The sequence below is a fragment of the Chiroxiphia lanceolata genome, chromosome Z (assembly GCF_009829145.1).
Source record: "Chiroxiphia lanceolata isolate bChiLan1 chromosome Z, bChiLan1.pri, whole genome shotgun sequence".
Taxonomy (NCBI): domain Eukaryota; kingdom Metazoa; phylum Chordata; class Aves; order Passeriformes; family Pipridae; genus Chiroxiphia; species Chiroxiphia lanceolata.
The window spans coordinates 10491509-11034988 of NC_045671.1; the positions used below are offsets into that span (position 1 = coordinate 10491509).

General features: G+C 40.5%; 8 protein-coding genes and 1 long non-coding RNA gene across 14 annotated transcripts; 3 read left to right on the plus strand and 6 right to left on the minus strand.

Annotated features, from left to right (window-relative positions):
• Nucleotides 1-22875: 22875 nt before the first annotated feature.
• Nucleotides 22876-26405, minus strand: LOC116781141. Its single transcript, XM_032676747.1, has 2 exons — nt 25130-26405; nt 22876-24757 (listed from the first exon to the last, which is right to left on the minus strand). The coding sequence occupies exons 1-2, from the start codon at nt 26279-26281 to the stop codon at nt 23144-23146; spliced, it is 2766 nt and encodes a 921-aa protein (XP_032532638.1). The 5' UTR covers nt 26282-26405; the 3' UTR covers nt 22876-23143.
• A 133982-nt stretch (nt 26406-160387) lies between these two features.
• NPR3 (natriuretic peptide receptor 3) lies at nt 160388-201047 on the minus strand. The gene is made up of 8 exons (XM_032676230.1): nt 200342-201047; nt 195598-195720; nt 190841-191007; nt 173571-173706; nt 169683-169777; nt 165924-166059; nt 164303-164390; nt 160388-161459 (listed from the first exon to the last, which is right to left on the minus strand). Exons 1-8 carry the CDS (start codon nt 201045-201047, stop codon nt 161348-161350), a joined length of 1563 nt encoding a protein of 520 aa, XP_032532121.1. The 3' UTR covers nt 160388-161347.
• Nucleotides 201048-214004: 12957 nt separating this feature from the next.
• Nucleotides 214005-229016, plus strand: TARS1 (threonyl-tRNA synthetase 1). Its single transcript, XM_032675325.1, has 19 exons — nt 214005-214048; nt 214334-214414; nt 215276-215466; nt 216551-216674; nt 217713-217834; nt 218050-218167; nt 218965-219029; nt 219159-219237; nt 219789-219935; nt 220866-220964; nt 221716-221882; nt 222425-222587; nt 222678-222815; nt 223330-223407; nt 224951-225051; nt 225163-225267; nt 225934-226006; nt 226742-226856; nt 227797-229016. Exons 1-19 carry the CDS (start codon nt 214028-214030, stop codon nt 227943-227945), a joined length of 2136 nt encoding a protein of 711 aa, XP_032531216.1. The 5' UTR covers nt 214005-214027; the 3' UTR covers nt 227946-229016.
• Nucleotides 229017-246791: 17775 nt separating this feature from the next.
• On the minus strand, nt 246792-395505 carry ADAMTS12 (ADAM metallopeptidase with thrombospondin type 1 motif 12). Its single transcript, XM_032675323.1, has 24 exons — nt 395376-395505; nt 390278-390639; nt 342743-342917; nt 318311-318507; nt 316378-316461; nt 314589-314713; nt 313091-313240; nt 310403-310546; nt 309598-309742; nt 305488-305580; nt 305107-305252; nt 304108-304277; nt 294579-294712; nt 287059-287179; nt 281603-281847; nt 280115-280256; nt 274792-274918; nt 267936-268146; nt 264222-265367; nt 258829-258981; nt 256110-256283; nt 254228-254374; nt 252350-252503; nt 246792-250565 (listed from the first exon to the last, which is right to left on the minus strand). The coding sequence occupies exons 1-24, from the start codon at nt 395503-395505 to the stop codon at nt 250330-250332; spliced, it is 4911 nt and encodes a 1636-aa protein (XP_032531214.1). The 3' UTR covers nt 246792-250329.
• Nucleotides 395506-403365: 7860 nt separating this feature from the next.
• On the plus strand, nt 403366-407982 carry RXFP3 (relaxin family peptide receptor 3). Its single transcript, XM_032676748.1, has one exon. It carries the CDS (start codon nt 403535-403537, stop codon nt 404870-404872), a length of 1338 nt encoding a protein of 445 aa, XP_032532639.1. The 5' UTR covers nt 403366-403534; the 3' UTR covers nt 404873-407982.
• A 799-nt stretch (nt 407983-408781) lies between these two features.
• Nucleotides 408782-434916, minus strand: SLC45A2 (solute carrier family 45 member 2). 5 transcript variants are annotated; one of them, XM_032675694.1, is made up of 7 exons: nt 434429-434916; nt 433163-433339; nt 429548-429867; nt 425579-425722; nt 424177-424300; nt 422745-422950; nt 408782-408889 (listed from the first exon to the last, which is right to left on the minus strand). In XM_032675694.1, exons 1-7 carry the CDS (start codon nt 434865-434867, stop codon nt 408869-408871), a joined length of 1431 nt encoding a protein of 476 aa, XP_032531585.1. In that variant the 5' UTR covers nt 434868-434916; the 3' UTR covers nt 408782-408868. The 5 variants fall into 5 exon arrangements, with proteins under 5 accessions (XP_032531585.1, XP_032531583.1, XP_032531582.1 ...); XM_032675692.1 differs by lacking the exon at nt 408782-408889 and adding an exon at nt 417839-418866 and having other exon boundaries at nt 429548-429762; XM_032675691.1 differs by lacking the exon at nt 408782-408889 and adding an exon at nt 417839-418866.
• Nucleotides 434917-436555: 1639 nt separating this feature from the next.
• Nucleotides 436556-455779, minus strand: AMACR (alpha-methylacyl-CoA racemase). Its single transcript, XM_032675696.1, has 5 exons — nt 455500-455779; nt 452713-452856; nt 450274-450434; nt 445054-445240; nt 436556-437351 (listed from the first exon to the last, which is right to left on the minus strand). The coding sequence occupies exons 1-5, from the start codon at nt 455777-455779 to the stop codon at nt 436942-436944; spliced, it is 1182 nt and encodes a 393-aa protein (XP_032531587.1). The 3' UTR covers nt 436556-436941.
• A 7570-nt stretch (nt 455780-463349) lies between these two features.
• On the minus strand, nt 463350-479155 carry C1QTNF3 (C1q and TNF related 3). 2 transcript variants are annotated; one of them, XM_032676745.1, is made up of 6 exons: nt 478968-479155; nt 473692-473803; nt 471319-471473; nt 467059-467188; nt 466280-466379; nt 463350-465172 (listed from the first exon to the last, which is right to left on the minus strand). In XM_032676745.1, exons 1-6 carry the CDS (start codon nt 479049-479051, stop codon nt 465013-465015), a joined length of 741 nt encoding a protein of 246 aa, XP_032532636.1. In that variant the 5' UTR covers nt 479052-479155; the 3' UTR covers nt 463350-465012. The 2 variants fall into 2 exon arrangements, with proteins under 2 accessions (XP_032532636.1, XP_032532635.1); XM_032676744.1 differs by having other exon boundaries at nt 478764-479143.
• A 29338-nt stretch (nt 479156-508493) lies between these two features.
• Nucleotides 508494-512129, plus strand: LOC116781237. The gene is made up of 3 exons (XR_004354827.1): nt 508494-508594; nt 511829-511925; nt 512005-512129. It is a non-coding gene; the product is annotated as an uncharacterized LOC116781237 (long non-coding RNA).
• The last annotated feature ends 31351 nt before the right edge of the window (nt 512130-543480 follow it).

Genomic DNA, 543480 nt, shown 5'->3' on the forward strand with positions numbered 1-543480 from the left:
TAAAACACAAAAATGGTTAAAACACAAAAATGAGCAAGGTAAATCTCATTTGACTGCTGGTACTGTTCTGCATTTCTTACATGGGGTTTCTCTTTTCCAAATGGTGAGTTAAATGAAATGGCAAAGTGGGCCTTGAACTGACAGGAGTCTTTTCAGTTTGCCCACAGGCAGTGGATTCTACACAGCAACATGCAGCCTGCTAACAAAAAGAGATGTTATTTACTTTCAGAAGTGCACTTTAATAGTGACATAATTACCAAAATTCACGTATTTTGCTGCTTGCGTAGCTTACTTTCTCATGAAAAATTGCTTTTTATTCTTCCCACGAAAGTAACTCTTCCAGTATGATGCAAAACACTATAGAAGTTTAATTTATTTAAAGCAGTTTTTAGCCAGCAACAGCTCATTCACTGCCCAAGAGGCTGTATTGAAAATCAGGTGAAATACCATGGCTTACCGTGTGCAGCTCAGCTAATGCGCAATACGACAGGCTCTGAAAATTGCAAATCTAGTTATAAGACTGTGGGTTACTTCTGGCTTTACTGGTTCAATAGCTGTTTGATCTCAGTGTGCAATGACTTCTGTTTCACTGTCCTTATGAACATCTTGCATGCCCTTTTATACCCTTTACTTATGTGATGAGGAAAAAAAAGCCATCAGACATACTTAAAATCCAGAACTTATTACTGGAATCTTACAAGATTCACAGAAGTCTGCCTTTTTCAGATTTGATCCTGGAAGCTGATCTCCGTGGGTGCTGAGTTAGTGACATGTTTTATATGTGTTTTGCCCCAGAATGAATGGTAGGATGCTTCTAGAGGAAAGGCAGGATTATAAATAAGTAGGTAGAAAACTAATTCTCACATTGAAAAATCAAGAAAACTTACATTTTTTAATTTTAGTGTCATTTCAGTTGAACTGTTCTTTAGTGTAACACAACATTATCTTTTTTTAAGTCAAAGTTGACGTGTGTGGTCATCAGGAAAAATGTGTCCTTGTAAAGAAGGTGGCGGGCAAGGGGCTCATGAGCAAAACGCCAGTGCTTGTGCTGCAAAGAGGGAAAAGAAGATGTCTAATCTAACCCACTTCTGCGCTCATGTGTCAGCTGCATTATGCCAGTGGTGACAGCCAAACCTGTAAGCTGTACCAGTGCTGCACCACCCACTGCACCACCCACTGCACACATGTATTTGCAGTGTAAGTGTCTCATTCCTTTACATTTGTTCTGGAACTTTGTACCCACATTTCTGAAATCAAAGGCACTGCATGCCCTGGTAAGGCATTAGTAATGTCATCTGACTTCCTTTGTCCAGGCAAAACAGGCATTTTTAGTTGCTCCTTGTGACACAGTAATGGTGAATTCTGTGTCTCAGACACCACTCGATCTGTCAGTAAATCCGAGGTCAGATACAGTGGGGTGTTACCTCACAATGATGAAGGCCAAATCCTCAGTGTACCACTGTTTTGAATTTATAAAATTCATCCTTAATCCAGCTATTTAAAAAAATTCAAACCAGAAACTTACTCCAAATATATAACTGACTTTTCTCCGTAGTGTAATGTCTGTTGCAGATTTTTCTTTATAAGACTGTTGATGTCAAAGCCACCTAAAAATATTAGGCTAAAAATCTGAAACTAATTAAGATATAGGTCAAGAGTTGATATTTCATATCTTCATTATGTTGCTCTTTAAAATCACATCATATATGAAGCTTTTACTATAAAGAACTTTACTACTTTATGCATCTGTTAAAAGATTTAGAATGGAAAAATTCAAGGTGTGTCTTGTGTAAAAGAGCCCAATAATAAATTCCTGCTTCTTCAGCACATTATTTTAACAAATATATTGAGTGGAAAGACTGGCTGAAGATTTAACATGCTACTTAAATACTTATCCCCATTATTTTCTGAACTTTCAAATAAAAGCCATGCAATATGTACGAATGGATTCTGAAATATCCGTTGTTGGTTCAGGTGTTCAAATTAAGCTTTACCTTCAATCAAAGCTTGGCTCTTAATCCAAACTTCAAAAAATGAACTAAGAGGGTTTTATTCTCTCCTTTAAAGCAAAGTGTATGTATATATTTTGTCACATCACAAAACACTTTACATAATACAAATACAACTTACTTTACTTTGCCCCAGGACAACTGCCATTCTGCAGTAAAATTTATTTTATTCTAAGAAAAGCATGGTGAAAACCGTTACATAGCTGAAATCCTGAAATGACATGTGGATTCTCAGCACAAGACTTGTGACTTTCATGGCAATAGTACATTACATTTCTTTAGGAACTTCCCTGGTGCATAAAAGAACTTCAGATAAAGCTGTGTAAGGTAAGCTCCAACAGGGTGACCACCCTCCAACAGGGTGACCAAAGGAGAAGGTAGGAGTCACCATGGGCTTAGACTGCAAGGAAAGAGTGGTTTTGGAGAATTTTTTGTATGCATTGAGCGCTGACCTGGTTCAAAGTCAGGTCCTCGATGTGATGCTGCCATTGCCATTTCCGGGAGGAGGCTTTGTTGATCATTGTTTTCACAGGGTAAGTAATTCCCATCCAAAAGACTGGGGGCTGGCCAAGGAAACACAAAAATTAAGCAGTGAGGTCAGAATGGCTTGTCTTAGTGGCCTCAAAATTGAAGCTTGGAAGGAAACTCTTTTTCTGTTCCCCAATCCTTTTATTTTTAAACATTTTAATGTATTCCTTTTCTACAGTGGGATGAAAACAAGGCCATTTGGAGCTTTTTTGAGAAAAAGAGAGAGAGAGGAAAACACTTTTCTCCAGGCTTGTGATTAAATCTGCTGCTAATGAGGCCTCTTGCCTCTAAGGATGCTTCTTCTTCTTTGGACATGGTCATAACTGAAGAAGGGCAGCTACAGAAAGGAAAATTCAGAAAGGAAATGAAGGTTTGCTCCACCATTTTCACCAGGAAATAAAATTATGGAATTAAAATATTTGTTTAACAAGAGGACTGGTGTCATGAGCTTTTGGAGAAGATGAAAAAAACAAATGAGAATAGAAGTTTTTTTTTCTAGCTCAGTTTCTCAGAATGTCTTGATTAGAAATATTAAAAATCCTCTCCCTGTGGGATATGTAAATTCCTTTGTGAAACTTTGTTAAACTACTCACATGAAAAGTTTGGGCCAGTTTGCCATCCAGAAATGTCTTTTTTAATTATTATTATTTTTTCAATATAGTTAGCTTTGTATTGAAATAGTCAGTCTCAAATGTTTGCATGATTCAATGTGAAAACCTGATCTTGCATTGAAATTTGAAATAAAATTTAAAAACGTTTCCAGCCTCCAGATGATGATACATATTTACCTCAGATTTTACCTTCTTTTCTTTTCTTTTCTTTTCTTTTTTTTTTTTTTTTTTTTTTTAATAGCTTACAGATGTATTCCATTGCAACTAAAGTCAGAAAGTACAGAGCTAAGAGGGAGATGACTCTTGTGCTGGCCCAAGGCAGGATCAATTGCCCACAGATGCTCCTCTGATCTAGACCCCCTAAAGCCGTAGAGAGAATTGCCTGAGCTGAAATTTAGGGTTCTGAATACTTGTTCTAGAGGGTAGACAGTCCTGGAGAATAGCCTCCACCCTCAAGCTTTGCACTTATATTTCACATATTTGAAGGCAATTGCCATGTTTCAGCTGGTTTTCCTTTCCTCTCTACGACCAACCTTTTCTTCCCTTCTTTGTGTGCTCACTTATTATTGGATTCCTTATGGCCACCACTCCTCCTAGCCAGTGGTTATTTAATTATAATGATGATAATATTTTATATCCTGCTGACCAAGTCACTCATGAAAATGTCAAATTAGTCCCCATTTAGGGCATATTGCCCAGGAGTCCTGCTTGATTTTTCCTTGCAGTGAAAAACTGAGATGTATCTAGTCTGGTTTCTAACCAGTTTAGCACCTGTTTCGTTGTTGATTCATCTAGAAAATGTTTCTTTGGTTAACTAGTAAGGGTTTGTGTAAATCAATATAAATGACATTTCCAGCTTCTCTCCACCCAAAATATCTATTATTGTCACAATGAAAACTGGAGTAGTTGCACGTGATTTGTTCTCAACAATCCCATGTCGCCTGTAATTTATTGCCTACTTATCTTGGGGTCAGTTATTTGTTTGTCCTTGTATTTTTTAGTAACTGGAACGAAAGTCCAAAAAAAACCTAAAGGAAGACAGTATTTTCCCTCTAAGTGGTACCTGTAAAGCGAAGTGTTTAATCCATTGTCATAATATGTATATAAATAGGGTGAAAATCACAATCAGGTTACATCTTCAGCAAAGGTGTAAGATTAACTGCTACTTGAGGTGACTATTGGTGAAAATCTTGGGGCATGAATGGAGAGGGTCTGAGGGACATGAAGTAAGTCCTCAGACTCTTGTTTTTAGGCAGAGCATTGCAAGACTTCTCAGAGTCAGGAGCTGGTAACAGATTCTTTACACAAACATTATTTTTCTAGGTTGTTTCTGCAAAGTCTCTGCAGCATTTGCTGGCTGCAGTGAGTGAAGGGGGGATGCTGAGAGAAAGATAAGATAAGATAAGATAAGCAAACTTAACAAGTGCAGGGAGAGGAAGCTGTACTTCCTCCGAACCATTCTCAGCACTGTTTCTAAGCTGTTTACTTCCTATTTTGATACCTAGAGCAACAAGAGACAAGGTTTCCAAGCAGATTTCAATTGGCCTTGGGCACTGTTTAGCCTCACTTCCTTTCAGGAAGCAATTGTGATTAGGTCTGGGACTTTGTTCTGGGAGGTTTTTCCATCCATAATGTTGGGAACACAGAGCTCTATTTTTCTGCCGGCTATGGAGAAGTTTTGAGGCACCTAGTATTTTTAAGAGTTTTTTGTGTGATAAACACTGAGGTTTCAATAAGTGCAGTACAGGTCCTTTCTAACCTAAAATTCTCTGATTCTGTGTTTCTATTCTATCTGGCAGTGTCTGTATTTTCTGCTAAGAACATCAGTTTACTGCTGCTGGCATGATGCACAGACAGCTCTTAGCATGCAAATACATGTTTTCTGGGGTTCAGCTCTTTCTGATGTCCCAGCAAACCTGAAGAATCCTGAGCTCTTCACTAGGAAAAGTGCTTTAAATTGTGCTTATGACCGTTTCTGTCCCTCTGTGCAAGTGACCTTTGTATGTGACCTTAAGAGTGGCTTCTTAAGCTACAAAATCCTTCCCAGCAAAGCCAAAAGGTGAAGGAAAGCTTGGGTGTATGCAAGGAAAAGTCATTGGTAATTCTTCTGTTTAGTAGGCTACATCTATGAGACCTTAAGAAAACCAGTCCCTGATAAGTAGTAAAACAAAAGACAGGAATGAATACTCTCTACAGAAGTGCACAGGACATACCCTTCACATCATCCTGCTCTGTTGCTTTAGCCAAGATATAGAATGGCCATATTTAATGTTAAGATAATACCCTTTATTTTCCATGTTCAATTCAAAATGTCTGCTTTACCAGCAAGATTGCTGAACAGATGTTAGATGTGGATATACCATATCTTCTAATACTTGTTCCTCTCTCCTCTTTACCAGCTCTAGTACTATTGAGCAGGAAAAGTGGAAGACAGAAAATTCTTTGACAAAAAGTACAGTTTCTTGCAAGCATTTGACAAAGCCTTGAGTTATCTGTGATGCTTGAAGAAACCTTTTGCATCCTTGCTGTCTTGCATGCTAATGTCAAAACATATTTCTGGATTGAAATCCTTGGTTTCTTGCTTCTCCTGTATTTTGTGTCTCTCCCTCTCACCCACCAACTGATGATAGTTGTCCAAATGCTTCTTGAACTCTGCCAGGCTTGCTTCTGTGACCTGGGGTGCCTGTTCCAGTACCCAACCACACTCTGGGGGGGAATGACCTTTTCCTAATATCCAACCTGAATCTCCCCAATACAATTCAGGCCATTCCCTCTGGTTCTGTTACTGGTCACCAGACAGAAGAGATCAGTGCTTGACACTCCTCTTCCCCTCATAAGGAAGTTGTAGAGTGCAATGAGGTCTCCCCTCATTTCCTCTTCTCCAGGCTGAACAAACCAAGTGCCCTCAGCCGCTCCTCACACAGTTTCCCCTCAAGGCCCTTCACCATCTCCTTTGCCCTCCTTTGGACATTCTCTAAGAGCTCAATATCTTTCTTATATTGTGGTGCCCCAAACTGCACACAGGACTCAAGGTGAGGCTGCCCCAGTGCAGAGCAGAGCGGGACAATCCCCTCCCTCAACCGTCCGGTGATGCTTTGCCTGATGCCTCCCAGGACATGGTTGGCCCTCCCGGCTGCCAGAGCACTGCTGACTCATATTCAACTTGTCATTGACAAGGACCCCCAGGTCCCTTTCCACAACACTGCTCTCGAGCCTCTTGCTTCCCAGTCTGTCCATACATCCAGGATTGCCCCATGCCAGGTGCAGAATCCAACACTTGCCCTTGTTAAACTTCGTATGATTAGTGATTGCTCATTGCTCTAATTTGTTGAGGTCTCTCTGCAGGGCCTCTCTGCCCTCAAGGGACTTGACAGCTCCCCCTAGTTTAATGTTGTCTTCAAACCTACTTTGTATACCTTCAAATCCTGTGTCAGGGTCCTTCGTAGGCCCCGTGCCTGCGGAACCCCACTAGTGACAGGTCACCAGTCTGATGTCACCCCGTTCACTATAACTCTTTGTGCCCAACATGTGAGCCAATTGTTCGCCCATCACATGATGTGTTTATCCAGCTGTGTGCTGGATATTTTGTCCAGAAGGATACTGTGAAAGATAGTATTGAAAGGTTTACTGAAATGCAAAAAGATTACATCAACCAGCTTCCCTTGATCAACTGGGAGGGTTACCTTGTCATGAAAGGAAATGAGTTTTGACAAACAGGACTTTCCCCTCATGAAGTTATGCTGGCTGTGACAGATGACTGCATCGTCCTCCAGGTGTTTTTCAATACCTCCTGGCATAATCTTTTCCATGATTTTACCAGGTACTGACAGGCCTCTAGTCTACAGGCACATCTTTTTTGTCCTTTTTGAAAACTGGGACAACATTAGTCAGCTTCCAGTCAACTGGGACCTCTCCAGATTCCCAGGACTGCTCAAAAATCATCAACCAGCTTTTTGGGTATTCTTGGTTGAATCCCATCAGACCACATAGACTTATAGGGACCTAGTTGGAGCAGCAGATCCCACACAAATTCAGGGTCAAATGGGAGGTGATCATTGTCGCGGTCATGGTCCTCCAACTAAGATCACTGACCCCCCTAGCTTGTTATCAGTGTTGAAGACAGAGGTAAAGAACGTATTAAGCATCTCTGCCTTGTCCATAACCCTGTCTGTGAGGTGATCATCCTCATTCTGTAACGGGCTGATGTTATTTCTGCACTGAGTTTTGTCATTAATATATTTTAAAATGCCTCTTTCTATTGTCCCCCACATTTCTGGGCAGCTTCAACTCCAGCTGAGCTTTGGCCACATGAATTTTCTCCCTGCAGCAGCAAGCTGTATCTCTGTATCTCATGTATCTCATGCCACCTGACCTTGCTTCTACTAGACATACATATTCCTTTTCTGCCCTAGCTCCAAAAGAAGATCCCTGTTCAGCCAAGCTGGCCTTCTGTCTCCCTTGCTTGACTCCTGACTTTTAGGAATTGCCTGCTCCTGTGCCCTTAGGAGGTGATGCTTAAAAAATGACTAGCACTGATGAACCCCAGCACACTCCAAAGTGTTTTCCCAGGGCACCTTGTTCTCTAGTTCCTGTTGCGGCCTGAAGTCTGCTCTCCTCATGTCCAGAGATTCTAGACTCCATCACTTTGTGGTTGCTGTGGCCAAGACAGCCGCCAATCACAAGACCCTCTCTGTTAACAAGCAACAAACCAAGGAAGGTATCTTTCTCAGTCAGCTATCCTTGGTACTTGTACCATGAGGTTATCATCCACGTATTTTAGGAATCTTCTGGATCTGTTTGTGCCAGCTGTGTGGTGTTCCCAGTTAATTTTTGGCAAGTTGAAGTCTTCTGTAAGTACAAGGGCAGTGGATTTTGAAGTGTCTCTTAGTTCCTTGAAGAATAATTCAGTGGTGTCGTCGCCCTGGCTGGGAGGTCTATAGCAGACTCTCACAATGACATCCACATTATTTATTTTCCCCTTAATCCTTACACAGAGGCTCTTGACTGTGCCATTGCCAACTGTGAGCTCCACACATTCCATTCTATTACATACAATGCCATGCCTCCGCCTTGCCTGCCCTGCCTATCCCTGCTGAGGAGCCTGTAACCATCCAACAGGGCATTCCAGTCGCTGAACTCATCCCACCAGGTTTTACTTATGCCAATGATATCAAAACTCCTGCAGCATGCGTTGGTATAGAAACACTTCAGGTGTACTTCTTTGGAGCTGATACCTCATGGAGCTGATGGAGGGATCCCACTAGCGCTCACTTCCTCAAATTTTGGTGCACTGTCCTACTACCTATTGCTGGTCAGTCTGGTTTTGTCCCTTTCCCCCTTCCAATCTAGTTTGAAGCTCTATCAGTGAGCCCATCTAGCTCCTGTACTATCACGCTTTTTCCCCTTTGAGAGAGATACATCCCATCAGTTATCAATAGACCAAATGTTGTATAGATTACCCCATGTTCAAAAAACCCAAAATGACAGCAGCCTTGGAGCCACATACTGGTCTGATGGATCTGCCTGTTCCTTTATATATTATTCACTGCTACTAGAAGGATCAAAGAAAGCACTACCTGTGCTCCTGATCCTTCAGCTGATCATCTCAAGGCCCTGAAATCCTTTTTGAGTACCCTTGGACTTCTCTTTGTTATCTTGTCACTGCCAACTTCAAGAATCAATAAGGGATAATAATCAGAGGGCCTTACTTGACTGGAGAGTTTTCTAGTTATGTCCCTTACCTGAGCTCCTGAGAGGCAGCAGACTCCCTGTGGGTTGGGTCTGGTCTGCATATTGGACCCTCCATTCCCCTTGGAGGGGAGTCACCTTCTTTTCCTCGTAACACAGGAGGTTGTGATGCGGAGGGTGAACTGTGTTGCCCCAGGTGACCCCTCAATCCCAAAAGGACCTTTGTCCACCTCATCAGTTGACTGTTCTAGTTCCAGGGCCTCATACCTGTTCTAAACTGTGCCAGTCCTACTTATCAAGTTTTCAGAAGGAGGAGCCTATCTCCTAATATGGGCAGTGACAAACTTCCAGCCTTCTTGTTTAACAGACCCTTGAACAGCTACTTGTCAGTGTTCTGAATCCACCTGCATCTCCACTACAATTGAGGTTTGAGACTCCTGAGACTGTGGTATCTCTGAGAATAACCTATCAATCTCTCACTCATTTTCTCTAATATTGCACAGTCTAATCACTCCTTTCTGTAGTTCCTTCACCTGGCAACACAGCTCATTGACAGCAGCACACCTTCTGCAAGAGGAATGTTTGTTGGCCCCAGTCTCACAGAGAGGCACCAGGCACTCCTGGCAACCTGGAGAGATACATCTCCCACCAGAAGGTTTGGCTGTCTGGAGGCCTCTGACATTGCTAGTGCAGCAGTTACAGGGGAATGAGCCCTGCAGTGTCACAGCCACACCCAGCGAGGGTACACTAGTAAGAATGGGGCTGAAAAGACCTTGTGCCCCTTCTTCACCAGCTACTGGGTTTTTTTGCTGCCTCTTTTGGCTGCTCCTGGATGGCTGGAGAGGAGCCTTTCTTGTGTGAACTGCTACTCGATCTGCCGTGCCCTTCTCCTCGCCGCTGACAGTCCCCATGGGACCCTCATGAGAGAGTGGGAACAGGCACTGGCCCTGCTGGCTGTGCCCATGCTGAGGGAGCTGCTCTAGGGCAAGCTGCTGACTCCACATGGGTCTTGGTGCTCTCCTGCCATCCCCTGACTCTAGAAATCTGCCCTGTTCGCTATAATTGACCTTCTGACTATATACCAGTCAGGTACCTCAAACAGCGGGTGCTGTTGCCGTTCCTTGGCTTCCTTTCTTCAGCTCCTTGTGTACTATCCCTGTACTCAGTGCACTCATCCATGGGAAGGTGCTGACTCTTTCTTTTCTGACTCTGACCATAGTGCTGCAATATTATGCAGCTGATGGATTTTTACAGACTGTCTTTGTTTCTTTGTGAGAATTAGAAATCTTCACACCATCTCAATGTAAGGAAAACACACTTTGTAGGAAATATGCTCACATGTTTGCCCTGTAGTTGATGGCTTGCCAGCATCTTTTTGGCTCCATTTGGAATGTGTGAGAAATGGTGTGAATTTCTATTTGAATGGCTAGAAATAGTAATGTTCTCCTAGGGTTTAGTGAACGAATAGCAAAATGTCATGGTAATTTTCATTAATATTATAAATCACATGTGGGAGGTTACCCAAAAAGCATACAAATAACTGAAGCGGGAACTTCATTTGTTCTTTTCTTTGCCAGCTGCACTGCAGAAATGAAAGCTGTAGGTAGATCTGGGTCTTTGATTTATTTACTCTGAGGAAGGGCAAAAAAGAAAAAGTATGTATATTAACATGCATTTATAAGTCCATTTCAGCAGAGTGTCTGTCAAAAAACTGTTTCAAAGATGTTTTCTTTAGGGAACATCGAAGACAGTTCTTAAAGGAGGATGTTAACTGAATGGGTACTCAACTGGTTAAAAATGCAGGTTTACGTTATTCATTTAGAGTCACTTTCTACCCTGGACCTGTATCCACAGATGTGACAGAGGGAAGACCAAAAAATACACAGCGTATGTGATGGCAAAGGTGGGATCTGTGTTTCCTAAACAGAAAGATTTTGCCAGATGGCTGAAGAAGCAGCTGCAAGCAGCTGCTTGATAAATCATGCTGATCTATCAAGCATGATTTGGACTACCAGCACTGATAGTACAGCAGTGGGTATTGTAGCAAAGAAGGATGGGATCAATTCCATCCATCCAAAGACCATGACTCAGTTGTCTTGAGGAAGCTGTTCTGATATTGAAAACTGTATATATCTAAAAAAAAAAAAAAAAAAAGCCTGTGACCTACTGACAAAGTGAGGAATACAGAGGCTGATGAGTACGATCATTCCTTTCCAGATGAGAATCTGCTAATTATTCCTATAGCTTATTACCTAAGTACAGTGTTGGTACTGTTGCCTCTCTCATTTCATGTGCTGTGGAGCCAATGAGTGCAGTTCCAGAATTTATGACCTTGTCTTAACTTTAAAGAGGACAAAACTGGTCTCCATACAAATTATGTACTTTGGGGTAATATTTGCATGTGCATTTTAAATTCTAACCATATCCATCCAAATCCCTGAATGTGTTTCAATTTAAAACATTTTACAAACAATGTGCCCCAACAAACCATGCTATTATTTCCCCTGCCTCCTACTGACAAATGGCCACCCAGCTATTGAAAAAAATCAGAGAAACATCACATTAGGCAAACTTTTTGCATTATTTTATTTTAAATCTGCCAGACCAGGCTCTGATGGAGCACAAAAGCATTGAATTTGAGCCAAGAGTAATGATGGGGAAAGACAGGCCCTTTAACTTAGCCATGTTCAAGCCTAGGCAGAATTGTGACTTGCAATCAGCTTCTTTTCTACCTGGAAACACAACTGCACTGTCCCTGTAACAGATTGTGCAGAGGCACTAATCCTCATAATTGCAATAAAATCCAACAGATGTGATTGCAAGGGGATTGATGGCATTTTCCTCATGTGTCATATATAAAAGATTTCTGTAATGCTTTGAATGGTAGTTTATACCATTGTCCTAAGTGCTTCTGTTCTAATTTTTGTCTCCTTTTTTTGGTAAATTTTGACTACTTCATGATGCATGAGAAATAAATGATTCAACTATTTTGCAGGGCTCATTTAGAACATGCAAGGACTCAGTTCTTCCTTCATCTTATTCAGAATAAACACTTAATAAGAAGCCACATAAAATTCTTACATGGGAATTTTAGCAAGGGAAGTTGGTTTACAATGTCCTACTTACCTCTTAAAAAGATGTAAGTTGAATCTTGTAAGGCTTGATGCACTGTACCTCGCTTGTTTATTTTTTCTAAAGCAAGTGCCTGAATGCTTGTTTGTTTCTTAGCTTTATAGAAACAAGAGCTTTGATTAAATTCTCTGTAAAAAGAATTTACAATCCTTGCATCATTTTATATCTTTGTAATTGGCTAAGACCATCAGAAAATTCAAAGCAGCTGAGGGAATAGATTTGCAGCCAGAACAACTAGAGAGATGGGACTGTGGTTCCCTTTTGAGGCCTATTGAATAACCTCAATAATTAACTTGGTATTTCTCGGCTTATTTTTTTCTAATCCTTACAAGCACTGGGGCAAAACCCAACCACCTAGAACACATGAGCACTGAAATTAAACTGTGGACGTCAGAATGGGATAGGAGATGTCTTCGTCTTTCCTTTGTCAGTGCCAGAGGACAAACTGTACGTTTTGCCCAGAGGTCTTGGGGAGGACCTCCCTTCCTACTGAGTTCTCTGCAGTCTCCTGCGTGATGAGGCTTGGCTCCAGGCCCTCTTGCTTGAAACCTAAAAAAACCTAAAACATCCAGAGGCGTTGTGCAGCTGGCTGGGGTCTGGACCATTTCCTATGTGGCTATTGCAGAGTAACCAGCGTGGGGTAAGGAGAGGAGGAGAGGTGATACAACATAATGATGCTGCCTGAGCAGAACAAAAGTGGCCAAGAGAGGGACACAGGATAGAGATTGGGTAGATTCATATGGAGAAGGCAGTTTCCCCATACACATAGTTTCAAAAAGAATATAAAAAAGAATATAAGCGTACTTATATATTCCAAGATATAACACATACTGAGCTTTAAAACTTCATATAGGGTGTGATTCAGTACTCTGGTACATCAGGTTTGGACCGCATTGTTTCCCAAGCCTGGCTTTTTCCTGCAAATTTACTTCTTTTTTACTGCTTTGCATCCCTATTAATTCCTCTGTAAGTGTTAGAGGGGTCTTGGGAGAGAGCCTTTAAACAACTTAGTTGTACATGCAGCTTGTCTGTAGGAGAGGCTCAGTTAGGAAGGCACTAAACTATTTCTGATAGACAAAAATCATATAATCATATAATAGAATGGCTTGTGTTGGAAGAAATCCTAAAGATCATTTATTTTCACCCTCCTGCCATGGGCAGAGACACCTTCCACTAGACCAGGTTGCCTAAAGTCCCGTACAACCTGGTCCTGAACAATTCCAGGGATAGGGCAGCCACAAATTCTCTGGGCAACTTGTTCCAGTGCCTCACCACCCTATAATGATACTGAACTCTGTGAGAGACAGTGTATGAATATGCAAGGATACATATACCATTTCATTGCCCAAGGAAAACAACAGTCCTCAACTTCCCTGATTTAGAGCAGACCCTTTCAGCCAAAAATGTCAGTATTAGCTTTTTTTTTTTTTATCAAGCCAACTGTAAATTTTGAAAATAATAAGATTGTGACATTCTCTGGGCTTGTACTAAACAAGTTAAAGCTCCTTTGTTAACAGGTTTTTTTAAGTCCTTATTGTAAGTTATTGAAGACTTATTGTAAGTTAAAGCATGGATAATATTTCAGTCAGCAAGACTAAAGATTTTCAGAAGTGTAGGTGGAACTCAAGCATCCTGGGGCAAAAGGGAATCACATGGGATTCTGAACCTTCAGAGGTGATCTTCTGACAATGAATTTCTACACCAGACATCCTCCCACACCATGATGTGTCAAAACAGTGACGACCCATCAGTAAAAGACTGAAAGATACAATTCCAGTGTGATTTTGGAAGAGAACAGAAGCAATCTGAATCACCTAGAGGAACTGCTCTGAAGAGCTCACTCGCTTTTTCCACAGCAGAGCAGAAGGACATGAGGCTATGGTAGAGAATTACAGGAATGTAGAAATAACAGGGACTCAGTGTAAATAATGGAGGAGTGTAAAGAATGTATATGACTGGAATGTACAACTGTAGGAGATTAAAAAAAAAACAAAACAAAAAAACCTGAAAAGAAAATAAAATCCAATACAATTTTTGCAGAGAGTACATTCTTGGCACCATCCTCTAGAGGGGAAGTTATGAAAGAAAAAACATTACATGATGAGGACAGGAGGTAGGTAAGGGAGAATGTAGGTATTGAAAATAAAAACTTTTAGGGATATGAGCTAAGAAATGTACATGAGAGGCTCAGGAAGAAGGAAACATTCAGAGTTAAATGATTGTGGTTTCTCCTTCGTCTGGAGAACTATACAGCATCCTCCTCACTCCAAGTGGGCATTGCATCAAAAATGTTAATAAGGGAGACTACGTTTTCAGCTTGTGCTCTATAGGTAGTTAAGCACTTACTTATTGGGACAATAGTGGCAAGGACAAGCCCATTGGTGTTTTGAACCAATCTGGAATTTGTAATTTTATTCTAGAATTGCAGGGTTAGAAATAATCTTCTATAAAAGCACGGGAAACACGTATTTGGCCTTTGCAAAGAGGATAAAGGGAAGTAGGCTAGGAGCCCTCCTTTCCTTAAGTATATCACAAGGACAGGATGGTTGGAGCTCATGTGCTTTCATTTGTGTGGCAACTTTTTGAGCAGGAGCTGGACAGGCTCAGGGTTTGTCTGGTGCCTGTCAGACAAAGGAGTGTGGGCTCTGTCCCAGCAACTGCTCAAGATGTCATTATATACAACACAGTGTATTGAAAAATATCTCTAAATGTCTCTTTTCTTATAAAATGTGCTTACATGAAATTCAGATATTCCCTGGAGAGGGATTCCCAGATTTCATACTCACAGTGAGGACAGTGGTGGAGTGTAGCTGTGTGTTACCATGGGCATCCAGTCTAGCCAACACTGCATATTTGTAGGTTAAATCTTTGTAACCTATCACTTCAGCAGGAGCATTTTTGCACCATTGGAACTCACATAGCTACACAATAGGTATAAAACACAACATGTACATTAGCTTTATGAAGAAAAATGTGTTTGCAGTGTTTCAAAAATAATATTCTCTTTGGCACAAACAGTGTCAGATTACAAAAGTGTTTAGGAGCTGCAGGTCATAGACAAACACCAACTGGGATTTCAACAGTGCTGTTGTTGGCCAGACGCCTAAAACCCAGCTGACTTCAACACCTAATTACCTTTGTTCTATGGGCCACAGAGCTTTTAAAGGTCTATATACATGCTAGGAAAGAGTTTCTTGAGTGTACACGCTGCATTTCAAAGTGTACCAGTACCTGGACAGAAATTACAGCATCAAACTGTGCAGTTGAGGGAAAGGTATGAAAAATACATGCAGGAAGAATCTGTGCAGGGTGCAGGTACCTCTCTGTAGATTCTGACTTGCCAATTACTGGCTATGCTTTGCTAGATATTTACATTAGAAGTGCAAAAGCCAAAGCAGGACCTGAAAAGAGGAAAACCTATAGGGTACAGAAAGCAATTGCAAAAACAGACCAAGATTCACCATTTGATTTTGATGGTACAGAGAAAGCCACACGGAGGAAAAGATATAAAGAAGCAGCCAGATTGCAATTGGCTAAATTCTATGATGATTTTCTATTTACAGATAAATCCTAACTTGCTTTTACCAGGATCGTATTCTGGTCCTATTGCTCAGAACAAATACCCCTTCTTCCTGCACACCATTCCTGGAAAGCTTAATGGAAATCAATTCTGGCATCAATTGTGTCCTGCAATGGAAATGCAGGCACAGAGCTCTGCACCATGTCTGCTTGTATACCACCACGTGCTGCCTTTTTGTTTTTGTTCTTTCCCACTAAATAGTTTTCTACCTCATGTCTTACCAACAGACTTGCTTTGTTTTGTTTTCCTTTTGTTTACAGTTTGCTGTTATCATAGATTACCTCAATGGGTTAAAAAATGAGTTTTTCTTTCAAAGGTTGTGTTGAAAAGTTTTCTGTAGGAAGCACTACAGGCCTTGGTGTCCTGCCAGTTTAATGCACTTAAGTGAGTGCTTCTCTTTGATGGGCAACCCTACTTCTTATTCTCAGAGGGTTGCTTTAACACTTAAACTTTTTTTTTTAAATAAGTCTGAGAGTCTGAGTTATATCCTTGTGGTTAGGAAAAAAGACATTTTACCAGGGAAGCAGCTTGTTATGACCTTAGGTAAAATGCCAACTGCAATAAAAAGGTACTTTCAAGTGTCATTTCTATATTAAATAAGATTTAAAGAAACACTAAAAAATATGTGGCCGTATTTGCCAGATATATATTTTTTATTCACAGAGATAATAAGGCAAAATGTAGCTTGTCTCTTTTGGAGTAATGGTCTGATTTTTGTGGTCACTGCTCACTCAGTGGGAATTTTTTGAAGTAAGAATGATAAGCTTGGGCTCTAAAATCAGACTTGATTATACTCCAAAGGTTTTTCTGGTTTCTTTCTGAACATTGCAAGTTCACAAGGTATTCCTGTTTCCCAAGAAGGTGGATGGGAGGGAAATGAATGAAATCCAAGGAACTCTGGGCATCCCAGAAGTGGATGAACAGGGAACACGTTTTGCCTATCAGACCCACAGGGGCCCTAGAAAAAAAACAAGGTTAAAATTTGTTTATTCCCCTTCTTTTACAAAGCATCTTTTTAAATGATGGTTGTGGGCCACAAGTTGCTTCTGGGAGTCTCTTGTGGTGCACCCCAGGAGCAACTGTTGAGGACATTCGTCTCCTCCATTCTCTGGAGATAGGCAGTGAGCCTTATTACCTTAAATCACAAAGTTCCAGGAAACTCTCAGCTCCATTATACAAAACCTAAAAATCTATGAAATATCTTTTTAAAACCTTTCTTTACCTTATGCACTCTCAATTCTCTCTTTACAAAACTCTCTCCTGATTTTCATTGCACAGTCCTGTGGTTGTTAATTGAATCACACAAGTGTTGAGTAAGTCAGAAGTTGCCCCTTCCAGGTTTTCTGTTCTGAGTCTCAGCCTGAAGCAGAAACAGAAATGCAATTTTAAATAACTGAACATCAGTTTTTGAAGATTACTACTTTTATTATATATTAAATTGGATTGATAAAGAAGAACCTAAGAAACCTGAGTACTAACACCACCATCTGCAGTCTAAAAAAACAGATGTCAAACTGTGTTTATTTCTTCAGAAAAAAAAATTGCTCTCCCATTCTGTTGTCTAATGCGGTCTTATGAAAGACGATGAAGCTTTTCAATGACGTAAACAAGCTGAGATGAGAGGAACTGCTTTTTTATTTTTTTGATTTCAACTTTGCTATCTGTTGGCTCATCAAGAAGTACCCAAATAAGTAACAGTCCAGAAATATCAGAAAGGGGGAAAAGGAAGGAGATGCTGTTGTTTAATTGTGTGTTTGTCCTTTATCTCTAACACTCCTCATCTACAAGCAGGAAGTTAGTTTTAGTTTGGAAGCAAGAAATCCTCAGACATAGTTTGAGGTCATGACTATGTAGTGAGACATCTCTTCCTTCACACGCTCCCAGTTCTGGAGTTTGCTTCTCCCTTTGGCCTTTCCAGCCATTTACTATGTTTTTCTCTGATTCTCCATGCCATTTATTCATCCAAAGCCCTACCTGGATTCAGGGTCTGTTCTGTATTTCTATAAAGGCTGCTGTAGGCTGCACTGTGCACTGTTACATAGAGGGCACTTACCTTTTGAGGAATTCTGTAACTACGAATCACTTGAGCTCAACAAGCAAGCTTTGGAGTGGGTGTGCCCCACTCCCTTTTATTTCATTTTTCACATATAAGGCAATTTTCTTCATCACACTAAATAGAGTACAAATTCTTTGTGACAGAACACAGGACTTTTTTTTTGCCATTTGTCTTCAAGGATTTTAAGAAAATGTCTAGGATCAAGGCACTGCCATGACACATCACAGAGCCAGCTCAAAATGTTTGCAAAGCTGTGGAGAGAACAGGGGCTCATTCCTGGGAGAGACTAAACAAATTTGGTGCTTAAAGAAAGCAGAATATACAACTTCTATATGTTTGACTGAAAACTGTGTTGGCCTTAGCTGTATTTTCAGCTCTCAGTCTTTGTGCCAAAAAACAGAGAAGAAGTAGCTCATGCTGCACCAAATGCTAGCTGCTGAGTGTATATATTACATTATTCAAAGATAAAAAAAAGGATTGGGGGAGGGAGAATAAAGAAAAGAACCATATCACAGAGGCAGGTAGCCACTGATTTTTGCAACAAATATTAGTGACAGTAGTAGGAAATATAGCAGCTGAGGTAAGCAGGATGCTTTTGAAAGTGTTATATAAATGTATAATAAAAAAGAATTACTGAAATTAGGGAACACAAGCTTAACAGGAAAAAAAACCCAGATGGTCTGAACATCCTTTACGACTTTAATTTCTCCTGGTCCCAAGATACAAGGCTTAGGTTACCTTTATACTGCTAAACAAAACAAGATGACTGACTGTGCTCCAGCCCTGAGATATTACAGCCACACCTCATCCATGTGTCACTTGGCTTTGGATCTCTCTGAGTCTCATATAGGGTCCTTCCAGCCACATAGACAGTTACTATTTTTTCCTCCTTTTCCTCTAATCTCCAAGTCCCTGACTTAAAGTGAGGACTGTATTGTGGGTCAGTGGTGGAGTATTCTCATTGCATAAAACCACAGGTGTGCATTGCATTTACAGTACAAGAGCATCCAGGGCGTTTGAGGGTGCCGAATCCTACAGGAGGGCACTGGGGGAATTTGCCAAGTTGAGAGAGCCACATAAGGTGCAGTTTCACCCACATTCTTCTCTGGGAGGTAGCACTTGTCCTGGGCTTCGAAGTGTTGTCTGTGAGTCAGGCTGGGTGATCAGCAGTCCAGCATGCAAGGTCACTCCCTGACCCTTTTATGTGTAGTGATATAAATGCAGCATAGATGTCTCTTAATTAAAAAAGAAAAAGAAAAAAAAGCAACCAACACTGGCCATTTTATTTTAAGTCAAAAAACTACTCAATAAATTACAACATGTCTTTTTTGGCAGTCAGTCATGACAATTCAGCATGAGGACCAAGACTGCAGTTGGTTTTGCTGTTTGCATTTATGTTTTTAACATCAAAGTCTTGGCAGATTAAGGGAGAAGTTCTGTCTCATCTACCCCACTGTCTTCATTTGAAGCCTGTCCCAGCAGGCCTGAAACGTTCAGGAGGAATTTTCCTACTGACTTTGGTAAGTCTGGGACCAGCCTCTCATGTTCCAGGATCTCCTCTGCATGTGAAGTGTGTTTCTTGTTCAACAAGTGCGTGTTTTGCTAGTCTCAGATGAGTAAAACTATAGCAGTAACAGGTTTTGTTATCAGGAGAGAACTTGGATAAGCATGGACACAGTCACACAGTGATCAGTCTTTGTTAGCAAGATGTTCTTTCCATGCAGTACTTCTCCATGTATGAGCTAACCCATGGCTCTCCATCAAGTGGATTCTGTGAGCATTCAGCTCAACTGCATTTTTCACACCTTGCAGGGTGAGTGAAGAAAGTATTCATTTCAGATGATGCAAACAGAATTTAAATCCTGCTATAATCATTTAGGAAGGTGTTTCTTTACATGCAAAGAGAATGGTTTGCTGAAAAATATGAGAACAGTATGAGCAAACGCTGATGTATTTCAGTATGCATCCTCCTGTTACCTTTGGCATGGCAGTTATTCCAAGAGCTGGAATGGAGGCAGGGAGAGGAAGTGCCTTCCTTCACATGATCTCTATTCCCTGGCCATAGTGTCCTCTGATAATGAGGGTTGTTTCAGAGATGGTATCAGGTCGCCACTGCTGGTAGGACTTCTTCACAACGCCAAAACAAACAAGGCTGGAAAATTGCTAAAATCAACAGGATCTTGCCTTAGTATTGCAGGCAAATGCTTGTCAGAAGTCCAAGTCTGATAGCACTGGAAATGAAATGCTCTGTTTACCCACGCAAAAAATGAAGCAGTGGAGGTCAGGTGTGTTTGGGAACATATCCGGTGTGGGCTCTAATCTGAAAAACAAACATTAAAGAAGTAGCAAGGGCTCTATTTTCACCTCTTTGCCACTGTTCAAGTCACTCCCAATCTGGTCATTCAACAATGAATCACTGCAAGGAAGGTTGGGGGTTTGTCCACTAAATACAAAACGTCTTACTAGGAGAGATTTGTGCTGGTTGATGAGGCTTATTGAGTTTAAAATCTCTGTTGACAGGAAAAGTGCTAGCAAAGCTTCAGCTCTGGACATGAGGAGAGCAGACTTCAGACTACTCAGGGAACTAGTAAGTATAGTGCCTTGTGAAAAAGTTTTTTCATGTGCTGGGGTCCATCAGTGCTGGTCACTTTTTAAACATCACCTGCTAAGGGCACAGGAGCAGGCAATTCCTAAAAGTCAGAAGTAAAGGAGATGAGGCAGAAGACTGGCTTGGCTGACTAGGGATCTTCTTTTGGAAATAAGGCAAAGAAGGAAGGTGTATATCCAGTAGGATCAAGGTCAGGTGACATGGGAAGAACACAAAGATACTGCTTGCCATGGTAGGGAGAAAAATCGCGTGGCCAAAGCTCAACTGGAGTTGAAGTTGGCCAGAAATGTGGGGGGCAATACCAACTTTTTTCAAATAAATTAATGGCAACACTCCATGCAGAAATAAAATCAGCCTGTTAGAGGATGAGGATGGTCACCTCATAAACAGGGACATGGACAAGGTAGAGGTGTTCAGTGTTTTCTTCACCTCTGTCTTCAACACTGACAACAGGCTAAGGAGGTCCCAGCGGCCTGAATTGGAAGACCATGACTGTGAGAAAGATAAACTTCCAGATGACCATGAACTTGTATGGGATCTGCTGCTCCAGCTGGACCCCTACAAATATACGGGGTTGGATGGAATTCATCTGAGAATCCTCAAAAAGCTGTGATGTCATTGCAAAACCTCTCTCAATGATTTTTGAGTGGTTTGGGGAAACTGGAGAGGTCCCAGCAGACTGGAAGCTGGTTAAAGTCCCAGTTCTGAAGAAGGGCAAGAAGGAGGACCCTGGAAACTCCAGACCTGTCAGTCCCACTTCAGGGCTTATAGAGGAGATTATTCTGGGAGGTATTGAAAAGCACCTGGAGGACAACATAGTCATCAGTCACAGCCAGCATGGCTTCATGAAGTGAAAATCCTACTTGTCGAACTTGATTTCCTTTTATGACAAGGTGACCTACCTAGTCGAGATGTAATCTGTTTGGACTTTAGCATTTTATGCTGTCTCTCACAGCATCCTTCTGGTCAAAAAGTCCAGCACACAACTGGATAAATACATCATGTGATGGGTGAGCAACTGACTCACATGTTGGGCACAAAGAGTTATGGTGAATGGGGTAATATCAGACTGGTGACCCGTCACTAGTGAGGTTCCACAGGCCCTTCAACAGTTCCCCAGTACTCTTCAACATCTTCATTAATGACTTGGACACAGGACTTGAAGGGATTCTAAGAAAGTTTGCAGACAACATTAAACTGGGAGGAGCTATCAAGTCCCTTGAGGGCAGAGAGGCCCTGCAAAGAGACCTCAGCAAATTAGAGCAATAGGCAGTCACAAACCATGGGAAGTTTAAGAAGAGCAAGTGTTGGATTCTGCATCTGGCATGGGGCAATCCTGGTTGTGTGTGCAGACTGGGTAACGAGAGGCTCGAGAGCAGCACTGTGGAAAGGGACCTGGGGGTCCTGGTCGATGGCAAGTTGAATCTGAGTCAGCAGTGCCAACCATGTCCTGGGGGGCATCAGGCAAAGCATCACCGGCCAGTTGAGGGAGGGGATTGTCCTACTCTGCTCTGCACCGGGGCAGCCTCACCTCAAGTCCTGAGTTCAGTTTGGGGCACCACAATACAAAAAACACATTAAGCTGTTAGAGAATGTCCAAAGGAGGGCCATGAGGATGGTGAAGGGTCTGGAGGGGAAGCCATAAGAGAAGCAGCTGAGATAATTTTGTTTGTTCAGCCTGGAGAAGAGGAGATAGAGGAGAGACCTCATTGTGTCTTCAACATCCTCATGAGGGGAAGAGGAGGGGCAGACACTGATCTCTTCTCTCTGGTGACTAGTGACAAGACTCAAGGAAATGGCGTGAAGCTGAGTTAGGGGAGGTTTAGGTTGGATATTAAGAGAAGGTTATTCACCCAAAGCGTGGTTGGGCACTGGAACAGGCTCCCCAGAGAAGTGGTCACAGAAGCAAGCCTGATAGAGTTCAAGAAATGTTTGGACAGTGCTCTGGTGTGATTCTTGGGGCTGTCCTGTGCAAGGCCAGAAGTTGGACTTGATGATCTTGATTCCAACTCAGCATGTTCTATGATTCCATAAATTAAATTAAACTATCTTCATTGTCAGAAAAAGTCCATTAGATTTGTCCTCTGGAAAAATGGGTATTCTCTTCAGCCGCAAAGGTAAGTTTTGCAAAATTTGATGTAAGTAGAGTGAAGTACTATAAAGTGAAGTTTTGTACATAATTAGATAAAAAAAAGACACTGGTAAAATGTGTAATGTCATTACTGTCAGTCACTGTCCAGAAATAAATAAAGCCATTGTGGCTGAGCAGCAAAGGTCGTGTGCTCCCATTCCCTACTGTTACTCTCAAAAGGAGCTGTCAATATCAAATCAGATTTTATTTAAAGGTTTCTGGGTTTTCCTTGCCAAGAAGTGAGAGATAAAGGATTCATATGCAGACAGGTTCATGTAGCGAGAGGGCAATTTGTCAATTGGTTACAGCCCTGTTGTGTACTGCAGGATCTCAGAGCTAACAGCGGGAATGTCTCCTTTGTTTCCTCCCAAATCCATGGAAAGAGGAAATCTTGAACTATAGGATTTAAACTATAGCAACTTGCTTTGAAAGGAGTTGAACATTAGGAGCACTAAGACCTCCTGCCAGCAGCCCTGGGGACCTGTAAATACAAGGAGGTACAGAGAGGGCAAAATGAAACAGGGAAGCACTGTTGGAAAATCATCACATTTTATTAGCCTCAAAATGTGTCCGCATCAAATCATAGGTGGGTCCCCTGAAGCCATGGACAAGGATATGCTGGTAGTGCCAAGTCCTTGGGGCAGCTGGATGCAGCTGTTCCTGATGCTGTTGCTTCATCCATGCTTCCTTACTAGTCCCACTGTTTTTCTGTCTGCTGGACAGGTCCCAGGGCTGCAAGAGCGGCCTTGCCCAGGACCCCACTCCTGATGTAGTGGGTTGTGTCCAGCAGAGTCGGAGCTTCAGCTGTTGGGCTTTAGGGGGCGTTTACTGGGCTCTCTGGCCCTGCTGATGAGGTTAGTCCTGCCGGTGCCTCGTCCATACTTCCTTTCTGGTCCTGCTGTTCTTCTGGCTGTTGGAGCAGTCCGTGCTGCTGTGGCTGTTGCTTTCACCATGTTATCCGTACCTTTTTCCGGGTTCCGCTGTACTTTCATCCGCTGTTTGGAACTCTTTAGAGAACTGTTTAGAGCAGCCTTGCCCACGACCTCACCCCTGATGTCCTGGGCTGTGTCCAGCGGAGCTGGAGCATTGTCTGCGGGACTGTGCAGGGTATGTGCCAGAACTTCTGCCTCTGCTGCTGTGGCTGTTGCTCTCATCACCTCTCCTGTGCTTTGTTTCAGGTCCTTCAGTTCTTCTGGCTGTTGGTTGGTTCCCTGGATCACAATTGCACCCTTGCCCAGGACCTTTGTCCTGTCGTACTCGTCTGTGTCCAGCAGAATGGGGGCATTGTCTGTGGGGCTGTGCAGGGCATGTGCTGGGCTCTCTGCTCCTGCTGCTGTGGCTGTTGCTCTCACCACCTCATCCACGCCTTGTTCCAGGTCCTGCTGTTCTTCCGGCTGCTGTTCAGGACTCTGGACTAATAGTGTAGCCTTGCCCTGGACTTCACTCCTGATGTACTGGAATGTGTCCAGCAGAGTTGGAGCATCAGGTGTGGGGCAGTTCAGGGTGTATGCTGGGCTCTCTGACACTTCTGCTGTTGTGGCTGTTGCTGCCATTACCTCATCCATGCTTCCTTCCTGTTTCCACTGTTCTTCCAACTGCAGAACAGGTGCCTGGGTCATAATTACAGCCTTGCGGACGACCTCAGTCCTGATGTACTGAGCCGTGTCCAGCAGAACAGGGGCATCGTCTGTAGGGTTGCGCAGGGCTGTGTGGAGTATGTGCCTGCGTATCTCTGCCCCTGCTGCTGTGGCTGTTGCTCTTGTCACCTCATCTGTACTTTGTTCCAGGTCCCTCAGTTCTTCTGGCTGTTGCTTGGTTCCCTGGATCGCAATTACACCCTTGCCCAGGACCTTTGTCCTGTTGTACTCGTCTGTGTCCAGCAGAACAGGGGCATCGTCTGTGGGGCTGTGCGGGGCATCTGCTGGGTTTTCTGTCCCTTCTGTTGTGGCTGTGACTTTTGTCACCTCATCCATATTTTGTTCCAGGTCCTGTTGCTCTTCTGTCTGCTCCTCGGGTCCCTGGGTCACAATTACAGCCTTGCGCACAACCCCACCCTTGATGTACTGGGCTGTGTCCAGCAGAGCATCGTCTGTGGGGCTGTCGGAGGCAGGTGTCTGGTTTTCTGCCCCTGCTGGTGTGGCCAATGACACATCCATGCTGTCTTCCAGGTCCTGTTGCTCTTCTATCTGCTCACTGGGTTCCTGGATCACAGTTACAGCCTTGCGTACAACACCACCCTTGATATACTGGGCTGTGTCCAGTAGACCATTGTCTGTGGGGCTGTCGGGGGCAGGTGTCTGGTCTTCTACCCCTGCTGGTGTGGCCAATGACACATCCATGCTGTCTTCCAGGTCCTGTTGCTCTTCTGTCTGCTCACTGGGCTCCTGGATCACAGTTACAGCCTTGCGGACAACCTCACCCGTGATGTACTGGGCTGTGTCCAGTAGACCATTTTCTGTGGGGCTGTCGGGGGCAGGTGTCTGGTCTTCAGGGGCAGATGATGTGGCCAATGACACATCCATGCTGTCTTCCAGGTCCTGTTGCTCTTCTGTCTGCTCACTGGGCTCCTGGATCACAGTTACAGCCTCGTGTGCGACCTCACCCGTGATGTACTGGGCTGTGTCCAGTAAAGCTGGGGTATCATCTGTGGGGCTGTCAGGGGCAGGTGTCTGGTTCTCTGCCCCTGCTGGTGTGGTCAGTGACACATCCATGCTGTCTTCCAGGTCCTGTTGCTCTTCTGTCTGCTCACTGGGTTTCTGGATCACAGTTACAGCCTCGTGTGCGACCTCACCCTTGATGTACTGGGCTGTGTCCAGCAAAGCTGGGGCATCATCTATGGGGCTGTCGGGGGCAGGTGTCTGGTCTTCTACCCCTGCTGGTGTGGCCAATGACACATCCATGCTGTCTTCCAGATCCTGTTGGTCTTCTGTCTGCTCACTGGGTTCCTGGATCACAGTTACAGCCTTGTGTACGACCTCACCCGTGATGTACTGGGCTGTGTCCAGCAGAGCCGGTGTGCAGTCTCTTGCGTGCTGCTTCTCCTGCTCTTCTGGAGAGAGGCTGCTCCTGCTGCTTCTCCTGCTCTCCGTGGCAGTGGAGGCCCTGTGCAGAGCCCTTGGTGCCCTCTGGAAGGATGTCCGCCTCTCGTGAGCCAGGGCATCAATGACTGTGAGGGAAGGAGATCTGTAGGTATGTCCTGCAGGTGTTTCTGCTGCTGTTGCTTCACTCATGCTTAGTTTCAGGTCCAGTTGTCTGCTGATTGCATCTTCCCGGCTCTCCTCCTGGGACAGCTTTTTATCAACACCCTCTTCCCGCTCTTCCTCCTCGGCCAAAGCCACTGGCTCACTGGTGGCAGTATGGGCTTCTAGACACTCCAACGCCTCCTGCTTGCTCATGGTGCCCTTCGTGAACTTCACATATACAACTTGTGGCTGCTGTCGTGTGGTCCATGGAAAGCTCATGGACCTGTCACGTCCTGTCTTAGGCTGTCTCATTCCATCCTTGGCATCCACCTGCCCAGGTCTGCCATAGAGCACCCCTGACTGCCTCCGGGAGAAACACTGTCCCTCATTCTCTGGCTGCTGGAGCTCCCTGTCCTCCAGGTCATCCTGCTGCTGTGGCAGGCTGGCTCTCCGAAGTGGAGCCTGTCTGCACGTGGTGTGGGTCAGGCAGTCCCTGCACAGTTCCTCTGGAGGCTTCCTCTTGAAGGACACAATGATCTGCTTTACAACAGTCTCCTTCTTCTTGTGCCCCCCTGACATACTGCCAAGGCTGTATTCAATGCACACTGACGGCCTTGCTGTGTCCTGCTGTGCTGTTTGCTCCCAGTGGCCTCTCAGCGCATCTGCATCCCTGCCCAGGGAAGCTGATGAAGCCCTGCCATGTGCCTGTTTCATGTGTGCTGCCAGCTGCTCCTTGTCCATGTTTGCCTTTGGCATCCTCTGCCTCCGACCTGCCAGGGTTGCCCTGGCGAGCTGCTGAGTCCTGAGGGAGGTATTTCCTTAGGACTGGGCACCTCCAAGGCTCTCTGTTGCTTAAACATTCCCACAGTCAGGGCAGGGGCCCGTGTCACAATGGCCTCTGAGCAGTGTGATGCACCTGCATCACAAAGGACCATGGCATGGCACCCCCCTGTGATGCTGGCTGGGTCCTGTGGACTGCCGTTGCCTGCTCCATCACAAGGGAAGGGAAAAGCATGAAGCCAGTCGGTTGCTTTACCTACCTGAGAGCCCAGGCTCAGGGTTGTAGCCACCACAGACTCGGGGAAAGTTGAGCCCCAGATCTTTGCCATTTGCTACTGTTTGCAGGTCTGGGCAGTACAGGACATCTGAGTTCGAGAAGTTAGTTCATAGACTGTAATTTTTAGGGTCTTGTTGGCCTTTAGGGTCAGAGGTCCTTTCCAACGTAATTGATTCTGTGATTCTTTGGTTATTAACAAGTGTCTTACAGCAGCCAGTGCAAATTATTATGTGAGAGCATGCAAACCCACCAGCTAGATGACAACCATACTACCAAGTGTAGTTACTCTCTCATACATGATAATATGATTGGATGACCCTAAAATGCTATGCAGTTGGTGAAATTTGTAAGCAAACAATATCCGTTGTGGAAAAAATACACATATGTGCACAACTATATGGCTTTCTGAGTAATGTGTTTTGTCCATGCTTTTTCTTTGTCTTGGGTTGAGAGCTACAAAGACTCTCAGATGCTGCCTTTTCATCCTGAGAAAGCTGATTCCGCTACCTGATGCAGCCTTTCTGAGTCATGTCTTGTGTGTCAAAATGTTTTATGGCTTCATTTCACCCAAAGAGCCAAAATGTGTTATCAGTCCACCATTGCCAGCTCTGTGATAGCCTGGGTTTTTCATGGAGACTCCTCATGACGTTTTGATAGTACAGGAGACAGAACTGGCAGCTGTGGTGTCATTCCTCTTGCATTCCCTTCACTCATCATCTTGTAAATTCAAGACATTATCCTGTACTTTGCATCAAGCTGTTCTGACCAGGACAGAGTTAATTTTTGCACTAGCCAGGAGGGGAATGGTCAGGACCCAGAGGATATTTATAACACCTCACATCATTCCCTGGCTGGAGGAAAGGAGTCTCTTCCAAGAAGAAGCTGTTCTATCTGACCTAGGTTCTGAGCTGAAGGGAGCACTTGGGCATTTTCTATTGTCTGGGATTTCTGCAGTGAGTAGTGATGTTTTCATTTCTTGTACTCTCTGTCATTAGCATTGTTGCTGTTACTATTTGTTTTCTTATCTCATTGCTGTTTCCAGTAAATTGTTTTTATCTCAACCCATGATCTTCACCTTTTGTGCCTCCAATTCTACTCTTCAGCCCCCCACAGAAAGCACAGAGAGGGACAGGGGGAGCGAGTGAGTGGCAGCGTGGTTTGGAGTTTCAGTGGGGACACTAAACTGGGGAGTACCATTCCTAAACCATGACAACAGCTCTCATGACAGTAGTACACAGGATTTCCTTTTTATCTGATGGATTTATCTCATGACTCCATCAGTGCCACAGACCTCGCAAAAGAGACATATAAATAAATATTTAATTATGTATCATTATGCATGGAAAAAGGGGCTTGCGTGAGGATTGGATGTAAACTAGGCCTTGAGTCTTGGGGCTTCCTCTCCAGATCTTAGTGAAAAAACACTAATTAGCCTTTTGAACCATAGGCTGAAAGGAAGACTTTTTGTTGCAGAGAAGGTGAGGAGGTCAAGAAGAATGCCAGCTTTTTCTTGGGTCTGCTAATACTTCCAGTCACCTGAGAAACTGAGCACATACATTTGTGCTGGCCCATGTGGGAGTGTCATAAGGGAAATGGCTCCCTCCATGCTCCAGCACATTTGTCACCTCAGTTTCATCTATTCATAACATATTTTTTTATCCGTATAGAAAGAGAGAGAAGGTAAAGGTAAGGTAGTGATGAATTTTGCATTATGGTGGATGAATTTATGGATGAAAGTTTTTTGTCAGTTCAAACACACTTCAAATGTGAATGTCAGGTTTCTTCACTTGCTTGAAATACTGTTCTGGAGATGGAAGTCAAGAAGTTTTATGAAATTCTCTATTGTGCGTTTAACCGATAGAAAAAGATAATAACTTTGCAGAGTTTATACATGTTCTATCTTTTCTGTTGTGTTACATTTGACTACTATATCTTTACTAGAAACCAGAACTTGTGCTGTAAACAAAATCAGATAATATGAAGAGTAAATGCATTATTTGGTCAGAAATGAGACTGAACTGGGCTTTGACCAGCTTACCTTGCTTTGAGGATCTCTTTCTGCCTCCATGCATCTCAATAGAAAGACTCCCACACATTTCAGTCATGTAGGACCAACCCCAGAGGCAAGAGAGCAGCAAAAGTCTTTTATAAAACAATGGAAATATGATGAGGAGAAATATCAGGACACTCAACTGGTCTCTAAGTGAATGGTACAAAAACAACAAATGAAAGCTTGATCTTTCAGGAAAAAGAGTCTGTTTGGAAAAGGATGCATTCAGCCAAAGATATCGCGCTTAAGAGGAGAAAGCTGTGCACTTACGGAAGAAAAACTGTCTACTGAGAGTTAGCAGGACACAAATATCCAGGAAGCTGAACTTTGGAAATGAGTGTGCAATTCTCTGAACACTTCCTAAGAGATACGGTGGAGTGGGCAGGGGCTTGAATGCACACATCTTTTAGGATGGAGTCCTCTGTGGCTTTGGGAACACGTCAGGTAGCGCCTGGGAAAAAAAACATAGGAAGCTTGAGGAATGCTGTGAAATTTGTTTCTTTCATATCCTGTAAGAGAAGGTTGTGTTTTTTGCTGGTTTTTTTTTTTTTTACTCTCGTTGTTTCTAAGGTCTGTTAAGGCTTGTTTGTTGCCAAAGAGTTTCCTTTGTTCTGCATCTTAAACAGCCCAAAACAGATTTCTTGTTCCTTTCATGAACCTATTCTCCTCTCAATGCAAAGCAGTTGTGGGAGTACAATTTCTGCAGACTTCCTAAGTGGTTTAAAACAACCCCAAACATTATGATCCTGGTTATGCCTTGATTTCTATATTTTGGAAGGGGGGAAGGTGTTATTATTGCAGACAATTCAAGACCATAACAAAATGTGAGCTCCAGTTTAATTTGAGAACAGAAAGCGAATGGTATTGTAAAGCTTAATGTTTATAGGAAGGAATGCTTTTCCTTTTCAGTCTTTTTCTTATGCCTGAAATGTGTAAGAGGAAGTTCAAAGAGGATATACACACTAGTTCCTACTTGGTTATTTTCCATATGTGAGGTCAGTAGATTTCAGCGGGTTAGTCTGGGTTCCTGAACAGCTGAAACGTTTTGAAATCACCTTCCTGAGGTTTTGAAGTATGGTATAATAGTTTGCAAAGAAAAAGATCAGTTTGAGCAGGCTTCCTGCATTGCCTGTTTACTAGGAAAGTGAGAGTAGAGTGGTCTGAAATAGGAGATGAGTGCAACCAAAATAATTTACAGCAATGATTTAAAACTTGATGGGCTTTTTAAGAACCAGCATACTTTTCAGCAGCCTTGAGCCACTACCTTGTTCTACACTGCTGATTGTAATTGAAACCTTTTGGGAGAAAATGATTTATTGTTTCAGTATGATTTTCGATATATCTGAAAAAAAGATCCACTTCGGTAGAACCTGACTTTGTAAAAAAAATCAGATGGAAATATATATATATATATAAACCCCTACACTGATACTGCTATTTCAAACTATTTTGTAGATCGACATGTAAGTTTTGCAATTCCACATAGTATTTTCTCTCAAAAGCAGCAGTAATTAATCAATTGCTATGAGATCACAAAGCAATTTCCTCACGAAGATTGGATCAGGTTAATAGAACTGGCAAAACTCACCATTTGCATTCAAATATGCGTTTCTCACCTTCAGTTCAGTTCCTGCCAGTGTTAAAAACCATTGCAAAGGTAAATATGGGTATTCATGGGTAGCATTTACCTTCCATACTAATGCTAGAAGCTGCTTTCTCAGGGTCAGCATGCCTTCAGGAGAGGAGCTCTTTCAGCCAGCAATTCACAACACCTATGCTAAAACCTTGCTTTGTGAAGCTTTCCTTAAACCATTGCTCTTCCTGAAGGAGGAACCCCCTTTTCTCCAGGAAAAATGGTGGTGATTGTCCCAGTGTCCAAACTTCTGTCCACTTTCTTCCAGTAAGGGAAGTGTTGGATGACAAAGTGATCAGGAGCATTGAGCAGATTGAAGAATGGAGCAACACAGCAGTGCTGCTTCCAGCGGCTATGATTAGCTTTGGATCAGGCCGTGAATCCAAACACAGACTAAACCTCCAGGGTTTTGTCTTTGCTCGAGCAACATTTGACTTGGCTTCACTCACGGAGGGATTAGCCAGTTGGTTTTGCAATATATATGTATTTGGAAACTTTTATTTCAGGTTGGAAGATTAATGCAGAATATCGAAACCAAAAGAAATCCATTTCCAGGTCAGTGTAAAATATATAAAAGTGATTAAGAGATTTTCTTCCCCGTTCCCAGCTTCATCTCGACAAATGTCACACCATTAGCCCAGACAACAATTTGGCCAGGCCCAGCACAAAGCTGTTTTTCCAGAAGTGCATTGTATCTCCAAGTTTTTGTTTTCTTCCTAAAGAGAACAGGGTTATTTTATGTTACTGTCATGATCCAAGGAAATGGCACTGAGCTACAAAACTTTATAAACTTGTTTCACTGATTTGGTTTTGCCCGTTCAACAGCTGTCTCCCAGCCACGCTCTCCTTACCAGCATGACTGCTCTCATCAATCCAGTGTTCAAAGAAAGATAAAGACACCTTTTTTTCTTAAAAAAGTATTTCGTTCCAGAGGATGAGTGTGTACATATGATTCTGTCTAATTCAAATCAAGGTTTAACCTTCAATGGGATTGGCTTATCTGTATAAACTCAGGTATCACTGAGAGAGACTAAAAAGTACCCAAAGAATTACGTCTTGTGAGAAAAGGATATTTCCCAGCATAAAGGAGTTTTTAAAAAAAGATTGTAATTTTTCTCTAAAACTTCTTCAACAAAGAAAGGCAAGTTTAGCAGTAATACTCATTAAATTTATAGCCCTTTGTGTCCTTAATGGCATATTGAAAAGAATAAAGCCACTAGACTAAGTTATTTGGATGAAAACATTCCTGAACAGGTGAAGCTAAAAAGATTGATAACTAAAGTTATGCCACTCAGCTGTGTACTATTCTAAAATGATGTTCTGTTTACATTGGAGCATGGTCTGCAACACCAGAGGTCTATGATTCTTAGAAGAAGATTTGACATTTCTCTTTTCACACAGTTCAGTTCAGTTCCAACATCAGGTCCTAGTCTGGGCACATTTTAAACATTTTTCATGAAAAGAAAAGCTAGAATTGTGTGGTTATCCCATCTCATACAAGTGTACTAGGCCAGCTTCTCAGCTAGTTTTAATAAATGTTTCATGCCTTTATATGTAAATGGAGGACTGGATGGAAGAGACATAGGAGGACTAGGTCTTCATTAAGTTAAAATATTTTCTCCTTATGATGGAAATGTTGAATATATATGCAAAACCAAAACAAATTTCTCCTAAGAGTGTGAATCTTTGGGTGTCAATCTCCCCCCATTTGAACTCAGGCCAAGATAATGCAGAGCTATAGTATTATTACCTGCTGTTTTGAAGGCTAAAGTTCAATCTAACTGAATTTTTCCTATAGTTTTTGAACCAAACTGAACTTAATTTGTGTGGAATCCAAGTTACAAACATTTAAATCAGGTTGATATGATCTACTCACCCCACATACAAACCACTTTCATCTGAAAATTCTTAACTTCTCACTGGAGAGAAATATTCTATATTGTTTCCTAGTAAGGTTTATTTTTTAAAAAAATTTAACTACTATGTAAGGTAATAATATAAACCATCAATCACTTATTACAAATATTCATAGAAAATCTTATTCTTTGCTGAGCTGTATTTTATCAGTGGCTTTGGTAAATTTTGTTTTCGTAACTGTAGCCAGGAAAATTAATGACCACTTCAGAAATTCATTTGGAAGATTTTTCTTGTTTTTTTTTTTTTTCAAATTTCAGACATTGTAATTAGTTACTGATTAAACACTGCTGTGCTACCCATAAGGGCATTTGCTGTTTCAAACAGGTTAGAAGAACAAAACAGATTATTAAAAAGGTAACTTGACAATTCCCTGTACCTGAGTCCAGAACACACAAAAATACAGGCAATCTCCCAGTAATGATTTGAATAATGATTGGTTTTGGTTCTTCATGTTCTTAGGGGGAGATAAGAACCAGCTGCAAACACTCTTCACATTCATAGTATTTAATGATCATGCCCAGCTAATAATTTTACAACTTTTGGTAAGACCTTAGGAAGTTGTTCTCTTATATGACATCTCATGGTCACTGCAGCCAAGGCTGCCTTGAAGCACTACATTTCCCACCAGCTCCTCCCTGTTGGTGAGCACAAGGTCCAGCATTGCTCCTCAAGGTCCTTGTTGGCTCTTCAATCACTTATGTAAGGAAGGTGTCATTCACACATTCAAGGAACCCCTGGGATTGTCTGTGCCCTGCCGTGTTGTCCCTCCAACAGATAATGGGATGGTCAAAATCCCCCATGAGGAACAGGCCTTGCGAGGGTGAGGCCGCTCCCATCTGCCTATAGAGGGCTTCATCCACACCATCCTCCTGGTCAGATGGCCTGTGGCAGGCCCCCACTCTAACATCCCCAGTCCCTGCCCTCCCCTTAATCTTCACTTCCCAGCCTCTGGGCTAGGTCTTCATCTTTCCCCAGGCAGAGTTCCACACTCTCCAGATGGTCACTGACATAGATGCCTACACTGTCTCCTCATCTACCTTTCAAAAAAAACCTAAAATCTTCCATTCCAATGCTCCAGTCACAGGAGCCATCCCACCATGTTCCTGAGGTGCCAATGATATTATACCCACGCGGGTGTGTGCATGTTTCTAGTACCTCTTGTTTGTTCCCTGTACTGTATGCATTTGTGCATAGGCATCTGAGCTGGGCCTGTATAAAGCCAATGCAATGGCTGGAGTATCTGGAATTGCACTGTTCTGGGCATCCATTACAGGTGTTGGCATCTGACTGGCAGGATTGGGATGGATAGGTGCCCTAGGAGCCCTCACCCAACAAACCTTGATCTATATTACATGTAGTTGTGGCTGTGCAAACAACATGCCATAGTTTAATAGATTTGCCTTGTGGAGTGTTTCGGAAAGCCCTTGTGAAGTGCCTTATTACTGTAAGATGATGATTTGTTTTAATGGATTCAGTGATGTTTATTTTACTGTATAGGGTCTGTGTGACATACTGAATGTCACAGGCTCCTTTTACAGTCTTGTGAATCTGTAGTGCTAGCCACATCCTTGGGACCTGAATGACATAAACAGGGAGTAAAATAAACAGCTCATTTTGGCTGTAATTTAATTTAATTAACAATGTTAAACATATGAGTAGTTTCCTTGAAGTCTGTGGAAACACTCTTTGCTTTTAAACTTAGAAACCTGCTTAATTACCTCTTAAAGTAGTTACTTTACAAAATCATTTACTTTAAAAATTCTGTGTATCAGGAATACAAACAATAGTGATGGTGCCCTTTAAATGGATCATGTAGCACCACTATGTGGAAAAGACAGGGGGAACAGCCAGGCTGAAAATGTAGCCAAAGACAAAACATTCCTCCAGTGAAGTGTGGTGCTAGCTGAAGGTATTCAGCACCACACAAGATCAGGCCTTGTATGATTAAATTGCTGTACAAACCCATGGTAATAGATCCTTAAATAATAAAGTGAAAGGGGAGATAGGAAAGTTGTGTGGGAATAAAACTAACTCAGAGCATTAGAAAGGTTATTGTTTGAGTTCCCAGTATTTAACATTTGGGTTCGCAGTGCAGCAACTGAATTCAGCAGCCGTGTTGTTCTGGCCAGTGATTCAGTGGGAATGTCGACCTGAGCAACAACACTGTGGTATGTACAACTCAGGTCAGACACGTCTCTGATTTCTGACCACTTTTTCTCTTGGGTGGTGTTTATTTTCTTCCCAGAAAATATGGTAATATTTGAATTCATTCAATCTTGTGGTAGTCTTGTACTGTATATTCTAATGCCTCTTGTTGAACCTGACCCACACGTTTTCCCTTTGTGTAAATAAGTCATCTAGACCTAACACCTAAACCCTCTGCTTAAGGCTGAATGAGCTGAACTGAAGGAACACAGTATGTTCTTACATGGAGTGGAGCACAGCACAGATGTTCTTTGACCTTGAAGCAATTCTTGCCATACTACATAGTCTCAGTTTGGAGGCTGCACACAAAATTTTTCTCCAGTTTTATTCTCTCTGGGGTCCCATGAGGAGAAGCAGCTGATGTGCCTGTGAGCAGAGGGCTTATGGGGCATGTGGAGCTTGCTTTTTTCTCCTGTTCTGCAACATCATGTCCCACATGTCAGCAGTGGTGCCATTCACCTGTTTGCAATGTGTTTCTAAAACGTGGGCTCATAAGATAGCAGAAGTGACTGTGGCTCCTCATTTCATTCCCGTAGATTGTTGCTGACACCTTGGATAGATCTAGATATTCAGACTTAGTATAGGCCTTACACATGGATAGCCATGGGCAAACCATTACATCTAGGAGCTTGGTGAAAAATTAGAAAACAAGGGATTGATTGGAACAATATTCAGGAAATTTATTTGTCAGAAATGCAATCTTTGTAGAGGGGATGGATAATAGTTATTGCAGTTTGGGTTCTTAAAGCCAGAGAGACTTTTTCCTTACACATAAATATAGGAACAACCTCCCTCACACGTAGGACTTTCTTATAGTAGATAAAGAAAAACCACACTGCAAACGTTTTGCAAGTAAACTTTCTTCCCTGTTAGGTTATAAGTATAGCAGACACAGAGCCAAAGTTGTGATATTATTTGTGTTTCTGTGGTGATGCCTGGAATCCCCAGACACAATTTAAGGCTTTTTGGTCTAAACACAATAAATGTACACAACAGAAAGATGATTTCTCTCTCTAAATGATTACCTCTTTATCAACTTTCTAGCAACAGCATTCCATCAGATGGCAACCAAATTTATGTGTTTGTTCTGCCTGTATCTGCATGTTAGATGGTGTGAGCAATTGCCAGGTGGTGACTTGCTGAGAAACCATGGTGATTACAATTCAACTAACACACATTTATCACATTCATACCATTCAGATGTTATTAACTCCTAGTTTCTTGTGAGTCATCTAATTCCTGTGTATTTTATCCTAAAGATGAAACTGTTCCTGCAATTCTTTATGAAAAGTTGATACATGCATATCTTTATGGTTTCTAATAATCCATTTGCAAACTTGCTTAAACTATTTAAAATAATCATAACAATCTGAATGATTTAATGATAAAGGATGAGGTAAATAAAAATGCTCAATGTTATACTAGCTGCTGAATGAGAATTTAGTCTAAAGATTTTGGACAAATAGCATGAGAATTGATAGCATTGACATGAAGTGTGGAGCACATTAAAATGTACGCATAAGCAAATTGTGGTCGGATTGTTAGCAGAAGAGCAGATCTGATGCATGAATTTCTTTCATGATGGCAATAAATAAGAAATAGGGAAAGCCAGACACAAAATAGGTTTCACTATTTTGACTTCCATGCTCAAATCAAGGTTGCAGAGCCTGGTGTAATCTGTCATCCGCCTAGCGACTTCAGACGAATTCTGACAACTCATAATGACTGGAACTGGCCTTGTTGGTTTGCTTTAATGTTGTCTATAGGTTAATCAGCTTTGGAATATTACATGTTCCATAAGAAAACCAATTTCATCATTACGAATGTCAGCCATTAAATGTCCTTAAATACATATAAATATTCATCTTGTAGATATTAGTTCATCTGGGTGGAAGAAGGTGTCTGCTGAAAAAAAAAAACCTGAAAAACCCACAAAAAGAAATTTTGTATATTGTATTAGATTTCTTAAAAATCTAAACCACATCAGTTTGACATCAATGTTCTCAGTATTTGGAGTCCCCCTTTTTTTTTTTAAGATCACAACAGCCTTATAATTCTGTTTGATAAAATAATACATGCTGAAATAATATATGCTGATGTATTTGTAGTCATACAGCCTTTAAATACAGTGAAAACTTCAATTAACAGGTTCTATATCCTTGCAACCTGAATTTGGCCATGCTATTAGGAAGTGCTGGAATTTACCTCTAGTATAAATGTATGAAAAGCCTGATCCCTGACATTCACTGTTTCGTGCTTCTAAGACACATGGTCAGGTGGTAAATCGGAGGGTGTGTGTGGGAGAAATGAAGACTTGTTTGCTATTTTTTTCTTTTTTTTTTCTTTACTGTTAAATCTTCTTCACTGAGGAAGCAGTATCCCTGCACAAACAATGAAACCAGACCCTCTATCTTCTTTTTGAAATTGGTCATGGATCTGCTGCAGCAATTTGACTCAAAAATTAAAAATTAAAAATCACCATCAGCCTTCAGATACGGCAAAACAGGACTAAAAGCTGTTGCCCCCAAACTTGAGAAGTGTGTTTTTTCCAGCTCTCCAGTGGATGAAGAAGATACCACCTCCTAGTTTTACTAGTACCTCTTTAAAAAAAGCAATAAGCAATGATTAGGAGAGTGAAAGTCTGGAACTATTAAAATGTATGATTTGTATGCCTGAATCAGTGTCTTTAAAAGCTGGCCTGGGTATCTCTATGCTGTGCTGGAGTCCGGAGTACCACCCTGAATATGCAGCTGGGCAAGGTGTAGAGGAGTCACACTATGGTTTACAGCTTAAATCTCTGTTATTTTTACAGGCTGATGTTATGTGTGCAATGTTAAAGGCCCTTAGTGACACCTGCCTGAGCCCCTGAGCCTAAAGTTTGATTAGGTAACTTGAAGGTTTTCTTCACAGAGAAATATATTTTCCATTTGCATAACTGTGGGCTTAGAAGTTGTTTTAAAGTTAACTTGCACAGATGCATCTTTTAATATGTTTTCTTTTCCAGTAGGACAGTTCAGTGGAGGTGGAAGGTTATAAGACATGACAAATGCCTACTATTTGCAAATTCCAGAAATAGCAAAAGGTACTATTAGGCTGTTTAATAGACCTGGAAAGTACCTGGAGGCAAATATCAGGAATGTGCTCACCAATATATATGTTCAACATCTGCACAAATATTTTATCTTCTCTTTTTAATGAAAGGTGCATTTTAACCTCTCAGAAACAAGATCACAGTAGAACTTGCAGAAGGGGAGTTCTGGATAGGACAACTAAAACAGAACAAAGTCCATGAAATTTATCAGCTAACACAACTGTTTAAAAATAATTTCTTGCAGGATCTTATTTAAACAATTTATTCCATTTGACTAATCAACCACTACATTTTTTTCTGCACAATTTTTCAGAAAATAGCATCTTAGCAAAATAATTCATCTAAATGTTTAAAAATACAAGACATGTATTTTAGCTCTGGTGTGATGTTCATGGAAAGAGTCTGTACTCCCCTGGCCCTATTCATGCAATAAATTAATTTCTTTGAGGGGAAAAATTACAAGTATATACAGAAGCAATTTATTTCCCCAGGAACAGTTCTATCTTGAAATTGCAAATCTTTTTGAGAAATCTGATGACTTTGAAACAGTGAAAAAGATCCTTTCCTTGAAGAGGGGTCTAAAGAAATTTCTATAAAAATATTTTAGCAGATTTGATAGGAAAGTATTTCTGTCATTCAGAGGAGGATAGGAAAAGCTCTGCAGCTTTTGTATCTTCATTGAAACCAGAAGCAAGTGAAAAGGGTTCCTGCTTAGGTAAAAGATTGCAGGGGTTTTCTTTTAGGCACCTAAACACAGTGGTTTTATTTTCAAAATTCAGCTGAATGCTAAAGTTCTTTTAATCTCTGCAAAAAAACTGTTTTGTGTGAACTCTAATGAACACTTTTCCAAATATATGCCCTGGAAATAGTTATTTAATTATATTAATCAAGTCAGTTCTTGGAGGCTGGGAAACTTGGGTCAAAGCTAAGAAGAGGGTCAGCCATAATATTCATCATCTATTTGGATCTCTACCTATATTAAATTTATATACTTCTTTTGATTGCTCAGATACTGGTAAACAGTAAGCAGGTGGAGGACTCTTCTAAAAAAGAACATAAGAAACTTAGAACCAATATAATTGGTTGTTGTTATATGAAGATGCTTGTCTGTTTCTCCTCTACTTCATTTAACTAAAAATTAATTTAGGGAGAATATATGGCTAAGTTTTGAGAACTTTCCAGCTGGCTTACTTTATGCAAAAAATAATTCTACCTGTTTGTTCTTTCTGTTTGTTTTATTAGTGCTTTGCCCTCTGGACTTCCTTTGTTTTTAGTAGCTTCTGAGAGTTATTTAGAGATTAATTTTTTGTGTTCCTGACTCATACAAAATCAAAGAAACAACAAACTAGTTTTAACAGAGGTTGTAAGAATTTTGCTAACCTGAAGAATAAAGACTATTCTGTTAAATTGATTGTGAAACCAATTGGAGGAGTTCTCCATTCTGTTTTAGTTGGTCTGAGACAATAACAAACTATACACTACAGATGATCTAAAGATTGTGATTAATCTCTATTTGCCTGATTGGAAAATACATTTATTTCTCTTTACATCTTGTTTTGGGTAAAAAAAGTATCTTTGCTTTGCAATAATTCTCTTCCCTGTTATTACTAACAAAGGACATTGCTCTGTTTCCCAGCAATAGATGCTGTTGGAACAAGGCCTAGGTCCCCAAAAGGCCTTAGATGCTGATGTGGGAGGCTGTGCAGTATTAGAGGGTCTGAAACGGAGACGGATACGTGACTTCAAAACCCTGCACTTACAATGATACCAGTGAGGCAAAGGCACCTTGGATCCTGATGAGTCACAAAAGCAGGGCTCCAATTCAACCTCCACCTTCCAACATCCAGACCAAAACCAGATATGATGCTTTAAAGGCCTTAGATTCCATAAGCAAGGCCAACAAGGATAATAAGCTGCACCAGCAGCTACTGGTGGTTACCATAAAAAAGGGTATTGAGTGATCATGTTTCTGGAGACATTCAAAACCCATCTGGCCATGTTAGTGTATCACCTCCTCTAGATGATCCTGCCTTGGAAGAGGGGTTAGACTAGATGCTCTCCAGAGGTCCCTTCCAACCTTAACAATTCTGGGATTCTTGGGCAAGCACCATTAACTTGTTTCTTTTCAGAATGCTGTAGGACAGGATGGTGCTTGTACTCCGCAGATGGGATGTCCCAACACCATTCTACACAGGAATATATTTACAGCCTCTTTTAGAACATATCCCTCCTCATTCACTGTTCATGTATAGCCGTCCTAGCAATTCCACCTGCTTTAAACATCAAAGAGCAGTAATGTGTATTGACAAAACACAGGGCGCCCCTGTCCCATTCCCCACTGTGCACATATTCTGCATGAAGTCATTGGCAAAACCATTATAAAGGCACAGGATTTCAGGAGGATGAATGCTGGTAAGTTAAGAAAGGCAAGGCCTAATTATGATTTTGGAGATATTGATACTAATGACAAGTCAATGTACTGAGACAGTCAGCTGTTAAGGATCATTCTTGTCTTACAACCTCCTGGGATAGAAGCTGCTTACAGTATCCATGTAATAAAATTTATAAGATCATAGTAATATGAAACAGGATCAGATTACAAGGAAGTTACACTTCAGGTAATGAACATTAAAATCCCATTAGAGTACAAAATGTAGGAAGACTCTATCGTAGGTCTGCTGGAAACTTCTCTTACATTTACAGTCTTTCCATTTGTGTGCATGTTTTGGGTTTATGCTGATAGATTTGTCGATATGCCTTCTTTGTGAAAGGTGAGAAGGAAGATTCTTAAGACATGATAAGATTGTTACATTTCTTTTACTGACTGCTTTCAAATTCTGAGTCCAAAGTAAAAAATTTGGAAAATGTGACATCTGACAATGCTAGCTGGCATACCTACTTTAATGGTAGGCATTGATTAGGAAATACTGTTCCTCTGACAAAGGGAACTGAAATGCTCTATGGCTGTTTTAGCCTAAGAACACCCACCTTTCTGGGGTTAATTCAAGGATTTTGGTTGAGATAACTGAAGATTGGTAGGCACCAGCCTTCCTGTAAATTGGACACAAATAACAAGAGAAGCTTGAATCTCTGTTACCACAGCAGCTTGGGTGCTTCGGGAAAAAAAAGGCCCTTACTTAGCAGTCCTGTTGAGGTAACTGGTAAATAAATCTCCCTGTTTGGTTTGGTGTTAGGATTGTTTTGAACACTTGATTTTGATTATCCAAGTTTTTTATTAGATGCTCTGAAGTCTTGGCCTGAGGCATTTGCGGTGCCAATAAAACTCACAGTAAAGCAAGTTCATGCAAAGTTGCAGTGTTTAAACTACAAAATAGTATTGATGACAATAATGCTGTGTGGTCTTTCTTCTACTAGTGTCTGGCTTTTATACCTCGTGCTATCTTGACCTTTGATTTGGAGAAACAGTCCTAATAGCTTGGGATATTACTTTAATTAGTGTCTTGTGTGCCTGCATTAGAAAACCTGGTGTTTCTAGCAGATACTCACAGCCAAAGGGAAAAGATGCACATTAACCATAATGTCTTTACACGTTTTACCTCCTGCTTAATTGTAAGTATCTGTCTACCCCAGATATAGACAAATTTCAGATTTTAGTTTCTAACCTGTGCCTATTTTTGTGTTGAGACTAAATATTAAACCAGATATGTGACTTTGTTTAATTGCATATCTGAAGGTGTCTTCAAGTGAGAATGTATTTGTGATGTGCTTTATGTTAGTCTAGGTGTTGAATGCTATTTTAGTTACGTATTTTTCCCCTTTTTCCCCTGGATCTGATCCTTAGCCCAGTGTATTTCATATTGCTAAGTATTTCCATTGTATTATTTAAGCTGTGGTCTCTTTTGTACCTATTTTCCCAAAGCAGTTTAATGTTATCTTATTAAGAGATTTCCCCTCCAAGGCCTACTGTGAGTTAAACTCTGTTACCCATATTTATGTACAACTAAAAATAGTTTAACTCTATTCAGTTTTAACTCCTTTAACTGTAAGCTAAGTTCTCTTTTCAATACCCCTTTCTCCCCTCTCTCCTCTCTGTTGTCAGCCATCTCCTGACTCTGGCCTTGCAGAAAAAGACTTCAAAACTACAACCAAAATGCTCCTGAAAGTTTAGAAACTATTAGTGGAAGTCTAACAGGTTGACAACTTCCAGCTACTTTTAGTTAGGGTGAGTCTTCCACTTCCATGAAATAAAAGAAAAGTCTTTCTGTGGCAAAACAAAGTACTGAGGTTGTTGGTGTATAGGTGTGGTGCTGTAGTAGTCTCCTCTGTCCCGGTGAGATAATGTCAGAGGACATTGGTTCCTCCTGCTTTATAAAAACTTCTGCCAAAGTACTAAAAAATCAGGAAAAAGAAGCTGTGATGACTTTTATATGCCTTTAGAGTGTTGTAGTGTTCTTTTGCTTTTAAAAGTATCAGCTAGCTATATTAAATCTGATCTCTCCTGTTTTCCCTAGAAGGTTCTTTGAAAGTCCCATAGGTGTTTTACAAGCTTTCTCAGTCCTCCACTGAAAAGCAAGTGGATTCAATATTTCTTCCAGGTGTCTCTTAGTGTTTGAGTTAAATACGTGTTAATAAAAATAACTCAAAGCATTAAACAGTCCAAATAATAAACCACTTCCCCTCTCTATTTCTTAGGTTTCACTTATAAGCTACTGGGGTGATAATCCCACCTGTTCTCCAGCCATCCATAGTCTTCCAGGAAAAATGCAGTAGATTTCCTCACATAAATAATATACAGAAATCCCTCTTCCTTTTTCTCTTATTTTATAAAACAGCGTTTATTTTTATAAAGTTTCTACTTTGTAGATTGTCTTTAGAACTGAGCTTGAGTGGTGATTCCAGATGTAATTGTACCAGTAACTGTAATTTTGAGCTCCAACATGGGTAACTTTACCTTCCATGTCTTTGCCATCAATGAAACGCCAGTAGATGACTTTTCACAGTGCCCAGTAATGGCTAGCACTACTTTGTTGTCACAAAGTGTCTTCAAGCCTTCCTTGATGTATTGTTAATTCTGTTCTGCAAGGCCTGCTTCACTCCCCATGAGAGCAGTGCTGTTTCTGAGAAGATGATGCAGAGAGCTTTTCATGGAAAACCCTTTTCTCTGCAGTTTGCTTTATCTATAATTAGACTGAAGCCAAGATTTTCCTTCTTTGGATCATATTGCAGAATATCTTTGTCTCATCATCTACTGTGGATTCATAATCATGGGAATTGAATCCACTGGCTATCTCTATAACCCATCTTTGTCCTTTGAGCCACTGTTGCCAGCATCACAGAATATTCCTTCAGTGTTCACGTTTCCCAAGTGAAGCCCTGTAGAGCTCCCAGATATTACAGTTTGTAGAGCTCACTGTAAAACAATAATATGGACACCAAGGCAAAGTGTAACATTCACTTTTTATTGAAAAGCATCCTTTTAATGCAGAAATAATAAAATTAAATTATGTAGTATTGCCATTATTTAAAATGAAATAAATATTCCACTTTCATCCTCCCTCTTGTGATTACAAAAATGCCCAAGAGGTCAGTTTGTATCATATAAGCTGACTATACTGGAAAAGACTGCTTTATGTAGTATGCGCATATATTATTCTGAAGAGTTTGTTAAACTGGCTTGTACGTCCGTATTTCACAGGATCACTTCAACTACTCACTCTTGTTATGAGTCTACACTTGCAAATTTTCCCAGTTAGTAGACTCTATATCTTTATTCAACAGTGACTACGTTAGTTCTCCCTCACTCCTCAGAGTTAACAATTTTTTGTCACATATTTTCACTGAGTATCATATTCCTGGCAACCAAAGGACCGAATACACTGCTCACAGCTTTGCTGCTGTGAGCAGCACTTCCTTCACTTGATTAAACCAGCTCAGCTTAGTCACAGGTAAAAGCAGTAGTAAGTCTCCTCATTTTTTGATGCAGTCTGGGAAAAGGTGTAGAAAAGGTTTGTCTTTATGGCTTTGTCAGTATAAGTCTTGTATCTCAACTTCTTGTACCTGTCATAGCAGGTTGTCTGCTGGGGACATAAATGTGACCTCTGTGATCAACAGTAAAGTACCAACACACCTGAAGTTCCCTTGTATTGCCCAGTATCACAAAAGAAAGCCTACTAGTTTCTATTTCTGAGTAAGTAAATACAGAAAATAGTGGCTAATGGTATCCATTCTCTAGATCAAACTGTGCATTTTTTTAACAGAGTAACAGTCCTGGCAGGAGCAGCAGCAAATAAGGCACCAGGGAATTTGTGGCATCTTTTTTAGAGTTGCCTATCCTATACACAACTCCTACGTCAGTAATCTGTATAAAAACTTTCAGAGTGCTTTGGATTCATTCACATTAGCGTGAGAGCTGAGGTTTGAGGGAATGGTGTTGATGAGGCATGTTGGTGTTTCTGTGCATTTCCCACATGCTTTTCTTGGATCTCCAGGGAAGGTGTCTGGAGGGGAAGGCTTTTTTTTTTCTCCTCCTCAAAGCTGAGAACTGTTAGTGTATTTACTGGTAGCTAAGTTAATTCTTCTCATGTGCAAAAAGCAGCAGGTTGCAAATGTTCCCATTGGGAACTCTTTTTCTGGACTGATGCCCACTTTTGAATCTTGTTTCTGCAAATTAATTCTACTTCACCTGTCATCCCCAGCATAAGTGCCCTTGATTTGGTAAAATGAAGCCTATATTTTCTGCTGCAGAGAACTAATAGATTCCACAGAGGTCACAGCTTTTTTAGCTACTATGAAAAAAAAAAAATCTCCAGTTATCCACACAACATAAGGGAGACTTTCAGGGAAAGGGGATAAGAGTCACGTTTTCTTGATTTTCATGGCTAAAGTCTGGTTACTATAGTCCATGGACCTGCGAGATTCCAGAATGCTATTATAGAAGTTCCCAAGAGGAGTGCCTTTTGAGCTTCCCAGGAGGGATGTCTCTGTCTAACATCACAGCTTGTCCTGTGAACATTTTTGCACATATTTACCCGGCCCTTCCACCATTTTGTTTTTTTCTTGGAGGTCAGGTTTCTATATATTAAACATTTTATTTTCTCGCAATTGCACATGTCCATTTTCTTCCCAATGTGATGCTTAATGCTGGGAGAAAAATATCACACAAGACTGTCTTGAGATACGGATGTGCAGTGGTGTTTGAGTGTCTTTTCCAATTAACTTCCCAGTAGCTGTGAATCTCTGGTTGCTCATTGCTCCACTTCACTGGTTATTCACCTTATTTCATGCAGAAGCCATACTAATTAACCATATTTCATCTCCTCCAACCCCAAGAATTTTTCAGAAATAGCCAAAGACTTTGAGATACAGTGATATACCCAGTTACTCAACAAATGAGTGAAGCTTCAATAAGTGAAGTTTTGTATTTTGTGCTACAGAAGTGTCTGAGTATTTGGTTGTAACATCTTTCCTAAAGTTTAAAATCTGCTACTAGAACACTATTCTAAGTAATCAAGGGACATTTGTCTGATTCTTTCTTCTGAAAGGCTTATCCAAAAGTTCTTTTAAAGAAGAATATTTAGGTTTAATCATTCACTACTGGTTCTTACTAGCTGGTTCTTTTGATATATCATGGTAGAAACACTGCAGAAGTTATCTTTCTATTTAAATACCTTTTCTCCATCACTGATGTCGATCTGTGTGTTTCGAGAGAGCAATGCCCTCTACTTTTAGGCTTAGCAAAACAAAACTCCTTTTATTTATCATGTGTCCTGTTGGATATGGCATGGGGTATTTCAGCTGAATTCTCTTTTGTGTCTTGACATGAAACATGTCTAGTATTTCTTAGCTCAGTTGGTTAGAACATGGTGCTAATAACACCAAGGCTGTGGGTTCAATCCCAGTATGGGCCATTCACATCAAGGTGGACTTGATGATTCTTGTGGGTCCCTTTCAACTCAGAGTATTCTGTGATTCAAAGGCTCTCGTGTGAAATTGCCTGGGATACTCCCTTGTATCAAGGAGCCATTTTTAGCCAGTTTTAGCTGCTTCTCTGTGTGATAATAAAAAAGACCCCGATAATGTACAAGGTGTTATAAAGGGTAGTTCTGTACTGCCAGAAATTTAAAATGTAGTGACACCAAAACACAGCTCACTTTAACAAATAGAATTAAAAGCTGAAATTTTTAGGATCACAGTAATTTCCTCTTTATCACATTCAGACCAATTTAAATTAATTTAACTGCACAGAGGCATGGCACGGGACAGAATGTAGCTACCATCAGCAAAGAACAAGAAAAAGATAAAATAGGACTAACCAATGAGATACTTAAAGCTGTTTCCTGTAATAATGTATAAGAAGCTTAAAGCTCCTCTTCTTCCTGTATATATATATAAATACATATATATTCTTTCCTGTAATATATATAAATAAGGTAATACCATTCAGCTGAGCATTTTTCAGTCTTCAAGGCATGGATAAAGCTTGCAGAGAGAGTTGTTTCTTTCAAGGGCATTCCAGGCTACATGGAAGAAATCACAGAGAGAGGTCAGTGGGTAGATTGCTGCAAAATTAGAAAGTGGCACTTATGAAAGCTTATTATGACCACCCTCCCACCACCACCTACTGGGATTCCTGGAGTATTTTTTTAAACTTCAGAATTTGAAACATTTTGTGTGCATTTAAGTAAAATATGATCCAGTGATACAATACAATAATGAATTGCTGTGTTTTTCAGCCTTCTTTTCATGTTTTCTTTACCTTTGCACATAACTGACTACTGAGATTTAGAACCACACATTACCACCCACCTTCCAGGCTGGTATTGACTAAAATTTAAGAAAGGAATTATTGAATGAGTGACTAAATTATTTTCTTTACTGGCTTATACCCAATGCCTGCAAAACATTCAAATTAAATTTTAGGCACACAGTCCATGCTCTGATATGGATGTTACAATCTCTCATTCCTAAGGATGGCATGAATGCATATTACTGGATGAAAGGAACATTTTTCGTGGTCATTCAGAATGCCACTGAATATCAGAAATTAGTCTTGCAGGCATCTGAATAAAGTTCAATATCTTTGCATATTTCAAGCTCCAATGAAAAAAAATGACGTTTTGTCTTGGTTTTCTGGCTTACTCCTGAAATCCTAGTGAACTCAGTTCTGAATCTCACCATCCCACTGACAACAATAATCTCAGTAAATTCAATAAGCAATTGGACTTCATGCATTTTTGTCTCCATTATGCTGGAATGTTGCCAACTCTCACAGCTGGATTGTGGACTTGATATTTCATTTCTTTCGATAGCCAGCTGCGAAAGACAATGGATAACATAATCAATTGAGAGATTTATCAGTCATTCCAAAGAGTTATTTATTTTCTGCACTAGATCAGCTTCCTGGTGCTAAAGCAAACTGGGGATGAAACCTGTTCTAGAATAAGCAGCCTTCCCTTTCTTTTCACTGTGAGGGCACAAATGTGGAAGGCTGCCATGTAATTATGAAAATCCTAGTTGCCAACCATAAAGTCCAGAGGTGAGGTTCAATGTCTATTTCCCTTTCCTTCCATGTTTGATTCATTGCCAAAACCAATAGAGGAGATAACAAGCATGTGAGTCCAGCCGCATCCTAAATGCCAGTTCTGCCATAACTCAAGAGCCTCTGTACCAGAATGAGTGTTTGCTGGATGCAAATCCTTGTGAAGATGTGACTGTTTCAGAACTGTTCCACAGGTGGTATTTTCAGTTTGGGCTGAGCTCTATGAATCTCAGAATTGCTGATTGTGAAATGTTACACAAAAACTTCCATGTAGGAACAAGATAGAGCTTCCTCGAGAAGCTTTCTTTCTAAACTGTGGAGATACGGGTGGTGAGGTTCTGGCACAGGTTGCCCAGAGAAGCTGTGTATGTCCCACCCATGGGAGTGTTCAAGGCCAGGTTGGGTGGGGTCCAGAGCAACCTGATCTAGCTGAAGATATCCCTGTTGATTGCTGGGAGGTTGGGCTGGATGACCTTTAAAAGTGTCTTCCAACCCAAACCATCCTAAGATTCTCTGAAAACCTTGAAGACTTTGTGGACCTCCTATTGCTTGTGAGTCTCTACAGAAAGACGTGTGACTTAGCAGGTAAGAGTCATCAGTCAGCTGTTTCCTGCAATATCTACTGTTTTTTTAAAGAACTCTACTTTTGTCTAAGTCCTGAGAAAACTTCTATCTGCACAAATCTGTGTTGGATGTGTGATCACAAGGGATTTTCCGGAAGTGTGACTCTGTAAGGGCTTTGGTGAATTTTCCATGGTGTGAGCTCTGAGGAGCTCTGATGATTTTGAGAGGTCTCTTCGAGCCTCAAGGATTCTGTGATTGAGTGAAATACTTTCTTGCAAGTTGTAGCTACATCAAGAGGCGTCAGTCATAGCTCTCTGCCTTCTCAGTTTCTACAGTTTTCCTGGACAGCCTTATTTGTTAACTTTGTCAGGTTCTTTCCATTTGGGAACAAATAGACACCTAGAGATCTGATTAAAGGATTTATACGATAGAGTGTTTTAGAAATTAGGTCTGTCCAATTTCTGCTCTTATAATTAATGGAAAAGCTCATAACATGAATAATATCATCGTTTGTCTTTTCCACTATGACCTACTTCAGAGAGTCTGGAAAAAGAGAAGCAGGAGCATTCTCTCTAAAAGCTAAATAAACTCATAAGGAAGTCTTCCCTTTAAAGTATTCCCATTTGTGCAAACTTTAGGGCAGCTGGATAGCATCTGTGTTTTATTTTGTTTGCTTGTTTTCTCCCCAGTTGAAAAAAACCCCCAACATATTTGATGATATATATGCCCCTAGGATCTCCATCTCCAACATCACTGTAGTAAAAATACTGGCTTTAGAAGGGGCAGAAATTTATGTCTTCATTTCTGGTTGATTCTTGCTTGCTTGTTTTTTTTTTTTTTGTTGTTTGTTTGTTCGTTTGTTTGCTTCTTTAATTTTCAGTTGTTTTGGTTTTGTTGGGTTTGTATGTACATAAAGAAGTCCACAGAGAAGGCATGGGGAGGTACAGTGCCTTCAGTGTTTTGGATTTATGACAAACACAGATGCATGAGAACAAGTTCTGTCAGCCGTAAAGACCACTTCATGGGATTATTAGCTGGAAATTAAAACTGTGCAGTAGGAAACCAGTGGTGTCATGGTAAATCCTTGGTTTCCTTGGGGGAACTCTTGGGAGTTCTAGTCTCATATCCATCCATGTTTAAGCAATAGTTCAGTGAGCAGGTTGTTCAAAGTCTAATGATCCACTCCTGCTGTTTCTCCCATAGTGACACAGAACGACTGATAGGCAGAGACAGCTTTTATACCTGACTAATTCCCTTGTCACTGGAATTTTGTATTTTACTGATCAAAAGGGAATGCAAACTTTTGAAAAAGACAACTGAGGAATATGCTCATGACTCTCCTTCTCAGTGAGCCATCTCCTACACAAATTTCAGTGAAAGTACCACTTGAGCTGATAGGGAACTAATTTGCCGTTCACTTGAAATGTCTTTCAGCATTTTTTAACATATTCTCTATTATTATGAAGCTGGGGGTAATATAGATAGGGACATGCGTTGTGTTTTCCACACAGGATCTTGCTGAAAGCTCTGAGTGAATTTACCTTTGTGGCAGAGCATAGCTCCTGGTTCTGTCAGGAGAATAGTTGCCATAGTGGCAGGATAGCCCAGTTTTGTCAACAAAGGTAAGTTTCAAAATAATCTTAACATATGTACTCTTACTTTTGCCTTCTGACTTTCACAGGGTTAGTGAATTAGTAGATTCAGGTTAGGTACCAGTACTGAACCTGGTGAAGTATCTTGCAGAAGTAAAGTTGTTCAAAATATGCTTTCAGCCTCAAGTCTCGGGAGATTTTGAATGGTCTGGATGAACTTCAGCTGCACATCTGCACAATGCTGTACAATTCATACTGCCTTCCTCATTTATCCTGTAATTAGGAAACAGCATTTGATGCCTCACAATGTCTCCACACTTTTGCTTCTTCCTGGGTGCCTTACTTTGCAATGTAGATGTAATCTAGACCCTAGCTAACACTCATGCAAATATACAAGAATTTGTGGTATTAAAAAACTTTTGTTAAACAAAACAAATTGCTTCTTGGTTCATTTAAAAATAATCATGGTGCTTGATTTACATCTATTTTGGAACATTCTCTGAATAAACGGTTCCAAATCTGTAATTTCAGCTACTGCTTCTGGCATGGTCAGATTTAATTGGGTTAAAAAATGTAATCCTAGAAGTATAAATTCTAAATCTTTGCACATTCCTGGGATTCCAAAAACATGCATGATTTTATAACTTAGCTTTTGCAAGATCAAGCTGTTAGTGCCTTCCTTGGCTGTTGATTTTGAAGAGAGTTAAATGCCCTTACCATACCAGCAGAACAGAGAACTGATGGAATTCAGAGCAACCCTGGAGAACCATTACAAATTAATTCATTCATTTACTTCACCTCTGGAGATAAGACTTCTTTTTTTTTTTTTTTTTTTTTTTTTTTTTTTTTGACTCCTTTATCCTACAGCCACTATTTCAAAATTGCAGGATTACAAGACATGGCCTCCTCTTACTTCTACTGTCTTTAAGTCTGTATAGAAAAGGGGTATGCAGTTGCTAATATTTTAAAACAGATATTTTAGTGCAAAACCAGGCCCCTGACCTATCTGTACACTAAAGCAGAAAGCTTAAAGAGTTGACTGTGCCCTGCAAAGCCCCATGACCACTGTATTCCCCAGGGTCCACTCAGGTTTGCCAAGCTTCAGGGTACTCAACACTGTAATGTGACTAAAGAAGGGATGTTTGATGATGTGTGAAGTTTGAGGATTTCAGTCAAATATCAAAACTGATAGTTCTGTTGCATTTCTAAATTCTTCCTCTTACTTAAGTGTGCTGCATGTACTAATTTATTTATAGACTATTTATTAATGGTGTGTATGTCTGATGAATTAATTTGGAACTTGATGAAATGGATCAAGTAGAACTGAAGTCATGGCACTCGGTACTGACACTGTCAAACAAAGCAGTTTCACTGAAAACGGTGTGGAAGAGGCTTCCTAGAGGGATGGTTGATGCTCCCAGTCTATCAGTGTTCAAAGGCACTTGGACAATGCCCTGAGTTAAAGGCTTTAACTTTTATCAGCCCTGAAGTGGTTCAGGCAGTTGGACTAGACCATCATTTTAGGTCCTTCCCAGCTGAGTTTATTCTTAGATTTTTGCAACAGTTCTCAACTTGATGTATACTTGGTAACTTTCATATACACCTTTCACACTTCTCTCTGACCCTTTCTTATATGACTTTTTGAATTACTTTTGTTCCTGCTGCATGAAATTTTTGGCAGACTCCATGTCTTTTGCTGTGTGCAATGTCATTGATTATATCACCTTTGTGTAGATCATTTTGCATAATGGTTTGTAGAGCTGGTCCCAGTTCAAATAAAGGAACTAAACATCCCAAAAGTGACAGAGAAGGAGCCCCCATAGAACAAATGAAATCTTGTTTTCTCAGAACAGGGGCTTATCTTATTTTAATGTGGTACCTGACAGCATTGTGACTCTTGTTGAAAAATCATTATCTTAATAATAAGTAATTTTAATGGAAAGAATTCTGTTCACTATTATTTCTCTAGTGGTCCAAAGGAACTTGATCTTCCCTGTTACTATTAAAAGAATATGAATTAAAGGTGAATGAGATAAAAAAAATTTCTTCTCATCAATCCTTCCTTACACACTATCATGAAGTAGAAGAGCTGCTTGATTAACTCAGTAAGATTTAGAATATTTTGTTGAAGAAATTCAGATAGATCTGATTTTAATGCAATTTAAGCAGATGCATATTAGAAAAAGTACTGGGATTGAGAGTTAAATTAACTAAAAACCAATAGTGAAATTAAATTTTCATAATAATAGAAAACTACTTACATGTTAATATTTTGAAAGGAAACAGAAAGATGGTCCTAGACATGGAATTTGGCCTATGATAATGTCCCAGCTTCTGCCACTGAATCTTCATCCTTCATTTTTTAGGCCTTTTCAGTTCTCTCTCAGCAAAGACATCTGAATGCCCCTGACTGCCAGTCCCAAAGGTGGCTGGATTGCAATCTTAAAATGACTCAAAAGACCTCACTTTTCATTAACTCAAAAGACAAAAAAAAGGAATTTTTTTACATGAATTCAATATTTTGTATGAAAATGTAGGCACTTTCTCTATTTTAACCACAATATAAATCAGCACAGAAAACAATGTAGGTTTTGGCATCTGTGTCATGTTAGTTTTGAATGAAGAATACATACCAGGTTTGGGAATTACAAAAGCTGCTTGTGTGGTATGCTACAATTTTTCCAGTGTATCTACAAGTACTTGATCTTTCCATGTCTTAAATTCTCAGTTGTCCTCCTTGGCGTAGCCTGTTGGGATTTCCCACTAAGCACAAGGAATCTTCCCTTGAGATGCATCTGGCTAGGAGTGTACCACAAAATTATAAAAATGGAGGGCTATAGGGAACAATGAGATATAGTTTTATTTGAAATAGGATAGATTTAGAATAGATATTAGGAAGAAATTCTTTACTGTGAGGGTGGTGAGGCACTGGCACAGGTTGCCCAGAGAAGCTGTGGATGCCCCATCCCTGGAAGTGTTCAAGGATGGGTTGGATGGAGCTTTGAGCAGCCTGAGTTAGTGGAAGGTGTCCCTGCCTATGGCAGGGGGGTTGAAGCTGGATGATATTTAAGGTCACTTCCAACTCAAATCATTCTGTGATTCCATGATACAGTGATTCTATTTACAGCCTTCTAGGTAACAGAGGTCTACAATTATGTCTTTCTTGGTCTTTTTTCTTCTAAAGAAAATTAAGTCCTCAAGCTTCTTTATGACTTTTTTTTTTTTTTAATACTCTATATTCTATTCTGCCAGGTAATCCACATCTTTCAAAAACTTATTTTTTAAAATTGGATGCAGAATGCAATCTCAGGGCTCTCAATCCACTTAAAGAAGGTGGATTAGTCATCATTCAGCTTCGTGTTGTTTCAAATGTACTGCTTCTTGCACTTAGTTTATGTCTTGTTCCCTTGGATGTCTTACTTCCTGTCCTTGGTTTAGACCTATTCTAGTTTAATACCAAGTAGAATTGTAAAATTCTGTCTTGTCTTACTGGTTATTTAAGTTTGAAATCTTCTCTTGCATAGAAATATTTCCTAAAGTCAAATTAGTCGCACTAACAACATAGTCTAGTTAGACAATTTCTAATACAGGTAGGAATGATATACAAAAGGAAGCAAAAAAGTTCTCTGTTCATTCTTTAACACTTTTCACATAGGTCATCCTATTTACTTCAGAAGCATTTTTTTCTCCTTTGGATTAAATTCAAGTCTATTTGGAAGACTGCCATGACATTTTTAACAGTCTTCACAGGTGTTAAATGGAGTTCATAGTTGATAAGAACCTGAACAATTTCTTAAGGATTTTTCGCACACTCCTATTAGAACACATAAAAAAATCCCGTAATCCAGTATCTTGCCTCCAGCAGTGTCTGTGAGCAATATCTTGAGGAGAATCTACAAGAAAATTATGAAAGAGAAAATTATGGTAAAATTCACCCAAAAGGAAATTACTTCCTAACCCCTATTTCTTAGTGACTGACAGAGGAAGGAGGTCCCAAAATTTAATCATGTTTTATTTGTACAATTCACATAATGCCTAACCCTTCTTCTGTGAGTCCTTCAGGTTTTCCTGTAGTGGGTTGGTAATACATAAGGGGTTATTATTCAAAAAATGCTTATTTTTGTGTGTTTCTTCTTTCAACAGCTATAAATGTCTTGCCTTTCAATTTTGTCAGTTGTGCCCTTGATCTTGTATTTCAGGAGTGAGTAAACAAACAAACAAATCAACCTTTCTTGGTCTTTTCAAATGTAGTCCTCTTTGCACAAAAAGCATACCCAGACAAGACCTGTTGCCATTTTTTTTTTTTTTTGCCCCTTTCTATTTCTGATGCATATGGTTACATTTGGAGGTATATCAAGTTACTTGAGAGAACTTGATGTCAGTGGTATAACAGGCATGGTACTGTGTTGTTGAAGAACACAGTGTGAAGTGAGAGGGAGGATATCTTCCTGGTCCGAACTGATGGAACCCCTCATACTCACAGCTACCTAAAGTCTTTGTGAGCATATTTGAGATGAATTCTCAGTCCAAAGAGGAAAAGTGAAACATCCCACAAGGCCCAGAAATACAGCTCACAATTGTTGCACCATCCCACAACTTCTACTGAAAACTAACCCAAACACTCATGTAACAGGGTCATTACAGTCTGAAAACTTTGATTCAGAATTTTTACGTTGAAAGCTTTGTTTTTCTCCTATTTTTTCTGTCTGAGCCCTGTGATATTACCTCTCTCCTTTACAGGATGTAAAGCTAAGACCCAGATGCTTAGAGTCCAAAGACACCAAAAAGTTGGTTTGGCTCAGGGTGGAGGTGACCACATAAAAGCTGTAAGTTTTTACTTGTTTCATGTGGCTTTTTAGTAGGTTGGACAACAAAAATAGTAGAATGAGGCTGTATAGTGCATCTGAGCTTACTGTAGTTCATTTAAAAAAAAAAGAATGGATGATAGAGAGAAGAAGACTGAGTGTAAAGAAATGTTCAGCTCAGTCAGACCAGCGTCATCTAACTCTTACGCTCCCACTTTAACAGTGGCCTAAAGCAGATGTGTAGGAGAACGTATATGAATTCAGCAAAGCATTCTCAGTAATAATATTCAGATAATAACTTCTCAGAGTAATATCTCATCCTGTCACAACATGTAGCTTCCTGACAATATGTGCTATATATGTAACCTTTGTGGATTTCTCTGCCTTGAACTTCTCCTGTTGGGCTCATGTAAACTTTGAGCAATTAAAACATGTTGTGGTAGAAATTCTGTAACCTGCCATGTTCTACTTCCTTTTGACTGGTCTGCTTGCTGTTTGTCTCTTGAATAATTTCTAACAGTAAAGGTGATTTCTGTTGTAAATATAGCGGATGTAGGTGTTCACCTTATTTACGGGCTTTTTAAAGTTACTCATAATGGACAGTTTAAAACATGGTAAAGTGTTTTTATGCCTCTCAGCTAACTGTAGACAGAATTGGGCTAGTAGTTAGAACCAGTTTTGCAAGCTTCCCCTACAGAACAAAAGAAGCTTCTGAATGGTGATTCATCCCATTTATTTTAGGCATCCATTTTTGGCTGTATTGAGTTGCCTTTTGGAGGCCTTTGCCACTCCCTGGAGGAGGAATATGGATGGCCAGCTTAGAAAAGCTGCTCCACTTTTAGAGCAAAAAATAAGTGCCACAAATCCCAGTCTAAGAGCTCATAAACAATATTTACTTTGAAATTTCAGAATTTGGAAAGACGTAATCTGAACGCAAAGGGGTAATAAGCTATTGGAGTAACAATGCATGAGCTTATTAGCACACTCTTCCAAGGGGTTCCAAGGGCTGAATGAATAAGGCAGCCTGGTAGCAGAAGCATAGGCCTAGAGTACAGAAAAATCCTGCAGGTGTATGGATTCAGGTCAGACTCAAATAGTCCCTCCAGAGCATGATTTGGGTCAGATGTGCTGCTGAGACGAGTAACATTAAAATAGCCACTAAGCTGGATAGATGAAAGATAAAGATTCATGTTACAATCATGCAGATTGTGTCTGTTATCCATAGCATACACCCAGGCAGATGGTGTAACTCTTGGGGATGGTCTTGTGCAAGGCTAAAGGTTGGACTTGATAATCCTTGTGGGTCCTTTCCAGCTGTGATTCTGAGAACATGGAGGTCTGAAAGGCACTGTTTGCTATAACCTTCACTGTGTAGTCTGTATGACTTGGGCAAATTCTGAACAGTCTCTTGGGTCAATGATTTCTACTGACACAGAGTTAGGGAGGATGCACTGAGAGTTTAGCAATGCAGACCCGTTTTGTTCTCATCCCATACAAACAATTTATGTGCTAGGGAATGGGTTATATTATCATGTTGATGTTCTTAATTATGTTGTATTGACACAAAACTGTTGGCAGGAGTTTTCCAGAGGGACTAATGGGGATTGCACTCTTCCATTAGCAGGACCCACACGTGCTCACTTTTCACACACAGAGATATCTTGGAACTGCATTGCTCTGGATTCCCTATTTGGACTGGTTGTTTACACACATTCTCAGAGATTCCCATGCTGTTGTTCGTGGATGAACCAACGATGGCTTACTTGCTTGTGGTCTGTGTAGAAAAACTTTGGCTCTCCTTTTCTCCAGCTGATACATGAGTATTTGGCTGCTTACAGAAAAAGTCTAGGTGCCTGCAGAAGCAGTTGGAAACAAAGGAGCACAACAGTCCAGTCTCTTCACTCAGGGAATGTTGCCGCTCTGGAGCTGAGGCTCACTAATAGAAGCAGCTACGAAGGTGATGGAACCTCATGACAGGTTCTTGACAATTAATCATCCCTGCTCAACAGTCATTAATGCTTTTACAGGGAAGTACTTTCTTGTCATGTTTTTAACCTACATTCCAAAAATCAGTCAGATTTATCTTCTGTTTCTCACCAACTATGATAATATCATATCTTTTTCCAGTTGATGTTTTAATCTGAATGCAGCTGATACATAATATCCTTGCAATGAACAAAAGATAGGAGTAACTGGCTTCACTTCCACTGAGATGAGCTTGGTTAAGTGAAGGAGTTGGTTAAATATTTTTTTAGCACTGAGTATAAAAAAATGTATCCATCAATATGTGGGCAGAGAACACCCAGTCTGAAATTCTCAGGCAAAATCTTTTTAGACACCATGCTTTTCAACAATCCAGACATGATTGATGCTTCAAAGTGATGAATTGTGGTGCAAACTGTGAGCCATATAAGACCTCATTTCCCAAGGAGCAGTGGAAAACCAATCAGAAAAAAATATTTCTAAAAATTAATATTTTCAAAGGACTGGCTAGTATATGAACCTGAAGGTTTTAGCATAAATGTTGTGACATGTTTTCTTGTCTGTCTGTGTATGTATTTTATCCTCATCCAACAAGTGTTTCGATGCTATTAAGAATTTTAAAGAAATAAAGCCGTTTAGTCACTAAACCACATGTCCTCTCTACAAAAACATGAAGTCTTGTGACTTGAAGTTTGAAAATTTACCTAGCCATGTTAATATCTAAATCAGTGTTGGATATCTCTTCCTTTTCTCAACCAACTGTCCCTCAAACCCACAGAAAGTTTCCTATTCTATTAGGCAGGCACTGGATCAAGCCATTTGGTGATTCCTGTTGTATGATAGTACTGTCGGCAAGAGTTGAGCACTGTTGATATTGGATCTGAATCAATTCCCTAATTTCTAGTGGTTTGCAATGCGGTGGTAAAATTTTCATATGGCAGGAATGTGACCCTCTACGTAGAAATTGGGGATGAATTTTTAGAAACTTTTATTACAAGGAGAGCTCTCTGAAACAGTTCTCATGGCCCTCCAAATCTCTTTCTTTTTTGTTGTACTAAGGCAGGGTGCAGAAATGGTGTTTATAGAGGGTCACCAATAGCTGAGTTGATGTGGGATGGATGTACTTCTAGCGACTGTAACTACTAGATGAATCAAGCAAAGGTATTATGACTGTCCCATGCATGTAATTATAACCATAAATTAGTTTTATGTGCCAGTATGACTCTCTTCTAGACAACAATATAATTGAGCTGATGTATTTCCAAATTCCACTCGTTCGCTTTTACCTCTTTCTTAAAATAATGGGAAGGCAGACATTCTGAATAGGGTAGAAATCTTCAAAACAGAACTCAGAAAAACTAGGCTTTATTTCAAAGTTAATATCCTGGCGAGACTTAAGGGAAGACTTGACAGGGCTTGTGCATCCAGCGCAGCCAATTCATGCTTCCAGATGGAAATTTTGTGAGATGTTTTTTGGTTTTGTTTGATGACCTTGAACAGTTCAGAAATAGACAGTTTATCCATGTTTCACACTGTGTTCTGGTTTCATTCAAGCACGGGGCTGTCAGACGCAGCAGATCTATGTAAAAAGAAAACAGAAGTACAGATATCAACAAACTGGAACCAGCAATTCAGCCACCTTTATTGGCAAAGTTTGTGTATAAAGCTTGAAAAAAATCATCCCAAATTGTGGTGACGGCTGAACAGACACAGCTCTATTTATTGCTCACCTTTCTACTGTTCTCGTGACTTCTGCAGCTGGGTGTTATTAAGTACAAACTAGTGGAACTCATCAGTGTCAGCATAATACTGGGAATTTAATTGCTTACTCTGAGATATTTGTGACATTATGGAGACCATTCCCCAGGAAGGTCACAAAAATCTCAAACACAAATCTCAATATATAGTCCATGTCCTGGAGGGGATGATCCAGCTGGGGTGTGTTGTGAACTAAGGAAACTAGGCCTTGGTAAAAATGCAGGTTCCAGCTAAAATCATTCAGACCCTTTTCCTTTAGCATATGCCTTCTGCTCTTTCTACATTACAGTGTTTTCTCAGTGGCAACTTGATTATATTTTTTGTTTAATTTATAAATAGTATCTTGTTCTTCATCTGGAACTTTAGGAAGAGGATGGTGTAAGATCCCAAATCTTGAGCTATGAGCTCACCAAAGGAGTTTTATTTTAAAAATATACAAGGATCCAAAAATTTCCCCACCAAATTTTCTAGAAGAGTATTTGGTTCTTTTAACACCTTAAGAGAGAGCACGTAGGAGAAAAGCTGCACACATTTTCTCAGGGGGAACTTTTACTGGCAAATTTTAGGAAATGAGAGTACTTGGCAAAAGTTTAAAGGTTAATAGTTAATATAATAATCCGGTGTCTCACAGGTGGTATTTGACAAATTCTAAAATTAATAGCAACTCTGGTTCATGCATGTGTCCCATAGAGGACAATGACATTAGCCGCAGCTACAGAAAATAGAAAGGGAGAAAATCTCTTGCTTTAGCCCAGAGTTCAGGGTGAAGCCCAAAACTGTTGAATATCATTGTGATATGTCATAGAATCCTACAGTGGTTTGAGTTGAAAGATATCTTGTTCCAACTCCACTGCCATGGGCAGGGACAGCTTCCCTAAGACGAGGTTGCTCAGAGCCCCAGCCAACATGGTCTTGAATATTTCCAGAGATGGAACATCCACAATTTCTCTGGGCAACCTATTTCAGTGTCTCGCCACCCTCACAGCAAATAATTTCTTCCCAATATCTAATCTAAATGAGCCCTCTCTCAGTTTAAACCCCCCTCGTCCTATCACTAAGACAAAGGGTAAAAAGTCCTTCTCCAGCTCTCTTGTAGCCCTCTTCAGGTACTGGAAGGATGCTTTAAGTTCCCCCTGGAGCCTTCTGTTCTCCAGGCTGAACAACCCCAACTCTGTCATATAGTTAGTTTTGATGGGAAATTATGTATATTCTCCTTAGAAAAGAGTATGAGAATGACTAGTGTACCCTTGATTCTTTGACCACAAAAGAAATCCAGCACATAAAATGTTCGAATGAAGTAATAAACTCCTATAAACCCCCATGAAAGGGAAGTGAGGGCGTATTTGGATCTAGTATAGAAAAATTAGATCATGTGTAAAGAACCACTGTTCAAATTGAAGAGATAGTAGCTAAGATATGAGGATGTTTCAGGTTTCCTAAGACTTGTTCTGCTGACAGTCCCATGTTTTCTCTCATGTGAGCAAGCTCTGCCTTCCTATCACACACTTTTTATAGATTCCCAGATAATGTTTTTTAATTTATTTTTATTTTTTTAAAAATTTTATTTTAAATTTAAATTTTATTATATTTTTATTTTCATTTTCATTTTTTGTCATGTCAGCAAATATTTTTCCTCCTGAAAAGGCTGGGATAACCAGAAACATGGCTTGTCAATTTAGTTAACCTTATTTCCTCTCACCTTTATGCAACATCAAACTTCAAGCCTAATAGCAGCATTTCATACCATCTCTCTCTCTCTGAATAAAAAAGTCAGGCCCTTCTGGTAATGTCCCACCTCTCCTCTCTTTCTAAAAAGAATCTCCCTCCGTTTTTGCTCTTCTATTTCTCTTTCATACAAACTATGCAATTAGCTCTGTACTGTCTTTGTCAGTCCAGACACTGGGGTTGTAAATTGTGTGATAACCTGTACTTCCCTCTTGCATTGATTCTTGGACTGGCCAGATGGCCTGTTTCTGTATGATTACATATGATTTCCAGTGCCTGAGAACAGAAGACATGAAAATGCACAGCATTGCAGAATGGTAGAGAAAAGCTGCTAACAGCTTCTTCTCATCAGCAGAAGGGTGGTCCCTAGAAAACACCTTTCGCAATGTGTCTTCAAAAAGAGTCGATTCAGTTGTCTGTCAGGCAGCTGAACCAGACATTAAGGGAGCATTACAGTGAGAGAGAAAAGTGGATTTAAAGCAACAGGTTTGCCTGTGATGCATGCATTAGACTCATTAATATTATCTTCAGATACAGAAAGAGGTTCTTTTTTGATTTGTAATCCTTCCTCAGGTAACAACTTTTCTTGAAGACATAACTTTTCTTGAATGACTAAAAAGACAACTCTTAGGGTACAGATAGAGGTTCTGCTTACTATGATGTTTAATCATAACCCCCTTTACTTCTGTGCCAGAGGAATAATTGTTTTGTGGCCTCAAATCAATTTTAACTGAACCTGAAGCAAAATTGCCGATGTGTAAAGCAGCTCTTCAGGTCCTGCTCACTCTATATACTGGTCTGTTATTTGCTCACCTAGCAAGAAAGCATCAGTTTGATTTTGCTTCAGTCCTATTTTTAGGGCGTATGAGGGTGGAAGTAGAAATATTACCCATCTTTTCAACTGGAGAGAAAAAATGATAGGAGACTCATGCCAGGTCTTCAAAATTTTAGTTAAGTTATGGTTGATTTCTCTCTTTCTTTAAATTGCGTGCATTTGTCTGACCCCTGAAAGTGGTGTGATGTGATTTCACCATACTACTTCCTAAACTAACAGTTGTCTTTGGCAGGTAGCATAACTGCTCAGGCTCTTTTATATGTCTGGGGTTCTTACTGTGGTCAGTGCTTCAAGTATAGCCTAGTCTAAATGATCTGAGGAGAAAACATGGAAATGAAATTATTTTTTCCAGTCAAGAAGAAATGGCCGTAGTAGTTATTAACATTTTACAAGCATTTAAGGCTTTCATTAGAACTTTGAAGCAGAACTGCCATTGTTAACATTGTTGATGTCTACATTGTAAAGAAAGAACCTTTTGAGTTTACTATTTGGCTGCTTGTAACAATATTAAAACCCAAGTTCATTTCACATTTTATATTGAAAAATTGTAAAATTGTTCTATATATACTTTTACAGTGGCATTTGGGATTGATCTCAGAGTCTTTTGTTGTTGCTGAAGCTAGATTCCATAACTTTCATTTTAATTTTTGACATGTTAGGCAATTGGTCTTTAAAAAAAAAAAGAAAAACAACTTTTTTTTTTTTTCCTTTTGCAAACAGTCTATTTTCAACCAAAACACAGTAAACCTTTTCATCCTGACATTTTGGATAGTGCCATATTAACATTAATTCCTTTTGGACTTCCTGCCATCATAAAGCCTGAAAGACAACCTCAGCATAAGTGTATGAACTGGATTTGTGAGCGCTGAGGCTACTTAAAAACTTCCTTCAGGCCATAAGCAACCATTAAATACTCCTGATCAAACCACTGGACTTCCCTCTAGCCTTGACACAGCAAAACATACTAATGCTAGCACCAGCATGTTTGTCATGCAGCAGGAATGCATAGGCATGGTCTCCGAGATTTCTTCCTAGTAGTAAAGTGCAGCTTCCCTTTCTGTGAACATCTTGCAGAGATCAGTGCTAAGACTGAGGGCTTTATAAATTCTTTTTAAAAATCCACAAGACTTCTGGGAGAAGGAGAAAGAGAAACACCATCGTCTTAGCTTAGAATGATAACACCCAGCTGTTTATCTTGTTCTTTACTCATGCAGCTGTCATCATGTGTAATGCATCAGCAAAGGCCAGGGAATAACCTTTCAGATGACAACCCACTGGCACAGGCTGAAACGAGCAAGATGAGAGCAATACTCGGGAAGGTGAAAATGCATGATGCTGTTTCCACATGTCCCTGTCGGCATTCAACCCACAACAGCCCAAAACCTTTGCAATGCTCTTCCCAATGAGTCTGAGTAACTGCCTTTCTTTTACTTTCTGACTTCCAAGGAAACTTTGTTTGGAGTGCAGGCCTGGACAGAGCAGTGCATGTCTTTGCCACACTCATTGTGGGGGACTGTTCCCCATAATCCAGCTGCGATGTCAGCTCCCCGGTTCAAAGGTGAGATGGCTCGTGACCTGTGACTTTGGCTGCTCTGTGAGCCCCTCGTCTGCACTGTGCTCAAGCTGACAGCTGGCTCCTGCTTCACTTGCAATGTCAGTTCAAGCTTTTGGTTCTAATTTCGGTAACAATAGATGAAGCCTTAGGTCGTGAATTGTGGGGTCTCAACTGTTGCAGCAACTGCTTCTTTTAAAGGAATGCAGACTGCAAAACTTAGGAGGAAGGTTGTGAGATTGGGAACAAATGTTCTGTGATATTCTGGTTGCATGAACCCTCCCCCCTCAAGCATCAGGCAGGTACAGTATTTTATTGTGTTCATCAGATATCTTAAAATCTCCATTTGCATAAAGTCTTTACTACAAATATACTCTTTTTTCTTTTTTTTTCTTTTTTTTTCTTTTTTTCTTTTTTCCTTCTTTTTTCTTTTTTCTTTTTTTTTGTAATTTCTTTTTTTTTATTGAAAGGAGTGGCTTAGAGGGAAACAGAAAAAAGTTTTATTAGACTAGTGTTGCTTATAGGAGAGAAGTTAGAAAAGCTTATGGGTGGATCATCTTTCCTCCAGGCTCATGACCAAATTTTGCTTATTTTTCTTTTGCATTATTTTTCTTTTGCATTAGTTACTCATAATAAATTATATTCTCATTGTTCAACCAGATTTCTTGTTCCAAAAAATTTACCCTATTTTCACACATGCCAACCTAACCTGCCCCAATTTAACCCACAGTCCCAGTAAAATTGTTACTGGTGCTATTTATTTTTTGTGCTGACACTTTTACCAGCTAGTTTAATAATTTTTCTAATTGTTCGATATTTTATTAATTTTCCTTCTATATGTATTGTTTTCAAAATTATTTTCATAAATTGTGAGGGTTTTAGCTCATAAAACAAACTAAAACATATTTCTCAGTTTTGAAGGGAAAAGTTTAACAAAAAGAAATTGTTATTTAGGACTACTCTGATTGTGATCTTTCATCTTCTGGATGCTTAGAAGTGGATATGAATTGAACCATATTATCAAAACACTTAGAAATTTGGTCAATGCAGCAGTTCCAATTTGTATTACAACAAATGCTCAATTCTAGTTTGTAACTGGACTGTAATTTTTTAACAGAAAAAATTATATGGGATGGAATTCTCTGGATATCTTAGAAGTATGCATTTTTATTCTCTTTCAGAGAGAAAAATATGAGAAAATGTTTAACAAGATGTACGTTGAGGGGACCTTAACCTCACAGAATCTCTGCAGAACCCTGTGGAAGACAATACAGTTTCCTAAGTGATCTCTTTGGAGATCAAATTCTGCATTAATTATTTGCACAGGTGAAGGTGAGGCCATGAATTTAAGGCCAAAACTGGGCTTGCAGAAACATTATTTTTCTTGATGAGTCAGAAGAAAGAATTTAGCTTCACCTTTATATCATATTGCATTTGAAGGGGTAATACTTGGAGAAGCCATCTTTTTGCATAAGACTTATAGGTGATTCTGAGCCAAACTAAACATAAATGTATAAAACTGTGTTAAAGATCAAAAAGCAGTCACACTAAAGAGTTTTAGTTTTGTTGGGGTTTTTTTGACAAAAAGACTAAGAGGTTATTATAACTACGGTAAGATTAATGAATTTCTTTGAAATTTGGTAGAAATCACCAGTCTGTACCAGATTCATGTTTAACTCACTGCCTTCATGCAAAGGCCTCAAATCTGACTTAATTCATTCTATGTCATGCTGCTCTGAAGCAGAAAAATGAAGACATAACATAATTCAGTTTAATAACACTCTTCTCTTCCCAGATGTACTCATTTCTTCAGTCAAATGTGTAATAAGAGACTTGGCTCAGCTCCCGGGCTTGCTGAGCACCACAAGAACATGATACAAATCAGTCAATGCCATAACAAAGAAATGTATAATCATGCAGTGGATACCCTACAAACCTCCCACAAAGAACTTTTGCCTTGAGTTGACTGAATTCCCAAACAAATGAAATACAGGGCTTCAGAGGGAAAGCAGAGCCAAATATCTCTGTGCAGTGTCTGCCTCTAATCAGCAGAATGACTCTGAGACAATTTTACTTTAAGTGATTTTTAAAATTTGGGTTACTTTTTTTATATCAACAGGAAAAACTTTCATTAGAAAGTTGAAAACTACCCAGTGGTACCCACTGCCCTTCTCAGAGCATAAAACCCTGATGAGGAGGCACAGAAACAAAATCAAACTGTTTGCCATGTTACTATGCAACCATCCCAGGTAAGCTAATATAATGGTTTTAAAAAGGTATGTGGTAGCCTAACGTTCATATTTCTTCATATCAGACATGAAAGGTGAGACAACATTTTTGAAAGTTGGGAAGGAACAAAAATTCCATCAATTTGAGGGGGAAGGTGTTGCTTTCAGTTACCTAAAAGGTAAGTCTGAAAAAACATGTAGGACTCTAGTATGTGTCTTAGGTATCTAAACTGAATGAGCAATATAAACCTTCTAGTTCCATAATTAAACAGAAGGACCACAGACATTTATTTACCACCTGTGAAGCCACTTAGTCATCTAGAATGTTGCTCCTTGACTTACCTAATACGTTTTTGGTTAATAGGACCTAAATGACACTCACTAGTTCGTACTTGAATTTCCCAAAGTAGATTATCCTGCGTGCAAGTTTTATGAGTGATCTAACTGCTAGGACTAGGCTGTGACCATAGCTCCTGCCTATCTACAGCTCACCCATGGTGACTCTACCCAGCTTAACTGAAAACATGCAACTGCTGAAGTTGATTCCACTGATCTTTGTACAGTAAAAATTCAACTCGTAACACTCGTTCAGGAATGGCACCCTGTGGTTTAGCAATGCTCTGTATGTACTGCATATTTCCCATGAAAACCAGAATTTGTGGTGTCACTGTTTGCCAAAATGCAAATTAATTTTCTTCTAAACACACTAACAATTCCAAGGAATGTAGTAAATTGCATTAAGTTATTTCTGGACATTTTCAGGATACACAGTGTAGCACTGAGATCAGGACTCACACTTCCTGCACAAATGCTCTCACCACTAGGCTGTTACCAAAAATGTGACACTACTAAGATCTCTCCCCATCTTTTAGAAGAATAGAGTAACCAGACTCCCACACCAAATGGAGAAGTTAAGTCAAGTATGGATTTGAAAGTGCCACCCTCATTTTTATTCAAGCATCTGGCCTAAGTCTAGAAGGAAAGTGACTGTAAAGATGTTTTTCTCCACCACTGCTCCTGTTTGTCTGTGTAGATGTCCTTGTCTTCTGGCTCCTGTGAATGCTGTTATCAAGGGTATAACTCACGGATGTTCTGCTGTACTCTGCACTTAAAGACTTCAAAGTCTAATTCCATTTGAATTAAGACAATTCAACCATAGAGTAATTGTTAAGTGAATAAAGTAAAGGTCCAGCAGTCACCACTAACTTTTGGCTTAAGATTTTTGGGTTTTTGTGGTGAAAGATTTCTTAAGTCACCGTTTCCAGGGAAGTGTCAAGCTACATCCAAGCTACTCTGGTTGGGGCCCATTAGCTGTTCTGAGGTGGGTCTAGAGAAACACATATAAACTTACCTGAATACCCTGGACCTCTGACCCTAAATTCAGATCTTAAAGTCTCTGGAGAATAGATGAGCACTAGAGAAGTCCAGCTAATACTGCTTTTTGTCTGCCAGGAAATACCGAAAGAATGGACTTTCTGTAAGAGTTGTTACTTATGATTCAGATGAAAACAAGAAAATGATGTCAGGAAAATGAAAAAATAAAAGAAATCTGTAATATTTTTTAACCAAGAAAATATGGGGACTGGTCACATTTTCAGCAGTTCAAGGCAAATATGAATTTCTTATTTACGTATCAAAGAATATATAAACTTTATGTACAGACATTAAATACTCCATTTAAAAGAACACCTCATAATATATTCCTTTTCAGGTATAACTGTTGAGAGCTTAAACATTCCTTTTTGTGGAGCTACTATGCTTAATTCTTTAAACATGTTTTAGACCAGCTATGATGCTGCTACAAATGTGAACACAGCTGTGGGTGGTAAATGGTAGAGGTTTTTTCAGTTTATTTGAAATATTTGACACTTTTTGTTAGCCTTGGGCTTCAACGCCCCGTAAGTGAGTGAAATAGATGATCTTAGGGTTACTGACTCATATTTCCTATGCTCATGATAATAAAGCAGAGTAAGAAAAAATATGGAGAAATTAAGAAGTAACTTGGGACCAATAATAAGTTGGGGTGCCTTCAAGAAAAACAATGATGTTAAAAAAAAGGGATTGTTTCATTTTGGAGTCTGACTGCAGGATGATATTGAGTGAAGTCTTTCTTCTTAAACTTAGCAGCCAATAAGAAGGCAGCAGCTGGAATATTTTTAAATAAATACTTTTAAAGCAATACAGACTCCTTCATCCTTGGGAAAAAGAAAAGTGCCTGCATGAGTGGGTAAAACACAGGAAATTGAATTGTTATGGGGATTATTAATCCTGCATCATGAGCCTTCTTTCTCTACAGAAAGACAGAGCACAATTCAAACCATAAGACACCATTTCATTGTAGGCATTTACCAGACATCTCAGAAGGGAGTGCAGCACAGTCAGATCTGTGTTAAAGTGAACTGCTTTTCTACTTCTGCTGCCATCAACAGTTATCTTCCAATGTGGACTCCACATCAAAGCTAACAAAGTGATGTGCCTGATTTACTGTGCTCTGGTAGAGCAATCCTCCCTGTGACCACCTATATTGGCATCCCTGCAATAAAGTCAGAGGACAACAGGAGGGAATTAGAGGGAACACTGGATGGGGTATCCTTCCAAATGTTTCTTTTCTAGGGATGCTCCTGAACACCCCTTATAAGCTGTTGCATAAGTTCACTGGTGTTGAAGAAAAACAAACCCATACATACTCATAGATAACTTTTCATTCTAAAATCTTTCCTGCATAGCTGGATTGACTTGATTTTTATTCTGTTTTCCTTTCTTATTGTTTTTAGCACTTGCTAAAGCTCTTGTTCATAGTAAAATCATAGAAATGTTGGCTGGAAGAAACAGTGGAGGTCATGAAGTCCACCATCGCTTTTGGAGCAGGACTTTTGCCAATACTAGATCAATTGTTTTGTATGGTGAAGTGTTGAAAACCTCCCAGGATGGACATTCCACCTGTTGCAGCACTGTAATGCTATCCCAGTGGAGAAGTTTTTCTAATGTTCAGTCTGAACCTCTGAAACCTTAACTTGTGGCTGACATCTTTGTTTTGTAACCCATCACATCATAGAGTTCAATTCCACTGTCTCTGTAACTTCTTCAAAAAAGACAGCATTTTAACTTCATTTTGGATATTGGAATGCATAGATGATTTATTCTTTCTGGAACAGCAAATGAAAAATGTCCCTCTGATTCCACAATCTTACTTGCAGGTCCTTGTGACATTTTGCCATATGGCCATCTTCTCTAAGGGAGGTTCTTTCACCTATGTTGTGAGCCTAGTAGCAAGAAAGATGATTTGAAGTGAAATATTCTGCCATATGATCCCAGGAACAAGGATTTGAAACTGAAAAGTTGTGATTGATTTTTACTTCCTATTGCAAGTGTATATCCAAAACACATTTTCAGAGTACAGACTGCTCTTAGTGATGCAACAAAATCTGATTTTACACACCTGACTGAAGCAGTAAGATGCTGTGACATACTAGGCTATCAGTAGTGCATGGCAATATTTGTAGTTGAGAACAGTTTCCGTTCTGATGCACTTTTTGGTTATTCCCTCAGAGCAATTTTGTGGTTTAATCCCAGTGAGCAACTTCGCCCCACACAGCCATTCACCTATTTCTCTGGTGGGATGGGGGAGAGATTTGAAAGGGAAAAACTGAGGAAACTTGTGGGTTGAGATAAAACTGTTTAATAAGTAAAGCAAAAGCCAAGCATGCACTGCTTCTCATGGGCAGGCAGGTATTCAGCCATTCCCAGGAAAGCAGGGCTCCAGCACACGTGTAACAATGACTTGGGAAGCCAAACACCATTTTTTTGAACTTCCTCCCCTTTCCTTCTTCTTCCCCCAGATTTGTATGCTGAGGATTGTGCCATTTGATATGGAATGTCCCTTTGGTCAGCTGGGGTCAGCTGTCCCAGCTGTGGACCTTCTTAACTTCCTGTGCACCACCAGCCCCCTCACTGCTGGGGTGGGGTGAGGAGCAGAGAGCGCCTTGACTCTCTCTGTGAGTACTTGCTCAGCAATAACTAAAACATCTCTGTGTTATCAACACTGTTTTCAGCACAAATCCAAAACACAGCTCCATACCTGCTACTATGAAGAAAATTAGTACTATTCAGCCAAAAACAGCACAGCAACGGAACAGAATCATATCAGTTTCCATCCCACCAAGCATAAATACACTGACTTTCAACTCAAACTGCAGAGTATGTAATTCTTCCTAACACTTTTTGGAAAGGGGTGCTGTTATAACGCTGGGTGATGAGAGAATCCCAGCTTGAGGTGAAAGGTTCTGTGTTTTGGACGTTGTTCCAGCTGTATATATGTTGTCTATGTGTGCACATTTTCAAATGAGTAATCTTCGAGAAGGCATATTAAGGGCTGTAAGACATTATTGCAGTAGAGCCCATACACTGGATAGCAGCAATGTGTACTCCAGGGAACTGTCATCTCCTCTTTACAAACCTATTACAGTCCATCTGGTAACACTGGCTCCTCTAAGATGTAAGGGAACAACTGACTCACTGAAAGGTCTCTCCAACAAACCCATAGCTGCAAGCGCTGCATACAACAGACATCCTTCTGGGGCTAGCCATAAACTCTGGATCACATGGGCTGTGATATTTGACTTGCGTTTATTCTGCTGCTCCCTCAGCCAATCTCTCGTGCTCTTCACCAAACAATGTCAGATGACCCTCTTCTCCCCTGAAATTATGATCTCACAAAGAAAGGAAAACATTATCAGAATTCATTCTCATCAAGCTTTCTGTGATGATCATGAAGGCACAGAACAAAAAGACTTTTCCTGCTTCAGCTTTAAAAGATTTTTTCCAGTTCTAGTGGGAGAGAATTCAGCAACCATCAAGAGAAGCAGACAGAATCCTTAGTGCCAAAGTGAAGTGTCTGTGTTCTCAAGATCTTAACACTCCTGAAGAGAGATGTGGAATAAGTCTTCTGGAGATGTCAGCAAGACCACAAATAGCTTGAGAAGAATTAAGTAAAATTTAAAAATAATAGACTACAGGTGGCCTGCGGGAAGACCCCCAGTACACAAGGAATATGTCTTTGGCTTATACCAAGAAGCCTTGCAGCTGTGTTTTCAATATAAGCTAAAGTCTGGGATGTAAAAAGATTTAGTTAGATGGCATATAAAATGGAATGATAGCATTTATAGCATATAGTTAGTTATATGATTAATTCAGCAAATCTAACCGCCTTAGAAACTTTTTTCCCCACTGCACTTTTAATGCTTTGTGAGTAATATATATCTAAACTTATAATACAATATCTATATTATAGGAAAAGGGTGATCTGAAATAGAGTCAGGACCAGATACCAAAATCAAGTAAAATCACAGATAATTTCAGTGTCTGATTCCTAATTTTCAAAAGTTATGCAGACTTGAAACAACATTACAAAGGCTGAACATAATCAGCGTATTTAATGCAAGCTGTCATATTCGATTCCTGTCTTCAGGAATAACTAACACAAGTAAGGATTTCAAGTTTGGCAGCTGTGTACCCTGTATTCATCCCCACAGGCCCCAGAAGGATACTTCTTAAACTGTCTCGTGCAGCGTCCTTTTTTTATTTTTTTTTTTGCTGAAGGACTATCCAATTACTTAGTGCTGTGCTGGGAGTACCTGAGGAAATAGTAAAAGGAAATACAACTGAGAGCCACTGTGGTTTGACTCCTCTCCAGATACTTTGAAAATATTTTGGCAAAAACAAGATTTTAAGTAAAACTGTTTCCTTTGGTAACATACCCAGGACTGCAGGTTTTACATTTTTGTACTTAGCGTGGAGGGCCAAAAAAAAAAAAAACCCAACTGCTTGTGTAAGAAGGTTGTACACGTGGTAGTAATATTGGTGGGGAAGAAAGAGAGAGCAAAGCAAGGGTGAAGGGGGTGGGGAATTTGAACAAGATGCAAAAAGAAGACAAGGAGAAAACATAATATACAAATACCTGCCTTCTTCTGGGAAAACAAGCTACACAGTGCTGCAAGAAGGAAAATCTCTTTGTAGTAGACTTTTAAGTAGTGGCAGTAGCAGTATGATGCTTTGCTCATCAAAGGACGACTGTGATGAAAGAGAAGAAAACCATGATTTCCTTTACCCTGTATTGTCATCAAGCAGTGTCAATGAGGGAGCTCTTGAATTGACAGTGATAAGCTGGATTTCTTTTTCTTAGAGGAGATTCCTTAGAATACCTATTACTTTTTCTCTTTGAGGTTTTTGTTGAGATTTCTAAATGCGTTGTCCATACTGAGTTTTCTAAAGCCAACCACATCCTGGGCTGATCCAAAGCAGGATGGGCAGCAGGTCAAGGGAGGGGATTCTGCCCCTCTGCTCTGCTCTGGTGAGAACCCACCTGGAGCACTGTATCCAGCTCTGGGTTACCCAGCACAAGATGGACATTGACATTGACCTATTGAAATAAGTCCAGAGGAGGCCACCAGTGGGATGGACCTCTCCTATGAAGAAAGGTTGAGAGAATGGGGATTGTTCAGCCTGGAAAAGAGGTGGCTTTGGGGTGATCTAACTGTGGCCTTCCAGTACCTGAAAGAAGCCTACAAGAAAAATGGGAAGAGACTTTTTACAAGGGCACGTAGTGACAGAATAAGGAGAAATGGCTTCAAACTGAAAGAAAATAGGTTTAGATTAGATATTAGAAAGAAATTCTTTACTGTGAGAGTGGTGAAACACAAGAACGTGTTGCCAAGTGAAGCTGTGGATGCCCCATCCCTGGAGGTGTTTGAGGCTGGGCTGGATGGGGCTTTGAGCAATCTGGTCTGTGGAAAGTGTCCCCATCCACGGCAGGGCAGAGAAACAAGATGATCCTTAAGGTCACTTCCAACCCAGACCATTCTATGATTCTATAATTAGAAGGCCTATAAACATTTAAATTAACAAAATGAAACAGTAATACATTTACCCTTCAGGACTGGTTGCTTTCTTTAGAAGGTCTTAGTGTTTGTTTTTCTCCCACTGATTAGAACACACACAAACTCTAAGTCTCTTACATTTGTTTTATTTCTGTCCTGCTCTGTTCACTTCACTTACAAGTAACATAACAACTGGCATTCAACAGAACAGTGCTAAGTCATTATTCACCATAAGTAAATTAGCAGATAAGCATAATTTAAGCTTCTTTCCATGGCCTTCAGGCACATATGTATTTATGTGTTTCTCTCAATTATATATTCATGTGTTTTTCTCAATTTTTGTTCAACTTTTGAGAGGTTTTTTTCAAGGCTGAATTACTCTTTTTCCTCTGGAAGTGCTCACCTTATCACAGTGGGTCAAACTCCTTATGCTTTGGATGGAAATGAGGTGGGTTAACGCTTTTTCACATCACAGCTTTTCCTCAGATGAATAATTTTTTTGTCCTGAAGCCACTTGTTACTGGAAAAGACTCAAGGAGGCCATTCCTTAAAAACAGCTGTATGATGGAAGTCAACTTCAGTGAGATTACACAGGTGCTTAGTTACAGCTTTGCCAATTGGAGTGGTGTGGAAGTATTGTACTGGGAAAAGTTACCAAGCATCTGAGGTGTGAACTTAGAAGTTGTCAGAAGATGAGGCTGCAAATCCAGAAGAAAAAAGAAAGAGAGGTAGATAATGAGTGCATGGAGATGACGAGGGTTGGACAGAATTGAGCAGCTTTAGGAAATAAGTCTCTGGAAAGGTTAAGCAAGAGGCAGGAGGAGCACATTGATACAAGGTTCTAAAGGATAGTGATGGAGCTGAGTCTTGATGTTTGAAAAGAAAGGCAAATGGACCTGTTCCTTTAATGAAAATACTTGAACTCATAGATGTGATTTCCATTTGAACAAAGAGTTTGTATTGATTCTTACTGAGCCGAACCAGTCAGACCTAATATGAAATGAAATCTGAGGTGCTTTTCAGAGGGAGAAAAATGAAACAATGTATAATGTCCAGTAACTGGCAACTTGCCTCTTTCCTGTACCTCGCTAAATCATTTTTCTCAGATGCTGAGCTTCATTGTTCTTTGTACATTGTTGAATTCCTTAGTTATTATGTACTGAAATCTAGTGTGTTTAACCATGTCTGTGTAGACACCAACTGTGTTAGAGGTACACTCACAGTACACTCACATCTACTGGAGTCACACTAGTTAAGAATCTGGACTATTCCTCTGGTAAACAATGGAAGGAAGAAGGTTTTCAATATAGTTATTCTTTGAAGGCTACCTGAAGTGAAACTGTATGAATACCTTCCTTAGGTGTTTATAATTGAAATCCTCTTTAACATAACTGTCTTTCAGGATATGGTTACAAAACTTACAGCAACTTTTAGCTGCTGTTCTGTTTTCTGTTTCCAAGACAGAGGTGGACTGAGACAAGTTGATTTTGTTAACAAGTACCTGGAAGAAAATAATGTGCCAGTTTGGTACAGCAGTTCAGGGAGTAGCCCTAGTTCAAACAGAGAAGAGTTAATGTGTGAGAAAATACTGTGTTTTCAAAAATCCAGTAAACGATGAGTGCATTCCATCAAAATGTTATGCCAGGAAGCTTTAATTTCTACACCTAATTCTTTCATGATCTGAAGCCAATTTATAAAATGTTCGTGTACTGTCTTCAAAAACAAAGCTTCAGTGAAGAAATTCCCTGGGTTATTTCTGTAGTGGTCTGTTCTAGTGGTTTGCAGCATGCTGTGGAGAACTGAGGGAATTCTTCCTGGAATTCCTTGAAGATCTGCATAACTATTCTGAAATTAAATGGGACTTGTAGCTCTTATTATTGTAGTTTAGATTAACTACCTTTTTGGAGTTGTCCTAGAGGTAATTACAGGTATCACTTCAAGCAATAATTGGTGTGTCTGTTCAGATTTTGGGTGTGGTAGGGATTGGACTCCTTCTCTACAATGGCACTAAACTTTGAAAGTGGGGGTCGTGTCCTCACTGATGTTAGATCACAGTGGTCACAGCACACAGTATGTTATTCTCAGTTCACCACTGTACAGAGCATGCATTAGAACTGCATTCTTCTCCAAGCTACAGCTAATTTATTGTCATGAGTTTTTTTTTCTGTCCTGAATTTTTTTCCTTTTTGTCCTCTTATTTTCTTTCCCTTACCTTTTTAGATCAAAAAGAGGTATTTGGCCCGTAGTTCACCTCTGTATATACATACTTACATGTATGAAGCTCTAGGTTTACCTTCTATATGTTGGCAAATGATCTCAGTTACCGTAAACTTTTCAACTGTGGACAATTTCGACACCTTGTCTGTGGAATCTCTTCGGCATCAGGCAATACCCCAAGCCAGTGACCTTCAAATCCTGCAGCCTGGTAGATATCCTACTTCAGAAAAGAGCTGAACTCGCATTCACCCTCACTTGACATTCACCCTCAGACATCTTTCTAACCCTCTAGAATAAGGAAATAGAGCAATGTGTTTGATCCTGTAGTACCCCCCATTTCTACTTATTTTTCTACTTATCTTCCCTACTAACTCCTCTTTCGCTTGTGTTCATCATCTCCAGATTTCCCTGCACCCTGCCTCCCTACTGAGGGAGGGCTCTCCTAGTTGCTGTCCTGTGGGGAATGACAGAAACAGAAATGAAACAACTCAGAGAAAGTCATGATCCCATCCCTTTGCAGCCCTCTTATATACACATGCATCTCTGATGGTGATGGGTGAGTGTCAGTCACACATTTTTGAAGCACAGCCAAGACTATGTTGATATTCTTGTTCTTCAATAGCACTGACAGCAGTCACAAGGTAACTCTTTGTGTACTACAGGCTTGGGAAAGAGTGGCTGGAAAGCTGCCTGGTGGAAAAGGACCTGGGGGTACTGGTCAGCAGTGACTGACCATGAGCCAGAGTGGACAAGAAGGCCAAAGGCACCCTAGCCTGTATCAGTAAAAGTGTGGCCAGCAGGACCAGAGCAGTGACTATCCCCCTGTACTGGGCACTGGTGAGGCTGCACCTTGAATCCTGTGTCCAATTCTGGACCCCTCACTACAAGGAATACCTTGAGGTGCTGGAGCATGTCCAGAGAAGGGCAATGGAGCTGGTGAAGGGTCTTGAGAGTAAGTTGTCTGAGGTAATAGGAGATGGGAGTGTTTTGCCTGGAGAAAAAGAGGCTAAGAAGAGACTTTTTCACTCTCTACAATCACCAGAAAGGAGATTGTAGCCAGATGGGAGTAGGCCTCTTCTCTCAAGTAACAAACAACAAGATGAGAGGAAATGGACTCAAGTTGCAACACGGAAGGTTTAGATTGGATATTAGGAAAAATTTCTTCATTAAAGGGGTGGTTAAGTATTAGAACAGGCTGCCCAGGAAAGGGATGGAATCACCATTCCTGGAGGTGTTCAAAAAACATGTGGATGTGGCTCTTAGGGCCACAGTTTGGTGGTGAACACAGCAGTGCCAGGTCAACAGTTGAACCTGATGATCTTGGAGGTCTGTTCCAACCTAAATGATTCTGTGATTCCATCTCTGGGTTCCTCAGCACAAGAAATATGTTGATCTGCTAGAAGTGAGTCCAGAGGAGGTCCACAAAGATGATCTGAGGTAGTGAGGCCCTGGCACAGGTTGACCAGAAAAGCTGTGGATGCCCCATCCCTGGAAGTATTCAAGGCCAGGTTGGATGGGGCTTTTAACAACCTGACCTAGTGAGTTTGGCCCCTATCTATGGTGGTGGGGTTGGAACTAGAAGTGTTTGGATGATACTCTCACACACGTGGTGTGACTCTTGGAGATGGTCCTGTGCAGGGCTAAGGGTTGGACTGGATAGTCCTTGTGGGTCCCTTCCAACTCAGCATATTCTGTGATTCTGTGATCTCTGATCTTTAAGGCCTCTTTCAACCCAAACCATTCTGTGGTTCTATGATTCTGTTGCTTGCAACTGCAGAAAAATTTAAAAAAGCATATGTATTCTACCTGAGGATAAAAGGAGGTATATGGTATACTTAGGATTCTTGAAGGTGTTTAGTGCATATGCATCATTGCTTCCTAACCTCATGCTGTTCTGCACTGTTGTCCCATAACTCTTTGATTACATTGTGGACTGGGAGGAAACTGGTTGTCCTGGGGTGGCATTCCAGTATCAGGCACCCTACCAGGGGCTAATAAGTTTAGCTTTATCAGCACTAGGAAAAATTCTCAGTTATGTGCATTTGACAGACTGTCATGTGTAAGTGTGAACTGCAAGTCTCAAAAAATTCCAGCTATTGATTAGTAGCAGCTTTTATCTCAGGCAATTTTGTTACGGGTAATTAACAATTAGAGGGAAAGATAATTGCCTTCGGGTAATATTTCTGCCCTTCTTTTTTTCCTTTGAATGTGAAAGTGAATTAAAACAATGTGAAATTCAGAACCACTTTTATTGTAGGGTTTTTCTTCTTTTGTGTCAATTCTGTTTTTCCTTATATCAATAGTTGTGATGTACTTCTAATGAACTAGCATTAAATCTATTACATCAGTTCATAAGTAACATGTAGACGTTCAAGATGAGGATGCACTAACTAATGTTGATTTAATTGCTGATAGTTTGATTATTTAAAAAAAAGTCTTGTTTTGCATTTCGAAATAATCTAGACAAGCCAGATTCTTTGAATTTCTTTCAAAATCACGTGGATACAGGCGTAGATTAGCAGGTGCAATGAAAAATGTTAGGCATCCTTTTGCAGCACAGTATTCAAATGGGGATTTTTTATCAGAGGAGAGATAGAGGGAGAAACTGACACAGAGACATCTGCCGGTAAAGCAGGAGAGCGGTATCGAGTACCAGCACTCATCTGGGCTTCTGATTTGAGACTTACCATCATGATTAATGTATTTGATTTGACCCATGGTACTCTTACATTCCTATGCAAGAATCATAGGTCTTAAATCAATTAAAATTCATATGAAAACTGAAACAGTCTTGACTCCAACATTGAATAACTTTTATTTATTTTTTAATTATTTTTGTATTTTTGTAGTTTTTATTACTCCCTTTCAGAATAATGGAAGACAACCAGATTTTGCTTCAAGTGTTTAATGTAGGAATATGTGAGTAATTTCAAAACAAAAATGAGAACACTGCTAAAGTCTAGGAATTATTTTCACAGTTATCCATATCAACCCAGTTCTAATTATATCAAGAAACAAGGTGCAATCTCTTGCAGTCTTCAGAGCACAGATACAAAGTAATTAATGATGCAAGCACCTTCTCCTTGGTAGACAACACTTCACTGCTAGGGCCAGTTTTAAGAAAAAAATTATGCCATTCTTGAAAAGGAATGTTATTTTTTGTGAATGTTAATGAGCAGCAGAAAATGGAGGCTGGTAAATGAGTTAATAGGCTTCATGGCTATGAACCAGTAATGCTGTCATGGCTTGAAACTTATTTGCTCTGACTCAGGCTGAAAAGGAAGTTCTTCAGACTAGGTACAGATTTATTTTAAGGGGTGGCACCTTGGTTAATCTGAGTCATGTTCAGTCTGTGGCTGGGTAGAGTCCCTCTTATTATGAAAAAGAATCTGATTTTTCCATTTACGAATTAGTATTAATTTTTACAGCAAAGGAAAAAAAAAATAAGCTAGCACCTGGGACACTCTGCCTGGGACCCTCAATATGTCTTGAGTGTCACCAACAATACTTCTGCTCCCACCACCACCTTCTACCCTGTCTTATTTGCTTTTTTCCTTGCTTATTAAAGTCCTTTATGTCCATGTAGCATTACCCATAATCCACATCTCCACTTCCTATACAAGGGAGAACTCTTGCTCATTGTGAAATCCTAGAAGTACCTAAAAGCCTGCAATGCTATTTAGACATATCAGTACAGAGTCTGATGTTTGTACTTTACCTGTTGGATTCACAGAAAATTAATGTCTCTGAGGAAACATTTTTAAAAGGATAGTGATTATTATGCCATATGAACACTACAGAAAATCTTTTTGTTTTCCAAACTCGGTATTCAAATGCCTTTATTTTCTCTCTCTGATATGTTATCACTTTGAACCATAATTATTGTATTTTGATCCTCTCATCTTTATTTATTATTTTCTCATGTTATTTTTTAAGAAACAATAACTCACAGCATTAACTTCATGAACAATTTTCTATTGCAGTTGAGAGTGGCTAGTTTTTTGGCCTAAAAGCTTATAAGTGGGAATAAATTATTTAATAATTGCCATGCTATCATGGTGATCTTCACTACAGCCTGCTCTGTGCTCTTGGAAGTTAGTGGCTAAGGACTTCTTGAATGAAGACTGTATCAGCGAAGTTACCTGCTATTAATTTATCTGATATATATTTTCACACCTTAAATGACACAGCATTCTGATCTTCATAGAAAAGGGGACAAATTCTCGTTCCTTCACGTTCTCAGGGGGTGAGTTGAGGCTGATTAGCCTGTAGTTCTCCAGGTTCTCCATATCATCATTCTTGAAGACAGAAGTGATGGTTTTTTTTCTATGTCTCAAGAACTTTCCCAGATCACCATGACTTTTAAAAACTATTGGGAGTGACCTTACAATGACATTGACCAGCTGAGAAACTCAGTGAAGTTAGAGAGGACTTCGCCTGCTAGTGATCTGTAGACTAGAAGCTGATGAAGATGTTCTGACAGCAGCATTTTGGAAGGTTGGAAGGCCTGTGTAATTATGGTTACAGTTCAAAAGCGTGGCAGATACCAGTCCTTTGGAAAGTCCCTAGGGAAACATGATCCAGCTATCTTAAATATTGCCTCTATCTCCCTCCTTCTAGCTTACCTCATTTTTTTTAACAACAAATGACGGAGAAATTCTGTGAACTGAATTGAAAGCTTTTTGGTGTGTTAAGGTAATACTGGAAATCAGGATTCTCAGGCATAGTCAGCCAACCATTTTATTCCTTCCTGGAGTCTTTCCAGAAGTTACTGCACTTTAGCTCCCATACAATACACAGTCATATGAGCACTTCTGACAGAACTGAATCTGGTTTATTTTGTGGTGGTTTGACAAGGGGTGTTTACAGTGCTTCATCAAAACATGAAAGTCACAGGAGAATGACACCTCAGAGCAGTGCTGGTCTTCCACAAGTGAACCACTGACCAACTCCTGAGCCCTCATTCTCTCAGGATGTAATGTAAGAAATATTGTTTCACAAGCTTTTGCACAATATTGTTAAATAAAGAGTGATGGGAAATACTGTGCTTCCTTTACCACCACAAAGAAAGAAAAATGCTGGAAAAAGGAGGGAGAAGCTACAGAAATCAGAGCCTGGGGCTTTTTCTGTGGAAGTGGAAAAGTTCTACTACTTGACTGCATTATTCCTTTGAGTGGTTTTGTTGCACTGTCACAAATAACAGCTGCAATGTAGGGTCCTTCTCTGAAGGAATCTGTGATTTCTGAGCAAAATTTGCTATTTCCATTCTGATTTGTGGCTCTGGGTAAATAATACCCTTACTGAACAATCACATGGTCTTAATACTTTGACCTTTTTCTTTTCTCCCTCCTTCAACAGCTGCTGATTGTTTTGTATTTTCATTTTAATTTTAGTGAGGCTTCAGTCTTGCTCACAGATGTGCATGAGAGTAAAGAAAGAATTTCTGCTGAGAAAACAAGCTCATTTTAATGTTAAGTGGCATGTTCTGGAGCAGGACTTAATAACAGATATTTTTTAAAGCTACTGGAGACTGGTCTTATACTTTATTTTTTATGGCTTCAAGTTTAATTATAAAAATAGAATTAAGGGACTGTTAAAGCATGAATTTAACAAAACATAAATTCAGATGAAAGGGAATTGTCTCTTGAGATTTCTTAGTTTGCAAACCAACCTTATTCAGTCCAAGGCTATATACTGAAATGGAAATACTGTGGCCTTATTTTCTTCTCAGTAGTTTCCCTCTCCCTCTTTTTGCCTTTCTTCTCTTCCATGTAGGAGGAAGACAAAAATGAGGAGCCTACTGCATGGCAGCAGAGCAATCCGAGACTGGACATCTAGCTCTTTGTGACCTGGAGTCTCTCCAGTACCATCAGATGATGCTGGGCATGCTTTTGATTGCTTACAGGAGAAGCAGTCCAGCAACTGTGAAAGACCCTGCATCTCTGAACAGAAGCTCAAACACCAGACCTGGTTCTCCCAGTTTCTCTGTTCCCTTGCATTCAAAGAGCTACTGTGTTTTTGCATCACATCTGTGCAGTTGACTTATGTTTACAGCATTGATTCCAATACTGTTATCATTTCAATTGTCAGTTAATTTTTCTGTGTACATATACTAAATGGGACAAGATTGATTTATTCATGTTAATCTAAGAGTGACCATGACCCATTTTATTTGCAGTGTGGTTAACTGTGGCATTCACGGCACCTCCTCAGAATATTTTTGATGAGGTCTTTAAGTACGTGTAATGCTGAAAACACATTCCCATTCAGTAGGTCTCATATAAGTTGTTAAGCCCAACAGGCCAAATAGCTTCTAGAAAAATTCCATAAACATTAAGCATATTTATGCCATAGCATTAAGCTTGGTCATTTTGAACCTTACTGTATTGTGGTATAAGAGGCATCTTGTTTGCTTTTATTTACCTTCTCACTAGTAAATGTATTTTGGTTAACCACAATGGCAAACTTAAGCAAGACATTTGTGTCAACAGATCTTTCTTCTTAACAAAGTAACATTCTTAGTTTCTAGGGAGGCAGACTGGATTCTGAGTAATAAGGTTTTTATAAGTCTTGTTGTAAATCTGAAACCATAAACATGTCTACTTTTCTATTAAACCTGCTACTGTGTTTGAGGCACAATAAGTTCTCTTTTAAATTTGATGGTAGCAAGCATGTTGGTTTTCCAGTTTTGATTGCTGTTGATTGAACAGTTGCCAGCACCTCCTGCCAAGCTGTTGACCTAAGTCATGATCCCTGGTGATGTCATTAACAGTGCCTAGAATTTAGTAGTTGATGGTACCTGCTGGTAGGCAATAAAAGATTTTATACATCCCTTGTTTTGTCGCAGGCGTGTTTGGGAACAGTAGTAAGAAACTGTATCTTTCCACAACCAGTCATTTTTTGATAATAGAGGTTCAACAGAGATTTGTGCCTGGTGAAGTTTTAGTTGGGACATTTATTTGGTTTTTTTTATAATACACTGTTTCAAATACAACTTGAACACTGCTAACAATGAACATGATTTCTGGAATGCTTCTTGCATTCTTCAGACGCTACAGGGTACTTCCCTCCTGCTGAGGACAACAGATTTATTCCCGTGAGGAAAGTCTGTTGACTGGCAAAATGAATAGGCCTTTGCTGTATTCTCTTCCTTCTGTATATATTAGGAGTTGCATGATGAACTATTCTTTCAGAATGTTTCAACTACCAGTCCCATTCACTGTGCTGTTAAGAACGATACAAGATTACACCTTTAACTGCTGCATATATGCATGTCAGGTTCATGTGCTTCTGCAGGCTGCAGGAACCTGCTCAGCTGAAGCAGTGTTTAGGGTCAAGGTCTCATACTGAAATGAAAGTCATGTATGCACTTTCATATTCAAAGTTTACGGTAACAGTTAAATTAGAAACAGGAAGGAAGCTTAACGATGCTTACCATCCTTTATTATTTCTATCTTCGTCTCAATTTCAGTGGTTAGGACACAAATTCATGCATATAATTAAAGGCACCACCATGTGACACAGCAAACAGAATTTTGTTATTTCAACGCATGTAAATGAAGGCTGGAACTGATCCAAGTCCCTTAATCTCTGTGGACAGCTGCAACTGCAAAACCAAAAATTAGTGTGTCCCAAAGAGGCCTCAAATTTTCTTGAGTATTTTTCTAAAACTAAATCAAGGAGTAACACATTCCATTTAAACCATGGCTAAGTGCCTCTATGGTGCTTGGAAAATATGCCTACACTCCCAAACTCCTGGATACTTTTCTAGTTTCTCTGTAATCCGTTTGCATCCTATTTCTCATGCATCAGGTTTCGCAGTTTCCCTAGACAGTCTGAATATGGTTATCTGGCAATTTTAAGGTCTCACACTCACACAAGACATCTTCTTAAAAACACTTGATGAAAACAGTAGAAAATAGACTGGGAAAACAGACTTGGAAACAAGTAGGACACAGCATTAAGAGAAGAACCCTGACTGAATGAACTATCTTCTTAAATTTTAAAATACACTCTTTTAATAATATGAATACTCAAAAGGTTTAATAAATTTATATTGCACATTCATATATGTATTCATATGAATATAAAAAATTTATAGTATAGGAGTATCTCACTCCTGTTATTTAAAATGTTCCTGAAAATCAGTGTAAACTTGGACTTTTAGTGGAGATCTATCTCAAAGGGTTACTTCATCTTAATAGGTTTCACCAAGGGAAACTTCCCATCAAGGGACAGGGAAGGAGCTTTCTTTGGACAAATTCTTTGTGAAATTTTTCTGCTTCTGGCCCTTTTGCAGGAATTGCAAGAAGTGCAGCTTTTTAAAAGGTCATGGAAAGGTCTGCTCTTTGAAGGACATATGAGTTTCAGGCATTTGACCTGAAGTTTATAGCAGGACTCTGCTGTTACACCCATCTCACATCCTTATCTTCTAGATGACGAACCTGGGAGCTTTTGCTAAACTGAAATCCTTTGTGACCAAACAGAGCTTTTCTGCCAGCAACTACTTCGAAGCTGTTCCAAAAGGTGACATTTGTGTGTTAAGGACCTGTATCAGTCATGTCTCAGCTCATTCTGCAGAACCAATAAGTTCAGGAAACTCTTTTCCTGATGGTCCTTCCTGCCTATTTGTAAGTGAAGGAGTGAGAAGAAGTGCTTATCTACCCCAGCACACTGGATTGCAAGAACTCTGCTTTCAGATATGGAGGGGCAGCACTTCAAAGATAGGAGGCAAAACCCACAGATACTAAAATACATGAATAAAAATTCATTAAAATTACATTAAAAACAGGATAAAGGAGGTTTTGTGGTTGAAACTATTGCCTTTTCTCCCTCTTTAGAGATCTTTCTGCTTTTCTTCTCCATCACAGGCTTTAAAACACCAACGTGCAGAGCACTTTTCCTTCAAGGGTAAGTGCATTCATGAGCCTTAGGGCTCATTAGGTGACAACATGTTGCAACTGTGATGGTTGGACCTCAAAATGTGAGACTGCAGTAAAACAGTGTGTGGGAAGGAAAAGAGAAGCAATGCATGAAGAGAGGTTGGATGGCAAATAGTATTGTAATAGGCTTAGGAAACAAGTCTAACAAGAAGAAAGAGACATGCTGAAGCATGGATCTGATTGAAGACAATAGAGTAGAAAGCACAGCAAAATCAAAGAGACAAATTATCCCACAAAATTCTGACTGAATAGAAAGCACTCTTAAATTAACTTGTCAAACATAATAAAAAATTGAATGGGTATTTGGGCTGGTATTTCACCTAAGGCAGCAAAGTGCCAGGAGCAATTCTGACTCGTGTTTGTGAGTCAATTCTTCATCAGATAGATGGTAGAACAGAAACTATTTAACGTGAAAATGTATTTTTGTGCTGATCTAAACAAACTGAAAAGATTTTCATTTGTTTTTCATGAGCAACACAGATGTTGTTTGGCAACTTCCATACAAAGCACCATAGATAAAAACCGTAACAGCACAGCGGAAATAGATGAAGTCTATTTTTTTAGCAGAACCAAAGATCTCCGAAGTTTTATATACTCTTTGCCAGGGAATGAGGGGAGATTAAATGAGTTTGGGATCTCTGTGTTTGTGTAGTTTCATCCATCTCACATGAAAACATAAAAAAAGCCTCTAGAGGCTTCTTTCTCATGCTGGAAAATCCAGTAGGCAGCATAGTACATTCTTTTAAACCCACTGAACACTTTAAATTTATTCAGTTGTACTGCAGATGTAAATCAGTAACAGAATGGTTAATATCAGAGTTTGCAATGAATGTGTAGCCCACACATGAGTTGCAGCACAGAAACTTCCATTTTTTGATAGCTAAATGCTGTAACCCTTGTACCAAACGCTTTGTTTCCACAAGAATTTGGAGAGTTTATGTATATAAGTCATATTGTTTGTTCACCCAGAGCATAAATTGCACATTATTAGCCACAAATTAATTTTGGAGTGAAATCACCTCTACTGCCTTACTTTCTGCTCCCTGGCCTACACACATGTTCTTTCAATAAACCTGCAGACAGATAATGTGGCAGATAGACCAAAGACTGCTCTTGTATTACATGGTTGAAGGCCAGCCCTTTCTCAAGCACTATCACTGGAGACTATTTCATTAGCCTTAACTACATCCTCTTAATATCTCACTAAATAATTCATATGATTTTTCAGCCTCTTTGACATTTAAGTCTTTGAATGCTGTACTAACAAACAACTAATGTCTCCCTTTAGATATCTCATGGCCAAGTTGTGTATATATTTAACTACTTTATCTTTCCTCATAAATTCAACCATTTAATAAGTGTTTTGCTGTTCTCTGGACCCATTCCAGTTTGGCACAATCACCCTTACACTAAGTTGCTCAAAACCAAACGTAATTTTAGGTATGGTCTCACCAGAACCATGTGGACAGGGTTATACAACCTATCTTCCCCATGACCTAATGTCCTGCAGTTTGTAATTAAATTTTTCTTGCTGCCATATTGCACTGGAAAGTCATGTTAAATATCTCTTTCAAAATCTTTCTTATGGTATTTCTCTTTCTTTCTACACATTTCTCCTTTTGTCCTCATTTGGCAGTAAGTCATTCTCCAGAAATGCTTGCACTGTATGTTTCTACTTGTAATAGCAGAATAATGGCTTAGGATACTAGTAGAAGATTTGATAATTCTGTGTTTACTTTACGGCTCTGTGGAAAATGAGTCAATATAAATCTATGTTACTAAATGGTGCTGTGAGCATAAGTGCATTTCAGCACTGCAAAGCAGCTACATGTGCTGATATTGGGACTGTTCAAATGTTCTAGAAGAAGTCTGTCTTTGTTGTCATGTTTTCAATTTCATTAAATATTTGAGTAGTATTTTCTGTCCTCTGCAGTATTTACCCCTCCCAATTTATCTGAGATTTCATAGAATCTACTCATACATAGCTGACAAATACCTGCCTAAGCATGACTCTAGATAGAATAATAAAAATAAAAGGCATGTTTACAACAGAAAAGAAATTCACAAATGTCTGTATGCAGTCCGAATGTCTGTTTCTCCAAATAAACATTTCTGAGAACCACAGACTCATTAGCAATGAGTGCTGGTCTTGTGTAAGGCAGTAAAATTGCTCACATTGTCCTACAGCTTGCTGGGACTTAGAACTGGATCTGTTATCCTTAAGAATGGCTACAGTGGGTGAGCTGGTGTTTCCTGGCAGCAACTGCCAAAGCATTAATGACGTCTTCTATCAAACAGGAGAGCACTTCTGGTATTTATTTAGTAGGTGAACTCATGTCTACATTGAGGAGCTGATATGCACAGTGTATGTGCATCTGTGCACAGGGCTGTGAGGCTGAGAACTGGCTATCGGTATCCAAAAAGCTTTTTAAGAAAAATTGTTCTCTGATATCTTGAGGGATACCAATTCTGGATAGGCAATCAAGCCCATCTGCAGGGAGCTCTAGTTATCTAAGTCTACTTCACTTCTTTAAAAAAAAGCTAGTAATGTCACATGGAATTAGCAGGATCAACAGTTCAATGTCCAAGCAGAAACCACTGACAAGTGGTGTCCCTCAGGGCTGGTATTGGGGCCAGCACTGTTTAACATCTTGGCTGGTGACATGGACACTGGGATCAAGGGCACCCTCGTTCAGTGGTGACACCAATCTGTGTGGTGTCACACATCTGTGTGGTGTCACACAGCTTGACAAGATAGAGGGAAGGGAAGCCATCAAGAAGGGCCTGGACAGGCTTCACACCAAGCTGTGTGAACCTTGTGAAGTTCAACACGACCAAGTGCAAGGTCCTGCGCCTGGGTCAGAGCAACCCCAAGGATAAGTACTGGCTGGGGGATGAATAGATCAAGAGCAGTCTGAAGAAAAAGGACTTGATGCTGGTGGATAAGAGACTGGACTTGAGCCAGCAATATGCACTTACAGCCCAGACTTCTGGGCTGCATCGGAAGGAGTGTGGCCAGCAGGATCTGCTCTCATTAGACTCCACCTGGAGCACTGTATCCAGTTCAGGGGTCTCCAGGAAAGGAAGCAGGGCCATGAAGATGATCAGAGGTCTGAAGCATCTTTCCTATGAGGACTGGCTGAGAGAGCTGGGGCTGTTCAGCTTGGAGAAGAGAAGGCTACAGGGTGACCTTCTAGCACATTCCAGTAGCTAAAGGGGCTACAAGAAAGCTGAAGAGGTTTTTTTTATATGGACAGGTAATGCTAAGACAAAGGGAAATGGCTTCAAACTGAGAGATTCTCTGGGACATACAGGCTGAGTCACTGGCACAGGTTGCCCAAAGAAGTTGTGGATGCTCCATCCCTCCAAGTGTCAAGGCCAGGCTGGATGGGGCTTTGAGCAATCTGCTGTAGTGGAAGATGACCCTGCCCTAGGAGGGCTGGAACGAGAACACCTTTCCAACCCAAACCATTCTATGACCCTATGACCTTGTAAGAAAAAATTAAATATTGCATAAGTTATAATGAAACCATGAAAAGAGAAAATACTGATCTCTAGTAAGTCTTTCCTTTTTGAATATTGAATGTTAATCCTTTTCATGGTGAATTTTGCTGCTACCTGAAATGAAAGCTGCAGGTGCACATGGATGTTTTCAGGAAAAAGACAGCAGTTCTCTACACTGAGGAAGAACCATGGGGGTTTTTTGCCCATTATAGAACTAGTTTTTTACCATAGAGAAATTTTGCATCCATGTTTTCAGTAAATAACTCTTACTCTGGAAATGCAAAGGTTTCATCACCAGCATGTCAAATACCTACTGCAGTGGTTAGTTGCAGGTAGTGAGATTTTTTTCCTGCTGTCACACTGGACAGTTCAGCCATAAACAAGCCACTGCATGAGCCCCAAATGGCATATTTGAATGTAAAATATCACTGGTTTTGTTTATGTCACCATGGGTGTGAAGTCAGCATCAGCTACCATTTCTGCATTTGAACTTAAATGTTTTCTTTATCTGCATTTATGCATAACAATGAGCATAAGTTCAAAGATTTAAGTGCATCTTAATTTTCTGCCTCTCCCAGCAAGCAGCCTCTGGGGAGTTGTCAGTAGGTAAATGTGAGTAAAAGAACCCTAGGAGTAAAAAATATGGGCACATTGACAACTAAGTGTACTTTGGGTCCCTAATCTAGCAAACCATTGATTTAATGTTTTAACCCTAAAAATGGATCCTTTTACATGACTTTAATGGTGGCTATTCAAAAATGCTGGAACTAATATGTACCTCACATACAAGAGACAGAAAACAGGCTTCCCTAAACTCTTCTGGATGTTGTGATGTTTAACTTCTGCTCATGTGTGTGTTAAAGGAATGCCTTGAGATCTCAGATAATGGGATGAGTAATAATCTGCCATTGTGTTGAAAATCAGGGGAAAATCTCTACTGTATTCTTAGCAAATTTTTCTTTCATTTTCTGTGGGCTTTCACTGAGAATGTCTCCATAAGCTCTTCTGTCAAATCTGGATTCACTAGCACAATGGCACAAGGTTTTAATTTGCTCAGAAGTTGTACTGGCAACAGTCAAATGAACAGACTCTTACCTGTCTGAACCAATCCCTGCTTTTGGCACATGGTGTTGGCTGTTGCTTCATTTGGAAATATCACAAATGTTATGTTTTGTAACTGACAGCCTAATTATTGTCTAGTGATTAGAGTCTGGCATAATCAACTGTCTCTTGAATTGCTTTAGCTGTTAATGCTTTGCACAAATGTTTCATAACTCAAGATCATAAAATGGAAAGCTAAATTAATTCACAGGCATGAATGGACCTGAAAGGTTTTACCTTGACCACATTTTTCCAGCTGGTTATCCATTCCCAGTAACTCTCTCTTATTAGAGCACGTGCACGTACTTTGGAAAAGGAAAGCACCACTAAAACATAAACATCTGTGCAAATGGTGCATGACATGTTTTATGTAGGTAGAAGCCTCCACCTCCTCCTCCCCACTGTCCTTTAAAATGCTTTTTTGTTTCAAATTGTATAACTCTGTCAGTGGGTACAGATGTGCCAAGGGTCCGGTTTCAGCTGGGATGGGTTTTCTTTGTATTGGTTACAGGGGGCCCTGACAATGTCTCAGCTCTGCAGGCTCTGGAGGCTCTACCGTCATTTCCCGAGTGCAGCAGCACCTTTCCTGGATGCTTGTGCCCATCATTTCATCTATGAGCTGAACTTGTGGCCTCAGATGTACAGACCTGATGCTTCTACCTGCTCCCACATCCCAGCGCTGCTGGTTCATGCAGGAGCAGATGTAGAGGCCTGTTGCAGAAGGGAGAGGCCAGCAAGGGACAGAGTGGCTGCAAGAAGGGCCTGGCTCTCAGAATGTCTCAGTGAATGCATGCATAGACCATGAAGAGCCCAGAACTGAAAGGAAAGACAAAGGGGACCCAATAAAGAGAAGAGGACTACAAATCCCCTGGGATCATCAAGGTTAGAGAATAGGCCCTGTAATGTTTTGCATGAGATGACTGGTTTTGTCATCAAGAGCGATGGTTTGCTGTCAGCCCTTCACAAGGGTGGTGTTCTAGAGAAAACCTGTGTCAAAAATCACTTTGCAGCTGATAGGCTCAACCTCAATGCTTGTCCACAAAATATTTTATCTCTAGGCTGTCCCAGGAAACTCAGCAAGCTACATTTTGTTCAAGGTATCAGCCCAAAACCAGAAGATTGAAGAGCAAGAGGGACGTGATTCCTCAGAGCTGCTCATGAAGAAAGACCTCATGCGATTACATCTGCAGTGACTACTGTTCTGCATTTTAGAAGTGAAAGCCAGGAACAGGTCAGAAACATTCCCTCCTATCTCCGGAGCGTCCTGGTGATCCAAGCCACCAGAAGCTGGAACACTAGTCTAATGATTGTCTCGTGGATAAATCCCTTGCTACACCACCATAAAACCAACAGACCAAAAGAGAAACCATTGCCCCAGGACTTATTATTACCTTTCCTAATTAGTTAATTAATTAATATCACAGTATTAATTAGGCTGGACGCACCTATTTCATGCATGTGAAGAGCTCTTTGCAGCTGTGCAACCATTACCCTTGCCAACCATGCAGTTATGATAGAATTTATCAATTTAGGCATCACAATTCCAAGAACAGGCCTGGAATTTGGCCTTTAGCTTTGTACTAGGCTGGTGTGTGTGCAAAACCATTTATTTTCAAACTGACTGGACTTCAAAAGATAGTGAGCCACTTTTAATCAAAGACTTCTGTTCCCTGTGAATGTCTGTCAGAACTCCGGTTCATGGAGATTACTCTCTTTTCTGCAAAATTACGAGGAAATCATTGGGCCTTGTTGCTACAGGAATTGGTCACCTTTCCACACAGCTCTAAGGACCTGCCAGCCTGAGCATCCAAAGCAGACAACAGAAGAGGACTGAGCAAGCAGGCAGATTTCTACCTCTGCATTGTGATTTTGGCTTTCTCAAATACTGTAAAATAGAAGCACCAAAAACCAAGTATCAGAACCTGAACTTTTACCCTATTTTTTGTAGGCTGAACCGTTCTGAGATCTGTCGGTAGGGAGTGCTTATGTGTGGTCTAAAAATGTCCCAGGCTGCCAACACATCAAAAGGCAAACAGAGCAATAAAGGTTGGGCTATTTTTGTTTGTTTTGTTCACTGTGCTTCATAAGAAGAGAACTATCTGGCTAATGAAATTATGTAAACCTGTTATGTGAATCCCCACTTAAATATAAAATCCAAATTTCAGTTTGCAGAGTGATTAGTAGGTAATCAAAAACTTATTCAATTATGATTATTTGGACAACTTCCCACTCTTTCAGAGAATGCTAATAAATCATAGAGGTGTTGTGGATTTTAGCACAAATGATTAATGGTGGCAGAAATCTGATCTCTCTTCTTCCCAGATTTGTCTTTAATTTTGGGAACAAGAATAATACCCTGTGCAAAATGTTACTGTTTTGTATTTCCTGTAATCTACTATGGGCAGTAATTGGACCACCCAAGGTTCTCTGGGATTCAAAGTGTACTGAGAGCTGGAGTGGGTCTGTGTAAGTAGAGAGGTTTTCAGATGCTGAGTGGACAAGGGACAGGTCACTCCCCTGTCAGAGGTAGGGAAAGAGTCATAAGATTTACCCTGAGACATGGCCACAATGCATGTCTGCCCCTCTTTAAAGGTTGAATTTCCTTTCTCTTTCAACACAAGATTCAGGCGACCAAACAGAAAACTAAAAAACTAAAAAGAAAGATCTGCAGAGAAATCTTCATAAAGATACTCTAAAAATTGTTTAGCAAAGCCCTCGGCAATCCTTTGAAAAATAGCTAGGGAATTAGGATGTGTTTCTGATGGGTCACATAGGCTGGTATCTTGGCAATTTTTGTACACAAGCAGCAGTGCAACAGATGATAACTAGTATGGAACAGGCACACCTCTCCACTACAGCTTCTTCCCCCAGCCTCCACATCAAGAGGTATTCTACCCATCAAGATCAGTCTTGCTTTTTATAGCAACAAACATTATCAAAACATAAATATTTGCCCTTTAGCCATGACTCAATCAAGAATCACTCTAGATTGTCGCTTTCACATATCACAACTTCTCCCAATTGATTTACCTTTTGGGATGGGTGCAGGAGCTTAACATCCACCTTAAAAATAAATAAAATTTAAAATGTTTTTGACACAGCTCATTCCATCCAGGCATCATCAGTTTAGCAACTGAATGCCAGTGCATTTCAATATTTACCCCTACAGCTATGTAAGGTGGCAGCTAAGAGGAACAGAAACTTTGGAAAATTTAATGGGTTGTTTTGGTTTTCTTTTTTTTTTGGCCTCAATCATTTAATGCTCCAAGGATTAATAACAAAAAAACCCCCAGTGTTTCAAATCTCACTTGAATGCATTCCTGGGATGTAGACTATGAAGAGATGGGTCAGTAGTTCTCAAATAAACCAATTGATGCAAACATTAAATGAGAGTCTTGTGCCTTACTGGAGTCCTGTGGGAGACCACTATTTAAGTACTTGAGATCTGCTAGGAACTAGCCAGTGCTTCTTCCTTAAAAAGCTGGATATTCATCACTTCCTCCGTATGTGTAAACCTGGTGAAGGTGGGGAAGATCACACGTAGCCTGGATCCAGTAGGCAAATACAGTCATTAAGAGCACTCCTCTTCTTCATCCTTCAGCATTAAGGGATGGAAAGGGAAAGGCTCCGAACTTTTGGTATAGCTTGTATTAGCCAAAGAACACTGCACAAAGCCACACACAGGGCTTTGAAAAATGAACCAGTCTCTTGTTTGTTTCCTAGAGGATAAAAATGTACTTCACTAGAGAACATTGATTGCTAATAGCACTTATTGTTTATTGGTTTATTGGCAACTTGTTAAAACAACAAGAATTGAAGAAATATACTAGGCTTGGTAACACCAGTGTAAATTATGCTAAAGTGTAAATCTGTGCTTACAACATGTTTAAATATCTGTACATTTGAAATAGCTATCATTTATACTGATATCTTATCCTTATGGCTTTTACTCACAAAAATGGCTCTGCCATACTGATTTGAGGAGCTTGCACTCTCTCCATAGTTGTTATATAGGTAAATATTGTGGTTTGAGTGCTAAAATGCACATAGTTGAAAAATAATTATCCATAGTGTTAGCCAAGAAAAACTTGGCAACCAGTCTAATGGCAGAGAGCTGGAAATAGAACTGCCGTAAAGCACCTTTATTTTCTTAAATAGGTAGGATTAGATAAAATATGTCAGTCAAAGACATCTTTTCAATAAGAGTTAGGTAAAACTACCTTTTTTGCCTTAAAACAAGGCATATTTTCCTCAAATTTTGAACTGAATTAAACATTCAATTTATAATTCTTTATTTCTCCTGACTTTTCTCTCAAGGAAGCATATTTTCAGTAGTATTAAATAAGACAGCACACTTAGAGTAAATATGAGAAAATATTCAAAGAAAATTAATTCCTGTGTATGCTGAAACAAGAATTGGACCTTAACTCTTATTTTCTACTTCTATTTAAACATAAGCAATCTCAGAATTAAAGTGTGCATAAATAAATATTTATTACAGTTATTTATAAATATGTAAGTGCAATGACATATTAGTATTAAATACTTCCTTTACTGTCCTCATTGAAAAATTCCTCTAGGTTCAAAAATTATTTGAATTAGAATAGTTTTGCAATTTTGACCTGGAGACATTCTTGGAAATAACAATCTGTTAACAACAATCTGTAAAATACAAAATAAAATATAAAATTCAACTAATGAGTTATTCACTGCAATGTCCTTTCCATTATTTTAAGAACTAAAATTGAAGCATTTTAACATAAATATTAAACAACCACTTCTTTTTAAAATGAAGCAATAATTTACTGACATGAAGTGTAAAAATTATGGATTTTTCACATGAAAAACATTCAGCATTTACCTTTCTGTCTTGATAGAATTGATAGAAGTGATTCAGAGATTTTCTAATGTCATATGCAAAAATTTTATATAAATTTTTCTTTGCTGTAGCTGAAGGACCTTTTTTTTCTTCTTTGTACATTGTAAGACAAATAACATCAATTCCTAGGCAAACTTAGCTAAAATAAATATGTTTTTGTACTTTGTGGAAGAAAGGGGTTACTTTACCACTATCGAATGCAGAGTGTTTCCAGTTCGTTATCAGTGCAGAGTGAATGTTTGCCTTAAGATGAACTTAATACCAGGAACCTTACAAATGGGGAAATAAAAGCCAGGCACTGATAAAAATGTGCTGAAAATGTTCCTTTTGTCAAACACAGTGAAAGTGTGCTGTGCTTAGTGGTCTGTTTAGAGCTACAGAGGATTACTCCATTTACAGCAGGTTCTAGTTTAACTTCCTGGGACCCACTGAAAGCGTGGGAAAACTCAGGAGTTCTGGTGACAGACACTGGAGATCTGTTATCTTTAGATGAAGTGTTTTCAGGCCATTCCAATCTGAATTTGTGTATCCAGGTCTTTTGGTTAAGCTCAGAGGAGACCCAGCTGGTGTCGTGGCAGCACAAACCTCCTCCATGTGCTCCAGTGCTGGCTTAGATAGTGCACCTGTAGGATTGAGAGGGAATTTCCGCCATCCCAACCCACTCCACCCCACTCTTTTGCTTTCAAGCTTGACCTATCTTGTTCTGTTGGGATTGCCAAAAGAGGCTTAAGTCATGGTAGTGGTATTTTTTTATCTTTGTGCAACCAAGAATGAAACTGAATCTACTAATTAATTCTATATGCAGCCTGGAACAGTCACTAAACCTTGACAGGCTTTGCCCCTTCCAGTTCAACCCAGTGATCTAAAGCCAAACAGTTCTGTTTCTCAATACTAATTCCATCAACCCAGAAAAATTTGTTTTCTCCAGCTATGTTACTGGGAAATAACAAAACACAGTGAAAAAACAAGCAGAAAACATTTTTTCTGCCTTTCAATTTAAAACGAGTGGTTTAAAAGAGTTAAAATGTGACATAAGAATTTGTTCAACCATCTTGTCAGTTCTGTACATTTGCTTTGGAAATTTCATGGATTTCCATCAATCAGCAGCTACCTAGGCTGAATGAATTATAACTGCATGTCTGGAGTCTGAGCTCCTTTCCTTGGTGCTTATGCAGGTTAAACAGTCATACTCGTCTCCCCATCCCCTCTCCACAAGCTGTTCACTCTCCTTGATTTTAATACTGATGGAACACCATCTCCTGGACCTCCTTCTAATAAAAGTCCCAAAAGTGAAGAAATAGTTTAAAACCTCAATGATTCTTTTCAGCTTTGTGCTGAATTTAGGATAGCTCACAATAGAAAACTTAAAAATTCAAGTAAATTTAATTAAAAAAACTATATAAAAAAAAATCCCCACAACAAAAAAACACAAACCAAAGCCTTTCTCGTGAAAAACAGCGTTGCATTGTCCAAACTTTGATTGTATAAACCAAAACAAATCAACAAAAAAAAAAGTTACCTGTAATTGATCCATGTGAATAGGGAGAGAATCAGCTTTTGCCCTCAGATCCTGAAGAGAAGCAGAACCAACACAGGGCAAGCTGAGGGAAAAGCCCTGCTGAAATGCAGGCTGCTGACAGGTGCCACTGGATCAGGGATGATGTTCCTAACTTCAGGCTGCCATCCAAGGTCTGTCATGTCCCTTATGGATGGGCCAGGCTGATGTGGTTCTGCCTCGTGAGCTCAATGGGGACATGCTCTTTGGGGAGCCTCCTCAAAGACTTAGTTTCTCATCCACTGGGCATCCTGAATGCCCAAGAACCTTTTTAAAATCATAAGTATAATCAGAATCTTAGTAGATGCATATAATTTTTTTTAATAGTTAACCTCTGTGAGTCCCATTTCATGCTGCAGAAATGTCACCCCCTTGCTCCTGTGCCTATCAGATGACATGACCCTACACCTACTTCTGCCATTTGAAGCAGTCAGGAAGAACAGGGTCATTCAGAAGGTTGCTTTCCTGGGGCAGAGTCTCCAGCTTTCAAAATAAACATTTCTTGACATTTCGTTTTGATAGTGACTCAAATGTGCTTCAGCATTTGTCTAGTAACAGGAGATAATTGCACCAGGGTGAGACAGTCTCAGAGGACCCTTCTATTACACTTCTGGAGTTCCTGTTGGGATCAGTTTCTGAGTCTTGATCTCCTCAGTGATCTGCCGTTCTGTGAAGTTTCATGCAGCACAACAGATGCAAACAATCTACATTCACCAAAGACCTCAGTTGGAATAATATTTTCTTTTTGCATTTTGTTCTATCTATAAATCTTTACATGGAAGCTTTCAGGAAAAAAAGGAACAACCATCAATCAAGTAAAATTGTATGACATCTGAATCACCTACTTACTTTGTTTCAGATTATACATCCTACTGCTACAATATGAAAGTAAGCAAATTTATAAAAACACACCAATCTAAGTCAGTGGTTACTGTATACACTCATAGGTTTTTTGTACCATCAAGTACGACCTAGAGACTTTGAACAAAACTCTGTCATCTGTATTCATCATGCTGTTTGTCAGAATGGCAGCCTTATCAAATTACAATTTTTTTAAGGGAAGGTTGCTGGCCGATCACTCAACTCCTAGCCTGTAGGCAGCTTTTTTTGTCTGGATTTAGGTCTTTAATCTCTCCAGCTATATGGATTTTCAGGAATTTAAACACTCACCAATCTAAGTCTCAATGGGTTTCAGAATTTTCCTAACATTTAAGTACATTAAGCAAGTGTCTCCAGGGAAAATGTTGTGTTTATGTTGTACTGTACTACATCTTGAAGACTGCAGCATGTTCCCTGTTCTGTCTTCCTATGATTACATGGTTACAACCAGATCATCACCCAACCTCCACTTTGTTCTTAATTTCCTCTGTTTGGAAGTTCACTCCATATGAGAATGAGAAAAGAGAACAGATCTGAATTCACTTCAATGTCGGGCTGTTCTTGGGTCAACCTAAAAAGGCAGATGTGCTATATTTTATGTTTGGTTATTTTCCTTTTCCTTCCATGGGATTCTAGCAAGAATCCTTAACAATGATACTGAAAGAAAATCTTGATGCCCTCCTGATTTTGCTGATATGCTTTGAAAATAAGAAATGGAACAAAAAAATGTACATTCTTAAGTAAATGTCTATAATGTTCTACTGACAATGTGATCTTTTTTAATCTTTATTAATTGCTACCTGGTTTAACATAACGAGTGTGCAGTGTGAGGTAGACATGTTCACAACTTTGGTAGGTGAGTTGGCACAGGTTTTTTGGAACTGTAGGGGTGTAATGAGGTGACATATCCAAAGGCTTTATACTTAAGTTGTGTTTCCATGTGGATTTAAAATGTATTCAAACATTTTGAATAAATTGAGAGAGCATCCCTCCTTAAGCCATTTGGCACTTTAGATGCAATTAGAAACCAAATTGAAAAAGACTTCTTGAAACCATTCTAAACTTCAAAAAACCAGTACATTTTGGAGGTGATTGTAGGAATAAGAAAGGTTCAAGGGTTATAGGAAATTTCTGCAGTTACCATCCGGTTCAAACTTCTGCACAGCAAATTCTTTCACCGCTTTAGCCATCTTTGTTATCTTACTTCATACAGAACACTCAAAAGAGTTAATAAACCAAGTTTTATTCATCTTGTCCTTCTTTAATGTCAACATTAGGTTTTGGTATAGAGATGAACCAAAAGGTGTTTGTCTGCCAAGAACTGAGTCCAGAGTTCTGAATTTCTTCCACAACAGCAGATAATTTTCCTCACACTTCAAGCATATGCTCTATTTGAAGTATTAGTTTCCCCTACTGCAGAGATTCAGAGACATGTAGTTAACGTCCTTTCAATATAAACAAGCATGCTGATTTGCAGATTTTAAAATAAATTAATTAGAAATTCATCTATACCCAAGTATTCTGAACTCGCAACCAGCCTCTATTTTTCCCACTGTCAAGCCCCAAATCAATACCCTATTTTTGAGAAGTGTGGATGTGGATTTAAACTTTGCATCTCAAGCCCATTCCTGCAGTTAAATTGAATGTGTGAGTCTATCCACACTTGACTGAATATCTCACACTGGGGCAGATCAGAGGTAACTGTACTGAGGTCAGTGGAACTGACCCCAATCTCATAACTTCTGTACCCATTGAATTTCACTTACTTCAGTGAAGTTGATTTTGATATGCACTGGTTGAATGAGTTCAGTTTGGTCTCGTTTTGTTTTGACTTAAGTAGGAATCCCAACACAGCTATGCAGAAATAGGATGAGATTTTTTTTTCTGCTAAAAGTGCTGCTTAAATTCCTTTAAAATAAATATTTGAAAAGCTTTGTATTGTCTCTATATAGAAATGCATGCTGCTAGCTAAGAGAGAAGATAAATGTTTTGCAGCATTAAATAATTTTTTACAGTTCAATCATCTGGAAGATTTCCATATGTCATATTTACTCTTACTTCCTATTTAATGCAATACAGATTTTCTATATGCATCAACCTTGAGAGAAAATAACATATGGAGAAGTGTATGCAGCTATTTTGTTTAATGAAATGGCATTCTTTTGTTTTACAAAAGAATTTTAATGGAGAGAGTACAAGACCATGAAACATGACAGTGTTTCACTAAATCAACTTTTTTTCCATTTTGTTGCACAGCTCAAGCTGTGAAATAGACCAAGAAAATGTAAAGGTTTCACGTGTTCCATCCAAATCAAAGATTTGTCAAGTTCAGTAATCACAATGAATGAACATGAAGTTATAGAATCATAGAATTGTTTAGGTCAGAAAAGAGCTTTTAGATTCTTGTGTTAAACTATTAATCCAGCACTACTAAGTCCACCACTAAACCATGTCCCACAGTGCCATATCTATATGTCTTTTAAATCCGCTGCCTGTTCCAATGTCTGACATCCCTTTCCATGAAGAAATTTTTTCCAATATCCAATCCAAACCTCTCCTGGCACATCTTGAGGCCTTTTTGTCCTGTCTCTTGTTACCTGGGAGAAGAGATTGACCCTCACCTCACTAAAACCTCCTTTCAGGTGGTTGTAGTGAGGGATAGGGTCCCCCCGAGACTCCTTTTCTTCAGGCTAAACACCCTCAGCTCCTTCAGCTGCTCCTCATCAAACTTGTGCTCCAGACCCTTCCCCAGCTCTGTTGTCCTTCTCTGGACACACTCCAGCACCTCAGTGTCTTTCTTGTAGTGAGGGGCCCAAAACTGGACACAGGATGTGGCCTCACCAGAGCCGACTAAAGTTGTGCTTGAATACTTAATATTCAAGCTCAAATATCCTGAAGTGCTCTTTTCGTGGGCTTTGTGATGGCCTTAAAAATGCCTTGATGGTTAAAATGAGCAGCAGCACTTTTTTCTGTTGAGGAAAAGAGCATTATTCTAGGGACTACAGGAGATGACAAGATAATGAATATATGAGCTTCTGAAAAAAAATTTGGAGCCATGTTCTACCCCAGTTGACTGTACAATTCTACTGGATTGTATAAATCAAGATTTAGCCTATACTGAGGTACCTTGAACTGAATGAAGTATTGTGAACCCCCATGATTAGAAATTTAAAAAAATGCAAAGAACAAAATATAGCTGTGTCTGTAAAAAGGTAAGAGCTTTATAAGTCAACCACCATGGTCAAAGCTGCTGGAAATAAATACAGCTCCTATAGAAACATCTGGATGACATTCATCATGTTTCACAGAAAGTAAGCAGGGCAGAAAGAGAGTCCAAGTCCTCTCTTACTACTGTCCTAAGGAAAGCCAGCATTTCTGGGCTTGGTTGCCCTGGCTTTAATGCAGAATGTCTGGAGACATACCAGTAGCCTTTCAAGATGTTCACTGTCAAGAAGCTTGACAGAATAACAGTCAAATTTCTATATATTTGGGCAGGGTGGAGACTCAGGGCGAGGGTGGAGACTCAGGGCGAGGGTGGGTGTGTGGGGGTGTGTTCAGCACCCTGTCCCTGTTCACATTAATTACTGCATCATCAAAAACCAGTCCATTAATTTGCTGCTGAATATTTAGGCAAGAAGACTTCTCTTCACAAAAGGAGAATGTTATAAAAAACCCCACCAGTGCCCAGTTTCTACACTGGAGCAACACTTATCTGCAAGCAAAATATGCTGAAGGCTTGAAAGTGAGAATAACTAGTAATGCAAGAAAACTGTGATTCCACCAGACTCCTGGGAATTGCACCTCCGGGTAGTCTGCTGTTTGCTATTAGAGTTGCCATCCTGGACTAAAGGTAGATTAGAGGGGTCAAAAACAAGCTTCGAACACATTGTGTAGTTTATGTAACAAAGCAAACACGTTTGAACTCCACTCACTCTTCCTTAAATAACAAAGAAAATGTTTTTGTGTTCTTAACTGTTTATTAGTATCAGAAAAAAGACCAGTGCTGGTGATCTGGGGAAGGACAGCTGGGATCTGGAAGCAGACAAACAATATGTCCCTGATGCTTTACAATGCTGCACACCTTGCAAGGAGTGATAAGACCCAAGCTGAATGATACACCTGGATTTGCACTGTGTTAAGCTTCATTTTGAGATAGTGCCTCAGGTTCCTCATGCTTAGTAATTTCCTAAGCCCCCTTTTTCTTGCATGATATAAATACAGCTTACATAAAGTATTAGTCTTCTTGCATGTTCGGGGCACGCAGGAGAAGGTATTTCTCTTTTGTGTTGAGAGGGCTTCCCACCTCCTTAATTTTAAAGTTTTATTTTGAGCAAAAATCTTCTTCAAACGCATTGTCTTGACTGTGGTTTTTCATCAAATTATTGTTCTGAGCTAAGTCAGTAAGCCACTGTCTAAGCTGACTGGAAACTTTTGGAAGAACTGTTCCTGAACTGAAAAAACCTGGCCTCTGTTAAAAGTTAGCAACAAAGTCCAAGGTAACTTGCTACTGAATATTTTGTGTGATGCTTAAGATTCCATATACACCTCCTTGAAGAACAGCTAATCACCAGTTATTGTTTGCATGGTTGTACCAGTGAAGACAGGTCACACTGAAACACGAACACAAACTTTATATATCCAGACACTGCTATGTGCTGCTATCTCTGTAGATTATGAGCATTTACTTGGCACTGCCTGCTACTGTTGATATGATGTGGTCTTTACTCCCTTCCCTATATTCTGTATGCAAGCAGCTAATCAGTCTGACCCTTTGCTGAGTGAGCTGACAACTGCAAGAACCAGATGTTAAGTTCTACAATTTATTTTTCCAGAAGGGTCATTTAGGTCTCTGATTTGTTTCCTAGCTAGCTCTTCTTAAGTCTTTTATCTGCCTTTTTGGCTGATTTCCATCAAAACAATAAAGCATTTATAAGTCTCAGTTTCCGCATAATCATCATCTCTAACTGCAATTCCAAGAAGTCCCCTGTGTAATGATGTGAAGGTTTTATTTTCCTTGCAAAAGCTGTGAATGAGGTACAGATTTTGTTATGTCAGATACAATATTCATATCTTGTTTATAACTACTCAAAAGAACATACTGTGAAGCTTCATTCACAGAATTGACATTTCAAATTTATCAGAACAAGACTTACACTCTGATGTTTGTACAATTACAAAAGTTATCTCTGATGGGTGGAGGAACAAGTTTGTTTTGCGTGGAGTGAATCCATCCAAGTCTCCATGGGGAGCAAAGAAAGGACACAAAAACCTGGGATAGCCTTTTCCATCATACTGATAACAAGCAGTCACACTGAAAACACTGGGGAAAAAATAAATTTAACACTGCACATTTTCCTATCAAGGCTCCTTATCCTTTACTTACTTTCATCCAGAGATTAAACAGAACAAACTTTCAATAAATATATATATATAAACTCTCTTAAGATGGAGAAGTTTTCAAACTCCATATATTCTGGTTTTGCATGAAGGAAAGCATGGAAAAAGATAATATTGCCTGTTATATCAACACTTATTACAATATCTAACAGAATTTGCACCTTCAATATCTAACAGTACTTGCACCTTCAAATTACTGCTACCTTTTTAGTAGATTTACTTCCCTCAAGATTTCAATTACAATTTTCTCTTTTGCAGTTCTTCTATGAAGAAGTACCAGGTTCTAATAATTTCTTAAGTTACTTTTCAATCCCTCATACTTATACCTGTTTTCAGGAAAGACTTTCAATTTGTTTTCCATGTAAGTTTGAAATTGCTGTTTTTCTACTGTAGAATTTCGAGGGTGTCTAGAATTCAAATGAGGGTTTGGTTGGGTCTTATGGAAGATCTTCTGCACACACCTCATTTTTAATTAAATGCTTCAAGTGAATGACTCAGAAAACATCCTTTAAGTCGTGTTAAAGGAGACTTAAGATATGGTATGTTTGGCATAGTTTTCCATACAGCCAAATGGTGGTACTATTCTAGTATACAAACAGTACTCAAAAATACATTAGTTGTTCTTCCAGCCAAGCAGACATTAGAGGAATTCAGCGGTTCAGATGAAAATCCTGGTTCAGAAAGTCCAAGAACTCCCAGTTGCCAGCAGCAGACGGTGTATTACAGAAGAAACTTGTTAACACCTCACCCCTTTATAAAATTCTTCCCGCGCGTTACTGGTTATTGTCAGAGATGTGCTACTGGGTAGAGGGGCTTTTTGTTGAATCACTCCAGTTGGAATTATTTAAATTTTTTGCTTGGGAATGTTACCCTGTTAACATTATTGACCTTCATTTGCACTGCTGGGTTGACGAACTCTGGTTTGGGAACAGTGTACAGACCCAAATAGTCCACTCACAACAATGTCCAAAATTTGTAGCTATGCCACCCACAAGCAGTCAAAGATGCACTCGTTGTTGTACAAAGCTCAGAAGACACCAACTGCTCCAAAATAATAAAATCCAAGAAGATGAATTCTTCTCCAATTCTTCATGATAAGTGGAATTTCTTCTCCACAGTATTTGAGGACTTACGTACCCCCTTCGCTTGAATAAACACATAACCATGGAATCATAGAATCAGACTTAAACAGAGGTGCTGGTAGTGACATGCATCATCATTTTGTCTAAAAGATATTTTCAGATGTCAAGGTGCATGTCTTCCATGAATGTAAGCTAACCTCTTTTGCTGGCACGGATTCATGTGCATCATGTTTTTTCAGTCCTTTTTAGGGGTTTTGTGTTTTCCACGTTCATGACTACTGTAAATGTGCTGTTAGAGCAGTGTTGTTGGCACTGCTGAGTAATGTCCCTGAAGAGATTGTCCTTTCTCTAGGGATGACAAGTTTAAAAGAATTTGAAGGAGAGAAAGCAAACAGTGATGAAAACTGAGCAACGGGTACAAAACTCAGAATTACGATGTCAGCCACCTAATTCAGAAATAAACCACAACAATTAATTAACGGCATCTTTTCATGCAAGGAGGTGCATGAAAACTAACAAAAGAAAGATTCTGAATGCTTCTGTCACAGTTCTGGTAGTGTTCTGTCACAGGTCTAGTATTTAAGAGAATTCACGAACTAGTATTTTTCTCACTCTTAAGTGCCAGCTATGACTGTCAAAGAGGAACCCCAGTGGTATCAGCCAGGTGATGGGACATTCAAAACTCAGTGTGAATTCTCCCCAGGAGATTACTCTCCTGTGTTTGGGTAGGTTGACTTCCTGGGAATTGATTCCTTAATCTTCAAACCATTTTCACTCTTTATTTCCCTCTGTTCATTCCACCTGGATAAAAAATTTGTTGCTCTATTTAAAACATTTGGGTTGTTTTTCTAAGATCCTGCCATTTCACATGAGAGAGGGATTGTATGTATAAATCTTACATGACTTTTCTTACTATGTAGGTCTCAAGCACTTCTTCTTTTAGTGATGCCAGCAGCTTTCTATCCTTAGTTCAATAACAGAAAGGAAGTGGCTTTACCTGCATCCTCTTCTGATGTACGAGTGTTAAGGCAGCTTCACAATCCTCTGCACTGCCATTTGATAGTGCACAGGCTGTGTTGGTGGGTCAGCATGAGGAGGCAGCATTCCCCTAACGCTCCCCAGGTTGTACTGGAAGCTGCTAAAGCTTGCTTGTACAGATCTGCTTGCATTTCTACCTGGGCCTTTCCTGGCATATTTTTCTGTCTCCAGCTGATAAGGCATTCCAAATTGGAACTGAGGCATTCTAACCTCAGTATGAATTTTCCCCAGTAGATAGTTTTACTCTGTAGCCAGCTCTATATGCCAGCAAAATTTTGAAGTTTAGACCATGCATTGACTTTACTGTAGGTTCTTTGATACCAGAAATACAATACTGTCAATTACTATCAATTATTCCTTAAAAATTCTTACTTTTGTTTATTCAGTCACCAAGGTCACCAAGTTTATTCAGTCACCAAGTTTTACTCTAATCGAAGAAGCCATCAGGGAATTTACTTTGATTTTGTTGTTTTACAAATCATGACAGAAGCCTTGAACACTAAACAGATTTCCATAACCAGAGAAATGTGCTCATAGTAGCTAATAGTGAAATACTGTGGGAAAATTATTAATATACTCTATAACTTGACGCCAATGGATATGTCACATACTCACTTTTGGTTACTAAAACATTCTATTCTATTCAGCAAATAAATAATTTGACTAAAGTGTTAAAGTAAATCATGGCCCATACACAGTCCTGACTTCAGGGGTGAATAAGATCAATCTCTTAGTTCAATACAGTTTTGGAAAAAGATATTCTTGTAAATGCCTAATTAATAAAAAGTTTTTATGAGTAAAGTGGTCTTATACAGTATCAACAGATATATAAATCTTAGTATAACTATTGCATCAATCCTATTTTTATCTAGAATCCTTTTCTCTGTATTTGTAAAACTTGACAAAAAGAAACCATGATTGAGTTTGTGTAGTTTGGTCTTAGTAACAAGATGAGAAGTATTTCCTAATTCTGCAGAGTAAGAAAGAGACAGGAAGAGCATCTAGTGTGGCTTTTGTTTCTGAGTAGCAGCTCTTGGTATAGTTCTGGAGATTATGGTAAGCACTTTATTTTTACTGGGTTAATTAATCTTTGGCACCCTTTGCTGCCTTTTAGCAATCATGTTAGTAAGCATGAGCAGGACTTTGACTGATGCTCCTCTTGGCCAGCACAACTTCACAGAGGAAAAGGAAAAGGTTTGCTATCTCTGTTCATGAAGAAGTCTTTAATATGAGTATATGAAATTAAATATGGTAGATATGCATGACTCAGAAAGACTAGGGTGGATTTATTTTTTTAATATGTAAATTGACTGCTTGCATTTTGAGTTACAGTCATCTCTGTTAAAGCTTTTTCTGTCCGTTTCCTGAGCTGAGTTACACACAACCAGCTGCCTTCTCCTTTTCTGAAGTGGCCTATATGCAAATGCCAATTGCTAGTCAGTGTAAATTTCCGCTTTAAGTTACACAAACTACCAGTTGTCTCAGAGTTTTTCTTACCATGGATGGGAACATATACATGCTCTATTCCACTCCCTGAATTCAGTGGCATTGCATGATGAGGGACAGAGCAGTGTTCTGTAACTGAGTTCAGCTGCAAGGGGGTTTTCAAAGAATCACAGTCAAATTCAGCCCTGGAGTTGATTATAAATTTCAAATGCTTTTCCAAGGTACATGAGAGAACAAACTACGGTAAGTCTGTAAAATAGCCACAAATCTTGTAAGAAACCTCTTCTTTTGTCTGCAAGGTATCAAATAATTGTTCCTAGACTGTTAGGTTTTTGTATATAAAGAACTGTTATGTATAAAGAGTTGCCATATGCCTTCAATTAACAATATTTTGATTTTAGATTAAAACAACAAAATAAGGATCAATGCAAAGTTTCCATGAAAGACCACAATATTTCTTTATCTTTAGTGAAAGATAAAGAAGTGTAAGTGTAAGAAAGTGTGTACCTCTGTCTTTTTTTTGCTTAAGCAGGAAAAATAATAGAAACAATCCAAAGGCTAAATATTTGTTTTGACTTTGCAACTTAAGTGAGGAGAAATTTCAGGTTACAGCTATCCACTTTCCTGAACCAATTCATTCTACCTCACTTGTAATCTATAGTGTAAATCTTAAATGCAGGGAAAAAAATAGTATTCTGAAAGTTGTGACAGCTATTTCATGTTGCCTGGTGGTAAAGAAGTCATATTAAATATGAATATATTAATATTTATATCTTTGTCAGAATGCTAGCAAGAGTTTCTGTCCTTCATGCTGCCTAAATGGAAGTGATTACAGCTGGAATGTTTTCACTTTGTGCCTTTGCCAGGTGTACATGTCAGAGGAAGAAAATGACATGAGACCATGTCACCATGTCATAAAGTATGCTACTTTTCATGGCAGATTTTAGAAATCTCTTGAAAGAAAGCTAAACTTTTCATGTTAGAGAGAGAAAATAGCTACAGATGCCAATTAAAGGATCAAACCACTTTCTTAAAATGTGCCAGACACTACACAACATGCACTTAAACATGATTTTCAAGAGGACATGAAGAATTGTTATTCGAAATGCCAACTAAACCACCAAAAGCTTCTAGTTCTGTTATGATGTTCTTCTAATTAAAGTTTATGATCCATTTGGGTATAATCTTCATTATTTATGAACAGCAAGGTGTGATTGAAAGCCACAGTGGCAACCATTTAGGTAGAGAGCTGTTTTGCTTGAATCAATAGGAACCACAAAGAAAATACAACTTCTCTTTAAGAGATTGAAGGATTGTGCATCTATCACAGACAATTACTCTGTTGTCCTAGATATCATCTTATAAAGAATTGCAGTACTCCCACTGACAAAACAAAATAATAATTTTAAATTTTAACAGCCAGTTTTGACAGTGTAAGTAATGTATAACCTTTACTGATCAGAAAATCTCGTAGTATTCTAGAATAATTATGAGGTCTGAAAAGAAGTTCTGCTTGTTTTTCTTTGTCTTTCTTTATCCACTGCTCTGTGGTGGATGATGGACTGTAGCCATGCTTTTAGAGGAAAATAATATCTTTTTTAAGAGCAACTTTCATGAGTAGAAGAAGCAATCGAGGCTTTGGGCAAGTGGTTGAGTTTTGATTTACTGGAAGAGTTGTTATGGCCGTAATGAATTTGGTCCAGTGAATAGCCCAGTGAATTTGAAGGACACTGTTTTAAACCAAAGTAAAAATTGAAAACTGGATCAAGCTTGCAGTGACCTAAATTAAATAAAATATTTTTGAAAAAAAATTGTCGTACTTGCTTGCTAGATTTCTGTCAGCAGACAATCTAAATTTGCCTTTGTAATATGTTTTACAATCTCAGAGAGGTTCATTTATCACTGTGTATTTAAATTGCCTGAAAACAGTAATTTGATCCAGTAACAGTGTAAGTTATCTGGTTTCTTTTGTTATTTTCATATGCCTCTCCAGACTGTAAACTCTTTCATAGTTTCAAATTCATAGCTGAAGTTACAAAGCTTCTTTTATCCGCTTACTCTATTACCCTGATATTGGAGTGCCTATTAAAAGCAATAAAACTAAAACTACAGACCTTGAGACTCCATCCTGACTATATTCATGTTTGTATTTTCACTAGCTATGAGCCCCTACTCTTCCCAAATACACTTTAGAAATTATAGCTTATCATATTCAGTTGCATGTACTGAACTTGTTGATAGGACTGAGTTCTTATTAAAATAAATAGGAGGAGTTTGTACTATAACTATTTATGCACACATAAAAATTTCAAAACTACCTCAATCCACATGACTCATCCAGGTTCTTAACAATAGCTGTTGTATGAGAAAATTCCATAAATGAATGAACAAAAATGCATTTTTTTCATGTTTGTTCTGAGATTCTCCTTGTCAATATAGGAATCTGCCTAATGCAGGGCAAAGCTCTGGCTACTTTATTTTTATTTTCTGTTGCTGTGAAAAATAGGCATCAATTGGGAACTTATTCCTACATCTATATAAAAGAAAGAACGTACCATCTAAGTCATGGCAGACAAGTGACTGACATGGCATTTTGGAGATGTGAGTTCATTTCTTCTTTCTTCTATTTTGTTTCATCAACTTTCCTTCCATAAAATAGGAAACTAGGAAATAGTCTTAGTGATAGTAGCAAAAGCTTAGAAACCTATCTTGCCTGTATTTAGACATCTAAATACTGGTAGCTACTTACAACCTGAATCTGAATCACTCTCTTGCATTTACTATTCTTGATTATAAAATGAATGTTACTTAAAAGGATAAGCTGTTTAAGTAGAGAGAGGGCAAATATACAGCAGAATTTTTGATGTGATCTTTCTCAAAACCTCCCAGAAGCTGGGGCAGGAAATGGTAAGATGGTGCCAAATGCATTCTAAACTCTGGTCAATAAGAAACAACTGAAATACTAAGATCAGGAGCCTAAGCAGCAGAACAGATGAAGATGCTTATACAGATTATTGTAAAGAATTATTTCTATATTCAAATCCAATCCTACGTAGGAAAAAGCAATTTCTCTAGTTGTATTCCAAGCAGAAAGAGCAGTGGGGTTGCTGTTACAGAAGATGCAAACAGTCTGTGAGTGATCCTAAGAGATTGTCCGAGCTACCATAACTTTATTAAATGGTTTAAGACAGTATGGCTAAGGCAAGTAGAAATGCAGAAAGTTGGTTAATATTATTGTAAAAGCATCATTGGCACGTGGTTAAAACAAAGTTTCTACCGATAACTAAGTGCCACTTTGGCCTTCAACCTTCACAGATAAATAATCAAGCCTAAAAGAAAATGCAGTTTCTTGCATGGTAAATAATAGCTATAGTACTGTCAGTCACGCTGTGCTGTTTATTCTTCCACGGCAATGGCATATTGCTGACCCACCTTCTGTTCTCTGTCTACTGCTTGACATAATTCAGACTTGCAAATTTTAGTCCTACTGACATCCTTTGAAGCTAAAATGAAACCCCTCACAATATGAGTTTCTGAATAATCCTGCCCTCATATCTCAGACCAAACGTAGCTGGAGTTAAAAAGAAAACATTACTAAGCTACTGTCAGAAAATGTGCATCAAAGGTATAAAGAGCTTTGAAAACTATGGCAAAAACTGCCTTGGATGTGATATATTTTGGCAGGAAGGCCTTTGGGTTTACATTTTATGCCTTCAAGGTGCTCAATCACACTGAACAAAGGTGTGCTTAACCTAGAGTGACTCTTTATCCTTTCAGCTATATGAATTAATTTATGAGGTTTCTTTGTTCTTCAATAGAGGTGACAGCCCATGAAGTTCCATGGGGTTTTGCCCTTGTCATGAAAGTGCCAAGACAGTTACTCTTTGAAAGTTTGGAAAAGAATACAAAAAACAAAAAAACCGGTAATTTCATCTAATAGCTATTGTTTCTCTTTTACAGCATAAACCCCTATTTTTAATTTGAACTAAAGAAAGAGAAGGAAGACTGTTTTGCCAAGTAAAGATCAACATTTACTATTTTCAAAACAGATTACTGATAACGGTTCATTCCTTCCTATGTTCTTATTGTATAATTCTTCTGTGTGTGCTTTAGAATAGATAACCTCAAACACTAGTCAGATCTTGTGAGAGGAATATATGTGACACCAATTATTTTTGTAGAATTTATGTTGTTATCTTCAATGTGAATGTGACATAGAAATATTTCAGTGTCTGGGGAAATTTGAAATCACCATGGAACCAAATAAGAATGGAAAAGATTTTAAAAAATTAAAAAGAAAAAGAAAGAATTAAGCTATTATATTCCTGTGCCAGCTAGGAAATAAGTTAATTTTCTTTTTATAAACGAAGGATAGAGCTGATCTATTGATTTATTAGGGTAAATACTCTGAGCAAAAATTGTTACAAGGGGCAATATTCTTCTGATTTAGACCAATCTAATCCCACAGAGCTCGGATAAACTTATTCCATAAGGACAGTTTTATGCTCATTAGCAAGTTGCAGTCCTCACACAGCTCAGACTTACTGATTCAAACTGTTGGAAATGCCATCATCCAAGAGTAGTTCAAAGAAGCTTGGCTGAGTGCTATGGTATCCATGAGGATTTAGAACTATTTTAAAACTTAAGGGATACTGGTTTTGGTTTTGATGAGACATTATCAATCCAATGCACACTTCCTAAAGGATTGTTATGTGTAAACAGCATATCCTGCTTATTCAATTTTTGTTCAGAATTGCTGTGGATTTGAAGGAGCGTCAAGATGGAGAATTTCACCTGATGAGACTGACACAATTCCAGAGTTGTGAAGTTAGAACTGGAGTAGAAACTGTGCAGCAAAAGCATTTAAAAAATCTATTTGATGATGAGCCATGGAGATTATGAGAACTGGCAGAAAGGCAGAGGCAGACATACAAACAGTGTTATCTCTGCAGAATATTTGGCAGTGAGTCCACATGCTGAGCTGGGCACTGGGGATGCTCCAGAAGGGAAGGTTACATGGAGAACCTGAGAAGCCATGCAAAGGAAAACGTGGCAGGGATATCCATGAAAAACACCAGAGCATCAGTTTCTGATATCTGAGGTAAGATATGTGTCCACACAAAATCTACTGTGCAGCAAGGTGAACGTCAGCCAGTCATTCAGGTTTCCTTTAGAGACGATGGCGCTACTGCTGAAGCCACCTGCAGGAGGATGTCCATGTAAGTCGGACAGCCAGCTCCCCTAAGTGCCTGTTTCTGTGTGTTAGATAAGAAGGGGACCTGGACAGCCAGCTCAGATTACAGAACTTTCACAGAAGACTCCCGAAGTTGGGTGTGGTGAAATTTTACTTAACGTGTGATGAAGCTGGGACGGCGTTTCAGAGGAACTTCAAAGGATGTTCAGAGTATGTTGTGGTCATAGCATGGGAAGCAGTGGAAGTGCTACATGTCTGTCTCTGTGTATCAGGCAACAAATGCAGAACAGTCCAGATTTTGTGGAAATTAGAGAAATTAGATGTTTTCTGAAGGAGTAATTACACTTAATTTTTCTTAAATGTCTAGAAATGTCAGTAATTCTCCAGAAAGAGAAAAATAGAAGACACTGTCACTGGCCAGTTGGTGGGCATTCTGTATTTCTCTGGTGTTCCCCCTTTTCTCCTCTGGCACACTGGTCAGTCTATGATCTGATGCAGGATGATACCACCCCCTTGAATTTAGGAAGCTACACACTTTTACACTTGATCTGAATTTGAGCTTCCATAATTTGAGCTTGTTTTCTTTTAGTTACTGGAGTTGAAAGGCATGAATGATTACGTGCAGTCACTGTTCCTATGGTAACTATCTCCTTAACACTCATGTGCATAGCACATTAGTTTGTTTTCTTCTCATTTAGCCCTCTAATTCAGGAGTAAATGCCTGTTGTTCCTGCTGTGATGCTACAGAAATGCAACATAAATGTCCTGTAAACTTCTCTAACATTCAACAGCCTTTTGCTCTGCTTCATAGCTTTTTTTTTTTTTTTTTTCTGAAACACGCTGACTACCTGAGTTTTTTGTCTATGGCTACATTGCACCTAAGTTGTGTGCATCTTCCTACCTGGCTGTTTGTGCTCTGTCTAGATACACAGTGATCCCACAGAACAAGTACAACCTTTTCTTTTATTTGTGCTCTCTCACCCATGAGAAACTTTCACATCTTTTTAATTTAAAAGATTAAGCTCAGAGACCAGTTATCATCCCATGAAGTCCTTGTTGCTCCTCCAGCGGCAAAATCTGTCACCTCCACACTCTGCAGTTACTGATAACAGTAGCTGTCAGGTTGAATTAGAAAAAGTACTAAATATTTGTATTTGTTTGTTTTGGCCATGTCACTGCTGAAATATCTTTCTAATCCTTGCAGAGTTTCCCTGACCACAAAAACTCATTGCTTCAGATACACTGAACAATATATACCAACTCCCACAGCTCGGTATAGAATTACATTTGGAAACTATTACGGTTTCAACAATTTCTTTTCCTGTCAGATGTACATACACAAGAAACTTTATACAGAGGGTATTGCTAAACAGTCTGGAAATTTTGTTTATAAACTTATTTAGGCTATATGTTCATAGGGTGTTTATGTCAACATTTCTCTTTCTCTTGATCACAAAAGTGAGGATGAGCTACTTGCATGTTCAGTATAGCACAGTATTGCTTAGTCACAAATTAATGATAAATTAGAGATAACCAATTGCCCAAAAAGCAGATTCAACATTAGAGTGTGATATCTAGAAAGGCCTACAATATTGGAAATTGCTCTCCTGAAAAAGCTTGAGAAAAAAAAATGGAATTTTTAAACATAGAAAATAATTACCACTTCTTTCATTTACATATGTGATTGCACAGCTACACTTCTGCAGATACAGAGATTCTCAATTTATATTAAAATGAAGAAATTCAGACTGCACAGTCCACATTTCACCCTGTAAAATTTCACAGACTTTGCTCTTCAGTGTTGACAGTTCACATTAGACAATTAAAAGCATCTTCACAAGGATTAATTTTTCCCAACACTATCAAACTGCAGGCAACTTGATCCCACTGAATGCATACTGATTGCAGTAGAAATATTTTGGGAATCTTAATCCTGCCTCCTGGGCTCATGCTGCAGTGTTGATACCTCTCCAGCTCCACACAGCATCACAGCTTCCCATTTACTCCTCCAGAGCAGTAGGGCTGCGCTTCAGTGATGAACAGCTGTAACTTTTCATTCTTCTCTCTTCAGTGGAATCCAAGACCGGCCAAGACCCAGAAGTAGGTCCAACATGAGGGGATCTGCTGTGCTTACCTTTTGTTTTGATTACCAAAATACCTTCCTGTCAGTTTTTCAAAGTCTTTGAGCAGCTTTACTATTGTTGAGCATGGGCTTTCAGTGAGAGCAGGAACAGACTCTGTGTGGGACAAGGTGTAACCAGCTTCATGACCTACATATTCTCCATACTGTTACTATTAGCACAAGACCCACTGTCTACAGCAAGACTGTCCTTGAAAAGAAATGAGTGCCAGTTGTCTCCTAGTGGACTGAGTGCTTGGCCATTCAAGCCATTCATGCTTGGACTGAGATCTGGTCCATTCAAATCACAGTTGCACAACCAGGATTCAGATTTTCAGCCTTAGAGCACTATGGAGGCTGAGCCTCCAAGTGAAAACAAACCAGCAAATAGATACCCTGATTTTAACTGCCTGTGAAGGCATCCTAGGGGGCCTGATTGCATGGTGGGATCTTGGTCTCTTGAGCTGAGAGAGCTCAGCTTACTGAGAGTTGTTGCCTTCTGAAATGAAAAATTACAGTCTGGGAAACATAATTCTCACAACAATCGTCATTCCACAACGATCATCCCATACCTATCACCTACTCTTGGCAGCCATGTAGTGAGAGCAGGACAAGGCAGGGACTTTTGCGTATGGAATATCAAATAATATGCTAAATTTTTAGATTAAAAAAATATAATGGGTGGGTGTCATTTGATGTATGGGCAGAGAGTTGTCCACAAAACCTTAATGAGCATTTATCTAAATAGTGTGTTTGCACCTGCATATGAGGAAAATGCCTGTCTTGGGCAAAGGGCATTTGCAAATTAAAGTAGTATCTCTCATTCAACTAGCTAGGGTAGCTGTAAAAAAAAACCAAAACAGCCAAGCTTTTGGGCATAGAAATCATTCTTCAGATTTTGGTGAGAAAGATAAATCCTCATATTTGTAATTATTTTAATTCTCATTTCTATAACGCAGGATTTCACCTTCCATTTGCTTTATATCTAGTCAGCAAATCTTGTGTTTATGAAGACATAAGCACCATGAAACACTTTGACACTCTCCATTTCCTTCATCTGAAGCAGTAGCATTATCTAAAATAAACGGGCTGTCCAGCCAAGGAAGGAGACACAAGGAGTGCTTTTAAAAGCTCACCTGTGTTTCTGTGAAGGGCCCCAAGGTGTGAAAGCAGGAGGGAAAGGGAAGGAGGGCCTGCAGTGGGCATGGCTAGAACAGCCAGTGTCCAGCAAGATCCAGCTGTGTAAATGTAATGAACAGAAAAGAGGTGCGAAGAGGTGAGGGCAAAACTGCATTTGTGCCAACAGAGAGAAAAAAAAAATATCTTGATGCCACTTGTGTTGAGATTGCGGGTTATAGCTTGTGTGCTGAAGAAGCATGTGCATTCCCACATGCTTTTTGTACTCATTTGAGATACAGGGTGACTGCACTTAAAAACAAGTACACAGTGTACCCTGTATGTTGTCCTTTCCACTAGACAAATGTTTGTGTTCTCCTCAAAGGACCCGGTTTTAGTCTGTAATCACAGATTCTTCCATAACATTAAGATCTTGATTAATGTGTTTACTAGGAGATTTTAGTTAATTCTGAATTTGGAAATTCAGTCCTTCTCTGGCATATCATTCATTCTTATCAAATTTCTGTTTTTAGAACCTCCAAATAGTGCATTACTATGATTATTTATCTACAAGCACTCTTGGGAGGGAGAGCAATAGTAATGTCCCATCCTAGAAAAAGGGAAACTTATGCACAGACCATTGGTTAAACTTCCTGCATTGTATCTTTTGACTTCGTGCTCATGCAGCTGTTCCTGTCTTCTTATTAAGATCACTTTCTCCCAAGCAAAACTCTTGTTGTCTTTTCTATGGAACTCTGTAGAGTCCTGCTTAAAGCTTGTTCTGTCTTTCAGCTGGTTTGCCCCATGTGGACTGCAGGAACAAGTTTTGGAGCCCTTACATTTCAGTCAGCCTGGATAACTGATAAGGATATGTTGTCCATCCTTAGGCTCACAGAAACATGGTGTTCCTACCTTTTCCTTCTGTTTTCTCCCATTAGCACTACTCTTTACCACATAAGTACAAAAGATGGTATCTTTCCGGCTTAACTTTGAAAATTTTATTATTACCCTTCTCCATAAGAATAAATTTTTATCGATTTTCTTCAAACAAACCGTGTACAGGGACCTCTCTTAACAACCTGGACATGTGTAACTTTTCTCAAAAATAGAAACCACATTATAGAAAACAGCTTCCTAGATTTCTTGCAGAAATCTCAGTTCATGTCAGTGCTTTTCAGCAGTTCCTACTACAGCACAAACAACAACAGCAACAAAACAGGCAAAAGAAAAGCAGTTTAACCTCACTGCAACATTTTGGGAACCTGCCTCCTTGCTCTTCTTCCTGTTGGTCCCGTCTTTCTCCTCAGTCAACATTCAGGTTCCATTTGATGCATGTACTCAGTGGGTCAGCAAATATCTGCTGGTTTTCTAGTGCAATGACATAAATTAAAAAAATATTCGTGAGACATGCACAGAGTGATTCCAAATATTTCTCCTCTATTTTAAAATGCATGACAAGTGTTCCAAGTGAAATGGATATTTAACTTGTTTCCCTTACCGTGTGGCTGTCCAGGTGTGGAGCTGAGGCCAAGACCCAGAAACATCCAACGGTCTGAGACTCTGTAACAGGTATTTAGGTCCTTGTTCTGTTCTAAGAGAGAATTATTTCTGGTGCTGAATGTTTAGTTTTCCTCACTTGTTTTTACTTCTTTTAGCAGACTGATTTTCACATCTAGAAAGAGCAGACTTTTTGGCCAAGTAGAATGAACACAATAAATGTTTTAATGTCTGTGCCCTCTTAGTATTTGGGCTACATGAGTTAACATAATTGGAAGGTGGAGTTCTTTGTCTGCTCTGTTTGGTTCAGAGTTACTCACTGATGATAATTTTTATGGGTTTAAGAAGAGAAAATTTCAAAGGAAAAACACTGAGATCAGTCATCCATCAAACAGATAGATAAATATTTGCTAAATATGGATATTTGTTATGCAAAACATATTAATACAGTATCAAGATGCAGTGTAGTAACCATAGAAGAATACTAAAACCAGAGTTTAACAAAAAGAAAAATTATAAACAATACGACAATATGGGAAAATAAAAAAGACTACAACTCTCTTTTATCTTCTTTAGCTTGTGTTTCTCTGTCCCCCCTACTCCAACAGTGAATCTGTGCTTGGCTTTCTTCCCCATGGTCCCATGCCTTGAAGGATGCCTTTATTCTGCATAGTCCCATATAGATTCCCACACATAATCTACAAGAGTATTGCATTTCATTCTTAATTCCTCCTCCTCCCTCACCTTTAGCCATAACAGCTAAAGAAATCAGCAGAATGCTGGTAACAGAAATCAACAGAGCTGGTAACTGAGTAAACATTATCAAAACAAACCACTACTGCTGCACGTGGATGTTAGGAGGACCAGAAATACCTCACTGAGCAACTCCTTTCGGTATTTATACATGGGTTTAAATGCAGTTCCTCTAGACTCCTATGATTTATTATAGCTCTTTCACATCCTAATTATAACAAACTCTTTAACTTCTCCTCCTGGGGCAGGGAAAATATCTTTCCCTGTGTTGGTAACAGTATGTTGGTACTGTGCCCTGTTTTATTCCTCCCCTTCTAATAGGGACTAAAACTGTAAAGATATTTCCTTTACCCAATTCTATGCCAGTGCTAACTTGACTTTGAATGGGTTTTAGTCTGTTATTCGCAAACAAATATCAAAACCAAAGGCTAACATCAAACAAGTAAAGCATCTGGATTCCACTGGCACACATGCACACCTTGGTTCTGGAATTCTGCAAATCAGATCTGCCTTCGGTTAAGGAAGGACAAGGTACACTGAAGTCTAGATAAATTAGCTCTGCTGAGCTGTGCTCCCTGCAGCTGCAGTGCTGCTGCTATCACTACATTATACTGCAAACAAGTAGAAACTTACCTTAGGGACAAAAAGGGTTATCTAATCAGATCTCCGAGAAAGCAGAAACCATAGAATTGTGGAGTAATTTATATTCTAAGGCTGGAAGAAACCTCAGGAGGTCATCTTGTGCAACCCCCTCTTCTAAACAGGACTAGTTTAGATTAAGTTGCAGAGGGCCTCATGAATTAATTTCCGTTTCAGTGGAAATTACTTGACTTGAAAAATTCCAGGAATTAAGAATCTACTATGAATCCACTACTCTTTCTGTAACCAGTTGCCACATTAGTTGTTGGTGGTGATGTGTTTGTTGCTTTTGTTTTTTCCAAAGGCTCATTTTTAGCCTATATTTGATTTAATATCCTCTCTTCTAACTCTGATTTCTTATTTGTATACTGCCTGACAGTTGTTGTTATCACGTAACTTTTTTGAACCAGACTGAAAAGACTCACAGGGTCTCACTAAACACCAGATCATTGATGATCCTCTATTTATATTTTTAGTGATGTTTCCTATTATTTTACTAAGTATGTGCAATACTGATATTTTAATTTTTCTCTTTCCTTAATGAAAATACCAGAAAGTACCAAGTGAAATGTTTTACAGCAGTTGAACTGTACTGCATTTATATTAATTTGGTGGCCAGATGTAAATGTCAGAGTTGAGGCCACATATATAGAAGAACCACATCTCCACACACTACTAGCATATGCAGTATGCACTTTCATTTGAAAACCTCTGATCAGAAGAGACTTTTGTCCCTGGGAATTTTTCGGTAGCTCAGGCTAGCAGCTTTTGTAATTACTTGTTTGATTATTCTCCATTTACGGACTGCTCTCTTGCATAAATATTAAAAGCTACACACATTCGAACTACACTTGGTATTTCAGTGCTTACAAAGAAGAAGAGAAGATTAATTTATTTTTTTTTCTGTTTGTTTGATGTTTTCCTTAAAAGTTTATCTTAAGTGAAGGAAGAAAAATATTTACAATTGCATTGGAACAATGGCCTGGAACTAAGGAAGGGAAAGTTTAGGTTAGGCTGTAGTAAGAAGTTCTTAACTCAAATAGCCCTGGATTCCTAAAGTTTTTTGAGACAGCGTCATGGAATATTTTCAGCAACTGTGTAGGTGAGATGCTCTGGAGAAATATTCTATAAAGAACACAATCTGATAAAAGTGGAATACTAGGCAATCATTACCTTTTCATACAACCTTTCTTTCTCTAGAACTTTATTAATGAGACAAAAGGATATGTAAAATGGAAGTAAATTTTAGAACCCAACATACTTAGAAGAGATGTATCCACAACATTTCACACCCTATTGAAGAATGACAGCTCAGTGAAAAAATTAAGTTCCAGTTTCGTATTAGTTATGTTTACATTTAAACAGGAACATTCAGGTGATGAATTCTTGAAAGACTCACCCATGCATTACAGCCCCTTGAGAGTGTCCTGAGCATACACTGCCCTTTGGGGCTGCCAGCACAGCAAAGACTAAACAAAAGTATGGGGGGAAATTAAGGTGAAACATTCTGTGAGTTTTTGAAAGAGACAAGAGAAATCAGGAGTTCCTCCCTTTACTCTTACCAATTCTCTGCTAAACACAAATTACGTAAATAAGAAAACATGAATTTCATTTTGCTACTCAATTCTATTAACCTCTTCAAAGAAATAAGTGGAGTATATTTAACAAACTAATCAAGTTTCCTATTAAACCAGAATTTAAACATGCTCTGTGGTATGAAACTCAGTTTTTCTAGTTGTACCATATAAAATAAGCTAGGAGCTGGTTAGCACTTGTCCTGATCAAAGTTCATTTTAGACAGTGAAAATGCTACAGTTTTACATTAGCAGAAAAGTATTCAGTCTGTTCGGATTGATGATATCTGAAGTTATCAATTTCCACATTATGAGCATTCATTTCTTCTTTCCTGCCACATTCATATTTAACAATTGCAGTTCTATGCCAGAGAAACACCTGTGTGAGCTGAAGGGAAGAAAGTAAAATTGTAGACCAAAAAACTTTAAGGTATTAGTTACTTTCTGATTTTGGAGGAGTAAGAATAATGATTTTTGACCTGCTAGGAGCAGGATCCACTACTAGCAGTGCCAAAAGTACTTATTCCCTGGAGCTGCACTGTCTTCTGTGACTACAACATATGTCCAGGGCTGAAGAAAGAGTAAAACTTGTCCCCCTAGTGTACTGTTGTTGTAAAATATTTAAGTCTCTAGCATGTTGAAGTTTGTCTATGGGTTCATTATTACCTCTTCTCTATATTCTGTATGTTTTTATTATACTGAGTATGACTCCTGCTGAAGGTCACTACTCTTGGACATTTTACTTAGGACTATAGACTTCTTGTACGGAAAAGATTACACCTGATAACACAATAATTCTTATAGAATGCAAAACAAGAACTAGATAATATTTTGCTCCTGTTTATCAAAACTTATAAGAACTACCTTGGTATTTATTAATGTTATTAACATCTCTATTTTTATTACAAAATTTCATTTTAAATCTGTGTATATACACCAGTTTTCATTATGTATTTTTGGACAACATTTCCTTTGTTTTGGAATATCTAGTTTAAAAAAGGTCAGATCGGATAGGTGATAATTATTGGACAAAGTCACTAATCAAAATTTTCTTCTGGAAGATGATTCTCAATTTATAATCAATATAATTCTGGGTTTTATTATTATTATTATTATTATTATTGGAGATTTATTGCCTAAATGTCAAAGACAATCAAGTTGTTTTATGCAACTGCATTGAACACAATGCTGCAAAATATCCCTGACTCTTCACTGGAGGGTCTCACTAAACCTTGGAGGGACCCTGAGGGAAATGTAAACAAATCAGTCCCAAATCAGGTGCAAATTTGGAAATTTACAGCAGGACATTGAGCAAAAGGAGTTTGCACTAGAATGGCCACATGCAGAATTAGTATTCCAGAAAATATTTAGTGTTTACTTGGATGCTACCTGTATTCGGGAGTCATTTGTCTAGGGGACTGTGGAAGAATTTACGCTGAGAAAAAGATACTTATAAGTCTAAAGGAAAGGCAAAGGTTTTCCTTGCCTTTCTTAGGAAAGCTGGTGTTTGGCCTAGAAAGCACGTAACACAGAATACTGGTCTGATACCCAGCTTCTCACCCCTGCTAATAGCCACTTCAGACTACCCAGCTGCACCCTGGGTAGTCCGTGGCTGGTAGTCTATACTTTAGGGATAGGGTTTTTTTTCCCATAAAGTAGGAAGAAGAGGGTTTGAGTCTAGGCCATCAGATTGAGGGTTGTCAATAGGTTTCTCACATACCAAGCTGTCCATCCATAAACTTTAAGTGTAAATGGGATGAGGAAACATCCCCCTCACCTATGTTTTGAAAAAATGTAGCTGCTTCTGATAGATTTTGGATGGGACCAGTCTTGACGGGCTCAATTTCAGAACACCCTCAGACTGATCTTCCAGCTGGGAGGCTGAAGAACGCCTTGCTGGTAGATCCCAGGAGGTTGTTGTCGTAAGTTTAGGAGAAGCTATCCACAAGTGCCATGTCTAGGAGGACGAAGAGACTGCTAGAAATTTCTTCTAAAAGTTTGAACTGCCTACAGAGTTCGCAATCCTCCACAAGTTGTAGTAAACTAGGATTTTGTGGTTTGCTATTTAGGCATCTAAATCCTGTGACCTAAAGCCCTGCTTTAACCATCTAAATCTTCCTACAGATTTAGCACAATACCTAACTAAGTACTCCTTAAACAAAAACAATCTTTCAGAAATCAACACCATCTATCAAGAAGGAGAATTGGAGCAAGTAGAAGTTTGGTCACTGTTTATCATTGAAAGTATAATTTCACCAAAGACACATCTCCTGAAACAGGAGATGACAAGAGCTTCTGTAGGTAACAATCACAAGTAAGGATGAGCATGTGCTTCTGGGGTGATTTCTGTTATATCAGAATACACATTTAGGAAAATTTGCATGCAGTTGCAATGAAGAACCTCCACTGATTTCCACACACTGAGTTACCAGCAGTGTAAATCCTCATTTGCATCAGGATCAGGTGATGGAATTCAAGAAACAGCAGTTTAAAATAAAGAATGTGATGGAGTAGGAGAGAGGTGTGTCTTGCCTAGAAAGGGGATCTGCAAAGGTAACTTTGAAAGTAGGTAATATTCAGCCCTTTACTTATCTGTTAAGTATATGTAGTTTCATAGTGGTATTGCTTTATTGAAGCATATCTTACATCAAACATTGAAAATATCTGAATAAACTGGCTACTTTCAGGATGTTCTCTGTGCATTTGCAACACTGATAGCTGCAAAAATCAAAACCTATAACACTTGATATTATGGAATATAAGAAATTATTTTTGTCTGGATCAGAGTTATGGAAAGCTGCAAAATAAACAAGTGGAAATATCCTAATGTTATTTATGTTTGTTTTCTCAAGATTAATTTGTGCAGATTAAAGGGCAATTTATTCCCAGCAATTTATTTGTGGAAATAGGATACTAGCTCTGTTGGTAATAGCACAGTGCTAATAACAGTAAGGTCGCACGTTTGATCCTCATATGGGCCATTCACTTAAGAGTTGGAATTGATGATCCTTGTGGGTCCCTTCCAACTCAGAATATCCTGTGAAATCCTCTGAAAATTCTGTGAAAATACCATGTCCTCCCTGGAAGATGAGAAGGTTTGGATTTGGATTTAGATCTCACAGCAGTTCACTCTGCCTGCTCATCTCTTTTAGATTATAAATGGCAATGCTGACCACCTCAAACTGCTTTTAGAAGAATATTTTGTCTTAGAACTCTTTCAAATATACTTTTGCTATGTACCATTTCTGCAAGCAGCATGTTTCCCTAAGCCATCTAAAACTCCTGTCTTCACACACAGAAAATGGCACAGGAAGGCTTTGGCACAGTCACCTTCAGGATAAAAGATGCCTGCTCATTTTCCCTTTTAAGTTCACTCTAGGCAGCACAGCTTCATATACTGTATGTGTGCACAAACTCCATCTTGGATGTGTTTCAGATGAACTCCCATGGAATCCCAAGCAATCTTTCTGGCAGAAGATTTTCCAGTGAAGAATCAAATCCATCATATAAGGGGAGGACATTTTCAAAATTAAGGGTACATTTCAACAAACAAGACTATCAGCCTTGCCCTCAAGGCCAAGCCTCAGTTTCTCAGCCCAGTGATAGGGACTGTTTGATTTAGAAAAAACTCTGCATGCCAGCTCCTCAGAGATGAGTAACTGAAGTTTCCTTGCTTTGTATGTTACCTAACAATCCTTTGCATCAGATCGTGCTATGCTGCCTGCTCTGATAATGTGCCAGATCCTTGGCTATTATAAATCACTCTTATCAAATTAATCTATTTTTGTCATCTGAGGTTCTGAGTCTTCTGACTTATGCTCTCCTCCTATTTAAGGTTAAGAAAATATCTCTCCAACTTGTACAGCGCAAATTAATGTCTTTGGAAAACTAAGCTGATAAACTCCCCCTGTTAGAGCAACAAGGCAATGGCTGGAAAAGAAAGAAGAATTATTAAATGCAACATAGGGTATCTGGTTTACAGGCTTTTCTCTTAACCTGTTTCATGAGTACGTGAATAAGCAACTTGTTCATACTTCTCAGAGACAAGTAGGGCATATCTAAACAAACATTCAGCCTGAGCATGGTATAGATCATATCTGGAGAGAGCGAGAAACAAACTTTTTAGAGAACTCTCCTTCTCAGCTGGTGTTTGTGGCTAAGCTGAAATGAATGCAATGCAGAAGTGTAATACAAAGAGTAACTGTCTGAAAATAGAGAAGCATGTGTGACAGATTGCACATAACCCTGTAAAAAAGACACAGATTGAATTTGGTTCTCAATCACCTCCCTGTGAACCTGCTGAACCCACTAGGGTTGCCTGGGGATAAGTGAAATACAAACCTGATCCATTTTGTTTGCTACAGCCTCTGGCAGTCTAAATGTGATTTCAACCAAATCAGAACACCATCAATTTATCCTTAACCGGCACAGATGCAAGAGATGACTCAAGGAGAAATGAACCAGTAACATGTTTTGGAGCAAAAGGATATCTTTGTGAGTTTTTGAATTCCAAAACAAAAAGGAATGTAATTTTGTCCCCATTTTGTAGCAGCTGAGGCCAGTTCCATGTGAAAACAGGAGCTGTGAAAGGGCCATCCTACTACATTAAGCATGTCCTTCCTTTGCTATGGCAATCACTGACATGGTTCTTAAAATGGAAATTTAAGTTCCAGTTTCTTGAGATCCTTTTACTTTTTTGTTGAAGCCAAAGAGCAGCCTTGCTACCTATTCATTGGACATGGAATTCCTTTGACTGGGAAACAGGTTCTGTTCTGAAAGAGTAACTTGTACAAACATTGGACTGTACCCTTGTACACCCTGGGCCACTGCTCTCTGTGGTCCTGCCAGAGACATGAAGGGCTAAGAGGAAGAAGCCTAAAGGGCCTAGGACAGGGCCTGAGAAATTCTTTCCAGCTAGGTCTCCCAGCTCCCACACTTCAGCTTCTAATCAGCAAATAAACTTTTGCATGCTGATCAAAGCACATAAGAAATTAGCCAATGGGGATCAAGGCTAGTTTTAGAGCAAAATGTTCCCTGTGGGTATATCAGTAACAACTGCTAAGCTACTTCCACTTAATGTGCTCTGTGTTGCATTTACCTAGTTGAGAGGTAAGCACAAGGAAAAAACCTTGCTATTGCTTATCAAAAATGAGAGTGCTGCTACTGCAGCCATGAAGGCCTGAGGATTGAAACAAGGTAAGATTTGAAATGCAGTTGCTGAGCTTTATGAAGAGAAATCGTTGCTTGAAAGCAACTCAATGGACAAGTTCATCTATTGTTTCAACTGATGGAAAGTCCTGTTCAGCTAGGATTCAGAAATATTTCTTCCTGTTTTCTAGGTGAGGTACAATAATTGCCTTAGTTCTCAGTTTGGCAGGAATTGCTAATTCTTTGGGAGAAGCATATGATATATGTCATATCTGATTTTTAACTCAATCCAGTGGAAATAAATCAGTTCCAAAATGTCAGCGTTGGATCTCCTTCCACATATTTTATTCATAAAATAGAATAACTCCAAAACAGAGATTCCTTGAAAGATGGGATTTTTTTTTTTTTTTTTTGAGAACAAAGAACTTAAAATTAATGGAAACATCTGAGTTTCACCAGAAGTTGAAATAACTTTCACAAAGAGTATAGAAATAAACCAATGGTATTTTTCAGAATTTTTCTCTCTCTTCACTCTTTTTCAGACCTTTTTTTAATTAGCAGGTATTTTACTAGAAATCAAAGTAGAAAGGCAATACCTAGCATCGTGCTCGCTTTTGTCGCCACAGACTGGAAGCAATATGTAAAACTGCATAATGATTCCTGCAGAACTGAACAACGAGTTTCAAGAGAAGCTGAAAGATTTTTAGAAGATGCAAACTTATTTGGTGCTTTCTATTTACTTTTTAATCTCAGAAAAGGAAAAGCAACTTCTTGTCCGGGTTTGTTAAGACATCCATTTAGATTTGGGTTCATTCCTCTGACTTTTGGGTTATCCATAAGGTGCCTAAGTAAGCAGCTCATTTGCTCTAGATACTGCCTATATTTAAGACATAGGTAGATGACTTCCAAGGATGATTTTGGCTTAAAGATGGTTGACCAATTTATGGTGCCTTTCTGATTAGAAAACAGACTGAGGAGAAAGGTGTCTTAGCAGGCGACTCAAATAAGCACTTAAAGTTAAGTGAAATGAATCCAGACCAACAGGGTTTTTTTTTACCACTGACCCTATTTCTCCACACTTCTTTTCTGTATACACTTCCCATTTGAAACTAAAATTAGTAAAGATACTTGTTTCAGGATTGCCAGACTTAAATTTCACTGCCCATTTATTTAACTGTAGCTTTTGGTTTTCTCACTATTCCTTCAGGCAGTGGCATTTAAACTGAAACTTCACACTTTCAATAGGATGCTCAAAATTTGTACACACCTATTTGTAAACAAAACCTATATATGTAAATCATGTTTCCTCATGCAATTATGCATATTAAAACTTAGATCTGTCCAAGGTACACATGTAAATTTGACTTCTCCTTATAAGCCATATTACTTGTACCAACAAATTTTTATTGCACAAAAGCTGTAAAAGAGATTTTAAGGTGGATTATATCCATGTAATAGGCTTAGAAGCATTTTTTTTTTCAAATGTATGCCTAATTGATGTAACAGGCTTCAATAATTCTTCCTGTTTGGTCCAGGAAGATAAAGCATGTGTTAATGGGTGGACCATAAAAGGTAAATCACGGTTCTTCCATTCTGCTCTCTAGTGCCTCATAAAATTTCTGTCATCTGAAGCAAGTTACTCAAAATATGTTATATTCCTAAAGGTGAACTCTATAAATTAAGCTTTTACAATTCAATTTTCATAAAAAGCATTCAAAAGAGGGATGTCAGTGCACATCAGTCAGTGGAATTATTGTGCTTTATCATATTCCTTCAAACAAACCATCTAATTCTGAGGTATTCTGAGGACATAAGCCTTATCTTAGGTCTCCAACTGTTCTTTCCCCACAACTCTATCCCAATATTTCAACAGATTTTAAGGTAAAATTTGCCATTTTCTTATTCTTTTGCTATGCCTTTTGCACTGAGCACTAACTGCTCGGTGTTCTGCAGATCTAATCTGCAGCTCTTGGTGCCATCAAACAGGAGTATACAATGACCAGGTAGGTCTCTAAACAGAAAGTGAATCCTCTCTAAACAGAAAGGAATTTTCTAAACAGAAGGCTGAAATGTGATATCAAGCAAAGATATATTTTCCCTAAAATCTTTCTAACCATTAGAGGGGAGTAAGGCTTGCCTGGTTCATTCAGAAAATTTCATCAGCCATCCCCATTGCCGATATTAAACACCTTCCATGTTAAACTTGGTCTTGAGCCCCTGACTTACAGCCTAGTGAGTGAACTTACTCCTTCCAGCTGTGACTACACAGGTACATGCCTCAGCTGAGATGTGGTAGCTGACAGAACATGGGGTTTAGCAAACAGCTCTCCATGCAGTTCTCCACGCAGAGGGGGGAAGCCTCTGGTATCAGATGACAGACTAGTTCAGCTGGCAGGTGCATGTGCTAAGGTAACACTCCTTACCTGCCTTTTGCTTTGCACAGAAGGGTTTTGTAGGGCAGCATGATCCATCCCTGATCACTGGCCCTCCCATGTCTCCCATGTTTGAGCTGGGGAGGAAGGCAAAGGCGAAAGCACACATTTAAGTGCTTACCAGTTTGAATGAAGGCAAATTTTGATGCAACCACAGTCTTTCACTGTGTCTTAATAGATGGAAATCAAAATCTTTACACCATTCATTTTTCCTCTACACGAATATTCAAAACATTTTTCTTTTCAGAAGTCTTTTAAAAATCTGAATTTGCAGGTCTTAAGTGAAAATGGGGGGACATCTGCATGCAAAATCATAAAAACTTAGTAGTTTTAGTGTCATTCTCATTGTTAAGTATTAGCTGATATTTGGCTATTGGGAGTCTCTCTCCTCCTTGTTTGCATCAGTCCCACACACCTGAGTAACTGACACATTCCACAATGCCAGGAAAATACAGCAACTCGATATTCATCGTAGTCTCAGATTCCTGTTTATCATTATTCTACACTAGATCCTTAACAAATGAAAAGGGAAACATCCTGTCTCGAAGAGTTTTGCAACATAAAAACATCGGGAAGAGTCCAAGAGCAGATGGCAGAGGATGCAGAGTACAAAGAAGGAAATTAGAATTGCGAGTAACCTCTCCTGCCATTAGATGTCACAGATGGTAACATTCAAGGTCAGGGTTCTGAGTAAGCTGATACAGTTGAAGATGTTCATTGCAGGGGGCTGGACTAGATGACCCCGTAGGTCCCTTCTGACCCAACCTATTCTGTGATTCTGTGCTCTTGTGAACTAATTTGCAGGGACAGAGACTGGGGCACTACAGCAACGCTGGGAAAGAGCAGCAGGGTAAAAAGGTAAGAGATGAAGCATGCAGCCCTGCACTGAGCTCAGCCGAGTAAAGCACATTCCTGGTGATCACAGAGCACGACTTGTGAAAGGCTTTTTGAAGTTCCATGAATTTTTCATCTGGGTTTTTTTCTAGTGGTCTGACACACTTTGAAATCAGCTGGAAGCTAAAACACCTGTCGTCAATTGGAGCATTTTTTTCCCATTGCAAGTATATGAAACAGAAGATTTCTTTGTTACGGGGGGCTCTGTCGAGAAGAGAAAACAAATCAGAGTCAAGGGATGCAGTTCAGTCCAAAGATTCCCATCCCTTTGCTCACCAGCTGTGTAGTCAAAGATAGCAAAAGCTTCCTTGCCATTGAATAACGCAAACTTGGGGACTTCCTTGACGTCATTGTGAAGAGTGGGTGGTCTATGTGAGAGAGCTGGCAGCTTGTCAGTTATCAAACCTGTTAGAAGATCTTACATGGTGAAGGATAAAAGATAGTTCACAGAGAAACTGCACAAGTCTTTAAGCAAGCGTATGTTCCTTAAATTTAAAAAAATATTTTACACAGATTTACTGCTTTTCTCATAAATGAACTCTGGTATACCAAGCTTACAATCCATAAAGATGTGCAGAAAATGTTTTAAACACCAAACAGGAATCCAGAGAATAATAGCCACAATTTCATCTAGATAGGTATAAAAAGGTCAGTGCCTGAGTTTCTTAGAGATATCTAAGCTGCTAAAATGATCCTGATGGAAATGCTCGAAGAAATGCAGCTGTCTTCCTGTTCCAATTCCAGGCATAAATTCTGTGAGGAAGAATGATATTTTATAAATCATTTCCTGCCCCTTTTCAGAAACAATGCAAGTACTTGGAAGTTCATTATCTCCCAGAGCCTGAAATGACCTCTAAGAATGAATTGAGAAAAAAAATTTTTGCCTAAGCTAGTGAGCACCAGGATGAGATTGAATGCAAGAATAATAAATACTAACTGAGATCTCTTTTCAGGGTTATCGTGGCTTTATCTGACATCTGATTCAGCATTTCTGGAAGGCAGGAAAAAGGTTTTTCATAATGTGGGAGTTAAAAGAGATTATTCCATCGGGTTCACCTGCTGACACGGTCTCCTTTCTTTACTTTGGTGCTGCACAGTTCTAAATCAATCCTCATTCACACTAACAGTTTCAGGAAATATATTTATCCTTTCCCTTCCTTCAATTGCTTTCAGATTTCATCTGATAAAAATAGGGATATTAGGGAAAAGGAGACACAGAGCAAAAGAAGAAATGGTAGGAAGGAAAAAGGTAATATGTTCCCTGTGTGTGGTCCAGTCCTTTCCTTCACAAAAGGCACCCATTTATTAACGAAAAATTGCTTGCAGGGATCCACCATCTTTAGTGTTATCTTGACCGAGGAATGACGCTAAATGTGCAGCCTTTCCCCCTGGAGGAAGATCAAGACTGTAAGCCAGGTTATTCTTGCAGGTGAAAACTGGCAGGTCTGTCCTCCTCAGCTTGATGAAGTGTTCAGAAACACCATGAGGTAGCAGCTGTTCTCTGAAGAACTTTGTGAAATGGCTCAGAAGTTTTATTGATGTTACTAAATAATTCAGTATTAAAGAAGAATCAATTTCTCCTTCAATGTAGAAAATGAGGATGGTTATTTGCAGAGTTCATAAACACATATGTATAGATATTTTCTGAAAGTAACAAATGAGGCAGAATGGCTATAGATAAGGTTACCATGTAGGGATTATGAATATCTCCAGTGCATACCAAGGATGGTTTCCAAAAACAGTGCAAGTTACTTTCAGCAGCTGGTGTCAGCACTAATAACCTGCGTGCATATGCAGCTCTCCTTGGTGTAATCTTTTAAGTTTGTCCCTGATAGCTTGTAAATAGTGATCTCCTAGTCATCCATTTTCACTGCTCACCTCAAACCGATCTGAATGTGAATGTCACGGCAATTACAGAACTCTCTCACTGCTCTTGTAGTGTATGTCAGAGTAGACCATTTAGAAATCAGCCTTCAGTTCTGTGATTTGTGACTGCACACAATCTGTCCTTCAGTCTCCTAGACACTCAAATTTGTGATGCAATAGTCCTCTTCACCTTCCCTGATCTTCAAATGATTTGCATTTTTAAAGGTCAGGTCTTGAGCAGATGACCTTGAGATGATTACTGTCCCATACACTGAGTTTTCTGAAATTATAGAATCTCTGGCTAAAATTATGCAGTGAAAAACATCAGGCACAAGTGGATTTCAGAAGGAAGAAAATGTGAAGATGGATGAAGAAACAGAAAGTAGCCAAATAATATTCTTTAAATAGTAATGTATAACTCAGCTATCGGCATCTTTACAGGAATGTGACATAGTACAGTCCAAACATCAGTTAAAATAGTTTGAGAAGTAGAGAAATATGTTTATAACATGGCTTAGAAACGTACAGTTCAAAGATGTAGAATGATATGTAAATCCATTAGTATTTTTTTTTATTCAGCCCAACGTTACTGTCTCCTGTATTAGAACCAAAAATCCTATTCTTCATCTCCTAGTAATAATGAGTGTGACTGAAAAAGACATAGTTGACCTAGAATTTTTCCTGTCCAGTTTGCTGTTTTTGTTAACCTCAGTGGAAGACAAAACAGAGAAAAAGGTTTTTATGCTCTACCAGAACACAACCAATAACTTTCCAAAAGCTACTGTCACACATATATCTCTCCTCATATCACTGCTATATTTATTATAACAATAAAATATAAATAGCAATGAAATAATATTTTCTATTTTTGTGGTGCCGTTCGGTTGTTGAGACCAAATGCTTTGCAGTTAGACAGCACTTGCAATACCAGTAGCTTAAAATAATGAAAACCGTGGATTTGATATTGGCAATGCAAAGAGCTCATGTGTTGGGTGCAAATAGTCATTTATTCACAATTTGAAACAGCTGAAGTAGCAGAACAACTATTTTCACCAGAAGTTATCAGATGTTAGAGTGACTTGCTCTGGATAGAAGAGCTCATCATCCTAAAAAACCTAATAACCAACTGAAGACAGAATTTACAGTGGATTCTGCAGGAAAAAAACCACAACAAACAAACAAGCCTCAATGCCTCAAGCAGTGTTTAGAATGTCAAAGCTTCATTTAGTGTGGAAGCTATGAAATTATGGATGCATGTAGTAGAACAGATGGGAAAAAAATTATGGTATAAAGAATGAGCAACAAAAAGAAGATGGGGTAAGGAATCCACAGCTGGAGGATTAGAGAGATTAAGGATCTTACCCAACCAGCTAAACCTTAGAGTCCTGCCTCTGTTTTAACCACTCAATACTCTTGAAAGAACAATGTTTATATTGTTCTATTCCCTTGTCTCCATTAATGCTCTTGGAGACAAAATTATCTTTGACATACGACCAAGAAACTCAGAAAGTGGTGGGGTTTTTTCCACATGGAAGTTGCTAGGTCAGCAGTATTGCATCTTCTGCGCTCCAGGACTGAAGGAGAGAAGTTGAAAAGTTTGTCCTGGATCACACAGAAGACCAATAGAACTGTGGCATCTTGATCACTAATGTGTTGCACTAGAGCCCTTAGGACAGCGTGCTTGGCTGCTACTAATACAGACAAAGTTAGTCTGAAAAAATTAGAAGGAAAACCAGCAAGTTTTACATATATAAAAAAAGCAGGTAAAACTTTCATATTCATATTGCAAATGCTTTCTGAAAATCTTAGAGAACTTAATCCTCTCACAAGAACCTGCTTTGCACATGAAACAAAACACCATTTTAAATGGCAGTATTTCTTTAAGTTTCAAGACTTTCTAGTAACCCCCTCACTGCTTTCTGCCTGTCTCCTTCACATCCTGGAGTAATTGATCATACGTTGAGCTAAATCTTATAAAGATAATGACTGCAGCAGACAGAATTTCTTCAGCAAATCTGTAAAGGTAAATTATACTTTTCAGTTGAGCGAATACCACAACAGTAAAAGACACCATCAGAAGTCAGAAACAAAGCAAACACAAACAGCAACTCCCTAAACCTGCTCGAAAAATTCCCTCAAGGGCACACCACCAAGTGTAACAACAAACTAAACAAGCAAATTTGGGAATTTAGAGCTGTCTGGAATGGGGCTCACTAGAGTAAATAAAGCATTGTCTTCTCTCTCATTTAGGACAACACTCTTTGCAAATAAAAGCACTGGAATCTATCATCCAATTTTGTAGGTGAAAAATTTTACAAGGCTCTGAAGATTAGCTAAATGTTTGGGACAGAAAGTGAGACACAAAGCAGAAAGATAAAATTGCTTTATGGTAAATGGGCTGAGGCAGGAGGGAAGGAGAGTGTGCCCGTGGATTGAATGTTAACTGTGACGACGAAATGCAGAGCCTGCGCTTTTTCAGTGGTGGTTTTACCTGACCAGCTGTAGAGCGTGAAGTCACACAGACTTGCCCATAGAGCCCAGGGTAGGTAAAATAGTAAAGGACCCGTTTAAAGACTAGTAATTCCTCTAGAAAAGTCACAGATATCCTGTGAGCTCCCTTTTTTCAAACAGTTTTGTACTGTTCATAACTTTAGCAGAATTCTCAGCATGTTAACGTACATTAGGCACATCAATTATATTAAATAAAATTACATATACTTGTGTTAATTCTTATGGATAGTATAGGCTTCAGTAATTCTATAAAAGTTAAATTATGTATCAAAAATGATACTATTTTAAGGCACACTCGAGAGATATGGAGTCCAGAAGGAAAATGAAAATTCACAGCAAATCTGAATCCAATTTTAATTTTTTCACTCTGCTAAATCTGAAGCTTCTGATTACTCACAAGTCTAACATGTGAGCCGGGTCAGGCTCAGTTTTATGCTTGGAAACTCCTAGTGATTTTTTAAAATAGAAGAATATTTATCACACAAAATTAAATATTACAAGGTTTTAAGTGTATAAACATTGCTTCAGGTTTTTGGTAAGAGCTTAAGTTTCTGAATAATATCTGATTTCTTGGTAATATATGGTCCATGGTTACTTTGCCTATTTTTGTCAAGGAAAAAATTCAGGGAAAGAAAGAAAACACCAAAATCAGGCGCCTTTTTTTTTTGAGCTTAAGTTACCAGTTACTTTTCCTATTGTTATTTTCATGTGCCTTTCTTAGAAAGGAAGAGTGCCAAATCATGGGATGAATGTCAGTGACTTCAGCAAAGTTAATCCTGGTAAGGCTGATCCCATAAATCACACACTTACTGAAAAAAGGGAATGAATTTACAAAAACAGTGGTTTCCAGCCCTTGTAAGTCATGCAGGCAGAGTCTGAATGTCACTATCTTTTCCCTGAAAAATTACTAGACCTACTGAACAAGAACAGATCTACTGTATGACATGCCTGCAGACAACCCAACATAGCTCACCATGTGTGTGCTACAGAATGGATGCAAACAGGCAAACCTCCCTAGGGGGCTGCAAGAAATAAGGCTATTACATATCAGGCATGGGGTGTGGACCAGGAGATTTTCTCCAATGGGATGAATTCAGTATATGGGATATTGCCTCTGCATCCATTCAGATTATGCACTGCATTAGGGAATCGTTACCTTTGGGGACAGAATTTATGATTTATGAAGGATTTATGAAGTTCCTGAAATGAAAATATCTGGTGTACTTGTAAAATGTTTGCCATGCTTCCACTGTTCTCCAGGCATTCACTTATGATGGCAAGACCTTGGGCAAGATGGTTCTTCTATGCTTTCAGACATCTAATAAGCCAAGACCACTATGAGTTTAGTCACAGTAAATCAGCTCTAACCAAATTTTAACCTGTATGGATATCTTTGAACATGATTTCAATTTCCCAGCCTTATGTCATTTGTTATTCTGTAGACTTAAATAAGGTACCACAGTCTCATAAACTTCTATTTGGATGTATGTGAAGTCCTGGTCTCAACCAATTACTGGCAAGGCAAAACCAGCCTTTACTTGTGAGACAAGAAAAACTCCTAGCCACTTCTCTGTGAGTCCTTCCTTGACAAAGGCTGGACTGAACACTCATTTGCATTGAAACAACTATGAGTTTTGCTACTTGTGCTATGGTTCTGGCTTCTACTCTGGTTCTTTTTTTGTAATCTTTAGCAGTTGGTCTTATAATAAAGCTCAAAGTGTAGAATGTAGCTGAAAAGGTGTGTTTAGATAGACAAAGTATGCTAAATGCTTATCATTTTTGTAATGTATATTCATTCATTAGTAGATATCATGAGGAAGCATGGACAATACTTACACTTTTCAAAATATACTTGTAAGAGTGCTTAGATAATCCCCCTGGGCTTATGATTGGGTAGCACTCCCTCACAAATACAACACCAACTGGCTGACTTTTCGTGGCATTTTTATATCATGCAACAATATTTTCAGAGGAAATATGATTGCCATTTTTGAAAGAGGTTAGATTTCCTATTTAGATACTTAAATTAACAATATGATGTGCAGCCACAGAAAAAAAATACTCACAGAGGTTATAGTAGAAGCCTAAAACACTTGGATATTGAATACAAAGTTCTTTTGTAGATGAAGCCCTAAAATTCTGGTTTAACTCTTTTTAAAGGATTAGCTCTACTCTGATACCCTATGAATGCTACGCAGAAAGCTTAACAGAGATACAGGTAAAAGATATGAAGTCCTGAAACAATTAGTAGTTGTTTATGTCCTGCTCTGGGCAGAATGGCAGAGCCATCATTCAGGTTTCCCAAGCCAACTGATAACACAAGCTTCCCATGACAGTTCTGAGACTGAAGATACGTCAGCATGGAATTGCTGAGGTCACTTCTCTCCTTTGTTATTCTTCTTTTTGGCTCTCTCCTAGATTCAAAATTGTTTTAAAGCTAACAGGATTTACAATCATGTAAATAAAGGATATTATATTAGCTTGCATATCAGATACTCTTGTTTATTCTGTCCAAGGAAGAGCTAGCAATAGCATTTTCATGACATCAGAGGCGAAGCAAAGGAAGCCATTCCAACTAATTAATCTCGGTATTGTTTATAAAGAAATATAGGCAACTGATCTGTGTAATTGTTCTAAGGAGTCAGTTTGCACAGTATATTTAAACAACGTATGACTATTAGAGGGCAACTTTGAGGACAGATTTTTAATTCATCAATGCAAAATACTTTTTGAAGTTTATCAGAACTGTGAGGTCCACAAGGGTGGACATACAGAAAATTTTCAGGCTTGTCTGTTTTTAACGTCCAGATGAGTTTGTGGAAGCAATGACAAGCCTAGTCTAACATCCACTAATTTAGGAACTGCATAGTAAAGAGTTAATGGCAGACATTAAGATTAAAATGGTTAAGATAACAGATTTCTACTAATATTCTTAAACTTTGTGCAAGAGAGAGTAGAACTTAAATAATAATTCTCAAATATGGTTTAGATTTTCTTCTACCTGATTCTCACCTGAATATTTACAACTTCTAAAGAGGGATTTGTTGAAACTGCTATACATTTTAAGTATACAAACACTGAAACTGTGACTCCGTGGCTAAAAGGTGAGTTAAATATGGGAATGAAATTATGTAACATTGTTTCATAAACACCGAGAGTCAGTTCCACATTCACTTTTTTTGTGTGAGATTGAATTTTATGATGATTTGGAAGCAGATGATTTAAGTTAAAATGAATTTAACCAACCTTCTAAGAAATTGAATGTGTATGCTTCATTTTGTTTATTTAACAAATATTTTTAGTAATCCTTCATACTTTATGTCAAACCTTATTGAGAACTTTAGGAGAAACTGAACTATAGTAGAGCAAATTAGTAACAGCTCATACCATTACCATTGCATTTTCTTACACCTGTATTTCATCAAATAGTTACTGCATCTTTTCTCTAGCTTGCGTTCTGTCAATATTTATGATCAGTGATTTTTACATGTGCACCGTGTAGTTAGTACATAGGTCAATTCATGTTTAACTGTAGTGTTCAAGATGCTACTGAGCACAGGACCAAAGTCAATTTAGCCTAGGGAGCTTTGTTCTCTATTGCCTCTCATGCTGTCTTGCAGACACAGCGCTACAATCCTGTAATGATGCTTTTCTATCTGATAATTGAAAAACTTCATGTGTCTTTCACCTTCTGTACCCTGCGAACTTCTCCCTCCATGCCCCATTGCAACTCCCTAAGCCTGAGCTACCTCCAAGTGATCCATTTTCTTCTCAGTGATTGCAGACCAGAAGCTGAACTCAACCCCTCTTCAGGTCTCCAACAGCACCCTTCGGCCTCGGTGGGAACACTACTAGCATTTGCAGCTTCCCCCAGCTCCGTTCTGTGGTCTTCTAATCACTTTCCACCTCCCTCTACCTGACTTCCCTGCTCACTTGGTGTCCTCAGCCTTCCAAATTCCTGCACCAATATACTTTCACTGCCCTGTTAGAAGACACGCAATATACCTGAGACAAGTGATTTCTTTCACCAGAAACCAGGAAAGAACATACTTTTTTTTTATTATTCTAAAGACATCTTGGAATTTTTTTCTGTAATGTTTGAAATACACCAAAAACAATTCAGGAAAATCCTACTTTGCTAGTCGGCAGCTGCCAGCATTAGAAATGGCGCTGCTCGTGGCTGCTGACCTCAGCCAGGACCCAACAAACACAAGCACACGTCGAAGATCACTGCTGATATGTTAAATATAATCCAGTTTTAGTGCTCTTCATTTTCCTGCTAGTAGTTGAACTTATGGTGGACGGTACTTCCAAAGTGTCTGCAGACTTCCAAGGCTAAAATCTAGCCTCGGACACCCACCCACACAGCAGCAGCAGGAGGGGTGACCTGCCTCCACACTGCACATGGAGAGATAGGCCCAGACCAGGCGTCCCACTCCCACCCGCAACCAGTTTCAGCCCTCACCCTTTGGCTGCCTCCTCCCTTTTTCTCCTGTTGTTTTTCTCTGTTGTTGTTCTCTCTGATTGTTTTCACCCACTGTGAAAACACAGTTGTTTTGTTGGCTTCCAAACCACTGGCAGTCAGAGGAGGCAGCAGACATTTTGTGTGTAAGACGATTAAGAAGTGTTGGAAGTTTCCCCTCAGGTCTCCATGAAAATGTTATAAAATCACTAGATCCATAGAGGAACAGTAAATTCTGCCAACATTGACTGTGTTGTGACTTTTCAGAGAATTTCTTTCAGATGACAGCTGAGCTAGGTAAAGAACCTGCTCTCAGCGACCTGGGGCCAGCAGAGAGCCATCAGACCTGTCACCCAGCCAGTCTGTCCTTGCAAAACCTGCTGAGGATAAGGAGCAGGAATGGCAGTGGAATTCCTGTGTTTATGTAGGAGCTATTTATTCGAAATAAAGTTTTGCTGTCATACCTTCCTGTTTTCAGAAGTTATCCAGCCATGAGCTTCCTAATCAAAAGGGATGTGGCAGCATGCCATGGAACAGCCTTCCTTCCAGCATGTAGCCTAAAGTATTTCCAACCCCAGATTGTGCCTAGAAATACATACCTTGGGTGAAAATTTGAGTTCTATGCTATGCGCATCAGAACACACATTTATTTAAAATAAATGTCCATGACCCACAGGTCACTTTGGATAAAACTCCAACATGAAACCATCTAAAAAAATCCCCACACGTCCAAGGTTTCACTTGTTTTCAGCAGATAGGTGTCTGTCCATGAGGGAAATAGCTCACAAAATTGAATGGTAGAATCTTCATGTATTTAAATTAGTGTCTGAATTTGCTTTACAGCACCCTATAAAATCAAAGGCCTCATACTACAAATCTCTAGTTTACTGTATGCAGTAAAAATGAGGTAAGAGGTCCTCTGGGTACTTTAGTTGGTGGCATGGGTGATCCTAGTCCTTTCATGCTTCACCTGAGGGAAACATGAAGCAAAATTCCAAGTATATTGGAAATCTGAATGCCTGGTATTACTTCCAAAAGGAATTTTTGTTCCTATAGACTTTAGTTTGGGATTATTAATGAATAATGATTAATGCAGGGTCTAGGGACTCCTGTCAGCAACCAGAAGACACGTCTTATTAATTTAAAGGATTCCTGACTCAGAGCTGACTGAAGGCTTCTTAGCATCAGAGGCTACATTGTGTTTTGCTGCACTGGAGGTGAGGGGCATGTTCCTGACTTGGATTGAGCTGCTCACATTGTGGAAGAGGAACGGTGAGAGGGAAGAAGTCATTAGGTTGGAGATTCCTGCCAGGAAGTGGAGAGGGCACAGTGTGGCTGTCATTGCTTAGTGGTGCAGTGGTTACCCCAGCCACAGTTGCAGTCCCATGAGCTCTTGTGCTCACTTCTGGCTGCAGGGATGCCTAGCAGCTCCTATAGCACAGAAAGGTAAACCACGAGGCCATGGCCACTTGTTCACACCACCAATCCACTGCCCTGATTAACTCTGGACTGTGTTAGGGCTGTCCCTGGCCAAAATTAATCAAACAACCCTGGAAAATCAAGCGCTCTTCATCAATGAGGGTATTTTACGTGAAAATTTTATAATAAAAAGTAATTAACTGTATTTGCTAAGAGTATATCAGCTCACTGAACTCAGTGGTCGTTTTCTTTCAATGCTCATATGAGTCAGATGATCACAATATGACTACACTCTGTTGTAGAGGTGCCAGGCTGAAGCTCACAGCAATCCTTTCTGACTTTACCATCTGTGAACCAACTCAATATTTGCTGTAATTAAATGTCATGCATGTGTGGATTTGACTTGATCTCACATAATGTTTCTAGATACTTTAGATATGTATATGTGAGCTTCATACACTGTTCAGCTGAGTAATAGGCTGAGATTGGCTGAGATTGGCAAGCACTTAAATGCCTTCTGCCTTGCATTCAGCGTGAGCCTTGGATTCCCCTGGTGTGTATCCATAAGATCAGCTCAACATGGTTTCTTTTAAGCAAATTATGGCTGAAAATTTCCACCCATGTCAACTACCTACAAGTTCCAATTCAAAATCCTTTTTTGAAATGTTTCATTTTGTATAGATGCAAACTGAAAATAGAAGAAATATTCATATGAAATTTTTTACCAAACCAGTAAGATTTACTTAATCTAAAGCCAAGCATGATCCTTTTCTCAAAAGCTGGCATGATCTTGATACTGAGATCACCTCTGAGAATTGTTGTCACCTGATGCATAAAAATTATTTCCTCACAGCTAAAGATGTACAATGTGTTTTTCTTTCACTACCTTTGCTAGTGCACATCTGGACATTTACATTTGCCAGCCTGGGCAGTGTAGTTTCAATCAAAGCATAACTGTGATTTTGGGGGCCTGGTCACACTTTTATTGTGTTGTAACAAATCTCCATAACAGAAGTTGTGAGTTATTGTTGCAAGAGACACCAGTGATGTAGAATCCGTATATGTGTTGGTGTAACTTATTTTATCCTGTAGTTGTTTTTGCCCTGGAACACAATGCCATGGACCTATTAACCTAAACAGGAGTGAACAGTTTCTTGAAAAACTTTGACTCTTAGAAGTGGACCTCATCTGGACATACTTAAAGCCAAGACTACCTTCATTTGCTGTTTGTCATATCTCTCCATAACTTACATTGAACATCAACAACACAACCATTTTCAAAAATTAAAAGCATGTTTGCATACTTTAAAATAGAGAGAAACAGAACATTAAATTACTAACTAAACCTTACCTCCTACTCTAACTATATTAAGGTATAAATATATCCTGTGTTTTTCACTGTAGTCTTTGAGGTACGAAGACTAATAGATGATGCTTCTTTCCATGTTAATGAGGAGTCTGTATCTCCTCTGGGTATTCAAGTGAAATCAAACAGAAACACTAGCCTAGTCAACCAAAAAATCAATTATTTACACAGGGCTATATGCTAATATCTAGAATTGAATTTTTTGCACCTGATTAGTGAGCTTAATTGCGTGCATTTTCGAAAGACTATGAACCTGAGCTTCAATTTCTGCAGTGCTTATACACAGAAATCGGACAAATAGCCTCATACTTAATGCTAAGAGAAATTTTTGTATGGTTCATGGATCTTTGGCAGAGGGAACTTTATTTCAGTATCTGTGACCATGCCTGTGTTAGCCTATTCTCCACATTTACTCTTTCTGCAGTCTTTCTTTCTGAATTCACCTGCCAGTTGATGTGACTTTTTCTGACTATATTGAAAAAGGTTCCAGTTCCTTGTTCCAACTGGCTAGTGTTTGCTGACTAATCTTTGCATGTGTGTATCTGTACTTCACATCAGTCTTTCAGTGCTTTTCTGTTCTCTACTGTCTTCCTGGTTGGCTAACTTTGTGCATCCCAATGATTCTTCTACTTTCCGATGCCTGGGTGGCTGTTTCAGCATCCAGGATTGTGGAGAACAACAATAGAGAGACTAGTGAGATATGACCTAGATATTACTGATGAGGAGCTCCTCCTTGAAAGCCGGGATTTCTTGTTGACACAAAAAAATGCTTGTGCCTCAAATGTTTAGGACATCTATGTAGAAATCTGCGGAGAATGAGCGAATCTTGAGCCTTGCAAAGAACCAGTTTTCTGTTTCAGTGCAGAAGATGGACAGCATGGCAGGACTGTACAGCAATGACATATAAGCAGGCATTTCCCTTCCAGTAAGATTTTGGAGGAGTTTACCTGGTTCATAATTTTCGCATACATTTTCAATCTTTATTGTCTTGTGAGCAGTCTCTTCTAATAACAGTAAATCCAAAAATTCATATCCAACACCATAAGGGCTGCCGCAGACATGCAGGTGTAATTACCATCCTTCTCCCACCCAATCCACTCTCCCCTTGCCTCAAACTCAAGGCCTGCTGCATTTTTTAAGTGCTGAATGTGTCCCACTTCACATTGTAAAGCCAGATGCTGTTGTCCACTGGTCCAGACCATTACTTCCCACAACCAGTAGTAGCATGTGGTTCATTGTAGGAAGATTCATAATTTGACCTTGAGAAAATGCCATTTGTCATCTTGTGCAAGCTGATGGAGCCTGAGTAAGGAAATGTTACCGTGTTAATACCCACAGACAGGGCCTTTTTTTTATCTTTCCTTTTTCTACAACCAACATAAAAAAAGTGCCAAGACACCCAAGGTGAAATTCGTTGTTATCTACTAACTGCTGGCCTGAATGAGAAGGGGTAAGAACAAAGAAGATGGGCCAAAAATCTATCAAAATCACAGAAGTGAAAACACATGGAAATAAAGGAGGAGATAAAGAAAGTTAAGGATATATCTGATGACTTTGGGCAGCACATGAGAGACCATTTACCCACTCCACAATAGTATCTAGAGGGCAGAGGCAAACAGAGGCAGCAACCAGAGAAAAGACAAATGATTTTGCACAAGTGCTCATTATTACTGTTTTTTTCTCAGAGACCACAGTAGCCTTGGGCAATACAACAACTCAATGACAAATGTGAGTATTTGAGAATGCTGCCTACTCAGAGGAGAAATTTTCTCTGCAGCACCTTCCTCTCTGTATCTCCAGCTCCCTTCAGGGCAGACAGAGCTGCTGGGGGTGGGACATGACCTCCTGCTTGAAAGTGAAGTTTTCAGTATGCTGCTGAACTCACTGAGGGAGTGGTGGGAAGTCAGACCCTCTCCAGACCTTTTCTCTTTTTCAACAATCATAGAGCTTACACATCCAGTGATCCTACATTTGACTGATAAGAATATTTCTTTTAATATCTGATTTGATTCTTGTAAGGCAAAGCACCTCAGGCTGAATGCACAATGTATGGCTGACAAAAGCACTGGTTTTAATGCAGATCAACAAAATACAGTTTATAAAGTGGCCTCTCCTACCAAAGTGACATACTTAACATATGCTGTTCTGTGAAAAGTCATTCTCTTTTCCATAAAAGCATAATTCCCATGCTTAAAAGATGTGATGAATTAAGTCTCTTTATTTTGATGTTCCATGTAGGAAGACAAATCCTCTCTGAATCTGTTGTCATTGCCAGCTGCCGTCTGGGAACACCTCTTTTCTTTGCCTCCATGAAAAATGCTCTCCTTTGTTCTCATCAGCCTAGAGCAAGCAAGCAGGGGAGTAGTGTTCACAGTCATCCATTTAAGCACTCTCTTCTCTTGCTCAGATTTTTAAATGTACACTCCACTGTCTATCTGTAGTTTCTCAGGAAAAACTAATACATCTTCCTGTATTAGCTTCTGCAGGACTCTTGCTTAAAGGCTTCATGAGCAAGGGGAATGGTAGGTAAGCTGTCCTTTTGGGATTTTTTCAAAACAATAGCAAGAATTTAAACACTGCAAGTATCCCCTGTGGGTTTTGGAGCAATGTCACAGTTTATTCAATGTATACATGAGTTTGTGATGCTGCTGTTGAAGAAGCCTCCATACTGAGCAACCAGGCCATCAAAACCTATGGAGAAACATCTCTTTAAACATATTTCTTTAGAATGCTTCATCGTGGTGCAGTAGGCAAAATATGGGCATGGGGGTGCCATTAGTACATTAAAATCACTTGGGAACAAGCAAGTAATGCCACCAAGAATCTCCCATGCCTTCTATGACTTATGTTCCATGCTGCTGTGCTGGAACACAATATGTGCCAATCATACCTGTAAGATTGGCATGGTAGAGTTCCTAAGAACAGAAATCATCATAATACTTACATTATTTTTGTCCCCACTAAGCATGACAGATCTGCAGCACTGTGCCTTCCCCAGCACCTTCAGTCTTTCACCTGTGCTCACAAAATAAAATTATTTCAGAAACAGTTTATTCCTGCCTAGTATTCTCATCTTCCTGGTGCCCATCACCTCATTTGAGCTGCTAAATAGCCTGTTAAAATGTTGTGTGCTTTCTGTAGAAAAATCCATTCAGTGTGGAGATCTCAGCCCCTTTGTATGAGAGGCTTTTAGGGGCATGGTAGACAAAAGAGTTCCCTTTGTGGGCACTGACAGCAGCTTGAAAATGCTTTGGTTCACCAAAAGGAGATGAACCAGTGGAAATGTGTAGTTCGACCACAAGTCCTGCAATTCTGGCTGATTCCAGCTGGCTCTGCTATGCAATCACAACACACCACAAGATCCAGAACACAAACAGCTAGCTCACCATCTGGAAAAAACACCACAGGATTCCTGCCCAGAAAAAGGCCCCTGCTGTCTTTATGCCATTGTTATAGAAATTAAGTAGGAAACAGCTGGCCATGTGGACACAGTTATTGCAGAATATCACTTCTGCAATAGAATAACGAAAAAGGTCACCGAAAATGTCCATGTGAAATGAGATTTCCATACGCACATGACTTTGTCAGCTTGCAACATCTATTTTGGAGGTGGAGCTTGGCTTCTTTTGCTGCTGTCTTTTGCCTTCCTACTTAGGCTAAACCTCAGCAGCACTGTCAAGAAAGAATCTTGCACTGGTTACAGGGATAATAATGGAACATAATTATAATATATTAAACTTTTTGGTGATTGTGCATTCAAATAGCATTGAGGAGAACTTTTGCTCGGGACAAACTAGTTTTTCATCTTTGAGCACTGAGAGAGAGAAATTAAACAAAGTTAGTCATCTTGTCATCATAGAGTAAGTAATAAAAGAAAGCTCTTTTTTTCTAGTGGACATTTTGGAAAAGAGTAGAGAAAAGCTTGTTTCAACTCCATGCTTTGAAGAAAAAGTCAAAGTACAGTAGAAAGAAGAAAATGTTAATGAGCTCCTTAGTAGAGTACCTTAACCCCAAAAATTGCTTAAGTATGAGGAAACTGAAGCAGGCAAATAAATACAGGCAGCTTATTTTTTGTCTGGATTTGGAGATCAGTTATGCTAGCAGAAGTAAAGATTAATAGATTTGGATCTTTTTCAAGGGCTATGTCTGTCTGCTTCCATGATCGTGCATCCCTGAAGACATGAACTGTAAGTCAAATTGCCCATGAAAGGGAACTCTGTGAAAGGTTATGCTCAGGCACTGGGGAGTCTGTGGCTGCTGTACTAATCACAGTGTCTAAACTTAGGGACCACAGGCTTCTAGCACTCAGAAATTGGTCATTAGGCACCCAAATCAGAGGGAAGAACAGAATGGTCATTTACTCTTCTCAGAAACCTCAAGAATATCCTAATGTGGTAACTTGACCATTTTCCTGAGGACAGACACTTTGTAGGAGTTCCCTTTTAACTCAGCATCAACACCTTTAAGTTTTTTCACTTTTTTTAAATGAAATGCAGAGGATGCTTGCAAATATGTAAGTGTGTTGTCAGATTTGCACAACCTGAGATTGAAATTTTCTTGTTACACAACAGGATAATGGCTTCTGATCAGTACTCTGCAAATCTCTGCATGAGAAGGACGTAGGGGTTTTTTTTTAAATAAAACTTATTTTAGGTTTGATTTAGATTAGTAGCATTATAAACAGACAGGCCTGTCTAATTGCTACAGAATGCATTCCAAACACTCATGAATGAATACACAGTAGATCTGATAAACAGCTATATACTGAAGCCTGGGTACCATAAGTGGTGCCTGAATGATTTGTATATAGCTCCACTAAATATGAAAGCAATTCATATGTACTTAGATGCAGGTATTTATATGTGGAATTAAGCTGTCATTAAACTCTACAAAAGTAGGCACTAGACATTGTGGGATAGAGGGGAAATACTGTGGAAAATGAATGAAATGAGATCAGAATGAATGAGAAAATGCTTTACTGTAGTATGAGAGAGTAAAGAGTGATTTTGTGAAAGGGTCAGGGAGTCAGGGTTATTAAAAGGGTAGCATACTGTGTAGTGCAATCAGTGTTAGTTTTTCCATTTATTAAACTTCCTTTTTTTTGAGCTGAAAGTAACATAGACTTGTTTGGATTAATTTCTGTATTGTCTGCTATCTGGTAGTAGATATTCTGTGTTGCATTTTATACAAAGCTAGCCTCCTGGACAACTTCAGCTTTTTCAATTACAGCAATACACCAGCTCTCTATTGGTGCTGTGGGAATACGTCCAGCAGACAGGAAATAATTTCTATGAGAAATGGTTAGCACTTCAGCTTGATTAAGGGCAGCACTGCCAGGGTCAACTTTCTGTTGCAGGGCTTGCTGTCCTGACTATCATTTTCCTTCTACTCACGTGTAAGTGAGAAGTACTTAAAAACTGTAAAATTATGTGAGAAATAATCACATCCAAAATTCCTCCTGGAATGGCTAGACAGATTCCTTATTACACAAGGTGCTGGCAAAAATCAAGATGCCTTGCTTCATGACCACGTACTCTTGTGAAAGCTCTAAATCTGGCTTAAGACCGAATGTTTTCATCTGAGTGAGGAAAGCATCCTTTACGAGTCAGAGTCTGCATTTTGTATTCAGCTCAGGCCACCTAATGAAATTGCAGAAGGGGTTCTCATCATGCTGAGATAAAGCAGTATGAGGGAAAAAAGAAGTTGCAGGAGATTTTGCAGGTCATGCAGTTATTCCAGCAATGCAAATCCAGTCAGCAGTAGTCCTTCAGTATTCCATCCTTCAAACACAATTCCTCAGAGCTGTGCAGAGTCACAAATGAGTTGGAGTATTAGGAAGCTGACAGTGCCCTGGGACAGAGCTGCTGTTGTGGTCATTGCCAGCTTGATGCTTTGGTTGTTACAGTGGGTCTCTCTGAGGGAAGCTGTAAAAGGTCTGTACAGTCTGCAATTTTTTTAACCTATTTTTCATGTCAGGTGTGCTGTGTACCATGCAACCTTCACTTAGAGCCACTGTGGTGCTTTGGTATAGGAAAAATGTCCAGAGACCCCATTTTTTAATTGTGTCACATCCCATGTTCAGAGATTCACTTTATAATGGCTTTTAATTTGTTTTTCAAAAGTACCCAAGGCACAGGAATATCTGACAGAAATATTCTGGAAACCCATCATGGAAAATGCTATTTTTTCACAGACACATAGCTGTAGGAATTCAGATAGAAATTGTGGCTTATGTTTATGTATGAATCCTTTGCTTCAGGATACAAAATAATCACTAACCAATAAAGACTGGGAGAAATTCCTCCTCTGGGAAGGCTTTATCTGATGAGATTTTTTTTCAGCTTTCTTTAAACTATGTGACCACTGTCAAACACAGTGAATGAAATAAATATAATATGAATAAAATGAAATAAAAAGATCCCTTGGAAAATCTGAGTTCTTTCTCATTATTATTATTCTCCTGAGTAATGCATTCATCTCTCACTAGGAATGATAAAAGTCATAATGTCCCTCACCAGGAAGAATCAACCTCCCTGGTTTCTTTTCCCAGCTATAGCAATAGAACTTCTTTGATATTAACCAAACATCTACATCCAGGCTTAAAAGTAAAACCTTGTTTTGAGTCCATTGAGGGACCTTCTTGACTTCACTGTGATTACTCTTACTGCCTTATACAAGGGAAGGACTGAAATCTCCAGACAAATTAATTTTCCTCAGTTTTGTCTTTGATTCTGAGTACCAGTGGTCCCACAGTTTGTCTGGTATGTATTCTTCACCTTTAAAAATGCTAAATATCACCCTCTTTAAAAGTTTTCTTCCTCCCTCCATATCAAGATTTCCTCAAAGTAGCTGGTAGAGTGAATTTTCTTTCCATTGTAAGGAGGAAAACAACTAAACAAGGGTCCTTCTGTCCAGTTGTCAGAAAGCATTCAACAGAGAACTCCCACAAGAGACCAGATCCAGCAACTGTCCAGGACAGCTGCAAAAAACTAAAGAAGCAACTGAATTTTGCAGGCTAGGTTATGGTCTCCACATCCATAAGAATGAAGTAACATAAATCCTAAAAATTTCAACTAGTAATACTTAGAGGTTTGAAAAGCTCCGTGCTGAGTCCTTTCATTATGCACTTTTACCGTGCCCAGAAAGCCCATGAGGTGCCTGTTTCTCCTCTGATGGCAGTAACACTATTTCTGTAACTAAAGATTGGTGAATAAAATCTCTCCAATCTGCAGGTTCCTAGACGTGCCTTGATAAGTAAATCAAATTAAAGTGATGATTCCTCTCACGTGCCTCTTTACTTCCACTTAGCTCTGTCAATTTCATGGAGAGAATGTGGACAAAACATTCAGCACTGTGCAAAGATCAGTTAATAACATATGTAGGTTTTTTTTTTTCCCCCAATTAAAGAAGTTAACTTAGTTAACATTTTGTAGCATTGAATTATTTATTTCCATTCAATTTTAAAACTCTTTATTGGAAACTTCAGCTAAATCAAGTATTTCTCAGTAAGCAAAAGCTCTAATTTAACTGCAATTTAACATGGCTAGGTGTTACTAAATTCACTTGTGCTTATGTACTCCACAGTGTAGTCCTATGAGAGAACTCATTGTTGGGTACTTCTCATGTCTTCTGTTACATTTCTCTGTCAAACCAACTGCAATGCAAGTGAGGGATTTTTTTTGTTGTGAGTTCAACAAAGGTGCTTCTCCCTTTTTTTTAATGTGAGTTTTGGAACTTTTCAAACCAGAGAAGAACATCAGAAAATACCTCTTGTAAACAAGAAATGGTTAAGTATTTTGCTTGGAGACAGAGTTCCTGCCTCTTTGGGGAAAAATGTTCCTTGAAACATTTGTTATCATTTCCTCTTTTAAACAGTTAAATAAAGAGACCTTAAATCAAAGTTCACAGTGATATTAGCAAAAGGTTAAGCCAATATTTTTAGATTATTTTTTTCATCAATGATTTCAAAGAGGAAAAGAAACATAATTTAATTTTAATTGCTGGTCCCATTTCCACAGGATGGTGTGTATTGTTAAAACAGACATAATCACACTGTCTCTGGACACTCTTACATACTGTGTTTGTGGGCAGGGGGAATGAACCAGAACTGAATAGGAGGATGTATGGGTTGCATGAAAACACTATAAACTGGTGTGTAAATACTTTATCAGAAATGTACTTTTGCGCAATACTCTTTGAATCATTTGGCAGTTGGTCCTCCAGAGGCTGATTTCATCACTGCTCCTGGTCCCAGCCGGGCAGCGCTCCAGGTGTGCTGGAGCTCTGCAAGGAAGTGAAAGGATCAACTGCATCAGTAAATCACCTCCATCGTCTCTCACCTTGAGCAGGAACAGAGGCATGTTGGAAGGTCTTTCAGGACTTCGAGGTGTTTCCAGTTGCAGCAGCCTCCCTCTGGACCATTGTTTAGGCAGGAATTGCTGGAGTACAGCAAAGCTTTGGCCATCCTCTTTCTGTACGTGTTACATTGTGAATGCAGGCCCCCATCTCAGGGGGCTCTGAATGGGCCCCCTGGAATGGTGGCGGAAATCATTTGCAATTTACTCTTGGCATTCAGGAGTGAGTCAGTTTTTAGTGTGCCTTTCAAAAAAACAGTTAGTATCTATGGCTTTAAGAGTACAAAGAAAAGGTCACACAGGATGGAGAGAGAGAGAGAGAACATGAAAGACTAAGAGCGGAAGACTGGAAGAACTGATGAGAAAAAAAGATAAAAGATTCAAGCCAAGCAATCCAGCCATCCAAAGAAGCTATAATCCTGAGACAAAGTGTAAAGTAATTTACTGAGCTAAGATTTCATATTACTGGAGGTTCCTGAACAATCTGTATTCAAAAAAGAAGCTTTGTGTTACTTATTCCCCTGAAATAAATGGAATATTTTAGATACGTAATGAAAGAGTAGGTTTAAATGATCTTTTATTCATACTTTTGCTTTATCAGCAATTAATTAAGTGAGCTGAAAACATGGGCAGAGAGAAACAGATTCAGATCAAAATGAAATGAAAACAGGTTGTTTTCCCAGCAAGAGAACAAATAAAAACACCAAAATGTCTCAGGTTACCTGAACTCTGCTGCTAAACATAAAATAAAATGTTTAATTTGATGATTATTTTTTTGCTTTTTTCACCTTTTACAGCTGGAAATATTTTGTCCAGCTGCACAGCTGATACAGGCATTTGACCTAAAGGGCAAGCAGTACATTTAGAAATAAATCCAAGCCAAGAACAAATGCTGCAATATTTTTTGTCCTGTCTGTTTTTCTACATCTCAGATAACAACCCCAAAACTTTAGGAACTCCACCTTGAAATCCATACGGTCCAGGAACCTAACCTGACATCTTTTTCAATGTTTCAAATCACTGTTACAGCAAAAATGACAAAGGAAAACAAGTATTTGAAAATGCTTTTTGAAAGTCTTACAATGAAACTGTTCTCATAAGTGAATGAATTAGGATATAGAACTGGCCTGAAAAATTCCTTATGGGTTTACAAGTTGCAGCAAGTCTCTGGGGAGTTAGATTCTGAGCTATAAACCTGCCAAAGTATACAGATCTATGCAGTGTAGACAACATTTGGGAGCTGACAGCTTTCCACAACAAAGACACCCCTGATACTGAAAAAACAGACCTCTCTGTTTTTCTGTCTCCAGTGTTAAATCACACTTAGCGTAGGCTTCAATGTTAGGTAATAATGATAATGTTAGGAAGAAGGAAAACTCCAGATAATAGTAGAAAAACAAAAAAAGAGTAGTTGTTCTCAGTTTAAACTTAGGAGGGTTTCTTCCTCGTTTCCTTTGATTTGCAAACTCCTACTTATTAGTGTTTTAGATGTGTGTTGAAGAAATATTTATCCTTCCCTTTCTTTGTCTTTTTCCTTTGTTTATTGCAATGCCAAATGAAAAGTAATGACTCGAAGTTACACTACCATTCAAACCTGTTACTGAGAAAGGAGCCTGGGACAGCATGCTTGACCACCAGCTCAGTGTATGGATTTGTACTGGTAGCACCAGGACAACAGAGATGATAAGCACTGAACTCAGCTTTGATTCCTTCCATCAGCAGAGGCCTTCAGCTGTTTCTCTCTCCCTCTGATTCTTATCCCCTCCTTGTACTTAGTCATCCATTTAAACAAAATCTCTGAACCCCAAGTATCTTTTTCACTCATCCACCCCTCTGTCAAACATAGCTGAAAATAAACAACTGTTTCAAAACTTGCCACTGATGGACAAACTACTGCAGTTCATGATCCCATTCCTTTAGGAAACCACATAAGCACAGAGGAAGGCATAATGAGGATCTTAATTACAGAAAACCTTCTTTTAAGTTTTACCTTGCTACAAAACTCTCGCTTGAATCTTTGATTCTTTTTCAGCAAAAAATGACGAAGGTAGCATTTCTTAACTTATTTACATTTTAGTATTTCCTTTGTGTTACATGCTTGAAAACAGACCTATTTAAAGAAAAGAGTAAAAGGACTCTTTCTCTTGCAGAAAATACTGATTTCTTTTAAAAAAAAGGGCCAACAGAAAATATTTTTTTTTATTTCAAAAAGTTGTAACAGGTTCTCCAGGAAAGAGCATTATAGCAGGGCTCAACAGTGTTTTCTTTTTCACAGTGCGGATGCACATTTTTCAATCAATCTCACATATACAGCTTTTCAGATGTGATCATCCAATCTTGAGTAAGAACGGCAATACAGAGAAAATAAAACAAGACATTTCATAACTGTAATTTACTTTGATAGAACTACACACAAGTATTTGTGAGAAAATTTGCACACATGTTTTAAGGGTGGGACAGTGGAAATAATTCTACCAGATGTATTTTGATAGATCATGCCTTGAACAGTTTCTAAAGCTTGTCCTTTATACTTAAGATCTGTGTTTTCCTTTTCTGAACAGGACAAACCCGAAGAGAGTTGTGCAAAGAAGGAAGTTCTGGGAAGAGAAAAAAGCTCTCATTCCTATAAAAAGCTGTTGCTCCTCAGTTATGAATTTGCTCTCCAACCATTGGAAAGAAACTTGTATATCTATGAGCAGGCATGATTTCTATGGCCCACAAAGCATTCAGGCCTGACTTTTTGAAAATAACACATAGTTATACAACTTAGCTTTGTTACCACCATGTAGTTAATACATGCTTTTGGTATTTCATATATCTATATATCTATATGGATATATATCTGGCATGATCACACAGAAGACAGTGTTTTGTGCATGAGAATCCATTGATACAATTTGACTAGATTTATATCTAGTCTATTTATTAATAACATTAATTATTAATAAGTAGCATAGTATAACATTATCTCCTTGATTTTTAAACTGGAACTACAATAGAAAACAATTGTTTTGCAACACTGCCCATCTTCCTGCCTCCCACCTAGGACATTAATTTTCTTGGGAATCATGGATTAATCCAGTTAGCCTTGCTATTGGATTACAAGCCTCCCTTGTAGGCTCCCTACAAGGGAGCCTAAGCAACTAATGAAACGCAGAGCAGTGGAGCAGTGTAAATGTAATGTAAACATGTGGACATTTAAAGCTACCAGAGCTGCAGGCCTGAAAGGGGATGTTTTTGATTGAAAGTCCCGCTTCAGATTGCATTTTGAATGCAGGTGTTACTCAAGAAACGACTTCAGGTTTGTTACATTCATAGGGCTGGTGGTTCTTCTTTTTTTTCCCCAATATTTCAAAGTTTCCTATACACTTTTCTTGCTATTTCAGTGTGTTCCCCTATATGTGCATTTGTGAAACTACTAGTGAGAAGTAACCAGTTAACAAAAAAAGAACATAATAATCAGACTTTTTGTGTAGTAACTAGGGATTTGGGGGTTGAAGAGGATGTGAGGACCTTTTTTTTTTTTGATACTTCTGTTTTCCAAATGATTAGTGATTTTGGATGCATTGTTTATACATGGGCATCTAAAGAATCTGTGATTTTCTCAGAGTAAGCCTTTGACAAAGTCAAATCGCATCAAAGTATCTCAAATCAGGCATCCTCTGAACTGAGAGATTTAAAACCATTAGTACTTTTTCAAAGCCTTGGCTGCTGCATCTGGAAGAATTTTAACCTAACCATCCTACTCTGATGCAACTAAGCTGTGGCATTTGCCCCATAGTCAGGTTCAATATTTGGCCAAATTAGCGACAGAAGTGCAAGGGCTGCATCAGATGCCTGATCTGTCATGGGAGAAATCAACTTACGCAGAGTTTCAATTGAAGAACTTATTTCACAAGGAAAACTAAGCTGGCATTTAGCCAGAAGATTAAAACATTCCTTGAGAGGCAGCACTGCTCATTGTCAATGCTGTGTGGGGTGTGTTGGTTGGTGTTTCCGTAGAACTTTCTTACCGTTGTGGAGCCTTGTGTAAGTCGTAGTTACTATCAGTGTTTGAAGATCTTCTCTTGCACTGTGGTTCTCTTTGCTGCCTAAACACAGGGCTGTAGGTCTACAGATAACACAGTCAGCTTGAAATTTTATAGGCCTCTAGGAATAGGAAGAATTGTGCTGGCATCATGGGATATGTACGGGCGTGTCTTTCCCTGCTCCCTCTGTGATGGCACTATCCTGTTAACATTAGTCTGCCAAGTTAGGTACATCATGTTCTAGCAGGACATAGACTCCTAATAATGTTTGTTTGGCAGACAATAACCTTTATTTTCAACAGGTGGTCTGTATGCTATTGAAGGCTACAATATTGCAAATGGATTTTGATCATTCTTCCAGTCTGGGAGGTTAGATTCTGAGAAATCAGAGAGAAGCCTCTTATACCTAGTAATAAATAAACAAATAAATAAATAAATAAATCTTCAAAATATCCTAAAAAAAGTTGTGTTGTCTTTTATGAAAAAAAAAACAAACCATGACACTGTCTGATACCTGCTAATGGACAGGTGACAGACACAATGTCCTCTGAAGGAATGCAGTTGTTTGCAGTTATTCTGCTGTGAGCTAGAAATAAAATCAGAGCCACATAGCAATAGAGAAAGGTACTTTCTCCCTCAGTATCAGTCCCTGCAGCAGTAAGGGGGTACGGTAACACTCAGAGCAGGTTGGGAACAAGGGAGCACAATGCAGATCCCCTCAGCACAGCCTGGGGGACCCAGTGGCAAGACCTGTGGGCCAGAGATTTGTTGTATCAGGCTGCCAGCTTGGCTGATGCCTTTTCTACAGGAGTATACAAACCAGGTGGACTCTTTAAAACACAACAACAATTTTTAAAATGGCTTTAAAGAAAGAGAAAGAATGCACTTAGGAAAACTGGCAGGGAGAGGGAAGGACACAGGTTAGGGATGGAGTAGAGGCACTGGAGAGGACGATGGAGGAAACAAAGGGAAAAAATGACAAAGTGAAAACAAGTGATGAAAGGAGTGACTATAGAAACAACTGACAACGCAAAGGGGTGAAAAAGAATATAATCTCTTATGCAGACATTCACGATTAGGAAAGGTTATTTCTCCTTCATTTTTATTTCCTTGGCAGAAAAGGGGGAGCTGTAGGGAGGAGGAAATTAAGTGCTTGCTGCTGGTGCCGATGGAAACTTTTGTTGCAGCTCAGGCAGGAGAAGAATTTCCCTTGGTCAGATCCAGGTGAGGGCTTAGAGAGCAATGGTATCTGTGGCAGAGGTAGAAGCCCTTAGTATCTATATTAATTTGTCAGGCCTTGACTAAGAAAAGCAGTGTTAATGAGGCTTTAATATACTTGCCACTGGCATATGACATATGTCTATAAATATTTAAGGAATGATGGGATCACTTAACTACTCTTTCTTTATTTCAGCCTCAGTTCCCATCCCAAGCTGAACTGGAAAATTTTTTATGCTCTTTGGCTTGTCTCAGCTAAATTAACACCCCCACCCCTCTTTCTATACCTCCTTTCCTGTCTACTTCTTCTGAATCACTCTCTCGAGCTGTGTCCAGGCTGCTTTCAGCTCTGGCGTTGAACTGCAGCTTGTCACTAAAGGTATCCTGGCATGTACATAAAAGGGATTTGGAGGTGGAAATGACTACTAGTTAAATCACCTCATCCTCCCTCCAGTCAGTGTGAGATTGTTCCTTCAGCACACTCCCAAGGGCCTGGGGTTTTAATACTTTGAGCAACAGAAATTCCACCTCCACCCCCTTTGGGAGGAGTGCACGAGGGCTAATAGATCACACTCTTATGCAATTTTTTCTGATACATAGCCTGCATTTTCCTTTGTTGGATGTCTTTACTCCGTTATTCATATTTATAAGTAGTGCTGGGTGAATCCCAGGTGGTTCTGAGGTTTATTTCTGTTTAAGAAGAAATGTGAAAAGGCAGGGACTAGTCCACATTCTTTAAACCTTTTAGTGCCTTCCTGACAGGCTCCGTTATTTCTTCCCTGAAACTGCCCAGGACCCAGTAGAAAGCCTTGTTTCTCTCTATCCCAGGAGGGTAGGAGGTTGGATACTGGCCAGTTCTCTGCTCTGGTAAATCTATCCTGTGAACAGAGACCAAAGCCCTCTTCTCCCCAACCTATAATATGCCTTTTTCTAGTCATTACCCAGTTGCCTAAGATCTCCAGTTTAATTTCCTGTACTCATCAGGCTGTTGCTGTGCTTTTTGTTCTCCCTTACCTAATTGAGGGTGGTTTTATTGGACTGGCCCTTTTGATGTCTCAGGTATTCCTTCAAGTATTTTTTCTTAAAAGAGAAAGCTATTTCTTAAACTGTTATTCCAGTTGATATTCCATGAAACACTGAAGTAATCAAGTGGGGGTAAGTGGGATCCCTTCATTTGATTTGAAGAAATCTTGCATGAAGGGATTTAGTCAGGGGCTGCGAATTTTTCCTCTAGACCATCCTTCCTGCACATGGAGGTAAGTACTGCAGAGGAGTCTCAGCATACTATACACTCTAAGGCTGCCCAAGCAACAGTCAGCTTAATTGTTACTAGAAATCCTTTTCAGCAGGGGCATATCACATGTGTGCAAGTTCAACGACAGACAGTGCTGTCAGGATTTCCTCCCTATCTGAAACTTCATCATGAGAGCAGCTTCCTCCCTCTTTAGGTGTCAGAGACTGGATCATTAGTCCAGTCCTTGATTCAGGCATCTAACTTGGCCAGGATACGTAAGTCACACTCAGAGGGACTGTTCCGACTACAGTCATTTTAACTAATATTTATTACCAGGGCTGTAACAAGCACCAGATCACACCTTTCTTCTGTCAGGGTTTAAGAGGGATTTAAATCCTCAAATCCATGTTGCTGTGAAAATTGCCACTGTGCTCCAGTATAGTCTACCTTCTCGCTCTTCCCATTTGAAGACAAAATAATGATAAAAAAATTGTTCTGCTGCAGCAAGAGAAATAAGTGAGAAATGCCTGCTGTAGTCTAGGCATTTAGATTACGGGAAAATTATTTTTAAATACCTTTACATGCAGCATTTTCATTTTTTATACAACAGTAAATGAGTAGAGCAAAACACAAGTCCGCATTCATATTTTTCTCTTGGGAGGCAGAAAAACTGCAGTTCCATACCTCATCCAAATCTAGGATGCTGGTTTTCCCCCAGTCATACCACTACTACTGTGACGATAGGCAAGATGTGGGAGGAAGAAACTCAAGCACTGCTTCTCCTTTATGTTTTATATGGTATAAGTGTGCTATCAGCCTGCTAGACCCCAAAAGGGGAAGTGTGCTGGCTTACAGGCAGCCCAGTAGTAGTTGCTGGAGGTTGTTCACATAGCGAGCAATAGGAATAGGGCAGGCTGAGGACATTGTTTTGGTACTGCAGAAACACAAGTGGGAGATGAACTGGGCTTACATAGACATGGGTTTCCTATGTTGCCTGTCCTGGACAATTTATAAATTCATGGTTATGACTTTTGCCATTAGCTTATTTCTGAACTACATGTATGTGCATCGAAAATTTGAAACCAGGGATTTACTGTCTAAATTAGATGGCAATGTCAAGAAGTAATAAACACTGACAATAAAACAGTGCACTGCCAGAACAAAAAGCTGGGCAGAACACTTACTTATTGAAAGGGGAATATGATTATTTTTTTCTGAGGCAGAGAACTAAAGACCACCAAACCAACCCTAAGACGATTCAGGAATATTTACCAAGAGTAGTAAATGTACACAGGGAGACCCTTCTTGGCATGATAGACTGTAAATTATTCATAGGAGGCAAGAAAAGAGGTTCTGTCAGTTGTACAATTATTTTTTATTGGCAGTGCTCTTTCAACTCAAGAAAACATTGGTAGAGGTTCAAGACCAAGATTTGGCTCAAAGGCCACCATAATTTTTCAGAAATGTGATGAACGTTCCTCAAGAAATAGTTTCCTAAGAAAGCCACAAAACTGTGTCCAGCTAGGTTTCAGGATATCTAAAATGATATCTAAAAGTTGCTACCACTGAAGATCAATTGCCCCAAGTAATTTCACTACACGAAATTTTTACCTGTCAGACTGGCTGATGCTCTCTGACAAAAGGATACCCAACACACTTGGATGAACTGTTTCATAAATATTGATATCTGTATACATGTACACAATTCATCACACATATCTCAAGCATTTATTTTGAAGGACAAGCTACTAAAAAAAATGATTAATCTAGTGACAGTGGAAGAAAGTCCTGTCACTGTGAAGATAATGACATGTTGGGCATGCACTAATAGCCTGGGGGTCATGCACTGAACACAAATTCAGTCAATGACCTCTCAAGCCATATTCCCAAGCCTGAGTGAAAAGCTCATTTTAGGAAAGTTGATGAGATTTTTTTCCATTGCTGTCAATGAAGGAAAGATGTCAGAAGTCTGTCTTCCTGCCGTCTTCCCTGAAGATGTATAATATAGTGGGGGTAAAACATTAATCATTACTGATTTCTAGAAAATTTAGAATATTAACAAACATTAGTAAACTAATCTTTAGTTTACTCTAACTAGAATCTTAAATTGCTAGAGAAGACTGCAGATGAGTCATGTAAAATGTGCACTTTTGTTCACAAAGCACCTTAAGGGTTACTGCAGTTATCAGGAGCACAAAAGACTATTTGTGCATTTTTTTTCTACAATGCTTTATACAGAAATACTGAAAAATTACTAAGTACTTCCAGAGAACTCCTGTTTGCAATGGGATGAAGACATAAGAGCACAGCCATCAAGCAAAAGCAGGAGAAATAATTACTTCTGTTTGTACAACATGCATATAATTATAAGTGTATCTGTGAGGAGGCAGATTTAAAATAATCTCATTCTAACAAATATTGAGAATATCTTCTACAAGAAAATTAATCTGTTTGGACTTTTAATCAGCTGTAAAAACTGGTAATATTTTTTTTCGTGGCAGTATTGAGTTAATTAAATGTAGTGACACATTTAGAGATTGACAAGTGAAAGGCAGTGCAATTAGGAAAGTAGTTCAATCCTTCCCTAACTGAATGGGCCTCTCTAAATCTGTATTTTTACTCTCTGCTCTTTTTTGTTTGCTAGGTTGTAGAAAGGCTTTAGGTCCACAGTTAACCCAGAGGATGTTTCTATCTCTCCATCAGCTCTCCAGTGAATTCTCACTACTTGTAGTTTTGATGGGAGTGTGATCAGATACTTCTACCTCACACTCATTTCCAAGTTATTTTAGATTATAAAGGCCTGGCATACTCTCAAGCACAAATCTTACTTTTGGCAACACTGCTCCTACAGACACGCACACAGAAAGCAGAAGGCTAGACAAAACAGGATAATGTGAAGTCTGTATTTAATAACACAGGAAAGAAACAGAATCAAATCCCCCCAATTTGATAAGATTGCTGTAAAGAAATGAATCTGTAGCTTAGGAAAACATGCTAAGTTTTGCCTCTCTGCAGGCCATAAAAATTAATGCTTCCTACTTACAGTTCCAATGCATCTAAATAATTTGGTGCATAATTAATTGCATTTCTAGAGGACTGAGAATAAATACAAAAATATCCAAAGTTTATTTGGAGTTTACTGATTAAAACCTTTCCCAGACCTTAAAATACTAGGGGGAATTTTCTTCTCAGAGAAAGGTTAGATTGATTCCTGATTTAATCAGTTGCTAAACATCATTAAAAGCAGGGGTTTATACAGTGTCTTAGACCCAGAATAACCCTCCTGTTATTAACTCTGTACCATATGAGAGTACCCTCTATATGAAACAGACCAAGAATGCAGTGAATAGGTGACAAAAGACACCACAGAAACAGGTTATAACATATTCCTATGTCTTTAATGGAAACATTTTGTTACAATTTAGGTTATGTGATATTCTTGTATCTTTAAAATGTGTGAAAGAAAATGCACAGAACAAAAAGTCAAAGGACACCAATGAATGTAGATATTTTAAAAGACCAAGTCATAAAAGAAATAAAATACATTACACAAATAAAAAAAGGTTATATCCACAGACATGAATACGCACTCTCCTCTACACAAAAAGAACAATAAATAAAATCACATTATATGCAGATAGTTCTACTTACATCAGTACAATATACTGTGCAGCTTTCCATTTGTTTTCTACTAGACTGGTACTAGGTTTCTCTGTTGTCCAGTATTTTTACATTAATAACAGTATCACTGAAAAAAAGGGGGACAAAGTTAATGTTCACAGTGTCTATCCTGAGTCCTCTTAGTTTTTGATAGTTATGCACAAGAAACACTGCAAATTCTACCCACTGCCTTCATCCTGCCACTCCACTCACGTTTTCTCAGCACTTTGAGACCTGCACAGTAAAGACAACATTGTTACTGGGTAAATACCCGACCTAAGGGCACAGTACACCCTGAGCAGGCCCCATGCACCACTTAATCCCGTCTGCATTTAAGGTAAGGGGCTGTGTGAGATGTAAAAGCTTTCTGCTGCGTCTCTAAGAGAGCAGATATTGAACAATAAAGACGGTACCATGCAGAAGGAACTCAATCCCATCCTCCATACAGTCAATAGCATCACTGCGGGAGTACAGTCAGTCCCTGAGCATTTTCCCTCTTCTCTCAGCTGCAGATGCTTCGGCAGAGGGGTTGGAACTACGATATTTAAGGTCCCCTCTAACCCTAATCCAAAGATCTGTATTTTCAACAGATCTTTTAATCCCATGGATCACATACGGCAGAAGTGATCTCAGTGTTACATCAGGGCGCTACTACATATGCGAGGAAACGTTTACCTCTCACACAGAACCCAGAAAGATGAACACTGATGGTTCGTTCCTCTATCACATTTCATACACTGTTCTCAGAGAAAGAGAAGTCCAGATCATCCCCAACTATGAACCAAGACACCTGTGCTCATTATGTCTGCTGTCAGTGAACAACTAATTAGCAAAACCTTTGTCCATAGCTGGGGGGCTGGGGGGCGAATTGTGTGTTCCCTGTGCATACCATTTGAGATTACAAAAGAAACAACTAAACGAGATTATTTTCTTAAATACTCATTTTGGTACATTTTCTTTGCTTGCTCAAGTGTCCTCTAGAAACATTCACATGACAGAAACACCAAGCAACAGTTCACACAGAGTGGATTTTAACCTTTCAAAGATTCAACATCTAATGAATCCACCTAAGATTTCTTAAGTTATATAGCTTAACATACAAACTTTAATAGTGTCAGGTTATTTAGAATATTTTGCCTTTGATGCTGAATATTAACTTAGTGGTTAGTGAAAGATTTTGAAGGAACTCTAAGCCTCTCTTTTTGAAAGCTAGGTTTGTATTCTGTAAATCTGGTGCATGTCAGTTAGGACCTCCTAGAAGGTAAATTCTGGAAGAAATAATAGTGTAATAAAACAAGTCTATGTAATGATACACTGGACACAATTAAACACTAGCCCAAGAAAGCCTCAAAACCATGGCAGCATTATCTTCTCAATCGAAACCAGCAGTAACACGATAAAAACACCAACATTAACCTTTATACTTTCTTCCTCTGTGGGTGAGATAAAGGGAGAGCTGCATTTATGACAGACTTAAGACTTCACCAGGACAAACCCCAGTGCTTAGGCTTTCTTTTATTCTCTAGAAGAGAACAGACACTACCAATGTCTGCCACGCAGCTCGCTGACCCCTGTAGACAGCCAGGTCTGAGGTCTCTCACAAACAGCTATTTGTTTTAATTTCAACAATCATTTTTCATCAGTTTCAGACCTCAGATGTTAGAAGGTATCTAAGAAGGGAAAAAAATTCAGGCCTCAAGCCATCTGAATTAATTTCCATCTCTAAGCAGGGATATGCACAGTGCAAACTCTTCCATTCTCCCACTTGAAAGGTTTCACACACACACAAATCTTTTTGTGCTTTCAACAGCAAGAAGGAAAGGAGGAGAGGAGAAGTGACACATACAATGTATCTGAAGGCCAAACTTTTTCCAGCATGTCCTTAAAAATATATTCCAAAAGTAACTCCTGTATTCCTTTGTTTCTAAAAAGGACTAAAACTTGACTCCTCCAAGACATGCACTTTGCTGAAATTTGTCTCTTTATCGCTCACTGTTGTGAGGTGAGTTACTAGGCCACAATGCTAACCAAGAGAAAAGGTAATGTACCATTAGAAACTTGTATTTCTCTTCCCATATGCCCTGCTTTGGGGAAGGTGGTGGCTAGATCTGACATCATTTTATAGCAGCAACAATTAGGATAAAAAAACCCAATAGACAATTCTGGGTCTAGATCTCACACAGTGGCTGTGTGGCCATGGGCCAACACGAGGTATGCTGGCAGCTGAGCAGCATAGAGACAATGAACCATGTCTGAAATTACATGAAAGCCAACACTTGCAGTGAAGAAGGAACATTTCTGATTAGGTTATGGAAAACGGCTGTCTCTTGTCAAAGTACTTCTGAATCTAGACAAAAGACCATGAAAAAAAGGGAAATTAAAGACTGCTTACTCTACCCTGGGCAAAAATGAGGAAAAATAATCTCAACTGCTTTACTGAAAGAACTAGAACTGCTAAATGGCCACACTCTGAAGCACAGAGGAGGGCAGTGAAGGATGTGGAAATGTCTTGAGCTCCGGGAAAGGTAGACTGAATTGCCAGAGAAATTTATGACCAGGACTATTAGCTTCCTGTCTTTGATGTCTATTCTTGGCTTTCAAGGAGCATTATGGCATTCATGAGGTGAAAATAGCACTGGAGCCAAGGTCAGCTAAGGCTGATGCAGCCTGTTCTACTGCAAAGCTGAGAAACTCACCCTGAACTGCTTCAAGCCTAAAGACACTCCACTGAGGGCCTGAGTTTACTTCCACTGAATCAATGAGAGTTCTTTTTGTCAGCTTCATGACAGTATGATTGCACTTCCAAGCCAAAACATGACTCAGAGATCAACCTGCCAGTAAAACATTCTGTAAGGGAGAAGACGCTTAATTTCTCCAGCACGGATGTTTTCAAAGCATTAGCTACAGCTTATTAATACATTAAAAAACCTCAAAAAAAGAGCTTTCAATAATGCAATAACGCATTTCTTAAAACCAAATTGAAAACAGATCAATTCAATTTATTTTCAGACATGAATTAACATAACTCTTTAACAGTGAATTCTGGCCACAATCTTGCAAGGTGCAGACCACTCACAACCATCAGTTTCACCAATAACTGCATGTTTTCAGAGCTTAGCTGGGTGTGGCCTTCAATGAAGCACTCACAGCAGGAGCTGGTAACTAACTGGTCACAATAGTAGTCCTGAAACTGTCCACAAAAAAACTTCCAGAACTACCAGTGGCTCAGGACAAAACATCTAGGCATCTGACTCTGAAGTGGTGGGTTTCAGGATAATAAATTACAGATACTTTTCAAAGTCATGCTTCGTCTTTGTCACTTGCAGTGGAAGCCTGTGTGTTGAAGTTAAGAAGGTGACAGGTAAGCTGTCAGAATCCTTGGGAAGAAGATTCTGAGGTGAATCAGCCATTAAGCTGATCACTATTTGGTGATTAAAAAAAAAAAAAACCCAAACACAAAATTAGCAGAATTTGTTAAACTTTGACAAACAAAAGTATGAAGCTGCTACTTCAATTTCAATTTAACAGGCACAACTGTTAGATTTAGCAAGAAACATATGGCCAACCTTTCTCCAGTTCAAGCACATGGCAAATTTCCCTTTGGTTCAGCCATGGCCAGGACCATATCCTTTGGTCCCAAGTGAGCAAAGCACTTAGAAGCTGAAGTTGAGCATACTGTAAGTACGTTCTGAAGTGCTGAGGTGGGTGAAGGGTCTCCTTGTGCTGCTCTGTAATACAGATGTGTGTTTGTAATACGGGCAATTTGCTGAAGCCAAAAATGTAGGTCTTGAAACCTCTTTTGAGAATCAATTATTATTATTTTGATTAGACATTCCCTTGCAGAGTTTGAAGCTTAAACATTGTGGCATTGAGCTAATGCAGATGAACCAGAAAGGCAGTGCATTAGCCGGTAAAGAATCTCTCTGCTGAATAATCTAAACTCAAGGCAGTTTTTGATCTGTAGTCCAGAGAAGACCTGGGAACTATTTGCAAGAGGCCTGTGAAAGGCAGCTAAGATGAGCAAGTCTGTTTAAGCTATATAGGAATCTACTTACATGAAACGTCTTAAATAATCTCCACACTTCCACGGGAAAAACGCACACATTTGCGTGCATCAACGTAGAAAGATTTATCCCCATTGATCTAAAATACTCTAATGTGCAAGAAAGAGTCACCTTTCTTGAGAAATGCTGAGATGTACAGTTTTGGCTAAGCCTCTGTCAGCATCCTACCAACAGACATCTCATAGAAACACTCACAGAAAACACTTCTTGAGATCATGATTTAAAACCCTACATAAAACCAAGGATCGGAAACATTATTTTTTTAATAAAAAGCAATATGACACAATAAATAAACAAACTCTCTTAACAATTCCTTGTACCAGCTGGATCTCCTGTCTCAGATATTCTGGTCTGACCCAACTGTGCATGGTACAGGAAAAATAAAATCTACACAACTGTCTTAAGTGACTGTTTGAGTACCAGTTCACACTGCAAAGTCACAACAAAAATAATTTCAAAAAAAGTTTATGGTTCAAATCACACCCTCTTAATTTTACATATGTAAGAATTTTCCTTCTCTTTTTTCCTGTGGCAAAGTAGTCAAATGGGCAAAAGATACTGAAATGCAACTTTGCAAAACAAGAAGTAGATCAAAACTGCCTTGGAAACTATTAAAAAAAACCCCAAACTTTAAGCATGCCCAGGGACTAGACAAACTCAACTGCTTGAAAAAAATAAACTAATCACAAAGTCTTTTTTTCTCCCCAACTCCATAGCAGTATGAATGCTGCTCTAGCCTACATTCTTCTCCGGTACCCATGAGATAAGGAGGCTACTTCAGAAACCTGCCCAAGGCACCGTTGCAGAAGTCACACAGGCCCAGAGGTGGCAATGGGATGATGCAAATCTACTCCCTGTACTGGAGCTGCCCTTACAGTCAGAAGACCTACCCTCTGTCTGTCTGGAAAATTGGACAATATTTAACAAAGGCAGGTGATGAACCTCTCCATATGCTAAGAAAGGAGTGAAATATAATGGGAAAAAAAGTCCATCAACAAATAAAAGGCAGCAGAAAGGAGGCATAACTGGTTTTAACTCTTCATTCACTTCCAGCAACCCCAAAGTGGTTTCTCAGAGTTGGTACCCTAGCTTCTCAGGGATGAGAAGTTTTGTAGAAGTCAGGCTTCAGAGCCATTTTTGAGACTAATTTTCAAATCTGATTATGACAGCTGAGACCAGCAATTTTTTCTTACAAAATTAGAATAGGATAAACCAAAATATTTCATGCACTAGAACCATAGTCATAGCTCAATTTTCCCACAGACAATATTTTATGGGTCTTCTTCACCACATTTACAGTAAGTATACTGTTCATTTCCATTTGTCGACTAGAAAGTGCAAAACTTTCCTTTGTCTAGTATAAAATAACCTGTCAGTAGCTAATTCATCACATATTCAATTTTGCTCCTGGTAAAATCAATGGCAAAAGTCCCAGGGATACTGATGGCAGCAGGATTAAAGTCACCACTAGAAGAGTGTTTTACCACCCAATTCCTGAAGGTAGTTCCTTGGGTGTTCAATTGTACACACATGGACAGCTAATTCTCACCAACTTCTGTAGGACTCTTTAACGTGAAAAATTCGTAATTTTCACCATCATCCCATTGACAAATCAATAACTGCATTTATATTGTTTAAGTAACTACTTGAATGTTGCACATGCCTGGAGAAGAAAGTCTGTTACTATCAACAAAGTCACTTCTCCTCCCCTAAATGTTAGTTCTAAAATGTATTTACAGCTGTTGACTTTCCCTGCATACTACTCCTATCATAAAAAATATGTCTTCAAAACATCCTCTTCCTTTATTTTTAATCCTACCAAAGCAAAAATAGATACTTTAATAGAAAAATACAAGATAAAAAATATCCCAAAAATAAAATGGAAGCATGGAATGTCATTTTTACACAAAAAAAGATCCCCTTTTGAATTGCGTCAGCTATACAAACACTTTCATATTTACAGTTTTGGATGCAGTCCTGTGCTCATTGAAGTTAATGGGATTTTGCCACTGACTTCACTGAGAACAGGAGCAGGCTCGACACGGCCTATATTTGCCACTCTGAAAAGTCACGGCAGTGGAGAGAAAAGAGCGTGATAAAACACATATAAGACTGAGGAATTAAACAGTCCTCTCCAAGGCCTGATTGTCTTCCCTCCCCTATTTCACACCACCGAAACTCCCCATTTTTCACTGGAGACTTTCGTAACTCCCAGCATTTAAGAGGGAGAAACAGTGCTTTTGATTGTGATACCACACAAACAAGGAAAGAATTGTGTGTGTTTCCACCTGCCTTTTTCAGTGGAGTTGATTAGACCCAAGTGCCAGTTCTCTCCCAGAACTAAACTCCGTACACCAAATCTTATATCCCCTATAACCAATGGCAGTGATTCAGTGATGCAGGATCATACCCCAAATAAATCTCTTTTTTTTCCTTTTGACAGCAACCAGCACCTGTGCCTGTGAAACCATATCTGACACCCATGGGTGAGATGCAATTATGGAAGGAGGTGGTGGAAGCTAAAAAAAAAAAAAAAAAAAAGGAACACAATGAGGCATTCCCCATCAACTAAACCCAGATCTGCTGCCCTCAATACATGCTTTAAGAAATACTGTCTTTACATATTAAGTACACCCTATAACATCAAACCGCATAATTTTCTTTTTTCATGAGATGAAAGGCCATGCGGCATAATGTGATTAGTAAATCATTCCTGAGCTTCTGAAAGAAATTAAGACAAAACTACTGCTTAAAAGAGTATGTTCTTCAAGAGCCTCTTCTTTTTACACTGATGTCTTTGGTTGTGTCCTTTTCCCTAATTATTTTTTTTTTCCCTAGGAAGAATGGGATTCTTTTTCCTCTTCTTTATGCAGTAGAAAAATGAGATCTAATGGAGTCTTCACGTAACTGCCGATGTTTCCCCATGTTACAGTCCTCCTGTCGAGTTCGCCTCTCAATAGTTATTCTGTATTTCTTTCTGCATGAAAAGAAAAAAACAGAGTGAGAAACCCTTCTCCAGCTATAGGCTAACAGACTTCCCTTATAAAGAATGCCTGTAGGGGACAGCTGGGTGCCAGTTGAAAAATGAAATGTGGCAGAATGTGAAACCCTGGTCAAAGATTAAAGTCGTTTTCCTCAAAACATTTTACCCAGGCTCAAGAATGCCTGTTAATTTCTACATGGCAGTCTCAAAGCACCAAGACACAGACATTTGCTTCTTTGAAAATTTCTGATCTAAGTGATTAGGAGTTTTTGTGAAGTGTCATGTGAACTGTGTCACATCGCTGCTTTATATTGATCAAAGACAAATTTCTTTTCACTGTGCGCGGGGGGGCACTTTCTGGAGAGTTCAAACAACAGAACAGACTATTCAGTTGCGTCTCTCATCAAAACTATATATCAACTAACTGATTTTCCCATTTCCCTCTGAGAAAGCTACTATGTTTGTAATGTCAGATGAGGTAGTATGATGAATTAAGGAGAGGGATGTAGAGGACAGATAAGAAATAAACACAAATGCTCATGCATCAGACACAGCTCTTCCGGTGTGTCTTCCTCTAGGGCCTTTAGAAGAATTCTGCTATGTTACTTTATACGTCAAACAAGCCCTCTGACTGCTTTTCAGCTTCCCATTTAGTACCCAAACCTGCTCCAAAAATCGTAAGATGATTAGCATTTATGCTTCTCCTCAGCTTCAGGACAAATTTTTCCAAAAGATGTCAGTCCAGTCCCATGAGCTTGTACTGCCTGTGGAGATGCATGGCAAAAAGCTTGTACGCCGCCAAGGAAAGCTCTGCTCCACTTGCATGTGTAGCCAGAGTCAGAGCATATGTAGCAGTGGAAGAATGATTTTCAAAACACCAAGGTTTTAATCTGGGTAGCATGTCTGAATAGAAATTGGCAACCTAAAAGTTCTGAAAATATTCCCTAGATATTTGTGTCTGTATCATAGGCTCCAAAATAACTTGATAAAACTGTGTTGTTTACTTCCTTTATGTATTTTTAAGTCAGATTCTTCCACGTGTCAGAGCATGCAGAGCAGTAGCTCTTGCAAAAGGACAGGCCCACATTTTGGATATACAAGTGCTTAAGTCCTGTCAAAGCTACATATCAAAACTCCTACCCAGATATTTTAACAGTTTGCATGCACACTCCAAACTTTGCATACTCATTTGTGACAATGACAGATTCAAATGAGACACAATCAGAAGGTACATATACAGTTTAAAAGGTACAAATTACTTTCAGGCACACAATTGCTAAACCTACATTTTCTGAAAATCCAGCCCATGCATCCTGATACATTATGTTTCAGACATTTACTCTAAAGGTGGAATAAGAAGGTTGTCCCTACACCTGCTTTGAGCAATTGCAATCAGATCTCCAGGATGAAAGTCACGCATATGTCTTTAGACATCTCCAATGTGCAGATCCATCTGACAGTACCCGCAGCTTCCTTCAGTTAACAAACAGGCTCTTCTAAGAGACATTATTCTGACCTGGTTTAGCTTTTACATGAGGATGACATGAACTGCAGAAAAAAAGAGTGTTCATTTCTCCCCTCTGACCATACATAAAAAGACTGGGTGCTGAACTCAGGTGTGTACATCTACTTTTATAGACACCCTCCTTTGCTCACATGGATTTCCAATCCAAATCTTTGTGTCAGATGACTATGAGTTTAAGTCCTGTTCTTACAATGATACTTCCCATAGCTTTATACAAGCTCAGGATATCTACCTCACTTCTTGTCCTTACATACCAATTCTCTCCCACTATCAGCAATGCTAAAAACCACACCTAACAACTGTAATCCGATTGAGAATCTATATAAGATGCAAGAATATAAAGACAGACTCGTATTTTCTTTTTCTTTTAAAGATAGTCTTTAATCAGTCCAAGCTAACTTAATGTTGTCTCAAACCCAAACAACATATTGTATAAGCACTGAAGACATGCAAGATTAAAATCACCCTGTAGAATTTTCAGTTGCAAGCACCTGACGAACAACCCCAGTTCTGGGACCTTTGAAGTGTTCCAGTGAATTGAAGCAGATTTTGCTTGTTTTATTTTGTTAACTGTCTTTATAACATATATTTTTATTGGATAGAGTTATTTCATTCTTATATGCAGAGGTTAATTCTCTTCTCCTATATGTCTTTACTCTTCCATATCACGAGGATAAATTATTGTACATATAAGGTGCTGAACATGTATAACTAATTTATTCTGTCAGTACAGGATCAGCTATCAAGACTTCACATTTGCTGACTAGCAGTGTAAGAATTATTTTACTTAAACAAGACTAAAACACTGATTCCCCTGCATTGACCTCAGCTTATTAAGTTAAATGCACAGCTTTGGTATCCAAATAATCTCTCAGACCAAAACAGAAATCTCTTTCTGTTTTCCAGTACAATTCCACTCAACATGCAAAAAAATAAGTTCGTACTAGGCAAACGATGTAAACTTCTCGCACAATCACATCCTGCAAAACTGTGCTGGCAACAAGTACCAAACAAAGAAGGCTTTCAAGGCCAGGGCATTTTACTAAAGCAACTGTGAATGTCTGGAACCCACTGCAATTACTTCCACGACTCACATTACTTAGAGATGTAAGTAGCTACAGGATGAAGACCCAAATCAATACAGTTATTTGGATTAACACAAAGGGACAATCAAAATGTGTTCACTGTCTTTGGTGAAAACGTTACCACAGATTATTATGGTGCTTCTCTGTCTACCATCAAGGATGTTGTGCCAGGAGCTGAGACATTTAGATGACAAATAAAAAGTTTACAAAATTTCAATTGGACTAACCTGAAAAAGTAAAAAGCCATTAGCAATCCTGCTCCAAGCAAGGCGCCCACAACTATTCCTGTAACTGCTGATTCTCCTAGACCACCTGCTTGAGAAGGGGAAAAAAAACCAATCAGGGTTCGTACTGAGAACTGTTTGCATTCATGTATTGGAAAATACACACAACTAGGAAATTAGTGACCAACATCAGATAATAACTAAAGCCTTTCAGAGCTCAGGACTCCATGGGAACCTGTTTCAGTGTCTGCGCGTTTGTTTTTTGTACATGCTTTCCTTGGGATTAAACAAGCCTCCAAAACCAGTGTCAGATGATGACACAATTCTGGAGATACAATACAAGGGAATGTTGTTAGGAAACTTCTCTGGAAAGCTTGGTCTGAATCATAACACAGACTGGGATTACAGTCAAGCACATAATGGGAATCAGCACTGAGTATACCCTGAGTCATTGTAACAGAAACAAACTCATTTCACCTGGTTTAGCATCACAGACCTCTATCACCCGGGTTTATTAAAATGACTATGATTACCCAACAGTTCCTCAATTTTGGGGTGGTTTTTTTTGGTTTTGGGATTTTTTTCCTGAAGATATGCAGTTTCAAGTTAAAGCCACATGAGCTTCGCCTTGCTCCAAATCTCAACAGAGGCAGAGCAGGGACACAGTGGCTGAAGGGGAGCCCAAGGAGAAACTGTCACTGGGAAGTACAGGGCAGCTGAAGAACAATGGCATTTTCGTATGCATGTAGTCTGCTCCCATTTCCTCGTCCACCTGGGTTTGTGGAAAGGAACAGAGAAATATTAAGGAAATTAAACTGTTCCCTTCTCTTCATTTGCCCTCGTCCCTTTGAAGGGATTTTGTCTGTACGTCAGCAGGAAGAAGGTGCATAGCTACACCACACTGACCATAGAGGGAAACAGTCTCTACATCACGTGTGTACACAGGTTTTTCAAGGATTGAAGAATTATGAGGCTGGAGTTACCTTTTCACTCCAGGACTAGCAATTTGTTTTCTGTGAAAAGCTAAGACCACCCTTTGCCACCGAGGCACTGGTATCCTCCCACGCTGATCTCCTTTGCAATGGAGATCAATCCTACAACATGGTCTGGAAAGTCAATTTGCTGGAAAATATGGACACCTGCTCTGTGGAGGACAGTCTGAGCTTTCAGAATTCACAGATGTTACCCCACTCAAACAACTTCACTTCTCAGCCTACTGGGCCTCTCACAGTCCCTTCTCATAGCACCGAAAATCATTCTGCATTGGGAGAACGCTGCTCCCATCAGCACTGGCAGCACAGCTGCTAATTATCAGTGTGATTCTTCTCTGTTTCAGGTTTCAGTTATATCCTTCTTTCTGGCTAAAAGGCCCCTGGAAACTCCTAAAGTCTCCAGGGCTCTGTGCTGTGAATCATGATTGCTGCCAAGCTTAAGTTCAGGGAAGAGATTCAGGCCATGTACTACCCACGGCTGCCAGACCTTTACTTCCCAAGCAGTTAGCAGAGTCACTATGTCTTAGATGGACAACTGTGCTAAAGCAATTTATTACGGCCTATTACGTTGCATCAACACATGGATTCCTCTCTCTTGAGCTGGGGCAGAAGCATTAAGTCACTAAACTTACATGATTTACACGGTGTATTGTTTGTGTGCTCTGAAACTCGGCTTTCATCTAGCCGCAGCCTGCCATGATTCCAAGGGTATTTCACATTTGATCGAATCTCAAAACGCCCCTGCTTTCCATAGTAGTCCCCGATCACCTGTGCAAAACACGAAAGGAACGAAAAGATTTTCCTATGAACTTGGAGAAGTAAAACAAACAGGAGAGCAGCATCACTCAGTTGGACTCCTGTGGCACAATGCTGAACCCTGGAAGAAGAGGGCTGAAGAGGTCTGTGGGAGGTTATGTAGTGTATGCACTGCCCCAGGGCAGAATCAGCTGAGCAAAAGCATTCCTGACAGATGTTTATCTAATCTGTTCTTAAAAGCCTTCAAAGATAAAGACTTGACAATTTCTTCAGGGAATTATTCCAGAACTTAGCTAGCCTTACTGTCAGTTGTTTTCCCTCGCATGTAACCTAACATTCCTTAGTTGTAATTATCCGTCACTACTTACCCAATTGCCAGTGGACACAGAGACTCTTCTTTCTGAAACACTGCTTAACATATTCACAGGCCCTTATCTGGTCTGCCCTCAGGCTTCTCTTCTATATAAATCCTGTTTATTTAAGATTTTTAACCTTCTGAATATTCCTCCTTTGTCCCTGGGCTTTCTTCACTTGCTGCACAGTGGGTTGAGTGCCCAGGACTCTCATCCAAGTGAAAGTATCAGTAACTAGACATGAGTCCAGACTGAGGGAAGAACTCATTGAGAGCAGCCCTGCCCAGAAGGACTTGTGGGTTCTCGTGGATGAAACGCTGAACATGACCCAGCCATGTGCACTCGCAGCCCAGAAGGCCCAACATGTCCTGGGCTGCATCCAAAGCACGGTGGGCAGTAGGCCAAGGGAGGTGATTCTGCCCCTCTGCTCTGCTCTAGTAAGACCCCACCTGGAGCAAAGAATCCAGCTCTGGGGTCCCCAACACAAGAAGGACGTGGCCCTGTTGAAATAAGTCCAGAGGAGGCCAAGAAGTTGATTAGAGAGCTGGAACACCTTTCCTATAAGGAAAGGCTGAGAGAACTGGGGTTGCTTAGCATGGAAAAGAGAAGGCTCCGGGGAAACCTCATTGCAGCCTTCCAGTACTTATAGAGGGTTATGAAATAGAGAGAGGTTGACTTTATCACAGCAGGTAGTGACAGGACAAGAGGGAACAGATTTAAACTAGAAGAGATTTATACTAGATGTTAGGAAGAAATTCTTTGCTGTGAGTGTGGTGAGACACTGGTACAGGTTGCCCAGGGAAGCCGTGGATGCCCCATCCCTTGAAGTGTTCAAGGCCAGGCTGGATGAGGCTCTCAGCAACCTGGTCTAGTGGAAAGTGCCCCTGCTCAGGGCAGGAGGGTTGGAACTGGACGATCTTTAAGGTCCCTTCCAATCCAAGCCATTCTGTGGTCCTATGGTTTTATGATTTCAAGTAGATTCAGTGCTGAGACTTCCAACTACACAGTCTAGGGTCGAGTTTTCTATTTTGTCAGAATTCGGAGGTACTTGATTAAGGTCAGTTAAAGTCTTCAAATCTTCTGAAGAACTATGACAGTCACTTCAGGATTTCAGTCCTGTCTTTAACAGTTAAGCCCAGGCTTTTTTCAAGGTAAGATGTTGAATTTACTGCAAAGTTGTGGGACTAAACTGTGCTAACAGTAGTAGTTGACTAATCTGAAAATAGTCTAAAAACATCTACGTACAGTAAGCAAGGCCAAATATCATGACACTGAAGTAGTCAGAAGCGGTGGCAGAAGCACATCAAAAGATGTATTTGTCCCACCATGGATGAAAACCACGTATTAATACACTGGGTTTAGAACTTAAGGCCTGTTCAAGTCTTTCACCTAACTTTCATTTTGAAGCTAAAGAGTTTAGAGAACATTTGCTCTGGTTAGACATACAAAGGTAGATTTTACACTAGATGAAGGAGCTAATTTCTCTCCCTGTTGCCACTGAAACAGAAATTCTTTGCCGAAAGAGGTTTTTTAACGTTTGTTCAAAAATAAAGGCAAATTCAGTAAACTGGAAAAAGCAGAGGAAAAAAACCTCTGAGACAATTTGCAGGCAGCAAATTATTCATTAAATGATGGTTTAATTTATCAAACAGTAGTGAGAGAGTCCTCTACCTGCAGGAAGGTAGAGGATGAAAGTATGCAGAACGGCTTAAGAACAAAACACTATAAGCAGCAACCAAGTAGATTCAGATCAGAAGGACGATACAGATTTTTGAAGAGCAGGAGTGGTTAAACAGTGGAACAAACGTTGAGGCAGTCCCTGTTCTCTCAGTGTCTCCAAAGGAAAAATGAATGCCTGTTACAGCCTGAGCTTTAGTCACGTGTAAACTACAGGGTTCCATACAAGGGTAAGAAACCTGACTGTCTGTAAAATGGCAGAGGTCAAACTAGGTAATCTGAAGTTTTCTTCTAGCTTTAAACTGTGTGAACAGAACTGGGAAAACAGCTCTGCCCAAACACCCATTCATCTGGCACAGTTCAGCTGAGAAACGTTCTTGTACAGACACAGAAAAAAACTTCAAACGAATAAAATAAGTTATCGAAGAAACAATGTTTTTAGAGTAAGAGTAGAAATGACATAGCAGATAAGTGGAAGTAATCACATGTAAAATGTTAATTGTATGTGTATTTTATACACAGTAAAGCAGAGGGAAATTGAACAATAAGTTAAAGGAAGAAATGTAACACTAAAAAAGTAAAAGATAGTTTAAATTGCAAGTAAAAGAGCAATGGAAGAGAGGGTGGGAGAGGGAGATTAAATTGATAAACGAGATAAAAAGCTAATGGACTGAATAAACAGAAGAAATACAGGTTGTTCAAACCAAAGTTATCACAACCAACTTGTACTCCTACTACCTTCGTGAGTGTCTGCAGTTTACTGCCGTAGTTTTTCAACCACTTTTATCCACTAACGCACAAAAGACATCCTCACACTTTTAAAAAGGCTCCTTGAGTTGTCTCTGCTGCAGCAGTGACAGGAATAATATAACTTCACTGGATTCAAATCCACACATGGAAATGTCCAGCTCAGATGCACTGCTGCTTTACAGCTGACTTTCATGAAATAGGGCAGACCAGCAAAGCTTAGGCTGAAACTGACTTTGTAACTAACAAAAGGTGCAACTGGAGTTAGGGCAATGCATGTATTAATAAATTCAGCCCAGACGTGCTATTTTTCATCTCTTCCACTCCTTCTGCATCCAGTGGAATAACCTATGTGGTGTATATGGAGCCATCTAATTAAAATGTCTCTTAAACACTGAAAACAAGGCACTTAGGCCTGATAAACAAGGCCAAGCAAGGTCTGCACTCCTGCTTGTGGCTGACCTCAGTGTAAGACTGAAATACATGTACTTGCTGTGTTAATACATCAGGATAACTTGTGCATCGCTGCTGCTGTAAGATTAATCCTTTTTCCTACCAGTGAATAAAAGGCCTTGCTCACTTTAAACAATAATTTCTCATATTCAGAATTATAATTGCTTAGCTGGCTTGTGAGAATTCACACTTTAGTTAAAGGCTAGCATCATGTGAAGAAAGATGTATCGTGAAAGAAAAGAAGTTTAAAAAACTTTTGGATAACTACTTCAAGATAGTTATTTTACAGAAAGGATTTGGTCTTTAAGTTGATAAGGTTAAACCACCAAGTAAAGAGATGATGTCATGTTATATTACACTGGCTAATTCATCAGTGGCCAAGTGCAATGGTGTTTGTTTCCTTACCTCCTGTGTGCCTGCCTCTGGGTCTGTCATTCCAATCACAGAGAAATCCCCGTATCTGTCTCCATTGGCATCAATGGACACCTGCCCTGCAATGCCTAAAGAATGGCATGTGAGGAATCAGAAGATTAATTAGTTAAAATACTGAGCCTTTTCAAGGAACACAAGAAAACAGTGGACAGGTTTTCACAGACCAATATGACAGGAAATCTCATCAGTCTCCCAGCATTTTTGTTGGCATTCCAAAAGAAATTGTAATTTCATCTTGGTGCCTGCATTCCTGAATTCTTAACATTTCTCCTTTTTAAATATCAAATGTGTGAGACTTTTTGGAGACTATGTGAGAAAAATCTAATCCAAAAGCCAGCATGTAAGAATAAAACACAAATATATTTAATGTGAACTATTTACAGAGTGCCTAACCCTGAAATATCTAACGGTGCCTCAATAAAAAGAGTGCAGCTCATGCTGCAGAGGACACAGACCTACATCTCACAGACTGCACCCACAGAGCCAGTCCAATGTTGTTTCCATCTAATGGGATACTGGAGAGGGTATGAACAAGAGGCACCATGTGCACTACATATGCATTAAGCCCTGTGTTCGTTTACATAAGATTAACTACATAATACGACGCTGTTTGTAATATATTTCTTAGACCCCCAGTTCACTTCCTTCCTTTACAACTTCTGGGAAACTTTAGGGAAATTGGGAATCATAGACTCATAGGATATCTCAAGTTTGAAGCGGCTTCAGGAGACATCGAGCCGAACACCCTGCTCAGAGCAGGGTCAGCCACAAGGTCAGAACAGAAGGATGCGCAGGATTTTATCTGGTCTCTAAAACCTCCAGTGATGGAAACTGCACAACCTCACTAGGGCAACTTGTTCCAGATGTCACAAGGAATAAACACATCCTTGGATTCAGTCTGAATCTCTTCTTACAATCTCTGTCCTTGTGTAAAAAGAGCATGGCTCCAAACTCTTGCTGTGTAAGTCAAATTGGTTCTTAAAAGCCATCAAACAACACCAATTAACTATGATGAAGACATCATAAAGTTGTTGATATGCTTTATCACCTCAGATGTGATCCTCCACTGCCTGACACCAAACACAGCCATTTACACATGTGCAAGGCAAATAGGTACCACTGTATATCCATGTTACACCAACTACATGACCAGAGAAGACACAAAGCTGTGGAGACTCAGGCTCTCAGCAATGGTAAATCAGAAGAGAGAGGTCAGATATTCAGTCAGAGTATAAATTCCCCTCAATGTGCCTAATGACAGTGAACATGCAACAGAGTAACACACCTTCATTCATCCTGTCTCTGTTCTGATTTAGAGATGATGTCAGGAATGTTTTGACTTGCTGCGATTTTCAAAATATGTAGTGGTAATCAAAGATTATTGTTGAGCATCTGTTTCGTTATAACAAGACAGTAATCAAACAACTGTCAATTCGATTACTGCAGGAAAACAGAATGGGTGTAACAACCACTTGGCTGTGAGAGCGCTGGAAGAAGAGCCCACTATGTCCTTGCCTACACAGCAATTTCGATTCTGAATCTGACGGGAGCTGTTAACCTGGCCTAAGAAAACCAAAAATTTTTGGAAGTGGGTACTAAAATTATTGAAACTCAGAATTCCGATGGGATTTATTTTTTTTTTTTAGCAGGAAAGACTAATTTTTGATTTTTCCATCTGAATCAAAACAGGTAGTTTGGAATGTTGACATTTCCTGCAACGTTCTTCCTTAAAAAACATAGGTAGGAAATTTTGAAACAACCTTGATAAGAACTGGATTTGGATGAAGGGGGAAGGATTTTATCTAGACTTTCTTTTTGTTCTGTTATGTGAGATACATACAGATACATACAGAACATTTTGCTACTTTTTCAGAGGAAATTCCAATTAATAGAAAATAGTCTCCATAAAATGTGCCCTGCAGTCACACCAGGGTGTCTCTAACAACAGTAAGAGACCCTTTGATCACCTCAGACTGAACCCTTCCTAAGCACATGATGTCTGTGCAGTTGTGGTTGGCAGATGGAATGCTGCAGGAAGCAGCATCCAGATCCTCTTGGGAGTCCTGATGGGTCAGACCAAGCTGTAACATGAGGTGCCAAGGAACTTAGATATCTAAATGTCAGCAGTTGAATTAACGTAATTAATGAAACTGAAGTTCTCATCACTGAGGCCTGCAAAAGCTGAAGGGAATTATAAAGCCTCAGTCCTGCAGCAGAGCCTGATGGGTGTGTGCAGGGACTGCACTCTGCAATGCTGCAGCCACTGCAGAGAAGAGTCTTCTGGAAGAACAAAGGGACATGACCTTCCTAAAAGGACTGGATTGCAAGATATCAAATTAAAGGCCTCTTCCAAAATCAGTTTTATGTCCAGCAAAATACTGCCACGGGGAGGAAATGGCATATGACTTATGTGGTGTTTTGACCTTTTCATCTGCACCCTCACAGCCCAACTTTACAGCTATATTTTCAGAATAAGTGTACATAGATCAGCAATCAACAACAACCTGGTTTTCACAAGTGAGGAGAGAGAACATTTTTTCCTCCTGGCTGGTTTTACACGCAAGGCGTGAGAATCAACCATGTAAAACGCCCATGGAGCACATGGTACTACAAAAGACTCACATGGGCACACCCAGCGGGTGGCTTCCTGGAGCACAGAAACAGGAGTAAAGAAAACACAGGCTGTACTGGGGCATTTGTTCATACACAGGACAACCAAAGACTGAGGCAAATCCCTAGACATTAAATTCCCTTTGTTAAAACAGACTGTTTTGGGAAGCCATGGATGTGAAGAGAGGTAGTGGGACATCAAGCACAATCTCCAGCCGGTGGAGGGCTTCTTATGGGATGGCTGCAACCAACATAATTTAAAGCAATCCCTGAGTTCCCTTAAGCTGCCCTGAGTATTCTTTTGCCTTGTGTTCAGGCCACAGTTTGAGAATAAAAACTTGGTTTGGAGCTGCTGCCCTTCTTGCCTTCCTACACTACATCCAGTGTGTTATTAGAGCTGAGAACCTGGCCACCAGGGTTTTTCTTACACATTCAAATGAATCATTCATTTCTTATCTAGGGGAAATGTTTACTTCTCTTAGGCATTTCCATAGGAAATCTTGCCAATCCTACACCAAATGACTGAAGTATTACATGAGATGGAAGGGAACATTATAAAGAAATGGATGGAAATATTTTAAGAGATGACAGATGAAACCAATAATCCTCAGTTTCTTTACTACAATTCTTACCTGGAAAAAGCATTTGCATTGCTTTACATCAGCAAGGTGATACACAAGTGCCATCTGCACTGTGGAATTGTAATGTCCAGGATTAGGTACAAAAAGGCACAGTGGTGTTCAGCTGCTGCCTCTGAGATAACATGCACAGCTCCTGAAAGGAGGCTGGGGGAAATCCTACTAGGGCCCAACGGAGTCCCATCAAGAAACACAAAATAACCTTAATCCTGGCACCTGCTTGCTTCTATCCATTCCCAGGCTTTTAAGATAAAAAAGTGACATGGAAAAAATGAGGCAATCTCAGAGCTAATAGATGAACATGAGTAAAGTGAGCAGATGTAATCTTTTCAAAAACAAAGAAGGAGCCTGAGAAAATTATTGGTATTTCTTTACCACATCAGTGAGGGTCATTAAATTATTAGAGTACTTTGAACTGAGTAAGACCTCGACAGGTGGTGCAAAAAAAAAGTCAGACAAATGAGGTATGTGAGCCAGCCTTAAAGCTGTATGTAGTTTCATATGTTACTTCCCTCTCATTTAAGAGTGGAATAAGCATGGGTCCTTACTCTGCACACAACAAAGACCTGAATCCTTTTGACTCTGAAATCTGGAATGCCACAGTAACTCTTACCTTCATATGTTCTGTTCCGTGTTTGCTGAACGATTTTTTCCCCATCTTTCTTAGTGAAACCAAACTTCAGGACTTCCCGTAAAGCTAGAGCATAAAGAAGAATAGCGTCATGGAATCCTTCCACAAACATGTTCACCTAGAAAAGAAAGAAAAAAGAAAAAAAAAAGCAATGGCAATTGACACATTACAAATTTTTTTTTTCCCTATGGAATTGATTCACTAGAGGGAATCTACAAATTAACCACAGTGACTAATTTGGAAAGTTATTTTCTCAACTGTTGGAATCCAAAGGAATGTGTCTCCAAAAAACCTCAGGGGGAAAACGGCAACTTTTGACCCATTTTTAAAAATAGTTAACCACTATCTGCTATTCTGAACACTCAAATCACACTTTAATGTTGTGTCTGAACAGCTCTGTAGATAGGGAAGAAATTCACAGATCACAGTTCCCATGCCCAGACGCACAAATTCTGCACTTAACCACGTGAGATTCTGTAAGGGGCTGAGCACCTTCATCCCGCAGCAGTCCCACTCCCCTTGTGCAGGGGACTTAGCACGTCTCAGGACCGGGAAGTATGTTCTGTCATGATTTTTTCTGGAGAGCACAACTGGTGATTTTGCTTGTTTAATGATTACCGCTTCCATTTCTGGCCCTTGTTCAGCCAAGCATCTCTCTAGCAAATGAGCAATGGAGAAAACTACTTACCCTCTCCAGTAATGTATTCTCTGGAACTGCCAGAACTTTTCCCGCCTGTCCTTTATAGTTTTTTCAGTAAGTGACATGAAATGAATGAAATGTTGCCTTATAACCCTAATACAAAAGAAAACTGCTACCTACCAGCTCTGCCTCACATGAGTCTCCACAGGCAAACTACAGCTTTTTGGTCTGTATCACTGAGTAACAACACTTAAAAGCTGAGTGCTGCAGAAACATTACAGGTTTGCTCACAGGGAGCCTGATGTGCTTCAGTAGTGAAGCAATAATTATTGCAGGAGCTGAGTTCAGATGGAGGCCCATCAGCAGAAGGAGACACACACGACTTGAGCAGCACAGGTATTCCTCTTTTGTAGGCAGCAACTTACACGTTAGCAATGCAATGCACTCACTTTATGACAGTAATTCAGAATGAATTATCTTTTCAGCTGCAAGAAAGATGTTCCCATTCACTCAGAGTTTCACTACAATAAAAAACCTCCTGACATCCTAGCAGAGGTGTTAGCAAGGATTGTACCACATTATGAGGTCTCTTATTGCCATTTCCAGTGAACAACTCACCTCTACAAATATTGCCCTGGATAGAAAAAAGATAGATTTAGGATATCTTCCACTTCAGTGTATCTAAACAATTTAAAATGCTAGTACATAAAGTGTCAGTCTAACTCTCACAGTTTTTACCTGGACATCAGAAACGTTCAAAGACAAAAACATGCAGCCAGTTAAGTAAATAACTGCTCCATAGATAAAAAGTATTACATAGTTGATTGGTAAAGCCAAACTAATCAAACCTTGATAATGTAATTACATCCAAGACATTCCTTCACTCTTAAAGCACTTGCCAACAGTAAGAAGAATTTTGGAATTCTTTACTGAATATTACAAAAGTTTACACTACTCTTACATTTAAAACTAGACTTTTAGTAACTCCAACCTATACTGCATTAAGAAAATGCATTACAGTTCAGGGGAAGAGCCCACAGTGCTACAGGAGGTACAGACAGCTCAGCTCACTCTGACAGCCAAAGACTAAAGGGCAGCTGCAGTTATTTTGAGCTATGGAGAGAAAGCATGAAAGAAGAGGTGAAAGTCAGGCTTTTAGTGGAATAACAAGAGCTGATGGACAGAGTGCACACTAGGACAGGCTTTGCCAGCAGGGAGTTTAACTTTTCAGAGTTGAAAAAACCCCAACCAAACCAAGAAACCACAAAGCTCGACAACTGCTTCGTGTGCCAGTATTAGAGTCCAAGTGGCCTGTGGATGATCAAACATGGGCTTTCTTTACATGACATTCTTTCTCTAGTCTCTCTACTAGCTCTACCTCCCTGCTGGCTGATTTACAACTTGTGGCTGGCACTTGTTTCAAGGAAAGCTATTTGTCACTTCCTTTGTCCATGGCAAAGACCTCTCAGCGTAACACAGCAACCTTCAAAATCCTTTCTGTCAGCTAATTTGCTCAACCTAAAAATCTACTCATGCCACAGGCCTGGAAACACTTCCGTAGACACTGCAGATCTGTCAGATAAGCCCTGTCAAAACTCAGTTGGCAGTTTGGGAGATTACTGCCACAGCCTCTTGCCAAAGCCCCTCTTGGCCAAATCCCCTGACATCACATATGAAAAATCACATTAGAAAATTCTCAGAGGGTCATCTATGCCACTGCTCAGTTGCTGAAAACACAAACCCCAGCATTTTATCTTATGTTGCCAAGGAAGGTGAAACTGTGGGTAATTTATGCCATTTAAAATATTCTTCTAAAAGAGTAATAGTTATTATTTACAGGTGAGATTGCACCTACACTCCCCAGCCAAATCATCTGCTGGGCACACCTGCAACTTCTCACATTATTCCAGAAACATGTTCAAGCACCAGTTCTTGAAAGGGATACTGGATACCATGAGGGGCATAAAGTTTTTATGCATATCATCTCGCTCAATCATTTAGAAGTTTCCATAATTCCACACAGAACATGTGTTGCACGATGCGAAGGACAGAGGAACATGTGAAATAACAGCTACAGAAAATTTTGAAGGGATTGTTCCTTGCTGGTGAAAAGGGTTAAAAAGGGATAGAAGAAGTGTATATTCCATGAATATTTCAAATAGAAATCAGAGTAAATATGAAGATGTCTTCACAGGCTGCTTGAAGGTGTCCATGGTAAGTAATTATGTGCATGGTTCAACCTTAGACACTCTCGGGATAAAATCTACAGAGAGTACAAAATCTATTAGAGTTCAACTACTCTTGTAAGTAAGCAAAAGTCTTTTAGTTGAGCTCTAATAAAAAGCAGAAAATTTTGATTATAGTATTTTCGATTTTTATTTATGCTGCTTTTTAATCACAGGTGCAAGCTGAGCTTCACAACTTGCATGTCAACTAAAAAATTATTGTCCCTGGCTCCTTCTGCACAGCAGAGCCACCCTTCAAAGTGGCAGCAATGCCACTGGCAGCACAGAAGCTGCCAGGTTTGCTCAACAGCTTTGGAGGCTGCAGTATAAATATATGGAAATGTCTTAATGAGATCTTCCATATTACTTTCAAATCCTATCCAAATACCTAAAAAGTAGGTAAGCTAACTCCATAGCTAAATAAGATAAGCACACATACATCCCTTTTATTTTCCTGCCTTTCTACTCTAAATAATCCTCTTCCATCAGGGGGAAAAAAAAAAAAAGAAACAACCTCTCTCAATGGAAATCACATGAATAAATTTTACACAGTTCAAAGTTATAGTTCCCCAAGCAGCTATAGTATGACCACACTATTCATATATACCAAGGTGTTAACAGCATACACAGCAATGCAAAATACTACTGACATGGAAGAGAGCCAAGCTACAGCTATGCAGGACCCATAATTTTCCATATCCTGCCTACTAGCTGTTAAGTAAGCTTACTCTCTCCCATCTGGAACTGCCCAGCTCTGAATCACAGCAATTACAGCAATTAATACCACTTCAGTGCCAGGTGGGGAGCATCATCAGCACTTTTTCTCTATTGCAAAGGCAAACAACTAACATTTCCCAAACCTGGTCTCTGCATCTACTTTCCAGTATATCCACAGTGATTTTCAAGTTGTCAAATTATAGTTCCAGCCAAAATCAGTGAGGACCTTGCAGAACTGCAGAGGGTTGTACCTAGACTTTTTGCAAAAATCTTATCAATTTACATACTTGACATGATGCTCAGGTGAGATAATGCCCACTGAAGTCTGCCTTCACCCTGTTTTAGATTATTCCAAACAGATGAAACTAAGCAATCAAGCATGGAAGTTTGATCCTATAAACATATGACACTCATCTAATATCAGGATTATGAATACTGTAAGTGAACCTCATGAAGTTTAGCAGTATTGTGTTATACTGCAAAACTATAGCACAGTAAAAATACGGCAACAAAGTTCAAATACAGCAGCTATATTAAAAAAAAAATGCTATGATGTATTTTAAACCAATCTCATGACAATCTCTCAGGGAGGTGGTGCAGTCACCATCCCTGAAGCTGTTCAAGGAAAGACTGGCACCTGGTGCCATGCTCTAGTTGACATGGTGCTGATCAGTCAAAGGTTAGACTTGATGATCTCAGAGGTCTTTTCCAAACTAACTGATTCTGTGATTCTGTAACAAGCTTTTTCACAGACTTCATGACTATGGAGTTCTCCATAACACATCTTACTATTTAGGTAGATGTCTTCCTGCTATCTCATGCTGCTTCAATAAAAGTATTTTTTAAGCAGTTGCAATTAAACTGTCAGTGCTCTCTTTTTAATCCTTCTTCAGCAAGCCAATTATAATTATGATCCTTTATTTATGAGCTTTTCTAAGAAACCCTGACCTAGCTAACTTTTCTTACATGCATTCTTGTCAAATATCTTCAGTTGTGTTCTGCTGACTCACTATCCAGCACAATACACTCTTCACTTAACTCTGGAGCAGGGACTTTTCTATTTGATATCATTTGTTGATGTTGCACATTCCCATTTAGGACATTGCCACTGCTGCTGATGTTGTTCTAAGCACTGGGATGCCCAGAGGGGCCCTCAGCAGTTCCTTGATGAGTTTCTATGCCCTTGGTCTCAGCTGCACAAATCCAGAATAAGGTGCTCATGATTCTTATACAATATAGATGATCGCCAGATAGAAATGATTCAGGTTTTTTTTAATTATTCTTTTTTAAAGATAAAACATCGTTGTTACCAACTGATTTTCTGTTAAACTTTTAGTTTATAAAAACTCAAGTCAAACTCTAGGTGGAACTGAGATGCAGATTGAGAATGTGAATGTGAGGGAAGAATATCCTTACACTTGAGCATTACCTGAGAATAGGGGAAGTGCATTTCAAACCAGGAATATCATGTCCAGTTTCAGCTTTGCAGTAATTAGTCCTACAGGTATAACACTACCACATATGATTCTGCATGTTACCACCGTAACAGGATTATCACAGCTCTCATTTATGTACCGTCCACCTCCTCAGATCTTCATGTGATTTCTCAATGCCACGATGCAACAGAAACTCGCAGAGCTCCCAAACCTCACCTATTGATAACAGCTACTTCCATGCATCGGGATTGGGATTTCAAGGACTCCCAAGTATAACAAATGCAAAGCCAGAGGACGCACTCATAGACAGCTGTCATAAACAGCATGCCTCTAGATGCCTGCAGACACAGATACATGACTAGACCTGTTTCCACAGAGATCACATCACTGTGGAACCAGCCCAGCAACTGGAAAATAAGATACAGCTGTAAGACAGTTAACCAAACCTGTATGTTTAGATGCCTAAGACCGAAAAGACAACCTGTTCACTTGGGCAACCAGAATGCCCCTCTAAAGGACCTTAGTGCTTCAAAGAAACAGTAAAAGGAAAGGGAAAAATAATAGAAACACGTGCCTTCTTCAGAGAAGGCCATTTCCTCAATATTTAATTCAAAACTGAAAGAGAACATAGGGCATTACGCCAGATTCTGGGCAATGCAGCTGTAGCCAAGACAGCTTCTCGCTACATTCACTGATATTCAATCTCTATAAATACACAAATGGGCACCTGCTCAAGAACACATGAGGGCAGGGCCCAGGACTTTGTTTTCTAAAGGACATGTAACTGTCCAAACATTCTTTATTGTTTGGGGCTGGAACTCACATGTCTCCCTAGAAAAAGAGGATGAGCATTCCTCAGTGCAAGGAGATGCCACGTAACAGTAAAACCTTGGGCATATTTAAGAAAGATTTATTCAAGTACTATTGCATCAATTTCATCTTTCACAGGGAGACAGTGTTTATGTGGAAACCTGCAAGAGATTTTTCTTTTAGGGGAGCATGTCACCTTATTATGTGAATTCTGCAAACTGAAGCATATACTCCACTTTAAAATTCTAGCTTAACAATTTAGCACCTCAGTCGAATAAGACATCACTTCCCTTTAAGGAAGCATCTTCCAGCAAGGCTGCCTGGTTGTGTCTATCTCCTTTCCAGTATCTGCTGGTACAGCAGTAATGCTGAGTGCAGAGGAGACGGAGGTGTGTGCTCCACCTCAGTGTTCTGCGCACCAGGCAACGCGGCCCCATTGTGAGGACTTTGAAACTGAAGTGCAGGTTGAAGGAGTTTGGGGAGCAAGCATTGCTCACAGCCCACAAGCCACCCTGCTCCACCACGAAAGAGCCCACATATGGAAAGATCCCTGCTTTTTTTTGCACTTCGTTTGATTTGGACACAAAGATGGGGCACCGCAGTTAAACCCATTTCCTTAAGGGTGAAACCATGCCTTTGCCTGCCTGCACTGTTCAGATATGCATCTGACCAGCTGGTACACGAGCTGATGTGCACTCCAGGCATGCCAAAACACTGCTACCCTGGCTACACCTAGACAAGAGGATGCTTACTCGAGCAGGACCGAAGTACCACTAGTGACAAACTCTCAGCCACTTTAAAGCCACTTGTGGACCAGAAGCATTTTTTTCTACAAGAAGGTCTGCTGAAATAAAATAAATTGACAAAAAGAAAAGTATATTAACAACCAATATCTGTGATTTACTTAAAAAAGGCTGCCAAATTCATGGAGTTAAGGGATTTTGTCAGTGAAGGTTATTTTCTTGCTATGAGAAGAAAATTAACCACAAAGCCAGCTCTGTCTTGTATCTAATCCTTATTCTTCAGTGTTTCTTCCTTGTTTTTCCTAATAGCCCATTCTTGAAAAACTGCTAGATTTACTCCTGGTCATCCAGCTGGGGCAGCCACAAGTTGCTCTATTGTCTCAATGGTAAACTAAAGCAAAAACCTATTCAGTCCCAGGCTGCAGGGTGGCTGTGCTGTGCAATGTCAGCTAAAATACACCAGGGCACAGTAACAACTGAGATGCAAGGGTATGGAGAAACCCATCCATCCCACTGCCTGTGAAAGCTGCCCATTCTTTGTTTGTTTATTGCTTCCAACACTCTCCTATGTTATCTAGAAAATAGCTTTAAACTCCCAGTGCCTGCTGCCAACAGGCCAGGTAGAAATTTCCAGATAGAGACAAAATGAGTTCCTTCTATTAAACATAGACACAGGAATTGCCACCTCAGCAGAGTTAGAACCTTATGCACAGTCTGTTCACATAAAGGGGCTCTTGCTGTCACTCATTTGCACAAATTTTGGACTCAACCCACAGCCTGACATCACTGGGTCTCAGACCTCCAACGGCGTGGCCAATGCAGGGGCAGGCTGGGCTGAAAACTGCTCTGCTCCAGGAACAGGATGTTCCTCTGGGACCAGATTTTCCCCCTCTGAAAACCTGCATGGGATTTATTTCTGGCTCTATCCATCATGTTCAAAGATTCCTTTCGCAAGCTGCTACCAGCCATTTTACCTCTCTGTGGTTTTGGTTCCTGTAGCACCTTTACTATCAGCCTCAAAGGAGCACAACTGATTTATCCAAGGAGCAGCACTGTTTTGTACCAGAAGTGAACTACCTACAGAATTATCATTTAGGGGAGGTTCTCCTTTATGTATGCTTTACAGACACACTATTCACCTATGTAATTTAGCCCTAAAGGGCTGCATGTCACCTATCAAGGAAAAGGATAGAATCAGAGAATATATGTGCTTGTAGTTAATGTGATATGCCCTACATTCATAATACATCTCTAATTCCAGAAAAACAACTAATGCAAAGGGTGTCTAGCACAAAGCAGTATACTATGACTGACTAAATACTTAAGGGATCTTAATCATAAAAGGTATAGCTGCCTTTTTTAGAATTTCCTGCTTTCTAACAAACTACGTGGTCATTCACATGATGAGTTACAAAACTATGTTCAGAAATCATACACCTAGTCACAGTGGTGAAACATGAAAGATACTAAAGAAGTTACTCTTCTCAGCTGAACATACACACACAGAAATTACAACATGCTTGTTTTAAATAGATTTTTCTAAGGATTCCCATTGGAAGTCTGATGTTTACCTGTTACATAGTTGTAATGAATGCTTACGTTTTAAGTTAGCCTTTAAGTTGGGACATATTAATTGCAGATAAACACCTAGTAACAAAAAACTACCAGCCCAGTCCTTTCATTACATATTAAGTTTTTAATGTCAGTGAGTAAGATTGTTTTTCAAGCAGGAACATATCTCAGTTTTTCAGAATGACTGTCACTCATCTGAAAAAATCAGTTCCACTTGCTAAAATAAGTTAAACTGGTTTAAGAAATGCAGAGCGAGGACAAACAGGAAAGACATTTTTTGTTAATTGTTTATCCTTGTACAATGTGCAATTGTTTTGGGTTCTGGATTTCTAAGATTATCATCAAACCACGGAAATCACAGACATATTTTATTTTCCATACTAAAAATGCTCCAGATTACATCAGTTCTCAGGCAAAACTCAGAAAAATCACTGTATCACTGTGGAGACAACCCACGCATTAAAACAATTTGCCTGTGCTACACATGCGGGCTGGTGAAATCTTTAGTGGGGTAAAACCCACATCTGATGAAAAGGACCATTTAATTTCTGCTTTGCAGCAGATTATCGAAGGCTACCCAGCATAGCATTTGATTTAAATACAGTCTTAAGGGCTGGCTAAACACAAATGATTTAGGTACAGCCAAAAAAGCACGGCTTAGTTCAAAAGTATGCTTGGAACTGGGATTAGTCATCTAATCTCCTTACTCAGTACCAGGTAAAAATTAGGCACACAAAACCAGGATTCCTAAGCACCAGCATCCCACCTCACCCTTGCCAGCAGAGGAGGTAAGGAATGAGGGATGGATGTGACCTTGCTACTCTCACACAGGCAGGTAACAGCTCCCCACTGCAAGAACATGCAGTCAAGCCTTTACAAAAACCCCACAGGGTGTCAGTCCTTTCAAGTTCCCTGCCCTTTTTTCATCTAAAAGCCCTAGGGCTACTTCTACTGTGCTAGCAGGAGAGAAATTCAGGATCAAATCTCTGCTTTCAGGGAATCTGAACTCCACCTTTCCCTGGCCCTCTCTGCAGGGCATCCTGGGATGTAGGCACTCCTAGAGCTGAAACCCAGGTGCTGGGGAAAACCTATGATGTGCCAAGACCTGAGGAACCTCTGGGCTGAGTGTCAATAATTTGCCAGAAGAGCCCACCTGAGGCTGAGGTTGCCATGACAAATGATCCTTTTATGAAATACCAGGGTAAATAGGCATATGAACTTGTAAACTTTAATGGCATGGAACTAATGTAAACCCTCAGGCTGCTATTAATCATGCTTCCACACCAAATAGTTTAAAAATTAATTACTAGGCTTTGTTATTTTCTTCCAGATAGTGGATATCTGATGAAAGGTGTTCAGCTGACTGATTAACTACCCCTTTGCTGGCATACTTGCACTAGCACAGGAAAGGATAGGTGCAGCAGCTATGTCAGAAGATATTTATGTGTACCTATCAGCAGGCAGTAACATTCCAGCTACACATCTGAAACACGTCCTCCCACCCTTCAGCAGCAGCATGATAGTTAACACCTCCAAATTTGAGTATTTGCAGCCCCTCCAAAAAAACTAAAACCTCACTCTCTTAGCTTCTTGCTTCCTTATTGACTGACTGATCCCTGAGATCCTGCTTGATTTTGCTTTCTAAGGTATTGCAGAGTCTGCAGGCTGATGGGCTAACTGGATGCATTGTACAAATACGTGTCCCATCAAACGTAAATGTCCTCCTGCCTAGTGAATGCCACCTTGTTCCCAGCCACAGAGTGCAGGGCATCCAGAGCTCCCCACCTTCCCTCCTCCCATTGTCCTGTGCCCCATTCTCATGCCCCTCTTATTCATTTGCTCTGGGACAGAGACAGTCCTTGTCTCTTCAATACGCCTTGATATATTAGTTCTTTTTAAAATGGGCTAGACCTTTTGATTTTTGTATCAGGCTTCTCTTGTTAATGAAGAAAGAGAGAAGAAAAGTTGTGAGTATCCTCCTGTGGGTTCCTACGCCTCCTTGCATGCACAAAAACACCACTGCCTTTATTCACCCAGCCCATCCTCACAGGCCAACTACATTACCCCCTCTGCATTTGACAAATTGCTAAATATCCCCTGGAAAAAGAAAAAAAACAATCCATCAGAGCTGGCAGCATGGTACACTCATCTCTTATAGCGCAGGAGCACACCCGAGCCCTGCTGCCTGCCTTTGCTCTGCCAACACTCCTGCACTGGGGTGCTTTGACTCACCCACGGGGCTGGCATACCCCCATGTTAAAAAGACCTGTCCCTCTGGAGAATGAGTCTGTCTCAGAGCTACATTCAGGTTGCTTAACCTCAGAGCACTCAACCATAAGACATGAACACGCTGGCACAGCAGGAGATCACAGGTGTTACTGATTGCCATCTATACTGTTTCTCAGGAGATTTGTCATTTGAATACCACAAGGTTAGACCTTGCCCCACTCTCATTCAGGATCACTTTCACTGTATCAAAAATGAGTTCAGGAAAGCTTCCCTGGATCAACTCCATGTGGGATCTGCCACTGTGGAGGCAATGTCCCCTCTGCTCTCAGGCTCTCAAACAAGGAATACACATTTTTGGCCTTGAAGAACTGTCCTTTTTTTATGCCCCTGAAGAAAACAAAGCATGTCTCCTTCCCTGCAACTCCTGCCACCCTCCTTCTTCTTGTAGAATCAAACTCTCTCATTTAAACTGCTTTGCTCAGTCAGAAGTCAAACACTGAACTCTTAACCCAACTTGTGTTACCACAGTGTGAGGTTACTGGCACAGGTGAGGTGAACCATCCATGGCACCCAAGGTACTGAGGCTGGAGCATCCCCTCAGCCATCCCGCAAGTGCACCACTCCCACAAAAAAACAGTTTCCAGCTGCCCACTGGAAGCAGCATCCTGACATAGGACAGGCTCATCCAAACCTTCTCTGTACGCTTTGTTGAGCTGAGGTTTTTTTCATAAGATACCCGGGAACAGGAGTCATAGACAAAGGTATTGGTTGCTAGAAAGTCAGTTAGCAAAGGTATTTCATCTTTTCAGTGTCATTTTATGCTAAACAAGATACAGTCTACCTTTTCCTTCATTCAAACACTTCAGAGCCAAACCTGAGGACCATTTAAATATCAGCATCAAAAATCCTATGATTTTACATAAAAACGATGCCTCAATAGGACAAATTAGCTTTGGATTATTAGCAATGCAAACAGCATAGAGAGGCATTAAAAACAGAAGCAGGTTATGAACTTTGTAGGAAGACATATTTTTCACACTTTGAAAGTGGAAAATAAGGTGTATTTCTAGCAAGCACTTCAAAGGGAGAATGCCTTACTCATAAATGTCTGAGTGTCTGTTTAGTAAAGTGGAATGTGAATATCTGTGAAACCCAAGTAAAAACATGGGGCTATGGAAAATATACAACACGTACATGAAGTTCAACTTTAAACTTTTACATGCTCAAAGAGTTCAGATGTTACTATTTTCAGATATACACACAGTTTTGTACTATCTCCTCCATGGCTTAAGACAGCCTCAAAAATATGCTTAGATAGGCTAAAAAAACTAAACAAATCCACTGGAAGAAAGAAGAACAATTTCTTTCTTTTACTGTCTTTTATGGCATCTGCTAATGGCAAATAACATACTATTACACTGCAGTTTTGCCTGAGACCCTGATGTGGATGACACTAGTCTTTCACTGAGAAAGCATTAACTGCAGGAAAAAAGAGAAGTGTCTGTTGTATGCACCAAATTTAGCAGTCTACAGTTCAATGCTGCTCTTAGAGAAATTGAAGAAACTCTCATTAATTCCAAGGGGTGAAGGGCTGGTCGTGAAAATCCTAACTATGTTTTCCTAATAGAATTCATCTTGTTAATAAGCTGGCATGTGAACTCATTTTTTCCGGCTGCTGAAAGCAGCTTGTGGTTTGCTTTTATTCTTTCAAACACAATTAGCAAAGCACTCCAGCAGTTGAATAGACCCATTCATTTGAACAAATTATTCCCTGCCAGGGTTCGAGGGGGTTTTTTCCCCTTTTTTTTTCTTAAATCTCCTCAAAATTCTCTCCCATCCTGATGTAGGCAGAAGACACAAAAGCTTGACATTAATCTTGCCTGCCTGTGCCTGAAAAAAGAGAAGTGGGACAGACACCACTGAATAAGATACATTTTCAGCATCTCAGTGACACAACTGAATTGCTCGCTTATCCCAACCTTATCTTAGCTGGTGTGCAATCCTAATTAAAAGGCTGACGTAAGGAATACACACAGAGAAAAGTCTGGCACAGATGTTATGGATGAGATGATAAACTATGAGCTACCTCCCATGTAGCTTTTGTAGTTAACTGCTGGAGCTAGAACAGTTGCTCCTAAGTGCACCATTTCTCATTTCAGAGGGCTGAAAATGTTAAATAAAACAAAGTTGCCCTTTCCAATAGGTAGCAGCATTTTGCTGATCTAATTAATCTATGTAGCTCGTTCTTTCACTGAGATAACTGAACTGGCAAATCAGGCTCCAGTCTGCTCTTCCTGATGCTCATTTTCAGGGTGAAAAAGGCTGTGGGTAGGATAAAACCCAGGCCTCTACCTCATGAACAATGCTGTCGTGTAGTTAACACAGTAGAAATATTTGTTTGATTAGTTACATTTTCAGTTTTTAAAGGACAAGAAAAAACAAGCCATGGGTGGTCTGTAACCTCAGAAGAGCAAATATCCTGGGCTGTAAAATCATCCCAGCTCAGAATACTGGGTTGGACATAAAAAAAGCATTTATTGAATCCTAGGCCTGAGTAAGGAACAGAAGGTGCATTAAGAGCTTCCAAACTGCAGCCTACCGCCAATTCATTAAGTGTTCGGCATTATTTAATAAAAATGGCTTATGCATATACTTTAACTGAAACACTGTTTATTCATAAACATTTTTAACTACAGTATGTGTTGGGAGCTATTCACATACCAATTTAGAGACAGTTTCAAATTCTTCCTTCAAGTAACTGCATGCAATTCCCACTGCTGTCTGGCTCAACTAGGCTACAGGTCTGCAAGAAGAGCTTGTCCTGTATTTTGCAATTAAACCAAGGATCTCAGTTGGTTTATAGAGACCAGAACACACTGCTGTTAATGTCTTGTTAATGTATTAACACTATAAAACTGCTGTCATTAGCATAAAAGCATTAAAGTGTTCTAATGTCCTTAATGAATCCCAAATTTGAACAGATTTTTGAAAAAATTCCTCCTTTTTTTTTTTTGATATTTTATCAGTGAATTCATTCTCCAGGTAAGCACAAAATAAAAAGGTCAGGCTTTCCACAAAACTACAGGATGCTTCTTGAAAAAACATAATGACACTGCTGAATGCTGAAACAATGGCTGAGCAGACTTAACGCTTCAGCCCACAGTTCTTTGGGTTGCATTAACATGACAGTACTCAGAGAGTTGTGAACAACCAAACTAATAGTATTTGCTAGCGGTCTCAGACAGCTGTTTGCAATGGGATGTTGCAATGGGACATCACAGAGAGGGAACGCCATCATTTTTAGCCCTCTCCTGTGCAACTACAACCTACCCAAATACTTCTGAGATGCTTTCTCAGAACCTCTCTTATTTTCGATGCTGTCTAGTTAAAAGGTGCTTAAAGAAGCTTTTTCCCCTCAGAAGAGAGATTCCTGGAAGAGTCAAAGAAATTTCTTTTTCCACACTTTCCTGCTCATTCATAAGGCACAAGTTCCTCCACCTTCTCTATTTCCACAGGATAACACCCATGCAGAAACCACAGTAACTTCTGACCTGGGAAAGCCATACCCCGAACACATTTTTCTCTTTTTTCTCTTTTCTGTGTGATTTCACAGCTGGAGATGGAGATGGCCAGCACTCTTTGACCTGTTACTTCTCCAAGGGCCGTATGTGTTCTGCATCTGGCAATGGGACAGCTGCTGCTTTAGAACTCTGCCCTTTCTGTCTCCCTTATCTTTCCTTCTGTCATCTGCTTATTTTCCATTTTTATGATATTCTTTTTTGTTAGATAATAATGCCATTAGGATTAGTACTGGCAAGCAGCCAGGACAAAATGGCAGCACTAATGACTTTTGTTTGACTTAGGGTCACTGTGAGATAATTTAGACCACAGACCTGGGGCCCCACTTTCCCATGACACTGAAAAAATCCACACAGAAAAGCAGAAACATTGAATGCTTCAAATCCAAACCTCTCTAAGTTCATCCTCTTGGGACAAAGCTTGCAGAAAAGAATGAGGACTATATTTCAACACCCGTAGATAGGACTTGAGATGGACTGAACTACTGACTATCTTTCCGCATAGTTTTTGTTTTCAGGAGCAGAATCCAGCACAGAAAAATCCATCACTGTCACTTTCCACCCACTCAGCTCAAGGAGTTCTCCCTCCAAGTCTTCTCTTGGAGGACACAGCCTTGCTTAGTGCACACCCAAAGCACTTTCTTACCATGTTGCCAATGAAGCACTGTTAATGGGTGCCCACTATCCACAAATCTTTCAGAGAGGAAGGAATTGGCCTTCAGTCTGGCTTTTTTTTTCCCCCCAATTAATTTTCAGAATGGATTTTTTTTTTTAATTCTGAAAGCTGCTCCAAAACGTTTCTTCTCTGAACAGGGCAGCAGGACAATCAGTTAAGGGAATATGAAGCATCTCTTTCCCACTGTTCAAACCGGGGAAATGTATAATTCACCACAAATTATGAAAAGCAAACCAGAAAGTTAAAATTCACATGCTGTTAATGGAGAAACACAGCTAATGTTCTTTTGAGATGCTCAACCCAAGACTAACTCTCATAAAGACATTTTATTTTACCATTGTTACAGTGCTGTGAGAAAGCAGGTAGAGAAGGGTCTGCTAAGAGCTATGTAAGGTAAGCATCCAGGACGCTCTGCATTTCAAATTAAACCTCATTCCCCCATAGCCATGATCTGTAGCTCCTCCACTGAGAGTCCAGATCCCTACAGCCTCCACTATTGAGGCTTCCTATGAATCAAGGATTGATGTTTCAGATGGCAGGAAGCTGTGGTACGTGTACAGAGATCACAAGATCCTCCCTCTGTCCCAGCAAGAACAGACTGGGAAGAGTGCAGAAAGCCAGGTGGGAAAGGAAGAAGAGGAAGAGGAGCAGGAGAGGCAGCAGCAGCAGGAGGGGGCCCATGCCACTGCCCAATCCTAGCAAAAGCTGATGCTTTTGTGTGAAGGAGTGCTTGGAACAAGATGAAAAACTCTGGATCACAGGTGGAAATGGGACATAGAGAGAGGAAGCCCTCAGAGCCAGGCAGAAGGTGCTCAAGGATGAGATGGTAGGGAGATATTCCCCACAGCTGCTCTCAGACAGCCAGAAGCATTTCCAGGACAGACCACGGAGTGAGGAATCAGAAAAGAGGATTTCTGGTAGTGGGTGTGCAGTTGCATTTCCCCAACAAGCACATCAGCCTACAAAATCTCCCCCATGCTGGCACAGGGGAATTTGCTCTCTGACAGATCCACGTCTGCTTGACCGTAACAGAGTATTCTGTATCTGTTCAGCACAAATCAACACTGTACAGTGTTTGCAGAGGGTCCCTATCCTACAGAACAGCAAAGCATCCCCACGCCTGGCACCAAGCTACCCACAGGCAGCATCCTGAGCTCTCAGTAGTATAAGGCTTTTCTGATCTGGGGAGATGCACACTGCCCAGACTAAAAAAGTCACAAAACTGCAGGTGAATGGATCTTTAATATTCAAAATCACATTTTTCACCAATCATCACCAAGGGCACATAGCACATGTTCAAGGTACATTGCTTGCTAAGCAACACCTGCAAAAGGGCACATAGAGAGCAAAGGGAAGAACAGCACAAATTACAGTTCCATGCCTTCTTCCGAACTCATTTAGCAGGTTCTTCAGAGAGCAGCACCTTGAAATTGCTAGCTGGGGTTTCTCCACTAACCCAAGAAAAAAAAAATGCCTTCAAAAGACTATGACTAGACTTTGAAAGTATCACAGGAAAAATACAAACTGACGTGATTCAAGTTTAGCATTTTAATATTTAAATAAAATATATTCTATTTCTAAGAAGCACAAATTTTGTAAAGACAGCCTAAGTTATACAATAAACTGCAGGAAAGGTTCTTTAACACAACATAATGCAACTGAAGATGATGCCTCCACCTGTGAGGGACACAATGTTTGAAGCAAAGATGTGACGTACGTGCCTAAGTGGGAGCTGGAAAATGAAGGGTTTGGGTTGATTTACGAGTTTCAGGCATTAATTCCTTGCTCTCATTTCCTACAGCTAAAGGCTGACCAAACTCTCTTCAAGCTTCTTTTCTTTATATTTGGAAAGTTTACTCTGCACCACAGAGAAGGCTGACTGTCTGGGAAGCACTTGTATCAGCATGAAGGAATCCTTATAGGTATGTGCTATACATTTTTGCCTTCACAGATGATTTTTCTATGAAAATGCCTAACGAACTAGCTTAGAAGTACCTCAAAAGCAATTTTCAAAGGCATTTTCCTCCTACATTTTGAGAGATTAAAAAAACTTTCCCATGTCCATCTCTGGACAACAGGGGCATACCCCAAGGCTTAAAACAACTTGGAAGGACTTTACTGATACTTTAGACAGTTCAAAATGAAAAACAGCAACTACCTAAATATGCTTTGTTGGAAAATAAGACCCTTTTCTCACTCACACCAAGAATAACTTCGTCAGATGCCATACTGAGAGTGTACCTTTCTGAGATTTGAGTCTAAAAAAAAATAATTATACTGAGAAAATAAAAAAGAAGACTATAGTTCTTTGCCTGTTAGAAGAAGACAAGTAACTGGTGGTAAAGTGAGAGACTAGGCAACCTGCCTTTCCCCAGCCTTCCTGCTAATGAACTAAGGAATGAGCACAGGCCAACTAGTCATGGATAGTGGTGTACAGATCTAGTGCACCTAGAGTGTGTTCTTGCTATTTATGTTATCCACCAAAAAAAAAAAAAAAAATTATATATGCAACAGGAGGATTTTGCAACTGAACCCAGGTGACTCTGTCTTGGGAAGATCTCACTGATGTTTTTGCTTTAATTAGGAGCAAGTTTTTGAAGATGCCATGATCTCGTCAAGTACTTACATAGTCATCCTCATGAAGACCTTGCTTCTGAACAGAACTTTTCACCTCCAGGGAAAACTTCTCAAACTCAGGCTTCACGGTCCTCAGCAGAGTGACAGTCTGGAGGTACGAGTATGCTTTCTTGGCTTCAAGGTCATGTTTGTCTCCTCTTCTCCAAGAACCATTTCCTAAAGGGGAAAACAAGCATATTTCCTGCTCCAAACTAGGTACCATTATAGGATTGCCTTCCTTTTCCCACCCAAAAATCCCCTTTCGTGCACCTTGGGGAGACAGCAGAATACAAGAGAAAACTGAACCTTCTCCAGATGCAAAGAAAACCAGGCAGTGAGGAATAGCTGGTGGGAAGTAAACATGCAAACTGAAGGTCAACTATTCCCTTGCTGTATTTGATTATTTTCAAAGGGTGGGGTGAAGCCTGAGTGTGAGAAGACATCTTGGAACAAAACACACAAGCTGGATCTCAAACGCAGAGATATTTAAGTTAGAAGAAGGGAGGGAGGGTTCAAGCACCAAGACTTTCTTACAGAACACTCCACCAGCGACATTCCTGGACAGTCAGAAAGGCACCAGTAAAGTCAATATGATGAGCATCACCCTGAATGGGAGGTACACGGTGCAGCTCTCCCAGTGCAGTCAAGAAAAAAACCATGTGTGCTGTGGCTGCCATACCAGCCCAGCTTTTAGAGGAAAAGGAACATTTGGAAACAAAATGGAATCCTGCGCCTACACTGTATTTACACGTGTTTTGTGTCACAGCAAGGGAACAATTTAACTCAGACCACCAGTAAAGAAACCACATTTTTAAAAAGCAGGATAGCTGACTAGTTGTTTATTAGCAGAGGAGTCCTTCTGCAGAACAGAGACTGGCCACAGCAGGCCCTGAGACCCTGATCCAAAGCTTCAGGATGTCAGTGGAAAGGTTCACATTGTTCTGGAGCAGGTGAATAATAATTATAGCTAAAATATAAATGATAACTCAAATGTAAATGATAACTAAAAAAGGCTAGAGGGAACAGTGGTAGCCCTAAGCAGTGTGCCTTTAAATGTTTACAAATAATTAAAAGCTAGACAATTTATTGTTCGAACAGCAGCAATAATCCCCATTATGGCTAAATGAGCCAAGGCAAAGACTAATGCTAAACTCCCAAGGGTGATCTGGAAGCACAAGGGAACCTGGAATGAGAGAGGTTTTCCTTGGGTTTAGGACCATAGCGTCATTTGGACCAAGAGAAGCAAGTGATTTGGGAGTGGAGATGTTAAGGAAGATGGAATCCAGGCATCAAAACCATGGTGCTCCTCACACAGCACTACCAGCTGCATCACATGACTGCAAGAGCAAAGTCATAGACCCTGAAGCAGGTGAACAGAACTTGCATTTTGTCCTCTCAGCACCCTGGCACTGCTGCTGAGAATTAACTGGAGAATTGCTCACTTCCTCAGAAAGCACATGGGAACGAGTAAAGAACCTGCATTTTTCTGGAAGTCTTTTCTCCTGCAGCTTTTGGTTCCAGGGCAGCTCCTGTCATTCCCAGCACAAGACAGGAAACACAGGAGTACCTAAGCTCCTTTCCTTCTCTTTTCCACACCAGGAAAGCCTTATTTATCACAGCCCAGCACTACTCAGGACATATCATGAACTTGGCTATTTCTTTCCTTTTCTTTTTTTTTTTTTTAAAGAGATTTCACTTTATTAGGAAGAAGCTCTAGATACATATGCCTCCATTTAGGGACTTTTTCCCCCCACAAAATTTAACCAGCCAAAATAACTTACACCAAAACTCTATTCATCAGACCCAATGGAAACACAGGAGAGCAACTAACATCCCACTGTCTGGTTTTGCCACTCTTCCCTTCAGTGCCTGCACCTGTCCTCCTTACTGCTTTCCAAGACAAAGAAATGCACTTACAGCAATTGTAAGCTAGCACATCTTGCTGCATTCCCCAAAAGAGAAGTACAAGCCCTGCAGGAGTCTCGAAAAGCTTCTGGCCCAGCTGGGTACCAGCATTTTAGAGGTGCAACATTCAAGTAGAGCAGAGACTACAGAAAGGAGGGCTTTGCATTTACAAATGGAGATGGGATGGCTAAAAAGTGTAAGATTATAGATGCAAATATAGAAGGTAGTGTAAGTTTCTGTCCTGGACACCATACATGTTTCGTTATAAAAATCCTGACACTGAGAGTGGGGACAGTACACTTGCATAACAGCGTTCCTAGAATAATTTACATATTTAAATTCCTTCATGGATTACTTTGTGGGGGGTCATCTCGTTACAGTTCAATTGCGTACAATTATTGCAGCCTTGGCATTTAATATGCCTGTTCTTCTGAAAAATTAAAAATATTCAGAACAGAGTGCAACAACAAGCTGCAATAAAATCATCTGAACATCAGGGCAGTGCCAATTGCCCAATCACTCCCACTCTTAGATTTTATAAAGTACAAAAATCTACTATCTCTGGGCACTGGGAACAATGAGCTTTGGGGGAATTTCTCTAGACTTCTCTTATGCTTTCTTTTCATATGCAGTTACCATCTGCATAGAAGTCAACTTCTGATGCACAGTCATTTCCTGGGAAACATATCCACAAACAGAAAAATTGGTTTAAAAGAAATGTCAGGAAACGCCACATTCCAACTACACTACATCAGAAGACAGTGAGTTTTCATTAATCCCTTAGAAAAGCTACAAGAAGACAGGAGTACCTGTGATGCAAAGGAGGGTGGTGCTGAGGCTCCCACAAACTGTGGGGCAAATCGGAACTGCTCCTACCACTGTCCCCCACAGAGGCTGCATGTCAGAATTCCAGCATTGCCCTGTACCTGGCTGGGCAAAGTGCCATCTACCTGGGGCTGCATCACTGGGGACACTCACCCCACATCAGCTGTAATCTCCACATTACTACTTCCCAGGTAGTCACTCTGAGCCCATTTCAGCCAAGGCAAGGAAACCATCAGTTGTAAGGGATCCGTCTGAGCCACGGTGGATATCTAAGGATGAGGTGAATTGCTGTCCAGAGGTACCTACTTCTCTCCAAAGACAGCCCAGCTCACACACAGACTTGCGCCTATGGCCAGGTGAATCACTTCTGATGCATTTCTACCGCGAGTCAATGCTGGCAGTCAGAAGAGTTATTTGATCAGTGGTTTCTAGTAAAGTCAAGTCCACAAAACTCCCACAGTCTAACACAAGGGCCAAAACTCCAGGATTTTGTGACTCCTGATATGGGTAGAACTTCAGCTTTTTGCTCTGGTCCTGAATAAAGCTGCAATGCCAAATAGCTTTGTTTACGTCCCCAGGGATAAAGTCACACCAAAGTCACTCAACTGAACAAGCAAACCTTGATTTGAACCCCTGGCTATGATCTTCCTCTGCAACTTTATCTTTTAGTTATTTGAGCAATTTCCTTATTACCTGGCAAAACTTGGCACTCTTTAGCTAACCTAGACATGTAGCAGTATCTGTACTTCTGTACGTACCTAGATCTCTGAATTCTAAGAGTTACATACCTTCATTATACATCCTGTCAAACAGCACTGGTTACAGTGAAATAATCTCAGTGGTGGTAGATGGGTAACAAAAAGTTTATGCAAAACCTCTTAATTTATGATTAACTGATTAATTAAAAAAATATTATCCTTTTTTGAAATTATTTGTTCTTGTTGATCAGCCTTTGCGGCTTAAAGAAAGAAAAAATCTGAAGTTTTCACTTCTTCTCAACTCCCACTTCGTTTTTAATTTGAAATAATTTGTTATTGTAGTGGATTAATTAAAGCAATCTGCAGGGGGGAAATTATTTTTTAAATATTTTTTCTAAAGAAAGCAAAAGAAGCTTCTCTCTTCAAAAGCCATGTTGACACTTTAATAAGACCTAATTTCAAGACACTAACTTACCCCAGCTTCAGCCATCTAATGTTTGAACTCAGCAAACATGTTGCTCCAATATTACTTGGAATTTGAGACAGCTGCAGCACCTAAGAGCAGGTTTAGTCCCTGCCATGCACTGAAGTAACATGCAGTTACATTTGATACTATGGCATACAGACATATTAGGTGTATTTTAAAAAGAAAATGTATTTAATTCACATTTTGAAATCATGGTTTAGTTTGACAAATATGATCCTTTTCACTTAGTGGTGGAGTCAGTTACTTTTATCCACTTTAATAAATCTGGACTGCCTGTGTCCCATCTAGTGCTTTCCCTTCAACACAGCACAGCTGAATATTTTTGCAGATACTGTTTCTGAAAAAATCTGAAATAAATTAGATGTGTGGACGCTCCAGCACAGAGATGATTTCTGGAGACTCAAGGCCTGCAGTTGCCCACAGCACTGGCTGTCATTAGTGCCTCCTTCCAGCCATTTGCTTAGACCACAGGTCACCAGGCAGCCAGGAATACTCCTGCCCCAAGATTTGGCAGTCACAAGTGTGGGGATAGTGCAAGTCACCTAGACCTGAGCACACTGCTGAGTGGGGTACCCACACCATAACCAATGTCTCTGCCTAGTGCTGATTCCATGAAAAGTAGTAAAAAAAGTAACCCCTGTGCTATGCTGTGACCCACCCAGTATCAACTACAGCCACAAGGTTTGTTTTACTTCCTGCAATGTCAAAGTCCAAGCAGAAGATAACACAACAATAGGGAGAGACAGTGGTGTTTTCTGGGACTCAGTGCTGCGTATTTTGAGGCTAACAAATCTAGAAATACTACCAAGCTTACAAAGACTTTGCAATACACCTGGGCAAGAAAAACACTACCATATGATGAGCTGTTGAAGAGTTCAATGTTGAAGAAAGCGTAGTCCCCGTTGGTCATTCCTTGCCGATGAGCAGCCAACATGATGTTCCTGATAGTGTCACCACTGGCACACATGATTACAACTGGTGGAAGAAAATGAGAAACACAGATAAGAAACAGTTCAAGAACTTCAGGGAACAGCCTGTTAAGCATGAATACTGCCAGAGACAGTGACCTTAGCTGTCCTCCCAGTGTTGCAACAAACACGACAACACAGATAGCAAACAAAGATGATTTCCCAAACAGCTGAAAAGACAGGTAGCAAACACAGAGAGGCTTCCTCCTCCCTTGTCTCCTCTGAAGAAGATAATTAAATAGAGCCTCTATGTGATCTAGTTTTGTACCTGTGCAAGATGTGATAAGTTCTGGCTCCAAATTTCTTTAGCTGCATATATTTGTAGAGTAGACTGCAACCAGAAGCCTCTGTTGTTACTTCTTAGTGAACATAAAGCAATCTGAAGATGGAGAATTAAGGTGATACCATGGCATTACCATTTCAATTTCCATTCCACTGAACAGTCTGGCATAGATTCAACGGCCTTCACCTCAGCTATCTAATATTTAGATATAGAATTTGTTGCTTCTCTGCACTTAAGGAAGAGCAGCATCTGTGCACCTGCGCAGCAGGGCCAGTGGTATGAATCGTTCCAGAATGTGACTTTCTCTCCAGAGACCAAACAATAAGTCTAGGCAACAACCTTTGATGAGATGCTTAATCTTAAGAAATAGGAAAATTAAGTGCCACTTTCTGAGCATCAAGATTAAAGGTGGGTACAAGACTAAACACCACAGAGCTTCATTTATCACTGACCAAGAGCTAAGCAGAGGCCCTGTTGCTGCAAGGGGACCTACAAGCCCACAAGTGTGCTCTGTGTGGGCACCCTGATCCACACTGTGACGACTGTGGTTGACAGGTCTCTCCCCAGACGTGCTGGGCAGGGGGACTACTCTCCTTGCTATCCCTTCCTTGGGCAAAGAGAAAGCAGAAACTCAGGTGAGGTCTTCAGCAATAGGGAGACAACTCCCACACAGAGCATGTTGTACTATAAACTTCTACGCAGGTTCACAAGACTACAGGTAAGAAGCTACTGACATCACAGGGAGCAGAAAAGTGTTTCATCAGTGTGTACATTGGGGACGTATCCTACAACAGTCATAAGAGATCCAGCTAGGACGATGATTCGAAACCAACTGCACACACGTTTCCAAGAACGCCGTCATGCATGGCAGGACTCAAAAGCTACAATAATGTACGCAAATATTTTCAACCCAACAATAAAAATGAATCAAAACCACATTCAGCTCTTCTGGGTAGAAGTGTTTTCTATTATAAGAAAAGAAAAGGCCAAACGGGCCAAATCTTTTCGCACACAATGAATCTTCTCCCATTGCTTTTCTGGTTGGATGCCATCTCAGGCATAACCTCCAGATGTGCCGCCAGAGTGAGTCACGTTCAGTACATCCCCGTGCTTCAGGAGAGTTATACCATGCGTAGCTCTGTCCTACTGATTATAGCAAAGTAATATAATAATTTCCAGAGCAACAGAGCAAGACATATTTCATGACTATTGTGAAGTATATTAGCATGAAGGAAAAGAGGAAGAAAAAAATTCTTACAATAAAATTTGGACCAAATCTTTTCCAGATGCACATCAGGAACGAATTTGTCTCACTGTTCCTAATTTCAGTATAGGTGAGAGATTTTCTTTTGAAACGTTTCGTTGCTGCCCTCTCAATTCTCCCTTGACTTTGCCTTTGTAATTCACATCTATCATAAAATTGTAATCTGTAGATGGAATCAAAGAGATTCCCACAACACCAGTAAAAGACTTTGACCAAAAAGAATAAAAGAAAGAGTGTGTGTGGGGAACTACTTTAAAATACATTAAATCATATTTTGTAAGCCTCTAAAGGAATGCAAGGGAAGTAATATTAACTATTTGGATGGGGGTTTTAAGCCAGCAGGAGAGCAAAGATTACATATTTCAAGATTTTGAAGCAAATAAACTGCAGACATGCCTCTCAAGATCTTCAAAAAACACAAATTATGTATTTAATCTGCATCTGTACCATACTATTCTGTACATACAAACACGTAAGTGCAAACATACACAAAATGTTCTCCCTCCAGCATAATACACACAGACCACAGTAATTCTAATACTAGCATGCTGAATTTATTGACTAGGATTATTGACTCGTCCTGCAAATTTTTAGAGTTTAGTTCCAGCTAAAGGAGTAAGCATTCCCTTTGCTACACATATCCCATGGACTACATGCTTATGCATTTAAGCACAGTCCTGCATTTGTGACCTGAGCCTACAGCATCAAGTCTGCAGTGCACCTAAATGAGCCTGTAAGGGAGCTTGAACTACTAATGAAATTAATTGAAGACAAGTGCCTAACTTTCATTATCATATTTTTCATGATTTTGTTGTGGCTCTAAGACTTCAGTTTTTTCAAGTGGCTCCAGGGACTGAACAGGCAGTCCCCAGTAAAGAGGGGTGCATGGCTGAGTATGCCTCTTCCTCCCAGACCGCTGAGAGCTCAGTGCAAACCCCCAGCCAGCAGCAGCCTAATCCATAGGGTCAGCCCCTGTCTCGGGCCCCACAGGACAGCTGGTGGGGTAGTTTCCTTCTCGGCTCTGGGAGAGTTTCAAGTAGGTATCTACTTGAAAGCCCACTCCCACTCAGGCAGGTCAAGGAAGCCTGACCATTCGAGTGGGACTCTAGCCAGCAGCAATCTCTGGAAACATGACATGGTGCAGAGTCAGAGCCCAACACAGTGTCACAGTAGCTGTGACACAGGAGCTGTCAAAACTGGGAACCAATCAAACAAAAACATTTCTATAAAGCGCTTTGGACAATGCCCTGTTGGCCACAACAGGGAGTTCCAAGGAGTCCCCAGGAGACACGAAGACCTCATCTGGTCAGCTAAAGCACACAGTGCACCCACACGATGCACAACTTAAAATATTGTGGTAACCTGAAAGGTCCCAAAGGAATGTGCCAAGTGAGTCCTGCAGTCAGTCTTTAAAGTCAGAAAGGCACAGGTGGAAGCTGGAGGGCCCCGCTTGCTGCATTTTGCGGTAGTGGCATGAGCCAGATGACAAATGAAGAGGTGAGATGAAGGGAGTGACCCCACAGGGCACAAGGGGGGGAAATACTCCTGTTCGGTCATTTGCAAGTTCCAGAACGGTGCAAGACCAAAGGTCTCACCTCAGCAAAGCATTTAAGATCACACCGAAGGCAAGCTTCTCTTTCCTGACTGTCAGCATGGTCTGAAGAGTGGGGTTGGAGTAAGCACTTGTCTTTTCCTGCTCTAAGTATACTGCTATGCTCCTCTCAGCATCAGGAAAGCTACACACACAGACACATGACAAGCATCTTTCTCCATACAGCAATTTCTTCAGCACTGACACACTTCTTTCTCTCCATTCATTGTATTTCCCTGAATCATACTTACAAGGAAAGCTCTATTTTAAGCACCTACTGAATAGAATAACGAGTAGAGAATTAAATAGCCGTATGCTGTTAGACCTCAGTTATCTCACACACACTCCTGCACGTTAAGGATTTCCCAGCAGCACAACATTAGCAGTGCAAAGCTGCTCCATCCACAGCCTACAGCACCAGAACACCAGTTCTGCCAACCACACATCGCATGATCTTTATCTGTCCAATTCTGATGCTATTTTAACACTCTAAAACAAATGTAACAATTATACAAAGGGCTTTGCACATCTATGGCTCTTTTGGAAGATATTGAAGTACTTTAAATTTATCATGTGGTCCACTCCCAGAATACATCTTTTCTTTTGCAATAACTTACTGGGGAAGCCTGTGTCTGGTAAAACCCTCTAACACAAAACATCTTTCTCATAAGCCCATATACCCACACATTGCTTGGCAAGATCTCACTTTAAAATACATCTAAAATACAAACCTGCACGTTTCGAAGCACTTTGTTTTACTGTTTCATGATGCAAAGTCACTTCATCCAGCCCAGGGGTGACTGTCCAAGACGTTTTACAAGCCATTTATCTCCACGCTGTTTTGCTAACAGTTGGTGGCAATAACACAGCACGCGCTCAAGCGATTCCCACGCAACCATCCCCTGAAACGACCCCCTCACCTAAACGCATTTGTTATTTATAAGGTACTCGAAGGGGCGTCCGATGGCAGGAGTGTGAAAATAGCTCCCGCTACATGACGCAGTGGGGTGAGAAGAAAACATCTTTGCTTAGTCTTTGAACTTATAGAGTCATTGCAGAAATGTCAGAGAATAAGCAACACATTTGCAACCCTGCAGATTTGGGCAATTTTGAGTAAACCGGACCGTCAGCAGAAAGCAGATTTCCTACTATGCCACAAAACTCTCCTATCGCGGTCCCCGAGGGCAAGCCGCCCTCTCCGCCGTTGGGAGGCAAAGCTCTAATGAACCTCTGCGGGCAGAGCTCTCACTCCGGGCTGCTAGTTGTCATCTGCGGGGGGATGCCCGACCGGGGGATGCCCGACCCGGGGGATGCCCGACCCGGGGGATGCCCGACCCGGGGGATGCCGCCACAGCACCGCAGCGAGTTTCCCCAGAGGGGCGGACGGACCATGACTCCCCCCATCTCGCAGGTCCTTCCTCCCCGGGGGTTCCCACTGCCCCAGCCTTAACCGAGGAGCCAAGCCGGGCGTTTCGCCGACACTCACTCACCCCTCTCGCCGGTCTGGAGAGCGCGGACGACGTCGTCGAGGTCGAGGTGGCGGCTGGTCTCGTCGAAGCTGTGCACGGCCATGTGGAAGGCTTCCTCCTGGAAGACCACATGGACGCCCTCCATGGCGAAGTAGCAGCTGCGCTCGGGGTTGCTGTCGCTGTAGAGCAGCGTGGCCCGGTTCCACTGGTGGTGGCGGAAGAGGGCCAGCAGCATCTCGCCCATCTTGGCGTAGGCGGGGGCCACGCGGGTGAGGTGCGAGTACTCGCCGGCCTTGGCGCCGAAGCCCGCGGCCAGCGCGCCCGCCGACAGCATCGGCACGTCCCAGTGCGCCGCCAGCCGCGCCACCGGCGCCGCCGCGTACTCGCACACGGGCCCCAGCAGCAGGTCGGGGCGGCGGCGCTGCAGGGCCACCATGTCCACCAGGCTGAACAGGGCGCGGTTGCCGCACGCCGAGTCCTCGTAGGTGAGCTGGAAGGCGTAGCCGGGCGGCAGACCCGCGCCGCTCTCCCGCAGGCTCCGCACCGCGTACTCGATGGCCGGGCGCACCCGCCCCAGCGAGAAGAGGTAGGCGTCGTCCTGCGGCAGCAGCACCAGCACCCGGATCAGCTTCTCCTCCTCCTCCTCCTCCGCGCCCGCGGAGCCGCCGCCCAGCGCCGCCCGCGCGGCCAGGACGCAGCAGAGGCTGCCGAGCAGCCAGGGCGGCATCGCGCCCGCCCCCCCCAGAGACGCCCGAGCTCCGGCAAACTTTTCGCCCCCCACTTCCCCCGCCCGCCTCGAAAATTGTTCGGTCGTGCTTTATTTCTCAGGTGTTTGGCGGACTCACAACCTGGCCCCCCCACCCCTTTCCCCGCCTGCGGGTCACGGACGGAGCATCTCGGCTGTGCTTTTCTCGTTCTCTTAGAGACAGACGACTATTACTGTGATTGCTCGCCCCTCGCCGGATCCCCCCGCGGGGCTGCCGGGCTGCGCCCTCCCCGCTTAAGTAGCGCGGGAGCGGCGACGGCGTCTCCGCACACCCAGCGCGGCGCGGCCGGGTTTGTGCGCAGGGAGGAGCCGGACCGGGCGCTCCCTCCCGCCCGCCCCCTCTCTCCGGCGGCCCCCCCGCCCCGCACACCTCCGCGGGCGGGCGGGGGGTGTCCTTATCGCACGCATCTGACACTGATGTGTGTGTAATTCGTGTACCTTCCTGCTCGGCTCCCTGCCCCCCTTGCCAAGCGAGTCCCCCGCAACTGGGGCCGGGGAGTAAAAGGATCCCGTTTGCACTTTCATCGTTTTTTGGGGTTGCTCCAGCCTGCTTAAGCTGCATAAGAAAAGCACTTGAGCCACCCCGAGGGCTCAGGGGTCGGTGCGCCGCAGGGCTGGGGCATTTGGGGAAGGAGGGGTTGCAGCATCAGCACCAGGGGTTGCTGATGGGCTCTGAAGCAAGGCACCAGCCTGAAGAGCTCAGCAGCACGGCACAGGCACGGCTGTCCTGCTCCCATCTCCTCACCTAGAAAGATGCCCGTGCACGGGATAACCCTGTGAGGAAGTTGGCACTGGATATGTGACCCCTGCCTGTGTCCCTCTGGGGTCTTTCAGAGACCCCTGCACCAAGAAGGTCCAGATGCCATTTTTTGTCACTTCCTGCTGTGTCTGAGAGACACAATTTCATGCCCCAAGTAGCAGAGGTTACCTCCAGTGAAGGAGGCAAGTCCTGTTCTGAGGTTATTTTCTTGGGAAAAAAAGAACTTTTTGAATTCTTGTGACAACACTGCCCGGTCAGAAGGGCATCCCTGTTCAGCTCTACTCACTGACCATAAAGCTGCTGTGCTTAAGATTTGGTTAGCGTCCATTTAAAATGGGCACGCCTTTTCTGGAATAAAGTAATGTGAAATGTGCAGAATGCTTTGTGAAAGAGGCTTTGGAATACCTGATCCTTTTTGACAGCAAAATCCTGAAGGATGGCTCTCTGTAGAGTTTTCTGTGCCCTGTGACAGCACATATCCTTGAAGCCAGGAGCAGGGCTGCACGGTTTGATGTTTTATGGTTATTCAGACAGTGCCAGGTTTGCGTTCGAAAGGTGAGCGAACTGCTTCTGGCTTTACAGAAGGGGTTTGTTTAGTTCAGCACAGAGGTCGTTGTCAGGGCAGTACGTGTAAACTTAACTTTTGTTGCTGCCTTCACTGTGCAAGCTATGAATGGGAAACCTGCACTCCTGGGATGACCATCTGCTCACCTTTGAGATGCCTCTATTAAATAAAGAAAAGCTGGAAGTGCTTTTGCAATTACAACCGAGAAGTGAAAACAGCAGATAACACGATGTACAGAAATAATCATTGGCATTTATCAAACAAGGCTCGGTAAAATAAAGAAGCTCAGAAATTCAAAGATGGGTAGTGTCTCTGAAAAATGTGCCTCTCATAGTTTTATTTGATTACTGAATCAAACTTCAGAGTGTTCTTGAAGATTACATAAACATCCACCCTGGTGAAGCTGGTTTTGTGTGTTCCTGTGCTGTAAGTTATGTCAGGCATTTTTTGTTGTAAATGACTCCGTATAACATAGCAGAGATTAAGCAGAATGTTACAATATACAACACGCCAGCCATCTTCACCACATAGCTTGCAAAAACATTTTCTTAAGACACATTTTGAAATGCTGACCTTTGTAGTCATTGCTTTATGGTGACCCTACAGATGTGTTTACAACACCGAAATCTGGTCAGATCTCTCTTGATTTCCTCCTTCCCCCACCAGAATATCTTTTTCATTTTACATGTGAGTTCCATACTCTCCTTGCTGTCTTATTTGAGTGTAAGCTGTGTAAACACAACGGAAGAGATAGTAAGCCCATAAATCACAGGGCTGCTCTCCCTTCACACGAGCTGCTCCTTGTGAGGTAAAGTACTGCTGGGAATGAAGAAGAGTGGGAGAAGCAGGGCCAGTATGAGGAGAAAAAAAAAAAAAAAAAGGCATCTAGCCAGTACTGTGTAGCAGTACTAGTATCAAAGTCCAATTTCAGTGCTTTCATAAAAATATTTGGTCCACAGTATGTGGTCCTTACTTACCTGAGGAATTGCATTCAGTGTTAGGGGAGTCACAGTGTTTCTGTGTGCTCAAAATGCCATGAACGTATCTGTTGTTCCACTTTACCCTAAGAGATTTTATAAGGAAGAATCCCAGCCTGTGATTGATTTATTTTTCTGAGCCAGGAAGTTATGCATGAGAATTTACTTGTTAATCTCCAATCGAAATGTCACTTAATCTGCCTCATCATTAGTTCACTTACAGTATTTTCCGTAGTTATAAATTCAACATTTCTCCACAGACATTATTTTTTTCAGCTACATAAATGCTTTTTAATAGGAACAAATCCTGCAGTTGTGGATTTGTAGCAGGCAGAATGCCCATGGATTTCAGTGAGAACAGAGATTTCAGACTGGTCCTTTAGGACTAAAGTAATTTCGGACACAGGCTATTTTCCCCCCAGAAATAACTTAAGCACAAGTCAAGAATCACTTGACTCACTCCAACTAGCGTTAGCAGCAGCCTGAGCTGCCGATGCACGTTTGAATTTTTTTCAGAGATGAGTTCACTGAAAACACAGTCCCACCTACAGGCTGAAAAGATGAAATACTTCAATATCATCTGTACTGCAAACACACCCTGCCACTCAGACTTGCAAATTCTTTCCCTGTTTTTCAAGAAATTTGTTATCTTTTTATTTTAAGGAATCTATACTCTTCTTGAACATATCTACGGGATTTGTAAAAGCAACATGATGTATCTTGTGTTTCTTTTTGTGTTTTGTGACCCTACCTTCATATACTTAGGTTATGTAAAAATCAACAGTGTTTTCAGGTGAAAATACTGCAGCATGAAAACTCAAGATGAGCCAATCTGATGCTAAAAAACAAATAAATGGAAAGGGGACATATTTACTCATTTTCCTTCTAAGTGACACAAACTTCTGTGGAGATATGTACATAAGAACAACAAGATCACAGAACTACACACAAAACTTGGGCATACACACATATATAGAGTAATTGCACTTCACTGTTCTTGCTATCTTAACAGCTTCCACTTCACAGCACCAAGTATGTAAAGACAGGCAGGTGGATGTCATTTTTATTTTACAAATGGGAAAACCAGGAGATGGTAGGATGAAAAGACTGCCCCCCACTCCTTTCTCTTCCATAAATAATTAAAGTTCTTGTCATGAAAGTTTAAGGAGGAATAATACTTCTTGTCTGCTGCCTGCCACCGCAGACAACATACAACATGGGCAAAAGACAGCTTTATGCACAGCAAATGTTATTTGCATTAGTCATTTGTTTTTTACAGCACATGCATGTCTCCACTGAAGCCTGTGGAAGAACATACCGATCACAAGTGGACATCAAAACCTTCAAGATTTTATTTCTAAGATTTTATTCTTATTTCTAAGAAGAAAGATGTTCTTGTAATTGTTTTCACTTTAAACAAAGTATCACCACATTACCTCTGGTTTTGCAAGTATTTTTACTCATGAGAGCAATATTGAGAATGCAACTCTTGCATCCGTTTTAACAGTGTAACTTTATAAATAACCTTGGCTCATACTGCCTGTCTGCAAAATTTACTTTCCTCTTCTGCCTATACTACATCACAAAATATTCACTTTGTTTAGGCGACCAATTTCTGTAATTTTGGATAATATCTGGGTATAGAACAGACTGTTATGCTAACTAAATTAAATTAGGAGGATAAATCATCTTAGTTTGGATCCAAGCATTGCTGTGATTTTCACTTGTTTTTCATTTCCATGTCTTAGATAGTTCAGCCTTGGATAGTTACTGCAGTGCACGGGACAATGGCCACCTTGTTCCTCACATACGTCTGTCTCCATCAAACAGCTATATCATAGTTTGAGATAAATAGCAAGTGGTGAAATACAAATGTATGCTGTGCCTTACCAACATTATGGCACTTCTGTCTAGTGGACCCAAAAGACTTTGGAGAGCAAAGAACATTTCTGCTTGAGATTAAGTAACTCTGCAGTAGGTACCCACATTGCTTGTAAAAGAAATGTTAGAAATTGGTGTTCCTCAAAAACAGCTAGGAGCAGACATCCCAGATCCACTGACATCAAGGAACTGGATTGTTGTTATGTTATGTGTAAACTCAAAACAGGAACTATCCCAAAGTGCTACTTTCACATGTATTCCCATATAAATGAAACAGAATTCTCACAATATTAAGAAACCAGACATCTATGCTTTGTCTGGATATTCAGCTCTACAGGCAGTGTCAGTTTACATAGTAATATCATCCCAGGAACTGATTGATCCCTAAAAATATTCTGAGGGGAAACATGGGTTATTTTTTAAGCCAGATCAGTTCTTTGATAAGGTTTGCAGTTGTGTTGGCATGGCAGAGGAAGAGATCTGAAAGGACAGTAGAAAGATGCCAGAGACAAGAGGCAGGAACTCCTTAGAGTAGAAATTAGTGCTGAAATCTCTGGCTGTCTTTTCTCTTGCATGTCAGTTGATGATTAAAATATGGGGAATGCATGGAAAAAACATTTTTAATAGTGTTGACAGATCTTATTCCAATTAGCTGATTTAAAAAATATTTTAAATATTTAATTCAATAAAAATATGTGCTTTGGGAGTTCTGTCATTTCCAGTTTATTAAAGCACTAATGCGATTAAAAAAGTGAATGTATGGACTTAGTGGAATACACATTTGTCACTTGTCATCACATCACTGGATTGGGAACAAATGAGATTACTGAGTGAGAAGGACAAAAGCTCCAGGAACAGATGGGTGGATGGAGGAAGACAAAGCACAGAGCAAAGAGTGGATGCCAGTAGTCTATAAAGGGTTACACAGCAAAGCAAGTCAAAAGAGGAGATCTTACTCTTAATGAGGAACTGACCATTTCACACAACAGTTAATGTCATTTAATTAGGCCAAGATGGATAAGGGCTCAGCAAACAAAATGGACAGAGGTTCACAGGTTCTAGTTCCTGATAAAAGACAGGCACTCAGCAGTGGTTACTTCTTCAGGCTGCCAGAAGCAGAGGCAGAGGAAATAGAGGTGTCCTCATGCTTTATGCAAAGACAGAAAGGCCTTTTGGAAGTGTGGCTTCTATTTGCACAATGACAACAGAGACCTCTAGGAAGTGATATCTTTATGTGCAGTTTATCATGTATTTCTTAAGAGCCTGCTTGTTCTTTCTTTTAGATGTGTATTTTGCTTTTGCTGACGGGGTGTTTTTGTCACATACACACACACAAAAACCTGCTTGATAATATTTAACTCATTCTCCTATATGTGCACTTATAGACTAAGGTCAAAAGAACAGAAACACTGCTTACATTTATCAAAAAAAAAAAAAATCCTAATGTATTTTGCTGCCAAAACATACAGAAAGAGCAAACATATGCAGTTGGGCAAATGTTAGCAGGAATTAGACATCTTTTTGAAGAAGTAAGTAATTTTAAACTTTTTTCCTCTCAGATTTTCCCAACAGTTTTCACATAGGAAAACAAGGACAGAAAACACCAGGTTCTAATTCTTTTTGTTTTCAACACTAATTGTTCCATTGTTCTTTTAATATCAGACAGATCTTTTTAGGCAGATGACTTTGGCTAACTTGTTTCTCTCAAAGGCAATCGAGAGCTGGTGCAGTGTAGGGCAGAGCAGAGTAAGACCCCAATATAATTTGTAGCTGAACTGGGACTGTTGGGTTATTGTGCACAACTGTTCTTGCCAAAATCAATTGTACTGCTGTGAGTAAAAAAAAGAGGCCAAAAAAATGGCTTCAAGTCATACCCATTCTGGCAGTAGCTGATGTAAAAGAAGGGGCTTAGGGAATGGGTCTCCAGCCCCTAGCTGGCTGTCTGGCTGGGTTTTACTGCCAGACTTTACTGCCCTTCCAGATATGTCAGAACAACTGCACGTGTAATTGCTACTTACCCTCATTCTGTCAGTATGATTTGAGTGTAAAAGGTGTTTCTGCTAAACTAGGTCATTGACTGAACTGAGCTAGGGAGCGGCTCCACATGAATAAATGCCAAGAGCCTGGAGGGGGTGATAATCTTTAGTGCAGAAAACAGCTCCAGGTGAGTTGCAGCAACAAATTTCTTATCCTAAGGCAGCTACACCCAAGATGGCAGGTGACCTAGATGATAAAATAACCCTCCCCCCCCCGGATATATATAGGTGTATGTACAGAAAAGATTTATGTACACAGCCTAGCACCACAGGCAATGTACAATGAGCAATGCAGTACTTTTCAGGTATGAGAGAATCACAAGAAGACAAAGCCATAATCATGACAAACTAATGGGGAGACATCAGGGAGGCATGAGAGCAGTGAGAAGTGCAGCCAGTTGTGATAATAATCACTATTTTGTTCTTGTCCAAAAAGTCACTAGCTGTATGAGAGAGGACGGAGTACATGTTAAAAATCTGCGACCAACAAACTGGAGAGGTAGTTTGAAGTCAAAGAAGCAATTTGGTAATGTCCAGTGCTTTTCCCTTCAGGAAAGCATACAGAAAAACAGTACAGAATGGAGCTGCTCATCCTAATGAGCCACAAACTGAAGAACAGTGAGCCATACAATGCTGTTACACTAACTGAAGTGCTCTACCTCAGCTCTGAGCAATACTCTCTCTGCTCTGCAGGAGTACTACATTTTAAGCATTATTGTTTTGAGAGAATCACAGACAAACTGGAGAGTTCAGAACGGAAGAACCAGCATCTGAAAGCATGTCCCCCTGAGACAGCTTCAAATGTTAAGTTTGCTTAGTACAGAAAAGAGAAGACTGAAAAGACATATTGTTGTCCTTCCATTTGAAGCAGATGTTTTAAAGATAGTGATCGGTTGGTTTTTTTTCTGTTCCATGCTATTGCAAAGACATCCCATCCCATTCGTCTAGGTAAACTGCAAATAAATAAAACCTGGTATGTCCCCTGGGAATACCTTTTTCCTCTGATCAGCACCTAACGGAGTCCCTCAGGAATCCATCTTCCAGCAGCCACTGCTAACTAAGGAGTTTTCTGTCCTTTCTCCCTGTAGTTATAAAACTTTGAAACAATTTAGCAGTTTAGTATAATTTTTAGTAATATTCCAAATACTTCCAAGTGAAAAGGACACAAAGGAAAAAGCCTTTATATAACTTGTCACAAGAGCTTTGACAAAATTCACTGTTAAGATGGCCCTCTTTTCATCAGCTTTCATGTGCTTCTTTATTTGAAGCAATTTTACTGGACTGTGTCCATGAAGCATCATTAAAAAGGGATGTTAATGAGAAGATCACCAGAACATCTGAGTCATAGCTGAAAAGAGAAACTGAGAACAGACTTTTCAAATAAAATAAATTTCACTGGAAATGTGTGAAATTAGATTGTAATGTCAATGAAAAATATGGTCAAAGGAAACAAAATCCTAGAAAACAACTTCCATGTAGCCTGCCATTTCCCCTCAAAATTATCAGCTGGAGCATTAGCAGAAGAAGCTGATGCAAGAATTTTTTTGTCCCTTAATATTTGGAGATCATTCCCAGTCCTTTGGAGTAGCAATGGAGAATGCTTGGAATAAGAAATTGAATCTGGAACATTGAAGGTTATGGACTGTACCAAAGAAATTACTGGGAAATGCATTTCTTGCCTCTAGTTACGCTATGTAAAAAAATTCTCCATGTGCCATGTCATACCGTGACAGATGAAGGAGCAGTTCAATCTCAGTATTGTGCAAATCGCTACTTTTTGTGTAAGAGTATCAGGAAGGTTCTCTGACCAGACTAATTTTATTTTTTTTTTTTTGGAGCTAATTATTTTCAGTTTCATAAATTTTGAAATTTAACTTTTAATTGTATTGGTATTATGTAAGTATATCCATTGTCTGCTGTTATAGGCACAGAGAATACTATTCTGAGGGAAAGAATATCAGAGGTATATAAGGAAAAAAGGGAATTCCATTATTACAAAAATATCTGACAAAACCCACACTCTTAGACTTTGAATTCTGAAATACACACTAAAATGAATGATGATACTTCTTTGTTAGGAAAAAGATTAACAAAAAAGTGGTTTGTATTCTGGAAAATTCCATATATGGGAAAAAAAGTTTTATGTAGTACAATAGCTTGGTGATACTCAGTTATAGTAAAAGCTAGTTTAAATTTAGTTATGAAATCCAAAGATGTGTCCAAGATCCAGAAGTTTGGCAAAAAATGTATCAGTGTGATTTTTAACATTACTTTGTTGTAGTAGTTTAAGTTGTGATTAATGACAGTCAAAGACATATGATTTTCATTTTTTTTTTTTTTTAGTTTATCACTCCTCCTCAGTATATGAAATTACTAACATTTTATTTCCCTTTTTAAATGACTGGTGCCTCACTGTTTTATCTTAACCAAAGAACAGAAAATGGAAGGCAGGAGCTCTGGATCCACATCTCACAGCCCAGTCACAAGACTGAGAGTGGAGACCAGAGTGGGAGTCACAACTGCAGACAGCACATCTTTTTCTGAGACCAATATCCAAAAAAGGTCTTAAATGAAAAACAAACAATAGTTTCAAGTTTTGAAGTGCAAATCTTTCTGGAAAATTGGAGTAATCTGCTGTAACACTGTGAAACAGGGGTAGTTTATCCTGAAGGCAAAAGTTTGGAAAAGTATCTTAACCTTAGATACATTAATAATGTATATAATTAATTTACAGTAATGTATAATTAATAATGGATTAATAATGTGCCCCCTCCAACTGACATGTATGAGCTCTATGAAAAGAACACAGGAAGATCTGAGTTAATTGAATGTATGCACACCTACTACTTTTCATGATGTGAGACAACAAAATATTATTGACTCAGCTAATAAGTATGCTAGAACATTTTAGCCAAGTGTATTATGGGTAAAATTGACAAGCAGGGAAATGAGACATGAGTTGTAATTGATATGTTTGTTACAAAGAAGCAGAAAGCCAAATCTAATTTTATTGGAGGAAGAAAGGGCGGGGAGAGGAGGGGAAATCACCCAGCATGTCACTTCTTTGAAAGGCCCAAGGATTCCTAGTATAAGTCTGCTGCTTATCTGATGAGAAGGAGTGAACCCTGGTTTAAAGTTCCACCTAGAATTTTTAACCTCTCATCTCAGCATCTCTAACTATGAGCAATGAAACTGGGTGTCTCCTACATTTGACAAAATACAACCTTTATTGTGTTTTACTCAAAAAACCTGCCTGGTAGTGGAGAACAAACTGACCCTGAGAAATCTGAATGCATTATCTGCACTGCTGCAGGTATGAAGGTGGTAAGAGGGGCAAGTGAAGAGGACCTGCACCCCATGGAACACAGGTGGGACGAGGCTGTCTGTGAAGTGTGCTTCTACAGTCTACAAAAGGTCGGCGGGATTTCTGCAATCAGTGAGGGTTTTCTCCCTAGCAAGCATGAGCATGCAGCTCTTTTGAAAAAGAAAAAAAAAAGCCTGATATTTGGTAAACCTCTTGGTAGCATGAAGACTGGGGGACTATATACAGCAGAAACTGTACACAAAGCCATCATGGATATGGAAAAATCAAAACTTGTCTCCTTCTTTGAGTGAAATATCAATTTTTTTTTTTGTACTCCTAAGAATATAATTATTTTCTTTTAATAATGAGGCCCCAAAAGTTGAAAATATATCAAAAGTCACAGCTCAGATTCAGTTTTCCTAGCATGTTCAAGTTTGAATCAGGACTTCCGTTGTTTCCATGAGTATTTAAATTTAATGTCAACTTAATTTTTTTATTTAACTTTACACATTTTTCAGTTTCTGAATGTACATGTCTAAGATTGCTAAACTGGAATTCTAAGAAGTCTAATGCTTTGTTGTATCAGCCAAGGTGAAATTAATACAACAGAAAACTGCATAAAGATACTTCAATTCTCACACCTGAGATTGCCATATTTGTATGATTTTGTAATGGGAGCTGATAACCCTTTGCTTGAAGTTGGCTTATGGAAATCCACTTGACGCTGAATTCAAATGATATATTTTGAACCCTGTATGTAAATGGGTGGTGTTCATACAGTTTGATTTTCAAATTAGATCTGAGTTTGTGAAGTTAGTATATACTCCACAGTCAACAGTAGACAGATTTATATCTGTGATTAAATAGATTTAATGTACACAAATACAAACAAACCCAGACATTTTACAGAAAGCCCAGTGCTCTATCACAAGTTAGATGGTTTCCCTGGAGCAGCTGCTGCAAATAAGTGGTACAAACGTATTACAGATTGTGAAATATTTTTCTTAAAATATCATCTCTTTCTCCTTCCTCAGTTCCATGTATGCTCATTTACCTTTCGTTTCATACTTTTTTTTACTGTCTTCTCTTTTCAAAACTTCTGATTAGCTTTTCCTATATGTTTCTTTACTTATATTTTCATTTATTATTTAAAATTTTTATTTACATTTTGATTTCATTTTTAATTTTTACTTTTCCTAAATGAAATATAAGCCAAATGGCACTGCAATTCCAATCGGAATTTCTGTCTACATTTTTCCCAATAAACTTCACATGAAACAGCAACATCTATTCATTCACTTGCTGATAATCATTAAAGCATATTTAAATCAATTTATAGCATTAAACTATGGTTGAGTTCAGTCACGCATCTTTAAATACGCTGCTTAAGAGTGAGGCCAGTAAAAGAGTCATTTAGTTTTGTACTTTTTGCCATAAATCCTGTTTCCAGAGCCAAGAGCTGTGAGCAGGATCTTCCTCAGAATTTGTGTCTTATTAGCTCACCGTGTTTCGCTGCTGCCATCTTCTGGCACAAGGGATAGTTCTCCTACAGTTTCCCAGTTGCTTTTGAAATACTTAATCGTTTTTTTTCTTTAACAGTATCAGCACAGTTTTTTGTTCATTTTGGCCTTAGATAATTTATCTTTAAGTTTTGCAATGTCCTTTTAGCCACCTGTAATTCATCCACCCCAAAAAAATTTTAGGAGATATTGCAAACATAAAAATTAGTATTATAGAACAAATATCCTTTGCATTACTAAACATTGTATTGCTACAGATGTTACATATATTATTAAGTGTAGCTATTTACTAAAAGTTTTTGCCAATATTTATGCTGCTCATATTTTACTTTCAGACAACAAATTAATTATTCGGATCTAGGCCTGATTCTGTCTTTAAATTCCTATTTACTACACCTTTCTGTTTTCATATTTAAAATATAGATAAAAGTATTTGCATTGTTTAAACTCCTACATTTGTGATCAAATAGCACGGTGATGTTCTCTCAACCATCCTTCACCACTACATAATCAGTATTTGAAAGCTAAGCAAAACTTCCAGCACTTAAGTTCGTGGAGCCTGAGGTGCTCTGATGTCCATCTGAGAACATTTTAGCTGACTGAAACACTCTAAGCTCCCAGATCACTTCTCCAGATAAGAGAATGCTGCTATTCTGGGAGGCAGAAATGTTGGATGCTCTGCAGGTGGCAGAAGTCCAAGCCAAGCCCTGACCTGTGATTTATCCTCTTCAAAGCAAGGATGCTATGCCAGGATTTCTTGAAAACATGAATCTTGTAATGAACATCTTCCTCAAACTAGGCTACTAAGTGACTTCACCATTACACCTAATGCTACCAGACACACCTCAGGCCTTGGGACCGACCACTCTGGGTGTCCATAGCCACCATGAGAATGTGCTGAAAGAAAATAAGCTTCCTAAATGAAAACATTGTTATTAGAGAAAAACGGCAGCAGGGAAAGGAGGGGAAGAAGGTTAGAAACTAAATGCCTGAATATCACATCCTTTCCTCAGAAGTGTCCATAACTTCTAAGGCTTTAAGCTGAGCCTTCCCTCAGGACAGCTGTGGACACTCCTGCGCTTCAGGTCTGACACAACCACCTCAGAATCATTTCCACTTCTCTGTGCACCCCCACCCCCTCCCCCAAAATCAGACATTGTTCAGTCCAATTTTTATTTTATTTTAGTCTCTTTTGCAAAGAGTACTTCCATTCACTGATCCATCCTTGCTGAACTTCTGCCTCAGGGGAATGGTAGCCAGGTATCCCTGAGTGCTGGAGTGAGTTCAGAGAAGGGTGAGAGCTGGGAAGGAGTCTGGAGCATAAGTCCCGTGAGGAGCAGCTGAGGGAGCTGGGGATGTTTAGTCTGAAGGAGGCTCAGGGGTGACCTCTCACTCCAACAAGGAGGTTGTAGCCAGGTGGGGGTCGGTCTCTTCTCCCAGGCAACCAGAGACAGGGCAGTGTTAAGCTGCACCAGGGGAGGTTTAGGTTGGACATTAGGAAGAATTTCTTCACAGAAAGGGTGATTAGACATAGGAATGCACTGCCGTCCCTGGAGTCACCGCCCCTGAGGGTGTTAAAGGAAAGATCGGACGTAGCACTTTGTGCCATGGTTGTGCTGGGTCACAGGTTGGGCGCGATGCTCAGAGGACTTGTTCAACCTAATTCACTTTGCGATTCTCCCCGTGGCAGCGAGGGGAGAGGGGTTACGGAGACAAGAGCCCCGCTCCCCGCCATCACGGGTGCGGACAGAGGCTCTGCCATCCCGAGCTGCCGGTGCCCGTCATGGGCCCCCTTCACCCTCCCACCTCCCGCCCGGAGCGGCCGCTCCCGGTTGCATCAGCCGCGGCGCCGAGCGGCGCCTGCGCGCCCGCCCCTTCCCGGGCAGCTCCGCGCGGCCATGGCGGGAGGTGATGGGCAGGTGAGACCCGCGTCCCCCTCGGGCTGAGCCGGGGCGGCTCCTCCGGCCCAGCGTCAGGGCTCGGGAGAGGGGCAGCCCTGTCAGGACGGCGGGTGCTGTCGGCGGAGGGGGCTGGGCCTCTTCCGTGGGGCTTCCGCAGCGGTGGGATGTGCCCCAGGGAAAAGGAGCTGGGAGCGGGGCTGGGGCTTCCCGGGGCGAGGACGTTGGGTCTGTTCGCGGGATGGGGGGCTGAGGGGGCTTAAAGCGACTCCTGGAGAGTGAGGAAATGGTGCTCACCTTCCGCAGGTGGGCGGTGGGGAAGAGAGGAAGGCAAACTGCGAGAAGAAGAAGATGAAGGACGGGGCCGGCGATGGAGGGCGGTCGGAGGTGAGCTGCCCCTCGGCCGGGGGGTGGGAGATGCCGTGTCCTGGGCGTGCTGGTGGCATTCGCTACAACTGGTCCTTCTAAAGTGTTTCATCAGGCGATACAGTTACATCTTTCCCAGATTTTGCCCTGAAGTGACGTTGTTGGGTTCTGCACCAAGTTTCATTGGGGTAGTGGGAGGGCAGCTCAGATTGGCACAGCTGCGACTCGGTGATGCTTTCCACCTGTGACCCTGTTTGCAGCCGGGAGGCAGGAGGCAGATCTTTGGGATGAGGAAAGTCTGCATAAGGTGCTCTTGTCTTTTCCATCTTCATGGTGGGTAAGACACACATCCTTCTGACTGTACAGAGGGCCAGCTGCGAGCCAGCACCAGTCCTGAGCCAGCTGCAGAGCTTTGCAACCTTGGCTGTGCCCAGGCGGATAGTCCTGACGTCAGTACACGTGTGTAAGCTGGAGTCAGTTCCTGTCTGGCTGGACAGGAACCGGCATTGCCTCAGTTTTTTGACTTAAGAAAAATCTGGTTTTACATTGCTCTTATACAGTCTTTTCAGGATGATTTTTGCCCTCGTTTAGGTTATTAAACAGGTGTTTAATAAGCTGTGTAGGTGATTGGTAACGTGTGTGGTTTATTAAACAGGTGTACAATGATAATTTTCATTCAGCTGAAGCCTTATGGCATTATGAATGATGTAACTAGCACTACATAACCTGGAATAATGTTGATTATTTTTTAGATATAGTATGTATATAGATATCATCATGTAGCTGCTTATGAAAAGTATAACTGGTGTTTGCATTCTTGACATAATGTGGTATCAGATTAATAATCTATAAACTATTTTCCTTTCTCTTTATTCTGTGTAGCTGAATCCTTGGCCTGCATTTATCAATGAGCGTTTGGAGATGTACAATAAACTTAAAGCTGAACATGATGCACTCCTTGCGGAAAGAGCTGCAAAGGACAGTAAACCCATTAAAGTTACACTACCTGATGGCAAGCAGGTTGATGCTGAGTCTTGGAAGACTACTCCTTATCAAATCGCTTGTGGAATCAGGTACGGTTCTGTTCTGTGATACACACAATCAGGGTCAGACAGTGGCTTTGAGGGGATGGGTAACGTATGCTTTCTTAGTCATTTATCTCTTCTCAAAGCACCTTGTGTACAATGAACTGGAGGTAACTGGTTGGGTTTTAGTTTTGGAGTGAACTGGAGGTAACTGGTTGGGTTTTAGTTTTGGAGTGAAATTTTTTTCTTCTTTATAAAGGTACAGTTTCTCATATTAAATAAGAATAGAATTGGGGTCTTTTTGATACACGTTACTTGCGGATTTTCTCCTGCAAGTACTGCTCTTGCATTAAGACCTGATTTGCTAGTAAATGATCAGATTGAATGTTAGCACTTGCAAACCAGCTTGCATTGGCCTGAGGAAGGTGATATTTCAATTGATTTCAGAGAAAGGTAACATATGAGCATCTCTCACTTAATTGTACTTTTACTTGCATGGGAGATACCTATCCAAAAGAGTATTGCACATCCACAGGTTGCTCATACTGGCTGTGGGTCATTTTTGAATGAAACACAGTGAACACCCTGACAGTTAAAATTACAAAAATTGGATGATTCCTAAAGGTGAGATGCCTTTTTTGTTTTCTTTCTGCCCCCTCCCCCCTCCCCAAAAGGTGCTATGACATTGGAATTTATTTACTTTTGTGATTTGGGATCAAGAAAAGGGTATTTTGCCTAGTGGATACAAACTATAAAGTTACTACATCAAAAATTGTATTGGATAATTTTTAAGAGAGAAGTTCTGTGTTATATTGCAATAGGATTGGGAAGTCAGGTTAGTACCTTTAGGTGGCTGCCTCTAAGTCAAGTATGTTAAAAAATGTATGAATGTTGGGTATATAACACAATTTACTTTCCATATCTCTGATATATAAATAGGATTTTTCATGAGTGTTCAAGACTGGTTAAGCTGCTTGTTTATTTGGAATTTATTTATGACACTGTGTCCACTCTGAGCACTCCTGATCTTTTTCAACCTGGAGGGGAAAATCCAGGGGACTTCTACTGGGTGATTTCAAAATACTGTATACTTATTATGACTTATAATTGTACTTTTATGTTTATTGTGTAGTCAGGGATTAGCTGACAACACTGTTATTGCTAAAGTGAACAAGATGGTTTGGGATCTAGACCGTCCTTTGGAGGAGGATTGTACCTTGGAGCTGCTTAAGTTTGAAGATGAAGAGGCTCAAGCAGTGAGTATCTTCTACCAAAACTTGTTTACCCTTGGATTTACATGATATTCAGCCTCTGGTAGTTATTTGCATATTTACTGTGTTCAGAAGATGAAGAGGAAGGAACAGGTTTGCAGTGTAGGTACATCTGCATTTCCTAATAGTTCCTTACAGAGTGGTTTTGGTACTGCAGATAATGTACATTCTGCTGTGTATTTGTAGCCAATTCTGCTCACAGTTGCTGTAGATTATGTCAAGTTTATTCTCATTAAAATTTTACATTTACAACCTTTGTGTTCATATAAAGGAGGTCTTTTGAACTGACCTCTTCAGCACTGCCTTTGAGAACAAAACAGTACAAAAGTACTGTCTACGTACAATGATAAAAGTACTGAGTGGGCTCCTCTTTTACTTTTTACATGCAAATGTACCTACTTTATCTTGCCTACTCGTTCAGATAAATGTGGATATCCAGTAAACTGATAAATACTATCTTTAGAAAAAATGAGTTGGTACAAGAAGCTGTCAGTCAAACTCATCACAAAAGTCTTGCATTCAAACTCAGAGTTTTCTTACTGGCTAAGTGAGGGCTCCTGATTTGTCTGTGCTAGTCAAGACAGATGAACTCTTACAGCTTTAATTTTATCAAAACCTCAGGTGTCCTAGAAGATGGAATGTGCAGGATTTCCCATGCATAAAATCTTTGAAGTAGGACAACAGCCTAATGTTGAAAGCATACCTTTTGATCTTTATGCAGAGTTGTTTGATTGAATTCCTAGGAAAAAAAGGTTTCTGAATTAGTTTCCAGACTTCTTGAAAATAACTGAATAATTTCAACAGTAGTTGGAAATAAGAATTGTTTGCTACCACAGTCTAAGCAGTTTTGTGGTGGAAATGCTACCTTTTGGGAACATTGGTGCTTGGGCTGAGAGTGTTGCTGGGCAGGTCACTTCTCTTCTGCTGACTGATCTGGTGTATCCTTAAAAGCAAGAGTTTCAAAAAAGGTTTTAAATAAAACAGTTGAAATGCACTAATTCCCTAATTTTTTACTTCCACTAGGTGTACTGGCACTCCAGCGCTCACATAATGGGTGAAGCAATGGAACGGATCTATGGTGGCTGTTTGTGCTATGGCCCACCGATTGAAAATGGATTTTATTACGACATGTTCCTTGAGGAAGGGTATGTTTTGTATTTTTCTGGTTTTTTGGAGGTGTGGGGTGGCAGTCACAGCAAAATTTCTGTTACGTACTTGTTTCTGGAACATCATATCTACTGCTATAGATGACTTTGTCCTTTGTAATGCTTCCCATCCACAAACTAATGGATCACAAATTGCAAAGGGAAGCAAAAATTATTCACTTCTGTGTGTGTGTGTGTGTGTGTGTTTATTTTAGGGGTGTATCAAGTAATGACTTCTCTGCTTTGGAAACATTATGCAAAAAGATAATGAAGGAAAAACAAGCCTTTGAGAGACTGGAAGTTAAGAAGGAAACACTACTTGAAATGTTTAAGGTAGGCTGTTTTAGAAGGTTGTTTCTAGCCTCATGCAATTAGTCTTTAAGTGTTTGTAACTTTATTGTATATTCTGTTAGTGATAGAGGAAAGTCTATCAAATTAACTTTTTAAGGTTCTTATAAACTCTTCTGTGATATCTAACAAAAAAAATGAGCAAGGGTGTAATTCTTAGTTTCTTGTGAATGTAAGAACTATTTCTTCCCCTGAGTGACCTTCACAAAATCTGTGAACTTGCATTCTTCATTTATTTCCCAGAGATACAAATTTGGAATGTATTATGTGCAGTTATGTTGTATTATCTTGGCTGTATGATACTGTAACTGCATGTGCTGCTGCATTCAGAAAGCTTCATAAAACGTTTTTTAAAATGAGGACTTCAGAGAAAGTCCAAGCAACACTAAAAGTTCATGCTTTCCCTTTAGTATCTAGCAGCAAATATTTTTTTTTAATTCCTGAGGTAGACGTTACTGAGTTTTCTCTGTTGGGACATAAGGAGGATCACAGTGTCATTCAGACCTACCTCTGTAGGTCTCCAGTCCACTATCATACAGAGGGCATGGGACCAACACTGAAATCAGACCAGGCTTCCAGCTGAGCCTTCAAAATTTGTTAAGGACAGAGACTGCACAAACTGCTTTCTGGGCAGCTTGCTCCACTACTGCTCTGTGCTTCTGTCTCTTTTACAGTCCTCTTTTCATGCAGCATAGCATCAGGTTTGCAAATAATTTAAACTGCTGGCCAGTTCTCCTGCTTAACGAAGACTTAACAAATATTTGTGCTGCTTTTCTTCTCAGTATAATAAATTCAAGTGTCGCATCCTGAATGAGAAGGTCAATACTCCAACTACTACAGTATACAGGTAATTACACTGTATAATCATAATTAATAAGTGGATATCATAATAATCATAATAATAAGTGGATCATAATATTACTGGATTTATGAATCTAGGGTTAAATATACTAAATAAATGCTTTCCTACTCTTAGGTGTGGTCCCTTGATAGATTTATGCAGAGGGCCTCATGTCAGACATACTGGCAAGATAAAGACCATAAAAATTCATAAGGTAAGTGCTGAAACTTCCTTAGACAAACGTTTTCACTGAAAATGTGTTTGGGCTGAGGCAAGAATGTACTGTGAAATGAGTAACCTGGCTAAAGACTCAGTGTTGCAAATTGTGGAAAGGTTGTGTGCTGGAATGATATTCACATGGTGTGAAGCCAGCTGTGTGTCCAGGGCTTGCACTTCCAAGCACAGATAGGAACACAAGTTCAGCTCAAGTTTTGACTGAAATGTGTCAGTTAAAGTTTATCGTTCTTGCTCAGCTGATGGTTATAGCTGTTTGTGATTAAACAGTTGGAAAAGGATGGCTACAAAGAGAGCAGATAGGCTTTGGAAAAAGACAGGAGAGAGCCCAAAACCATATTTGCTTAGTGTGTTCACCTCTTCTTTCTGGATTTTTCTGATCAGTGCTCTGAATTTACGATTAAAATTCTCTGTACGCTTTAGTTGTTCCACATTAATGGTTTATTAATAATTATATACCTTTTCATAGCAGGCTGTAGTAGTGGAGGCTCCTCCTTTTCTTCAGTGTTACATTTATTTTTTTGCATGCAGAATTCTTCTACCTATTGGGAAGGCAAGGCTGATATGGAATCCCTCCAGCGGATCTATGGAATTTCATTCCCAGATACAAAAATGCTGAAGGAATGGGAGAAATTCCAGGAGGAGGCTAAAAGCAGAGATCACAGAAAAATTGGGCGGGTGAGACAGTTTTTCTAAGTAATGTATTTCAAAAACACTGTGTGGATTTAACCCCTTAACTAGAAGCGTCTTGAAGATAGTGTATACTTTGCTGCCACAATCAAGATGTGACACAATTTTACTTTGAGGTGCGAAGTCAGGTACTTTTCTTTCAAGCATCAAAGTCCTAGAAAAAATAACTTTTTGTTCTTTTAAATGCAATGACATCTTTATTCCACAGATCAATCAGAACAACAGAAACACTTCCATCTGCAACACATGAATGCCTCGCTCTGTGGGCAGTGCTCATTCCAACACAGTTTGCTGTGGTCTGTTCACACAATTATCTTCTTCTGTGTGATTTCAGAATCTGTAATACAGAGCTATGTTTTTTGGTTGGCTGGTTTTTGGGTTTTTCTTCAGTAGATATCCCTGTCAGATAACTGATAGTTCTGAACAGCATTACAGTGTCTGCTGCTAGTACCTCATGAAAAAATACAGAAGAATTCACTGTGTAGACCTCAAGCATGTCCACAGTTTGTCACATTAGCCAACTGTAGTTCACTGTAGTTCACACAGTCATTTCATGTGCACATAATTAGCTGCAGAAGCAGAACTAAACATTTACTTGTCAATGTACAAAGGAAGCTGTGGGGGCACAGTTGGGAGTTAAGTGTGAATTTTGGAGCATCAGTAATGAAACACGAAACTGAACAATCCCCTTCCCCTTTAACTACTGATGGACATAAAAATACTAGTGAAAAGGCATCTGATCTATTGTATATTGTGGGGTTTTTTTCCAGGTTTTTCTTTTTGAAACTGGTAGTGATGCCCAGTCAGTAGTAATTCGAAACTGGTAGTGATGCCCAGTCAGTAGTAATTCGTTTGTGAATGTTAAGTGAAAAAAGTAGGGTGCAAATACTGAGTTTTTCAAGTATTATTTTTCTGCAGGACCAAGAACTGTTTTTCTTCCATGAGCTTAGCCCTGGTAGCTGTTTTTTCTTGCCAAAAGGAGCTTACATTTATAATACATTAATTGAATTCATCCGGGTAAGTGCTGTCTTTTGGAAAGCTTATAGAAAAAATTGCATGATTTTAGAAAAATGTGTAACAGCATGCTACATATAACAGTATTAATAGCCTTTCATTTCAAGTTATTTTAATCTCTTAATTCTATAAGGCACTAAAGAAACCTGATTTTTTTGAATTGGTCTTGTCACAGTCTCTGCAAAATTACATTATATTATAAAAGTACTTTATATCTGCAGCTAAAGCTGTGATAAAGGTGCTTTATAATATGAATTCGTTGACATCTAATAGTACAGCTAAGCTCACACTACTGCTGTTCCATTGATGCATATTGATTTGTTTTAATAAACTTACTTAATTTGGCCCTGTAGACCTATTCACTTTGAAAATATATGTAGAAAAAAACCCCTGATCTTCCTGTTGTAATATTCGAAGTCTTTGTTTTTACTGTGTATTTAGGCTGCAATGTACTATCAAGTATCATCGAGTAATTAGAGACTGCTGCTTTGCTTGCAGGGAAGAAACTTGTTCTTCCTGCTTACTACATGCCCAACTTGAATTTTTCTCTTCCCTACCTCCTTCCCTAAGTTACTGAGTTTTGTACGGCAGCATTTGTATTTTGTTATGGCTGCGGATTGAAGTCTGTACTTTTGCTTTCTTTATTAGTTATTTTATAACAAGTAAAGTTATAAAACAAACTAAATAAAACAACTGTAAACAAATAAAATAAATACTATAAACAATAAAATAAAACAACTAACTGTTGTTTTAGAGTGAGTATCGAAAACGTGGATTCCAGGAGGTTGTCACTCCAAATGTTTTCAACAGCAAACTGTGGATGACTTCAGGGCACTGGCAGCATTACAGTGACAACATGTTTTCCTTTGAAGTGGAGAAGGAGATCTTTGCTCTGAAGCCCATGAACTGCCCAGGACACTGGTAAATACATAGCAAATCCAGTTTAGCAAAGATGATGGGGAAAAAAAAGCAATCCCATCCTCCTCCTTCTGCTTGTGTAATTGTAGAGATGGCTGCCTTCAGGTATTCATGCTGTCAGGAATGCTGTAATTGTGAGTGTTGTTGCTTACACTCTTTCTTTACCTGAGACACTGAGAAGTGTCATTTTTCCACCATTACAGTGATGGTGTTTTAGACCTGAATCTTACGTTGATACTACAAAACCTAGATATCCAAAATAAATACTGGGACACTGTCAGTTTTGTGGCAGTTTAGGCATTCAGCTTTTAATGCCCAGTTTTAGGACTTCTCGTATCTTCTCTCTGTGAGGTGGGGGAAACCTACCCACTGTAAAAGGAGATGTGCATTTGTTTTCCTGACAAAACTAGATATGACTGATGGTTCTGTCCAGATTACACCACTGGCTTAATGGGCATGTGCTTAGTCACTGGTAGCTTCTCACTGCCTGCACTTTGCAGAATTTTGATTCTCAGTGGGCTCCCAGTAACGAACTTTTCCTTCAGCCTCATGTTTGATCATCGCCCGAGATCGTGGCGTGAGCTGCCCTTACGTTTGGCTGATTTTGGAGTCCTGCACCGCAACGAACTGTCAGGAGCTCTAACAGGGCTCACTCGAGTGCGCCGGTTCCAGCAGGACGATGCTCACATATTCTGTGCTATGGAGCAGGTATGGGCTGCTGTGAAAGGAAATCGGACATTAATATCCCATTAACTGATTTTTTTCCATAATTTACACATTATTTCTCTTGTCATAAAGATCGAAGAGGAGATAAAGAGTTGTCTGCAGTTCTTGCGTGCTGTGTATGATGTCTTTGGATTTTCCTTTAAACTGAATCTCTCCACTCGTCCTGAAAAGTACCTGGGAGATATTGAAGTGTGGAATCAGGCTGAAAAGGTAAACAGTAGTTTTATTAACTTTTTTTACAAAAGCAAGGCTGCAGCTGCAAGTTCTGTAAGAACTGCAAAGAGAACCAGTTCTGGAACCCCTATAGTAAGACTTAGATCCGTCTCCTGAAAGTGAGGTTGGAAGGGATGGGGTTAGCCCTTGCAGGTGCAGTGCTAGGGAGAAGATGGGGCAGGAATAGACATTTGGTGTACCAGGGTGGATCTCATCTCAAAGTTATCTACAGACTTTGAATCTGGCATAAACAGTTCTTGCATCTTAGCTAATGCTTGTTTGGCCTCTTCCAAAATGATTGCTTTAGTTTTGTTTGTTTAAATTTGGACTAATTAATTTTTTTTTTTTTAGTTGGCTCCCTTCCACAATTTCCCTTTTTCAGTCAATAAATGAGTTTCAGCAGCAACTGAGAAGTACAGAGAATTTGGTAGGGTCACCTATCTGTAGTAGCAGGCTGACCTGATGCTGTAACAAGGAAAGAAACACTGAGTGTGTGTCCTTTTATCTCCAGCAACTCGAAAACAGCCTCAATGCCTTTGGTGAGAAGTGGGAGTTAAACCCTGGTGATGGAGCTTTCTATGGACCTAAGGTTAGTATATGCTAACCCCTAGCTGGTTTCAGCTTTTAATTCTGTTTGGATAAGGCAAAAGACCTTATCCAGGAATAAAGGATTTTTTTTTTGTTACAGTTATCTAATATCATTTTAAGATGCTGTCTGGCTAAAATCTTCTGGTTTTCCAGAAACAGAAACTCTGACATACTTGAGAGAGGGATAATACTCTGTCATCCTGGTGTTCACATAGTTGTAACGTGAGTTCTAACACTCATTTCATTAATTAAACCCAGTTTACATGAATCAACTATTTGTCCGCAGCTTGAACAGAGCCGACTGGTTTAGTGGGCAGCATGAACAGAAGGTGGCACTGTAAGATCTGTTTTAACAGAGCAGCTCCTGCATTAGAAAGTGAATCCTAGGTCACGAGAAGAACAAAAGTAAACTGCTTTTAAATCTTTCCGTAATACGCCTACATTACATTTATGTCTGTGTTCTCATCTAGTAAACTTGTTCTGATTAACTCTATTTGTATGCTAATGATTCAGTTTCAGTTTATTGTGTTGTAGGTGAAATCTGTTATAGCAGCTAGTCATTCATAACATGAAATGCAAACAAGATTTAGTAATTTCCTCATTTGATTGAAAGAGGGCAAATGTACAGGAACCTTTGTTAACATTAATTAACCTTACACTTGTTCCTATTACAGTCTGAATTTGAAATTAAAGTAGGTTGTAAAGAATGAAGCTCTATTGTAACTAGCTGAACTATGATAAACTCTGACTTCTGATTCCAAAGTTGAAAGATATTTAGGTCTTGAGTTGTTAAAACACTGATCTGGGTGTGTAATACATAAATTAAAATAAGGGACACAGCCTCAACATACAGCCATTCTGGTAAAACGATGAGTAAGTGAGCAATGTGATAAATAATAAGGTCAGGACACTATAAATCTACTGTTTTCTATCAGTCTTTTCTGTCTAACTTGTGTCATAAATTTACTCAGGATTTAAGTGTCGGATGCAAAAGAAAGAATAGGCTTGACTCATAGGTCAGGATTAGTAACATTGATTAATATGACTCTCTACTGGTAAATGGACTGTTTAACAGTAGGATTCTCATCCCACGTTCATGCCCTGAATTTGTAACATAAGCTACAAAGTATTCAAATACTGCATAATATAGAAGTGTAAGTTTGCCAGTTTGATGTTGAGGAAGTTTTATTTTTGTGCAGACATGTTCAGTTCTGCACTTACAGGCTGCTTAATTCACTCAGTGAAAAGGCCCATGAGAGTACCAGATAGAAAACCACAAAAAGTAATCTGAGATATCTAAGGTAGTTCCCCCCTGAAGTATTGTCTCTCTACTTACTCACTCTGGTTTTACTCTAACATTTTTTGCATCAGAACCTGCAAATCACTTAAATCCTAACACAGGCTGAAGTAAAACTATGCTGTCTAAAGGTACATATAGTTCCTCTGCATTGAATGAAACCCGTCTTAAAACAATGAGTTTGCTTTCAGAGGGGAATCCTTGTCTTTTAAGCTGTAGTAAAAGTTTGTGTCTTTGTGTTTTTGAGATTGACATTCAGATTAAAGATGCCATTGGCCGCTACCACCAGTGTGCTACAATTCAGCTTGACTTCCAGCTGCCAGTCAGATTTAACCTCACCTTTGTCAGGTAAGCACAGAGGCTGGTGGCTTTAGGTTCTGTATAATCTAACTTCACTGACACTTACAGGCATATGTTCACATCGAGTAAAAAAACCTTACGAAACCCTTTTCTTTACAGCCATGATGGTAATGACAAAACAAGACCAGTTATCATTCACCGGGCTATCTTGGGATCTGTGGAGAGAATGATTGCCATTCTAACTGAAAACTATGGAGGCAAATGGTAACGTTGAGAACTTATTATTCCAGTTTGAGCAAACACTTTAGGAGAGAAATTAGCCCCAGGCATCCAAGAGTCAAGAGGGTTTGTTTGTTCTTCTTGCTTGCTACAGGGACACGCCATAGGGATACCACAAGGCAATTTCTTCTGAACCACCTGCCTTAAGTAGTAAATAATTCAAGATATGGTAGATTCTATATGATACTGCTCATGCAGTTGCAGCATACAGCTACTCTGCCCAAGGCATAAGTCTCCCAACTGCTTTTGCAGCTGGGCTGCCTTGTAAAGAGTTATTTATGTACATGACCTGCTTTACCTGTGTAATATATGTATAACACCCACTGGGAATGACCCCTCTGATTATAACAAGACTGTACTAAAGTAAATGTTTTCCTGTGCTTAATTAGTAATAAGATCAACAACTCAATTATGATTTGTTGTATATTGTAAAACACAACATGAATCTTCTGGTCAGTGAGTGCTTTTGCCCACACTGAATTCTTTTAGACACTCAGCTCTTTTTAGGAGATAAGTTGTAATGAGTGTAGGGCTCTCATCACCGAATCTAACCAGATGGCTTGATGAGTCTCTTGTGTAGATTGTACTTGTATCTGTAAATAGGATTTCATACTGAAAGCTAAATAAACTTGTTTTGTTTGTTTATTGAAGGCCGCTCTGGCTGTCCCCACAGCAGGTAATGGTGGTACCAGTGGGACCAGCGTGTGATGAGTATGCTCAAAAGGTGATGTACATGGTTTTGTGCTTCATTTTCAGTATATTGCATTTAGCTGAAATACCTGGTTATTCATGATTAGTAGTATTTATCTCAGACAAGTGTTCTAAGTCTTTACATATTGAGTCATTTTTATATTACAGTGACAATTAGCTGCTGAAGTTGTGTAGATCTTTAAGAAAGATAACCTGAGTTAGATTTTGGGTACATAAACAACAAACGTTGGTCTTTGTGAGACTTTTATCTTTGGAAAACTTAGTTTTTCACTCTAGCTCAAAAGCTGTCTTACCCTTCAGTCTCCCATGGCCATGTGCATCTTGCAGAGCAGTAAGAAAGATAAAAATAAGTCTTTGCATATTTTGCCTCCAGCAACGATCTCCTGTAGTTTTTTCAAGCACACCATATATGAGTAAAATAGTCTGCAAAATAAATTAAAAAAAAAAAAAAATCTCTTCTAATCAGTAAGCTCCACCAGCCTGCTGCCTTTTATAGCATCAAACTCCAATCACTATTCAGCCCAAACATTAGATGTTCACATCACTGCCCATTTGTTGTGTGTATGTAGTTGCATGATAGCTGACTTAATTTTAATTTCTTGAACTGGGCTCATCTCTAGCACCGGAGCCCATGACAGTGTCTTTGTTTTAGGGGTCAGATAATCTTAACTGGCTTAAGTCTGCATATCATAAATAGTTCATGATCATGAATATCCTGTAGTGACAGTTTAAGTACTTTTTCTCCTAGGTCCAGCAGGACTTCCATGATGCAGGATTTATGGCAGATGTTGATGTAGATCCTGGGTGCACACTGAACAAGAAGATCAGAAATGCTCAGCTTGCACAGTATAACTTTATTCTAGGTAACATATTTCTTCCCTTATCGTGATTTTCTTGTTACAGGATTTGATCTTCTGTGAGCAGGGCAGGATTGTAATCAGTGGTTTAGGTCACTTTGTTCCTAAGGGTCTCCATTGCAGAGAGTCTTTCCTGCCCACATGATAGGTGTTTCTCACTTTATAGCTGTCACTGAAAGATCACTGTGACCCAAGGCATTACCGTTGCTATAGAAAAAGGTTTTTGCTGTTCTTTCATCAGCCATGTGGAGACATGTATGAAGTCTCTTGTCCTTTGTCAGTCAGATCCTTCAGTTGTTTTTCATTCTCCTAGTAATTTATGCTCTTGTTTCTAATGGAGCAAAACAAATGCCGTGTTTTCACTCCATTCAGCTGGAGTGCACTTCTGAGCTGTGCATGCCCAGGGTGAGCCTCTTTTAGAGAGGGTGATGCAGGGACAATTAGAAACTGATCCTGAAGTGTTTGATTTGAAGGAGCGCATTAGTCCTGTCGTGTAAATTGGGGGTCTGTCATTGACCTTAAAGTTATCTGGGATCCACTAGAGTCAAAGGAGCCTTTGACAGAGAAACTCTGCCCTCAGAGTAACTGACAGAACCATGAAAAAAGTTCTGTTGTTTAAAACTTTAAGCATTTTATACAAATAAGGCACAAGCACATTTCACTTTCAGGATCACAAATAAATAATCACCCTATTAAGGAAAAAAAAAATCTCACCTTATTTACATTTAGAGGTTGTTTCAAAGAGTTTAGATTGGGTACTGGAGAAACACAATCTCCAGGTGTGTTATATAAAATTTATTTTAGTTAGACACACACGTATTGTCTTGGTATCTGTAAGATTTTTAGAATTTTTGTTTAGTAGACTTAAAGTTTTGCAGGGATGGGGGATGGGGGAAGAACTTGCTGAATTTTAAATTCATTCCTTTTGTGTCTTGGTTTTTTCTAGTTGTTGGTGAAAAGGAGAAGGCGAGTGGAACAGTGAACATCCGCACGCGGGATAACAAGGTGCATGGAGAGAGAACCATTGCAGACACTGTGGAGAGGCTGCTGCAGCTGAAACGCTCTCGTTCCAGACAAGCCGAAGAAGAATTTTAACACCCACCTGCTCTACGTGACATGAAAAAAAGAAAAAAAAATTCTAGTTTTCCTAGTTTAGTTAACCACAGAGCTTTTGTTCTGAGCCAGATTTCACATTTGGATCTCATGCTCGTTTTAATGGGGATTTTTCTTTAGTCAGAAATGCTTCTTTTTGTTAAAAAAAAAAAATCAATTTTTCACAAACCTTGAAGTAAAATTTCCTGGCCTCTAACCAATGACAGATGAAGCAAGGTGAAACGGCTTTCTGTGACTGCAAGGGAAAATTGCAATGTTAATCAGGGATACCTATAGCATTCTAACTACCCTGTTAAGAATAAAATCCTTTTTGGTAGCAAATGTTTTTCATGAAAGTTGTAACAAAAAACCTCAGGCTTAAGAAACCTAGTAAACCTAGTAAACATGCACAGCAGCAGCTTTTGGAGTGTCTCCATGAGCAAGGAAAGTGATATCTTGACATCCTGTCTTCCAGTCTTACATCAGTGGAATATACTGACTCTCAAGAATTCCCAGTCACATGAAAGGGGAAATACTCTGCCACAGAGCACCGAGCTGCTCACCAAAGCTGCTTACCAAAGCCTACTGTGCCCTTTTCCATAGGCAGTCTCTGAAATGTGCTGGCTCTGCAGGTCATGTCCTTGGAGCTAAAGAAAGGGGATAACACTGTCTGAGAAAGGCATGGCACAGTAGGGCCAAAGAAGCAGTTAAGAAAACCAGGATTCTTAGAAACAAAAGGTCTTTCTGTTCTTGTCTCTGAACTGTTGTTACAGTGAGGTTGTATGTCACACCAGAAACAAGAAAGTACTGAACGGAAAAGGATAGTGATTATTTGTTTAAGACAAATGCAATTTTCCAATTTAATGGGTACCATCCCCTTCCATGGAACACTTCTTCCCAAGCCTCTAGTCCAGAGCATCACATACTTAATTAGCACCCCTTCTATCTTACAGCTGATGAATCTCATCAGTTCTTTTTGGTTTTGGTTTGAGGCATTTTTTGTACATTTGGCTGACAAGAAGCAACTGTCTGTTACTGACAAAAAATAAAATCTTGGTCTGGGGTTTTTTTGCATCTATGTGTTGTTTTTTTTAAAATCTTAACTAACCTTAACAGCTTCCCAAGGTGATTGGTAACAGTTCCTTTAAAAAGAAAGCTATTGCTACAGCCCTAGCAAAGATCAGACAAATCTGAGGACGTGTTTGAACTATCTGATCTTTTCAAAACATCGTGAGTTTTGCCATTTCCATTACTGTCTGGGCAGAAGCATTTCATGCTGCCTTTTCTCACCTGTCTTTCTCAGGGGAGATGGTCACATTTTATCAGCCCTTGAACCCATAGTGAATTCAGACTCAGATGGCAACCCCAGCAACTTTCAGCAAAATCTATTTCCTCCTCCTTTTGTTCATTCAGATTAAAGGTTCCATCTGAGTGCTGTGTGGGGGATAAAAAAAGAGGAAATTGATTTTCCACTGCCTTGCTGGTTTCAAACATTTTTGTGAGTTACTAACTTTTCTGTATTTTGCACCTGCTTTACTTTCCTGTGAAGTGACTTGCCCATGCAGTCACTGCAATGGAATCAGACGTCAGCTACCCCTGGGGCAGGACTACCAAATACTGAAGCAAAACAAGTCCCCCAGGGAAAACAAGCCACCAGCTCCGTTTATGAATCGTGCCTCAGTCTGCCTTTCCACTGTGCTGGTGTATTTGTTGGTTCTCAGACAGCTCTGCTTTCTCTTTGTGGGGATTCTCGAGGCTGGGAGAATCCTTGCCACAACAGATTCTCAGCAAGCTTAGAAATCTTGGTTAAGTGATATAAAGAGTGGATGCACACATGTAATCATTTAGACATAAACCGTTGTCCAAATCTGGGACTAAGTCTGGATCCAGCTTCACCTAGACTCCCCTCAGAAAGGAGTTTAGAATGTGAGGGGGCCCTTTCTGAACCTCATGACTCAATGGGAGGGTCTCCCTAACAATTTTGCCTGACCCTGTCCTCTATGCAGTGACAATCAAGTGCACCTTGCTATTGAATCTTTTTAAACCACTGTTGCATTTACTATCAAAACTTGTTAAATAGCTGTTTTATATCAATAGACATACTGCTGTTACTGTTAAAAAGGAAGTGCCTCACTTCATCTGCAACACTTGCCTGGCCCAAGCAGCACATCTTCTCTCTTGGTTCGACCAGAAGTCCTCTGAACAGCAGCTTTGGTAATCTTTGTAGTAATCTTTGGCAATCTTTTGTAATCTTTGGTAGGACTAAACTTCCAACAAAGTACTGTGCGTGTCTAAGGCAGGATGCAGATTTGGTGCCATATATTATTGGTGGGACCACTTGTCAAGCAGGAGAGAAGCCTCTGTATAATTAATTTAGGGTCTCAGAAGGCTGAAAGTCATCTCTCCAGTTCTACAGAGCCTGCTCTCATTACCAGAATGAGGCAAGAGAAATACAAGTAGTTTGCTGTTCACTTTTCATACTGTATACCCCTAGGGAAATTTTCAAGGGCATTTCCTGTGGAGTAGCTGGTAAGGTACAGTTCCAACTCTGCTTCACTGCAAAGCAAGTTCTATTTCTTCACTCTTTAAAACAGATTTTAAAGCAAATTGCTGAAGGATGCACGCAGAATGAAAGGGAATGAAGATATCTAATCTGATAGATCATCCAAGTATAAACAAGTAATGTCTGGCAGTAATTTCTGTACCTGGTAGGAACGACTGTGCCAGGATTCAGCTTTCTGTGAAGCTCCTCAGTTCTGCAAACTCCCCTGAAAGTTTCCCCTGGCCCAGAGCCATCTGGATGCTGCTGCTACCAAGGGTAATTCCACTAAGGTGCTTCCTGTCACATCTTGGGATGAAATTCCCACAGCGGCTCATAATACTTATTCCATCACACCACTGAGTCAATCTGATGCAGTTTCAGTATTCAGATTCAGTCATGTCGTACCAACTCCTCTAGAAGCAGTGCAGCACCACTTTTGCGGAGAGCCAAGCTGTGAGATAAACTGTTAATTGCTGTAGGCACTTTTACTCAGTTAGTCTTGCCTCACTACATTTTTCCCACTGTATCGAAACCCAGTCCATACAGGATCCTTGATAAAAGAAAATCGTTTTGCCAAATCTTCGAAAACTCATTTCAGGTCTGCAGCTCATGTCCTGTGTAATTTCATGATTGCCTTCTCCACCATTTCTAAATTGCACAATCATCTCTGGCAAAGATCTAAGCAATTGGCCCTCAAATCTGATAATTAGAAACTGATGGTATTAAAATTAACAACTGCTAAAGGCTATACTTATTGGAAAAAAAAAAAAAAGACAGAACATAGTGCTTGATGCTTAAAGAGCACTTCCAAAACAATTCAGCCTTTCTACATGGTAGAATTTTCCATTTGCTTTGGACAGGAATATTTTTTCACAGTTTTCTGGATGTGGCTGATGTGATTGAGCATGGATTGAGCATGTGATTGAGCTGGATGTGGCCACTGTGATTGAGCATGCTCATACAGAATGAGCTACATTTGGACTTGTACCAAAGTTAGATTTTTTCAGAAATGTAGGAAAAACATTTCTGATAAATTACTACAAGAACACGTGTTCAGATAAACTGGGGCAGCCAGGGACATTTTGTAGTGTTCTCAGACATTGAGGATAGTTCATCTGGGCTACATGTTTGGTTTCAATACATGAGATCTCTGTGTCCCTCCCAAAACCACAGACTTCAGCTGGATCACAAAGCTCTTCTGCAAACAGGAGAATGCTCTGAGTTGCACAGGAGGCATCTGTGAAAACTGGAAAAAAATACCAACAACCAAATCAAAAGTATTCAGCATCCAAAAAAAAAAAAAAAGCCAATTAACCACTGACAGAGCCTCCACCAGGCAACTGTATGTCTCTGTACTAAACGATAAGGTAGTGGGGACCACTAGAATGGAGACAAAACAGATGAATCCACACTGCCACACAAGACATCCTTGTCTTCCTCAAAGCCTTTGGAATTGCCTCTCTAAGATCCCCACAGAGAGAAGCAGAAACAGGAACGAGAGAGTTGGTGGAAGGCAGCAGAGATGAGGCAAGAAATCACGGAACAAAGGCATACAGTGCTCTCCCTGCTGACATCCAGATGCAAAGTTAAGCTCCTTGGAGTCTGAATGTTCCACTACATGAAAGATTTATCTCACTAGCTTAGAAGAGAGTATGTTCACTCATGTCAGTTTGGGGTTGACACTTGGAGCACCTTTTGCTATCTATCACAAGAAGAAGTAGGCTTATAAACCAGACTTTTATTGATTTTAGTGCACTCCTGAAACATGACTTAATACTTTGCAGCACCTTAGATGCAGAATGACAATCTAATCGTGTTTGATATGTGGGTTTTCAATTGCACACTTCAGGGACAATCTGTAAGCTGTCTAAAGCACATTAGCTGTTACAGGAAAATTTCTCTGTAGTTTTGTTTAATGGGATACAGGCCTATAAGGATGTGAAATCTCTACACCTGAGTATCTGCAAGGATGTCAGGCTGCACACTGGAACAGCCTGGCTGTGCTGAGACTGGGAATTTCAAACACATTTCTACTTTATAGGAAGGAAATACTCTCTTCTCACCACCAGCATACAAAGTTAGAATTTTTGGTTGCTATTTCTGGTTTAATGGATCTTGAACTCCTGGCAATTAATGCCTAGGTTTTCAAGATGCTCCATGTAGAGCTGATGGAGCACACATTGTATGTAATACTGTGGTGTTCAGCTTTGTGTTCCCAACAGAATACTTTGCAAAGCATTACTTTGTTTACAGGACAATATGTTGTTTTCTAATTAATAAACTCATCAGAACAAGTATCATAAACCTCTGAAAAAGTAATTTCAACCACCCTTATGCATGGGAGATAGTGCAGGGAGATTATGGCAAGCTCAGTCTTTGAGTAGCAGTGTTTCCAAGTGAATGTAAGTAGCAGCTCTGGTTTGTGACATCAGTCTGCATATGAACCAAGATACACCAAATAATGCAATTTTCCTTTCAGTCAACAAAGAAAATCAAGTATTGTTTTGCTTAGAAATATCTGTCTTGTATTACCCATTAAAAATTTAGATGGAGAGAGATATCAGTACATACCTCATCTAAAGCACTAGTTTCATCACAGTAAGTGAGGAAACTGCTGGAGTTCAAAACACTGAAAGCATTCCTGTCCCATTCCATGCTGTAACCAGGATAAAGCACTGCTGCTACTGGGAAACTGACACAAAGCACATTTCAGCTTTCCTGAGCAGCAAACAGGAGGCAATCAGGCGGCATTTAAATTACAGCTTGAGCTGAAGTGAGAAAAGGAAAAGGATTCAGGAATTGTGTGAGAAAAGGACAAAGAGGAGACAGCAGGGTACATCAAACAAGGGTGTGCCTTTAGACTCAGGAATGGGGAAGGAGAGCTGTTACTTGCCTGTTTACATGTGTGTGCCACTGTGCAGGCAGCACAAGGCAAGGGCTCCGGCCACATGGCAAAGCCAAGCTCTCAGAAGCCAACTATGGTTTTCTTTTCTCTTCACTTTCCCTTCCACAAACAGGCTTTGTCAAGCTGCTGCAGCAATTACACCTGGAATGACCGAGGCCCGTGCAAGGATGACCCAGGGAGGCTCTTCCAACACCCAAACCCAGAGTCTACTGAGCAACTTCTGAAGATCAGCCCTGTTGCAATTCTCCCTTTCAGCCTTTAGCTGGAGTCCCTGGCTAATGGAGAACCTCCTCCATGACAGCCTCACCCCTGCTACCAAATAGAATATGTAAGGAACTGTTGTATCTCCAAGACCAAAACTCTCTTTTCCCTCCCCCAAGGGAAGACACCATGCACACACCGTCTCCTCAGAGCAGAGGGCTAATGCTGGGCTGTGCTGAAGAGTATGCTGACCTCCAGACACTGTAGAGAGTTATGGACCAGAGCCTCAGCCAATGGGCTGAGCATGGGTTAATTACCACACACTCACAGCTAACCCCTCTGGCTTGTTCAGACTAGTGTTTATGGGCTTGCTATACTGGGGGCTGCTAGGAAACCACACGCACTGTGCCAGAGCTCATGGGTGGTGGGTGTTTGCTGTCCCTCCTCTCCTAGAACAGATGCCATTGTAGATGACAAAGGAAGTGGCAGCATGAAGTTCAGCTCTATGTATCAACTCAAAACAGGGACAGCGACACCCTTGCTCTCGTATAGGTCAAGAGTTGCTAAGCTGGTCTTCTCTATAACTCCCCCCTCTTCCCCACCTCAGCTGGGCAGCCTGTTCATTCTTAGCTTCAAACCCCTGCGACAGTACCACTTGGTTATGAGTGGTGATTTATATTGCCTTTGTTATGTAGCCACTTTTTGAACATGATAACATGAGCTTAAATGGATTATCTGTGTCATGGTCAGAGACAAAATACATTGTAATAGTAACAGAGCATCTACAGAGAATTTCTGCAAATCTTAGTTCACTGACAGCTGACCTGTGCAAGACAGGGGTTTATGCCAGTTGAAGGAATAAATGCTCAGCTTAAAATTAACAGAAAAACAGATTAGACATTTTAACTTTCCATCCTCAGTTCTGTCCCTCCATCACAGGGACAGTCTTCTTAAAAACTGCCCTGGTGATTTGGCAGTAAATCGTATAATATGTGTAATAAAATACTATTAATGTGGTGCCAAGGGACCCCAATAAGATCAAAACCTCATTGTTCAAAGCTGTACACAAGCAGGCTTTGCTCTGAAGTGCCGCCGATCTAATTACAGGGGGCACCAGGAGTGCAGAGCACTGTGTTGACTTAACCCCTGTCACCCTGCAAAGCCCTGGAAGGACTGGACCTACAGGCTTGGAAACCAGCTCTCTGCTCCCCACACCACACTGCCTCTTCTGTTTGCTTTGCCAAGCAGTGTTTTTTTTAATTAGATCACATTTGTTAGAAGAACAAGCAACCATGCACGTGTGTGTATGTAGGTGTGCAGAGCTTGTCTGCATCACTGCAGACAGGCCTGGCACACTGACATAGCTGCTTCTTGCACCACACACTCTTAGCAGCTGCCAGTCTGCCCTCAGTTCTTTACATCAGAGCAGTAAGTGGATCACACCATCAGCCACGGGAAGAGAAAACAGACATGGTCAAAACTTTTTTTTCATCTTGAAAAGTATGAAGTTCTCTGCTGTTTAAACTGCAGCCATAAAGAGGTCTGCTCTGAGTCACTGCATCATTCTATTTACGCCTTTAGATAGTCACTCCCTGTTCTCAGTGGCACTATTGTAACCTCAACTCTTTAAGACCTTTTTCCGCCAGATTTCAAGTGCTGGTTTGGCCCAGCAGCTGCCCAGCATTTGTAGAGAGGAGCCCTGGGAGCCCAGAGAGGTGCTACTTCAAAATTTGCAAAAGGAAAAATCAATCAATCAATCTGTCCTTCTCTGGTCTGCCGTGGCTTATGGTATGTCAGTCCCATTATTGATTCAGTGCTCAAAATATCACCAGTGCTCTTAAACGGTTTTGATCAATAAAAGGTCTTCAGTTCTTCAGAAGACAATAATCTTCAGAAACTATCACGGATAAAAGAGTCTGGAAAAAACAAAATGTAGCTCACTGATTAATTCTACTGGTTCATCAGTAGGGTCTTCAATCCTGGTATACCCACCAAGCAGGCAGTTTTTATCGCACATATTGACCAAGTACAATTCTAGAAGGAGACAAATGTGTGCTGAGGCTTTGCAGCCTGGTTTGGGGTTATTACTTGTAGATAACCTTGTGCAATGTTTAGGCACTCATTTTGTTTGTTGGAATATCTGTCTGAGCCACTCACAAAGTCTTGATCCCTCTCCCCAGTAATCTATCATAGAATCAAAGAATGGCGTGGGTTGAAGGGACCTTAAAGATTATCTAGTTCCAACCCCACTGCTGTAGCAGGGAACCTTTCACTAGACCGGATTGCTCAGAGCTCCATTCAGCTGGGAAGAGGATCCAACTACTTCCCTGGGCAACTTGTTTCAGTGCTTCACCACCCTCACAGTAAAGAATTTCTCTTCAACATCTAATCTAAACCTACTCTCTTTCAGCTTGAAGCTTATCGTGTCACTGCATGTTCTTATAAATAGTCTGTCTCCATCTTCCTTGTAGGCTCCCTTCAGGTACTGGAAGGCTGCCATTAGGTCACCCCAAGGCCTTCTCTTCTCCAGGCTGAACAATCTCAATTGTCTTAGACTTTCCTCATAGGAGAGGTGTTCCATGACTCTAATCAACTTGATGGCTTCCTCTGGACTCACTCCAACAGGTCGATATTCTTCCTGTGCTGGGGACCCCAGAGCTGGATGCAATGTTCCAGGGGTCTCACCAGAGCACAGCAGAGCAGAGGGGCAGAATCATCTCCCTCAACCTGCTGGCCACACTGCTTTGAATGCAGCATATTTATGTTCTGTTCTGTTCTATTCCTCTCCATAAGAGAAAATTCAGAAGTTGGGTGAGCAATGAAGATGTTGCTACACAATTCTGGGGTGTGCAGAAAGACCCATATAATTCTCTTGAAAAGGAAAAAACATCAAAAGACTGATAGCTAACAATTTACTTTTTCCCTCCCTCAAATCGTTGTCAGTTTCCATGGTGGAGGTAGACAGATTTTTCTCCCCACAACTTTTTATCATTGTTGGATTTCTGCAGCATCATAACAAAAAGGCATTTATACTTGATAAAAAGTATTGCTCAAGACAGGGGAAGAGCCTGGAGGGGATGTGCTGGACAGGAAGGGTAGCATTTACCACCCTCAACAAGGATTACTGGTTGTAATAACAGCACATAAAAATTTCATAAAAATTAATCTCATTAAAGAACTGCAGCCCTATAGTTTTCATCCTCAGATATAACTCAGTGCAAGACAGGTTGGTTTTCTTCACCTCCATCTCTGCTGCAAAAAACCATTAGGTTCTCAGTTACCCTTCCGTAAACACAGAGTGAGAAAACTGAGGATTGAATTATGACAAGACATTAGTTTTTTCAGTCACGCACACTCTGAAAAGGGCTGAGTTTGTCGAGTATGTTTCTAGTCCATTCTTGCTTTTGACAGTCTTTTGCTGAGAAGGACCTGGGGATCCCGGTGGACAAAGGGAACATGAGCCACCAATGTGCCCTTGTAGCAAAGGCCAGCAGCACCCTGGGCTCCATTAGGCAGAGCACTGCCAGCAAATCGAGGGAGGGGATCCTTCCCCTCTGCTCAGCCTGGTGAGACACATCAGCTGCACAACAGGCTGGGCTCCCCAGTAGAAATGACACAGATGCACTGGAGGGAGCCCCATGGAGGGACACAAAGATGATGTCCTAGTTAGAACAGCTGTGACCGATTCATCACTGGATGGGTGTAGCCCAAAACTGTGTATTCTATAGCCTTCCATGCCATTTTCCCAGAAACTGCTGTCAGTAGGGCCCGCGAGGTGGAGGGATGTTCCTGTCCTCATACCCTTTTATGGAATTCCCCACTCTGAGGGAAGGACTGAGCATCCTTTTATGGAATTCCCCGCTCTGAGGGAAGGACTGAGCATTCCTGCCTGAGCTGGAGAATATATAAACCTGGAGTTTCGGAACCTTTCCACCACTCGTGGGATCCAGATGAGGACTGCAGCTCACCGCTCTCAGTCAGACTGCAGCTCACCACTCTCAGCCTGACTGAGACCACCACCCTCAGCTGGACTGCAATCACCACTTTTGACCAGACTGCAACAGCTCTCCCACCAGCAGGTTTTTCCCCTCTCCCTTTACTTTGGACTCAGGGGAGGGCCCAAGGAACACTGCTTTGTTTATGCCCCAGGGTGCTGGGTTATACATTTGGGTTTTGTGGGTTAAGACCAATTGTTTGTCTGTATAACTGTACTTATTGTATTATTTTATTAAATTGTTATTCTGACTTATAATCTCTCTTTTGAGTTGAGTTCATTTCCCCTGCTGGTTAACTTTTAAACCAGCACAGATGATGAAGTCTATTAGGGAGAAATCACATGTGATGTGATGGAAATAGAATCTGCAGCAGGTGGCTAGAAGAGCTGAGCTGGAGACAGGAAAGGATGCTGTAAAAGATGCAGACTTCTGTTCAAAAAAACCCCTACATTGTTATCAGAACAGTTTTCAGCTTGGAAACTCAATAGTCATGCAAGTCTCATCCAAGGAATATTTGCTCAACACCCAAGATTCATTCAAAATTATCCAAAGCTTTGCAAAGCTTTTTTTTTTTTTGTGAACACAGATTAAATTTAAAGAAAAATAATGGTGTAAAGCAATTTTAGTTAAATTTCTCATTTAAAAAATGGGGAAAGGGTAAGCTCCTTGCTGATGAAAATCTTACGAATTGCTGTTCAGTTTTATTCTTCTGTTGCTTCTTCAAAGGTGCATGACTTATGACTTAGTACTTGAGGTAGAAGTCATGTTTAACACGTCATTTGAGGACTGTCTTCAGATCTCAGAGAGCAATTTCATATGAATCATGGTTTGAAGTTGCATGTGTTAATAAATAACATCCAGTCATATAGCATTATTTAGCAGTGAACAATAATAAAGAATGATAACACAGCTCATCAGTTACCTGCAGTATCCCTCCAGTATTTATGGAGGGGAAATATAGGCACAGAAAGGAAATTAGACAGAACATTGGAGTTAACACCATAATTTCAGAAACATGTTAGGTGTAGTTGCTAGGATTGCACACAAGGTCAAAAAAATAGGCACAGGTGAAGGTTTTATTGCTTGTGAACTTTTTGGTATATATATATATATAACTGTAACTTTGCACATCTTTTCCTTGAAAGGAAGATGATAACAATAATATTTTTTTCATTATCTAATGAGATGTCATTTGTTCTATAATACATAATTTTAAAAAATTAATTCTGGGCTTCCCACAGTTGAACAAAATATTTTCAGTGAAGACTCTTTTCATCCATTAAAAAGTTCCTGACTAGCTCCAGTTTTGAAATGTCTAGAGATTCTGGCTTGTTATTTTATAAGCTAGATACCATTGACATTTGAAATAATATATTATTTTATGTAGAAAGAAGTATTCTCAGTCATAAATTGGCTAAACAGAGAGTGAGATTAGATCATTGAAGATAAGTGTTCCCAAAATTGTTAATTCAGAGGCAAATTATTCCTTGCTCACAAGTTTATACAGTGGTGACACAAGGGGAAAGTGGCAAGTCCTTCACTGGTACAATGAATTTCCTTCTCTTATGAAAATTGTGCATATTTTCACTTCATTTTATCTATCAGTCATTACTAACTACCGCTGCCTTAGAGCTTCCCATGGACATTTTGCCTGACCACAAGCCCAAGGGTGAGCTTTTGGGATCCATCTGGAGGGATCACAGCTCAGCACTACAGATTCAAAGAGCACCTGGATTTGTAGCAAGGTCACTGTAATGTGCCTCCTCTCACAAGTTTCCAGAACTTCAAGTTGCCTTCTTTTCCCTCCAAACTAGATGCAAATAAAACAATATACTTCCCCTTCTAAGGTGTTTCTGATCTAGACTAGTGTCCCTAGATCAAAAGCAGCTCTGTTCCTGGCTTCAGCTATACAGGTATTTGGGATGATTTGCTCAACTATGGCAGTGACAAGGACAGCCAGCTCCCTTTCTACCTCTGCTTCCTTCCTCAATTTAGTTTTACTTTGTAGGAGCCATGACCCCTGGAGAAGAGCAGGAAGGCCATGAATAATACCTGTGTGCACCAATGTAGCAACCTGGGGTTGGGATGCACCTTTATCCAGTATGAACCTGGAGCACTGCATCTTCTATTGCAGGCTTCCCCGTTGATCAGATCTTCAGGCACATGGAAGTACTGGCTCAAGAAGACTTTTAAAACCATCGATTCCCCATAGGGTAACCCCCTCAGCATGTCCTGCAATAGATCTCTATGAGTCTCTTATCTTGCTTTCTTCCCATTTTGAGTATTTAAGATGGCAACCAACCATGTGACCCAAAGATATCTTAGTGGTTATGCTAGGGAAAATCTGAGATCAAAGGCATTTCAAAGCTGTTGTTGAGCATGTTTTGAGTACGCCTTGAGGTTGAAACTTCAGTAAGACAAAGGTTAGGGCTGTGCTTATGCTAGCTGGTTCTCCAGCTTAGTAAAACCACAACGCTAACACAGCTTCCCTCCAACAGACAAGCTTGATTAGATCAGGCAAAAGAAAAATTTTGCCTTGTCCCGTGAGATGTCTTGATCGTAAAAACTACCACTGTTATTTTGTGTTTGTAAAAACACAATTCACCGTAAAAATAATATACAAAGAAAATGTCAACCAAACACTTTCACTCCTGTAGAAAGATATTCCGCCATTAAATATCTTTATTGGTGATCTGGAAGAAAACAGAAAATCAATGCTGAGACTGTTTTCAGATGAGACAAAAATTGGTGAGACAGTAAACGAGGGAGATTGGTTAGATAGGGTGAACTGGGTCACTCACTAAAGTTGGTGGAATTTAAAAATCTGCTTTCATAAAAGAAGGAAAAGGAAAAGCAAAGATGAGAGGTCATATATGAGGGAGGGCTGCATCCCAAACTTCATGACATTGGGAAATAGCAGCATAGTAATGGCAAACTACTATATGACTTTATGTATATAACCTAATGCAAGATCTGTAATAAGTAAAATTTGTCCCTGAAAAAGTAATAGAATACCGATGGTGTGTGCAGTGACAAGTCCAGATTTGCAATTTGCAAGTCTGTGTGTCTGTGCTTCAAAGCTACATTTTTAAGCATTCAAAACCAGCAGAAATAATGAAATCCATGGAATAAGCCTTGGAATAACTGAAGAAACTCAGTGTATTTATCTCATTCAAGGGAAGAGAGAAGTGATTTGACCAAAGTTTGAAAGTACATCTCTCTGAAATAGATTTCTAATGGAGGCTGCACCTATTCCTGGCATGCAAAGAAAGAGCACCATCCTGAGCTTGGAGGAAGAAGGTACCAAAATGGCAGCTAGCAAAAGGCAAAAAGCTTGAAAAATCATTCACAGAATCACAGAATCATAGAATGGCATGGGTCGGAAGAGACCTTAGAGATCATCTAGTTTCAGCCTTCCTACTGTGGGCAGACAAGCCTTCCACTAGGCCAGGTTGCTTAGAGTCCTAACCAACGAGCCTTGAACACTTCCAGAGATGGGGGGATCCAACAGCTTCTCTGGGCAACCTGTTGCAGTGCCTCACCACCCTCACAGTGAAGAACTTTTTCCTATTATCTCAGTTTGGAGCTACTTCCCTTGTCCTGTCACTACATGGTCTTGTAAAAAGTCCTTCTTCATCTTTCTTGTAGGCTCCCTTCAGATACTGAAAGGCTGCATTTACATCACCACAGAGAAGGCTCTTATTCCAGGCTGAACAATCCTAGATCTCTCAGCCTTTCCTTGTAGGAGAGCTGCTCCATCCCTCTAATCAACTTGGTGGACTCCTCTGGACTTGTTCCAACAGGTCAATGTCCTTCCTGTGCTGAGGACCCCAGAGCTGGATGCAGTGCTCCAGGTGGGGTCTCACCAGAGCAGAGCTGAGGGGCAGAATCCCCTCCCTCACCTGCTGCCCACCCTGCTTTGGATGCAGCCCAGGACAGGATTGGCTTCCTGGGCTGTGAGTGCACATGGCCGGGTCATGTCCAGCCTGCCATCCACCAGCACCCCCAAGTCCTTCTCAGTAGGGCTGCTCTTGGTGCAGGACCTTGCACTTGGCCTTCTTGAACCTTATGATGTTCCCAAAGGCCCAGTCCTTGAGCTTGTCCACGTCCCTCTGGGATGCATCTCATTGTTCAGGCACGTCAAACGCACTCTCAGCTTGATGTCATCTGCAAATTTGCTGAGAGTCCACTCACGCCCTTTGTTTATGTCATTAATGAAGATATTAAATAACACTGGTCCCAACATTGATCCCTGAGGGACACCACCTGTCACTGATGTCCACCAGGACTCTAAGCTGTTGACTACCTTCCTCTGTCCAACCACTTTCTTATCCATCTAACAGTCCACTCATAAAATCCATCTCTCTCCCTAAATGAAACATGTCATCTGAGCTTGTCAACCAATAAAGATTTCTTGGTTTCACCAGGACACAACCTCTGCATAGTTCAAATTAAGAACATACTCTTCCTTTGATCAGAACAAGAACAGTCCTCTTTTATTAATAATAATTTGATCCTTTGATCAGAACAATAACAGTCCTCCAGTAACTTTTATTCACTAATCTAGGGCTAAATATTTAGTCATTCTCTAAATAAATAAAGGTGATGATAGAGGAGAAAGAAACCTGTTGCCCTTGTATCTCTAATCTATGGTGGGTTTTGCACTCCATATATGGCATATTTTCCTCTCAGCAGGCAACTCTCATTTGAGAGGGATAGGTGTCATGGGCTATTGCAGAGCATACATGATGTTCTTTCCTCAGAGACTTGTTTTATTGCTTCTGCTATAAAAGGCTTCAGCACATGACAGCCCCATCATGTCAGTTGGACATACCCTACAAATCGGTTTAGGGACCGATTTGTAATTGCTTCCTGGGCCAATGAAGTACCAACTTCCCAGCTAGTAAAACACATCCAGGGAAACCAACACCTTTCAGCATGTGCTCAGCAGATTTCCTAGATCAAACCAGCAAAATGTGTCTGGCCACCAGAAAAATACCAGCTTTTCTGGGTAACTCTTTCTTCTGTCGGAGCTTGTTGCGTGCAAGACGAAAGGCTGCTTTTCTTGCGTGACAGGATGGCAGTGCAAGGTGTGCTTGGTGAGCGGTTCTCTTCTTCCTCAACAATTCCTGGATCTCTTGATTGTTTTCATCAAACCGGTCCTCATTCTTCTTGAAGGAGAACCCTTACTTGGCTGATTATTTGTTTTAAAAAACCCAAACAAATCCCCTAGGGTCAAGGTGAAATGCAGATGTTTCTCTGTGCTTTGAAGGAGGGACTGCTCCTTGCTCTCATCTGCCAGCCCTAAATATCCCATTATGCTGTTTGCACTGCCGTAATTGGCACTATATAGTGGAAAACTCTGTCAAGAGGACAGGAAAGGGACCACTGCAGTGTCCTGCCCAAAACTGCACTTAAGGCACTCACACCACCTTGCAGCGAGGTACCTGACCCAAATGTGAAGCATAAGGGAGTGGCAACTGATAGACAAACTGCCCAATAGCAGTACCCCTCAACAGAAACACTTCATTTCAGAAATATTAGAATTATCAGTTTTGACATTGTTCATGATTACTCATGGAACCCATATTAATGTGAAAAAGGTTTCAAACACTCCAATGTGCCACTTTTTACAAACTAAACTTTCTAGCATAGTTTGTTCCCCTTGCTGCTTAACAAAAACTTCACATTTACACAGATAAACTCATTCTTCATCTAGGGTAAGGGTGACTATCTGTAGTGGATGGAAAATTTCAACTCCAATTTTGATTAACTTTCTACAGTTTCAGACCCAATAAGGGTCATGGCCATGGCATTCCCAGCAGCAGAATAAAAGCTCCCTAAACAAAGCTTCCATTGTATTAGTGGGCACTTTTTGCCTCCTCACATGCTCGTAACAACAGCAGTCAGTGAACCCTGAGACATGGGTTGCTCAAAGGATTTGTTGAGCTCAGCAGAGAACGTTTTTGTGTTCCACATCTCACCACTCTTTTGGACACCATGAGTCCAACAAGGCATGACAGACACATTTCCCATTTGGAGGGTGATTGCAGGTCAGACTGATGCTGAGTCCAAGGGGGTGTTGGGGAGGTAGAGGAGCAGCAGATCCAAAACGCCATCCTTGTACAGGCCAGCACTGCCTGCTCCCAGCAGGGTCCTCACATTAACAAAGGGTACGCTTGTCAATCAGACCATGTGTCCCTAGTGGGAGGGCAGGGGGAGCCAGCAAGTTTACTGAATATGTAACTACAATAATTACCAAGACCCATCTTTGCTTCCATCAACTACAGCAGGATCTGGCTGCTGCAACAGCCCCTCTGCCTCCTTGCTCAAACATACACTTGGAAGACAGGTATGAACAGAAATTAAGTAACCCAGGAGCAACAGGGAACTGTCAGCTCCCAGGTGGCACACAGCACCTGCTAACAAGGGGGATATCTGCTGTAAGCAAACTCTTGCCTCATGCTGGAGCTTGAGGATGCTCATGGCCTCCCCTCAGCTCAGATGTAAAGTAAAACTTTCACTTCATATGGATGGGAAGCCAAGACCAACTGGGCTCAACATCTCATCAGATGGGCAGGAGGGTGAAGTTAGTTGCTTTTCTTCTAGGTTCACAGCTGCTGGGTGCAGGGTCTGACACAGCCCGCTTTTATCTAGGGGCAAAATCTCATTAGTCTTTCAGTGTGTTTAATTATTCCAGTGATTTTCTACGACTGCGAAAGCCAGGGCTGTGTCCCATGAAGGACAGGACTAGGAACAGATACACATAGAAGAGAATTTGCAGCTTTCCTCTGGAGAAAAACACCATTCAATTTGCTTTCAGATAGTAGGCATTGCACCAAAGGGCAGTAATTTTATCAGCCAGCAGTTTGTTATGAGTCTGATTCATGCTCCCATGTATTTATAGCATGACAATATATTTTTATTTCCAGAGCCAAAAAACCAAGAAATATACTTCCAAGGGAACACAGCGGTAATTTAATCTCAAGTTTCATTAGTTCAGCTATCATATGAAACAGATAAAAGATATGGGACAATAAACTGGAAACATAATATCTCCATGCCTTCCATCTGTGTAAATAAGCATGTGGGGAGCTTGAAGCTTCACTGCACTTCTGTTCACAGCAAGTTCTCATGTATTTGTAATAAAGCATTCCCTCTCTGCTGCTTCATTAATCAGCTTCCCTCACACTGGAGCTTTCCTTATGGCAGTTTCCCATTAATGCCACATTTGCCATCACTCCAGTATGGCAGTGTTCCCAGTGGGAGCTTTCCCTATCACCAGCACTATAGCAAACAGCAGTGCCCTTTGCCCAGGCAGTCCAAAAAACAGGACCACAGATTTGGCATTGAGAGGGCAGCTCTGGGCATCTGTTCACATCCCAAGGGTTACCATAAAGCCACAGCCTGCCTTGAAATGCTCACATGGCGAGTGACCTTCACCTGCTAGGGATTTCCCTCATCACTTACAGGGAAATGGCTTGGCACCACATAAAGCCCTTTCTTGTTTCCAGATTCCACCAGCCTCTATGCACAGAGAATGAATGGTCTCTTTTGCTTGCAGATAGCACTTACTCAAATCCACGACAGTCTTTCAGTGTTTTGTATCCAAAGTTCACCCCTTCTTTCAATTATTGAGATTTCACACTACACAAGAGAAAGTTCAGGGTTTCTGAACTTTATGAAATAGTAGGACTCTTAAAACATGTGTTTTGCTCTGTTAATTGGGCACTGTATTGGCCTATTAATTATGAACCTGAGCTCAACCCCTTCCCTTTCAAATCTGGAGGAAAGTCTGTCTGCAGCCTCTCAAAACCCAGGCTTTGGAGTAGGTCTTTTTGACTTATCAGCGTTCAGGAGCCCCACTACTACTGTTCTCCACTGTCAGGGATATATCACAATCAAAGGGAAAGAGTGCAGCATCAGTATTTTTAGATGACACCAATCTGAGTGATGCTGTTGACACACCTGAAGGGCTGGATGACATCCAGAAGGACCTGGATGCCATCCAGAGGGACTTGGACAAGCTTGAGCAGCGGGCATATGGGAATCACATGTGGTTTAACAGGACCAAGTGCAAAGTGCTGCACCTGCACCAGGGCAACCCTCGATACCAACACAGGCTGGGGGATGAACAGATCAAGAGCAGCCCTGCTGAGAAGGACTTGTGGGTGCTGGTAGGTGAGAGGCTGGACATGGCCTGGCCATGTGCACTCACAGCCCAGAAACCAATCCTGTCCTGGCTGCATCCAAAGCAGGGTGGGCAGCAGGTCAAGGTCAAGATCCTGCCCCTCTGCTACACACTGGTGTGACCCCACACTGCACTGAATCCAGCTCTGGGGTTCCAGCACAGGATGGACACGACTCTGTTTAAGTGAGGCCAGAGGAGGCCACCAAGTTGATTGGAGGGATGGAGCACCTCTCCTATGAGGAAAGGCAAAGTGAAACCTAAGAAAAGTTAAGAGAAGTACAGAGAAGCTGTGGATGCCCCATTCCTGGAAGTGTTCAAGGCCAGGTTGAATGAGGCTCTGAACAACCTGGTCTAGTGATAGGTGCCCCTGCCTATGGCAGGGGGGTTGGAACAAGTTTCCTTCCTTTTAAGTTTCCTTCCAATTCAAACCATTCAGTGATTCTATGATTTATTCTATGATGTCTCAGACCCAGCCAAAGCCACTGATTCACTGAATCCAGGCAGCTACCAGGGACCATCTTCCACCTGCTTGTAACATGACAGAGACAGAGGTGACTCCAGGGGTCTGGCAAAAGACTGCCTCCCCAGAACACTGAGTGCAAACTAATGGTGCTCTCTACCCAAGCCTAACAGTGATGCCTGTGTTTCTGGGCAGCATGTCAGGGTACAGGGCTACTGTGATTAAGTTTCTCGGCATAAGCATCAGCAGTACCTAAAACTCAAGTGCTGAAAAGGTTTGGTGCAGTGGTAAGATTTCACCTATTTCGTAAGAAATGACTAAGCCTGTTAATGTATATTTTTACTTAGCACCACACTTTAATCTTCTACTTTTACCCCTCACCCTTTTTAATGATCTCTTTTATGTTAGAGTATCAAACATCAAAATAACTCAACGATGGGGATCCCCAGCATAGTAAATGTATTTTCTAAGCTTTTTTCTTTTTTTTTTCCCCTGGAAATTCCATCTTATGAGTCTTCTTGCACTGGAAAAATAAAATACCAGAGACATCAAACATAAGCAATGCCATTTATTGAAGCTTGAAACAAATATGTCATCATAGTTTGCTTTTTAAACCTTGAAATATTAGAACAAGCTGTGAATGTGCCAAATACACATTTTTCCTGAGCAATCTGTTGAAGCTGATGTGTCTCGGGCTAATATGATAATATAATGATAATATGCCTCTGCACTTTGTACTCTATTCAGTTTTGAGACTAATGACCATCTGGGTTTAGATCATAAATCCACCTTTACTTAAGAATAGTTGTCTCATAACAGCAGTGGCACTGCTCTGTTAAAAGAGTTCATGTTGTCACAGTCTTTTCCCTAAAGTTTTAAGCTGAGCAAAGTGATGACTGTGCTTCCCTGGGTAGAAAGATTATTTTGATTAATGTCTATAATATAATTTATTCACTTTTTATTAATTTCTAATGAAATTACAGCTCCCTGAAGAAAACAATGAAGGCAGAAATGTTTTTACTCCATGGTAGCCCTAAGGAGCACTGGAAAGGCCAACCCTCACAGGCATTCTTCCTCCCACCTGCACCATATCCACTCAGTCAGCTCCTTTCTCCTTAGCCCACACACCTGACAGCCCACTTCTGCTGACCGCTGTGGATAAAAAGTTGCAGGTATCTCTGAGCACAGTCTGATCCTGGAGTGAACCTAACTCTATCCTGCCCAAATCCTGTAAGATGCTTCTGGGAATACAAGAATCATCTGCACTTACCACCAATCTGGGTTGTTTGGCTTTCAGAGAACTGCTCTACACAACGCAGCCTGAGGCCAAGCCCTGCCAAATGCTTCCTGAACCAGACAGGGCACCTCCACTTCCCCGCATGATACAATATTTCTCTGTTCAGTGGAATAACAACTGCCCAGGTTTTTATTGCTCAAAGGGTCAGCAGCCATTCAGGTCCTCAGAAGGACAAAAGCACACTGTGAAACTTAAAAAGTATCATGTCTGGCATTGGCCAGCAACACCAGAGACATCCATTATCGTAAGAGTGCAAATGCACCATTGTAAGTCATCCCCACATTATATAGCACCACATTTTTAACAGTGGATTTTATCAGCACCTATAACTGGCGTTATATTGCCAGCACAGAGGTTAATAAACCCAACCTTGCCATGCTCCATATTTTGAACTCCCAGAGACTTCAAGTGAAGAAGTGAGCCCTAAGCCAAAGGTCACAAACCTTTGATAAAGGACAATGTGACTTGCAGCCATTATTAGGTTAATATATTACAGCCAGGCCAAGATATTTCTATTAACTTTCATAAAGGTCTGTCTAGAAAGAGGGCTACTGCTAGTCACCGTTCTGTAACCACAGTGACACTTGGATTCATGCTTTGTGTCTCAATCTGAACTGCATAAAATGTGACATTTCCACGTATTAAAATCTCAAATTGTCAGGTAACTAGGGAGTAAATCTGAGATTTTCTAAAAAGAGTGTAGAACCAAGGTGTCAAAATCCTACTGAATTCCAAAGGAATCTAAATGTCTGCTCTTGTCCAGCTCTTTTGAAAATGCCCAGCTTTGTTCAAAGGGGCCAGTTGCAGCTCCCTGAAGTTTGTTCTGCCATTTTCTTCAATAGCAAAACGGATTTGGCTAGTGGTCTCCTAATGCCTGAGGCCTGACCTATGCAGACAATACTCTGGGTCATAAATTCCTGTCCCACGTGCCCCTCAACCTCATTATGATCAAGGATTTGCACTAGGGGAAAAGTTTGCTGTGAGTGAGGTGATAGAGTGCTCTTGTGGACGTGAGCTTGCACTACTACTGGGAGATACTGGATTAAATGATAATTCTATCACTGAACATTAGTGTGAACTACAAAGTTTCCAGTTGCAAGCTGGTCTTTATGCCAATGCTGTAAAATTTGTTTCAAAATGTAGTATGGGAATTTTCCAGCTGAAATTCTTGCATGCCACATTTGAAGCTGCAAGAAAGGTTTAAGTCTGTAAAGTTGAATTTTGTCATATGAGTTAACATGACATTTGTAAAACTGTTTAGCTGAGTCAGCTCATCACTCTTTCTTCTCTTTTTGTAGTTTGTAAAGGAACAGAAAGACTTTAGTCTTCAAACTCAAAAGGATCAACTTCAAACTGTCGTTACCTACACCAGTTTAGAGATCTCTTGCTCTTTTGCTGTGTGACTCCTTTACTCTTTGTGCCATAAACAGTGGAAACCATTACGGGACCAGATTTCTCTGTTCAGCAGCAGTAATATTCTTGAACTAAATGGAGCTGACCACTAGCATAACACTGGTGGAAGTGAGACGATGATAGAGAGAATACCACCAACATACCCTTTCCAAAGGATAAATGTTGAGGTTGAATTTTTGCTGCAGAGCAATCTGGTACAACCTCTATGCTGCATCAGTTTCCTGATAGCTTTATATGTCCTGCTGACTTGTACCATTTGTGTTTGAACAGCTGCAGCTATAGAGATTGGCCACAGTTTTGACTTGGAAGGCTTGCTTTATCTGATTTCAAATAGCTTTGGATAGCTAATTTTGGAGAGAAACTACAGATGATATGTGAGACTTAAGAATGTTATTGCCTGTCTAGCAAAAGATTTGCCTGTCTAGCAAAACTATTTCTTTATACTGAAATTATTCTATCAAATGCACTGTATAAAACTACCTAACAGATATTGCTGGTTTCTCTCCTAAATGTGTAAAAAGGACACATAGATGTGGCACTTAAGGACGTAATTTAGCGGTGGACTTGGCAGTGCTGGGTTAGAGACTGGACTTGTTGATCTTTTCCACCTAAATGATTGTATTACTCCATTAAAGGTGGTAGATACAAACAGCTTTGATGTTATGGTACCCAGAAATGTTGCTTAAAACATATTTGGGAACTTAACATCCTATATTTGATGGGGTTTTTGGGTTACTGCAAGACATTTGTAGCAAAAGAAGAGTGGCGAGAACAGGCTACGGCTGAGGTATCCTTCAGAGGTTCAATCATGCACTAAATGAAGATTTCTTCTGAAAAATCCAATGTTTCAGTTCAACCTATCACAAACAGTTACGATAAAACTTTGCTTTTAAATTTATGAAGTGAGCAATGACTTTAGAGAAACACTGCCACTTCACCTGGATTCCTAAGAAAGAAAGGCAAGTGGGCACAAAGAGAACGGGGCCACGGTGCAAGTCTGTGTCTGCTGCCCAACTGGCCTCCTTCACTAAACACTCTTAAGTAAGCAGTACTGGTGTTTCAAGTCAGTTTCAGAAAGAGATGGAAGAAAGAACAAGTAAAACATTCAATTAAAACAATCAGAAAATTCTTGCAAGCTTGTTTCTAGCACCTATGCATGCCTAAGAATTACTAGCTGCTGGTACTTTGCAAATTATGTTACAATTTTTCAACTATTACAGAGAGAAAAAAAAAGAAGCAGTAACTTAGGAGTCATAATCCTAGGCAATGTGTTTTCCCAGTTTTGATCACAGATTTTCATTAATGTTGGATGGTTCATAAAAAAATGAGGAACATAAAACCTGTAAACAGAAGCCCTAATCAAAGAAGAAAGATAGTGCCAAGCTAGTGCCAAGCTGCTTGGTTGTTGTTTTCTTGGGTTTGAGGTGATTTTCTTCTAGATTTAGTGTAATATTGTTGTCTGAGGCCTCGCTGATCCCCGTATCTTGCTTTGTTACGGATTCGGGACTGACTACATGTGAAGCAGCACTGAGTCTGTATTGACGGCAGCAAGCACTTGCCAATGCCTTTCAGCCTCTCACAGAAGTGAACTGACAGCTGGTCTTTGCTGCAGGGCAGTCCTATGGTGGAGAAGATAAGAAGAATTAGCTATATTTTGCTGACGCACTGTCTATATTTCAAGAATTTTAAACTGCTTTATGACAATGCTGTCTATCAAGGCTCTTATCTATGATGGCTTTCTCTTTCTCTGTATTACAGATCAGTTTGATCCCCCTGAAATTCCAGGATCTTTTAGTGAACACGTGACCTTCTGTCTTGGAAAATGCAGCAGTCGCTGCTGTTCAGTTAGACATTACTTTTGCAGCAGACAGAGCTGATCTATGTTTTTCACTTGAACATTTCTGCCGACAAGGACTGTCTGAGAAAGCCTAGTAACAATGACTTGTGAGCCTGGTACTTTTGCATTCTTGTAACTGCACTTAAGACAGGTGCAGTGGGCTGGGAGAGTGATGCAGAGCAAGGCAGGGCAGGCAGGAGAGCACAGACAAAGCACGTGCAACTACACATTCAGCTTAGCTACACTTCAATTTCTGCAGCACCAGGGACTGGTCCTGTGTGTACTGTGGCGCTGATAGGCCTGTGATAGCTTTAATAAACTGACATGTGCCAAACTGAGATATTAGAAACGGGAATCCTCAGGTGTGAGAAGACAAGGTGTGCAAAAGCGGGAAAACAGTGCATTAGCTGAATGCAAGGCTGTTTTTCAGCAAATGCCCCAGCACTGGAACTAGGGAAACTCAATGAAAACTAGTATAAAGGCAGATCAAAACAGATAAAAGTGATTCTTTTCACGCTAGGCTGCGCACCCAGTAGGGCATTTCCTGTGTTTCATGGGCCGCTTGAGTTTTATTCACAGAAATACTCTAATAACTAGTACTAATCTGTGTAGGCAGTATCTATCTCATTCTGAACATGAGAGGGACAGGAAATAAGCAGACCAATTCAACCCTAGGGCAAAACGTGTGCTAAAGATCTATGAACAGCAGCAGGAGTGATGCATCACTCTCAAGGGTGTCAGATCTGCGCTGCCCTCAGGAGTCAAACCCTTGTCCCATTGTCAAATCAGACCCTTACCACTGAGTTACTAAGAGGGAAGAATCATCCTCCAAAAGGCTTTTGAAGGTTTTTCTAGAAGGACTGTGAGTTGTTGCTGTTCTTAACTGAGGGAACCAGTCAGATACTGCAGTACGCAGATTACAGATAAAGATTTGTACCCTTTTGTAAGCTTCTTCCTTCCCCTGACACCTCTTTTCTGGGCTATTAACCATCTACACCAGCACGCTCCTGGGCCTTTGAACAAGAGAAGTATAGGACACCCTAAGTCACTTCTCCCCACCTCTTCATTTTGGATAGTCCCACCCTGTGGGACTCAGATTTTTCTTACAGTGTCTCTCTAAGAATTTGCTTGCTTGCCACTCACAGTCCAGAATCTGCAGTTTCCACAGGGGGAATCTATCTTAAGAAATGGCATCTGTTTGGACTCACACTGCATGTCCTTCCACAGTCCTCAATGCAGTCTAAGTTACCTAAAATAGGCCAACACGAGCAGGCCTATTCATTTAGTTGTGGCATCATAAATTAGGCCTGCATGCTCAGAGGACTGCACTCCTCATCATGCTCAGAGGACTGAACAAGGCCAGGAGGGCTGGAGAACACAAAAGCATGGTTCTGCCAACAGAGGAGCTGAGCAGCAGCAGGTCAGGCTGACCTTTAAGTACTGAACCCACAGTACTCAAAAGAAGTTGATAGATTGAGTAGATAGATTCAGTTCCCAGTTTTTGAAGAATCTCAGCACAAATGGAGAGCTTTTTGGAAACTGTCTCATGCAGGTGTATTATCATACCTGTACTTTTCCTGCACTCTTGCAGATTGCATTTCTGATGCTCTGTTGGCTTGGCTTTGTCCACACACATACTGTCAGCTTCAGTTTCATTAGTTTCTGTATTCATGCATTTCACAGTTCTTTGCTGAATGCCCCCTCCACAAGAAACAGTGCACTGAAAGAAAGTAATGTTAACACATATAAAAGTATTTTTATATGGAAATTTTGTAATATGCCAATATTTGCGCTGTAATGTGACAGGAGGCTAAAAATGCCATATGATCCAGAACCAATGACTTTACACTACTTTGTGTACTGTGTGCTCTACCCAGACACCTCCATGGTGTATTGTGGTCAGATTTGGCAGCATACAGTGGAAGAGTAAATAGCATAACTATAGCATTTTGGAATGTGTAACCAGGGGGAGAGGATTGTTTTCTGCTGAGGATGAGGATGATCAGTCCTACAAAATAAGAGAGTAGTAATCTAAATTAGTACAAATTAGGACATATTTTGCATCCCGTTTTCTCGCTAAGTTAAACATATATAATCATTGCAATGTTACGTCTACAAATGACCAAGATAAGATTTATTAAAAAAGTTCAGTGAAATGTTGTTTCTTTCGTGACATTTACACAGTGGTTATCCTTTCTTTATGACCACAAAAGAACAGCCAGCTGCTTGTTCTGGCTGCAAAAAGAAAGCCATAAAAAAGGAACACTCTTAAAATACATTCTTGTACTATTCCGTAAATGTATTTAAATCTTCAGACTTCCCAGAGCATCTCAGAATTCCAATTAATCATAAGTTCTTTTTCTCTTCAGATAAATAGTGCCCAGCAAGATAAATAATTCGACAGACAGAGAATGTCAGTTAATAAAACACCAGAGATGAAGACAGGACTGGTACCTCTCTAATTTTTCTGCAAATTATCTTTTCTCTGATGTATATATCTGTGCATAAGACACAATTGTACTGGTGTGAAGCACATTAAAAGGTCTTAGGTACTCTTGCAACAACTTTATATTGATGTTTAAAATATTTCTAATAAAGTAAAATTAATAATTAGTACATTAATATAGGATTGACAAATCAGTAAAATAATTGGTATAATTTTTTGTATTCAGGTGCTGATTTTATGCATTTCACTTCCATATTTAAGTGTTACACTAACTTTACATTACATTATAGTCATGTCCCATCTAATGGCTTTGTGTCAAAACCAACTCATTACATTTTCTGTGTTACGTGAGTCTCCATGGTTTTCTTATTTGTGGCTCCCGCTTTTAGCATTCCTTCGATATTCTATTCTGCTGTGCAGATATTTTTAATGTATTCCATGTTTATTAAGAAAATCGAAGGGAAATGTTTATTAGAAATACCAGTTTCTTTATAAATAAATGTGTGTTGCAGATACTGGAAGGTTCCCCAAAGACATGTCTTATATTTGTCAATTAGATTTCCAGGTGTTAAAGTAGAAGGCTATTGGTCAAAACTCAGATTTTCTCTTCGTGTGGGCAAGTCCAGTATTCCACAAAATTGCTTTAAGGATCACCCAACCCCCTCTAATAGCTTGAACAGTGGAAAATTTCAGATGAGTAATGGAAGAATGTAAATGGTATCTCCTTTTTTATCAGACAAGTTAAAAACTCCAGCCCTTCAACAACACCTAATGCAGCAATAAAAAGTAGAAGCTACAATACCTGTCAGCTGAAGGAACAGAGATGGGCTGGCTATGAAACGTTTAGTAACATTTTCAAAAGCTCTTCATTTGTAGCTTCAGCTGTGAATAAGAAGCTACCCTTGCCACAGGCACTGACGTTCAAAGACAAGAGAATAATAAGACCAAATATGGCCAACTCATGACAAAAGCTAAACCAAAAATAAACCGAATCCTACCGGGCTCCAGGCCTGGTTAATCCACTGTGTACAAGGCTGCCTGTTACACGATGCAGTGGCATTAGGTCTTTTGGTCCAGTCACAGTGCCCTTCTTCTGGGCAGTAGATGTGTCGCTTTTGCTGGCCACCACCACAGGTTCTTGAACACTAACAAAAGAGGGGCACAACGAGAGGTGGGAATGGGTAACAACACAGAAACAGACCATAAAGACAGTTGGAAATGTTCACTCAGAAATGTGGATAACAAGAGTTATCACAACGTGTTAACAAGAGTCTACAAGAACCCTAGGTCACTGACCCATGGGATTTGGAAAGATGTACAAGCTAGTCTGCACGTCAAGTCCTAAAGTCTAGGCATGAAGAAAAGCTCTGCATTGAGACACTTCAACATATGCTTGGAAGGAGACAGGAAATAAGCTGTTACTTGGGGAAAAGCTGCTCCTGACATGCATTATTGCAAGGACTACAGGACAGCATGGAAGTGGCTACACAGAACAGGCAACACAGAACTGCTCATCAGCATCACTGGTACCAGTAGCTTCTCTAACAAGAATGAGATTGGAAGTCACATGTCTGCAGGATTAATCTGTAATACTTACTGAAGACAGAACAAGTTCATGAGATGCAGCATCTCATTTTATGAGGTGGCTGGGGACATTAAAATTCATCCAGTCCATACAACAAATGAACTATTTGGCAATAACAGTGTCTACTTTTATTATATATACACTATATATATATGTGTGTATTTGATATATTCACTACAAAGACAGTGACCTAAGTTATTTTTTAAACATTCTTCTGTCCACATTCCAGTATTACTTATCCACTGACTTTTTATTATTTTTTCACTTCGTCTGCAGCAGAGCCTGCTTAAAATACACAAAGTATTTCACACTGTGTCATGAAACAATGTGCCAGATATACTTTGAATAATGCATTGTTCCTGTCCTACAAGCAATTGCATCCTGTCCTACAAGCAACTGAATCCCTATGGACAGAGCACTCTGTCTGACATCTGGTAAATTAACCTTTTCAATCCAATTGTATACAGTGTCCTTAGCATGAGGACAACTGTCAGGGTTTGACTAGTGTTTTTTTTTAAAAAATTTAAGTGGTAAACAGGTGTAATCATTTGGCTATTTTTATTTTTTTGACCTTTGCTGATTACTTTGACAGAAATCACACATCCTGGTGTTCTTCTTCCAGGCGTGTTTTGTCAATGTCTTACAAAGAACAGTGTGATCACCTCCCTTGAAATCCAAAAGCATCAGGTCCAGAGGGCTGTAAACATCATGGTGCTTTCTCCAGAGCTGCTTTTAGTGGAAGTAAACACTAAAATGTAATCAGAACATGTGCTTTAGCTGACACAAATATGTACCTGGCTGCCTATGAGTTCATTGGAACAGATTTATATTACAAAAGGACCCAAAAGTCAGATTTATCTTATGTCTGGCCTAAGCTTCTGGATCTACAAAATTTCAGCCCAAAAGCTCAAGGGAAAGGAAAATTTTAAATTCACCATAATGAGAAAGCAACATTAAAATGGCAGCAAAACGGATTAATCTAAATGAACCACATTTACTGATCCAATAGAATAGCTAAAACAAATCTTTTTCCAGGCCATCTACTACTCTCTTTCAGAGTATGGTGATTTACAGCTCTGGCTGTGTATTATATGCACTCCTAAGAATGACTTGGGGAAGTCTGACGAACATCTATGCTAATTCTTGCTGTAACCATACACAAGGACTGCAGAGTGGTACGCACCAGCTGTGTGTCTTCCTTTGAACACAAGTTTACCCAACAGCACAGGATCTGAGAGTCACTGTTACCTGACAGGTAATTGCTCATTCCAAAAGCTTCTTTTCAAGGACAATACCTTATTCCAGGGCTCCACATGCCACTGCAAACAAGGCTCTGTGTTACACCTAGTGCTGAGTTGTGGTTTATATCCGAGTAACTGGCAATGAAAAGCCCTGAGCAGTCGCTTTTCACGGACATCAATGCAGTGAACATCTCGGGTCTTGAAGCCGCCGCCGCAGTTCGCAGAGCACTGCACACAAAACAGAAAGGGGCACATCTCCAAATGATGCTCTCCTGAGGGGCTGTACCTTCCCCAGCCACAGAGGAGCAGGACAGCCTGAGCTCTGAGCATCCTGAACAAAGGACATTTCCAGTTTACCGGAACAACAACCTGTTGTAAGGCTTAAACACTGTGGGTCTCATCACAGCAAACTGGAACACACCATATAAGTACTTCCCTTCCTTCACTGCCATGTCCATTAATGACATGTGTGTGTGTGTTTAATTGAGAAATCTTGACAACTATTTCCAAAAATGTCACAGTCAAAGAGTTATAATGCAAAAAATACAAAAAATGAATTCTGTATGCAAGGAGATTGTCAGTTCCTCAGTTGTTTCGGAAGGAGGGAAAGGAGGGAGGGAGGGACGGAGGGAGTAGCAGCTCCCACCCTCATGTTCCTTGCTCCTCATGGCACCAGGAGGTTCCATACTCCGAGAGCAGGCTGGGCATGAGAGAACAGGAAAGAAGAGAGGCACCCTGAGCCTCATTCATAGCCTGTGAAATCACTTCTCAGCTTAGAGCTCTGCCGGTAAGCTAAGTGAGCTCTTCCAGCCTCCTATTTCTCTCTGAAGCTTGCTCCAAGGCCTCATGCAGCATCACCAGGTCCTGTCCCCAGACACCAAAGCTCAGGAACTCTCCTGCTGTCAAGGAAGAAGTGAATTTTCTACTCAAAGGATAAGGAAAAATACACATTTTGACTTCATCCAGAATTATAGCCAATTCCAACTACACCACTGAGTAATCTCAGATCAGCTTTCACCTTTACCACCACGCTGCAACAGCAACTAATGCTGTTCTCCTTTGCATAAATAACCACTCTTCAGTTGAGCAAAGAATTTGAACATAATACCTCCCATGGGAGATGAAGAATGAATGGGGAGGGAATCTATACTCTTGTAGACAGAAGTTTCTGTCCCTCTGGATAAAAACAGTGAACAGAAATGACTCTGTAAAAAAATGAGTACAATAGCCCCAAAATATGTGCGAGTTATACCTAGTATTAAACTCAGATTGTAAGATCTAGTCTGAAGCACCTTTCTTTTAGGGAAGAGGAGAATTAGATGAGAGCAAAGGAACAGAAGAAGCTCTACTACACTAGCAGCGGAACATAGCCATCTTGCTATGATAAGGTGCCTTAAGAATGTTTGAAATGAGTAACAAAAAACAATTTCACTCGTAAAGCAAACAAATGTTAGTAATTTTTATATATTAAATTGTAATTAGGTTTGTCTGTCTAGTTCAATTTATGGAAAAAAAGGGTGAGTAACACAATAGAAATCTGTTAGGAAAAGCCTTTTGCTTTAAATTGTTTTCACAATTGGACTGACACTTTTAAAAATTTGTGTCTCATAATATTTTACCATTAAGCCTTATTTCTAGCTACTTTTTTTGACATAACTATCATTCATTTCTTGCAAGAGCAATGACATTTATGAAGAAAAAGTGAAAGTAAAATATGCCCTACTGTAAATGGGACTGCTCAGTATCTATGTATCATTTAAAATGAATTTTGAAGGCTTAAATGTAGTTATGTAAAGCCTTGGCCTTTCCTGAACTTCCTAAACAGGCATGTAATTCCTGTACAAATCAATTCTGTGTCAAAGAGCTTAATAATACAGCACAGGTTTTGTAACTACAACCTTTTCTTTGTATGAATCTGCCCTCTAGCCCAATGGCAACAACACTGTCCACAAACATGATATGTACTGAAAAAGAGTATCTTTCTCTTTATTAAATCGACATTATTTCAATAGAATTCTGTAGGTTTCCTCTTTTGAGTCATAAAAAATAACCAGCTGTTTAAAACTCCATTTTTAGACTGCATGAAGACAAAATGTAATAAGTTTCAAGAAGTCACCAAAGTCCTTCCAGGTGTCCATCATGCATCTTAAAATACCAAAACATAAGTCAAACACAATTTCCTGGGCTCCACTTGCCACCCTGGACACTATTCTGTCCCTTGACCAAGCCATGTGTACACAACTAGGATCAAACAGGACCCTATACATAGCAGGTATTCTCCCCAGTACCATGCTCTTTCATTTTTTAAATGTAAAAATTAGAGATTAAATGGATGGGGAACAGATCGTGTCACATAAGAGATAACATATGGTGACAAGGGTGAATAGGAACATGACAACTCCTTCTTTCAAATTCCCACTGCTTCTTAAAATTAGGAGGTGCCTCTGGAAGCAGAAATCAAAAAGATGCCACAACCAAATATGTACAGTTTTGCCCTACAATCTCCATAAAACATGAACAGTGAGTCCTGCTTTGGCTCTAGATGCAAGAGTTAATGAGCACAACCCACGACAGGAAGAACAAAATTCACAGCAGATGTGTTTCTAGATATAACTTGGTCAGGAAATCAGAAAATTAGTGCTGAATAGTCAACTGGGAACCATGTATGCATTACCACTGAGTAAATAATTGCTTTAAAAATGAAGTACTTAGAATTTCCTACTCACTGAAATTTGCAAGCTTACTGTTCACACACAGCTCTGAATGAAGTTACCTTGCTCCAATTTCCTGTTTTCCAGCTAGCACATGGGCGGAGATAACATTTTCTTGCAGGATCAGGCTTTTTGATGTGCTGACAGTGAGATGTGTTCCTGCTGCTGCACTCCACCAGTCTCCAGAAAGCCCCCATTCCACAGGTGGTGGAGCACTGCAGAAGGGTAAGAGAAAAGCCCAGGGGCAAACTCAACATTAGTACATCATTTGGAAACAATCCTGGAACCTAAATATAAATATCTAGAGCCATTTTAGATGACCCAAGTTATCTGAGAAACTCAAAAAAAGACTTCAAACTCACCTAAATTTTAATGTTCTAAAAGAGGGCTTTCTATTGCTTTGTTAAGACACTACCAATTTTGACTTACACTATGCAATTCTCTTCTTTGGCAAACTCCTGCTTACTGAGACACTCTAAATCTGTACCAGCTGTTCCACCATTTTCTTCTGTTGTCTTTGGGGATCCGATGTACGGTATAATTGCATCCAATCTCCAGTATTGCTCCCTCTCTATCCCTAATATTCCTCATGAGATAGCCAGCAAATTAAGAGCAAATCTTAAATAAAATATGAGAATCTTGGAAAAAATGTGCAGCAAAAAGATGTTTTAAAATTATTAATTCAAGAAGGGACTGATTGTTTTCAACATTTGGGAGGATTTTGGTGTCTGAGGTAAGAGAAAACTGATTATTCCAGTGCAGATCCCAAGAATGCACACTCCTTACAAAAAAGTCAAACACTGTCATTGTATTCTGAAGCAGGAAGGGGTGAAGATTGGCTGGAGATACCCATTTACCTTTTTCTCGCTTAAAAAGGGAGGGACAGTGAACAACTACACATATAGAATCAAATCCAACACACCAAGCAACCTGTAGCTTGCATGAGAAACGGCATAAATAATCTTGGACTAAGTCAGCAAAAGGATGCAGAAAGCAACTGTTATTGTTTGCTTTGAACTCTTTCTGTGGAAGTGGGAAAGCTGAGTAAGTGTTCTTGGAAAAATAAGGAAACCTAAGCTGAAGATGAGGCAGGAAAAAAATCAGCATTGAAGACATGGAGATTCCTGGAACAGGTGTACAAGGATCCTGTTAAAGGGAAGTGCATACCACTGTTCAGTTTTGCCTAGTGACATATCCATCCAAGACCATTTCTCTGCCTGAGAGGATGGACTGCCTTTGTCTTGCTTGCTGACTGTTTGATGGCTTCCTCAGCTCTGCTATGCCAGTCTGACAACACCAAGACTTTACTGAAGGGGTGCTCAGTCTTTGACCAAAGAGCACACATTCTGAGCACACGTGAGAAGATCAAAGATAGCTGCAGGGATGGTGCTGGGTAGGTCATACTTATAAAAGCTTTATATTCTTGTCTGAGGAAAGTGAAACACAGCAGGCTTCTTTCAAAACCTGCTATGTGCAGGTACAGAGTCAAGAGGGAAATGCATGATGCTGCAAACAGCGCAGCATAAAGCACACTTGTCCTGGTTAGAACAGCTGGGACCGATTCATCACTGAATGGGTATAGCCCAAACTGTGTATTCTATAGCCCTCCATGCCATTTCCCAGAAACTGTTGTCTGTAGAGGCCTGCGAGGTGGGGGGGGAATGTTCCTGAGCACCCTCATACCCTTTTATGGAATGAGCACCCTCATACCCTTTTATGGAATTCCCCACTCTGAGGGAAGGACTAAACACCCTTTTATGGAATTTCCCGCTCTGAGGGGAGGACTGAACATTCCTGCCTGAACTGGAGAGTATATAAACCTGGAGTTTCGGAACCTTTTTACCACTCGTGGGATCCAGAAGAGGACTGCAGCTCATCGCTCTCAACCAGACTGCAGCTCACCACCACCCTCGGCCGGACTACAATCACCACTTTTGGTTGGACTGCAGTAGCTCTCCCACCAGCAGGTTTTTCCCCTCTCCCTTTGCTTTAGACTCAAGGGGGGGGCCCAGGTAGCACCGCTTTGTTTGTGCCCCGGGGTGCTGGGTTGTACATTTGGGCTTTGTGGGTTAGTGCCTGTTGCTTGTCTGTGTAGTCGTACTTATTGTATTATTTTATTAAATTGTTATTCTGACTTGTAATCTCTCTTTGAGTTGGCTTGGTTTCCTCTGCTGGTTAACTTTTAAACCAGCACAACACTCCAGCATAAAGCCTTACCTTTCTTGACTGCTGTTTGATGCTACATAAAGGAGACAGATTGCTCTGAAGTTTGTGAAGACTTACTGCTTTTCCCTTTTGTTGTTTGGGAACCAAGATTCCCTCTTGTCATAGCAGATGTCTATTACAGAGGGAGAAAGTGCAGGTGACTTTTCATGACCAATAGCAGAGGTGCAGAATGAGCAGATCTAGTGGTAATGGGATATCTTTGGTACCCAGAAAGCTGCTGGAAAGGGAAAAGTGACAGCCCAGAATGACTTGGGAAAGTCGCAGGAAAGAAAGAAGTTACAGACAGAAGCATCGGTGGAATTGGGCACTGTTTTGCCCTACTCACATTAGTGCTCTCCCCTGGGAGGCAAGTGCCAGCACTGGTACAGGATATGTCAGACCATTCCATCTCAGTGACTATCACTATTCTTGCGCACTATTTATTTACTAGCATAGATGTATCATAAAGAGCAAAGAAATGTCAGAATATTGGCAGCTACTAAAAGAGACAGAGAGAGAGTATAGCAAGACGTTCATCTAGGTAGATGCACTGGTCTTGAAATAGCAATGCCTTGGACAGATGTCAGCTAAAAACACCCACAAAGTTTTACTAAGGACAGGTATATAGAAAGAGCAAAAATCAAATCAGAAAACTGTAGATTAAAAATTAGTTAAAGGTAATGAACAAAAAGAAAAGGTTCTGTGAATGTTAGAATCAAGATATGTGTCTGAAATAGGTAACTTATTTCATGAGAAAGATAACAGCTGACTTTATTAATAGAATCACAGAATGGTTAAGGTTGGAAAGGACCTTTGCTCACACAGGACCACCTGGAGACAGCTGCCCAGAACCATGTCCAGATGGCTTCAGAATCTCCAAGGATGGAGATTCCACAAATTCTCTTTTTTCATCACTTTTCCTTCTTCAAATTTGTAAAAAAAACCAAGTTAAATGTGACACACTTTCTGTAAAGTTAATTTTAACAGATTCAATAGCTTTCACAAGAATAGCAAAAGATTACCAAATCATTAAAGAACAGCAAAGTTAGGTACATCAAGTATCCTCAAACTGATTTCATCAATTCTGTGAAACCAAATATATTGACCTTATCTAAACATTCATTTAAGTATTCTTCAATAACTTTGAACTGTTGAGAATTATTTTTTCTATAGATTGGAAAAGTCCCAGAGGATTTGATAAGAATATCTTTCAAGTTATTTTTAGGAAAAGAAAAAGTCCTACCTGTGGTCTAATGGAATGCTTCACCCAACTTGACCTCACAAGAACATAAAAAACAAATTACTGAATAATGAAGATCAAAATGGCAAATACTAACAAAAATGATAAAGCAACAGAAAAGCCCACATGGACCTATCTAGAAAAGATTATTCAATTGAGTCTAATACCCTGCTTTGACAGGGATACATGGCTTAATGAAGAAAAGGAGCCAGCTGACATGATGCATTTTTACATATCTGTATAAAGCATTCTTTTAGCAAATGACGGAAATATAGTCTAGGTGAAATAATTACAAGATCAGTGTTAAAACTGTGGTAAAGTGGTCCTTGTTGGTTCAGTGTCATAATGAACTGACACTTCAAACATAGTCCTGCAGGGCTCTGTCCAAAGCCAGGCTCTCTTCAGTATTTTCATTAGCTAACTGAATAATGAAAGACAGCATGCGCTTAAAATACTTGCAGATGATGACAAGTTGGGAGAGTTGCCAGGAATGTTGAAATCTGAACTCAAAGACACCTCACCACATTAGAAACTATAAGAAAACAGTGAAATTCAAAAATACATGCCAAATACTGCATTTAGGGAAAACTTTTTATGCATACACATATATACACACATACACATTCATATATATAGGTCTAAAAACATAACTGAGAACATCTGACATCTGCTGATCTAGAAATACTGTATTAAGGGATCCAGAGTTTACAACAGACCACAAATTCAAAAAGTGAAAGCGAGATGGTTACAAAACAAGACAAATCTGATTCCAGCATTCACAAAGACAGTAATAAATAAAACAATAGCAATTATTCCATTTTATCTGCTATGTGTCAGCTGGGGCCACAATGAACGTCACTGATGAAGAAATATGTGATGAAACTGAAGCAAGTCCGGATGAGAACAACAAAGTCACCAGATATTTAGAAAACACAAGGAAAATCTGAAAAGAATTTAGAAATTGGACCTCAGAATAGTTATTAAGAAGAAAATTTTCCTTCACAGTCTTTACGTAAAAAAAGGGAATCTTCATTTTCAGTACAGAAGATTTTGGCTATGTATAAGGAAAATATTTCTAAGGTGGATAATGAACGACTAGGACAGACTGTAGCATCTCTGTGTTAGACCTCTGCTCAGGTTGTGGTGGGCTTGGGGGGTACAACCTTTCCCCTGAAATTCTGTTGTAGACTCTTGCACCCAAGCAGATCTAAATGCAGGTATTCAGGCATGTGGAGGAGGAAATGCTTCACCTGTCTCACCAGAACACGGGAAGCTAAGGCCATTCTCACCTGGCCATGGGAAGACACAAGATGAAACTTCAAACTGCCATCAGGAACACACGTCCTGAACAACCACTGATGTGGTGGTGACAGAGCCTGCTCTTGCTCAGGGGTCTTACCCACTGGCTGCATCCAGACAGAGGACACCAACATGATCTCAGTGGTCTAGATGTGCCTCCACTGCCATGGGATACACTAAGTCATCTCTTGCTGTCCTTTTGGGCCCTGCATTTCTGCAATTCTATAATAATTCCAGGTAGAGCCAAGGGCAAGCAGGTACAGAGAAACAGACCTTCTCCATCAGTACTGAGACAGAGGCAGATCAGTTCAAGGAGGTTTCCAGATCTAACTCTGTTTAGCTTGGTAAAAAAGGCCTTAGAAGAATGAGATAATTAGTTCAGATACCAAACTCTTTCACTTTAGATACTATGATTTCAAGCATATAAAATCCATTCACAGAAAAAGAACCCTGTTTACGTAAAAATAGAATTTTACAGTGGGAAGGACATTAAGTAAAAGTTTTTAATATATGGTCAGGCCCCCTGATGACTATATTCACTCTATGTAAGCAACCTAGATACCCCAAGTTACCAACTCTTTCGTGTCAAGTATTTCATATGAATGTATGGTACTCATTTCAGATAGTCATGACAAACTAAGAAGTTTCATTTCAGCCGTGGTTCAGTCAGCTGTTCACACTCTCCACTTTTACAAGCTAAAAACAACTTACCTCACTCCAGTTACCTACTATCCAGTAGGCATCACCGGGCAAACTGTTGGGTGCTGTTATATGGCTGTTTTCTGTGACATTCACTAAAACACCCTCAGATGTTGCACTTTGGTTCCTCAGAGTGTGCTCGAGAGCTGAGGATTGCGTGCTGGTAGTTACCGTGTCAGGCAACTTTACTTCTTTTCTGTTGTCAGTCTGGCCTCTTGCTACATGTCCAAGCACTGTGGGTGTTTCTGTAACTGGTGCTTGTGGGGTAGTTACTTCCACAACTGGTACATCAACCTGCAGGCTGATATAGTTTGCTGTTGGAAATGCCAGCCCTTGTGCTGCTCTGCTAACAGGAAGGAGCACAGAAGGGTCTTGGTGGTGAGATGCTGGTGGAGACTGGGGAGTCACACTCTCATTTTGAAGGACAGGAGAGACAGTGTCTAGGGTTGTGCTTCTGGTTCTGATTTCAGAATTGAGTTCTGTGCCGTAAAAGAGATCAGCTGGTTTCTTGCTGACTCCAAGAGGCCCATCAGTGTCATCAGATTCTTCGGTTAAGTAATCATAGCTGGAAGTTATTTCCGGATTACTAGTAAACGAGGAAACAGGAGTGTCCTCACTTCTGTGCATCTCACTCTCTTTAGTAGAAACTGGCTCACTTTCAGAAGTATTTTCAGAATGCCTTGTAATTTTAGTACTTAAGCTGTTATAAACAGGCCATGAAGTAGTATTTTGATATGAACTGTTTTCAGTAGAAACAACTGGATAATTGTAAGCATCACTCGGTCCAGCAAAATTATTTTGTATTGTTCTATTGGCTGTTCCCTCTTTTTCTGAGACATTACCCAAACCAGAGGATGTAGGCAAACAGGGAGTTACACTTTCATGCCTGGGTGTTTTTGTTGTTGTGTAGGACCTTGGGCTTGGTCTGAGTATCCTGCGAGGCAGATTCCGTTCGGGATTAGTAGTTGTTTTTCTGATTATGATCTTGCCTCTTCTGGGTGCCAGCGGGGGCATCAGGAATCTTCCAGCAGAAGGGCATTGCTGAAGACCACACAGGGCCTTAGAGTTTGGTCTCTTGGAACTATCACATGGCTCATCACTATTTTTGGCACAAGTGACATTACGAGTCCTTATTCCACCACCACAGGTAACTGTGCACTGCAAGTGAAACAGAATTAATACACATCCCCTCTTCATTCTGCTGCACATATTGATAAGTATCAGATGGCATTTGTTTATAATACAGAAGCATCATTATAAATAATCATTTAAAAAGCTTTTCTTGAAGAACGAGTGCTTCATTCTAGGATGTTCTGCTATCACAGAGTTCTTTCCACATTTTAAGAACAATAAATGTCACCTTGAGGAAACAGCAGTGAAAAAAAGCCTACACAATAAAGACAAAACATGAAAGTCATACAATAGATTTTGATTTCTTCATTGACTCACAATAGTCATCTAGCCAACACTTTTTCCACCAGGGTTATAAAAAAACAGACTAAAAACCTGCAATCAAACCCACATCTGACTGGCTCGGTGCTGCTTACAGCGCCCCAAACCTGCTCTGATGATCCATGCAGATCACACACCCTTGTTGACTTTATGAAACGGATTTTTCATTCAGTCATGGAGCAACCACCAAGTGCTGCCAGAGCTGCTAGCATGTCCCTCTTCAATTACAGACTACTGAAAATAATTAACCTATCTGGCTTCTATTTAAATGGGAGCACTGCTGTGTATAAAGGGTGCTGGAAGCTAAAGAGACCCATTTTTTCTGTGATGTTTTTCACTCTCGGGTCCACAGGCACAGCCATGCCTTCAGAAGCTGTTGCTCCACTAAGGACTTTGTGAAATCACACCTCTCTGGTCTGAGATACTAAGGCTGGATGACTGGCTGAGTATGAATGTAGATGTTACAAACAACCTACCGGAGGAATTCTTCCTAGGATATGAGGGAGCCTGACCAGCTAACTCAGGGGGTTTATAACCAGGTGCCTGACGTGAAGTGATGAACACTCCTTTTTCCAGCACTCTGATGCCCCTGACACATCAAATTTTTTTTTAGAGCTAGGTCACAGGGCAGTAAAACACCTCATGTTACTGGGGCACTCTTTATTGTTCACACCTGTAAAATAACATCAGCTCTGCAGCAACAGGAGCAGGGAAGCAAGCAGAGTAGCCTCACAGTAGGTAAGTTCATTAGCTATTCTGTCTGGCGTCCTTGCACTTCCAGATGAATAGCATGTTCAGTTATTCAGAGCTGTGCAAATTCACCTCAGCTGCAATCTGGCCTCTGAAGTTCTTCAGTAAAGGATTTTGCTTATTGAGGAAGAATAACAACAATTACCACTATGCTGCTGCTTAAACAAATTTTGTCAGACTTTGCCGCTTGCATGATCTGTACTAGCATTCAAGGGAGTTAAAAGGAATATTCAACCTTATTAACTTTTTGGGGTAGTGCCTGTCTCCCAGAATTAGTTTTGAAAATCTCTGCTTTAGGTTACAGACATGTACGAAAAAGAGATTTCAGAATGGCTACAACACTCTATCCTCATTATGTGCCTAATTAAGTATGTTTAATTTATAAGACACAGAAGGATCTTCTAACAGACAGATAAGTTTCGAGCAACAGGAAGTTTCACCTGTGTAAAATCTCTCTCTTACATTCACCAATAAGGAACATTTTGGAGTTACAAGTTTCCTGACAATCCTGTCATTTGTGCAGGTGAAACAGTCTGTCCTACACTCCCTCTCCAGTTCCTACAGATGTAGAAATTTACTTTTGTCAGTAAATTGCAAATATAATCCAATGGCACATGAGTACCAGCAGCATACTATTTCTATATAATTGTACTGCTAGTCATGTAACCCCACTCTAAGTTCTCACAGGTATTTAAAACATGGTGGTTGCTCAGTTAACAAAACAATCAATATTCTCGGATGATGGTATGTGAGCAGCATAAACCAAAACAATACTGTCACAATATTTATTAGCTCATTATGTGACACTGTTCTCACAGCAGTGAGTCTAGTGAAAAAAAAAAGAGGAGAAAGAAGGAGAAAGAGGAGTTTTCAGAAAAAGAAAACACTGTGTTTTCACCTGCAAAGGACCCACAACGATCATCTAGTCCGACTGCCTGACCACTTCATGGCTGACCAAAAATTAAAGCATATTGTTAAGGTCATTGTCCAAATTCCTCTTAAACACTGACAGGCTGGGGGCATCAAACACCTCTCTAAGAAGCCTGTTCCAGTGTTTGACCACCCTCCAGTAGAGAAATGCTTCCCAGTGTACAGCCTGAATCTCCCCTGGCACAGCTTTGAACAATTCCCACGTATCCATAGTTTGCAAGCTATGGGAAGAAAGGAAGAGTCAGAAATGCAAGAGATAGAAATGGAAAGAATGTAAAAACACTTCTTTGTAGGCCTACAGATATGACGTAGAGCCTCCCTCCCAGTCTGGTCCACAACAGTCATGAGTGTCACACAGACTTTTTAGCACTCAACCATGTTCTACTGTCCCAAAAGCTCAGCAAGTCAAGAAACAGTTAGCAAGGAACACTTCCTGAGGTATTTAGCAAGCAGGGCAGCTTTTCTTCTTCTGCACCAAAAATTTGTGAAGATACGTTAAACAAACAAAACAATTATTTAAAAGAAGCAAAATAGCAGGTCGTTGGTCCCCTCTGCTGACTACAATCGGTCATTTGGAAAAAAATACGAATTTACCTCAGTCCAGTTGCTCACTGTCCAGTCAGACGGGCACAAGACATCTCTGTTACATGACAAATGGGTCTTTGGTTTAAGCAGGTGCTGGCACTCTGTGACAGCCAGTGCCTGCTCATCAGATCCCACTGTCTGGATGCAAAGTACAGTTCTCTTCTTCTGGCCTGTTGGGCCACATGTGGTTGAACATTTCTGCCATTCCCCTGCCCACCACCTGAAAACCAGGGGGGTGAGAAACATCAGTAAACAACCCATCACAAGCACATTAAGAAAAAGGTCAGAGACTACAAGAAAAAGAATCAGTGACTTAAAATCTGAGTGCAGATACATGCTCTTCACATTAAGTCCAGATCATTCAAGCTTTCCCATTTCCCCTGTGCTCTAATACCAGCCAGTCACTGAAAGATAGAAGACAGAAGTAGGTAGGATTCCCAGACAGAAGTAGGCACTGAGTATTATGTTTCCTGAAGTGTAAGAATCCACTGAGTAGATACTCTTTCAAAGTCAAATTTGAGGAACTGCTAGCAAGTCTATTTAAGCAAGTAATCTATTAACTGTATCCTATTTGTTTATTGTTACCTCAGTACAGAGGAGTTAACAAATAAGAATCACTGGAGGGTCTGTAACGACAGCATAGAGGTGGAGAAGATCCCCTTATGCATCGATGCCTCCAGTACTGCATAACTGCTCAAACTGGCCCATAAGAGGAAGCAGCGAGGCACACAACCCAAAAAACAGAGCTATGCTGCCTGCTCCCACAAGGGATCAGTGCCTTGCAGCGCTCTCCCTCTGGGCCTAGTGTCCAGGTCTGCACTAGACTAGACACCCTTATGTGTCCCTCTCATGATTAAAGTCAGTCTTCCATAGCGTAGAAGACACATGCAATGTTCCACCAAATTAATTTCCTCTAGTGCAGTATTTTCCATTGCAAAATACCTTCCTGAAAAGAGCTATCCCCTTTCTGTTTGGTTTACCTTAGCCTTTCTCCAGCTTCATCCACCTGTTTTTTCTCATGCTGACCCAGAGTGGATCAAGTACCTGCTTATCTATTTTCCAGAAGAAAGGAGAGCAAAAAATTTCTGGGTTTTTACTATTTGAGAAGCACTGACATTAACTGTGTTTGCCTAAAGATTTACCTTTATACTTAAAAAAAAGGAAAAAAAAAAATCAAACCAAGAAAAGTCGTTCTCCTTCCAGTTTAGAGTGCCCTGGGCGTGTACACAACTTTGAGCTGCTGTATAAAAAGCCTGTAAACTCTAAACCACAAAAGCTCCTAGAAAATATTACTTGTTCCTGAGCTTTGAAGAAGGTCATGACAAAGCCTTACAATGAAAATACAGTAGGGATATCTTTAGAAAATGCCTTTCTAGACAAAATGGTAGAAGAAATTGCTTCTGGCTTGCAACCAATATCATTATATCGGGGTTTTTTTTCTCCTTTTAAGGTCCATGAACTTAGAGAAAAAATAATCCCATTCTGATAAATCCATCGAAGTTCGACATCCAGATTTATAATAGTTTTTGCTCCTTGATTTGCCTCCCATCTTACTGCACTTCTGGTTTCTTCAGTTAATCCCTCTCCCCTTTCCACTCTGATTTCCATGTTCCTTATTTAATTTGTTCTTCAGTTGCAAGCGAGCTGTCACTGATTTGGAAGGCACTGATATCTATTCCTTATAATTAAAAAAAAAACAAAGACAACCAGGACTGAGAGCAATCAAGCCATGCTACAGCTTATTTGTGCAAACATCTGGTCTTGTCTTCAGTACCTACAATTATTTTTCTTCTCTTTAGTTATCTGTACATACAGCACTTCCTTTTAAATTTCCCTAGAAGCCCTTTGCTACATGCTCTAAAATGCAGCCCAGTGGCAAGGCTTCTGGACATTGCTGCAATTAAAACAAACAAACAAAAACAAACCAGCCAAAATATTTTTGTCCTCCCCCTGCCCTCCTTTGGATTGTTTCTTGCTCTTGCAGGCTTCCGCAAACAATAAAGAAAAACTAAAATAGTTAAAGTACTTAAAGAGAAAAAGTGAGCACACCTCAGCAGAACACAGCAATAAACAAGAGGAGAATATATTATCACCACCTAAATCAAGCCATTTCAGGGTTGTTTTCATCTCTTGCATCTTCTTTCCAATTTTATCTTTTCTACAGTCTTTTAAATTGCTGACATTTCAGCACAATGGAACTTAAAAATGTGTATTGCTCTATTAATTTTAATGGAACCAGATAATGTATTTCAAGCTACAGACATCCTAAGCTGACACCCGTTATCCTCCTCACCATTTTTAAATGGCTCTGAGTAAGGGTTCAACAGTTTGCAGGTTTAAATATCAAACTCCTAGCAATAAATTATCAGAGCTTACTACAGAGCAGCAGTAATGGTGTGTGATTAACTATCACAGCAAACACTTTCTAAAAGTCATGGAAGAAAGTAAGGTGCTCCACAGTTAGAAAATTCCAGAAGTAATATTTTATCCTATTGCATCTTCGTGGTCAAACTAAAGCTACATTCAGCCATGTAGCTTCCTCTGTAGAGTCCTTCCTCACTCAGTGCAGGTAACAGTACTGGTGAGCCAAGCAGTTAATTGTCTGACACCACATTTACCACACACACTCCAAAACACTTGCTCTAACTGGAAGTTTATTCTTATCAGTAACTAGAATTTCTGATGTTGCATTTTCCTATTTTCATTCTAAGGTACATGCACATGCCATAAACATTCAAGAATGAGAAACCTGACATAGAAGCATGTGCATTCTTGTCTCTTCTTGGTCTCTGATGAGGACCTGAACTGTGGTGTCTCAGCCAAAGGGGAAGAAAGGCAAAGCCCAGAATGCAAAACATCTACCATCCACTTGTCAGAAAGAAGAAAAACAGTAGGTAGCTGTGCTGACTGTGGTGAGAGACTGGGACAAGCTGAGAGAAACTGAAGCCTGATGGAAGTCACCATCCAATACTTGTTCCTATCTCTGTTTTCTGATGGCATTTAGCACTACAGCAACTGAGTGGTTCCTAAGTATTAATGCATCATCTGGTCCCTGCAAAGTGAAACAACAACATTGTCTCCACAGGCAGGCATGGTGTGTAAAGATTGTGGTAACAAACAGAAACAAACAAGCAAAATGCATGATTTGGGTAATTAATTTGCGTGAACACTAATTTTCCTGAGACTGCCAAAACACAGAGCAGCCTGTCTGGTGAAAACATAACCTCAGGTAGTTTTCAGCTGCAGCTGTGAGTGCTTCTGCACTCAAACCTGGGATAGACGTAGGAAGAAAATCGGATTATTTTAGCAGGCATTCAGCTGCTTCAACTGAGACCTATCGCTTTTCCTCCCACACTGAGTTTCCAAGGTTTGTAACAAAGCAGGTAGAGCTCAACAGCCTTGCCCATTACACAGTCCCAGTCTATGCCTAGATGATGTGTGCTGAATGAAGTGCGCAACATGTTGAAAAACTAGAAGCATGGGATTTTGGAACCAAATCATGACTATGGGGCTGAATGTTCCCTCCCTTCTGCCCTCCTTCCCTCTGCCATGTCACAACTAAAAAAAAAACCCATCTTCTTTCAGTATTTGTGTAGCATCAGGCACGGCAGATACCAGTAGGGCATGGATTCTCACTGTGTATTATAATAGAAATGAGATTTCCTATTGTTATTATGCTGTTGGAAGTCTACTAAGCAGTCTGAAAGAAGGACAATAGCGTAATAGCAGATAAAAAGCAGGAGATTCTACATACTTGTGAAATTTAAGGTTACTCTGTTGAAGTGGGTAGTCAGAGTAAAAAGACTCCAGGCAATTTTCTACGCAGGGCAAAGCAAAACTTTTATTCACAACACTATAACTAGTTAAAATCTCACTCTTGTTCAACTAGTATCTATTGACTTCTAACTTTAACACCTATGGAACCAAACACCTGCCTACCAAAGAGACATGTAACTGGAAACCATACTCCATACCTTAACATGGAAAAAAGCATCCATTTAAGCTACAGTCTTGTCACACTCCTACTGAGCAACATCACCCAAGTTGTACATTTTAACTCTCAGCTGTTCAGCCATCTTTATTTTGTTCCAAGTCAAAATGTGGCACACATGTATTGTGATAATTTAATATTTTATTCATTTTGCTCCAAATTATTTTAGTAGAAAGTGTAATAATAAATGTAATAATAAGTATAAAATAAATGCAAAGCAAGTCAGCTAACAAGCCAGAATGTTAAGACTTATCAGAAGCCTGTAATTCAAACAGTTTATAACTAATTTCCTGAAATGAATTAATGAGATAAGATCTGGTTTATGAGAGTCACAAACATCTTTGTCTGTAGCTACTGCTTGATTAATTATCTATTTCTGGTTTCCTGGTCTAGTAAGCTTGTTTCATGGTAGCACGTTTTCCACCAGTGGGATTTAGCAGATCATCAGATGGAAGCTTATGCAACAGAACAACCATCTTTTTTTAGACAGGATGTTACTATAAAGAACGAGGTTCACTGTTGGGAAGTGGGGTATCATCCAATGGTTTCAGCTGGATGGTGTGGCTGCAGCACTCACCAAAGGTCTCCTGCAGTGTTGTGTTTAACAGCACTGTCCTCACCTCTAGCACAGAATTTACACCTCTCTACAGAACACTTGGTCTTCAGCAGCTTCATGTGGACTCTCAGTTATCCTATATAATGCTGCGTGGGACAGTCACACCTTCCTCCAATATTCAGATTTCTTTAGAGTAATGAGCCAAGAAACTGTACTAAACTGTCTTGCATTTCAAATGAAGATATGAACCATCTATCTAGATTAGAGGTGGCACATATGCCATGGAAAGAAAATACCAACTAAATGCAATGCTGGGACTACAGCCTGGAAGTAGAGACCAGATCTGCAAAAGGAAGGGCTTGGGAAGGGTAAATAGTAATTAATTCTTCACTGCCATCACGTCCACCAGAGGAATTCAGGGCCACCAACAGAAGTTAGTGAGAGCCAGGTTCAAAATAGTTAAAATGAGGTGGTGCTTCACACAGGGATTAAAGCTGTGGAACTTCTTGCAATGGAAGTTGTATATAATAGAAGTTTTACAACATTGCACAGGGAGGCTGGACAAGTACTTGTAAGAGAGGTCCACTGGAGGTTACTGATTAGAAAAGCCATAAAAACCACTGGAAATGCCTTGAATTAAAACCAGTTGGAAGCTGGAAGAGCATTAAAAAGAGATATAATTTATATTTGCCTTGCCTTTATTCTTCCTTAGGCATGTAGGTCCTGCCGAGAGCCAGAACAGGGACTTAGACAGTCCCTTGGTCAAACTACTACAGTCACTCTTATGTTATTAAGAGAAAAATAAACACACAACATGATTCCAGAACTAAACATATGGTTTTCCTGCACTGCATTTTGTCATTATTTTAGTGCTTTCCTCTGTGGTGCAGAAGGAGCTTAAGAAGCATCAGTCAGGGCTGTCAGCACACGAGAGCTTTTCTGCCTGGTCTGCAGAAGAGCTTGTTCACGTATTACATAATTCTACAACGTGCTCAACAAGGGACAAATTCTGCTCCCTCACTTTCAAGAGCAGGTCCAAATAATGTTGTCACTTAGAACAAATGGGACAAATTGAGTCAATTTGGAACTTTGGAATTGATAGCACAGTTTATATGTGCCATAAAAAACACCCCAATGTATGTGTGTAGCCTCAGCTCTTAACTAGTCGACTAGTTAATAAGTTTATCAATTGATTAACCATATTGATTATCAATTGATTTTCCATAATTCTACAAGGAGTTATGAAATGCTGGTAGTCTAGGTTGCAAGCACAAAGATTTAATTCCCAGAGGAAACATCATGTGCTGTTGTGAAGATACTTGAAAACAACTGGTAAAACCAACAGCTATGTAGAATTTTTTAGATTAGAGTTTCATGAAATTCACTGCTGGCAAATGCAACAGAATGAGCTCTAAGGGACTCATGACTTCGATTTATTCTGATTGAACTAGAATTACTAGGGGAAAAGTGGTATACCATTGTGAACAGCATGATAAACAACTTTCAAAGACAAAAAAGACAAAAGCAAGATGTTACAGTACCTAAAGCATGAAACTAAAACCAATATTGATTTCTTCCAGCAAAACTATGTCTGTTGTACAAGCCCACAGTTCTGTTGACACCTGGAATTTTTGCTGTGGTTAGTCTTCCTTACACTACTCGCTCAAATGGTAGAAGACAAAAACTTGAGATGAAGAGGAGTTAAGGTAATGTTATGAGAATGGAAAAAATTATTCCTATGTGATCACATAATGAAGAAAGCTGCACTTCACTGAAAGTTAAAAATACAAATGGACATGATAAAAAGATGCCAAATAATGCGTTATAAAGAAAGTATAAAAATTAGTTATAGAAGTGGGCATTTCCACCCATCATCTCTCACAAAAAGGACAAAGGAGTATCAAAAAATACTGAAAAACAGCATCAAAAGGTCTCTCTGTAAGTTAGTTCTTGGACCGCATAGAAATGCATTATCATTTGAGCTAAGACAGGAATACAATTTTTAAAATAAATAAGAATTTATTCAGTCCTCAGGCCACCTGCACCCAAACTGAATAAAAATAGTACCTACACACATGAATGAGACTGCAATCTCCACCATTTCCAGCACAGACTGCTCAGTAACTTGCCTTGGAAACCTCTCAGGGCTGCTCACTTCTGACTTGTTTATTATGGGGTTTCTACAGCTTGCTCTGTAGTGTGTGGAAGCTCTCACAGTGGCAGGCTGTGGGTGCCACGTTAATCTGGTATCAGAAACAACATCTCCCTTTGAATAAGGCTGCTATTTACCACCCCAGAACCCTTCCAGTACCCCTTACCTGGGCGGACAGTCCTTCTCGTAGCATTTCTTTTGCCGCCCGTTGGGCTGAGTCACTGGGTCACAGAAGGAGTTCTTGATTGCTCCACTCCCCTTCCACATGCAGTGGGCAACCTGGCGCTGCACCCCTACCAGAGAAACACACAAAAAAAGGAAGAGTAACCCCTGTAGGCGGAAGATGAACTGCAGAAATACTCCAAGATGTTGTACTCTGCATCCCAGAATATAGTAACTGCTGTGACAATTTGCTGTGCTGAACATGAGCTAAATCAGGTATGAGCATCCTTTAATCAAGCTGAAAAGAGGTTAAGCAGAGCTCTTTTGGGTCAGATAGCTCAAGTCACACATTAGAAAGCACTTTCCTTAATCCCAGCATAGTTGTCAGCCTCAGAAAGGGTTCTGGCAGGCTCTGAAGAAGGTTTAAAAGGCTATGAATGGTTCTTGCATTACCTACGGACAAGAGGCAACACAGCAGCATCAGGCTGTTCACAGCAAGCCTGCTTTTGCTGATCATTGCTTTCTACTTCTGGGAAGGTTGCTTAAGCAGAATACAAACCGGAGTGTATGAGCAAAACCATAACCTTGTGACTCTTAATGCTGAATTCCACTTTTAAGAAGTTTCGGTACACATTTTGACCGAAAATGATGTTTTCTGAGCAACTAATGCAAAACACTCAGCACAAGAGGCAAATCACAGTGATGAACAGATACACAGAGATATTCCATACAAACAATCTGGGTTATTTCCTAACAGTTCCACTTACACAAAATGCCTCTCATTTAACAGAAAGAAACATGAACCAAAATACTACGTTACCCTAGTGTGAATCTAAAGAAAGCCAGTTTCCAGGGGCCTGCTTTCCTCATAGTTCTGCAATAATTTGAGGCAGATCTCATGCTGCAACTGAATGTAAAAAAAAGTATTGCAATATTGCAGTTTGAAAGGTTGTGGCTAGACTCATATAGAGGCATTAAAATAGTTTTATTACATCCAAACAAATTCTAAGGACTAAAAAGACTGAAGAAACGTTTATTAGCTCTCATTAAATTAACAGTGGTATTTATTCACAGCAATTAATATGCACATGGTAGGTCACTGTATCTCTATAACTTTTATCCTTCTTCTGGGAAGCAGGAGGGCCTAACAGCACTCTTATTATGGTGCCAAGGATAAATGTTAGGCTATTTTGCAGTACGTTTAGAAAACAAGCTTTTCCTTGCCTCAGACCTCCTGGTAGCTGGTGTGGGACACTATCTGGAAGATAAGAACAATAACCCACAGAAAATACTTGGTAAATATGAAAATATTCTTCCATACAACATATAGACTCATAGAATCATAGAAACGTTAAGGTTGGAAAAGACCTGTAAGACCATCAAGTCCCACTAGTAACCCAAAACTGCCTCAATAACACAGAAGGAACTTTTCTATGCATATCGAAGTCATTCCCTAGAAGCCAATGGAAACCTATATCCCTTTTTTTACCACCACAGAATATCAGGTATGTGAGGATATGTTTTCACTTCTTGAGTACTTTCAGACTTGGGACTGAGACGTACAAAACAATTACTGATTACAGTGCAGGATTTTATGACTGGCTCTCCTCAAGTCAGACATGGAGGTTGATTTCCTAGAACAGAATTAGTGTCACCTATAAGGGAAGATTAAGGGATTGAGGCATTCAAGCTCTAAGGTTTGGAAGTAGCTGCAAGGCTGCAGTATGTCTGGAGGTGTTGATCTCCTATTCCCAGGTGACTTCGAGCAGCAGAAAGCATTTTGGTTTAGCATAGGACTCCCAGGGAGCCACGTTCTCTTTTATGCCACAGTAAATGTAACTGGAATATTCAGCAACATTCCTACTAGCTGTAAACAAAGCAGTTCATAGAAATATGTTTCTGTCCCTTTCAAAATCATGATATGCTGCTGCTGCAAATACAAATAAGAAGAAATCTTTTGCTTTGATAAATATTTTGTGTCATTTCAGATGCTGTAATTCACTTCAAAACCACCATAAACCTTTGCAAAAGTTTTGCTTTGAAGCTGTACATTCTCATAAAACAACTGCAGATCACTGACATCAACAAACTAATTTATTCACACAAGCAATTTGTATTATGGAAGTTATGTGAACTCTCACTGTAGTTTCAAAATGTTTGGATGTTCAGCTCCAAAGCTGGAGTGAAATTCTACATGTATATATCAATACACATATGTATGTAGGTATATACATGTAATGAGATAATGGAGCAGTTGCTTTTATCAGGTTGCGCAAGTTGAACTAGAAAACACTGTAGAAGTAGAAAACTAGTCACTCCACACTGATCCTACCCTAACAAGTGCTTACACAAGTACATAACTTAAATGGGTAATATCCCATTTAAGTCACAGATTAAAAATTCTAAATCTACTTAAACCTCAGTAAAATTTGAAACCTAAACACTATTTCTATAAGGCTGTGAGAGTTAGCTGTTTTCCTCCCTTCACCACTTTTCCTTCTCTCTGACCTCAGTGCTAATTAGTTCACACTGACGTGTACTATCTCAGCTCTGTGGAAAAAAAAAACCCTACAAATATTTCTGGTTAAAAAAAAAGAAATTGAGAATGACAATAATAGATCAAAGAATAACCTTCATTTCACTAAACCTGCTCAGAGATTACTTCTATTCTCTGTGATACTTCATCCCTCATGCAGAACTTTTCAGGTGTGAGCTTAACCTTCTCAGCTATTGATTTCTCTCTTGGTTTGCAAAGAAGGTGCCTGTTTAAAGTCATTTAGTTGTGGAAGGATTTTGAAACAGAGATTAGAAATCTGTTGGCTGCACAGCTCTCAGTTTGGGCAAAATTAAGGCTGAAAACAACAGAAATAGAGGACCAGAATCAAGTGTATAAAAGGCATATGCAAAAGAGTACATTTGATCATAGAACTCATTTAAACATGTAATTGTCTCAGTTGTCCATTTAAATCAGATACTCTGCAAGTAGCTCACTTTATATTTGAATAAACAAATTACATTCTGGGCATGCACAAGTAATGTGCAGAATACAAGAGCCAATCTTTACATTCACAGTGTTACAAAACTCAGCCCCGTAACAGTGAATGGAAATATAGTGACCTTTGTTTTCTAAAACCAATACTACAAGTTGAATACCACATTTCAGTTCAGGAACACCTGGTGATAATTTTGCAAAGCTGCCTTGATAGCAGTTGTGAAGGATTTAGAGGGCACATAACAATTAACCCCTGAACAAATCTTACAGTTAAGTCCTTTTGCAGAGCTTTGAAAATTTGCCAATTACTGATGCTATCTACGGAGAAGTAAATTGTTGATGTTGCCTAATATCCTCCTTTTGTTGCAGCTGTGCTGTTTTATGCCTCTTGTTACGTCTAATGCCACTTGAAGCTGGTTCTAAGAAATATGACTAAAGCCTTTAGGCAAGGAGGAAGGATTAACACCTGCAATTCCACCCTTACCCATTCTGTGATTCTGTAAAGAAAGAATAATAGGTAGTTGCCCTAGCAAAAAACCTCAGTGATACACTTAAATTAATCTGGCTATAAGAAAGCTTATGGGCTCTAGTTGCTATCTTGAGAGCAGGCTCTGGAGCCACAAGCTCTCGGCCAGAGGGTGCAGCAGTTGCAGGACACTGGTGTGCACAGAGTCTGACTGCAAAGCAATTCCTTTCTGCATAAAGGAAATGGCAGGAAGAGGCCCAACCCGCACTGGACTGAGGACTGAGCAGAGCTTATGATTTTACTACAAAAGATGGGGGAATATAAAGGCAATGAAGAAAGACATGGATCTTCTGTTTCTCCACTGCAATAGAGCCGGAAAAGGATGTGCATCAGGGCACGGCATGGTGCTGCCTTGAGGCCAAGAATCTTGTGGAAAAATACCTTTATGGAGCTGCCCTGGGTTCATTCTGTGAAGAGAACAGTTTCACTCTATGAAGTCATAATTCATCATTCATTAGTCATCACCTGGACTTTTCCCAAATACATTTACCATGGATAAGCAGGTGTATCACTGGGCTAAAACTGTATTTCTTCTCTTAGGAGAGATGAAACTTTTCTGCATCAGCCTATTCCCCCACCTGTAGTCCAATCTGTCATCCCCTAATGCAGCTTCACTTTCTCAGCTCCACAACGCATTTATTTGCATTTTCCTGATCTCTATAACTGAGAAAGGCCAAAGTGCCCTCGCATTTACTGCTGTGTTGTTGACCAGCGGTGAAGAAAGGACCTATGCCGAGTCTTTGGCAGGTTCAGGTTTGCCAGGAGAACAGAAGTCTTGGTAAGGATTCATTTCTCTCACTGACTGCAGCTATGAAAGTCAGTTAAACAGTTCAGCTTTCTTGGCCCTTCCTTTTATCTTGGAAAACTATTGGTTTACTGTTTACCAAATGATAACTGCAATAATCCTTGAAGGTTATTTACTACTAACCTTAGGTTAATTAAATACAGCTTTTCTTTTTTGTCTATCTGTAGGCTTGTCTTCAATAAGACTTGTCATGCAGCACATCCATAGCAGAAGAGGAACCTGTCTACTTCAATACACTTTCATCATACAAACCTTGCAAAACACTTCAAATACCAGCGATTTGGTATAACAGAAATAAATTCTGAATCTAAACAGAGTGAACACTCAGATAAAATCAATCTCATCATTCAAAGTCAGAAGTCAGGGAAGTGTTGTTCAATCCAGCAACACTGGCAATATTCAATTCTGCTCTTACTTTGCCTCCTGGTCCTGAACTGAACTCAGCAGGATCACACCACAATAATGTGCAGCCATGTGAGGTAATTTGGTTCTAGGCAAACAGACTCTACCATGCCCATATTCCCTGCTAAGTGCAGCAAGACTTTAGCATTTCCAAATGCCATAATGATGGAGAGCTAACATTTTCCAAATGGTGTATTTTCCAAATACACCTTTCCTGTTGCTATGCTCTTTTTTTTTTTTTTTTTTAATGCAGCAAAGCTTATTATTCCTAATGTGCTTGTGTTTTGATTACCTGGGCATAAACCTGTTCTATTAGTGTACCAGCATGCTGCTTAGGAGGGCCAGCTAGCTCAGATTCATGGCCAGTCAGGTTTTGGAGAAAGAAACTTCACGGCCTTTTTGGGAAACCTGTTCCAGTGCTCTGTCATGCTCGAAGTAAACAAGTTTTTCCTCATATTATTTTTGTAACTGTGTGATCTGATTTCCCACCACATGCAGATTAAAGAACCTTACCTCTTTGAGGATTATGTCTGGATAACTTATAGATGAGATTTGCCACTAGTGAAGACAAACAGTTGTAGAAAAAGGAAGTGAGGAATTACCTCTTCCACAGGTAACACTGCAGGCTGTCCAGTCTCCATATTGCCAAAAATACTCTGGCTCTCCAACCTCATTCTCATTACTTTCTTCTTTACGTACAGTGTATTCATACTTGATTCCAGGGTTAGTTTCTTGAAAAAGTAGCTGGAAAGTGTATGGTTTATTAATTATCTAATTAATAATCCACTGGCCAAAAGCTTTCAAAGTGTGAAACTGGAAGAATTAAATCAGCCCATTTTGGAACCTACTACCAGTTCAGAGAAGCAGAATTTCCACCTCTATGTTGACAGGCATCTTTCAAAGACACAGTTGTTTGCCATGCACTTTTGCAAGCACAAGTGGGAATAAGTGGGTCAGCATAATTTGTACCCTATTGACTGTAAGAAAAGATAATGTAAAGTCCATCCAAAGCATCTATATGCTGCTGATTAAGAGCCTATTGCCTATCCCCATTATAAATGACAATTTCCCTGCCTTCTGAAATAGCTGTTACAAAACAACCATTAGGTCAGAAAATTACAGACATTATTCAGTTACCACTTTAATATCATTTTTCAGTGTTTCTGAATTAAGAAGCAAATTCCAATTGAGAAGAGCCACTCATAAATTTACCTGGAAGGGAGAAAATAAACATCATCATATGTTTATCACCTATCAAGGGATAAAAGATTTCAGCAATGAACTTCTACTCTTCCTCCCAATTGAACAGTGAAGACTGAGCACCCGTTATGTGCGCCTTCTCACCAGATAAAACGTGAAAGTAGCTCCCATCACACGCCTAATATTTCTTTTAATTGCATGGTGGATACACAGGCAAACAAGCCATGAGAGATACTTTCAGAGAACAAAGGGCCAACTTAAAAACCTTTTCTTCAGAATTAACAGAAGCTGGTTATGTTTAAGCTAGCATCTATAAAGCAACATAAAAGAAACAAAAGAAAGCAGCCTCCGTGTATGCTAGATGGATTAATTTCATTTACCACGAGCTATTAATCCATCTATGTAATGCTGTATGCTTTTCTTGCTCAGTGTAAGCTGTCACTGCTGTCAGCCTTCCCTAGCTCTCACTGTTCACAGCCTGACATCAGCTCTCATTTTGTGATCATTTATTTTTCATCTTGGTCTGGTTCACATCACAGCCTTGTGTTGCTCTAAGTTGGTACAAGAGCAACTTGCACGAGCAAGGAAGTTTGGGAAAAGGACTGACCAACTATAGGTGGCAAGATCCCTGTCCTAATGGCAGTACAGGATTATACTAGCCTTTAATAATCATCAGACTACGATATAGGACATGCATTTTTAGGCAAGATGAACAGTACTCAAGCAAGATGTTTATTTCTCCACAAAACAGCTCAACTATTTTTTACAAGACAGCATGCTAATAGGGTAGTTTATATACCAATATATATTTTCCAGCCTCAGTTTCAAAGTCCCAGCACATTCTACTCCCATCCAAATCCAGCAGGTGCTGCTTATGATCTCCTAGTTACCTGAATCCATATTGATTCATTGGTGGGTCCTGGAGCAGTCAGATTTTCTAGATCCCCCGTTCTGTCGTATTGAAATACTGTGCCTGCCACTTTGTATTCACCATTCCACTGGATGATAAAGCCTCCATTCAGGTAGTATTTTTCTGGGTCTTTGCTTCGCACAGCAAGGAAATTTCCTGCTTCTGCAACTTCCATGACTTTGATTCCCCTTGCACCTTTTGGAATTAGCCCAATATCAACATATCCTAAGAGACAAGAAAAGTTCAACATGAGGTGAACAACAAAATTGTCACTGCATTTTACTTCTTGTAAGACTATTAAAACATCTGTTTTGTTTGAAAATATACACAAATGTGCTCTCACAGAGCTTGTATTTCAATTTGTTAATAGTGTGATTTTCTAGTATGAATTGGGGAACCATGTTTTGGAAATGCCAGTGGCATTTAGGAGGGATATGGAGGTGAATGACTTTCTGAGCTGTACCAGGGGAAATCTACTCCACAGATGAACATCAACATCTCCATATCCACACCCAAGGGCTCTGGCATACTGCAGTGTGAGCAATCTACAGTGAGAAATTCCGAGGTGTTCCAGCAAGTCAACAGTCCTTCTGGGAAACAAACCTTGTGGGAAAGGTTTTTTCAATTTTCAAAGAACATTTTCATCTGTAGCCAGTGTACAGGTATGTGCATAATTCCATGTACTTTCTCTTAAGTCATTTAACTTCTCTATGGCTGTTTGCCATAGATAGCCTTACAACAAAAAATGACTGTTATTCAAATGCCTCAAATTACTACTATAAACTGAACATATTTTTATCAACTACTGATTTTCATAACGAAGTACAAAGGCTCTTCATGTGTGAAGTTATCTGTTAAAAGATTTTCAGCATGTGTGTCAAGAATGAACCCAGAGTACCTATTACAGAATTTTGTTTGTACCACAGTCAGTATATGACATCAGGCTCTGTGCTTCTCACCCTACAGGGAACTGCTATTGCTACTGAATTGTAAAAATAGGAATTTCATATAGATATTTGAACACAAACTCAGATAGCTTTCTTGTTAGTGCTCCTAGCTGGGCTTTAGAAATTGGATGGATGACATCTCTACCAGCTGGTCTACTGGAACTGTGAGGTGCATTTTGTGCTGGTTTCTTCAAGATGGGAACATGAGTGGTTCCTCAGTTCTCATTTCACACTACTGAGGTCATGAATTAAATTCTGAGACTCACATCTTTGTTTATGTTTCTTCTGAAACAAGTTTATCACCTTCGATTGCTCACTCACATGAGTGAGATAAACCACAGTGGGCATACTAAGCAATCTTCAGTATCAATGTTCTCCACCTACCAGAACTATTTATACGCTGTAGAACAACCTGCTGTTGTAAATAAGTGCCCCCAAAGTCCTTAACATCTGAATTTTCTTTGCAGTTCTTTTGTGGGGTAATAAATATTAGTTATGTTTCTTGCGGTACAAAACAGGACCTGTCTATTTCAGGTCCTTCCTAATTACATTAACATTATATAATTATGTATATAGATTTCCAGTGATTGATGTTTAAGAGGGAGAGTTTTCTGGATGCTACCTTGACTGACTGTGGAAATCCAAACATTTCAATCTTTCAGATGTGAATGAAATAACAAAATCTGGAGCCTCACTGAATAACTTCTATTATTCATGAAATCAGTGGTCTAGGTCTATTGTAAGTAACCAAGTCTAATGACTCTCGCAAATGTTCTATTCATCCAGTACGGAGAAGACATGTTATGAACACAGTGTGTGATTATGTAACTAAAGATTTGAATAGAAGGCATACTTACAACTCGGTCAAATTAACATAGCATGGAAAATCTTAATTATGCCACATCCTGACAGCTTGGCTTTGCAATGCTGGTGTCCTTTTACAGTAAGCTGGTTTTTTTCCAGATGTAATTAGAATAACATGTTCAAAACACAATATATAAAACCAACAAAATGAAATTTTTGGTCATTTGCAACATGAAAATCTGTATATCCTTTCTCCCTTCTGCATAGTTGTTTTTGTCTGAATCATAAACATGATTTTAAATGTATTTCAGCTGTCTGTTGATTGATGCTACCATTTGGTCAGTGTATTACACTGCCTTCTCCCTGGTGGTAATTTTTCACCACTAAATTACCTCCTGATTTCCCAGAGCCTCTCACTGATTACCAATAAACATTATCCGATTTTGAAAGCAAAGCTAATCAGCAGCAAGCTTTTGAGCTTGTCACTCAACATAATAAATTTTTGTTTAAAAATTACGTGGATGGTGTTTATGTAATTGTTCCTGGTTATGTGGTTTCATCTGATAAGGACTAGAGATCCAAGATTCAATAACAGTCCAAATGTCAGCTGTCTTACCTACATGCTGTGCTCATTAAATCCTGGAGCAACCCTATTGTGGGTGCTTCTGCACACCTGTGAATTGGCAACTCTCAGATGCTATTAATACTTCCCTTTTTAATTAAAATTAAATCTATATGCTCCTAACACAGACGAATAAAGTCATGAAACCATTGTTGTAGGCACAGCTCTACAAGGACTGAAGAGCTTGTTTCTCTTTTCCCACTGCTGTGAGAAAGGAGTAGTTTTACTCGGGCTGCTAACACAGCATGGCAGATCAGATGATAATCAGATCTGACTATTTCTCCTTAACACAACAGCTCACATTCTTGCTCTCCAGTCTGTTATATCTGCAAGCCTCTCTCTCTTTAAAGTATACCTTCCTGAGGCACAGTTTTCCTTTATGCCAAGCTCTAGACACTACCACAAGGATATTACATGGAAAACAGCACAAGCTCCCAGTGGCATATTGGGTTTGCAAGTCCATGTATGGCTGCACAGAGCCCTTTATTGGAATAGAGGTGTTGTAGTGTGTGACAGGAATGGAAAAAAAAATTTATAGTCTAGAGACAGTATTGCTAGTGAGGATCAAAGAGACCTTCCAGTCTCTCAGATCAGTGTTTGCATCATGGCTATGTCCAGACTCCATCTCAGGGTTCAGGGTGAGGTTCAGGAATATACCAGATCTCTGTCTGCACTTTGATTGCATGAAAAGGAAACTGGGATAGCAGCCAGTGCATGGTATATGTCTGTTCAGTCCCAGTCAAGTCAGGAGGTAACAGAATCTGGATAAATCTCCTGGTTAGGGTGAGCACATGCAAAAGGGTGAAGATAGGACAATTAATCATCCCTATGACCACCACTTGTTTTGTAGACACGCCTCCACCATGGGCAGATTCCTTTGTCTGATGCTGACCACCTCATTCCCCCTATTGGTTATCCATTTCCTCCACGCTCCCTGCAATTAACACAGTCCTAAGACCCTGCTCCTTGTTCCTCAGTCTTTCTCTACTCCAGTGCTTCTCCTGAACCAGCAGTGCACTTTACTGTCATTCCAAGGAGCTTGCACACCTTGCAAATGTCCTGCTGTACATAGTTATACTCCTTTACAGTCATCACAACACCACCAGTAAAAACAAGGATTTTGACTTTTACATACTCTACCTTCAAACTTTTCTTTCTGAACAAGAGGCAGTAAGACTTCAGGTAAAATTGATCACCCTGCCCTGCAAGGAAAGGCTGAATTACTAAAACTCTTTCCTAGCATTTCATTAATCTGACTGCAAGTTAACTTGCAGACAACACATGCTGCTGCAGAATTAGACCCAGGAAAGGCCCTGATGGACTCAGGCTCTGAACAGAGATTTAAGTTAGAATATATTAGCTTTGATTTTGTATTTTTCTGTGCCATTGAATATGGAAAAACTCCTCAAAATCTTCATTTCTGATGACTGGCATCATGCTTCAGTACAGTTTTGTTACTTATACTGAATTTATGAGCCTAAAGTTTTTCTGTTTATATAAACTGTTCAGCAGCCACTCTGCTATAAATCTGACAGAATACCACAGTATCTGTCAGAGACAAAAAGAAGCCATATATTGTGAACAAAAAAAAATATTTTTCTATTCCCAGTTTAACACCTGTAAACATCATTGAGATCCACACATTGTCTTGAAGAGCCCACCAACCTCTGCCTTATTTTGTCTGCAATGGAGTCAATGTCTACAGAAGGGAGAGAATCTGCAGAATCTACGTTTTTCACTGAATTTAAAGAAAGCGATAATACTTAACACTCAGTATCCCTGACCAGCATCTGTCAGTGAGACTGACTGAATCTTGAGGCAAGCAAAAACTAAATGAAGATATAACACAAAATGAGTTTAAACAAAATAAGAGGCACTTAACCTTCCATGTGTTACAGTATTGGACCTTTTCAGTAAAATTGTTATTTGAAAATGAAGTTCGCATCATCTATAGCCTTGAAAAACTCACACACAGTCAAAGGCAGAGTGAATTTTAGATTCACAGAAGGAAAAGATCAGAGGCTGGAGGATTACTGTAGTATTGGAAGAGAGGGAGCTCTAGGTTTTCCTTTGTAAGTGTCACATAAACATGCAACCTCCTGCAGGAAGGCATCTTCACAGTTCACCTTTGGGGAACAGAGAGAAGGAAAGCAAACCCAAGTACACAGTATGGAAAAAAATCCTGAAGTATTTAATGTACTTTTACCCTGAATTTTGGAAAATCTTATCAAACTAGCTTTAAATTAGTAGCAAAAATCATTCTTGTGCAAACCAGAACTATTTTATTTAAAAAAACCCACAAACCCAAAAGCCAGCCAAAGGCACACTCTCAGTGCAATTTTTCCCTCCTCACTAGCACGGTACCAGTTACTGATCTTGAGACTTCTCAAGATCAAGGCACCAGCCTCTTTCTTCAGCCACAGACCTCGTTTTAAGCTTGCTCTCCAGTGCCTCATCTTCTCACCTCTCCCCCTCCTGTCCTGGTTTCCCATTCAAAGCTGTTCATCCTGGCTGTCTCTTCCACTTCCAGCTCATCGCTAAAGTTCTTATTCAGGTTTAGTCTCCCACTCCTGCTCCCAGACTCTATGTCTCGGACTCATCCTACTTAAGTCAGCTTAAGGCCTGAATGTCTCACCACTGTCAGTGAAGAAAGGCTCAGTACTTCACCTGCTTATTCAGACCACCTTAACCATGAAGAGAGTTACTCTTAAGCTCCCCTTTATGACACATAAAAATGAATCCTCAAACCACTCACTTTACATCCAGATTTTCTGAGATGGCAAATTACATTCATTTTGTAAATGCACTTGCTATTTTGGATTTTATTATTATCTGACTAACTTGCACAGGACCTGTTGGTCTCTGACAATTTTTTAAAAGACAAGGTGAACTTAAAAAGCACAGATCACGGATTTTTTCTGGCAGAAGCGTGATTCACTGAAACATCCATTTATTATTTCCCACGCGGATGATCATTCAGTTTGCAACAAGAAGCTCTTAATCCTTTTTATGTAGAGAAATGACTTCACCAGCGGAAGAATTTAAAAGAAGAACCCATATTACCAAATCCTTCACTTTGATTAAACATCATCTTCACTGTATGACAAGCAGAGCCGTCTCCCAGGCAAACTCCACACTGGTCTTCCGTTGCATTGGAATTTATCTCATAATCACAGCCAACAGTCTAGAAGGAAAAATATTTTCAGAATAAATGTGGCCTCCACAATGAATTACTGAGGACTGCTATATCACTGCACTTTTAAGAAGTGTGGAATAGTATATATCCTATATATAGGAGAATAGTATATACCCTATATAAACAAACTAATAGTAGAGATTGTTATATGTAGGTCAAACTTGAGTATTATACCAATGTGAAAAACAAACTAACAAACAGTAACCATCACCATGCCATGAAACATACAGTAGTCACCAGTTACTTGAGATAGAAATGTGCCACTCAAATGGCCTCAATATCTGGGTTTGGCCAGTACATCTAGGATGTGTGTCCACTCTCTTCTGTCACAGAGCCATCCACAGATTCCCAGGAATACAATGCAGTAAAGAGAATTGAAATCACTGTCAGTTTTTTGTGGCCATCTGACAGTGCCGAACCTCTACTGCAGTCAAACTCCCTGGTAAAGAGAAACTCTTCAGCAGGCATGAATTTTTATACCCGTGACAGCTGCTTCTCAAGCTTGTCAACATCAGGGCACGGGTCAAGATAAAGTTCTGGTAAAGACTAATTTTCCAGCTCGTGCTTGCTGCAGGGATAAAGTGAGAGAAAAATTTATTCATACCTAGTCAGGAAAAAACTTCTTCCTTGCCCAACCCAAAAATTCTGTGCTCTAATGTCTTTAAACTTCAACAAAATTTTCATTTGTTTTGGGATTTTTTTTCTGCCTCTCTTCAAACCCAAGCAAGATTGCAGAACACAACCTAATGTCTGACACTGAATGGTTGTTAACAGTATCTAAGATACCTGGAGGCCTGTGATATAGATGAATAGCCGTAAGTCTGGTGGTATGTAAAGGTTTTCTCAGATGAATTCTCTCAAAATAAGCTTTCAGGTGCTATACCTGCCAACCTCTCTAACGCCCTCTTGATGTATGAAAATCTGGGTATTACGTCTTCCGATTCTGATTTTATTTTGCCTTCAGGACCTCAGCTACTGTAATCTGTAAGCTTCTGACAGGAAAATCAATCTGTTAGACTAATCTAGGTACACAGGCTTCCACATTCTCTAATATTTCTCTATCATTTTCAGCTTAAGAAATACCTGAACTTTTGTTTAAGTGCCAGTGTTTGAATGAACAATTAGAGAAACTGCAAAAAACAGAAGCAAGGAAAGGCCTCAAGATACAGATGGTGTCACACTTTGTCACTTTAGAGAAGATTCAAAAAAAAGACTCATCCATCACTTAATGCCAGTACATAGCCAGCACATTTGACACCTACTCTAAAAAAAAACCAGCCAGGCCAAAATGTTCTGCAGCAGCCTTAGCTTCTCTCTCCTTTCAGCGAAGGCCACTTTCAAAAAATGGAAGGTTTTGTAATGTCTTGCACACAGACACATCCTGGCACTAAGGACCACGCTTACAAGCAGTACACAATGTTACAGAGATAAGCATATGTTAAGAAGGTGAATAAATTTTTGCCTCCAAGCACACAGCTTGTTCATCCAAGGATGGATTTAATCAAGTATTCAGAATACACAGACACCACTGCTATATGTACACGATGTTTCTTTATCTTGCCAAGAGTTCAGATCTGTCTCTTCCCCAGCTATCTACAGAGGCACTGGAGTTTATATTTAACACTTCCTAATACATTGAAGAGGTTGGTGAGTTGCTGTTTCTCAAAGTGATGCATTCACTATAAACAGGAAAGTCATAGTTATCAGGTTTATTATTACACTAGAGGAGAAACCACCTACTCTGGAGAGTCATGGAAGTGGAAGTTTATTTTCTTTCTATGCACATATACACTGTTGAACAGAAAGCTGGTGAAAATCTGGAAATGGAACCCTTGTACTTTATGCTTTGCTATTAGAAAATATTATTAATTACTGTTTTGCAGCTCCTCTTTTGAACATCTTAAAATAATGATTTGTCTTCAAACTATATAATTTTTGCCATTTCTGGTAGAAAATGCATGTTCTTGAAAAGATTCCTGTTCATCTTTATTTACTGTACATGCTTGTTTGAGAGGATGAACACAGAAATAATTTATCTAGTTCACATTGTCAATGAGACACTTGGAAATCAACATCAGTGAGCATATTTCCCTTCTGAGTACTGTGCAGTGTAAAAATTCCCAAAGGGTGAACAAATCAGTTCTGAACTGTAGCAGCACTGGCTCTAACTGAGGTGGCAGCACCACTTTACTGCCTTTGGGTTGCCAATTAGTGTCTCTGCATGAGCTGCACTCCATCAGCTCAGTCAGAATCAGCTCAGGCCTTTTCCACTTGGCCATACATTTGTTTTAGCAACACATTTGTGGCATCAAAATATGACATTGCTCTGATATGAAGGGAATCCGTTTGTCCCTTCCTGTTATAACCATAGAAATTTGTATTGCATTTTTCCTCTTCACAGAACAGTTTGAAACAGTTTTTATCTGATCAGATATCAGCCTTACCTATACATGCAATATTCCCATACATTCTTGAGTTGCTGGGATACCCAAACCACTGTGGCAGGGCAGACAATTCACTGTGCCTTCATTTTGTTCCCTAGCTCTGGGGTGCTGATGGTGCTGCAAAGACTTCCATATCTAGCAACAGGGCCTCATCTTACAAAGCCATGAAGAACCACGACAAAACAATATTTTCATATGTCAGAATAAACAGCATTTTATTTACTCTAAATAAATTTTCATGAACTTTAATTTCCAGACCATGTTTTACGTTATCACTCCAGTGAATACCACTTTACTTTTGTCATCCATCAGAATAATTTCTAGATGCTTTCTTCTCCCTTTTGTTTGCTTTCCTCATTATTCTGATTCTTCTAGATGGACTGGTCATGCTTTCTAAAAACGCCTCAAATTTTTCAGAAAGTCAACATGACCCAGCAATGTACACTCACAGCTCAGAAATCCAAAGCACTGTGGCCAGCAGGGCGAGGGAGATGATTCTGCCCTTCTGCTCTGGTGAGACCCTACTTGGAGAACTGCATCCAGCTCTGGGGTCCACAACATAAGAAAGAAATGGTCATGTTGGAGCGAGTCCAGAGGAGGCCACAAAGGTGATCAGAGGGCTGAAGCACTTCTCCTATGGGCTGAGAGAGTTGGGGTTCTTCAGCCTGGAGAAAAGGCAGCTCTAGGGAAATCTCAGCATAGCCTTTTAGTGCCTAAAAGGGCTACAAGAGAGCTGAAGAGGGACTTCTCACAAGAGCATGTAGTGATAGGACGGGGGGAATGCCTTTAAACTGAAAGAGGGCGGGTTTATATTAGATATCAAGAAGAAATTCTTTACTTCTGGTGAGGCATTGGCACAGTTTGCACAGAGAACTTGTAGATGCCTCATCACTAGGAGTGCTCAAGGACAGGTTGGATGAAGCTCTGAGCAACTTGGAAGCAGAAGATGTCCCTGCCCATGGCAGTGGGAGTTTGAACCACATGATATATAAGGTCTATTCCAACTTGAACCATGCTGCAGCAATTAGGCTGTAATTCTTTTACACACATACATCCTTTTGCACCCTCTCCCAGTGAAACATGCTGTGCTACATCAACCACTGTGTGCCATGGCATTTGCAACACAAGCCATCATCCCTCTGTGCAGCCCTTTGCTGCCGCTCCACTCACCAAGAGCCTTTCCAATGCCCCTGAGACACAGGTCACAGCATGCAGTGCAGAGGCAGACATAATGACCTGAACTGCCTGGCTGCATTACAGGAAGGAGAAACAATTTATTTCCTGCTGCTTGGTGACTAAAGGGAAAACAGCCAGAGATATTGCCCTTTTTCCATTTCCAGAGGGAGAGGTTTTTGTGTCACATTGGCAGTAGGAGGCAGACACAAAAAGTCCTTACCGTCACTCAAGGGTATGGCCTGGACGTACTGCCTGAATATCTGTTATGTGAATAGTACACTGCACTTCAATAAGGTCTTTTTTCCATTTGTCTCCCCCGCTGGTCTTCAAATAAAGAAATGATATTCACTTTACATTGGCCATGACATTGCCCTGAATGGGGAGAAATGTGTCCTGATGTCACTAATTTACCCTGTAATTTGTCCATATGGGTCTGAATCAATGTCCCCTTGGGCTAGCAATGGGAAAAGAAAGCTGAACCATAGTGAAAGGCAGTAAAGCTACTACACAGAAATCCAAGCTCTGTAATCTGCTCTTCAGCAAGGGAAAAAGGCTGATTCCCTCCCTAGGACTACACAGCTGTGTAATTCTCCAACAAAATATCAGTCTCTCAACATAGCAACTGTGCATTATCACAGAGAATAGGTCACAGATTTGCATGATTGAAGGTCACTTAAGCCTATCAGAATTCTTTTCAGGAGATGAATAGTTGCCAGAAACATCAGAGATGCCAGTTCATGCACTTGCAAGCCTTCATTTTTAGATGATGCTGTGGCTTGTATTTAACCAAAAGTCCCTGTTATGTATATATCACTGCTAAACAAATAAACTCTGGTGGCAGTGTCTTTGCTCTCTAATACTGGGGGAGTAGCTGACTGATCCAGTAAGAATTAGAGTGCATTTCTGATGCATAATTTAAAACATATGCAAACAGACCATGTGCTTTAAAGATCTTATAAATAAAGGAGGGAAAGTGACAATTAAAAGATGAGTGTGGAGGAATACAGTAAAAAAACCAAACTAGTCATAATAAAGGTTGATGATTTGAGAGTAAATTATTGAAAGATCTTGTCAGATCTCCTCTTGGCAGAACTCCTCTTCTGTGTAAGCTGAGAGAGGACCCAACTATTTCATATGCCAGACCCTCAAATGAGTTAACAATTTTAGCTTGTCTTTGAATTGACAAGGCAAGTTCTAAGGGAATACCATACTCACACCTCAGCTGTGCCTTCCTTCTGCACTGAGGCGCAGGCAGCACTTCTAGAAGATTAGGACTGACATACTGGACAAACTGCAAGGACCAAATGAATCAGCACTAGTGTCTGCCTGTAGTTACTTCTCACTTGAAGATGCACGTTATGGCTTTGTCAGCATGGTTAGAGAAGCACCCAGCATACCTCGGGTAGCTAAAATGACACATCTCAAACCACATTTAGCCAGCAAAGTAATACCTGTTTCTCTGATTGCTCTGAACAAAATCATGGCAAACTGCAAAAATCAGATGGAAATCAGATGAACTTAGAAGATTAAATTCTCAATTTAATATGATTCTATCTATCTTTCTTTGGCATACCCACTAGGAAAACTCTGAACCCTCGGTTGATAAAAAGTAGCTACCCTACACCAAATACACGTGAGAAATACAGACAATGGATCTAACATCTCAGTAATCTAATTTTTTGCTCAGTTTCAGACCAAAGTGTAGTGTTATTTTAGTACTCAGAACAAATGTGAAGTGGTTTTTTGAGATGTAGTTTTGAAAACCAGAACAGCGCTTTAATAGACTAATGTTTGTGAATGTCTTTTCCACATCATTAGCACCATTCTGCAATCAGACTACAAGAATGATGTACCAGACTAATTATATTAAACTAATTCTCCATGACCTGCAATGTATGTATTGTGTTTAACTAGCTGGTCTAAAATACTGGTGGATTAGACGAAAATACATGAAAAAGCTTCTTCTCAAGTGTTAAGCTGGGTACCTATTTCAGACAGCTTTCAATAATATGAGCTATTTGGGTTACCTATTCATCATTTGGTCTCAGTTGTGGTAGTTGTATGGTTTTATTGTTTATTTTGTGATCCTGATTCCAATTAAATCTGTTTGTCAGAGGAGATGTGAAGCAGCAGTCAGGATGTGAAATGGTGACAAAACCAGTACCTTGGAGGGAATTTTTCAGAAACCCATCAAGTCCACAGAATGTTAATGTATATCTAGGATCTACAAACTGCAATTAGATTAGCTTCACTTTCACCCTTGATCTATCAATTCTAATGAATTAAGCTTTGCTATGTATAAAATATGTATAAATTTTAAAAGTCGCAGGCAAAGCTCAATACGGAAAGCATACAGAGACTAAAATTAAAAATACTGATCCCAGCCTAACTGAGATGGAAATCAGAAAATTAACATATCACAAAGACAATCTTCTGAGTTTAGCAACGGGCCTCTTCCAAGTGAAGGTCAAAAGCACTGATATGGTAAGCCAGATTTACTACATGTTTCAAAATGCTAAAGGTCAGATTCATTCTGGCTTGAACTGCTCAAAGCCAGGTCAGATCTTTCACCATCATAGTTCAAAGGCCCACTTTGGCTCTCAGCAAAGTAAGCTAAGCAGATCTCTTCAGCGTGGACTTGAGCAGGGTTTTGGTAATTCCCTTTCACAAAGCAGCTCTCGCAAGGAAAACTTAAACCAAATCTTTTATTACTGCTCTCTGAAGCCCTGTCATTCTAGCAAAATAAAAACTTTAAAGGGAGGGTATATGAATCACCCATTAAGAATGTGGAGTTTCCATCACTGGAAGTCCTTAAGAAAAGAACGTGAAAAACATCAAATATATAGGAATATAATTTGCAAAGGGATAAAACAGATGACTTCTTGAAGTCCCATCTAGTTGCATTTTTATACGATTCAATGGCGTAGAATATACAGTCCCAAGATTGGATATGCTAATGCAGTTTCCACAAGCCACAAAGTCCTGCTTTTGTTTCCAAAGACAGGCTTCAAGGGGGTAGAAGACACAAAAACTCAATTTGAAGAAATAAACCGTAGCTGTAAATACATTTCCTACAAGTAAAGTACTCATTTTATTTATAAGAAATTCAATAAAACCAGTGTTAAGACTGTGGATGTTACAGAATGTACAGATGTTCAGATGCCACACACAAACACCATCCTGGAAACAAACCTACTACCAACATGCAGAATATGCACAGTCCATTATACTTATTCTTCAATACACAGAACATTACTGAGCCATATATTCTGTTTGCCTGTTATCTCATTGTACAGTGTTATTCAATATGTTGCAAACTAAAGTAATTTTTACAGTGCAAATGTCTGATCCCAAGATCACAAGATGGTTCAGAACTGCTACGTGTGTATTGTTACACTGCATTTTCATAAAAAAAAAATGGACAATGGCGGAACCAATTAAAACCCTAAAGGTACAACCCCTTGTGAAAACATCTCATCAGAAAAACCAGATTTTTTTACACTGATGTTTTAAAATAATGGAAAAGAAGAGAGGAGCTAAAAGGTACCAAAAGTAATTAGCATGCAGTCTAATGCATTCATTAAAAAGTGTGTAAACAACTTTCGTCTACTTGGAAAGCTGTTTCTATAAACTTGCTTCCATGGTCATTAAAAATGTGACAAAATTGAGTACTTTGCCTTGATCCTACAAAAAGAATTGTTAAGCATTTTCCCATAACTTTGTAAAATAAAGTTGTAGAGAAAGAAACATGCAAACATACCCAATACCTTACACATGCCATTAATACAGATATCTCGGCTGTGCCTTCCTTCAAAGCAAGGAGTACCATCAGTGACTGCATCAAGCATCTTCTCTGAGAAATGGCCATCTATTGGGCGACAGTGGAGCTCACAGGGGTTTGCTGAAAGGAAAACAAAGATACTTTCTCAGACAATACTTCAGGACATTGCACTGCACAGGGAGTGACAGTATGCCTTTACTGAACCATCTGCTCACTTTCCCTGACATTTGGCAGAACTGGTCTAATTAGAAGAAGTGAGCAGAGACAAGTCATATTGCTAAGAGTGACACAGGCCTCATAAATACCGCTTGTGGATTTGTAGGAAGCAGCTGGAGGCAGGTACCCTCATACCTGCATGCTCTTCATCGCTGCTGAGTTAGGCAGTAATGAGCCTGTCAGCTGTGATGGGGAAAGGGAGGGGAAACCAGCAAAGCCACCTGTCATTAGTGAGGGGGTGGGAATGCCAAGGACATTGACAAGAAACAGTTTTCCATCGACTGATGACTCAGTAATTTCAGAGATAATTTAGACTTTTCATCACTGCTGTCAGTCTCTCTCAGAGAGCAGTCAAATGGTTGCTTCTGATCTGCTGCACATCACTGATCGTTTTCACCTACCTCTGGGTACCTAACAAATCATTCGAGCACTGCTTGGCAACTTATGAAATAGGGATGATATGACCCAGGCTGTTCTTGTATAGATGTCCCATGGAAGCAACAGGGAGGAGAAAAGCTGTAGTAAAAGCAACCAGTGGTCTCTGAAACAAGGCTTTCTGTGGTGGATCAGAACCCTATTCTATTCCATCCACGGAGTAAGAAGAGCTGAACACACACTGCCCTGCCTCACAGACACTGGCTCTTGGGAATGGGAAATTTTGAAACTCAGACATCAGAGAGCCAAGTTTGACAAACAAATTGTGTACATGGAAGATGAGTTAGAGCTGAAACTAGGACAAAGTAAAGAGAGATGTATCCACTCCCTGAAAGAGAGATGTATCCACTCCCTTGTATCCACTCCTTGAAAACTCTCCAGCAGAACCAGATCTATATTAAAAATTGATGAGGGGTAGCAACAGAGGACCTGTCTTCTAGTTTTGGTCTATTCCAAGACCCCAGTCTAGCCTGGTGCTAAAGCAAATTGTTCATGCTCAGCAAGCTGAAATGCTTTGCTGAGCAAAGCAGTGGGCCTTAAAACCGCCAGTCAGTAGGGACTTGAAGGCATCATTATGGAGTCATTTTAAAAAAATCTCCCTGTGTGCTGCAGAGGAGCTACTGGTCAGTGACAGCTTTATCCTGGGCCTGATGGAGTTGACAGAAACCACTCCCTTGGTCATAAAGGGTTGCAGGGTAACAATAAGCCTTCCACATAGTGGTAGATGAATTTCTTTCTTCCTCCTTTGTTGGCCTCGTTTGTGTCATATGAAGAACAGTGTTTAAAGAAATTTCTAGTAATGAGAGAAACTGAAACTTCTGGCAATGCAAATAAACTAAATAATTTGCTACAAAAGGATTTATTCTTTTGGAGGAGGAAAATTTGCTCTCATTGCACCGGTTTGTGCAGCACCAACATACATACACCACCACACAGTACACAAAGCTGACTGCAGCTCCTGCCCTCAAAGGGCTCGAAGCTTAAGAACTGAATCCTAAAGAGCCTGAGCTTTAGTACTATAAACCTCATTCATGTAAACAAAAACTCTGCAAAACTGGGATTAAAAAAAAAAAATTAATGAAAGGATGGTAAAGGAAATCCAAAACCTTAATGAGAACTTTTGTTTTTTCCCTCATCAGTAGAGCTAAAATGGTATCTTAGGACTGTCAACAGTGTTGTGCTTGTGGCTTCTCAAACAAAAATGCCTTCGTAGAGTGCAATAGAGTTATCAGACCTGGAGGACATGCATGGACCAAGGTCATACAACTGGTGGAATTCAAGGTGATGTGAGTTGTGTTCAAGAATATTGATGGAAGTGGAGCTACAAAAGATTCTCAAGCAAGAACATAAAGTTTGTGACCCTTACCAGCCCTCAGCCCCTCTGTGAAAATGGCCAGCCATAATACCTATCCATCAGTTGTTTTGATAAGAGCCATCATGATAAAGGATACAAGTAATTTTACTTCTGTCTGGAGAAATCTTTTCCAGACCATGTGATTATCTGTATTGCTTTAGTGCTCTAAATTTAGTTTCACCTTGCCTACCTTCTCAATGCAGCATTTTTTAAACAGGAAGAAAAATACCCTTAAGACAAGAAGAATCTCAGAATTCCAGGTACTCTGTTACCTGCTCAGAATCACCCCTGACAGACACAGAAACTCATTTCAGCTTTTACATTGTTTGTAATGAAACATATAGAGCAGCAGTTTGATATCTGTACTTCCTCCCTAGTTGTGTGTTGATGCAACAAGCAATTTCATTTCAGAAATCACTAAGCAAGAAGCAGCGGACAGTACTGACTGCTCACACATTCCTATCATAACCATGATGCTATAAATATATAACTCAAAATCAGTTTGGCGAGAGAGATAACTCCCCTACTAAGTCAAAATAAAAAGTAAAAATAAATAACACACAAACTTTCAGACTTGCATAGGTTTTCTAGGGATTAAAGCTTCCCTGGTTTTCCTAATTGTAGTAACTGATCTGAAATAGATCCTACCCACAAATTTTGCATTGCTTTTCTTTCTATACATTTTCTGCTGAGCCCCACTGGAAATGAGAGAGTATTTCTCCCTCCACACAAACTTAGTTCTATCCAGTATTTATTTGATTTTTCATCTGCAGAAAGGCTGGTTAGGGGACCTAATTATACTAGCACTGTATTTGCCATTCATTTTCTAAAATTATTTACTTATCTATCGTTATTATTTATTATGGTTTAAGTCAGGGACCTTGGGTCTATTATTCCAGGACTATAAATAAACTGTATCAGAATCAGCCACTGTCCTCTAAAAGTCTGATGTTTTAAACCCAGAACAGATGCAGAAAGGACTTTCTTCTATTTTCAGAAAGCAAACTCACATACAAGGAAAACAAATACATTTCCTGAAATGTAAACAAATACATTTGCTGAAATGATGGAAGGCTGGCATTGAATTCAGACTATTTTTCTTATTTCAGTCCTGAAAAGTCTAAGCTGAGATGAATATGAGCACCACGGTTGTTCAGAAGGAGCTCATTAAAGCAGCTGGTTAAGTTTTAGTTACTTCAGGAATTACTAATTCATGCTGAGACTTTAACAAAAAGGCTGTCATCTTTGTAACTTTTAGGCCAAAATATACATAAATTCTTGCAATACAGCATATGCATGAAATACTAGATCCAATCTGTGAACACTCAGTAATGACCACGTTCACAAACTCCTTGTTCAAAGAAAGCACACCGAGTTCCTGTTTAAACAGAGATGATTTCTCCTTGCATAAAACCTACAGAATTTTACTCATCCTTCCACACCAAAGCAGAATCAAAACCACTTAGACTGCTCCGGCTTAGACTGTATTTATATCTAGAATAATATTAATTCCTCAAACCCTACAGGTAATTGCTCTTAACACTTAACCACCAATAGCTAGATTGGTGAAGACTTCTTAATGTGTAACCTGAAGTTCCCACCTACTGTTTTGGCTGTTTCTGCTTGTCATGGACAGGAAGAACTGCTGGATCTGTCTCTCTCTGTGGTTTCCTGTACTGTTTGAGTGGAGGGGATGGGAAGCTGAAATATGAAGTACAGTGACAGAAAACGATGTCAAATCCAAGTTTAAAAGCAGAGGAGCTACATTCAAACTGAGTTGGTAAGATCAGGGTGTCCAGCTTCGTGAAGTCAGTTAACAAGGTCACAGAACTGCTTGGATCTCAAGAGCTTCTTCCAGACTTGAGCACAACACTGCACAGAGACATGCAGTCTTGCTAGCCTATATCTCTACTACTCAGGGATGTGCCTGCTAAATAGTCTTTGAAATTTTCTCTGAGTAGCTGGCATTTAACTGTCTCCTTCTCCTTGTTTCCAGAGTAAAAGTTGCTTTTCTCAATCTATGTTTTTCTAATCACACAATCACAGCATGCTTTGGGTTGGAAGAGACCTTAAAGATCATCCATCCCTTCTGCCAAGGGACAACTTCCACTAGACCACATTGTTCAAGGTCCCATCCAATCTGGCCTTGAACAGGGATGTGGCATCCACAACTTCACCTGGCAACCTGTTCTGGTGCCTCACTACCCTCGCAGCCAAGATTTTCTTCCTTATTTATAATCTAAACCTGCCCTCTGTCAGTTTAAAGCCATTCCCTTTGTCCTATCTCTACGTCCTATGCTTGAAAAAAGTCCCTCAGTGACTTTTTGACTTCCACATTGCTCTCCTGTAAACCTCCTCCAGTTGGCTGTATCCTTCTGCCAGTACTTTGCTCCTATCTGGACATAAGATATCAGCTGAGGTGCTACCAACACTTAGCAGCCTAGAAAAATTCCATCTATTCTTTTACGTAGTGCCCACGTCCTTCACCAAGATTATACTGCTAACTTGACCACAGACAAGATCAATCCTCTAATACAAGGGAGGAACACAGATGTAATGGAATCCCAAGCCACAGAGCTCCCGTAAGTGCCCAGTGACTTATCTGTAATCAGAATGGACTGAGGAAGCAAGCCAGCAAAGCTGGCATGTGATTTTTTTTCCCCCTATCTATACTATAACAAAGTTCAGATTCACCATGTGCAAACAGAACAACATGAAGATCACTAGAAAGAAATGTATTTCCTTCCCAATTTAAATCTGTTTACCTCGCAGCTGACTCCCATGAGTTCCCATGCAAAAAGGATCCAGCTTAATCTGACTAAGAAGTATGTAATTAATGTGTCTGTCAGCAGAAGATAAGGCTTCAATGTTTTTCCCTCCTTCACAAGGAAGAAAAGAGGTGGGCCTCTTCTCTTCAAATCCTCACCTCTATGAGAACTCAGAATTAGATGCGGAAATCCAAATCAAAGAAAATTAGAAAAGACAATTACCAAACATGGACAAAATGGGGGGAAAGAAGCTCAGGTGAAGCTACTTGATCACTTTAATCAAGTTTGGAACTCCAAAAGAAACTACTTTTATTTTAAAACAGTGGCAGCAGAAACATTATTTCATGTTGTTAGCTCAGCCCCTGTGACTGTATGAGAACTGATCTTACTTGATACACAGACATATTTTGAAATAAATATGAAATTTAAAACAGTTTAATAACATAACCTCTATCTGACAGTATATTAAATGATCCTGGCACTGATTGAGAAAATAAAGGTGGTTACAGAATACTAAAGTTACATGATAATAAGGTTAGTCACATGATCTTGTACATGGAAGTTAAACCCTGAGAAGCTATCAGATTCATATAAATGGAATTTGTCAATGGTATGAAATAAACAAATGTGGGGTCAGCCTGATGGCAAGAGAAGTCTTGCCATCAGTCCCAAAGTCTGACTAAACTGACAGAATAGGGGCCTGGGTCATGAAAAAAATTCAGCAAATATCCTGCTTAGAGCTGCTGGATGGTTTAGTCACCCTTGAACTTGAAAGTCCTCATCAATTTAAGGCTCCCAGAGAAACTCAAAGGTTCCAGCTTGAGCACATATGTTTCTGCGGTCCAGAACAATTCCATAAAAGGACTATGCGAGTTTCCCAACAGGCATGAAGTCATTTAAAACAGAAAACTCTGAACTGGAACCTTAAACATAGGCAGACTAGGTAATAGCAAGATATAATTTACTGCTTCTCTGCCAGGCTGCTTGTTAAAGCTGTTTGTTGCATCGTTGTATACTAAATCATAAGCTATGCAAAAAAAGTCTTCGTCCTCTTGTGAAAGTACAATTTACACAACAGAAAAGACTATTTAGTTATGTGACATTTACTATAACTGCTTTACATAAGCTATGAAACTAAAGCCAGAAGATGGAGTTGTGACCATCCAGATAATTTACTGTTTTTTCCAGCAGGATGAAGGAACACAGAATGTCTAAAATGTCACAGAATGTCTAGCTCAGGAATTCATCTCCTCAGCTTGACACATCCACGCAAAATCTGTATGTGTACTCAGGCTTTAGGAAAGCTTACTTTTCTTTTCCCCTTATATCCTATGCGCAGCATGACAGGATTTAAAATGACTGACACTAAAACACAAGTTGTATGGGGTTTGCGTGGCAAGATTCTCGTAGTGGGGAGGGCTGCAGGGGAGGCTTCTGTGAGAAGCTGCCAGAAGCTTCCCCCACGTCTGACAGAGCCAATGCCAGACAGATACAAGATGGTCCTGCTGCTGGTCAAGGCCAAACCCACCAGTGAGGGTGGCAGCACTTCTGGGATCATGTATTTAAGAAAGGGAAAAAAACTGCTGCAGGAGAGAGGAGTGAGAATGTGTGAGAGGAATAGCTCTGCAGGCACCAAGGTCAGTGAAGCAGGAAGGGGAGAAGCTGCTCCAGGTGCCAGAGGGGAAGTTCCACAGTCCCCATTCCACATCCCACTACTCTGCTGTGGGGGAAGAGATAGACAAAATTAAGAGTCAAGTTAAGCCTGGGAAGAAGAGAGGAGTGGATGGAAGGTGTTTTAGAGTTTGTTTTTTATTTCTCATTACTATTCTCTGATTTGATTGGTAATACATTAAACTAATTTCCCCAAGTCGAGCCTGTTTTGTCCATGATGGTAACCAGAGAGTGATCTCTCCTTGCTCTTATCTTGACCACCAAGCCTTTTGTTATATTCTCTCTCCCCTGTCCAGCCTAGGAAGGGAGTGACACACTGGCTTTAGTGGGCATCTGGTGTCCAGCCAGGATTAACCCAGCAGAAAAGCCAAAACCTTCTTGGCAGCAAGCTAAAGTATTGACAGAATACTGTTAAAAATCTTTAATACTGGATTGCACAAGTAAAGGGAGAAAGTAAGGGAAGCTGGTATACACTGACAGTGTGTACTCACAACATCATGGACATTGTAAGTAAGTCTCAAAACCAGCTTGTTTTTGTGGGGGAAGTGTGCCCATAAGAACCACCCACCCTCAGCTATACAATGACGATGTCAGATGAAGGACCAGCACAGAATTTGTCCACTTCTCTGCTTAAGTGAGTGTTACTAGGAGAGCCTGACTGTCTGAGGAAGCCAGTATTATTTTAAGTTTAGAGTTTAGCAGGAAGAAAACACTTCAAATGCTGTTAATAGAGTGTAAGACTGAAAGTGCAAATATTAAGGACCTCATAATAATGGGGAAAACACATAGGCTGAAATTCTGTCTGCTGAGAAAATGGGTGAAAACAGCTGAAAAGCTTTTTAAGTCACAGAAAAAGATGTTTTCTTGGCCCTTGAAGGATTTTGCAAAGGATGTTCCAGATGAAATATATCAGACTCACCAGGAAGCATTTACTTTTAAAATGCTATGCCTTACAGTGGGCAGGAAGCATTTGTTTCATGATTCTTAATGCCCTCTAAAAACAGACCTTCTGCAATAAGTGCACGTGCAGAACTACCACTTCTGTAGCACTACCCAAGAGAGAACATGAACAAAGCCAAGGCTGTACACTGCAGTGGTACATCCTGATTAACAGAGGTCTGGAACCCTAATTTCAATGGCAGGTGACTGCAGAAAATGTTTTAAGAGTTTGGTTTTGGTCTCAACCTTAGGCTGTTATCATTTGCCAGTGTTCTAATGGGAGTCCTTCCAAAAAAAAAAAAGCTTTTTCTATCAACCATATTTTCTTCCATTGGAAATTTTCCTAGAAGTCTATCTGCTCTGGGTTCATCTGCAATTTTTTAGATGAAATTGAAACAGTAGCTGAAATCTAGGAAACCAATTCAAAACTCCCAATAACTGAAAATGCAATGAACATGCTGAAAAATACTATTGGCAAATGAAACTGGAACTTTAACCTTGATCTTCACTACCTTAACTGGCTTATTTTTTCATAAAAAATACACTGCTAGCAAGTTTGGTGATGATATGAAGCTGGGGAGAGTGACTGATACACCTGAAGGCTGTGCTGCCATTCAGTGGGACTTCTGTAGGCTGAAAAGCTGGCAGGAGAAAATTCTAATGAGGTTCAACAAGGGCAGGTGTAGAGTCCTGCACTTGGGTAGGAATAACCCCAAGTACCAGCACAGGCTGGGGTCTGCAGAGCAGCTCTGCAGAGAACGACCTGGGACTTCTGGTGGATGTGGCAAGTTGACCATGAGCCAGCAAGTGTGGCTTTGCTGCCAGGAGGGCCAGTGGTATTCTGGGGTGCACTGGGAAGAGTGTGGCCAGCAGATCAAGGGAGGTGATCCTCTCCTTCCTACTTGGCCCTAGTGAGGCCACATCTGGAGTACTGAGTCCAGTTCTCAGCTCCTCAGTACCAGAAAGACAAGGAACTACTGGAAAGAGTCCAGTGGAGGCCACAGAGATGATTAAGATTCTCAAGCATCTCTCTTACAAGGAGAGACTGCAGGAGCTGGGCCTGATTAGCCTAGAGAAGACCTAGAGGGGATCTCATTAATTCATGTAAGTATTTCAAAGGCAGGTGCCAAGAGCACAGTGTCAGACTCTTTTCAGTGGTGCCCAGCAACAGGACAAGGAGCAACGGCCAAAGAACTAAAACACAAGAAGTCTTACCTCAACCTCTTTAGGTTGAAGGTGGCACAGAACTGGAATAGGAATGGGAATAAGGAAGTAGGAATAGAAATAGAAAATAGGAATAAAAATAGGAATAGGAATGTCCAAGAGCATCTCTCCGGAGACATTCAAACCCCACTTGGAAGTGTTCCTGTGTAAGCTGCTCTAGTTAACCCTGCCTTGGCAGGGAGGTTGGACTGGATGAGCTCCAGAGGTCCCTTTCAACCCTAACAATTCTACTCTATCCAATGATTATCCAGTGATTCTACTGGATAATCTATACCTTACATTTATGCACACACCAAGAATCAAACTGCATATATAATATACTGCATATAATAACTATTATGCTTGTATTTCGTAACTAGCTGTTACAAAGCAATTTATAAGGCAGAGTCATCAACTCTGTCTCTACAATACACAGCAGCATGATACTGAACCTGTTGAGATATTACTTCTTCAATGTGGTGCCAGGTACACCTACCATGCAGATCTGAGTTTGGAAATAGTAAAGACACATTTGTGCAGTGGAACAGTTCTGCATATTGGGGACGGTGATGCCTGCAGGCCCAAACATGCAGCTCTACACTCCACTACCCCTTGTTCTGTGCTTGACACTGGAAAAGATGGGTTAGGCCTACCCAATGAGCACAGACATGATTTCGACAGCCTTTCTTAGTGCTCAGTTCTTCCCAGGAACTGGACTAGTTACAGCCATCATCACCAGAGCTCTGAAAAAACACCTACGTGTAGAGAACCACTGCCTTTGTGTACAAACAAAAAGCACAACTGCACACAGAGGCACACCAGATTTTTCTAATTAATTGAAAGACTTCTTGCCCTCAAAATGGTTTCTCATGGGTCTGTAACTTTGAATTTTTATATAAAACTTTACAAAAAAATTTGTAGCTTTGTACCTGTGTTATAAACGGGAACCCAGTGGTAGAATTCATTCTGGTAGGGAACTGTGTCAAATTCACTGCATTGCATCTGACGAAAGGTTGGCAAGTCTTTGGGACAGGGGCTGATGTTACACATGCGATAGCGTTTCCTTTCTCCAGTGCAGTAGTCTCCTCCAAACTGTGGTCTACAAAATGAACAATGAGATTGGGACCTCAGACTCTGTGTAAAAAAATAATTTTAAACGAAGAATATATTTCAGGTTCCAGTGGCACAACAACGTGAATCTGAATCCTTTACAGTATAGAGATACTGTTCACATGTTTAAGTACTCAAACATCTCATTATGGAGCCTCTATGTATCCCAAAGTAGTGTTTGGCAGTACCCGGCTGAGCTCACAATAAATTAACTTATCAAAGGGACCCCCCTAAAATCCCATACTTTCCAGAACATTTGACAGTTTGCTCAGAAAAGACAAATTATTTCTGCTGTTAGGCACCGTTTTAGTAATTTCTGAAAATGAGATGTAGAGTCATTAACTCAGATAAGTATCCGCTAATTCTGCCTTTCATGTTCTGTACCTGACAACTCACGTATCTGAAGCTCAAACAAAGCTGTTGACTAAAACAAAATATGAAAGATGAGTTCTCAGGGTCAGACTGATAGATATTGCTCTCAGCTGGTGCTTGAGGACATTTATTTATTCATTGCAGTACTAATAAAATAGTATTTATATAATTTCTGCAAAGCCTGAATGCTAAACAACAGGGTTCGGGGGGTTTGATTTTGTGTAGAAATAAGGTCCATGGAGGGTGAGGATTAAAGAACAAGATGACTATTGCAAAAGATGAGCCAGCTGACTTTCACAGAGGTATGCTTAACTGGGAAGGAGGTTTCATGGTCTGTGTTGGTGTGGCACCTGCCAGTAACAGTCTCATACAAAAGAGCTTACAGTGTCCTAAGTACCTGAAAGATGTTGAATAAACGGTAAGAAAAGACTGTGCACTCAGCTTACTCTGGGTTATCGCAGGGTCTCTCTGCGCTTTGAACTCCTGCCCCACATGTTCTTGTGCAATGGGACCAGGATGACCAAATCCCCCATCCGCCATGGATTACTTCAGGAGTCTTGCCTACTGTAATACACTCACCAGAGAAGCACCACTGAGGAGAGAAAAGAAAGCACAAGTAGCTTAAGATCATTATCACAGGAAATGTTACTGTGAATTATTCTTCACTTCATTTCTGAAGGTTATTTCAGTTCCATTCAAGTGGAAATGTGAATGGAGATGTCACAGGATGACCTTCTTTCACTCTGAACAATGGCAAAGCTATTCATGGCTCCTCAGCCGCCCTTTTGCAGGCAGCAAAGCTTGCCAGCAGCGTGGCTCACAGTCACCTTGTTTTCTCCACACCGAGTGCCATCCGCAGCTGCATCCAGTTTGGAGCGGCAGGAGCCTTTCACCGAGCACCAGAGTGTTTGGCAAAGGTTCTGAAAAAGAAAGAAAATGACAGCAATCTGAAGCAGAGCTGAACTCTTATGGCCAGGATTTTCAAAAGTCTCCTTCAGTTTTGTACAACTACTTACAAATCCTGGTAAGGGTTGTATTTCCAGAGGAAAACGTTTGGGGCTTTCCACAAGTTAGGACCCACCAAGGGTCCAAATTTAGGTACTTGTTATTACTGTACAAGGAGGGACTATTTGACAAATAAACAATGGTAAATACTATCAAGTGCATTCTCTGAGCTATGTAAGTACAAATATTCTCCTCATTGGCTGCTCAGCTCCCAGCTGCTCCCACCAATGGCTTAACAGACTTTGGCCACTACTTTTTATAGCTCAGGTGAACAGAAGATTGTACTTTTTCATTTGATGAGTACTAACAAATACAATGTTCAATTCTGCATTGCTGTCTGCCTGAAAACAGACAGCAAAATCAAAGAAGGTTACAGCAGCCAGCCAGGTAAGTACAAACAATATCATGTGTCCAAGTACAACAGCCAGCTAATATTAATGGAGGTCCCAAAACTAGATGAGGAAAAAGTGATCAGGTCTCTTAAAACATCAGCTAAGCAGATGACAGGGAAATTATCTTAAAAAAACCAGTCCAGGCTACCTGGCAGAGAAAAAAGCATAGTGGGCTGTGTAGAGTAAGGTCTCTGGTTAGTGGACATCGACATCTACATATTAAGCAACTCAGAAACTGGTGCCAGTTCTGTACAATTGATTGCCAGTAAAGCACAAGATTCCAGCTGCTGCTCCACATGCAGTGGTCAACTCCACAGAAGAGACAGAAACTCCTGAGTCAACAAAGCAAGCAGGGCAAGAAGCATTACATCTACCATATATCAAATCAGCTGCACTCAATCAGAACGATTCTCTAGAGAGTAAGGGTAGACAATGAGGGCTATTCCTCCCTCCTCAGTTCCCATGCATACCAGCTTCTCTCGTTTGACACACAGGAGCCCCCCATGTTTGGGAACTCTGGAATGATCAGGGGCTTTGTGTGAAAAACCACTTCCAAGCCAGAGAAACCAAGGCTCTCAGAGAGACTGTGCATTCCCAACTGAAACAACAGAAGAAAAAGCCCAGGGGCTCTGAGCCAGGTCTTGACTGAGGCGATTTGGACTGCAGAGTCCATCACTGGAAGAGGGAACAGAGCTGGCTGCATGAACCTGTGAAGCAGGGGCAGCTTTAAGTGTCATTAGAAAAAGGAGTTGATAAGAAGGATCCCATTAGCATCTCCCCTTGGGATTCTCAGAGCAAGTCAAATTTGGGAGCCAACATATAAACCGGGCACTTGCAAAAACGCAGCCCCAAAGAGCTAGCAGAAATGTTTGGCCAAGTGGGAATGCAAAACCTGGCTGCTCATTTCTGATTTGCTTCTATTTAAAATAGCTAAGTTTGGGCACAGTCTGCTTTCAGAGAGTTCCTTTTATTTACTTTCTCCACTGCGTGTTCACCCTGTTTATCTAGACCACCGAAAAAAAAGTTGATAGTCCAGAAAATCTCAAAGCACTCCAAATCTCCAGTTGAAATACGTCTGGGGCACTGAATCTTGGCTCTCTTAGCTGTTTTAAGGCAATGTACACAAGTCAAACTTTGTTTTGCAGTTCAAGGGTGGCATTACTAATTTTTTGTGAAGCCACTGTTGTCACGTTCTTAAGGTAGAGCTACTCAAGTGTTCCAGCTAATGAATTTTCTCTCATTATAAAATTCATCTTTTACTCTTGTATACAGAACATGTTTTGAGTTTTTAATGCATAAAGTGTACTCTTGCACTGTGCCTCAGATACCCAAGAAACTGGCACAGAAACTGAACACAATTTTCCACTGGCAGTTACTTTTTTATGAGGTGTACCCATAGACTTCAAAGTCAAGAGTTTACAGAGGAAATTCTTCAGCTTTGCAAGGATTTTTCCATATTGATCTCCATGTATCAGAGCTTCTGTCCATCTTTAAGAATACTGAAATAACAACAGTATGAGATAATGACCCATTTACTGTGTGCCTTTGGAAGTAACAGGCAGAAATTCATGACTACCATGGACTCACTGTAATGCAAGTGTTTTTTATTCATCAGCAGCATGAATATACACTTTACATCCAATCTATCAGATTACGGTCTGAATCCAAATAAACCTGGTGTCACAGAAGTCAGTGCAAGTTTTGGAGACAAACAGAGGATAATAAGATGAGGAATTTGAGTTCCTACAGACCACTCTATAGGAAGCCGTGGATCTAGCTATGACTTGGAAAATTCCTCCACCTAATATTTATTTTGTTTTTCTTTACCTTATTAGAAGGACATTATTTATGTACTTCAGGATGATGCTTAGGGAATTTTCCATGAACCTAAATGGTTTGTGGAAAACACTATCTGAATTATAAACATTATTTTTGCTAAGTGTAATCACTGACCCCTAGGGCATCTTCAGCTAAATGCAGATTCTTCTCTCAAAAAGAACGTGTGGATCAAATTCAGCGAGACATTAAATGTTATAAAACAAAAGTAGCCTTGTCAGTGAGCAAGATTAAGTGAATAGAGGAAAGGCAAAGAACAGTCAGACCTCATAGAAAAAAGGACAATACTGACGATTCAACATTCCAGGTAGACTGTACCTATTCACAATTCCATCTCTTGCCAGTGCAGCTGCCAGCAAAATACAAGCCTCTCAGTAAAATGCAAAATGAGATGATACCACTTAATTTTGTGACATATGTCTAGCTGTAAAATTGGTTAATCAGGAGATGTTGAATGTAAAGGCCTATTAGGTTCAAACCCAAGTAGAGACAGACTGAACCAATACTGCAAAATTACATCTTAATTTTCTATCTGTACCAACAGACAAATTACAGTAACTGAGGAAACTGGAATAGCAGGTAATGAAAGCAATCTTTCAATACCTGCTTCAGATTCAGTAGTTGCAGTTCAAGACTGGTAATCACGTTATCTATTAAGGTTGAAAAGATTAATCAGAAATAATTTCCCTAATAGAACGGTAGATGAAGATACACATAATTATCTGAATGGAATAAACAGTCAACATAAGTAGTCCTCAGTCCACAGCTGTGCTCATACCAGCACTGCTGAGAGCCAAAGCACCCCTTCTGCATCTAACAGGACGAGTAAGCTGGATGCTATCTCCAATATTTACTGCACATTGCTGCAAAATTTAGTGATCTCTTAGTTAGGCTAGCACTTGAAAACACTGTTTCTGAACTGTTCTATGTAGGAAAATGCTGTTACGGACCCAAAGAGCTCTGGACATGCCAGGTACAGGTAAAATAGCATACCACTGCACCTTAGCTAATATAACCTGTTACACTGCATTGGCTCCTAGATCTTGTGAGAGTTGCATTGCTGTGACTATACTGCTCTCTTGCATCTTCAAACAACACTGTTTTGCTATTCTGTGAGACAGACCCCAGGGTGGGTACATTGCAAACTATGCGTTTCTGCATAAAAAAACTAATGTTTGATGGGAAAATAAAGATTTTTCAAAATAAATATTTTTCACATGGGCTAAAATATTCTTTTGTTTTTAGACCATCAAAAGTGTGAAAAATCAGAGAGCACAACCCTGATTTCTTCAGAAAACTCTTCCTTGGAACGGAAGATTTGTTTCCAGAGTGATTTGGTCAGTTGGAAGCTGCAGAGTTGAAGAATTTTTTTTAAATGAGATTTAATCTGCATTGGTAATTTACAAAAGATCAGTATTATAAGTTTGAAAACAAAATTACTCCACTGCTAAAGGAGGCATTTAACAATTGATACGGTTCAGATTCAGTAGAGATGAAATACAAGGCAAAAAGTGCTTCAACTCACTTCCAGAATCTGCAGAGCAGAATTAAAACAGTGTTAGGCAATCCCAGCACATCTAGCCTATGAGATTCTGAACATGCTGCATTTGTAGTTAGCAGCTGAGGTTCACTGACTGCACTGCCATGCCACTCAAGAAACTTAAATTTTTATTAGGAAAATGAAGAAAAACATAGAGCACTTACGTCCACATCTTCACAGAAGGTAGCATTGGAACCATACTGAAGCTGGCATTGGTGGTGCACGTCATAAATCACTCCAGGAGCAATAACTGGGGACTTTAAAACTTCTTTTTGGGGGATATCATCCAGACAGAATCCCCACCCTCGGCTAAAAGCCAAAAACTGCATATTAAAAAAAAAACAACCCTACCACCACACTTTTATGACACTTCTGTACAGACTTTAAATATCTAACTCTTAAAGGTAATCTTGCTTATGGCCTTTGGAAATAATACTTCCAGATTCCAGCTAAGTTATGCTGGAGTGCTGCTAACAAATTAGTTACTTCATCTAGTAAGAGATGGTTTAGAAAGGCAAAATACAGCTTGTCAAAGTGAAAATATCATGAGATCATTATGGTTTGCAAAGTGGCTTCAGAGAACTCCATACATTCCAGTTAAAGTTATACCATACTGCTGCCCTTAAAAAGAACGAGTCATTGAAGCCAAGCACATGTCGTTGTGGCCAAAGGCAAAGTCTATAAAGTTTTGTCAAGTGCTGATGGAAAGGCTCCTTTCTTCCTGGTAACCGCAAAAAGCTGTAGATTGCACCAAACCTGAGCCAATATGACAGACTTGAGCTCACTTACAGACAACAGCACTATAACAGAACTTGTGCTATGCCTTCCATGGTAATTAACTCAAGCATACTAAACCGCTCCCCCACCCATTTATCAATATAATAGTACAAGATTTACTTTAAACTTCACATAAACATTTCATACTAAGTTGTATTCAATTCAGGCAAACGCTACCACCTGCTCACTCACTCTAGGAAACGTGTGATGTACTCCTTGCTGCACTGCGACCAGGTGAGTGGAGTAGGATCATATTGCAACTGTCGGGACATAATATATGGGCGTTTTCCAACAGGCTCACAGTCATTCTCTTTTCCATCGTGCTGGATTCCAAAACTGGAGATAAAAAACAACATCTAATCACTCCAGCTGATTGGTTCTACCACGACACCTAACTATGGGTTCCACGCTGTGTTTAAAAAGACACTTACATTGCTTCCTCCCCTGCTGAGCTGTAGATACCTGTTTGCTAAAAAAAAAATATACAGAGCTTATGACCCAAAACTATGAAAACTCTACACTCCCACAGTATATCAAACACATCTGTTACGCACAGCAACATTGTTCTGCACAAAAAAGAACAGACTGTCACAGACTTTACTCGGGTACCTTTAAGGGAGTGCAAACGCTAGTGCAAAGTAGGGCCAGGAGTCACAGTTTAAACCTAAAAGCTCTGTTACAGTTGCTACGGCTAAGACCACTTCCTAGCTCTTGGTGCAAACCTGCACAACTTTAACTAAAGGTCAGGCTTTGTTACATTCTGTCTTAGATTCTCTCATAATCATGTTTCTATTGCTTGTTTCCTTTTAAAACTCTTTTGATAGATTGCAACACAGATACTGTTTACAAAATTATTGAATGTTCAGTGAATTTCTCTCCAATCTCTACTCCGTCTTCCTGTTTAGCTTTCTCAACCTGTGTGCTACTAACAGATCTCCATAGCTGGTTCTCTCCAGCTTCTCTGACTTACTGAAAATTTTTTTTATTCAACAGCTTGTAGAAGTCCATAAACATAAAAAACTCTGGACGGGTTGTGACTATTCAACTATGCCTCTATGTCACCTCAGCATGAAGATAATCTGAAATAATAACATATGAAGATACTGATATTTGAAGACACTGACACCTACACTGTTAACAGCTGAAGGTGTCTAAGTCTTAAGAGCAGTGACAACTTTCTCAGGCTATGATTCAGTCACGAATCAGACAAAGTGAGTTCAAAACACTTAAGACTATGTTTCTGGAAAATGTAATCATACCATGACTCAAAAGTTCCAAAAGCAGAGCACAATTACAGTCAGAATCGACTCCAGTAATGAGTCAGAGACATAAAAGCAAGTATGTCCTCCTGCTAACAGGATCTTTTCCATGAACAGCGTCTGCTGAATCAGGAGGCTGCAAACATCTAGAGGGACAGTGCAGTGAAGAGTTGAGTTCTCGTATTCATTTAAGAAATGTGCATATCTGTCTTCTCATTTTTTGTTCATCTCTTCTTACAGACTTCATCCATACTGAACTTTTCAGTGTATGAACTCTAACCTAGCTTGAGGTAACAACAAAACAAGGTAACAACAAAACCTACGGTATTCCATATCATTTATGGAGACAATCCTTAAACCCTGCACTGCTCCTGCAAGGGCAAGTATGGCCGTGCTCAGTCTCACAGCATCCAAAGGACAGAGAGTTACCAGCCACCCAGGCTAGACCGGGAGAAAGTCACACATGGTTCTATGGGGAAAAAGTGTCTTCAGATTACTATTGCTAATGAAAAAAGCTCACTGTCAGCAGCAGGCTGTGGGGACCAAGTAACTAAGCCCACAGCACCCAGATCAAATTGCAGTGATTTCAGCGTTATTTACCTATATTATTTCCTTTCTGGCAATGGAAAGGTTGAATAAAGAAAGGCCAGTTAATGGGTGACAGGGTCATTACCATCATCATAATTATTACATCCTATCAGGAAATACAGAACTTCATCCTTATTGGTGGCTGCGTGCACAATGAAATTAATGTGACTGTAGATACAGCAATGAACATGTGACCTGGCCAAGCAACACAATTCAGTTGAAAAGCAGAGGCATTACAGTCAAACCAGGATACCCATGAGATAATGCTATTCCCCCAGGAAAACAGCTGTGTCAAAACAGATTCAAAAATCAAAATTTTTTCAGATGAGCTAATAAGCCAACTAACCAACCAAAACACCCCCAGAAATTCAAAATTTTGAGAAATCCAGTTCAAGCAAAAGTACCCAATCATAAAAAATAGTTTAACCATGTGTGAAACTAAATGTCCAGGAATTTCAGTTACCTTAACCTAAGTGTACCTAAAATAGCAATATTACCATACAGAAGATATCGCTTATTAAGAAATGCCAAAAAGCAACTTCATTAGTTCATCAGAAAGGAGAAAAAAATACTAAATATAAGATTTAATATACGAATTCGACTACTTGAGTTAAAAATGTTTTCTAGCTAATCTGCAGTATTGAAATACCTTGACATAATGAAACAGGTGTGTTTTCTGTAAATGTTTTGGATTGATCTGGAGATCATCTAAAGTAATAGCGTGGAAATTGAGCTATGTTTGGAAAAATGAGCATGATTAAATCATGCTTTTTTGTAGCTTATTTATTTCATCCTGATGTACTGCCCTAACAGACACTGTTAAAAGCAGCAGACTGAATAGTTGCTTATGTAAATACAGGTCCAAGGCTTAAGAATTTCTTTCTTATTCCTTTGCTTTGAAAAAACCAACATAGTTTTGACTTTATTAATAGAAACATTAACCCACTTCTTGTTTTGTTTCTATCTGGCAATTTGAGTATTAACATGCAAATACTAAGCTCAGATAGGTCCCCCCCTTCACTGTCTGCTATACCTGTGTCCAAGTTCATGAGCAATAGTGAAAGCCAACGGAAGGCCAGAATCTTCATTGATGTTGCAGCTTCTGTGAGGTTGACACATGCCTGACAGGTGAGACAAACCTAAGGTTTCACATGGACGATTCATGCCAGCACAAATGTCCTTTCTAGAATCACAAAAGAGATGTGTCATTTAAAGTGCTTAAAACCAACCGTGGAGTGTCACTGTCATTGGGTGACAAGTCTCCACCTTGTAATGTATCGGTGCAAATTCGCATTTTAAGCAGAGGGTAGTGATAACATTTTACAAACATATATGCAACAACATACACTTGCTCTATTACTATTATTATACTGCTACAATTTGTAGCCAATTGTAGTGTCTAAATACATACTTACTGTCAACCCACATAAGAAGTTTTAGAATCTCCAACTCTAACAGGATTTTGAAGTACTGTTTATTAAAGTCATCATACCTCAGGTTCATTCAAGTGAACTGTTTGAAGCCTTTTTATTTGGTAAATCATGCACCTTTGTGAGATCTTATTTCGCATTCTTATTCTAAAATTTTTGACCAAAAATAACGCTGACAAGGTGGAGATAGGTCAAAGGTTGGACTTGTCAGTCTTGGAGGTCTTTTCCAACCTAAATGATTCTGTGATTCTCTTTTTTTGCTGAATCACTTGAGATTTTTTGGGAGGTTTTTGTTTGTTTTTTGCCTGGCGGATTTTAACTTTGGACTATTTTTTTCAGACCATAGCCTCGATCTCTTCTGTCAATTGTGTGCAGACTCAATCCATTTTTACAGACCTGCAGAAGTCCCATTTCATGCCATGACACAAACTCCCATTGTAACCTCAGACATCACCTTAGGTTTTCTGTTCCTCCTTTGCTCACACATAAAAATATTTTATTTCTCATTATATATGGAGATATTGAAAAAGCATATATTTTAAAGTTTAAAAATAAATTACACCATTTTTGCAAAATACTTTTCCATTCTGAGCTGCACTTGTACATTACGTGAGGAGTCGTTCATCTGTGTTCTACTTTGTTTCGGCACATTGCCTCAAAGAAGAATAGAGAAGTCATTGAGCACAAAATGAGACAGAACCAGGTAGGGAAAATGACCTCTGCACATTGCTCATTTCTCAGGACATACAGATCTCAATTTTGTGACTAAGATGCACCTCTAACCCATATGCAAACGTAGTGTTATAAGTATTTTGAAAACAAATTAAAAATTATCCCTTTAAGAAGTACATTAGGCCTAACTTCAACCATGTTTTTATAATACAACTCACATTCTCTGCTCTATCAGCGTCAGACTCGCTCACCCTGTGCTACTCTTGCATTACCATTGTGTTTCAGGAACAATGTGTCTTCACTGGACCACTTCACTGAGTTCTATGCAGGATGAACTAAATGATGCCATAAGCTTACAAAAACACATATCATCACCAAAAAAATGCAAATGAACAACAGTCAGTGGCTGATGGCAAACGGGTGTCATACCTGGTGAGGAGGACGGCCACATCGTGGTGCGTGGGGTTGACATCACTCTTCGGATTGACGTTCTTCTGCCATTTGCAGAAGCTGGCTAATGTCTTATCAGCATGGTGTACTATCTTCAAGCCTTGCTAATGGGAAATGAAGGAAAATATAATTGTAAAGACCATACTGCATTGTAATAACATCTCAGTGAACTCAGCTGTGAAAATGGGTAATCACTGAAATGTAATTGATTGTGCTTTTGCCTGAAGTTAGAGCCATCATGAGGAGCAATGACATCTATTTATCTAACATTGAATATTAAGTTAAAATGTTGAAATTTCTGTAATTGGTGCAGCTAAAGGAAGAATTACATGTAGAAATGTATGTATTTTTTGGTAAGTGAGCTTCGTAAGATCCAGTACTGAATTGAAACTTTCAAACATTTTATATTGTCCTGAAATCAAGTTTTCCTCTAAAGAGAAGGTGAAGCCTACTTAATGTGGGCCTTCGTGCTCAAGTTTGTCCCTAAATGTTATGTGAACACTGTCACGCTCAGGGAACAGCTATGCTCCTCACAGTGTATTTATTTCACAACATTTTTCAATTCCAAAGAGAAACAGTGCAGTCATAAACGTTTTTTACTCAACTTATTATTATACAGTTTACATGCAGATGACTGAAAATTCTGAAATGAAAAGTATGCCAAATAAATTAATTCAAAAATGAATTTTCTAATTTCTGGTCTTGGACACTCACTTTACCTTGTTTCAGTTCCCTTCATTTTTTAGGAAGCATCTAAGTATACATTGTTACCAGACAGGAATTTCTGGGTAACTTAAAACAAAAGTTTGAAAGATATCCAACAGTGTTACCTCCAACATTGCCATCCTCAACTGAACAGTATCGGTGTGCATCAAAACAACCACTGAAATTCAGCAAGTTAACTTAGTTGGAGCTCACCGTGGACCTCAGGTCCTAACTGTCCTGTTCAGATGCAAATTAGAGGGTTTGGGCCATATATACTTACATTTTAACTGACGACTGTTGGCTATAAGGACAGACTCCATTACAATAAATATTTTTGAAGACATAATCTGGCCCTGTGGGTTGGTTTACCGCCTTCAATAACACTGGGACCACCTGGCTTGTGGTTATAAATCATAAGCCACTGAGAAAATCCATTTAAGGTGATCCTGCAGTGACAGCTAGCTATGTCATGCACAGTATTTTAAAAATAACTATAAAATTATTACAATCAGCATGTTTTTAGGCATGTAGCAACATATTTGTGAAAGAAAGACAGTAGAAACTACCAATATACAGCTATCTTACAGGAATTAACATCTACTCAGTCCTCAATTTTTTGCTTCAAAAGAGATTTTAAAAGAAAAACGTGTGTTTGTACACTGCACAGTAAGAGATTTAATTCTTCGGAGACCTGCAAATACTCCAGCACTACACTTTACAATACATTTCGGGTAGTGTTAGATAATTAGATCCTGAATGTTGATGCGTAATTTCTGCTTCTCGTCTAGTATTCCGTGGCATCCTATGTTCTTTTGACGCTGGGCAGATTCCACTTCCCCATCCCTAACTTGCCTGTTTTAATTATATTTTCCCGGGCAATTCTGTGCAGAAATACCCGAAGTCATCACTGCTATACAGGGCAGCATTTACTCTAAAACCAAACACGTCAAATATTATTAACAGAGTAAAATGAACACATTATTTTAAGCAAATATGATTACAGCTCAATACATTGAACTCAAAAGTTTTATAAGCGATATTTCAAGGTAAATAAAAACCTTACCTCCTCCTCCTCAAAGAGGATGAGCCGGACCAGCACAATGTGAATTGCATTGCCAATGCTTGGATCGTGGAACAACCCTGTGACCTGTGCCAGAGCCAGGAGGTATGAGATTAACTGATTCCTCTATAGCAGAACACGACTTTAGAGAGAAAATATGACATTTACTTCTAGTATACTGTTCATCTGGGGGTGGGGGTGTTGTTTTGTTTTTTAAATCCTCAACGCATTTCACTGAGAGTTTACTGAAATGCAATAAATGTTGGAACTACTGCAAAGGTTAGCTCTGCCAAGTAAGTGATGATACAAAAGTTACTAAGCTAGAGAGCAAAAGCCCAGAGAAGATTATATTGTGTCCATTTCCATTTCAAAAACTTAAGAGTTCTTAAAAAACTCTAGCAGAAAAGAACACAACATCTACAGTCACATAACACTGATGGAGAGGTCCCCTCAGGGTCCAAATAAACCAGTACATCAAATTGTTCTGCTTTAAATCAACAGGAATCAGATTCTGTCGCAAAAGCAAAGGCAAAATTTAGAGAGTACAAATAAAGAGAAACAGTCTTGTGTTTTCAGAGCACAGGAGAGGATGATAAGAACAAAAGCCAGGATAATGACTCCATTAAAAAAAGACTACACATAAAATCGTACAAGAACTGAACTCAGCATAAATGTGATCCAGCTGCCATAAACATCCTTACAATGTTGAATTAGGCAGGAGGAATGATGATACTCACAACCTATCTATATGTGACCTATGCCATCTATCACAGGAAATACGAATGAACAAAATGGATTGCCTTTGGATCAAAACTATTATGGAGAAGAACACTAAAGAAGAAATTATCAAAATAAAGTGGAAATTGTGTTCACAAAGGTCTGATTTGGACATGGGTCTTTTTCGAGGTACTTTATGGAGAATACTGAAACATTTTAAGTAACCCTAACATCTAAGGTCAGACTGCAGAGAAAATGTTGAGACTTGTTTGTTCCGGAACCTGATAACGACTGTCTTTTATTCCATGCGTTTTTCCCTGTGTGGACAAAACCTCATGTGCTCAAACAACCTTTGCACCTGTTTAATCAGACTCACTGCCTCAGCAGCTAGTCAGATTCATTGGGGCACAGCTAGGAACACACTGTATAAACATAAGGGACAGATCAGTTAACATGGCTAAAATTATACTGTGATTAACTTAGCATATATTACATATGTGCCATGATAACCACATAGAACACATCCCCAGTAGACTCTCAAGGTCAATATTTACTATACAAATAATAACAGAAGACATATCTGTAGGTAGTCTCACAAAATGCTATGGTTTTTCTCAGAACAAATCATATTTTGAAACTTGACACACAGGAAAGCACGCAAAGTTCAACTTTTCTTTTCTCCAATGTGAACTTTACACTCTAGGTAAGATACTTATCTGGGAAAACAATTGTACTTGTTTTAACTGGGATAGGGTTAACTTGTTTCATAATAGTTCCTACACTGCTGGTTGGATTTGTGACCAGTACAGTAACAAACTCTTATTTTAGCTCTTGCTAAAATACCAGTGTGCTCCTGAGTGCCTTTCTCATGCACAGATATATGAAAGAATTTGTATGCTTAAAACCTGTAGAATTGCTGCTGTAGTGAAAAATCTGAAATCACCACTGAGCAACAGATTCCAGGGGAGACAGAGAATATCAGTGGAAAGTGCTGGCTTTTATAGCTGTGAGACTTCTCTCGCTTAAAATCCAGTGAAAAATCATGTTTACACAAAATACAAGGTAAAAGATACTTTAAAATACAGACTTTCAATAATATATACATGAATTATATCACATTTCTCTCTGTGAACAATGTTACAGACCTACTTCAAGGAGATCAGCAACATAATCAAATTCAGGTTTGCTTCATTTGTCTATCTAAAAATGTTGTACATACCATATTCATTATAGTGAGGATATATGATTCCACGTGGTCACTTCCATGGTACTCAACCATTTTACTGTCTGCAACCACAAGCGTCTCCACCCACCGCTCCTTGCTGACAGAGCGCCGAGAAACCTTTCTGGTAGCTTTATGATTTTGTTCCCACCTCTCCCTTCGAAGCTGCTGCTGTTTCAAAAAGCTGTGGGTATCTGGAAGAGTGAGAAGCAACGCTGTCTTGAATAAATTTTCAAGCTTGATTTGAAGTGTATGGCCATAACACTTGCAGACAGAATGCTAGCATCACAGGATAATGTGAGTCGGAAAGGACTCCTGGCTACACCTACCTGACCCACTGTAAGGCCAACTCCAAAGTGACACCAGACTGCTAAGGGCCCTGTTCAGCAGAGTTCTGAATCACCCCAGACAGATTAAACATCCATCCAAAAGTTAACATTATTCAAATGCTAGGGATTATGATGTGAGACAGAGATAAGATAAAAAAAACCCCACCAACAAACAAACAAAAAAACCCCCACAAAATGTGAATAGGGGATGCTATTTTCAAGGAGTTCTTTCCTGATGGTTTGGCTCTAAATTCTCTAATGACACAAGTTGATAGTTTAAGATAGAGATATCCTTTCTTCACAGGCAGCCTTTTTCTCATCAGGATGGCACATTAAGTTCAGTGCTATGACACATCCAAGACTGCCTTGTTCTGTGTGTGGAAAATATCTTCAATGACTGGGGACACTTGACCAGTAGGTGTCATCTAAATACCAGCAGGGCAGGCAGCCACGGGCTCCTCGGCTGCTGTCATCCTGCCTGACTGACAGGCAAGACACTTACTGCTTCCACTTTAATTTTGGGATCTGTGCATCTAAATCTTTTCTGGAAGAAGTCTTGGTTCTGTAGAGTTGTTAGCAACCTTGCACTGCACTCAGTGGGGCTAATTAGTCTCCACTCAGCCTAGGCTTTGAATGTTACCAGGGAAATACCAGGGACGTAAATACCTCCAGGCCCAAAAAATAAATGAGATGCCAGTTCAACAGCAGCTGCTGGCATTTTTCCAACCCATACCAGAGAAACACTTCTACAGTGCAGGGATTTCCTGAGTCCTAGGAAAGATCAGGAACAATTGTTCCCATTACATATACTACAGTAGTACCTTGGCATCTCACTCATGGAAGAACATGTCCTTATTCCAGATGGAGATGGAGCACATCCGCAGGCTAGAAAGACAGCTCCTGCCTCAAAGTGCTTCCAGCCTTTCCAGCATCATCCCCACTGCTGTTTGGCAGAGGACAGTTATCCAGCATTATTACTTCCTCCTCCCAGCAATACCAAGTGTTGAGGAACAGTTACCCAGACCACTCTTCCCTCGAAGAATGGATGACCTGGCAGCTAGGTCCCAAATCTTTTGTTCACATCAGTAGATCTGCTACACTCTTTTCATGAATACATTGTTTGCCTTTTAGAAGACCCAAGTGCAGACAGAGGATGGCACCTCGCTTATCTGCAAAATGAGGCAGCATTGGACTATTAGTGATGTGTATAATGTATCTCTCAGTGTAAAATGTGATTAGTATCTTGGTTTATCATATATGTTAAGGTCAGTCTGAAAGATGCCTAGAGAAAGAAGTGCTGGTACTCAAAACACATTTGCGTAAAATTGAAATATGCCACTTTAATAAACAAAATAGCATCAGCCACTTCGCACCTTTAGAACTGAGCCACAGTGCACAAGTGTGCTGTACACAGCAGCAATGAACTATTGCTGCTATGACCTCTACCCTAACCCCACTAACCCACACTGCAGCATCACTCCAGCTGTCTCCCTCAATCTTTGTTCAGCTACAGCAATCTCCACCTCAATGAGGGGCTATTTATGAGCTGTATTCATTAGTCTGTCTCGTACATTTGCATGGTTTTCAGCATTCTTATTTCTATGAAGTACAGTTCCCATTATCTGCGTTTTTAAGGGGTTTGTGCTGAGAAAAACCTTTCCTGCAGCTACCCGAACAAAAAAACTGTTCAGACTGCTGGTTAAGTGACTTGTTTATGGCCAAATAAACGTTAGGCCAGCTGTCAGGCTTTGTGTTTACAGCTAGCAAAAAGTACTGCTAATTGTCCGGGCAGCTGGTAGCACTGGAGTTAAAAATGTTTAAAGTCATAGAGGTTGTAATGGCGAACAACCCCCAGGGAAAAGACTGGAATCCTGGTTAAGCGTGAGGTTCTGTACTGTAGGAAAGTCTCAGAAGAGATTCAAATTGTGAAAATTAATGCTAGATAGCCACAGGATTCTGCAGACAAACCTCTTTCCTCAGTGATGGATATCCTCCTGTGCAGGGTATGTTGCCTGGACGGGTGACATCTAAGGACTGGATCCCTGCTGTGTTAAGTCTCCTGGCAGCTTTCTTAGCCAGATGAAGCATAGAGAGAGAACCTCTTAGACCTACACTAACAAACAGGTGGCTACAAAATATAGTTATATTTCTGCTTTTATGTGTCTCCAAATTTTGATTGTTAAGCTTTTAATTTTGAAGTTAAATAACTACCTTGCTTTTCCCTTGAATTAGTAAAGTGTTACAAGTGATTTCTGATTTGCTCTGAAATCCCAGGCAGCCTGTTTTCCAGAAATAGAAGTCTTGACTAGGAGCCCACCAGTTCAGGAATACCCAAGAAGTGTTGAAAAGTCTGAGACCTAGTAACATCCAGTGTTATCTGAGAAAAGTCTGCCTCCCCATGTTCTTCCATCATAACTGCTGAGCACAGCACATTCCACAAGTAACAGAAGAGAGAAAGGGGCTACTCATACTCTGTGTTCCCATGCATTTCTGAGGAAGTGATATAACACAGGCAGGTACAGTGCTGGAGTCCTTAGGAATGGAAGTAAAAGTAGTGTTGAGAGTATACCCAGGACAGTCTAACAGTAAATAAAAGAAGGTTGGTAAGAGATTCAGGTAACAAACTGCATGAAATTCAAGCAACAATACTCAGAAGTTTCTAGCTTTCATGGGAGAAAAATTTGGAAATGCAAAGCTTTTATCAGAAAAACTGATTCAGCTAAATGAGTAACATTCCAACAGTCATATGTGATATCCAGCCATGTGACTGCATAACCAGAGGAAATGGTGTAGATTACAAAATTTCATCAGCTTCTACTCAGAAATGGCTGATTAATTTCTGTCAAAGGGTTGCTTTTCAAAATCAAATTCTGAGTTGTTTTTAGTGAAAAATAAAAATGTCCCCTGAAACTACCCACACAAATCCTACTTGATTAACAACAACATAAAGGACCCTTAACTTTCAGTTACAAGGAAAGATTTTAAGTTCTCTGTAAGACTCAATTATACATGAAATAACAGTATTGTACAAACTTCTTCAGCACAGGTTAAAACTGCATGATTTCTGTGAAGAAAACAAAAGTTATACTCTCTCTTTTAGCACAGCAGTTTAATTTTTCATCAGGTGACAACATACTTTGCCAAACCGTTTGCCAATCTTTCTTTCCCCAAGAAAGAACTTTCTAATCTTTAGTCATCAATGTTCTCACTATAAAAAAGAAAAAAATCCACTGAAGTTCTTCTCTACTTTGAACAGCTCACCCTCTCAAAATGTTGCTTGATTTTGTTTGCTTATTAAGCAGTTAATTTTTGCTTGCCCTCCCCTGCCCCAAAGGGGCATTAAAGAACAAACCTGACACACCTCTCTTAAGGGCATTATGTGAGATTTCCATTAAAAAGGGGGGTTTTTTACCCCCCAGGCTTGCTCAAGGAAGAGTGCAACATACAGCACACACAAAGGGACCTCAAGGTCCAGCTTTCAACACCTTTGGAGGTACACAGGGCTTTGAAGAAGCAAGGTGAAAATGTCTGGAAATTCCCAGAAAAGGAGAATGTACCCTACCACCTAAGGCTGTCAGACAAAATATAGTAGTACTGATTCATGTCTTCACTTTCTATCCTCAGCTTCTTTCTCTTTGCACAAGAGCTCTTTCATTTTTACCACTCTATGTTGTTCACAGTCAAAATGCTAGAACTCCAGATAGGAGGCGTGAACAGGAAGGATGCTACACGAATAAATTTCACACTGTTCATAACTTGCTACATTATGATTCTTCCAAAAAAACTTCACTTTGTCCTAAGATGTGCCTTTAGGTTTAAGTATTAACAAAATGACTACAGTTTTGCAGTGAGTTTTTCAAGAGGTCAATAAACTCTGTTGAAACAGCCATTGTACAAAGGACATCTCCCTCTTTCATTCATGAAGAAAGAGAGCAACTTTGGCAGCTGACTTACTGCAAGAACTTACTAATTATGTATAAAATAAATGCAGTAGGAGATCCCCATCCCCTGTTCTAACTATCATCATGGCTGAGCTTCGCGAACGAAGATTTGGGAAGGCTTTATCCACATTTGTTACAGGCACGTTGGTGACTTATGAGGCCAATACGTGACAGACATATCCGGTTGCAAAAAGCACAACAGAAAGACTCCTTAGATGAAGTATTCAGCAAGACACGGTTCTTCCTGCGTTGCCTTTTCTCCTCGAGAGAGATCCTGCGTGTGTTCTCAAAGGCTTCCGCAGCGTTATAGATGCTGTGTCTCCAAGCCTCCCGATTGGAGGCCAGAGTAGACCAGTTATGGTGGTCAATATGGCCAAGGCTGAGATGTTGTTTCAGGGAGTCCTTGTATCTTTTCTTCGGGGCTCCTCTCTTGCAGCAGCCAGTGGCAAGTTCACCATAGAGCAAGATCTTAGGGAGGCGGTGGTCCTTCATCCTTGAGACGTGCCCTGCCCAACGCAGCTGGGTTCTCATCAGTATGGCCTCTACACTTGTGACTGCTGCTTGCTCAAGAACAGATGTATTGGTCACATAATCTGACCAGTGGATGTTTAAGATTGTACGGAGGCAGCGCTGATGGAAGCGTTCTAGGAGACGCAGGTGGTGGCGGTAGATGACCCATGATTCGGAACCATACAAGAGAGTAGACAGCACTATGGCTTTGTAAACACTGATCTTGGTGCTTTTCTTCAAGTGTTTATTACGCCATACTCTTTTGTGGAGTTTTCCGAAAGCACTGTATGCCTTTGCCAACCTGTTGTCTATCTCCCTGTCAATCTTGCCATCCGAGGAGATGAGGCTACCTAGGTAATTAAACTGCTGGACTGATTTGAGCTCTGATTCGCCAATGGTGATATGGGGATGATGGAAGACTTCCTGAGGTGCAGGTTGATGGAGAACTTCTGTCTTCTTTAGGCTGACTTCCAGCCCAAAGAGCTCAGCAGCATCTGCAAAGCAGGATGTTAAACGTTGCAGAGCTGCTTCTGTGTGGGCAACAAGGGCGGCATCATCAGCATAAAGCAGCTCCCGGACAAGATGGTTTAGGGTCTTGGTGTGGGCCTTCAGACGCCTTAGATTGAACAGGCTTCCATCAGTACGATATCGAATGTAGATACCGTCCTGATCGTCGAGGTCTGCTGTGGCCCTTTGGAGCATCATGCTAAAAAAGATTGTGAATAAGGTAGGAGCGAGAACGCAGCCTTGTTTCACACCATTCTTAATTAAAAAGGGCTCAGAAAGTGTGTTGCCATATCTGACTTGGCCGTGCTGATCCTCATGAAGTGAGATGATCATTTTAAGGAACTTGGGGGGACAACCTAAACGTTCCAAAATCTGCCATAGACCTTTTCTGCTCACGGTATCAAAAGCCTTGGTGAGGTCGACAAAGGTTACATAAAGACCTTTGTTCTGTTCCCTACATTTCTCTTGCAGTTGTCTGAGAACAAATACCATGTCTGTGGTGCTTCTGTTGGCTCTGAAACCACACTGACTTTCAGGTAGGATCCCTTCAGCTATAGTGGGTATTAGTCTGTTCAAGAGTATTCTTGCCAGGATTTTGCCAGCAATGGAGAGCAGAGTAATACCACGGTAGTTTGAGCAGTCAGATTTAATACCTTTCTTCTTATACAAAGTGATGATGACAGCATCACGAAGGTCTGATGGTAGTTCACCGAGTTCCCAGCAGCGCACCACAAACTCGTGAAATTTGGTGTGGAGTGCAAGGCCCCCATGTTTCCAGACTTCAGGTGGAATTCCATCAACCCCAGCTGCCTTGCCGATTTTTACCTGCTGTATGGCCTTGAGGGTTTCTTCTAAAGTGGGGGCAGTATCCAATTCATACTTTACTGGTTGTTGTGTGATGGACTGAATTGCTGAGTCTTGGACCACACGGTTGGTACTGAAAAGAGTTTGAAAGTGTTCAGACCATCGATTCAGAATGGAGGTTTTATCTGTTAGAAGTGTTTGGCCATCAGCACTGAGTAGAGGGCTTTGTACCTGGTATGTAGGCCCGTATGCTGTCTTCAAGGCTTCATAGAAACCTTTGTGATCACCCATATCTGCGCATAATTGAGTTTTTACAGCTAGATCGATCCACCACTTGTTCTGGATGTCACGGAGTTTCTGTTGGAGCTTGCTGCATGCGAGACGAAAGGCTGTTTTTCTTGCGTGACAGGATGGCAGTGCAAGGTGTGCTTGGTGGGCGGTTCTCTTCTTCCTCAACAAGTCCTGGATTTCTTGATTGTTTTCGTCAAACCAGTCCTTGTTCTTCTTGAGGGAGAACCCTAAGGATTCTTCGGAGGATTGCAGAATGCTGTTTTTAATATGCTGCCAGGTAGTTTCAGGAGAGGAATCTGCAGAAACTGTGGAACGGTCTTCAAGCCTAGTTTGAAGGTTTGCCTGGAATCTCTCTCTTACTGTGGCTGATTGGAGATTGTTAACTTGGAGTTTTCTCCTTGTGATGTTGCCCATTTTGGGTTTGAATTTAAGATTGAAGCTGAGTTTGCAGCGCACAAGCCGATGGTCTGTCTGGCATTCTGCACTGGGCATCACGCGGGTATGGAGGACATCGCGAACATCTCTCCGTCGCACCAGGACATAATCGATGAGATGCCAATGCTTAGATCTGGGGTGCATCCAGGTTGTCTTCAGACTATCTTTCTGCTGAAAGATAGTATTAGTGATGGTGAGCTGTTGCTCTGCACAGAATTCTAGCAGGAGTCGACCATTATCGTTGCAGTTACCAACACCATGTTTGCCTAATATTCCTTTCCAGGCATCAAAATTCTTACCTACTCTGGCGTTGAAATCACCAAGGATAATGATCTAACTAGCTCTTCTAAAACAGACAAGGAAGTTTTGTATAGATGGTTTCTGCTTATAAACAGCCATAACAAAACTAAGTCTGGATGCTGACAGTGGGAGAATAAGGACTCACAGGCTATAATGGGAAAACTGTTGTAATGCAAGAAAGTGAGCATGTGAATTTAAAATTGCAGAGATAACCAAATCAGCTCTTTTTATAAGCATTTCTAAAACAGGCTAAGCTAAATGACACAAATCCTTTCCGAGTGTGGAGTGTTCACACAGGAAACTATTACAACAATTTAATCACATACAAGCCCATGATGACAACCACCAAGTCCCAGCAAAAACAAGCACAGAGAAAGAAAGCTTACAACTCTGCAAGGTTTGTTTAACTTTGACATTCCTGCTGTCAGAAACGTGACGTATCAAACAGCGGAGACACACCACTTTAGTGCAGAATGAAGCTAAAATTGGACCTGTGTTGACTGATGCACTTAATCAGATACTGCTGCTCAGTGTGTCTGCTGCTCATTACTACGTGGGCTGGAAGGATGGAATGATAGATGTGCTGGGCCACTGGCACCAGGAGGTACATAGAGAATAGCACTGTGAGAGACAGCTATGCCTGAAGCTTCCAATGTTTTGCAATGACTATCCTTCTGCCTCTATGTTCTTATTTTTTTACTCAGGAATTAAACCCAAGTCAATAAGGGACAGTTAAAAATTGAAAAAAAGTATCTTCTAAAACAGAATATATCTCACTGTAAAAGAATTTTCAGATTAAAAACTCACAGTAAATTATTTTTATGTTAGAATATCTCTTACCAAATAATTTAAGAACTGTTAACCCAAGAATGACAGAGAAATGCAGTTTTTGGGAACTGTGATTATGAAAATGCAAATTTTAACATATTAATAATTTTATAATGAATAATAATTTTACAATTAATAATTTAACAATTAATTTTTCTTCTTTTTTTCATATCTGTATGAAAATTCATTCACACAAAATTAATGCAAAACCACGAAAGTTGAAGTAGTTATCTTGCATCTTGAAGTAGTTATCTCTGCATTGTCAAAGTTGATCTGATTTCCACTTTGGTTAACCAAATAGTATTCAGAAGCTCATGAATCAGAGTCCAAAAGTTTCTGGTAATGTTCCATAAATTTAATTCACATAATAATGAAGAAATACCAAACTGGTTATATGTTGGCAATGAGAGGTCACCAACCTCCTGCAGTCAGGAACAAGAATAAGGCTAAAAGGGTAAAAGGATCTTATTCATTACAAGAAAGACATTGAGGTGCTGGAATGTATCTAGAGAAGGACAACAGAGCTGGTGAAGGGTCTGGAGCACAAGTCTGATGAGAAGTCAATGAGAGAGCTGGTGGTGTTTAGTCTGGAGAAAAAGAGGATGAGGAGAGACTTTATCACCCTACAGTTACCTGAAAGGAGGCTGTAGCCAGGTGAGGGTTGGTCTCTTCTCCCAGGTAACATGCAATAAGACAAGAAGAACTGGCCTCAAGTTGTGCCAGGGGAGGTTCAGTTTGGATATTAAGAATAACTCCTTCAATGAAAGTGTTGTCAGCACTGCAACAGGTTGTAGCATCACCATCATGACAAAACCAATATGTTGTAAGGACTTAAAGAGCAGAGTTGACTGTCTCAAACACTGTCTAGGCCACAGGAGGAACCTATTTCTTTCTATCTCTCTACATAACGTTCATTGTTAAATAAAATCCATATTGCTGAGTTTGGCACATGGTCTCCTTTGAGTCTTAATTTGGGCAGAGGCATCTCTCACTAACCAGATCTTAAAATATGCCCAGTACTGTTTTGCCTGTTTATGCTTCCCCATTAAAAGTCAGAAATGTCAACTGGGTTTAAGGGCCTTCTCTAGGTTTTCAAGAGCCAACCTGTGCGCCACAGGAACTCCTCACTGGGTCATCACTTCCCTTCAGTTAATACAGCAAAATCAGCCACTTGCATCTCTCAGTCCTTGCAAATGATCAGTACAGAACCAGCTGGGACCAGCTGCTCCTGCCTCCTCTCAAGGAGGGATAGGAGGGAAGTCAGAGGCAAACACACACAGGCAGCACAGCAGAGACATGAGATGCTACCACTCCTGTGTTTACCCAGGCTGCTGGGTGGTCCCAAAACAGGATGCAGCCCCCCTGCAGGACCTAGACCCTGCTCCAGCTCATAGCTTCACCCTCACAAAGAAACTCCAACGCTAACAAAAACTGAACCTCCACAGTTTGGTTTGCAACTGTCTATGAAAGGCATGGATCACGAACTAAAGGTATTTCACATCATCCCACCACTGTACTACTCCTTGTCTTGATCCTACGGCATTCTTCTGCACTTCCTTCCCTAACAGCACCTCTTCTCAAGACACAAAAAAACTACCCTCACTGACTACTAGGCAAGGTTCCAGCTCAGCTGTAACTCCCAGGAGTGAGCCCAGGCACCTGAACCCCTCAGGCCATTTTCAAGCCAACTCTCTTTCAGATGTCAGCACTCTCTGCCCTGATGCCTCCACTTGGCTTGGACTTGTTCTGGGTCAAAGACAGCTCAGAAAGTGCTGTTCAACTCATCCCCCAGCAATCTCCAAATGGCTCTAACAGTCACAACCAGCAAACAGAGGGTTGCTTCTGTAAGACCTGCTTTGACCATGTGAATTACCATGGCACAGGAGTGGAAACAGGCCAGCCATTCCTCTCAGTAGTCAGGATCGAGAGACTGAGAAAATTTAATGTATGCACGCAGACTGTTGTGTGCTACTTGGCAGCAATGTCAAAGAATACTGGAGTATTTCATTTCTTGACACAAAAATGATCTCACTGTGTGGGAATAGTGGTGGACATGAATATCTACAGTGTTACACTTCGAGAGCAACTTATCTTACCTTATATATACAGAATATATGGTGCAGAGAATACCACAGGAATCTTTTAAACAGGATTTTTCAAGCAAAGTTATTAAAGACAATCTCTTTTATGTTCATTATGTAAACTGCCTGCCTTTGCAGCTATTCTACTCATTTACAATGTCAGTTTTCTGCTACACATTCTGCCATTGGATTTGTAATTTCAGGGTATTTTATCATTTAGTTACTCAAATATCCTCACACATATAAGGAAATAATAGTTTCTAGTTCAGCCTTCAAAAAGTACTGCTTAAACTGTGACATGTTTAAAACAATCTCTTTCAAGATATCAACAGAGAGGTTACTGAACATGCATATGCACAGGAACTGGGGAGCTTAGTTGAAATGACACCCATTGGCATCCCCTTATTCTTAGGAACTTCCACCACAAAAACATTGGGTAGACTTCAAGAATACAGATTTGCCTACTTTAACTCTTTCTTATGTAAAAATCAGTCAAGAATTCAGTTTAAAACATAGTTTCAAGACTGGATTTTAGAGAGTTCTCCACTTGGAAGATGGTAGTCCAGTTATAAAGCACTAGACAGAAATAGACGATTTCAAGTCTAAGCATAAAAGAGATAAAATTAATTTTTAAAAAGTTGGTTCTAGACAGAATTTTATCTTTGTATTTGCAGAATTGACTGGCTAAGAAATAATTTGAGCTCAGATCCTAAATATTTAAGTAAAAATGTATGAGGATGCATTTTCTTACATAAATTAATGGAGCACCCATTAAAATATACATAAGATTATTTCACTGGGCACTGACAATGAGAATTTTCCTGGTCTTATAATCATAGTTTGAAAAATTGTCTCTTAGCTGCCTTGAAATTCTGACTTATAACACAAGGACAGGAGAACATTAAGAAAATAATCTAGATTAAACTTTCCCTTTTTTTTCTCTACATCTTATCTTAAATTCATTAATATAGAAGACAGATCCTTGCTTCTTTCAGAACTTATTAGAACATATCCTTTGTGTGAGCCATAGAAGTACCTACTGTAGGTTGTAGTGACATCAAAGAAAATGTATCACAAAATTTGTTAGCAAAACACTCAGAGGGACAAGGAGGTGGAAGAAATATACTCTTAAAACCAAATATAAATAATTTTCAATACTCCTCATAACTTTTAAGCAGAATTTTTTCAAATCATCCAAGTAGCTATACAGAAGGTCCATTAGTTTTCCCTGTACAAAATGCCAGGTTTTACTTTAGCACTACATTTCAACATTTTATTTAGCTTATTGATTTAAACACATTCCTCTTCACTTCTATTTTTCTCTGAAATAGTTTCTCCAAGTTAATAGATAGTGTGCACTGAAAGGACTGGAAAGTGGTTTTAAAAGCTGGAAAGCCAGACAGTAATCAGTGCTTTCCAAATGCTCTGAAATCCTGTTGAAAAACACTGGCTTTTAGTAAATTGAAGATGAAACCCTAATTTGGTACTTACATTAGCTATTTTATGTGTTATTGACATTCCTAGGAATTCTTCATTGATCTCATTCTACAAACTGTACCTGCTCATTAATTCAGCAAAATATAAGTTTATACAGGACAAACAAGAACTTGTTAGAGTACACTGGATGTGGTACAGCAAACAGGCTGCAACTCAACAGAATTCAGGTCATGGTGCCAGATCTGCCTGAGAATCAAGAAAAAATAGCCTATTTTTAGACTCCCTTATTGGCATGGCCAACTTAGCAGTGTTCCCAGCAGCCTTCACCACCAGCAGCTTTTGCATCCCATTGCAGCTCCTTCTACCCACAGCATGCTCAGCTTTCTCCTCTATTTTCTTTGTGCCAAGCAGCAAGCTAGTAACTATTTGCAAACCCAGGAAATTCTGCAGATCTAGAAGGAACAGCAACCTCCATGCCTTTATACCCCTGCGAGGGGGTATAAGACATACTGTGCTGGATCACACAGAGTGATTAGAGAGCAAATAAAACAGACCTGTGCTTCCAACATGAAGGGTAATCCAACACTGTCTGGCAAACACAGCTTGACTGACAGTTATCCCTGCTTCAGCCCTTCCAGTCTGCCACTGTCACTACCCTGCTCTCATCTTGGGATCCTAGAAACAGGGAAGTCTCAAAGCAGTTTCTGCCAAAAACCCAGGCCTATGAGAAAATTGAGAAGCATCTCTAACCATTCCACCTACTGCCACTGAGTTTTACTATGTAAAAGTTTTAAAATGACAAATCAGTCTGAAAACGCCAACAGACAGTAACATTCAGAAATCACTGATCTCAACTAGCAAACAAACAGGTAATACCATTAATTTTATAACAGACCTAATTAGCTATTGTAATGAACTGCATGTTCAAACTGATCTTTGCCTTCTAACATTACATTTACAGGATTTAAATTTCAACTGCTTTTTTCCCTTGCTTCCTCTGAGATGATGAAGAAAACAGTACTTTATTCTGATATCAGTCAAAGCTATCATGACTTACTTTCATCATGAAAGGACTGCGAGGAGTAGGATGAGCATGAGCTGTTATGTGTAAACAAGGGTGAAAGAGAATGCCTGGATCCTATTCCTTTCCTCATCAGCCATCCTTAGAAACACCCAAAGTAAACACCCAATTCCCTAAAATACCATAGGCCACTCGGTCTTTGTGGCATCATCGTGTGAGATGAAATTTGAAAGGAAGATGGGGGAGGAGACGGAGCTGGGTGACAGGTGTCAAGTCAGCAAAATTCTGTGCTTCATTTTCTCCATCTCCCAATCTTCATGCACCTGACTGAAGACCTTTATGCTGGAGGTGTGTTGCAGATGGAGAGGTCAGGTGCTCATGAATGCACCATCCATCTGCAAGTAAACATTCCTCAAACCAAAGTTCGTTATACATGGAAAATAGCAACTACAGTTCACTCATAATTCCCGAAACTTAGAATCTCAGTAGTAAACATTCGAAAGACAGTTTAAGAAGTGTAAAGTACTCCAACTAAATTAATGTATAATGTCTGTGATGTAAAAGAAAAAAAGCTACTCACAGAATAGTTCTTTGAAGTGGTAGCTAAATGATGCCTCTTAATTAGTTTGTTTAAAATTTAGATTACTGAAAGAAAGCAGGGAAAGACAATCTGGAATTAACCTTGAAATCAAATGTTATTCTTTCCAGCTTTGGTAAGATATCATTAAGAAATGCTGCATATGCTATAACCTTCTTATCTCTGGGCTTACACAACAGAGTTTATTTGGCCTTTCTCTGGACCAGCTGTTGTTTTTTCCATTCCATTTCTCCACTAGCATACTCAGAGGAAAAAGCACATGCTAGCATTTTGAGGGGCCTCCTTGTCCTTGGCTGAGGCCAAATGTCTTGTATTTCAGATGATGTTACTAAGCAGTACAGTCTTCAAAGCCTCTGCCCCAACCCTGCTGTGCTTCTGCAGCAAACATCAGCAGTGAAAGCATAGCTCTTACAGATGAGGACTCCCCCTGAGCCTGGGCCTGTGAAGGGGTTGGTCACTCTGAAATGAATTATGCTAATATGACATCTTGAAAATCTCAGACATATATGGCTTTTAATGTTTTCTATTCTTAGAAGCAAGTCCTGATAACAACATTTTCCAGCTTTGTGACATTTTGAGAGATGGCTGTTGAGGTTCTCCTGCTCCAACTCAGCACACAAGATCTCATTTTGCCTGATTAAGCCACTGAAGAGGAACCTATACACAGACAACAGACACTGAAACAGCAAAGCAGGGACAGACTCCATCCTGCAGCTAGGGTGAGCTAACAGAGGTGCCTGTAAAGTGCTAGAAGGAGAACAGCATAAATGATATCAAGACATCTCAGGGGAGGCAGCCAACAGCATCTCTGCATGTGAGAGGTTAATAATTCCTGCCACTAGGCATCTTGCATGAGCAATCCTCTCAAGATAACATCAGTTTCAGGTGACCTGTGTCATACTCAGCTCTTCATGAGCACTGGTGCACAGGCTGAAGGATGTTTCCAGTTTTAGCCAGAGTTTTAAGAGTGACCTTTTTCCTTCGATTCCAATTTCTTATTAAAGACTGATTGTCAGGGGCACTATAACCTGTTGGATGTCATGATCCAATTAATTCACTTCTATTTCTGTCATGTACAGGATGGAGGTTCACCAGTAACACCAGCTTTAATTAACTGAACTCCCTGTGGTTCACTGCCTACAGAAAACTATGCCAGAATCCTTCACAGACAGAAGCTTTTGGGGCTCCCACACTAAAATGCCAAGAACTTTGAACGTGTTTGCTTAGAACTGAGTTTGAGCTTTGAAATTTGCACTCCCGTGGAAAGAGAATCAAACAAAGCCCTGCCAACAGATTGAGCCTCTTTTTTTTTTATAAATGACAATTTCAATTTTCATTTGCAAAAAGCCCCTGGCTCCACTTCTCTCCAGGAAGCCTTAAGACAATAAAGGTATGCAAATGCATGGGATCAGAAAGAGGGGAAAATGCAGGTTTGCCTGAGAGAAACATGCAGCTTACATTCATCATAAACCAGTATGATTAATTATAGCCTAAGGAAAGAAAAATATCCAAAAAATTGACAATGATGTATAAAACCAAGCTATACCCATCCGCTGAGGAAGGGGTTGTTCAGTAATCCATTCCTCAGTGTAAAACCTATCTCTGCCTGGACAACTTTCAGCTGCCTCCCAATGTTACCAGTCTGGGCTTTGCAAGAAACTCCCTTCTTTTACTGCCTTCTTCCCTATGACCTCCCTGATAGGTGAAATTTCAAGCCTCTCATCATCTTCCATTTCTACTGATGAAGACCTGGCTGACAGAAGTACCTCATCATGGGCAACAGATGCAACTGGAACACTGAAAATACTATAAAGCAGTGAGTAGTTCAGTGAATATTTTATCCGGAGAATGTCAGGTAAATAATGTCAGGCAAATAATACAGAAAATTACAGCAATGATCCCTTGTTGAAACTCCAGTATCCAAAAGAAGACTTTGATTCAAATCCAAACCTCCACAGAGTTGAGGAGAACCCAGACTGCGGGCTCAACCAACAACAACGCAGATTAGAAAGGAAGTAACTTGATTTATCTTGTTTTAGAGTTTGGGCAGGTAAGAAACTTGCTGCTAATTCCAGCGTGGGCAGAATGGGAGGCAGGCTGAGATGGTGTTTTAACTGTATTTAAAAAGTATTTAAAGTATAAAAATCTATCTCTCTGCAGATTCAACTCAGATGCTGTTCGGCAGCTGAGCAAAACATTAGACATTTTTTAAAAGAAAGAAGAAATCAATAGTATTTTTTGGGCAGTGTTTCTTGACACTGATTAGAACAACGTAAAAGGGACTTTCTGTAACAATCTAATTTATATGCAAAAGACCTCATCATTGTTGTTTAAAGAGGACAGGAATACCTATTTTTTTCAGCTAAGACACCAGATTACATGCTGTCTGATAAAGTATTTTTAGGTTAAATATTTGCAAGAGAAGACAAGTGGTAAGCGTAGATGAGACATGGAAAACAATAATCAATATTGTCTTATTCTTTCATATAGAAACCTTGACATGCAAGAAATAGTTGCACAAAGTCTTCAAACAACTGTAGGATCTAAGGGCAACAACTAAAAACATTTGCTACGCCTCTTAACATAGCAATCTTTTGGCCACCTCTTTTTTTGCATAAAGATGGATGTCTATTTGTTGTGGATAATTCCTTTTTGTAGGAAAAAAACCACTTATATAATCTGTATGATCTTTAACTGAATGGTGTCCTTCCAGTCTGTTTTTTACATACAGTTTTTTCAAGACAGTTCAGAAATTGCACACAGTAAAGAGTCAATATTCCAAAAATACCCTCCAACATGCAGTCTTCACATATGCACAGTGAAAACAAGCAACAAACCTCACTCTACTAGGAGTCTTCCACAACAAATCAAATCCAGCTAGCAAGTCAAGTAGGTCACTAAAAGTGTCTTGAGGCAGATCTTTTTTTAAGTAATCAAATGTGAAACCAGTTCAGACATAAAGACCTGTGTCAATCAACTACTTCCTGAACTCCAAAAGATGCCTCTCTGCAGACAGCTGACTAGTGAATATCTGTCTACTAAAAACAAAGTTCTAAGTTACTCAGTATTACCAGAGTTCATTATGAGAATGGTCCCCACAGCAATGGGGCTGAGAACTCCATCCTATCCCCAGCAGATAATCAGGAGTGCAGAATATCTGTGGAGCCTGAGTAATTGTGCACGGTGTGGGATAAGTCCAGCTGTGGCCCCACTTTTCCCTAAAAAGGAGAGATCTTACAAGGTGACTGAAGTAGCGGTGGATAGAAAAATAACCTCGCAAGTTATACAGTTCCCCTTATTCCCAGCTAATCATAAAGCTAAAATCTGTGCTTAGAGGAGAATTATGATTGCCTTTCAAGTACAATTCATCCAAAGGCATCTCTCCAATTACATGAAATGCATCCAAGTTTAAGAAGCTGTTGGGACATGAAGAGTGAAGAACACAGTCACGAACAAGGACAAGCTTCAAGGACACTCTGTTTCACGCAGAAAAACTGTGCTCAGACACCTGTTTAAAGTGGGTCATGTACGACAAGAGGCTGCCAGAGGCTCTTCAAGGACATGCAGACTTTGGAGAAACTGATTGAGAATGCTGAGCCCATATCAGTACATTAGCTCCAAAGAACAAGTCCACCACTTTTCAGAAGAATTAGAAATCTGTGATCTGCCCAGAAATAATATGGCAATTGTAGTTACTTATTAGAAGGTTCACAGAGAGTTCAGTATGACTGAGAAGTCTGGCCCTAACCAGACTGAAGCCTGAACATCTCTGCCAATACTACTCCATTAATGGCTCAAGTGTTTTGAGCAAATTTTCAAACTCCCGCATCAAAAAATATTTACCAAAGGCAGTTAAGCTTTCTGCGTTTGCTATTTCACCTGTGGAAATACGGTTTACATTATTCAAGGCCAGTGTTATCCTGTAAAAGAGGATGGCATGTGATGTGCAACAGTTTAATTTTAAAGTGTGCTATTGCTCTCCAAATCAATACTGCAGCAATTTAACATTTACATTACCAAAGCATTTGTTTACCCAATCAATTGCAATACTCAAGAAGTGCAGTAGCATCACACGCAGTTTGATAAGGAAAGCTGTAGGCATAGAGCAAGTGCACCCTATATTCATCTATGACAGTACACAGTTAGAAATGCTGAATTAAGTTTAGTCTGGATGCAGACTGAGACTCCTCAATCTGATGAGTAGTTAAGTAAAATGTTTCAATGAAGATATGGAAGAGACCACAGTCTATCCTTTAAACTACAGGAACGCAAGTGCAGTAAGCAAGTATGGTGCACCAAACACTACCTTTTTCCAGTGGCAGAGTGACTGGACAGAAAGACTACTCAATCACAATGAAGGAGATTTTTCCCTCCTTATAGTTTTGACTCGTATTATTTGGAAAATGGCCTGTCACAGAACTTTTAAATTTATTCAGTCGTTGAGTGAGGTAGTGTATCACTTTTCTGATGCCTTTTGGTGGCAATAAGTGACAATTATCACCTTATAACATTAATCTCACGTTTCCACATTTTTCTCCCTCACCTTCTGTAAAACACAAACACTTAGGGAAAGCACCCTGCTTCAGTTAGTAGGATCAAGTGAAATACTGACTGTAAAATTCCAATCAGAAAAGAGAAGAACATGAGAAAATAATCATGGACTAGGAAAGCAGGTGCCCGCACTCTGTCAGCACTGATCTTTCTCTGGCCCCTGTTCAGCACAGACTTTGGATACACTTGGGTAAAGCTCTAGTTTTGACTCTTCACTCATTTAACTGGAGAAGAAGAATTGCAGTAAACACAGTATTTTATTCCTTTCTCCTCTACCTGTACTGAGAGCAAGCAAAAAAAAAAAAAAAAAAAAAAGTATTCTTGAACTCTGAAATTTAGGGGTTTTTACCTTCATTCCACGAGGTTGATTGGGGAGGACAGAAATCTTCTGATACCAATTAGTAACAATTGTTTCATTGACTGCTAGAACAAACTGGTTATGATGTCTTTGTTTCCCAGGTACTCCACCTCTGAAAAGCTAAATCTCTTGCTGCCTGCACAAGCAGATAGTCACTGTTTTCAGTTCAGTGCAAACTCTTTCAGAGGTTAGAAATACTCCATGTACTCCAGCAAGCTATTTGTTTTCTTGGTCTTGCTTTAAAAGAGAGGTCATTCTACTGAATGTACCTATTTGCTCTTTTTTTAATGCCAAGCATCTTATAAACACCTTAGTAGAGCCCGTTTGTAGAAAGAATAGGGATGCAGGGATAAAGATGCTCTTTCCTCAGCTGAGGTTGAATTAATCTCAGTTACTTAAATTCAATGTGCGAACTTCTCATCCTAAGATGCACTTTGGAGAAACTAAGCAAATTAAGATGAATTGTAATTGATGTGGTAAACACAGGAAAAACAAATACTGGAAAAATGTCAGTATCATTCTTTAAAAAGAGATAGAAGCTACAAAGCTTGTAGCAGGGTTTATGGCAACAAGCAAAGCTGCTTACACTGGACACAATGTTCTTCTAAAAAAAAAAGATAGGTTATTATTTGAGAATAAAACATTGTCCTGGGCTTTTTTTCCCTTCCTCTTTCAAGTGATTAAACAAAAGGCTTTAGGGTCAAAAGCCAGGACTAACAATTTATGCTGTACACTTGCAGACATAAAACCAGAAAAGAATCCTTTGACAGTATCAAGTTAATCAGCAAAAAGCAGGACTGTGTGAATAAAGTCCTGCAGTCAGACATAATCCTTAGGAAGAACAGGTAACTGTTGCCTGAAACAGCTTAATGGCATTCTAATAACCTGTTAAATGAACTGTGCCACTAAGCCATCACTGAAAGTGCTTAAAAACCAGTGTTGTATGGGCAATATTGCTCTGTTCCTTTAGCATCCCTCACCCCTCTACTCATTTCACACTGCAGCCAGACTCTTGTCTCATCCTTTCCACTGGAGCCTTATCCCATCACAGTTCCAACGTAAAATTGCCCCAGTGCAAAAAATTCAGTTTTAAGATTTATAACTTCTCTTCAGGCAAGGAGTTGGAGGCCATGTAAAACCCAAACTAATCCTAAATTCTGACCTATCAAATCTTTTCAATGCCAAAATGAGAGCAAAGTATGTGGTAACTTCTGTACACCTAAAGCTCCAATGAAGTATTCTGAGAGATATATTTTATAAACACCCTAAATCTTTCTTTTATTAGTTATATGTTACAGCTGACTGCAGCAATCACTGAGTTGCAGTCTGAATAAACTCAATTGCCCTCCCTCTAAATGACTGCAATCTCTCCATCTCACCAGCCCAAGAAAAAGAAGTCCATCTGCTCCTATTGCATCCCTCCCCTCTATAGCACCTGGTCAGGAAGGATTCTATTATATCACAGCATTTTCATTCATAACTTCATAAAATTTTTCTATTTTGCAGCCCACAAACAAAACCCATACCTAGTGACAGACTGCATGAAAACAAGCAGAAGAAGTGGGATGAGACCTTCTCTTATTCTGTAGAAAGGAGAATAATTCCTTTTCTCTTGGATTATATCTCAGAGTACTGTTAAGTTTTTAAGACAGCCTATTTAGAAAAACAAAACAAATTCCCAGATCCTTAGTTTCCTCTCCTACAGGCACAAAGGATTAGAGAAGCTCTTCATAAGGCTCGTGGTAACTTTTCATTTGTCATTTCTGCCAGTTCTCATGCATATTTCAAATGGTACAGTAAGACAGCTGCTACTAATGTACAATATCATAATGCTACTTTCAAGATAAACAACTCAGTTTTGCATGCAGGTAATGACTGAGTCATCTGGCAGTTTCCTAAGCAGCAGTGGAAGTGTATAGCACAAACCTGTTTTAATTTATGTCATTTATCACAATGATTTTTCTCCGGATATCTGAAACTGTTAAAGACATTACAATTATAAATTAATTAGTATAATCATTGCAAGAGCACAGGAATATGACTGGTACTAATAAATTAGACAGATGAGCAATCACCAACCATATGAAATTTCACAAGGGCAACTGCTGAATTCTGCACCTGGGATGGGGCAAACCTGATTATTTGTACAGGCTGAGGAATGAGATGCTGGAAAGCAGTGCTGCAGAAGGGGACCTGGGGATCCTGGCTGATGACAAGCTGAATATGAGCCAGGAGTGCCCTGGCAGCCAGGAGGGCCAACCATGTCCTGGGGGGAATCAGGTAAAATATTGCCAGCCAGTCGAGGGCGGGCATTGTCCAGCTCTGCTCTGCCCTGGGACAGCCTCATCTTGAATAGTGTGTGCAGTTTTGGGAAACACCATTTAAAAAAGACATTAAGCTCTAAGAGAGTGTCCAAAGGAGGGCAACAAGGATGGTGAAGGGCCTGGAGGAGAAGCCTTATGAGGAGTGGCTGAGGGCACTTGGTCTGTTCAGCCTGGGGAAGAGGAGACTGAGGGGAGCCCTCATTGCAGTTACAACTTTCTTGTGAGGGGAAGAGGAGGGGCAGACACTGATCTCTTCTCTCTGGTGACCAGTGACAGGACTGGAGGAAATGGCATGAAGCTGAGGCAGGGAAGATTTAGGTTGGATGTTAGGAAAAGGTTCTTCCCCCAGAGGGTGGTTGGGCACTGGAACAGGATCCCCAGGGAAGTGGTCACAACACCAAGGCTGACAGAGTTCAAGAAGTGTTTGGACAACACTCTCAGGCACATGGTGGGATTCTTGGGATGTCCCGCACAGTGCCAGGAGTTGGACTCAATGATCCAAAAAGGTCCCTTCCAACTCAGAATATTCTATGATTCTATGGTAATAGTATGTAGGTGAGCTGAACAAGTAGGTTGCACCCTGGAGATTCATGTGGTCGTTGCCACAGTAAAAATTTTAAGTATGCTGCACAGGGCTTCTTCCAAGAGACATGGTCCTTCCACTAAAAAAAACTATAAAAAACTGCACAGGAGATCAGCATCCTCTACTTAATCCCCCTCCCAAAATAATTCCTTTACTCTGATTTTGTCTATACAACTAGTCTTTATACTCCTTGCCTGATGAATAGGTCAGTTTCTGACTAACAGATTTCTATTATCAGCACTCAGTTTTGTGCACTGACTTGTAAGCACGCAGCTGATTCAACTTTTCCAAGCAAAAATCACCACTACATTTTAACCTGGCCATACACCAAACTTAAGTCAGAGAAATAACTCAACTGGGTTAGTTTAATTAAAAAACAAACAGAATCAGAGCTAAAATAAACAAATGCAGATACTCTGTGATGAATCTCAGACCACAAAGTTAAAATATTTGATTCTGAATACCATTTCCTACAAGAGATACACTAAGCACCTCTTAATCAGCTAAGCCCCAACCCAGTGGGGACAAAGCTAGGGCAGAGAACACAAAATGAAGTTAAATCTGTAAAATAGAATTAGTTTTTACAATTAATTGTGAATTGTAAATTGAAAATGTTTTGCTTTAACGTGATCCCAAAAGGCATTACTCTGGGCTATCTGCGATATCATGTGGGTGGACCAGCTTTCTCGTATCAAACTCAAAAGCAAGAAGTACAGGAGACCATGAAAAAGTGGAAGAGTCATCTTACCACTTTTAAAATTCATTTACATGCCAAGTATTCACCAAAGTCTGTGTAGTCAATATATTTAGCATAGAAAGCAAGAATTACCTCACTTTCTCTTTTTGTTCTGTGTTTCACTTCTAACAAGAGCAATTGCTCTGACAATGTATAGAGCAAACAGGAGATTACACTGAATTCTTTCTTTCTTCTATCCCTATTGAAGAACTGGCTACAGCACAGGGTTGGAAGGGACCTGAAACATCATCTAGTTCCAGCCATGCCATGGGTAAGGACACTTTCCAGGTTCCCCCAAGTCCCAGCCAGTCTGGCCTTGAACAATTCCAGGAACGGGGCATCCACAGCTTCTCCGGGCAACCTGTGTCAGTGCCTCACCTCAAAGTAAGAAATTTTTTTTTTAATATTCAATATAAACCTACTCTCTTTCAGTTTGAAGCCATTCCCCCTTGTCCTGTCATTCCATGCCCTTATAAAAAGCCTCTCTCCATCTTTCTAACACCTTTCAGGTACTGTAAGGCTGTAATTAGGTCACACCATAGCCTTCTGTTCTCCAGGCTGAACAATTCCTATACGAGAGGTCCCTTCAACCATCTTGGTGGCCTCCTCTGGACCCGCTCCAACAGGTCATTGTCCTTCCTGTGCTGGGAACCCCAGAGCTGGACACAGCACTCCCAGTGGGGTCTCACCAGAGCAGAGTAGAGGGGCAGAAACACTTACCTCGACCTGAGGGCCAGGCTGCTTTGGGTGCAGCCCAAGATACATAAAACACAATGTAAAAGGTAAGGCCTTTAGAGGAAACAATGATTGTTATATCCTGTCACACAAAGGGCAAAAATACAATGAAGAAAACACTTTCTCCCCCATGCCCTTTTTCACACCGATTACTTAACTTTCAAGACAGGCAAGAAGATTACTACTTGACTGAAGGCAGACATTACCTCTAAGGGCTGACAGAGTTGGTTAAAAATAGAAATACAAATGGCAGTATATTGCTTTGTTAGTTCATAAGACACTAACTTTGTTTGCCTGCAATATCATGAACATATTATCACCAGAAAGAGTTCTGTCATATTATAATGAATAACATCAGACAGGAAGTTTAAACTGAAAACCCTATTGGAGCAGACTTAGCTAATCTAAGAGATTAAACCTCAGGGAAGCTATGCTCATTTTTTTCCAGTGTCCAGGTACAGCCAGTCTTTCTCATTCTGCATGATTTTGAGGAAAGATACAGGAGGCTAAAAGTGAGAGGTAGAAAGAAGATAAGTAGACCCCACAAAGCAAATACACAGCATGATCCCTGGCATCTCCTATCTTCCCTCCATACTTAAAATTACAACCTACAGATGTTATTTCATCCATGAAAGAAACCTGGAAGACAGTAGGCAAGAACAATTTCCTCATTCTTCATGGCAAATCTAAATTAATTCCCCTTGTTTATCCCAGCAGTCAGCAGAAGAAATGGAAAATCAGGGAGCTATTTTAAATATACGCCAAAATAAATATCACCTTTAGATGCTTATGGCTTTTCAATTCCAGGCTTATTTTCTAATATATAGATATATTTTTACTTGATGAAAAATAAAATGGAAGAGCATTCATATTAATTCTTCTGGCTCCTCTTATCTTTACCTTCCCACTATCACAGAAGATTGAATAACCCCCACCATCAGCTTTCTAGTTTCCCCCGCTACCTTTTCACACCACTCTTGGCCAGCAAGTCAGAAATGCAGTGAAGGTCTATGACCAGAAATATAGTGGAATTGAGTTGTTGTTTGCTTCTTTATCAATTCATATTACACTGCAGTAAAACTTTAGCAGCAACCATGACTGAGGATTAAAAATTCCTACATTCCTCCTTTTATTTCCCGCTCCTGGAAGAGAACCAACTTCTCTTAAACCACTGACCTGTGAAAGACAAAAACATATTCTTGTGTATTCTGCAGCTCTGTTTGTACAAAACTTGGGCTTTACGTCATGTAGGTTACTTTTCATTCATCCCTACCAATACCGTACCTTTTTAAAGTTTGGTGCAGGCTCAGTTTCAAGGCCTCCAACATCAGAGAATCAATACAAGATCTGTACATTTTTGGCATGAAATCAATCGAGTAAATGATTTTATAGATAAAGGAACTCATTTTGTAATTATGAGATATCAACTACCCTCTATATACACTATGCTGGAACGACAGAGTGTAGTAGTTTGTTTTCCCAAAAGACATGATGCTGAGTATTACTGCCCCAATATTTAAGTTATTTTTACTTACACTTCTATGCAAAAAAATCTTGATGTTGATGTCCTGCATTTCACTTTCAGAACAACCAAATAAAAGTCTTTAAATATTCTGATAACTAACACAGATAATCTAGAAATCCTAAGTTTAAACCACGGATTAAAAGGGAGATATTTTATGTTGTGCACAGCATTTGTATGGAGTGAGAACATTTTATTAAAAATAATTCTGACTGCAAATCTTGTCATTCCAAAACTACTCAAGAATTCAAGTTTCAAACTCACTAACAGTTCTGGTTGGAGAAAAAAGTGAGGGGTAGAAAGGATCAATTGTGTGAAAAACATATCCCAGCAGTTATAAGGAGGATTTAAATTTTCAGAAAGGAACCCAGATGGGTGGCTCCTGAGGCATTTTGACTGACATGCTCCCATTCTGCATAATCTCTTCTTGCAGAATTACAAAAAGCCTGGCAGAAAGAAAGGCATACACCACTAGAAAATATAAGATGTTTGAAGATATTCAGAAAGCAGATAAGCAGAAATCCAGTAAAATTTGTACCATTCAATCCACATGCTTGTTCACTTTCCATTGAGGTGGCCCGTCTTCTCCTCAAAGCATTTTGAAGTTTATTTGCCCCATATATGATATGAGGATGGGGTGTTCCCTCCTTCTGCGGATGCTTTTTAATAGGCTCAATGAAGTAATCCCCCTGGGGCAGATGGAAATATCCAGTCTGAAAATAAGTACAAAAGAGTTAATCTCTATTGTCCAGTACTGGAAGTCAAAAATAAATACTCTTTTCATATCATCATCCCTGAGCTTTTCTCATAAGCCAGTCGTTACAACGAAGAAATATGAACACAATGGGTTTTCAGCATTTATTTGGCTGCATACATTGAGGTTGTTTCACACCTCACAAAGACGTAACAGTCCAAAGGGTAACAGAAAAAATATCTTTCTCCTAATAACCTGAAATCCTGAGGCAAAGGCTCTCATATTTTTACAAAGCCACAAAAAGGTCAAAAGTTAATTTGCCAAACATGATGCACCAGAAGGAGCTGCATCTTGTTCTTCTGGTGTTTTGCATTCATTCCCTGGAGAACAAGACTGGAATAGAAGCTGTTTCATCAGTGCAAATCGAAATTCTGCTCCTAGCTGCTATTCCAGTCAATTACCCAACCCATCAGACGGGCTGGACTGTGTGGTTTACTCTTCACTCAGACTACAAACGCTTTCTGGCCCCAAGGCATGCAACAGAAGAAATAAACCGTCTTTCACGAATTAGCAAGTCATTAGGATCATACAATAGACCAACTGAAAAAGGCCGTAACATTTCTCATGCTATAACTTTCATATCAACCTCCCTGCTTTGCCTGAGTTACAAGGCATTGGATCCCCATCTGGACTACACAGGATTAGCTTACGCTTCCACGGGATTAGTTTACACCGCCCTCTGCCATGATCTAGATCCATGTAAACAGACACGGCCTTGGTCCCTTGTGTCTCAGCATTTTTGCGAGGATTGTGAACATTGCAAAACCATTGCATAGCCCTTTCACTTCAAGACATAAGGAACAGTAAAGCTCTAAATCAAAAGCAAAGGATCTACTGACATCCCAGCCCACACTGGGGATATGACAGGAGGCTGAGATATTCCACTGTTATGGCTTTTTCCCCCCTCCACTTTCTTGCTGTGGTCAGTGCAGCCTTCTTAACTTGTTCAGGAGCAGGAAAAAAATGCTGTAACCCTCTGTTCCTGCAGCTGCTGTATTCAAATCTACAAGGACACACAAACTAAAAACCCTTTTCAAACACTCCAAAGTCTTACAGTTTCTCTGGGCAGTTGTGAAAGCCAGTATGAGGGTAAGGATATGAAGGAAATCATATGAATGAAATGAAAGCATTCTTATAAAACTGTAAAATAACCATGTACAAGACGACCAAAGGCAGCTCAGTGAGATCACTTAAGTCCCCCCTACCAGACACCTTCTGTCTCCACACTAATTGCCACAGGCCCAATACATCCCACTGCAAACCTGTGCAAATAAATAACTGTGAGTGTAATTTCACAGTTTGCCCAACAGTGCTGAGAATCAGAAACTCTTTCTTTCCAATACAAGTCAAACTTTTAAAGTCAGAGGCTGGCCTTCGTTTGAAAACTTGTTTACAACCATAAAGCTTCAAAGGTTCAGAACTCAAAGTCACACATATTTGTTCATCTGGGATTACAGCTACTGCCTCTACGGCTTTTGTTTCATTTTTAAGAAAAAAGAAACAGGACTTCTGATTCTTAAACATGACATACAAAAAATGCTCAGGTTTCTGTTTAAATTATAAATCAGGATATAGGACCTGAGACACACTACAAAAGCAGTAAATCCCATGATCATATTGGATAAAAATGTCAGGCAAACATGAACCAGTGAGAAAGCCTATACAGCAGTCAGACTAAGAAATCAGGATATGTGGCTTTTCTCCTGCTGTTCAAGAAATCAAAGCACCATCACAAATCTTTACCCATTCCTCTTCATTCCACAGGGTTCAGTCTTTCCTGCAAAGACCGAATTATTTAAACATCTTGCCCTGTTGTGTTTTTTAAGCCTGTTGGAACCAGGAAGAATTAACCGTTCTCACTTGCAGACCCAGATTTTACAGAGCAAGTGATTAGTCACTGGACTATCATGTTGAGGTACATTTGTAACAAGAAGGGTCAGGAAATCATATAAAAAGGGAAGTAAGTATACTAGTGGCAAGTTCATTTCCCAAGCTCCCTCATCAATGCTTCCATGTTAAAATCAAGTTGTATGGAGCAGGAGAAAAAACCAAAAATTTGTTGCATAAATGTGACTGCAGTTCCAACTTGTAGATGCTTACCAACAGCTTCCAGAGACTTCCAGTACTTACTGAACTTGTGCTTTGCACTTGCACTTGCACAGGCTATACAAGAAATTAAAGGCTGAGACCAAATGAAAGAAAAAAAACCCCACTGATCTTCACATTAAACTTACTTCAAAGCACTCAGAACTGGCAAAATTCCCTTTGCTGGTTAAATATGTCTTCACCTTTGCTCTTTATAGTTGTTCTTTTCTTACTCATAAATACAACAGCAAGAATTTTTCATTTAAAGTCCATCAGATTTCAAGCTATGTAAATACAATATATGCTTTTTCTGAGCTGTTTGTAGCATCACCTCCCTTTGAATGCATTTACACACTCAGAATATACAAAGGAGTCCTGCTATGAAAGCCTCCTTGGAAATAAGCCAGTCATATTTACATTTATTACAGAGTTTAGTTATCATCACAGAAAAAAAATAACTGCAGACAAGTTTTCCACATTTAACCTTCTCTGTGAAAAGCTACCACGTAATATAGTAATAGAAATGGCCAGAAAATAGGAGTGGGGTGTGGGTGTGCATGTTTGCTTTGGGGTGAAGAGTGTGTGTGGGCAGGGTGTGGGTGTTTCCCTCAATGTCTACAGCTCAAAATCTAAAAGTCTACCACAGAATTTTTTTCTTAATTGTTGCTCTCCCTTCCTTCAAATCTCACCCTTCACCCTCAAATTCTGACATCCTGTGGCTGGAAGTGTTTACCATACTGTATGTGGAAGTGATGCTACATTACCTAATGGGATTATTAATTCACATGCTTAATTACTTTGACACAAACAGTTTCCTGAACACAGCACATCTGCATTGTATATTGCTTGCCAGGAGGACATGGTGATCCTGGGACACTCCTGACAAAGTTTTCAAATAACTTTTTTGTATTTTAGTAGAATTAGCATTTTCCAGTGGAAAGCAGATATTTTTCACATATTTCTTTTGGTCAAAAGTTCGGGGAGTTATTCAAAATACATTTGCTGGCAGAACCTTTTCAATCAGTTCCACATGGGAAGCTGAAGCTGAGTCCTGTGGGAAGGAAAAGAGCAGCTTTAGCCTTGGCTACGGTTTTGCAATTGCAATGATACTCCAGACAGGAGGGGCTGGTATTAGTGGGTGTATGTCAGGAGAAAAAGGAAGGGAAAACCCAACAATTTGCAGTTTAAAGCTACAATAACTGAGTATGCTGACAATAATGCCAAAAAAATAACATCTGTAGTGGGAACAGTGTGTAGCTCACTGAAAGCAAAAAGTATTCCTGGCAATATATTTCAGACAATTTTTCTGACAATGGGGCAGTGACAGACTCTGAAAACACATTGACTTTTAGAAGCAACATGAAATAAAAATAAGAAGAAAAGATTCTGGTTTTGCCTTTAGGTACTTTGTTCCAGGTGCTTACTACAACTGTAATGCGTGGTAAGTGAAATTAAGTTTGACTAAAAGAATTACAGAAAAAATTGTGCCATAGGAAACATGAATTACCAGAGAACTGCAGCTGCATATAATCTTAACTGAGCTCATGAAATAAATTATCTGTTAACACTACACATGCTAAATTTATTTCAGCTAATCACTTAGTTCCTTTCTGTGTGTCACTTTTTTTCCCCCAAGGATCTTTCTCTTTGAGTTTGTCATATGTTCCTATCTCAGCCAAAACAATACCTCAACATTCAAATGAGATTTTCACCTCCATCCTCAGATAGAGCTAATAAAAATGGACCAGTCCTGCTGTTGCTCATGCAGAAAGAGCTTGATTTTTTTTTTAATGTACTGAGTAATTTGACAGAAGATTTTATAAACATCACCCACTGAAAAGGACAGCACTCTACCTCTTATATAGGAATACAGAAAAAAAACTATGCTTTCGGCAGGATTTGGTAAAGAAGGTGCTACTGGAATTCAGCCTTATAGTTTAACATATCTTTGCACCAAAATTAACTTACCTTATTTTTAAGACAACAAGATGAGTACAGGATGCAATCATACCACAAGATTTTATATTCCTTTGTCACAGATTGTAGATTTTAGAAGCTGCTAGAAATCTGGCCAGAGATGCAGAGATAGGCCCTGCACACTGTGGGTTCAGAAAGTTCAGATACAGAGGATAGGAAACAACATATCAATCCATAGCCCAATTTAGAGCAGGTTAGATTTTCATGGAAGAAAATAAGATATCAAGAGAGGAAGAAGTGTCTGACAACCTCCAGTTCTCAGGCTCTTAAGGGACAGGCATCAGTTCTGGATGCTTCAGAGGTGCAGGTCTTTCTGCTGGGGACACACGCTCAGCAAGGAGAAAAGTCATGTCTCTAGGGTCATGTATATCAGCTACCATACAACCACTTACAATACATGATCACTTAGCTGAGAGACTTGACAGAGAATCAGTTCTCTGGATGCATCAACTTGTTGGTGACCGCACTAGACTTCATTTCCTCTTTTCACTGCTCTTGAGCAGGACAGATTCATCCCTTTTCCCACAGTTTAGTGGAGATGGGGACTTGGATGAAGGTTATCTAGGATATGATTTAAGAAACTAAGGCATTAAAGAACTTTTCTAAAAATGGGTAAGAGAAGCAAACAGTCCAAATCCTGTCTTCATTTACTCCTCTGCTGTGCTACAGAAACAGTTCAGGAGTAATTTCTATGGACCTCCAACTCACTGTGAGCTTTGCATCTCATACAGAATCTGAAGCAGCCTGGCTACATTCATTTCTACTCAAGGAAATTATCTGTGGAATTAATCTTGCATGGAGATTTGAGCATGAAAATGTACAACTTGGAACACATAATTTTAAAAGACATCTCTTTTCACACTTCAGGTCACGTTATCCTCCACAATCATCCTTACTGCCTATCTTAAAAGCATTCATTATTTCTTCCAAGTATTCTGTGATTTTTCCTTCGAAGAAACAGTCCAGGTATCTTATTCCCACATTCACTTGTGGGTGCCCTGTTGCCTGCAGCTTTATTTGCATTGTAGAAATATCTTACTTCTTTTCTTAAAACAGAAGATCCACAAATGACTGATGATCACTGTGTGACCGTGAAGCTGCTTAGAGCCTCATTAGTCTCTCTGTAGGGTTCTGCTTTGAAATCTCCAGCAGCTCACGAAGAACACGAAGCCGTATTCCCAGAGCTTCTACATCTCTTACTGTATTACAGGGCCCAGCAGCAGTCATTTCATCTTGTCCATTTTTGAGAGGGCCTTTCAGCTTCCTCCCACATTCTCACTTTCTACTTTTCCGAATATGTCCCATTTGATCTGCATAAGCCCAAATTTTGCTTCTTCTGAAGTTCAGATACATAATTAAATTCCAACAGGGTAAAAATTTATTGTCCACTCGAGAATTAGTAACCGAACATTTTTATGGTCTTAAAAAAGAGCAAAGATAGTACTTCATGAATTTTACATAACTTTCGGTGCTGGTTATACTAAGCTGAAACAAGCCTGTGTTTGCCACATGATGAGCATCCAGCAGGTAGATGGCACGGCACAGCTGACTCGTAATTCATTAACTCAAACACAGTTTGAACTCCTATTCTATTTACTAGTGTGATTTCCACACAGCAGTGAGAGACAGACTGCTAAAGGCTGTCTGAAGTCCAGAGCACTCCAAAGACCTGGGGGCTCCTTTGGTCAATATTTCATTGTCGCTCAGCTGCTGCTAAGTCTGTTGTGCCTTTGATGAAGACAAGGTTGCAGCTCTTCGGGCTGCCCAGTCTGCCCAAAGTGTGTGAGGTGACACCCCACTGGGATAGCTGAGTGGATGGTGCCCTGTCAGTGCTCTGAGCCTCACCACATAGCAACACTCTCAAGAGTTGTTTCTCCAACTGCAAGAGGCTTACTTTGACTATAGTCATGAGTTGGCGAGACCAGCAAGTATTGACTTCATTTGGGATCCAAAACCAACTCAGCAAGTATTACTGTTCTGAGACAGAACAAAAAGTTTGCCCAATTCTTCCAAAGACTGTTAGGGGGAGGAGGAAAGAGCAACAGCTGTTTTACTCCTGGAAAATACTCTTAGAATATCTAATTCATATTTTTCTAATTAAACTTGTTCAGAAAGCATTGTATCCAGGAGGCTTACAATGTAGAAACTAGTTGGGTTTTTTTCTCATTAATATCAGAACAGCCTCTCAAGAAAATGAAAATAAACAATGCAAAAATGGTTCATACTTCTCAGCATTTGAAATCCCCTCAGAGACTTTCAATGTGAAGCTTTGATTTGGAAGCCAGTAAATTTTTGCAGTTTGCAAAGCAGATCACATTTGATGATTTAAAGCCTATGTAATGCTGAAGAGTGAAGATTTAACACTGGATTGGTAAGGGGTTCCTTGCCTAAACAGTGCTTTGTATTTGGAATAAAAAGACAAGCAAGAGGATTCACAGAGCAAACATGATCTCTAATCACAGAGACAGAAAGTACTACGGCTGTTTTGGCTTCCTGCTCACTTACATTTTAAAACTAATTGCAAACTAGTGAGCACGACAATGTTAATACTGTGGAGTTCAAACTTTATTAGAGAATAACTAAATGCAAACATTTGATCAAATGACAAGTGGCATTGTTTCTATTGACAAGTATTGTTTGTATTACTGTGACCTATAGGAACCCTAGTCAACAGCCAGAAAGCAGAGATACAAATGATGACAGCTGCCACAACGTGTGCAGATAGATGGAAGAAAGCACAATTATCCCATTTTACAGTGGATGAAAGTCTGTCAGGAGCTTTACTCTTCTGGAGAGCAGAGCAAGAGAAGGTCACAGCCCAGCTTCTTCCTCTCCACAGAAATTATTTTGCTTGATGAAACAGAACTCTATGAGGGAAAACAATATCAGGCAGGACTACAATGACCCACCTCACAACACTCTTCTCTTAGCTTCATTTTGTCCAGCCCAAAAGTAAGCAGAAGTATCAAGAGCAAACAGTATGTTGTAGGTCTGCATTTGTCATCATAGGTGTGTTGGGAGAGGCTTCTGCCTCCCTTTTCCCCAAACTCATGAAGTCTGTGGCTGCAGAACACAGACAGGACTTAGGAATGAATTTCAACATGCCTCACAAGAGTCATGTCACCACTTATCATGAAAGTGTCATTTCAAGGTGACTTAAAAGGCAGCCCATACTGATGCTCTCAACCTTTTCTTTACTTACCATTTATTGTTTCCAATGAGTTTCCAAAAAGTGACTCCCTCATACCAAAGGATAACCTCAGAGCAGCATTGTGACATGGAGTTTCTGCTCAGTGCCTATATGAGGAATCATAGATTCTACTCAACAACTGCAGCTTGAAATACACTGCCCTCGTTTCCATGGGTGGTGTGAGAAAGCAGCTGCTCTGTTTGCTACGCACAGCCTTGGAACAGGCTGTGAGCCATGCTCAAGCTGCAGCTTGTTGTGCTATCACTGGGGAGGAATGAAGGGGGAGGGAGCTTATCAAAACCAAATACCTTACAAAACAGGAAAATTCTGTCCCTGGCTGAGGGCAGCTGTGGCATGTTAAGACAGCAGTGTAAGATGAGTGACATGCTACACCAAAAAAGTTATTCTGTGTCATAAATCAGTGTCTGTGTTAGAAAAGGACTGAGAGTGAGAAATAGGAAGTGGAAGGAGATGAGAAAAGAAATTAAATGAAACCATAAGAACAAGATTCAAACGGAGATCCAGAACTTGCAGGTCAAAGTGCACCTCTAGTACACAGCTGATGCTTAGCACATGGCAGTCTGGGAACCGGCATGACAATAACTGGCAATCACAACAGTTACATAGAATCATAACAACTTCTGGCCTCAGTCAAATCACATGCCACTCATTTGACTTTCCCAGGTATTTCTGCCTCTCTGAGAAAGGAGACCAATGTGCTTTTATGACTGCATCTGGAATACCACCATAAATGTTTTTACAAACCCAGGACAGGTCCCAGCTCCCATGTATGCCAAAGCTGAAGGTTGATCAGATTCAGCATTGGGTTCAGGTCAGTTTAAAAGCACAAAACACTTGAGTTACCTCTGAACGTGACTCAAATTCATTCTTGAAGCCTGAACTCTGACTGAAAGCCATTTCCATTGATATGAGAGGTGCAGTGCATGCACAAATTTACCTGTGCATTCAAGACACTACATCTAACAGGCAGAAAACTAACTTCTCTCTCAGAGCTACAGAGAGATGACCTATACTCTGAAATAAGAACAAAAGCTTGCAAGACAAACAAATACTCCTCAATCTACTAACAATCAAGTTTCTGCTCAAAACTTAGAAGGACATATACTCAATAAAAAGCAAATCAAATTCAGTACAAAACCAGTAACTGAGTAAACCACTTAACTAAGAGTAGCATAACATCTCTGCTAATTTCCAGGCCCCTTCTGCTAGGAGTTTGATCTGATGAAATATCTACTGCTTTCTCTGTGATGATGAACACTTCAAAGTACTTCTGAAGCTGATGGGAAATCAACAAGTTCAACTTCTTCCAGAGTAAGACTGTGTATAATGAGCACCTGAAAAGGCTGGAAAACAGACAACCTGGGGAAGCAGCAATTGGCACAGACAATCTAGAGAGTTCCTGCATGTTTACTATCTTCCCTGGCACAAAAGGTAGAGAACTTCAAAAGAAGCTGGCAGGTAATAAAATATTTTTTCACCCAATACAGACTTAAACTGAAAGAGCAATTATTAGAAGCATAGAATGGTTTGGGTTGGAAGGGACCTTCCAACCTCTCCCACCATGGGCAGAATGCCATCCAGTACACCAGGCTGCTCAATGCCCCATTCAACCTGGCCTTGAACACTTTCAGGGATGGGGCACACACAACTCTCACTGTCAAGAATTTCTTGCTAATATCTGTTCTAAACCTGTCCTCTTTCAGTTTAAACCCTGATGTTCTATCACCACATGCCTTTGTAAAAAGTCCCTCTCCAGCTTTCTTGTAGCCGCTCTAGGTACTGTAAAGTGCTAGAAGGTCTCCCCAGATCACTCTCTTCTCCAGGCTGAACAGCCCCAACTCTCCCAGCCTGTCCTTATAGCAGATGTGATCTACCCTTTGATCATCTTCGTGGTCCTCCTCTAGACTCACACTGGCATATTCACATCCCTCCTATGCTGGGGGCCCCCAAGTTGGATGAAGGGCTCCAGGACGGATCTCACCTGAGCGCAGCAGAGGGGCAGAATCACCTCCCCCAACCTGCTGCCCACACTGCTCTGGATGCAGCCATTCAGCCCCAGAGATGATTGGCTTCCAGGCCAAACGTGTCTCTCTAGATTAGAAACAAAGATGTCATGTGGCACAGTGTTAACTGCTTTGCACATGTCGTGGTAGGTGCCACAGAAAATTGCAAATCAGAAATAGTACAGAGAAGTACCAGAAACCACTGGATAAATCTGTGTAGGGAAGATTAGTCTCTCATTTTTAAATGGCAAAAGAGCACCTGCAGCTCAGAAACAGGTGTATGTCAATGAGACATCCCTATTTTCCAGCCTATTCTTATGCCTCTTGCCAGAAATCTGCTACTGACCATTATCTCCTCCTGAAAATCAGTCATATGCCAAGGGTCAGGAAAATTAAATCCTTCCATCAACATACAACTCACCCATAAGTTTGAAGAATCTAAGGGTTAGATTTCAGTTTAAATATTATTAATTTAGAATTTCCATTTTAAACTGTTTTCATACACGTTTGTTTTCTTTGTAGACTATTTCTGTAAAAAAAATAGTGTTTCTCTGTTGAAAAAATTATTGGTGTTATTTCAAACTGACACTTTCCATCAAAATCATTCTTTTGTCTGCAAAGAGATTGCTTTAGCTGTTTTGGAAATACAGCACTTTTGGCAATAAAATGATTTCATTTGGTCTGCTTAAAAGCAGCAGTCAGTCGTTTAGGTTTGAATGCAATAGTCTGTACCATAATAGAAAAAAAAAGGTAAAATAGAAAAGAATTGAGCTATTTATCTGGGGAAAAAATGCAGTAAAATATTCTTTGGAACCATGAGGAAAAATATTTTGCTATAATAATAAAAGGACTCATTTTTTTTCTGTTCTGCTGTCATGTCTTCTTTTGCTCACAGGATGTTAAGTTTTGTCTTTAAAACTGGTATGTTTTGAAATCCTCATGATGCAACTCCCCGGAATCCCGAAACACTGAAAATCCCCTAAAACTCAAAAAGAGGCACAGATGTTCAGCTTTTCTAATAATTCAGCATTTAGTTTCCTTAAGATGTTCAACACTTTTTATGTGACAGTGATACAGTGAGATGTAGGAAAATATGAGAATAAGAAAATACTTTTTGTACAGATAAGACACGTCTGCAAATGAAACATCTTCTTGAAGACATGCTCACAGTTCTGTACAATAAAATATTTCACTGAAAAAGTTTACTCAAACCTAAAAGACATTAAGTATCTTCAGCTACTACTTGGCATAATTCTTGCTAATCTAAGAACACTGAAAATTCAAAAACTTAACATCAATGGAGACAAATAGAAGATACTACATATTAGATCACACACACTTCTGACAGAATTCTAGTGGACTAAAGAATTCTTTAAAAAGAGGTATATTTGACACATAAACCTCTAATAAGCTTTTGTGTGGTGAGAAAACTGTTAGCAAACAAATTTATGAAGGAATTCTGGATTGAATCATCAATAATTCACAATTTACCTCTTTCATACGTGAACTTAGAAAAACAGTATGTACAATAAACAATTCATTCTGCTCTTACTATTGACCAGAGCTGCTCAGCTAAATGCTGAAATTTTACTGCAGAAATCTTTTCAACTGACAGGATGATGACAGATCATGACAGATCCACTGAAGCACCAGTAATGGAAAAGCTATTATTAAAAAACAATGGTTTTGCACAAGGTAAACAAAAGGGTTTTTTGTTGTTGTTCCTCTCCAAAACAATTCAGGTGAGACTGCCTTGAGCTGATGTGTTCCTTTGTCAGTGCTAGGTCTTTTCTTCCCTCTCACGATGAAAATCAGAAAATAAACAAATACATCCCTGGCTAAACCTCATTGATTTTTTTGCAGCAGGAATGGATCTGACAGTCTACATTACAACAAACCATATGTGGATTCCAAAGGCAATAAATAATCCTCTCTAGGCTCAGATGCAAAACACATGCATTGTTCCCATCCCCTTTTGTCACTTTAAAATATGCTTGACCATACTCTATGCTCAGTACTCAACACGTGGAGGCACTTACGGATCCCAAACTCACATTTTGCATGAGAAGACTTTCAAGACAGATTCTGCCAGAGCAGAGCTGGAAACACAGGGGTGGTTTAGTACAACTGGCTCTTAAAAAATCACTTTCAGCAGGCTGCTTTGCCCAGTGCTGCTGGCTGTTTTCCAATAGCTACACCACCCACTCCTAGTCCAGGATACACTTTCTCCTTTCCTTCCACAGCCTAGCTCTTCCCCACCCTCTGGAAAGGTTGTTCTTTGGCAAGACATCTCTGGGTTCTGCCTAACTTTCTTAAAAACATCGAGACTCGCACTTATATTTCTGCAGTTTCAACAGGTCTGCCCAGTGCTGCTGAGAGGACAACAGCTGCCCTGCCCAGTGCCTGCCTATCCAGTGTTCAGCTACCCTCCTCTTTTGGCTGGAGACCTCCCTATTAAGTTACTCCCCAAACTATCCAAAACCCTGTGTTTAACTTCCTGTGATTCCATTAATTTGACACAGTCTTTGATTAAGTTTCAGTGAGAGGCATTTGAGAATATTTAAAGACAAAATGCTTCTATCTTCAGTCTCCTTACCTTTCAGACAATCTTTTCTGAAAGTTTTTTCCACAGATCAACTCTCAGCCATTATTTTGTGAGGGTCCAGGGAAGCTGTTGGGATTTGATTGTCTGCTGTCCTTAAACAATAATTCTGCTAATTCAGGAAGACTGTGACACAGAAATTAAACATTAGCTCTAGCTCCAGCATTTGAAATCATGTCCAGCTCTGTCACAGCAGTATATAGTGGAGACAGCAAGCAAATGAAGGATAAGCAAAAGATGCAGTTATACACACACAGATTAAAATCAAGCACACATGAAACAAGAGTTACAGCAAGGATCACAGTTGGATCCCTACAATTACAGAAGATTTGAGCAACTGTGCACTACAGCTATACTAGAACTGAGAAAAGAACTCTTAGCACAGGAATTTTTAATGAATCCTCGACTTGCAACAAACCTTCAGACCTTTGTCTCATTCTGTTAGGAATGCATAAACAAAAATAAGTTATTTTAATTACATTTGCAGTCCTAGGATGGAACATTTGTTAAATATATATACATATATATATATATGTTAGCCCTTTTAAAATGGTATATAAATTACTTTCCTCTACAGCCACAAATCTTCTAGAAATATCATACTCCTGCTTGCATGTGTGCCTGTATATGAAAAAGACAAAGAGACAGAAACACGGAGCATATGAGCTCATATGATTGATCCCCCAACATAGATACTTCACATGTGAGGAATCCACAAGGATTTTTGGACAAAAATCCTTTTTGTGAAAGGCACAACTCAGAATTACCTGTAAGACTAACAACCAACAAATGATAGATTTTGTCACTAATATTAGTGACATTAATACTGTCACTAATATTGCTGTCAGGCCTGGTGACACTAATACCCAGGGCCAAACACTGCCTTGCTGGTGACACACACCCTGTGCACCACATTAGGATTACTCAAAGAATTACTGGGATTTGCCAGTTTCAGAACTGAAAGGCTCAGCAAACTCTGAAAATCAAACAGAAAACTTCATTCCCTTTGCTGAAAGGAAAAGGTGGAACAGCAAAATGTACGCCTAACACACCATTTTCCAAGGAAAAACATCCCTTTCCAGGCTGCATTCATCCTACTGCCTTTTGTTCTACACTCACAGTCTCATAGCAATTTTTGGTGATATATATGCAGAACCTACCACAATGCCTGTGACTCAGACACACAGCACTCCTGCCATGTGAATTAGTACTCTTTATAATAATAACAATAAAAATGAGTAATTCCCAACAGGAGGAAAGTTTACTTTACTGTTTGGGCTCCCTACAGAGATACAGCTTGAGAAACTATCCAACAAACAATACCATGTACGCTCATTTGCCACAATGAGATGCATGTGTGGGTTTACAGACCTCCCTATGAGTCTCAGCAACAAAAAATCATCCATGTTACAGCCAAAGCTGAAAAATGTCATGCTTTATCTCCTGAGGTACCTAGCAAACCCTTTGTGTGGTAGCCAAGGCAGAGTTCATCATAAAAACATGCTTCCCATGAATCTCTATGACTGGCCGCTAATTAAGTCTTTTTTTTTCCCCGATGTCTGACACAGTCCAGAATCTGTTAAAGATACACAAAGTACAGAGGAATCAGAAGCACATCAGAAAGCCAATCTATAATGGAGACAATTGCCTGTGTACCCGAGTTTGTCTGTTTCTGCTTTTACAAATGCATTGATCCAGGCCACTTCTGGTCCTCCAAGAATAGCAATTTATTAGTCTCCTTTCAAATCATAACAAATCGGGGGTAAATTTTTCATTTTTATTTTGGAACATTTACTACTTTTCAAACACAGAATTTTCATATCCCAGAAAAGTTTCACTATGCTTCAAGTTAAACATAATCTTTTCCTGGGTAATTAACATCGTGTCTGCTAAGAGTGAAAGAATAAGGATTTCATCACAGTCCCCTGCTTTTGTGGTCTGATTTTTAATAGGAAACCCCAAATGGAAATGAAAATCTGCAAGCAGGATGATGAAATGAACATAAGAAGTGCATTTGGATTAATTTCCATTAGATCTTTATACAAGTTCAAACCTGTCCACTTAGGCCACAGCATGCTTCTACCATCATCTGGAATTCGGAAAACACATTCATTTAATAAATGGTACATTTTGCAATTCACTATCAAAGAAGAATATCATACGCTTTGAAACATTTTGGAGGAACACACAGAAAACTTTTCAAAGATCCTGTTTATAAAAATGCTATAGTGTTTTCATTCTTCTGTTCAGGGGAGTACTGCTGTGACTGCTTCCTCATGGTGTAATTACCTCCTGCCATTCTTCCACCTGCACTGGCTGTCTCAGTCATCCATCGATTAAATGAGTGAAATGGTTCAGGCAGTCAAGGTTATTGCCATCATGTGTTCTGCTTCCACAGGCTATAGGCATGAACTAAGTAACAAAGTTTGTGATTCTGCTCAACTTGCTTTGAAGGTTGCTGTAGCAGAATTCTACCTCCGAGTCTGCCACCCAAGAATCAACCTCAAAATATCTGCTGAACTAAACCTCAGTCATATATTTGTAAGGACAAGGACAGATTCTGATGACTGACAGCCTGATGTGATAAAGCTGTGAAAGCCTTCACAGAAGAAGAGTTGTAGGCACCAGAGTGATCTAAGGTGTTGTTCAAGCAGGTCACCTCATGACAAATATCTGATGGTGGAGATCTGGACTCTTTAGTGGGACAGACTCCACCACAGAGGCTCTCCTATGCTGTTCAGGCAGATATTCTGGACATCCTTACATCTCTGGTGTATTCCCCAAATACTTCTGGAGTCAGCGCTCTGTGTGGGACTGCAGACTGAATTGCTGTGGGGTGGAAAAAGGTGAGTAGAGCTGGAGAAAAGCCAGAACCTTTCTAAAAGGTTCTATTTTAGCCATGTTGGTGCAAGAAATAACCTTAAAATATTCCTTCTTTTCCTCATGCTTACCTTGCTCCTTCTAAAACTGAACACTGCTGAATGACATGGCAGCTTTAGCAGAACTCAGCCCTTTCCTCATTGAGACACCAAAGCATTTCTGAAGATTCAGAGATTAGAAGAGTTGGTCAAACCCACACAGAAGGCTGGGGAGCAGGAAGGGCTGCTACACAGAGTCCTCGATCTCATGTGAAGTTCTGCTGCTTGTTCCCTGAAGAAAACCCAGCGCGGGAATTGCAAGCTGCAGTGAACAGACAAACCACCCGTGTCATGGCGTAGCACTGGAGGGCAGCAGGATGTTTGTCAAGAAGGTCTTTTTCTGACCACAGGCTACAATCTCCTGGCTTACTGTGACAGCGACTACTAACTGTAATAAACACTACCACCTTGAAAGCACCGTCGGAGCCTCTGATCTCCTGTTTAAATCATCACAGAAGCAACTCTGGGTTGTGTTTTTATAACTTCGTCTGTGGAAAAAAACAAGCATCTCCACAGGATGGAATCCAACCATGGACTAGAGAAGTACCACAGATTAAGGAGGTATCAAATTTAAAATCTCATTTTGCTGGGTGGGAAGGCTCTAGAGCAAGGTATTCAGGGTAACATTAGGTGGTAAAAAGAACAGGAATCAGCTGAAGTAGGCAGCAGAAATCAAAGCTGACACTGAACTGTTAGCATTGCCTAATTTATTCCATATTTGGTACTAGTTTGAGCTGAGATCTTTCAGCAAGGCCAAAGGGATAGAATAATCAAGTCCCATGCAGCACTGCTGTCCTACAGTCCCTTGTGAATATGGAAAGACACAACTGGTAAAATAAGCAGGGAATTTAAGCAGCCAGAATTTGACAGTAAAGAGCAAAGATTTTTCTCTGATCTTTGAAACACTATTGAATCTTACAAGCAGAATGTTCTCCCTCTTCAGAGTTTGAGAGCATGATTTGAAAGACACTTAACACATTGAGCTCCAGTGATGACTCCAGACAGAAAAACAATTTAGCTTGATAGAAAAAGTTACCTCAAAATTATTTTATTTAAATACAGGATTCAGTCAACAGCCAAGAGGAAAAAGAGTCTGACACCCTTTCATCGTAGCTTGATGCACCAGTACTCAGTTGCTTGCATCTCTGTGGAGTACTAAATCATAAAGGTTCAAGCAATGGACTGTCTTTTTCTTTTTGAACTAGAAAGGAGCAATTTTCCTCCCCAGACAAGAACAGCCAGGCCAATCTGCCTGTGGGCAGTTTAATTAAATATCTCTAATTTCCTGACATTGAGTAGCCATGTTTGCCCATCCGTATTCTTCACTGGTAAATCATTTGTTACCATCGCAATCAGAAGCATCTGCTCTCTGAGGGAAAAACACTATTCTTTTTTAACTGGCAACACACAGAATGCAATACTGGAAGTGCCTGTTTTTTATTCTGACTTATGCAAGTTGGGCTGACTTGCATTATGATGAAATATGTGCAGTAATGAAAAACAGAACAGAGTTAAAATAAAAATCAATTGCTCATATGCCATATTACTAAGGTTCTAGCAATGGCATGAAACAGAAAGGAATTTTAAAAAAAAGCAAAAACAGCATGAAGAGTCACTGTGTAGCACCAGGGAAGGAGAAGAAGAAAGTATATTCCCCATTTCCAGCTGGCCACCAGTTCAAATCCTGACCAAACAGACGCAGCTACTGCGCAATAAAGGTCTTGTTTATGCTCTGATTCTGGTCTAAACTATGCTGTGCAGTAAATTTGAGGGAGTTTACTGTAAATCTAATTGAGTACAAAAATTCACAGCAGTGAGAACTGGACTATGGTGAATGGAGCAGCGACTGAAAAGACTCCTGACTATATTCTGAGGGTCAATGATCCCAAACTGAAACACACATCAGAAGCACAAGTTTAAACTGGAAGAGAGAAACCAGATTACTAGTTCCAAAAGGGAAATCATGCCATCACCAGCCCACATCACTGCAGAAATGCATCTGCAAATGACTGCAGAGTCTTCAAAAGCACCCCTGAAGAAACTCAGAGGATCCTATTCAGCAGAGCCAAGGAGCAGCTACAGATTTTGTGTCTACATGATACTTGACTATAGAACAGCTACCAAGGAAACTATTACTTTAATCATGTAAACCAATGTTTACTTCAGTCTTACATTAGCAAATAGGCCACATATTGACTTGTTTTTAGAGAGACTTCTCATTGTTGCTTTTATTCCTTTCGGTTCCCTCCCTGCACCCCCAGTGTCTTGTCTCTGGCAAACCCAGTAAAAATGAATCCCAGATGTTAAATTTATTCTTACAGGCTGAAACAAAGAAAAAAAAAAATTACCACCCTACTGCTGGGCAAATTGGACCCAATGAGCTCCATCCATAATTTAGTAATTTTCAAGGCCAAAATCAAACTCCATATATGGCATTCATCAGCCCAAATAAAATATAAACCTCTATGTTTGTGTCGCAGGATCTCTGTCATAATCAGCAAAGAACATGGAAGTTCATCTAATCTGAACCATCAATCTTGGGATGAGATAAACTGCACTCAACTGAATGTCCTAGAACAGTCCTCTTCATTGGCCCTGTAGAAGATGTGGACAAGCAGAGAAGTGGACACAGTCATCTCTAGTCCCATACGTCATTTACAGTGACCTGGGACACCATTAGACTATTCTGTGTTCCACTGCAGTTTTCTCTCTGCCACACTGGTGAACACCAATAGCAATACTGAGTTGTAAAAAACTGACTGCTGCCAAGTCTGTATTGCTGTGTGAAGTTCAGATACCTGGAGCATAACATCTTCATCTAAATTACGTAAAATCTGGCATGTGTACATAACACTGCAGCCCAACAAGCAGTATTGAGGATACTCTCCACTGCACAGAGATATTTCTAATCACCACATGAGGAATGGCTAAAGATATTGGAATATAAATAATGCCAATAAAGCTGTTATACACTCTGTGGTGTGGCAGATAAAAATCATTCTGCTCTAATGTAGTAGCTTCTGCAGTGCTATAAAAGGATACTTTGGATCTGAGCACCATTTCCCCAAAACTTGCTTGCAGGTCCTCATTTTCCTGCAGAATCCTTTTGCAGACAGTTGTAAGAGCACAGCCAGAATTTCTTGTTTATTCATCCACTGGAAACCCTCTCCCTCACTCTTTGCTAATGCTCTGTACCAGCTCTCCAGTAATTGCAAACTAGAATTAGCAAGCAGCAGCTAAACTGGGATTACTGCAGCACCCCATACACTGCTATGTTTGCCTTGAATTTCTGGCTGCTCCTGGAGCAGAAGTGCTGATCTGACAAATGGGACATTTGCTGGCTATGTAGGAATTCTTAACTGGTTTTAAAAGAGCAATATATGTAAAACTGTACACACACAGTGACAAAGTCTTAACAGCCACTTACATGCAACAGACTTTTCAGGATACTACCTAAGTTCTTCCCCTTAATTCCACAGCTCTATTAGTCAAAATTGTGAGCTTTCATCTGAGAATAGCATTATTTTTAATGCAAATAATGTCAGCTTTGCTCAGGCAGTGCAACAACTTCACAGGCTGATGATGCAAGTGTTAGAAACCCTGTTAATGAGTTTGTCCAAACAATTAAGTACTAAATAACAACTAGAATGGCATTTTTGTGCTAATAACTCTGTTCATATTCCAAATTCCAGTCCTCATGTGTAATCATTCCAACAAAATTGCAACTGATTGCAGCTATACCGAATATGGCATTGAGTTTCAGATTTTGGACCACAGCACTACAATATGGGCTATTTCTGAATAAAATCCACCTCATCAGCCAAGTTATAAAATGAACAGAAAGAGTAGGGGCACATTCCACTTCAGCTTTTGCAATAACTCCATTTTTCTCCACTACAATCAACTGTTTCTTAAGCCTCATGCAAGTATTTTACTAACATTTCTTTAAACATCAATATGCAACTCATGAGAAACAACTGACCTAGCTGTTAAGGGCTTGGCAGAGGTTGATTTTTTCATTTGTGTCTCCCAAAGCCAACATAACTACTGTCTGATTCTCCTGCTTATGTCTAGTGGCGCAGCCACAGGACAATGGACAAATCCAGATTCTCCTGTCTCCTTCGCTGCTCTACCCTTTCACAGCAACTCACCACATTTAAGAAAGAGGAAGGTTGTGCAATTAGACCAACATTTGCTTCTATGTGTGACCATAAGCTGGAGGAGAATAAAGGACCTATTACTACAGTAAACTCTGATAATTTAATTCTGCCACTGCATCTGTTATAGCTTCATATTTGACATGGGGTACATCACTAACACAAAGCCTCATAAGCATGCCCTAGAAACATTAGTTTTTTTGTTTGTTTCTTTTTATATCCAAACTGCAGTGGAAGCTGGTGGGAACTGAATATCCAAAAACTTCTGATTTTACATTGCCAAGTAAAGAACAAATGAACTTTCTGATACTTTATAATAAATATTTTAAAGCAGTGAGCACATCTGATTTTGATCTCTCTGTATTCAGAGTTAAAATATATAGAAGGTAATAATACTATCACATTAACCATTTTATTTTATGAAAAATCCATGCATTTTCTGTATCACACTGATGATCACAGAAAAACTCAGAAAGAGCTACGTAAGTCTATTCCCAAAATAATAAAAAAACCCCAAACGTGTTCTCATTAAACAAAACATGGGTCCACACAGCAAGCAATGAGATGCAGTTGAATTGGCAACAGTTAAGTGCCATTAGGAACATTTGAAAGAAATCAATACAGAAAGAATTTATGACCAAGTGTTTGAAAGGTCTCATACCACATGCACCCTTGGTTCAGTAACATGACATTGTAACAGCAACACTGCACCATTTCTCAACCTTAATTATCAGCCGTAATGCTGCTAAAGTGGATTCCTTCAATATGAACCTTTTTTTGTTTTATTTGCTGTATATTCTTCCCATACATTGCCACCTTTTGCAGGAGTGATACATTTAACAAGTACACCATGCTTACTGCTTCAAAGTGCCTTCTCACAGAATGGCCACCAAAAATAAAGAGAACAGAGCAGGATATATTTTATAAGATAGCATGGAGTGGCAACTGTTAAAAAAAAAAGACAGAAAGAAAAGATACACAAACCCACCAATGACAGTGCTTTAATGCAACTGTTTCTAATCCTCCATAATAGAATTACAGGACTGTAAAAAAGACCATACATATGGCTTGCCAGTATCTGCTACTCACACACATATGAAATCAACAAAATCTTATTTTTAAAAGCTCAGAGGGATGCAGGAGACTGAGCCTGTCTCCTAGAGACCGAGCTTTACTTTGAATGAACATCCAGACATAACCAGGCATTCATGGTCTCAAACAAACTTCCGGATACAATAATCCTTTTTTGTTGCTATCTGTTCTTCTCTTATTTTGCATGTAATCAGCAACCTATTCCTGGAACCTGAAGAGAGGGGGTTTTTTCCTTAAGTTTTTCTAGGGCAACTAACAGCTTTCAAAAACACCTCTCCTAAAGAAGGAAAACGATGCAGTTTCATCAGATTCATCTACAGTTCATTAATTCAGTTTGCTTTGAAACAATAGGAACAAAGAAAGTCCTAAATAAGAATGTCAAGTAAATAAAAGCTGATCTAATACTGTAGTATTGTTCATGCCATTCCCCATACTATTTGTTTGTGCACAATTTTTCAGTGTTCAGACACACACAACATCCAAACCTTGGTCCCAGACACCTCTCTCCTCTCCCAGTAACACTACTGACTGGCTGCGAGGCTCAGGAGAGCCACTTCTGTACAAATATACCACCTGTAAGAAGGAGCACTTCTCAACCTCACCAAAATAAAATTATAAACAGCAGAGAGGGAGAAGGTGTCCTTAGTGAAAGAAACAGAGTGTCTGAGTATCTTCAGATTTCAGACACAATTCTGAACTCAAACCAGTTTCCTCTGACTGCTGACACTGGGGATGAGTCAGGTGCAAATGCAACCTGGCTTAAGGACTGGAAAAAACACTTGTTTTAACATCTTTCAGCAGCAGCCTAATCAATTTTTAATGCACGTAGTTGTGGGAAAGTCTAGAGAAACCGCCCTCAATGAAAATTTGCCTTTGGCAAAGAAAAATACAAGCTCAGAGGGATAAAACACATCTAGTTCACTCATTTAAACACTGCAGAAGCAGCGGGAATATCTGCGCAGAACTGCCACCTTGCACTTACAGCAAAAATAAAGTTGCAAAGGCCGTTGAAAATAAGAGACATTACTAATTTCTAATGGCCTTCCTAAAGAAGAAATGGTTACATTTTGCAACAGTAGAGATTTCTTATCAATCCTAACCAAAGGAAATAAAAGAACACGTTTCAGTCAGTAGCATAGTCATCCAACAGATCGTTATAACCAGGTACCACAGATACAGAAACCCAGATTTGCCAGGGAAATGACATAGCTTTCGTCTATCCTGTTGTAAGGCAAACATATTTGGGACTGTAATCTAAATATCTGTCTAGAGATAACAGAACTCTGAAGAAAAAATGAAAGAACATTAATATAATCTGTGCCGAGCAAATATTATTTTTAGATGTCCAACTGAAACAGTGAAGACAAAACTAAACCCCAACTGTGGGATTAAGATACATCTTCCTGACATCAAACCATCAGAGACTAGCTGAAAGGAACTTGCACCACTTTCTGCAACACAGCAAATTTACTTACCAGAATACTCTGGATATACCAAACAATTTCCTGCACTTATGGGACTTCAGACATTTAAGGTTTTATTTGACCTCTTTCTGCCATTCATGTGTGTCAAAAACCCTTCTCAAGTCTAGCACACTAGGTACTTAAACCATTAAGAAAAAATACAAGAATCCGCACATCATCCATTTTGGTTTAATTACTACACTGCCTCACACTGCTTTTCCTCAGCATGCACAGCATCAGGTACTTTTGGTCAGGGATTTTTTGTTGTGGGTTTTAAGTTGATTTTTTGGGGGGGTGTTGGGGTTGGGTTTTTTAGATGGCTATGCCTCCATCTTCATTTCCACAGAGCAGGTGCCTTCCCCAACAAAGAAAGAGCAGGAACTGAATGCTATACTGTCTTCATTGAGTGCAATTAAAAAAAAGAGCAAAACCTTCCTGTTCATTCCCCTGCTCTGGTTTCCTGCCTCTCCATGTTTTTAAGGGTCAGGTACCACATAATCCAAAGGAATCCACAGTCAATACCAGAAAAACAGTCTTATTTCCCAGTTTGATTACATCTGTACAGCTGCTGATTTTGTAGGTTCAGATAAAAACTGGAGTCGAAGGCTCAAAAATAAAGTTCTTTACCTCTGGGATGTTAATAACATGTTTACATTCAGAAAGATTGGAGATCTTCCTTGAAAAGCAAATCAAAAAAGCAAACAGGATTAAGTTGAAGATCCATGTGGTCTATGCCAGGGAAGGGCTGTACAATGAAGCTCTCAGTGCTTCATTACTCTTAGAGCTCTCTCTGAGCTCAGTGGTTTGAATACTTCAGATGGAATCAATTTAGTCACCTATTTATGCAGATACATCACAGATTTAAGCATTGAATTCCAGATGGTAAAGATCTAAGGCTAAAGTAAGTCCTGCATTTTCTGGATATGCCAGGGAGAAATGAAAATCTCTTGAGTTGAGCCTTGACATGGCTCACCTCTTTACTGATCCCAATATTCTTCCAAGTAGGTTGGAACACAAAAGATTAATATTATTTCCCAAAATCATCTCCAGGACTACAGTTAACTTTGTGTTGCCTTCTCTAGAACCTGTGTCTGCAGCCAAGCTGCAGGTGAGATGTTAGTGTGTGGGATCTTTCAGGGTTGGTTAGATCCAGAAAGCAAGCAGATTAAATCCTTCTGTGGAACTGTGGCAGGATTTTATACCTGTCTTAACAACTAAACAAGGCTTCAGACAGACAAGTTTTACTAAGTTCAGCACATACAACAAGAGGACTATGACTGGGGGGAAAAGATACCCAAACTAGCAACTATGAGATGCAATCTATAAAAATGCCTGAGAGGTTAGGGTTTCTCCAGATTAATTTTTACTTCTTTTACCACAAGAAAAATAATAAAGAAGAGCTTCTTTGAAGAGGATATGCAGGAAGGCCAGCTGTGTCAGTCACGCACATCCCTCCACCTCCTCTAAAAAGAAGAGTTATGATTTCAAAGACATTCCTACATACAGCCAGGTGTGAAAAGTCTTATAGCCCAGAGCCACAACAAAAAAGCCATTTCAATTTCATTTATTACCTTCATGCACCGGAGCTGCCAAACAGGCAAAAACACAGAGGGAAAACTCTGGACTTCATTAAGTTTTTGAACAGAAATATTGATTCAAGTCAAGCTCGTGTAGAACTAAAAGTTCACACCATCTTTAAAATTCAACTAAGTGATAGCACTTAAGCAACCAGATTCTTGAGATGACAATTTAGCAGCTGTTGGTAACAAGAATAAATCTTGACACACGGTTACTTAATATACTTTCAGATTTCAATAAACTGCCTCTCATTTAAGACATGTAATAGGTCCTGGATTTAGTTACAGCAATGCACAAAGGGTGCATTAACACCAATGGGTTAAAACACAGCAGCAGATGCTGAATTCTCCTAACCCAGGACAGGAGAGGTCTGTCTGGACTGCTGGCAGGAGGTGGAGTTTGCTGGAGCTGAATCTTTCCAGTACCTGAGCTGGTCTGATCCTTGCTCTTGCACCTTCATATTCCACCGCATTACAAAGTGCAGATGTGAGTGCACACAGATGGGCACCCAGGCAAGCCTGGCCACAGGTGAGCTGCTACACAATCACTTTGCTACTCTCCTTCAGTTACCCCATACTTAACAGAAGGCCACTTGTCCAACCGAGCAGCAGCTAAACAATCCTTCTGCCTGTCATCCCTGTCCAACCCTTCATTCTTGGAATATCATTAGAGAGTCCATTCCCTTCATTACAGCAAGATGTCAAGAAATAGTCCTTGAACATAGCAGACTTAGAAACACTTGGCCTTCAATTATGAAATCCAGTGCTTTCTACTACACATTCAGAAACAGTTTACTCTCTATTAAAATTTAAAAAAAAAATACTAACATAAAGGCAGGAATATAAATGGTTTCTAAAAAATAAAAGTATTTAAAAATGGAGCAGGAAGTCATACTTCTAGTTATTTGATACCCATTTCTTGAATTTGTGGCTATCTCCACACCATACCTATTAACCTAAAGTGTAGGAGACATCGCTGGAAACATCAAAACCACAAAAAAAACAAAAACAAAAACAAACACAGTCCTTACATATAATAACATAATTTGAGATAAGGAACAACAAGTTCACTTAACATTTTACAGGATAATAGAGGGCAGTGAGAGACAAGAGTATTCCAAAACTATCTCTCATTTTTGCTGTTAGCTATTGCTGAGTTTGATTGCCACAGATCATTAACAAGTTCCTAGACGAATTCAAAAGCAGTAAGAAATCAAATGAGAAAAAACAACCCCGGGGTTATAGTTGAAATGAGGAAAATGCACATATTTTTAACCAGATGGTTTTCCCTCTGAGTTAAAAGCTTTTATAATATGAAATCATTACTCCACATAATAAGTATTGCTACTCTCTTGCTTGCACATGTTTTTAAACTCTAAGACACCCTAACTGCTGCATCACCTGCAGCAGAGACTCTCATAAAACGTTAAGAATCAGGATACTAGTCCTTCTAGTGTCAACCTGTCTATTGATCATCACCCCAGAGCTGAAAACCCCACTGACTGCGCCACGGTCTCAAGCATACCCAACGAGGTCAAATATTTGTCAAGACAATTTGCTTTGTCTAAAATGAAGAAAGGAAAACTGTGAGAAAAAGGCAAAAAGACACAATTTTGCTGAGAGATAATGTTAAATTATGGAGCCTCAGCTAAACAAAATATCTCATTAAAACAGTCAATGGGTAAGGATTCAGAGTACACTTTTAAGAGCCTCTAGGTACGATATAAAACTGAAGTAAGAGCAGACAGGCCAATGCGAAAATCCTGGCTGTAGCAACTTCATTCCTTTCTTATGTGCAGACTTAACCCCTGCTTAAGTCAGGAATAACACCATAGATTCCCTCTACCCAACTACCTATGGAAGTTATTAATGAAAAATAAATATGATAGACAAGGCCTTTTCAAAGCTATGAAGCACCAACAACCGCAGTGCAGAGCTCAGCTGCTGAAGGACCCTTTTAGTGGTCTTCATAAGTCATTCATAAGAATGACTCTGACTCTAGCAGGCTAGACCACCATCCCCATCAAATATGATCCCATCTCAAGATCCTCTGCTAAGCGTCTAAAATAAATCCATATAAGTGTCTGAAATAAACCCACATAAATCCAGTTCTAAGAGCACTGGTTTGAAGCACCAAAAACCCCTAAAACTGGTATCCATACATCTCTCCAAATGTACCTGCTTTTGTTCAGCCTCTCTTTAAAATGCTGCCAACCAAATCAGCAATATAAAACCATCAGACAGCTACCCACCCTACTTAACAGTCCACAGGAAAGCACAGTTAACATCTGTGACTTGATTTCTTTCACAACAAAGACAGGACGTCAGCCCTCGTCAAAATGCTGTATCGTGGAGTCAACCTGTGTTTCATTGTCTTTCTGAGAACCGGTTTCTCAGAAACAAGGGAGCACAAATGTTTGGCCTTCTAATTCATAGCAAAGAATTATTTTATGAGACGTTTCAGTAAATGAGAGTAGCATATCAAATATCGTTTCTAAAAAGAACAGGATCAAGTTGCTATGTATTTTTCAGCAATAATTAACTTTGCAAATGCCACTTACTTTCTTTCATATGACAACAGTTCTACCTCTCATTTCAATATGCAACAGCCTGACAGAACACAACTGCAAACAGCTTTCCAGATCATTGTCTTTGGACTCAAATACAAGCTGTATTAATGTTCTTTCCTCCAGTGTTAAATGTTTTTGATAGCTAAGAAAAAGGCTCCACAGTGTAAGAGTTAGTTGCTGGATGAGGGCATCCCACTGTGGGCTGTATTTGGCATTTCTTTCCTATAATGTGAAAGCATGAAACCCATTAGTATAATTGGGATTTACAAGCCTGCACAATGAAGCAGAACTTATAAAAGACTCAAGAGAGTGAACATAAGCTATCATCAACAGGGGTGAATTTGACGTGTAAGCCATAATGCCGCTACTAGAGCAGCTCCAGTTTCATGAAAAAACCAAAATTTTTTGTAATGTTTGTTATTCATACAGTTTATCTATTTTGTACTTTTATCTCACACTAGTTTTTAAAAGTAAAAGTAAAAAGCCAAAACAAACAAAGTCATCCTAAAGCATAATACAGTCACACATGAATAAAGTAAAAAAAAAAAAAATCTTTGAAAGGAAGAAACTGATAAAATAAAACCTTCAGATAGACAGATGTGCAGGTCTTCATTTCTTCTGCTTTTTTTTTAGGTATTTTAAAGGATCAAGCTTATGCAGATGGAACAGTTTGACTAAATTCATTTGCTCTGAACTACATTTGTGAAAGGACTTTTTTTGAAAGAGTTTATTTCTTTTACTGCTGCTCAAATTGCAATTAAACCTGGTAAAACTCAGTTATGGTCCTACATTTTTCCACTAGAACTTGGCTTCTCTCATGTCCAAACTGAGTTCAAATACAATGACTTACCTGCCTAAAAAGCTGCTCACATGCTACTGTATTACTTTAAAAATTTTCCTAAAAGTATCCTCAAGAAAAATGACCAGGTCAGCAGAGAGGAAGAATTAATAAATACAACTGAGGTAGAGATCTACCTTGTCTACATTCTTTCTACCCCTCAGACAGTGACTACACAGGCAGTGAAACACAAATATAAAATACCTACCGGGAATGAAACTACAAATATAACTTCTGTTATTAAATTCAGATGACTGAATTGTTGACACACAAAAAACCAAACAAACAGAAAAAAAACCCTCAAAACAAAACACAAAACCAGAATTGTTTATCCAAATGTTCTTGTTTTGTACATGGGAAGACAGTCCTTCAATGTAGTCATATTATTTCTACTCAGAGAATAAGTAAAGAAAGTGTTAAAGAGCAAAGCCTGCCCCTAAAACTTGACACTTTTAGGGTCAGCAAATTTTGATAACTTGTATCCAAGAGTTGTAAGACGAAAGGTCAAGAATTTTGTGAGAACTTCGAAGTTTTGTTCAATGAGTTTTGGAACAAGAGGAATTTTTCCGAGAACTGACAAAAGTCAGTGCTACCATAGTATCTACTGAAGGCACATAGCACATCACAGAACATCAAAGTCATGTCAGCTTGACACGACTCAGGTTGGACAGGAAGGGAAAGAAGGAAGGACAGCTGATTTTAACCAGACTGGTAAAGAATTAACAGCAGGAAATATGGCCAAAGCCAACTTTATAAACAACAGATCCTATCTAACAAGATTACATTTTTTACATTTTCTAATCACATTTCCTAATTAGACTGCAAGTTTGACCAGAAAAAAATACAGTATATTTATGACACCTTTAGGCTTTCTAAGGCATTTATCTTGGCACATATTGATGAAGAATGATTTAAAAGAAAATCAGTGCTAAACACATTCCTCTGATTTAAAACCTGATAACTGAGAGAGCTGAAGTTACAATTATAAATGAGGAGCCATTATCAAGCAGGTACATTTCTACCAAAACCCTCTGGGGGTATAATTTTGTCCCTCTGGCACTGAACATTCTTAAAAAGATGTAAAAGACAACATGAAAACATCTGTGGTCCCATCTGTAAATAATACAAACCTCGCAGAAACGCATCTTTGTCAGGAGGACAGATGACAGACACACAACCACCACTGCCATTTGTAATCTGAGATACAGGGAGGAGCACGAATTTCTACATGTTCAAACAAAATTCATGCAACAGAGAAATTAAGCCTCTGGAAACATGGCTGTAGTCCACAAAGCAGCCACTCTGAGACTCTTGGTGCCAACCTTAGAATGGCTGAAAACTGCTCTTAACATACGTCTGCAGTCCAAAGGGTTTACAGAACCCTAGGAGATACACAACAGATCTGGGAATCTCTCCTGGCACTGCCATCTATTGCTGCAAGGGCCTGCTTTACATCTCTGCCAGTTCTGCTTTGCTTAAGCAAATTTACTGCATTTTCACCAATGTTCAGGATTTTCTTAGCACAGAAAAGCTTTGCTAAAGAGCAGGTACCAGACTAGAATTGTTTCCTTTTTTCAGAGACGCCACACCAAATTACAATAAAAAGTACACGCTTCAAAATTGCACATTGCTACCTACCATACAGTAAGCAGTGCAACATTTCATATTATTCTCCATGGTCTTCTTGTCTTCAGCTGCCTGTACACTTAGACTGTAACTTACGCAAGATGTACTTACTAGCATTCAGAAGGAAGCAAAAATACATCTTTCTCTGTGGCACAGTGACTGCCACCGCTTTACACTTCTCTCCAGACTTTATATTTTGGCAAATCCAGTGCAGCATTTATCTTTCTTTGCAAAGGCACACACAGCTCCCAAAAATCAATGATCCAAACTGTTTAAACCTGTCCCCATTATGAGCTCTTCAATTACTATTCATTGATTTGTGTTTCTGAAGGGAAATGCACAGAGTGTTTTTAGGACAGTGTATAGAGTAAAAGGAAGGAACATTTGGCAGTGAAGTAGAATATCCTATGAGTTTCAATTCAGGTTCAAGTCAGTCCAGTCTTAAGGACATGAACTTGCTGTAAGCTCAAAAGCATTATCATGCAACCAGGAACAACACATTAAAAAGACCAACTGCTTGAAAATTAACTTTGATTATATTACCAGGAGATCCTTTCCAACTGCCTGCACTCTTTCTTATGAGCTTGTTATTTCAATAATATCATCTGTGGCCTGCTGTAGTTTTCTGTGCAATGAGATTGTTTTCCACTTTAAACTGAAAAATATATTAAATTAAAAAAACAAGCAACAACAACACCAAAAAAAAAACCTAAAAGGAAAAACAATAGTGGATGTCTTCAAGCTGTTCTAATAACAGAAGTACAGAAATGAAGAGTGTGCTTGTCTTGCATTCTCATGTCAGACATCCTATTTCCATGGCTACATACACCTCATGAACCATGGCAATACAGAACAGTCTGAACAGCAGCAAGCAGACTTCCAGCACTCACGGGTACCTCCTTCACTGGTAATTTTCACCCCTCACTACTGCCCACAGCATCAAGATGCTATTCGCAAATATCCCACCTACTGCCCCACTCCATGTTTCTGCTCCATTCAGTTACTCTCCTGCCTGTCTCTTCTAGTTCCTTACAAAGTTTATCAGACATGGTTCCTGATTCCTCTAATGGGTTTGAAAATTTTCCTGTACCCTTATTTCTATTCCTAGTAGTTACATAGACAAGTAGTTCACTTCAAATTTTCTACTAAGCATCAACTCCAGTTTCAAATGGTACTAAACTATATTTAATAGGGCCCACTAGATAGCTACACTACTGCTGCATAAAGTTCTCGACAAGACCACACAAGTAACCTGAGTTACACTGAAAATGTTGATATTATACTCTTCAGTAAAACAGTCAGATTGTAGATCCTGCCCTTGGGTGACAGTTGTGTTGTCCAATAATCCTGCAAAAATGGAAACATTATTTAGAAGCACTACATTCTTGCTTCATTATATGCAATAAAATCTGTATCAACATACGCAAAGATCTCAAGCATATGAAAACATTCAACATCACACTCTGGGGTTATCCTTTTCTTGGATGCAACAAGAGCAAAACTTGGCCCTTAGCTGTGACCAACTTTTGCAAATAATCTTATCAGATTTTATGGCTCAGAAAATGTTTTTCTTTCAACAAAAATCCCTGCTCTTCTCATACTCCAAAACCTCCTGGAGATATCATGCCAGTCTGCTGCTGTACTACTAGACCTTGTACAATAAATTCATGTGCAAAACCAAATGCTTTGCATTTAAACACTGCCTTTAATTTGTACCCCACAACTGGATTGGGTGGACAGCTACTGGGCTGGCTGGGCAGAGGAGCCAGCTGGCCAGTTTGTGGGAGCCAGGAAACCTTTCAATGACTGACAAGACTCACCACTTGCTTCTGCCCTCAGAGGCAGACAAGTAAACACAGCAGGGTCTCCAGCAGCCATGGGCACCCACCACTTTAACTTGCCCTGCTGCCCAGATATAACTATCACTCCCTTCCCAGCCCTGACCCCAGTATCTCTTCTCAGCCCTAGCAGTTCTACCCATTTTCCAGATTTAAACAATCTGCTACAGTCAATGAGTGAAAAACAAAGCAGTATATAACCTGGAACTACTCTCTTTTTTCCTGCTGCACCCACAGCATGAAACTGCCCCTCTGGGTAACCTTTGCTCTAGTAACACACAATACAACATCAAGAGCTGTGTTACAAGTCAGCCACTAAGTTTACACTGCTGCAGAACACAGAGAGAACAAATTTCATTCTTCAACATCAGAGTAAAACAGAAAACCAGAGCTGGTTTCTGCCACAGCCTCTGTACAAGACAGATCTGGAGGTATTTTCTATGATGTTGTCCAACACTTATGCAGAGCCAAACAATTAGAATTTCTTATTGTTCACATCAGATTCACATCTCTCTGTTTTTACTACAGCTGCTGGAGCACAAATTGGCCTGTCAGAGACCAAAAAAAAGCAGAGACTAAAGCATGTCTGCTGTCTAACTAAAACCTATGCAAGTCTACGCAGAACAGAATCCAAGCCAGAAAGTAAATAGTTTGCTGCCTCACATACTTGCTCAGTAATTTCTTAAAGTGAAAGACGACACCAAAAGCCTTTCCAACCCTGGAAAACTCCTTAGAAAATAATTCTCTAAAGAGTTAATCTGGCTCCTATGCCGCAGAATTTAGCATGCAAGTACAGAATGCCCAGGCTTCTCCCTCTACAACTCCAGTGTACTGTGATCATGTAACAAACCAATGTAAGATACATTATCTTACTTCAGCAACAGAAAGTAATGAATTTGAATGCTTCGTGAAACCAACACCAAAAAGATACATGATAGTCCTAGAAACTACAGTACTATTAAGTCTTTTGGACAAAGGCTTACTGAGCTTCAGCGCACTCTGGTCAGCACCTGTAGTCACTCCCAGGTAATCCTGCTCTTGCTGACAAGCAGGGATATGGCCCAAAGAGGCACCAACAAAAGATGGTAGGCAGTAATTGAAGCCTCTCTAATTACAAAAGTCAGGGGCTGTATTGAGAGTACACTCCCTCAATGTGTGAGACCTCTGCTCTCAACCAGCCTTCTGCTACAATCAAACATTTCTGATACTGCCCAAAGCAGTTCAGCACTTTGCTGAACAGAAAAAAAAGGATGCCATTAAGGGGAAGAGGGTGCCCAGACTACCTCCAAATCCAACACCCTCCTTGTTTTTGGACTGGAGAGGTCATGCAAGCAGCTGGCCCCAGCTGCAAGCAGGGGTCAGAGGGAGCAACAAAAGCCAGAGCTAGGAAGGACAGCAGAGGGCTGGGACACACCACACAGAGCAGTGTCACAGTCACATCTAAAAGCTCCTATTACACTAAAGAATTGCACTCAAAAAGCAACACAGTGTCAGTGTCATCCATGAAGGAACAAAAGGGGTCTCATAACAAAGTTATGTGAAGACAGAGATGTTAACTTGCTTTAGAAATCATATACCCTAACATATGACTAAGGTATACAAAATACCACAGCAACTATAGTAGGACCAAAGCAAAAGGAAAATTTTTCTTGTTTGATTTTGGCAAAAAACATTGCTATTGACTCATGTTCTTTAAGGCATCCTGCCTGAATAATGCAGCAACCCTCATTGCTCTGCTCAGAAGTTGTTATTTTAAATGAAGATTGGCCAAGAAGATGCGGTACAATCACTGTTCCCCAGGGTTCACCATCTACAGCGGACAGGTATGAATGTATTTGCATCGGTAGGTTCATCTCAGAACGGGTCAAATAAAGATGTCATGAGAACATCCTAAGCCTGTCCCGGATCTCATGCTTGCCTCCTCCCCTCCACTTCATCAAATGGCAAAGTGCTTGCTTGTTGTGGGCACTGCACATTTCACATACCAATACAGTGAGATGCTCTTTCTTGCTTTTCTGAGCTAGACAATGCAGCAACCCATCCTTGATTCCCCTAAAGGAAAGAAGTTGGGCAAAATTATGAGAAGAGAATGATATTAGACCAGGTCCAGACTACAGAGTGCTATGCAAATCCTGTTTTCAGAATTCATTTCTTCTTCTCTTGCTGTATACCTGTTCTGATCAGCAGAGAAATACTTAATACCAAGGAAGAGAAATGCCTCAGATGGGAAGGCAGACAGGACACTCTGAAATAATCCATTTGTAAACATGATTTTTGCCCAGAACTTTTTCTGTTGCAAACAGCATGAAAGAGGTTAATGCCGTGCCAGACTCCCCAGCTGCAAAGCTGTTATACCGCTGCAAAATGGTTCCTGACACAAGCCCTACAGCAATACTGTTGTGCTGACCCTCCCTTAGAGGTATACATGCTGCACTGCCTCAGCTTCTGTTTATAACAGTTCACAGACAACTGAACTTGGGCTAGGCTACTAAGATCTTTTCTCTGCAATCAACTGCGTGAACAACACCCTATCCTTCTTCTTTTTTTCCCCTTTCCTTAAAGTTCTGTCTCTCCTTTACTTCTTGTCTCCTCTATCTTCCTGTATCACCCACAAATGTGTTAATTTAGCTCATATTAGGTATCTCACTTGGTTCAGCAGCCTTTGAATATTTGGGGTGCAATACTTGGGAAAGGTGCTGGTTTTAATTATTTGTATCATTTGCATTATCTGGACCTATACAAATATAGGTACACTTGCCCTGAAGAATTACCTTCACTTCAGCTTGTATATTCTTACAAGAAAGATAAGGCTGAAGTCAACAAAAGCCATTTCTGAAGGACACAAGATTTTTATCAATCAGATTTCAGAGGAGTGCAAAAGAGGGGATGTCTTGACTTCTTGAAATCTCACCTTCAGATAGGTCCAAGAATGCCTAAATTATCTCCCACAGTTACCTTATGTCTTATGCTCCAATTTCAATCTCTATGCACTTTTTCTAAGTTTTCCAGGTCTTCCCAAGAATGTCAGCCTGCTTCTTGCAAGAAGAGACTGAGAATTCTCACAAACCACTCTGGTCTCTGCATTCAAAATAGTACTCAGGCAGCTAGAAACAGGACACAAAGGGAAACCCTATATCCACAGATCCAGTTGCCAGTTCTCCCTTGCAAAAACTAAATCTCACATATGAAGAGAGGACTGGCTCACAGCAACTTCTCTTACCCTTCAACCCCATTGCCCAAAACTGCCAAATGCAGACATACCCAGGGAACAGTAAAATAAGATGTGATACTTCCCAAAGTTCTTTTTCAAGCTGAGTGATGAGAAATGCCTTCTGTATTCTGAGTGAATCTTTAGTCATATTTTCCCATATTGTTCTAATCTCTGCTTGAATCTCGGGATTTTTTTCTTTTTTTCTCCCAAAGTAACATCCTGCTAGTAATAAACTACAAACACCCCCACAAATAAAAAAGCAAATACACTCAAGTGGTTGTCTTAATGCTTCTAACAGATGAGTTTTTAAAAGTAGAAATTTCTATTATTTGCTAAAGTTACGACTCCACACTTCCACCCTGCAGCCTCAAGTCTAACATTACCTATTTTAGCAATACAACATCCCAGTCCCTCCTCGTACAGATGATACTTGTTAGATTCAAGTCTTGAGCAAAGTTCATCACACATTACTTATTCTTGTCCCACAACTGCAAGAGAAGTGTAGGGAACAGAACAAAGGTCTCTATGTAACCTTTGTTGACCTCACCAAGGCTTTCGATACTGTGAGCAGAAAAGGTCTGTGGCAGATTTTGGAACGTTTAGGTTGTCCCCCCAAGTTCCTCAAAATGATCATCTCACTCCACAAGGATCAGCACGGCCAAGTCAGATATGGCAACACACTTTCTGAGCCCTTTCTAATAAAAAATGGTGTGAAACAAGGCTGCGTTCTCGCTCCAACCCTATTCACAGTCTTCTTCAGCATGATGCTCCAAAGGGCCATGGCAGACCTCGATGGTCAGGACAGTATCTACATTCGATATCGTACTGATGGAAGCCTCTTCAACCTAAGGTGACTGAAGGCTCACACCAAGATCTTAAACCATCTTGTCCGGGAGCTGCTTTATGCTGATGACGCCGCCCTTGTTGCCCACACAGAAGCAGCTCTGCAGCGTTTAACATCCTGCTTTGCAGACGCTGCTGAGCTCTTTGGGCTGGAAGTCAGTCTAAAGAAGACAGAAGTTCTCCATCAACCTGCATCTCAGGAAGTCCACCATCATCCCCACATCACCATTGGCCAATCAGAACTCAAATCAGTCCAGCAGTTTAATTACCTAGGTAGCCTCATCTCCTCGGATGGTAAGATTGACGGAGAGATAGACAACAGGTTAGCAAAGGCATATAGTGCTTTTGGAAAGCTTCATAAAAGGGTTGGCAAAATAAACACCTGAAGAAAAGTACAAAGATCAGTGTTTACAGAGCCATACTGCTGTCTACTCTCTTATATGGATCTGAATCATGGGTCATCTACTGCCACCACCTGTGACTCCTAGAACGCTTCTATCAACACTGTCTCCGTACAATCCTAAACATCCACTGGTCAGATTATGTGACCAATACATCTGTTCTTGAACAAGCAGCAGTCACAAGTATTGAGGCCACGTTGCTGAGAACACAGCTGCGTTGGGCAGGACACGTCTCAGGGATGAAGGACCACCGCCTCCCTAAGATCTTGCTTTATGGTGAACTTGCCACTGGCTGCCACAAGAGAGGAGCCCTGAAGAAAAGATACAAGGACTCCCTGAAACAACATCTCAGCCTTGGCCATATTGATCAACATAACTGGTCTACTCTGGCCTCCAATCAAGAGGCTGGAGACACACTATCTATAACACTGCTGATGCTTTTGAGAAAGCACACAGGATCACCCTTGAGGAGAAAAGGCAATGCAGAAAGAATTGTGCCTTGCTGAATATACCACCTAAGGAGTTTTTCTGCTGTGCCTTTTGCAACCGGACATGCCTGTCTCGTATTGGCCTTTTCAGCCACCAATGCGCTTGCAACAAACGTGGGTAGAGCCCTTCCCAAATCTTCGTTCGCGAAGCCCAGCCATGATATTTTTGTCCCACATGTACCAATGAAAATTTTAAATAAATGTGGCCCCAGAACAGAGACTTAAGGGACTACATGAACAGTCTTACTTTTCACAGTAATAACCACTGAACTGCAACCTGTCATCCCAAGCAACAGCTCTGAACTGCAGAGCTATCATTACCCTTGATCTATTCCAAAAAATGAGGAGCAAATGCTACACACAAACACATACCTAATAATTTTGCCACATAAGTACCATTAGCCCATTTACCAGGATGGAACTGAGTGGGTAGAAAGGATGATGGGCAATCCCCAAATGTCCAACATGACTCCTATTAGTTGTGTCACAGTGGTGCTTCTCCAGTGGTAGAGGTATCATGCAAGTAAAAATGGGTGACCTGATTTGATTCTACACTGGACAAAGGACAGTGAAGAATACTACTCAGTTCTCTGTGGCATTGCTACAGATCTAATACAGATAAACAGCTCAATCTACTGCCATGATCAGGTTAAACTCCTAAAGAGACCTTGTAATCAGCTTAAAAAAAAAAAAGGAGAGACCCTAAGCACATTCGTTTAAGTTTAAGGGTTTTGGGGGGAAGGGATGGGTTAGTGGAGGTTTTCTGTTTTGATTTTTTTGGGTTTTATTTATTTTTACATCAGATCAGTCTGATCTCCTGACTTGTACACAAAAATAGCCTGTATGAGGGCTAAGAGTCTGGAATGCCAGTGACAGACTGACAGTTCACATTCCTACACTTCACAGAAGTCCATCCACTGTGAGAATCTGAGCTATTATGCCTCATGTGCTTTTCTGATTTGGACTTTTAATTCCCACAATATTTATCCACTTACAGACTTGGTACATTACTGTACCTCTACATTCTGCATCTTCAGTCTTCACACTGTAGTGTCTGGATGAATAATGACTTTCTATGCAAATGCTGGATGGGACTTTATAGGTCATAGAATAAAAATTTTTAGTAATGGGGAAACACAAAACATTTGTGAAAGGATGAAAAATGTAACTCAGTTTATCTAGCTTCAGTCTCCGTAAAGAACCTCGACATAAACAAACTTGGCTGGTTTATATTTTAAAATACCTAATTGTCATTCAGCTCTTTACAGAACACATTTCTTGAGAAGTGTTATGATAATCAACTTAACTAGAAATAGTACCATATAAAGCAACATTTACAGCCATAATACGGAGAGACTATGCCAAAAGCTGCTCCACTGTCTTGCCAGAAGATGATGTGACCTAATTACAAGAAAATGGCCCAAAGGATAACACAACTGGGCTGGAGATAATATTCCTTTCTAATGACCAGAGCAGTTCACAGCACTACTACAAAATAAATTCGACAGCCTAAAACCTCACCTGTGAAAATCAGTGTAGCTGACAATCTGGCATCATATTTAATTAATTTAATGTTTATTATTTCTATTTTATCTTACTAAGACATTCATACTTAATATTACACTCTTTCAATAGACAGTTACTACTTTTCCTGGAAGACAGTGATTACTACTGCTGGCAGGGGCTTTGTGGTTAGTCAAAGCTAATTTATGCTCTCCAGTTTCATTCCCTCCTTAGGTTTGGATCGCCTTCCACAGAAGCAATAACGGTCATTTAGCTTTATAACTCTCCTTGGCATCTCTCTCTTTAACTGCTACTATTCTCAGACTTTTGATCTCTTCTCCAAAGACAAGTGAAATCCATTTCCTGATTTGAAAGAGAACACTTAATTGGATAAACAAGTGGCATGCTGTCTCTGTAGCTTACCTAGCAATAAAATAAGAAACATGCAGTTCTCTGTGTAAGGAGTAACCTGTACTTTTCTAATTTATCCCTTTTTTTTCTGACTACTGGGACTGGAGTCCTACTTTGAAGAAACAGCAGTAGCTTTCGCTGTGCATTTAGATGAAAAGAAGGTTATATGCACCTGTCATTTTTGAGAAGCATCTGCTACCAGCTGTAATTTAACTAGACTATATAAAGATACATCAAAAACTCTCAGGAAGTACTGAGCCATTCTGGACTGACATGATGTAAAAATCTGTTCAGGGAAGAACTGCAGCTTCTCCCTTTGACTATGAGTTATTAGGAAAAACACGACAGCTGTTGTGAAATACCTAGGCAATGCACTTCAAACACTTGGGTGTCATCTATAGACATGGCAAAGACAGTTTAATGAACATTACGATCTACTAAGGCTCTTTGAGCACAAAGAGCCACAAAGGACTTCCAGATTCCATATGGAAAATAAAGCCAGAAAGAACCTATTTTAAAAAGAATTACTCATGCCTCATGGCAGCAACAGCAGCCAATTCTTGTTTTCCACTCAACGCACAACCTTCAATAGAAGGTCACCTATATTAACAAACAGATATTGCAAAAATACTCTGGACTGGTGAAAACCCATTACATACTCTGTGCCATAAGAACAGAGCAATGACTAGACTGGATTAAAATAAAGATCCTTTCAACTCAGTAGCCTTTGGCAGCAGACAAGAGCAGGTTCAGATGGAAAGCTTGCAAGAACAGTACAAAGATCAAAGGACGCAACCACTGACCTCTAGATGTTCCGACAACCTTCCAGTTAGGGACATCTTGAGTTAAAGGTTGCTTTCTCATCACTTTGCTGGAATTCTTCTCCATCAGTTGCTCATTTTATCAATTTACTTTCCTCCTATTTGAGATATCTCATTGTCTACAAATTTACCCCTTCTAGGGTATATTTAAATGATAGATTATATCTCACAGTTAGTAATTCAGCAATTTTATAGTAATTACTCTGCAAAAGCACCTCATTTTTTGTGTGTTTTTTATTAATAATGAAGCTTCTCTGCTATGGCCTTGTCTCCTTTAACCAATTTCCTCGTGTTTACATTTGGATTAAAAATTAGTTTACAGTCTGTTATACAGGATATAGCAAAATTGCAAGAGGCAATTCAGTTGAGTAAGGACAAAGGAGAACCAATGAACTTCAGAAAACTCCTGAGACTGAGCAGCGGCACAAGAAGCAATAAAAATGTAATTCACTGTAGAATTGATAAAGCATTGCACTGTGAAGGGAAAAAGGCAGCAGATGGACTCTCACCTACCTGCTACTGTGCACAAATAGGAACTTGAACAGCTGTTTTCATTGGGAAAAAAATTGGAACTATATAAAAAAAACAATCTCAACAACTGTCCAAGTGTTTGGAATTACCAAGAAACAAAAAATGATTAAGAATACAGTATGCCACTAAGTAAACCTTCTCAAACACTGTGCTCAGTGTTTGGCTGTTCACTGTCTCCTCCAAGATAATACTTTCAGGAAGCATCAGATGATAAAGAACCAGTGAAAAACAAATGAACATACATCTAAATTCATTTTTAAGTGTTATAATTCATAGTAAAGATTCTCATTTCTAACACAAAATGAGTCACGGGATACCCAGAAAATATGTGAAATACTAATTCATCAACAGATTCTCATCAAGAAATTTTATCTGAATTGAAAACATAAGCAAGGATGAACAAGGGGGAGATGTCCTACTGCCATGTTCTTCTCTTTCCTTGATATTTACTTAGTCATTGCTGAACAGAGGATGCTTGGTAAAACAGACATTCACTCTATTCACAGTCTCCGTTTTTATATGATTTTGACCAGATTTGGCCCATGACTGTTCTAGATAAGGAAACAGAGTTAACATTGCACATAAATGAAGAGATATTCAAGTTTGGATTGGGCATTTAGAATTGTCTTTGTTTCAAATATATACATGTAAAAAAGGGGGGAAAGGAGTGAAATTTAACAAAAGAAAACTTCAAATCAAAACCCATATCTGCATGAGCCTTTTACTGTGAGTTGCAACAACAATAGGTTTAAATCTGCTCCTGGGATTTCCGTGCATCAACAAGCAGTTTATTAAGGACTTGCTGTTTGCCCTGAGAATTGGAACACACAATGAATGCATTTAAACACAGGCACTGTTTAGCCAAGACAATCAGCTTTTTCATGACTACTTATTTATTTTTAATGCTTGAAATTTCAGATGAGTCCTTCTCCAAAGCACACCATGAAGCCGGTATGGATATAAAGCACATAAATATCCCAGACTAAATCACTAAATACCTAAATTCTGTTGCAATTTAAAATGGATTAGGAAAGTCCATTGTTAAGCACCAGATTCTTAAAACAAACAAACAAACAATTTGCTGCCTCAGCACACCATGTAGATCTTAACCCAGGAGCTTTAGCTGCAGTGTGACAGACCTACATATATGTATACAAATTTGCATATCTGCGTGTCTGATATATGTGTATATATAACCATATAACCATGTCCTGATGCTGATATTGTTCAGAGACTGCAACTGCTCCTCTCTGACAGACAAAGAAAATTGAAAAGGCAGGATCTGATCTTCAGGCTGCTGGTTTTGAGCTGCTGTCAGAAGCCAGGCTCACAGGGCTGCTGTAAAAGTACCACTTGCATCTCTATCCTCTAACTGCAAGAAGCAGACAGAGATATTTGAATCTTTTGTTGAATCTGCTGCTCACCACCAAACAACTTGCTAGCCTTTGTCTGCTCAGAAGCAAGACAGGCTTTTCTTCGTAATTTCTTTTTCTCTGAAGAACTAGAAAATAAAGCATGCAGTTGGCAAGACTTGTCCCTATTAATGTCACATTATATGCATCACTGACTGGGTCTGTAGAAAAGCTTCAGCTCTTCCCCCCTCTTCAGCTCATTATTAATGATTACACACAAAATACGCGCTGTGATGGGCAGCAGGTACACAGCATGTTATTAATATGGCAACCAGGGAAACAATGCTGTTTACTTCTGAGCTGGACCACTCCTTTCAACATCATGAAAATGGATTAAAGAAAAAAAAATTCTGTGAACAGCATAACAGTCAAAGCCTTGTTCCCCCACAGATTTAGTTCTCGCATGTTCTCCATTTTTTTCACACATAAGGTAATTTTCTCCGATCTCTCCTGAATCCTCCAGCACTCCTCACCATCAGCAGGGCCATGGGTAGCGCTGCACCCTGTTCTGTAACAACTTACAACTGTGCTAAGCCATTGGTCACTCTGCATGTGCCCATCCATCATTTCACTGATCAGAAGTTCCCACTTTTACCTGTAAAATTCACCTGTAAATTTTACCTGTAAAATAGGAATTTAATGGCTTTGATACCTCCATTTCTCTTTCAGATTGGGCTGAATTTGGCCAACAACTTCCAAAGATACTAGAAGAGACAAAGAACAGACCATATTACAAACCTCATATTATTAAGTATCAAGGTAAAATAGATGCTATGCACATTTTTTACTTCTGCATCCTGAATCTTTATACTGAAGTCACAATCTCACAGTTTTCCCTCAGTAATCATATGCTTTTTACAAAAAACACCACAGTCATGAAATCATGAGTGAAGACTTTCAGAAAAAAAAAATACACACACATAGCAGATTGATTAAAAAGACTCACTCATGGAAACTGGAAATATGATTGACGGCTCTATACACCAGCAATATTCCAAAATAATTAGCAAATATGTAGATACATATTTAAACAAGAGAATAAGAGTTCTTAAAACTGCATAAAAAAAAGAATCAACTTTTCGTATTCCAAGAAAAACATCTTAAAGGAGAATTCTAATCCTGGGTACTTCATTCAAATCAGTTCATACTGACTAATCCTTATTTTAACATACCCCATCAGTGATTCTTCCACTTAACATAATGACTACGTTATGAAAACTCCAGTCATACCCAGCTTCTAGGCTAACAACTTCATATTGGTTAAAGGTGACAAGGCCAAAAGCAGGAGCCACAGACACAGCCAGATTCTCATGTATTGAGATCACTGATGAGATTTGTTTGACCTGTCAATTAGAGTATTTTTGCAGACAAAAGACTGGGGGAAGGGAGCTGGCAGATGGATAGTTGAAGTTCAAACACAAAGAAAATGGATGGGTGTTAAAGTACTGCAGCAAATACTAATCAAAGTTTGAAGGATTAATCTGTTGGGGAACGGGGAAAAAAGAAACCACACACACCACCACACATCCTGTCTTTTGATCATCTTCAAAAATAAAAACAACACCACACAACACAACCCCATAACACAACCATAGCACTAGTCAATCAAGGAAAACATCCAGATATTTACTACTATTACGGAGAAAAAAGGTAAACCAAGCATAACACAGAAGAGATGCATAGAAGACACTGCATTTATTTTCAGTATACATTTTTCTACTCGGAGTATTTTCCATGCTACTGCATATGAGAAGACATCGCCAAGTTACTTAGCAGGTCTTTCCCTCTTTACACTTGCCAGAACAAGCCAACTTGCAAAAATTAGACTTTCAAAGCTCCATTGTATCCAACCACAGAGCAATTCCCATAGCCAAGGAAAGGGCTGGCAGCTTGCCTTCATTCCTGGCATTCTCCAAACACCTTACTCCTGCATTTTTGTTCCAGCAGATTATCACCAGCGGAGATGTCACTGACATCTGAGAAGACATGAGGGGCCGATAGGACCGCATTTCCAACCGCAAGCAGAACCCACCAGGTGCAATAAGACAGGGAAAAGACAAACAAAGGGAGCAAGAGACTGTCTTAGAGGAAGAAAGAGATGAATGAAAAGAAAGAGACCCCTGAAGAACTTGTGCATTTGTCTCCCAGTAACTGCGTCCCCAGAACCAAATTCATTTATTTGAGGTAGCACTACAGAAAACACTCCAACTCAACTCTTAAAATAACAGCCACCAAAACAGCACATGTGCCCAAATGTGTTGTGGGGCTGTACAATCACAGGTCAGGGATCGGGGCTGGATCCAGTTTCAGATGGTCACAAGTTCAAGTGAAGAAAAGGTTACACATGTACCCTTTCCTTAACTTTCTCGCCACTTTTAATAATCAAAAGACACTCCCATTTGAAGAGAAACAATTTTTGTTGGTTGAAAGTATAACACAGTAGAATAGAAAGATATGGTTATTTTTCTGGGCTGTAGGAGTGAACTGGGTAATACAGCTGCTCTGCAAAGCTCTGGTAACTACCTTTACCAACAGATTAACAAACAAATTGTCAATAATCAAACAACCTCACACATTGGGACACACAGAAGCAGATAAACATACCTATTATAAGCTTAGCAATGCATTTTAATTTTCCTTTACTTTAAAACAAATATTATAAAACTGTTTAAAGATTCCTTTATTCTTAAACCTCATCTAAGGAAAACAACAAGAAGTCCAACATGCTGATGTGTGCTTTCCATATCTTTAGGAGAGGAAAGTCTAAACAGCCGTATTAGACCACTGTCATAGGACATATTACTCCTGAAATACTGTTATGGCACCTGCACAGAACTGTTCAACTTAGGACAGATCATAAGACAATAAGATGTGGATCAGCATCAAAAAAGCATCTCACATGAACTAGACAACCTTCTTGGCATGTAGCAGGAGAACAGAGATCGTGCTGAATTCCCCAAAACAGATGAGAAAAAAAAATTCTGTTGGTAAATTTTATGCTCCACTGAGTGGACCAGATTAAGAGCATAGGGGACACTGCATGAGTACCAGAGCTCATTCTTAGGCTTCATATAATGGTGATATTCTGCAATAAGGAGAATGGTTACATTCAAGCAGAATTCAGCCACCATTCCACTTGGGTGACAACCTTGTCACACATGTCAGGGCAGGCAAGATGTGTCCAGAGAGGTCCCACTTGGAGCATCTCCTACCAGCTGCTACATAAACAGTCACACAGCCACCAGTTAAAGGTTCACAAAGGACTGGCTTGACTGCGGCTTGGCATAGAAGGAAGAACTTAAGTAGACCAAACCTTTCAAAAATCCTGGGCAAAGGCACCCAGTTTTCAAAGGCATCCAGCACTTCTTGAAAACGCTGATGCCCATCGGGACAGAGACAAGCCTCTGACGAGCTGGAGACAGCCAAAGCTCGATCTGTCCACAGGCCCTGTATGGCCAGGAGCTTACCAGGTACAAGTGCACAGATCGTTCTCAATTTCCATACTAACGTCCTTTCATTCTTCTGTCTTTTCCGTGCTAATGCTTGCATAGCCTTTGAAGATAAACGTATTACCAGAAGCAACTGTCCATTAACAGCTCTACACTGTAAACAAGTGTCAAGGAAACAAAGCCTTAATGATGCTCTGTCATCTAAAAATACTATAAACAATGTCTGTGTTACTGATGGATAAAGGAGGGCTTTGTTCCTAATGAAGGGGATAGACTATCAGAGGAAAATTCACTTCCCAGCTCTATAGGACTCAGTGCATAAACCTAGGGTACTCATTCAACTTCACTGGGCTTTGCTCCCTCCCAGTCCTACTGAGAGGACAAGCTGACACTACTGCTGCAACACAAGGGATCTCAGGACTAAGACACAACTGACAATTAAGGCATTAGTATTTGGAAAAGTTCATTTTAGCCTTCTGTGGAAAGGTATTGTGGAAACTTGAAGCGTTACTAGAAGTGTGCCCTATATAGCCTGGCAAGATAGCCACACCAAATATTATTTTCAAAGATAAAAAAAATAATCTATTTTCTCCCTTTACTTCATCTTGGAAATTTTCCTGTATCTAAGTGATTTCACGTCTGCTCTCCTTCCAAGTGCCACAGTTTGATATGTTTCTTGTGTTCTAGCAGTGACTCCCTCTCTGGGGTTCCCTCCTCCAACTGTGACCCAAAATAAACAGCAAGGTCTCTCCCACTCTTCCCATGTTAATAGTCTCATACATTATTCAACAAGGTTCAGAAGTGCAAAAAGACTTTACTAAACAATTGACCCAGAGAGGAAGAGGCAGAGCTTACAGCACCAATTCTTCAACCTGTTAAGAAGGTCATGATCTATTTAGCATGAACAGGAAACTAAGATTTCACAAAGCATAAGAAAAAAGAATTTGGAAAAGACAACTTTGTTCCTCAAGATCTCTGCTAGTTTATTCCTGTACTCTTATCCAGCCCTGCCCAAATCCCTTTATGAATCACATTTTTTCCATCTTTACTTCTGAAAAATGGGAGACACAGTTACATTTTTAAAAAGAGCAAAGTCATACAATGGCTGGCCCACCCATTCATACATCTCAAACCTGTCACTCTGTTATTTCCCCTGCAGGCCATTTTGGGAACATACAAATACATTAGCGATGCCTATGTAATGGTCAATGGAAGTAGGAATACATTTATTTAGAGGTGAAAAGGTAAGGGAGATGAAAACACATTTCAATGGTTTCAGTGCAGTGTGTGAGCAATTTTTATGACAAACACAAACCTACACCACACATCTTTGTTTTGTTCTTATACACTGCTATTATCCTGGAAATTACGAAACTGTCAAATACAAACCAGAACAGACGTGACATGAGAGGAACTAACTCCAGAAAGAGGACTAAAACTAGTATTCCCTTCCCAAAGGCATATTTAGATTTTTATTTTAAAATAATTTTTTTCCCTAGTTTAGGCCATCATTTTTAAACGGGTGTGGGAGGCAACAGCATTGAAAAATATGACATAAGCAATTCACTTGGACAAAATTACAAAATAATAATGCAACCGTTTCACACTAAAAATGTCAACAAAAGGGATATTCCATAACACATACTTATTTAATCAAATCAGTATTTTCCAGTATTACAATTTTTTATCAGTTCCTATTGCTAAGAAAGACAAAAATTGGAAGCTTAGGGATCACACAGTTTCCTGTGTCACTCATTACCACAGTAAATTGGTGCTTCATTGAGCCTATTAAAGACTATCTCAACAACAAAAAAAAAGCACAGTATGTTTTTCGTTTTATATATTTGGCTCTCTATTATATTTGGCTCTCAAGCCAAAACAGCGTCAGGGAAGGAGCATCACTAATGTTCCTGATCCCTTTATTTGAAAGCTAAGACATTGGTTTTCACCAATTATGAGCACATCAGCACTCTTCCAGCTTGCAGTGGTGGAATGAGGAGCTAAGTATTATTGGGGACCCCTTTGCTGAGGCACACACAGGTCCTGACCCAGGCAGTCACAGGTGCAGCAGCCACTGCTGCCATAGCATATTCCATGAAGCTGGCACCTTTCAAACACACTTTTATCTTCCCATCTCAGCCCCAAGGATCTTTACCAGTGTGCCCTGTGCAATTCGTTACTTCACACAACTCTTTTTATCAAGTACTTTAAAGTTAACCTCCTACAGTAAACGAGCTTACCATTTCTCCTCATGGGATACGCGTTTAGTATCTCAAAAAAATTGCTCTAATTCCATGGTGTTTACTATTCTCAGTTCTCCTTCCCCCCCCTTAGAAGAATAAAGAGAAAAAAAATCTTTTCAATGCGAAAAACCACAAAGCATTCCAGACGGGGGGGCGGGGGGAAGTAAAAGTGGAATTGATGCCGAAGAGGAAAAAAGTTTGGGATCACCGGGATGAATATAAATCACTACTAGAGCTTAGAAAGCAGGAAACCACCACAAAAAAGTTTCAGAAATGTCATGTTTTTATTCTAAAAACCAGATTGTATCACTCAGGGCTGGCAAAACTATTCATTAATAAACATTTTCAGATGACACTATTTTTGATAACTTTCAGGAGAAAATCAAGCTAAACCACCTATCCCCAGCTTGTGGGGGTACACAAAAGAACCAAGAGATACAGACCCAACTCCTACTGCAACCCTTTCAGAGCAGTGACTTCTGGACTTCAAAAATCATCACATAAAAACCATCACGCTTTTGCCCAGAGGCAAAACCCATTAATTCAACCCGAACTGATTTATTATTATGTATTTTCAAAGTTTCATTTTGGGATAGGAGGGGAAAATCCCCACAACATCATTTTTCTAATATCAGTGTTTCACCAAAACCTTCAAATCAAAATAAAAAACTCAATACATTTGCAACCCAAGTGAAAGCATCACTTCTAACGATATTGCCAAGTTGAATTTAAAATGCAATTTGAGTTTTGGTTTTTTTAATCCTCGTTTCAGACTAAATACTTCAGAAGGCATAATGAAGATCTAGCAGCTCATTTTCAAGTCCTCATCCTAATGCAAAATAACAAAGACATTCTGGTGGAGCACAAGACAAACTAACCAAAGGAATTACTTGTTGTCCTTTTCCTTACTGACCTTGCATGACCGTAACATGTATCAGGAAAATTTTGATAAGTTAGTCCCTACTGGAAATACTACTTAGAAAATTCCTGATCTTCATGCCTGTGGGACTGAAGCTTCTGACCTCAAGAAATGGTCTGTTTCTCCTGGCAACGTGCCGGAAGTGTTATCAGCAGTTGTGTAAGACTCCAAAGGTTCCCATTTCATTTATATCAGAGCTGTCTTCATATTGCCTTTTGTACACTGCCAGAATACTGATTTTCCATAGTTTCTGAAAGCTTCATACAGCTCAACAGCAAGGAACATGCTTTGATACTGACAGGTTGGCAGAGAAAGGCTGTACTTTAAACACACTCACCTTGGTGTTCAGACTCAAAAATGAGCCATCAGTCCCTAGCCTGTCTCTTCTTCCCCTGCCTGACAAGACATACTTAGCCTTATGCTCTAGAAACAGAAACTTAACCTAGGGTTGTGACAAAAAAAGAAAAATTGAAGCTTGGAAAAAAATAAAGTTTCCATCCCCTTGTCTCAGTGTGAACCACAGGATATCGAGAAATGTTAGACTTCAAGTTCCAGACTTAGAAGTGCTCTTTGAAGTGAGAGATGCCTAGCAGTGCTTCAGGCTTGAAGCTCTGGCTAAGGTTGCATCTAACCTACCATTTATATCTGAAGTTGCAGCGCAGTTCTGAAGTAGGTCACTGAGTTTTCCCAGCATATCATCAGTTGATTTGATTCACAGAGCAGTTTCAGTGCACCTGAGCTGCATTTCTTTTAGAGGGAAATAGAACAGAAGGTCATATCCAGATGTATTGTAAAGGCATTCCAGCTACTAATGGAATCAAAGCAATGACTCGATATTTGTATGGCTTCAAGTTGTACGACTGACAGAGATGTTCAGTCCAGACCAGCAAAAAAAAAAAAACAAACCAGCTAAAAGTAAATTCTAAAGGGCCTCAGCATCGACTTTTGACCTTCTGATTCTCTCTTCCAAAAATCCAAATGACATCCGTAGAATTAAGCTGATTATGTCCGTAAGGTATCACACTGGCTCATCCAGCTTCTTAACTGACATATTCATACACTTGTGCCCCGGCTGAGTTGTAATGACACCAGAATGAGCCCAGAACCCCAGTAAAGGTCATACCACTTACCAGACCATTGCAAGTGCTGATTGCTGCTGTCCCACTCCCGGAACCTGGCTGCCATGCTGTGCCAAGGAAGTGGCAAGGAACTCCTGAGCGAGTTGTAATCTTCGCACTAGTGTGGTTGCCACGTCTCCTTTCTACTATGTAGTTATGGGAAAGAAATCCCACGTGGACAGTCAAGTTAAAAAACAGATCCTTCTCCTCATGATTAATTTTGTAATATACGACATTTTCATTTTTTCCGAGATCTCTCTTCTTCCTTGTGTTTGAGATGTGATGGTGTAGATTAAAAGAAAGAAAATGCCCACTTGCATCTACTCTTGCTGGATCAACCACATGGTAATCTGGCAATGTCTTCACAAATTGCCCTGAGAGAAAGGGGGGGAAAAAAGGAAGGAAAACTAGGGTGAGTACTGGCCTGTTCAGATTTCGCATAATTTAAAGGGAAACCCAAAAGTGAGTGCAATTCACCACAACATCCAAGTGACACAAAGGCAGGCAGTGCACAGATTACCATGCAACACAGTCCTCATTTGGGCTTTCTATTCTCCCATTATAACACTCAATCTGGAAGCTAAACATTCTTCTTTTCAAATAATTTGTCACCATTTATAGAAAAAACTGACTGTTACACACACACCCCTTCCCAACACCACAAGGGTTGGGAACCCTCCCTGTCCTAAGACTCCAGCACATGATGCTCTCTGATCAAGGAGGTCATGTTCACACATTCAAAAAGCTGAAGACCTGAAGTAGGAGGCAGAACCTTACAAACACACAGAGGCAAAGAGAACAATAACTGGCTTGATAGTTTGTAGTAATAGCATCTCAGCATCAGCTTGAGCAGCTGTTGCAGCAGAGGAGGGAGTTTTAAAGAAGGGTTTGAAGAAAACGAAGTAATCATGATCTTTTACACAAGAAGTTTCAACCAGGGTAAAATTGGACATCTTATCACTTGTCCGGATCTAGCAAGGGAAAAGAGTGTTATTGGCATTCTTGTCCCCTCTATGATCCAGAACAAACACCACCTGTTTCCAATTTTTTTTTTAATTACTGTGAAACTTGAAAGTCCCAAGAAAATAACATAAATCCACGTAAAAGCAGTCCATTAGAACTCATAACCTAAGGGCCAGATCTTCCACTGGCGTACTTGAATTCTGCCCAAGAAATCACAGTCTGAATATATTTAGTTGAAAAGACGTTGTGACGACACGTCATTCCAGTTCTTCTTTCCCCAGAGTTTCTCTTCATTCCCAAGGTCCCAGCCACTTATACGTGAAGTGACTACATTTCATTCATTAATTAAGATGCTTAACAAAGCAATTAGCCTGTTCCAGCTACTTCCAGACTAGGTCTGGTTCGTCAATCCTTCTAGAGGCACTTCTCCCTCCACTGCCTGCACCTTTAAAGCCACAGAGGAGAAATCATGCCTAAGCAGACAGCTGTCTGGATTCATCCCCTTCAGGAAGGAACATATCTCATTTGTCCTCATTACTGCAGTATGAGACGTGGCACGTGGCCGCTTGTGTTTCCTCAGGCCGTGGACCCTTGAGACACATACACTGAAACACTTCCAACTGAAAAGAAAACGAAACAAAACACACAAAAACCCCACTTCCCAGCACATATATAAAAGCCACACAAGAAATCTGACCCTCTCTCTGCAGTATCTCTATTTCAGAAGCAATATTATTCTCTTACACAACAGATTTCTTTGCACACAAGCCTTTCCACCAGTCTACAGTGACCTGGAACTTCTGTAGGACAAGTCACAGTAGTGGGCTTTTAGGCCTCAACAGTCTTGACAGGTCTTGACAATAAAGTGACTAATGCCTACCACAAGTTCTGAGAGACATCTGCTCTTGTCCACATAAGGGGACTGAAACACTGGAAACTCAGTCCACACCCTCATGTCTGCAGTTTATATAGCCTCTACATAGCACAAAGGGTGCCAGCTGCCAAAAAATTTAGCAGCTGAAGCTAAACCAAGGTCTCCTCTTCCTCACACTCCAGAGTGAAGCAAAAAACGGGCAGGTAGAAGAGATAAAAAACATCCAAAAATACAGCTTAACTGCAGATGTTGAATTACAAGACTTCTGGGAAGTCCTACATCCCATATCGTGCTAGCAAAGACAGGCTAACAGAGAATGCTGCAAGACCAGGCCCCCATTTCTGCAGTTTTCAGCACAACTCATTAAATAATCAAATTAAATGCCTGAAGGAAAACTTACTCATTTGCTGTCACTGTGTGATTTGCCTCTGCCTGATGTCTTGAACTTAATTTGTTGTGGCTTAACTGTTAAGCTCCATGCAAGGCCAAAGACTTGTGGTTTTGGACTTCAAACTATACAAGGAAGTTTTTATCTCATCACTACAGCCATTAGTGTATAGAAGTCAAGGGAAATTAGACACCATCATCAGTAAATGGAAGAAAATGGTGAAGAATTGGGTGGCAACAGGATTATCAAAGCAGAGAAATCCAACTTCTTCCACCATCTCCTTAAATACTCATTTAGTCACTGGAGAGGGGAATTATGCTGCAATAATAATAACTGTAATATAACTGTAGAAATGAATTATTATTAAGCTTTCAAAAGACCAGAGGGAATAAGATTATTACAACAAAAAATTTAACAGGATGAGGCTAAAGATATTTCTGCAAGTAATCATTATCAGTTTTGTCTAGACAGTTGGGTAGAAGTTAGCAAAGGCAATCCTACCATTAACAGAACAATTTATTGAGCTCCATATTAAGCCTAAAACACTGCTTGACCTTTTGAGCTGCAGAAGAATCTAAAACAAAGACAAGAGGTATGATTTTGGTGATACCTTTCTGTTCTTCTAGGAAAGAATAACTAAATACATGCAGCCCAAACTGCACAAAAATAAGGGCTGCATCCTTCAACACTGAATGCCTCAATTTTTCTAAAGTAACATGAATTCCTATTAAAACACCACAGGTTCCCATAAAACTTAGCAGCAGCAAACATAAATGGAGGGAATCTACGTCAGTGCCACTGACAAGTCTTAGGGCTGACATGTCACAGCATCTCCCTTGGACACCTAGTATACTCTCCACTCCAGGGAAGTCCTGCCAGTGAAGTGGGCACTGCTCAGGATATTTAGGCCAGGAAAGGTCAGGTGAACCTCCAGAGAATGTCTGTTGTGTTTCCAGAACTGCAGCCTGAGCATGCTGGCTTGCATCTGTGCTGCAAACAAGACCAAATCATCACACTGAGCAGCACACTCTCAAGTCAGATTTGCCTTGCAATCATGCTGACTGCTCAGGCCCTCTGGGCACGTAGGACAAGCAAGGTTCAGGCCCCTCATGCTTGTTTGACTAGTCTAAGTATTGTTTAAGTCATCAGAGAAATCTTCCCTGCAGACCTTCCTAATTCTGAATCACTGAAAACATCTGATAATATTCAAAATCACTGCTGTCTGTTCTGCTCCTCTGTGGACACAAATTCAGCACACATGGCAGAGAACTGCCTTATTAAGAATGGTTGTACACAAAGTGAATAAATTAGAATAAAGACAAAAACATACACGATCTGTCCCACATAACAGGAACACTACAATTACTTTCAGACAGATAAAACATTTCCTGACAAAAGTCCTTTAAAACGCTATACATCATCATTTGCCATTGTTTCATCTTGATCTTTCTAGTTCATCTACATCTGCCCCAAAAATCATCTGGCTTCTTCTCAAACAATTCCTTGGGATAGGAAATAGCGTGGCTCATCTTGTGAGGAATCATCTTTGCAAGCCGAAGAACAGCTCTGTACCCAGCAAAGACCCCAAGTTCCAAAGCCCTATGGCAGGGAAAAGGCCTTCAACACTCAGCAAGGGCATCCTTAACTGTCCCATCTGCCACACTCTTTATGGATGGGGAGGGAGCAGAACACTTCAGCTATTCCAGATTCAAATTTTAGTCCTTCACACTTCCCACTGCAATAAACCTTACTCTGAAAAAAAAAAAAAATTCGCCACATTTTGAACTGCCTCTTTACTCCATGCTATTTGAAAAGCCTAGATTTTGCATGCCTAGAAAGTTAAATTAATTCTACATTCAATTCCTAATGCCTGACAACTAAACAGCTACTACATGCTAACAAAGCCATATCCCTCTTCGGTTCCATTTAGAGTCACAGGAGTGTAATGACTGTGACATTTACTTTAAATGAATCCAGCAGGACCTGACTGCAGGATAACTGTTCACTTTTCAAGCATCTTACTTAAACACTTTTTCTTTCCACAATCTCTGAGGGGTGAGAAAATTTTCTACTCTGTGTTCAAGCTCTCCTACTGACAGCACCACAGATGTTAATTGCATCAGAAAGATTTTCAGGAAGCAAAATTTCCTCCTACACTTTCTTCTATCACCAGGCAGAGTCCTCCAGCTAATCATAATTCTTCTCCCTTAGGAGCCACTTCTCCGATTTTCCTTAAACAGGCAACAGGATAAAATTCCCGAGTTACACCCCTCCAAGACCAAAGGGGTCGAAAACTTGACCCACCTGCGAGGGCAGCCTCAAAGACCCCTCCTGCAGATAAAGTCTGACTTGCAATTACCACCCTCACTGAATGTGAATAGCTCACAGTGGGTGTTAAACCCCGGTAACACCAATCCTTCTGTAGCGTCCGCTGCTTTAGTGCAGAAGCGAGAGTTTGTTTAAAAATAAATAAATAATCAGGACAGCAAACTTTCTCAGCTTAGCAGTACAAAACGATTCTGGTATTTACAGAGTTGCCCCTAAACGAGGAAGACCAGCAAAAAAGCGGGGTTCGGCGATACCTTCATCTACACAGCGGAACTCGGTGAATGCCAAGGAGCCGCAGGAAGGCGCAGCCGAGAGCGCTGAGCCCTCGGTGCAGAACTTTGGGCGCGGAGCAGCCCGTCCCGGCTGGCGGCCAGGGCAGCGCTGCCAGCGGGAGGGAGCCCGGGCAGCACTGGGGCCGGCACGGCGCTGCTCGGGCAGGACGGGAGGCGAGCAGCGCCGCGGAGCCGCGGCTCCACCGGCTGGAAGCCGGGAAGGCTGGAAGCACATCCGCGACGGGACCCGCTCCCCCCGCGCACCCCAAACCCGTCGGCACTGACCTTGCCTGCCGTCGGGGAAAGGCGAGCCGCCGGCCGGCGGGGCCCTGCCCAGGCAGAGCGCTTGGGCGCGCAGGACGAGCAGCCAGAGGGAGACCATGCGCGCCGCCCGGCTCCGCGGGACACATGGCATGGTGCGGGCGGGCGGCTCCGAGCGGGGCCCGCCGGCGCCTACCGGGGCCGCGGCATGGCCGGGGCGGCTCCCGGCGCCGCCGGACACAGGCGCCGCTCCCCACAAGGGCTGCGCGGGGCCGTCCCGGTGTCTGGTTTCTGCCGGCGGAGGAAGGAGGGCTGTGGGGAGGGAGCCGCTCCCGAGAGCCCCTGCCTCGGAGCCGCAGGGGTTAACGCGCTGGGGCGAACCGGGCCGGGCCGGCGGGGAGGGGAGGGGAGGGGAGGGGAGGGGAGGAGAGGCCCGGCCGCCAACAGGGGCTGCCGCCCCCCCTCCGCCCTCCACCGCGGCCGACGTGGGGCGTTCGCCCCGGCAGCTCTCGGGAGGGCAGCCCCGCACAGGGCAGCATCCCCTCCCCGGTCACACGCCGGTGGCCTCCGCTGAAGGGCGCGGGGAAGGCGCAGCCCCCGCACCCGCCCTGGCAGAGGTTCCCCCGGCCGCTGGAGAAAGTGCTCGAAGCACTTGGAAATTTAATGCGTTTTCCACCACGTTCCGCTGCAGCGGGAAGGGACGGCGCGGGTCTCGCCCCGCCTGAGGCGCCCAGAACCCACGGTCCCTCGGGGTTCGGCAGCCAAAGCCCAACCTTCAGACTGCCTCACAGAATCACAGAGTCAATCGGGTTGGAAGAGACCTCTGAGATCATCGAGTCCAACCTATGACAGAACACCACCTTGTCAACAAGACCATGGCACCAAGTGCCACGTCCAGTTTTAACTTGAACACCTCCAGGGACAGCGACTCCACTGCCTCCCTGGGCAGTCCATTCCAATGTCTAATCACCTTTTTTGTGAAAATATTCTTCCCGATGTCCAACCCAAACTTCCCCTGATGCAGCCTAAGACTCCTCAGGGTGTTGAGGCCGTTGCATGTTTTAGCTGTTGCATTGGGGTTACTTCTTAATGTCCTCTCTTTGTAAGGAAAGTTCCTAACGGCCTTGGCACCTACGTTTTTAAGTGCATGCCTTGTTCTCTCTGCCAAGGATCCCCTGACATGGCCTCTGATGAGGTTGCTGCCAGGCTGACGCTCCACAGATGGGTGCCCACTTCGATGCTGTCCCATGCTTACAGCTTGGGCTGAATTCCACATCTACTTCAAAAGCCTCCCGCCCAAAGGTGACTCCACCATGGGTTTCTTGTATAGTTTTGTGGCAAACTATGCTTATTTGTGCCTGTTTCTCTGCTCAAACTTTCCCCAAGGTGAATGGCTGCCACAGTTCAACTGCCTTATCTGTGAAAACTGTGAACCCCAGACTCCAAAGCACAAAAATGCAAAAAAGAGTTAAAGCTCCAGAGGTTTCTAAATCTGGTAAAAATGTGGCTTCCCCCAGGACTGAGACAAGATAACTCTGAAAACAGAGAAAATTTGTAAAAGAGTGATACCTGATTTAGGAGTCATCATGTGCTCTCTTCTAGCTAATGGAAGGACACAGACCATGCAAAAGATACCAGGTAGCACTTGCCAAGAGAAGATTTGTTCATTGCAAGGTATTTAATATACCTGTCCATATATTCTACATATCAATAACATCATCTCTTACAGCAACAAGTTTCCTGGTGTGCTTGCCATCAGGATTCTTAGTCTATTCAGATAATAGGCACTAAACTGTTTTGTGAGATTGGGTATTATACCTGATTAGCTTTTTCTCAGTACTTCCCTGAGACTGATTTAAACCTAAGTGTGACCTGAAAATGATATTATATATACATAATATTTAACATTTAAAAAACACTTGACAATTGTTGCGAAGAACGAGTTACACAATTTGCCATGAATAGTTTAAAATAATTAAACTGGTGAATAAGGAAGTATCTGCAGTAAATAGAATAAAAAGGAAAAAGACTATAAAATGAAGAGAATAGGCTAGGAGCATTGGAAAGAAGGGATGGGCATATATTTACAAAGTATTGGGTTAACGTATTTCTTGAAGGCAATCAGAAAAACAGTCCTTCTGTGAGAGACATTTAACTATTTGCTTCAGTTTCCAGTAATCTTTTGGGGTAGGTGTTCATTGAGTCTGACATGAGGCAACAGTATTTCATGAAAGGTTCCATCTTGGATTCTTCCTCATCAGGAAAAGTTAATTCCTTTTACCCATAATTCTCTCCAACCCTGGAAATGATGGAGAACTACAAGCTTTAGGAACTCAAGAGGGTTTTTGGGAATGTAGGGGTTTTCTGTTTGTTTGGTTGGTTTGATTGTTTGTTTGTTTTAAGGACAAAAAATTGTAGATGCAAAAGTCATATGGAGTAGAGAAAGAGTACTGTGAGAATCTGGCCTAAAACATCTATAACTTCCTGGGCTTTGTGCCAGCATGTACGTACACAGAAGAAATGATTCACTGGGTGTAGTATCAGAAAATACCCTGGGGGACAGTAGAGTTCCTACTTAAGGGATGTTGTGCCTGTAGCTGGCACATCACAGTGTCCAAAACACAGCACTGAACCAGCTACTAAGAGGAAAACTGTCTCTACCCCTCCTAAAACCAGGACACACATCCAGTCAAAATGTGAAGAAATGGCAGAAGTAGAAAGCACTTTCCTGCTGTGAGTACATACTGAGGCCACCCATTTAAGTGAACGGAATTTATGGCACTGTCTCTTCCCAGCAGTTTCCTGTTCCAAAGAGGCATTACCAGAGGTTTTGGAGCTTTTTTTTGAAAGTATTTGAATTTTTTTTGCCAACTCAACCTCAATTGTAAAAAGAAAAAGAATACAGCACTATATCAGCTATGTTCTTTTGGCAACAAAGTTATTGCACTTCAGTAACTGCATCTCCACACAGAAAAACCTGTACATTTATTGAAAGGTCACAATCAAGAGACACAGTCAAGCCTGGATTGGCAAAGCAGACACAATATCTGGATTCTTTTAAATTTAAGTAGACTTCTAAGACAGCGGTAAAATAAATGTATGTGTAGCAATTTATATGTATGTAGAAATGTACAGAGAAACAGAAAAACAGAGGTTGTGAGCAGCAAGGAACTGAAACACAGATTGTATGATTTCACATAGAGGAATTGCTACAAAATGAAGCCCACTGAAGACAGTCAGGAAATATGCTTTACTAGGAATGAGAGTCTCCTAAAAGTTATCTAGTACACGCTTGCTTGCTCCTCCGATCAGCAGGGAGAGAAGATACCTCTGGAGGACGACACATCCCTTTCTGTCACATGCAGGGTGAAACACTGTCCAGAACTGATTATCTGTTAACTATACAGGCAGCTTAACAGTTTGCTTGGACCAGAAATGTTAAGAAGATGAATCACACATGATGTGGTGGGCCATGTTAAAGGTATTAAGTATTGGCAGAGACGTGAATTGAAAGAGAATTAGTCTGAATCCCAAAGACTCTGTGGAGTTTGCTGGGTAATTATTGTTGCATCCATTTATCTATTGTTCTCAGGCAGATTTAGATGGAAGTTTGTAAGTACCTTTTTTTTTTATTCTTATTCCCACTTTCTCATTTAGAGATGCAGCCTCCTAACATAGCTAACTATTGGTAATTGAACTAGAGATTGTTGGATCCCTCAACTTCCAATTCATTATAGTTTTAAAGATTTTTGGAATTTCATAAGTTACTCATGCAAAAAAAAATATTTGCTGACATTCCACTCGTAGTATGTTTGTCGGCAGATCCAAGTAACAGAATGAAGCAAACTCTAAAGTAGTCAGTGATTCTATGACATGAAAGTTTTTGGGATGCTCACACTCAAATTCCTGATCAGTCTTCAAACACTGATTGTTATTTTTAATTGATAAGCTAATTCACAGAATTATAATTTTGTGCTTAGTCTGTGTGAATTTAAAATTCATTCGTCATACTACCCATATTAACTGTTTAAAAGCGTATTTCTGGAGCAACAGGACACATTGAAATTAGCTTTGTATGAAAATTAGTGCCAGAAAAATATGTTCTCAGTGGTCTGTCTAGAAAGCAAATGATGGGAGGAGATGAACATGATTAAAGTGATTTGGGGATTTCTTGAATTAAAATTTACTTCTGTGTCCAAATAATACTTTCTTGAGGATATGTCTATGGTCCATGAAGCATACCATGAAGCACCGTATGATCATTTTGTTATCTAACTGAGATTTTGTAATGAAAACCTCTATACATTTCCTAGTACATTTTTAAGAAAAGAACTGCCATGAAAATCTTCCCATGGTGGATATATACTAAGTCACACTAAACCTTCACTCTCAGAATGGAGAAAGTAGAGTTATAAAATGCAGTTCAGACTGTAACAGTTATTGTCTGAATTTAGTCAAAAGCATGAGATTGTAGCCTTGAGCTCGTAAAAAGCCAAAGGGAGACCATATGCTTTCCAGAAATTGGAACTGAGAAAATAAACAAATATGAAATTTCCTTTTCCTGTTTCCTTCTCCTCCTCCAGAATTTTGTTTTAATGAGAAGAAAATGCCACAAAAAGAATTGTTAATAAACAGAATACAATTGCAAGAATGCAACATTTGAGAAGAATGTAAAACCCAATAAAGTTACATATATTGCTAACTCTTTTTAATGAAATCTGTTCAAAAGCTTTACTATTACTACGTTTTGCTTCAGCATTCAAATAGAAAGAAAAATTAAACATCCCTTATTGCTATAAAAAGACCCCAAGAAATAGTCCCTTGTTTCTGTGTTAAGTGATATATTCAACATTTCAATAATTTGTTTTAAGCTACAAAAATTACTTTCATTTTGAAAACAGAAACCCATCTCCCTTGCCAAAATATTACAGAACATACAGTTGGTTCAGTCACTGTTGTAATTGTAGTAAATCTTTTGTTTGTGTACGAGGTCTGTAAAAGGTGTGAAAAATTACAGGAATTCTTTAGGATAAATTGTAGGAAAATTGTAATTTTCAGCAAATGTTGAAAGTTTTTTTGCATGTTTATCTGAAACATTTTTAAATGCTATTTGAGAAACATCTGCAGGGACACTTTTATCTGTGATACAGTATAGTCAGAATCAATGGGCAGCTTCTGTTGGTGGTCTGAACTGGTGAAAGCTTCTTAAGTTTGCTGTACTGATGGATCCTGTCTGCAGGCAATCTAGCAACCTCAGTCCTATGGATTATTTTAGCATAATACTACATATACGCCAAAAAGCCTCTTACAAAACCCTACAGGATCTGTTTGAGATCTCCAAAATAAACAAATCAGCCATTTTTTCACGATTATCACCAGAATACATCACAAAAGCCTATACCTATCAGGTTTATTCCAGTTTTCATAAAGTTTGAGTCAGTAACACTAGTTACACTGGCACTTTGATAAAAAGAAGGCTCTGAAAAGTTACATATTAGCAACAAGCCTTTGGCAGCATTGGTGAAATGAGTAGGGAACAAACAGAAGACAATATTTTCCAGAACAATGACCCTTGGGTATTATATTTGCTGAATTTGGCAATACTTTTTGAAAGTAGCTGATGGCTTTTTTAACATTTTTCCAGCCATGGAAGTGTTCTGACAGTGTGTTAAATTATTCAGCAAATATTTCTTTTATTATTTATCTCGGTGTAGCAAGTTTCCTTACCTGCCTCTAAAACTTCTCTAAGATGAAGAATGACAAAAGAAAAGTACGGTCCACCCAAGGCTAAAAAGGAATTTTACTGGTGTTCAAAATATGAGCAAAACCCTTGGGTAAATATTTCACACTTGCAGCCCTGAGTTCAAAGTTCACTACCAGTGTGTTCCTGTGAGATACCTCAGTTCACACTTTGTGGCTTTCTCTGGGTGACGAAGAGAAAAAGCAGTATATCTTTGGACATTGTTTCCCACCTTCTCACTTTTCTGAATCACTATTACTCTTCAGCCCCTGTTATGTATCAACAAGATGTGCCAAACAGAAGAAATGGTAGAAGAAATTACTCTATGTAAGATGTGCTTGCTGCAATTTTTCCAGTAAAATATTTAAAACTGGGTGTGGAGCTAGCAATGTGATGAGAACGGGGGCAGAATTCATTGTGGACAAAATCCACTTCTGCACTGTCAGTCTCACTAATGATTTACCAAGTGAACGAATCATAGCCTCTATATGACTCTATTCCAGATTATTTTTTTCCTTGTGAGCTGATAGTAGCAGGACCAAGTAGAGAGGTAAAATTGAATAAGAACTTGCTTGTTGCAAATATATTACCAACCCTGGGTTTGGATAAGTGCTAACACTAGAGCCAAGGCAGCTATCACTGCTGGGGGCTGGCGGGCACCTCACCTCCTGCACTGTTTACAGAGCCTCTGCAGTGTTGCAGCTCTGATTGAAACTCGGTGTTTTCACTTTGCTTGTTTATATGGTTGTTCCACTGCCGTTGAAGGATCCTTGGCTTTCTCTTCTGCATGCACGGTTTTACAGTTGACTGCAGCGCTGGTGGAACCGATGGGATTGTCAAGTTTCACTGCAAGGATGGTTTCCTCTGCATGAGAGAATTTGAGAAACTGTTGCCATTCAGCAGGCTAAGAGATGCAACTTAATGCCCTACTGTTGAAAATGGCACCTCAATGCAACCCTAGTCAGTGATTAAGAGGTACCAATATATTTAGTATAGCAAGTAATCTGGAGTCTAAGTCTTTCCAGGGCATTGCATTGCTAATTCAGGAATTATATTCGTTATATGCAATATGAATGATGTATAAAACTTCCTAATTACTCTTGTTCCCCTTTAAAACTCCCATACCACGATCTGGCTGATACTTTTACAGGGTTTCTGTAGATATAAACCAAAGTGATGAGTGGACTGCTGGCAACAAATGGCGCATACAACAATGTGTGCAGGAAGTTCAGTGAGATAAATCAATGGAGAAATAATTTACTTGTTAAATGTTCCGTTAATCTTCCCCTGATGGCTGATTCACAGTGCTTTATTTAGATATATTTAGAATCTATTTAGTTTTCAAAATGCGCAGTTATCTTGGTTTATTTAAAAGCAGGAGGGGAGAAGGAAAACCTCCGTTCCTTATTCCCATCGGTTGCTTTATCTTTCTGCTGCAGACTTGGTGGGGAATTGAGTTTCGGGCCCCAAGCGCGGCAGGGATGGGGCCGGGACCGGCTGCCGCCGCTTCTCGGCGCGACGGGGCCCCCTGCGGGAGGGATCCCGCGGCCGCCCCTCCACCTCCCTCCCGGGGAACCGGCTGCTCCCGCTTTGCCTAAGCACTGCGTGCCACCACCAGCCGGACTTTACAGCTTCGTTGTACGTGCGGTTCGTTTTAAAATTCGGGAGAGCCACCGTCTCCCGACGTCCCAAAAGCAGGAGAGGCTTTTGTCAGCCGCTGTCCGGAACGTGATCATTTTGGGGACGGCGAACCGCGTCCCGTCTAAGTGCCGAGGTTTCTCAGGCGTGAGAGCTCAGCTTGTTTCGTGCTCACCCTGCGGCTCGGCGGAGCTGCGACTCGCCCCCAGCACTTGATCCCGCGCAGGGGGCGGGAGGCGGGGGGTTTCTGTGGGAGGTGGCCCGCGGGGCGCACATCGGGGGTATCACATCGTGGCGGGAGGGGGGGGAATCGCCTCTGGCCGGGCTTGCCGAGCTCAGCCCGCGGGAACGCGCCGCCCGGCTGGTTCACAGGCGCCTTTCCCCCCAGGTAGGCGGGACGGGACGGGGGCGATCCGTGGGGAGCAGCCAGAGGGACAGGGGAGTCCGGGAGCGTGGGAGCCGCGCTCAGCACCCGGGAGAGCTCCACGCCCACCGCGCATGCCCCGGCCGTGCCAGCGCGGATATAAGCGCGGCGCGGGAGCGGCGCCAGCAGTGCCGTCCTTCCAGCGGGAACAGCCGTGCCAGCCAGCCAGCCAGCCAGCCAGCCAGCCAGCCAGCCAGCCAGCCAGCCAGCCAGCCAGCCAGCCAGCCAGCCAGCCACCTACCCACCTACCCACCTACCCAGCCAGGAACAGCTGTGCCGTCCATCCAGCCGGGAACAACCCGTGCCCTGTCCCCACTGCCGCTGCCGGTCTGCTTCTGGGAAAAAAAGCTCCTGCGGACCCGTCCTCCACCCTAGCATGGGATGGGTGAGCCCTGCGAGCGCGGTGCCTGCTCGCCGGCCGCTGGCATGAAGGAAGGAGCGGACCGGGAGTCCTGGGACGCGCCGCTGGGTTTCCTGGAGGGCGTTCAGATGGACAACAGGAGCAACGTGTCCTTCCTGCAGTTGTTAAAGAACATCAACCTGGAGCGAGCTGACGGCATGCAGGGGGACAGCTCTGATGTGGTGAGAATTGTCATCTCGCTCGTGTACTCCGTAGTGTGCGCCCTGGGGCTGGTGGGCAACCTACTGGTGCTCTACCTGATGAAAAGCAAACAAGGCTGGAGAAAATCCTCCATCAACCTCTTCGTGACCAGCCTGGCAGTGACTGACTTCCAGTTTGTGCTGACCTTGCCATTCTGGGCAGTGGAGAACGCGCTGGACTTCAACTGGCTCTTTGGCAAGGCAATGTGTAAGATTGTCTCGTATGTGACAGCCATGAATATGTATGCCAGTGTATTCTTTCTCACTGCCATGAGTGTGGCTCGATACCGCTCTGTGGCTTCAGCCTTGAAGAATCAGCGTCGAGGAGACCCCCTGGGTGGCTGTTGCTCTGCCAAGTGGCTTTGTGCACTCATCTGGCTGTCAGCTGTCCTGGCTTCCCTGCCCCATGCCATTTTTTCCACCACTGCCACTGTCTTTGATGATGTTCTCTGCCTTGTCAAGTTTCCAGAAGGCCGAGGCAGCAATGGCCAATTCTGGCTGGGTCTGTACCACATCCAGAAGGTGCTGCTGGGCTTTGTGGTGCCGCTGGTCGTCATTAGTCTCTGCTACTTGCTCCTGGTGCGCTTCATCACTGACAAGCACGTTGGCAGCACTTGCAGCGGCCCCAGCACCAGGCGCCGCTCCAAAGTGACTCGGTCAGTGTCCATCGTGGTGTTGTCTTTCTTCTTGTGCTGGCTGCCTAATCAAGCACTTACAACATGGGGGATACTCATCAAACTCAACGTAGTGCACTTCAGCAATGAGTATTTCCTCTCCCAAGTGTACCTCTTCCCCATCAGCGTGTGCCTGGCACACTCCAACAGCTGCCTCAATCCCATCCTCTACTGCCTCATGCGCAGGGAGTTTCGCAAGGCACTGAAAAGCCTCCTCTGGAGGATCACCTCACCCTCCCTCACCACCATGCGCCCTTTCACTGACACCACCAAGCCTGAGAAGGAGGAGCAGGCTCTGCATGCCTTGATGCCTGTCCACCCTGTCACTGCTGCTTCCCCTGCTGCCACCATCCAGCCGGAGGTGGCTTATTACCCACCCGGGGTGGTGATGTACAGCAGCCGCTGTGACCTGCTGCCTGCCAGCTCCATGGAGCATCGCTGCTGAGATGGGCAGGGGGCTCTGGGGGGTGGGACTGTGGGCTCTGTGCAAGGTGTGGCCCTGGGATATTGAATGCCTGCCAGGGACAAGGGGAGGAGGGATGGGTAAAGGAGGACTTCTGTGTGAGAGATGCTCTTTTGTGGTTGTGTCTGCCCTTGGATGCTTGATGAAAATGCCCCCCGAGCTGGAGAACAGGAGTAGGAGGAGGCAGAGGTGGGGTGTCTCTAGGAGATGCCTTGTAGTGCTTGTTCTGGGTCACAGGAACTGGGGAGGGTGATGGGACTCCAGCCAGGGAGGATGCAGAATGTGCAAAGTACCATAGGAAGGAGAGTGGCTGGGTAGGGTGGAGTAAGGCTGGGAGGCCTTGACTGTGTCCCCTCAGCTTGGAGCTGTAAGCAGCAAGAGGCTAGCAGCTCTCCCACCCTGTTTGTCTGTGGCAGGGAGAGGGAGCTGAGCTCCTTTCTCACTGCTGCAGGACATTGTAAAAGGTGCCAGCCTGACTGTGGTCGCTGCTCCCTGGGCTCCAGTGCTGGCACAGGGATCAGACAGCCTATGTCCTATTTCAAACCTGCCCTAAGGGAAACAGACAGGGCAAGTGGGTACAAGACTCCTATTGTTCAGGCTTGCCCCCTTTCTCCTCTTTTAGAGACCTATGAAAGAGAGGGGACGAGGGGCACTGCTCCCCTCCAGATCTGTGCAGGATATGTTTTTCTAGCTACCCCCATCCCCTCAGCTGCTGCCAGGATGTAGAGCAACCCAGACAGCCAAGGAGAAACCCAAGGACAGAACTTGAATCTTGATGGGGAGGCGTTGCTTTGCCTGGGTTTGGAGGGGAGGATGTGAGCCCCCTGACATTGTGTTCCCCATACTCTCTCCAGGCTGCCGGGGGAAAACCTCACTGCCCGAGACCATGTGGAGCAAGGCAGCATCTTTCCCAGGGTGCTGAAGCTGCAGACTTTATTCTTGCTGCGCTTCAGACAGTTCGTATTTCACTTCAGGAAACCAGCACAACTGTAAATAAAATAATAATAAAAAAGAAAAACAGGGGAAAAAGAAACAACCTTAGACACTTCACATCACTTGCTCTGGGATACTTCTGGGTTCAGTTAAAACCAAGTACAATGGCTTTTGTTCTGCTAAGGGTCTGCACTGACGCTTGCCAGTGTTTCAGTTAACTCCAGTTCAGTTCCTCTAGGTTGACCAGCCCTAGGGCCTGCAGGTCAGCACTTTTGTAGCCTAGAGAATGTCAGGGACAATGCCTGACACAGCCTGTGTTCCAGAGAAACACTCAGCAAATAATTTAAGGTTGATCTGAAATGAACTTTTCTGGGGATGAAAAAGTGTATTTTTAAGCTGTGAAAGTTTTTATGGTAAGGTTATATATTTACTTTTTTAAATTTTGTTTTTAATTATGAGGAAAAAATTATTTAAAATGTAAAGGTCAAAATATTTGTTTTAAAATATGGAAAAATGCAACAGTTATTGTTTTGTTTACAGAACACAAGTTCATTAGTTCCCTATACTATGTGTGAGATGATTATTTAAATACAATATTCAAGACTCCTTTCTATTTCCAGTCCCTTTTCTTGCAGCCTAACTCCAACATCTGCCTGACTCTGCTAAAAAAGCATTTATGCAGAGGGTTGTTTTAGTACTGATGCAGAGGAAACTTGCTATTTCTGTCCAGAGAAAACTGCAATGACATTAGTGGCAATTATGCTTTTCAGACTCTGTTTACTGTACATGTTGGTAACTCCTGTTGTAAAATTTGGGTTTGGTCTGAAAGCAGCTGGTTCTGCTGCTTGCAAGGAGAAGCTTTTTTTCAAGGCAGAAGAGACTTCTACAGCCTTGGGCACTTGCTAACTGGGAAGATACTGATTTCCAAGGTGTCTGGAGAAGAACAGCAGAAATGAGCTGCCAGCTGATGGGCATACTTACACAGATGCAAAGACTCTGAAGAAATCAGATATATCCACAGAAGAACTTGAGCATCTGAGTACTGTACAACTGCCTCTCTGACTTCCTAAATCCTGACTTGGCTGCCAGTGTAAGTCTGTAGGTACTAAAAGCTTTTTTCTAGTGAAATTTTTTGTGCCTAGAAATCTGCTCCTGAGCATGCCTAAATCAGTTTAATTCTGTAGCACTTATCTCTGTGCTTGTACAGATATGGGGATATCTCTGTTGGGACTGGGCATACTGTATATCCTGTGAGGGAGGCAACTCTGCATCCCGACACAGGAGACCCTGTGCCAGGCCACACTAAGTCAGCAGAGGCTGTAAACTTAACTCATTCCCTCCATCCTTTTGAGTCTATGCCTAGATGTGCTTCTTCGGTCCCACCTTCAATGTGTGTGCAGATTATGCTCCTTCCTCTTCCTGTTTGAAACGCTGAATTAGGGGGCATAGCTCTCACCCGCAGGCTGAGAGATCAAGCTTCCCCTCTTTCACATCCCAGGGGAACAACTGAACCTCTGGACTACTTTGTGAATGTGGTCAAACTCTCTGGCTTGAAACAGTTTCCTGTTTGTATGACTTTCTCACTGTTGCTGGATCAGAAGAGGAAAGCAAACCCTCAAACACTACCTTGCAGCATAGTGGTTAGGGTGTAATCTCCAAAGAGGAATTGTCTAGGTATTTTTTCACTGTAAGCACAGAAGAGAAATTGGATCCAGGTCTCCGCTTTCCAAGAACAATGTTTACCTTGCTGCTAGGTCCTGGTCCAATTAAAGTTTCAGTATGTTGTGCAAGTGTTTGAGGCCTTTCCACAGGTATAGCATCCTAGTGAGTTGAAGAATTTGCAAAAAATTCATTTGAGTCTCACATGTTCTGAGAGAAGGCTCTAACGTCTGTGCTGCAGATGAAGAAAGCTGCACAGTTGGATGAGAAAAGGATACCAGGAACTCTTAAGTCCAGAATTCAGAGAGACATAATGTGTCTCTATAGGCCAGGAGAAAGTATCTAAATTAAGGAGACAGAAGGAATCTCACAGCCAGATGCTCTTCTTACTGTTTGCTTTTGAACAGCATAATTTCTTGCTTAACTTGCTGGGAATTTATTCTCTATCTGATGCTTAAATGTTCTTGTGCATTAAATAAAGAACTATCCAAGTGTCTAAAGCATGACTGTGAATTTCAGTAGATAGCAAACTACCTAAAACACATCCACTGCGGTGCTCAGTATGGCAAAACCCATGTGCTTTTGTGGACTTCAATGTAGACATAATTTTATGCCAGCAAAACAACACAGTAACAACCCATAGTTACCCCAGAATATTAGCAAGGTACCATTCCCCAAGGAAGTCCCAGGTGTCTGAGCATTACAGACATAAAAATGTTACATTTGGAAAATCACCCAAACAGGAAAATACCTTGGGTGTGTAGGGACTTAGGAGGCAGCTCTCGCTCAGGCCACTGATCCACCAGGCCACCAATCTGCTGTTCGAAAGAGAAACAGCCCATCCACACCAAATGTTGGTTTAGGCCAGACCAGCAGCTCAGGCTGTGCAGGTCAGTGTGTGTCCAGCATGGCGAAAGAGCACTGCTCTACCTGTTCATGAGCAGAGGGAAGTTTCGCTTCACACGTGCTGTGAATCCCAGCTAACAGAGCATGAAATCCGGGCTCTGAGTTGCACAGGCAGAGCCACTCACCTGGCCCTTGGGAGGAAGGTACTCTGAGTGTGCACAAGGCATCAGGTGTGTGGTCTCAGCAGAGGGTCTTCCCAGCTCAAGAACAGCAAATCCTACTGGATATCCAGTGGTTTCCTAAGTAACAGCACAACATGTTTCAAAAACGCACCTGTTTCCATGTTCATGTCTTCATTTGTAACAGTCACCCTTTCATGAACTGAAATAAATACGGCTGAAGGATACAAAACAATACTTAGGGAGTCCTTGAAGAGGTTTTCATGACTGTCTCCTCCCGTATACAGACTGCTGGTGGGGCGCTGGTAGAGAGATGCATGTCGTTATAGAACAATAGGGACCCGAAGGTGCAGGCTGACATCTAGTGACAAACTGAAAGAAACTTTAAAGACGGGATATTCTCATTAAGCAAAAACTTTGATTGCTGAAGGACTTTTTAAATGCCTCAGCCCCTTAAATAACTAACCAAGCTCTTAATGTAATAACAACCTCCATTGCACTTCCAGGTTTCCCTCCTCAGTAGAAATGTCCTTTTGCTTTCTCAGTGAGTTATTCTGGTGCTCACTTTAGCAGTAAAAAAAAAAAAATAAATCCAGTTTCCTTCATTCTTATTCACAACTGTCTACTCTAAAACTTGATTATTCAATTGAGTAGCTCTGATCTAATTCGTATCCCTGAGCTTAAGCAGACACAGCTATGGGTGCGGTGCAGCTCAAGGACTTGAGAGCTTGGATCTCCTTTTTTTGGTGAGGGTTATTTCTCTGCTGCTTCAAAAGAAATTTCTTATTTTTCCATTCAAAGAAGGTTATTGAAAATACCTTTTTATCATGATTAAGCAGTTAAAAGAATATCAGTTAGAACTTAGTCCTGTGCTAAAATGTGGCTGCTAACACACATAAGCAGGCTTGTCAGCCTATGTTCGTGCATAGCCTCAGAGTCCTACCCAAAATCTTATCTGTAAAATATAGACTTACAGGATGGCTGAGCAAACTGGGCCAAAAAATCAGCTGGAGACAGAAGCAGTTTCTTGAGTTTACAGATTTTTGAAAACCTTGGTCTACCTGCTTGGGAAGGACTGCTTACTATTCATTGTGGGAAATAATAAAGTAAAGGTAGATTACTCAGATACCAGCTCTCTCCCTTACTCATCCATTCCTTGGGACAATGAAATACTGTTTCTCCACCTGTGTTTTTTCTTGCAGAGAGCAGCTGAATTAGTATGGCCAACTGCACAACGATCAAATTAAGTATTCAACACTTTCTTCTAGAGTCATTGTTCAATGAACATTTCCACTTTCATTCAGCAGTCACATCTAACTGCACGCTGGATAAAACCAGAATCTTGTAGAAAAACAACTTGTTTCTGTACTTGTGTAAAAGTCTGATCATCTTAGAAAAGACATCTGAAAATCAAATACCTTCAATTTTATTTTCAGGCCAAATAGTAAAACTGAGATAATAAATTTGTTATCAATTCATTGCCACCAACAATTATCCTAGAGTTGAGATGATGGAGAAATCGCATCTGACTAAGCTGGTAAACCTCAGATTAGCAACTGGCTTGGTGTTTGAGGGGACAGCAGCTGATTTATATTGACATAAATAAGACTTTTGATGATCTCTCTCACAACATCCTCATAGACAAACTGATCAAGTCTGGACCAGTGAGTGGAAAGTGAGTTGGATTGAAATTGACTGAACCGATAGGTGTAAAGTGTTGTGATTAATAGCACAAAGTCCAGCTGGAGGGCAGTGACTGCCACTGTGCCCTGGAGATCAATATTGAGGCTGGTCCTGGTCAACATCTTCATTAAAGATGTGGATGATGAGACAGGGTGCATCCTTGGCATGTTTGCACTGGGAGGACTGGCTGGTGCACCACGGTTGTGCCTCTATTCAGAGGGTCCTCAGTGTGCTGGAGAAACGGGCTGACAGGAACCCCAGGGAGTTCAACAAAGGGAAGTGCAAAGTCCTGCACCAGGGGAAGGGATGAATAACTTCCTGCACCAGTACAGGCTGGAGTCTGATTGAAAAGCAGCTTAGCAGAGAAGAATCTGAGGTTCCTGGTGGACAAGGGGAACATTTGCCCTTGCAGCAAAGGCCAAGAGCATTCTGGGCTCCATCAGGCAGAGCACTGCCAGCAGATCAAGGGAGGGGATCCTTCCCCTCTGCTCAGGCTGGTGAGGCCATATTTGAGATGCTGTGTCCAGTTCTGGGCAAGTTACTCTGTTCTGATTTACTTACCAGAGAAGTTTCAGTATGGTGGAGGGCTTGGAGCATTTGCCGTGTGAGGGAAGGCTGATGGAGCTGGAATTATTCAATCTGAACCTGAGAAGGCTTGGGAATTTTATCAATGTGTATATATCAATACCTAATGTGGGTGGGGATTAAAGAAGCTGGAATCAGACTCTTCTAAGTGTTGTCCAGGGAATGGACAAGAGGCAATAGGCACAAATCCCATAAATATCATTTAAATGTAAGTAAAAAACCTCAGCTTTCTAGTGGTGAGTGTGGTCAAGCACTGGAACAGGTTGCCTGGAGAGTTTGTGGAGCCTCCAACTTTGGAGTTGCTCAGAATCTGACTCGGCACTGACTGGCCTGCTTTAGCAACTCTGCACTGAGCAGGGGGCTTGGACTGGGTCATCCCCAGAGGCAACCCCAACTATTCTGTGCTTTTGTGTAATTCTGTGATGGCAAATAAATTGCTCTTTATGCCTGTTCCAAAAGAGTAGAATTAGCACGTGTCTGTCTTGCTTGATGTTTATTCTGAAAAACCCCTAAAAATTTTATGCCCCCCAAGTCACCTACTACTGTGTATTTCAAACCATCTATTAAATGATTTCAAATATGGTTTTATTGCTCTTTATTTCTGCCAAAACTGTGGAGAGGCCTCAGAGGAAATACAGGCCTCTTGCCCATCACAAGTGATTTCCTGCTGAATTCCATTTCCTTATTCATGGGCAAATCCAGTGATGCAGATAGAGGTAGAGAATAACCATGAGCTCCTGAATTGAAGGTAGTAGAGATCCAACAGCACTGTATTAAATAACTGCTCAACCCGTACAGTCAATCATAAATGGTGAAAAGAAGAATATAGTTTAAATTCCACATTTGGGGTTACATTTTCAGAGATGTAGACTGAAACCTTGACTTTTGAGCACACGACATAAATTCATTTCAAGCAAAATATTCCAAAATGCAAAGTTCCTGTTCAGGAAAGAACACTACCCTTTAATAAAATGCCATCTTTCTCTCAGAGAGAATCATAGTTCTAACAGCTTTATTTTATGTTTTATTGCCATGCTTTGCAATATTATGTCAATATTTGGGATATATTTCTTAAAGGTCTACTTGTTGGTTGTTTTGTTGGAATTTCAGCACTCATTAAAGAAACAAGTACTTCAGCCCTCAAAATCTCTGTGAAGTGAGTAAATTGGAAATTGTATTGCAAGATAGCATTAATTTTATTTAAAAAAAATACATCTGAGTGTTGAAAAATCCCAAATCATTTCAGATACATCTGCACTTCTATGGTGATCTGCCAGCCATGCAATTCCAGGCTAGTGCTCCCAGACTTTAACAAAAGGCATCTCTGCCAGAAACTTTTCCTTACCCTCTTGTCACGCCTTAGAGTCCACAATTCTGAAGTTTTCATGTCTCCTCCTCACCACCTAAGAAGCAGAGGGTCCCTGAAAACAGAGGTGTCAAAGACCCTGACGCTGCCTTTCTGTGTGCTGTGACCAATGCCCCTGCCTCCTGATGCATCTCACCTGCTGGGAACCAGTGCAACAAAAATGTGCCAAAAATGTGGGGGACGGCTGCACTACAGGACTGACCCTTGGCATTAGCACTGAAGGCTTCAAAGGCCAGATTCTGCCAGGAGTCTGATGCTAAGCATGTCCTTGGTGCGGAGGGGCTCCTACCACCACGTGTCCACAGGGCAGTGCCTTCACTGCACTAGGCAGCTGGGTTATAGCTGGTAGCAAGCGGCTTTCCTTTGTTATCTGCGCACAAAAAAGACTAGAACTGAACTGCAGCAGTGCACCACTATGGGGAAACTCCAGAGTAAGGTGGAAAAAGTAGGGACAGGACCTCTCGCTCTGGAGAGGTGCTATAATGTCATTGAACACGAGGGGGCACCCAAGGACCCCTTGGTGGAGGGAGCACGGCGGCAGCTCCTCCTTGGAGCAGGCGCAGCCTTTGGGAATTATCCTTGCAAAAAAAGCAGGATAATTCCATTTTCAGAAATCATCACAGATATCTCTCCCCGAAAACATCGGACAGGATCGGCTTATCTCAGTCTACTCTGCAACCCAGAGTGGAAAGCACTGAATTTTGTCCTCCTATGACTGCAAGCCCTTACCTGGAGCAACATATGGCAGCAGTCTCTGGTTTGAAGTCTCTGCATGATGTGAAGTCACTATCTTTAATACATAGGTAAAATATTAATACATGGGAGGTAAAATTTTCATTTCCAATAAGAAAATTTAGGAAATACAACTGCTTAACACATCTTGCATGTCTAAAAGAGCAATGTGTGAAACTGAATAGAGGGCAACAGAATTCACACAAAGAACAGGTCAGGTTGGAAGGCACCACAGTGGGTCATCTGATCCAACCTCCCTGCTCAAGCACGGTCATCTCAGAGCACAATGCACAGGATTGTGTCCAGACAGTTCTTCAATATCTCCATTGAGGGAGACTCCACAGCCCCTCTGGGTAACTTGTTTCAGTGCTCTGTCACTGGCACAGTAAAGAAGTTCTTCCTCATATTCAAGTGGAACTTCCTGTGCATCAGGTTCTGCCCATAGTCTCTTGTCCTATTGCTCAGCACCACTGAGCAGAGCCTGGCTCTGTCCTCTTGACACCCTCTCTTTATGTAGTTATAGACACTGATGAGGTCCCCTCTCAGTTGTCTCTTCTCGAGGCTGAACAGGCCCAGCTCCCTCAGCCTTTCCTCATGAGAGAGATGCTCCAGTCCTTTGATTGACTTTGTAGCCCTCCACTGGACCTGCTCCAGGAACTCTGTGTCTCTCTTGTACTGAGGAGCCCAGAACTGGACACAGCACTCCAGATGTGGCATCACCAGGCTGAGTAGAGAGGAAGGATCACCTCCCTCAGCCTGCTGGCAGTGGTCTTGCTAACGCACCCCACAATTCCATTGGCGCTCTTGGCCACAATGGCACGCCGCTGGCTCCGGGTCCACCATGGCCCCCAGGTCCTTCTCTGCAGAGCTGCTTTCCAGCAGGTCAGGCCCCAGCTTGCACTGGTGTGGGAGTTATTCCTCCCCAGGTGCAGGACCCTGCACTTGCCTTTGTTCAACTTCGATGGCTCTTCTCTGCCCATCTCTCCAGCTTGTTGAGGTCCTTCTAAAGGGCTGCACAGCCCTCTGGGATATTGGCCCCTCCTCCAGTTTTGTGTCATCACTGAACTTGCTGAGGAGGCATCTGCCCCTTCATCCAAGTAATTGATGAATAAGTTAAAAAAATACTGGGTCCTGTATAGAACCCCGGGGGACACCACTAGTGACAGTTCTCCAAATAGACCCTGTGCCCTTACAAATCCTCTGGGACCTCACACTCAGCCAGTTCAATCCACCTCATTGTCCACTCATCCTGTCCACACTTCTTGAGTTTGCCTATGAGAATGTTGCGAGAAACAGTGTCAAAGCCTTACTCAGGTCAAGGTTAACGATATCCACTGTTCTCCCTTCATCGGTCCAGGTAGTTGTTTCATCGTAGAAGGCAGTCAGGTGGTCAAATATGATTTATCTTTAGTGAACCCATATTGACTGCTCTGGTCACCTTCTTGTCCTCCATGTGGGTAGAGATGGCCTCCAGGATGAGGTACTCCATCATCTGTCCAGGGATTGAGGTGAGGCTGACTGGCCAGTAGTTCCCTGGGTTCTCCTTCTTGCCCTTTTTAAAAACCAGGGTGACATTTGCTTTCTCCCAGTCCTTGGGCATCTATCCTGATCTCCATGACCTTTCAAAGATGATCATGAGTAGCCTGGCTAGAATGTCTGCCAGCTCTCTCAGCACTCATGGATGCACCCCATCTGGGCCTATAAATATTGCAAATCACTTTTCATAGCTTGGTCTTGAATAAGTGGCCTTGAACATTTGCCTCTTGAATAAATCAGAAGGAGCAGCCAGAGAATGAGAAATGAATGCTGGAAACTTAGAGGGGAAAATTTTGTTTTATAGAACACTTTTTATACCTTCATCATGCCCAAAATCCTTTAAGGACATTTTACAGCAGATGTTTCCACCGTCTTCCTTCATGAAGCAATCCCTCTACAATTCAGAAATATCAAATGTCACCATTGCCACATTCACTTACACCACTCTTCCTATCTTTTGACATGCTGCAGGGAGTAGTAGTGATTCATGGGCACCAATGTGAAAGCTGTGATTTCTCCCAAAGCAAAGACATTTATGATTCATCCTGACTTGTGTAGTTTATGTGGAAGAAAAAATTATCTGCCACAAGCCACCTGAGTTGTTTGTTTTCAAGTAAGTCAAAGAAACTCAATGGCATCACTGTGAAAGACAGAATGAACATGGGGGGGGAGGGGGAAGAACAAACAAAACCAAAACAAATCCAAAAAATTTTCACATTACTTATACTCCAAGTCCTCTAAAGAGAACCAAAAGTTCCTTGGAGGCTTTGCTTGCATGACATGACTGCTTGTTAAATGGGAATAAGAGGCAGGTGTTCATAGGAGAAAGAAAAAGGAAAATGCCATGGAGATAAGATGGTAGGCTTGGTTCCTGCTTCATTTTGTTCAGCCATGACTACTTTAGTCAAAGTGGGAGGGAGGAGTGGTTGGTTATCACAAAACATCTCATCTTTTAGCAAGTCCATCAAAAGGATACAAGGACAATTAAGAGACAGGAGCATCTTTGTTATGAGGAAAAGCTGAGGGAACCTGGCATGTTCTGCCTCACAAAGAGATGACTGAGAGGTTGTGGAGTCTTCTTCACTGGAGATATTCAAATATTCAAACAATATTCAAAAATCTGGATGCAATCCTGTGCCATGTGCTCTAGGATGGTCCTGCTTGAGCAGGGAGGTTGGGACAGATGACCCACTGTGGTCCCTTCCAACCTTACCCATTCTGTGATTCTGTGTGTTTCATCTAAATGTATCATTTGCATAAACATGATACAGAGAAAATCTTTATTGATTTGATTTTATGTATATGGAAATAAAACCAGATGGAGAAGACTGGACACAGGGTACTTGCAACTTTATACTCACATCATTGCAACAAAAGTTGATATTAAGTACAATAAATGATTGTATTTATAGCTAAAGTCCAGAACTAATGTAAAAGCACAGAAAAGGTAGAACTTCTACAATTAGTAGCACACGGCACAATTCTTCAATACCTTTAATATTTTAACATTTTAGCATTTCTATTACTGAAATAAATAGTTATTTTATCCCTTTCATTTATTAGTAACGTATTATATTAGTAACATATATAAGTAACATTTCTATTGCTAAAAGAAATACTTATTATATCCCCTTTTATGAATTACTAGAATTTTATATTGTTTTCATTAACACTTGAAATTCAACTTCAGAATGAGCACCATCATAATTCTTTTTGGTTTGAGCACTGTTTCCCAAATTGTACATATTTTTTGTCTGCTTGCTATTTTTGACAAATATTCATAAGGAAATATATTATTTTGAAGTCTTAGAAGCAATATAGGACATTTTTATGAAGAGACTTCCAAAGAAAAACTGACTCTAATCTATTTTGTCTTCTGTAGCATGCAGTGGATTTTAACAGGAAAGATCATAAAAAAGATGACTATGAATTCCTGAAACAGTTTTCTCTAAATACATTTATAAATAAAAGCATTGATATACATTATGGGCACCTCTCTCTTCTCTCTGCATGTTCACAGCCTTTCTTACATTGCTAGAGATCTACAGTCACTTTGTGGGCCTGAATCAATGCCAGCATTCTCTTTGTGCAACAGAGCAGAGATAACACTGACCATTTAAATGTTAATGTTCTGATGGCATCAAAACTCAAAGAAAATATTGACAAAGTCATAGGTAAACATTGCAAAATTTCTTTCCCAGCCTCACAGTAGAATCAGAGCTTTATGACCTCAGCTCCTGGAGCACAGTTTTACATGGTGCTGCCCTATAAAACCAGATCACCTATATTTTTATGGCTCCATAGAAGCCTCATTTTTCTCATAAATATTTTTCCTCCCAGGAGATACTGGGTTAATGGAAGTTAGTGATCTAATGATGGCATAAAGCAAATGGAGAAGACAACGATCCTTCATTTTCTGGCTTTATCCTGTTTGTCCTCGTTGAGACGCTTGTGCTCCAGCCATCTCAGCATCCACAAAGCACAGTTCAGGGACTCAGTCTTCCTCAGTCTTTTCTCTTCCATGGTTGTGACATGAAGAGCCACAAAACAAAAGAAACTGTAAAACGTAGTTTCTTCATAAGGCAGGATGAAAATTCTGTAGTGAGATTTGCCATGCACTGACCCTCTTTTTGGGCCTACAGTGGGGACACTGTAGGGAACACTTGCAGTGATCAACAAGAAAATGTAGCTGAGGCTTCCATAGGCTTGTTATAATTAATAAGAATTTAATTAGGGGAAGACTGGTTTTCCTGAGAATAAATGACTCACTCTACTCTTGAAAACATAGAAAAATGATGAAGTTGATGCATCGCTGACCTGATCCTCAAATCTAACCATTTATTTGTGGTGTTGTAAGTTCATATCTTGCAGAGCTTCTAAGACTTGATCAGCTCAACACTGCATTTGACTGAACAGTGTTGATTATACATGCGCAACATTAAAAAAAAAAAAGAAAAAAACCACACCAAAACCAATGATAAACACCATATTTGGCAGTAGTCTCTCAGTGTTCATTAACAATATTGCATTAGCAGATCTCTTCATGTGGCTTAACACATAACATAGTGAGTGGATATGACAGTTTTCAGGATAGAGGAAGCACAGCATAAATACAGTATATAACTTTCACAAATACAGGATTTCCAAAACTCTGGCAATATTATAAAAATAAGAATGAAGCTTCATAAGCAATTAAATACAAACAACTGGGCTTACGTGTTTACTGTACAGTAATTCCTGATAGTGCTTTGCAGAACTGAATTTATTTACAATATTCTGTAAAGAGCAAATGCCATTTCACTCAAAGCTAGATGCATGAAGAAAATAGAGAAAATAGAGATGCTACTTTAAGGTAAATACTTCTTATATCCAATGTCAAGATTTAAGTGGCTTTCAACCATTCATCAAATTCTTACTTTGGCCAAGTTTAATTTTTCAATTACAGTATCAAAATTGAGAGGTCAGTTTTTAAGAAAGGAAGAAATGGCAGCTGTTCCCCATAAACAGATTTTTTAGGTGCCTACATATGGATTTGCAGAACAGACTTAGGCAGACTTTCCTGATAAGCCTGGCTAGTACTTCCATGTCATTTATACAGAAGCATCAGGATCCAGTACTTAATAATTACTTTACAATTATGTTTATAAAAAATTGGCTTCAATCTTTTTGATATTCCGAACATTTTTCACACTCAAACCTGCTTTTAACCATGGCTGTTAATTAACTGATCCCCTTTAGTAGTACTACTAATCATAACACAGCTGCACCCTGCTTGCCCTTCGACACCTGCTTGATCCTCTTGCAGGTTTTGACTACAGGAGGGAACAGCCCCAAACTTAAAATACCTGAAAAACAAGATAAATAATAACTTTCTTCCCAGCTCTGTCCTTTTACATTACTTCAATTTATCACATACTTCATCTATTAACTTCCACAAATTGGTAATGAGGAGTTTCATAATGACTCCTCATGTAGGACATCAAAATACCACGGGCAGACATGCTGTCACATGTCACAGCATGTGAATACACTGGGTGTGTGTACGCATCTGAGGCATTAGGCAACCAGTTTTATCAAGTCTCCGTTTCATAAAGCTCTGGAATTGCAACCGATCCAAGGAGGTAAGAGAGGAGGATGTGCCAGCAGTATTAGCGCAGCAACAGCACCAGTGCTCCGGACCCAGAAAGAAAACACTCCCCTGGGGAGATTTCTTCCAGTCACTTCTCACAGTCCTACTCCACATAACGAACACAGAAAGCAACAAAGCAGCAGCCGACCAGAGCCACCGTGGATGCTGAAATCACAGTGACGGCGCTGCCAGCAACACTAACCAAGAGCCCCAGGCCCACACCAAGGATGATCTGAGCAAGCTGGACCATGCAAGTGAGAGCAGCACAGTCAATGCCCTTCCCTCGTCCGTGCTCTCCTGCTTGTTCCCCATTCTGCAGCTTCAGGCTCTGCAAATAAGCACAAAACAAACCCTAGTGAGACGGGACGGTTTTGACAACATGCAACTCTTGGCCAGTGCATTGGTACAACCCCGAGGTACAGCAGGGCAGGTCGATAGCTCCCTGCTTCCCTTATTGTATCACAGAGGTTATGGAACACAAACAGAGATTTTACAAGTAACAATGAGTTGCCCAAGGTTCCACTGAATAGTCCGGTTTTTCTCATCTGCAGTTTTTCCCTCTGTCCCTTCTCTCAAGGAAGCACTTGAAACTTGACCAAAAAAATTAGACATTTCTTTCAAATTCAGGTCAATGTGAGCTCTGTCAAACTTACATTTAACAGTACAGGACTGTCATGGATAATTTAGGTCTAACTCATGGCTGAAGGAGAACCTCAAAGGGATATCATACTATCAAAGAATCATCATAGAATCACAGGATGGTTTGGGTTGGAAGGCACCTTAAAGAACATCTAGCTCCAACCTTGCTGCCATGGGCAGGGACATTGCTCAGAGCCCCATCCAACCTGGCTTTCAACACCTCCAGAGAAGGGGCATCCACAGCTTCTCTTGGAAACTTATTCCAGTGCTAACAGTAAATTATTTTTTCCTAATACCTAATTTAAACCTACTTTCAGTTTGAAGCCATTGCTCCTCATCCTGTCACTACGTCCCTTGTAAAAGGTCCCTCTCCATCTTTCTTGCAGGCCCCCTTCAGGTACTGGAAGGGCACAATTAGGTAACATTAAAGCCTTCTCTTCTCCAGGCTGAACAATCCCAAATCTCTCAGGCTGTCCCCATAGAAGAGATACTCCTCTCTCCTAATCAATTTGGTGGCTTCCTCTGAACTCAGTCCAACAGGTTGATGTCCATCCTGTTGTGCACCCATCCACCCAGAGCTGGATGCAGTGCTCCAGGAGGGTCTCACCAGAGAGAAGCTGAGGGGCAGAATCCCCTCCCTCACCTGCTGCCCACCCTGCTTTGGATGCAGCCCAGGACAGGATTGGTTTCTGGGCTGTGAGTGCACATGGCCGGGTCATGTCCAGCCTCTCACCCACCAGCACACCCAAGTCCTTCTCAGCGGGGCTGCTCTTGATCTGTTCATCCCCCAGCCTGTGTTGGTACCGGAGACTGCCCCAACCCAGGTGCAGCACCTTGCACTTGGTCTTGTTAAACCATGTATGATTCCCATATGCCCACATCTCAAGCTTGTCCAGGCCCCTCTGGATCGCATCCTGTCCTTCAGTTGTGCCAACAACAGCACTCAGCTTGGTGTCATCTACAAATTTGCTGAGGAGGCACTTGATCCCTTTGTCTATGTAATTAATGAAGATATTAAATAACACTGGTCCCAGAAAGGACCCCTGATGGACACCTCTTCTCACTGACGTCCATTGGGACTCTGAGCCATTGACCACTACCCTCTGGATGTGACTGTCCAACTACTTTCTTATCCATCTAACAGTCCACTCATCAAATCCACCAGGATGTTGTCAAAGACTTTATAGAATTGCAGAAAAATCCCCACACACATACAGGAGCAATGTGCTCTGAAGTTATGATTTAAAGTGCGTAAAGGAATTCAGTACCAAAATCTAAATGTAATGCTTTTCTTGCTGGGAAAAAAAGCAACCTGAAAACAAATGTCCAGGCTAGGATTCTTGTACACTACTGAGGATCATTGTTACCTACTAATTACCTGTGTATCTGCTATGATGCACATAGCAGAGCAAAAGCCTTCATTTATTATATACAGGTATCTTGTATATTAGCACCCTGTGAGGCTGGTGGATCACTGGAACAGGTTGACCAGAGGGGTTGTGGAGTCTCCATCCTTGGAATTATTCAAACCAAACCTGGGGCAGCCTGCTCCAGGTGGCCCTCCTTGAGCAGGTTGGACTACATGATCTCTGGTGGTCCCTTCTAACTTCCAGCTGTTCTGCAATTCCCTCCAGGAAGGAATTATTCTAGGTTTTTTTGAAATTATATGGTATTTTCATGTTTATTTTTCTTCTTGCATAAGCTGTTGCACAGAGGAGGTTGTATTGTAACAAGAAGAGGTTTCCACACTGTAGGCTAGCTGCACTGCTGTCTTCTGGTAGACAAATGCTCATGGTCATTAAGATGCTTTTTGGTTTTTGCAAAACCTATTATCTTGCCTTTGAGCTGTTCCCACTCAAGGCTCACAAGTACTGGAAACAAACAGTATCTTCCTAATCCAGTAGAAAAAATTGAATTTGGATCCTAGGGAACAGCAGCACAGAACAGGAGTTGAAATGGCAACATTGTTAAACCCAGCATATGATTTTGGAAGAATGCATAGTGAGGGAAAATATCTGCTCTTTGTTCTGGAATGATACAATCCCAATTTCAGACACTTTTTTTTTATAAATTATATCTGTTTTGCTAGACTGTTCCCAAGGTTCCTATGTGCCAGTGGTTCTGACCACAAACACATGAATGTGTAAATATATGCAATTTTGTGCTTGATGTTTCCTCTTTATTTTTTCCTAACCATCTTGTACATTATAGAAGATTTGAGCTAAACCTCAATCCATTAGTATCAAATCTAACATAGAATTATATATCATTTAACATCTATCATAGCAAGTACCATACACCAAACAAGAAACAATTTGTTGCCTTACAAGCGACATCCGAATATATTGGCCGATTAAATATAAGTTCATGCACACATCAGTATGTTTTATTTCACTTCTGTCTTGGAACTGCTCTGAATCAGAGCTAGACTAAAATTTTCCTATATTCCCTCTCTCTGAGGTAGCTGGCCTGAGGTTAGAATTGCGATCTCGCCCTAAACTGGGTTCATTCCCCGTCCATTCTTATATCTTTATAAACTCTACATCATGATCATTCTCTGTTGTAAGGAACAAAGAAATAAACTAAAAAATTAGGAATTAGATATGTGAAATATTTAACCCCATTGAGACATCATCCTCCTAGGATTCAATAGAATAGAATAATTAAAGAGTTTTATTGTGTTCATCATTCAGAGGGTGTGCCAAACAGTAGGACAAGTTCCCCAGAACTTGATCTAGCCCTTTCCTGGTCTCAGCTGTGTTTCTGTGTGGTTTTTCAATGGTTCAGATTTTCCTTTATTAATTTTTTCCGATGTCCCAAGATATACTGAGAACTTTTCCCAAGTCCTCCCAACTCTCCTTGATCCTTCTTGTTCCTAGCTGTCTACTAACTTGAAGACTTGAGAGAACTTTACCATGAAAGAATTCCACACATTACAATACATGAAGATCCTGCTGTGGTCAATAACAACGTACAAGATATGCAAGCTCTTCCAGATTTTCCTTGGAAACAGTATTTTATGCTGTGGAGGACAAAACCCCAACCACAGACATTTAGAAAGATAATGAGAACGTGGTATACGATTAAATACTAAACTATGTAAAGATGTTTCTCCCTGAATTTCATATGTTTATTAGCTAAGAGCTTCCACAACACTCTGCAATTAACTAAAACTTCTGACAGTCTTTATAGGATTTCTATTAACCTCAGACACTCGTAAGTCAAGTCCTCTGCTAATGCAGCTGCAAGGAACAATATAAGGAAAGTAGCACATGAAGGCAATGCAAGTGGAACCCTGTCATCTGCTTACTGCCTGAACACATACTGTGATTTGCTTTGTTTCGTTCATCAGAGACAAATAATTATATGTCTCATTGCAGGACTGTTTGGAGAGTTTGAAGCTGGGACATTAACTCTCTGTCAGAATTCATAATATATGTCATCATTAATAGTTTTGAAATGAAAATTAAAAGCTGTTTATCATTATTTCTACCCAGTTTACCCCCAAAATAGACTGAACAGACACAGACAGACATAAAGTTACACTTCTTTAGACATTGCACTCACCTCTTCTTCCCTGTGGTACTCTGCAATGAGGTGGAATGGCACTGTGTACAGTGTGCTGGACATGACTCCAAAGAGTGAACACAGAGCCAGAGTGGAATAGACATTGGGAAACAAGCCAATTAATCCAGTACCCAGTCCAAAAAGGAGGTATCCAATGAAATAAAGTCCTTTTAATCCTATGTATGGCAGAAGAACTTTCTGCACGTCTGTGAAAAGGAAGTGAAAATGCTGATAAAACTAAAAAACAGGCCACATTCCATCAGAGAGTCTATTAAGGGGTTTTATTTTGTAAAATGAAGTGAAGGAGATAATCTTACTGATTTTGGAAGTTGCCTCAAATTACTGTAGGTATAATTTTGACAAAGTATACTTGCTCTCTCTGGGGATATTCTGTCATAGCCAGCTCCAGAGAAGAAGTAGTTAACAACCATTCTGGAAGAACTGCCCTCATTGACCTTAGAAACATTAAGGAAACTTCCCTGTCTGACCATCCAGGAGCCACTCTGGCAGTCACACTCTGCACCACTTGAGCTGGGACTGAGGTTCCTTCAAAGCAGGGGGCTCCAGTGAATGGACAGGTCCCCAACTGATTCCTTACACAGCCCACACTCGCACAGTCAGTCCAGGTTTCCTTTCAGGCTCCATCCCAGGTTTCCCACGGCAGAGTCTCAGATGTCTGGATCCTTAAAATAATTTAATCATGGTGCAACAACAGGATAACAGCTGGTGCCTTCAAGGAGGGACCCTGAACAAAGGAAACCCTGGGCTCTTGTACACTCACAGTCCAAGCTCACAAAAGTCTGGGTTCATTGTCTCCTGCTGTGTCTCTGGGTGTCCAGTCCCCTGTCTGGGCCACAGGCCTCTTTTGTTGTGTTCCAAAGGTGAAAAGATTTCCCTTAAGACTCATTTAGATGCTCAGTTCAGCCCCTAAAATGTTACTTACTTGAGTTTTCGGATCACAAATAGTTTTTTTTAATCCCTGGTAAGCATTACAGTGAAATCTATCTGGGGAGCTGTGCTACCATGTTTATGTGTAGTTTTGGAGAGCAAGACTCAAGCTTCTGGCAAGAATTTCTGCATAGGGAATGCAAATGGGGAGAGGGCACCTTCAAGAGCCTACAGCTACAGCATTGCTGGGTGAAAGATCATCTCAGAATTTAGTCTGGCATTTAACTCCAGGATGATTTTCAGTGTTCATGGTCAGTTCACATGCAGAACAATGTCTTACTCTCAAAGTGACCCTTCATCATGTGGTCAGGAACTGTTCATGTAAAGATACGAGTTTCTAACAATGCTGAGAATGTAACATTTCTTAAAGTTTTAATGTGGAAAAAAAACCAGTTCACTTGGCATCATTTTATGTTTTTTAAACAGTGGCAAACAGCAAACAGCTTCAAAAACATAGTGTTGGAGTTAATTTGTGGGCACTTACAAGAATAGACTGACGAAGAAATTGCATTGATGCACAGTCCCCAGCATCCCATCTCTACTCCTGCTTTGTAGGTAAGGTAAAGTGTGGAGTTGTGAGGTGCATAAGGATTACCCTGGTATACAACCTGAAAGAGACCACAAGGATCACAGAAGGTAAGGATGACTGCAGGTAGAGAATGCTTCCCTCTTACAGGAAAAAGTACACAACACAGGGCCTCATCCCTGGTAGGGCTGGAGAATTTGTTAAGCAGTGTCCTAACCACCCCTCTATAATTCTGCAGGTTTCACACTCACTTCTCCCCGATTATCATATCCCAGGCTCCTCCTCATTTATTACCCTCTGCCTTTTCCTGAACCGTGCATTCTACATTGATTAATTTGCTTTTTTTCCTTTGGGTGTCTCACTCCCCACTCTCCTTCTCTCTCCATGTCTGCCTTCTTGTCTTAGCCTTTCTTTCCCTAATTTTATCTACAAATAATTTTTTTGTTTTCTCTTTCAGGCTTACCTCAACACACTAATTTTTCCACACAGTAACTGTCTTACTCAGTTCCATATCTAGACAAGGAAAACTTTTTTCTTTCAGTCGTTCATATATACTACAGGGAAAAAACCCCCTTCCTCTTGCCTTGCCTATGAAGACAAAAATGGCAAGGAAATGGGAATACTGCATGGAAACCACGGAAAAAAAGGAAGTGGCAGTGAGCCGATTTGTGCTGGGGGTATATTAGTACTCTGGAAGAAAGGAGGCAGACAGGTTCATACAGGCAAGAATCGCTGTCAAGGGCATATAGTCCTTCTGCCTGGGAATGGCATGGAAAAGGGAGCACTGGGTGTTATGAAGGGAAATAGTTGCTAGCAGGCCAAAGGGCCTCAGGGCCTCAGGGAAAGATTTACAGAGATATGGAGGGACAGACGAACTCAAGAAGACAAGAGCTTTCTGCTATCAAGTATCTCAGGGTGTGCAAAGAGCTGCACAGCCTGAGGCCAGGGAGGCTGCAGTGCAGGGGAATGGCTTTGTGTGGACAGTGCCCACGCACTAGGATAAGGCCAGCTGCATCTAAGCATTGCTCCAGTTAGGAAGCCTGCCCATCTCAGAGAAGCTCTGAAGCCAATGCTGAAAATGCGTGTTTGGACAAGCTCTGAGAGCTTCATTTGGAACAGTTAAATAGACACAAACAGCCTTACAAATGATGAAAGGTTTTTCCTGACAATTCAACAGACTGGCTCAGAACAAGGGCCTGACCTCAATTTGCTGTTTTACAAAACCCTTGTTGAGCCATCCAGATGCAAATGGATCTGACACCAATCTCATTTCTGCAGGATCATAACATCATTTAATTTCTTTTTGATGGAGGAGGAGATGCTATTAGGAAGGAGAAGTGAGAGGATTTTACACTTTTACCTGTCCCATGAAATCCGTGAAGAAGAGCATGTTGGACAGGAAAGCCATCCATCCAAAGAGGTGGCTCACACACAGACAGCGATAGTGGGATGGCATGCTTAAAAGTGTCTTCAAGAGTGATTTAAGGGTCATCTGCCTTTGATCCTAAAAGCAAATATTTAAGAATAATTACTGTATTATTGCCCTGAAGGCTAATAAACAGCTGACAGCAAGTGAAGAAGGCCTTAGTATCTTTTCAGTGCTAGGCTTCCAAAGTTTTTTATTTTTTGCTAGGAAAGAGTTGCTTGTATACTAAATGTCCTTCAATACATAAAATTCACAGAAACTCTAGGAGAGCTGGGGTATACCAACAAGGAAGTAACATTTCTTGCTGTTATAATCAGTAGGATTATTATTTATGTGTAGTACCACAGAAAAATTTTCTGCCAAAACGGATTCAGGGAGTTTGAAAAAAAACCCAAAACACAACAACAACAACAACAAAAACAACAAACCAAAACCCCAAACCAACCAAACACAATGGCAAAACCAACGAGAAACAAAAATTATTTCTTTATGGAGACAATCAGCTTTACAATGAAAATTTAAAGCTGCCACAGAAAAAAAAGACACTTAAAATACATTTTGGTATCGGTTGTGGATTTCTAAACATTTCTGAGACCTCATTCCCATTACATTTTATGTGCTAAATTCCCTAGAAATATTCTTTTTCTGGGGAAACTTCTACCTCTTGAGGCATATCACGAGACTTCCACTATGTACTGTCCCCCCTTGTATGAAGCAGGGTAAGCTATGATTCACCACAAGAGATGCAGCACCACTCCAAATCCTGGCACCCACAGAATGTGAGTTCCAGCATCTGAACACCTCATACCATTGGAGAAATAATTCAAAATCAAAACATTATTGGTGCTAGTTAACAAATGTCACTGATGTGGAAAACCCACATTTCTCACCACCTCCCTTTATCTCCCTCCTCTTTGTCTCAGCCCTGTGCCCCAAAACTTTCTCTCAGTTTTTTTTCCAGTCACATTCACCAGATCACTTATATAATTTTAATATTTCTTTAGCACTGTAGGTGTGCTTGATGAGGTATTTTGATGTGTAATTCTTCCTACATTAAAGCTCCTGAATGGTTCTTTTCTTTTAAATTTAAAAAATACTATTTTATCTGTGCACGATGGAACACTTTCAATTTTCTCTTGCATTTTTTGTAGACAACAGTGTGGGGAGAGATGGTAAGCAAAGCTGTATGGTCACAAAATGTGGAAGAACTGTAAAAGTTATGTTAATTACTGGAAATTACTGGAGTAAATTTTGTCTTCACTTTGCTCTAAGATGTCATTTTTTCCTTTCTTCTTTCAATGTCATAGTTACTTTTTACAATTCTTCTTTCATTTGAATTGGGTTATGCTGCAAGCTACTCTATGAATAATCACCACATTTAAAGTTGGAAAATACTTTGCTTCAGTGGGAGGTTTTTAATCCTCATAGGAATGCCAAAATTCAAGTTGCTGACTTTCACCTTGAACTACATATTGTCCAAATCCCTTGGAATTTCTCTTGGCATCACTGTCTCTTTTAAACAGGGTAAGCTTTATATTCTTCTACAGTTCTAAAAAAACAAACTAAAAATTCCACATTGACTCATTACTGTTATTTCAAGGATACTTACTATCTTTTGATTTGGCTTATTGAGTTTGTTAACTCTTTCTCACAGTTCTTTAAAACTGCCTTTCCAATCAAAGTGTTAAAGCAAGGTCATGGAACTACAAAGGAGACTGCTGTGATTACAAACAATAATTTGACAGCTAGATAGAAATGCTTTCTTTCTATTTAGATGTTTTAGAGACTGGAAATGGAAACTAAAGTCTTTAATGTGCACATTCAATACACACCAACACACAAATCACATGATAATTTAAATAATGTGCTGAAGTTTGGCTCTGTTTAAATGATTTATCCTGCAAAAATACACAATACCAAATAATTTTCTCTGTAAATTCACTACAACTCAAGCCACAAGATGATTTATAAGGATACAGAAGAATCAATATGACTTGAGTATTATGCCATTGGACCCTGAGTAATTTGGCACCACGCAGAAGAACGCAAGGCTAATAGCTTTGGATGTCTGTTCATACTGCAACAGGTCAAATCTTATTAATAATCATGTTAGCTATTAGCATGTGAGAGCACAGTCCTTAATTTAGAAGATAGAGGGCCGTGATGCCTGCAATAATGAAAAAAAGAGTCAGAAAAACAGGAAGCCAAACCATTTCTTTAAGGAAGCAATTACAGTAATGAATGAATCAGCAAACACGTGCTGCAAGAGACAGAAATTAAGGCAGTGAGTGTCTAGAATTTATACACACTCAGGCACATCAAAGAAACATAAGACAGATCAAAGCTCTGTGAGACTCTAACAGGCTGCCCAGCCTAATCAGAGAGGAGGGCAATGGCACAAGCTTGCTCACAGACACCAGAGCTTCCCCTTGGGTCTCAGGTGTTATTGATTCTGTGGAATTAGTTCTTGCCAAGGCAGACGCTACACCAATCCACAGTCTGCTCCCCATACTTCCACTGCATTGCTCTCTCTTCTTCATTTGCTTTCCTTTCTTCGGAGCCCACATGGTCCAAGCAATCAATGACACTCAGCATCTCCAGCAATTTGGAGGATGCTCAGAGAGAACAGTGCTGGTGCAGGATGCTGGCTGCTCAAGCTGGCCTACAGTGAGAAAGCTCAGACAGCATCACAGTGTGCTGGTCATATTATCCAGACAACTGTTACCTTGCTGTCTGCCTCTCTCTGTGTTTGCCTGGCATTCTCATCAGGCAACATTCACCTTACATACCTTTGTCTTGTATTTGGTGTAATAATATTTTTCTTCAGGTTAGAAATACCAAGTGCTATTATAAAAAGAATTACAAAAGGATAATAAATTCTTTTTATTTATAGCTCAAACATGAGTATAGGTTTCTAATTTATAACCATCTGCACATGCTCAGTACTTTTAACCTGACTTAACAAATTTCTTTCAGGGATGGATATACATAATGCCAAGAGATCAAAGGTGAAATTAAAACAAAAAGCAACTCTTTCATCCATTCAAGCAACTGTTTTTGTTATCCATGGCTTACTAAGGGTACCATGAGAGAGCCATAAGAATTCCTAGCACTAAAATCCATCGACAAAATATTAAAAACTGTTCCCAAGACCATTCTAGAAATGTGCTCCCCAAGTATTTTTCTGTTAGATTCACCTTCTCCTAGCTCCTTAGATTGAATCAGCCTCTCATAAAAATGCAGTAGAAACAAAATAACAGCAAAGATTTGAAAGTACTCACAATTCTCTCCCACCTTAAAGTTCTGCCAAAGACACAGCTACAACATCACTTCAAAGTAAAACTAAAACTCTGGTAGCAAGGTAGCATTGCTGTAGAAGTAGAAACTTTAAACACACTCGTACTCTCAATAAATCCTCAATGAAATGTTGTCCAGCAGCAAACCCAAATGTTTACTAGACCAGGGAACACACACTTTATATGTACTAAATATGAAAGTGTTTGGACTTCAGTGGGAATTACAGACCTATATCAAAGATCAGTGATCTATAGTCCTTGTTCAAAATTTGATATTAATTATATCAAGACTAAAGGACAGAGTAGATCCTCTTATCAAAATTCACGTGGGGAGCATATCAAGAGACTGACACAGAGCAAAAAACTGAACCTGGTTCTCCCTTGTCCCTTCCAATTGACCAAAGCATCAGAACTAGCCTGTCTCATTCCTCTTGCTGGCAATTCTTTCTAAATAAAAAAAAAAAGCAGGCTTTCTCACTCTGTATCCTGGTGAATGATTCTTTTTCTGTGCATGTGAAAGGGCTCCATTACAAATAGTCAGCATTAGCTAATTAAAGGGTCTCTAAGGATGCAATGATACGTGCCACAAAATCACCTCTGCACTTACCTGTGACACAACTGTGCATTTCCCTGGTTTAGCTGCAGCCTTTATTTCAGTGCATGTTGATTTTAAGTAACCATTCTTGATTTCCTCCTCTGTGGAGTTATATTTATGGGGTTCAGTCACTTCCAACAAGAACTTTGCCTCTTCATTTTTGTATCTGAGTGGGACTTCAGGAATACTACACAGATGCACGGTAAGGCAGATTACGAAAACCAAGGCTGCGAAGAGGAAAATCACTTGGAATTCCGATGCCAAGGAATATCCTAGTACAGTCTGACCCCAATCCATAGCACCTGTCAGGTAACCCAGGGCTCCTCCCAAACCTATAATGGTGGGGAAAAAAATAAAAATCTACTGGCATTGATAAAATAAACAGAGTACCCAATACCCCCAACATGTGATCCTCTCTAGAAATGACAGAATAATCACTCTTCAGATATTAATCACACAAAGTAGGAACAGCAAGCTAATCACATACATGAGCAGTTACTAAAATATCACTTGAAAAATCTCCTCAGATCTGGTAGACTGAGCTCTCCCGAAAATGCCTGAACATACAGCAACATAGGCCCCCATCTCTTTTCTTGCCTCTTTGAAGCTCTATTTTCTTTGAAACGGTAGAGTAATACAAGTAAAGCAAAACATAATTATACTGAAATTTATGGTTTGTGGTTTTTTAAATTTCACAGAACAAACAAATATTTTTTAAATTATATCAAGACTATCTATAGTTTTGACTTTGTAAAATGCATTTTGTATTGCTTCATCTAAACAGAAATACCACCTCCATGTGAAATTTTTTAAAAAGTAAAATAAACTCAAAAGCATTGGTTTGGAGTTGTACAAATCCAAGTCCCTCACCACTTGGAATAGAAAACAAAAAGGATCAAATGTTTAATTCCATTTACTAATTTTCTCAGAAGAGGTAGACCAAAAGGTAAAACGAGAGTGCTACCTTGTGCCTTGAAGTTAATAAACCCAGTGTTCAGTTAAATTTTTTTTTAAAATTTCTTCTTTTTGCTATGACTGCACACAGAGATGCGCAAGAAAGCGCACGCTGTTACATTCAGTACAGTGCTCTGGCAGGGGCAGCAGCTTCGTAGAGTCCTGACACCTTGTTAACCAGCTGGCTCTTCAGGATGTGTGGCAGTCCCACAGGCTTTTGAAGGACTTGCAAGCATTTCTACTCTTCTGCCTAGGAGACCTGATGACAGTGTACAGCAAAACAACTCTAACACAAAGTAACAGCACCTACAAAACATGGGATTTTGATTTCATTCTGGGCTTTCTGTACTTTTTTCCCCCCCTCTTGAGTCTGATTATGGCCCTTCTTCATTGTGTCCTATAGCATTTCTCAGGGGACTGTATCCTTGCTTGTTTAATGAAAAACAATTAAGTTGTTAATAGCTTTTTTGAAGAAAATTTCACTACATGTTTGCAGTGTATGTTTGCAGAGAGAATGTTTGACATTTGAAGTTGTCTTTGCATACTATTTGAAAAAAAAAGAATCATGATATTGGAATGCAGTCTGAATGTTGCATGTTGGATATGTGAATTCTTCCTTCCACTTGTCTCAGTGGCCATAAGTTTCATAACTACAAAGCTATCAAGTTTCACGTTCAAACCTTAAACTGAAGACAAACTGGAGAGTAAAATCTTAAAAGATATTTAGTATAAAGGGAAGGAACCAAAGTGGAGAAACAAAGTAATATCTCAGACAGAAACTAGAAAAGAAATGGGAAGATTGCTGTCTATGTCTAATTGGGATAAACAAAGGAATGATAAACATAGACTGTACAGAATGGATGTCAAGATTAGATTTTAGGGAAAACTGTCTAATACTGAGGCCGGTGAAGTGTTGGAACAGATTGCTTAGGAAGGGCTGTAGAACCCCTCTCAAGGGAGAGCTCAAGAACAGACTAGGGAATTCCCATTTAGGAAGGGTTAAGATACAAATGAACTTGCTACAGAGGGCACAGGTGTTGGTTGTATCTAGCCATGCAATCTGCCCTAGTTTTATCTGATATTATTTATCCCCCATCCCTTTTCACAGCTTAGTACACAAATGAATCAGATCCAAATTTGGAGCCTCCAAAGGAAAAATTGCAACCAGATTTCTGCTGAAGGCAAGAATATACATAGAGACTCATTTCTCTCTCTGTTCAAACAAGTGATTCTTTAAAATTTTATCTGTCAGTTTGTAATGGATAATACTGATTTCACTTCCATGTGGCTTTAAGGTTCCCTTAAAATTTGTGTTCCTGGACACAGGTATTACATATGTCCAAAATCAGCCCATTGTCAATAGCTACTATACCTCCCTCCTTGAGCAGAGTAACTGCTACTGAATCTACACGGCTCTGCTTTTGGTGTGGCTCTGCAGACACAAACATCTGCTTTAACACAGATTGCATGACTTCTGAGGTAGTCTGCTTTTTGTCTAGTCCTTTCACAGTCACTCAGCTCCTCCCAATGCACTTTGCATGTACACGGCCTTACGTGTCTTCCCTGTGCATTGTCTCAACACAGGGCTCGTACTGCAGATGATTTCATAGAATCACAGAATGTTAAGGGATTGGAATGGACCTTAAAGTTCACCCAGTCCCAAGCCCCCTGCCATGGGCCACCTCCCGCTAGACCAGGTTGCTCAAGGCCTTATCCAACCTGGCCTAGAACACTGCCAGGGTTGGGGCATCCACAGCTTCCCTGGGCAACCTGTTCCAGTGTCTCACTACCCTCACAGTAAAAAATTTCTTCCTAATATCTAACCTAAATTTCCCCTCTTTCAATTTGTACCAATTATTCCCTGTCCCATCTTGATAAAGAGTCCCTCTCCAGCTTCCCTTTAGGCCCCTTCAGATACTGGAAGTTTGCTGGGAGGTCTCCACACAACCTTCTCTTCTCCAGGCTGAACAGCCCCAAGTTTCTCAGCCTATCTTCGTACGGGAGGTGCCCCAGTCCTGTTTTTAACTTTGTGGACCTCCTCTGGACTTGCTTCAACAGTTCCATGTCCTTCTGTAAATCAGCAGCATTCCAAACATGTACAAAGACAAATGAAACTGTTAACTTTAGTTGCAAGAGCCTGGACTGAACCACTTGGATCTATTTTGTGGAGGTTGTGAAGTTCTGAATTTAACGCAGAACTTCCATTTTTATATAGCACATACTGGAGCACTGCTGAAGAAGAGGAATCAATTAGTCTGGTTTGTGCAGCTCTTGCTTTCTGTCACATGCCTAGTTAAAAAATGTTCTTTCTATGTGCAATAGCAAGGAAACAAGTTACATTCATTAATTTTTGCTTCACCAAAAACTTGAAAAAAAAATCAAACCAATATGAATAAACAGTACTTCATTTTTTAAATAACTGCTCTCAATTAAATCACGGCTATGTTGCTGTAATTGTTTATGCTTGCAGCCTTCTGCAGCAGAATTCTTGCAGCAGTAATCACAAGTTGCTGTTCCCTGGAGTAGTGAAAACCCAGCAACAAAAGACTCGTGACTGAAGTGCAGGATCAGATGATCAGTTCATTCAAGAGTATAAACACAGTGAGGATAAAATCCATGCAATCACCTTCCCCTCCTTCGAAAGGAAGGGAGGAAAAGAAGGGATCTGAGTACCTGTAAAGAGGGCGTGGTAATGCAGACCCTTCTCTTTATCCTGATGACAGCAGACATCAAATAAATACGCTTTGATGGGGCCATCAATAAAATCAGCTGCAAAATCAAAAAGCACTACTCCCAGCATGGTAACGACTATTGCCCACGTCCGCCGCTTTTCATTCTCATCGATGAAAGCTACAAAAAGAGAAACACCCTCATTCTGACAGCAACAGTGCCACGTTCTGCAAAACCACATTTTACCTTTCCTGATACCTCCAAATCTAAACAATGACTGGTTATGCAAGAGAGAACAGTGACACCAGAATCAGATCAGAGAAGCAGGAGAACTGAGTCTGTGTAGCCCTGAGATGTGCTAGGTTGACTTACTGCCTTGAGTCAGCACATGCTCAGGGTGCTCCAAGCTCCACAACCAAGAGAATCACTATCCTTAATCTACTCCTTTACACCTCCATGGTGTGCTCTGGTAGACGAACATATGCACTTTGTTGTACTTTTTGTTTTTTTCTATTTGTCCCACCCTTCCATTGTTTTAGATAACCAAGAGTTGACTGCAACATCTCTTTCTGGGCAAACGAAATCAAGTATATTCAACATCAATGGTATCCAGAAAGAGAGAATAAATCAATCTCTAAAAACACACACCTCCCCCCTCTGCCAAGTCATATATCAGCAACACGTTTTCATCAAGACTTTAAGAAGTTACATCCCAAGCTGAAATATAACCGTATCTGGGCATGTCATTCCTATTTAATTTTGCATATTCCAGGTGCAACAGGGTTTTCAAGGAGTTAAAGACTTCTGTTGTTCACCAGCATGACAAAGTCTCCAGTGCTGCAATAACTCAAGATATGTATTTTTGAATGCTAATCCACCTAAAATAGGGATGAACAGATAGATTTTCAGTTTGGATGTGTATTACATCACAAAAACAATATTATCATTTAAGCTAATAAGGTAGATCTTAGTTAGTAAAAGTTTCTATGGGGCTAAGCAAATCTTTACTTGTACAAGCTTATCAGGCAACGGAAGGTCGTAATCACACATACAAATTACAGAACACTATGGATATGGTACATAACATGCAGCATTAGGATTGAACATATATGAAGATTTCAGTGCTCCCCAGCTCCTTCCATGCAGCTGAGTCACATGATACTCAATTTTAACAATCCATTCTAAGAAGGAAAAGAGGAACCCCTCTCTTTCTTGTGATTCAAAAGGCTAAGGATGAGTTTTGTCTGTCAGTCCATGCCCCTCACTCACCTGAGATCATCACGTCCCCATTGAGGTACAAAGCCATGCCTAACAGCAGTATGATGCCTAGACCCAGAATGTAAGGTCGCCTCCTGCCCCAGCTACAGGTGCAGTGATCACTGGCTGAACCTACCACGGGCTGCAGCACGAAGCCCAGGATAGGGCTGATGAGCCACACCAGGCTGTAGAGGTTCTTGGGCAGCCCTACACTGAGCAGCACCGGCGTGACAAAGGCGGCCTCCACGGCATAGCAGAACTCCCGGCCAAACATCGCCATGCTGTGCATGACCAGCCTTCCCACCGCTCGCTTCCCGGGCACCACTGCTCCAGTCCTCAGCACTGACTGCCCCAGAGCCTCCTCCTTCTCTCCGGTGCAGTCCATAGCAGCCTTGGCCACTTCAGAAGCGGCTGGAGGAACCCTGTGGAAGCTCTCTTTCATTAAGGTCATTGCTCCAGCTGCGCGCGGCGCTGTGGCAGGTCGGTGCTGCCTGCTCCGGCTGACATGGGGCCCAGATCATATGCCGGGTGGGATCGGTCTGTGCTGGGGGAGGGACTCACATACTTTCATGGCTCTGCGATCACAAGTTATGCCAGGAAGGGGGCGGGGAAGTGTGTGTTAACATTAGCAGATCTGAGCTCTTGGGCGTCTGCACAGCTCCCAACTATCCACAACTAAGGAATTACTGTTTACGCATGAAGCACACATATAACGGGAACATACATCACATGGTCAAGGCGCAGCATTAGCCTGACACAAAGCTATTCCTCTTGCTGCTCTAAGACAGCAGTGATAGCAGGAATCTAGAGCCCTCATCTTTCAATTCAGCAAATATGAACATCAAAGTACCGATTTGCTGCTGATTGAACAGGGAGAAAAAAAAATCTGTATGTGTCCAGAAAAGGATTTCAATGCACTTCATGAAGATGAGTAAGTGAACCTTCACATTGCCCTCGAATGCTAATGGCAGATAAAAAGCTTGACAGAAGTCCATCAAACAGCAACTGGTAAGTATATTTTTGCATCTGCTGTCTACCACCCTGAGAAGAACTGATTATTTTCTTGGTCTCTGAAAACAAAGATGTGCTGGTTTTGGCTGGGATATCAGGATCACTTAGTTGGGTTCCCTCACGTGCCAATAGAAGGCCCCACAAGAAATCTGTAGTGACACACCAAACTGGACCTTTCAGATTAGCCACCCAAGAGAGGCAACTGATCCAACCTGTGCTGAAGTAACATGAATTTTCAAATTGATGTCAGCAATTTTGGGGTCAAAACTTATGTGCCGTGGAGATTACATTTGACAACCTTGACTTTTCTCCAACGTGATCAGATGCACCTGGGACTAAGAAAACTGTCAAATCCTACCATAAAGGTGTATAATATTCAGTAATTCACATTAGAGTGATTATCAGCTGGAAACATAAGTTGGTTTTGCTCGTTGTTCAGAAAATTTGTCGGAACCTACTAGACAATTCTTGCTTTCAGAAAAGTGTTCATGTAATAGGATGTAAAGGGGTTTTTTTATGGTAATAATGCTGACATTTTTGCCATGACAGATACAATATACCTCAGTTTTGGAAGCCTTTGTAAGCAACAAACTAATCTTCAGGAAAACGCAGACGAAATTATGAAAAAGCCCCAACCCTTCATGTCATAATTTCTCACACGCCGGAGTAGAGAATACTGTATTAAGGTCATATAACTAATTCTTCTTAAAAGCATATTTTCTTTTGCCTTGAAAAAGATGGTTTCAAATGACAGTTTAATTTTGAAGGAAATTAAAACCAACACAGAATAACCATTGTTTAAAACCTGTGTAGCTAAGTCACCAAGCACTTTTCCATAAAGAAAGGAAAGGAATAATACTTGGCAGGTATTTTGAAAATAAAAAAAAAATTTCATTCTGAAGTGAATTTCTAGCCAAATTGAAATTCCAAATGTAATATAATCAGGAGACTCCACTGAGAAAATGTAGCCAGGCTATTAAACAGATTAACTTTATAGTAATAGCTCTGCAGCAGCACATAAGCAAACAGCATTAATTTGACCATAGTTTTGGCATGATAAAGCAAATTAATTAATATGACAAAATAGAGGAAAAATCCCTTCTAATCTATGAGTAAACAACAAACTCATTTACAAAGAATATAATTAAATTTTATTAAAAGTATTGCCTTCATGTAATTACAACATATATTACAAAGCAATGGTGTAACTAAGAATTAAAAGAAACAAGCCACAGGATTCAAAATTTAAACAAAAATTCTCAGAATGTACAGGTGCTTACTAAACAGCCTGTGTAGATCTTCAGAACACAATTATGGTATCATTCTGGACAGCAGATGATCCATGTACATAACTCTCACTGTTTTCAATTATATTTAAAATTTAAATAATTTAAAAATATACATATTATTTAAAAGCAATATCATGCAAACATTTATTTGTCATATAATTCAATTTTAATGCATAAAAAATTACTCTATCAGTCTTAAATTTGTATGATATGCACAGTCAGAGATTATAAATTAGCTTTGGGTTTACCAAATCCTATTATTTTATCAGAATGAAGTTTAGCAATCTCTTGCTTAGTAAACCCATTTTCTAGAAGTATCTCTTCCGTGTGTTCTCCTATAAAAGGATCTCTTTTACACGATGGAACAGCAGGAGTCCTTGATAGAAGAGGAGCAGGTCTAGGACTTATCTCTCCCTGATCATTTTTGATAAAAGAACTTCTTTGTTTGTTATGCTGATGTGAGGCAACATCATCGAAGGATAAAACAGGAGTCACACAGGCATCAGTACCATCAAATATGCTGCACCACTCAGCCTGTGTCTTCTGTGCAAATATGGATGCAAATTTTTTCTTCATTTCGGGCCAGTCGGAGAAACTATTCTGAAAGGGAAGTTCATTTGAATCTAATCCAAGACCTGAAAGGAGAAAAGCAGAGGTTAACTGTAGTACACCTTAGATTAATTACTAAGTGCTCCCTACAACTAGTATGTTTCTCAAGAAGGTAGTATTTTTCAGGCAGTACTGAAAGTCACTTTAAACTTTATTCAGGCATCTGTGCAGGGCAGGGAGCAGAAGAATAAAATGTTCTATGATGCTTGCAATTAGACTAAACTGCATCACCTACAGTTTTTTAACAAAGTATATATAATAAACACTAATCTGTATAAACACTTCACAGAAGCAGCAGCTGTCTAGAGATAATAATGTCCTGAGAACAGCTTCTATAATAGGTACTGTATTCTCTACCTGGCAGTAGCAACACAGAAGTCTGCTGAATGGGTCCTGGACTATAGGAACACACTTATCTCACAGAAGCCAGCACATCTGCCAGAGCTAGACACTGAGCAAGGCTGCAGTGTTTGAAGTTCAACACCATCGGGTTATTTCTGTGCCCCAGATGTGGAGATGGTATGGATGGATGCTCCCAGGCTCAGCGCCTGCAGCCTGACTTGCTTCTTCACTCCCTCAGTCCAAACTGTCTCCAGCAGCGTCTCCTGCTCTCTCTTCTTCAGCACACCTCCCAGGTTCCAATTCTCCACTGCCACTCTCTGGGAAAAGTGAAACCCATAGTCCTTTCACTCACTAACTGCCTAAGAACTTTGCCTTCCATGTCAGTCGCAAGGACCACCCAGGTATGCAATATGCACGTTCCTTCTGAGACACAAGAGCAAAGGATGGACACACAGGCTTTGTACTGAAAACTTCCTGAACTAGCAAGTACCAGGTCCTTCCCTAAATTAGCAACACATTCCCTCCCACGTGAGAGCTTACATCTCTTCTGTACTGCCAGTTTCCAATCTCTGTTTCTGTTCTCATGGATTCTGCTCTCAGCGCTCCCTACTCTTCCATTCTGCTATTCAAGGAGATGTAAGAATTTTTATCACTTCTTGTAGGGTTTATCTCAAAAAGGAGGTAAAAAATAAGAGAAAAGGTAAGTAAACTACACTTCAAAAATGGAGATAATACAGAAGTACAAGCAGACCTTATGATACCAAATAGAAATCAGAAGTGGTATACTGAAGGCTGTCCAAATAGTTCCATCTTGAAATTCAGGATCATGAACACAGCAGGAAAAATTCAGAAAAAGCAGGGATAAGAAAGAAGTTCATTTGAGAAATAAGAAAGACTAGAGAACAACTCTCATCACAATGCTTCAAAAGTAACAAAAAAAGGGAGCTGCTTACGAAACAACAGTTCTGTGTCAAAGGCATTGAAAATACAGAGCTCTGCAAACATTTAATTTTGAACATTCTTTCTAGTATCTTCGGATATCTGTTGATCAACAAGTGTTAACAGGCTTGGGTACTAGACAGCTGTTTGCAGGCAGAATTTACATGAAACTCCTCTAATCTTTAGCTGTAGATAGGCAGAAAAAACTTATGGTGTCTTCCATCTCTACAGATTCCTTATCACTGAGAGAGGTAGACATATAGCTACTGAAACATAAAGGGGAGAAGAAAGAAAGACAATGTCTATTCTTCTGCTCTTTATGTTCTTTCTCTCCACTCATAATTTCTACAAGATGCACTTCCTGGGGCCTGCAGTTCCCCCTAGCTTAACATAATATTTGAGAATGTCACTGTTGAGCACAGGATTCTTAAATAATAGCTTTAAAAATTAATACATGCTTTGAAATTATACTTTGGTATTTCAAAGGAAAAGACACAGAAATTGCCAGTCTCCAGACCCAGAAATACAGCCTTGCAGTTGTTCACTTTTAGAAGAAATTTGTCACAAAGACAAAATAAGCATTTTCAGATCTTATCAGAGAAGCCTACGGATATCAGGATGAATGTTACTACAAAGTAAATATCAGTCCTTATGGTGTTACCAAGTCATGGGTACCTTAAATTACTAAACCTACAATCTAGTGCTCATAACAATTCATGCCATCCTGAAGAGATCAGCTGAAGATTACTCAAGTGGTTGAACATCCGTAAATAAATAAAAGTTAGCAATACTTCAAAAATTAATTGCATTATTAATTTCCAAAGTATACTACTAAAGATGAACAGCTGCAATACAATTTACTTACAAACTATGAGGTGAAACAAATTTACCTTCCACAATATGTACAGCTAAGTAACAACACACTGCCTGAGATTCTGTCTCAGTGCATGAAATCTTGTCAGCTGGAAACCTTTTTTTATAAGTACTTATTTGCTTATTAATTATAGTTTGGGTCCTAGCAGCCAGTCCAACATGAATGGAGCTCTGCCATTATCCCATTACAGAGTTATATTCAACGGCCGTGGCAGATGGAAAGTTGGCCGAACGTAACACACACACTCTGGCAGAGCAGAACAATGTGCAGAACCTGGAATTTAATATTACACGCTCATTTTCCGTCTACCATTGAAGACTTCAAATTCAAATAGCATGAACTGACAGCCTTTAAGCACTGCAGCTTCTCATTTTCCAGCTTGTGCTAACCATTTGCGGCGCAGATGAGCAGAATCACAGCAGGAGTGACTGACTCAACAAGGAAACAATTACACAGCACAGAATTGTCTGGGATACCACAGGATGACAGATTTCACTCAATGTAATCAAAAGCAAAGTATCTTTTACACAGAATATCTTGTAAAGCAATCAAAACTTACTTCCAAGTTTTTTAGTTCAAATTTTCATCTAGGATTTTTTTGTTTAGAAAAGCCCAGTTAACTCATGCCAGAACAGCTCTGAAATGGCTTTTGAAAAATGAAGAATTGTCTACTTATAATGCTATAGCTTTAGATCTCCTTCAAATGCTATAGCTTTTTTGACCTCTATCTGCATGTCATTATTGATGCAACGAACCAAAATCTGTATTTCTGAGACAGACTGCAGTAGAATCAGGCACCTATTTCAAGAGAGAGGAAAGAGTAAAATTCATTAGATAAATCAGCAAAGCTGCTTTACTCTTACAGTATATTACTGGTTTACAGTTTCTTACAGTATTTCAGCCACACTGTTACAAAAGCAGAGCTTTGTTCAGGTTTTTCTTAGTTTAACTTACTAATTTTCTTTTCAAAATTGCATGGTCACAGCAATTTTGAAATTATCTTGCCACAACAATTGAATGGAACCATCTAGTTGGGAATCCATAATTTTGGCCCAAATGACAGTCATTAGGTGCATACTCTCTTTCAATAGAAGTCATTCTCACTGAGAGGGAACTGAACTTCAGAATATTCAAAGACGGTAGTGAATTTTCATTAAACTTTTTTCTCTGCTCGAAGTTTCTGAAACTAAATAATTTTTTAGAAAGTGACAGCTCAGCAAAAGGCTCATCAGGCCCCGAGTACTACTGAGCATTGCTGTAAATACATCCATGGCTGTAGTACAAGGTGAGATGCTTAATTATCACAATTGCAAATGTTTTGGTGTAGAACCTGGCCCTAGAGTATTTGTACAATGTTTAAGACTTATAATAATAAATAAATTCAAATAAAACGTAACATTATGTGCAATGTCTAAAATGTCTAAAATGTTTGTCCCCTTTGCACATCTTAATAACAACATGGTACTGAATTCAGTATATCAGCACATTTTTAATATAGTACACAAAACTTCACAATCCCAAAATGGAGAGTCCCATGGAAATCCATCATAATGACGTCAACTGCGTTTTTCAAGTGCTTTCCTTCTGTTTTGAACATAAGTCACACAGTTTAGGACTATCAAAGTAGTATGAAAGGAGTACTATTGAGTATATGTTCAGGATTTTAGTAACTGTCAGTGGTTTTCACATCAATGTACGTGGATACTAAGTTCACCTTGTGGAACTGACTTTACACCACATGATAAGGCAGAACCAGACCTTTACTTTCACCTGAAACACAATATTTACTGTTTTTTCATGCCTCTTGTAGCCTGGCTGCAGCAATATCAAACACCTATTGCTAAAAATCAAGACAAACCTGCAAAAGCAATTCACAGGTCAGCTGGAAGACATTCTGCTTCTTTCTGTCAAAAGATTAAGACTTAACATTAGTAATTCGTGGTTTTTACATCAGATTTTTCATAAGATGCAATAGCCATTTTAGCCAAATGCTAAGGCATTTTAGCTATTTATTGTCTGACTTTTGCAGTAATAAAATTATATCTGCAAAAGGACTACGGCTTGTTTGTTAACAGCCAAAAGTCTATAGTGAGCCCAGAATAGTACAGATAACAATACAGCTACTGCAGTAATTATTTACTATATCTATTTTATATAGATTCAGTTTCTCATACAGCCTGGTTTTCTTTAATTTATAGATTTCTGGTAAGGAGAAATTTAATTTTCCCCAATGAGCATGATCTACAAAGCCAATGATATTCTCAAACTAATCTATTTTCTTAAATTAAGTTTCCCTCTGCAGACCCCTCAAGAACTTTCCTTGCCATGTCATTAACTGCACTCCGGTCCAGCACTGGGTTCCCAATTCTGCAGGGAAATACTGAAATGAACCAAAACCAAAAGGAAATCAGTTCCGCTTTGGCTCATCAGAGTTCTGTGAGCAGGGACAAATGGTTCAGAAATCATTTTCCTATCTCCATTCTGAAATCTTTAAATCTCCGACACCTGCAACACCCGTATCCTTGCGCTCTCATCCTACAGTACCCTCCTCTCTGAACATGGAGCGAGAGACATCAAGTGGTTTTCGAATATATTTTATCTGGAACAGCACCAAATTGTTCACCAGCAGAACTGACCAGAATTATGGGGAAAAGCTATGAAATGAAATTATGGAAATTGTAACTGGAACATACCATTCTAAAATCACTTCAAAGCTGAAATTAATGCCTGGAACAGACGACTCAGCCTAAGTTAAAGCTCCTCAGGTTTGTGAAAGAGCAATACAATTTTTACAGGCAGCTTTTTCTTCCCTATAATATTCAAAGGCTTAAATTCTGAATTTAATTTCTGCAACAGATATCCCAGAAAGGAAATAATCCCTAAGCCACAAGAGGGATCTGCTGTTCTAATTTAGCACACTGTTGCTTCAGAAAGATTGAAACCATAAGTACTGAAAGGAATAAATATTTCCTATGTGCAAGTCTGAACAATTCATGATATGTACCTAAAATACAATGACAAAAGACCAGTTACTTTAAATGCAATGTTGTGTGAAAATCCTGAGTTTGGTCAGATACTTTAAACAATGCACTTTCACAAAATAAACAAAGCAAATTCGCTGAGTGTAGACAAGGAAAAATTGTTATACAATTAAAGGCAAAAAGCAAAATTTCCTCGAAGATTGTAGTCTGTATGTTGGATTTTTTAAAACACAACAGAAACAGACTGACACATAGGCAACTATGATTGCAGTTGTTGTGTACTTACAAATGGATATACACCAGTTCTTTATTGCTGCAGTAAGTATTTTTGAAATTTTAGCTGTTAAAATCAAGCAATTTCTCTGCATTTTAAGTGTAAGGAATACTTTCAAAGATGAAAATAAAGTAGTCCAATGCAGGTGCCCCTACACAGGCAGAAGAATTCACAGTTGCTCCTCCAACTTCATGCTCTAAATTTCTGAGAAACAACTAAAAGAAAAGCAGAATTTTAACATTTTCCTCAGTAAAGATTTATCTAAATAAGACACAGAGACCAATCAATAACCGTGCTGCACCATCTGGCCGCTGGATTCATCTATGAGAAGCTTCTATCTAGGTAAGATGGTTGAGAGAGAAAAGCACGAGTCTTGCCCTATAGCAATGATCAATACAAGAAGGTAGGACTGTCCAGAAAAGGTTCACTGAGAAAAAGAGTCACAAACAGAACCAGACGCCATTACAGAATTTGGAGGGTTTTTTTAACAGATTTCATCTCATTTCTGTAGCTTAAAAGTATGTGTGATTCAACTTAATCTCCAGAGAAGAATAAAATACTGCAGCCATGAATGCTTCAAGTCAGTGTTTGATCACTTTAAGCCAAACATATGGGTATTTAAGTAAGCAGCTTTATTTCTTTCTTGTTTTCTTTGTATTTAATACAAGCATTCTCCCTGAAGATATTTACTGGAATCCCAAATTCCCTAACCTCCAGGAAAAGGGTTTACATCTTACTTTGATACAGTTTCATATTTATCTTTGTTCTCCAACTCTGATTTCTTGCAAGAAAGAAAATCGCAGGGGATTGGATGAGAAAAACATTTCAAAGAACTGCAAAGCGTGGAATAATCAGCAATACTTTCCTTTTCAAGATCAAGTTGCTTACAGCTTGAGTTCACAAGTTATTCTCAGGACAATCAGAGACAAAGCACCTTTTTCTTCAGCCAAGAACACAACACTTCCAAACTTGACATCTGATCTGTTCAACATAATGCTGGACATGTCCATGGGTCACTCCAGGAACCTTTTTTTTGCATTTCACATATCAGCATGTACTGACTGGGATACTCCACACAATTGCATGGACATTTTTAAGCTACAAGAGAAGCAGCCACTTACAGCCACAGATGTGCAAGAATTTGGGCAGCACCACAGGCTGCGAGAGAACAAAGGCTGTATGGAACAAGATCTCTCTTTGGGATCCTGGTCACCAAAGGCATACCCCACCTTACAATCCCATACCTTCCTTTCATTTTACCACAATCCTGAATGTCAAAAATCCCTGGAAGAGAAGGTCCTGGCAATGACTACACTCTTGTTAGCATAATGCAGCTGGCTCGGGCAGAGCTGGCAGCAAATGCCCTTGTGAGAAGCTGTCACAGTTTAACCCCAGCCAGCAGCTAAGAACAACACAGCCACTTACTCCCCTTCCCCCTGGTAACATGAGGGGGAATTGGAAGGGTAAAAGTGAGAAAGAAACTCATGGGTCAAGATAAAAAGTTTAATAACTATAAACAATAATTTAAAAAAAAAAAAATTAAGAGAAAGAGGGGAAAAACCAGTAACGGAGAGGAAAATAAAACACAAGAAAGATGAGAAAAAACAACTGCTCACCATCAACCACTTGATGCCCCTGCAAACCACTGTTTTAACTCCACACAACTATTTTGCATAAACCATTCTAAATTCTTTAGCAGATAAATCATACTTTATCATCATATTTAAAGAGTCTTCAGTCAAATATAAAAATTGTATCCATAGCTGGACACTAAAGTACTCTGAAATTGTGAGGAGGAAATTAATAATTTATAAAGCAGAATTTCCTTCTACAAAAATTTTGTTCCACTGAGAAATACTACGAACTACTTCCAATAAATATTCCTTTCTGAAACCATTTAAATAGTTACTTAAAAAAAAAAATTGCACAAATTACTGAGTTTGCTTGAAATTTTATTTGCAACATCAAAGAATTAGGTCTCTTTTTTTTTTGAAGTATATTCACAATCATTTGAAAAAAGTGACCTCCAAAAAATAGTTGGTTAGTGCTCCAGTCACATCACAGAATTCCATCACTGTAAACTGCAGATTTTTTTTCTGGAGTTAAGTGTATTTTCTGAGGGCAAGGTGAAGAGAGGATGAAAAAGAAAGAAATTAATTGCTAGAAGAAAAAAGTCACAACAACCCAACTGGCTTCACAAAGTGTTTCACATTTACAAAGAAATCACATAACCATGAATCATGAATCAAAATGGAATTACTGAAGAATTCATTCAATCATGCTTTGCTGATGTGAAGCAACTGCTCCAAGCTACTTACCCTTTATTAGCTGCTCATAGAATTGAGGCTCAAGGGCACCAACAGCCATGAATTTTCCATCAGAGGTCCTGTAGATTTCATAAAAAGGCGCACCACCATCTAGCAGGTTTTCACCTCGAGGTCGGCTCCAAATTCCTACATTTTGCGATTTCCACAGGAAAGAACTTAGGTATGCTACTCCTTCTACCTTGAAGATTTACAGGAAAAAATAACAGCTTCAGTAAATTAGCTGGCATGTTACCTAAATTCTATACAGAACAGCAAAAAGCTACTACTAGTTAAGATTTTTAATGATGAAACTTCTGGTAAGCAATTTCATTTCTTAAAATTTTCAACTACTGCTTATAGTGCAACTAGAATTAAAGAATAAGAAAGAGCATAAATGTAATAATGCAGACTCAGATGGATTACAGACTTTCAATGCACAAAGTTTCCTCGTTTAGAAAGTTTATAATCATTAGGAGGTCACAATGGGAATGTAAGTAGTTTCAGGTGACAGCACAAGCTTCTTGGTTCTATACAACCTTAAGTATGACAGCTGTGAAAGCCTTCAAAACCTCTAGAAAACAAGATGCTTGTACCAGTCCTGTAAGTATCAGATTTTTATCTCAACATTACCTTTTTAAAATATACTGATTATAAGAAGACTGCTATTTCTAGAAGAAAAATTGAAGAAAATCAAAGGTTAATGCTCTCTTATACCATGGGAACTGGAAGCTTATCTCCATCACTAAGCTGAAAATTATTCTCCCACTCTCATCACTAGCAGGTACCTAGACATAGCAAGGTAATCTCTAAATAAGCAAGTGTCTGATGAATACAGAACTAGAAAACAAGATTAATCCTGCTTCAACTTGCTCCTCAAAATTTTGGCTATGTGGAGTACAATCAGGTGAAAATTCAGTTTGTTCAGCCTTTCAATAATTATCAATCTTGTACCAGTCTTTCAAGCAAAATCACATCCTACAGTTTTGCTCACCAGCACAATCCATTTTCTCCCGACTGCATTAGGAAAACTGTAAGCAAAGATGAAGCAGTTAACAGTGTATGGCCAGAAACACTCCACTGGAACAGATTAAAACCTGAGTTGTATCATTCTGAGTATCATTTTGATTCATTTATTTTCAACTGTGTAATATTAACCTGGTATTGTCTACAGAGAAAAGCACAGATTCTGTACCAAAATAAAAAGCTATTAAATTTTCATGGGGAAAGATCTACTAGCTTCCACCTTTCTAAGCAAGACTTTAACATATGCAAATCTCTGAAATATGCAGTCAAGAAGGTTTCTTCATTTAAAGTGTGTTACTTGCCTCAAGGACAGGAATACTTCTGCCCTACTTGCCACACGTTAAAGTCAATTAAAGTACTTTCATGCGAGAAAATACTGTATACCTTCATCTACATGTTCATAAAATGATTGCAAGGATATTAAAACAAAGTTTGCTTTACTGATGATCTGATCTCACATTGGTCATATTAACAAAAAATACACAAAACCCACTGAAAGTAAGGATAATAAAAGAGAGGAAAAATATCAGAATCAGCTCTGACAATTGGATTTTAGTGCTGACAAAACTCTTATAGTCAGCACCTGTACAATACCTATGTACAGTGCTACTGACCCTGAAAACACTTAAAATAAAACAGCACATCTGTTTTACGCTGGCATAGGGACTTTGGAAATATCCCTGGTTGGGCAACCGGACAGCTAACTTCTGCCTGAGGCCCACTGGAATTCAGAGACAAGTAAAAAAGTGTCTAATGTCTGCACCAGACCTCCAAAAGCACACTCAAATAACACCACACACTCACTGATGTAATCACTATCTTTTAAAACATGAAAAGTACAACATAGGCAGACCACACTTTATCCTAATTGCAGAATGATTACAGCAACAGTTATGTGTTTCACTTAATGGTCCTTAAAACAAAAGCACCAGCAGTCTCTGAAGCAGGCACAAGAATCCTGGTGACCTGCCTGCTCCACAAGCCTTCTGTTCCTTTTGTAGACTGAAACAGTTCAAAATGCGAATTAATCCACACCGACCTAACCTTTATCCTCATGACTGATGAAGGCCTCTAGGATGTGGGAGTTTTGGTTTTGAATACCTCCAGGCTGAGAAAAACCTGGAACCTCAGTCTTCTGTTGGACAGCTAAATGCTCCTTCCATGAGACTATTATGCAAGCGCTCATTACCAGCATCCTTTCCTCTGGCTGTCCTTTCACAAAGAGTGAGTCATGCTCAGTCAGATGCCTTCCATCAGCAGAAGGTTCTGTGGCTGAATTTGGAGTAAACCTCAAGTGTGTCCTTGACTCACATGCCTCTGATCCAGTGTGGTGCAAGATTGCAGATGCACAATTGTGTCTACTGTGCCATACAGCAGAGTCCACTCCACATCCTACTCACTCAGCACACGGCAACTCTCCGGCTCACTCTAAGATACCCATGATCCTATAGAGCCAGTGGGAAGAGACAGCAACCAACATGAATCAATCCAGACCAGGCACTTAACTCTTCTGAGGCAGACAGATGAAACACAGGACAGTGTTTACTTTTTACACAGCACAGCAATAACACTGGACACTGAGAACAGGAGATGCAAGTCCAGCCCTTGGCCTGAACCTCTTACCCTCTTTTTGAATCAGTTTAGATTCACTAACTACAGGAGTTCCTCATGTTTATATTACTGATAATAAGAACTCTCCCAATCCACTTTTCACCCTTCGGCACAGTAATTAGAAGCAAGAGAAAAATAATTTCTTTCATCACAAAAATTCTGATCTCGGTCTAGAATTACTAACCTGAAAGAAAAGAAATAATTTATTTCTTTAGATTACGTCAGAAAAATAGACATTGCAATACAATGAGAAAACCCTGTCAGCATATCCATGAAGTAGCATGAAAACTTAGTAATTCTGATGACACAAAGCTGCAAAAAACCAGAAATTAATTTTCCCCTCTTCTGCTGTAGAAAATTCTACCATGTGTCAGAGTCATGAACATACTCAGACTCCCTAAACTATACAATAATTTCAGTAACGGTTCTATCAAACAAAATATAATGTTAAAACGAAATGACAGCTGAAATGCTGTGGTACTGTGATTTTAAAAATATCTACCTCCATGAAAAAATCTTAGGCGTAAAAACAGGCTCATCCACCCAGTCTATTTAACTGTCTTTGCTGATGATAATGCATGTATGTTTTTCATCAACCGTGTCACTGAAAGTCTCTTCAAGTAAAAAGAACATAACAAAATGCCAGGTAAAGTACATCCGGTGACACTGAACGTTATTCCACCCATTTCACAGATCACCAGGCACATCAACAGAGAACTATAAATTCTGCAATTTTAATAAGGCAAGAAAAAGTTGAAAGAGACTTTTTAGGGGCTTAAAACCCCTCAATAAAAACACACAACACATTCCATTCCAAATGAGCTACAAATTTCATTAGAACATTAGCAGACTTACACTGATTCTTCTTCTAACAATTTTTTTTTTTATTTCTTTTATGTATGATAAGGAAAATAAGACAATACTACAAACTACAAGAAGTATCTTTTTCCGCATTTGAAAGCTTGACAAAATTCTCCACAGTTTCACAAAACTATGAAACAAACTGTGGTTGTTTAACACAACCTCCTTCAATTTTATTTTGTAGGTCATGCTTTCAGAGTCATAATTTTTGTCGGGCTTATTGGGGCTTTCTCAAATTTTTTTGAAAGATGGTGGTCAGCATCAGAAACAGTATTTTCCTGAATCTTCATCAACACTGAATAGGTTAGACTAATTGCTTCAGAATGTTTGCTGGCTCTGTTTCCTGTTTATACATCCTAATACAGTGTGTATGTGTTTTGCAACAGGATGGTATTGTTGACTCATGTTCAGCTTGTGACTACTACAAACCCCCAGGATTGTACTTTAGCCAATTGTTCTCATACTGCATTTGTGCAGCTAATTCTTTCTTCCTGAAGAGGACTGCAGAGCAGTGCTATCCATGAATTGCAGCCAATTTTTTCCAGGTCATTTCTCCAATTTGAAAAGGTCATTCTGAATTCTAATCCAAGTGTCCAACATACTTGTAGTGTGCCTCATACGCATATTATCTTTAAATTTACTAAACACAGTCGCTCATCCACCATTCAGCTTGTTGGAGAAAACACTGAAAAAAACTCCAAAAAACATCTGTAGAACTCCACTTAGTAAGCTTTTCATTTTGACAATCAACCACTAATAACTACTATTGCAGTAAAAACATTAATCCTGCCTTGCCCTGTTCCCACAGAATTTTCATCTAGACCTAATGCCACAGCCTGCTCCTGGAAATGATGCATGAATTTGTCAAAAACTTACTCAATTCAAGAGATCAAACATCACTTTCTATTCTCCCATCCTCAAGACCACTTCAACAAGGGAATTTTTTTCAACTAATGTAATTTTTTTTCCAATTTATATTTCAGCCTAAACCATAGCCTTCACTGTACTACAACACCTCAAAGAGAGGTCCAATTTTAATTGCAAAGCTCTTTAAAAACAGAAAAAAAGAGAGACCAAGAGAGAAAAAACACTTGCAGATAACATGGATTTCAAGGATAAACAGAAATAAGTATTTTTCCTCTGTGTGTAAGTGGGTCGCCTTCCGGTGGCAAAAATCCAGAGTACTCTTTATTAAGCTAATTGAGCCTTTAATTTATTTTGCAGCACATTCACAAAGTGTTTTAAATAGACTTCTTGGCACTGACCCATGGGAGTGTAACTATCTGAGGAAACAGTGTCTCTAAAAAGATACAAGGTGTCACCAATTCAAAAGAAGATGTATCTTGAATAAAGCTAATGCAAGTCTCTATTTTATTAGTATTAAACTTTTTTCTGTTATGCATTATGTTAATTTTTTATTACACACCCTATCTACATACACCAAACTTACTCATCAAATATATACAGCTAATATTTTGTGAAGAAGGCAGACAGGTAAAAAGAGAGAGAGGGGGGAAAGTCGCACAATGTGTTCCATATCATAAGGATGTTATGGCAGCAGTGAGTAATATGTGAAAACTGCTTGTCTGTGAAGGGATAGCCATTTTATGAGGTTGCTTTCCCATTCCCAAGTTCTCAGTTTTAAACCTTACGTTTATCCAGTTTCCTCCCTTTTACAGATTCAGAGTAGGAAAAAGCAAACATACGAAACCCCACCTTCCTTGAGACCTTACTTACCATACTTGCATCAATGATCTGCCCTCTGCCAGATGTGGCACGTTCATAAAGGGCTATAACAATGCCCAACGCACACATGACACCTCCACCAGCAAAATCTGCCAGAAGATTTACGGGTGCGTAAGGGTTTTCATCTTTTCTACCGAGCTTTGACAGCACACCTGACAGGAGGGCAAACAAAGGAAGCATAACCATAAAATTAATTATAAACACTCATTCCTACATTTCTACAACTAAAGTTTCATTCTTTTCAATCTATGCAAATAAACAAGGGATAAAGCAATCTTCTACCAACAGTCTTCTGTCTTTACTTGTCTGTGTCTTAGCAAATAGTTACTCTTTAATTCACAAAAGAATAAAATAAAATACATGAAATTGCATTAGTGAAGATGCATTTAATTTAAAATTTATTAATAAAAGTCTCACAGATAAACCACTGATATTTTGTCTATAGGGACATTAAAAAAAACTCTTGCGTGCAATAACTGTTAGTGCTATGGTACTATCAGTACTATATTAGTACTTCATACATGCATAGAACCTCCCCCATAACAGGTATTATGAACATGTTTCAAAGCAACTTTGGTAAACTGTTCTTCTTTGAATCTTTTAAAGTAAAAATGCAGGTGTACAGTCTTATGTGCACATAATCAGTGAATTAATAATCGTAACAAAGGATCTCACTGTGACAACTGTGCTTAAGTCCTATCCTCCCTCTTCAACTACCTTTGGATAAAAAAGAAAAAAGGTTGCGTATAAGAGGAACCAGTGAATAGAACAGGAAGATTATCTCCGATTGCATGCAATGTAAACACAGGGAACTTATGCTTATGCCAGCAATTATGCAGAAATTAAAGGAATTAGAGCAAAGGCTAAGCCAGTTTACTTCAGACAGAGCTTTGAATGTTTTAACACTTCTCTGCCATCCTGATCCTCTTTACTGTGACCTTACTCTTTCTAGTTTCCTCACAGTGATTCCCTTCAGGCAAGCAAGAAACTCCAGTGTGATCACCTCTCTCCTCTGTCTGTAGCTTAAAGTCTGAGACTTGCAGAATACCTGGTCAAAAATGCCTGAGAACTGCATGGTTCTAACACACTCTTTAGTTAGCTAATGGTCTAGTGCATTTCCTAAGTGCAAGCAACTTCAGTGCACAGTATAAAAAACTTTCCAAATCCTGTAGTGCAAGTGTAAAGCCCTGTCACTCATTAAAACCTTCCTTTAATAGTCTAAAGGTTGTCACAGGCACCAGCAGATTAACATGCTAACTTCTCTCTCAAGTTCCTAACACAAGCCATTTTTTAGTTAGGGAAAGCCAAAGCTCATCAGGAAAATACTGAGAATATGAGATCTCATTTTTGAACAATGACGCCTCTCAAACACCTTGGTTTATTTCCTTTAAATAGGCAGAAAAACTCAATCTGAGAAATTTCAAGCGAAGTGATTTTAGGAAGATAACACTAACTAAAATACTACTGATTAAATCATCTCCAGAGGAAAAAAGCCCTCTATTTGTAAAACAGAAAGTACTACATTCTATGGGAAGAGATGGACTACACTGTTTCTGTACTGACTCCTTCCCTACACTATTAACAAATAAAAATACCCTAATACTTTGAAATCATCTTGGCATGAAGTCAAAAGTGTTTCAAATGAGGCATCCTTTCTTAAATCTTCTTTATTCTCTGACAATTTTACATAACGAGAAAAGACTGCACCCACTCCTAAAGAAACTTAATTCCACCAAACAGTTACTCCTTATGGTTGGTGATACCAGATCACTACATTTGCAGCGCCTCTGCTCCGGCCCTTTGCTGACTCTAAAAGAAATGCTCTGCCCAGTGGAAATCCAAGAAGTTTTGGGCTACTTTCTCTCCTCCCTCACAGGCTTGGAGAAGCACTAGAGACAGAAGCAGTGTGAAGAGCAGGAGGTAGGGCCATGCATGGATTGCCATCATCAGAGGTGGGTAATTTTGTTAGTTTGCTACTGCACACTTTTAGCATCATGGCACTTAAAAACAGCACAATGTGTACAACCCCTTAATGAAACATAGCACTGCCACTTTATTTTAAGCCTACTGTGTTTCCGCTGGTGTCTGCGGAGACACATCTACAAGCAGAAAAGCACAAGAACCAGTTGTCTTAGGCTGCCTAGTTTCCCTTTGCTCAAAAAAAGCTCACAAGCCTGCAAAATAATCCGCAGGTCTTTCAGGATTATAAGCATACAGATTTTCTAGGAGAGAGGCCCTAAGAAAAACTTCTGTCCTCCCTTCAAAGAGAAAAAGTTTATTCTGATACAACAGCACAAAAAAAAGAAAAATAATGTACAGCCTGAGACGATGTACTGATCCAGCCTAATAGCTATCTGCTTTCAACAGATTCCTGAGTTTTGATTTAAGGGGGAAAAAACCCCTTAATTTAATAGAAATTTTACAGCCTACCTGATAAAGCCAAATAATTGATGTCATGACCTGCAGACTTGGCATATTTTCCTGTCTGGCCAAATCCAGTAAGTCTAGCATAGATGAGGCTGGGATTCTCCTGCAGAAGGACCTCTGGACCAAGCCCAAGTTTTTCCATGACACCTTAAAAAGACATAACCAAGGGATTCTAATTCACACTTATTTATAACAATACTTAAAATATACATGGTTCAAAGTCAGATTACACAACAACAGAACTCAACTGTACTTTGTAAAGAAATACATTCTACTTCAGTATCCATATTACAATGTGAACATTATAAATTACTGACTTACTGAATAAATTTTTAATACAAACCAAATGGAAATCAAGCTTTAGGGTTCTTTCTCTTTTTTTCAGCTTTTTTCCCTGTTTTACTTCTCCAAAGGAATGACAGACAGCTTCCTGTACTGCTGGATGAGCAAGAAAGCTAAAAAGGCTTGCAAAACAAGAAAAACAGAGGAAGGGCAAACTCTTATATTTTCCACATTAAAACTACTTGAAATTTCTTCCACATCTCACCGCAATACATTTTCCTCACCATTTTAGTTTCTCAGTGCCCCATGTGTTCCTGTACCTTTTAACTCACTGATATGAATGGACCATGTCACTATTTCACAAAGGATCTGCAAAAACCACACAAAGCTAAATGTGTTCTTTTGTAATACAGAGAGTAAGGAGCTTTTAGAAATCACTGCAGTGTAAGTTTGGTCAGCATGGATCTACAGAAATCAGGGTTAAAAATTTGATACTGCAGTTCTAAGTGATTTTAAAAGAAGCAAATTTGAGTTGCAAGTCTTACTGTCTCAATGCAGCTTGGTCGGACTATGACTTATGATCGATACTGGCATTGCAGAGAGACACATTTTGGAAGGGAAAGGGTAACGTAATTTCAATGCCTGTTCCACCCCAGAATATTACTCCAGCTTGTTTCACAGACTAATCCATAATGTTACTACACCTTCAACTTTGTTAAGATCCATTTCTATTGCATTAATTACTGGGCAGTGGCAGGTGATTCATGAGAAGGAGAAAGCCGTGAAATTTGGTAAAGTGCATGATTTCCCAAGGCACAAGTGAGAACTGTGCCTTGGGAAACCCATCTGATGTCACAAAGTCATTGTTATAAGGTCGACAGTACATACGCCTTTTACGAAGCTCTCCTGTCACTTGGGCCCTCACCTTCTCACTCTCTCACACCAGCTTCACAACGGGTCACAGATTTGCCTAGTTCACTTACAGGCCCATAAAACCTAGTATCTAGTTACAGAATTGCCTGCACTTTCAGCTTAAAAAGAAAAGCAAGTGCCTATAAAACCAATGAGAACAAAATTTCATAAGAAAAAAAATAAATCTGCTAGAAAACAGGAGGCTAGCTACAAAGAAAAAATGGGATTTAATGTCTTCATTTTGTCTGCACAGCTTCTGAGGAGGGAATAAACCAAAAAATTTTAAGGTAAGAAACATAAAAATTATAAAACCCTGTTTTCAAAATGAAAATAATTACTTGTGACATACAATCTGAGCATCTGTCTGTGATGTGTGCTGTTTAACTGATATAGCCTTATATTTCTAAACTGGCTAGAGAAACCCTAAAACATTTCAGCTCCTCACTGAAGCATCATCATAGAATCACAGAATAGCCTGGGTTGGAAGGAACCTGTAAAGGTCACCTAGTCCAATCCCACTGCAAGGAGCAGAGACATCTTCAATTAGATCTGTGTGCACAGAGCCCTGTCCTACCTGACTCCGATGATACTGCTTCATAACAGAACAGCATCCTCAAGGAACAGTGGGGATACGGAAATAACCATCAAATATGGCTTATGAACATGTTAGATCTGAAAAGTCAATATTTGAAACTCAGGATCTTAAAACAGTGTAAACTTTGCTATTGACAAGCAGATATTAAGTGCCCCTAAATACGGTAAATTAGTAAATATGCATACTGTAATTAAAAGATGAAGCAAAAAAATCTTTTTAAAAGACAATTTTCAAAAATTGAATAATTCCATACTTGAATATTTGAAGAACTTTGTTTTCTATTTAACCTAATGTTAAAAATGTAAAATAATACAAAAAAAGGAAGGTTTTCAAAAGCTGGACTTAAGATTGGCAGGAAATGATGAGTTTGTGAAAAGCAACTTCCTGAAATCACATATGACTTTTGAAGACTTGTAGTTCATAACCTGGTTTTGACCCTAAATCAGAGTTACCTTTTATAAGGGAATCACACTACTCTATTGAATACTTAACACTTGTTCTTATACTCATCTCCCTGGAATACGTGCTTTATAAATGCATAACTGCATAAATGCATAATGTCAGATCTTCAGAGGAACTGTAAGCTCCAAGACCTCTGACTCACTGGGCAACCTTACAGATGTGAGCTGGACGGTATCAGCAGGCCAGGTGTGACCCCTTGGCTGAGACATCCTCCTGCTCGTTCAGAGCCCAAAACCAGGAGTGAGCCCTGGTCTCTGAAACCCTTCTGCTTGTCCAGAGCCCCGGCCGGGGGGCACGGCCCTGGCTAAGCGCTCCTTCCCTGCGCTGTCACAGCGATGCTGCACTGCACAGAGCGCACACAGAGCACTCGCCACCCCGTCACAGCAAATAAACCCCGAGCTCCTTTGCCCTCCCTCTTCCCGCTCAGCATTCCAGAGCTCACAGGCTGGCCGGCGGGAGCACCGTGGCCCCGCAGCCCCGACCTCCCGCTGCCCCCACACGGCCTCCCTCAGGCTCCCCCCGGCCCCGCCGGCCCTCACCGTGGCGGAAGGGCTCGATGAGCACGTCCGCCCCGCGGCACAGCCGCCTCAGGGCCGCGGCTCCCTGCGGCCGCTTCAGATCGAGCGCCAGGGAGAGCTTGCCGCGGCCCTGCACGTCGGAGGTCGCGAGGGTGAGCGACGGGCGGTCGACCCGCACCACCCGCGCCCCGAAGTCGGCGAGGATCATCCCGCAGAGCGGCGCCGGGGCCAGCCCGGCGAGCTCCAGCACCCGCACCCCGCTGAGCGCCATGGCCGCCGCCGCCTGCGAGCGCCGACACATCGATCCCGGGGCCGCCCCGCCCGCCCTGGCGCGGGCACGGGGCCGAAGGGGGATCCTGCTCTCGGTGCCCGCCGCTGTTTTTTATCCCGAGCTCATGTCACGCCTCGTTAGCTCCGCACCGGCTCGTAGTGAGGAGGAGTGGGCGTTCTCCTGCTGAACTCTTAAAGAAGCTTCCCTGTCTGACCATCCAGGGGTCACTGAGAGTCACGCCCGCACCACCTGAGCTGGGACGGGGGCTCCTTCGCAGCTACACCCGCTATACTCACACCGACAGACCAGGTTTTCTTACTGGCTCGGCCCCAGGTTTCCCATAGCAGAGTCTCAGGCATCCAGATCCTTAATTTAATCATAGAATAAATAAACTAAATTATTAAATAACAAAATAACAGATCGAGGTTGTGCCTCTGAGTAGGGACCCCTACCAAAGGGAACCCTGGGCTTTTGTATCCTCACAGTCTAAGCGCGGGAAGTCACAGGGTGACAGAATCAGTCAGTTGGAAAAGGCCTCCAAGGTCATCAAGTCCAACCCTTGAAGTCTGAATCTGGGCTCCTGTGTCTCAGTGTCAGATCCCCTGGCCGGGCCACAGCTCCCTGTGCCTGTTTTTAGGCAAAGGGTCGGCAGTTCATGGCCCTTGTCTCATGCTGGAGCTCCTGCCCCTCGGAGCTAAACCTGCAGCTCGCTGTGCAGTGAGTGTATTCCTCAGCACAAAGAATGTGAAAATAAGCACCCTGTTTTCGGAAAACCTCAGCCTCTGCCCTCGTGTTTGGCAGGGTGGCTGACAGCACTGCCAGCCGCTCACCCTGGCCCCAGGCACCATGGATGGGCCAAACCCCATGCACCCCAGACCGCCTAATTACACGCTGGGATATTAAAACTGTTTGGTTTTTTTCACCAGTTGTTCCTTTAAACAGGGCTGTCTGGCCTTGTTGTTCTTGAGGCATCAGCTGCTTACAGAACAGACATAATTCCAGGAAAGGTAATGAAACCTTTGTCATTGGATTAACCAACAGGCTTTTCAAACCTATGCCCTGCTCCCAATATTTCAGGTTACCAGCTAGCAGACAGAGCAAAGAAGCCCTTAGGAACAGTTCCATGATAATTTCATATATTTCTTTAAGTTGTTTGGATGTAAATATGTAAAGGCAGATTTTTTCCTACCTCTACAATAGCAGAAGAATTACCCGAATACCCTTTATTTTCCAGGTAGACACCAGGTCCTGTAATCCAAGCACTGATTGTATCCACTGCTGTGAAAGGGCCAGGAGAAAAGTATGTGCATTTTCATTCAAATGCAGCTGCCTTGTTTTGTTTGTTATCCATCTCTCTTAGATACAGTATTCCATATAGAGGTTTCTTTTCACAGACATTATCGTGTTGTTGTAGCACTGTGTTTCTCTAAATAGTTTTCAGTTTCATTTGTCCCGTCACACCTTGGAGTTTGTATTGAATACGAACAGGCAATTTCTGTTGTGTCACCTTCTTTCATTTCACCTGATGCTGTTTAGTTTATCACACCCAAATAACAGCATAATCACACACTGGCTAATGTCTGGATTTTGCTATGGTTTAAGTGAGCAGTCCTTTGCACCTGCTAATTTGTTGTCATCCACAATTACAGTGGGTACTCTGTGGCAGAAGCATTCAAGTCAGGACCTTATTGAATTATTTCAGTTTAAGAGAGGTGAGGGCAGCATTTTATAAGCATTAAATCCTATTTGAAAAACTGAATTTTAAGAAACTAAGAAATACACAGGCATGAGAGAGAAACAGATATTCTAATTAACTATGAGATGAAGACTAGTGATTTGAGTCCAGCAAACTCTCCTGAAGCAGCAAGTTGGCCAGTACAAAATATATGTTAAAAACAAGGAGTCCTCCTCTAGCATGGACTTCCAGTGAAAACAGTGCAGTATTTTATTTATGCAATACCATTTAATATTTATCATTAATATGCAACAGCAAATAGGAGGCTGTATGAATTCATCACTGCCAAGGCAATGAGTGTAGGAAAGGAAGTTGTTTTGGGGTTAAATCTGCACTATGGGTGCAAGACCCCTTGTCAGGGTGCTTTTGTGTGCTTTATTGAATTATATCAGTGAATTGCTGTCTATATCAGTGTTTAAAAATGAAACTATATATACTGTGTGCTATATAAACATTTCTTGCAGAGGTACAGGCACTTCTACAATACAGGCTGGCTACAATGCATGCCAGACTTTTACAGCTGGTCTCAGATTTGTTGGTTAAAATTACTCTTAATTTTCAGTCCTTTGAAAAAATACCAAGGCAGCAATGTGAAGTTATAGCTGTACACAAAACCTTGATTCTCCCCTTTTATGTGTTTATGGTTTCCAATTTAGTCCATCCTAATACATGTTTAAAGAAATACTAGTATCTGTAGAGTTTGGGGTTTTTTTTGTTAAATGCAAAAGCAAGAATAGCTCACATCTGTTATAATATTCCAAGTCTTGATAATTATGTAATTGCTTAAAAATGTAACTAGTAGGTCATGACATAAGGTGAACCTCTTCTAGTAAATTCAAACATATCTACATTAAACTGAATTTGAGACCTTTAAAGATTCTCATGGAATTTATGATGGTATTTTTGTGTCCCAAGTTTATCAAAGCTTTCAGGTATGTTTGTTCTATCCCAAAGCCTGCATTTATACCTTGCCTGAATAGAAGCTGTGCTCCGTTCATAACACTTTTTGATATCCACAAAGATGTTGCAGGTGGTACTCCACATTTCTGACCTCATATTGCGTGCTGTTGTGACACACTGTCCCCTGTACAATGTGCTTGTCAAATGCAGCACCTTAATCTCTGCAATTTCAATAAACTCTTCTGTTTCAAGCATTTCTTTGCCTTTCTGTGTTTCTCTGCTTCTGTGAGTGTGGATTTGCACATCACTGCTCACTCTCTTAAGTGTACATCCCATCTCACACTGTCAAAAAATCTATCCTGAGGCCATCGTACTCTTCTAAAGTAGCTGTGAATCCATGCTGCTTGCAAATCTGTCTCTGTGTATCTGAGATTATGAATTATAGATTTAGAAATACAAGCTCCGTCTCATCCACAGAAAGTGATTGTATAAGCTGCTCCGTCATTAAAATTGACATATCCTAGAAAAAGTACTGTTTGTGAGTAGTTTATTCTAGTCAGTCATCGAGGTGATGATCTGGCCTTGCTGCAGTGAACAAGCTTTGCCATTAACTTTCACAGTGCCCGAAATTTGCCCCCTGATACTCTGTTAAAAGTAGGAGAACAAATTACTGATGCCTGTGACTGTGTTTTCTGTACTTTGAACCTTAACCCTTGTATCTGAAGCTAAATACTCTTCTTTCCTTTGATTCACAGCTGTGACTGTACTTCCATGATTTAGATGGAGAGAATGGCAAGTAGCTTTATGTAGATAATCCTTATATTAGGTAATCAGGAGAAAATATTTTCCTATGAGTTTATTATTAACCACTGTTGTACAGACTGGAAAATCTAGGGTTATTCGCAATTTTTTTTCCCTGTACACTGAGCTTTAGGTCTATGCTGGGCACCACATGTACTACTGCTTGGCCACTCTGCCCTAAACTTACTTCCAGGGAGCCATTCTTGACAGATAATGATGTCTGCCACATTCATCAAAGACAATTTCTCCTGCATTGGTAGGGCCATGGATTGAGAAACCCTTATTTTTATGAACTTGTTCCATCGTCTTGCCTATGAGCCATTTATGTGTGCCTTATGGCACACACATAATACCTGTTGGCACACGCATAATACCTGTTCTTTATTTTCTGAGCCTTTAATAATTTGAGAAAACAAACATTCTGAGAAGCAGGTAGTCTTGAAGGGAAGAAAGCATTGATCTGAAGTGCAGTATCTGAAAGATTTTACTCAAAACAACCATACTTCTACTATTTTCCAGTTTAAAAAATGAACAGGAGAGAAATTAAATTTCATCCTGCACTTTCAAGCTGCGAACCAGGACTTTTGACGTAGCAGAATGGCACAAACTCTGAATTCCAATGTTCTGGCCTGAAATTCTAGTCCTTATGGACTTCCTTGATTTTCATCAACTTTACTACACTGTGAGAGCCTGCAGTGGTTTTTTGTCAAAAAATGGCTAAGAGTGGAAAACAAAGCTCTTAGAAACTATTGTAAAATGGAGGTTACTGCTGTTAATTTAATTCTGCTGATCTTTCTTATATATTAGTGTGCTCTGTTTTCTATAGTTATTGTGCTTCATTAACTGTACATGTGGATGTAGTTACTGAATGAAGATTTTCTATATATTCATGTCTTGCTATCACATTGCAGTGTATGGGCAATTCCATATTCAGCAAGCATCCTATACTTGCTGCTGCACAAGGCCAAGAAGCAGCATGTGACTGGATGATGGAAGGAACACACTGTGAGACACATTCACAGGAAATGGAAGCTAAGATGTCGAAGATAATTTTAACATGGATATTTCCATTCTTGGTGTTGTAGCGATGTAATTCTTTTAAAACACTATTTTTTTGGATTTTTTTTTTATGTCTGATGGATTGTTTTCAAAAAAAGCAGAAGAATATCATTCCATTTCTTCAGTTTTTCACTGGTTAACACAAAGAGTCTCTTTGTTCAATAAAACCTTGCCCCACGTGGGTTTTATTGTTCTGTAAATGTGTTCATGGAGGATGATCTGTCCCATTCCACATGGAGATGCACAGCACTGAGCCTCTCCCACTGTCATCCTTACTGACTTCATGCCACCATATGCAGCTGAGTTTTTCCGTCCAGTAACAGAAGAGTGGCCTAATGAGTTACTTGTGTTGGGAGGAACATGCAATATCAAGAAGCTAGCATAGTCTCTTCCCACACCTGTTGCCAGTCCTTGTGCAGCCTAAAAGGTACTCAGGAACACTAGTACTAGTGAATTAAACAGCAACAATGCTTTCCATGTCTGGGAGTTGCTGGATTGTATTGTTGTGTTAGCGAAATGGATGGATAATGCAGCTGCATTAGCATAATGGTCCAGTGAATGCCTTTAGTCCATGACAAGGAGTATCTGCCCAACTTCCTAAGTACTACTTCAAAGTTAGCACAAGCCAGAGATCAGTCCCAACAGACAGTTTTGCAAACAGACACCCTGGTACAGAGGCTGAGAGAGTTTAATTAAGCCTCATCAGCATAGGCAGATGGTAACTCTCGGACAAAGAATAGACTCTGACACTGCTTTGGTTTTTCTTGTCAATTTAACCAGAGGGCCAGGTGATAAGGCTTGGGAAGTATGGCTGTTTTCTGCTACTACTACTCCTGTTCTGCATAATTCCCTCAAGGAAACAGATAGTGAAAATTAATGGTACTGCAGATGCTCAAAGTCCTGCTATAACTGTGTGGTTTGGCCCAAGGACTAAAGGAACTCTCACCCTTTGGTGTAAGAGGGAACCTGGTCATACTAAGAAGTGCACATTCTACCAAGTTCTTTTAATTTATGAAGATATGTTCTAGATTTTGTGTCTTTCTTCACTGGCATCTGAGTATGACAACCAGCCTGGAGAACAGCTTTGCACACTTCCTTTTTTTGCCTCATATTTTTAAATCAGAACTGAACACTCAGTTTTTATTTCCTTTGGTTGCTGAAGTGGAACTAACTTCAAACTAGAGAAACTTTGCTACTGATTCACCAAAATGAACAGCTATGGGTCTTTTCACACACTACTCAGCGACTCCCTGCATGTTTTGTCCTTGTGTGAATTTTTTTTTATAGTTCTGAGCACAAAAAACAATTTTAATTATATGAACTAAGTAGGAGGCAAAAAAGTTTTAATTCAAAACCACTTTTATTAAAAACTGCTTCAGAAAACAGCAGGGTACAATGTAGGACACAGTGAAAGAGAGGAAAAGATGAAAGATCTAAGTGAAAAGTTGTGTTCCTTATTTTCTCTTTAGAAAAATATTTCTTTATTTAAAGCCTGTAGTCTGGCTCACAAGGTTTCCAGTGGGACTGAGGCTGCAAACTATTGTCAATCTAAATTGCTTCTTCAGAATCGACTCAGTCACCCTCAGGCCATGGATTAGCCTCTGAAACTAAAACCACAGACTCTTTTTTTTCTCAAAGATTTCTAATTAAACTGCTTTCTGCTTTCTTTGAACACCACTCATGAAACTGGGACCCAGCCCTATGATGCTTTCCCTCAGTTTGGTTTCATTCTGGTTCACGTATTTCTTGCACAGAAGTTGTGTTTTACCCCTGCCAAGGGAGTCCACCCAGCACCCCTCAAGCCACACACAGCCCTGTTCTGCAAAACACAGCACTCGATACTCCTGATGCAGCTGGAGATGAGAATTGCTACATTGCAAAGATGTCACAGGTAAGGACAGCGGTCCCTGGAGCTCTGGGGGAAGGGAGGACCAGGAGTGGAGGGTGGTGTTTCACAGAGAGCAGGGCTCAGCTTGGCTCTGTGTTAGGAAGTGTTTTCTCCTGCCAGGCTGCCAGCTCCCACCACAGAGACAGGACATCACCCACCAAACCACAGCCCTCATGGCAGGCAAGGGCTTTCAGGTCTTGCCAAGTTTTGGTTAAATCTAGAAGCTCAGGGAGTTGGAGTGATATAGATTCATCTTAGCAAAGACAAAAAGCCATTAAGTATACTCCAAATTACAGCTTTTCAGTGGCCGGAAGGCTTCTCAGTCATAACAAAATTTATAAGATACCACTTATTTTATAACAGAGGATAAAAGTCTCTGAGACAGGACGTTTCGCCTTGAGGATATGCTAAGCAAGAGGCTTTCAACTATCAGGAGCAATGGAAAGATGACTAAATTTTGTGAACATTTCTGAGAAAAAACCCCATACATTCCACATGACTTACTGAATATAAAGCTTGTTTATGTTGAGGAACAGGAACAAACATACACAGATATTCACATCAGCTGCTATATTTTGAAGGATCTTGAAATTTATGTGTAAGTTAACCATTTATTTAAGTGTTACAACACTCAGTCAGCAGAGATTGTGCAATAATTTTGCAGATAAAAGACTGTAGAAATTTCATACAAAACCTAGAAAGTTTTAACCTTGATGCAAAAAACTCTTTAGCTTTCACCTGGGGACTGAGACCATGCTGCTTTTCGGTTATCAGATGCTTTACGATAATTCTTAGTCACTTTCCACTCTTAGCAGGCCAAGTTGAACAAACTTGTGAAAACAACTCAAAACAGGTATGGCAAAACACTGCTTTCTTTTATATTATGACCATTAAAAGGGATAATGTAAAGGAGCTGAAAATGAGTGTATGTCTCACAGTTTCTAAGTGCTTTATTATGACCAAAATGGATTAAAATGGCCATATCATAAAGGAAAATTAAGTCCCCAAAGAAAACCTTGAGGATTTAAATTTTATGTATATATGTGTGTGTATATATATATGTATATATGTAAAATAAATATATTTTAACCCTTAATGCTGTCTTTCTTCCATTCAGTAGCAAAATGAATGCCTAGAAAAAACATATTAAGAATATCTTCATAGTCTCCAAATGGCAAGGTCCTTGGTAAATGTGGATATGAACAAATGAGTGATAGTTTTGTTACCATTAATCTTTATTGGATAAATGTGTGATTTACAAAGTAAGCTTATTAAAATAACATAGTCTCAGGTTTTGAAAACCTATGTGGTGCAAACCTGACCCAAGTTCATAAAGAAATGATAAAACTCATTGGACAACAGTTCATTAAAGCTAATATTTTCAGTGGTTGATGCATAAAACTAAAAAATCACAAGTCATAATCATCAAGTATCAACATGCATTTTTCTTCATACAATGTGGTTACATACGCTAGGAACATGTAAAAGGACACACAGATTCTTAGGGCAGTTTTTGATTCATTTGCTCTGTTGTTTTGCTGCTGCTGTCTGCATCCAGTAAGAAAGAATTTAAAATAAATGTTTTCCTAACCTCACCTGCTTGTTATACATTCATGGCAGGTAATATCTGTTAAAACGGGATTTATGTTTCATTAGGTTGTGTGTGAGGAGCAGACAATACATTCAAATTTCAGTACTGACTTTGGTGCTGACTTCAATGAAGAGAAAATAGCAAGACAGAATTTCAGGTATCCAAATTTTGAAAAGGTGGTGATAAATGTTAATGCCGAAGAGTGGCTCAGTTTACTGGGACCAGAACTTCTAAGCCAGACAGCATTTGCTTTCACCAGTTAAATATTGAACTGGATTAGCTGCTGCTGCTTTGCAATGGCTTTTCCTGAAATATTGGTTCTTGGAAAGCTGCTAGGAAAACTGTATCGACAACTTCACTGTTAAGTAAATATACAATATTATAAGGTACATCCTTCTAAAAGAGCTCCAAACACCACAAAGCTTGTGTTTCTCTGTTTGTGCTGTTGGCGTATCCTGGTTTCTCTAGCGTATATACCTCTGCTTTGACACCCTGCATTCAGTTACATCAGATTTGAAAAGTTTTAAGGCTAGGAAGAAACATTACAGTTCCCCTGCCTGATCCCCTTCACACTGCAGACTATATTACCTTACCTTCAAGCTGCTACTAAGGCAAGAACTACTAACACTCTTCCATTAAAAGAGAGAGTAAGCATAAATATGTGCTAAAAATCTGTGAAAAATGACACCAGATACATCATCAGAGGTTTGAGATGGAAATGCAATAAACCTGAATCATTGACATCTTTATTTTCACATTTTCTTCTTCTATTTGAGGAGCTCATTCTAATCCAGTACAAACTTACTCCTTTAGATCTGGTCTCAACTGAGCCTGCTTATAATACATTCAGGCCTGTTTCCATGATGCAAACTTTAATGAACATGTAATAAGAACTGAATAAATGATTAGAAAAACTTGAATCAAGTGTTCAATTCCTGACATATACTTAACTAAAGTATATTTACAGACAAAATTGACTTTACTGGGTAAACTGCTCTCTAAATTACTTAAACTCACTTCCTTTGCTTTTCATTCACTTCGGGAAAAAGAGGAGTAGCAACATTTAACGATTCAATAGGTGCAACCCAAATGACTATACATATTCTGTGACTCTGTGTCAGTTACACAATGTATTCAGCTCATCTCTGATACACAAATAGCAACACATTGCATCAAGACAAGCCTTCTTGATCCTCCGATGTTGTAATGTTATTACACAGCCCAGTGAAAAATACCAGTTCCAAAAAAGATGTTTCCTCAGATAAACATCTGTTGAATAGTTTCTTCTTTTACTTGGTTTCAAAAAGAAGAAACCCAGCAAAGGTGGAGAAGCGTTGATGGTCCCCGTGGAGGGCTCCATTTCCCATTCGCAGCCAAACTTCATCTCCCTTGGCGAGTTTTAAGACTGCACTGTTTCCTGAAGTATCTGCTTTCCCTTTGGATTCATAGCTGTGGATGAATATTTTACATAAGTCATGTTTTTGTTTCCCAACAATGATTAAGCAAACAAAAAAAAAAAATCCAAGAAAGTACATTGTTATCCTGAGCAAAACTTCCTTGAAAGGCTGCCAACATTTTTTCAGCTTTATAAGGATATTTGGGCAACTTTCTGCATTTGATCTCCTAGTCAAATTTTGCGCCTTACCTAATTGCGTCATTTCATTCCTTTTTGAAGTTCTGGAATTTTAACTTTTTCCAGGGCACAGGAACAAATTTTTTGTTTGAGATAAAACTCTGCTCATTCATCACAACACTGCAGATTTCCTGTGATGTTTCTTTTCCCTTGAAGTCATCCCAGCTAATTTTAAATGCCTCCAGGTCAGGAGTCTGATGTGAGCTGAGCCCCTGTGCTCCCAGCACAGTCAGTGGGCAGAGACAGGCAGCTCACTCCATCCTGAGGCCTTTCCTTAGAACATAGATACGTTTGATGTGGGCTAACCTCCTGGCTTTGCATGATTGTTGGTTCCCTTGCTTCCACCTGTTGCCTTTTCTGACATCAGTGCTTCAGGGCAAAAAAAAATAGAGCACTTTTTCAGGAAAGATCTATCAGGAATGAAGCAACCTTTGGTGGTGTGCTAATGATAAAGCCAGTAAATGGAAGACCTTTGCTTCTTACTCATCTTTACTACTGCAATTTAAACACTTTTCAACTTAAAAGTAAATTGCTCTCCCCTCATCTCTAACAAGGCTGTAACTAGTTGCTGAACACCTTGTTATTTCCTATATCTGACAGGCAAAATAAGGATGAAGATATATATTAGCAGAATGACAGCGCATTACTACTGAACTCCAACCCTGACTTGGAGTGCTAATTCCTTTTCCTGGAGTTTGAGAAATTTGTCATGAAGGCTTAATTTTAGGTCCAGAATCTGTGGTGTCTATGCTCCAAATTTTCAAGCTGAGAAGGGCAAAATAAAATAGTTCTTCTTATTTGTTATTTTACCCTAGTGAATTTCTTAAAAAAATTAGCAATTTCACATTTCTTGAAATACAAGCAAGCTATCACTTCTGTAGAAGCATGTTTTTTGCATTAAAATGGTCTGACCCTTCACTTACCTATATAAGCTGAACACTGTATTACCATTATGCATCAGGTACACGTACACTTCCTCCACATCTTCATGTTTCATCATATTGAATGTGAAGAAATACACTCCTGAAAAGATTTCCAAATACAACATGTTTGCTTCATAGAGGGGGGTAATCATGCTGCAGATTTATGCTTCTTGCTTAGAAAATGTAACAGCTGAGGACAAAACTGCCTTCCAGTTATAAGTGGGTATTTTGCTTCTGCTTATAGCATTCCAAAATCTGCTTAATTTTAGTTCTGCATATTGCAGGGGTTGTTCTTCCCACACCACAGCTGCATAAGATGGGGGATAGATGCAGCTGAAAAATAACCCGTGGAGAATTGCAATGCCTCATTTCCAGCCACACATCTGTTGCAGGTCAGCTCACAGCTGAACTGGGGGAAGATGGGGATGAAGAGAGTTACTGGAGGTAGAAGGCAGAGGAGGCTGCTGTGAAGCTGCTGCTGCTACAACATCGAGCCTGTGGTTCTCTCATCACAGTGGCTGAAGGCCACAGCAAAGCCCTGCTCCCTCCCCAGCCCTGGCCATGCCTCTTCCTCCTGCCTTTGTGCCAGCACTAGTCTCACTGGCTGGCAAGATCTCTCTTGCTGTGCTCAGTTTTCAATTAATTTTTGTCGAAAGTAGGTAGCAAAAGCTATGCAGAGCAAATCTTGTCAGTGCCTTGTGCAAAGGCAGTTAAACAGTGTCTCATCATTATTCCCTACAGCTCCAAGAATTGCATTATTTTGTTTTGAAAATGCTTACCATTCACTGGAGCACCAAATCTCCCAGTCATGACATCAAAAAAATTCCCAACGTTGGTTTCAACGCTACTGAAGATGATACCACTGTTCTGGTTGCTGAAGTGAGTAGCCATCGAAGCCATGAATGCGACCTGCAAAAATCCAGTTCTTATTCAGGCAATCGTTCATGAAAAGCACATGTGTAGAGCAATCAACTACAAATTTTTTTTCCCCTGTATTTGCAGTCTGTTTATTTTCCTGACAGAGATGTTCTTCTAGGGCTTGCTCCAAGGCCAATAAACTCCAGTAACAAAACTCCCATTGAATGAACCTGGAAGAGTCTAGGCTTCTTACATTCAATTGGACTATTCATGACTGTAAAGTGTATGTTCAAGTTTTTTCAGGTCAGAACCTTCACTTCAGATTTTATCTACTTTTAAGTCTCTGTAGGATGATGCAACAGAAAAATGGTGTCAAAATGGATGGTGTTTCTGACAGAAGTGTTTTATATAGTTTTTATATATTCCGCAATGCATTTACACTGCATATTGCTTTAATTAAATGTGTGAAAATAAATGATATTTGGTAAAGTACATACAGATTTGTGTTTCTTAGCTCTAACTACCTTAGAGATGCATTTAGCAGTTTTATTAGTGGTTCTCTAGAAGTGCAGCTGCTAAAACTCAACATTCACAGTGTTTGTTATCTCTTATCAGTTGTCCTCAGTCATGAAAACAGAGAGTGGTGGTGACCAAAAGAGGAAACTAAGAAAGTGTGAACTGTGTTTCAACTTCACATTTTACTTCTTGTCGTCGAAAATGTTTCATAGGAAGCAGTGCAAAATGTCCACATTGGACAACTCAAATTACCTTCAGCAAGATACCAGGGAATGATCCTGCCAGCTTGCATGGTCAGGGACAGGGGTGATCTATTCTGTGAGTGTATGATCCCCCCTCATGTGACTGTCAGTAAATGGGGTACAGGCAGAATTGCTGAACTTTGTTGCCAGAAGGTCACATAAAGACTCGTCTATTTATTTCTATCTCAACATTTTACATGACAAATATTCACCTCCAGTTGTTACAGCCCATCACAAAAATGACATTTTTTGGTGTCATTCCAGTTACACTGGTATTTAAAGAATAAAAAACCATCCCAAACTTCTTTTGATTTCAGATCCAAATGAGAACAAAACCAAAACAGACAATCAAATTCAAGTCTGGATCCAACAACGGAAATCATTAGCCATCTGTTCAGAAATTTAAGGAGCTCCAGATGTGAGCTGAAGGCTTGGGCTGATTTTCCCTATCCCTGCATGGATGCATTTTCTATGATGGCAAATTGTTAACGTCTTGCTTCTCAGCCAGGATCACATCAAAGTTCATCATGTGTTAAAGGAAAGCAGCTGCAGTGACAGCTTGATGGTATTTGTTGCTTTTTGTCTAGATTCAATTTCACAGTCTCTTTGACCCTAAGCTGCTTTCCTTGGGCTCATCAGAAGAGCTGAAAAAGATGTCCTTTCTTCCTAGGTCTCATTTAGAAGTAACAGGTCAACAGGGATATACCAAGTTTTCCAAAATAATCCTGTACTTAAAACAGTATTGTATTCAAAAGTGTTTTCTCCTATACCTACCCCAACTGTAAAATTTTTAAGCATGATGCTAACAAGAAATGATATGCTATGCCATAAGAATTTTTAAACACATCTGTTAAAAGCAGTGATGGCATTTTATTTGGAAATAGGTATTTGATAAGTTTTGAAGCTGGCTCCTTGCCAAGTCTCCAAACCTTACCACAAAAAGTCCCCCCCCCGCCAAACCTCAGGGAGAAGAGGGAGAAAAACAACCAAGAAAAACCAAAATGAGAGAGACAGCTATAGCAATATATATATAAATATATTTACACTTATGTTACAGTTATATACAGTTGAAATATATATACAGTTTCACAAGGGAAAGGGAAGGGGGAAGGGAAAAAAAGGAACAAAACCAAAATAAAATATATATATATATCCTGATTAGTAGCCCAATATCTAGCAACTAAAAGAGTTAGCAAAGAAATATCTCACTACTCTCCTTGGGACAACCGAGAGTCGCTCGGGGACGATCGCCGGCAACCTCCGCCTCCCAAGGTCGACAAGGCCTTACCAGGCCTCGCTCCCCAACCCGGCAGACTCAACAGCAGGGAACCTGCACCTCCGAGCCGCCGGAAGGAAAGAGAGCGAAGGGCTTCCCTCCTTTCTTCTTATAGTCTGGCTTATGTAAAAATTGTAGGGAATACTGGGTAAATCTGGGCCCTTCCATGGCTACAAACTGGTCACCAAGGAAGGCCTAGACCAAACTACCACAGCATTAAAATATGAGCTTTTTTTTAATTCATTCTCTTTCATTTTTCAGTTTTAATTAAATTACTACTGTTATCTTTATGTAAGAAAAAACAGTGATAGTTCATTTTAAAATTGCAAAAGGATATGTGTTGAATGGAATTATGTTTTCATGATATTCAGCTATATCATGAATTCTAGCTCATTCTTTAAGATTACTAAAATAATTCTACTTTATTACAAAAGTCCATCCATTTTTGAAACTGTTTTCATCCTGAGTTGTATTCTGTGCAATTATCCCATCTTCATGCACCCCTTCAGGGTGAGGAGTTCAAACATACACAATTCCAAGAAATCCAGAGTAATTTTTCCACACTGCACCTGTTGGTTGTACTGTTGATTTTACTGTTAATTTTCATGCCTTTTATGAGGGTGTAAAATATATATGAATGACTGTTATTGGAAAACAAGGTCCTTCAGTTGAGAGGGGTGTATGTGGAAACAGGTCAGAACATCAGAGGGTTTGAAGTGCTATTTATCATTGTGCGTGTGTGCTTTATCCCATTTTGCCCCTTCTGTGGTGGATTTGGTTTGGGGGCTACAAATCAGGTCAAGGCTAAGATGATTCCACTTAAGAGTGTTTGTATGAGGGAGGATGTAACCTCCCTTATAGTTTTTGGAGATCTATATACTCTCTGTTGTCTGAAGTGCCATTTGCCCAAGAGCAGTAGTGACTGTCAGATTTAGCCGAGTTGCTATTCAAGATCCTAAGAAATTATAATGGAAGCTTAGATGCTTCTCTCACATGTGGGCTGTCTGGAGATGAATCTGACTGCCATCATTTTCCCACACAAATGCACCTGGTGCCTTCTGAAGTGTTTCAGGATTCCCCACGCCAGCTGATGTGACCTTCAGGAGTTCCCTCCATTGTGGAAGGTGGAGACCAGGAGGGGTGTATCTCAGTGGCTTGCCCCATGCATCTAAATCTTGCCTTTAGCACCCTAGCTGCACTATGTCATAAAGGCAGTCAAGTCTTCCTGCTATTGCAGATGAACTGCTTGTATATTGCTACACTGTAATATACAGTGGGGGCAACTCATTTATATCCCCTTTGCAACAGCAACCAGGGGTCTTAAGCTATCCAAATGCCATGTACTTTTTGTTCCTTTAAGAACAGGACTACAACGTGTCTCTGCTGTGCTTCATGTATATATATACATATATATATATTTATGTAAGTATGTATATACACATATATAAGCTCTCTGCCATCTGCCAGATTCCTGGGATATGAAGAAGCTCTAATGCAAAAACTGTGAGATTATGCCAACACAGTCTTGAGCTCAACAGCTAAAGCTTGAACCCTGCTCATCTGGCTTTTGGGTTCATTCATAGGCAGAACCTACAAGGCCCCCAACATATTTAAGGTATCTAGATATATACATATACAAAAATCTACCAAGGGGAATTTTTTAAAACTAGAGGACTCTGCGCTCAAAATTTTGAGACCATACTTTGAGGAACTGGATACATTTGCTTCTGAGAATCTCACAAAGCCTAACTGTCCTGAGAAGCGTGAGTGACTCCTTTACTCTTTTCATATGCTGTAGGAAGCACAGTTATTATGTGATACAGCTTGGTAGAAAAATGATAGTCCCAGCAATTCTCCTTTAATAACTTAGATACTGGCTTTTTGCCCTCAGAGAGAAGCATGTGTTTCTTCCTGCCCATTTCTCAGCTGAATTCTAACTCTAAAGAAAGACTTAACCCTTTGTTTTCCAGGAAGATCTGGCAGAGTACGTTTGTCTGTCAGGACAAGGGCTATATACGCCTCTTACAGTATTCATTTACAGGGGGATTTACTTCTTAATTATTTTACAGTAGTAAGGTGCTGGTTTTCCATTAAGGAAACCATAACTTGAGATTTGCTACAGCCAACATGAACCAGAGAATTTGTACCTGTAGCTCTGGGGGAATCCCAGGATAACCCTTCTCTCCTTTGGGTCCATGATGGCCACGCTCTCCCCTTGGTCCCATATCTCCTTTGTCTCCTTTCTCACCTTTGGCTCCTTCCTGGCCAGTTGCTCCATTGTTTCCGTTGTTTCCATGATTTCCTGAAAGGAAGCAAAGCTTCTGTTTAACTTAAATCATGTAATGTATTTTAACAGATAAGTGTGACGGGGTCCTCTTCCACCCGTTTGCAACACATCTAATCTTCAGTACCATAAACCACAGACTGGGTTGTGATGCATAAGAAACAGCTGCGTGCTTAAACTGAAGGTGAAGGTTTTGGTGAGCAAGTTTCCAGAAGGACATAGACTGATATTTAAGAGTTAACCTTCATGCTGTCTTGGTGTTGCTGTATAACCTGCCGTTGTCTCAAGTCGTTGCTTTGCTGAGAAGAAGTGCAAGAAGATCTCAGTGGGGCTCAAGGAAAGGGAAAGCCACTGCCTGTTGACACATGCTAGGTAGCCTGCAAAAGCTCTCTTGCTTTCCTTTGGTGTAAAAACTTACTTCCTGGTAATTTAAGTTAATTATGGTAGGATAAGATAACATTGAATAACATTTTGCTGTATTTAAAACACATCCACACAAATGAAGAGTGGCTGTAGCATTAACTAGCTCTATGACCCATCTGTGCCAAAAACAGGAGAGTGTGCATTCTCAGACTGCTGGGTGCTTGAAGGGGTTGATGACTGCATGTTTCTAGATTTAAAGAGAGACTGAATTTTTATAATTAAGCTTTTCTGAGATGGCTTATTGTAAAAAGACTCATTATAAAGCATATTCCTGCTTCTACAGTATTACTTACTCCCTGATGTTTACTGAGGAAATTACTGAGCAAATGTCTGTGCAACTGACAGAAAATTTTAAAATTGGCTAGAATTACTGAGCAATTATTATGCCTCCTGCAGCAAAAGCCTGATCTTTCAACTCAGGGGATTAATTAATGTCATCATTATTCTAATTCTACCTGAACTGAAGTTAGGTGCTCTGTAACTCTGCTTCTTCTTTGATTATTCTCTCTGGTTACAAATTTCCAAGAACAATAGTGTTGTTTGAGATCACATCTGATGATAAAGTGATTCTTCAGATTTTTTGTATTGAGAAAAAAAATTACATCAAACGAGGAAGATAAATGGTGAAAGAAATATAAATTTTTGTTTGGATAGAGGAATCTTTAACTCTTAAAAATAACAAGAATGATCTTTATGTAAAGCCAGAACTACTTTTCTACCAGTTCAGAACAGAAGTCTGCAAGCAACACTGGATTCAATCAAAGGGAAAAGCAACTGCCGTTGTTCCCCTTACAGGCACAACAATATGAAATCCAGCAGATGAAGGAGGCAGAGAAATTACAGGGTACAGAAGGTTGCTGCCAGCCATTTGTTTGTGGCATCCTGTGGTGACAAGAAAGTGGGACTTGGATACGTGAGAAGAGGACTAGGCTGTGTCCCAGCACGTCCACTGCAGTCTCAGAAGTGTGGGTCTAGTATAAAATTGTGTCCTGCTCCTAAGAAGCCAACAATTTATTAATAAGTAATGGGTCACTGAATTTCATTTTTACTGTGATAACAGAAGATGTAAGCTTTTGAAGATGAGATGAGTCTGTTGGTCAGTGATGTGTTCATTTATGTTACTCATCTGCTTTAGGAATGGTGATTTTCAAATCCCTGAAGGTAGCTGCTATAACAAAGTTACAGCAACATACAACTAACTTTTTCCCTTCTCTAGGCTCTTCTATTTCCATACCACTTATCAGATCAAAGTACACACTTTTCTTGTGTATCCTGTTCTTCTCTGTGCATTTTTAATGGGGAAAAAAAAAAAAGGTAGCATTTATTGTGGAAGACAAGATGAAAGAAGGAAATGAAGGAATTTCTATGAGAGAATAAAAGTATATGTGTCTCTGTAAAATACTGGCTAGCAGTATGCTAGATGAAGAAAATCTCTTGAATACAGTACACAGTAACACAGCTGGATATACAAAGGTGATTGCAATAATCAACTCCAGGGAACAAGTTCTTCCAACTTTAATGGAATTTTCATGCTGCTTTAAGAAGAGAGACTAATTTACCCTAGAAATGTAATAAGATTACTTTCAGTATGAATTTGTGAAAGCTGAATTTTAATAACAAACAGGTTTTCAGTGGAAAATACTTTAGAATATAACTGAAAATATATGTCTACCCAGAAATTATAGAAAAACTTGTTGCTGAATCTGTCCCCAAATACTGATATTTGGGCCACTCTTTGATATTTCATAGAATAACCTGGAATTTATAGCCTGAAATTAGATTAATCAAAAAATTAATTAAACTTCATCTTTACCTGGCATCCCAGGGGGCCCAGGAGGTCCTGGGGGCCCTTGATAGAGTCGAACTCCAAAGTCACCACGGCAGCAGGAACTACAGTCTGGATTCTGTGGTCCAGGCTGGGGGGGCTAAGTGCACAAAAATAAGCTTTAAGTAGCGCATTCATGGAGGACATCAGTCTTATGCATGTTGGTTACAGGGTCTTCATTATATATTCTCTGTTTATATATTTGGTAAGTTTTCGAAATAATTCTTATCTGGGCTGAAATCTCACATGCCTGGGTTGTCCCAGAAGACGTTATTTTTGGAAGTTTTAAGGGAATAGCTCTTGAAGTGTTCTAAGAGCTATATGAATATTAAAAAAACACCAGCTTATCCTGTCAATTAATGAGGGTTTAGAAAATAAAATGATGCCAAGTAATGAAATTTCGATGCATATTTCAGTGAGATTCCCATCCTGATCCCACATTTCAACTGACCTTTGATGACAAACAAGCTTATATACCCACAGGATATATTAAAAAAAAAGCTGTGCAGCATATTCCTATTCATGATCCCAGACCTGCATATTTATGGGCTATTAAAGTTAGGAGAACCTAAAAAATTGCCAAGATACAAAACCAAAATTTGAACTTACATGGTGTTAGGGGCTTCTGATTATTTGTAGTGGTGACTGTGTAACTATGAAAACCTATTTGCATGCTGAAACTAATATAGCAGCATAAATAAATGAATGAGTTTATTATATGCAGCTCAGCTACTATAGTAATAGCTTAATAATAGATTTGTTTAAGTGTTTTTCTTTTTCAAATTATTGTATTTATAGTAATGGAGTCTCATTCAATTCTGACTGGATTTCATAACTAGGCTTAGTCACCACAAATTTTCCAGTGGGTCAGCTAAGGTAGAGGTGCAGGGTTTGATTTTATTTCTCTGCCTCTTCCTTATTTGTCCCTCTTTGTTTCTTTGCCCCTATAATTCTTTGCTAATATCCTGAGATGCAGTTCTTAAAATCTAGAGAGGGATAATTACACCAATCCAACCTCTACTTTTCTCTAATAATTCTACTATTTGTCTTCCTCCTCTTTCTTTCCCCTCATCTTTAGCACTGATAAATTACTTTCCTAATGCAGACTTACTGGTTTAATGGCAGCAAATGAGCCTCTGGTGGGATGGGAGCTGTCAAATGAACACACAGATATGCTTATTTCTGCCCTCAGTGTCATCAGCCGACTTCATCTGAAACACTAAAGCTTTCTGCCTGCGTTTTGAACAATAGCAAGCACACCCCCAGAATTCATTAATTTCAGGAGGCTTTGGAGTTTATGGATTCAGAAAACACCTTTCATGCCACAACCAAAATACTACAACTCCTCCACTGGGACATATGTATGCTCCCTCCAGCTGGAAGCAACGATGGGAATAAAGTTACCATGGGAATAAAGGCTGACTTGACAGCTAAACAAGTATCCTTCATATTCAAAGAGTTATGAAAATGTTAAGATTTACCAATGGGCAGAAGAGCTTCATATTTATGGGTTTGGTCAAGGCTATGCTTTTTAGCTTAATTCTGGACAAGGTCCATATTTTCTGAGAAAAATGAGCTCTGACTCTTGCACTGTCTGTTCCCAGAGAAACTGTTTGTATGTGTCTTGCTGTTTTGTGTCTCCTAGTTGTTAGGAAGAGCATAGCTGACAATCACCCAGTATACTGTTTATAATTTTCCTACTATGAGAGAAGAAGTAGGCCTACTTTTCAGCTCATTTTCAGTCCTTAAAAGGGAGACAAGTACAGGAGGACTGGAATTGTGCAAGCGTTTTGTACCCCTCAAAATTATGATGATTGTTGCACTGAGATTAAAATATCTGGTTCTTTTTAGATAGTAGTTCATATTCATGTTAAATGGGAAGGCAAACTGTATACACACCTGCCAAGAGCAAATAAGTCATACCAGCCTAGAGATATCCAAAAACTTGGAACTGTGGATTTTTGGTAAGGGAAGACATGAATCCAGCAAAGTGGACTGCATGTGAGACTCTCTTAAGTCTGTCTGCAGGTGTGACTTGTCTTTATCACACAATGCACTGAAATCCTAAACAACATTATTAGCTAACCAGCTGTGTTATCATAAAAAACGAACTAGTGCCAGTCATAAACAAGTGCTGTTTGGCATTACCTTGAAAAAAACTCAGCAGGTTCTTACATGTGAAATGAGGCAAGTCTTGCCAGTCTGTTTGTATGCAAATAGTTCCACTGACTTCAAAATAACTACTTATGCAAGTCATAAAGTAATATTAACTCATTATCTTTACTGATCTTTTCACTAAGAGGAAAAAATGTTCACAATCAGCTGCCAAGTATAATGAATATTCAGGATACTCTTTTGATCTCTAAAAACAGAGAACTTCATGAAGAGTATATTTAAAGGAAAAATGTGTTCCTAAAGTAAAATTACACTCAAATGTGACACAGAGATTAATTACAGTCTACTTGCCAAAGGCATTCTGTGTAGCCATTTGTGCATAAATTTTATCCCACAGTGAATCTTTGGCTTTACTCTCAGAACATAAATATGATTTAGGAGCTTGTGAAATGCATCTGCCACATTGATATCCTAATACAGCTAGAAAACTGGAAATATTTCTGAGGTTATATGCTAAATTTCCTGTGATTTGGTATGTAGGAGAAATTTCTCGGCAACAGATGGTCTATAAAATCCCCTCAATTTAAAGCTGTGAACAAATCATAATTGGAGACCCAGGCTTTTTAACTTCGTGATTAATTTTGTGAGTTGCTGTTTTATGGTTTAAGACAATTCAGAAAAGGAGTAATGCACCTAAACAATTCTTGGCTCCTGTTCTGTAAAATAGTGTGCCTCTGTGGGCACTAGCACCCTCCATGCATCCTCTCTAAGCAAAGAAACAAACAAAAGTTGCCAAAATTCAGGGTAAAACACTACTTGGATGAAGAATATCTAGAGACTTTGAAAGAACAACCTGAAAAGGAAAAATGGTCTGTCATGGCTCCCCATAGTCACTAAGAGTTCTTGTGCTTGAGAAACGCACATTATATTTCACATAAGTTAACAGCAGTGTGGAAACTGGCCCTGCACCCAGTGCAGCAAACATAACTGCAAAGACAAATGCTATTTTCTCTGGTCCACAACAAAAAATAGGGCCTTTAAAACACTTTAACAAGAGGGTAAAATTCTCCAGCCTAAATTCTCTCTAGCTGGGTAAAGCAACTCCACCTAAAACAACCACGAAAGTAGGAACTTAAGGATTGAACAGTTTCCACATAGCTCAAGGGGAAGAGACAGGTTTGACATGAATTAAAACATGTCAGTGCCACCTTTGTTTTTAATCTGCCTAGAAATTCCTGGAGTCTGGAACTGGAAAACACCTATTACGTAAGCCACTCTGTGATTGATTATCCCTGTCATGCATCTGTTAGTGCTCCATTTCATTCCAGTAAGCCAAAAATTGCATCATTTCCCAAAAAAAGAATGCTTCTTAGAGAGGGTCTGGCAGGTAAGTGACTATCATCAGCTGTACTCAGACTCACTGGGCTCATTTTTAATGTCAGAGCCTCTTCCCCCAGCAGGCAACTCCAAACATACTGCATTAAACCCTCTGACGAGAGACACATGCATCCCAAACACAGTGACACTTTCCATGAGGGAGAGTTTGACCCCTATAAAGTTATAATTTTGTATTAAATCCTGAAATTATGTATTAAATCTGAACTTATGTTGATTTAAAAGGGAGTCTTTTTAGATGCCAATAGTATATAGTATGTAGAAAGCAGCTGTAGAGAGAACTGCACACACTAGCTGGCTCTTTGGACTGTGCACCTGATGTTTTACACTGTTTATATACTGCAAGCACAATATAACATGCTTACAGTTAAAATATCTGCTTTGCTGAATGCACTGGAGGAACATTTAGCTCCTGCCCAAGAAGTACAAAATGCAAGGCACTATAAAATTTAAATACAGGGAATACAGTGGTGTATTAAACTTATTCCTGTATTTGGATGTGTTTCAGTTCTTCATGCCTTGGACAGGATTAAAATCAAATCTCTCCTTTGCTTATCATGATGCAGGTTATTATTCAACACTTGTCTGCGTGTCCTTGATTTTGGCAATTCAAAATATCATAGTTTGATCTGAGAGTTTTAAAAAACCCCAATGATAAAAGTTGAACTGAAATGTTTCAGGACTGAAACATTTTTATCAGCTAGAGGAATAAAACACTCATGTTCTTGCTGTTTCTAAAAAACATTGGTAAGAAAAAAGCTTCGAGTGCAATTTTGTTTTGCCTAGTGCTAGAAAAACTTCATCTTCTGCCCTTCAGATTTTTTTCTTTTAAATTTGTACTGCAATATTTTATATATAATCAAGTTATAACATTTTCCCTTTGATGTAAGCTAATGACTACAGTATCTAAAGTGGCATGAAAGGCATAAAAAGATTCCCAGTTTAAAAGGCAGATACTGCAGATGATTAGACTTTCACTGTGAGTTTTTTCCTTCTGAAACTCTCTCAAGTTGATATACATTATTAAATCTATTCATTACATTAGTACCTGGTTTTTTTCAAGCTACTCCTTAGAATAAAATTTTTGAACACTCAGAATTTCATTATGTTTCTCTCAAGCTCAAAAAATATACTTTACATATGTCATTTTCAAGTAAAGATATTGTCTGCTAATTGAATCTTTCCAAATACCTCTAGAACTCTGTAAGTTTCTGTCACATCCCTATGAGTTAGAAAATTCTAAAACTTTAATATTTTAAATAAGTAATACCTTGGGATAATTAAGAGACTATATATCAGAATATATGATTTCACAGGTTCACATTTTCATCAGAACAAAGGGTTGCTGTCTATGTTGAAACCAGTGTCCCCAACCACTGCTGGTTCTACCAGCTAATTAAAAGATCCTATAAAGCAACCCAGCAGGATACAGACCAATACACAGCTTTAATAACAACTATTTCATAAATATATCACTAATAATATTAGCAAAAAAAAATAAAATATCTCATTAGCTTTAAAGATATCTTTAGAAGATTAATTCAGAGTACCTGGACTCTATCTGAGGTAGTCAGTTCTACATCATCTACCTCTGGTCTCAGGACTTTTTGGTCTGTAGAAGTGCTATTATCAACAGTCCACTCTATAAGTTGATTCCGCTGTTTCAATATTTCCCTGCTTCTGGAACCTTTATGACCAGTCTGGTGGTGACTTTGCAATATTTTGGCCACTGGTTTATAAGATCTTCTGCTCACCTCCATGTATTCATCTTGACACAGGCAAAATGGAAGAAAAAATAAAGCCAGTAGATGCCAACTGATGAAATCCTTCTCTGCCATGTTATTCAAAATAATTTTTCAGGAGTCCAGCAAATGTCTTGCAGAAGAACCTCTTTGCTGCACCAGGAGTTATGTGGTCCTTTCAGCTTTTCCACTAGTAAGCCTGGCACTGAGACCAGTACCAGGTTTTATACGGTTGCATGCAATAAATAAAACTAAAAATGCCAAAGTGACAGGATCCTTCATCCAAAATCAGTCATGCTCCTTTAAACAAACCAGGCATTATTCACCACTTCACCACCACAAGGAAAATTGATTTGTATGCTGGAAATGACCACAGCATTTAATGGACTCCTGTGGTTCCTATTTGGGGGCATTAAAAAATGTAGCACCTTTCCTTTGGCATGTTTTTGTTTAAGTGTGAAAAAATGTGATGGAAATGGAGAACATGTGGCTAATGGTTTACGCTCCTTGATTAGACATGGAAAGGCTGTGAATTCACACTCTTAAATGTCTTTTGGACACAGTCACCTTTCTTATTTGCCAGGAAATTCACACACACAACTGCGTCAGCCCAGTCCAAAAAATCCTTCCAAGAGCAATTAGGAAACAAAAGCACAAGAGGAGCTTTTGCATATGATCCTGACCCAATGGCTGTTTCTGACTACACTTTTCATTCACTAAAAGAAAAATATTGAATTTCTGTCAGTTGGCCAACACTGGAAGGAGACTGGATAAGTAGCTTTGAAAAACTGGGTTGAATTCAGATTCACAGAGCCCCATTTCTCAGCATTAGTTCAACATACTCAGCCAGGCAATATTTTTTCCCCTGAGTTCCTAATGTTTTCCTAAATGCAATTGCCAAACCAAGTTTTATATTTTTGCTGCCAGGTAAATATAAATTTACCAGGGGCTTATTTCAGACTAAAAGAATCAAATTATGTATGGATAATAATAATATCCTTATTTTAGTTTTTGAACCATCCACCAATGTTCTCTAGAAAGCCACAACCGCAGGATACAGTTCTGCTTACACATTCACATGCACACCCAACCTTCCCAAGAGCAATTAACTCCTCGGGCAGTGAGAAACTCTGCACCACTACATGGCTACAGCAACATTGCTGAAGCCATCAGCCCCAGAAATGATCTCTGGCCATGCAATGTGATGGACTGGCTCATACTCAAGTTATTCAATGCTGACCCCCCTGCTTAGCTTTTGTCTGAGGCTCCTCTGTGTCCTCTGGAGTGCTCTGTGGCCCTAAAGTATCCCTCTTTTATTTCTTTTTTTTTGTTTTTATATTTTTTCTTCCTGTTCATCTGCCTGATAAATGTGAGGGTCATGGTGCAGGGTGCTACAGTGGGTATTTTTAGAGCACGAGGCTGAAGTTACGTGCTCAGGGATGGGATGTAAGGGAACTGGGAGTACCAGGAGGCTGTTGGGATGTTGGTGAGTGCTTCATCCCTAGAGAAAGCAGTCTCAGAAACTAATGATCCAGAAATATTACCCAGGCTTAGTCTTGAGGAGGGAAACGGTGCACTCTGAAAGACATCCTGGGAACAAATTAGGATGTGACCAACAGGAAGGCCAAGACCCACCAGTGATATGAGGTGTTAACTTATTCAGTAATGTAGAAAGCCTTAAGCTGCTATGGGCAAAAAAGCATAACTCCATGGACGCTGCTAGAAAAATGAATGAGTTTCATCTGCTAAAATGCCTCAATGCAGCTGCAAGGGACACCCACCCCATCTGTCTGCACTCCCTGGCATGTTACTGAGATGGGGATGAGCATCTGCAGAAACTACGCCTTGTGAAATCACAGGAAACCCTGTGTTTGACTTCAAGTGAGGAGAATAAGGCTCAAACAACAGTGAATTTGAAAGAGGCTATGGTTCTCCTGTCAAAATGGAAAATGAGCCCAGCAGACAGATCTGTGCACATTGCTCATTCAGACCCCTGTAGATGCTGGAAGGGATGTGCAGTTGATGGTTGCTGAATAATGGTGAGAAAGTGCTTGAATGATGGTGAGAAACCACTATCTGTTTCATATTCTGATTCCTTCTGTGGGGAACAGCAGGACAAGTTAAATCACAGGAGGAGACACTGGCTGGAGATGAGAGGAGAGGGATGAACACTTCACAGTCAGGGTATGTCTGCTTGTGTCACAAAGGCAAAGAGTACCAGTGTTGGCCTCTATCCACCTATTTGCCTTGGTAATTTCCTATTCAACAGCCCACAGAGAGGAGTGTGGGACTGCACCACTCCCCCGAAAAGGCAATGCCCACCCCCACAGACACATGGGGTCTGGGCTGAGCCAGCACGGGGACAGTGCTCAGGGCTACTGGAACCAAAGGCAGCCAAGGGTTTTTTCTCCTCCACCAGCCAAATGTGGCATATGAGCAGAAACCTTAGGGCTCAATGTCATAAACATGACAGAGTTGTCTCAGCAACAGCCCCAGGAGCAGGGATGGCTCCTGGTTATCTGAACCCAGAGTCTTGCCAGACAGAGCTGCATCTCCTTGCCTCATGCTTTTGTTGTATTTATTGCCCCTATGTTGAAGATTTAATGGCAGGAATCTTAATTCAGTTTCAGTGAAATCTGAGATTCTCAAGCCAGTTATTGATAGATAACACTTCATAGATTAGCTCTTGAGCCTTGCTTCAGTGTATAAATACCAATTAACTAAATAGTCTTGCCTATGCTTTATGACTACTGAAAATGCTGATTTTTTAAAAATGCAGATATTCTGGTTATTTCACTGGGCAAACAGAGGTGGAAAGGAATTTGCTGGAGAGTGAAACAAGACTTTGGAAAACACAGTTCCAGATTTTGGAAGCTGCTGCCATCAAAATGGGGTTTCTTTTTCAAGCAGAGAGGATTTTCCTGGTAGGAAGGGAGTTTGAAACCCCTGGATTCTGTAAAATTGGGAATGACTAAGAGACAAACATTAATTTATCTTGGCACTTAATAATTTGATTCAGCAAGTGCTGGGACAGCACTGGTGTTTTCAGCTGACATTAGGGCTTTCATAGCTTTCCAAACTCCGTTCCAGGAGCTTCCTGTGGCAAATGTTTCCAATGTGAGTAATGAACATCCACAGCACCCATGTCCCAAAAGGGGAAGGCATAAAACCAAAGAGATCTGGGCTTCAAGGCTCCCATCTATCATTTCATGCAAGAGCTGAAACAAGCATGTTTCTTGGCAGCTATTAGGAAGAAGAAAGATTCCTTCCCTTCCTCACTTACTAATAGAGTCCACCTGGTTCCTACCTATCACTGCTTTTGTGGTTTGATGCTACACACATTTTTGGTCCAAAATAATAGTAGAGTTTAGACTTTGCTCTTTTTTTCCAATCTTTTGAACAGAATCCCATTTGTAGAGGTCTTTGCTGCCCATTAGTCTGCGCTATGCCTTCAAAAAGGAATAGCTGTCCCACAAAATCACTGTCTATAGGCAGAAATTCTGGACTTGAAAGTAGAAAAGCCTGGATGAACTGAGTCTGGTTGTCCATTCTTGATCTCCAATCAGTCAAATACACTTATTCAAACATGTGACCTGAATCTAAAATAATAGGACATCGAAATAGCAGAGCTTTGAATTAATTTTGTACTACAATAAAACACTGAAAATGCTTCATGCTGAAAAGAACAGATACTCCTAATCTGGAGATGAGAAAAGGACTAACCGGAAAGGTTTTAGGTGCAAGGCTGGTGTGTGTTGCAGGTACGCTGACAGAGAATATAAAATATGGTCCCCTCCCTACATCTTTGCTATGTGTTTATACACCTCTCATCATCCTTCCAGCCTTTGCCAGCTGAGCTGTCATTACTTTTGTCCTGTTGGTCTCTGGCAGCAGGGTATGTCTTTGCTAATCAACAGCTTAAGATGAAGTGAAGAACATGGATCTGTTAATGCCAGATAATGCGATATCAACTAAAATGAAATAACCTGTGGGGGAAAGCTGCTTCCCACCTTTTCTGCAAGCAAAAACTGCTCCGTCGGAAAGAGGACTCTTATAACTATGTTATTTATATTGGCATTGGGAAAGTGGGTTATTAGTGAAATTATTAGGTAAAATTGAAGGCCACTGTTTCAAGAAGCAGCAAAATAAAATTATTAAAATAATTTTTTTTAAAAAGCCTTCCATAGCCCAGACAGGCTTGTATCCATGATTAAACATTCCCTCACTTAGAAATAATCCTCTTTGCAGTGATAGCTCCTCCATACTGGACACAGAGATAGTCTGCACCTGCACAAGCACTCTCCACTGAGCCTGTGAGAGCATCAGACCAAGCTGAAAAGATGAGGGCCACCCAACACAGTGCCACCATGATGCACTGACCACCGCCAAATTTCCAGCCTGCTGTAGCTCTCTGGGCTCATTGCTTCTTGGGTATGTCCCAGTCCTGCCCTTTTTGGGCTGCCCATTCCCTGTCTGGCTGAAACATTCACCAGCACAGGGACATATTCTCCTCTCTCCAGTGCCAGTGCAAAATGCCCAGCACTGTGCTGCTCTTTGGCTCACTGCTGCAGCAGCCTCTGGCAGAGCTCTCAGACCTCAACCTAGCATCTTTGAGGCCTTTTCCTACCTCTATGCTGACCACTGCAAACCCACAGGAACAACTGAGGTATTTTCATTGAAGGTTTCTGTGATTTACTCCTTTTTCTGCAGGAGTTTTGGTCAGTAATGGGGATCCAGGCAAAACCCACCACCTTCCTTCCCAGGGGAGCCTCCAGAGGTGGATCACCAGGGGAAGGCAGATTCGTGGAGTTTTCTAAGTGTTGTGCACACAAAAAAGGGCCTAAAGTCACAGTCTGTGCACTACTTTCTCCATGGTTAAACATTTTCTTCTGTAACCCACTGCCACCGAGCTTTGCAGGTGATGTCAGTGAACAGTTTGTTTTGTGACACTCAAGTTTTGTGTAGTTTGCAGTTTCACCAGTTCCCTGAGATATGTAGCAGAGAGGTGTGCTTCGTAGGTGTTTTCTGCACTGAGTATAGGAAGATACCACTAGCTGTTGGAGAAGAAGAGGGGGGCAAATCCAGCTCCATGACATACATGGCTTCTGCCCTCACACAAGGCAGATCACTTTCCAGAAAGGTCTGGAAACTCCCTAACTTGGATTTTCCATCAATCAGGAAATCCTCTTGCCTTGCTTGACACTGGCATTTTCTTTCCAATGTATTATGAGAGCTGGGGCCATGGTTCTGTCTCTCCATTGTTCTCCACCACATCTTGGTTTGCCCAGGGAAGTACCCAGGGGTGATGTGCTCCAGCATCCCCGGACTACCACTGCTACCTCATCCCTCCATTTTTACAGCCTAAAAACATTTAGCTCCCCCATCCCATACACCTAATAAAAGGATCCCCTAAATGAAAGCAATGGGCAGAAACTCAGGCCTGAGCTCTCAGCTGCCGAGAGAACTGCAGTCAAGATGATGCTCCAAAACACAGCTCAGCCTCTGCCAGGTCATCTGCACAAACCCTTCCTCCAAAATATGCACCAGAGACACATTCACTCCATCAATGCCATTTTCAAGGCTCCGTGACAAACTGCCTGGATCAGACAGTTGACAGTCCCAGATGGGATCACCAGGTGGTTTATTCAAGCCTCTTTCAAACTTGAAGAAATAGATTTCACAGTGGTGATAGGGCTTCAGTGATGGAACAAATAATGCAGTGTGATAAGCTTTTTCCAGTGTGCAACGCATCAGTTATCCGTCTCTAATGGAAGAGCCAGAGCACAGTGACTTCCAAGAAAGCAGGGTGGGGAGAGAACAGACATGGTGCCAAGAAAATAGCCATGGTCAACAATTTTTTCAGGGATGGATATCCTGGTTTGGATTAAACACGATCTAACCTGAATCTTTGGCTTCATTTTAATTCACCTTTTTTTCCCTCAAGTTTCAAAGTGTTTAAATTTATTACTTGAAATATGCTCTTCTTTGCAATTCCTCTGGCCTGGCCAGGACCAAAAGTGTAACGGCTAAAATACCACAGAAACAACTACTCATTATTTTAACTACCCAACAAGCAATAAAGAACATCTTGTGAGAAGCCCTGTTCTGATTGCATTCCCAACTCAAACTTTGCACGTGCAGGAGGTGTGGACAGGTAAGGTGTGCTGGTTTTGGGTGGGAAGCCAAGAAGCAGTTTCAAGCCCATGGATTTCAGCACTGTTCTTCTGCCCTGCACAATGAAAGGCACAAAGACAAAATGTTCTCAGTGTGCTCTCGTATCCAGGAGAGGTAAAACATTTGTAAAACATTTATCTAGGGACTGTAAGCAGAATTCCAGAGTTTGTGTGACCTGATGTCACACAAATAATTTCTAAGAGTCCAGATTTAATGGAGTTTCTCAGATTCCAAAGATCTTATATATCCAAAGACATTATATCTTCAGTAAAGCGTACTATCAAGTGAAAAACAAGTTTTATATTAATGGTCAAACTCCCCCAGTTTTCCCTCCCCTACTTGGGCCCTGGATGAAAAGGAACTGTGGCAGATCCATAATCTATTAACCCAGGAAGATCTAGTTACTGGAATAGTTCTTGACTTTTTGTGTCTGATTATTAAAATTTTGTTTTATGCATATATTGGGACACCATCAATCAGGTTGGGCTCTTAGGAAAATGGCTCTAGTTTTGGATTGCAACCTTCTGATGAGGTCTGCAGAGATCATTAGAAGAAAGGTCCAAGCACTTGCTTGTGAACACATTGTGTTCAGGCTGCAGCCAAAATGATAAAAACCTATGTCACTGTGCCTGGAACGTGAAAGAGATAAAATAAATTACACAAGAGGAAGGGTGTCAATCACCATCTACCAACAATACATATCACAAATGGGACAGCTTGAGAGGAGTTAAGAAGCCAGCCCTAGAAAGAAGGAAGAAGGTTGGACTTACCACAACAACACAAGCCAACCTAGTGTATAAAGCCATCAGCTGCTGTGTGCTGCAGGCCCAGCTTTTTGCTTTGTTTATTCCCCTTTTAAAAGGTTTCTGATAAATATCCCATCCACAGCCGTCTGTTTACCCCAGAAGAGGGAGAAAATGGATATACTGGACAGAACTGCGACAGACATCTGGCACATTCACTTTCATTCATTGCCTGCCTGTTTAAACTAAAGATATTTTTTAAAATATATGCTGTAATAAGAACTGGGAAAGAGCCACGTGGACTGGAGACAAGTAACCTCTCTTCCAGGGCTGGCAGCCCTTGCTGGGTTAAAGCCCAGATAACTAGCACCATTTGTAACAGAGAAGAATTAGCTTCCTACAAGGAAAAGTTAAACTTGTCTTCCTAATTTGGGTTCTAAACATTCAAAGGGAGAAGAGAAGAAAAGAAAAAAAAAATGATAGTTTGAAAAGAATATTATATCACCATGGCGGGTTTTTTACAGCAGTTGCAAAATATTCTGGCTTTATACACTTGAGGAATTCCTTATTCATCCATAGGAAAGGACAGATGTTCCTATAATGGTCCAGACACTTACAGACCTTTTCTAGACCTGTTAGCAACTGTTACATCCAACCTTTGGTCTTGAGACTGTCAGCAGTGACTACCTCTGCTTGAGGGGACAGCTCTTGCAAGACTTCCAGGAGTTGCCCAGTTTTTAGCAACCACATTTGTTACCAAGTGTTCATCCCCTTATGACAGCCCTTGGGCTGATTCAGAGTGAGTGAAGTGGAAATAAAAGCAAGCTAGACCTAAATGCTTTTGCTGGACATCTCAGTTCTCTAGGAGTGTCATAGGCACAGATACTTCTGTTGTTTCAAGTGTTCGTGTTACTTGACGTTTTCACTGTATCAGAGACACAAGAGCAGTCTGACAGATCCTTGCTGTAGTTAAGTTCCTGAGCAACCTATTTATTGCTGTATATCCAGGGAGCGATGTTTTAACCTGCCAAATCTATCACTATGGCCTCTTCAGGACAGAGGGATGGTAGGAATAGGTGCTGCAGAGAGTCGAGGATGTCTCTGAAAGCAACAATACCATTCCAGCATTAGTCAAGTGATCAGAAGGGTGTCCTTCAGTCCTATAGAAGTCCCTTTTTCTGCTAGCATGAGCAGTGCAGGCACAGTGAGACAGTGTTTCCAGCCTGTGGTGCGCTGCCCTGGAGGGAAGATGCATCATGTGAGTCGATTTCCATGAGCACAACCATGCAAGATGAATAAAATGTTCTGTCACCGAGTAAATCAAACAGACTGCAGTTCAGCAAATAGTGTAAAAATTAAGGAAGAAAGCAATGCTACCTAGGGGGTTTGCCCTTTAGGCCTTCAAGTCCTGGAGAATTTCCTCAAATTCTTTCTGCTAGCACTGGAGTCAGGTCTTGCCACTTTCTTGACTAGGCAAATGCTCTGGGATAACCCAAAATGAGTTAAACTAGCCTTTTTGGTGGTGAACCAGCCTCACACAGTGGTGTTTTCATCAGAGACAGCCACAGGATTGTAAGATCTTGGATAATTCCTTTACAGAGTAGTTCTGGTTCTTGCTCTCCCTGGAATTCCATAGGTGAGGAAAACTGAATTTTCTTGAATTGATCATTTCTTACACTTTGCTTCCATCCTTCTTTCCCTGTTTGTCTTATTGCTTTTATCAAGGGTTAGGTGTTCCTCAAGTCTGCAGTGGCATGATCCAAACAGTACCAGCCACCCTACAGTTGCTCCATACCTGTTGCCAAGGACAGCAGGATCCCTTTTTTTCCTGTACCCATGCTGAGCTTTTGTTAACAAATAGAACAGTCAAAAAGCTTCTCTTTCTGTAACATTAATAGTCACACGAGCAGCTGGGGACCTTGTGTAAGCACTTCATCCTCTCCAATACAAGTCACACATCTCCAAACAAATCAGAGACAGGAGAGTGAGGTGCTGTCAGAGCTGCTTCATCCCCTGTTCCAGGTGAAAATGACCCTTGCAAAGATGCAGGTTTAAGTACACATCCTGAGGTTTTATTCTGGGAAACTGTCTCCAAAGAATAAGTAGAAGGTATTACACTCATTTAAGAAATGGATGGACTCTGAGCTGGTATCTTTGGCGTCACCTCATGCCTGAATGTTCAGTTTGAAAACCACCTTCCCTATCAACCTGTAATGGCTGTGTTGTGTTCACCTACAGCATTAGTATGTCAATTTACTTTGTTAGAAACATGTTACAGAAAGATATGTTGCTTTTCATTTTTAATATACTTTTTGGAAAAAACCCAACTCTTTCTGCAAGCCTTACTAAGGAAAATCTGACAGAGAAATCTTGTTTTCCAAATCAATTGCCACTAGGAGGTATTAATTAATTTGGTTTCTTGTTGACTTTATTACTGTTTCTATTTAGGAGAAAAATGGCTTTAATCTTCTTCTTAGAGAAGTCAATCATCTTGGTATATTTTGCAATTTAAAGATGACAAGGGGAAGTCTTTGTTCCGGTGAGATCCCACCTGGAGCACTGAATCCAACACAAGGGTCCTCAGCATAGGAGGGACATGGACCTGTTGGAGGGATTCCAAAGGAGGGTCCCAAAAACTATCAGAGGGCTGGAGCATTTATCTTGTAAATACGGGATGAGGGAAATAAGATTATTCAGATCGTGGAAGAGAAGGTTCCTGAGACCTCCTTATGGCCTTTGAATACATAAAAGAAGGCTTATAAAAAAGATGAGGACAGACTTTTTAGCAAGGCCTGTTGTGATAGGACACAAGTCCTTAAACTAAAGCAGTCTTGATTTAGATTAGATATTAAGACAAAGTTTTTTACAATGAGGGTGGTAAAACACTGGCACAATTTGCCCAAGGAGGTGGTAAATGCCCCACATCCCTGCAAACATTAAAAGTCAGGTTGAACAAGGCCTTGATCTAGTTGAAGATGGTGTGCCTTCAACCCAGGGAGTTTGGACAAGATGACCTCTACAGATCACTTCCACCCTAATCCATTCTGTGATTCCAAGTGTGGAAGTCTGGATGGGTTCATGGGAGCTCTAATTTTTTCATGTACAGCTCAGATTCACTCAGCCAACATAGGGTTTGGAGAGAAATAAAGAGACCTTATTTCTCTAGCACATCTCTTGAAAAACCTCAGAAACCTCAGGACACAGAAGCTGCTAAAGCAGACATTAAATGAATGATCTGATTTTAATGTAGCTCATTATATCATAAGAAAAACAGATGGGACATTGAATTATGGCCAAGAGTTCATCTGCAATGGGACACTTTTGGCTCAGCAAGTTTCACTCCTCATCTGTAATTTCTATTAACTTCATCAGTAATGTCAAATTCAGTTTCTGGTGGGAAAGAAACTGGAGTATTATTATGAAAGGCTCAGCCACAGGATTGTTAGCAAATCTCTGAGCAGAGACACTCCCAATACAGAGGGCAGCAAGCCCAGCCTCCGCCTCCACTTTAGGCTGAGTTATGAAGGTGGTGTGCAGGACAAGCAATGCTATAATTGCGATCTGCACATTTATTTTGCTCACCCCGTGGCCAGCTGTAGGCATGGGTGAAGCAGTCAGCTGGCAGGGAGCAGCAGCATCACAAGGGTGTGCAACAGAAACTCTGCACCCCATAGCAGTCTTTGGACATGTATCTTCTGTTGCAGTAGCAAAGCCAGCAGAGCCTCTGCTGGTGGATCACAACCCCACCAGGGAACTCTGATGCAGCTGGCCAAGGTCAGCATCCCTCCTTCCCCACTGTCTAAGGAGGGGCTGGGGGAGTTGGGGCTGTGGCAAATCTTCATTTTACCTCCTCTCCCCCAGGCAGCAGCTTTCAGCTCCTCTTGAGACTTAGTTTCACTTTTCTGCTGTCAAAGTTGATGCAGGACACTAGCCATAGATGCCTCTTTCAAGTAATTGTTTTTTTCAGAGAGAAACACTTCTTGGGGTGCCTCTGAAAAATGACATTAAATTCTTTCACATAATTTCTGGAAGTTTTCAGAGTGATATGGTTATCATGTCCTGCAACTAATGGGATTCTCTGATGTTGGTTCTTACCCGATTTTCCCCTGCCTCCTGAAACATACCATATTGCACAGATTACCTCTGTCCTAGGCAATAGGCAAGCACAGGTTTTCCTGAGAACCAGGAAAAATCAATCCCCATCAGCAGAAATATGCCAGGAGGTTACACAGGCAGAGCAATGACGAGCATCAGAAACTGAAGCTTCAGGTGTCCACCCAACCCAGCATGAGAAGTGCCTACACAACTGAGAAACAGTTACCACCACAGAGCAGCATAGGTAGCAGCATAGGTAGGATCCAAAATTGCACCAAACACTTTGCTAGGCTCACAGCTTCTCTCAAAACAGGGTTTGCACAGCTGTCCCAGCCCTCTCCAGCATTGCAGCTATAGGGGAAAGGAATTTTATCTTTCTCCTTCCCAGCAGCATGCCTTAACTGAGTCCTTACTGAAGGCGATATCAGCCACAGACTGCCCATCATATGTCCACATTTCTTTTATAGCATGCTTTTCTGCCTGGCTTTTTTGGGGGTCCTGCTGTAAATTAATTTCTGCATCCAAGCTGAGGTTCATGTCTTGCAGGAGCTTGCAGTGTGACATGGGGTCATACTGTGATGGGCACCATGGAGGGGAAATGTTTGCTTTGGGGGAGGGGAAGCATTTGCTTTTGGGGAGGGGAAACCCCAAAATGATCAGAATTTCTAGTGGTGTAACTTTACTATCAAAGCAAGTAGGATGCTACGTACGCAGTGAGAGAGCAGCCACATGCTCTGCAGTGGAATGATACACTGGAGGCAGCAGAGGGAAGGAAAGGACAGTCCAAAAGGGAAAAGAAACACTTCAGATGAGGCCAGGCTCAGCTATCTAAAATACTCATCTTTGGTGTAAGCTCCTTCAGCAGAGAGAGGAGGCAGCCTAGCTCATCTCCGTGCCCAGAGCACGTTGCATGCCTGCAGCCGGATGACAAAGGAGACGGATCCTGCCCGGTGCCACACGTCCCTTTTAATTGAGGAAAAACTGGAACTGAACCTGGCGTCAGACAGGGCAATGGGATCTGCAGGAGGATGTCTCCAGGGAGCAGTCAGCCTCCTGCCCTGGCTGGAGCCTGCTGCTGGTGAGCACTGCGGGCAGCTGCTCTCCCTGTGCTGGCTCCACGGTGGTCACAGGGGTGGGTATGGGTGAGTCATACTCTGTTTTATTCCAGCACCTTCCCAAATGTCCCTCCTTGCTAACTTGAAAGTAGCTGACTGGAGCAAAAGAGCTTTAACACCGTATGGCAATTCATGGCAGTGGAAATTATAACAATAATAATGGGGACTGAGTCAAATGTACTGAAGTCAGTGATGAACCAATGGGAACAGAATGTCACTTCTGTACGAGCCACCTGATACTCTGGGATTCACAGGGATACAAAAATGATTAGAGGGATGGAACACTGCTCGTATGAGGAAAGGCAGAGAGCTGGGATTGCTCTGGAGAAGAGAAAGCTCCCAGGAGACCTTATTGCAGCCTTCCAGTACTTAAAGGGAACCTATAAGAAAGATGGTGACAGACTTTTTAGTAAGGCCTGTTGCAATAGGACAAAGGGTAATGGTTTTAAAACAAAAGAGGGAAGATTTAAATGAGATATAAAGAAGAATTTTTTACTGTGAGTATGGTAAAACTCTGGGACGGACCTATTTACCCAGAGAAGTGGTGGATGACCCATTCCTGGAAATATTCAAGGCCAGGCTGGACAGGACTCTGAGCACACTCATCTAGCTGAAGATGTTCTGGCTGATTGCAGGGGAATTGGACTAGATGACCTTTAAAGTTCCCTTCCAACCTAAACTATTCAATGACTCTACGATGACTTCCAAATGTCAAACTGGATGCATTCAAAGGAATGGGATCAGGAGAGTAACACATTTACCCACAAGATAACCTTCATTTCAACCCTAAAGGGCAGAAAAGCTACATTAAAGCTTACAGACCTTACATGAAGTCTCTAATTCATACCTTATCCATAGAACCTCCTTAATCAGTATCCTGTAATTGTAGTAAGAGCCGTTTTTACCATTCATCCATCCACATCCCCATCCACTAATGGCTTTAATACCTTATTTTCAGAGATCCATGTTGAAAGCTGTAGGTAAATCATCTTGCTTGTAGTTCATGATGTGGCTCTCACAGATTTGAATTTTGTCTCTTCTTCATATCTTAAAGAACAGAATCTACATTTGTATTGGGTTTGTATGAGAAGGTTTTGGTAGTGCAGGAACTACAGGGATGGCTTCTGTGAGAAGCTGCTAGAAGCTTCCCCTTTGTCTAATAGAGTTTTACCTAAGATGCTTACTAGTGAGTGATCTCTCCCTTTCCTTATCTCAACCCACAAGCCTTTTGTTGTATTTTCCCTCTCCTAACCAGTTAAGGAGGAGAGTGATAGAGTGGCTTTGGCGGCTACCTGGCATCCAGCAGGTAAACACACCACAGCACGTAAGAAGGATGTGGGTTTTGTGTCACTGTCTCCATCTCTCTGTACTACAGATCACTGCTGTTCCTGTGGAAGCTGGATAGCATTTACAGGCCATTGCCAGTTTGCACCTTAGTGTGAGCCCTGATGTGATGTAGGGGTGGAAAAATTATTGAAAATCTTACTTGTTTTTTCTACTGTCACGAGCTGAAAGCTCATGGTTTAGTGCAAGCTCATGGCCCTGAACACTGAGCTTGTGTCAGAATTTCTTTACCTCACGTATAGATAGCTTTGTGATAAAGAACATGCAAAGCTCAAGCATACTGAAGTATTTTCTCTCTCTCACACACACACAGACAGCAGAGCTATGCCCTGTGACCAGAGCAATGTAGAGTCCCATGACTGCACAGAACCTTGGTGATCTGATACCTGCAGCATTGTGAAGTGGGTGACAGTTGTGGCAGAGCTCCCTGCATTGGGTGCTTTGTTTCATCACCTTCAGCTCTTGTAGCCGAAGGCAGCTTATCCTGGAAAAAAGAAAGTTTTCTCTGATTCTGCTCTGATACCATCCTGTGCCTGGGAAATAACATCACACAGCAGGATATCTCCAACCACTTTACTCACTTGGGTGGACAAGGAAGAGTCAATTTTGATTACTTATCAATACAGTTCACACCAAGAAGTGTTTTAATATCAGGCTCAGTTATGGTAAAGTTAATTTTTCTCAGATTTTTCAAAGATCTATTTTTGCAAAAAATAAGTGGCAAAGATAATGACTGAGGCCTCTGAAGTACTAAGCAAACCCCTGCCATTCCAGAGTAGCACCAAACTTCCAATTCTGGTCCCAGCTGATGGAAGTCCTTAAACCTGTGTTTTCATCTACCGTAACTTGGCCAAGAGTTTATGTTGCTTTCCTGGTCTGGGGCTACTTCAGGAGCCATAGCTCTGTGCTCAGCAGGTAGGATGCTGAAGGGTCTCAAGACTCTTCTGCTGCTCCTGGTAGCTCTCCTCTAACTGTGATGAGGTCCTGGAGGTCCCAGGGACCCTGGAGAATTTGGGAATTCAACACTAAGCCACATTTCAGAGCTCCCTGGGGAGGTCATTCAGAAACTTCCTCTGGCCCACAGGAGGAGGATGTGTCTCAGCAGCCCTGTGGGCTGGATATCCTTCTGAGAGGGAAAGAGCAAAATCAGAAAACACAGAGAGATCACTAGTCTAGATGACCAAAACCATAGATTAATAACTTGAAATTCTCCTTTACAAAGGAGATTTCCTCTGCATCAGGATTACTGGGGCTTTGCTTGCCAGCCCTGCTGTGTTTTGACTGCACGGAAAAAATTAGATGTAGAAAATGCATTCTTTGAGAAATTTAATGTAGAAACTTGCTGAGCACTTTTTATCTAAATTACCTTCTTATGCCAATCCATTTCAAAATAATATCTGTAATTACTCTGGACACATAATCAAACATCTAACTTGTTTTGCTCTTGTGAAACTTGTTATGCTTTTTTGCCTGCCACATGCATTATATGGTACAGTGTACTTAGTTGTGCCATTATCCTTGAGCAGTCACTAGGGAATTTTGCACCATGAATGTCTGGCTGGATACTATAGCACACTTACAGATGCTTGTGTGAGAAACCATCTGCTTTTACATTTGAGAGAAATATTGGCAAAGAATACAAGACTAGAAATATGGGAGGGTTGTTTTGTTTTGGTTTGGGTTTTTTTTAATTTAAAGTTGCTGCATATCTGAGTGCTTGACTTAACACAGCTCATCACACACACACACAAAAAGTTGACTAAATAGATAGAGTAGTGCTATTGAACAGGCTTATTTCTCTAGGTCTTACTTGAACAGAAACAGCACCATCTGTTGCTCTCTGTGCTGTCAATCACAGCAGATTTTTTCTGCCCAGATAACAACTAGGAGAAATGAATCACGTGCCACAGAAATTAAATGAGAAGGAAAATGTTTATTTTCAAGGTAGGCTTAGACTGGAATAATTTAGCCTTATCCATTGGACATGTAAGGCTGAATCACAGCTGCTTTTTCATTTTACAGAAACAGTGCCCAATCTATCAGGCTTTTTTAAAAACCTGGTAAAAGCAGTGCTGATTTCACATTTCTCCAGCAGTCTTGCAGTGTAGGAATGAATAGGAGTGACCCTCATAAAGTTATAACCACTGGGGATGGAAAATTCTTTCTAGGCTTATTCTGATCCCTAGATATCGGCTCAAGTTTATTTCTCAGGATACATCTTATCCGAGTAGCACCACCCGTCACTATCTGGTTGGTTGAGGCACTGCATTTCTCTGGACTGCTTTCCCAACACTTGCTCCCAGAAGGGTTAGATGACACTGTGCTGAAAGCCCTGCTTCCATCTGGAAGCTGTCTCATAGTCAGGCTCTCACATTGCTGTGGCTAAATCCTGATAGCAATGCTGGAAAATTTCTCTCTGTTTTCCTCGGAGCAGTGCAAGCCAATATATGAAAGAGTGTCTGGGCTACGCAGCAGACGTGGGCAAGGAATCTGAACAGGGAGGTCCTGGGCTGTTAGCCTTGTGCTGTTCATCATTCTGTAGTTTATCTTCAGAGGTGGAGATCCTTGTCCATGGCTTAGGAGTTGAATGCTGCTGTTTGTCTAGGTTTTGTGAGAGCTTCCTCTGGGAATCCAGACAGTGCAGATGGCTGGAGCCAAAGCAAGCCAGGCAAACTGCACGGTCACACACCAAGGCTTGGGAGAGAGGATATTTTATTTCAACTAGTCTGCCGTAAAGAGAGTCTTACAGTCTAAGTTATTCAGAAAAAAAATTGGCAGTTATAATCTTCAGGTTTGATTGTTATTTGCATGGCAAAGTATGTGCTTTTTGCAAGTAGTGGAGTAACATGAGTTATTGCAATCCACGTGTCTTCAGGGCAGAGCAGCAGCACCAAGGAGGGTGCTCAGGGCAGAGGTCCTGTGCTCCCCAGGGCCCTGCCTTGGTGCTTGGTGACATGTATGGTCACAGGACCTCCAGGACTCCATCACAGGTCAGAGGAGAGCTACCAGGAGCTGCAAACCCCACTGCTGCAGCCCCTGCCTGTTGTCCTGCCCAGGCTGAGTGCCAATAGTTTCCTTTGTCTGAATTTTGAAAACGAGGTAAGGAAAATAAATTACTCTGTTCTGAGAGGCAGAAGGAGGGTACTGAAAGAGTCAGAAGAGACCAGCAGCCGCTGTTCTCCTTCACTTCAAAGTCGTGTTTGGAAAATTGGACATTGGTGCTATGGTTGAGATACCTTAAGGGTTCCTGATGGAAAATTACTTCTTTCACTCCCCTCCTCTTTACCCACACTGAAGTGTTTGATTTCTTTACATAAAATATCAGAATAAAACTGACATTTGTTTCACATCAAGTCCCAGTGTTCACCTTAAGAAAAAAAAGGAAAAAAAGAAGTGATTTGCTTTCTCCTTTTCTGGAATGCTTCCTTTTGTCATCCCCCTGAAAAAGTGGAAGGATATTAAAAAAGAGAGAACAAGTGAAGATTTCAAAAGGGGAAAACAGAGTAAACTAAAGAGCACAACCCAAAACTTACTTTCTTTGTTCATCTGTTTTTCAGAACTGCCCTAGGTTACTTATTTGCACTTTTCATGTTGAGATTTTGGTCCAAAATCAAAGCTGTTTCGCAAAAGGTTTCAACTTCAATTACATTAGAGACTTTGATGGAAAAATACTCATCAAAACTGTTTGAGGATTCCTTCCTGTGCAGACAGAGCATGTGAGGGCTGTCTGAAACTGGCAGTACCCATTCAAGAAGTCCATACCAGTTGATGAACACAGACTAGCACAAGAAGTTGGAAGTGGATACATTTTCTAGCCATGTACATTAAGCTAAATGGGAAAGTTGAGGAATTTATCAACTAGGCTTTCCTTCCCTTATCAGACCTCTTGTTGCATGTTCTGTATCAAAACCAGATGCAGATGAGGCTTCCCCTCGCTAATGCTGGCCTCTGCAGCACACAGGGCACAGCCACAACTGATTAACAACCTCCTAATGCATCCCCATCTAGATCAGGGAAGCAGCTGCTGCAGGAGGAAAAAATGGTAAATACAAAGTTAGGATGTCACTGCACTCCAGTTCAAAAGTGCATTGTGCTGGAACACTGGTGTGTCCTGTGTGAGATCCAGGAAACTGCAGTAAATACATACATGAGTGCTTGAATTTCATCTGTTCTGGTTTTTATGTTCAGATAAATTAAAGGGATTATTTCAGAGAAAGATAAAAAAGTTAATAAGAAATACTTCGGCTTCCAGTGGCGGGGCCTCAGCTCCACAGTACAGGAGGCTACAGTTGAAGATGCTCTGCCACGGAAGGAAACATCTCCTGAAGAACAAGTTCAAATGAGACTGACACACAGAACGAGGCACCAGACGGGGAAGGAGTGCAGAAAGCTCCATGCAGGGGTCTGGGAACAAGACAATGGTGTTGAAACCAGGATAGTTTCTCACCAGCAAGGCCACCACGGTTGGATCTTACTCACTGAATAAATCAGAGGTTACATCACTGTTGGGGAAAGCACTTCTGAGTGCATGTGCTGGCAAAGATGCCCAGGTAGTATTGTGTGCCTGGGAGGTAAAAGACTGCAAAAATCTGAGTGCAACACCCCTGTCATACAGTTTCCTTTGGGCCTTGGAAACCACACGATACTTGCATAACCCCAAATAAATATGTTATTTTAAGTAAGTGTGGACTTGACCTCCTTTCAGTCTGAACACAGAAACCTAAAGGTTGGTTTCAACAACTCCACAGTGCTTCAACGCAGCCAAGGCTTTCTGGCAAGCATGGCACATCTCAGGGAGCAGCCTCTGAGTACTCAGGAACCTCTGAGCCTGAGGGTGAGGAATGATAGAAAGAGTAGCCTGGGAGAGGCTTCCAGTCTTGTCTCTTTGGTTTATTTCTTTGCAGAGAAACTGTTTGAGTTTGGATGGTGGTATCATGCTGACCTTCTCTCCACCATTTACCTTCCACTTTTCTCGGCCCTGTAGGAAATGTTGCTTAGATCCCATAGAAGAAATCTGTTTCTCAAAACAACCCTCAAGGCAAAAAAACAAAGGTCAATGGTGAATTGTTTGGTTGCTTGCGTCTGCCAGGACACTTATCAGCACCATCTGCATGTTTCCAAGTCTTTTTCTCTACAGTATGAGCCAACACCCCTTACGCTCCAGTCACTCAGGACTATTCAGCTCTATGTCACTACAACTGCCAGCAAGGGAAACCATAACCTGGCTGCAGCGACAGCTGCAGGTTAACCTGAGCCAAGAGGAACAGCTTCAACTGTCCTACCCAAATACAGCAATCTCAAACTCCAGCACATTCTCTGAAGCACTTGTATCTCTGAAAATATCTAGGTTGGTTACTGATGGAGAAACGCCTGTCATGTAAGTCCATGCTAGTCCTTTTCAGTACTTAAATTCAGATGCATCCACTTCACCATGTATACCCACAGCTAACATATTCTTTACATCCTGAAAATAAACATAAAAATAATTCTACAAAGCCACAGAAATGTATTCTTAAGAGAGGAAAAAAATAAACATACAGACAAACAAAAAACCTTGAGTTTCATGTCCAAGTGTTTTCTTGTATTGTCTAAGCCACTTGGTACTTGCTTCTTACATGTATGTTCAATGTCCTGGTCTGATGAGACCTACAGGTTGATACAGAAGTTGAAGGCCTTCATTCAAACAAACAAACAAGAAAAAGAATAATACTCAAACTGACGGTAATTCTGTGCCTGAAGTGGTGTAGGAAGGAACTGAGAGCAAAATGTGTCTGTCTGAAAGGGGAGCTGGCAGCAAGTTCACATGGCTATATTTTGGGTCCTTTCACTTTGTATCCCTTTTATGCCACAACAGTCTTTCATCAACACTCCTGAGGGGAAGGTTATTTGTTATCCAGAACTATTCTTTCTATTGGGTGTGCCTGTGATGTTACAGAGGCTTTCCCCTGCAGCTTTCCCATGCAGTCACAGCAGAAAATCAGTGTCAAAATGAGTTGATGCAATAGTCTTGAGAGGTCTGTATAGTCTGAGGGGTGACTGTTGGAAAAACCATCTCTCTCCCTGCAGCAGTCTGGACACTGCAAGGAGCTACTGTGGCTGCACCTCTCCTTCTAGTTCAAGCTGACCTTAAGACCCCTGCAACTCGTATTTCCACCAGCCATCACACAGTCATTCTCAAGAGCTCTTTCAACAGTAGGGACAAGCTTGGAAGAAGCTACAAGCCCACAGAGCAGCCTTGTGAAAGACAGTGCAAAACACCTCAGTGCCACAGTCAAAAGATCAAAGTATCACATAGAAGACTTGGGTGAAGGACTGGGATTCACATTAATTAGGCTGGCTGAGATCAACACTGATATCTCTCCTATATATCTGTATAGACAAACACTTTAGGTTCACACATGCAACCCTTATCTCTGACCACCTCTTTGGAGAAAATAGCCCCTCACAGCTGTGAGGAGAAGCTGGAAAACATGAGCTCAGTGTAAACAAGAACAAATGTGCCTTCTTCATAGGGCTGCCCTAGTTAGACTGGGATGTGCCTGACACAGATTACTGTTGCCACAGGTCAACCCACATGAATGCAGGAGTGGGGCAGTGAGCTTGCACAACTGTAAGATCCTCATTTATCATTACTAATTGCAAGTGTTTCTCCCATATGCTTTTTCCATCTCTGTAATGGATAGAGGGGACCTTGCTGCTGTCTCTGCTTGTGTTGAGGGAGTGGGATATTTCCTCAGCTTCCCCAGCCCCTAGTCTGGGAAAACCACAGGGATGCCCCATGTTGCTGAAACCACGGCTTTGTCTGAGAGTGACACCAGTGCCCAGTCTGGGTCCTGCCACACTGCCATTCACTTCTGCAGCACAAATAAAACCATAACAACTATTTCACATGGCTGACATGTCTGTTTTTAAAGACAGGGAAAGGAGAGAAAAGCTGAGAGTGGGTTTACATGGGAAGAGTGAGCTTTTGGGGAAGAGGTCATGGGACTGGTTTAGTCAGAGCTTTACATGGGCTAGATTACTGAAACCTACTCCTGGAGTATCAGTTAGGTAATTAGTGTAACATACAAAATGAAGCATAATTTATACAAGGATTTTAGGTTTGTTATGAAAAGAACTGTGATGGAAGGTAAGGTTTTTCTTGCTTAAAGGGGTCACTTTGCAAATTCAACAGGAATTTGACTGACCTTAGCATCACTTAGCCATATGCCATAAAGACTCCAGGAAAATAAACAGGCTTTTTGTGAAATGAAGACATATTCTTCTAGCACCGCACACACACACAGCAAGGGGTGAATGGCTCAGCAGACGGCATGACCTGCTGTTCCCAAAATGTCATGTGGGAATATGGAAGCACACGACCAGAAATGCTGATGTGCAGGAAAATAAACAAGGAAACAGAAGGAGAGGATGGGGCACACTTTGGAGAGAACTGGGTCAAGAGGGTTCGTGTAGCAGAGGAGCCCATTGTGTAGGTGAATATGCAGATAATTTCTAAATTTGGGATATACACTTGATAAAACTCAACAGATTCCTTGGAATCATGTGAGGCTGTATAAATATGTGCATTTCAGATGAGATGAGAAATGCATGTGAGGACTGGGGAGGTTTCACTACTTTGGAACACAGTGCCAATAGGGAATTTTTAGCTAGTGGTTAAAAGCACTTCTGCATATCCCAGTTGGTGCTTGGAACAGATTTATGTTATGAAAATATTGTAAAATAATATGCTGTTCATGCTCAGTAATGTTGAACAATGCTCTGCAGTGTTTCTCCCTTTGCTATGGCAAAGGCTCTGAAAAATAATGACTTCCTAGATCAGAGACCTGTAGATAAAACATACAACTATTGCATTATCAATAATGAGTTATGTTAGTTTAGAAACCTTTTCTGTGCATCACAAGATGCAGTGTTCAAGATCAGGGTCATTTTAAAATGGCAAGAATGCAGCAGAAGCCCAATTCTGAATGAAAGCTACAAAAGAGCTTTTGTGCCTTGGAATCTTGATATTTTAAAGTTTATTCACAGAGATCTACTAAATGTAATGACTGTGAATCCTAAGGCCTCCCTAATTAGGAGAGATGAAGCCAAGATTGGATAGTTGCATTTGTATTGGAAATAATAGAAGCAAATCCATGCAAGTATGGGGCATTTGATGTCCTCCATACAAGTTATCTGCCAGCAAAAGACACCGCTTTCACACCACAGGCACAATTTATTCTCAGTGCCTGTAGGTATCTTGCCTTATGTGTTATTAACCCATGGGTTAATTTGGTGATTAATTAGATGTGTCAGTGTTGGGTGGGCAGGCCATGAGGGCTGCCATGCAGGGGCATGGTTTGGATTTCTATTGGGAGAAAAGAGCAGAAGACTGCTGTCCATGAAAGCATTTGAAACACTGTGTATGGTGGGGCAAAGGGATAGAAAAGACACCATACACAACAGAAAAAGAGTCAAGCAGACCAAAGGGCTGGTGCTCATCCCAGTTGGGAGCACTCTGGGTGTCAGCAGAGGTGGAGCAGACATCCCAGGGCTTTTGGGGAGCACCAGCTGTGCAGCTGGGAATAAGAAAGAGCCATGTGGATGGCTCATTGCTGAAAGTGCAGCAGGGAGGCTCATGAGGAGCTCAGCCAACAAGCCTGGCCATTGCTCAGCATGACATGGGGTCCTGCTTCAGAGAAGATATCTGGAGAAGAACTTCAGCTGAGGAAAAACACTGCGGCTTCCTGAAGCAATGGCAATGTGTCCACTGATGCTTCACATCCTTTAGCAAGTAATGGAAGTTGCTCAGCCAGATATTGCCAAAGAGAAGGTTTGGAAAGAAGCACAGTGACCCGCAGTCAAAGTCCCTCCACCTTGATTTTTAGGCTGAGGAGAGATCACCCCTAGGCAATGCAATTACACTGTGGCAGACATAAACTGGCTGCTGCTATCTGTAATGTATGTATTGATTCCAGGTGTTGGGGCATATCCATTTTTTTCTTCTTCTTCTTTCCTATTTTTCTTTCTATTTTGATTTTCCTTTTTTTATTATTTTTCTTCTCTTTTCCTTTTTTTTTTAAATTTTTCTTTCCTTTTTCCTTTTTTTTTTTTGGTTCCCTTTTTCTTTTCCTTTTCCCCACCACCTAGTGACCTAGTTTAGCAGTTCCACAGTTGATCATTTGAGGGGGTAGACAGCATACAGAGCAACACTAGATACTTGGCAGAGGGCTCTAGGAGGCTGCAGCAGTGATGTAGCACTCACATTTGGCAGGGAAGGGTGGGGGGCTCTGTTTAACCAAGTTGGCTGCCTGGAGCTGGAAGAAAGGAGACTTATAGTGCCTCAACATTTTGGATAGTCTCTGAGAAAGCTGGGAGGTGGTTTTTCAGGTCCGTGAGCAATGATTTCCAGTGATGAGAAGTTTGGTTTTACAGCAGGAGGGACAACTGACAGCCACTTTGAGAGCTGGCACAGCCGGACAGGGCAGGCAGCCAAGCCCTGCTTATAAGGGGGAGATTGTGAAAAAATTGGTGGACCAAAAGGGGCAGAAGTGACAGACTTGCAGGAGAGAGCACAGGGGCTTCTCTGGCCAGGCCAAACATCCTTGCAGCTCCCTCATACTGCTAGCCAGTCTGGAGCATCCCTAGTTGGTGTGGTCCTTGGAGCAGAGTCAGCTGTTTGCCAGACAGTAGCACTCACTCCTCTTCATCCACTGCTGCTTCTTTGTGGAAAGGGGCCTTTTTTTTTGCCCAGGACTGTGATGGCAATATGAGGAGAATTGCATGCATTTTACCTAACCTTTTGCCTAGCACATTCATAGCTGATATATAACAAATTGTTTCTTTCTAATCATAAGTCCTTGCTTATAAATGTACTTCCTGACCATAGGTCTCAAATAATTTTATAAGTTATGGTAGTGTGGCAGTGCAGTTGTCATTATTTGACAAGTGGATAAATCAATTAGAAGAGGGAAAATTGATTTGCTCACTCATAAAAAAGGGTGATATAAGTCCCCCAGTCCCCAAGACATCTTCTGCTTCCAGTGCTGGGACTGGTATTTTCTTACCATCTCTAAAACAAAGTTCAAAAGAAACGCCAGAATATCTCAAATAGAATTTGTAGCAATTTTATACATAAGATAGCATTACACCAGCACTGGCATAAATTTAAAAACAAAATGTTGCAGAGAAAAAAAAAGCGCTGAGAACAGCACGATAGCTGGATTATGTGCTGTTTGCTCTAATCTTCATGTATAATATGACATACATATTTCAGAATGCAAGCACTCCAACTTGCTTATGTTTTGAATTGGGAATACAATCCGCATGACAAAGACTAGAAAACAAATGTTTTAGATATGCAGATTCATCTATATCCACACATCTGTCTTGAGGAAAGGCAAGAGGAGAGGTAAATATAATGCAGAAATAAAGGAGAGATAGGAAGCAAAATAGGACACAAAATGAACCTCTCTCAAAAGCCCTTATTTCATGAAACAGAAAAAATTCTGGGGCAAAATTTCCAATGCTACTGTATTTATCTTGGAAGTGTCAAGTAAAAATGTATGTCTAACCAGAGTAAATTTACGAAGCTGTAGATGAAAATATCAGACACATGCTGTGAAGTCTCTCCTGGGAACCTCAGCAGTGAAACAACACAACAGTCATAGTGGTTCAAGAACTCAGCAAAACCTCCCAGTGTTATGTGTTAAAAATGAATTTACACCCAAGGGACAAACACATGTGATCAGAGAGGTAATTTTAATCCTGTAACTAGCTTTGATGAGTCCAGCTCCGGAACTAGGCAATCTGTTCTGCTGGCAGTGTTTTTTTCCAAGATCTTGAAATATTTGGAGACAGTAAGAGTATTGATAATACTCAAAATGCTTTTAAGAGCTTCTTCCTTCATCTCTTTATCAAAGTGTAAATTGCAAGGGCATTTGAATACAGTGATTAGATAAATTCATGGGGAGAAAACTCTTACCAAGAGAGAAACACATGACTAGAACTTCTGACTAGAACCTAAACCCAGGTGAAGTCAAACCAAGAAAAGCTATGCAAAATAATAGTGCATTGCCCAGTCCTTGCTGTGCCTGGCAGGTACCCTGCTGGAAAATGTCCTTGCTTATTCTTGATGGAGGAGAAACAGTTTCATGTGGAATAGGCAAAGATGTGTGGCAGATCCAATTAAAAGCTATGCTTGGTCCATCCAGTGCAAGTCAGCAACAAGGCTGCTCTTCTAGGTGAGGTGTGTAGGCTCCCTCTGTAGCCAATAGAGACAGTAAATCAAGAGAATGAATCACACCATTTTTCTCAGGCATCAGCCCCAGGAGAAGGTGACCTCCCTTATGCAGATGTCTTTCTCTGATGTTTGGACTGGGAGATGAAAGAGCTTCTTCCAGACACATCACCTTCAGATGTTCTGTGAGGTAAGAGCCAGCTCTGCCTGTTGTTACCCGGCAGGAATGGCTGCCACTATCTGTCTTTCCTCTGGCTCCCCTCAGCTCCTACTCACTCACTCTTTAACCCAAGTTCTAGGCTATCTGTTGTGTATGGAAAGAGCAGTCACTCCTGGCTGAATTTATATGAACACTGTTCAGTAAGAACTGACTTTTTCCTTCAAAACCTGGGTTTTTTTCCATGCAATTCAGTCATTCTCAGCTCTTTGTGTCCCCCTGTTGTCACTTACACTTCTGCTTAGTAGGAACTCTTTCTGCTCTTCCCCTACAGCATCCCAAGCCCTCCACAGCTGACTCCTCTTCCTCGTGTCCTCTCACACGATGCCTACAGACCCTAACACAGTCGTTGCCTTACAGACTGGGTGTGTTCGTGTTGGTGCAGGCTCAGTGCCCCAGGTGTCAGCAAGGGCAGCCTGGCAGGGTCCTCGCAGAAGATGCCGAGGGTCCCGTGGGTCCGGCGTACCCTGGCACACTCCGCCATGTCGCATCTCACAGCAATAATCTCAAACAGAAAGACTAGGTATGGAAAATGGTGCTTAAGGAGTTTCCTCTGGGCAGTGCCACGAGACAGTGCTCCGTCTCCCTCTAGTGATGCCTGGAAGCAGGGACGCAGTCCCTGCGTCACTGCCCAGACAGGCTTTTCTCTCCTCCAGCACACAGGAAGCCCAAGTCCCCACCTGACCAGCCGTTCCCATCTCTGTCTGCAGAACAGAGCTCTGGTTCAGGGTCTGAATCGTTAATTAAAGTGGGAAGCCGTCCTATGGAAAAGCTGCAGTCTCTCGGGCAGCCCGATGTAGCAGAGGCCACTCTGCTGCTCCTGGACAGGAGTGGTCCTTTGGGTCTGGAGAAAACCATTCACACCTGCAGTTTGCACAGTGGTAAAGCAGGAGCTAGCAAAATGGTCTCATTGCCCCATCGGGGTGTAACCGGTCTCCTTGGTGTAGGCACTGGTCCTGTGTGCTGATTTGTGCTGGAGTAGAGTAAATTTTCTTCACAGTAGCAGGTATGGGGCTGTGTTTCGGATTTGTGCTGGAAACAGTGCTGGTAACAGAGGGATGATTTTGTTCCTGCTGAATAGGGCTTACACGGGATCAAGGCCTGTTCTGCTCCTCACCCCACCCCACCAGTGAGATGGCTGGGGGAGAGAATTTGGGAGAGGACACAGCTGGGGCAGCTGACCCTAACTGACCACAGGGACATTCCATACTATGTGGCATCATGCTCAGAATATAAAGTTGAGGGAAGAAGAAGAAGGAAAGGGAGGACATTTGGAGTGATGGTGTTTGTCCTCCCAAGTCAACGTTACGCCTGCTGGAACTGGCTTTCCTGGGGATGGCAGAACACCTGCCTGCCCATGGAAAGTGGTGAATGAATTCCTTGTTTTGTTTTGCTTCTGTGCACAGCTTTTATTTTACCTGTAAAAGTGTCTTTATCTCAGCCCACGAGTCTTCACTCTTTCCCAATCCTCTTCCCCATCCCACAGTGGCAGAAGGAGTGAGAGGCTGTGTAGAGTTAGCGGCTGGGGTTGAAACACGTAGCTTGCTCAGAAAATGCCCTGGATTACTTTCATTGAGGAAGAGACCTCCCAAACCTGCTCTCTCTAAATAACCTCATGTGGCAGGGGATAAACACAGTGTCTATGGTCACATCACAAAAACGTGGTGGGATGACTCACATGACTAGACTGGTGCCATGGGTGGCTACAAGCCCTTCAGAAGGGAAAGGCAAGGTAGGAGAGGTGGAGGGTGGCTCTATATATTAGAGAGTTTCTTGACGCTGTAGAACTTGAAGGCAGTAACAAAAAGATTGAGTGCCTGTGGATCAGAATCAGGGGAAAGGCCAACCAGCCTGACATACTGGTGGGAGTCTGTTATAGACCACCCAACCAGGATGATGAGGACGATGAATTATTCTATAAGCAGCTGGCAGATGTCTCAAAATCACCAGCCCTCGTTCTTGTGGGTGACTTTAACCTGCCAGATGTCTGCTGGGAACTCCACACAGCGGAGAGGAGGCAGTCTAGGAGATTCCTAGAGTGTATAGAGGATAATTTCCTGCTCCAGCTGGTAAATGAGCCTACCAGGGGTGGGGCCCCTCTAGACCTGTTCACGAACAGAGAGGGGCTGGTGGGAGATGTGGTGGTTGGTGGCCGTTTGGGGCACAGTTTTCAATACTCAGGGATGCAAGGAGGGCCATCAATAAAACCTCTACGCTGGGCTTCCAGAGGGCAGATTTCAGCCTATTCAGAAGACTAGTTCAGAGTTACCCTGGGAAACAACCCTTGATAAAAAAGGGGTCCAGGAGGGATGGACATGCTTCAAGAAGCAAGTCTTTAAGACACAGGAGCAGGCTGTCCCACTGTGCTGAAAGGCAAGCCGGTGGGGGAAGATGACTGGTCTGGCTGAACAGGGAGATTTTGAAGGAATTAGGGTAAAGAAGAGAGCCTACTGATTATGGAAAAAAGGCCTGGCTACTCAGGAAGAGTTTAGGAATATAGTTAGGTCATGTAGAAAGAAAATTAGAGAGACGAAGGCACAATTTGAACTTAATGTCGCCACTTCTGTGAAGGATAACAAAGAGTCCTTCTACAGATACATCAGTAGCAAAAGGAGGGGCAAGGAAAACCTCCATTCTTTATTGGACATGGGCAGGAATAGAGTTATCAAAGATGAGGAAAAGGCCTTCTTTACCTCAGTTTTCAACAGTAAGACAGGTTGTCCTCAGGACAGCTGGCTTCTGGAGCTTGTAGAAGGACATAAGAATCTGAATAGCCCCCCTGCAATCCAGAAGGAGACAGTTAGTGACCTACTGAGCTGCTTGGATCCCCACAAGTCTATGGGATCAGATGGGATCCACCCAAGGGTGATGAGGGAGCTGGCGGAAGAGCTCACCAAGCCGCTCTCCATCATCTACCAACAGTCCTGGCTCACTGGGAAGGTCTCAGATGATTGGAAGTTGGCGAATGTCACACCCTTCCACAAAAAGGGCCAGAAGGAGGACCTGGGAAAGTACAGGCCTGTCAGTCTGACCTCAATGCCTGGCAAGGTTATAAGTCATAGGTTATCTGACCTCAATACCTGGCAAGGTTATAAGATCATCCTAAGTGCAATCACACAGCACCGACAGGATGAACAAGGGATCAGACCCAGCCAGCACGGGTTTAGGAGGGGCAGGTCTTGTCTGACCAACCTGATCTCCTTTTATGATCAGGTGACTCGCCTGGTGGATGAGGGGAAGGCTGTGGATGTGTCTACCTGGACTTCAGCAAGGCCTTTGACACCATCTCCCACATCATACTCCTGGAAAAGCTGCAGCCCATGTCTTGGACAGGGGCACTCTGTGCTGGGTTAGGAACTGGCTGGAGGGCCGTGCCCAGAGTGTGGTGGGGAATGGTGCTGCATCCAGTTGGGATCCAGTCACTAGTGGTGTCCCCAGGGATCAGTGTTGGGCCCAGTTCTATTTAATATCTTTATTGATAATTTAGATGAGGATATTGAGTCCACCATCAGCAAATTTGCAGATGACACTAAGCTGGGGGGAGTGTCGATCAGCTGGAAGGCAGGAGGGCTCTGCAGAGGGACCTGGACAGGCTGGAGAGTTGGGCTGATTCCAACGGGATGAGGTTCAACAAGGCCAAGTGCCAGGTCCTGCACTTTGGCCACAACAACCCCCTGAAGCCCTACAGACTGGGGGCAGAGTGGCTGAAGAGCAGCCAGGCAGAAAGGGACCTGGGAGTTTGGCTTGACAGGAAGCTGAACATGAGCCAGCAGTGTGCCCAGGTGACCAAGAAGGCCAATGGCATCCTGGCCTGGATCAGGAACAGTGTGGCCAACAGGTCCAGCGAAGTGATTCTTCCCCTGTACTCAGCACTGGTGAGGCCACACCTCAAGTGCTGTGTCCAGCTCTGGGCCCTTCAGTTCAGGAAGGATATTGAGGGGCTGGAGCAGGTCCAGAGAAGAGCAACGAGGCTGGTGAAGGGACTTGAGCACAAGTCTTATGAGGAGAGGCTGAGAGAGCTGGGGTTGTTCAGCCTGGAGAAGAGGAGGCTCAGAGGAGACCTCATCACTCTCTACAACTCCCTGAAAGGAGGTTTTAGTCAGGTGGGAGTTGGTCTCTTCTCCCAGGTAACTATCAGCAAGACAAGAAGGCATGGTCTTAAGCTGTGCCAGGGAAGGTTTAAGTTAGACATTAGGAAGAAATTCTGTATAGAAACAGTAATCAGCCATTGGAATGGGCTGCCCAGGGAAGTAGTGAATTCTCCATCCCTGGAGGTTTTTAAGATAAGACTGGATGTGGCACTTAGTGCCATGGTCTAGCAACCATGGCAGTAGTGGATCATGGGTTGGACTTGATGATCTCTGAGGTCCCTTCCAACCCAGCTGATTCTATAATTCTGTAATTCTATGATTCTGTGATTCTATGGCACCTTGGTCACAGGCCCTTGCACAAGGGCTGGGCGTGTCTTCCCCTGGGCTCCTCTGGGCTCCTCATGACAGCAACCCCATCTGCTAACGGTAGTGAGACAGAGCACAGCGGGGACACGCACAGGCGGGACAGGAGGTACCACTCGGCAAAGGCAGGGAAGGACACAGGGCACGGCGCTTCCACCAGAGCCCGCTGGATGGCAGTGAGAGGTCTGGGACGGAGCAGGTCCCTGCATAGCTCCCCTGGATTTGCTCCCTGGAAAAGAGAGTGAAACTTATTCTAGAGCCTGTATCGTGAGCACACAGGTATTTTGAGCTCTTAACATTTGCTGTGAGTTCCTTAGGGATAGTCACCCGATAAACGAGAAGCAGCACCGCTGTATGATGCATGCTGCTGTAGCTGGAAGTGCGCGCTTTTTGGTTTTTGAATGGTCTGCACCATGGACACTTCACTGGGGTGCAGGTATATGCCTTGTCTTGAGCTAATCAAGTAGGTCACCATGGCTGAAAGGAAGGAGAAGGCTCCTTCTCCGCCACATCCCACCTTTTCCAAACACTGCCACATCCCACCTTTTCCAAACACCTTTTCCAAACCATCCTCAATCTGACAGACTTGACTTGCCCTGAGCCTGTGCCACCCCCTGATAGCACTCTGCCAGGCTGGGGCTCAATGAACACCAGGATAAACAAGATAGAGAAGGCAACACATGTCTAGGAATGGAGATGTGAGCAAGGAGAGCAGGACAACTGCTACTCTTCTTGCCTTTTCTTGTTGGGAAAATATTAGCTGCTGCCTGTAACTTCATCTTTAGAGACTTTTCCTTAGGAATTGCCTTTTTTTTGTTGGGGGGGGTAGTGGGGATGGGAAAGACATGTGGGTTTCAGCTGGTCACAACTGTAGAACCATTAATAATTTTGAGGTGGACATGCAAGTGAAGGTTGCGCAGTTTAGCACCCTGCTCCAGGTAGGTGAGATCGGGTTTCTCAGGCACTTTTCTGGCTGAGTACTGAAAATCTCACAGTATGGAGTTTCCCTGCATCTCTAGGGCCTTCTCCAAGATTTATTTATCCACATGATGGAAAAGTTTTTCCTTCATTCTAATGCATGTGTCTGTTCCTTCATTTCAGCATGTGTCTGTTCCTTCTTGTTCTACCACTGTACCACTTTGATCAGCCACAGCCTCTTGTTAGATAATTCTAGAGAGCAATAGCATTCCCTTCACCTTCCAAAGAACCCACTCCTAGTATTGCATCTACAGAGTTTTGCTATCAAAAATGACAGCATTTTGTTTAAAAAGGATGTTTTTCTAACCAAAGACATTTTGCAAAGCATTAGGGCGGGTACATTCATAAACCCAAACGAGACGTCTGTCCCGAAGAAAAGTTTTCTGTACTGCTTCATGAACATCAGTGCCTGTGGTTCTCCCCGCCATGTGGCTCACTATGCCTGTTCCAGGAAGCCCATGCAGTTTGCAACACTGGTGGCTGACACCCACATTTGCAGTATGTGTCTAAGGGCCAGAGGCAGACAAGGCTTTAATGACTTAAGGGGTGAGGGCTCTGACTCACTAACGGGCTTATGGCAAGTGTAGGAGAGCTGACCTGACTGCCTACCACTCTTTCTATCCCACCCTTCCTTGGAGTTTCCCACCCCAGCTGCAGGCACGGCTAAATGTCTCTTTAAACACTCCTGAACTGCCATAAACTGTAAACTGGCATGTTAAGGTAAACCAGAACCAATTTTGGTTCTCTTTCAAGCAGCAGGACTGTAACTTGTAATTTCTTAACTGCTTCTCCCGTTGATTATCTGAAACTTGATGGGCATGGAATGCTTCATTTCCAAACTCAGGGAGCTCTGATAGACAGCTGAATCATACTGGCTATATTGTGCTCACAGATGATTTGAGCTACAAGGAAAAGGAGAGCTTATCTCTGCACTCACAGGCAATGAATCAACAAAAAGGCATCATTAGAGAGCTAAAGCTGAGGGAGGAGAGCAGCATGAGTTCAAAGTCACATGAACTCACTGGCCATGTTCAAACTAAGGAACCTGGGAGGTGCCAAATCCTGTATGGCTTTGAATTAACCTTGACAGCATAATATTCCTTGACAAAACAAAGCACAAGAAGATGAGTATCATCCTAAAAGCCACTGTTGTTGCCAAGTATCCCATTTAGTGACTCAAATATTCAAGTCTCTATATGCAAGTAGAGTAGATCTGCAGAAATATCAGTCTAACTTTTAAACCCTTTATTCCTGATTAATTCAAAACTCCCATTAAAATATAAAGGTTTACTGGCTGTGACTTGTACTTAAATATTTCCACAGCCGGTTTGCAAAATAAATATTCTCCAAACCAGGAAAGAGACACAAAGGTCTCCCTTGACTCTGATGATTTTCTATAATTTATATGATGACATCATGATTCCAGGCACTAACCCTTGTGCTCGCTATCACATGCCGGATGAATGCAACGCCGTCTCACCACCCCTTCCCAATCCCTTTGATCCAGGCAGACACACCAGCTGCAGCAGCTGCTGACATATGTCTGGAGGAAGAAAATTCTGTTCTGTGAAAGATTTAAAGATTTTCCTGGTTGATTCATTTGAAGCTGGAACAAAGCTTCTGAATCCATTTTATAAAGAGAAATCTTGTCTCAAGCCTGTGAAGATTTCATTTTGATAAAATGGGGGTGTTTGTGTATTGTGTTGTAACACACATTTGAAAAATGCATATTCCAGAACATCAAAGCGAAAGCGGTTTAGTATACAAACTAGAAACATGTGTTGAAACAGGAATTTTTCTTCCATTTTGCAAGTGGATCCACCTCAATAAATTCAAATCCATTTCTCAGAGCATGTAAAATTTCTCAGATGTCAATATCGTGGCAGCCTTTTCCACTGCCACTTGTTTCACCACTTTCACTGCTGGTACCTACACCAGTTTCAGACCTATTTTGCATCCATACTGGAGTTACAAGAGTCCAATCACAGTATTTTTATATGTGGGGCCACATTTTTGGGTGTCATTCTCAGTACAGCTGTGCAAATCTTCTTGAAAAATCAACCTAGCACAGGTCTGCTTGGGACACTGGCCAGCTCTGCCTAGCATGCAGTGGAACACAAATGTAGGTTTTTCTCAGCTCTAATAATCACAGCCAGACCTGGTGCTGCTTAATTTAACAGCAAGGCTCAGAGGCCAAGATTTTCTGTTTGCAGAATCACGTGGGAATTGTAAAAGGCTCAGAATGTCTGAAAATCAGACAGCTTATCCAGATGGCTGAACAGCGTGCTTGGGGGGACAATTTTAGGCAGACAGTTTCAAAAGTCTTGTCTGTGCCAGCTGTAGGGAGGAAGGTGATGATCATTTTCTTAATCTAGAGCATACTATATTGTTCCCTTTCATTTGGTATTTGTAATTTTATTATGGAAAAGTCAGTCTTTACTAGTGAATGGAAGGGAAATCACCTTTGTTCTCATTTAGTATTGTCATTTGTTTTGAAATGGGAAAAACATTTTCACTGCTGTATTTTTTTCACAGCAGAAACTAGAAAGGATATCATGGAAAAGTGCTGGCACAGGAGAACTGGTGCTCAGACAGGTCCAGACAGAGCCTCAGGGGAGACACAGGAAAGCATGTGTGACATAAGCAGTCGAAGTTCCCCCCTTTGGCCTCTCAGAGGACACCTGTCCAGGTCTTCCACCATCTTTCCTCAGGACCCATTTGAACCATGTTCCTCAGTCCTCCTGATGTGCAACGATGTAGTCACAGACACAAGTCCCTTTTCCTGTGATTACTGATTTGACATTCAGTCCTCTGACCCAGCCTGGATATGATGGACATCCAGCTGTCCAAGGGGACACACAACAGTCTCTGGTCATAGAGGAGCCAATCCTTTTCTGGAGCACATTTGAAGAGATGATGCAGGAGAGGACATGGCACATGTCCCTAAGACACCTGCAGTGGCTGTGTGGCCCATGGTAGCTCAGAGGCTGGCTGCTATGTTTTCTGAGTCCCGCACGTTCCTTCAATCCTTTTTTTTTTCAGAAAGGAAATGTTGGTGTCTTGGGAGCAGCAAGCACGGAAAAGCTCGTATTCAGTTACTATGCCTCAGAAGAAGGGTGGCCACAACCCTGACCCAGCAAAAACTGTCCTGGTTCATTTTATCCACTGGCTCTTCTGATGTCCTTGAGAGTGTGAGGAAGGAGAGACTGTGCAAGCCTCTGGCCTGGCTCTTGTAGCTGGCACAGGTAGATGTGTCCTGGATGCATAGTACCCCTGCATGCAGTCCTCTCCTTCCCTAAGGTGAGCAACAAATTCACTGAGGCCTGCTTGTGGTGGCAGTCCACACCCTTTACCATGATATGACTGGATGTTCTGGGTCACTGCAAGCTGCTTTTGGTACGGATTTCTTCTCCTTCCTGGCCAGGCACATTTTTTCTTGAACAATATCTAGGTTTCCACCCTATCAGTACTCACTCACCTCTCACCAAATGTAAAACACCTGTTTAAGCACTAAAACAACATGACCTTGCAGAGTTTTCATCTATCTACCTGTTAACAAGCAGGTTGAAATTACTGGTTACATGCCCAGCACTGCTACGCAAAGGCCAAGGATCTTTAATGCCTTTTTTTGTGGCTAACAAAAGCTGACAGCAGGCTTGCCTCTTACCCGTCTATACTCTCTCTCCTCTCTGCCACATGAAATTGCTGCAGCCCTTTGAACTTGGTGACCAGTATTGCCAATTAATTTCAGCTCAACTGTGAGCCCAGCAGGCGCCTGCAGGGAGAATGAAGCTATGGAGGGGAATGGGCAGCAGGGTGGTGCTGCTGCCTCGAGGCTCTGGGTCGAGCTCAGTAGAAAGCTCTGGCAGAGGACACAGAGAGGGTTTTGCTTTCTCATGGACAACAAATCATTTCCACATCCAGGTGTATGTTCAAAGATCCCCACCTCCTGCAAAGGGAGTAAGCCTCCTGGGTGAGGAGATGTGGTGTAAGTGCCTGGAGATGTCTTCAAGGGCATTTCCTTGATAAAAGACAGGTGCCATCACAGAAGGGCATCCCACCTGCCCTGCTGCAAATGGATATTTCTCAAGTTCACAGTAAGATCCAGAGGTGCTCAAGGCACCAACTTCTTTTTCAACAGAACATTATAATTTAATTTTCTCAGGAGGAAGAAGATAGCTTTTCACTGGCAGAGAAGTTGAATCTTGAAATACTTGCCTTAAAACCCAGAAGTTGGAGTTCAGATGTTTCTTAAATAGGAGCTTATCAAACTGTAAATACCACCGTCATCCATCATGATAAGGAGAGACAGTTATATTGCAGGAATCATATCACAGGAGATACAGGTCAGCTGAGAAGGCTGAGTACAGAAAAGTACAGAGGTACAAATAAAATTGCACCATTTCCCTGGAAAGTCGAATGCAATGTCTAAACTAGATCATTTCAGTGTATGACTTAAAGAGAAATAATAATAAAAAGAATCAAACCAAAAAAACCACCATCACACAGTTTTTTCCCCCCGGAAAACACACTGCACATGCAGTGAAAACACATGTTTTTCAATGGTAAAACAGTTTAAATAAAACAATTCAACTAGTTTTATCCAATAATTTTGTTTCAAATAAGTCTTAGAAGTAAAAGTGGTTACGACAGCATGAGAAGCCATGCCGCCCTCAGCAGACACATTCCAAGAGGAAACAAAACAGTCTGTGGACTCTGGGTGGTTCAACTTTCCCAGCACAACCTGATCAATAATCTCGTGCCCAAACCTTGCCAATAGCCCAGCTCAGAGGTAAACACATGACGCAAACACTGGCTTCTCAGAGGGAAGGTGTCACCTCTGAGAACAGAGGAACAGCCCCTCTGGACCTGTTCCTCCACACACATCTGTTACTCCAGGCAGTGAACTCTGAACCCACATGTAAGGATGTGGTATTTGTCCCAGCTAATATCATTTCAGTTCAAACAGGAGAACCTAAATTTTACCACAATTCCTGCCATCCAAATTAGTCTGCTACATAGCATTTCCAGAGCTGTGGAAAGGGAAGGCCCACTCTGTAACATTCTATCAGAACTATATGATGTATTCACACTTCATTCACTCTCTTTGGAAGCAGAATATGTTCTCTGGGAGCTCTGGCAGTTACAATCCTGCCATGTGCCAGCAGGGCCATACTGATACAAAAATGTAAACATCACATAGGCATGTAATAAATAAGATGCAGAAAGTAACAATTCACCTCAAATTGACACTACTAAAGCTTCATCTGCAGAATCTGAGTCTCTTGGGGGAAAATGTTCTTCAGAAAAAATTGTAGACTAAGACGAATAAGGATGCCAACAAGAATGATCAGCTGTCTAGAAATTGCCGTCTTTCGAGAAAAATCAAACTAATGGGGCAGGTTGCCTTGAGAAGCTGAGGAGGTTTCTAAGAATAGAAAGAATAGACAGAACATCTGCCGGAAATGGTTAAATTATATTTGATCTTATCTTGTAACAAGGAAAAAGTCTAGCTGTCCCTTCAACATCCCTTCCAGAGCTATTTTTATGTTTCCATGACAACTTTTTTGCAGATACACTTTTTCTTTGTATCAAGGCACTGGGGTACTCTAAGGTGACTCATGAAAGCAGTTTTCTGGGGTTGACACTTAACACCCACATGTGAATTGCTAATAACAGCTTTCCCCTAGATTGATCCTCATATTAATTATTTGAGGACACCTTTTTTTTTTTTTAAACCTGTCATGAAGTCATTTTTATCCCATTTGCATCCTCCTATTGAAATTCAGCCAAGGATGGGCTGACTGCAGAGAGATCGCACCCAGTTTTGGTAGGACAAAGAGGGAAGGACAACATTTCCTGCAGTCACTACTAAAGGAAGTTCTTTTAAGCAAGATTTTCCAGCTGGAATTTGCCCGGGTATCCCAGAGTTCACATCATTGCTCTTTTAATAGCAATATTAGAACAAATGTCTGGCAAGAATTTGAATTTGCATTGCCTGGTTGAGATGGTACTGTGTAGCTGAGGGAAGAGCTGGGGAAGAGAGTGAGGAGGGACTAGACACAGTGCAGAACCAGTGCAGAAGATGCTGCCAGTTTGGACATACTGGAAAGAAAGAGAAAGAAGAAGCTGCAAACTGAGAAACTGCAAATTAGCCAATACTGATAAAGGAATACTCAATAAGCAAATATTCTTGGCCAGGGAATGAGCTCTTACAAGAGGTTTTCACAACAACAATAGCACAAAAGGTGAAAACAGCTATCGAGTGACAGTGAGCTGGTGGAGGATGAGGTCAGATATAGCAAGTGAGGTGGGTGAAATTCACTTTGCCTTTTAGAGACAAGCTTAAATTTTCCTCCCTAACTGGTATTCTACGCCCTTCTTATGTAACTGTAGGAAAATGTTAGCTAACCAGGCTCTGGACTGCTACCCTGAGCAATCTTAACCAGCCTGGCGGGCAGCTTGGCAATTGCCTAGGATTCAAAAACCCAGATGGAAAACTCTGAAACAGAAGCTCTTGCCACGTAGCACATTGGCATCATGAGGAAAAGACCTTGGCCTGGGACCAGATACTTCTGAGTAACAAATCAACCCCTGGGACAAGCTAGTGTGGATACTTTTTAATTGTAATTTACACGCTGCTTAAACAATTTCAGTCAGTGACAGAAGGAAAAGAGTAGTAAGACCACACAAGCACCTACACAGACATAAAGATAGCAATTATAAAATGATGTTACATGCTGTTAAAAAACCAGTTACTTGCTTTTCCCTCCCTCCAAACTGTCTTGATTTTTTTTTTCCTTTTCCTGCACCCCACCCCACTTCAGCTTCCTGTGACATTCCCACAGGGCTAATCCAAGCCACATGCCCATGGTGGGGATCTGCTGATCCTCCAACATATATCCAATGTCCCTTCGCAGATCTCATCTGGAGGTGCAGCCAGTCAGCCACAGTGAAAGCTGGGCCACATGGGCTAGGCAGGGTGTCTTACCCTGTGGCTGTTCTTACTGAACAAAATGGTGACAGGAACACAGTGAGGAGCTGGGTCAGATTCACATCTCACTTGGACTAGTATTTAAGCTGGGAATATATTGGTGTGTGGCTCCGGTGGGTGAGATCAAAGTGAGCTCTAATGCACAAAAGAGAACAGAGAGCCGAGGCAGCTCTAGGTCAAAGTCATAGGAAAGGCACTGTGGTGCTTAGTTGCGTGTATAGTTACTCTATACGTTATATCATACATTATGTTCTTCCTGCCTCTGCAGTCAGCCAGCAATCCAGAACTGGGAGTCACTGAGGAAATGCCCTTTAGCTCTTCCATCCATCCCTGCTGTGGCTACTGGAGAGCTCTCTCCACAGCTGTGGGAGCATGCAGAACATGGGCTGGGACAGCTGGCACTGCTGCACTCAGACAACCTATTTGAGTTCTGAAAAACCCCTCTGGCATCCAAGGAAGATACAGAAGGTGAAAATGTAATAGGGTAAGAGGAACAGTTGGGTCCTGTGAGATGAGATGGTGATGCATCACTTTTATTTTTAGTATCATGCAATCCTTTCCCCACACGGGACAACATCCAGGCAACAGAAAGTGTTCTGTGACTGTGCTTCTTAGTATTACCAAGAGTGGGTGATTCTAGCTGTAACTCTAGCTACTTCAGATTAAGTATCTCTGGTCTAAGGGATTTGTTTTTATTCCTTCTGTAGTCAACAGATAGAGAAAGGCAGCTGCAAAGGGGTGATTCACCCCACCCTAAAATAGATGGAATGAGTCGTCACCAGACAGGCTTATCTGCTTTCACTGATTATAGAGAGAGACCAGACAAATAGCTTAGGTGAGATGCCATGGTTTTTAGATGGCTATAATTAAATGTGTGGTATCCCACTCTGTAATCACAAAAGTCTTTAGGTTTCCTGGCCCAATGATTTTGCTGAGAAATAGAAGGTTTTCCATCTTTTATTTGTGATAAAATAGCATCAAGTGTTCTTGTGTATTTGAAAAAGTGTAGTCCAAACACAGTTCTCGGCTCTCAGCACAATAGCAGAAATTCCAGAGAAGGATAAATAGGTCTGCAGGCAGTGGGATACAAAGAAAATCCAGGCTAAGTGATGTGTGTCCCATAGTGACTTAACAGAATGGGAAGTGTTTGTTATTAGTAAAATGCATTTGTGGTCCCCCAGCACCACTTGAAGTTGCAGTTAAACAAACACACCATGGGATACTTTCTGCAGACGCTGAACAAGGAACCTAACCAAAGCACTAGAAAATGAGAAAATGCCTAAAAACCAGGCCTTTTTCTGCAGGCATTTTGTGTAAAGTCTGCACCCTCTTCTTCTCTGTGTGCATGCCAAGAAATCTTTGTCCTCCTGACAGAGAAGAGGAGGCAAGGTTTGTCACACAGAATAGAAATGTAGCCATACCTTCTCAAAGTTTCAACATGTTTTACAAAGTAATAAATAATGGCCTGTTGCATAACTTAGGGCAAAGTTGCTAAAAACAAGTGTAGTTGGTTTTGCTGGGTAAGGTATGGAGTGCAATGACTATGAGGGCAAAATATCACAACCCAGGAAAGACCAGGGCAGTGGAGAGCTAGAGCAGAGCTCCTGGACCAAGGCAGAGAGCAGAACGATGTCTTTGGAGTGCCAAGCACACTTCCTGCAGCATCAGTGTTTGCTTCGGTTGCATTTTCCATGTGACACATACCAAGGTGGCAGAGCTGCAGAAGAATAAAACCTATGGTCAGTGGCAGTTTCTTTGGACCCTGTGATTGAAATTGAAATGTCCCTGCATAAGCAAAAGGTCTGTCATTCATGGTGCAAGGGACACTGTGTAGATAAAGACTTAGACCCAAGAAACAAGAATGAGCTGCTGCTTGTGAGTGCCTGGAGCACAAACCAAAGTAAAGATATTTCAGCACAGCTGCATTGAAACTGGGGAGATGGTTTAGCTGAAATCTCTGACAGGACTCAACCATTTCTGGAAAACCTGTAGTGATTTATGGTGTTACTTCCTGTGATGAGGGAGATCTCCATCACTCCTGAGTCAAGGAAGAGTTAAGTAATAGCATTCCATGGTCCCAGGGCTACCTGACTTGGAGGCTCAGACCACCTGGTAGGTAGCTCCATAAGGGAGCAATCCACTGACCAGTTGCAGTAGTGAGGAGTTAAAATCCTTGCTTCCCCTTTCTTTAGATAAATAAATCTTTCTGTGGTTGCTTGGAAGCAAAAGCAGGCTGTGGTATGTGGACATCTGGGAGAGATTCAGGCCACCCTTTATGATGGGGGGGGTGGTTACCAGTGTGGCGAGTCTGCTGTGGGTCACCTCCCGCGCCAGGCTTCTTGATGGTTTGGCAGTGGCCTTACAGCTGTCTGCTTCTCTTGCAGCTGCACTGGGATGCAATGTCTCCCAGCAGCCCACATCTGGAGGAGATGGACTTGTCCACACCAGGTTATTCTGTACTTACTGTCTTGTCCCCGGAGTCTGTGACTTGCCAAGAAAATAGATCTCTGAAAACCCTTGTGGAACAGAAATACAGGACCTAGGAAAGAAACAGCAGAATAATAAAATGAGTGAGTTAATAGCTCCTGAAACTCCCTTTCCAGTAGTGCTGGGTGTGCCTTCCTATTTGCATTTGACAGTGTTTTTCTCACAACATAAGGACAAGTGGCACAGACTTTGCTTTTCTGCCTGGAGGCACTGGGGAGCCTGGCAGAGTCACACCCCACAGATCTGCTCACAGAAGACCATGCTTTCTGTGGAGAGGTCCCCATCTGAACAGTGTCCCTGTATATCTCCTACTGAGAGTCCAGAGACAAAGCAGAAAAACACTCTGTGCTAACACTTCCATGCAGAGAGTTGTTTTGGAAACTGTCACCTCTGCCAAGTATTAAAAAAAGGCATTTTACCTAAAGGAAATGACTACTGCCAGACAATGAGCTATCAGATCCCTTCCAGATGGAATTTGTACTTTGAATCAACACTGTGCCCCAAGGAACCATGTTACAGAGCAGGAGGCACTGACCTTGGAGGAAGCGGAAAGGTTTACATGACTCCTGTATGCCTGCTGCAGATCGGAGATGAGTCTCCTTTTAATGGACGTGCAAAGTTAGTGGCAGCACAATGATAGGTTTGAAAACAGACATGGGAGAAGGCACAGAAGCATTCAGTGCTTCTGGAGGTCAAATTAAGACAGGGCAGTTAAATAAGTTGTGAGCAAAGGAAGGAGTCTCAGACGCAGGAACAACATATAATGGGGCAGTAATTGCGATTCTGAATGCAATGAAATTCAGTAATATCAAAGTGATGCTGATACCAGCTTTATGCACCATGCTGTGGCATTGTGGTCTGACACAGCTGTTTTCTGCATTGTCTCATTGCATTTCTGCTACCTCAGAGCTGGAGTCATGCCTGGCCACTGTGCTTCATGGGCTGGCAGCACTTGTCCCTCTTCCCTGAGAAGAGCTGGAACAGAACAGGACTGCCTGCGTATTATGGAGCCTCAGACTGGGTTTATGCCCTGTTATCAAGAGAAATGTAGGAAAAAAGCCATCTTATGCCGTAAGCTGTGCTGTGGAGTGATAGTCACAGGGATATGTCATCATTTCCTAGGTAAATCAAATCACAGGGGGAGCAGAAGGCTTGTGACTATCCAAGAGACACAGACACACAGCCAGCCCTGACCCTCACTGCCTCATTGTCCAAGACTGGTGGTACGCTACAAGGTGAATTATAGTGCTGGTTTCCCTTGTTTTAATGAAAGATGCAAGTGGTATTGCCCATGGCTGTTACATGATCTGCTTCCTCTTTAAAATGTTCTTCCAAAACCAACATTCCTTCACTATTATCTTCTCTTTTCTCTCCTTTCCCCTTCTTTCTAATCCCTTTTCCACAGACTGGTCATTTGTCACTGTCTTCTCAGACTAAATTCCCTATCAAATCCTTCACCAGAGGTGAAGAAAAGGGGCTGCAAACATCCTGCATAACAGTCCTCGAGGTTTCACAATGCCTTGCACAGACCAGCTGAGCTGTCTGCTCCAAAGCTTTCCGTAGTCTCTCCTGTCTCAAAACACATATCTTGGGGTATGAGGTGGGCTGGATATGACTTGTAGATGCCAAGAAAGCTTAGTGTGGGGTGCTTGAGCAGGAAAGGATCTGTTCTGCTCTTCTCCATCCATTGCTTACTCAGGCTTGCTACACACTAAGCAGCTGGTAGCTTTTTAATCAAGAGAGCCTCTTCACAGCCTTTATTTGTTTTCAGTTTTGCAGGAGTGAAATTACCAGCAGGATGTTGTGAATAAGCTCATTTAATTTTTATAGGAGGTCAGGTACTAATTTCAACAAACTTGATCATATCTATTTAACTCAAGTACCTTACTACAGGTTTTTACATAGATGTTTTCAAACAGCTGAAGACAGGGAACCAGGTCAGATCTTGTTGTAGGGCAGTTTGTCTAGGGAAAGAGGGCAAGGTGAGGAGAAAACCAGATTGTATACAGTCTAGCCCTGCTGTGGTTTTTGTCTCTTAGGATTAATTAACTTATTGAGAGCAGACAGAAAACAGCTCTAATGTACACTACAGCTGCAAGCAGTGTAGGCACAACCTGAGGAATAAGGAGTTGCCACTACTCCCTGGTAGTCACATACCTGAAACCATTTGCTACTGCTTATGGCTAATGCCTAGATTGCGCTTGCACTCTTATCCTTCTGAACAACCCCCACCACTAGCTAAGAAATGTCCTCAGGCAGGGTGTGGAGGAAAAAAGCCAAAGGCTCTTGCTTAAACTAGTTCTGTGCTTGCTTCAGAGGAATCACCCCAACCACCCTGCACAAACCAGAGAGCAAAGTTTTAGACCCTCAGGACTGGATCTCATTTTCTGGGAAGTCAGTGACTAATCCCTGAGGAATGGCTGCGGTGGGAGATTGCTGTTGTACAGTGCTGCTGTGCCTCACAGCTCGGCTTGCCCCTGATGGTGGGCTGAACAGGGCTCTGAGGAGCTCCACAACTAGCACACTTCCTTGTGTTGCCCAGTAACTGTGAAAACATCGTTGTTTCTCACGCTGATCCCTCCCATCCACCCTTGCCAGCCTCAGCATTTCACCTCTGGCTGAACTGATGATCATGGAGATGCTGGATGAAGAATGGTCAGAGAGACAACAGGGGAAAGTATGGAGTGAACTCTCCTGTAGAGGAAATTTGAAATTTCTTCTTCAGGAGATCCCTAACTCTCTTTCTGGGGAAGAAGTGGCTGTCAGGAGCTGCATGACTTCAGTAGTGGGGAGAGCTGGGAGTCTGAACTGACCTGCTTTGATGTATGAGAAATGGGAGCAGAAAAATAGGAAGACAAACATCTGAGGACCTGAGTTCATCTAAAACAGGGGATTTAAAGCTCGCACTTCACCTCTTGGGGTAGAGTCAGGCTAAAAAACCACTGCCTTTAGCCTTCCTTCTGAGTCAGTGCTGGAAATAGGAGCCTGCATGTCGGGAAGCCCCTTGTGCTCCAGTGGTGACAGCAAAAGCTGGGAAACCAACCGGTTCCTGGAAATCCCCTATCAGCTCCAGCAGCCCCAGGCTGGAGAGATGAGCCAGAAATGGCCAGTGTTGCACTTCGGGAAAGCCCAACCAGTCTGAAGAGCTGGACAGAGTCTGCAGACAGCACCACAATCAGTGGGGCATCGCCATGCACACTGCAAAACAGTGGCACTGGGAGCTGCGGGATAGTAAAAGACAGTGGGGGAAGGTGGTGGAAAGGAGCCTGCACTTTTTCAGTAGAGAATAATCCAGCAAAATAAAGATGGTTGAGGGGATTTTTCTTTCCTTTCCTCAGCCTCCTGTGTAGGACAGGAGTTACTAGGGGTCATCTTAGACTGAGGGGGACCAGCATCTGCTTTCTCTGCATTTTCACTTTGTTTATATATATGTATTAATGTCTGGAAGAAATGACTTCTGCATTCCAGACAGGGATAATGAAATCCAGTCAGGGCAGGGGGAATGGGTACAACGGGTAAGGCTTCCCAGACAACCCAAGTCAAGGCCTTGGCTGTACACAGGCAACAGCCCAGTGGTTCCACACCATTGTCATACACCCTTACACACAGGAATCAGCTTTCTCAGCCTCCTCCCCCTTCCCAATCCTTCTCCTCCTCCATCTGGTTCCCAAGGGAACCTAAGTGCACTTAGGAAGATGCAACTCATGATCCTGGGACTTGCTCAGAATATTCAAAATCCCTTTCCCATTCGGGTTTTTCACATCAGATTGGTTTGATAAACGTTTTGACCCCTGCATACCATTGATAAACTCTGAGGGCTGCTCCCCTCCTCCCTCTAACCTTACTGTAAATATCTTGCAGATGCTCTGTTCATTTTTCTTCTATTACAGCCAGCTGGCAACTTTGTTGGCATGCCAAAGAATTCCAGACCTTGCAGCAAAGCAACCTTTTGGTCTTCAGCTCTGGATGTTTTCTTACCAGTATGCCAATCCATTGATATTTTTAAGATTTGTGTTTAATTTCGTCATTAGATCATTGGACAAAAAGTGTAGTCTAGAGAAAGCAACCACAGAAAATACTGTCCATCAGAATGAGAATATTTAACATGTTCAGCTGAGAAACATTATGGAAAAGGCCAAGTGAATTTCACAGAAGGTTAGTGCCTTCATAAAAAATATATAAACCAGTCTATAGCATTTTATAATATGGATAGAATTTCCTATTGAATTCCTTAGGTAGGACTAGAAGTTCACCTGGAAGGTTCTCATTCAATATTAAATTTTCATTTATTTGGTATATCTCAGATATTTCCAACTCCATTTCTCTATAATAGTATTATTTTTATCCCTATGACATGCTTAAAGCTTTTCATAGAAGAAGCAAGGCAGCTAACAGGATCTGCTAGGTAGTACCACTGTAGGCATCAGCATGCACAAACTGTGTTAAGTCCATGAGGCTGACATCTGAGGAATGCACACAAAATCACGGGAAAAATGTGCTGGACACAGTTGATTTGGAGCCCCTGTGGTGCTGTGTGCTGTGCAGGGAAGAAAGCCAGAGAGAGAGGAATTCGGTTCTGTCTCTGTCAGTGGTGAGAAGGACAGATGAAGCACAGGGCAGGGTGGTTTGAGGCTGGTTGAGTATAACCTGTCTTTAATGGAGCCCATTAATTTGGACTCTGGGCCTCACAGCTCCCAGGCAGCCTCAGGCACAGGCAAGGGGATGCTGTTCCTACTCACCATACACCATACAGAAAGATGCCCAGAGCAATAGGCTTGTCTGAAGGAAGCCAAGTCAAGCCTGTGGTTTTCAAGTGCTCCCAACACTCGCTCCTCTCCCATCACCACCCCCCACGTTATTCCCACGCAGCAGCCAGAGTAGCTCTGGAGCAAATTGCATATGGGCACTGCCTTTTCCCCTTTTCCACATACACTTTCAACATAGTGATGTGCTCCAACATGCAATATCACATGTGGCACCAGGAACAGTTGTTCAGGCATGAGTAACAGGGAGGCGTGCAGATGACATAATCAGAAGCGTGGGTACAAACTTCTCAGGCAGGTGTAGCTTTTGGGAAAAGCATCTACAAAGGTTGGCTCAGAAATGGAGGGGTTGGTCTGTGAATAAGTGGGGGAAAGAGAGAAGGTGTAATAACATGAAGGTGAACTGTACATGGTGGAGAGCACAAACACAGGAACCCACAGAACAAGAGTGGAAAGTCAGGGAGGTCTGAGGAGCACCAGGACAGGATGGAGCAGTGAAACCGAGGGAGAACAGCATTTTGAGGAGGGAATTAAGCCAGTGAGCAGAGTGGAAGGAGCAGAAGCCAGATTGATGTCATGTTAGACAGTTCTGGAAGAGACAAATCTAAAATGAATTTACAGATCCTTCTTCTGAGGTAGAAGTGATTGATTTGTGCATCACCATTACTTTTACCCATCCTACCAAATGAAAGGTTGTTGGCCATCACAGCGTGATTCAGGCATTTTCAAGAACCATATCTGGAAGACACCTAAGTCACTTGAATGGGTACATTGCTAAAAAACACACTGCTTTAAAATCTTTATGGATGCTCAACTAAAAGCTATTTGCACTCCTGCTCCCTGCACACATAATATTTCCACTTTCCCCTTTCTCATCTAAATCCCATCTTTTCCTTTGATTTGTGATCTGGATAAAGAGGCGATCACAGACAGTCAGGAGACCAAGAGATATAGGGAATCTGACTGACCAGCTGCCTACTGAACCCTGGCAAGCAAGAAGGTTAAAGAAATAGGTTCACAGGCCATGTGTGCAGAGTCAGACTGAAACAGAGCTGAATTACTTGCTTTCCCTAGCTCAGCACCACCTCTGAACCACATCCCGATTCATCAGCTCCTGACAACCGAAACACTGCCTCTGAGCACTCCTGGGATTAATCCCTGCCTTGCTGCAGTGTCAGCACTCAGCCACCCTGCCCATTCCTGCTAGCATCAGCCCTAGCCCTTTGCAGTCCTTTGGGGTGAGTTTCATCTCAGTCTAATCAGCTTGATCAGACTTTCCCCTTCCCTTCACAACTGATGTTAAATTGAATCAAGGTCTGAGAGCTTGAATTTCCCAGCTCTATCATTACAACTTTGTTCGTTATCCCACCCAGACCTCTGTGCAGAGATGCTTCTCCCCCAACCTAATCACTCATCTCCTGACGTAGTCCTTTCCTGTTTTCTCTTTCCAGCCCCAGGGCTGGGTTATGAATTCAACCAGCTTGAACTTGAGTTCTTTGCAGTGACCTCTTCACCTGTGACGTAGGGAAGTCCCGCAGCTCACAGCAAGCTGGGGCAGAGGTGCCCGCTTGCCTGACCTGCCTTATGGGTGTGAAATCTCCAGAAGCAAACCAAAACCACTAAATAAAATAGAAGTGTATTACTGCAAATCCATAGCATAGTGTGAACATGGTGGAACTGAGAAGGATTTTCCTATGTATATTATGCTACCTGAATAAGGAAGAGTTGGAGAAAAATGTAAGACAGTGCTCTTTTTAATTGAGGGACAAGCAGAATGGGAGTCAGGATACCTACAGGACTTGCATATCACAGCCCTGATTGAGCTGTGTAGTTTTTCCAAGGGTGTGAAAGTGCCAGTATAGTGAGAGGGCTGTATTTGTAGGGACAGAAGGGAAATCTGGGTCTCATCAGGTCATCTGGTTGCTGAGGCAGGGGATGCCAGGCACATATAGCCCAGCATGTGCAGTACAGAGCAGGTCAGAGGAGTTACAGGTAAGAGATAGGCCAGCGAAGCAGTAAGAAAGAAGCTTTTCTATTTTGTTTGCATATTGTAACCTTCTTTTCAGTCTTGTAATGCAAACCCAGATCCTGTTTTTTCCTGAGTAAGCTCTTACTCTATCTTTAGCCTTTCATTCCTCTGCAGCTGGAGGGGGTCCAAATGGGGCTCTCAGATTTGGTGGTGCTTTTTTTGGTGATAACTAATGTAAATAAAGCAGTGTGTACTACCCCTGTCTTGGGTGTTTGCACTGTGACATCTGTTTAGCTTCATAAAAATACAAGAATGCTTCCTTGACTCCTTCAAGCTGAATGAAATGGGAAGTAGACAACATGGTACGTAAGTTAAAGAAGACCATGACATTGAACACACAGACATACACTGTCAGAGGCTTCATACACTGGGAGCTGGTTCTTATCAGTCTGTGGGCACACAACCAGGTAGTCTGTAAAGCTGCTGGGACATAGGCACACAACTGCAGCACCTGCAGAAGTTGGTTTGTGATTACATGATTGTATAATGTAATGTGAAATTATACCTGTAGTTGGTGAAAACCTGACTAGTAAATCTGAGGTTCAGTTTGACACAGATCTACAATGCATGTAGAAAAAAGCCAACCACCTAGTGCTTATATAAATCAGGCTCTCAGACCATGTGTTTGAGTCTATAAGACAGGTTTTACTATAGACAGCTTTAAATTTTTGACACTTTGCTGCACTATGTTGATCCAACAGAGTTATTTTATTCCCGAAAGAAGCAGCTTTGTGTGGAGCAAAAGGGAGACTAACCACTTAAGTGAACTTGGGTTTGCATCTTCACTTGCCCTGTCTCTTACCTTACCAGGTTCTCAGAATCCACTGATAGCTCTGGCCTTCACTGGTCAGCAATAATCCACATAAAGACATTGAGGTATTTGTGTCCTGCTGGTGCAGCTACCATCCAGATGTACCTATTTCTCCCCAGCAGGGCGAAGTGTAACATAAGTCCTGTAAAAGTTATTCTGTTCTCATTTAAACAACAATCTTCATTAAAAAAAATTTATATCTCTTCTAAATCCCTTTAACTTACAAAAGGAAAAAGGAAGCACAAAGCAAACATACATTTAAGTGATCTGGATATGGGCCTCACCAAAAAATTCTAAAATGCTTCTGTGGTCACAAGAACAATTTTCACTCCATGTTTCTGGACTTCATAACACATCACCAAAAGCACTTGGCATTGGGAAAAGTAAGATCTCTTAATGGAAATATTATAGAGTTGTAATTTGCTTAGGCAGCAGTTTCTGTAAAAAGATTTCTTACTATGCTGAGGAAATGAAAAACGTATGTTTTGTGTTCATATAAAAAGCGCAGCCATTAGCAGAGAAAGGCCAGTAAACAGCAAGTGTGTTACAGTAAAAGTCTTGGTAGAGTGCTATTTTAAGGACAGCTGGATGCAAGTATAGACTTCTGTGCTGAAAGACTGTAACAGACTAGTATGATGAGATATTTAACTTGAAATGTAATGGACAGCATAATCGATATTAAGTAAGTACAGAAACCGGTGTAAGACAGACTTCACTTTGGGCATGAGTTCTGTTGATATTTACTATGCATAATTTCCTTATCATCAGAGTTACAATTCAGAAGGCAGAAATCAGAACAAAATTTATCTTTGCTCACTCTTTGTTGTTATGATACCATTGGGTCAGTGAACTCTGCAGAGGGACATTACCCTTACCCTGCACGCCAGATGCTCTTGCAGGCTAAATGAACATCTTACACAAAATGGCAGACAGCTTGTTTTTTCCAGGATGCCCTCTGGATTACAAGATGAAAGCTCAGGATACGTCTACTTGTGGTGCCAAAATGCAGGGAAAGCTATGTGCTTAATGGTAGGATTTACTTAGTGCATATGGAAGTGTAAAACCTCAGTGGACATCTCTGAGTGAATCATGTGGATTGTATTGCTGGCACAGTGGTAAAGCAGAAGCATACAGCTGCACACATCAAATTACACTTCCAAATAATTTGAAGTGTTCCAAATGAGTTAATATGTACAAAATCGCTATTCTTCTGTTATTAAATCCATTACTTATCTGTGAAACAATTGATTTCAAGGAGGTCTTGGCCACCATTAAACAGTTCGATGGAGGAAAAAGTATTTAAACAGGATAATTGATATGAGGTGTAAATCTCTCTAAAATAACTGGATGTTCAAAATGTTTCAAGAACCCAGATTAAAAAAATCAAGATAGAGTCACCTAAAGTCATCATTTGGTAATGACAAACTCAGTTTCAGCTCTTTGCAAACTCTAACTCAGTTGTTTAATCTGAAACTGAATCCCTTTGCAGTTTCAGCATATCCAGACCAAGAGTTTAGGTCTTTTATAGAAAATGGCCCAGCTGAAATGCTTCGAAAATAACTGAAACGTGCCCAAGGTCAGAGTGTTGGTGAGGATCCAGGTTTCTGATTTTGGCTCCTCTCTAATTTAAACCCCCTATTTGATGAATTTACTCAGAATAACAAAGGCTGAAGGCTAATGGGCCTGTGGCCATGCCTGGAAAGCAAAATTTAATTATTTTTTTTTTCTTACTTAGAAGAATTTATATTCCTAAAACAGAGAATTTAGATTAACTTCTATCATTTTTAAGTACTGTTATGTCAGGGAAATGGGACAAGCTGAGAATTGTACTGGATGTCTAATAAAAGACATCTGACAACTGAAAAATCAGTTCAAATGGGGGTTATCTGAGGGTAATATTCCTAGTTAATAGTTAGCACATTCATGTTAGACAGCTAGTGGTTTTAAACAGCAACTCACTTGCACATCTACACAGCTCTAAGCAGTGCTTAGGCACACTTTCTGGCACGTCTGCAGTGCCAGGCTGCACTGACAATGAGTTTCCCAGCTCACAAATGCATGGTGCCTGGCTGAAGCAATGCAGGATGAGCTGACCCGCCGTGTGAACTTTTCAGGTTGTTTCTGTGATGTCTGGACCCTGTGGAATGTGTAAGTTTCCTGTTTCACCAGTGTACTGTGACCTGTATTTTGGGCAGAGAAACATGTAAACATAATTAGATGGCTGGCAGCTACAATTCCCTTTGAAAATGCTGTCAGGATTTCATTTCTGTTTTATTTGGGACAGATTAATCTGATGTTGCTCAAGACTAACTTTGCCTTAAGAATTTGGGAGTGTTCCAGCACATCGTTAGTGGGCTGTGTGTGCCTGTCTGATCAGAATAAAGATCATGCAGAAATTGTATGATTTTCACAAGTCAAGCACTCTTGATTTTAAGCAAGCAAAAGATGTGATGTGTCATCTGGCTTCTTTCTGGTTTTTGTCCCAAGTATCAAGATATGCAGCTTTCAAATACCCTCTAGCAGCACGGTCTACGCTTTTATAACTCAAAAAACATGTGTGTTTCCCTGCTGAGGGTGATGTGCTGAAAACAGTTATTCTGCTCCCAAGGCAGCCTCCTCCTCTGTCAATGCTGCTGCTGTGTGTGGTGAGGCTGAACAGAATCAATGTAAGGCCAATACATTATTGATCACCCTCTGGGCAGGCATAATAAGATTCACAGCCTCAGGGGCTGTAGGAAAAGGACAAAGGGACTGACAAAGGGCAAGGTCTGTTGCTGAAGGTCAGCAGTTCCCTCCTCTAGTTAGACACACAAATACCTGATTTTGCTAAAAACTACAGACTGGCAACACCCTTTTCACCCACCTCCCCAGTGGCTGGGTAGGAGATGCAGATTCCTGGCATCATGTCTCTTCATGTTTCTCAAAATAGGAGGAAACCAGAACTTTGAAAGACTCTAAAAGCAGTTCTTCACAGCAGTTTTCTGGAATCAAATGAGGATTTACTGCACTGTCTGTGATGGGGAAGGAGTATCACAGGCAGACTGATTTCAAGGCATCGGGAATTTCTCTCTATGAAGACTGTGATTGCGTTGAATAGATGGAGAGACTTTTCTAAATTGCTTTTCCAGAACATCGAGGAAGGAATTTAAAAACTAATACGCACAATGAGGATATACCACTAATTTATCTTCAGTTTCTTGCTAAGCACTCATAGATGAGCTCCTAAAGCCAGCCAGTGAGAACTGCTTGACAGCTGGTGCCAGGAATGAGCACTGACACCCACAAAACCCAGAATGACCTTCCCTTAATTTTCTGCTTTTGTTTCATAATAGTTTCCTTTTTTATGCCACTATCTTCAGTAGAGATGTTGTGTCTGGTGTTTTATTTAATCTTTGAATTATGTTTTCTCCTTTACATTCGTCAGTTCTAGATGCATATTATCATAGTATCACAGAAAGGTTTGGGTTGGAAGGGACCTTAAAGATCATCTAGTTCCAATCCCACTACCATGGGCAGGAACACCTTTCACTAGACCAGTTGTTGAAGACTTGTGAAAAGTCCCTCTCCAGCCTGTGTTTATGCTTGGGACTGCCCCCACCCATGTGCAGGACCTTGCACTTGGCCTTGATGAACTTCAGGAGGTTTGTACAGTCCCGCCTCTGAAGCCTGTCCAGGTCCCTCTGGATGGCATCCCTTCCCTCCAGTGGGTTGACCGCACCACACAGCTTGGTATCACCAGCAAACCCACTGAGGGTGCCCCTGATCCCACTGTCCATGTCACCAACAAAGATGCTAAAGACTGCTGGCCCCAGTACTGACTCCTGAGGAACCACTTGTCACTGGTCTCCACTTGGATGTCAAACCATTGACTGCAACACTTGGAGTGTGCTCCTCCAGCCAATTCCTTATCCACTGTGTGGTCTGTCGATGACATCCATGTCTCTCCAGTTTAGAGGCAAGGATGTTGCCTGGGACAGTGACAAATGCTTTGCCCAGATCCAGGCAGATGATATCAGTCATTCTTCCCTCATCCACCAACACTGTAACGCTGTTGTAGAAGGCCACCAGAATTGCCAGGAACATTTTGCTCTCAGTGAAGCCATATTGGCTGTCACCAATCACCTTCTTATTTCCCATGTGCCTTAACATAGTCTGCAGGAGAATCTGCTCCATGATCTTGCCAGGCACCAAGGTGAGACAGACCGGCCTGTAGTTCCCCAGTTCTTCCTTGTTTCCCTTTTTAAGAAAATGGGAGTTATCCTTCCCCTTTTCCAGTCAGTGGGAATTTCACAGGATTGCCATGACTTCTCAAATATGATGGTTAATGACTTAGTTCGTCTGCCAGTTCCCTCAGGACCCGCAGGTGCATCTCATCAGGTCCCATGGACTTGAGCACCTTCGGGTTCCTCAGATGTTCTTGAACTTGATCTTCTACAGCAGGTCATTCTTCATTCTCCTAGTCCATGGATTTACCTTCTGTGATTCAGGCAGTGGGGCTGGAGCACTTGCTTGTGAAGACTGAGGCAAAAAAGTCGAGTACCTCAGCCTTCTCTATATCCCAGGTAACTAGGTCTCCTGTTTTCTAGCAGAGAGGGTCCACATAGGTCTCCTGTTTTCTAGCAGAGAGGGTCCACATTTTCCCTAGTCTTCCTTTCATCACTGATGTACCTGTAGAAGCTTTTCTTGTTGCACTTGCACCCTGGCCAGATTTAATTCCTTCAGGGTTTTAGTTTCATTAGCCCAGTCTCTGGCTGCTTGGACAATATCTGTGTATTCCTGCCAGGCTAGGTGAGTTTTCATTTAAAGTTCAGATTGATTATGGTCTGTACCTAAACCAAATATACCCACAGCTCAAAAATACACACACAGCTCAATTTTCAGGGCAGAATTACAGATCTTTCTTACTTTTCCTTGGTAGCAAGGCCAGCATAAAGAGCCCTCACTCTACTGGGACGTGAGCTCATGGCTTCCCCAGCTGAGCTGACAGAATTGTTTGGGAGGCTATGCTGTACATATTTTTGCAGCATTTAGGGGAATTATCTGGGTAAAATCCTCCCTGATTTTTGAAGTCAGAACACTTTTCCAGTCCAACAGGAAGTTTTACTGGAGTACGACCTTTGTGTTTTTATAGTTGATCCAGATCAGGGTTATCGTTAGCTTAAGAGTTTCCAAACATACTCTCCCAACCTCTTCTCCTCCTCCGAGGCTAGTAACAGTCTGCAAAACCTTGTAACAGACACAGAGGGATCTTTGACTTGACACTGTGTGAGAGAATTTGCTGATGCAGCCCCTAGCTAGTAGCATACCCATTCTGCTTATCTATCCAGGATGAAAACTATAGGAAATCCCAGTCTAGACCCAAGTTCCTAAGGAACTTATTTTGGTTGACAGAAAAAGAAACTACATTTGAGTGACATCTTTAGAACAATAAGAGAGGTTCTCCAGTGTTGTCTGTTGTTACTCTCACACTTTTATTATTGCTTTTCAAAACATTTATAGAACATTTGGACCTAATCACAGTTATCAAGCATTCCTCTCTCCCATATTGTTACACCTCAGAGTCAGAGGAGGCTGGGATGGACTGATGGAGACAGATCTCAGCCTTTTGGAAAGGACCAGGAGTTGTTCCTCACAGAACTAAGTTAATCAGAGCACCTGAACTACAATGATTTTTGTGAGCAACAAGGTATGTAAGTTCCTATTCAAAAATGTTCTTTAGAAACATTTGAGTTTATAAAGAGAAAACAAGGCCATGATGATCAGATAGACATTTTTGTTAAAAAGCTTATTTGTGATTTTCCATATGAATCCTGTTCAAAGGTAAAAAACAAACAAAGAAAAGAATATTGCTGTATCTTTATTCTCCTGCAGTTGCAATGCTATAACTTCTAGAGCTGTTTGCAAACAAACAAACAAACAAACAAAAAGATAAAAAATCTGCAGGAAAAAAAAAAAGATGGATAGATTTTTATGGTTACAAGTGACCACTGTGAACATTCAATCTCATCACAGGTGTAGCCTGTATCACAGAATTTCTCTCAGTTAATCTTTTATCCAGTCCAGTAATGTGCAAGACCTAATGTTCATCTCTTGGAAAGACATCCATCTGCCTTGAAGATTTCTTTCTGGATTTGTACCAAATGCCAGGGGACAGCAACCACTTTCCTCTAATGCCTCATTGTGTCAGTTTCAGATATTAAAGTAATTTACACATACTCAGAGATCCCCTTTCATTGGCAAAGCCATGTAAATAAGATTTTATATGAACGCAACTGAGTTCCAAGTGCATAAATAACTGAAAGTGCAAGTATGCATGAGGTCAGCTATTACTTGATGAGCTAGTGGAGAAGCCCAGTAGCAGACTGTGTTCTGTTCCATCATTAAAGTTGTGCCTACTCTGGTCTGGTAGATACTGGGAATTTATCATCAGCTATAGTATCTTGTTCACCTTCCTTTGACCTTCAAGGCTTGATCAGGTGCTCTTCTGCTTTGTGAGGTAATTAATGGGGGAAGCAAGGAGATCTGGGCACCAGGAAGGTATTATGCTCTGGGAAGGTAGTACATTTTGAGCAGTGATAGCCTGGATGATTACTCAGAATAATTGATAAACATAAGCTTTCTTTTTTTTTTCAGTTGTCTGCTTTGCAATGTAATGATTCTCATTGTAGAGGTACTCAGGCTTGGCTATAAATCTAGATATATTAGTTAAAACATAATCTTTAAAAAGATCAGTTCATGATCAGCAGCCTTAGAAAAACTGAATCTCATCATGAAGGCTGCCCTCTCTGCCACAGCACTGGTAAAGAGAATGGATGGAAGGAGAGAGAATGGGGGAGGAGTGTTAAAACAAGAGTGGGAGAAACAGAGCTAAGCAGAGGGGAGCAAAGCACACAGGGAAAAGAAAACACAGGTCATGGAAGAGGGCAAAGGGATGACGGGGAGGTGTAAAGGAAAAAATCTAGAAAAAGAGAGAGCAACGTGCTGGAGACTGCAAGACAAAAGGTGTGGAGGAGGGTGAAGGGAGGGGAGGAACTAGAGGAACCTACTTCATCAATTATTGTCATTACTAATGGAAATGTTTTAGAAAACCTGGTGGATGCAGGATCCTCTCAAAAATGTACACATGTAGCCTGGGAGGGTTTTGAATTTACTTAGATGAATGGCTATGAAACCCAAATTGTTCTCTGATCAGTGAGGACAACTGTCAGCATAAAGGATGTTTAATGGCTGGTCTTGAGACTACTAAGGATTTCCTGCACACCTGATTTATAGCCCCAAGGAAATAGACTTAGAAAGAATCTCATACACTGAATTTCTAATAGAGATAATCCATATATGCAACAGAAGCATTTAATGTTCTTCATATATTTTTTTGTTATGGATTTCATATCATCTCAGAGCAATAAAATCATAGGATATGTTCCTACTGATTTAAATTAAATATAAATTGGTCTTATTGATTAGCTATCAATAGTCTCAACCTGCCACTACCTGGAGATATGATGAGAAGCACACACTCTCTTTCGCCCATCTTCAGAGCACTTTCATATGAGGTAAAGAAAAAGCTTAGAATGATGCATTTTTATTAAATAAAATGATTGAAGAATCTAACTGTGTGTTGTAATGCTTTCAACTAGACATAATGCACACACCACTACAGGCTTTAGATCATTTCTGACATTTATGCATCTCATTCTTATATCTATAATCTGTTCTGTTTTAGTAGAACTGTTTCCGTGAGAAGAAGTTATCTAAGCAAATGGAAATTCCAGGATTGGTTCTTAACTGCTTTTAGTACCATTATCAGTTCTGGCCATCTGTGTTTTTTCATTTTAATTCTGTAAATGAAAGCTTGCCCTTTGAGAATTTCAAAGACCAGAAAGTAGCAATGAACCTCTTCTGCAGTTCCAGACTGAATAATCTAACAATTATTAGTTGATGGGATATGCACTAAAAAGAATTCTTATTGACAATGTAATTTATAAGGATAGTTTCCTTTCACTAACAAGTATTATAACATTTCTGTGCCAAGATGTGACTGGATTAGCTGTGTGCTTAGCCAGTTTTGAGCTGGTCTTTTGTGATGCAACCTAACCCAAAGAGCAAGTACATAATCAGATAAGTAGCTCTGTGTTAATGGTACATCCATGATTTTGGATTATTAGGGTTTCCACTTAATTTATTTTGTTTTGTAGATCATAGATTCCAAGTTGGTAAGTAAGGAGAATTAAAAACCCACAACCAATGAAAAGGAGCATTCAAATCTTCCGTCTATACTGGTATGGCTGGAATGCTAGTGAAGGATATAGTCATGAACTTAGGATTCAGTGTTTACTCAGCTTTTGTTAACATTCCAATAATTAGTTTTAATAATGATATAATACCGAAAGATCCAGTCTCTATATGGTTTAATGTTACTGGGAGCTGTAACCTTGTAAATGGAAGCAGGTCTGGCTCTTTAACCAGAAACCTGTCAAATATTAGCTGAGGGAAATAATGAAGCACATGGATAGGTTCTTATGTACACCAAGGCAAGAAAACAGTGAAAATATAATTGGATCCACTTTAAAGGAACTTTAAATGTAACATGCAAAATCATCCATGCAAATGAGAAGATAATCTATTGTATTAGATTAAATTGGCACAAAATTAAGATATTTGTAAATTTTTGTGATTTTTTTTCACAAAGTTCTTGATTAAAAAAATATTCTCAGGAAATAAAAGTGTTGATGTTAAATGCAATTCCACATACAGCATGAAGCCCATAAAGCAGAACTCTATGTTAATTTTCTTACCCTGAGACTGATCATCACAAATGAACAAAAAACATAAGGGAAGAGACTGTTCTTTAACCATCCTAGAGAGGAAGAAATGGGAGGAAAAAAACCAAAGCCCAAACCAAACCAAACCCACAAAAAATCCCAAACCAAACCAAGAGCATAAACAGTGATAAATTGCATCATTTTTCAAAGTGATTTCAGGTATTAATTGCCACATAATTAAGGATTTTTTTAAAAAAATTATCCTCTTAGTTCAATTACTCCTTTTACAAGGAACATCACATTCTAGACTAACGTGCAGGACTAGTGAAGCACAAAACCTTTCCTGATGGACAAATGCTTCTTTGGATACCAATTGCATAAGACAATACCTGCTACTTTGTAGATTGAGTTCTGCTAGATACTGACAGTAATCTCATTCCATCATGAACTGAACCGAGACTTAAAGGCCGTCTGGTGTGGCATGTATTCAATTTAATTTAATACAGCTTTCATACACAAATACATATCGTGCAATTCTATCTCCTCACAAGCAGAGAGAGGATTTGGACAGGTATTTGCTGTAGTGTAGCAAGATAAAGGGACTGTCCTTGTTCTGGTTTCTAAACTGAATTAAAGTAATCATATTTAGAATAAGTCAGGAAGCTTGTACTGTGTTGTGGTGGTTTGGGCTAGGCCTTCCTTGGTGACCGGTTTGTAACCAAGGAAGGGTCCAGATTTACCCAGTATTCCCTATGATTTTTACGTAAGCCAGACTATAAGAAGAAAGGAGGGAAGGCCTTCACTCTCTTTCCTTCCAGTGGCTTGGAGGTGCAGGTTCCCTGCTGTTGAGTCTGCCGGGTTGGGGAACGAGGCCTGGTAAGGCCTTGTCGACCTTGGGAGGCAGAGGTTGCCGGCGATCGTCCCGGAGCGACTCTCGGTTGTCCCAAGGAGAGTGGTGGGATATTTCTTTGCTAACTCTTTAGTTCCTAGATCTCGGGCTACTGATTGGGATATATATATATATATATATATATATTTTATTTTGGTTTTGTTCCCCTTCCCTTCCCCCTTCCCTTTCCCTTGTGAAATTGTATATATTTTAAATTGTATATATTTCAATTGTAACGTAAGTGTAAATATATTTTTATATATCACTTTAGCTGTCTCTCTCTCGTTTCGGGTTTTCTTGGTTGTTTTTCTCCCTCTTCTCCCTGAGGTTTGGGGGGGGGGAACTCTTGTGGTAAGGTTTGGAGACTTGGCAGGGAGCCAGCTTCAAACCATATCATGTGTCTACATCAACATTTTGATTTGGTGTGGCTAGAGGGTTAATCTCCCATCATGTTGGTTTGACTTGCAGAGCAACTTTGGTGCATATGATTCAGATTCAGAAGAAGATCCATCTCGGAGGCCTCTTAAACAGGAGCTCCAGCTCCTTGGAGGGTGTGCGTAGAGGGGGGAGTATAGGGATCTAAATCAATGATTTGCACTTTGGCTGTCTTTGAACCACCTGTGCTGGGGACATTTTGTTCAGAGAACAAGGTCAAAAGTTGTCTGAAGGAAAAATTCCCAACTGGGGTAGTGTAAACATGAGGGCCTAAACTCCAAATGGTTTGCTAAAGCAAGCACAGTCCATAATGGTCCTCACTTGGAAGATGTATGTCACTGAGCCCTGCTATTCACTGGTATTAGATTCATTCATCATCGAGGGGAAAAAAGGCCTGATTTGATGTATTCTGAAGGATGGCATGTGGGACAGTCAGGTTCCTGAAACTGAGAGCAGTGTCTTGGAAAGGTATGATGCTGAGAAAGCGAGTTGAAGTTCAAAAGCTGCATGAAAGCTCTGTCAGAAATAAAAGTGAAAATGAAATTCAAAGGCGAGACTGCCATTCCCAAGGGAATTTCTCATTCCATGAATTACATTTATCAAGACTTTCAGGGCAAATGGATCTACTTTCTTCAGAAAATACAGTAATTCAAACCACTGTCTCACAGCGCTGACTGTGCTGAAGGATGAAGCTGGATCAGGCACTGTTCTTCACCAGTCAGCACCTCATTGCTATCAGCTACCACCTCACTGCAACCTTTGAAGAATATATTATCCAAATATAATAACGGTGAATGCGATTACAATTTTATTCTGCACACAACTTCATATACAAACAGGACTTAAACATGCAGAGGGGCAAACCAAAACACGTGCAGGATTCTGGAATAAATAACAAGGCTGAATTTAAGAGTAATTTAATGAAGTTGTGATGTTTCGAGCTGAATTGAAACTTGTTGGATATTTAATGAGACAAAGAAAGGTTTATAAAACTTATTCCAAAAGTCAGAATAGCGGAGGCTAAGACTTCTGCCCAGCAAGAATCAAATTCTGGATAGAAATCAGATATGGGCCCAACTAATGACAGAAAATACAAGTATATTCAAACACGGAGATTTTAGCATCTTCATTTAAAATACTTGTAAATAATAACTTCATTATACCATTTAGCAACCCGGTTCAAGTATGGTTCCCTCAGCTCCATAGAGAAAATTATGTTGTGAGGTTTGGAAGGAAAAATCTGCCTCATTTGATAAAAGTGGAAGGTGACCAACCTTTTTTTTTTTTATAAAATGTCAGAAAATTATAGTTTACAAACCATTCTGTAAGCTTTCATATGCACAAACATTCTCATGACTCTTCCTATTTTTTAATTTTCTAAACAAAATCCTCTTAGTTCTGCACATGGTTGCAGAAACAAATGCTGAGGAAAGGCAATAAAAATTATTTTAAGGTACTTGGTATTTACTTCATTCCAACAATCACCAACTATCTAATGTTCATAGAAAAAAAAAGTTTGCTTTATCCATCTGTCTCCACTCTTCAGCATCCAATTGCAGCTATAATTTTATTTGACTACTTAAAATGGAATTGACAAATCCTTACAGCTAACATGTATACACTGTTCATTTACAGAGATTGTATTTTGAAATTGCAGAGCAAAATAAAATGGCAAGCAAGTACCCAAGCAAACAATTCTATCTTAATTACTTTTTGTGCTTTATTATTACATTTTATGGTAAATCATTCCATTCCTTCCAGTAATAATTTAAAACTGAGGCTATAGTTTCTTGGCTTTTATTTTTAAATGTATTAAAAAGTTGATTAATAAACTGTATCCATATCTCCTACTAGTTACATTGTTATTCAAAGCAACAGAAGCAAGGCAGCTGACCAGAAGCAAATGTTCGTTTTTTGTGTTTAATAATTTTTATTAAACCTGAAGGCTAAAGGAAATGAAAGCAGCACCAGACTGTCATGTGGGCTCTCACTGTCACAACCTGCAAGAACAGACTTCAGTGCCCAGGGCAAAAGCTAACAGGTTCCAGAGTCAGGCTCCATATTTCCTTAGAGGTCACTACCACCAGACTTGTTTGTAAGACCAGATCTTTTACATAAGCTGGCACTCTTGCAAATAAAAAAGTGCTTTATTCTCATTTCTTGGGTTCAACAGTTCAAACTCAATAAAAAGTTCTTTCTTCATAAAGAACTGGTCTGAGCAAACTGAAATCTGTGCCTCCTGTTTATTGGAAGACAACATAAGGTACTCGAAGATGTTGTGGATCCCAATTAGGAGTTGAATTTAAGAGTATTAACTTCCAGGAACTCTGCATACCCTCAGTTATAACAGCCCATGGTTTCAAGGTAATTGTTGGTGGATTTGGGTATATCTAGGCACGTCTCAGCACAAACATCATCTTGAATCTAGCAGGTCTAACCTGGCATCAGATCAGTACAGCTACCACACGGTGTTTACACTGATGTGCACAAGGAACCTAATGATTCCTAGAAAACAAAGGCTCATGGTATGTTTGGTGTAATTGGAAAGCAGCAGATGGGTTTGTGGTGGGAGCATGTTGGGATTTGTGCTGTATGTGTTTCTCTGAGTGGGAGAGAAGGGTAAGATTTGGCTGAGACTCAGTCACAGACACATGACTCCCCAGCTAGTCATGAAGGATGGATGAGTGTGTGGGAAGGAGAAGGAGGGAATCACTCTGCTGGTAACTTCCAACTTTTGACACAACTCTCACACAGGATGGTGTGATCCTATGGGTCATTCCAGGGCAGGAAAATTATTTCTTCCCTCAAGGCCAGAAGAACCCTGCTAAACAGATGGATTGAAGCTATTTTGGTGGTAGGCAGTGAAGTGCCTGAGACTGAATTTTCAAGCAAAAGAGCAAGAGCACAGTGTAAAACTGCAAGAATAGAGGACATTTAAGCAATGTATTGTACAGATGCATGATATTCCATGTGAAAAAAGCTCTACTGAACAGAAGAAATCACTTTGATGACATCAATTCAAGAAGGTATGAATGATTTCTATTGAGACGAGTGAATTTATACTCTGGATAATGTGGCTTTGGCTTTTTTTAACTTTAATATTGCCAAACCCAGACCTCATCAATTCATGAAACTCTGTCATTGGATCCATATTTATAAACTTCTAAGTACAATCGTACTCCTCTGTGATGTTTTCGTTTGTCAAATCTGTAAGAACAGGTACAGCATATCAAAGATTTACTCTCACTCCTCTGTTTGCTACATATTTGGTGGTAATTAGGTGCTTCATTTGTAGAAGTCCTTATGCAAAGCCTCTCTGCTGGAGCAGGATTACCTAAGATTTATATCTGTCCTTGTGCAAAGTGCAGAAATCTCCAATGTCTCCACACTAAATCGCGGTCTTAAACTTGGATCCCATCCCACTTTCCAACACTTTGATATTTTTTCTTGTGATCCAGGATAAATGCTGTAGCCATCTCTGAGAAATAAAAAATAATGTCTAACACTCTTTTACACCAACCTCAGCAGAGGCAGGGGACTTCACATGCAAATATGAATCAGACCCAAAGTTCAATTAACTTGATACAGTGAAAACAAACCTTGGATTTTGTTTTCTCTTTTTCTTCTTAAACAAGTTCTGACTTATACACACAAAAGTAAGATCTTAAAGCCTCAAAATAAATGAAGACTCATAGAAATAAAAATACAGTCTGAAAGTTTCTGCATCAGAGGAAGTGTTTGAAAAAATAAAACAGTCGATTGACGAAGTGAGGTTTGGTTCCTCTGGAGATGTAAGGAAACTTCTTTTCCAAAACCTGGAAGAGTGTTAACGAGATAGAATGCGTATTGGATTTTGCACCTAAGTACATTAAGAAATCCTGTAAGGAGCAAAGACAAGAAAATAAGCAGTTTGAAATGTCATTCGCAAGGTGCTTGGTTTCTCTGTAATGCAAACAGTCATATAAAATATGCAGGGATGTGTTTTTCTCAGGTTTGAATGGGAAGAGGAAATTGATTTACAAATTCTGAATGGAATAGAAACTTTGGAGCACAACAAAGCAACTCTCTGCACTCCTATGTGGAGTGTACATGACACGGAGCTGCCTCTTCCTGTGGGAACTGCTTTGACTTTTGTGCAATTACAACATAATCAAGGTGCTCACCAGTGTAATTAAATACTAGGACTTTTGCTCTTTAGTGATGCTCAAATTAGTATAATCTTCTTCTGGTTGTTCTTGGGCAACTGGCCTTTCAGGATTTTCAGTGGTGTGCCTTCAAAGAGCCCTTTATATTTGTGGAAGGGTGGAGTCAGCCCTCCACAAGGTATGTTCTCCTTGGTCTGTGGTAGTCTGGTGGCTTCACATAGACGTTCCCATCAGGCTTTTGAGAAATCTCAGGCTTGCAGGGAAGCCTCTAGGTTGCCCAAAGTCTGGGAAGCAGGGAATTTTTTCATAAGTGATCTAGGTTCCCATCTGTATTTGTGTGGCCAAGCAGAGAGAAAAATCTTCCTCTTGCTTGTGGAAGAATGGAGAAAACTTGAGCAAGCCCAAATGCACAGGATTTCCATGGCCCGGTGCAAATGAGAAGGAAGCACTCTTGGCAGAAAAGACAAAGCAGAGGATGCTACACATAAACAGTATTCATGGTATTGAACCTGAAATACACCCTGTTGATTCTGGGATGGGCTTTTAACAAAGCTTTGTTCTTGACCTCCAAAGGTCTTGTTGCCTGTTTGGACAATTGTCTTTCTACTCAATGAGCTTTTCTATAAGAAGAAATGAAACACTTTTCCCTTTTTAAATTATTCACATAGATGCTCTGCCGTTTCAAGCTCAATCTGCTTGTGTAAGGAGTGTGTAATCCTCTTTTTTTTGTTTCCATGGACTTGTGCTTTTAAAGTAATTTCAGAATTAAATATGATATGGAGTAATTCTGGGGCTCTGTGGGAAAGTGCATTAGATCATCAAGCCCACTTCCACTCTGAGTTTGTCCCTATAGGGAAGATATAAAAGATAAACTTATTTTACACTGAATGATAGTGAAAAGGCCAAGAAACTATTTTTCTCCTAGTTAAACCTGCAAAAAGCACTTTCATATCAAAGGCACTAACATGCAAGCACGGATCTCCATAATAATGTGAGAAAAAGAAAGGAAAAAGTAAGACAATTTTTACTCTTTGTACTTAAGAAGGATTGCATTAATCCCTTTTGTATATTCCAGCAGCTACAAACTGAAATGAAAACTATATCCAGAGGCAGATAATGTCCTTCTTCTCACAGGTAGAGAAGAGTAAGCTTTTTCCTAACTGGAACATCTAGTCAGTCCCAGCCAGGTAAGGCTGCTGTTTAAGGCCAGTTCCCCAGGGTTCAGCTGATCTCTGTGGCAAAACCACTGAAGGACTTAGCAACAGTGACACAGACAGCCTGGCCTCCTCCCTTGGTTCCTCCTGATTTCTGTTCCTTTATTGAAAAGGAGTATTCAGATTTGCAGGGCAGTCCAGCCTCATGGTGCCACTTGTGGCCATGGCAAAGCAGGGTCCTCCTTTGCAGGAAGAATCACAAAGGCAAAACAACTTGAATTTCTCTGGAGCTCTCCTAGAAATGTCACCTGGGACCATGAAGAGGTCAAATTATAAACTAGCACTCCATGCAGAAAGGTGCAAGAAGCAGAGTGCAGATGTAAAAACCATAAGAAAGAAGGAAGGTTGGTGGAGGCAGAGGAAATACCCATCTTTCAAATGAATTTAAATAATCTAGATAATTCCCTGCAAGTACTACTGGATTTTTTCTTAACCCTTTGAAAGTTCAGTTCAAAGTAAAAGAAGTTCCTAGGTAGGCTTTCCTCTCTCTGAAGATTCTGTCTCAGTTGAGAGCTCAGTCTGAGCAGCTCCAGTTGTGAGTTTCTTCAGTTTCTAGCGTTTCCCTGTGTTGACCCTGTCAGGCCCATTGTAGTTGCCATATCAAGAGCACAGAAACGGTAAAGGCAAAAAATTCTCAACCAAGTTTTCTGAAACATACCATATTGTGAAGAGGCATCAAGCACCTCCTTTCTGTGCTAACAAGTTATTAAAAAAAGAAAGTGCTCTGGTGGGAGCAGATAAAAATGACACTTTTTAACTCTCCTGCTTGTTACCACAGAGATTCCTGCATTTAAGGGGGACATCTGTTACAAGGATGAAAAAAATATTTTGCTGTAAGCAAAGAACAGTCTGGGAAAAAACTATGTCTCCAAATCTAAACCCAAACTTTATTTAAATTGTACCTCACCAAAAAATAACAGCCAGTATTAGTAAAACAAATTAGATTACAATTGAAAATAATTAGATCAGAACAAGTCCAACAAGGGATAGAACAGGTTTAAGCTTCTTGAAGGAAGCAGGGAAATGATCAGCCAGCTTGGGAGTGTGATTTCCTTTGCAAATAATTTCTAGGCTGAGATGTGACCAGTGCTTTGTGTTCTGCCAAAGGCAGTAGCCAGAGGTAGCAGAAAAAATTTTAACAACTAGCCAGGAGTGGAATAAAAAAAAAATTAACAAGTAAGCTAATTAGCAGATGCTATCAAGGCAGACTGAGAAGATGTGATTAAAGACATCTTTAAGCCACTTCCAGGCCTCTCCCTTCTGGAGTAGTGGTGAGGAATGCATGGGTGGTTTCATTACGTCCTCACCATGGGCAGCCAACTCCCAGTCAAAACTCACTTCAACCGCTCACATTTTCCAGGAGACTGAGCAGACGAGGATGTTCTTTTCGTCTCCCATCCTCGCCTCATGCCTGCTCTACAAAGGAACAGAGGGGCTCGCGAAGGCTGTGACACAGCTGACATGCTAATACTTAGATTTTGAGAGAAGCTGCTTGTGTAGGATGTACTTTACCTTCTGTCTCTTGCAGATTAGATTCTCTTTGTCTTACTAACAATTTCTGTTAGCTTACGCTGAGCATTCAATGAAACTCTCAAAAAGTTGTGTATGTCCCATAGTAGAAACACAGGTGGAAAAACATGAGAGTCCTACAGCACACT

Bases quoted from the DNA above. Each gene is read 5' to 3' on its own strand.
- LOC116781141 (XM_032676747.1), bottom strand. From the start codon at position 26,281: ATGCCAAAGGCAAACATGGACAAGGAGCAGCTGGCAGCACACATGAAA. The intron at 24,758-25,129 runs GTCGCACACGAG...ATCACGGGTGAG, and splicing joins CCCAGTACATCAAGGGTGAG to GTTGTCCGCAAGGCTGTAAC.
- NPR3 (XM_032676230.1), bottom strand. From the start codon at position 201,047: ATGCCGCCCTGGCTGCTCGGCAGCCTCTGCTGCGTCCTGGCCGCGCGG. The intron at 173,707-190,840 runs GTAAGTACTTGA...TTTCTTTTCTAG, and splicing joins GTCTTCATGAGGATGACTAT to GTGAACATGTTTGTGGAAGG. The intron at 169,778-173,570 runs GTAAGAGTTACT...GCCATTCTTTAG, and splicing joins ACGGAACAGAACATATGAAG to GCATTGCAGGGCAGGTGTCC.
- TARS1 (XM_032675325.1), top strand. From the start codon at position 214,028: ATGGCGGGAGGTGATGGGCAG. The intron at 226,007-226,741 runs GTGATGTACATG...TTTTTCTCCTAG, and splicing joins GTGATGAGTATGCTCAAAAG to GTCCAGCAGGACTTCCATGA. The intron at 226,857-227,796 runs GTAACATATTTC...GGTTTTTTCTAG, and splicing joins ACAGTATAACTTTATTCTAG to TTGTTGGTGAAAAGGAGAAG.
- ADAMTS12 (XM_032675323.1), bottom strand. From the start codon at position 395,505: ATGCCATGTGTCCCGCGGAGCCGGGCGGCGCGCATGGTCTCCCTCTGG. The intron at 294,713-304,107 runs GTACAAAGCTAC...TTTTCCTTTCAG, and splicing joins GGTTCCCGTTTATAACACAG to CAAACCCCTGTGAGCTCCAC. The intron at 281,848-287,058 runs GTAATATGGGTT...CTTGTCTCTTAG, and splicing joins TAATCAAAGTGAAGGATTTG to GATATGTTGATATTGGGCTA.
- RXFP3 (XM_032676748.1), top strand. From the start codon at position 403,535: ATGGGTGAGCCCTGCGAGCGCGGTGCCTGCTCGCCGGCCGCTGGCATG.
- SLC45A2 (XM_032675691.1), bottom strand. From the start codon at position 434,867: ATGACCTTAATGAAAGAGAGCTTCCACAGGGTTCCTCCAGCCGCTTCT. The intron at 433,340-434,428 runs GTGAGTGAGGGG...CTCTTTTTGTAG, and splicing joins TGGGGACGTGATGATCTCAG to CTTTCATCGATGAGAATGAA. The intron at 429,868-433,162 runs GTACTCAGATCC...CCACCATTATAG, and splicing joins TTACCACGCCCTCTTTACAG to GTTTGGGAGGAGCCCTGGGT.
- AMACR (XM_032675696.1), bottom strand. From the start codon at position 455,779: ATGTGTCGGCGCTCGCAGGCGGCGGCGGCCATGGCGCTCAGCGGGGTG. The intron at 450,435-452,712 runs GTAGGCTGTAAA...CCCTCCTGTCAG, and splicing joins CAATTATTTGGCTTTATCAG to GTGTGCTGTCAAAGCTCGGT. The intron at 437,352-445,053 runs GTAAGTAGCTTG...TTCTCCTTTCAG, and splicing joins CTATGAGCAGCTAATAAAGG to GTCTTGGATTAGATTCAAAT.
- C1QTNF3 (XM_032676744.1), bottom strand. From the start codon at position 479,051: ATGGCAGAGAAGGATTTCATCAGTTGGCATCTACTGGCTTTATTTTTT. The intron at 466,380-467,058 runs GTAAGCATTTTC...AAATCTTTTCAG, and splicing joins ATTTGGTGCTCCAGTGAATG to GAGTGTATTTCTTCACATTC. The intron at 465,173-466,279 runs GTAAGTGAAGGG...ATTCATCCACAG, and splicing joins ACAGTGTTCAGCTTATATAG to CTATGAATCCAAAGGGAAAG.